The following is a 563,394-nucleotide window of genomic DNA, read 5'->3' as shown; positions in this document are numbered from 1 at the left end:
AGATCGAGCGCAATAAGTTGTCTCCGCGCTCTGCTCTGTGTGTTTTCCTGGGTTATGGTATTGGTCAAAAAGGGTATCGTTGCTTTGATCCAATTAGTCAAAAACTTTATGTCTCTCGTCATGTTGTGTTTCTTGAACATGTTCCATCCTTTTCTATACCTGTTAGTTCGCATAATATGACACATGCAGATCTTATTCGTATTGACCCTTTCACCTCCGACACCGACGACACTTTGCCCACGACCACACTAGAGACTCCTGCTCCTCTAAATCCCCCTACAACAACCCAATCATCTCCTGGCATCGCGGATAATCCTCCACTCCGTCAGTCCACTCGGGTTCGTAAGTCTACTCGACTACCTGATTTTGCTTATTCGTGTTATTCTAGCTCTTTCGCTTCATTTGTTGCCTCTGTTCATCGTCTCTCTGAGCCTTTATCCTATAGAGAAGCTGTTGGTAATCCACTTTGGCAGAATGCTATTGCTGAGGAACTGACTGCTTTTCATCATACTCATACATGGGATTTGGTTATGTTGCCACCCGGAAAGCACACCATTGGCTCTCGTTGGGTCTACAAGATCAAGACCAAATCTGATGGATCTATTGAACGGTACAAAGCTCGTCTTGTTGCTAAAGGTTACTCTCAGAAGCATGGCATGGATTATGAGGAAACATTTGCCCCCGTTGCTAAAATGACGACAGTTCGTACTCTAATTGCTGTTGCTTATGTTCGTCGATGGAAAATCTCTCAGATGGATGTCAAGAATGCTTTCTTGAATGGTGATCTTCATGAAGAAGTTTTTATGGCTCCTCCTCCTGGTGTTGCTCACCAACCTGGTGAAGTTTGTAGACTTCGTAAGGCTCTTTATGGTCTCAAACAAGCTCCTCGTGCTTGGTTTGAGAAATTTTCTATAGTGATTACTTCGCTTGGGTTTATTCCTAGTCATCATGATTCCGCATTATTTGTCAAGTGTACTCCTGCAGGTCGTATACTTCTGTCTTTATATGTTGATGACATGATAATCACCGGTGATGATATTGATGGTATTGAGGCTTTGAAGTCTGAGTTAGCTCGCTGCTTTGCTATGAAGGATTTAGGTTTGCTACGTTACTTTTTAGGAATTGAGGTTGCCTATTCTCCAAAAGGTTATCTTTTATCTCAGTCAAAGTACATAGCAGATCTGTTTGAGCGTGCACGTCTAACTGATAACAGAATAGTTGATACTCCTCTTGAGACCAATGCTCGGTACTCTCTGTCAGATGGACCTCCTTTGCCAGATCCTACCTTATACCGTACTATTGTTGGCAGCTTGGTTTATCTCACTGTGACTCGTCCAGATATTGCGCATGCTGTTCATGTAGTAAGTCAGTTTGTCACTGCACCAACTACAGTTCATTGGGCTGCTGTTCTTCGCATTCTCAGGTATCTTCGGGGAACTCAGTTTCAGAGTCTTTTGTTTCCCTCTACTTCCTCCTTAGAGCTGCGTGCATACTCTGATGCTGATTGGGCTGGCGATCCCACGGATCGTAAGTCAACCACTGGCTTCTGTATTTTTCTTGGAGATTCTCTTATCTCTTGGAAAAGTAAGAAACAAGCTGTTATCTCTAGATCTTCTACCGAAGCCGAGTATCGTGCTATGGCTTCAACTACTTGCGAGATTGTTTGGTTACGTTGGTTGCTTGCGGATTTCGGTATTCTACTTTGTCATCCTACTCCGTTATATTGTGATAATCAGAGTGCAATTCAGATTGCACGCAATTCAGTTTTTCATGAGAGGACAAAGCACATTGAGATCGATTGTCACGTCACTCGTCATCATCTCCAGCTTGGCACCATCACGTTACCTTTCGTTCCTTCTTCTCTGCAGATAGCTGATATGTTTACCAAGGCACATTCCGCTTCGCGCTTCCGTTTTTTGTCTGACAAACTCTCCATGCTTTTAGCTGTAGCATCGTGAGTTTGAGGGGGGATGTTAGAATATAATATATTATTGTTAGCTCTCAAGGGTAGATTAGTCATTTATTCTTTTTGTGTTTACCCTAGATATATAAACATATTCTCTTTGTATTCTTTATTCAGTTTTACAATACTACGACTTGAGCTTTCCGCTCACTCTCTATTTCTTCAAATCAGTTCCCCTCAAAGATATCTATATCCCATATTATATGTATTTCACACCGATTAATTTAGAAAACTAGCATCGATCTTATGTATATATAAACATACATTCATACATAAAATTGATTAATCGGGGAAATCACTAGTTGAAGGCTCACAAACTTGAATAATAAAAAGGTTTCCACAATCGGGTTAGAAGTCTTTTTCAAGTACGTTTCCAATTTATGAAGAATCTAAGGGGCTTTCGAGCTATCATGTTGCTCCCCGTCAAAACCCGGGGTGCGTGCGAAAAGATTTTCCCACCGTGCAGCAATAATTCGCTTTTAAAATATTTCTTCGGGCACCCTTTATTGTTCTGTTTAATCAGGAGACCGGAGAGGGACATCCTCACAGTAGAAATCCCCACTTGGAACCTTTTAAAAATCATTTTTATTTAAAACTTGTGCCGGATAGTTTTGTTAAAACTTTAAAAACTCATAACAATTAAAATAAATGTCCAAAATTAGAAGGAAAAAAAATAAGGATGCCTAAAAAAATGCATAAGTGATCGATCGCTGAAATCTCGATCATCAGAGGGGCGCATGAAATTCATGTGTCGTTGTGCCGACATATGGAGAAGCTCTGGCGACCACACGTGGCCGAAAATTTTATGATGGATTGATCTTGGCCTAATTTACATCTTTTATGTTTTACATGTTTTCAAATTTGAGCCGGAACAATAGCAAGTTTTGAAAAAATAAAATGATTGTCATGTTCATTTTGGAAAAAAAAAGGGGGAAACCAAAGAAGATGAACCTAATAATCAAGCCATGTTCTAAGATGGGATTGAAACATCTGAGACACAAGAACTTGTGTCCAGGAAACAGAAATAAAGTGGGTAGATTCTGAAATTTGGGTTTTCGTTCCATATGAGACCAAATAAAGAATGGTTTGAAACCTTTGAAGAAGGTGACGGAGGTCGGGTGATCATGGGAAACAACATAATTCAAATTCATGGGTATCAGGTCCACTAAACTTAGAATGAAGGATGGACTCTGCAGAACTGTGACTGAATTTCGATATGTTCCAGCTAAAGTTAAAACTCTAAATTGGATCCAGATACTTTATAAACTTCATTGTCGACTTTTTTAGAAAATTTTGGGTTTACATATGAAACAAAAAAAAAAATGAGGCATTTATAAGTTTTAAACAATGGAAAGCTTAGGTAGAAAAATCAAACCGGGAAGAGATTTAAGACACTGAGAACTGATAATGAACTAGAGCACCTTGAATATGAGTTTACAGATTTTGTAAAGATCAAGGGATAGCAAGACACAAATCAGTAAGACGCGAGCCTCAATAGAACGATACTGCAGAATGTAAGAATCGAACAATACTTGAAAGAGTTTGATGTATGCTCAATCATGCTAACTTAGGTAAGCATTTTGGGGAGAAGTCGTACATCTAATCAATAGAAGTTCTTCTACAACATTAGATTTCAAAGCACCCAAAAAAGTCCTTATATGATAATTAATACAATACAGTATTATGGAAATCAGTGCAAATAATGCACTTTTGATCAAAAGCATGACTTCATCCAGCACAAAAGCTCACGTGCTTCAAGACTTGAAACTCCTTCAGAATGATACTGGATTACTACTCCTATCCTGGTGTCTAAAATTCCGGATCCAATTTGATGGTCATGAAAATTGCCAAGGTACTTTTATTAGCTCATCTTTTTAACGAGTTTTTCAAGTGCTTCACTTGTGAGAGGAATGTATAAGCAATCTTCACCATCTGAATTTCTTTTATTTTTGACCAATTCATGGTCCTTGAATTCTGTCAAATGAGCATTCAGAGTAATCTGACTGCTCACTATAAAGCGTTCGCGACATACTGTGTAAAGATTATTGAACGGCATCCCTGGGAAGAGGAACAAACAATTATTGATTTGATAAGGAAAAAATGACTAATTTCAATTAAACAAGTGTTTGATGTGAACACTTGCTTTCTTCATCAGGATGGGACAGCTGATGGTTGGCCAAAACTTTAAAAACGCTCTGAGCATTGGGTGTTAAACTCTGTAAGACTATTGAAGCAGTCTTCACATTTTGCGCACTGCCACTGTGTGCGAGTATCAAAGGGAAAAACATTCCTTCAACCTTGTAAGGTGCATAAGTAGGAACATGGAACCAGTACCAATTGAACTGTGTTTGAACCATTTTTTTGTCCCACACTGGAAAAAGAATTATAATATACTTAGAACAGGGACTCACATGATATGTACATAATAGAATGTTGACAAACAAAAAACCCTAATGAATCATAATTTGCTTCCTTGGTTTTCTTTTCACCTTCATACACCCCAATATGACCCAGACTCCAGATTTAATGCTCAACTCCTGTGAAACCAACTGCTACACCAATGGACTGATTTTATGTTCAGTCACTGGCTTTATAATGGTTTTTTTTTTTTCAAAAACAGGCTTTGTATTGGTTTTGGTATTAGGAAAAAGATACCAGAGAGTTTGTGGGAAAAATTCAGAGAGTTTGTGTGTAGAATTTTCGTGGAGTCGAAGTGTTTTTCGTGGGAAGTTTTCGTGAAGAGTTTTCACGTGAGAAGATTTTCTTGGAGTTTTTAGTGATAGTTTTTCTTGCGGCTTCTTCCTCCCGATCAATATTCACTCATGTGTACACGTTTAGAATTTCAGAGAAAACCTTATTCAAGAGACGTGCTGTGATTTAAAGAGTTGTGATAGGGTGTTGCTGTGAATGTTGAGAATATCTGCGGACAACATCTGGGAAGAAGTTGGCCGAAGATTGCTTCTCGTGGATCTACCTTTTTGGCTCACGTTTTACTTTCTTGTTATAGTTTTATTCTGGTTATTTGTTTTAGAAAGCATTTGTTTTCTAACTTGTTGAGGAAATTGATTTTTGCCATAATCACTAGTGTTAGGTTTTTGTGAACGATTGATTTTTCTAGTGATTAATTTTTGCCATAAGACACCGCACAAGTATTTATACTTGTGCATATTTAATCTCGTCCATCTATTTATTTAAAGTGAATTTGTGTTACAAAATATAATATTCCGCTGCATGTTGTCCGAGATGTTGTAACATCTGGCACAATATTTAATTCTGACAAAACACAAATTTACTATTTTAAATCATATTCTGATATTCTTATTATTTCGATCATCTGTCGGACAAAATAATCCTAACAAACACTATTGAAGTAGTCTTCATATTTTGCGCACTGCCACTATGTGCGAGTATCAACGGGGAGAACATTCCTTCAACCTTGTAAGGTGCAAAAGTAGGAACATGGAACCAGTACCAATTGAACTGCGTTTGAAGCATTTTCTTGTCCCACACTGGAAAAAGAATTATAATATACTTAGAACATGGACTCACATGATATGTGCATAATAGAATGTTGACAAACAAAAAATCATCGAGTTAGTTAAAAATGATCCAATTCAAAATTTAGTACATCATACTACCACTAATAAACCTTTAAGCCAAAGATACTTCTTCAAAAATGGAATCCACGAGCTGTGGGTTTTTGCCAATGACAGGTCTCGTACGGACGGTTACTCGTCAGGTGTCTGGCATGCAATTCGAAGAACACTCGTCCGGGATGTCTGACGTGTGCATCATGTAAGTGTTCGGGTCAGCCTCTCCTTGTGCTTCAACTTTATGTTTAGAATATACAATGAAACGTTAATGTATTATAGATATATTGTGCTGGCAAAGAATATATATAATCATTGGTGTCACTCTAACCTTTTTTCTTCTTCTAGATGTATATATTTTTTTAATGGAGACACATCTTTCATTGAGGAAATCTGAAACAAATGAAATCTCAATATTTTTACCCAGATGAAAAGTCATAGTTATTGGCATTATAATGTACGTTTTTAAGAAAACTTGGCAAAGGTTAGGAAATAAGTCATTTCTTTTTTCACACACAATAAAATGGTGTCTCATGTACATAGATAGGATTACACGTTTCTCAATACTTATCTAATAGGAATACATTAGTAAAGTTTTGAAAAATGTAAATGGATTATATATTTGAGACTTAGCTAGGCTTTTTAGAGTCCAAAACCGAGCCCAGATTTGATGTCTTCCCTCTAAAATTGGCTCAAATTTCCCTATCTTGATTCTCTTCAGATTTGATTAATCTTTTTTGAGATATAATAAACAACGATAATTTGTAGAATTTAAACAAAAAGAAAAGAAAAATCTACCACCTCTCCAATTCGTTTTCTCGGATCATATTTGTACTCAAAAGTGATTTATTTGGATTTTCTTTTCATATATATTTGGATTTCAAAAAAAAAAGATTAATAAAATTAGAGATTTAGCCTAATAAAATTTTATATGACTAAATCCAAAATTGAATCAGAAAAGTAAAATTAAAAAGCCTAAAAAAATAAAAACCAGTAAGAGGGATACCCACTAAGACAAGCCTGGTACGTTTGTATGTTGACGCCTTTCAAAAATTACAAATCAATCCGGCGATTTATTGAAGATATTAAAAATAGAACATTATTTAACCATACAGATTGTATTAACCAAGTGCTGTAAACATCAGTCATTGACTTCATATGGAAGAAATAGAGGAAGTTGTAATAAAGAAAACTACAAATCATGTTGGAATAGTTGGCTGCCTCAGGACTTGAAATATCTAGGCCGATGAGCGGGATTCCTATGCTCTCACAACAAAATCTAGAAGACGACCGTGTCCAGCATCGTCCCCAATGTCTGGACGATGTTTGAAGACATCAAGTTTGATATGTGTTCCTCGAGATGCTTTTTGGCGTCTTGCCTCCCCACATTAGCATCTGGTGGCAATTCATCCTCTTCCTGAACTGCTTTGTTATATTTGACAGCTAGATTCAGCATCTCCTGCAGAAATAAATCAAGAAAAAATGTTGAACCAGAACAGTAGAGCAGAGAAGAACTCACTGTGTCCTCATCGTCCTCACCATAACACCAGTTTTAGTTTCTGATTAGATAGGAACTACTATATGAAGTTGCCATGATGCAAAAAGAGAGAAAAAAAAAAAACCAGAATTAAAATGCATCTTATTTGTTAATTTTGATTCTTCACTACTACCTCGATCAAATGTAAATCACAAAACCTGACGTGTATCTGGACAGTCTGCTCATTCGTTTTGGAGTGGGCATCAAACCGCTGAAGAGTTAGTCCATCTGTCCACTTTTTCTTGTGAAGATTCAATAGATTTTTCTCCTCGAGTTCATTTTTCTTGTAATTTATGGCTATGGAGTAATAATGCCGGTTCAAACCATGTATCAGAGCCTCCAGTCATCACTCAAAAATTTAAAAACAGGCAGGACCCTGCAAAGTGCATAAATAAACCGAGAAACTGAACCATTACTTGAATAGATGGTTTGTTTAAATGACCTAGGTTGGATGTTGTCTGTCTCGGTTCTTGACCAAGCATCATGGTTTGGGGGTTAATTAGGCGAAAGGCATCGATTACCACATTTCCTTTAACACTCTGGATTGGGTCTACTACCACTGCCACCGCTTTTTGATTCAAAGCTTCAAAACTCTACAGGATCAAACAGAGAACAGAAACTCAAAGGCTTGTGATTTTAAATGAAATATTAATTCCATATGCAATGACACAAGAACCACCAAATCCGCTTGTCTTGGCACCCAACATAAATTACTCCAAGGGATACAAAAACACATAAATTTATCCATTTTATGGTTGGCTATGATTTGTGAGACAAATATCATGTTCAGTTTTAAACCCTAGATAAATCAAATTCATTGCAGTTTATATGATAAATAACTTTCGTTCTATATAATTGCAAGAATATAACACTGAAAAAGAAAGAAGCAAAAGAAAGAGCAAATACAAATCTGCATAAGAGTGTAAGTTCTTGCTATGGAAGAGCTCATAGACAATCTGAACCATACAAAAATATCAAGAACTTACACTCTACAAATTGGACTCATTCTATTGATAGTGCATACTTGCTACAACATAAGATACATGCTCAACTTCGTGATTTACAAAGACACAACAGAGCCGGAGAGCAAGAAGTATTGTGTATCTACAAGTTGCATAACACATTCTTAAATTGAGATTCCACTAGGCCATCAAACCATTAGAAAAACAAAGACCGAAATGAGATTTCATAACATTGGAAATAAAAGGAAAATAACGAAGGCTGCAATAAATTTTATTTTTAAACAGATCACAGTAACTTAATGGAATAGTCAACACCTGTAGAAAAACAAGCAATTATTGACAGCAAGTGCATCAGTTAAAATAAATTAATCGTCACCGAAGAATATTCTGTCTCAACCCCATCGATATATTTAGACAAAACATCATACGAATAAAAAAATAGGGGAGAAGCAAAACCTGCTGAGTATTAATGTCAACACCAGAAAGCCAACACCCAAAACCAGGATGTGAATGATACCAACCCACCACCATCTCAGGTTTGTAACACAGAAAAGTGATTGTGTCGACTTTACACATCATGGAAAGGAAAAATATCAATAATATCAATATGAAAATTTTCTATAAGATCCAGTAATCATTCATATATCAATATGATGTAAACCTTCCTACAATCTTAGAGGAAACGTAAAGCAGACTCCATCACTCAACAAAGTTTAAACTCGGCAAAGCAAACTGAGTTTAAAAGGTATTAGAAAAACTAACCATACAATTGAATGCTCTGAGACAGTCAAATTTCAATAATCAAGAAAAGTAAATACGCCATTTCAGTCATTGTAACTAAAATTATGGGCAGAATGAAAGATTGCCTTCACCAAATCAAGCAAAAGTTCTCTCTGCTTCCTTGCAGCAGTTTACAAAAGGTATAAATCTGAACCGTAGGAAGTTTGAATGGTGGGATCAGCAGAAACCAATCAGTGCATCATCTTAAATCACCACATTCCAGAGGGCATTATGAATGGGCTCAACCCAAAACGGAAATACATGGAACTTAACATTACTGGTCCAAAAGTTGATGAGTAGTTACCCCGTTTTAGAGAAAATGACTGTAACAAAGTATTGATGTTTAAAGAACTTAAGATGAAAATATATTGTATCTTCGATAATTTATCCTAAATTTGAATTCGTAGGAAAAAATATTTGCAGCGTAGATACCTACATTCCTTAATAATTAACTATAACTTAACATTTTTAGCTCTAATTTGAATAATAATCTATTAATACCCAAAGAAAGTTAGAAGATGGAAGTACTGACTGCTGAAGGTGATTCCAATTGCAGAAAACTCAACCAATTACTATGTGAATTCTTCTCTATTATTTCCCTATTTTTGTAATCTACAATATCAAGATATATCAAGTATGGAGTGCCAGGGCAATTTGATGACCAATGAATAAGTTTATACATACTATTCTTCTTAATTCCCTGATAAGATTAAGAACCATGGCGACATCTCCTGGTATAGAGTTTCTACGGCTTAGAGTAGGAACATCTCATTTCTACTTATTTGCTAGAAGCCTACAATACATTTTTTTTATACGAAACTAAGAAGCCTATAGTACATTCAACCATCAAGAGGTAGAAAACCCTTTCACAACACAATTAACTCCGCGGCACCTGCCGGTTTGCTTCAGCATATCAAGCATATTGGTCTGGAAACGTGATCCACGGCCTCAACACTGACCCGAATTCCACTCTGAGGCATTGCGAAAACGTCAACCACACGTATCGTGTACTCATCCACAAACTCGCCCAGCATCAACCCCATCACTTCCATTGGCACCCCGCCCTACCTATAATAAGCCACGCACAAACCAAAAGAACCTAAATTGTTTCAACATGCACAAAATCTAGCATTAAATGCTCTGAATATATATAATAAAGCCCTAGATTCACCATAATTAAGCACTTGATGCCAGCATAGCTATACTAAATCTTATTCACAACAAAAAGCATAGTTTTACCGTGCTTCAGCATTTTGAGGAGGGCCAGCGATGAGATGTAGACCTGTTCGGAGGAGTCGAGGGTGGATGGGTCCGGCGGAGGATGATCAAGAGCGCCTCCTGCACCTAGCGAACATCCGTTGTAGTCTCTCCATGCCTGACATCCTAATTTCGTAGAGACCCCTGATTTTTTGATAATCTATTTTTTGTACCTTTCGTGTTGTTTATATTTCATATATCCTCCTCCAATTTCAGCGTATGTAATCTCAAATTATTCTACAATTTTTTTAAAAAAATCAATATCTTTTGAAACAAATAATAGCATTCCAGCCCCTTTATTAATGGTTTTTTAAATAAGCAACCCAGACTTCTATTTTTTGTATTATTTAGAACCCCTGATACGTGTCGTCTTCTGAAAACAATGGCTACATTTTCTCTCTCTACCCTCTCTCCGGTTCGTACACCTGCAATTCCTTCTTCTTTTCGTCATCAGTGATCAGTTTCAAAACCGAAGAATATATGTCAAAATCAAAGCTTTAGGTTCTGTTTCAGCTTCTTTATCTTCAACGGCCAAGCCGAAAGTTGTGGTCACGAGGGAGCGAGGCAAGAACGGCAAGCTCATTCATGCTCTGGTAATTCTTTTATGTTTTATCATGGTGAATTCCTATTTGGTTGTTGGGTTTAATTAATTTTTTTAAAAAAAAAATTCACTTATATTTAGTTTAAAGAATGAGTCTGCTGATAACTTGCTTTTCTGAAGAAAACAACGTGCTTTTATTCTCTACTCGTTTCATCGCATTTGCTGTAACTTGAATACGGGATTAGTTGTTGAACAGTTTTAGAATGGGTGTTTTTAATTTGTTTTTTCCCCTGCAGCTTGTGAACGATGAATTTCAAGATATGTACCCTAAGAATGTTTTTGTCCAGACAATTTACCTTCTCCTTTCATTTTACATGCATTAGAAAGTTTGCAGCCTTTGAGGAAATGGGATCATAGTTCTGTACTTGTATATCTGCTATAATTCATTTCACTGCACAAATTAACGGCTCCAATTTTCTCTTGGTATTTATCACATGCAATGTCCCTTAGTGTCAAGCTGTCACAACCTAACGAATAGCATTGATCATGGCTTGTGTTAGACTTGTATAAATGTATAATTCTTTTGGCTAGCTCATTGTAATATGGTTACGTGTGTAATTTTTTCCTATGTTTGCAGGAAAATAATGGAATTAACTGCCTAGAGCTTCCTCTTATCCAGCATACTCAGTTGCCTGATTCAGAAAATCTTCCTTCTGTGTTGAGCAGTGAGTTCTAGATGATTTCTTTGCCTATTGTTTCTTTTATATGCTATAATTTATGCTAGTTTAACTTCGTACTCAGTTTATGATCAAGGAACCTTGGTTTTATGTAAAAGGTACTTTTCTTTGCTAATCTGGAAACACTTGTCCTTTCATAGTACTTGTGGTCTTTTCCCCTGTGTTTGTAGCTGACTTATCTTCCCTGTATTTTTCGGAATTCATTCGTATTTAGAATATGTAAATGCCCAAGTTTTTTTAATTTGTTCCCATGTTTATGGTGAATGGCACTCTAAGTGGTGGAAATGGTGTGAAAAGCGTCATCTAATATCAAATTGTGATCCACATGAAAATCTGGTGACGGTAATTCTGTATTTAGTAACACATAAGTGATCTCATCAAGTCAGTTTAGTCTTGTTGAAATTATTTGGTTAGATTGGAATATGTTGATGTTATTAATAAATAATATCTTCCTAGCTTTCTTTGTTTTGCCAAAACTCCATTCTATGTGGTTGCAGGGCACACAAAATAACTAATATTAATGTCACTCCCTCTCTTTGTAGGCGTGTATTTTCTCTTCCAGTTGATTTTACTTAACTTCAAAAACTTCCCTTGTACAAAAAATCAAAGTTGAAAAATGAAAGTACTAGTAATTATTTGTTAAGTGAGAGTGGTCTCTGATTTCTGCTTTCTATGGCTGCAGACAATTTGTTTGACTGGATTGTCATAACTTCACCTGAAGCGGGTGAGGTTTTCCTTGATGCTTGGAAGTAAGATCCTGGTGTTTCTAGAGCGATTTGTCCTAAATATCATTTGGTTTGATGAGGAGAATTAGTCACTTAAAGCCTGATGCTGTTTTTGTCGCTTTATAATGTCAAGCAGCTTTCGAGTGATGCAATATTAATGTCTTGTTTTGTGACTAAAACTAATCACACCTGCATAGTTAAAATTAGGCAGTTACTAATAACTCTTCATTCTGGTGCCGTGTTGGCTGTATTACTCGATAATTCTAGTTATGTGTTTACAGAGCTGCTGGAGCTCCAAAAGTCAGGATTGGAGTTGTAGGAGCTGGTACAGCAAGTGTTTTTGAGAAAATATTGCCTTCTGCAGCGCAAAGTCTTGATGTTGTTTTTGTTCCATCAAAAGGTTTTTACTTAATTCCTTAATTATGATACAGAAAAACATTTTAGGCTAGTTAACTTGTGATTATGAATCTAGTGTGGGACATTAATCCAAACTAGTCACCGCTTGAAAAAGAGTAATTTTTGTTATGATATTCAGCGACTGGCAAAGTTTTGGCGTCTGAACTTCCGAATAACGATAATACAAGGTGCACCGTCTTATATCCTGCTTCAGCAAAAGCTGGCAATGAAATTGGTCAGTACTCTAATATCTGGTTTTTTATTTGTGCTCCTTCTTTCTCATCACTAATTTGTTAAAGCATTATATCCGAAACATCTTTCCTGTGAAAGGGAATAACAGCAACAATGCTGAATTCAAATGGTGTAGTTGAACTTATCTGTTTCTATGTTCTGGAAAACTACAATAATTTATTGTATTGCTACTCTGTAGTTTTACCACATGTGATGGCCTAGAAAAACTTCTTGGTTGCCGCGTAGATCTATATGATTTTTTTTTTCATATTTGATTTTTCCTTTACTCTGTAATGCAGGAAGCAATCAGTCAACTGAGTTTTCGGTATATTACAAATAAAGAACCATGTGAATGTAATGCTTAGATCATCAGGATGTAACTACTGAATTAATCATGCGTGAAGTCAAATTGCAGAGAAGGAATACAGCTAAATGGAAATTCCTGTTTGATTTCTTATTGCTGAATTTAGAGTATCCAACCTCACTTTCTAAAGTCTTTAACCACTATAATGATACAAAGTGATATATCAGCCTTGAAGTTAAGTTGGATTTCATTTTTTTAGGCCGTAGTTCATTTAAGAAGTCGAGAGATTATGAAAAATCTTTTGAGTGACTTGAAAAATCTTTTGTTGAAAAGTTTGGTTATGCTAATGTTCCTTAGTTTTGAAAATATATTTTTCATTTATATGTGCAAAGTTGCCTATAATATGTTGGATAGTACTTCTATTGTAACTCTTGCATTTAGATGAATAAGAAAAGATAGTTAATGAGTAATTTCGGGGCTAAAAATGTAAGATTATGCAAATACAAATAATAAATTGCTGTTTAATCATGACTCTCAATGCTGCATGTGTAATCCGTATTTGTTTTCTTTTTCTTGTCCCTCCAGATCTGTTTTTTTTATAATATCATTGAAATGAACTAACATTTGTTTAGTTTCGGGTTTTTTTTTTCTATTTCAGAGGAGGGCCTTGCAAAGCGTGGATTTGAGGTTACTAGACTGAATACGTACACTACCGTATGACGCCTGCTTTGATATTGTCAGCTTACTTTTCAGTTGCATAATTTTCATACCTAAATTATACTCTGCTTCTCCCCTCCTTGTTGAGTATTGATAATGACACTGTATATGGAGTTTCTGTTCATTATTTCTGGTTGCTGCTGGATTGACATTTGTGAATAAGCTTTTTCCCCCCTTTCTCCACATTTGGGAATGAGGACTAAACTCGTTTGCTCATCCTTCGATGATTTTTGTCCCCTCTCACACCATCTATGCAATGGTTGAACGACAAACTGGTGTATTTGAATCTCACTAGGAATGTATACGTGCGATGCACGTAGACAACTAAGAATGAAATATATAATAATGAGATTTAGATAATATTTAAAATCGAATAACATATTGTTTATGAGTATTTATCAATCTAAATATATATAAAACACAAAAAATGAAAATATATTATGATAATAAGTCGTATATATTCACTGATTCATATGACACTTTCAATCCGCGTGATTATAACATAATGACAGCTCTCTCAAATTTGAAAATATATCTTTCATCCAAATATAATTCACAATAGAAAAAATAATAAAAATAACATAATAGTGAATTTTATCAGATCAAAATCACGATGTACTTAAATTGAGTAAACATAAACAAAATTTTGTCAAATAAAATTCTCTTAATTAAATAAATTATCATAATAATGTTAAAATAAAACTACTAAACATTTATTAAATTAAATATCAATTGTGATTTTGCTAAATGAAATAGATATATAAATAAGATAACTCACAAAATTTTGTGAGACGGCTCACGAATAATTTTGTGAGACGGCTCACGAATAATTTTGTGAGACGAATATTCTATTTGATTCAATAATGAAAAAATATTATTTTTTATGACAAAAATATTAATTATTATTGTAAATGCATGTATAGTTGACACATTTCACGGAAAACACACTATGAACATTGATCCTAAATTTGCAAACGCGTGTAGACACATTATGATTTAAATTTTATATGCATATAATATTTCAAACAATGTTAAATAAAAATAATAAGCACAAAAACACCCGCAAACATTAAAAAATATATATAAGGAAAAAATAGTGTCAGAAAAACAAAATGACATGTTTAAATAAAAAAATATTATGCTTCTTAATTCACATTTAAAAATCAACTTGTTATAAAAGTGATATATTTATATGTAAAATAAAATAAAAGATAAGATAAAAACATTAAATATTCATTAGCAATCATGAAAAAATCAACTCATTTTAGCAACCAATTTTAGTAGCAACAAAGAAAAACAATTGGTAAATTGTGAATTCAATATACATTAATGTCCAAAGTCATTTAAAATGTATAGTGAATTACCAAAAGAACCCATAAAAAAACCATTAATTAAATTTACTAATTTAAATGAATAAGGGTATATTAGAAAATTCACAATTAAAAGTCATATATTTATATGTATGTTAGATATGCATATAATATTTTAAACAATGTTAAATAAAAATAATAAGCACCAAAAACACCCGCAAGCATTAAAAAATATATATAAGGAAAAAATAGTGTCACAAAAACAAAATGACATGTTTAAATAAAAAAATATTATGCTTCTTAATTCATATTTAAAAATCAACTTGTTATAAAAGTGATATATTTATATATAAAATAAAAGAAAAGATAAGATAAAAACATTAAATATTCATTAGCAATCATTAAAAAAACCAACTCATTTTAGCAACCAATTTTAGTAGCAACAAAAAAAAAACAATAGGTAAATTGTGAATTCAATATGCATTAATGTCCAAAGTCATTTAAGATGTACAATACCAAAAGAACCCATAAAAAAACCATTAATTGAATTTACTAACTTAAATGAATAAGGATATATTAGAAAATTCACAATTAAAAGTCATATATTTATACGTATGTTAGGTTGACACCGTTCATTTAATATGTGGATGTGTGGAGTTTTGTTCTCTTTATACCTTGTCAAATGCTTTTGAAGTGCATAAGCCCACATGTCGATTAGAATTCCTTCACTGATATTTTGGTTGTGACATAAATTTAAGAAGGGTAGTTTATTAATTTTGAGAACTTAACAAGGTCATGAAAAGGCGGGTACTATTGGGTGAGAGATGTTCGTCAGGACAAGGGCAACCACTGATATATTTGAAAATTGATATATCGAAGTTGGATATCATGACAGGATACTAATTGTAGGGGTTCTTTTTCAGGAGCCTGTCAAATATGTGGACCCTATGGCTTTGGAGCAGGCACTTTTCATTCCTGTAGTTGCAGTTGCATCGCCTTCTGCTGTGCGGTAAACCTCCTTCACTTATTATTGCTGGGCCTTTTTAGTTTTCCTTCTTGCTTAGCCAGTTAAAAAATTTGGATCAAGCTTTTCGAGGTGCTGTTCCATTTGGAAACACGTTCGATGATCTGTACCACTGTTCATAGAGATTATTTTCCCACCCTGAATATAACGGTATATCTGGTTTTTGCCTGTTGAAAATACCTCTGATTGAGGATCGTTTGATCTTTGCCTTTTACCCTTCTTTGTGGTGCATTCCTTTCGTTTACAGTGTATGTGATTTTTGTTCTTCAACAGTGCTTGGCTTAGTGTATTGCCAGAATCACCACTTTGGGATAATGCTGTTGCTTGTATTGGGGAGACTACTGCAGTAGCTGCTAACAAATTGGGGTTTGGGAATGTGTACTTCCCAGCAAATCCTGGTCTTGAAGGGTAACCTCCAATCTGTTGGGTTGTTTTGGGAAAATTATGTGCCTTAACTCATTCTATTGCACACAAGTCTTTATAGCTCACATGTTGCTTCAACACATGGAGATTTTTTCTCAGGTGGGTTAGCTGCATTTTAGAAGCTTTAAAAGTTCACAGCCAAGTGCAGCAGCAGACCTGAGAACTTAATTTCGCCGACTTGCTGCCCAAACTGCTAACTTTTGACCACAGTACGCTCTCATCTTCATCCCCCAAGCAGCGGTACTTTTCGTCTCTGCTCAGTTAGTTAGGAGCTGAAAGGTTGTTTAGGTACTTGAACATACAGGTCCAGGGCCAGTTTCGATTATATGTGGTTCCCCAATACGAATGTCTAAAACCCAGAAACTCCGGAATAAGAGCACTTGAGATTAACAATTTACAAAAATAAATTATCAATTAAAAGTATTTTACATCGTTTTCTTTTCTTTACCAAACTCCTTATCTAGTAGTATTTCTATTTAACTAAATTTATTTATTCTCTTATCAATATCATATCTATTTTCCAAAAAATTTTAAATAATTTCTTTAATCTTTATTTAAATTTTTGAATTTTTAAATGAGTATATCATTTCAAATACAAAAAATTATAATAAGAAAACATTCGATTAAAAATAAAAAATAAAAAAAATTAACACAAAAAATAGTACATATACGCATGCGATGAATGCAAATAGTCGCTAGTTATTATTAAATGGAAACCTTCTCTTTCTTTATTTCATCATTTCAAATTATAATTTAATCTCTCGTTAATTTTTATAATAATGATATGATCACATTTAAATATAATCAATTCAAATTTATTTTGACATATAATTATTTTTATAATTATGATATTATCATTATTTGAATATAAATATATATATATACACAAATACAGAAAGTGTTTTCGAGTCAGAAATTGAGTGGGCTTAAAAACCTGCTGCATATAGCCTACCATAGTTGGTGAAATTACTGTAGAACTGATAAAGTTCGAATTTTTATATTTTATATTTTGTAAAAAAATTGCATATTTAACAAAATTTATTTCCATCGGAGGGAAACAATCAATCAACGTCTGTGTGTCCTTCTAGACGGTCGTCGTCAGATTTCCTACCAAGCTATAATTTATTTAATTCTTTTTGTTTCAATACCATATATTGTATAAGAAGACTGTGAGACAAATATTATATTAAAATAGAACAATCTATTTTAAAAATAAAAGAAAAAAGGGTCACGCATCAATTTGCAAATATTCTTTTTTATGATAACTTTGTCATTTGCTAGCCAATTAAAATTAAACAAAAAACTTTAATTTGCAATTGTATAAAATGTTAGGAGTAGGTCTCTTGTGAGACGGTCTCGCGAATCTTTACCTGTGAGACGGGGTCAACCATACTAATATTCACAATAAAAAATAATACTCTTAGCATAAAAAATAATATTTTTTCATGGATGACTCAAATAAGATATCCGTCTCACAAAATACGACATGTGAGACCGTCTCACACAAATTTTTACCAAATGTTAAAAGCTAATATTTATAATTGAGACGGATTATCTTATTACGTAAACATATAAATAAAAATATATATTTTGTGATACAGGTAAACTCTGATCAATAATTTTGGTGACAAAAGGATATAGTAAAACTGCCTGGTTGTCCAATTTTCCCAATTATTTGTCTTAAGGAGTTGTCTTATCAAATAAATGCGTACGATGATTCTGGTAGTTAATTCGAGGGAAATGGTTATTCTTTGACTCTATTGGAGTGAATTATGCTTGACCCTCGTTTGACCAGACATGAACACAATAACATGTGTGATTATTTGGTGATTTAATCTCTTTTTTTTTCACTGGAATTCTTAGAATGTTCAAATATATAATAATATAAATTTTAAGAAAAATAAATTTGATTTTATATCTCGTAGTTTGCAGATGAAAATTGGTACGATGTATGAAAATATTACACTTTCTTTTTGTAAATTAAGATAAGGAGATATCCCACAATCATTAATTATCCTTTGTTCAACAATCATGATTATTATTTATTAGGCATGTCTAAAAAATTAATTGGTTTCTCCAAATTATATTTATGATTTTATTATTAATATATGAGACAGTCTCATCATAGTTTTTGTAATTTAATTCAGGATTCATCTGTTCCATTTGGCAGACATGCACTAAATTCCCGCAATTATGCATCTAGAAATTCAAAAGTTGAAGCACACATGCATTGACTTCTCTATACCTGCTTAATTCATGGAATAGTATCTCTCTCAATTTTTTGCATCTAATTAATAATTTTTTTTAAAGAACAGTTTTCCTGTCCAAATATTAAATTTCTTCTTCTATAACATGCTTCATTAAATAAACTAACTCAAAGTTTCAAAACGATTGTAATAGTTTTATAATATAATGTTTATTTGGAATAATAATTAGAAAATTTTGAAAATTTAAATATATTTCTTGCAGAAGTATATATAGATTATATTATACTTTGAAAAGACATGGAATCAAATCTTTAGTATGTCAAATGCCATTTTTGGACTTTATATAATCTGATATTTAAATATTTAATACCATATGACAACAAATATCATGTTTGAAAATTATATAAATAATAACGAATTGCAAATTAGAATGGTATATTATTTTTTTGTTATTAAAACAGATACAAGTGAAATTATCAAAAGTAATAAAAGGCGGCTAAATGATTAGATTTTTGGAGTCAATAATATATGATCGTCTCTCTGATATAAACCAAATCTCACATCTCCTCCTTCCTTAATTCTCTAGGCAGAAGCGAACATGGAGGTGATTCTACCTTCCCCCGCCGCGGATTTCGATCTCAACAGCGCAAGGTCTTCGCCACATGTAACCGCGCCTTCAACACCTAAGCTCTTAGGGGAATACTATTTCAGTGCTCCTACCAGCCCCTCTCATCTCTCTCAGTTCTATAAAGATTTTGATGATATCTTGGTGGCAGCTGGGAGTGGCGGGACGGTGCCGAAATGCTCGTCTCCCAAGAATTTGATCAAAGATGATTTTGCTTTTGATGTGAGCGAAGAATGGGAAACTGCGTCTCAGCTCTCTGCTGAAGAACTGTTTGACGGTGGGGTGATTAAGCCTTTGAAGCCTCCGCTAGTGGGGATTCAGCTCCCTAAAGTGGCAGCGAAGAAAATTCAGGGAGCCTTCTCACCTCGCGGGAAGAACAGAAAAGAAAGGACCGACCTTTATGCGGTGGCCACAGCTGAGATTTCTCACAGAGGAAGACAAGTTAATGCGTCCAAATCCTCGAGTCGAAGGGCGGCACGTTCACTTTCTCCTATCAGAGACGGCGAATGCCAATACTGGGAAGATGACAAGCAGCAATCTGATAACACGAAGAATTCTTCAATGCTTTGTTCATCTAAAGGCAGCAAGAAATGGAGACTGAAGGACTTCTTCTTGTTCCGCAGCGCATCAGAGGGACGCGCCGCCGAGAAAGACCATCTGAAGAAGTACACGGCGGCGTACAGGCTCTCAAGCTTCAGGGCGATCGACAGCCCTGGTCCGAGGAAAGGACCGGTTTCAGCCCACGAGCTGCATTACACAATGAACCGGGCGGTTTCTCAAGACTTGAAGAAGAAGACTTTCTTGCCGTACAAGCAGGGGATCCTGGGCCGCCTGGCGTTTAACCCCGCCGTCCATGCTCTGGCCAACGGCTTTGGCTTCTCTCGTAAATGAAATCAAATAAAAATAATATACATACATATCTTCATTTTTACATAAAAATGTCTGCTTATGGTTCACCGTTTGTTCATTTATTTATTTTCAAATGTTTATAAGAATTAGTTACTTTTCTGCTGTGTAAAATAAAATCATGAACATGCAAATCAATTGGAAATTCTAGTTTTGCTATTACTTTGTTCAAATATATACACACACAATATATAACCACATCATTTATATTAAATGTCTCGCGTCAACTGGATTAAGTTCTCGTGAATTATATATGAGTTTAGATAATCATCTCCCGTTTAAGTACTAGCATTTGAAGTAGAGTTAGATTCAAATCTAATACCGTTATGTCTTGGACAATCTCGTAATCAACCCACTAATGTATCGTAGAATTCACACGCTACGACTCTAGTTGTTTTCTTCATACTTTACTTCCGCTCCGGTTATCTTAACACTTAACTTCTTTGGCTTTGTTATAATTATTATTGTTGTATCAGTCAGTGGACTCTCTTAAAAATTACATCATAAAATAAAAATATTAAAGAGATCCTTTTTATCAAAATTCAAATCGAATACGTGTAGGCAAACTTAACCAAACATGACAGCATGACGGATTTTTCAGCACCCCTTAATAATTATTTACAACTTAAAAAAATGAAAGGAAAGCTTAAACTTAACCACTTTATTCCAATATTGACTATAAATTTACTAAAAAAATCAAGTTATTAATCGCATTTATTTGTATATGTATATTTAATTACAGCATAATTAATTAATAGTTCGATAGCGTACACGTTATGGAAGTAAATTATATTTAATATGCCATAGATTTTGTTCGACAATATTTTTTGTAGTGAGAAATTTGTTTATATAGATGATAATGAGGCATCATTTCATAAGATAGAATTAAAAAGCAATTTAACCCACATAAGTTAAGTTATGAAAACATAATTGTGAGATATTTATTACGAATCATTTGACAAATTTAAAGCGAAGATACGAATTTAGACAAAAACTTGAATTGTAGTATCATCTACTTTTCTTCTTTGACAAAAAACTTGAATTGTAGTATCATCTACTTTTCTTCTTTGACAATCCACGTATATTTGTAGGAAAACACTCTTGTCAAGATTTTACGAGTTAATTTTATAAAATAGATCATCATTTGGATCATTCATAAAATAATATTATTTTTTATTGTAAATATAGATAAAATTCACTCAAGATCTTCTGACAAAAGATCTTCTAATAAATATATTAAATCCAGAAAAAAGTCAGGATGGATATTCGTCAACTCTAGAAGAGCAAATACTTCATTCTCCATCTGAATTAAAAATAGGGGGTGGGCCCCTGGAGGGGAAGTTAGGCTCGAGTGACAGGAGCCGATATCAACAAGTGACATCTACGAACTACGGACCTACCACATTTTAGGTAAGTTGGCAATCCATTTTTTTCATAAAGTAAAAAATACACACACTGCAATATAAATCAAAGTACAAAGGATAATTCTCATATCTGAATTAGATAATCTGAAACGCTACATGATATCCTCAGTCAATATTATCGATTTTAATTGGAGTGATTTCATCCGCGACATCGAATCGTCCGACCAAACGGGCAAAGAACAGCATCTGCTGTTCCAGCGTAAACTTTATATTTTCGGCCTGCAAACTTACGATTATTCATCAGCAATGTCCTTCCATCGAAATACAATCTACAAACAACGTACCTTGCGAAAACCATGTTGCTCTCCTTCGTATTCCACGAGCACCACTGGCAATCCTTTGTCCTTCAATGCTTGATAGATTTTTCGAGCTTGATTCGGGGGGACGACCTGTGAAATCAGACGATGTTTCCTAGTTTTCATGAAGAAAACATGCATAAAACTGATTGGTATCTTACCTTGTCATTCAATCCTTGGAATAGTATTATGGGGCAGGAAAATTTATGCACAAAATTGATTGGGGATCTTTTAAAGAATTCCTCGTCACTTCCTGGAATCATTCAAGTAGTATCCGGAGGAGAATTAGTAAAATTTCATGATAAAAAAACTAAAAAAGATGATGAGAGAAATTTCGAAAACACCATATTAATATTCAGTTATTACCTACAAGATTGTCGAGGTAGTGAGATTCAAATTTGTGAGTGTCGGCTCGCAAAGAATCTAAATCAGCAACCTGTTTGTTAAGAAGCATAGAGTTGCAAAAACTTTAATCCGAATACCTGACGTGTTTAAAAATAAACTAATCTCCAAAATAGGATCCAAGAAAATGTCATTCAGGAATCTCGAATCCTTGCCAAGTTTGATTGCATTATACAAAATGCGCAACAAAAGTCTGGTGAGAGGAAAATATATATGATGCTATCTTCAACCAAATTGTAGCACTCACACCATACAAGGATGCTCCAGCTTTGAATGTTTCTCTGAAGGCAAGTGCCGCCAGGGTCGTGTATCCACCAGCAGAACCCCCAGTAATACATAGTCGGTTGCCATCAACTTTTCCACAATCAACCTGTGAAACCAAACCATATTATTGCCACAAAAAGAAAATTTGCAGTTTCCCACATTATTCGGACAAAAGTTTGATTATTTTTATCTTACCAAAAACTTGGCACAGCTACAACAGTCATCAACATCGACAATTCCCCAGCGTCCTAGTAGCCTCTCTCGATATTTTCGGCCATAACCTTCATAGTTTTCACGAACAAACCAAATGTATAATAGCACAAAAAATTGAAACACAAGGAAGATAAGGTTCAAACAAAATACCAGTACTTCCACCATAATTAACATCCACCAAAGCCCAACCACGACTGGTCCAATACTGGATATTGAGATTTAGAATACCACGAGTCTCAGCTGTAGGTCCTCCTGTATGTTACATAATAGGAGATTGATGTTTTCAGTAGAATCAAGAATCATATCTATTTTAAAAAATTCTCATAGAACCACCAATATTGAGGCAGGTAGAGATTTGATTTTTCATCTTTCTTTTATCGCCAACAAACAGTTTTCAAAACTGTGCCAAGTTTCTTCGTGGCGAACAAAATTTGAAAATAACAAGTCACCGAAGACAAGATCAAAGGGCACAGGGGAGAAAATAAAGGACAGAAGTTCATAGGTGCCAATAGAAATTCTGAATTTTAGTCCCAATTGTAACGAGAAGAATACCATGACTCTTTAACAGAAGTGGAGGTTTCTCGTCCTGACTAGCTTGATATAGAGGGTTGGTTGGAGGGTAAAAGTATGCATAAGCATTTTCCCCAGGGACTTCTGTTGGGAACTCTATAAATTCTGGTGAACTTAAGTACGGCCTATATGATGAACTAATAAAAGCAGAAGACCATATAATCTTAAAATCAGCTGCTTTTGAATTTTGATCTTCTAAAGCCACCTGTAAAGAAAAAATACAGTGCTCAGGATAATGAAACCGATAATGAAAAAAAAATAGTTAAAATATCATATCGCAATCATCATTTGTATCCCAAAGTAAAAACATTTTCATGGGTTTCAAAAGAAAGAAACCCATTTTTGAGAAAGAATAATGAAGAAGCAGCACCTTAGCGATTGACGATGGATGAACTTCAGATGCTCCCTCAACATAAAGGCAGTCAAGCCCAGAAACCTGTTATTCATTAAGGCAGATATGCAGAAAAATACCATATTTTATTGAGTAGTTATTTGCACTGAAGGAAAAAATGAATTTGATGATATATAAATAAAAAGACGAGTTGTTTACAATGTTGCTAATGTCCGTGAAAGGAATATCAAGAGGTGATAATTTGCTTGAAACAACATCCAGAATTGCAAAATACGACCTTCCTTTCTTCCTACAGACAAAGGCGGCCAATTGAATAAATCAGCAACTACAATATATGCGAGTTTCTAGTCAAGAAAGAGGTAAAAGAAATTAATCTCATGAAAATTAGGTCTAACTGATGCATAATTCCCAGCAAGTAAACTCAGAAACATTTTCATCCGTGAAAAGTGTCATTTTATTCAATCACCTGTAATTGCAAGCAATTAAGTTCTTCTGACCCGGAATAATTTCATATGAGTTCATGCCAAAAACCCATAAAGGTTTTGCAAACTCAGCATCTAGCGAGTAAACTGGCAGTACTTCATTCATAGATTCTACCTGAGATCAGTTAGGATAAAAAATGAGATCAAGAGGGTTATACAACAATGATTGTTTATTGGTGTAGAATGTCTTACATTGAGAAACAAGGGGGAAAATAGGAGAGGGTTTCCCAAAAGAGCAAATTAAATTATAAGATTGATACATACCCATTTGTAGATATTCCAAAACCCGCCAGTTCTGTCAGTGATGAAGAAAAGTTCCCCTGCAGTATTGAGAACAAATCACTGAAATAATAACTTCAAGACAATTGAAGTGGTTACTCTTGGTTAGAACGCACAATAAGGCTGCAAATATTTTGAAAACAGTCAAGTATGAAGTGAACGTAGAAATCTAAACATCAGAAATCAAAGGGAATGTTCAAGATCTAAAATATTAGCTTGAACAAGGAAGAAAATTTCAGCATACTGAGATTGATTTTCTAAACACACACATGTATGCCATCCTTCTAAATAATGCTAAGTACCTGGGATAACAGGCTACTTACGGCTTGGCCATACACAGAAATAATAAGAACGTCTGAATGCAGTCCAATATTGTCATTAATGGGACTAATGTAAACAATTAATTATCTCCAAATGTTTACAATGATAAAAAAAAAAGGTGTTTGAAAGAAAATGGAGGAGGGTTTTCAGAAGTTCACTTCAAATATATTTGTGTATTATTTGTTGTTCGAGTACCTTCAATCGACCACTTTGGTTCAGTCGGAGATTCCAAAATTGAAGGATCACCACCAGCAACACAAATCCGTTTTTTAATCTCTCTGTAACCCATCATTCAAATGCAAGAACCAGAACTTTAATAGGTATACCTAAAGTCAAGCCTTGGACTTGACCATATAATTATATCACAAGTAAAAGGGACAAGTTTGAGGCTAATAGAAAGCTGGAAGTTTTAACATTTTTGGATACATACCCATTGTCCGATATATAGCCTACCCAAAGTTCTGATCGGTCCCATGGCATGTTCGGATGACTCCATTCAATCCATGCCACTCGTTCTCCTTTGTGATCAATACGAGGAAAAGCATAGAAGTCATTGCCTCCAACTAGTATTTTAGGTTCTGCGTCATAAACAATGATAATTATTCTGCTGAGCCGAAAACCAAAAATCTTGAGAAAGAATCAACCCACCCCACCCACCCCCGCTGTCTGTAAAACAAAATCTTATTATGAGAAAAATACTTCCACCTATACTCAAAGAAACAAATGAAAGGATGCAATTACCTCTTATATGGTTGCTATTGAGGTCAATCGAGACAATAGTCGTAGTGGCATTTGTACTACTTTCACGACGATCTATTGAAAAAACCATCACAGATAGATAAATAATACACCATACGTAGAGAAACTAAACAATCAATAACATGCCCTGCAAAAGAATTAAGTAAATATCTTCAAAATACACCTTCCAATATAAATAATACACCATACGAAGAAAATCAAAAAAATCAATAACACGCCCTGCAAAAGAATTGAGTAATAACTTCAAAATACACCTTCCATTATAGTTATATAGCGATTAGATTGAGGATCAAACACTCCATCGGCATAGCACACAAGTGGTCCTCCGTAGTCTGGTGTGAGAGGAACAGGAGCTGAATCTGCAAGGACAAATTAATGTACTATCAATGATAATACAGCTCAAAACAGAAACTTAATTTACAAGAAAATTATAAGTCTGCTAAAACTCAGATAATTAAACTTTACTCGTCTCTCTAATTACAACAATTCTCCAATGGTAATGACGTAAGCACGTAAGCAGTAAAGCAACAGAAAAGATTACTGCTCAACATAAATAGTATACAATAAGGTCATCCACCCTAATATTTAAAAATCCTACGACCTGATTTAACATAAATATAACAGGAAGCAATAATGTGTGCTGCACAAAAACTGAGAAGAATACAATTGACCTTTAGATGAAACTGACTGCTTGTAGAGTCTTTGATCCTTGTAATTTGAGAAGACAAGGATGTCGCCTGAAATTCTAAAAGCCCCACCTCCATATTCTTGAGCCACAGTCCTCACTGCAAAATCTTGTGGGGTAATATCAGTTGGCTTGTCCCCTTCAATCTCGGCTTGTCTGACAAGGACATCTCTTCTGAAACAGCCAGAAGTTTTCGTGAACTTCAGATTAAACTTAGTCAAAACCATATGTAACATCCCTCTAAAACATTACTCAATTATGTTCCAATGAAACAGAACCCCCTACTCTCCTGAGTCCTGAACATCATGAAATATGAAGCACAATTGATTTTCCATACACCAAAAAGACTTTGAATTTCGTTCACAGACTACTAAACCTCTTGAAACCTTCTTGAGTAGCTCATTTGGGAGAAAAAGAAAATAAGAAGTATTAGGTAAACCAGTAAAAAGAACAAGATATGAAGGTGTGGACATTCATACAGTCTCTCACATATAAATTATACAAAGCTTGAATTCACGCACTTAGCTAAATCTCAATATCCGTGTCTGAAAATATACCGCAGAGGGCCTTATTAAGTTAAATATAGTAATGTTTTTCTCAATAAAAATCCCAAAAAAAATTGCCAAAAGCATCTCAAACATTGTACACTTGTTCGCATTCATCACGCTTTCGTGTTGGTCACAAAATCAACAAATTCAAGCAACAGATTCTGCGTTTAGCAAATCAACACACAAAAACCACTTTCCAGAAGCCAATTCAAACTCAATAACAACATAAAAGGTTCCATCTTCAAAAGGCATACTGCAATTACAAGCACCAACCTTCACGACAATGAAAAAACTGATGTAATTCATCGAGATCAATACAAACGAAGTTTTTATCACGACTACTGCCAAACAACAAACTCCTTACCCAGATTCAGTGGGACGGGATTCCAGCCACACAAGGCGGCCAAGCGAATCGACTGCGAAGCCACCAAGCCATTTATTCGACCCAGAAACGACGTCTGCGGTGATGGGAGACTTCCAAGAACCATATGGAGCAGTGAAAATCGTCTTCTCTGATTTAGTTTCTGCAACAGAAGACATCGGTTTTACAGCAAAAACTCGACCTCTGCAGCTGAAGTATTGGCGAGAAGAAACGGCAAACTTTGAGATTGGAAAATTGGGAAGTAAGTGGCAGTGTCTAGTGAACGTGACAAGGACAGCAAATGCCATCGGCTCAAGTTTTGGATTTCATAAATTTTCCGTTTGACGTTCCAGTTTCGGAAAACCACGGGTTGGATCCAAACGATCGACCGATCCAAGAGACATTTGTTCTGGATTGGGCTGTAGAATGATGTTGGATCCAAATCATAGTAAGAAATTGCAAATTGCAATCCTTTATTTTCGAAGGAAAAGGAGCCTTGCATGGTACGAGGACTTCATTGCATAAAGGGAATCAAACTCCATCTTTAGGTGGCAGATCATATCACCAAATGTGAACTAATTAAAGGCTACATTAATAAATTATGGGTTTTAATTACAAAAGATGAAAATACACCATATGCTAAGACATAACATAATTATGAAAATCAATTGAATAGATTCATAATGATTGAACATTATATCGAGTACAACAGGTCTTGTGTTTATATTTTTCATTAAAAAAACTATGAAAAATGACAAAGTAAGTTAAACATGACGCACAAAAAAAAGTCAAAAATCCCGATACTACAAGATGTTCATGCATATCCTAGAAATGTGATTTTGATTGAAAAGGAGAATCACTTGTTTGGCAATGTAAAGTATAAATTGACGAGAGGTGGGAATTGTTTTGAGGGATGAAGGGGGTTGCACCTCTATGTGTAGTTTTCCGCTAAAGCTATGGGGTTGTGAGAAAAAAGGGTCTTGTGTTAATAGTGGCAATACCAAAAGCTATATTACTTTTCCTTTGTTTTTCTCCAAGTCTCAACGGTGTATTTTGAATCCCAAAAACACAGAAGGTAAACAAAAATAAATAGATACAATTCTTAAATTGAATTGTTAATCGTATAATATTTTTTTTAAAAAAAAACTTATAAATAAATAACATGATTTAAATCGTCTAGATGGCTGAAGCCAAGAAGGAAGGATTGTAGTTCACGGTCTTTTTTTTTTTATTGATCTCCTCCATTCTTTAAGTCACATAAGGGGATTGAAACGATTTCAATATAATTCGATCTATGGAAAAAAAAATCACGATATGCTGGATTTGAACCTACCACATCGGTTTTTGGAGACTCGTGTTCTACTGAACTGAATTAAAAACGTTTTTTAATGAATATGAATATTTAATCTTCGGAAATATAAATTTTCAAAAATCAATATTTGAACAATATTAAAGTAGACACGTCTATATAAAACACTATTTAAAAATTACAAACTTCACTAGTTTGGCCTTTTTTTTTTTTTTGACATTTTAATTATTATTTTCTTTTTAAGCATTTGGATATCCAAGGATCCTTGTGACTGACTCAATTCGAATATAATTATTAAATCTCAAACCTAATTGTACCAAAAAGCTTGCCATCTCAAGTCTCAACTACCTACCTAGAGTGAACTGAACCCCATCTAAACTAATTACTATAGTGAGGTGTCCAGCTCCCTTCCCCCACTCCATATCATTCCATTATCAAATACTCAAGTCAAAAGTATACCTCAACTTTTCAGTACAACACTTGAATCTTTTTTTTTTCTTTCTATAATGTAATATTTATAAACTTGGAAGTAGTTTATCCCTTTTAAATATGAAAATGGACATCTATTTCCAATCACATTTGAAATTTCCTTTTTCTTTTGGTTTTCATACCATTTCCAAATAATTCTACATTACATGTGAGCTTACATTTGTCTTAAAAGGCTTAAGGCCCATCCTAGCTTTCATAATTTCCACTCAATCACAACAACTAGTAAAATCTTTCCAATCTGTTTCCGTTCCACCAAATGGCCAAAAACCCTGCCTTACTATCCAACATTCTACGCCGCGCCACCCTTCCCACTGCCACGAAGCCGTCGAAATCCAACCTCCATAGTGGGCGGACTCTTTCGCATTTTCAAACTCCTCCCCATGCTAACCGCCGGCAGCAAGATGGCCGCGCTTCTCGTGAGCATACACCGTAAACCACTCCTGGCAGACAAAGCCACCACCATAACCCTCTTCGGCTACCACAAAGGACGGCTCGCCATAGCCATACAAGAAAACCCTAATCAACCGCCAATTTTTTTGCTAGAACTCCCCATGTCAACCGCTGTGTTTCACAGAGAAATGGCCTCCGACGTGCTACGAATCGCGATCGAAAGCGAGACAAAAACCCGCAAGAAGAAGCTCATGGAAGAATTCGTGTGGGCTGTCTATTGCAACGGCAGAAAACTTGGGTGCTCCATTAGGAGGAAGAATATGAGCGATGATGAAATACATGTTATGAATCTTCTGAGAGGAGTGTCCATTGGGGCCGGGGTTCTGCCGAGCCTGTGGGAGAAGGAACGAGCAGAAGAAGGCCAGTTGACGTATATCCGAGCCAGGTTCGATAGGGTTGTTGGATCGAAGGATTCTGAGTCGTTTTACATGATCAATCCTGAAGGTGCATCAGGGCAAGAACTTAGTATCTTCTTTGTGAGAGTGAAATAGAATATTTGAGAATATTTTTTTTTCATAACTATATATGTAACGGGATGTTTGTATTGCATGATTCCAGTTTGCACTGAATTTTATGTTGTGTAGCAATAATCTAATCATTTGAAGCTTCAAATTAATATAATATTGCAACAATTAAATAACAAGCAAAAAAAGAAAATATATGGACAAATAGATCTCATTTATTCTTAAACTAAAAACTCAAACAAAACCTCAACCAAATTAAACTGAATTAAATTTCCCTAACCAAGTTCATTTTCTTAATTACAATCAGTATCAAGAAAACTATTCTAGAAATAAGGAAAAAAAAATCAGACCAACATTGCATATTCTGTTTTAGTCAGAAAAAAAATCTTAAATCGAATCAAATATATAGATTTCTATATTTTTATGAAATCAAAACCACAGAAATGGGATCTATATACATCCTTAATTGCACACCGATATTAATTGATGTCATATTTTAGTCGTTATTTCTTTCTGAGAACTAATATTAATTTCTTGCATGTACTTGATTCCTTTATTATTGGGCTGGCTAATTTAGGATCAGTTACTCGTTTGGTCCATTTTCTTAATTTAAGACAAAGCCCAACACATGAAAAAATTTAGGAAAAATCACTAAAGAATTTCTTCGTTTATATTGCTTATATACCCAACACCATGTTCGCATTCTAATGAAAAATAATCAAAACTGAAAAACGATACAAATTAGAGAATTGACCGATAGTATTCACAAAAATGGAAAATTAACAAATTATAAGACAAACAATATAATTTCTCAATTTTTTGTTTAATTTAGACGGGTTCGAAATTTTAGAAATGTAAAACATCGTAGAGTAATCCAAAAATTGAAAACAATGGGGCTAAAAGATACTTTATAATAATCAAACTCATACGATATCCTTCTACTAATTCACTCATGCATTTAGCATCGATTTTCACCATTAATCTATCATCTTAGACATCTAAACCAATAATAATGAAATCAAATAGAAATTTGTATGCCAGACAGCCAACAGTGAACAAACATATATATTTTTTTTAAATAAAAAAAAAGAGATGCAGAAAACATAGTTGAAATACAACCATATAGTTAACTTGTACATAAGAAGACTTTAATTTGTCAGTCTCTTGTCTAGTTTTTTTAAGACTATAAATATTATAAAATCGATTAAGGAAGGAGACTAGGAAACATCCTCACGAACTTCATTACAATAATTCACTTCCCATCGACTATACTGCACCTATTAGACTATAAAGTATGATCACTAACAATATTTTATCATATTGTTACATATATACGGGAACTATGGACTCCACATTCTTGTCTATAAATTGTGATTTGTCCAAAATGAATGCAAATTCTTGCACCCAAAAAAAAGGCAATCGTATATGGTCAGCGGGAAACAGAAGGGGGTCTCATTCATTGTCAATTATAAACACAAAAGTTGGAGATAGACCGATTTCCAGTATTATTTTTATGACGGTGTTAATGTTATGTTAATAATACAACCATGTATTAGAACAAATTGATATTGTTTTTTTTTATTTTTTTGTCTTAGGATGCTAATATTAATTATTAAAAAGTCTTAACAAACCAATATATAAATAAATTAATGACAATTATTGTGTATTGACGACTTATTTAAATTTTCTTGAAAAGAGTGTATGCCTGCCTTATTATTATTGGAGTGGATTTGGTGTTTGGATTTGGACCGTGCCGTTCGGCGGTCGGTGGAATGGTACTCTGACAGCCTGTAATGCTAGCAACTGCCCAACTGCAGCTGCTCTAACCTGACCAATTATATGCAGACACGTGTCGAAAGACTTCCGTGCCATGGTGGCTATTTGGTGCACGGGAACGCGTCTGGCGCGCGTTTGCTCATTCATCATTCATTTGTTGTTATATAAATCGCAAAATATGTATTAAAAAAACTTTAATATTTATAAATGTTAATTATGATGAAATTTAAATTTATTCAATAACTGATGTGTGGTTAATATTTAAATAAGTAAGATTCGAATTTAAGATTTTATTTTATTGTTTCATCGTTAATGATAAAATTATATTTCGAAAAAATGGATTTTAAATTCAACTTTTCAAATAGAAAATTAAATCCTAATATGTCATTTAATTTATTTTTAAAGTATGCAGAATATTGCATACTCTATCTATATGTCAAAATTTTAAGGCAAAAACTTGTGTGAGACGGTTTCACGGGTCGTATTTGTGAGACGGATATTTTATTCGGGTCATCCATGAAAAAATATTACTTTTTATGCTAAAAATATTAATTTTTATTGTGAATATGGGTAGGGTTGACCCGTCTCACAGATTAAGATCCGTCAAATTTTAATATTAAAGATGGTGACACCAGATACAGATATATTTATTTACGACCTTGCTTTAACATGTTAAAATTGATATGGAAGTATCACTGCATCGCATAAATGAAACAGGAAATTGTCCTTAAAAATATTTATTTTGCATTATTAGAAAAACCATGAATTAATTTATTTTTATCGAGCTTCATTTTTCGGACGCCTTATTAATTATCACATCGACCACTAAAATGTTAGCATGCCTGTTTACAAGTTCCAATCGAATAGAATGGAAAAAATGTTAGTTCGACGACCTTGGTTTTTTAGAAGAATTCATGTTAAGTCAATCCCTTACTACAAGTAATGTGTACTAATTATTGAAACAAAATGAAATAAATCACATATTTTTTGAGTTGAAAATTGAAAATTGATATACATGGACGACAGACAAATAGCAACAAAAACATATGGAACAGGCAATATAAAATCAAATACGGCGAGTGGAGCCCGGAATGGGCTGAAAGTCAAACGAAAATCGAGGACTCGAATCACGTGAGATTCTGCCAGGCTGTGGTGGGTCCCGTATTACGTGGAAGCCGTTGAAGTCATCCCCAAACTGGTTAAATTATTAATGGCCAAAATACACCTTTTGCAATTGCCTACAGCCGATCGTAGCCGTTGATTCCCTCGGCCTACGTGAGGATTCTAACCCCTCCCACAGCTGTCAGTGCAGGGGACGCAAAGTAGTCAAAAAGCGGTGGCTCCCAACTTGACGTTTTCTTGGTTTTTCTTTTGAAATCGCTTTTTTCCATTGCGATGACAGCTTTGTCTTCACTGTCATGTTTTAAACATTTGAATTATACTTTATTTTCATCCTTCTTGCACCCTAAATTCATCATGTTTCCGATTTTCACCCCAAAATATTTTACAATATACGTCGATTTTCACCCCAAAATATATCACAAGGTTTAGGTCATGGTAACAGCCGAGTAAAACAGAGTTTTGACCCGAATATCTCCGTTCTAGATTTGAGATCTTGTTTTCACGTGACCTTTGAATTATCGACGTATATTAAAATATTTTGATTAAAAACATTTAATATACCGAGTTCTTCAAAAGATCGGAAGAAAAATCACTATCATGTATGTAGATTTTTGAATGACAAAAACTTGTGTGAGACGGTCTCACGAGTCGTATTTTGTAAGATGAATCTCATATTTAGGTCATTCATGAAAAAATATTATTTTTTATGTTAATAGTATGACTTTTCTATCGTGAATATCAGTAGGGTTGACCTGTCTCACAGAGAAAGATTCGAGATAACGTCTCACAAGAAACCTACGCTTTTTGAATATATTTATAATCCATTCTCACATCCTCTTAAATCTAATTTGATTGTAATGAAAAAAAGATTGAAATAAACTCCGTAGGAAAACAAACGACTATTGATCATGAGTGACAATTGATGTTTCCCCTACTCGTAAGAGAAATAAATAAAGAAAGTTTTGTAGGCTTCCGAATCTTTCTTTTAACCATGGAGTTTTAATCTCCATTCAAAGAATCCTTTGTAAGATAACACTGAAAGCAAATAAAATTCAGAAACATTAATTTTTGATCCTTAATTTGTTATCTTAATGTTGAAGAAACATCGTTCATTGTTGTACGGGCAGAGGACAATATCAGAAAAATTGCCCCCCCAATCATTAAACTTTGAATCTAGACTAACAGACATATTACTCTCCACCTCCATTCAATGAACCTAAATATTGGTTTAACCACACGGTTAATTTACTTTGTTACATTAATTAAAGTTTTCCAAATAATGCTGTCTGTCCTGATTTGTCATCTTATCCGCAGGGACAAAACATAGCCAGTTTACGACAACTTCCATCCGCAGGTACAAAATCCCAAATTTGTTTAGCCAACCAGTGACCTCATCCGCTGCTTGGTATTCACAAGTATTCATTTCATTCTGTCTCATCTATAATATGTTCGGATTCATCAATTGACTCTGTCACATTAATCTTTCTTGTCTCGAGAGTTGTCCAAATAAGTAAAACAATGTGAATATATGATCCACTGTCTCAGAGTACGATTTTCATTATCAATACTTTTTTAGTTGAACATGTCGTACATAAATTGATCAATGCAATCTATCTGACTATTGAGTTAGTCCGGTGATTTACATTATGTACATTATGATATATGCTATGTAGGTAATATATTTGACATAGGTAAATTATTATAGCATATTATAGATATGATGGACGAGGATCTCATAATTTGACATTGTATCTTCCTTAAGATTCACACAAGATCATGTCTTTATATCACAAAATAATTAATTGAAACTTTAGTCGATGTCGTTCCCCAGGATACACCACAAACTGACAAGACTTTTTAAATAAATAAATAAATGCTCAAATTTATGCCCTAAATTGGCGTCATATTTAATCTCACCAATTTGGAAAATATCCTAATATTTTTATTCAAAGTATATAATCGATTCATTTAATATGGCTCTCGCCACATCAGTAAAGATTGCTCCAAATTAATTTTTAAAAAATAAATGAAATAAGAAATTTATTATATATAATACAATATAATATAATATCCATGATTCACACCTAGCTACATTACACAAGGCAGTTTCGAGGAACTAACCTGCTGTATGTATTCTACCTTTGGCCTAAAAAACCAATACCCCCCAAAATGCATGCATCCTTTTACTATATAAACTCCTCACTCTGTGTTCTTCCACTTGTTCTACTCACCACTAAAACATATATTTAATCAACCAACAAAATACTTTCGGACATGGAGAGGTTTAACCGGTGTTCATCGACGAGTTCTTCTTCCTCGGACTCATCATCGGACTCATACGGGAACAAGACTCTGCCAGATGGCGACAAGTCCGAGAGGATTAAAGGTCCCTGGAGTGCGGAGGAAGACAAGATTTTGACCAGATTGGTCGAACGCTATGGACCACGAAACTGGTCTTTGATCAGCAAATACATAAAGGGAAGGTCAGGGAAATCTTGCCGGCTGAGGTGGTGCAACCAGCTCAGCCCAGATGTGGAGCATCGGCCCTTCTCACCCATGGAGGACGAGACCATCTTGGAGGCTCACGAAAAGTACGGGAACCGCTGGGCCACCATCGCGCGGCTCCTCCCTGGTCGGACCGATAATGCTGTAAAGAACCACTGGAATTCGACTTTGAAGAGGAGATATCTGCAGAAACAGAAACAGAGCATGGGTGAGGCGAAGGAAGTTGAAAGGAATATGGCCGGTTCTGCAAGCTACGGTTTTGACGAATATGATCCCATGACGGCGTTGTCGTTAGCGCCACCGGGTATGGGAGGAGGCGCTGCGATGGAAGAGAATAGAGCGGGGATGGAGAGCATGCCGGTGGGGTTTTGGGATGTGATGAGGAATGTGATTGCTAGGGAGGTGAGGGAGTACGTTTCGTCTTCATTCACGGAGGCTAATTCTTCAAGATTTCAATAATAGTCACCCTGTTGATTTAATTAATTAATTAATTACGGTCATAAATTGGATTTCCGTTGTTTGGGTTTATTAATTTGTTAATTTTCTGTTAACATAATGTTTTGCATCAAATAATATTCTTAAGAAATTATGAATGAACGATTTAACAGTTAACTCGAAGACTTCCCACTCCATTATAAAACTATTCACGTGCAAATCGCAACGTGCGACAATTTTCAGACCTGGGAAGGTTTGTCTCGTACACATGCTTAAAATTTTTCTGTATCCGTATTCATGAAGTTGTGTATTTCACTTGAAAGGAGTCATCGATTGTATATAAAAAAAATTTATATGGTTGATTCTTCACTCATCGAATGGTTTATGAGATATTGATGAAAGAAATTAATCAGAATGTTGATTATTTATATATTTTTTTTAAAAAAAATCACAAATTATATATAAAAGATCTGATTTTGATTGGACGGACGTGTAGCTAGCTAGCTTTAAGTTCAATGTGGTGTGATAATTGGTGGTGGTAGATGGGAATGTGACAACAAACACCATGTCGTTCGTAGGTAGAAAAAACACGTTTAATATCATATCAAAGGGGAATTTACGTACTTTACTCTTTATTTATCATCATGTCGGCATATGAAATCAACATTATTTCTGGATTTGGACATTAAACTATGCCTACACCACATTCTAAACGTGTATGAGAAAATATGGACGTTGTTTGTCCACCACACTACTTTGTCATTATTATTTATTCGGGGTGGGGAAGACTCGAATCCGTGTCTTTCTCGTATCAGTGAGAGTACGGTGTCACTAAATCAAATTGGTTTAGGCGGACTTTTTTGTTTTCCGTATGTTGAGTTTTATATTGATATTAGATTAGGAATATATTCACTCATTTTTACGATGAGAATGAAGTGTGTGATGGAATTGAAGTACAATAAAAATTCAATTGAAACTAATTATGTACTAAGCCGTGTCATACTGTACTAAACGTGAATTTCACGTGTTAATGTTGTCATGATTAAGCAAATTGATCGGTTGCGATTGGGCCTGATATTTTGGCCAAAAGTAAGATAAAAATAACCCAATTTGTAATATAGGGCTATGCATGGGCGTTTTGGCCCTTTATCAAATGACCCAATAAGCCCAAGCTTCTAGTTAAATTATTATTTATCTAACCCAATGCCACGGCCCAAAGAGAGAGGTTTTTGTGCCCTGAAGAGCAAGGTGAGCCGAAGCAGAGAGCATTTGCAAGTGGAAACGAGGCCACGGTTCTTGAGTTTTATTCACCAAAGTGTAGCCTGTGCAATTCCTTTCTCAATTTTGTCATTGAAGTTGAGAACAGGAATTCTGATTGGCTTAATTTTGTCATGGCTGATGCTGAAAATGATAAGTGGTTTCCCGAGGTAATAATCTTTATAGTGTAAATTTCACGGCTTAAGATTCTTCACCATTTTTAGATGCAAATGAGGAACATGTTCCTAGTGCGAATTAGTGTACACGGGGCAAAAAAGTTGCTTTTTTTTTTTTTTGGGAACAGCCATTTCTGGCTGCGTCTTGTTTTGCTCCTCTAGAATGGGTAACTGTTGGTTAGCTAAATATTGGGTGTTAGAGTTCAGGTCAACTGCAATGAATAGCTGCTTTTCTGATAACTTTTTAGGAAAAAGGATGCTTGTGTTAAAATATATATAATGATGCTAGAGTCCGTAACCAAGGAATCAAGATTTAGGCTTTATCTCCTCTAACTTCGATCATCCAGTATATATTTTTGCAGCTTTTTTATATATAGGTGCTTATTTGCATCTGAAATTCGTGGAATCGTTCTCTTTACTGTTTTGGTTTGAGAAGGTGAAGCCGTGAAATTTGTGGAATCGTTCTCACTTTCTTGAACTGGAATCTGATCTGTAAACGTGCGGAAAATAATTTGGGCACACATTTGGATTCGCTGCATGGCATCAAATGACATGGAAGAGGATGATTTTGGGTTCTCGAGAAACTACTTTTTAGCTAAAGAACTACGCAACTCGGGTAAAAAATCTGCGCGCAAAGTTTCAGATATCAATCTCGTGGACGAACAGGTCTTTTGTTTAATTTCATGTTGAGCTGGCTGACACAAATATTGTTGACCTACCATGTCATTTATTCTGAGATTTGAATAAACCACATAAAAGAATTAGAATTTCTATTATGTTTGCAGGAGCTAAGAGAAGCATATGCTAACATTGATGAGAAGCACGAGAAAGAAATTAGTAATTTAGTACACAGTTATAAGGATTCGTACAAAGAATGGGTTTTTGTATTGAGGTACTCTCACTAGATTTTGATATCTCCTGCTTTTCCAAAGTTGTGGCATTTTTCTTGAGGGTGCTTCCTTTTCGAATATTTGAGTATAATAACCCAAACCTCTCTACTTCTCTATAAAAGATGTGGATTTGGGCTTTTGATGTATGGGTTTGGGTCAAAGAAAGCATTGATAGAGGATTTCGCATCAACAACGTTGAGGGATTATTCTGTTATTGTAATCAATGGATATCTTCAATCAGTCAATCTCAAACAGGTATGGATTTTAATCTCAGAATTTTTGTATCAGCCATCGTTCGGGTACTTGTTCTTTCACAACTTGTTTGTCATAACTTGTGATCATAATAAGATACTCAGCTTCTAGTTCCTTATGTAGTGACTATAAACATCTGTAGAAATGTTCGGGTACTTGTTCTTTCACAACTTGTTTGTCATAACTTGTGATCATAATAAGATACTCAGCTTCTAGTTCCTTATGTAGTGACTATAAACATCTGTAGAAATGCAAAGATTTTAATCAAGAAAATTCATACGATGGTGTAGACAAAATCAGTTTCCTTTTGATGCTCACCAGTTCATTGATGTGCAATATGTAGGCTGTGGCAACTTTAGCTGAACTCCTGTGGGATCAATTGAAAATGCTGCAAAAAAATACTTTGGGAAAGCATCCTGAGAACAAGCAACCATTTAATACTCGCTCCATGGATGACCTTATTTCATTTCTCGATGGACCACATTTAGGAAGTGATGAATGCTTTGTGTGTATCATAGTTAACAATATAGATGGACCTGGCCTTCGTGATTCCGAGACTCAACAATATCTTGCGAGGATTGCAGGTTGTTCTCATATCCGTATGGTTGCTTCCATTGATCATGTGAATGCACCTCTCTGTAAGTTCATCTGATCATTACTAGTTATCTAGTACTAGATAGTTTTGCCATGGCTGCGGACATGTGACTTTTCTTTACCTTATTGAGAGCTTCAAACTTAATGGCTTACTTGAGTTTCTGCAGTCGTTTATTTTTGGTTCCAGCTGTTTTGTAGAAAGTTTCATAGTCAGGTTGCTAGAGGGTTTCTCTTTCAATGCTATGTGAAAGTCTATATTCACTGAGAAATTGTTTTGATCCCTGAATTTTAATTCTGGTATCTTTTTCCTAATACCAAAACCAATATAAAGCCTGTTTTTGAAAAAAAAAAAAAACCATTATAAAGCCAGTGACTGAACATAAAATCAGTCCATTGGTGTAGCAGTTGGTTTCACAGGAGTTGAGCATTAAATCTGGAGTCTGGGTCATATTGGGGTGTATGAAGGTGAAAAGAAAACCAAGGAAGCAAATTATGATTCATTAGGGTTTTTTGTTTGTCAACATTCTATTATGTACATATCATGTGAGTCCCTCTTCTAAGTATATTATAATTCTTTTTCCAGTGTGGGACAAAAAAATGGTTCAAACACAGTTCAATTGGTACTGGTTCCATGTTCCTACTTATGCACCTTACAAGGTTGAAGGAATGTTTTTCCCTTTGATACTCGCACACAGTGGCAGTGCGCAAAATGTGAAGACTGCTTCAATAGTCTTACAGAGTTTAACACCCAATGCTCAGAGCGTTTTTAAAGTTTTGGCCAACCATCAGCTGTCCCATCCTGATGAAGAAGGCAAGTGTTCACATCAAACATATGTTTAATTGAAATGTCATTTTTTCCTTATCAAACCAATAATTGTTTGTTCCTCTTCCCAGGGATGCCGTTCAATAATCTTTACACAATATGTCGTGAACGCTTTATAGTGAGCAGTCAAATTACTCTGAATGCTCATTTGACAGAATTCAAAGACCATGAATTGGTCAAAAATAAAAGAAATTCAGATGGTGAAGATTGCTTATACATTCCTCTCACAAGTGAAGCACTTGAAAAACTCGTTAAAGAGATGAGCTAATAAAAGTTCCTTGGCAATTTTCATGACCATCAAATTGGATCCGGAATTTTAGACACCAGGATATGAGTAGTGATCCAGTATCATTCTGAAGGAGTTTCAAGTCTTGAAGCACTGTGCTTTTGTGCTGGATGAAGTCATGCTTTCGATCAAAACTGCATTATTTGCACCGATTTCCATAATACTGTATTGTATTAATCATCATATAAGGACTTTTTTGGGTGCTTTGAAATCTAATGTTGTAGAAGGACTTCTATTGATTAGATGTACGACTTCTCCCCCAAAATGCTTACCTTAGTTAGCATGATTGAGCATACATCAAACTCTTTCAAGTATTGTTCGATTCATACATTCCGCAGTATCGTTCTATTGAGGCACGTGTCTTACTGGTTTGTGTCTTGCTATCCCTTGATCTTTACAAAATCTGTAAACTCATATTCAAGGTGCTCTAGTTCATTATTAGTTCTCAGTGTCTTAAATCTCTTCCCGGTTTGATTTTTCTACCTAAGCTTTCCATTGTTTAAAAATTTTATATGCCTCATCTTTTTTTTGCTTCATATGTAAACCCAAACTTCTCTAAAGAAATCGACAATGAAGGTTATAAAGTATCTGGATCCAATTTAGAGTTTTAACTTTAGCTGGTCCCCGAATATCTGAATGAATGTAATAAAGTATCTGGATCCAATTTAGAGTTTTAACTTTTGATATTTCATGCCGTGAATGTGGTCTTGAGGAAAAAGAACGTGTTCATGTTGTGGACCACTGATTGTGATCCTTTAAAATATGCTGTTGAAGCTAAGGTTGTGAAATTCGAGTCTTGAGCCGTGAAGTATGTTTTGGTGACTACTTATCATTAAGGTGTGAAACAGAATAATTAGATATATGTCTCTTACCCTTAGCAAATGATATTCTGGGATGTATTTTCTAAGAAGATAAATGTCTCTCTGGAATGATATTTTGCAATATGATGTCTGTTTCTTGGGGCAACTTTTGGCCAAAATTTATTATTTTTCGAGTTTGTTAGCGATCTTTTTTTTGTAATTTGTTTAGGCTAGAATAAAATCTTTTTCTTCCAGTAACTATTGTTTAATTATTTTTGTGAACAAAATCTTTGAGGTTCACTACCTGTAAATTTATCTTGGTTCTGAGGACTTTTGGATGAATTTCTATTAAATATACTATCCTTTGCTTAATTGAATTTAAACTGTCTTTTATTTTTTAATAGAGTCAGCCTTTGCTTATGAAGAAATTTCTCCTCTGTTGGGTATTGAGTAGTCTGTTTGTTTTATATTATCTTGATTGCTTCATTACTCTGTGTTCGCTTCATGCAGCTGCTCCACTATGACATCAAGTACGTCCCATGCTTTGTCTTACTAGATGAAAATGGGAGAATGCACTTGCAAAAACTGGTGTCCCCAACAGTAGATTCCAATGATTGCAGGTGTTTCCCATCTTCTCAAAATGAAACGCCCTCTTCACAATCATTAGAGATGAAGCCTTTATAAGTCAGATTAACATTGAACTTACAGCAGAACTCAGGAAATACAAGAATTTGCTTTTGATGTCGGAAGTACTTCCTACATTCAGTTGCTGGATGATGACTGTGGTTCATCTCTTTGTTCATTCTCTTCATTTGTTTGGTATCTGAAAATTCTCATTTTCCGCTAGGTTCTCAACTTTCACCAACCTTCTGTTAAACTAGTTATGGAAGTGAGGGAAGAATTGTTTTTGGGTCGCAGGACTCATAGCTGCAGTTTATATTGTTAGGCAGGGGATATATCAAATGTTCTCTTCACTATTGTTGAATGAGTTTGTGCAGATATCATTGAATTCTGATCCGGCAGCAAGATAATGAGGTAATGACTATAAAATTCTAAGATCAAATTTACAAACAATCTTATCTGTTTGAGCAAAGCAACTCATGTATTACAATATAGACTTGATTCAATGTTTTAACATTGAGAAATTTTAACAAAGTTAGAAAGAATACATGCAAGGGGGAACCTGAATACGAATGATGGGGAAAAGGAATAGCTAATAATTTCTGGCCGTTGATTGCAGTGCTTATTATTTTTTTCTTTCTGCCATTTTTGGTATTAGATTACTGAGGTTTCTCCTCCATGGAAAAACAGATACGCTGTCGATCCCAGGTCTCAAAAGCGAATTGTTTTGAATGTTTGAAGGGCTTGTAATATTTGAACCACGATTTAGGTCTGGTGAAGATATACCAGAAAGGACTTCAAGCGTTGAACGAGGAGACAAATTAGATGCAACTCCAGTTTCTATGGATTCAGTAAAAGAATGTCGGTTTTTGTCACCAAAACTGTAATCAGATTTCAGTTCAAGAAAACCAAGTTATTCAACTGTCTGCAAAACAAAAGAGCGGGATGAAACATACCAGTTAAGTGGCAGTTTCCCTTGCTGTATCCTTGGAGCCGATGATGGCTGGACCGCATCCTTGTTCCGTTTAGTCCAGCCACTTGGACTCTGTATATCCTGAATGATACAGCTCACTTTAAAATTTTGAGTTTCAGACAAAAAAGAGAAGTCATAAGGGAAATTTCAACAAGAACTTGTGATTTCATATTCAGGTATAGAATCCATGGTTTAGTTCGTGTGTGTGTGAATCTTACAGGTACTCTCATCCCTGAAAATTCTTGAGGAAACCCTCCAACATTATTCTGATCCTGGGAGCTTCGTAAGAAAGGATGCTCGAGCAGCTTAACCGCCGATGGTCGATCTTCAGGTTTTCTCTGAAAACACCATTGCAGGAAATCCTTCCCTTCTGCGGACAGTGCTTCCGGTATGGGTGGTGTTTTGTTCAATACATTGAACATTGCTTGTACCTGCCACCAAAACGTACTTCACGACTCAAGACTCGAATTTCACAACCTTAGCTTCAACAGCATATTTTAAAGGATCACATAGTGATCCGACATGAACACGTTCGTTTTCCTCAAGACCACATTCACGGCATGAAATATCAAAACTTGTTTGATATCGCTTTCACACCTGATAGGACAAAATGTGAATTTGAGTTCCACTCTCGGGTTTGTGGTCTGATAATTTTCTTGCGTGCAGATTGAGGTGATTCAACTACTTACACCATTATGTTCACTCCAAGGAGGATTTCCTGTCAGCATCTCAATGACGGTACAACCAATGCTCCATATGTCCACTCCGTAGGCCAGTTCTGGATTAGCATCTTTTCGCATCACAGCCTGTAGTACCTGCGAGACTCATTTCATCAAATATTTGGAAATTTAGGTCAGCAAGAAGGCAGTGAGAGTATCCTAAACGGGACTTGATATACCTCTGGAGCCATCCAATGTGGGGTACCCTTCAATGAAAGTTCAATATGGTGCCCTGTAAGCTAGAAGAACAAACAAGAGCCACAAACAGGTCACTATAATTCATTAGAAGCTTGAAAACAAGTTAAATTTTAAGTTATGAAAGCTTACATGTTTTGCCAATCCAAAATCAGCAAGCTTCACGACACCAGATGTATCCACAAGTAAGTTTGCCCCTTTAATGTCCCTGTTTTAGTCATATAGAAACTTCAGGATTATTCAAAATTTAGAATACCCAAGTCCTAAACTAACCGTCACCTGTGTATCATCTTTGAGCCATGCAAGTAAGCCAATCCTGAAAGCATGTGACGGGTGAAATTGCGAACAATACTTTCAGTCATAGTCCCACAATGTTCACGAACATATTTATTTATCGATCCAGGGTGAACGTACTCCAAATATATGCACAATCGGTCCTCAATCTACAGAAATTACATCTTCTCGGTCAATTTGTTTGTTGAGTCTGAGTAACTAGAGAAGCATCGAGGAACTGATATTTGCTTACAATTTCACAACCGTAGTATTGGACTATGTTTGGATGCTTCAACTCCCTGAGAAATTTGATCTCCTGATTCCCAGAAACAGATTAGATAATACATAACATCTGTAGTAATATATATATATATATATATATATATATATATATATAAAATAGTAAGAAGATGATCTCATAACCTGCTCCAACTGCCTCACGCATTCTGCACATATAGGGTCATCTGGAATAATCTCAACTTCCTTCATCGCACATGTCGCTCCAGTTTCACTACGGAAACAAAGCCAAACAAACGTAAAGCAAGTGAATCAAAATATCACAGTAAAAAAAAAACCATTTATATATATATTTTTGAAACCACAATATTTTTTACGCATACCAGTGAGTTGCAACATAAACAGTCCCATATGTTCCCCGGCCTATGGGTCGTCCCCTCTGCCACTGCCCTTTACCTGACAAGCTATCTAATTTATTCATGCTATGCCGAGTAGAAGGTGGTGGCCTTGATACTGCTGGTGGAAGAGGCAGCGCATGAACATTTGCATTATTGTGTGAATGAAGTAAAACGCCCTCACGACTTCTTGAGTTCTCGGCATCAGATGAGTTCTGAAATGGAGAGTGGTCGAGGATTGCAGATATTCTGTCAGAAGTGGAAGCCTCTAAAGCTGATGAGACATAAAACGAGGGGTGGAAAAGATCCACGGTTTTATGTCTTTGTCGGCTCGGTATGGGAGTAGAGTAACCACTGCTCGGAGCACTTCTTGCAGGGAAATGTATTCGGAAGTCGTCGTTTTGTGCAGTATCGACATTTAGGTGTTGACGCAACCCTCTTCGACGATAAGTTGGAGAAATGCGTGATCTTCTTATGGCAAAATCATCTGTGGTTTTTCCTAGATTTTGATGTGAACTATGTCTGCAAGATGAAGATTATTGGAATACTTTTATGCTTCTATATAATCGTTGAAATTTTAATACTCCGACTGCTTGAGAACTCGAAACGTGAATCCTTAATTCACTCTTCATTTTCTCCCCAATGCATGTACCAAATATACCTTCAAGCTTTATTCTTTTTCACAGGCATGGGGTCGGGTCTACAACAGTCGCCTCAACATACCTTGCTTTCTTGGCCTTTGATTGGAAGCAAATGGTATGATCGTATTCTCACCCGATTTAACTCAAGATTTAAATCCTTGTTTCTAATGTTTATTTTATTAAAAATTGATATTTATCTGAAGCTTATTTCCATAATAAATAGCTAAAATCATATTTTTTCACCTTCTCTCAAGCTCCAAGTCAAGACTCGGTTTTAATTAATAATAACTGTAATGTTTGTGCTAGTAAAATCAAATCAAGCACATGCCCATTCCCAGAACCAATCTCTAAATATCATGCAATCCAATCAAAAAATATTCAAGACAAAAAAAGTCAGACCTGGCAGCTGAAGAGCCATGCAAACCATCATTCTGCCTAGACTGAAAAGCCACTTCAGGAAGGGGAAGCGGTTGCGGGATGGCTGAGTTGGACCAGTGACTGAAACCGCCGTGGGGCGTCCGTGGCTGCAACTCTGAAGCAGGAGAAACAGGGCACGACTGAGAGCCATCAAGACTGCTGCTCCTGCCCTGCCCCACTTCATCATCCCTCAAATATCTCAATTTCCTTTGTCGGTTCAGCTTCTTATTCTGATCACAAGTACTGCTCGAGTTCTTGAGCATATCATTTGAGCTTTTGCTCTTGCTCTTCAATGAAGGATTTGCAGGAGAAGTAGAAGAAGATGATGAAGTAGACGATGAAAACGCACTCCAAAGAGAAGGCATGGTTACACTGAATTTGAATCTTTCTTGAATTAGTTAAAAGTCTAGAAGAGCAAAATCCCGCAGGATAACGAAATGTTGAATGGGGAAGAGAGGAAAACAAGGTCAAACTCTATATCATTTCTTCACATGCACATTCAGTAAACATTTGGAGTCAAAAACACGCTCAAAGTTTGTGATTTTTTGTTTGAGACCAATCAAAGTCAATGGTGAGGAATTAAAAGATTGTGTGTGTTTTTTTTTCCTTTTAATGAAATTTCGTTGGAGAGGCCAAGGTTGACAAAATGTTGCCGTGTGGGACTTGCCCTTGTACGCAAAACGTACTATTAACATGAAGAAATTAAACACGAGGATAGATAAACTTCATATATTATCCAACAATAAATAAACTTAGGCTATATTTGGTGTATATGATAGGATAACTAATTGAATTGATGACAAAACTTAAGGTAATGATATATAATTGGATTCTCAATCCTCCCAAAACAATGAGATGTCTTTTCACCCATATGAGTTTTTTTTATCATGACCTTCTTGATTAATTGGACCAATAAAAAATGAGACAAACATGAGTTTAATAATCTATCATTTGCTTATCACGCATACCAAACATACCCTTATAATATTATTAAACTAGGCAGTAGTAATATAATTAATTATTTTTTACGAATCAATATAAATAATCAAAATTATAAATATATATCATAGTTTTTTTTAAAAAAATAAGAATTTATCTTCACTTAATTGTTTTAAAATTATCAAATTTAATTAGATATCATCTTCAATTGTTTTTATTATATAATTTGATAACTTTTTTAGTCGATGAAATCGTATGTGAAACTGTTTCATCAAATTACAAGAAGAAATTACGAAACATCGATGTTATATTTTTTTAATGACATGAAAATGATGGTCACTATCATTCAATATGCAATGAGTAAACTCTCGAAGTAACTCAGTAACCTGCAAATCATGTTATATAGATAAACCACACTTCGCGGGTAATGATTTTTGCATATTTTTAAATTTTAAATTGATTAATGAATTTTCATGAATTGAATAAATATATTATTCTTTTTGGTTAAAATTTAAATTGATTAATGATTTTTTTTTTGGGAGTTGGGGGAGGGATTAATGACTTTCTATGCTGAGCAATTTGTGTCTTATTATTTTACGTATAACATTAGATAATAGTATATTTTACTCTTTCCCTAACGTTTTGGTTGGTTCATAATTATACCCAACAATCACCTACCAAGTTAATTGTTTATTTCATATTTAATTAATTAAATTGAAATATAAATATGAATCATAAGTTGATTAAAATTATTTATTTGTTTCAAAATATTGATTATTAATTTCTAAAAATGAAATTTATATTTTGTCCAACACAATATCTAAAGTTTATTATCAGCTTATATGTATAAACAAAACTCATACGAGACAATCTAAATGGTCAATTTTATTAGATAGATTTCTGATCCGATCTAACTAATGAAAAAATATTACTTTTATATTAAAAATATTAATTTTTCGTGATATTTATGAATTTGATCGACTCGACTCATGGATATAGACCTGTGAGACCGTTTGATAAGAGACATATATATATATATATATATTAATAAAATATTAAGACTTATGAACGGTTCTCGAATTATCGAATAAAATTATTTTGACTCGAGTTCGACTAAATAAAAACTCGAACATGTTAGAGTTCGATAAATTCGAATACAAATCAAATAATTTATCGATCCGAATCGAAAGATTCGCGAACAAGCTCTATTCACTTACCTTCCTAGTTTTGGTGATGGTTTTCTTAAAATAAAATAGTAAACTACTCATCTCAGTATATTATAAAAATTGGAAAAAATTGTATGATCATCGACGTACAGTGCTTAATGTCCTACTTGCTAAACTAATTAATCCGTTGCACGATAAGATTTTATACATAAAACAGTATTTTTTAACTTCTTTTTTAAAATTTAAAAATTAAACTCTCTTTGTTACTGCCACGTGTGCAGTACTTTTAATTTTAAATATATCAAAATCACATTTAAAAACAAAACTTATTATAAGAAACGATATTTAATTAATTCGGTAGAACATTAGTACAAGAGTAGGTCTCTTGTAAGACGGTCTCACGAATATTTATCTGTGAGACGGGTCAACGCTTCAGTGATGACACAAATAAGATATTCGTCTCACAAAATACGATCTGTGAGATTGTCTCACACAAGTTTTTGCCTTAGTACAATTCATCCTTAATCATTGTGTGATGAATAATCTTATTTAAAAATGTATTTTCAAGTCTCGTAAACATCAACGACACTTTAGATTACTAGTTTGCAAATAGAGTGATTACGAGCACAACAAACGACTAATGCATACATATTAAATTTTTTTATGTTAAATAATATTTGTGTGAATTAATTATATTAAAATATAAATTACAATAATAAATTTATCTAAAAATTCAAAAATACAATGATATTTTCAGAGGAAGATATATCTTATTATTAGTCGATATTTGGTCCATTTTTCTTCAATTTATATAATTATATTTTATTATATGTTATCCCATACAAATAAAATGTCATTTACTTGGTATGAATAATGTGAAACCATTTACAGGAATTGTGGGAAAAAATGAAGCACGAGTGCACTGCACGTACATTGGATGCTGCTAATTTTCTAATCAACGTGGCAGTAAGATTGGGTCACGGAAACGGAAGTTGGTGAAGACATTGACCAAGGAATGCACGCATAATTGGAGGTTTGAAAACTTTTTCTTCCCTTTTAATTATTTAAAAATCTTGGATTTGTGATTTACTCACCCAAAAAATGATTAAAACATAATTAATCAAACATTTGTTGCGGGAACAAACTCGACCATTTCAATAGCCATCGCAAAATTTTAATGAAAATTGATCATTCAATTAACACCCAAGTTTCTGAAATGAGCCTGCTGAGTTTTGGCAACTTTCTTAATGAAATTGAATCCCACTTGCATTGTACTCCGTTTCACTCGCACCACTTTTCTTCAACTCAAGATATTCTAACATACTCCAATGGAAGGGCATGGATATGAAAAATCTTTATTACAGAACAAAACAATTCACCGAAAGAAAATAAAAGTTCAACACATCAGTATCCATTTCAAGTTCATCATGTGTATCAGAAGAGAAGAGCACAGAACGTGATCACCAGTATAAAAACAGCTGGGTACAAACATACATGTCACTCGCAACGTATCAAGATCCTGGTAAAAGTTAAGTAGAAACCATCGCGCATGTTCATCAACAAACTCGTAACTAAAGGTCCAAACAGTGCATATATAGTCTGTGTACCGGCCTCCATCTTTTTACTAACCAGCTAAAGGATTCATAACTTGCCCAACAAACAACACCACTCCCGTTACATCTTCTCGTATAACAAACAAGAACGGATGGTCAGCCACAAAGTCCAACTTCTCATTCATCACCAATGCCCGTAGTGCAACAACACCAGCAGTAGCAGCTGCAGCTTCTGTACCTTCCTCATTCACCTCAATAAATGACTTGTGGAAAATGCTTGAAACGTAAAGATTTTGGCTGACCGGGGAATCCACCATCTCGGTGAGGCCATCACCAGTAAAGGGTAACACGAGCCCTTGTCCTTTGAAAATTTCAGATGCCTCAAAACCAAAATCTATTTTGAATTTCGGAATGCGAAAATCACCAACTTCTACTCTTTGATATGGAAGGTGATGTTCTATGAATCCAGACGTGGAACCAAATTTCTCTAACAAAGTGAGAATCCCATCCTTGGCATCCGGAAGAAAGAAATACATCGTGAATTTACGTTTATCTTCACCTTGTTTGTAGGATAGCGCCGAAACTTTAAAACCATCAAACTCGCGTATGTACTGCTTCTTCTTGCTGGTCATGAATGGCACCTGAACTGAGCTGCCGTCTTGGAGGAAAAACTCATCCTCTTTTGTTTTTGACGCATCAAATTTTTCATTCCAGGCTCCTTTAAAGTACACTGCATTTGTAAAGATGAGCCTTGTAGAAGCATCAACTGAACCGGGTGGAAGAATTTCCTTAATCAGGCCATTTGTTTCCTTGCTAGCCCATGTATTCACCTCATTTGTTACCTCGACAGCCTTCAGAAATTTCAAGGACAAAAGTGATGATTAGCACATACCAAAATTCAATTTCTTCAAACTATATACAACAAAATTATATTTATTAGCAATTTGATTTCTCTGATCTGCATCTGTGGCCTCTTAACAATGCATATAAGCACCATTTTTTAAACATGTTTGGTAGCATTCAACCAACTAGTGGAAAATGACGATATAATTTCTAGCAGACAATGGGCTTGGAATTGCATACTTAGTCATCAAACAATTATATTGTAGTTAAAAAGCAGCTAGCTTAAGCTTTAGCTCTATGAACGAGGCTCACTAATGCGCAGAAACCTGAATGTTGTGAGTGAAAAACATAAAATAGTAAATGCGCTAGGATAATATATAAAAGTGGACCTCCAAAATATGCTAAATGAACACCAAATTAATATACTCATTTTGATCACATGCATGCATTCAACAGAAACTCAAGCAAGCAACATTGATCAGCAAAGTTCAGTGATTATTTGAAACTCTTCATCCAACCCCAAGGAGCTGCAACTCTTTGTTCTCTCTACTTCTATAAATAAATTGCAGAGTCATTGAACTATAACTATAAGGCTGAGCAATTATTCTTTTAGCAAAGATGGTTTTCAGACCACCAACTTGTCAGTAGCATTGAGCCATTATCTTGTCTTTTGCCTGGTTATGACCATAGAACTATGAAGTTGGAAAAACAATAAATGCGTTCAAAGACCAGTACTCGAATCCTTGCTTTGCTTAAAAGGAAATGTTAAGAATCAAGAATCCTCGAGGACATAGAATTTGGCCAGAAAAACGCATGAATGAGTGATCCCTGTGGTAGAAGGGTTCCGTATTAAATTACACCATCATTATTCAAATCCTACATGAAAAATTACACCATGGAGTCTTCAGTTGTTCATATAAATAATTTTTGTTCCATTACAGATTCCAGACATACAATTTAGTTTGATTGCCTTGGTCAGCAACAATTATATCATGCATACGCAGTCCTCGATTTGTAAATATTCCGCGAACTGATATATATTTCGTTCCTAAGTTCAAGCAAATCCACCACCATTGCCAAACAAATTAACCTGAACTTAAATCCAAATATTTAGTGCATCGCAAAATCAAACAAATGGCTCCAAGAATTTGGATCTCTACACACAAGTTTTAATTAACAGTTCTACAAATCCAAATCAACAATGAAGAAAAAGAAAAAAACCAACCTTGGTCTGGAAATCAGCGTGTCTAGAAACAGCCTTGTAAACGTTATCTACAATTTCCTTGAAATCGGGCTTAAATTTAAGACTCTGATCAACCCAAACACCGTTAGCCAAAGACAGCAGGGGCCCACCAAGCGGCCCACCGTCGGCGAACAAAAGACTCACAAGCTGTGACGATAAGGAATTAAGGTCTTCCGCTGATTTTGTCTTGAGAAATCCCAGTAACTGATCTCTGGTCGGGCCATTTGACCCGGCGGTAATCAAGCCCAAAACAACATGAATTGACAGCGGAGAGAACACAAGGTTGGCGACCTTGGCTTCGGCCGAGATCACGTGCTTCGCCAGAGACAAAGAAACGTCAGTTTGGTTGAGGATTGATTCTCGCAGATCCATAGTTCGCTTGTTGAAGGTGTTTCCTTGCAGAGAGAAAATTAAGTTACTCGAAGACGAAGGTGAAAATGGACTTCTTAGATGTTAAGTAGCTGTCGATCAACAGTGACAGGAATCAATTCGAGCTAATGTGGAAGAAGCAGGATTCAAGCAAGGGATTGGTTCTTGGATGAATAACACGTAGTCTTTGAAGTTGATGAAATAGTTATTTCATCAATAATATATGTATTTAATGATATTTGACAGCATATATATAAATTTATTTAAAAATATATATTTTTTTTCGAATACTTCTGCAAGGTTTAAAAATCCGAAGTACGTAATTTGAATGTATACAAATTTAGATATTTGCTAAAAATATGTGTTAAAATATTTTTTATACATTAAATATATGATCATGACATGAATAAATGTTTTATTTTATGGTTTGTTAAGATTTTATTTATTGGGGTTTTTAGCTGTATTTCACATTCGAACGAAGAACGGAGAACATAGACTAGTTAAGGAAAAATATTTTTATTAAATAATTATTTATATATGTGAGATTTTTGAAAATGAGCTTTTGTATGATATTTTTACTCATCGAGTTATATTTTAAATCAATATATAATTTTTAGCAAATTGGAGGACTTTTTGAGGGTTCGAACAATATTTTCAAAAACGTACTCAAACGAAATATCTTACGAGAGTGTTTTTGAGCTTAGCAGGACTACTTTAATATATAATGGACCTAAAATCCCGCACAATCTTATTATTTCTAATTAAAAGCTCATTATACCAATTATATTACAACTAACCCTACTTTCAAACCCTAAAATCACCCCTCCATATTTTGGCCGCCGCGTTGCAAAATTTCCAGCAGCTTTTCACTTCAAGCAGCCCTTGTGTCGAATTTTACAAGAAAAATCACATAAGAACTCCACAGTTAAGCGTGCTTGACTTAGGGAAATTCTAAGATAGGTGATCCCTTGAGAAGTTTCTTAGGGTGTGTGTGAGTGAGGACATAAGTACGTTGGAAAGAATCGTCTTGGTAAGTGAGGACAGTCGTCGAATCTAGGGCATTACAGTTGGTATCAGAGCCGACCTCTCCTAGTACGGTGTTGTTCGGAGACGAACCAAGCGTAAGCTGATGGACATGTGAGTCCCGGGGTTGAAGAGGGTGGGGGATGATCGCCGATGCCATAAGGTTGCACGTACAATGAGCGGCCTGGCAGGCTTCTGGGCGAAGAGAACATGAATGAACCGATCTCACACAGGAATGTGAGGGATTCCAAAACTGTTCAGATATGAGACTGTGTAGTTGAAGAGGAATTTAAAAGATTTGATATGTACTACTCATAACAAGAAAATGCATCTTCTTTTTAGTAGCTCATTACATAAAAACTATACAATTAAACGTGCTAGACTTGGGGAAATTCTAATATGACTGACCCCTGACAAGTTTCTTATGAGGAAATTTTCGGATGGCTAACCCCCTGAAAAGTTTTATGGAGTGTGTGTGAGAACAATGCTGAAAAGACTTGAAACGAATTCCAATTAGAACGGTTGTATTCCAATCCCATCTTGTGCAATCTTCATGTTCTATTCACTCTTGGTGGAAGTTAATTTGGAGCCTATAGGCTCAATTCCACCCAAAGTCTGATGTCCACAATTTCATACCACTTGGCAGTTCCAGGTACGTATCCCATGTGCCAATCTTCTTTGGCATCAATAAGTAATGCACCGTTTTTTCTGCCCAGTCAGCATGCCAGTTTGGAAGAATGGTAATTTTTGGGTCTTTATTCGATTGAGTCGCGAGAGGTCCTTCTTAGATATCATTTATGGGATATGTCATTTTTCCATGATGATTTGAGTTTATTTTATGCTATGTCTTGGGAGATTTGGGGGGAGATGTGTATAAAAGAAAGTACGATACTTCCTCGCATTTTCAACCTGTGAATATTGATTGGGTTTGTTCTCTCGTTAAGGAGTTTAAAGGTACCAAATTAATTCCCCACTACAGAATTCTGTCTTGGAAGATAGTCGGATTACTCATTGGGAGAAGCCTCCTTGGGGACATTTTAGATTACATGTCGATGCAGGTTTTTTTACGAAGGGCTGTTTTTTTATTTGGGCTATTATATGTTATTGCTCTAGACAGGTTGTGGCTGCTAGAGCTTGCCCTATTCGCAATCCAGGCTCAGTTTTTAGGGATGAACTCTGGGCCATTCTGCATGGGTTGTGGCTTTGTAAACTATGTAACAGTGCCAACGTTTGGACTTCTCTCTTTTCTTTGGAGCTGACCAGAGCTGTGCTTGATACTTCAGAGTACTTGGGGCTAGATGGAAGGTTGATAGCTGATATCAGGGAGTTGCTTTTAGAGGGAGCTTTCTTGGGGATCAAACATATGCTAAATTCGCTTTAAATTGTGAAAATACACATGAATTTGTAAAGTGAATACACCAATAATTCTGTAAAAGTTATTTGTGTAAAAAGTTATAATTAAGACCTAATTTTTTTAAAAAAAATTACAAATACTAGTCTATAAATATTTTTATTTTCACAAGTGATCATTACACTGTTTGTAATTAGGAATTGAATTTCTTACAATCGAAATATAGTATTTATAACTATATATAGTTAATTTACCACAATCAATTCCTTACATTACAGATAAATCAAAACTATATTTCCGAAATATTTTTCCATAATGCAGCAACAGTAAAAGGAGTTTCTTGATCTCCAAAACCAAAGCTATTTGGCTAACACAAAATTAAAAAAAAAATCCCAAATGAAGTAATTGTAAACTGAGGGAAAAAGACTATAAAAGGGCATGGAGGCACATCAAAATAATCACACATAATTAATCTTCAAACAAAGAAAAATGGGCCATGCAAGTCTTGAAAATTTGGTCACAGTTGTTTTTCTATTAGCCACCATTCTCCAAGCAACCGATGCGTCACCCACAAATACACGGTTGTGATTTTCAGTGGGCTCCCATGGGATTCACCGGATCCATTGAAGCTTCGATGCAGATCAAAGAACGACGATCTCGGTTATCATGAACTTTCCTCCAGGCAAAATTTCACATGGTCGTTTTGCGAAAGTGTTATCGGCAGGGGCGGAGCTATGTAAGGGACTGGGTTGGGCTCTAGCCCCATCTAGTTTTTTTTTAAAAGAATAAATATGTTTTATTTTTTTAAAAAAATTTGATTAGTCCCAAAGCCCAATCTGTTTTTTCTCTCTCTTTTCAGTTATCTGTTGCGTCATATCTATTCTTCTATCTCAAACTATCACAATTTTCATTATTTCAAATGGCCATAACTTCATCATCGTCGTCAGTTTTCAAAATCGATTGTAGATTCGGAAAGCCCACGACATAAGCTTTCTTTTAATACCAAATTTTCGAAGTTTCTTTGTCGTCTTGAAATCAACCGTCGTCCATCGGTCGACGTTTTCACCGAAAATCATGAGAAAATCTTAGTGTTAGACTTTCTACAGTTCGTTCTTGTTGTTCTTAGTTAGATTTAGAATTTAAATGTAATTTCATATTTTATGTATACGAAATTTGGGTATTTTGGTTTTTTGAATTCTGATAATATATATATATTAAATTGTTGATTGTAGATACTATATTTGAGCCGATTGATGGTATTGATAATTTTTGGAATTTATTTGAGTACTATTTCGAATTTTCAGATTTTATATTGGGGATTGTCGATTTTTAGTGTTGATTATTTATTATTTGGATGTTTAGATACTATAGAAAATATAAATGCGAATTTATATAATTTTGTAGGAATTTTTGATAAATGAAACTTGTTAAAAAAGCTCTTCGTAACAAGATGGAAGCAGAGTTTTTCGGAGATTCTATGGTAATCTACATCGAACGAGATTTGGTTGAAACAATTGATAATGATTTAATAATTTACGAGTTTTATTCTAAGAAGAATCGCAGAGCACAACTTCAGTAGTGTTTTAGTTCTATGTTTTTGAAGGTATTAAATATTAAATACTCTTGTTCTATGTTTTCATTAAGTCAATGTTTACATATTTTTTATTTTAAAATTTTTAGTTAATTATTTACTTTATTAAATACAGCATGGGACGGAGCTAGCCCCAGCTAATTTTAAATCATGGCTCCGTCCCTGGTTATCGGGAATACGTTGTTCACTTGCGACCTTAGTTGGGGTCCAAGGTACCAATCTTTCCAAGCTTTTAACTCAAAAAACGGTGGAATGTGTGACGGAGAGTCATGCATTTGGCTAGCATGGAGTGATGGTATTATTTCCAAAGAATCAACTCACCGTTGGTCAGGGAATTTGATTGGTTTATTCGAGGCACATAGATAGTATTGCTATCATTGAATTATGGAATATGAGTTTACTTGAACTATTATACATCACCGAAATTAAATTTCCCCTCTTAAAATATAAAATATAAAAGTAACACAAAACATAATATTGAAAGTAATAACAACTAGCACAGATACATATTACTCTTACAGAACTAGTCATCGAAAGTTTGACCTAAAGGATTCAGAACTTGCCTGATAAACAACACCACACCCGTCATATCTGAAGAAATTTGGCAAAGGTGTTAAAAGCTTTATTGCTTCTATTTTATTTAACGTGAGCACCAGTTCTCATACAACCAATTACATCTAACATTTATATTACTACAGAGAGAGTCTTTATGAGGTAAATAAAGAAAGGCTTTAGCTAAGGAATAAAGAAAGGCTTTAGCTAAGGCATATCATCTCCACTAATCCCGCTGTTTCTTGAATGGTGTGTATTTCAATAATTATCTTCATTGATTATGGTATTTTCCTTCTCATCGTTATGGTATTTTCCTCCAACTGTGGATCTGAATTAATTGTGCTAATACCCTGCCGCAAACTTTGCCGGGGCTGGAGGCGAAGTTTGAGACGAAGAAGAGACAGTGAGGCTTTTGACATGGGCTTTGTGAAGACATCTGCTACCTGATGCGAGCTGGATATATGCCGTGTAACTAGAAGGCCGAGAGCTACTCTTTCGCGCACGAAATGATAATCGAGCTCGATGTGTTTGCTTCGAGCATGAAAGACGGGGTTTATAGTCATATGTAACGCACTGAGATTGTCGCAGAATAAGACCGGAGTTTGAGAGGGCTGGGCGCCAATGTCTTTAAGAATAAAAGTTAACCATGTGATTTCTGCAGCAGTGTGTGCCATGGCTCGATACTCAGCCTCGGTGCTGGAGCGCGAGATAGTGGGTTGTTTCTTTGCACACCAGGATATGGGATTGTGACCAAGAAATGTGCAGTAGCCGGTTGTTGATCGACGAGTTATTGGACAACCTGCCCAATCCGAATCAGAGAATGCGCACAGATCAAGTGTGGTGTGAGAGGTAAAATAAAGTCCAAGATTATGATAGTCCCTTTGACGTAGCGCAGGATTCGACGAACCATTTTAAGGTGTGAGTGAGTTGGAGCATGCATAAATTGAGAGACAAAGTTAACACTGTACGCAAGATCGGGCCGAGTAAGAGTGAGGTACTGTAAAGCACCAACAATTCCACGGTAGCTGCTTGGATCATCAAGAGTAGTATTATTTTCAAGGCCTTTTGTTTTTGCTTCAAGTGGCGTGTTCATGGGCTTACAATCCACCATTTGAGTCTTCTCAAGAATGGTAAGAGCATAATGAGATTGAGACATGTGTAACCCTTCAGAATGATTTGTGATCTCTATGCCAAGAAAGTGATGTATTGTACCAAGGTCCTTCATAGCGAACTATGTATGCAAGAGCTGGATAAATGAATTTAGTAGTTTGGAGTTTGATCCTGTAAGAAGCATATCATCAACATACAAAAGGAGAATTAAAGTTCCATGAGAAGAGTGAGAAATAAAGAGTGATGGATTCAGCTAGACTACAAAAGAACCCATGCTGCAAAAGGAAGGAGCTAAAGCGATCAAACCAAGCACGAGGTGCTTGTTTCAAACCGTAAATGGCTCGTTGAAGTCTACACACATGGTTAGGGGATTTAGGATCGACCATCCCTGGAGGTTGTTCCATGTAGATCACTTCAGTAAGCATGCCATGGAGGAACGCATTCTTGACATCTAACTGCCGAATATCCCACTTTTGAACTAGTGCGAAACTGAGTACAACCCGAATGGTACCAGGTTTGATGACAGGGGAGAATGTATCGGTGTAGTCTATGCCATCAACTTGGTGATAGCCCTTGGCGACAAGGCGTGCTTTGAGCCGATCAATGGTTCCATCAGGTTTTAGTTTTGTCTTAAAAACCCACTTGGATCCAATTATATGCATGCTGGGATCACGAGGAACAAGCTGCCATGTATTGTTGAGATGAAGAGCATTCATTTCCTCTGTCATTGCTGCTTTCCAGCCATCATCACTGAGTGCAGTTTTTATTGAAAGTGGTATTCGAGGTATTTCTCGACTGGTTACCATAAGAGCATATTTAGGATTTGGTTTGTAGATACCAAGGTGAGATCGTGTTATCATTGAGTGATGTTGTGGTTGAGATGGATCAGACGTCATGGTGCTGTCATCTTGTAATTCTGTAGACTCCAACATTTCGTGTGAATGAAAGGGATTTGATTTATCACCCAAGCTCTCATGATCTGTGGAAGAGTTGGATGTAAGATCTGAGTTTCCATGGTCAGAGGTTGATACTGAGCTTGTAGCCGCAGGTGGTGATGTGGTTGGAGCGTCAAGTGATTGAGTCGTCTTGTCCAGTTCGGGTGATGGAAGAGATGGATCACAGAATTCTGCATGTTGGGGAGGTGAATCATTATGAAAAATAGGAAAACTAATCCATGAATCAAAAACACTCATCCATTGATCTTTTGGAGCAATTTTTTCATTAATTTTATGGTCCTTAAAAGGCAGATTTGCTTCATCAAAGACTACATGTCGTGAAACGAAGAATTTTTGTGTAGATGGATGAAAGCATTTGTACCCTTTATGTCGATCACTATAGCCTACAAAGATACATGGAACCGTTTTTGGATCAAATTTGTGTTTACGTGTGTCCCAAGTGTATGGAAAGCACCGAGAGCCAAACACCATTAAGAAAGAATAATTTGAATGCACATTATGCAATTTAAAGTAAGGTGTATCTAAGTTTAGAGAAGCAGAAGGTAGACGATTTATAAGAAATACAGCAGTTGTAAATGCTTCTACCCACAAATATAAAGGAGCGCCACAATGAAACAACATTGACATACCTAGTTCACGGATTATCCTATGGCGCCTTTCGACCATACCTGACTGTTCTGGAGTGTGTGGGCAGGATATTTGATGAACAATTCCCTCCGCTTGAAAATGTGAGCTAAGTCTTGAGTTAACAAATTCACCACCACCATCCGAATGAAAAATTTGTATTTTTTTCTCAAATTGTCTTGCTACATATTTTTCAAAGGCAAAATATACATCAACAAACTCAGATTTTGTTTTAAGAGGAATAAGCCATGTGTAACGAGAGAAATCATCAACAATACAAGCATAGTAACGAAATTTTCCAAGAGATACAGCTGGTGATGACCCTCATAAATCACAGTGAATTTTATTAAAAATAGATGAACTGGAATTTTTTGAAACAGAAAAAGGTAATTTGCTAATCTTGGCTAATTGACAGCTATCACAAAGATGTTGTAGTTTATGTGATCCTTGCACATCAATCAACCCTTTTTGTTGTAGCAACTTAAGAGTGGATGTTTGAGGATGTCCTAGTCGTTGATGCCACACTTCAGCAGTGCTGGATTTAAATCTATGAGAGTAGTGTAATTCATGTGGGCTGGAAATAACATATAGATCACCCTTTCTTTGTCCCGTCATCACTTTGTGACTTGTCTCCCGTTCCTTAACACAAAAATCCACATTAGAAAATTCACAGTTCACAGGATAATCATCTGTAAGTTGACTTGTGGATAATAAGTTCCTGTTTAGATTTGGTATATGTAGAACATTATTTAAAGGTAGAACTTGAGAATTATTTTTAATTTGAGTATTGCCGATAGATTTAATTCCCAGCATCGTACCATCTCCTATCAACACTGAGTCATTACCAAAATATGGTCGTTTATTTTTTAACATACCAGCGTTACCTGTCATATGATGAGATGCACCTGTATCAGACGTCCACTCAGTATCAAAGACAGTGTTGTCGAGTGTGAGAGCAGCCAATGCTTTTGGGACTTCATCTTGAGTTTGCGTGTAATTGGAGAGATGCCAACATATTTTTGCAATGTGTCCTGTGATCCCACAAATTTGGCAGATTGCATCTCGATACATTTCTCTTTCCGTCGGTGTCATTCGGCGCTGTCCAGGAGGAGGAGGCCTTTGAATTTTGGAGTCTTGTTTGTTGTGTTGTTGGCTGAAATTTTTGGTTCCATGGTTGGGATTCTGGTTATGTGCTTGAAAGCCACGGCCATTGGAGTTGAAATTGTTTTGAGATTTGCGGTTGACGGAACCAAGTTGCTTTTGTCCGTAGAAGGCTACTTGATGAGTTGATGTGTTGATAGTGAACCAGTTTTGACGTTGTTCATATCCTTGCAGCAGTGACACCATCTCGGTATATGATGGACGTGGTGGTTTTAGCATGGTTGTGGTGAAGGACTCATATTTTGGTCCTAAACTTGTGAGAAGAGAAAATACCTTGACTTTGTCAGTGACTGGATTTCCTATTGCCGCTAAGTTGTCGCAGATGCTCTTGAATTTGCGAATATGTTCTCCAATGGTGGTGTTATCATCTTTGCATAGATACGTCAATTGTTGGCGAAGGGTGAATTCTCTTTCTTGAGAGTCTTGTGCATATGCTTCCTTAGGGCATCCCATACAGATCTGGCTGTGTCTTGTCCAATAGCAAGACCAAGAGCTTCTTCAGATAGAGTTCCAATAATCCATCCACGAAGAAGCCGATCCGATTTCCTCATTCTGCGATTTTTCCAATTGTTGTTGATGAATCTGTTGGGTCAGTTGCTGGCTCGTCTGTTTCGCTGGTGAGATGCCCAATTAAGTCTTGACTTTCAGCAAGAGCCAGAGCTTGCTCACGCCACAGGGGGTAGTTGTCTTGGTTTAGTTTGAGAGTGATGAAGTTGCTTACATTGTGAGAGATGGATGACATTGTGGTGGTTTGTTGTTCACAGTGGCTCTGATACCATGAAGAAATTTGGCAAATGTGTTAAAAGCTTTATTGCTTCTATTTTATTTAACGTGAGCACCAGTTCTCATACAACCAATTACATCTAACATTTATATTGCTACAGAGAGAGTCTTTGTGAGGTAAATAAAGAAAGGCTTTAGCTAAGGAATAAAGAAATGCTTTAGCTAAGGCATATCATCTCCACTAATTCCTGCTGTTTCTTGAATGATGTGTATTTCAATAATTATCTTCATTGATTATGGTATTTTCCTTCTCATCGTTATGGTATTTTCCTCCAACTGTGGATCTGAATTAATTGTGCTAATAATATCTTCTCGTATAACAAAACAAAAATGGATGGTCAGCCACAAAGTTCAACTTGACATTAAACCTTCGACGCTGTTGTAGAACAACGCGAGCAGAAACAGCTGCAGCTTCGGTACTTTCCTCATTTTATCTTCAGAAAGGGCAGTAATTGATCTCTGGTCGGGCCACTCGACCCGCGGTAATCAAGCCCAAAACCACATGAATGGATAGCGGGGAGAATACTTAGGTTGGCGTTCTTGGTCTGGGCCAATATCACGTGCTTTGTCAGAGACAAAGAAACGTCGGTTTGGTCGAAGATTGATTCTCATATCCATTGTGACTGATAATTTGAAGGGATAATTGTTAGTGTGTGTATTTGAATAAGAGAATTCGAAGTGAGATTGCTTAAATACTAATTATTACACAACAGAGAATACTTCAACATTGCAAAGAAAGGGAAACTTCCAGTTCTTTCATCGGTGAAGAAATGTCCAAAATATTAAAATTCGGAAGAGTGTGAACGGGGGTCAAGTTTCTTGGTCCTGACTTAAACTTGGTCTATGAATAGGTAATAATAATAATAATAATAATAAAGAACAAAAGGTGCAAATATTGGAAAAGTATATAATTAAAAATATTATTCTGGTAATTCTAATGTGAAAACTAAGGTTACATAACCATAATCAAGTCCTAAAAAAAGAAGAAAAAAAACCATAATCAAGTCCTTTTATTACAAATAAATCTAATCTTAATCGAAATTATCTTTCGTAATCCAACAACAATTGATCTTACAGTATTTTCTAGATCTTCATACCAAAGCTATTTGAGTGTCCCAATATTACAAAAAAGTTTCCAATGTAATTATTGGGTTGTAAAATATGAAAGGGAAAAGAAAAGACTATATAAAGGGCATTGAGGCATCAACGTAATCACTCGCATCTTCTTTTCAAGGAAAGAAAATGAACCATGCAATTATAAGTTTTAAAACTTTGGTCACTATTCTTGTTCTATTAGCCACCACTAATCTCCAAGCATCCGATGCGTGTTTAACCCATGATTACATGGTTGTTATTAACAATTGGCTACCGCCGGAATCGCCTGATCAGTTGAAGCTCCATTGCAGATCCAAGAACGACGATCTTGGTTATCATGAACTTCCATACAACCAGAATTTCACATGGACGTTTTGCGAAAACATTATTCACAATACATTGTTCACTTGCGAAGTTGGTTGGGGCCAAGCACACCAAGGTTTCAAAGCTTTTAACTCGAAAGATGAAGGAATGTGCGGCGGAGGGTTATGTTACTGGCAGGCACGCAGTGATGGTATTTATTTTAAAAGAAATGACTATCCCGAATTTTACAAGAAACTCGATTGGATTATTGGACGCCCATAAATATATAATGTTCAATGGTTTTATTTTTGTTTGGGTATGTATATAGATTATCGATTTATGGGGTTTTTTTTATATTAATTGATTAAATAATAATTTGAGTAAATAATAATAATAATAATAAAAGTACAGTAAAGAAATGAGATTGGTGAATGATTTGTCCTTCAATTTTCTCTGTATTACTCTTAATCCTTAAATGAAATCTTAACAAACTCGAAATCACTATTAATTCCATCGACATCTCGGCCCTTGCTTTTATATTTTAGATAGATTTACCTTAAACATATTTTTTTAATTTTTAGTGTTTACATATGTTTAAGGTATGCATTCTTACATATTATTTTCAAATTAATTTATTAGAATTTTGGGGGAAAAAGTAATTATAATATTGAAGGAAATTTAAAAGATCTAATTATCTATAAACTCAGAAAAATAATTAGGAAAAACAAATTTCCGAATTCTTTTAGACATTTAAGTTTGTCATAATCATATTTATTTCTTCATAATATTTTAGCAACTTATTTTTAAATATCATAAGATATTTTTTCAAAAAATTCTTAAATATCACTTTCCATCACCTTTCAACTTGTTCAGGATAGAGGACTAGCAGAACCTGTTCTTCATAAATGATTTGGCATGAATGGCCAAAGAAGAAGTGTCCAAAATATTAAAATTCGAAAGAGTGTGAAAGAGGGCTAAGTTTCTTACGTAGCGCAAGTACAATTGTATTATTTCAAAGATAGTTGATTAGGTAGGGTTGTAAAAGTTCATTTTAAGATATGATTTAAGTGTTTCTAAGGTTCTAATAATGAAATAATTGGAAATTATACGTAGAAATTGAGGACAATTAAAATAAGTTCTTGCAAACGTTATCATATATAAAATATGCAAATATTGGAAAAGTTGTCATGATCATATTTATTTCTTCATAATATTTTTTTTTTCACAAATTCTTACAGATCACTTTTTTTTTTTTTTTCTTTTTTAATGAACTTCAGAAATTTCATTAAACTTGAACCAGATCAAGATTTACATATTTTCTCGTTTTCAAAGTTGTTCTTTCATGGATATTTGGAGCTGAGTAATCTTGTGGGAAGGGAGATGATATAGGATGTTTTACAATGATTTCCTGGAGCATTTGGCTGGCAAGAAATCAACATATCCATGAAGGCAGAGGGTGATCACACCCAAGGAAGTAGTTTCAAGAGCAAGCTTGTTGCGGGATCAATTTCTGGCTTGTCAACCAGAGGCCTCTCCAAAGGCTTCACTTCCTCCTCAACCTACTTCTTGGATTGCACCACCACCAGGGTCCGTGAAGATCAATGTTCATACGGCGGTGACGCAGGGGAGTCAGCGAGTGGGGATAGGTGTAGTAGCCAGAAACGGGCGAGGAACAGTGTTAATGGCTCGGTCTTTGTGTCTAGATGGAAATTTCCCAGCTCATCTTGCAGAACTTTGGCAGCAAGGGAATGTATGATAATGGCATCTCAACACCATTGGAACCATGTCATCCTCGAGACTGATGCTAGCAATGTTGCTAAATCTTTAAGCCACTCACTTCGATGATGAAGCAATTGTGTCTATCATCCACGTTCTTGGATCAAGTTTATCTTTCTTTTGGAGTTAAGCATTGCAAGCGCACAGCCAACATGGTACTCATTTTTTGGATTGGAAAGGATTAGTTCAGGGTGAATCTATATTGTACAACATATAAGTTGGTTCAGGTAGAGGACTAGAAGAACTTGTTCTTAACTTTTATCAGAGGAAGCATAAAAGTACAATGTCATCGTACAGATTTTAATTTGTGTCTCGGTATATCAGAGTATTTCACAAGCTAAGGTTAGAACAATTATTTACAGGTACATAAAAGAATCCACAACAAATGAATCGTTAAAATAATTTATCTGATGGCATTTCTGTGGATATTAAGAGCACGAAAATGCGACCGCGCTCCTCATACGGGAAGTATCATGCACCGTGTCGGATACTCTTGAAGGAGGCCAGTATCGGAACACGGATCTACCAACAATGTTTTTGATAGGAAGCGGACCCCTGGTAAAACAAAGAGCAACATAAATTTCACACTGCAAAACATGTGGTTGGGAGAGTGCAGATTATCATATATTTCAAGATTTCCCAAGTAAGTGAATCGAGTGGTTACCAGTTATGAGAGTCGAAGCTGTTATTCCGATTGTCTCCCATCACGAACACATGGCCTTCCGGCACAATCTGTGCGCAATAGATCCAATGAGTGATATGTTTTCTCCTAATAATAGTCCAAAACAAGCCATTAAAGACAGAAAGAATAAGAGGCAAATGCAATTACCAATAAATCCAGTTCATATTCAAGGGGTTCTGAGATAAAATCCTCTTCTTGGGCAATACCATTGATCACCAATCGCCCATCACGAACCTGCAGGATGCAAAATAATTACTAGTTGACGAGCAAAGACAAGAGAAGACAAAAGGAAAATCGTTTGAAACACTATAGGAGATTACTTACTTCTACCGAGTCACCAGCTGTTGCTACAACTCTTTTGATAAAAACATCTGATGAACTAAAACCCAACTCCTGCAGAGTAAGTTAAACAGAAATGATTGAGCAATCGCCTTTCTCCGAATTAAATTTTTTAAAATGCTATTAACTCAACAAAATATACCTGAAGGATTGAAGGGGCCTTGAAAATCACAATATCTGAGACTTCCGGCTGCCTAAAAACATAAGAAACCTGAAAGCCGAAATAAAGGAAAAAGAGTGAGTCCCGAAATCATTCACCCTATAGGCCATTTTCTTAGCTGAAGCTAAAAAAACTACGAGGAATGAATAATAAGTTCAGAGATCATAGTTAACAGAAAAAGAGTGAGTCCCGAAATCATTCGCCCTTTAGACCATTTTGTTTATAGGACTATACTAGTGCTATAAACTGTTCATTGCAAAGTATAAAGATGCAACTGCAGAACAATTCACACAAGGCATTGAGAAACACGAACGAACCCATGTAACAGATTGTGATTGTTTCGGTTTAGTTGGAAATATACCTTTTCAGCTAAAATTCGATCACCCACATCAAGGGTCGGGTACATAGACCTCGAGGGAATTGACCTCGGCTCAGCCAAAGTCGATTTGAACAAAATGCTAACGCTGAAAGCCGTGAAAGCTGCCTTTGCATCCTCAGAGTTGAAACAAAGATTCATCAATTTCAACATCCAACTGTTGCTACTACTTCCAGTCCTATGTGGAAAAACCTTTACACTGCTAGAACCAGCACTCTTAGTCGTCGCAGCCAACGCAGCAGAACATCTACTGCCTTTGATACTGTTGTCGTCGCTACAATGGGTCAGTCCTGTATCCACTTCCGTGCTCGAGGGCTCATTACAGGGCAGCCATTTACAACCCTGCAAGAACGGAATCATAGACGAAGCCTTAATCGGTGAAATCCCCAACACATTCACTTTGGAGTAAGTCCCAACTGACTTAATCAAAGAACTCAGACCGACAGCCAGGGGTGATTGAGAATTCCCACCAACAATTTCCTCAGACAATGTCGAATACACGAACGCCATTGAATTGATGGGATTAGAGCTTAAGCTGGAACGGCGGAACTCCGAGTAACTGGAATCAGGCTTTTGTGACGGCGGATGATTGAATATTCTAGATCGAATCGCGCATTCGTGGAGGAATCGAGTTCCAGCACACTTGGAGGAGGCAGCGGAGGTGATGTTCGAGGTGATGTTCGAGGCGATAAAGCCTGAGTAGGTGACGGTATGTCGCACAGCCATAACCGAAAATTGTAATAAGCTGATCAAAAAGTAAAGGAAAATTTCGTGGTTTGTGATTTGAATTGAGATGAGCAAGAGCTCTAAAAGCCGAATGAAGCCATCGGAACGGAAGGGAGAAACGATGAACAGGAGGAAGAAGGGGGGAATTGAAAGGTAGAGTTCCGATCAGTGCGCAGGGTAGATGACGAATAAATATGGAAGATCGACACCCTACAAGCGGCTGAGATAGGGTGGAGCTCTGCCGGAGAAGGTGGAGAGCTAGATAGCTGTTGGGGTGCGAAATTTTCATCAGTGGTCATACTATTGGGTTTAAATATCGAACTTAAAGACGCTTATACCCTTTAGATAGCGGAGTCATAACGGAAAGACAGTTTGATGTCACCTTGTAATTTGAATCAGGTGGTTGGGTAAATTTGTACCCTCTGATCTGTTAAGCCTTTTGACTAATTTTTGTTTGATTGACTGGGTCTAGCTTCCTGGCTATTTCCAATGTTGAGTGATCTTTTTCTTTGATTGCTTTCACACCTCTTCATTTATTTTTATTTTTTTTATTAATTAAAAATTTGCTGCATATATGATATATATATATATATGTATGTATGTATGTATTTATGGAGTTCGAATATTAATTATACTATATGTAACTAATCATATTGAAATATATAGGAACAAGCTAAAAGTATTTTTTGAAAACTCATATCTCAGAGAATTCTATATTACCTAAAATTTGAATCATAAAATATTTGTAAAAACATTTTGTTAGCGAATGATAAATTGTTCAAAAATTTCCAAAAACAAACAAAAATTTGATTTTAGTTCTCCTGTCGAAAAAATTATTTGGATATCTTTTCTTTTGTTCCGTTCTATGGAGTTCTATAAAGTCGTATATTGGAACCTTATTATTACAGCGTAAACCCCCTCGACCACACGTTCTTTTTTAAACGGTATAAACTTTAAAAATATGGTACATATACATATAGATATATATACATATATATATATATATATATGATATTTGATTACCACTTATTTCAAACTTGACATGAATATATGATTTTTGAGTACTCAAACATGTATATCAATTACTGACATAAAAAATGTGTTGGAACTTCCTAAGTTACATTTTTTTTTTAGATAAAAATTGGTACAAAATATTAAAAAAAGATATTGATATATGATTTTTTAGTACCAGGTTGTTTCAGATCTGGTACTATTATATGATTTTCGAGTTCCAAAACATGCATAATAATTTGGTGCAGGGGTTTTTTTTATATAATTTTTTTATTTATATTTGTATTTATTATAAATATTTGTATTTAAAACTATAAATATTATTTAAATAATAGTATAATATTTATTTTATTATTTTAATAATTAGATATTTAATCATAAAAAATTTAATATAACAATACAATTCATAACTAAATTGAAAAATATAATCGAAATACAAATGCAACTTGAAACACATAATTCAAATACAAAGTCAATAATCAAAAGAAAAATACATTTAGAATATAAACAAACTAGATAATCAATAATACGGTAAATCACGCTGTTTTGTATGCAAATACATAGACAATAAAAGGTTGAAAATAAATATTATATTTCATGCAGGCAATCATATTATTGTCATGTTAAATTTAAATCAAAATAATTTTTGTAGTTGGATATGAGCTCAAAACAAATTTATCATCATGAATGGCCAACACATCGCATTTATTCATGTCGAGCCTTTCGAACTTTGAAGTTTGTAAAAGTCATATTATAAGACATTTGATTGTGACGTATTGAGAATCGACCAACCCGGTGGTAGTTTATCTATAAAAATTAAATTATAATTAAATAATTTGTATTTTTTATAAATATACAAAGTATCTTCTCAAAAAAACAACAATAATAGTATCATTTAAGTATGGTTCATATAACAACGAGAAAGACTCACTAAAAAAAACAATGAAACACAAATGACATCAATTAATCGATAAGAATAATAATTTGACGAAATTAACCCTTGGTCCAAAGGCAGTGAATGCCAGTCAATTAACCCTTTCTCTAATATTTTTAATGTTCGAGAGCAGGACTGTTGGGAGACAATATTCATTTTTTTCCTCCTGATTAAAATAATAAATTTATTTGGTAGCTTTCAGGTGGTTGGTATTTGGTTGAATTGCTTCAATTTATATTATTTCTTTTTTATTTTTTAATTTCCAATTTATATTATCTTACTATATGAGTTTGTAAAAGTCAAAAATCGATTTTTGACTTTTTTAAAAAAAAATTGCAAGGATGATTAGCGACGAAGCAATTCCATAAATATATTTAATTTACGCAACTCAATAAACACAATCAAATATTCTAAACTTTTGGGAAAAATATTGTGAAAATATTTTTTTATTGTATCCCTATAAGATATAACCGATTCCATGGTTTATAATGACTCGAACAACACTTTTCATGAAAAACGATATTTTTTTACATAAAAAATAAATTTTTTTTCTTGATTTGAATCGGATTAAATAATTATATCACAAAATTGAGTGGTCTCGTGTTACCATTTAATCAAATAAGTTGCCTCGGGAGAATGTTGGTCAAATAGCATAGTATATCGCAACTTCTGAACGAAAACTATATATAGTTTAGTACAATACAACGGGGCTTGTGAAATTGGGCTACCCAATTAACATCGAGATTTCACAACGGGGCTTGGCTTGTGAAATAGAGCACCATTTACGGTTTTAAAGTGCCAAAATACGAATTTGTAAAGAATAGTTTAGAGATGTTTTTAGAATAAAATATAAAGTTGTTCAAACACTTTTAACCGCAAAAATGTTTGTATAGAATAGTTGTTCAAACACATATTTATTTTTACATTTTTAGTGAAAAATACTTTTATAAAAACATTTTATAAATACTTATATAAACCGAATCATAAAAACATCGAAAATTCCAGACAAACACTAATCCAATAATGCCCATGCAGGTTTGAATTTGCTGTGAGGCATTCTTCTTGAACAGTACCACTGCAAGAAAGATAGGTCGAAAACTGCCATTAAAACAGAAAGCGACGTTGAGAAAACACATGGTGGAGGGTGGGGGTCTCATCACTCATCATGCATGCACCCAAACAATCCAAAGTCAAATTATTTTATATATTTTCAAATATAATTTAAATTTCAATATTTTTATTACAAACTCGTGCAATTAAGGTGTATGTATGGCTTGACGACCGGTTTGATCCAAAACTTAGCAGTAAGCCTCGAAGACATCTGATCTCAGTGCGACCTCCCAGTCTTAATAACGAAGGGTTGATTGGTGACTATCTAGCCGAGGATACAAGATATACACACTCTACCCAGCCCTTAGATATATGGACATCACAAGTTATCAATTATTATATATATATATCTTCGAGTTTTGATATCTATTTTAACTTGTATGTATAATCACATATGTTTCAGTATATGGTTTTCTTGAATTTGATAAATAAAATTTAAAACTGAAAGAAAGATTTTTTTTTGTCTTTTTAACTATAGCACATTTTTCATTTTTCTCTTGTTATCAATCAATTCATAAATTTAATATTTTTTTTAAACTTTAGCCATTTTCCGTCGAGATGCTAACATGACGTCGGAAATGATGAAATAACATCGAAAAATACTGACGTGACACCGAATATTGTTAATGTGTTTGATTTCATATCAACATTCCGATGAAAAACGTCTAAAATTTGAAACAACAGTGCAAGTTTTGTAATTGACAAAAATCGTGAACTGGTTGATAACCAATGTTTTAAAAAGTGTAAGGCGGTACGTGAGCGACTACCCACCGCCTGGTACATATGTGCCTAAGCAGTCGCCTGAACGACGCCCAGGTGGTTTTTTTTTTAAATATATTAATTAATTATAAAAATATACAAAATATTTCAAAATATCATAAGTGTGTTCAACATTTTCATTCTTATTTTTTATACATGCTTATTAATGTGCATAAATTTTTTGTGACATATATTTCAACAAGATATGCATAAATTTGATTAATCAAATTTTTTAAATTTATTTTTTTTAAAAAAAATCGAACTATGTATACAGTTTGTTACCCGTCCAGGCGGCTTAGACGACCGATTTTTTTTTCCAATACCTCTGAGAGCCACCAATTTTATAAAAAAGAAGACGGTAGATCACCCTCTACCGCCTAAATGCCATCAAGTCAGTCTCAAGCGCCACCTTTCGGTCCGATCACAAACAAGCCAAGGAAGCAAGTGGGAAGAAGCAGCACGGCCGAGTCATTGTCATTTTGAAATTAACCAAATAAATGTATATCAGAAAAAAAAAAAAAAAGCTTGTATGGATTTACATTTCATTTTCATGATGCAACAAGTGGGTGGCAATGGTCGGCGATATGTCAACCAAGATCTACTATTTGCGGAACAAAATCAAATAGTGCATCATCCTATATATTAGGCGGTGTGAGTAGCTATCTATTCAATTGAAGCACAAGAAATTGCATCAATCTTAGCTTGTTAGTTTATGATTATGGTGTCCGCAATCTTAAACCTTTAAATCTAATTTTTTTTGGAGTTTGCTATTCAACGTAAATGTCAAATCAAAAATTTAAAAATCTCAATTTCTATTAAATTTTCTCCACAAGCATAAACTCACTAAACAAGTTTTTGTCGGGTCCTATCAATTAATCCATCATTTCAACTTAGTTTCTTTGTGAGGCCATCCTAGTAGCTAGCATTCATCACTCCTATAATATAGTGTTGTCCCTAGTCTATAATTGATATAAAACATAAAACACAAATTATTTAATTTACAATCTAGAAAAACCATTTTCAAGCAATATTAAATAATAATCATATATTTAAATATGGAATTCATCAAATACAAAACGATTATGGATGTATGATGTGTGTTTTAAGACTAGAAATTGCATTGAAATAATAATTCATTTGTTTTTAATGTTTTTCCAAAACAATTTATTCTTTTCTTGAACTTTTATATTGTTGATTTATCCATAAGAGCATGCATCACAAGTGATTGAAAGTAAGAAACATGTTTTATTTTTATTTTTTGCTTTAGCACTTTAAGGACATGCGTAATGGAGTCTTAAATGGGTATCATACTCTTCATTATGAGTAGATATTATAATGCTAACTCACATGAGAGAAAGACGTTCATTCTTTTAGATGAATGTATTTCTCTCTTATTTATTTGTTTTTGTTTTCAAGTTTCTTTTGGATTTTTTTATTTATTTTAAAACCTTTTAAATTAATATTTTTTGAATTTTTTATTTTTATGTTTTTTTAACTTTTTAATTATATTTTAATTTTAAATAAATCGTGTTCTTATCTTGTTTAAATATGTGCTTATAATAAATATGTGGCATTAAACCCCACCCTTGTCCATGCCCTAATACATTCAAAAGCAGATATTATTACAACGTTTGCTCGTGTTCATCGAGTCCAGCCTAACTATTTTTCCCGTACAGATGCAAACCAATCAAATTCAAATTATATTTTTTATTACTGGATTATATATGGCTTAATTAGCGAGTTAGTTTTGCAGGCAAATTTAACATTTCAGAACCAAATAGAGGTTAATTTGTTCAACTTGTATGGCAAAGGAAAAAGACTGAAGGCGAATGGAACTAGTTAACCGAAACGAAGAACAAGCTATATTTTTACCGGAACTTATATGATATGTAAGTCCAAGAAAATTTGATTCGAAAAATTCGAATTTTGTCTGTGTAATAAAAGTTTGAGATTTAACCCCTAATCTTTAATTAAGATCTTCAAAAGCATTTCACATAATCCCTTGAGCCAAAATATGAGAATGGCCTCCTTTCTGTAATGCTAATATTCTTACGATTAGATTCGACACGTACTTGGTGAGACCCATAAAACACGAGAAAATATCTTGTTCAGGCAATTTCCATTTTTCTCAGTTCACTTGAGAGCTTTGGCTGGAGCGGGAATAGCGAGGTCCGGCCAAGAAAAGTAATCACCGTCGTCGTTGCCACCAGCCATCCGCCACGTGTTGCTACCCGGAGTCTCGCACACAGAAGCACCATTAATAACTCCGTTCATATGCTCCAAGGGCCATTCCAACATACCAAGCCCAAATTCCAGGCCCGCACTGATCCCGACCCCGTACATATTTGACGGGAAAATCCCATCAGTTGTTTGCATTTGTCCATCCAACCAAGACCTCGAATTCCCAGAATCTGGCCGTCCTGCAGCCTCGTTCAAGTTCACTTCCTCGAGGGGTCCAGACAGCAGACCTGGACCAGGATTTGTAATCAACCCGTTAAGGGTTTGAGTTTGCGCCGTCTCTTCTTTCTCCGTACTGCAAGATACCAGACGGGCGGTGCTTGCGGGGGAGGCGCTAGTCGGTGTACTGGGGGCTATGCGGGGGCGTTTGTTCGAGGAATGGGTCTTGCGAGTACCTCCGCCGACGGGAACGTTGCGCAGCGTGCCACCTCGGGTCCAGTACCGGCGGCATGACTTGCAGAAGTGCCTGGGCTGGGAGAGATTATAGTTGTTGTAGTAGCAAAATTTAGTGTTGGTGGATTCGCAGCGTGGACACTGAAACTGCTCCACCTCCGTTCGGGTCCCTTGACGATATAGGGTGCGGTCACCGGATTCTGATGCCATTTCCAGTGCTTTCGAGTGGGGTGTCTTGGTTTCTTGTTGTTTTGTCTGGTTTTCAGGTGGGAGGAGAAAAGAATCCAGTAAGTAGATATGTACAAGTGTTTACAGAAATCATCCTTTAAGCGGAAAATGTGTGTATATATAAATAATATCATATATCATTTATCAATCATAATATCAGAGAGGAAATATTTCGAACATTGTCTTTAATATAAAATTTATTCAAAATAGTTTTAAACATGCAATTTATTTTAAAATTATCATGAATTTTTTTTAGATAATAAACCTTCCATTAAGACTATTGTAAAAAGTCACAATATAATGCATTAGAAAGAAAAACAAGAAAGAGATATATAATTAAATCACTCGAAATTAGACTCATAGTTCCTTCATATCCTAGATCAACACTTAGTTGATTTACTATTTGAACTGCCTAAAGGAAATTCGAAAAAATACATATATTTGTAAACTCGCGATGCAAACAAAAGAATGTCTATCAATTCTGCATCTTTCACCCGACCCGAATATATTATAATGAACGTCTTAGCTCCCAACACACGCCTTAACACTGAATTTGTTCTTGGAAACATTGCATCTCGCATTGACATTCAATCTCAAATGATTAAATAATGGAGCCTTCCACATCTGTTCAAATCTCATCAAACTTGTTACCAGCTTATCACACCTATCGGCAATACCCTTACGAAAAGCTTCCAAGAAAGAGCAAGCCCAATCGAATTTCATAACAACCGGATATGAAATCTGCATGTGCGAACTTGTAAATTTCATACCAGATAGCCAACATGTCATGGAAAAAACTTCAAAATCTTCCTTCTTCAGAGCCTTCAACAATATTAAACCACGATCAATAAAAGAAGCAACCAAAGTTTACACAATTATGCATCTCCAAAAGATCGTAACTTTCCACCCATTCCGAACCACATGACAAAACATATTATAACAATGACTAATAGTTGTAGTGTAATGCAATTTGCACAAAGGACAAATACCTTAAAGGTGCACATGATGCAGATGCAAATTTACTTCAGTTGGAATAAGGTCCCGAGATGCTCGCCACAAAAATATGCGCACTTTTGGTGGGATATGAAAACTCCATAGAAGCTTCCACCAAAACTGTAAGGGGTTAGCCTAATCATACATAATACATGCTGACAACTGAGTTTATGGTATATTCATTGTTATTCTGGAATTTTGTATTTTCGAACACTCACATATATATATTACCATTTTCCTTCATCTTCAACCTGATGACTTAAACATCAGAGTGGTTACGTCGGACACTTCTCTTACGCCCATTCACGAGTTAATCTTTTTGTTTGCAGGTTACGTTTGAAGCCATAGCTGTTACTTTTTTCCCTAATAAAAAATTCTTATCATCTTCCGGTGGACCGTCCTGACCCAACTTATTCGATTCACCCGAATATCATCTGGAGATATAAAAATTTTGAATTACATTGCAATCACGTGAAACGATGTGCTCCATCGTCAGTTAGCTTTAGGTTGATTCATGTTATACATTAGGTCTTCCAACGAAAAATTGGAAGACCATATGATGCACTTTGCTCGACGTATGGATCAGAATTGTAAGTACAATAAATAGTTATTGATAACATACACACGCACGTGTGTTTCAGTATATAGTCTCGGTGAAGAAGAAAGTGAAGAAATAAATATATGTGAATGGGTTGGGACAGCATGATCGGTATTGATGGTGGATTGGCGTGGCTAGAAATTATTGCGTGGTGTGCAATGCTGATTGTGTTGCTGCCACCGGATTTTAGGCGTGGCTAGGAATTACTGTGCGCTGTGCTGATTGTGTTACTGTCGCCGGATTTTTAGGCCTTCTCACTAAGAAGTAGTAAGAACTACATGCAACTAATATTTTTTAGTCATTATAATATAATATATTCAATTGTTTATATAGTGTGAGTCACATAAAAATATATTCATATAAATATATAGTGAAACATACTTGTGACTAAAATATTTTAATAGCTTTAGGTTAATTTTTTTTTTTTTTTTTGTGTTGCAAAAAACATTAGAAAATTGAAGTTGAAATTATTGATGGGATTTGAATTTGATGGTTTACGTGTTATTACTTTTTTTTTTTTTTTACAGGGAGGTGGGCTCGAATCAATCATATGGAGTGATCCGAGCCGTTCATTGTCCGTGCAGCCACCGACAAACCGTGGTAGCGCGTTTGCGTTGACTGAAGTGGAAAATCAGAGGGAGGATGGTGCAGGTGGTTGCGTGGCACTGTACAGAAACACGTGTTGGTCTATGATGAATCTGTTCAGGCACGCGCAGCTTAACTCACACAGAATCTCTGTTGTGCTGCTGTGTTAGGTCTCTTTCGCCTTATAAATTTCTTAGTACATTTCACCTGGGATGTTCAAATTTCCACTAATATTTACAGACATTTGTAGTTTTTTTTTTTCAAAAAAAATAAAATTCGAATGTTTAGTTGAAAACTTGAGAGTTTAGCGTGAAAAAAAATTGAAAAAAATGTAATTTATTTTTTAGTTATATAAATTTTTATAATATTGTGCATATTAAAATATAGAGTTTTATCTTTATACATTATTGATATTTGTGATAAATTCTGGATACGATAAATTATTTAAAAGAATTTATCTATTAATGAAACTCTTATTTCCAAATAATAAACTTTAAGGAAAAAGAAGCCTATAAATAATCAAATATATATGCTGAGATCGATGGATGAACATAGACGTCGCAGGAGAGCAAACTCGAGAGTTGGTGATTTACTTCGAAGAGATCAAGTTCTCAAATCAAGACGTATTGCTGTGTTGTCGTGAAATATTGAAGACAAGCAGACACAACATCTAACCACAGAATTTTCGCTTGAGAAACGTTGTATCCTTAATTTTAGTTATTTAATTTGTTAAGTGTGAATAGCCTTTGCTCCTTCACTTTGTTAAAAAAGTTATTTTTTTATTAACTATTATTGATTTTGTAAACTGACAAGTTTTTCTAGTGAATCTTTTGCCCTAAGTCAACACACTGGCGTTGTGTGTACATTTATTTGTACATGACTAGCATAAAGCACGTGCGATGCACATAAATATCAATTATATGATAAAAATTAAAAATTTATTTTCTAAAAAAATAATTTGAATCATTTTGTTATTTATTTGAGTTTAATCTCTTGTTATATTAGACAAATAAATTAATTAATAACTTTTATAATTTTTTGTCAAATTAAAATTCAAGCTATTAATTTTATATTATACAATAAATTATAATTAGCATAATATATAGAACCAAATGAACTGAAACAAATTTTTGAAAAATATATATCCAAATACCACGTATAATGCATAATAAACTAAAAATCAATTAAATTATGGACTTTATTAATGCATAAATCATAAGTTACATAAATCAAGCACACTAACGATAAATAATTATAAATTTAAAATATCGTATCTAACTCATCAAAACTAATTAAATAATAATATTGATAGTAAAATATAACTCATGATATCCTAATTAAATAATATTTAAACACCTACATATTTTTTTTATCTTTTGTTTTTAGAATTTTATATCATAAATAATTAATTTTATATAAGACTCGATATTTTTTAAACTACATCGATGATTATTAATTTCTTGTTAAATATAATTTTAAAATAATAAATGATAAATATATGTGAAACGTCTTGCTCTTTTTTAAAATTCTACTAGACATTTTTTTTTTAAAAAAAATAAAAGCTTCATAATCTCGCAATAACATTTAAAAATGATATTAAATATTTGACAATAAAAATAACGCAGTTTTAAAATTTCCAAACTACTCCAAAATCAAACGTAAACGTAAACGAATAAAAAGCTTAAAATCGTCAACGTATCAAAAGGTTCATCTCCTCTCAAATTTCATAAATCATAATGCGGAAAACATGTGGTCCTCGGGTCGTGTCACCGCACCAGAGCTGCCTACTCAGAGTTCAGGACCTCCAGTCTCCTCAGCAACAAGCTCACCTGCATCACACACGCCTAGTGAGTCTAAAGACTCAACACACCTGTACCAGTAATAACAAGTACATATACATAGCACACAGCAGTGAAAAATAGCATAATCAAAATACATTTCATGAGCTTAAAAACATGAACATAAGCGTGTCGTGTAAAATCGTAACCGTGTCAAAACATGTCTCATCATGTTATCATATCGTATGCGTAACTGTGACCTGTCAAAACATGGTAATAGCATGTATCATCGTATCAGCATATACGTGTTAAAATCTTAATTTGAATTCCGTTCATTAGCTGTAACTTTCGTATCATCATGTCATCATGTCAGTCGATGGATCCATCTACGTGTAACCGCGGTACCCGGCGGCGAGGGACATCAGCGACGGCATTACCCGCCCACTGAGCCCGGGCCTTACATGTCATCGTGTTTGTCACAACTAAATCACTTCCTTCAAAACGTGTCATCATGTTCATCACTTAATTAAAAGAATGCGTATACATAATTTTTTTCCTTTAAACCAAGCATGCACCATAATTATCATAATAGCGTAAAAATCATAAACATGTTGCATAAACATTTAAAATATCATGAATTTGTGCTCAGGGCGCTGCCATGACCAAAATCTCACCCCGGGTGCAAAATGACCATTTTGCCCCTAGAAACACAAAAATTACCATTTCACCCCTGGACCTCTAAAATTGACCCGAAGCTTACCAAACTCCTTAAAATATCCCAAAACATAATTAAAAGTATTCCTAGACATAAACCCGAGCCAAAATCAGAACGTAACCGATTCGTTTTAAAACTTGGACCGGGGTCCCGGTTTTAACCCGAATCGACTCAAAACTTAATCAAATTTTTCCCAACTTTTTACCACACCTAATATACCTCTAAAAGGCTCTAAAAACACTAAGCTAGCCCCCTTAGACCTTCGAACAAGACCCTTAACAGCTGCTGGAATTTCCAGCATTTAACAAGCTTGACCTTAAAGGGACCCATGCTCCATAATTCAATCCTAGCTTGCATGACCGACCACCCATCAACCTCTCCTAATCCACATTGACATCTTTCTGGACCCATAAAACTCACGGCCCAATCCCAAGCACACCCTAGCACGCACGCGTTCGGGACACGAGAAACTCACACCCCATGCCATCCTTTCGCTCGATTGATCAAACCATCTTGCCCATATGAGTTCGCACAGTTCCAGACCACAGCTCAGCCCCCTCCAGGGTCTGGTCCAGAGTTAGGAAGGGTGCTTGCACCGTTGGGACGCTCACATCTCCTGAACCCAGCACTCCTCACTCTCGGCTGTCAAGGTTCCCACCTAAACTTCAAAAACCATCGACCCTACTCACCAACAAGGGCAGATCGCGGCCCCAGCCTCCATGACAGCACCTAGCCCCTTTCGCACAGCCCCTTAACAGCTTGAACATGGCAGCCCTTTACACACACACACCAGAAAAGACGTGAACACACTCAAAAGAAACAAGACACACAGGAAACCGAAAAGATCTTTCATGGGAATGCTTAGATCGAAACTTTTTATGCATGAACACCATCATCAGTACTTAGGACGTGTATGATGCAGAAAAATGGTACAAAGCGTGCCTGATAAATGTAACAACGTGAGGAGGAAGAAGAGAGAAGCGCCGGAGATCTTTGGATGCAAGAACAAGAAAAAACCGTGGCCTTCAGCTGGTGATGGTTGCTGAAAACGAGAGTGACAGCAGCTGGGGGAGGGTGTCGGCTGCTGGGAAGATTAGGTTTAGGTTAAAAATGGGTTTTAGGGTTAATTAGTATTATTTAAATAGTTATCAAATAACTAATGGGCCTTAATTAATAATTAAAACTAAATAAAATATTTTAGGCCCAACAACCTTAAAAGTAGGCCCATTAAATCCAAACAATCTCCCGAAAAATATTTCATGTTGAAAAGATTTTGAAAATATTAGCCGAAACCTTAAAAAGTCCCCCGATTCGATCAAATTTGCGTACCGTTAAAAATAAAAAAAATTGCGGTAAAGATATCCAATAAAATCCCATTTTTGAAAAATCCACTTAAAAGTGTCTAAAAATAATTTATAAAAATAAATCGTAAAATAAAGATAATTTTCTTGAAAATTCTCCGGTCTCCGTTCTTCGTTCGAGTGCGAAATGCATCTAGAAACCCTAATGCATGTACTTTTAAAATTTCGTGAAATAAATCCTAACATGCATGAATTATGCATTAAATGCATAAAATAATTAAACACATAATTTAGAATAAAATCATAGATAGCATGAACTTTAAATAAATCGTGAATTAAACACAAATTCATGGAATAAATATGTATTTAAATGCTTTAAAATAATTTTAACAAAATACCGAAGAATTTAATAAATTGCATGCATGTGGTTCTCGTGGTCCTTCAGATTTTTTTTTTTTGGGACGTTACAATCTTCCTCCCTTAAATTGAATTTCGTCCCCGAAATTCGGTTATCCTTGGTAGTCAAAAAGTTTAGACTTAGTTCTAGTATCCCAATAGTCAATACTTCCGCGACGCTACTCTGATAAAATAATAAATCTTAAGATGTCCATATGTCTCCTCGGTCCCGATAAACTCTGCCTTCAACTTATAACGACCCATGGTGACCTAATTTCATTTTTCTATAACCTCGAATTTCAACTTTTTTCAAACTTCCCAATATTAGAAATGACAGTCCGAATTTTCATTGCGTCTTACTTTTCTTATACTATACCCATAATGTTCATTGATCTATTACATTTGTATTTATGCAGTTCACCCTAATAAATTTTAACACCAAAATTTACTGATCGATTCATATCCTCGATAATACACTCCAAATTTAAACTTTATCTCAACCTTATAATAATATTAGCCTAAGATCCTTGAATCGAATCTTTATCTTACGACATCAATCTTACTTAACTTTACTATTTACAAGTACATCCCAAATATTAAATCTTTGCAAATCTTAAACCTTGAGTAATAATAATCCATAAACCCAAAATATACCATATCGATCTCTTACCTAAATAATAAAATCCTTCTAGCCTCAATTACATGTTTAAACTATTTCCTTTCCAATTACAATATAGTTGAGGCCTAAGGCCCCTTGGATTTTCCTCATTGAAACGAATGTCACAATCTTACGTATCCTCAATGCTTAATACATACTAGCGTATAAAACTTATTAAGTCATCCCATGGTAGCCTTAGAATAATTTTAATAAATCAACTTCACTTATAACCCGTAGAGTTCTAGAATCCCCATATCAAGGTTTTAGATTTCTTACTCGATAAAAATCTTAACATTCGTCCATTGATAACTTATGTTGAACACAACTAATTCTCTTTTATTTTTATTTCACCCAAAATTTTCGTATGACTACATATCCCCTAAATTTGAAATTCAAACTTACGCAACCCAAATAGTGTTGGATAACATAATTCCAACGCACATATTCACTTATTCTCAAGTTTCTTCATGACTTACAAAAATTCTTCAAGACAAGGTGTTTATCTCAATTCTTACATGCGTCTATCAAATAACCTAACCATCAATCATACCCAAGTTTCTAGAAAAAATTTAAATTCCCACAAGGTATAATCTTAACTGATAAGATCATGAGTAAAACTTATGATATATCAAACTTTAAGCTCCCAAAAATAAGTTAACTTACTGTCTAATCTTTTAACTTAACTAATCGATCAACTTTACCTTATATCGTCTTCACATTAAATTATTAATTTGCCACAACATTAATTCACCAACGCTTAAATTTTTAAGCCCAAGATTGATTCATCCTACAATGTCCTTGATTAACATTCCCTATAATATTATAACTCAGATATCTAAAAGTTCTAAATTTACTTCAAGCCTAAATCACCGAAAATTCCTATCATTTAAATCATTCAGTTCTCACTTACTGCTAACTAAGTCCCAAAATTTCTCAAAATTGTAAAATTAATTCTTACTTTCCTCGAATATTATCCAATTGTCCTTAATACCAAAAATTCAGCAATTACCCATAAGTCCTAGGTGTTCCTAATTTCATTTTATAGGTTTTCCGTATCATAAAGCTCAAAAATTTTAAACTTATTCAACCGAAAATCAACTCCTCTATCTTCGAAAAATTACTGATTTGACCCATGTGTTCTTCAAAAGTTCGAATTTAATCCTCAAAAATTTAGAATTTGCAATTTGGCCCTTAAAGTCCTCGAAAATTACATTTTTGGCCCTATGACTCTTCGATTTGCATTTTTTTTATCGCCATAAAAATTTTCGATTTCAGTCTCATTAAACTTTAAAATTCCCAAAACTCAGAATTTAATCCCAAAATTCGGTTAATTCAAAAATAGCCCCTTAGAATTTTATTTTTGCACTTAAGTCCTCAATTATTGGTTATTACAATTAGGTCCTTAAAATTCTCAATTCGTGTTATTCAATCCTTAAATCAAAATAGGTAGAACATGCATCCCAAATAAATTCTACGTTTTTATATTTCGAAAGATCGTCGTAATCTTCGAATCATTAATTCTTACATGGAATCCTCAAAAATTTAATTAAACTAGTAACCACGAAACGTCAATATTTTCTTAAAAAATCTACAAGTCCCAAAATCATTCATAATCTTCAAGTTTAACTCATTACCCACGAGCAGAACATCAGTACTACTACCCGAAATTAATATAGTCAATTCATTCCAACCTTTCCCTACGCCCAATTAGCCATAATCTTAATCATGTCCAATTCCACCACAAAACCAGCATACATGAAAATCATATAATTTCTCATTACATGTTGTAACATGCATAAAAATTTTAAAGCATCTAATCCCAAAACTTAAAGCCGGATAAACATGTACTGAAAAACATTTATCATGTAAACATGCATGCGATAACATTAAAACTTTCAAAACATTTAAAACATGTAAACTTACAGACTTGAGGCTTGAAGACTGAGCGGCAGAAGCTGGCGGTGGCACAACCCTATACAGGACCCTTGCTCTGATACCAACTGAAACGTCTTGCTCTTTTTTAAAATTCTACTAGACATTTATTTTTTAAAAAAATAAAAGCTTCGCAATCTCGCAATAACATTTAAAAATGATATTAAATATTTGACAATAAAAATAACGCAGTTTTAAAATTTCCAAACTACTCCAAAATCAAACGTAAACGTAAACGAATAAAAAGCTTAAAATCGTCAACGTATCAAAAGGTTCATCTCCTCTCAAATTTCATAAATCATAATGCGGAAAACATGCGGCCCTCGGGTCGTGTCACCGCACCAGAGCTGCCTACTCAGAGTTCAGTTGATGGATCCATCTACGTGTAACCGCGGTACCCGGCGGCGAGGGACATCAGCGACGGCATTACCCACCCACTGAGCCCGGGCCTTACATGTCATCGTGTCATCGTGTTAGTCACAACTAAATCACTTCCTTCAAAACGTGTCATCATGTTCATCACTTAATTAAAAGAATGCGTATACATAATTTTTTTCCTTTAAACCAAGCATGCACCATAATTATCATAATAGCGTAAAAATCATAAACATGTTGCATAAACATTTAAAATATCATGAATTTGTGCTCAGGGCGCTGCCATGACCAAAATCTCACCCCGGGTGCAAAATGATCATTTTGCCACTGGAAACCCAAAAATTACTATTTCACCCATGGACCTCTAAAATTGACCCGAAGCTTACCAAACTCCTTAAAATATCCCAAAACATAATTAAAAGTATTCCTAGACATAAACCCGAGCCAAAATCAGAACTTAACCGATCCGTTTTAAAACTTGGACCGGGGTCACGGTTTTAACCCGAATCGACTCAAAACTTAATCAAATTTTTCCCAACTTTTTACCACACCTAATATACCTCTAAAAGGCTCTAAAAACACTAAGCTAGCCCCCTTAGACCTTCGAACAAGACCCTTAACAGCTGCTGGAATTTCCAGCAGTTAACAAGCTTGACCTTAAAGGGACCCATGCTCCATAATTCAATCCTAGCTTGCATGACCGACCACCCATCAACCTCTCCTATTCCACATTGACATCTTTCTGGACCCATAAAACTCACGGCCCAATCCCAAGCACACCCTAGCACGCACGCGTTCGGGACACGAGAAACTCACACCCCATGCCATCATTTCGCTCGATTGATCGAACCATCTTGCCCATATGAGTTCGCACAGTTCCAGACCACAGCTCAGCCCCCTCCAGGGTCTGGTCCAGAGTTAGGAAGGGTGCTTGCACCGTTGGGACGCTCACATCTCCTGAACCCAGCACTCCTCACTCTCGGCTGTCAAGGTTCCCACCTAAACTTCAAAAACCATCGACCCTACTCACCAACAAGGGCAGATCGCGGCCCCAGCCTCCATGACAGCACCTAGCCCCTTTCGCACAACCCCTTAACAGCTTGAACATGGCAGCCCTTTACACACACACACCAGAAAAGACGTGAACACACTCAAAAGAAACAAGACACACAGGAAACCGAAAAGATCTTTCATGGGAATGCTTAGATCGAAACTTTTTATGCATGAACACAATCATCAGTACTTAGGACGTGTATGATGCAGAAAAATGGTACAAAGCGTGCCTGGTAAATGTAACAACGTGAGGAGGAAGAAGAGAGAAGCGCCGGAGATCTTTGGATGCAAGAACAAGAAAAAACCGTGGCCTTCAGCTGGTGATGGTTGCTGAAAACGAGAGTGACAACAGCTGGGGGAGGGTGTCGGCTGCTGGGAAGATTAGGTTTAGGTTAAAAATGGGTTTTAGGGTTAATTAGTATTATTTAAATAGTTATCAAATAACTAATGAGCCTTAATTAATAATTAAAACTAAATAAAATATTTTAGGCCCAACAACCTTAAAAGTAGGCTCATTAAATCCAAACACTCTCCCGAAAAATATTTCATGTTGAAAAGATTTTGAAAATATTAGCCGAAACCTTAAAAAGTCCCCCGATTCGATCAAATTTGCGTACCGTTAAAAATAAAAAAAATTGCGGTAAAGATATCCAATAAAATACCATTTTTGAAAAATCCACTTAAAAGTGTCTAAAAATAATTTATAAAAATAAATCGTAAAATAAAGATAATTTTCTTGAAAATTCTCCGGTCTCCGTTCTTCGTTCGAGTGCGAAATGCATCTAAAAACCCTAATCATGTACTTTTAAAATTTCGTGAAATAGATCCTAACATGCATGAATTATGCATTAAATGCATAAAATAATTAAACACATAATTTAGAATAAAATCATAGATATCATGAACTTTAAATAAATCGTGAATTAAACACAAATTCATGGAATAAATATGTATTTAAATGCTTTAAAATAATTTTAACAAAATACCGAAGAATTTAATAAATTGCATGCATGTGGTGCTCGTGGTCCTTCGGATTTTTTTTTTTTTTGGGACGTTACAATATGTAACGAAATACATATTTAAATAAGATTATATGATAAATATCAAATAAAATCTAATAACTCATATAAAAATTATTAAGTATAAATTTTAAACTACCGATATGATTTTCACATAAAAATTTGAAATATAACCAAAAAAATAAACTTGCAAAAAAATGATATTTTTTGTATTTGTTAAATTAGTTAGTTTTAATTCAAAAAAAAATAAATAAATATGTTAAAATATAATATGTAAAAGCTCTAATACTTTCACAGATGTTAATCAATTATCATTATAATTTATATTTAATATAAATATTATGTCATATATTATTTTTTATAGTAGAAAATAACTTTCGTGTCTCATCAAAATATTATCAAAACTAATAAAATAATAAGATTTATTGTTAACTATATATATATATATATATTATGTATTTGTATGTGTTTAGTACTTATATATGTATGTAATTGGACATTTCAAATTATTTGTTTTTTTATTATCAATTTTTTAATATCAAATAGGTCATAGCATTGAATATTTGAAATCATTTGTTTTTTAGTTTTAGAGTTGTATCATGAAAAAATTATATTCAATATTTTTATCACTACTTTACTGTATATTTTTTTTATTTTCTTAAAATTTCATAAATAATTAAAAAAACAAATATATAAACTAAAAATTATAAATCAAAATATCGCATACTACCAAATTTTGTGCATTGAATTTATAAATTTGTCTCACATATACTTTTTTTTTAATAAAATAGCTATTATTATCCATTTTTAAATATTAAATAAAATAGTTATACAATATGTGAGACAGTGAAATTAATTGTTTAACATTTATGCTTTAAATTTATATATTATGATAGCTGATTTTGGAACTGAAATCAAGAAAATTTTTAGTTTTTATTTTGGTTTCATTTTTTTTGAAAACCATGGTAGAGTTTAACTTTAGACCTTTATTAGCTATATCTTAAACATTCTTAGAAGATGTTTCAAATACTACCAAATTTTGTTTATTGAATGTATAAATTTGTTAGATATATAATTTTTTTAAAAAAGTGTTACTAATCTTTAAATTTCTTATTATAGTTAAATTATTGAAACAATAATATTAATATTAAAATATAACTCATAATATTTGATTTAAAAATATTTATCCTCCTACAAACTTTTGACCTTTTGTTTTTAGAATTTATATCATAGACAATTTATTTATATCAGCACTATTATATATAAACACAAACACTCACACTATTATCTGCATGTATTTAGTACTTATATATGTATGTACATTGGATATTTCAAACTATTTATTTTTTATGATCCATTTTTAATATGAAATAGGTCATATTATTGAACATTTGAAATCATTTGTTTTTAAGTTTTAGAGTTGTATCATAGTCAAATTATATGCAATATTTCTATCACCTACTTGACTGTAGATTTTTTTTATTTTATTAAAATTTCAAAAATAATTAAAAAAACATATATATAAATTAAAAATTATAAATTAAAATATCGCATACTACCAAATTTTGTGCATTGAATTTATAAATTTGTCTGACATATAATTTTTTTAAAAAATTGCTATTATTATCCATTTTTAAATATTAAATAAAATAGTTATACAATATGTGAGATGATGAAATTAATTTTTTAACAATAATGTTTTAAATTTATATATTATGAGAGCTGATTTTGGAACTGAAGTCAAAAAAATTTTAGTTCTGATTTTGGTTTCAGTGTTCTTGAAAACCATGTTGAGTTTACCTTAAGACCTTTATTAACTAAATCTTAAACATTCTTGGCAGATATTTCAAATATTACCAAATTTTGTTTATTGAATGTATAATTTGTTTTATAAATAAAATAGAAAGAAATATGACATAATTAAATATCATAATGAAAAAAGATAATTGTAGAAAGTCAAAAGTACAAAACCATAACCATAACCATAAAATGTGGTTAATTAGTATTAATTATTAATTAATAGACTAAGTGTGAAATTACCACATATATTACTTGATAATGAAAATAAGTAAATATGTGAATGGTAATTATGTCTATTTTTTTAAAAAAATAAAATAGAATGAAATATGACATAATTAAATATTATAGTGAAAAAAGATAAAGGGTAGAAAGTCAAAAGAACAAAATCATAACCATAAAATATGGTTAATTAGTATTAATTATTAATAATTAATAGACCAATTGTGAAATTATCGGCATATGTTACTTGATAATGAAAATAAGTAAACATGTGAGGTAATTATGTTCGTTTACGATTGAAAATTTTTTCAAGTATCCACACTTTTATAGGTAACTAGGTAAAGACACGTGCGACGCACGTGAAAATACATTTCTATTATCAATAATTGTTATTAAAGAAATGAGATCAGAAGAGATTAATTTACAAAAAAATTATATATTAATGATTTCATGCTATATTAGTCGATAGAAAATGAGTAATGCTACATGTACAACCAAATTTGTACAATAATTCTTACAATTCAAAAAAATCAATACATAAATTTCATTTATCAAAATCTCATGATAAATTAAATATAAAATCTCATTAGATAATAATAAAATCTCACGATATAATTGTTGTAAATATCGCAGTACGATATATTGGTTGTACCTTTAGCATTATCCGTAGGAAATTCAATGTAATATAATTTGTACTACATGTATTATAAAATGAGTGCAAAAGATATTTGTTTAAATATTTTATGTGTTATAAATCTAAGGTTATTCTTGAATGGAAGGATTTCAATACATTCAAATGTGTTTTTGTTATTTAGAGAAGTAACATCATAAACTTCAAATCCACTCATTTCATGTTTATATAGTAGTATTTCATGTTAATTATGATATTATTTAAGTTCACCCAATAATAATGTTATTTCAGTATTCTACAAATTATATTTATTTTTTGTAAATATTTTAACTTAATCTACAAGCAAATAAAATCAATGAATTTTGGTTATTCTATCTTCTAGACAACTGACAAAATATGATTTAATTAATATTTTATTATATTTATCAAAAAGTGTTCAACTCTTAATGATATAACATATTTATGCAATATGTTATTTAAATACAAAAATTCAAAATTACGATAACATATTTTTTTTATATTTCATACTATATTATTGGAAGTATTAAATTTGTATATATTAATTTTTTTCTGAGAAACTACTCGCATACATAACTCATTCAAAAGATTATAGATTTACAAAATAAAACAAATCATATTCAATTTAATATTTTGTGAAAAATATATGTTCACTAAGCAAATAAAAACAAATAAATTTGACCTTTCTTATTATCAATTATAACTCATAAGGAGAAATATTGAGCAATAATGAATAATTTTTGTAAAAATTTATTCATAATAATTTTAAAAATTTACCTTCGAAGATATGTCATTTCAGATTACATAAATCTATAATTGATTTACTTATATCCATCCTTTATAAAAATACATCTTCGTCAATTGCAAGATCATCAAAGAAGTAATTGTTATAGTTTCTGATCTTTACAAAGACGAAAAATAGTTAAAATTAGTAAAACTGTATGTATTCAATCATATATTGTTAAATTTTAATAATAAACTAACGCTTTGAAAAATATTAGTTGGATTTTTTTATAAAGAAAAATAGATAGAATAAATACTCACGAAATATTTATAAGGTCATCTTGTTGGTCCCACGTGCGAAATTTGAGATAATAAATCCTGAAAATAAAGAATAAACTGGACACCGAGATTTACGTAGAAAACCCCTAAAAATTATTAGGGTAAAAACCACGGGCAAGATGAAAAGAATTCCACTATAATATTTTACGGTGTACAACTCACTCACTGTGTTTCCAAAGAGAACACACACTCTCTTAAGTTGATCATATGAATCTGGTAGACTTTAAAGAAGCTCCGCACGTTCATTTTCCCCTATTTTATGCCCCATGGAAGTGAGTTGGGCAAATAGAGTATTTAGTGTGTTGATATGGTCGGTCATCGATGAGGATTCCGCCATCCGAAGAGTATAAAGCCTTCTCTTTAGGAAAATCATGTTGTGTAGTGACTTGACCTCGTACATCTTTGTCAGAGTATCCCATATAACTTTGGCTGTTTTTATCTCAGAGATACTTGACAAAACTTCGTCGGCTATAGCTAAGTGTAAATTAGCAATATCATTATCATTCATCTTGTTCCACTTTCCATCCTCCGTAATTTCCACCAGTCTATCTCCAATAGCCTCCAAGCAATTCTCCTTTCTTAAAACTGCTTGTATATTTATTTTTCACAGCATAAAATTGCTTTCGTTGAATTTTGCTATCTCGTACCTGCCCGCCATTATGTCTACAACAATTTAGTAGAATGAACAAAATAATCCCGCCTTAATAAAAAAAATCTCAAAAAATCTTTTCTGATGTGGAAGATCAGTCTAGGCTGCAACCACAGAGCATACTCATAATTTTAAGAAATTTTAAAACAAGGCTCTGATACCACTTGTTGGTCCCACGTGCGGAATTTGAGATAATAAATCCAGAAAATAAAGCACCACGGGCAAGATGAAAAGAATTCTACTATAATATTTTACGATGTACAACTCACTCACTGTGCTTCCAAAGAGAACACACACTCTCTTAATACATGAGAACAAACACCTCACAAATATTATAGAACTAATAGAAGAAATAAGAAATTACAAGAAGAAGCTTGTGAATGGGATGGGATACATTGAAATGTCGAATGATGCATCTATTTGCATCATTCCAGTATGAACATTCGCAATTTCTGAAATTCAGTTACCGAACGAAACGTGTTCAAATCGAATTCAAAGAAGGCTGCAACAAATTTCACATTAATGCAAAAATAGAGGATATTCAATATCATGTCCTTACACAAATTATGTTTTTTGTGGAAAAAATTCACTATATTTACAACCAAATAAAACAAAAGAATTTTAGTATTTCAATATTGTACAAACTAATTTTTTTGGGAAAAAATTATTTTCGCTTCATCTATAAACAAATAAAACCCATGATTTTTTGTATTTCAATATTCTCAAATTAATATTTTGCGGAAAACAATATGTTCAATTCATCTACAAGAAAATAAAAACCAAAGAATTTTGGAGTTTTCATCTTTTTGGCAACTTGATCCTTGCCTAGCATACGTAGATTGATAATCTTGACATCATCATAATAATTGATTTTACAAAAACTTCCTCACCAAATTAAAGATAAACGTCTTGCATATATAAAATCATTCAAAAGATTATAAATCTACAAAATAAAATAAATCACATTCAAACAAATATTTTTTGTGAAAAACATTTGTTCACTTCATTTACAAGTAAATAAAAACCAAATAACTATGACTTTGTCTATGGAGAAGTAGTGAGTATTGCTAATGAATAAATTTTATAAAAATTTATTTATCATAATTTTAAAAATTTACATTCAAAGATATATCTTTTAATGTTACAAAAACTATAACTGATTTGTCAATATATATCTCTCATAAAAATAATCATTCGTTAATTGCAAGAATCTCTCATAAAATAATTGTTATAGTTTCTAGCCTTTAAAAAGAGAAAAATATAGTTAAAATTAATACAAATATATTATTCAATCTTATATCGTTAAATTTTCAAAATAAACCAAGGCTTTGAACAATATTAGTTGACTTTCTTTTTGATAAAGAAATATAGATAAAATAAATATCAATGAAATATTTATTAGGATTATCTATATTTATATCTGATCATTCTTGTATCATTTTGTAAATGTAATTAAATATCGAACCTTTTTCATGACACCAACCTTATCAAAACAAAAACAAAATTAGTTTAATTATTTGGCTTCATTAGTTTAATTCTTCATTTTAAAATAATTAATCTCAATGAACGTAAAATAAAATATATTTAACATCATATCGTTATACAAATTAAGTTTTTGTGGAAAAAATATTTTCACTTTATTTACAAGAAAATAAAACAAATTAATCTTACAAATTAACTTTTTTGTGAAAAAATCTACAAATTAAGTTTTTTGTGAAAAAATTCTTTTTCACTTCATCTATAAGCAAATAAAACCAATATATTTTGGTATTTCAATATTTTCAATTTAATATTTTTTGTGAAAAAAGTTTGTTCAATTCATCTAAAAGAAAATAAAAATCAAAGAATTTTAAAGTTTCAGTTTTTTTGGGAACTTGATCATTATCTAACATAAATGTAGTTTGACAATTTTGTCCTTATCATAATAACTGATTTGACAAAAACATCCTCACTAAATTTTTCCTGTATATACAAACTAAGGACAAAGTTGACAATACACAATAGAAAAACTATGACCTTGATTCACACTTTTATAATATGTATAGATAATAATAATAATAATAATAATAATAATATATAGAATAATGAAAATAAATAAACATGCGAAGGATAATTATGTCCGTTCACAATTACAAAATTTTTCAAGTATCCATACTTTTATAGATAAATAAATAGATTAATTATGTTTTATTTTATTCATCAAAGTTCAATTGTGTGATAAATTATATTATTCCACTTCATTTTGTGTAAAAGTATGACGACACTACACACAACATCCACATTTGATTCTCACAATCCCCATCCATCTAATACTTTTATGTCATTCATATCTTTCAATAGATATTGTTATTTGGCTACTATATAGAAAAAAGACCAACAATAAATTGTACTGAAATTCTCATGTTGGTTCACAACATAATCACACAGCAAGAGCACTCATCCAAAAACAAAAAAAAGGGGCACAATACAAGTTAAGATATTTACATCAGTTTCTGAGCTTTAAGTTGACTTGCAACGGATGAAGCTTATGAGTGGTTAGCCCCAATGTATCCACATTTTCTTCTTCCCCATCCTTCAGTCTCCATTCGAATTCTTGCACCAATCTGCCGATAGCCACGCAAGATATAAGCATCGCTTGTAGAGAGCCGGCACACACTCTCTTTCCACCTCCGAAAGCCATTGTTTTGTGCAATTCCATGGTGTCGTCTTTTCCGGTTATAAACCGCTCGGGGATCCATTTTTCGGGAGTTTCCCACACTTTTTCATCCATGTTACATCCGTATAAGTTTATAGCAACCTTCAGATATAATTCCATTCTATGGTTTACGCATAATTACGCAAAAAGTATATATATCAAGAGGTTAAGAAAATTGTGAATAACCTCACTGCCTTCTGGGATATCATAACCTCCTAATTGTGTGTTTGCATTCACGTATCTTAGCGGGACAATAGGAACTGGACTGTGCTTCCTTATTGTTTCATGGAAAACAGCTGCCAAGTAGGGCAGTTGGCACAACTTCTCTTCCTCAAGTTTGTCGAGTCCACATATATCTTGAATTTCCGACAACAAACGACTCTGTTTACATAAAAAAATATCATAGCACAGTCATGTAAAAATACACCAAAACAGAGATATGGTTAGAAGAAATCACAAAAGTCCAATAACCTGGTTCTCGGGATCTTTAGAAAGTTCGTACATAGCCCATTCTGAGGTGACTAATGTAGTATCCGATGCTTCAATAATGGCTTCCCAAAGCAGCATTAGGATTTGTTGTTCGGATAATGTGTTTGCTTCCGATAACAGATAGTCAAGATAACAGTTGAGTTCCTGCCACAATCTTTAATCATTAATTTAATGCAGAGAGCAAAATAGATTTAAGAGACACGGGCAGACAGGGAGAGCCGTGTTCACTCTGAGAAAGAAAGAAAAAATCTAAAAATTAATTGATTCTCTCCCTTTGGAATTCATGATCCATCCTGATTTTAGGTCTTGAATACCTCTCCTGAAGAAATACGTTTCTTCTGCTGCTCGATAAGGGCCTTCATCACAGCTTGCCGGTTGAAATGCATCTGCTGAATTTTATGTTCAAAGCTTTTATTCGGGATCCATTTTAGATATGGGAAAAAATCTCTCCAATCCACCTCGATTGCTCCTTCCATTGGGTCGAGTACCAAAATCTTGAATATCTCCCCTCTAGACAACGTAGAGCCAAGATCCTTCACATAAAGGGAATCCACATCTTCTCCAATAGCCTATGTGGCAAAGAAATTGTTTCTAAAATTTTGGGACTTGGTGAAAACACAATGTTATATCACTCACTGGAAGTGGATGAGCTCACTTGTTTCAGTGATAATCCAAAAAGTTCAGATTGAAATATATTTCTGAAATCAACAGCTTCAAGAGGATGCACGTTCAAATGAGCATGGAACCGATCACAAATGTTCTGTATCATGACATCCCTATGAATACGATGACGTTTCTGCCATAACAATTGTATTTAGTAATAATCACTTGCAACATGAATAACCATACAGGTGACTAGGTGAACACCTTTGACATAACAAACCTGAGCGTTTGGTCCAAGGGTACTCGTAAGTAAATGACGTTTGGCTACCTTGTAAAATTCATTATAGTCACTCATCGCTACTATGCTTTTATCAGACGTGAGGATCTTCAATGCATTTGAAAGCTTTCGTGTAGAGATGGATGTGTGTTTCGTCACCATAGCCTAAAGCAAAATGAAGCATGTGTAAGTAAAATTTTTTTTGGAAACTCGATCTTTTGATATATTTGGTCAAAAAACATGTTATCTATGCTGCCACTATGTTGATTTGAGCTTAGACAATGAAATAAATAAACTAAATTCATCGGCAGCATTATTAGAGCTGTAATCCAACCATCGGAGTTGACATTCCAGATTAGCATCAGAATGAGTACTCCATAAAATAATCTATGACCATATGTTTTTGCACAGGAAGAATTGATTGAACTTGTCCATCTGATGAAATATATGCAACATAACTGTCACTCAGATTCAGCAGCGGAGCCCGAGAAAATGAATCTGGTCATGAGTGATTAATTAATAATCAAGTTTTTACAGCCAGCAGACAAAATCTTAAATGAAAGACAAGTTACACAAAACCAACAGCGCGTATAAGTTTCAAAAGAAATATAACACCTAAAATTCATTTCACTCTTGTCCCTTCTGGTATCTTTACAATGACAAAGCCATTCCATTTCAAGATATTATGATATTAGTTCATCATGCACTGATGAAAGGTCAAGATACAAACATCAAAAGAGATTGGACGACTGCTCTATCGACAAAATTGCACATCAACACTAAAACATCTTAGATTTATGCTCTACCATATATGTAAACTACAAGTTTAATGAGAACCAATATTTGAGAGATAAGGAACTTATATCTACCTCCTTTGCAACATCTGTGGAGTTGAGAACAATCATATTGTTCGAGCCCGTCTTGATAGAATATATAGGACCATATTTCTCAGCCCATTTGGTGAATGTCTTGTGCGGTTTCTTCTCATTTAATTGTAGTAGATTGCCAATTACTGGTAAACCTGGCACCTCTGCATTGGGTTTGCTAGTCTTTAATTTCCTACGTAATGTATAACGAAACAAAATATATACCGATACGAGTGTTTTCACCATTATTGTCTCACTTACTACGCAAAGACTAAACAAGGTTTAATGAAGTTTTTGCATTAACAGGAACTCATGATTCTTGTACTGAGGAAAGACACATGATTTTTACAAGAATAATGCTAGTGATATTTGAGAAGCTAATCACCATTGAAGTGGTTCCAATATTCTTAATTTCAGGACATATCTTCTCTCTGATTAAATGATCGTTGGTACCTTAACTGATTAATCAGATCACAATTAGTTCAAATCATTGAACAAATATAAATGAAAAATGTCATCATAAAATGCATCGAGCTTGAAGGGCAAAAATCTCGCACCACTCAGTCTCTAATATACGTCTAAATCACTGCATTAACTTTTGAAGTGAAATTAATAAAAAGCTTAAATGAATATAATTGTAACCAAAATTTACTAAATCATCACTAACTAAAACCCACGATCCTTCCCATTACAAAGTAAATCAACCGTTAAATATTTAAAAAAAGAAAAGAAAAGAAAAGACTTACGGGGTGGAGGAAGGTGGCCAGAAGATCTTTTCTTTAGATCATTCACATATTCTCTGATGAAAAACAAAGTAATCCCACCAACAGCAATAGCTGGACCACCAATCGCAGCTCCCAAAGGCAGAGCTTGAAGATTCAGAAGCGTATCCATTCAACCCAGATACTCTTTTTTCAAGATTTCAGTAAAATTTATCTCAGTTTCTGCGAAATTTATTGAGCCATTGATGCTCCTGATAATATGCTGAAGGAAAACAACTCAGAAAACGATAAAAGGAAATCATATGTCATACAATTAAACTAAAACTGATAAAAGAGGCATTGGCTCTCCAGACAAAGAAGACGGCACCACCCTTTGTCGTTTCTTGAATTTGGACAGTCGAGGGAATTGTGCTCGTGGGCTTAATCATGGCAAAGAATTATGATGTCCACTTTGGCATATATTTTATTATATACAGGAAACATTACACGTTCGCATAATATGATCTCCATTAAGGATATAAACAATCCAAATCAAACCAAACCAAATAGTATCAGGCTTGAGCTTGGTTTGTTTAAGATTGTTTGAGGCTCGAGTTCGAGCTCGATTAGAGCTTTTTTTATCAGGCTCGAGCTTGGTTTGTCTTGAAATTACCAAGCTCGGGAAAAGCTCGAGCTCGGCTCGTTAAAAGCTCGTTTAGCATGTTAATCAAGCCAGACTCGAGCTTGATTCATTAACAGCTCGTTTAGCATGTTTAACAAGCATGACTTGAGCTCAGTTCGTTTTCGAGCTCGTAAAGCATAAAATTGAGCTCGAGTTTGAGCTTGATTCGAGCTTGTTAAAAATTAAATATATCTATAAACTAATTTTAAATCAGACATAAAAACGTAAATTCATTATTAAATAACCAAAACGACACAAATAAGAGCTAAAAAACATAAATCAATATATATTGAACATTCCAAAATAATACATCTAGAATATTCATCATAGACTGATGTCACCATATAAATAACAATGAAATAATTTCACCCCTTTAATACTTCAACTAAGTCTGTTGAGAAAGTAGGGAGGACGTCAAAGAATCCATTAAAATCAGGAATTACAAAATCATCTCCAATAACAACTAGTCAAGTATCATGCAAAGTTCATAATAACATTAATACTAATATTTTTATTTGTCTTGTGTTCAATTCTTTCCATTGACATTAGTACTAATATTTTTATTTGTCAACTCAACAAATGAGTCAAATTCAAGCTTACGAGCCACCTAAACGAGCCGAGCTCGAACTCGAGCTCGCGAACATATTATCAAACATGTTTGCGAGCTCACGAGCCGAATATCTTTAGGCTTGAGCTTGGTTTGATTAATTTTCGAGCTCAAAATCGAGCTTGAGCTTGACTTGATATGATTAACAAACGAACTCAAACGAGCTTTTTATCGAACCGAGCTTCGAATAGCTCGCAAACGGCTTGGTTCATTTACATCCCTAAATTCTCCACCGGCACCGAGGAGCCTTGCTTAAAATCTGGGTTCCTTAGATTTATGGTAATATTAGTGTATTGACGTATGTTTTGTGTGCTTGTATAATATTTTTATAATTTATTTAATTTATATTTAAATAAGAATCAAAATGTAAATATAAGATCTAGTGAGAGACTAACTTCAAATTTGATATATAAATTAAAAAAATAAATGAAAAAGGGAAAAAGAGATCACAGACTATTGAACTTACACAATTTGATATTTTAAAAACAAAGATTCTATCTATTAAACTATATGTTAATTACATTAAAATTTTAACTCTTTATTAATGTGTATAATTATTAAAACAGACAATAATACTAAAAATTAGTTACTCTGAATGTATGAAACTTATTAATATAATACAAATGTCTGCACCTATTTTTATTTATGGTTCGCTGCTTATATCAGTTTTTTAAATTGCCCTCCTTACTTTCAATTTTTTTAGTTTTCACTCCTCAATTTAACAAAGTGTTCTTTAAATAGCAAGTCTCTTGTGAGTCGATCTTACGAATCTTTATCTGTGAGACGGGTTAACTCTATCAATATTCACAATAAAAAATAATATTCTTAGCATAAAAAGTAATATATTTTCATGGATGACCCAAATAAGAGATCTGTCTCACAAAATACGACTTATGAGACCGTATCACACAAGTTTTTGCTCAATTTTAAAACATAAATTCATACTTGAAATTGTGCAATCGCTGGTGATTATAAACACAATTTCTTTTTTTATTTTTTGAAATAGTGAAGAGTTTTATATTATTATTATAATAGTATCCATTAATTTTCTTAATTATCAGAAACTTGAGTAACCTCTACCATGACATAACTCAAAGTACCCGATTTTAAGCTAATATTTCTAAATTTAATGTAATGGTACCTAATTATAAGAAAATAGTATGCTAATTTGACAATTGTTGGTGAGTATGAACCTAAAACATTGGTTTGAAGTAGTGCAAATTGTCTTATCGTTGATGGTGTAAAATATTACCCTCTAACTATCCACATCAGTAGAGATTATAATGGGATGAGTTTGACCAAATCCGAGACCAAACTCGTCGGTTTATTTTATCCTATCCATGTGGGCATTGCCCCCACGATAGGATGGATAGCCAAATGACCCATTTTTTTTGAAATTGTATGTGTGACAAGATCTTACCCGTTGAAATGAAGTGAGGATAGTGCCCACATAGATAGAATCTCATTAACCAAACTCGCCTCACCCCGAACCTGTCTTAAACGCGGGATCTGCCAAAATTATATATATATATAAAATAATGATTACAATTCCTTCTTCAGCTTGTTTGGCCACAACTTGTTTAATATTTTGCAGAATCATTCAGAGAAAAGACAAATCAACTCATAATTTATCAGAAAAACTATGTAAGTATTCAATTATACATATGTCACATTCAAATAGGCCTTGGGGTAAATGTAAAATTAGTTTATTTAACTAGGCCATAGAAACACGATATTATGCAAAAGTGAGACAGCTTTCTCCGCTGATAATGCTCGATTAACTCTTTCGCCTACCTTGCAGGTATTGGCCACCTCATAAGCTTTCTCCGCTGCTCGTCGAGCCTCTTGAAAGGTTAATGAAAACTTGGTAAACCTTCTAGCTACAAGATGGAAACATACCCTAGAAATCCCATTTAAAAAATCCATGAGAAGATTAAGCCCAGTACCACCTTATCCATCACGCACTAATTAAGCTGATAAATAACACTGGAGAATGGCAGTGGAACATGAAAATTTTACCTGAACAACGTTAAGCACTCCTGAGTGGTTAACAACAACAGGAGAAACGGGAGAGATTGTGCTCTGAGTGCTAGGCACATCAAGAATTCCATTTTGCCAATGGCTTGATTGAGTTTCTCCATTCCTGAAAGTGTACAATATGAGCCCGTCTTTTGCCCTCATGCCAAGCACTTTCATAACGGCGGCCATTTGAGTAGAAATAGACCTCGAACCCATGCATAGTACCTAATTGAACGTAATGCATCTGACTATTATCGACGATTATCACCAATTAAGAAAGTAATTTGAAGGATTAGATTTTGTTAGGATCGTGTCTCACACTTGGGTAAGCAACCGATGAAGCTATTCTTTAGCTAAATGATTAGTCGAGTAAGCTTATATTAAAGTGCAGAAATAATTCGAGACGATATATAAAAAATAATAAATAATAATATTATCGACGTTAGGGATACACACACAAAAATGATAGACTTAAAATCCGCCAATTATTTTCGTTTAATCAAAATTATTTTCACCCCAAATTTCGCTATTATTATTTATATTTTCATGCCGATGTTGTAAATTTTATTAAAATTTTCATTATAATATTTTGAGCATTGTTATTATAATCATCAATCAGCATCACCATCAAATCATTGTTACAATGTTATCAAATTAATTTTAATAATTTTCAAATATATTTCAATTTTTGACAATTTTAATCATTTATCACATCAATGCCACATAGCCTCATGGAAAAAAGGACTCAAATTATTAAAAATACAAAGATAAAGTGGTTGACTAAAATTTAACAGCGTAAAAGAAAAAATTGCAAAAAATAAAAATAAAAATACAAAAGTAAAATATAATATTCTTTTAATTTATTCATCTTTTTCCAATTGCATTCTCCACTACTCCCAATATCTGAACTGATATAGAGCACATATATATGGTAAAAGAATTTTATAGATTCAGATAATTATTTGTAGATTATAAATATTTTTAAAAATTATTTTACTTAATTTTCAACTGACGGCATACCTACTATTATCATATTATACATATAGCCCCCATTAAGAAATAGTTCCAGTAACAGTAAGGCTGCATGTGGATCTGAGGCCGGCTGTCGCCGAAGCTCCGGCCCCCTCTCTGACACACAGGCCACTTCATTGATAAATTTTAAGATAGCGATTGTAATTTCGAATTTTTTAAATCACTTTTTGAGCTGATGTAAATGCTCCCTAAATTGTTTAAAGTGCTTTAATTAAATATACATTAAAATCGGATCACGAAATTATACATCCATCCATTTACATAAAAATGTTTTCTCAGGCGGTCAAGAATTTTAAAGAAGGCAATGATTGACCATTTACTCGTTTAATCATGCATGGCTCGATTTTGTTTGCTTTAATAATATAACATAAATGCTGTGTTAACATTAATCTACCGTCCCCTTTACCATTATCTCATTTTTTTATTCGATAGTACTAATCTTCTTTGACTTCCTTTTAAGAGTTAAGACCTATTCTGCTTGGTAAAAAACACCTCATTCATGCAAACAATGTATATACAAACCAGTTTTCATGGGCATGGAGTTGATGAAATATGTGAATGTTGGGCTAGTGATTGTTAATTGTCTCACATCGGTTGGATAAATAACTTGAGAGTTGTATATATGGGCTTGGACAATCCTCTCCCCTTAGCTAGCTTTTGGGGTTGAGTTAGGTTCAAGTTCCAATCTTAACATGGTATCAGAGCCCGGATTCCACCGTTATGTGTTGGACTGCCTATAATTAGGAGACCCGTTCTGCCCATAATTGGGTCATTTGTAAACTCCAGATGTTCATTCCTGGGCGTGAGAGGGGTGTGTTAATGGTCCCACATCTGTTGGATAAATAACCTGAGAGTTGTATATATGGGCTTGGACAATCCTCCCCCTTGAGCTAGCTTTTGGGATTGAGTTAGGTCCAAATTCCAATCTTAACAGTGATCATGAGTTTGATTATACACCTTTTCGGATGAGTATGTTGTATAAAAAATTTTCAATGCGATTTACCTAGTTATCCATGATTTACAGGCTACTGCATTAGCCCAGATCACTTATAGGGCACTAAATAATAACTCTTCCGGGTTCCTACAACATAAATATATAAATATATCCAAACCATAAGAGTACTGAGTTTGATGAAATACATTTCACTATCTTTTAACCCATTTTTTACGAGTCTTCTTCTTTGTACACATTTTTCACGTAAAAAATTCCTCCGATATATTTGACTTCTTGTGCTATTCGGCTGAACTGATATGTTTTCTCTCATCATCTTTAACAGCAAAAAATGTGTCTTTTAGCATAAACCAAGTCACAATGAGAACCGAAGATTGTTCCACCATGCTCGATCTTTCTTTACAGATCACTACACCTTCACTGTCATCAAACTGCAAGTTCATGGAAATATGGCAACATTGCAACGCTCATACGACTGATTCTGTCGGCAGTGGAAGCGATCGGAGGCAAGAAAATGGGGTTTCCAGTGCACAAAAGATCAGTACTTCTAATCATGTTATATCCGGTGATCCCAGTTTGAGTTTGGGACGTGAAATGCTTGGATTGAATCATTTCTCTGCGAGAATACCAAGAAATTTTCGTCAAACACATCGCGGAGGGGAGTTCAAAAGAACTTCAAGAAAGGTGAATGGGATTGATAAGAGATCAACTGTTAGAGCTCCAAGAATGAGATGGAATTCTACTCTCCACGCTCATTTTGTTCAAGCAGTTCAACATCTTGGTGGCCGTGAAAGTATGTCAAATTTATTATTTAGTTATACTTTATATTTAAAAAAATTAATCTTGGCAGCAGCTTCTTGGTTATAACTGATAGTGTTGGGAAATTATACCGAAACGATGTCGACCACGATGATAATATAGTACTCAAAAAATGCGGAATAACTGAAAGAAATATTACAACAAGTGTATACATCAATACACTCAATATTTCTCACTCTCAAACCCCGAATATACCGAGAAAATAATTTTTTTAGCTCACACAAGAGAATTTCCTGCACTCAAGAAAAAATACCCTATTTTTTCTATGCATTCGTTTTTTTGTCAAAACTGAAAATCTTTTGATTTTGGAACAGAATAACTAATTCCCTCGTGCAACTATAGTGAACATTCGAATTATTATTTTATTTAAGAGGTGGACTCCACCCTCAGATGGGTTTTCAGTACTCGTTTGGGTTGAATAAACATGTTAAAAACATTATCTGACTACAATTAATGTTTCCTACAAATATTATATTACAGGAGCAACACCAAAGTCTGTACTGGAGTTGATGAATGTGAAAGATCTAACCCTAGCTCACGTGAAGAGCCACTTGCAGGTGGGATCAGTCACTGAATTCAATCAATTTATTCATTGAAATTAGGGTAATTAGCAGAAACCTACCCCTTTCGTATTCTTCCATCTTATTTTCGTTGCCTTTTTAATTTCCTGTCTCTTTCGTACCACTTGTGGGGGATACGAGAATAAAGGTATTAGGACAAAATGGCATCTTTACCTTAAAAAATTTTTCTCATTCTTTTTTCTCGTGTAAAAATTTACATGCAGATGTATAGAACAGTCAAGACCACTGACAAAGGAGCAGGTAATAAATAAAAATAGGATCTTTCTTCACAAAAAGGTCCCATCCCTTCCCACTTCCCATTATTCTCTTTGTATGTGCTCGCATTTATGATTAATGGCGACAAAATCTTCCATCAGATTTGCTCCCAAAACTTCCAAACAAAGCATGATTGTTCGGAATTTCACATGCACAGCCTGACTCATACTGTATATATTCGTGACAACAGTGTGTGATATATTTAGATTTGTCTATCCTAGTATATTTTTACACAAAATATTTGTGTGATCATCTTATTAGTTTCATATTTTTTGTTTAAGTTCAGATGAGCAAGCGAAAAATTTTATGTAAAAATACACATGGATTAACATTTTTGATATAACAGACTTACCCGTGTGAATTAGTTATGGTATTGACTCCGTTACAGAAGCTCACGGGCCGACAGATACGGAATTAAAGTTGCGAAATCATAAAGGGTTTGAAGATGAAAAGGCTGATATTATTAGTACTCGTTTTAATGCTTTCATCCCATTAGCAGCACCAGTTTCATCACTAGACTCGAATACATTTATAGATGCTCAGAGGTGAGTGCATTCTGTACTTTCAGTTTCTATTTTGGTGCGCTGCACCACTTTTCTAATGTTCCACAATCTTCTTTTTGCTGCTTTGACTTCTTTTATTTGATAGAATTAACTCACAAAATCGAATAAAAAACTACATCTTTGTAATAAATAAATATAAACTAGTTTATCCGTAAGTACACACAGATGTGTGTATACATTTTTGATCAGCCAACACCTAGTGATAGTAGCATAAACCTCTTCAATACGGCTGAGTCTCGACTTCGATCTCATATAAAGCAAAAAACCCCACCGCATTGTAATAGAAAAATATATAAATTGTTGAATTAATTTAAGCCTCAAGAAAATCTAGTACTCCAAATTACACTCACTCAACATGCTCATAAAAAAAGTGACTTATATGACAACCATGGGCGGGCCTGATATTTTTTCCTCTATGCTTTCGTAAGTTATCACACTATCATATATGATATTCTTGTTCCAAATACGTAATTTAGTTAATTACATCCTCTAGTACTTTTTGTTGACCTTCAGAATTCCATCGCCATCCTCTCCGAACGGCGTCCATGTGATCGGTCCTGTACCGAGCAAGTTCAGAGGCGGAATAGTGGATGAGATGGAGGTATATGGAGTTGAACCAGAAGATAACAGGTTGCTTAATCTAGAGTTCACGCTAGGAATTTCTAGCTGGAAAGTGGGGATACCTCTAAATCATCGTATTGATCATAATTAAGGCTGTCGTTGATTGATTCATTTGCCATATATATTAAGTTAAGCTGGAACAGAGACTAATTAAAGGAGCGATCTGTCTATTTTATTTGTTTGTTCGTTTGTTTTATATTCATTTTTATTTTTATGATTTTACTATTTTCTCCGTAATAAATAAGAATTGTTGGAAAAACAAAAATGTACTAGTTGGATGGTTTGTTTTATGTTAGGTAATAAATCCAACAGGGTATCATCCCAAAAATATTTCCTAATGAAGATATACCCTCATCTACTCATTATTAATGTGAGACATTTCTAACATTCACGAAGCGGTAAAAATTTGACGAAGTGTGAAAAATAGTTTATTGCATGAAAATTAAATTTTGACTAATTAAATAACTAAAATTTTATTTAGGCCAATCAGACGAGTTTGGAATTGAATATCCGCAAAACTGCACAGCAATATGGTTTGATCTCAAATTTTGCTTATCTATTTCCAATTCAGTTTTTAAATTTTCTGCGGAAAATGGAAAATCAACTGTGAATAGAATGGAATAGACTTATCCAAGTTTGGGTTTAATTTTGATCTAGTAATTAAATTTTCAAAATTAGTTTTTTGTACGCAAATTTTTAATTTTTGTTATTTTTGTTAAATTGCTGACGTACATTGAATAAATCAAAATTTTTCAATATCACATCAATATTTTTTAGTATTAGAAATAGATCTGAAAGAAAAAACAATTCAAAGTTAATACATCAAAATTAAACTTTGAGAAGTAAGTGAACCAAAAACCAAAAACATGAAAAAGGTTAATGGATTTAAAAAATTATTTTCTCATAAATAGCACATGGTAAGGCATCCCGACCTTTTTTTTTTCCGAAATAACCATGGGAATATCACTAGAGCAAATCAAGACAATCAGATTCACTGATCGAAATACAAAAACAAAACGACAAGATGATAGTCCCTAGCTAGGATATTACAATCATCTACGAATAGACCTAAACAAGAGGAGTCTAGCTCGGGATTATTCATAACCTCAACAACCAGGGAGAGCATCATATTCAACTAGAACATTCGAAGCTTGCTTGCTTGCTCTTCAACCAAGTGAGAGCCTCTCGAATACTCAGTGCTTCGGCAATAGTTGGATTGAAACGGTATGTCAGACTACCATGCATTGCATCGATCGATGACTATGTTATGGCATCCAGATTTATGTCACATTTTATTTTAGGCAGACTTGTTCTTAAATTGGGAAAAAAAATAATTCAAAATAAAGACAGATGAAAGAAAACCAAAGCACAATCCAACTTCAACGGTTCTGGATTTTTCGCCCAAGCCCACGCGCTAGCCCCTCGCCACGCTCGCCCCTCGCCTCCTCGCCCCCTCGCCTGCCAGCACCTCGCCCAAGCTTCGCCCTCGCCACCTCGCCCCCTCGCCTAAGCTCGCCCAACCGAGCGCCCACGCTCGCCTAGCCAAGCACTCGCCCTCGCCGAGCGCCACGCTCGCCCAGCCAAGCTCTCGCCCGGCGCCCCCAGCACGCCTGCTCGCCCAGCCAAGCACTCGCCCCCTCCGAGCGCCACGCTCGCCCCCGCAGAGCACCACGCTTGCCCAGCCAAGCGCTCACCCGGCGCCCCTAGCACGCCTCACGCCGCTCCACCCTCGCCCAAGTGCGCCTGCTCGTCCAGCGCCCCCCATCTTGCCTCGCACACCCGCTCAGCCCGCAGCCACTCGCTCGCCCAACGCATCGAGCGCTCGTCCCCGTAATTTTCGCAGCGGCAAACATTATTCGTTAACGACAAACGAAATAAATTTTTCTAACACAGTATGCCCTCATTGCCCCCATCTTCAAGGTCTCTACTAAGCTTTTGAAGGGAAATAGTTTCCACTTCCCCGTGCCCCTTGACTCCTCTGCTAACATAGTTCATAGCAGGAAAATAAAATTCAACACCTCCACCCTCTAACTCCTCTACTAGGTGACGCCATAGCATGAAAATAAAATTCAAAGCACCCACCCTCTAACTCCTCTGCTAGGCGATGCCTTAGCAGGAAAATAAAATTCAACTCCTCCATCTAACTCCTCTGCTAGGTGATACCTTAGCAGGAAAATAAAATCAACATCTCCATCCTCTAACTCCTCTGCTAAGCCAGGCCTTAGCAGGAAAATAAAATTCAACGCGCCCACCTTCTAACTCCTCTGCCAGGCGATGCCTCAGCAGAAAAATAAAATCAACATCTCCACCCTCTAACTCCTCTGCTAAGCCGGGCCTTAGCAGGAAAATAAAATTCAACTCCTCCATCTAACTCCTCTGCTAGGTGATACCTTAGCAGGAAAATAAAATCAACACCTCCCTCCTCTAACTCCTCTGCTAAGCCAGGCCTTAGCAGGAAAATAAAATTCAACGCGCCCACCCTCTAACTCCTCTGCTAGGCGATGCCTCAGCAGGAAAATAAAATCAACACCTCCACCCTCTAACTCCTCTGCTAAGCCGGGCCTTAGCAGGAAAAATCAAACTCTCACCTCATCATCTCATAACTCCTCTGCTAAGCCGGGCCTTAGCAGGAAAATAAAATCAACACCTCCACCTTCTAACTCCTCTGCTAAGCCGGGCCTTAGCAGGAAAATAAAATTCAACGCGCCCACCCTCTAACTCCTCTGCTAGGCGATGCCTCAGCAGGAAAATAAAATCAACACCTCCACCCTCTAACTCCTCTGCTAAGCCGGGCCTTAGCAGGAAAAATCAAACTCTCACCTCATCATCTCATAACTCCTCTGCTAAACCGGGCCTTAGCAGGAAAATAAAATCAACACCTCCACCTTCTAACTCCTCTGCTAAGCCGGGCCTTAGCAGGAAAATAAAAATTCAACACCTCCACACTCTAACTCCTCTGCTAAGCCGGACCTTAGCAGGAAAATAAAAATTCACCACTTCCACACTCTAACTCCTCTGCTAAGCCGGGCCTTAGCAGGAAAATAAAAATTCACCACCCCCGCCCTCTAACTCCTCTACTAGGCAATGCCTTAGCAGGAAAATAAAAATTCATCACCTTCATCCTCTAACTCCTCTGCTAAGCCGGGCCTTAGCAGGAAAATAAAAATTCAACACCTCCACACTCTAACTCCTCTGCTAAGCCGGGCCTTAGCAGGAAAATAAAAATTCAAACCCTCCACACTCTAACTCCTCTGCTAGGTGATACCTTAGCAGGAGAATAAAAATTCAACCACTCCGCACACTCGAACCTCCTCTGCTAGGTGATACCTTAGCAGGAGACTAAAAATTTAACGCCTCCACCCTCTAACTCCTCTGCTAGGTGACACCTTAGCAGGAGAATGAAAATTCAACGCCTCCACCCTCTAACTCTTCTGCTAGATGATATCTTAGCAGGAAAATAAAAATTTTCTTCTACACTCTGCTCCTCTACTAGGCGATGTCTTAGTAGGAAAATAAAATTTTTCTTCTACACGCTGCTCCTCTACTAGGCGATGCCTTAGTAGGAAAATAAAAGTTCTCTTCCACCCCAACTATACTCCTCTGCTAGGCGATGACTTAGCAGAAAAATAAAATCTCTCTTCCACCCCAACTCTGCTCCTCTGCTAGGCGATGCCTTAGCAGGAAAAATTTAACTTTTCTCCCCCCCACTCTTCTCCTCTACTAGGCGCAGCCTAAGTAGGTAAAATAAAATTCATATAATCCTCATAATACAAGAACAACCACGAACTTAATATAAGAACTTGGCTTTATTAAATATCAACTGATAACGTAAGACAAATTCAGGAACGAAATACATCAAAAATGAAGTAAAGATATTCTCTAAGGTAGTAAGCGTTCTCATGCCTCTTTAGAGCCTTACCCAGCGCATTCTCCAACTTTCCTCTCACCTCCTCTTGTACCTCCACAGGACAAAGTTACCCATTTAGAAGCTTCTCCGAATGACTATACAACTGCAAGACTGAGTTCAAGCTTCCATGCGAATGCTCGTGACCTCTCTTTTCTTCTTCCTTCACGATTCTTTCATAACAACGACGTGTGACTTTTTGGTCCCCGCACAGGACTCCAACTCCTCTTCCCACAGGAAACTTAAGCTTCTGATGATAACTAGAAGCTACTGCTCTAAAATCCTTCAGGGCTGGTCGTCCTAGAATTCCATTATACGCTGACGGGGTATCTACTACAGTGAAGGCTATCATCTTTGTTACCCGCCGAGAATCAGTCCCCAAGGATAGGGGAAGAACAATCTGACCCAAAGGCAAGATGACGTGTTCTGCAAACCCATACAGCGGGGTGGATACCGGATCAAACTCAAATCCTCTCATCTTCATTTGATCCAACGTGCTCTTGAACAAGACGTTCACGGACCTTCCATTATCAATAAATATTCTAGCCACATCATAATTGGCAATGGTGGTCGTTACCACCAAGGCATCGTTATGTGGAGTCACAACGCCTCGGAGGTCTTCCGGCCCAAAGTTGATGACGGGGTCTTGTGGTAAGTCTCCACCCCTAGATATCTCAAAGTTCTTCAACCTTCTCCCATGTGCCTTCCGAGCTCGCCCAGAGTCTCCATCAGTAGCACCCCCCGAGATCATATGAATCATTCCTCTCGTAGGGTGGTTATCCTCATTCATTCCCCTCCTCAGTTCCACGAGCTCCTGAGAGACATCTTGACATCCACCTTCCCCTCTCTGCTCACCCATCCTCTGATTTATCCATGGAGGGCCTTGACCACGCCTATGGGGCGAGCGAGACCTTTGTCGACTCCTTAATGAGGATCCTTCTCGTCTATCCCGTGAAGGCAATCTAGCACGGCACCCAACCCTTCGCGACTTCTCCCACCTCCCCGCGGGCTCCCTCACCTCCATCACCTCGTCCCGACTCCTATCTAGGGGAACATGGGATGAGAATTGTCTTCTACTACTAGTTCTGTCTTCCTCTCTTTCCCCCGCACCCCTCTTCCTTCCTCCTTTCTCCGCCCCCTCAACTCTACTTCCTCCGGGCCATTTCTCCATCCTTCTGTACCGTTGGGCATCTTCCAAGTTTACATATTTCTCAGCTCGAGCCAACAGATCATCATAGCTCAACGGAGGCTTCTTGACCAGCGACTTGAAAAACTCCCCTCCCCTCAGTCCTTGTGTGAAGGCACTTATCATGATGTCAGGGATAGCCGCTGGTATTTCCAGCGCTGCACTGTTGAAACGCTGGAGAAATTCTCGCAAAGTTTCATTCTCTTGCTGTTTCATCACGAACATGCTCAAATAATTTTTCTGGTGCCTCTTGCTGCTGGCAAATCTGTGCAAGAAAGCTGTAGCAAAATCGTCAAAAGACTGTATGGAGTTGGGCTGCAGGGTATTAAACCATTGCTGGGCTGACCTCACCAACGTGCCCAGGAACACCCTGCACCTGACTCCATCTGAATATTGATGTAACAGGGCCGCATTATCAAATCTCCCCAAGTGTTCTCGGGGTCAGTATGTCCATCGTACTCTTCCACATTCGACTGTCGAAAATTCGGAGGAAGCCCTTCCTCCCATATGGCTAGTAAAAAAGAGCTTCCTCTCTTGGGTACCGGCGCCCTACTCTCTATCTGCTCCCTCAATCTTCGTATCTCCTTCCACATCTCCCCCATCTCACTAATCTCTCCACTTTGTATGGGTTGCGTCTCCTCCACCCTACTCTGGTGGACTTCAACATTTCCCTCATGCTCCTGACGAGGGGCCTGTTCCCCAGCACCCATGGACTCTTGGTTCCTCCTCATGACCTCATCTACAGTACGGGCGATGAATTGACACAACTGTTCCAGGGTCAAGTTTCCCATGTTCTCATTGGGATGGGTTTGCTCGACCCTTGTATCCTGAAGGGGCTGCTCGGTTCTCGTCTCGAGACGAGGTTGTTCCTGTCTCGTCTCGAGACGCGGTTGTTCCTGTCTTGTCTCAACATGAGACTGTTCGGGTCCCCCTTGAGGACGCGATGATGCTGAGGTAGCTCTTCTACTTCCTTTCCTGCCTACCATCTCTACGTCTCAACTCAAGTTTTCCCACAGTCGGCGCCAAGTGATACTCACGGGAAATTTAGGGTCCGCTCCCAGCAAGTGTCACTAGTACAGACGCAGGGTTTTGAAATGATCCTGAGCCTGAAATCACGAAAAAGACCGTTAAGAGGGGGCCAGGAGGGTGTCCTGGCGTAGCCCCTCTGACGCTCAAGTCAGTGACTGAGGATATAAGGGGGAGCAGCTAAGGGTGCTGCTTAAAACAATCTAGTGAATGAAATAACTGAACACTCAAACCTGGTATTTATAGGAGAATACATGGGCCCTTGATGAGCTTGTCTTCCGTTTGGGCTAGGGATGAGCCAAGGGTAATGGGCCCATCCATGGGGTATCATATACCAACACATTCAATATGAAATTCTTGACTTATATCTATATACCTGGTGGAGGAGAGAAGGTGGAATATCTCTTCTTGACATTTCGTCCAATGAAGAATAAGAAAGCAAAGCAACAAGTAACACCAATCCGGCCACTGTAAGCGAATTTTGAAGTGATTCCATCGGAAGCAATCCCAAACTAATTTGTTGCAGGTTCGTTATTTTATTTGGTTTTTTTGATCCAATCAGATGAATTTGTTTATATTTATAATTGAAGATGGCATCTCCAGGAAAAATATTCTCTCAGGAGCAGCTCAAGATGCGGACGATATAAGTAATATCTTCATTATAATCAAGATAAGATAAATCTCCGTAATATTATCAAATTTTTCTATATACTTAATATGGTTTTATTCTGAATTATGGCTATTATTAAAATATTTTATTGTTTTTTTAGAGAAACCAAAAGACATACGTGTCTAACAAATAAAACGACGCTTATTGAATTATGAGGAACTAATTAAATGTTCGGGGCTGAATTCCAAAACTCCAAGTAATTTATCCAATGCTAAATGCAAAGTCCAGTCCAAAGTACTCTCTCACTGAAAAATGTGAACCAGTCCTGATGGAATATATAAGGCCCTATATTTCGGTCCATTTCGTAAAATTTTTTTTTCGCCTTTCAGTTGCGATAGATTTTCAATTATCGGTAGAGCCAGAACTGTGTTAGGATCGGGTACTTGATTAGAAGGCGATCCATAAATTATCACACTATTTTATCCAAAATTCGATTGAGATAATGACTTTGAATTTAGTAATTCTCGCCAAGTCAATGTCAGTTGGTTAATCAGATAAGTTCTGTGCGGAAGAAGTTACACGGACAAATTGAACATTTAAAAAATAGTTAAGTAAGAAAAACAGTTGGATTATCAAGAGTTGGCTGACCGAAATGTAAGTAACACAAAGATGTTTCTGGATGTTCGGATATTTGAATAACTCTTATATCATCACTTCTTCCTTGTGGGAAGGATGTTCATTATAAGACTTTGAATATTACAACTTTTGTAATAACTCGATTGAGTAAGGCTTCATAACTGTCTAACTTAAACTCATAGTTTAGCTTACTTATTTAAACAACACACTAATAATTAGCTTACAGTATTTCAAAATGAAAAATATTAAGCACAAATCTATTCTCAATAATCTGATATAATATTTAAGTGTGAGTTAAAAAGTCTTGAAAACAGTTGGGCTATTGAAATATTGAAATTTGAATTTATGAGATGATTCTATATAGTCTTAACTGATTTACAAGTTTTCCTATTTATAAACTTGGATCCAGTGGTCAGTAAAATCAAATATTATATCCGTTCCAAATATGATAGCTGTTAATCCCGTCTTTTTCACGTCACTATCCCTTTTGACAATTTTTACACTGTAAGTAGTGATCGCGGATTTATGACAATTAAGAGACTGCTGGTAAAGAAGAATTTATCCGAGAATTCAGCTTTGTAACTCTGAGTAGTCTAACCGATTCTTCAGAAAATGTTTATTCATTTAATTGACTATCTTTTAGTCCATGTTGATCTTCAGCTATCAGTTCGGGAAACCTATATATCAGTTAAGCTTCAGACGGATTTTGTCTTCTAAAACTTTCAGTTTAGGTCTGTTTAGTTTAACTCTTTATCAGTTTAGCTCATTATCTGTTCAGTTTGATTTGGTTTGTTAAATCACTACAATTTGGGTACATTATTTTATTTGATCCAATCATATATATGAACGTATACTTGGTTATAATTGAAGATGGCATCTCCCGGAAAATAATTCTTTCCGGAGCAGTTCAAGAGGCGGACAATGCAAGAAGTACAACAGTTCATTCCAAAACTTGTTTCCCTGTTTTTGTTCAAAGCAAATAGGAAAAAAAGAGAGTTTAAAATCGGATTATGATTTCCTCATGAGAAATGAAAGAGTCCAAATTAATCTGGCCATGCGATTTCTGCACGTATGTCCAAATAAAGACAAAAATTTGTGTTAGACGGTTTCACGGATCATATTTTGTGGGACAGATCTCTTATTTGGATAATCAATGAAAAAATATTATTTTTTATGCTAAGAGTATTATTTTTTATTGTGACTATCAGTAGGGTTGACCCGTCTCACAGATAAAGATTCGTGAGACTGTCTCACAAGAGACCTACTCCCAAGTATATTATGATTCTTGGTTTAGCGTGAGCGCAATAACATCGATAAACTTTCCCAAGTTAATCAATCACCTATTTTATTAGTTAGTTGATTGAATTATTGGAACTTTATTATAATTTATTGATCTTTGACAAATAAGAACAAATTCAATTTTTTTTTGGGGGGAAAACAACTTTTTTGTTACAATCATCTTTTCTATTTCGAAATTTGATGTATTAAGTTTTTAAAATTTGTTTTAAATATGTTCTTTGATTTTTCTTGTCTTTTAGTTCTATTTAACTATATACTGATGGGTCATTGAAAAATACTGACATGACTTAAGAAAATAGTGATGTGATATACAAATTATTAACTTGTCCGATTTCGTGTCTGCTATTGGAGAAAATAACCAACTATTAATTTTTAGTGTATGGAAAATCAAACTTTACGAACTTACCAAAATCTAAAATTGGACAACTTAATGAACCAAAAAATTATTTTCCTATTTTATTCATAGACAAATTCAATATTTTCACGAATAAGATAAATCTCCGTCATATTATCAAATTGTTCTATATATTGAATATGATTTTATTCCGACACATGCTTATTATTAAGATATTTTACTGTTTAATAGTTTATTAACATTTAATGGCGACGTTTTTAAAGCTAATTCAAAGATAAAATGAAAATAAGATTTTTATGGGTTGAATTTAAAATCAATAGATTTCAATTATAGTTTTTTATAAACAATAAAACAATTGATCAAATTAAATCTATGCATTACTTATTTACTTACGAATTAGTTATCTAAATTAATATGGATTTCAAATGAGAATGTTATTAAGGGAATTTGAAACTCATTCTAATTAAAATAAAATATTATACAAACGTATAAAATTAAATTTGTAATCTATGATCTTATTTATCTATAACAACAAAAATAATTTTAAATTTGTACTTTCTTTTTCTCAAAGTATTGATTTTTTAAAATATATTTAGTGTGTGTGGTTGCGTACGAAAAGAATTCGAAAACCAAAAGACAAAACTAAGAAGATTAAAGTTTTCAGATTCATTTATTTTATTATTATTAATATTATATATTTCGACCCTTAAATTTATATCTTCCAAGTCCCAAACAACTAAATGAGCTAAACTTTTAAAAACCTGGGACTAGACTGAAATTTCAAAACTCTATGTAATGCTAGTGGTTAAAATGCCTACGGGGTCGTTGGCCGTCTGTTCTTCATTGTAAATCCAAGCTAGCCATGGAATTTACATGGAGTTCTTCAATAGCAACTGCTTTCATATTCTTTCTTAGCATCTACTTTCTGCTAAAATTTGCAGCAACAAGAATCAGAAAAAGTAACAGAAATTCACCCCCGGAAGCGGCCGGGGGATGGCCGCTCATCGGCCACTTGAATTTGCTGTCAGGCCCGGAGCAACCTCATGTAGCGTTATCAGATTTAGCAGGCAAATATGGCCCGATTTACAGCATCAACTTAGGCGTGTACCGTTGTTTGGTGGTCAGCAGTTGGGAAGTGGCTAAAGAAATATTCAACTCCACAAACGACGTATGTTTCTCCAACAGGCCACAGACTGCGGCGATTCAGCTTATGAGCTACGATTTTGCCATGTTCGGCTTCAGCGAATATAACGATTATTGGCGGGAACTGCGCAAGTTTTGCATGCAAAAGCTGCTATCGCCTCAAAGGGTTTCGACTCTTGGCACTGCGTGGGAGACTGAAACTCGGGCCCTGATGAAATTAATTTACATATCGTGCCGGAAGAATAACTTCCGGGCGCCATTGGAAATGAAGAAATGTTTGGGGGACCTGACGTTGAATTCGATGGTGAGGATAGTTTCGGGGGCTACGGTGAAGAAAATGGATTTCAAAGAGGCTGAGAATTGGCGAGAACAGATCAGGGAATTCTTCAAAATGATGGATGCGCTTACTTTCACGGATGTGGTGCCATATCTGAAATGGTTGGATTACTTCAAAGGAACGAAGAAAGCTTTTGAGAAGACAGGGAAACTGATGGATACCATCCTGAAATCGTGGCTTGAGAAGCACAAGAAATTACAGAAGATGAAATCTGAAAATGGGCTGCAGCAGCTTGACGAAGAAAAAGATTTCATGGAGGTGATGATGGAGGCGGCGGATTCCATCGCGCATCAGTTTCCGAAATATGATGCTGATACAATCATCAAAGCCACTTGTCAGGTACCCCAATTCTTATCTTTGTGTATAGAATATCTCGTCGGGTCCAAAAATTTGGTGAAAGATTTTCAATTTTTAATTATAAGTATGAATCCAACACATTTTTCTTGACAAAAGGAAAATCTCAAGTGTTTAAACTTATTGCAGTAAGATTCTAAAAATTAATTAATATATTTTATTTCTTTAAATATTTTTATTGTTTATAATAAATTATATAATATTTAATTAAGTCTAAATTTTAGATATATTTTTTATCTCGATTTTATAGGATTAGGAAGTGTATAAATTGCGCTTAACTCAGACGCTAAAATAAAATTATTTATATAATTTGATTTTGTTATGTCATTATTTAATTTTAAAAATATATGTTATCTGTCCGTAATAGCAGCCAGCATTTTGTCGGGACCATCCCCATTTTGCATTTTGGTCTACCTTGCCGGCTGAATAGTGTTGATTAATTTTCAAAATTTTATAGTAATAATAAATTAGATATCATATAATAAGATTAAAAAATTTTCCTTGCAATTTTTTTAAATAGTCAATAAATTAAGATTTTAGTGAATTTAGAAGGCTTGATTTAGTACCTCGTAACAAAGATCTTATTTTAAAAAAATGATTGAAGGCTTGAAGGATTTATTGTTCATTTTATAGAAATTTGCTCAAATGGCCTATTTCACCAAGTTCAGTTACTGTATGTCCAAATACAATTTTGAACTTCTTCACCCCTGATAAATGATATAGATATAACTGAAATTTTGATTCAAGAATTATTGAAGTGATACGGTCGACTCTGATACGCACGCCAACAAGTCCTTAATCCAATCTAATATATTAAAAAAGATAATATTCACAGCTCGACATGAGGGAACTTCATATCAATTGCGTTAAATGTCTAGATAGCTAGCTAAATTTCATCGATTTTACAGACTATGATAATCGCGGGAACTGATACGATGAGCGTGACTCTCGTTTGGGCATTATGTCTACTACTCAACAATCGCCACGTCCTTGAAAGGGCTCAACAAGAACTAGACAATCACATTGGCAGATCAAGAATGGTGGAAAAATCAGATATTGGAAATTTAGTATACATCCAAGCCATTATCAAGGAAACCCTCCGCTTAAATCCGGCAGTGTTACTTCTACCTCCTCGCGAGGCATCTCGAGACTCGACCATTGCAGGATACCAAATTCCAGCTGGAACCCGTGTCATGTTAAACCTGTGGAAAATGCATCGTGATCCATGTGTATGGTCGGACCCATTAGAATTTAAACCTGAAAGGTTTTTGACAGAACATAGAGATGTTGATTTAAAAGGTCAGCACTTTCAGTTTCTTCCATTTGGTGTTGGCAGAAGAATTTGTCCTGGAATCGCATTCGCTTTGCAATTTATGGAACTTGCACTTGCTACCCTTTTGCATGGATTTGATCTCAGAACACCTGAAGGTGATGTTGTGGACATGACAGGCAGTTTAGGTACTACTAATATGAAGGCTTCCCCTCTTCCGATTCTCCTCACACCAAGATTGTCGCATGATCTGTTCTTGTGCTAGATATGAACGAGTGGAGTACTTCTGCAGGTGAAATATCAATAATATTGTGTAAAATATAAGTTGCAGGTGAAATATCAATTCTGATCTTGTGTAAAAGATAAGTTGCAGGTGAAACATTAATAATATTGTGTAAGATATAATAAGTTTCAAAATTATATATATGCTATCTTGAACAATGCTCACTATATAAAAATTAGGCTGGATTATAATAAACCAAAGCGAAATGATTTTTTATCCATTATATTGTTCGATTTTGGGTGTTAGTCAATTAAGTTTTCAAAGTTTGATTTTCGTAAATTAACATTTAATTTTCAGTTATTTTGGTCCATTGATGATTTGGTATCCGACAAGTAATCAATTTTTAATGCTAATATCAACATTTTCCTGTGTCAGTTTTGCACTTTCAAATGTCATATCAGCACTTGAACCAAAGTATCAGAAATTAGAAGTTAGTGTACTAAGTGAAACTTTGAAAACTTAATCAATGAACCAAAATTCAAAATTGAACAAGTTTGAAAACAAGAAAAATTATTTTCCATCAACCAAATACAATATCTGGTAGCTTCTTCATTTGTTAATAATTTCCTTATTTTTGCCAATGTAATAAAAAGGAAGAATTGTTTGGGAAAATGAAAATAGTTATGGATATGTATTATACGTTTTTTCTTCTCGAAAGATTGGTTCCTTTTTTTTTCCTTCAGAATAATATATATCCCGAAAATTAAGAAGGTAGTTCAGGGGATCGAATAGAACAAATTCACGCTGTGAACGTTCACTTTCATGGTAACATGGAGCTTTCACTAATGTTGATATTTGTTTACTACTTCGAATATATTTTTTCCGTATACATTAAGTTGAGAAATCATCAAATGTTTTAAATTATTTATCAATGTCTCAGAGTTATTATGCGCCTAAAAATCTTTAGATTGATTTTATAAGATTATTCGAAATCAATATCATTAATTTTGTGTAACCTTATCCTACTCACATAAGAATCTGTGGCTTGATTTTCTTTTGAATGCGAGAGGCCTAGTTTTTCCACCACGTCCTTGTCGTCTATGAAAAATATACAAATATTATAAAAAAATTTATATAAACAGTCTCACAAGTCAATTTTACGAGACTAATATCCTATTTATGTCACAAATGAAAATTTATTATTTTTTTATCTCAAATGTATAACTTATTATTGTAAATATGAGTAGATTTGACACGTCTTACTGATCTAGTACAAATATAGTAGTGAAGTGGACATCCCGATTAATTGTGGCTGTCCATTTGCAAATAGTGGACTGCTAGTTGCTTTTACCTTACAATGTAGATAATATAAACATTACGGGAAAGAGATTTCCTTACGCAGCAAATTTTGACCCAATGGGATAAATTAATTGACGGCTTAGCGTAGAATTATCTATTGTTGTGGTGGAAAATTTAAAAGCACCCTTTGGCCAAAAATGAAAAATAAATTAAATGTCCGCTTGCATTATCTATTCATCTAATATTATATTAAAAAAAAGTGAGTTTAATTATTGTCATTGTGTTTAATTTATTATTATTAATTGTTATTCTTGATATTATTAGTAATTAAGTCATTGTGCTTAATTATTATTCTTCAATTGTCGAGATTGTCCATTATGAACACAATGGTTGCACTTTTTTAAAAGATTAAACAAAGGTATATATAAAATTCTACATCTTTAATCTCTTTTCTTTTTAAAAAAAGTAGCTGTTTTATGGTTACAAAAGCACAGAGTTTTAAAATTTTCCTGGTATATTTGACTCAAAAATTGATGAATTATATATTTTTTAGTAACATGTTTTTATATATTTTAAAGTTAGGGTGAAAAATAAGTGGTTATATTCATAAGAGAAATTATCATTATACAGTGAAAGGACTAAAAAATGAAAAAAAGAAGTAAAAATTTATTTTTTCCATATATATTTGACACAAAAAAATTGATGAATTCTATATTATATATTTCAAAATTTTGTGAAAAATAAGTTGATATTTTGTTTTAAAAAAAATATCATGATAGAATAAAACTGAAAAAGTAGTTAAAAAAAAGTTATGGTAAAATCAAACACTATAATATATAATAGTTGTAATTTGTCACAAGTTTATTCAATTGATAAATATAATGATTTTTGTACGATTGCTCTTATACTAGTATCGGGATTTAGATGAGAAAATTAACGAATTAAAAGTTGAAAATTTTGTTAAAGACTTAAAGCACATTATAAATGTAATCTATTAATAGATTTATGTTAAATATATAAAATATTACTATATTGTTTTATGAGCCATTTGAATTATAGAAAACAATTATCATTTAAGTTTTTAAATTTGCATAATTTATTAATGCTACGTTATGTTAATTTTTTAGGTATTAAATTTAGTGATATTTAAGTAAATATATAAATATATGAAGAATTAAGTGCATATGTATTATATTTTTGCCAATTCGTATTATAATTGAATGACTTGATATTTTGTCGAAAATAAATATGGATAAAATTTATCAAGTTTCCTTGGTGGCTCGAGTAAAAACTCAAATAAACTATAAGTATTCATCAATTTCTGAAAATATAATTTCATATTGGTTGTGAATGATGGATTTTTAAATAGTAAGTAAGATATGACACAAATAATTATAATTATAAAAAAACTATTTTATTTATTTATCACATAATAATTATCAATTAAAGTTTTTTTTAATACAACATATATGAAAAAATATATTGACAATAAATATTTTAAAATAAATTAATTTCATACATTTTTGTGATGGGTAAAAAATCTTCATCTTTATTTACAAAAGATATTTGTTCAGTTACATATTTCTTAAGATTTTAGGTTATTAGTGTCTTATTGTATGCATATAATTTATTTCCTCTTATGTGACATAATTTGATCAATTAATTTATCTAAGTATTTTTTGGGCTTAATTAAGATGTCATTCAATGAAAATTCGACTGACTCAAAAATATATTTAATTTATGAACATGTCCATCCATAACCGATGATCTAAAATAAAGAATTTTGATTTAATGGATGAAATGGTGAGTAGCAGATGGTGTTTCTCAGGAGTTTCCATTGTTCGATGCTGACATGATAAACAAAGCAACATGCAAAAGATAAATCAAATCTAGAATTTGCTCAGCCTCGATGCATAAGATCATATACAACCATAAAATCTATTTTGATACAGATTTTGCACTAAAATAGTGCGATTTCTACGACAAATACACAACATCCATCTCTAACATATTTACTTCAAATGTTACCCCAAAAAGAATATTATCGAAATATTCTTTTTATTTTACATATATTAATTATTATATTTTATTTCTTAATTATTAATAAATAAATAAATAATTAAACTGCATTTACTTTTATCCATCTTGTTGGTAAGATAGTTTATTTTCACATCAGTCATCAGTCATCAGTTACTTTAATAATTGGTGGATCATTTTTAGAATTCATTTTTTGTTGTTGCGTTAGACAATGATGCTAGGAAGAACTGATACAATCACTCACATGGGCTCTATGTCGGTAAATGCAGACAATTGAATGAATCGGACCTTGAAAACTTAGTCTACGTACATACAAGCCATACTCAAATAAACATTGCGTCTACAGCCACCGATCCTCGTTATCACATGGGAGGCAGCTGCGGATTGCACACTTGCAGGCTACTTCATTCCTGCCGGGACACGCTTGTTCGTGAACCTATGGAAAATCCAACCCCATGAAATTTCAGCCGTAGAGGTTTCTTGCAAGCCATAAGGAGATTGATGTACTATAGGACTGCACTTCGAGTTTCTTCGAAATAAAATTTTTTTGGTGCATTTACTTTTTAAAGTTTGGTTGGTGTATTAACTTTCAATTGTTAACTATTTTGATTCAATTACGATGTGACGATAGAAAATGCTGAGATAGATTCAAAATTTGTTAGTCTTGTCAAATATAACGTCAATAATTGGATCAAATTGTCAAAAATTAAAAGTCTGTATATTAAAACCAAACTTTGAAAACTTAACGTACCGAAACCCAAATTAAAAAGTTATTAAAAAATTATTTTCCTGTTTTTTGTTGCATAAAAAGTACTTGTTGTCAGAGACGTATCTATGTAAGGGTTATGACGTATCTATGTAAGGGTTATGGTCCACCATAACCTTTCCGCTTTGCGTGATATATATATATACACACACATATATATGGTCTAACTCATTTTAATTTTTGGGTTTTGTGTGAATATGTATAACTCAACTTTTCATATAAATAATAGTGAATATATTACATAATTATGTATGTATATATGTTGGGTTGGATTTAATTTGAATATATGTGATTGAGCTTAATGTGAACATATATGTGGTTGGACTTAAAATATATGTAAATGGTACTGCATTAAATTATGGCATAAACAGCTTGTGTTTATTTTTGGCTGCTGTTAACTCTTTACTTTCAGTGAAAGTAAGCATTTTAATATTATGAATTCACCAATGCCTAGCAAATTACCATTATATTATTAATGATTTTTGTCCTGATGCCTATCATGCATTATTTACATGAATAATTTAAAATTTTCATTTAGTTGGAGACTAGGGGTGCAGATGAGCCGAGTCGAGCTCGACTAACATACTATTTGAGTTCGACTCGATTTTAATTTTGTAAGCTATATTTCGGCTCAAACTCGGTCGAGTATTAGCATACTTTAGGGTTTAAATTTAGTATTAATAATTAATATTCAAACTTGAGTCGTAAAATTCATAGTTAATTAGTTAAAAATTCCTCAATCTAAAAATTTCTGAATTTTTATACATAAATTTTTTAATTCCTCAATCTAAAAATTTCTGAATTTTTATACATAATTTTTTTTTTAAAAAAAAACCCTCTAAACCTGTTAACTATCATCCTCTTCATTCAATTACTTCTTAGGTTAAAACTTTTGGAAAAAAAATCTTCTTACAAAATTCGTAATTAATTAGTTAAAAATTTCCATGATCAATACATATCCATAAATGCTACATAAGAATTTGTCAAAATTTCGGATCCTATTACTGTCATTTTCAACCTAAAAATATTTTTAATTTGTATGACATGGCTTGGATCTTACGTGTTTCCTATATGTGGGCATAATTTGTGCTACGATATTATTTTTACAAGACATAAATTTAGTAATGCAAGGTGTACGTTTTTTTTTCCCGGAACATCACAAAAACAAATAAACGAGCGTAAAGTCGTCTCCAGAATATATATATATATATATATATATATATATATATATATATATATTTCTCATAAACAATGCAAGAGATATGTAGTTATATATATATATATATATATTTCTCATAAACAATGCAAGAGATATGACATCATATATAGTATTAAAAATAGTATTATTCGGATTACGAGATTTATTCGATGTCCAAACACTAAATTCCAACTTAGTTAACTCATTATTTACATAAGCTCTCACAGATCTTGTTCCATAAAGTGCAAACAAAAAGTTCTCAAACCACGTCTATACGGAGAATATCTAAACCTCTTAAATTTTACAAGATCGCGTAAACTATATATTTCAATACTTGGCTGATGGCATTGATTCCCAATCAAAATTCCCATTAATCTTCTGTATCAAAGTCCTCCGCTGCAAATCCGGTGCCGTTTCCGACACCTTCCACACCTTCACAGATTTATCGAGACTCCCACTATACACCAACCACTTCCGATCTCCAGCCACGGAAGAATCCTCCTCAATGGCCAAGCACTTCACCGGCCCTGTGTGTCCCGTCAACACCGACAGGCACCTATGCACCACCCCTTCCCTCCGCCACACGCATATGGTGTTATCGGCAGACCCGCTGAAGACTAAATTCCCCGCCACTGCGAGGCAGAGCACTGCCAGTTTGTGCCCTTTAAGTACTCCACTGTGTGACAGTTCCTTCTCCATCTCCCAGAAATTCACTATCCCATCGGAGGACCCGCAATACACAACTGAACCCGTATCATTTACAGCCAGAGCTGTGACAGCAGATTCCTGGCGGAGCAGAGTCTGAGTTAAGACATGCCTCACCACCTTACCTTTCTGTTCTCGTTTCCATACTTTGACAGTGCCGTCGGCCGAGCCGGTATACACTATACCTTGGATACTTGAAACGACTGAATTAACGGCATCGTCGTGCGCCTTCACTGATTCGAGGCATTTTGAGTCCTTCACTCTCCAAACTTTGAAAGTTCCGTCCCATGAAGCTGAATACAGTAGCCCTTTTTCTTTATTCATGCTCAGGCAAGAAATGGCATCGGCATGCTTTATCCAGATGGTGGATCGATTACGCTTTACCTCCACATAATTCTTCGGCCTGATCGAGGCTTTGAAGATGTCAAAGAATGCAGGGAAAGTGCCTGATTGCTTGTGCATGCTTGGATCCTTGGGATTAATCTTCCACACACGAACCTTTCCATCCTGATGACCAGTGTAAATCGTGTTCCCGCATATGATAATGGCTTTGACAAGGCCACTGTTGGATTTGAAGGCTGAGAATACTTGCATATTTTTCCAAACTCGGATGTTCTTGCTGTCTGAACCCGTGTATAGTGTGCCATCCTTGGCAGCTAGGGAATAGATGTGGCCTTCTTCTCTTACGAGGGAGCAAATCAGGCCATTTTGAGAAACATTCTGAGACAGGTTTCGGGAGAAGTTAGAGGTCCATGGGGATCTGGCGCATGGGGAGTTTTGGTTCCACGGAGACGCCATCGTGGGGGATCCCTCGCAGCTGAATCGGCTGATTTCATAGGTGGACAAGTTGCTATTCCGTGTGGCGAAATCATCAACTTCCGCCGAGGAGGATAAAGAATTGTTTGAAAGCTTGTTCTTGCTTTCCTCCAACGTTTTTGTATACCTTTTTTCTCCTCCCGTCATTCCAAATCCGTCCTCTTTTTGTGATTATTTAACAAAAGTTGCATATTTTTGTGTTTGAGAATTGAATAAGAACAAGATCGATAGAATGAATAAATAATAAGAAACTTGATGAAAAAATTCCAAGGAAGAGGAGGTGCGGAGTGAATGTGAGAACTTTTAGCGAATGCAAACGGAATTTAAAGGCAAAAATAAGAAAAATCAAAAGAAGCGTGTAATTGGGTTCTGACATTTGTCCTTGCCCCTTAGTCAAACTGTAAAATAAGTAACTAAATTAAAATAAATATATTGCTATATATATTTGTCTTGATAAAAAAAATATTACTTTTATTTTATCTTCAATTCTAGAATGGAATTGGATCAGGTATACACTAACCAAATGAATAGAATCAGCTCGAATTGAAATATTTACGAAATGGCAATTAATTAAATTAGGGAACCGCCCTTTTTAAAACACTACAGATATTTTTATTTTATATTATAAAATCTTATGATATAATATATGTATTGACGCTTGTCAAGTTTTAAAGGCCGCTCTCTTTTTGTAGTATTCTCTTAAGTTGTGTTTGGTTGAATGGATTAAACAAGGATAGATTAATAGTCAAACATTTATCTAATGTTTGGTTAAAATTTTAAGATGTTTTAATAATCATTTTGACTTGGTTTAAGATCCAATTTTGTGGATAACTATTTGAATATTAATCTAATAAATCAAGTGAGATACACTATCAAAACTCAATAAATTACATTTTTCTCCTCTTATTGAATCCAAGTGGTGGGTTAAGTTATTTATTGAATAAAAATTTTATTTTAAAATGTTGTACGTTATATGTCGATCTTGATATTTAATATATATAATTATTATTTAATTTGATTTAAACTTTAAAAAATATAAAGATATATTTTTATTTTGAAAAATAATTTATTTGTATATATTTTAATAAAATAATAAAAACTAAATTTTAACTTATCAATAATATTTGTATTTTTATTATATTTAATTTCATGATATTTATACTTATTAATTCAAAGATTATTAATATTTTTATTATTAACATTATTATTGTTATTATCTAATATTATGTATTGCTTCTAGATGTGTACAACAAATAAGTAAACTTAGCAAGTGTATAATAGTAAATTTATTAATATTTAAAAGCTATTCACATATTAAAAATGTTGAACCAAACAATCTTAATGATATCACATAATGTTTGATTAATAATATATCAATCTTGTTATTTATAACATAATCGATCATTTATTTATCTCGTCAATCATACCAAATACACTCTTAATCGATTATCATATTTTTAGTAAATTTAAAATATTTATGGAATTAAATTTTTTTGAATATTTCCAACGTTATGTTGAAAACTTTTTGTAGGACCGAGAGTGCTTACCGCTTTACCAAAAGCTATAGATAGTGGTAATGGTGCAACTCAATTCTTTTAAACTGCACAGCAGCTCAAGCACCACGATTCGATCGCTCTACCAAGCAGGGACAATTATTGCACCCAACAATCTCCCTTCCAATAATTGCACTCCTTGCAATCAATGGGAATCGAACCCGTGTCCTTGGCTCTGGTACCAATTGTAGGACCAAGTGATTACCATTTTACCAAAAGCTATAGCTAGTGGTAATGGTGCAACTCAAATCTTTTAAACCACACAGCAGCTCAAGCACCACGATTCGATCGCTTTACTAAGCAGGGACAATTATTGCACCCAACATTTTTTATCGTTGAATTATTCTGCATACTTTATTAATTACTTTTGTTTGTTAATGATCATTAAATCAGATTACGTTACGACTACAAAATACTCGATCCAACCCATTTCAATGAACCTGGCTATCCCACTGAATTCATGCATGTCTGAGCTCAATTCATTTGCAACTTTCGATAATAAAAATCAGAGATGGTAGTCGATTTTTTTTAATGCGCATACAAACATATGTGTCACATAAGTCGATATCATCGATTTATTTTAGAAAGATATACATTAATGCTCCATTTTACACGTGTGTATATTCGATTCATGTCCAGTGATGGGTGTATAGAGCTTAAAATAATACACAGCTCAACTCAACGGTCGCAAACAATATTCCCTAGTGTCTCGGTAAGTAACCTACACCTATGATGTAATTATCAAACCAATCAATGACTTTATTTTATCATTGCAATATTATTTATATGGTAAGAACTTCTAGCCGTGCAAGTTATGATCGGGAAATTCCGCACATTTTATATAAGCTTGTGGATCTAAAGAAGATATTGCTTTAGTGAGATGAACGGCATCGGAAACTCCTTGCATTTTTTTGGGATGGTTTAGAGTTTTTGGACATCGCAAGTCACTTTGGGTCATTGGCATTTGGCCATACAAGGTAAAGTGGACAATTCCAGGAAGTGTTCCTATCTTATCTTGTCTCGCCTTGATCAAGGAAATTGATCATAGCGGGAGTGCACATGTGCCACCATGGAGAAGAGTCCAGTGACGCTATACTTGAGTGAGTTTACTCTAGATGACAATCGACCAATCAAATGACTACAGGCTTCCCCGATCCTTCCATCATGAATTTGTCGATATTTGGTTTTCATTCAATAATTTTATATTTTTGTTTTGGTTTTTTTTCGGACCAAATCCATGAAACCTGTTTGTCATTGATAATGTCATACACGCTAATATAGCAACAATAAAACTTATGTTACACATTATACAACAAACTTTCATCTCATTTTGAAATATTGAGTGTCATTATTCTTTATTTTTGCCTTCTGTTTTCTTGTTTATATTTATTTTCATATGTGTAATATATCTTTATTTTCGTTACAAGAGTTGCGTTGGACATCATCAATGTAAAATAAACAATATTCGATGAAGTTAGTGACTTTTGACTAAAGCTGTCAAATGAACCGACCAGAAATAGGTCGAACCAGATCATCAAAAACCCACCTCCTGACGGGTTCAGAATTCCTTAACCCAGCCCAACCCAAATTGTGTTGCGGGTTAGGTAGGCCAACCTGCGAGCCATTCGTAAAAAATTAAAAATGTATAATTAATTGGATTTAATCATTTCAAAATAAAAATTTATAAAATAATATTAATAAATTCTAAATTATTAATTTCAAACTTCTATATGTTATCTAAAGTATTTATCACAAAATATAAACAAATTTCCCTTTTATCATAAAAATTCCCGACCCGTGGGCCAATTCGGTTCCAGGCCAGCGACTCGTGAGGGTAGCCCGCCTTTAAATAGATTGGAATTTTATCGAACACATTCAATTTGGTTAATGAGTCGGGGTTCAACCCCGTATCGAAGGCTCTATTTTTGGCCAAAAAATACCAAAAGAAAACAAAATACGAATTACCGAATTGAAATGACAAACTACAAAAATTAAAATCTTTCATTTTATGTACATGCACCGCAACGGTTTCAACGATGTCTAGGCCCAACTCATTATACTTGGACTTGTTTGTATACACCTACCAGTATCTTTTTCATCTGGATTGCAAGATGTGTATTTTCTCAACAGTCAGTTGTATACACAGAGACCCCTCGATCCTCTTCCCTCTTTAAAAGTTAAGGGTCAAGTTGGAAACAAAAAATCCAAATACAAAGTAAAATCAACAATCTTACCAAATCTTATTGGTTCAAATAAATATTTTACATAGTAAGCAGATTCGATATCGAATTCTATGCTTGGTTTCCCTGAACAAAATCTACAAGGTGATCTCTGTCATGTCGGAATCTGCAGCCCAACTTCTTTACTATTCATTGGGTAATTTTTTTTTTATTACTAGATTTTTTCCTTATCATTTGCGTTCGAATCCAAGTATCTCATGTTGAGATAAGTTCATCTCACTACAGCACAATTGATGTAACATCCAACGGAGAATTTCGACACTATTTGTTGAATCTATTATTGTTTATTAATAATCTTTATAAAATATACAGAAATATGTAATGATTGGTGTTTTGTCTTTATGTATATATATATAATATCCGTTCTTTGAAATCAGAGTTTAGCTCCAATGTTTTTTTTCTTTTTATTTGTTATTTCAAATTATAGTGTAGTTTCTCATTAATTTATGATTACAATATAATCTTATTTGGTTTTTCCATAAGAGATGGATAGCCCAAATCAGGAAAAATCTGCATGAAGAGTTCGTCAGAAGTCGGGCAGGTAGATGCCCAGGACATCTTCTCCTCGGGCTACCAGAAGTTCAGAAACAGCGTATGGGCAACCATCTTACCATACTTAGCAGGTGGACACTGAAAACAAGGTAATCATGGGATTTCTTCCTATAAATAGCCGGTATACATCTCATTTACATGATTATGGAATTTTGTATCTTCAAACACTCACATATATCTTCACGTATATTGTCATTATTCTCCACCTTCAACTTGTTGACTTAAGTATCGGAGTGGCTACGCCGAACACCCCTCCGGCGCCCATTTACGAGTTCTTTTCCTTGTCCGCAGGCCACGATTTTTTGAAGCCATATCATTGAGATATGTTTGCGCCACCAAATATATTTCCTTGCTCGTTTTTTCCTAAACAAATCTCATCATAATCTAGTGGATTGCCCCGACTCAGCTCACACGATTCGCTCAGATATCATCATCATTTAAATACAATACTTTCAATTATATTATGATCTTTCATTATTTTTTATTATTATGATATTAACTACGTTTGAATATAAATCATACACGGATACATTAGTTTACGTTAAATAAACGATATTTCTAAGAAGGAATATATATTTCTACTTTAAAAATTTTTTTTTATCAGCCTGATGTACGCAGATAACAAAAATTATCAGAAACTAGGTTTATATGTGCGGTGTGTGTTTGGATTTTCCACGATAGATTGAACAAGAAACCGTTTATAAAAAATAATAAAATAAGAAGAAAAAAACATATTTTATTTTTATATTTTCAAATTTCACCTCCTAATTTAATAATTTAATAATCATATTTTTCATATAATACAAATACGTTTTATGCCAAAACTTATAATCAACTAACTACATGGAATGCCGTGCAGGGTCGTGCGATTTGCTAGCAATATGGACATGTAAATGAGAATCGATCGGTTACGACAAAGAATGACTTGCGTATTCAGACTTTGGACTTTATATAATTTTTTTAAATTTATTTTTTTCAAAAAGAAAGGTTTTCCTAATTTTTTTATTTTATACAAAACAATTTAAATACATTATTGGTGGACATGCATAATATACATGTATTTATTTACCAATTCTTTATTTATTTATATTAAAAGAGAGAGTTACTGATTTTTAGTGAAGCTTTTTTAGCATCTCCCAAAAATAATTTTTCTCCCTACATATTACTATTTTCTTTTTGTTGTGAAAAAGTAAAAATTTATGGTAAAAAGTAAAAATCTCAAACTCTCAAAATTTACCAAACTACACACTTTATAATATTTTTTTCTCTACTCAATTGTGATTTTCTTCACAAATGAGAGATCTATTTATAGGAAATCTTTACAAATAATCCAAAAATAAAATACATCATTACCTACATCATCACTCACTAATTTTCAATATTTACAACTCTTATTTTCAACATTCAAATATTCAATACACATATTTTAAATATTATTTTCCAATACTCCCCCTTGTGATGATGATCATGATACGATGATGTCTTCATTACGTGTTTTTGTACTGCCTCGTTAAAAACCTTACTTGGAAAAACTCATTGGGATAAAAACCATAGTAAGGGAAAAAGAGTGCAGTCACGTAAACTCTCCCTGATGTTGACATGAACAATTCTTCACAAATTTCGTAGATTGCGCATCCCAATATTATATATGTGCTTTCTGAATATTGACGTAGGAAGTGCCTTTGTGAAGAGATCTGATGAGTTTTCACTTGATTGAATGTGACGAACATCAATACATCTATTCTTCTCAAGCTCCTTGGTGAATGCGAAGAACTTAGGAGGAATATGTTTAGTTCTGTCGCTTTTTATGTATCCTTCTTTCATTTGAGCAACACATGCAGCATTATCTTCATATAGTATCACAGGCTTCTCGTCGAATGATAATCCGCATGAGATTTGGATATATTGGATCATTGATTTTAACCACACACATTCACGACTTGCTTCATGTAGTGCAATAATCTCGGTATGATTTGATGAAGTTGTTACGAGCGTTTGTTTCTGAGAACGCCAAGATATTGCAGTGCCTCCACGAGTAAATACATATCCAGTTTGGGAACGTGGCTTGTGTGGATCAGATAAGTATCCAGCATCAGCATAACCAATTATACTTGGATTAGCATCTTTTGAATACAAAAGTCCCAAGTCTGTCGTTCATCGTAGATAACGGAATATATGTTTAATTCCGTTCCAGTGTCTCTTTGTTGGATATGTGCTAAATCTTGCCAACAGATTCACGGCAAAAGATATATCAGGCCTTGTACAATTTGTAAGGTACATAAGGGCACCGATGGTACTTAGATATGGTACTTCTGGACCAAGAATATCTTCATCATCTTCACATGGACGGAATGGATCCTTTTCTATGTTTAATGATCTAACAACCATTGGAGTACTTAAAGGATTTGCTTTATCCATATTAAAACGTTTAAGGATCTTTTCTGTATAATTTGTCTGGTGAACAAACATTCCACATTCTTTTTGTTCAATTTGTAAACCCAGACAATACTTGGTTTTTTCAAGATACTTCATTTCAAATTCTTCCTTCAAGTATGACACAACTTCTTGAATTTCTTTATTCGTTCCAATGATGTTTAAATCATCAACATATACAGCAATAATTACGCATCCGGATGTTGTTTTCTTAATGAAAACACAAGGGCATATTGAATTATTTACATATCCCTTTTTCATCAAGTGATCACTTAGTCGATTATACCACATTCGACCTGATTGCTTTAACCCATATAATGATCTTTGTAATTTCACAGAATAACATTCCCTGGGTTTTGAACTTTGTGCTTCAGGCATCTTAAATCCTTCAGGGATTTTCATATATATATTACTATCAAGTGATCCATATAAGTAAGCTGTAACAACATCCATAAGACGCATTTCTAAATTTTCAGATACCGCCAAGCTAATCAAATACCGAAACGTAATTGCATCCATCACAGGAGAATACGTTTCTTCATAATCAATTCCAGGGCTTTGAGAAAAACCTTGTGCAACAAGTCGAGCTTTATATCTTACTATTTCATTTTTCTCATTTCGCTTTCGAATAAAAACCCATTTGTATCCAACAGGTTTTACACCTTCAGGTGTAAGGACTATAGGTCCAAAAACATTACGTTTATTTAGCGAATTTAATTCAACCTGGATGACATCTTTCCATTTTATCCAATCCTGCCGATTTTTACATTCACCAAAAGATTTTGGTTCATGATCTTCGTTATCATTTATGATGTCGATTGCCACATTATAAGAAAATATATCATCAATTTCATCTATATCTTTTCGGTTCCATATTTTTCCAGTATTAATATAATTGATAGAGATTTCATGATTCTCGTCAGTTTGTGGTTCTGACAGAACATTTTCATCATCATGTGTTTCTTCAGGAACACCATTCTCTATTTTGTGATCATCATGTGTTTCTTCAGAAACGTCATTCTTTATTTTGTGATCATCGTGTTTCTCTATGAATTTTTTTTTTCGAGGATTTTTATCCTTGGAACCGACTGGCCTTCCACGCTTCAGGCGTTTAATGACATCATGAGTATCTTCCATTTGTTTCTTTGGAATTTCAATTCGAGCAGGGGCATTTGCAGCATGTATATATGATTTAGTTACCCCTTTTGTGTCAGCAAATGCATCTGGTATTTGATTTGCTATTCTTTGCAAGTGTACAATTTGTTGTACATCTTTTTCACATTGTTTTGTTCTTGGATCCAGATGTAACAATGATGATACATACCATGTAATTTCCTTTTCGACCATGTAATTTCCTTTTCGGTATGTTTCTGTTCTCCCCCTAACATTGGGAAGATTTCCTCATTAAAATGACAATCAGCAAAACGTGCTGTGAACACGTCGCCTGTCTGAGGTTCAAGATATCGAATGATTGATGGACTATCATAACCGATATAAATTCCAACCTTTCTTTGAGGTCCCATTTTCTTTCGTTGCGGTGGTGCAATAGGCACATACACCATACATCCAAAAATTCTCAGATGAGAAATGTCTGGTTCTTTACCAAATGCAAGCTGCAATGGGGAGTATTTATGATATGCACTTGGTCTGATGCGAATTAATGAAGCAGCGTGTAAAATTGCATGTCCCCATATAGAAATAGGGAGCTTTGTTTTCATAATCATTGGTCTAGCAATCATTTGCAGACGTTTAATCAATGATTCAGCCAATCCATTCTGTGTATGTACATGAGCAACAGGATGCTCAACAATGATTCCCATAGACATACAATAATCATTGAAAGTTTGGGAAGTAAATTCACCAGCATTATCAAGTCTAATTTTCTTGATTGTATAATCGGGAAATTGATTCCTCAATTTTATTATTTGAGCAAGTAATCTTGCAAATGCAACATTTCGAGTTGATAATAAACATACATGTGACCATCTGCTGGAGGCATCAATCAATACCATAAAGTATCTCAATGGTCCACATGGTGGATGGATTGGTCCACAAATATCACCCTGAATACGTTCAAGAAACATTGGTGATTCAGTTTGGATTTTGACTGGTGATGGTCTTATAATAAGTTTTCTAAGAGAACATGCTTTACATTGAAACTTATTATTCTGAAAGATCTTCTGGTCTTTCAGTGGATGACCATGTGTATTTTCTATAATTCTTCGCATCATTGTTGAACCAGGATGTCCCAATCGATCATGCCAATTGGTTAATATCGAAGAATTATCAACTACCATGTTTGATTCAATGAGACTTATATGTGTATAATGCAATCCAGTAGGGAGCATTGGTAGTTTTTCAATCACATATTTCTTTCCTGATTTATATGTGATAAGACACATATATTTCTCATTCCCTTCATTCATTGTTTGAGTATCATACCCATGGGAATATATATCATTAAAACTCAACAAATTTCTTTTCGATTGTGGTGAATATAAAGCATCATTGATAAAAAATTTTGTACCATTAGGTAACAAAAATTGTGCTTTACCACATCCTTTAATCAAGTCTACAGGACCTGATATTGTATTCACCGTTGTTTTTGTTGGTTTTAGTTCCAAGAAATATCTTTTATCCCGGAGGATAGTGTGTGTTGTACCACTATCGGGTATGCAAACTTCAGCTTTGCTCATAGCATTTTCCATATTTGAACTTCAAAAAAATATGCAATGAAATAAATTACTTGCAATATATATTTAAATATAACACAAATCATAATTATACAATAAAACATTATTCTATGAATACATGAAAAATAGATTATTGTACATTTATATTCTACCATTATATTGTTCATTTTCAGAGAAATCGTTGAGAAAATCTGCAGCATCAATATTGTTCATTTCTATCCTACCAACATATTGATCATTTCCAGAGAAATCATTCATAAAATCACCAGCATCAAAATGAGTTGAATCACTCAAACGGTCACTGCGTTCAGTGAAGTTGGTCTCCTTTTCTTTCCCCTTTAATGATTCTTTATAAAGTTTACAAAGGTGCTCAGGGGCTCGACAAACTTTGGACCAATGTCCTGGAGTACCACATCTGTAACAAGAACTTTCATATCTTTTTGAGTGCTTCTCATTAACACTTGTATTCTCATGATGCCTTTTCTGTGGATGGTTTGGGACGTTCTTTTGAGATGAGTTATAAAAATAACTATCTCGATTATTTTCAAAACCACGGCCTTGACCACGACCACGGCCAATTCCACGTCCACGTCCACGTCCACGTCCACGACCTCGACCAAAACCTTGTCTTTGAATTTGATTTTGGTTTCCAGGTTTAAATTCATTTTTACTTACAGCATTTACTTCTGGAAATGCCGTTGATCCAGTGGGTCGGGACTGATGATTTCTCATTAATAGCTCGTTGTTTTTTTCCGTCACAAGAAGACAGGCGATGAGTTCAGAATATCTCGCGAATCCACGTACTCTATATTGTTGCTGTAGAGTAATATTTGATGCATGAAACGTGGAAAATGTTTTTTCAAGCATCTCAGATTCTGTGACCTCGTGTCCACAAAATTTTAATTGCGAGATTATTCTATACATCGCCGAATTGTAATCACTGACTTTTTTAAAGTCTTGGAATCTCAATGTATTCCATTCATCCCGGGCGGTCGGAAGTATAACTTCTCTTATATGTTCGAATCTTTCTTTTAATCCCTTCCACAAAGCCATGAGATTTTTTTCAGTCAGATATTCACATTTCAATCCATCGTCGAGATGTCGACGCAAAAATATCATGGCTCTTGCCTTTTCTTTAACGTGCATATGCCATTTTCTTTAATGGTCTCGCTTAGACCCAATGACTCAAGATGCATTTCTACATCTAGAGTCCATGGCATATAATTCTTTCCCGTGATGTCGAGCGCAACAAATTCGAGCTTTGTTAAATTTGACATGGTGGTACTAAAAAAAATTACGATGCATTTTATTAGTTAATAATTATTGCAATACAAAGTAACGGATAAACAACAAGTACAAGTATTTGTAAAAATAAAGAAAATGCACGAGGAGGATATTCTCCGATAAATACAAGACTCGTGAGTATGACAACCAAAATAATTAAAAATATCCTTGAGAAAGCCATCTTCTTTTTTCTTCGAAAAATTTGATGATGAATAATTTTTAGAGAAGAAGAGAAAGTTGGAGTGATGGAATGTGTTTGTGAGATCATATTTATAGGACAAAAACTAGCCGTTTTTTACCATTTATGACCGTTGGGGTACAAAAAAAAATAAAGGTATGTATTTGTATAATTTTATTGTAATAATATGATATATATATAATATTAGACATGTTTAAATAATTATGTATATCATATCATAATATTATAATGAGTGTCATAATTTATTTTGTTTAAAAACCTTATAGGCTTTTATACTTGTCGTATCCCTTACCGGGAGTGTGGGATGTCGTCTTAACATCCTCCCAGGATTTATAACAAGTTTATGAAAAATTTATTTTTATTATTTCTAATAATAACATTATATTGTATATTAAATAAATACACAATAAATAAATAACAGTAAAATAAATATAATTATTTTTGTTACCTTTTTCTTTTGTTTGGAGCTTGGAAAAGTATGTAGGACTTTTAGAGCTTCGTGCTGATAACGTGTTGTGAAAAAGTAAAAATTTATGGTAAAAAGTAAAAATCTCAAACTCTCAAAATTTACCAAACTACACACTTTATAATATTTTTCTCTCTACTCAATTGTGATTTTCTTCACAAATGAGAGATCTATTTATAGGAAATCTTTACAAATAATCCAAAAATAAAATACATCATTGCCTACATCATCACACACTAATTTTCAATATTTACAACTCTTATTTTCAACATTCAAATATTCAATACACACATTTTAAATATTATTTTCCAATACTTTTGACATTTTAACTCGCACTTCTTTCATTGAAAATTCAAGGAGATTAGTTAAAGATGTAAAATAATAAAATATTTAAAATGCACCACAATTACACGGGAAATATAACGATTCATTAATATACATATAATATTTGATAATAATGACTGGTAAGCGTGTTGGGGATATATAATATGAGGAAATGGATCCCACATTTTAACGACTTTCAAATTTCTTACGTTGGCATATTGACCGAATTTGAAATTAATTAATAAAGTTTTTAAATATGCGGAATTTCCTGAGATGTTTAATCCCGTGAAGCAACAAATTTGACAAAAAGAACAATTTTGCACTGAATCCACATGCCTACAATCTTGTATAGGGGAATAATAATCAACAATTGCTACATAAAATATTCTTTAGTTTAATGATTTTTTAAAATATTTGAAAAGGAAGTCTTCATGTAAGATATTGTAATGATATGAAAGATAGAAGTCGGTGCGCGGGGGGCGCCCGGTTTTGTGCGCAACCACACTTCCTTCTCTGTGCGGGAGTTTCAGGACCTAAGCTGCAGCGTAGGGGCACCCGTTTTGGAGGCACCCATGCTACGCTTTCCAAGCAGCATCCAACCAAATTTTATGTACTTTCTTGTATCTTTGTGTTTCTTAGTTGAATCATTTCATCCATAACAACTTTCCCTCTGTTCAGTTATATAAATGAAAAAGTATATTGTAATGGTTGCATGTTTGAAGAGGACACATTGATTCATGAAAAACCACTACTCTCCAAAAACTCTACATATCTATATATATTTTGCAACTCAATATTCTTGCTAGATATTATGTTCAAGATTTGTTGTATCTTGGAGGTAATTTGTTGATAAAACTTATAAGCAAACTTTGAGAACTGAGGGTAAATAAAATCTTAAGAAATATATTTCAATACTCCTCAATCCCTAGTGTTTCGATACACCGCGCAATTATATTTAATTTCTGATTATTTGTACAATCTTTAAGGTTTTAGTTTTTTACACGGTTAGTTTTTTTTTTATATAAAACTATTGAAGAGCATTTTTTGTGTGTGAATGAATTGTGTGGCTAATGGGGCTGGATGGCAAGCATTGGTTGCCTATGTTAACATTGGATGCTACTATCTCTTTGGTATTCCTTTGGGTCTAATATTTGGTTATGCAATTAACATGGGTGTGCAAGTAAGTAATCCATTATTCTCGCGCGCACACACATATATATAGATTTTATGTATTTAATTATGTATATGTGTTTAAAATATATTTATGCAATTATTGAACTCAAGACCATGTATTGGATTTTCAGGGTATCTGGTATGGAATGATAACAGGAACAACCGTGCAAACTATTAATTCTCTTTTTCATTGTTTATAGAACAAATTGGAATAAAGAGGTATGAACAAATTTAGTGCTTCATTGCACTAACTTGCTTTATTATCCTTAGTATCTTTATATATATATATATATATATATATATATGATATGGTATAATTAATTTATCTGAGTGTGGTTCAGGCATCAGCTGCTGCTCAAAGGATCAAAACTATTGAAGAAAGCATTTTTTGTGTGTGGTTTTCGTTAATTAATTTTATTCAGTTTTATATATATACAAATATGATACACAAAATATATTTAGATGCTTCGAAATAACCCAATAGCCACACCTACATTCATTCACACACAATCTTTAAGGTTTTAGTTTTTTTTCAAAAAAATATATTTCACGTATTGCATGGGGTTTTATTCATGTTTTAAAAATATGAGATCTAAAATTTTACTAATTTTAAATAAGTTATTTTTTTTTTTTTGTATTTTTATCGTAGGTGTAGAGGTAATTATCCCGAGTATCGCACCAACTAATTTCTAATTAATGGGTCCAGCTCAGGCTCGGCCTCAACCTAGTTGACAATTGAGCTAAAATACAGGCGAAGTGATTGACTTTCGGAGCCATCCACCACTCACTGGATGCATTTGCAAATTAATAATCAATCATAAGTCATAACCTAATCTAATTTAATAATTAGGCGGTCTAAAATACAATTTCGTAGAAAAGAATAATAATAATTAATTTGAATGTTTTCGATCCCTTATGATTGATTTTTTTAGTTATAAATAAAATAAATTTTGTTTTCAATATTGAACATAGAAGAAAAGCAAATTATCAAAATCCAATTATATAAATTATAGATATACAACAAAATTGTATCACAAGCACCAAACAATTTTCAACATGATAGTTTGAAAAGAAGATGAAAGGGTGGTGTACAAGGAAGAAAAACCATCTCCAAGTAAACATATTTCCTCGATCATTAATCATTTGTTCTGATCTTTTTCAATCTGTTTCCATTATTTCCATCACCATCAAAATATTGATTCGAACCGTCAACCAATTTGCTCAATCTCATCTTGAATCCTTCATTTTCAGACGAGAATGACATTAAATTCTTTTACCCCCTTTAAAAAACTATGACACTAGTTCATAAATCCACGCATTTTCCTGATTCAATGAGAATAAGAATCAACCTCGTACAGTTGCTCGGATTTGTTCTGTCAGTTGTTCCATGTATTTTAGCCTCGTGCAACCAAAAATGCGGCGGCCAGGAACTTCATTTCCCCTTCGGTTTCTCAGCCGGCTGCAAAATCCAACTAAACTGCAGCTCAAACGGAACAGTCTTCGCCGCTGGTTTTCCGGTTCAATCCGTCACATCAGACACCATCCTGCTCACAATTCCGGCGACTTGCGATCGACCTGTGGAGGCGCTGCGCAGCCTGTTTACACCAAACTACGCGCCAACGTCACAAAACGCGGTACTCCTGCATAACTGCAGCGGGCTGCGTAGCTCGTGCTTCATCCCAACGACGATGGTGCAGACCCACTTCGAGCTGCTCAACTGCAATGCGAAGAACGATAGCATAAGCTGCTACTCGGAGGAGGACAATCGGAGCTCGTTCATAAATTATGAGAAGTTGAGGAGGACAAGTTGTAGGTCTCTGTTCTCGGCGATCTCGATGGAGTCTTTCGGGAACAGTTCTTCCGTGTCTTTGGACGTGCAGATTGTGAGACTGGAGTGGTGGATTCTGGGACGATGTAAGTGTGCTGAGAATGCGAGGTGTGTTCGGATAGAGTCGACGCCCGTTGAAGGGAATCCACCGGGTTACAGGTGCCAATGCGCCGACGGGTTCGCCGGAGACGGATTCACGGACGGATTGGGTTGCTGGAAAGGTAAAGTTCAGCATCTCTTTTCGTCTCTTCATTTTACTTTTACTTTCTTTTTTTCATTTGATTCTTGATTTAGTTTTTTCCGATCATAATCTTATTTTAAATCACAATATAATGAACATTTTATGTTGGTAAACTAATAAAAATTTATAATTGCGACAACCACAAATTCTTAAAATTTTCATTTAATTATGAGCTCTATAAAGTAGGCTATTTTTATTAATGTTGTCAGCATCTATGATAAGAATTTGAATCGATAAAGCAATTAGTTGGTTAAATTTTTAGAAAAAAATATAACATATGAGGTTTCAATATATTAAAAATGGTTCAAGTGGACCAATTAAGAAAAGCATAATCATAGTTCGCATTATAAATTTTATTGTATCCGAAAGTTGGATTAGCTTTCTTTCATTTTGGTTGCATAATTGGTCAGAGTCACCCACTATGTAGCCTAATGTGCCAAAATTTTCTTCCATCTTCCGTGGTGGAAACAATCATATTTTTATAAAGTTTTGGTTTAAACTATACCACGAACAAGTCCCACAAATCTTCGGCAATTATGCCTCAAAGACCCCAGCTGTTTATGGCACTGCCTAACATATGAATGGTTCATGTTTGACGAAATTTCTGTTTTATGTGGGGTTTATTGTGAATTTGGCATGCTTGATCAGACATGGATCATTGTATCTTATTCTTATACTAGGATGGAAATTTCCTGCCATGAACAATCACTCATCATGTGATTGAGGACCTATTTTCAGGACTTTGTTAATGTTGTTAGAAAAATTATTCAAATTGTTGGATCTTGACATTATGTACACAAACAGAATCATTAGGTTGCAATCCATCAAAGTACATGAACGGCAGATGCGGCGGAACAACAAGAATCGGAGTTCTGGTTGGAGGTAATGAATCAATGAATTAGAGTGCATTTGGATGTAAAAAGTTGTTAAAAAAGAATCATTTTCAAAATTAACGTTTGGTCGGCTTTTCCATTTTCAGGAGTAGCTGCAGGTGCTTCACTAATGATTGTCTTCGGCCTCATCTTCTGTTTCATACGAAAGAGATCCAAACTGAGAAGCAGAAGCAGAAAAAGCCGCCAGCTTTGCAAAAGTGCCGGGATTATCATTCCTATTCACCCATACAAAGAAATCGAGAAAGCCGCGGATTCCTTCTCTGAGAAAAGAAGGCTTGGGAACGGTGCCTATGGAACCGTTTACTCGGGTAAACTGAACGAGGAATGGGTCGCCATCAAGAGGATCAAACGCAGAGATGCAGACATCACTGAACAAGTCATAAACGAGATCAAACTCCTATCCTCAGTAAGCCATCCGAACCTAGTGCGGCTCCTTGGTTGCTCCATCGAAGATGAAGAGCAGATTCTTGTTTATGAGTTCATGCCTAATGGAACCTTATCCCAGCATCTCCAAAGAGAAAAGGGCAATGGGCTTCCATGGCCAGTTCGTTTAACTATTGCATCGGAAACAGCTCAGGCTATTTCCTATCTTCATAATGCAATGCACCCACCTATTTATCATAGGGATATAAAATCAAGCAACATACTCCTAGACTACAACTACAAGTCCAAAGTAGCGGACTTTGGGCTTTCTAGATTAGGTATTATCGAGTCATCCCACATCTCAACTGCCCCTCAGGGCACCCCCGGATATCTCGATCCTCAGTATCATCAGGATTTTCATTTATCCGATAAGAGTGATGTGTATAGTTTTGGAGTCGTTCTTATCGAAATCATAACAGCTTTGAGAGCTGTGGATTTCAGTCGCCCTCAGAATGAAGTAAATCTGGCTGCATTAGCTTTAGACAGGATTGGAAGAGGCTGTCTAAGCGAGATAATCGACACGTCCCTCAAACTACACTTGGATACTTGGACAGTTTCATCGGTGCACAAAGTGGCTGAACTGGCATTCAGATGTCTGTCGTTTCACAGGGATATGAGGCCTTCTATGATGGAAGTTGCCATAGAATTGGAACAGAATAGGCTGAGTAAATGTCCAAATTCATTAGATGATACATCTTCATGTTCATCTTCTTCCAATTCAAGTGAAAAACAGATGAGTTTGAAGCAGGTATTGAGTTGCAGCGGTCCATTCATGAGTAGCACGAATTCATCGGATACTGTTGCAGATTTTTCTCCAGTTTCAGTTCAGGATTCTTGGCAAAGTGATGATCAGAGCTCGCCTTCATCAAATAGTTTGCTGAATCATTTCAAAAGGTGAACAAATTTTCAGGGGTTCTAATTTCCTTAAAGTTGATCATATTTTGGAAGGAACTCATGTATATTATATGATAAGGGTAAATTAATTTGAATAGATATAACAAACTTTTTAGTCAGACGTGAATTTCATGCGCTACCGATTGAAATTCTGGAATTTAGAAATGATTTTATGTTAATGAAGAAATTGCATGCCATCTTTAAACGTAATATATAACTAAGGACGTATGTATATTAAAATAAGAAAAATGTAAAGGTTCCAATAATGAATTTCAAAATTCCCACGAACACATAGCAAAAATAGGAAATTAACCGGTGAAGAAAACTGTCGGTCGTTTGGACTGCGACATTGATAGAATACCTTTCGTCTTTGTAAGCACAAAATGGCACATCTTATCTCATCAAAGTATGCCCACATTTGTTGATGATATTCCCTTCATTGGAAGCCGCCAAATATGCTACAGGTCGGCACATAAATCGACAATAAAGCAATTATCGTGGTTTTATATATTTTTAATTATTTTAAAATATATATATATATAATTCTTGGGACGATCTGATTTTAATCATTCATAATGCTGAAAATATCTCTGTGATGTTATTGCATTTTTAAAACGTGTTGATAAATGCGCTTAGCTTTTAGTTTTCAGAGAGAGATTGTTATAAAAAGATGTCCACCACACATACATGTTTTATATTATCCTTATAAATGAAAATACGAGCAGTGATACCATGTGAGCGATCATGGACGTTAACTGTCAGCTGTAATTTTTTTGTCTTTTTTTAAAAAAATGAGACTCATTACATGTTCATATTTAATAAAAAAATTGGATTGCTTGACCAGTTTTTGACTCACGCTGTTTTTTGGTCGACTCATGCTTGGGCATTAGTCGACCCAAAACACCTTAGTAGACCAAAACATTGGTCGACACTTGATTTGGTCGACCCAAGCTTGAGTAGACTATTATTTTTTGGTCGACCAATTATTCACCCACGCTGTTTTTTGATCGACCCAACACTTGGGTCTACCCAAGCCGTAGACCCAAGTTTTTTAGTAGACCAAAACATTGGTCCGACCCATGTTTTGGTTAACCCAAGCTTGGGTAGACTATTGTTTTTTGGTCAACCCAAGCAAGCTCAATTTCTTTCTGAAATATGAGGGTGTAACGGGTATCATTTTTTAAAAAAAAAAAAATTATAGCGGTACAGTTGGCATCCATGATCGCTCAGTTAAAAGATGAGCAGGGTATTACTGCTAGTGAAAATATACATAAGAGTTTCTAAATTAAAATAAAACAAAATGGATACATGTACTTCCTTTCTATTTTTGAAGATATAAATGGATTTTTTCCATTTATTTAAATGTTCCGTGTAATAAGATGCAAGTAAGATAATAAAATGAGATAAACTACTAATGATTACCATTCTTACTCAAGCTAAATGTCGCATCCGTACAAATTGTAACTTTTATTCGTATATTTAATATGACCCGATTACAATTATGAAGGAGCAAAATTATACCACCACATAATTATCTGGGGAGGCCCTTCCAACGAAGGAGAGCATACAATTAAAACTCGAACGCTAGGAAAAAACCAAAACCCATCCCGGTCTAGGAGCTTGCTGGTTTTAACGATGTGATATCGACGGAGGAGCCTATCGTCGCCTTACCGATCTCGACGTCGAACGAATCATAACGGCGGAACAGCTCGACCACCAGCAACCTCGCCCCCATCACCACAAAATTCTTCCCCGCACATTGTTTGTTCTCAATTGTGGGCGACTCTGTTTCGGGTCCATTGGACCATAGCACGTGTTTTAAGAGTTTCTCCCCTTCTTCACCCACGAACCGGTCCGGTACGAACTCCTCGGGTCGATCGAATATCTTCGGGTCCTTGGTAGCAAACGGCTGGTACCCAAACATCATCTCACCAGCCTTCACCTGAAAGGCAGCGTCGTGTGACTCGATCACCAAGTCGCGCTTAGCCTTTGCGTACTGCAGAGGTACAGGAGGCTGGATGCGCAGCACTTCGTAAACCACCGACTTCATCAACGGCATGCTTTCCATCGCTGCCATGGTGAGTTTTCCGCCGCTGGATTTGATAGCCGATCGGATTTCCTTGGCTAGTTCCGCATGCAGCTTGACTCCAGCTTTACCAACCAGGCTGACAATGCTTGGGAACAAGATTTTGAATCCACCGTAGGAATTGAAGCACGTGGCGAAGAGGAGATTGTGGCAAGCCTCCTCCCGAGAAAGGCCGTCCTTTTCTGCTTGGTCGAGGATGGGGCCGGCGTTTTGGTAGATGAAATCGTACAACCTCTGGTAATCACTCTTGACCAAAGATGGTGGCAATCTAAATGTATGGAGAAGGAGGTCGTCTAAAATTCTTGGCAAACCAAGTGTTAGTATCGGGTGTAGGTTTAATAGCACCCATTTGGAAATTATCCCCGGCGCGTCGGTTCCGAGCTTAGTGTCCTTAGGGTCCGCGCCGTAATATGCTTTGGCCAAGAAATTGAACGCCGTTTGATCATTGCCGTCGCCGAAGCTTGCTTTTCCTTTTTTCGCCAAATCCTTCTCTAATCCTTCGAACAACTCCGTGTAGGCTTTACTGAATTCCGGGATGAACGCTTCCCGCCGATATGTGAGTAAGAAAAACAACAGGTTCTTCAGCTTGGTGTGGTTGGGTTCGGAAGGGTCGAGATACGAGAGGATTCTGTAGCCGCCAGTCAGATCGGTGGAGGGCATATACAAGCCGGTGAAAAGATCCTTCTTTTCGACTACACTGGTGTCGAAAAGGACCGGAAAACTCTTGCCGTCGAGCAAGATGATGACGTTTGAGGCTGATGAAATGAAGGGTCCGGGCGGCATGTTGCTTCTGAAGACAGTGGACTGATATTTTTCCACTCTTGAGTTGAAGAATTCTTCTCTGCCTTGATTGTAGAAAAAATCTTGTCTATCTTTCCATGGGCCAAAAAATGGAAGCCCGTAGTCTCCGGGGATATCTTTGATGGGAAGCTTGGAGGGCTTCAACGGATCAGCTAAAACAGTGTCTAGTTCCGACAAGGTGGCGGTGATGAACGGCTGCGCAGCGAATGTACGCCGTTTCGAAATCCTTTTAGGAGCTGCCGGCAGTTTTGGAGAGTGATTTTGGACTGGAAATTGAAGGTAAGAAGAAGAGAAAGATGCTACAGAAGAGGAAGCCATGGTCGAGTTTGAAGTTTTTGACTTTGAATTATTGTGAAGGCTGTAATCCAGTGATAATCTTGTAGGTGTAACTGTGGAAAAACCATTATTTTATACTAAAAGTTGAATTGGAAACGTGGCCAAATTCATTATCTTAATAAATGATATTTAATTAATTAATCTAAATCTAAGACTCGAAGGTCATGATTTTGTTCAACCACAATTGTAATTATTATAGATTTATTTGTACATTATATTGATTTTTTACACAAATTTATGTTAAATATGTCATAAGTAACGTGTTACATCACTACTGGTTCGCCCGTTATATCCTGAGAAACAGACGTCCGCTTCAACTTTGAAGCACATGCCGGAGGGGGCAAATATATTTTAAAAAAACTGTACATACTACATGCCTCGATTTTGTTTTGATTTCTTTTGCACGATATTCTTACTATAAACATCACACTTAATTCGATTACTGCTTCATCTTTATGATTTAGTCTCTACGCTATTGTTATTAACATTCGTTTCTAACATAAACTTGACACAATGTTCTGAAATCTTACATAAAAATGGCGAAGTCGGATGTGATAATTGTAAAAACATATGCCATAGGATTTTCTAATGAATGTATGAGGCTCAATTTGGGAAAGGACAGGGGGGCCAACTTTTTAATAGATAATTTATTAAATTACAAATGGACCATTCACGATGCTCCGCAATTTGGTTGAGTGATGACTTTTTTTGTTATTTGACGACTCTATCTGTTGATTGTTCAATTAAAATTGAACTTTTTTTTAAAAAAAAAAATGAACAATTAATTAAATGAAATATTCCATGCATAAAATGTGAGTTTAATAATATCAGTTCTATAAATAAATAAATAACTCAATTATTTTCAAAATTTATAATTTTGATTGGCGGCGGAAGGAAGGGCAGCCCACGTGCTTAATAAATTTTATGAAAATATTTTTGTATATTGTTTGTAAGATAAAATTATATTACCATGCATCCTCGTATATTAGAATATATATATACACATATAAAATATAGTAGATCAAATATAAATTACATGTAATAATTTAATATTTTGATGAAATAATAATTTAATATTTTACAACAGAGACTAAAGTGTGAGAAAATTATCAGACAAAAATTGAATATCAGAAATTACGAAATAAAACAAATTTAAAAAATAATGCATTATTTCAAATAATTTTGAAAAGAATAATATTTCCCCTCTAATTTTGAATTGGAAATTATAAAAGAGTGGGAGTTGTTCTAAAAAAAAAAATAGGATTAACGTATGTTTCCAGCTTCGGATAGGGTATGAGTTCGCTTAATTTATGCTATGTTATTGTATATGGGCTAGAAAGGCCCATTTTGCAGAGGCCCAATACTAAGCCCCCCGCTTTCAAGCAGAGAGTTTTGGGCAATAGTATGTAATGTCCCAATGAAATTATATTTTTATAATATGATAAATCATTATGTAATTATTAAAATAAAATTTAAAAATGTAAAAATCAAAATAAAAATTCACGGATCGTATTTTGTGAGACAAATGTTTTATTGTGAATATCGGTAGGATTGACCCGTCTCACAAATAAATATCCGTGAGACCGTCTCACAAGAAATATACTCTTATATCTATAATCACTGCCACTTCAAAAATGAAGCGATCTATTTCAAGACAATCATAGATCTTAGCTATAGATGAGTACATCCAATAGGGAGTTTTCAGCCTTTAAAAAAAAATTGAACAAAAAATTAAAATTTCTTCAACTATTTAAGCAACGGTATATAAAAGAACACACAAGGTACTAAGTATAAACGATTTTTACACATTCCGAATTCGATTTCGCCGGTGACCAAGCCGACGGCTCAAAAGTTTATGACTTTGAACCAAACAAATTCCTACAAATAATACCATTGCCACGTGTCCGGCGTAGAATTAATACCAGAAAATCAAATTCACACTTGGGACTACGCTGTCCGAATATTCAACAATCAGGCCTTTCAGAAACGTGGAGCAAAAGGCGAAGAAGTCTTCTCATAGAGAGAATTTCAGCCAATATGCCACGAATCTTCCCTTAATTCCATGCACCGCGTATTTATACTACATGAAAACCCCACTTTCTATGTACCAGGATTAATTTTCAGAATTTCTTGAAATTTCTCAGACCATCAATGACCGCCGCCAGATTGCTAAGGGTGTCAAAATTACCTACGGGGCTTGGATTTTCTACAGAAACTGTCTCGAGTTCTTCGTTTTCACTGATGGGGTCGAGGCATAGGACACAAATGTGTCTGCGGGATATCGGGTTGAGTTCTGATTCTCATACTCCGACCACTGGCGGTGTGCGAAAGCCAGTGACGGTACTGGCCACCGGCACCCCCTCAGCATGCGTACTGATTTCGGAGCCGAAGGCGAATAAAACTGTGGATCTGGCCTTGTTGTTTGCAAAATTTGCAGAAGTGATGTCTCGGTTGCTTGAGTTCATTACCAGACGAAGGCCATGGAGATTTCATATTGAAATGTTCGTTGAAAAGGTCAAGAATTTAGAATTTTTAGTTTCTTTCACTATTCTGTCCATATGCTATTTTTATGAGGTTCAAATATTTTCTTTTCCACTTTGAATAATTTTCTGCATTTAATTTATTCTGTCTCAACATTAGTCGCCCCGTTAGGAAATAATTGATGAATCTTGCTTATTGCAGGTTATTATAAATTGCAGATTTTTTGCACTGCTAGCAGTCGCGGGATCTTTGATTGGTTCTGTTCTTTGTTTCGTTCAGGTACTAATTAATTACTCCTACTTCACCAAAAATTAAATTTGGCTCGTGAAATAATATGTATGCATGTATTTCAAATCTCTTGCAGGGGTGTTTTCTGATAATGGAGTCATATTTCCAATACTTCCATGCCATGTCCAAAATGTCAGAACAAGGGCACGTGGTGCTCCTATTAATCGAAGCTATTGGTATGTTCAACATTTTATTCTTCAAAATCCACTGATTAATTTATCTTTAAAACTAATTAACGTGATTGGATTTTAATATGTGTGCAGATATGTTCCTGGTTGGAATTGCAATGCTTATATTTGGAATGGCTATGCATATCATGTTTGTGGGAACCAGCGACCGCAAAAGATTAGAGTATTCAGCTTCAACCTCGTCCAACAATTTCAGTCTCGAGGCATAAAATCTTCCTTTGTTGCATTCAGTGGCGGAACCAGAAATATGGTTCTGCCCGGACTAGAATTTTAATATATAATAATGCAATATTGTTGAAATGCAGGCTAATTGCACTAATCCCTCGTGAAAAGTTCAAAAAAAAAAAAATTCACTAAATCAAATACATTTCACCCCTAAAACACGAGGTCTAAAATACCATAATTTTAGGCTCATTTTATAACCAACAATTGTATATTAGTCCAATTTTGTCTGTTAATTCTTCTCCTATATATGTTATTTCAGAAACTCTCATCATGGATCAAAATGCGATCCGTTATGCAAGCAAAATCGAAAATCGGGCATGCTGTAATATTGATTCTTCAAGTGGAAGTCCTCGAAAAATCCAAGTACTTGACAACTACAAGCCCTTTGGATCTTGCCTGCTACGCTGGAGTTGTGCTTCTGTCTTCTGCGTCTATATTCATACTTTCAAGAATCGCTCTTTCACGAGATGAGAAATTGTGTTCACATCCAATATAACACTTTCAGGATACAATAGTATATACACTACCCAAAAAAAAAAGTCGCTAAAACCGTTCCTAATTTCGTTAGCGATGATTTTTACCGCCGTCACTATCGGTTGTCGTTAAAAAGCGTGGCTAAATTTAATTTTGCGACAGACTATTTAATTATTTTAGGTAATATTTTTGAAATTGTAATATTATATTTTTAATAATGAACAATTTTTTTATATTTATAATTGTATGTATCAATATGTTTTTTTTGAATTTTTTTATAATGTTTTTGAATATTTATCAAACATAATAAATAAAATTAAAATTGTTCCAAAAAAACATTAAACTAATATATATCCAACTGAATTCGATTGATATTCTATATAAAAAATCAAATTCAACTTATATTTAAACTAAAATGTACAATAAATCTCATCGGTGCCTTGATCTCATCATCTCACGAGCCATCACCATCCTCATATTCATCGTCATTGTCTTGGCCCAAGTCGTGTAATGACCTGATATACTGCTGTGAGTAACCACATTCATGTAAGATCTACTCTCGTATGATAGTATAGTGACAAAGCGGCCATCGTGTCATCCTCTATTTCATTTATTATTATTATTATTAGCAGTTTTGGTTTATTTATTTTCTTGTGACTCACAATCTCATCGGTTATAAATTCAATTCACGTGGAGAAAATTTAAGAGACCGAACTGAATCTTCTGCTTGAGTTGCAGACCTGGCGATTTGAAATAGACTTCAAAGAATATGTCAAGCGTGAAAGTAGATTGTATATAATTTATATCATGGTCAGAGAAAGATGAAACAAGAAAATTTTCGTCCATAATTGTGTGAATTGAGTGGTATTTTTCAGAAAAATTTCCACTATTTTGTTCTAACCCTACGGCTAAAGTTCCCACTTAAACCATGAGTTATCTTTTAGTAGGTGTTCAAATTTTGGTTGAAATTGAAAATTCAAATTGAACCGAACACAAAATCGATTTTTTTCCTTATTACATATATTTTGGATACAATGTTGAATAGAAGTTTATATGTTCAAATTTGGATGATAAATTTGAAAAATTGTGTAAAATCAAACCAACTGATGAACATTCCTACTCTAAATCAATTTTTTATTATTATTAAAATTCGTTCCTTTCTTGAATTACATCTCCGTTGACTGACTACTCGCTAATCAATGAGTTGGGATCGCCCTCCTTTCATTCCTATCTAATTTCCTCATACCAGTCTGCCTAATTTGATTGAGTTCGAGCTTGTAATCGAGTGCTGGGGATCGAGCTCAACACCATGTTCAAGCAAGCAGATCGCTGATCCACTAGTGCTGGAATATAGCTTCAGTTGGTCCGCAGGCTAAGTGAGTAAAAGAGACTAAATACTGGAACACAAGGAAAGGGACGAAGAAAGAGACGACCAACCATCAGCGAAGTGTGTAACAACGAAATTTTTTTATACTGCCTCAATGGAACATGAGATTTAACAAGAATATACCTTCCGAAGGCTACATACAAGACCTCAAAAATGCCTCATCGTAACTAAAAGGCTTCTAAGGAATAAATTAAATTGGGCGTACAAATCGAGCAAACCAAACAACCCTACAACTAAAAATTTACCAAACTTTACAAGAAATGGTCGATCTGTTACATTGATGCCAAGAGATCTCTCATTTCAGAGACCGCTGGAATGGTCTCACTCGGGTAGATCTTGGCAACGAGTTGGGCAAAACTGTCATATTTGTCAAGAAACTCTTTCTGCAAAAATGTAATTCGTTGTAAATCAATTCAGAGAAATAATATACGGAACACGATATATGAAGGGCAAGGATCATAGCATGAGAAGTTCCTTAACATAACAGCGTGAAACTTTCCCTAAAAAATAAAAAAAAGGTATCGCATCTGACACATAGATACCAAACTTTGGGACGGGGTCTGAAGTTCGAAAAAGTAATTGTAACAATCCCCTCTCCAAACTAAAAAATGGGGCATAGCGGACACATTGAAATGTACCGTAAACAACTCGGTCAATTCAAAAAGCTTCTAATTTTCTAAGATAATGCATAGGGAATTGGTCAGGTCACAAGAAGGAGGTTGAATTGGATTGACAAGGCATCTCAATGCAGCAGACACGCTTTACTTCAAATCACGCATACGTAAACAGTGTTTCTTATCTTCATCCAGCTATGAATTAGTTCTTCCTTTTTCAAAATATTAAAAGGAATAATAACGTTCTTATGCATAAATTGTCCACTAAAGATACATCTCAATAGGATCTTACTGAGGTAAAAAGTCCATCCACATCATAATAAGAATGTTCTCTACACATTTCGGAGATCATACGTCCTTCCATGATCTCTTTCAGGACTTGGTTGTTACATAAATAAGGTGCAATAAAAAAATAATATAACCAACGATCATGATTGTGAAATATCTTGTTAAAATGGTGCATTCTTCATATGAGAAAGAAATACCTTGCACTTATCCCACAAGGAAGGCAACAATTCCTCCGAGGTCAAATTCTTCTGCAATTTCTTATACATTGCACTAATGGATTTGTCAACCTACAAAAACAAATGCATTATCAGCAACCACAGCTCAAGCCAGATAGCGATTCTCAATGTCAGTAAATTGTCATACCCCAGACAAACTTGATTTTACGACCTTCCGCAGATCCATCTTTGACAGTCCAAGCTGGAAGGGAATCTGTAAATTTTGCAAAATTTACACTTTGTCCCCGAATTTTGATAAACTCTTCAAGGACATAATAATTCCACTGTTTTGATAATCGAATCATGTATCCAGAACCATTTAAGCTAAGCAGCATTTTATTTTATTGAAGAGTTCATTGTTCAAGTATCGCAGAATGACTACAATTTTATAGCTGGGGGAGGGGTGGGGATCTAGGATCTCAAACTTGAGACCTCTCTCCATCCTCATAGACACAGTGCCACAAAACCAGTGGTCCATGGCTCAATAACAACAGTTTAGTACTTTTATTCACATGTGATAAAAATAAACATTAAAAGTTCGTGGTCCTGTGCATATCAGCAGGAAAAATGCTTCACCCCAAGCTGTAGAAATGATCATGATCCATTCAAGTATCATCACATATCTTCGAGTATGATGAAAATTGTCATCCTCTATCTCCAGATACTAACCTCTTCTGGCGTGATTGTGTACATTAAATCTTCAATTCTACGAGCGAACTGGAAAAGCCTTTCAAATTGCTGCAGTTGAGAGAGTAGAATCAGTATAAATTTTTGTGAAATTTTTTGACAAAAACAATGCTAATAAATCATTTAAAATCTAATGTGCAATATACAGCAGTTAGGCAACAGAGAAGTTATAAAATATAAAATTGATAACTCACATAGTATATGATTGTACTTATGAAGCGTGTGCAAGATTGTTCATAAGATTCACTTGCTTGGTGATAAAATTTTGCCAAAGTAGGCACAACATTGGCTAGGTCATACAGACTGCAAATTCCACCAAGCTTGTCAGTATAAAAGGTTTGTTTGAGAGAGAGCTAAAAAATATATTTTTAAGCTTAATACATGTGAAGTTGATTACCTGTTTTGGAATGCTGCATAGTTCTCTAATAGCAAAATATCAGAGTATTTTAACTCTGTCTGAGAAATTTTGTCCAATGTCACAAACATTATGGTGACCTGCAATGTAATGTTTTCAACCATTTCAGAAAAATACGCACCAACATTAACTAAAGGAAAAGAGTAACCAGATAAAAATCATTAAGCACATAAGACTGCAGATGAAAGCTGATCCCTTTCAAGAACATAAAAGTCTAAGCAAGTTAAGATAATTTTAAAAAGACAGATTCCTCCACTGACAGAAAACATTCAACTACTTCTGAATGGAAGCCAATATAGCCACACAAAACTAAAGTTCATCAAATTGTATAGTGAAAGTTATACTTCATTGAGAATATTTGCCACATACCATGCCAAATTAACAAACTGTGCTCACTTCATTAAAAAGAAAAGAGAGAGATTCTCTGTAAGGTTTGTAGAAAGTTTATTGTGAAGTGCGAACAAACCAGGTAACCAGGTGGGTCAACCAGTAGAAGAGTACTTGAAGTCGTGTTCGCATTCTCTACTACCATTTTAAAAAAATTACAAAACAGGCTTCACTAAAAGAGTCTCATTCACAAATTAAAAAAAAGTCTCGTTCACATGAACTTTGTAGATACCATCCATAAAATTATCTGTATATACAGCCAAACACACTCTTGATGCATATGCAATTAAGCTCAACAAAGTTGCTCTGCCACTATATAGTTGGATCATTTGTTAACAAAAGAAGTAAATCTTTAAAATGTTAAAAAATGATCGTGAGGGGAGTACTCACAATTTTTGTGTATGCCTGATCAACCAAATCCCTTGATTGTCCTTGGATATACTGCTCCATACGGGTTGCAAGAGTAGAGAACCTAAACAAAAGCCAAATCATATAAATTTATGAATGACAAAAAATAAGGTAGTGAATGAAATGAACCCATGAGCAGTCACATGCATCGTTGCAGCCCCTTTTACACAAAGCCAAGCCCACGATAGAGGTGAAATAAGTAGGCAACGCCAGGTAATTTTCCACATTGAAGGGCCAACATCCTGAATTGAACTAGAGGGTTTCCTCTCAGTACATTAGGCATCTAGTGAAAAATAGCCCCTAGACTAGAGTTCAACCAACCTAACATTTGAATGAATCTAATTGCAGAGTCAAATTTTGGAACAATAAAGTCAAGACATTCCTTCAAATTTTCAGAGTTGCTAAAAAGTAATATCTTGGTAACAAATTCCACAAAATATCAAAGGTAAATACAAGCTGATGGCAGCTTCAACATTACAGTACAGGGAAATTGACTAGCAGTGACAACAGAACCGATTTTAAAGGATTTAAAAAATTCACCAGTGGATATGAACTTCTTAGAAATGAATGGTAGAATTATTTTCAGAACTATGAACCAGTCCCCAGTATCCTGATTCCTGAACATGAAATACCCTTAAACTAACCAAAGTTCTCAAGTATTAAACTAAAATAGGACAAAATAAAACAAGCAATACGAAGCACTATCATATGATTCATAGTCAAGAAGAATAAATACAGCCTTGTTGCATAAAGCACTGAAACTCCTTTCCCAACACAACAGAAAGCAGTTATCCTCAAACTAGAATCTACCAACATAATTACAAGAATGGAATCTTTCAGTTTACCTAGGTATATATGACAAGACTCCTAACTGCCTAACATTTCGCTCATTTCTTTCAATCTGGTGGCAAGCTTCGTCCACAAACTGAAATAAAGAACATTTTTTATGCAGAAGAATATTATTACTCAGATGGACAAATGAGAAGAGGACTACTACTTACGCGGCTGAATTGCGTAGAAATTCTAATTTCCAGGTCATCAAGTAAAATTCGGACAAACCCTGCTGCATCAGCTTTCTGACCAGAAATGTAGCGCTCAGTAATTCCATGCATAGATATACAACGTAGAGGATCAATCTTGTATGCCCAGTCCACCACCGCATAGAAATCTTCCTAAAAAGTCGACATGTAGAAGCAGAGGATAATTATTTCCATAATCCATAGGACCATGGAAAAATTGTCCATGTAATTCAAAGAAATGTAGGTTACTAACTAAACAAACCTGAATTCCATCAAGCAAATCACGAAGGGATTCATTTAATACTTCAAGATCAGCAGACTTTTTACCTACCAAAATGGAATTAGTGATGAATAATGTCAAATGGCATGGACCAAGAAAGAGTTTCCAAACTATGAACAGTTACCAGTTTTGTCATTGTCATCAATGTCCATGATACCCAAATCATCATCATTATCATTATCAGTATCATTAGGTACACCTTTGTTCCCATCGGTAACACCTCCCGGTGGAACAAGTGCTGGGACCTCAAAACACATGAAGTGTGCAAAAAAGGAACTCTGCAATTTATAAACAATTAATTTTCTCAGAAGTACTCAACTGATCACAAGAGAGGGACAGAGGGAGGGGGACGGAAGGAGGGAGTTTATAAGGTCTAATGGTAACCTCATCCACAAGAAGTGGAATGAAAATTGTGAGCATTTTGGCATACGCCTCAGAAACGGTTGAAGTATCTGAAGTATTTGCATTCTGATTAGACCCTGTAGAACCATCAAGCCATACATTTGGATTCCTTGATGCTTTTGTACTTGCGCGAAGTTCATTGGCAAACTCGCGAGCCTGGCATGGAAGTTTAAAACCACGTTTCAAATGAGTTACATGAATATTGATCTATAGACCCTAAATGGATGCTTAAACACTCACAAGACCCGTAGCACATATGATGAGTTGTTAATCAATTGAGTTTGGAATGTCCTAGTAGAAGTTTGACTATCCACGCCATTGATTGTATATGCCATATTCATCAGGCTCAAGAGGAGTATACGTATATGAAAAGAGAGTCATAGAGTTGTTTACTGACGAGTAAAAGTAAACAATTTTAGGAAAAGTGGAGTTGCACTCTAAATGTTGACAAATAAAAAGAATAATGCCTAACTATAAAACATCTTATTAAGTATTAACCACTGATTAGAAAAATTGTGGATTCCAACTTATTAATCATCGCGAAGATAATCATCAATGCAGTGTAAGTGTGTGTCTACATAAAATCATCTGTAACCTTCTCATATTTCTCAAGCAATTCCAACTGTTCATGGAAAACCTAATCAAGGAATAACAATTGATTGAAAACCTAACTCTAAGTCAACACGTGGCCAAATAAATAAAAAATAATGATATCAAAGATAGTAAACAAATAGAAAATTAACAATATGTCATCCATTTCCTAACCTCACGGCGTACAAGCAAATTCAGCGAGCTGCAGTACGCTTTCCTTAATGAGACCATGCAATTTTTATCAAGACTCTGTCAAAAAAAAGATTGAAATAGAATTAGGAGGTGATAAAGGGAACAAAGGTAGGCTAGGACACCAAACAGACTGTTACTGGCAAAAAACTCATTGCTTTACCTTTAAGTGTTGCAAAAGACGAGCATATGTCCTACACTTGTACCTCAGATCAGCATGATCGGGCCTCTTCAGTTGTCCACGCTGTTGTAAACCCAGTGGTAAGCAGCAACAAATAAATAACTCATTCTATTGATCAGTAATAGTTAAAAACAAAGCATCTTTTCCATCATATTACCTGAGAGAAATAACTCTTGTCACTTATCATGAAATCCACCAAACTAGCAAAATAATTTCTCAAGAACTCAGATGCCCTCTTAACAAAAGTATTTTTCAACTTGTCAAGTTCAGCTCGCTTCTCTCTGACCTGAAAGAGTTTCACAGTAATCTCTGATAGAAACAATGCCCAAAACTATTGAATGGTCCTAAATTTTTTTACTGCAAATCCTTCTAAAAAATTTCAAACACAAATTTACTACATACAATTAGTGCTTCCATTTTACATGTTATAAAAGCAGGTTTTACCCTAATGTGACCAACGGATTTTCATGATATGGCCAGCTTCATATATTATTTAAATTTCACAAACTATAATACATGTGAATCATATAAACAGAACCATAAGTGCCTGCCCTGCTATAGTCTTTCACAGTGAAATTCAAAGGGAAGTATATATGGATTCAGGGTGAAATGGAAAGAAACAATAAGAATTAACCATGACGTGGTTATTACAAAAAGAATTTATGACCAATATTTAAACATGCAAAGGTCTATTAGTTGATCAACAGTATAACAGAACAAAGATGTCATCAGTTCAGATGGGAGAATCCAATTATGCTTTACCACATTTTAAAATAAAATATCATTTGAAACTAACTTGGTTAGAAACAAAGCAGAGGGAAGCAAGAAATGTTATATACCGCTCTCATGTTTGCATAGCTGCGATCCAACTTGGGCACTTCAAGGCTGCGTAAAGCATTAGCTAGCCACTCACAGGCTTCAATATTTTGAAGCATGCGAGCCTCATCAAATGAACCCCCAGTCAGACAAGCCGCATACTGCCATTCAATGGAAAATAAAAACAGATAACCCAAAATGCCGTGTACAATGTCCTATGCCTGGGGATAAAAGGTTTCCACACCATCCAACATAAACAGTGCAAATTAATTCATAAAAGAACTAAGTAACAACAGAAAGACCTCAGAAGGAATGCGCAGTCTTTCGAGGAGCTTTTCAAGCTCCTCTATTAATGACTTGTTGTTCACCGATTGCATTTCCAACTTGTTGTTACGAGTTTCAATCTGCACATCACAGAAGTTTACTAAAGTGTGTAAGAAAAGAGAGGTAAACACACATTTTTTAAGTTGTTCCAAATTACTAGTTGGAATGATTTCATCAGTTCAGAATACTTTAGTAACAGCGGTAACATGGGCAGAAGACAAATTGATGAGATTGGATTTTGCTCAATGTATAAATAGGAGCTAAACTTAGGTAGCAAACATAAATTGCAAATCCTATCACAACGAGCATAATTATAAACAATTTCTTGTCTTATAACAATGAGTTAAGATACATACTGACTCTATGTCCTCTCTCATGTGCCGCAGCTTGACATTGAAAATACCTAACCATTCATCCATGTCTTCAACACAGTTGGTGGCAGTTTCAAGCCCCTGCAATACCTGAAAACACAGGAAAAAAAGGATATAAATACACAAATAAATTTGTGTTCTAGGATATCACACGGCCAGCCATCAACTTGGGGTATTTGAATTACCCATCCAAAGATGTAAAATATGGATATCAGTTTTCTCTATGCAAATGAAAAACCTTAAAAAATAAATGCAGCACCAAGATGCAGCATTTTTACTTTAGTTCCGGCAGTGGATGATAAATCTGGAGGAGAATAAAAAGATCTCTTTCTGGAACATAGGTGATAACGATGAGAATTATTCAAATTCCAAATACTAGAAAACAATATCCTGGTGAGAAAACAGAAACTTGCACTGAAAACTACCTGAACTACTAAAGGCTCACTCTCCAAAATTGCATGCACATTTGCTGCTTCCAAAGCTTGGAGCTCTCGCTTCAAACGCTCAGAAAATGCCTCAGCTTCACCAATTCCCATGACATAGCTGCAAGTCAAGTGGTTATCAATAACATCAGCTCCAGGTTCAAGTAACACAAGAAAGTACTGACAAAAGGACAAGGAGTTAAGAGGCCTAGCTCAAATTGCCATAGGCGATTAAAATGAGAATAGCATGATAAATCAACCAATCTATTCAGTACAGCACAAATACAGATAATGTGATCTTTTAAATATCAAAATAGTATCCTATAAATAGGGCTTCCTTAATGGGTTGGTTGCTCGGTTGCTCGTTTTTCTATGACTTGTCCTTCATTTTAGATCTTCATATTTTATAAGATAATTACTCTCCTTGTGTCCCAAACACAACTCTAATTTTCTAATCATTAGCCATTTGACCTCTCAAGTCAGCGTAGCCCCTTGTGTCACACTCAAAACTCTGATTTCTAAGCATAATCCATTTTACCTCTCAAGTCAGCACAACAAACCAAAATAGACCTAACTATTACACTAAGTCAACTTTCTCTCATGCATCTAGGACTAGCACATCTCAATAACATTACATCATAAGGCACTCTTCTCTGAAGATTCAATGAACTTAGAAGTTTCTTATCCCTCTACTGTGCAAAAAAACATTATGCTTGAGTACATCACAATTTTCCCAAAACAAATTTTCATTTCTAAACCATAGCATTCATTGTATTTACTTTTTGAGAGCGCGTTAAACATAGCATTCCATAATCCCAATGGAGTAAATTTACTGTAACTCCAAAAGTAAAGTACATACGTGCCTAGAAGAGCCTCCATATCCTCTTCCTCGGCTTGAGATACAAGTTCCCTTTCAACAGTCACTTTCATTTCACCTTCTGTGACTGTTTCTGTAATAGGCCCATCCTGAAGGTTTCCCTGTGGCTTAGTAATTGCTGGTGTATTTTCCTGTAAAAAGCGTAATGCAGACTCCAAGTTTTAGATTATAGATGGTGAAAATAATAAGTAAATAACAAATCAAAATCATAAGATAATCATAATCATGAAACAATTCATCTTTCTTGTTGCCAATGCAGATGATGTTCACCAAGCTTAGGTTAGTTTCAAATTTATGTAAATAATCAGCACATAGCAGAATATTTATATTCGAATAGAAAATTAATAAATATATTTCTATTTGACAACTTTATATTTGTCAAAAAATGCATCTCTTTGAGCTTATAAACACTGTATAAAAATATGCAGAGAACACTTATCGTCTATCAATACAGAAGTTCTACATGATGCTAGACGTTTAATACAAATTAGACCATCAACATCTCCTCCAGAAGAATGAGCCATAAATATCACTATGAGTCCGTCAAATCAGAGAGAGGTAAACATACATCGTGAATGCCACATAAATAGTCCTCCAGTCTTAATGACCAAAAACCACTAGATATCAAGTGTAATAGGAATTGTTTCTCTCATACAATATAACAAAGTGAAGTGAGTGTACTGAGAAATGATGCACCTTAGCCCAAAGAGCCATCTCCACAACATCTATACCAACAACTTTAGGAAGACGACCCAACACATCCTTACATGTGTTCAAGATGCACAGCAGAAGACGATTCCTACGACATGAAACAATAATGTAAACAACATAAAGGATCATAGGACAAATGTGCAAAATAATGAGTAACACTTGCACCAGCAGTAAGAATACCTGTCATCAACATTGCGCATTGTCCATTGAGGTGGTGCAACACTTTGACTTCTAAGGTTATCAAAACCCTTCAAAAAATATGGATAAATTTGGTGAGATTAATATTTGAGAAGAAGAGAAGCTTATAGCATGGGCAGCAACTTTGAATGCCAAGAGAAAGTAGATATTCATGGAACAGCTATTTTATAGAAGTTACCAGCATAAAAGTGCATCCACTTGGATCATTCGTCACAACTTCCACCTTCGACAGATGTTTGAGCTTGTATAACTTTGCAGGCTATAGACAGAAGGGAAAATTATTTAAACAAACTGTAAACATTCCTGAAATAAGTACTTTACATGAAGAGATTACTTTGCTAAAATCAAGAAAGTGCCCACAATATATAGAAACTAAACTTAACTCCACTGGTAACCGCTGGTTTTCAATTTCAGCACTGTTGATAGATTTTCTGAGTATGCATGTTTTACCAGCCAATCATCATTTCACAGAACAATCACATGATTTGCCAATATGTTTTCTCAATCTTAGCGAAGCACCATACATATCCCAAACGAAATGGACTTGAAAACGGTACACAATCATATAAAGTTAACAAACAAAGAAACCCAGAACCAAGACATTGTTAGGTACCTCAAGAACACCCCCATTTGAATATTTTAATACACGAAGAAAAGCTTTGGTGCGCTGGAGTTTTGACTTTGCTGCAAGGAATTAAATGGAGTTACATGATAGTTACAGAAACATAAGGTGCATAGATATAGTAGTAGCACAAGGTACACGATTGATTGAGATAAAGCATAAAAAAGAATGATATCTTAGAATCTAAATATTCGAAGAGGATTACATTAGATATAATTCAAGACGGACTTTACAAGCCATCAAATGACAATAAAAAATATAGTTTTTAGTCTATGAGCACAAATGGATTGCCAATTTACTATCATCGAATTTAAATCACACTAATATGCACCCTGAACCTTAAAAGCAATTCATCGTAACACTCTCATTATAGAGGGGATGTCTTAGCTTGCGTCAAGGCGCAAGTGCAGAGTTTGCTAAGCCTTCAGCCTAGAGGCCCTAGATGCATTAATAACTATGGGGAAAAAATTTAGTATTTTTCCATCATAGGAAATCTTTTGTATTTGTATAAAAAAAATAAGTAGTGTCACTTCTACCAACTATCTTCATAACAAGAGTAAAAAACAGATGACATCAGACAAGAATCTTTGTATGTCATTTACAAAATTTAAAAAATATGTTGATGAAGTTTCAGCTTTTTTTCAGAGTAAGCCTATTGCTAAGGAAGTGCTGGGAAGAAAAAACTTGTTTTTTCTATTTTTCATGGCACAATCGTAAAAAACAGGTCTGCCAATCAACTTCTGTCAACAACAACACTGACTTGGATAGCAGGGAAGCATCAAATTGTCTCTCGTTAACCATGAAAAAGAACCATTCAGAATCTCCGTTAAGCTAATAATATAGCAGGAAGATATCAAATATTTTCAAATTACGGTTGACATGGAACAACTACAGTGTCAGTTTCTTCCATAAAATACCGAAAGGTATCAGCATACCAACCTTTAACAGGGACAAAAAAAGAAGCAGCAATAAGGTTAGCAATAGACACCCGCTAATAAGTGAGGTCTTGTCGGCTCACCGAAACTCGAGAAGCCATTTTTAAGCTAATTAGCACACAAATCCAAAAACAGAATTCGAACCAATTATGTCAAAGCAATCAACTCCAAAAACTGATCAAAGTGTTCAAATAACATCGGTCATAAAAATCCTTGTAAGCTTAATGCAAATGATAGACATCCGTACAATCACATGTAAAGAAACAAAATATCCATATACTCAGAAAGAATAGGATAAGCATACTGGAGATGGCGAGAACGCGAGGCTTCGCCATGTGGCCGCGGCTCAACTTTCCAGATTTGCCCCAGATCCCGTGGCTTTTGGCCACCCTAATCGACAACACTACCTTCTGCTTGGTTCCCTCGATCGCCGCCTCACACGCACGCCGCAGCTCCTCATCGTCCGCGCTCGATTTCGCCATTTTCGTCTCAGCTCTCTAGAGGAAATGATCAGATTGGAAGGATGGTTATTGATCTGAATTCTATGAATTTTCAGCTCAACAGCTGATTAATTTTTTATATATATAAAACGGTGCCGCATAAAGGCGACAAAATCAAAAACAGTAAATTTAAACAAATTTCAAGAAGTAAATAATCGAATTGATACCGCGTTCGTTGCCTGCTTTTGGACTTATATTTACTTATATTAAATATTGAATTACATAAAAGAGACTAAAAATTAATATATAGGATCAAATGTACGCAGGATCCGAAACCTATTAGAAAAGAATTCTTTATATAATTTAATATCCGAACACGAAAAAAGCCAATCGAGTCGAGTCGAGTCGAGTCGAGTATTAGCTCTTGTAAAAAATGTTCACCCCTACTTAATGTCACATTTTAAATATTTGAAATTTAAATTGTCTTGTGATATAAATTAAAGTGAACAAAAATTGAACCAAATCAAACAATTGGTTGAGATCAGTTTTTCGTCGGTCATGGCTTGGATCAGAATTAAAATTGATCAAACCGAAAAATATAGGTCTCGTTAAAAGTTTAGGTAAAATAATACAAACCAAACGATTGTTAAACATATAATTTTTAATTTTTAGAAATATTTTATTTGATTTTTAGTAATAAATTTGTTGTAAATGCTTTTATTTATTTCCTAAATCTATTATTTATTTCTACTATTTCAATATATATATAAATATATATATATTTATATATATATTTGTAGATATAAGGGCTAGCGAATGATTGTTGAATTTTTTGAAGCTGAAGTGTTGTAGATTTATAATAATAATAATAATAATAATAATAATAACAATACATTGAATAAAATAGTTAAACATAAAAAGGAAACATCACCGTCATTTGAAAAAGTCGGTCCCAAAAACATAAATATAACTATCAATCACTTTGAATAGTTTTGTGTGTGTGTGTGTGTGTTTTCCTACCATTCTGGATATTAACAAATTTAATTGCAACTTTTTAAGTAATTTGATGATGATTTATTTTAGGAATTAAAACTCTAAGCATATTTCATAAAAATATGAACATATTTATTACAACTTTCTGTAAGATCCTTTATTGATGAAATTTACTGGGGGTAAGAATAAAGTCTTCCCACGAATAATTTTATCTGAAAGGAGCTCTAAAAAAGAATTTAAAAAAAAAAAAAAAACTGAAACCAGTTCAGCTGCAAGCACTGCACCAGCAAACCCAATGTAACCAAGCATGGTGCTGCGATGAGTCACTCCGTGTGCATTAGAAGTGCGTCGTAACTCAACCAGTTTCGGTAGAACAATTTTCCAGAATTTCAGATGCTTTTTCGACACCTCCTGATCTATAAGGAGCGATTATGTGAGTAGTCTGCTGCAGTGGACCGAGTAACTCGTTGTCAATGCAATCGTACCTGCGTATAATCTCTCTATGTATGAGTTCCCTATCCAGTCGCAGTGAAATAACTCATTTCATAATGAAATTAAAGATTACATTATGTTCAAATATAATTGAATAACCATTAAGTCCCCGAGGACTTACAATTTTTCGCATAAGTTATTCGTAGCAGATGTGAGAGCGATGATCTTCATTCTTATTTCCGAAACTTCTTGTGCCGGATACTTTTCAAATGGCTTTTCAAGAAACATTGAGAGCCCCTCAATGTTTTTCTCAAGTTGCTGCTGGTGGTACTCAAAAAGTCTCTGCTTTATGGTGGTCTCTTCTTGGGTCATCTCATTCTTGAATAGCACACCACCAAACATAAAAAATGCAAAGGGATATGTATAACAGAGAATCCGTCGGGATAATGTGAGTCTGGTAAACCCATCTGTAATCCAACTATTATCTTTCGCCACGAATTCTCCTGATTCGAGAGTATCCATTTTCTGCCGCAATCTTTTTATCAGATCTTCTTCCGCCTTCAAAGATTGTGCATGAGATTTGTATCGATAATAATAGTGGCTATAACGCAAGATGTCATTCTCTGAATTAGTGGTTTTTGGTTCAAGGTCCTTTTTGTACTGTCCACACGCATGATTTGCTATACTAGTCCAGGTATGTGCCAAACCAGTCGCCCCACCACATAGCCAACTGATAAAAAAATGGAAATATTTAAACAAACAAGAGATGCAATCACTAGTGCAAGCATTCTACTCGAATGCTAAATTGAATTCTTGATTTCCATCCTTATTCAATTGCATGTAGTAGAGTTTGATAACCAAAGCATGTCATACAACCAATCCTTCTTTGGATAAAGTTTTCAAAATCTAAAGGATAAAATCTCAGCAATTAAGAGGACTGTTAATAACGTAAAACAATGAAAAGTGCTCACCAGAAAGGTTGTCCACAAATGCAGCGTACTAGGTTGCATCCCCCATTTTTCTCCACTGGTTTACTGCACTTGGGACAACTTTTCGCATTTGCAATAATCCAATCACCCGTCTCCGAGTCATCCTTGCACTTTCTGAGCCAAAGTTCCCACATCAGACACGAACAAGGAGAGTGTGCTTCCGAGGAGCAACTAAAACAGAACTGAAGACCACATAAACATTCAACTTCACAGTACTCGTCGTTCTCAGCACGAATAGCGTTCCCGCAACTGGGGACACTGGGACACCATTTTACCCTCCTATTATCTTCAATATAAGATTCCAAAAGGAAACGTTCAAATTTGTCAGACAATTGTGGATCCCTTGCAACCACTAGATTTCTAATCTTTCCTTCATCACAAATCGAATAACACTGGTAAGCCATGCACGTAATTCGCCTACTCTTTCCCTCATTTATTTGCACTATAAAATAATTGGTCCAACCTTATCACAAACAGATATATGAATTAGTTAGAAGTGCTCAAACAATTTTTTGAAATTTTGTGTAATATTTTTAAAATTAAATTTTGCCCCTTAGTCGTCTGGTAGTAAAGCCATATACTTACATTCATCACAGAAAATATGGCCGCATTCCATTGTTGTCATCTCATCGGTAGGGAATTCGTTATAGCAAATTTCACAGGTTGTATCTGTCAAAACGTGAGATGAACTAAAACTCGAGCTATCAGTCAGTGATATACCAGCTTTTGCACACAAATGCTCTTTTCCCTTCTCGACAAACGATGTCAGTACATTGTCAACATCCCAGCGATAATGCATAAGCAAAGTCCGTGCATTATGTTCCTTCAAGGATAGCAAGTCCATCGTTCGTTTCAAGTCATCTTTCTGCACAGTTTTCATCAGCATTCACATTTTCATAGCTATAAAGATTATTAAGAGGAAGTATTATAAAAATCAGTCACACACCTGTGCAGCCAAAAGCGATTCTTTTCTGATAAACTTCAAAACCAAGCAAACAAAGCAACAATTAGAAAATGTTCAATAGAAACATCATAATTTTCTATATTGGTGGAGAATGGAACTCTGTATTTGCGCCATTTGCTATCCGCGTGAAAGCTAGAAACTAAATCAAAAATCGCACACTCCTTGAGAAGTCGATGTCACACTCTATATGGCTTTACACATTTTAGTATTCAATACATGCATCATACACTTTAATCCAATCTATAATTTTTTCCGCTTATATGTAATTTAATTCAATCTTTAATTTTTTTTCCGCTTATCGAGATAATCGAACAATGAAACATTATTATTTTGAGTGTACACATACCTTACAAGAAGGAGGCCTGGTACAGTAATATTTTTGCTCATCTTCATCTTCCTGACACTCATCATGGTCATCATCATAAACTCCATCAGAATATTCATCATCACTGCCTCCATATCCATAATCCTCCATTTTCACGATTTCTAGCTGTTGAACTCTAACCTTTTCTAAAAATATTTTCAAAAAAAAAAAAATTTAACTTCAAAGGTACGCTCGATCAAACCTAAATTGGCGACTAAAAAATCAAGTTCCGGTCAGAATTGCTTCATTTGCTTGTGAATAAACAGGGGTTCAAGCCCTTAAGATATGCCTTATATAGTTTCTCTATGGGAAATTGACGGAAGGAAGTCGTTAGCGTTTATTCTGTTAAGATAATGGAATACTTTATCAATGGAAGAAAGACATTGGCGTCCCTCGCCAACGTTTAAACGACGTCATTCGTGGAATTTTTCACCCTAATCTGTTACCCAGATTTTCCTTGGAGAATAAGGCATATGATAAGAAATTTAAATACGGTAAATTATATTATATTTTAAATTTTTGAATAAACAAAATCTATAATGAAAACATATTAAAATTTTGAAAATTAAAAGAGATATAATATGATGATTTGAACGTGGATAATATTTAGATACGTTTCGAATAGATTTGTATGTTTATAAAATTATGATAATAGATTTTTTTTTGGATTTGTTAAATAAATAAGGTAAATTGAATAAAAAGATATACTATGACAGCAAGACTATACTTAAATTTTAATATAAGTAATTCTCTTATATTATTATATTTAAATTATAAAATAAAAACTTCACATAGTAATATTCCGACATGCATGTAATTTGCTAAAAATGAGAGTTGGAGTTACATTTGTAACTGAAGATACATAAAACATAGAAGAGAATATTATATTAATCCTTCCTGTGAAAATCAATACAACAAACCAAAGACAACAAAGATTTTATACACGGAAAACCAAAATCTGGATGTTTGTCAGCATAATATGAGGTTGATTCTGGTATCAATCCTGAGAAAGCAAACCCGAGTTTGCTCAACGTTATACGAAAATTGAAGAAAGGGGTTATAATATCTGCTAAAACCTTAACGTTTTGAGTACTGAGGGCGCTTCCTAGCTTTCTTTAGCCCAGGCTTCTTCCTCTCGGCTATTCTTGAGTCTCTGGTCAGGAGACCTTCCTGTTTCAAAGGTGATCTGTGACTTGCGCTCACTTTCAGTAAAGCCCGAGCAACACCAAGGGAGATCGCTTGAGATTGCCCCGACAGGCCGCCACCGTGCGCCTTCACAAAGACATCATAGCTACTCTCATAGCCTAAAGTCACTAGAGGAGTCTTAATATACTGCAGCCATAGAGGATTCCCTTGAAGGTATTCCTGCAAAATCAGTTCGATTAATGTCGACTTTGATCTTAAAATAATCTCAGAATCCTGACAATAAGGCCTCAGAATTACAAAGAACAGATTTTTCACACCCTAACAAATTTGATCGTCAAACTACCAGCATAAAGTGCTTGAGTTTTATATCCTCTAAATAATAAGTTCAAGAGTAATATTTCAACTTCAGCATCTGTACATCACATCTTAATATACTTTCCAATAGTGTCCATGTGTTTCTTGACTAATCATGTGTGATTGATCTGTTAGCACTCAGTTGTTAGCAACATCGATTTCAAGGATTAGGAAGATTTTAGGAGCTTGTTGCCTCCAAACAATTCAGAAGCATGGACAACATGAGAGATGAGAGTCAAATTGCAAAAATTGGTTTTTCTTCCCCTTTTTATAATGTAATCTACCTTATTTGAAAGACTCACACTTGCGAATAAAAAGATTTGGGTTGAGGCTTGTACTATCATTCACCTGATTTTGGAGGTAACATACAGAGACTAGGTTACATTTTCATAGAAAGTGGAAAAACGCAAGTTCCTAAATCCACTTCCACTCCAAGATGACTCGATGACTTGGGAACAGATGATTCCAAGGGTTACGAAAAATGATCCAAGAATCCTTTAGCCCAACAATCGTTTTGCGATAGTCTCTTTTGGCATGGGTATCAATTGGCTCTCATGAGTGATGAACTCCGTCCTAAGTACATCAAATACACTCAAATGGTGGAAACAGAGGGGCTGGTAGGGGCGGTCGTCACTCTCCGGATTTAAAATTATCCCATTGATATAATTATTTATATATATATATATTACATAACATATAAATTTTCACCCCTCAACTTTATCAAGTACTAGGGGCCGGTGCCGATTATATTCACCCCTCAACCACATAGCCACACACACACATACTTTTATATTAGGGATATAAATGAGTCAAACTGTTTGCGCGCTATTCGGAGCTCGGTTTGATAAAAAGCTCGCTTGAATTTGTTTGTTAATCAAATTAAACCAAGCTCAAGCTCGATTTCGAGCTCGAAAAATTAATCAAACCAAGCTCAAACTTAAGAATATTCGACTCGTGATTTCACAAACATGTGTGAAGCTCGAGCTCGAGTTCGACTCGTTTAGGTGGCTCGTAAGCTCGAACTTAGCTCATTTGTTGAGTTGACAAATAAAAATATTAGTATTAATGTCAATGGAAGGAATTGAAGTATTAAAGGAGTGAAATTATTGCAATTTTATTTATATGGTGATATCAGTGTATGACGAATATTTGATGTCTGGATTCTAGATGTATTATTCTGGGATGTTCAATAATATACTGAGTTTATGTTTTTTTTTAGTTGTTATTTTTGTCGTTTTGGTTATTTATGAATGAATTTACATTTTTATCTCTGATTTAAAATTAGATCATAGATATATTTAATTTTTAACAGACTCGAATCGAGCTCAAACTCGAGCTTAATTATATGCTTTACGAGCTCAAAAACGAGCCGAGCTCAAGCCAGGCTTGTTAAACATGGTAAACGAACTATTAATGAATCAAGCTCGAACTCCGCTTGATTAACATTATAAACGAGCTTTTAACAAGCAAAGCTCGAGCTTCGCAATTTCAAGACAAACCGAACTCGATCCTAATAATAGAAGTTTGAATCGAGCTCAACCATCAAACAATCTTAAACGAGCTAAACGCATGCCTGATAGTTATTGGTTTGATTTGGATCTTTTCCATCCCTATTTTGGATGCTTTCAGTACAGTATTTTATTGCTTAAACACTTTTACACAAGCTGCATGAGATTTTCAACAGGGAAACTACCCAAGCCGATCAAATTATTAAAGAAATTTAATCTATAGTACAATATTTTTAAAAATACAAGTTCCGCCAGAAATTCTCAGAAATAGCGTTCTAGATTAAATTTCTAGTTTTGGCCTGACAAGGCGGACTATGTTTTATGAGACTAAAAATCATAGCTTCAGCCTACTACTATCATCATAACGATACACCACCAATACAAAACGTATAAAATTAAATTGTGAGGAAGAGTAAAATATCAGCGTAAATAAGAAAAAACCAATAAAATCCGAAGTGCTAAAGAACCTTAGCATCACGATAATTGATGACAAATTTCCCGGAGCCTTCCTGCAGAACGACCCTAGCAATAGAGCATTTCCTGCGGCCGGTGCCGATTATATTCTGTGCCGCGAATCCACCAGGAAGCCTGGATTTCACCAGAGTTTCGAGATCGGATGTTTCCACGTCTGTGTCGGAGACGGAAGCCGAGGAGGAGACGACGAAGGTAGGGAATTTCAAAGACAAGGGCTTCAATGTAGCAAATGAAAGAGAAGGAACTGGATTCGGTGAGATAATTGAGGAGAATGACAGGGAATCCATGGATAAGGCGAGAGCCGAGATGGAGGCCGCCATAGCCATTGATGGAGGTGTGGTGACTGGTGAGTGAAGTTCTTTGTATCGTGAAGAGGAGAATGATGCAGTTTAATTGACCAATACACCCCTCCGAAGCAAGATTATCCAGAACCGAAGCATGACCAACCCAATTTATATCGACCAATATAGCTATTAATTTCTCTATTGGGCCGACATAACCCGACGCTACTACTGGTTCAGGTTTTCGGGTCATCCCCACGAGGTCAGACCCATCCATTTGAGACTAAACTTTAGCACAATGTTAATAACAAAGTAAATTAATTATTTTACAAAAATAATCGTCATAGATTAAATTTTATTAATTGATGTAACATATGTTAAAATGAAATTATGAATTGATTGTATCAAAAAGAGTAAAAAATAAGATAATAGAAAATCTGCATTCTTATTTTTCGAAAAATATAACATTTATATATATAGGAAGATTTATAATTAGGAAGATAATTCGATATATTTTCTGAGTAATCCATATTTAAGAATTATTGTACTGAAATTTCAAATTATTTTATTTAATAACTAAATTTTAAAATGTTTAATTTAATAAGAAGATCGTCCTATGCTGACCTCTAATCGGTAATTAGCACATAATAATTAATCGAGCACAAAAACTCATGTACGGTCTTATGAGTCAATTTTGTGACCTAAATATTCTTTTTTATGTAAAAAATATTATTTTTATTGTAAATATAGACAGAGTTATCCATGAGACCGCCTCACAAGAAATTTACTCTTAATCAAAATATTAATAAATAGGATCTTTCAAGAATGATAATTCTTTCTATAAATCAATACTTGAATTCACTCCACCGAGTATCAATCGTCATCTATCCACAATCAAATATTTTACAAACAAATTGTATTTTTTATATAAAAAATCCTTATCCCATCACAATTATTACATATTTTCTCTCCGCTACATACAAATTGCATTCACTATATATCATGTAATCGAACAAGAATCCACACATTAGTTACACTAATTACCATTAAAGAACTATATAATATAATTTTAATTAATATGCTCCAAGATTTCTAATTGAGAATTGGCTCATTCTTGGCATATTTTCCGAATGCCTAAGTCCCAAAGTAAGCGACACATCCCCCGCCTGGCTTCCACCCCTAACCATACTTCCACCACCACCGAACTTGGCCTCGGGCCAATACTCAGATGGCGGAAAGCCACCAGACGCGGCGGCGGCAGAAGTGGTGGCACCTACTAGGGACAACCCATGGATCAAATTATTGGTTTCTTTCGTAGGGTCATTTTCTGGTGCATTAACTTCCAATCTTCTGCCTCCTGGAGGAGAGTTGTGCATTGGAGTCTGTGCTGCTGCTGCTCCATGTTGTACCTCATCTTGGAACTCTTTATGGTACATTTCTTCCACCATGGGCTTCCACAGGCGAACCCTAGCATTTATGAACCAATTTGATACCTGGAAATCCATTGAATATGTGTGTTCAGTGATTGGTAGTACGCACTGCTGCAGCATTGAATTCAGTTCATTGAGTAGTAAATATTTAATGAACATAAACCCAAATCATGCAAATAAATACGTGCCATATGTACTTTGTCCTATTATGTGTGAAGAGATTTTTTGTTCTTTATTAGGTGGATGAAAAAAGAAGCACAGCCTACAGTATGTATAATGTTTGATTGAGAGTTCAAATGGAAAATGCATCATATAGAAACGGACAAGGAACTTTGTTCAAGGGTACACAGGGGAGAAGGCTGTTGATATAACTCGCCGGATTCCGATGATGCTACGGTGGATAATGGACGTGAGATATATCGATAATGAGATTTGGGTTTCTTCCAAATTCCAATTTTCTTATGCGTTCAGCGTTGGAGAGAAGAGTTGGATGTTATTTTTTTCATTAATTAAATAGAAAGTTTATCATAATTAACAATTTATTTAACATAAAAAATATAGGGGGGCCATGCCCCCGGGACCCTAATGGGGCCGCCACTGATCATACAACATGGTGGATAAGGGGCTGTGAAGAAATCTTCTACAATATTTTATAACTTTTTTTTTATATAGTTTGGACAGAAATGGTCATAATTGAGTCCTGAAATTGTGATATCATCTCAAATTTGGGACATTGGCATCAGATAAACTACAAGTCTCCGGCTCTTTTTACTTTCCATAATCAATATATCTAGTACATTTCTATTTGTGATACACAGATTAACGTTACACAATAATGTTAGAGACGATTTCTTCTCAAAGATGACCATGATAAATAAATTCTGAATTGTTGTGTATATTCACAAAATATAACTAAAATTTGATCAAATTGAGCTTATAATCTTTAAAGGGGTTTATGACAATGAAAAACAAAAGATATATCAGCACATAGTATTTTATAGCCTGCAAGGATTACCCCATGTGGTCTTGGGTTCTAGCTAGTTTCACCAAACGTGGGTTGTATTTATTTATTGTTGATTGATATTTGTATTATTTGATTACTTGAGTTTATTTGTGATAATTATAATAGTTTGATAATATTGATCGATCGTACTAAAAAAATCCATATTTCTATTTAGAGTAGGTCTCTTGTGAGATGTCTCACGAATCTTTATCTGTGAGACGGGTCAACCCTACCCATATTCACAATAAAAAGTAATACTCTTATCATTAAAAGTAATATTTTTTCATTGATGACCCAAATATGATATATGTCTCACAAAATACGACCCGTGAGACCGTCTCACACAAATTTTTGTCTTTTATATACATATGGAGAAATAAAGAGAAGAAAAAGTAGAGTGGGAATCCGGGAAATTGAGGAAGAAATAAAGATTTAATTAGTTTTTTTCTTTCTAAATTTATTTTATGTATACAAGTATATTGTAAAATAATTATTTTCATATATAGTATTTTGTTCTTTTTGTTAATTATGATAAAGATACTATAATTTCAGGCATATTAATATTTTAAAGCTAGCTAATTGGAAATGTATTGCTGCATTAAATAAAAAATCTGGCTCCTAGCTCTGATTAATAGCACAAACGGGAAACCCTAGCTATGAGTGTAAGTGTATAACTAGAGAATTAATGGAGTATACTCAAATAAAGGACATGCATGCATTCACAAAAGAAATATGAACTATATTTAGACACATTAGAACTTGGCTAAAAATTATGGAAAACCATTTAGAAGTATCATTAATGACATTATGTTTTACGTCGATCGTTTTTCCATTTTAACGCATATTATAACGCTAGTCTATATAATAAATATGACTGATAAAATTAATTTGACAGATACAAGTTATTTATGTAATGATTAATTATATGATTTATTGTATATGTTGAGTCGAATATGAATTAAATCAATCAGTAGTCATCTTATAAACAAACTAAATAATATCTTATTGTGTGAATTATGTGAAAGCCAGTTTTCCTTAATTTAAGTGGATTTTTTTTAGTTTGAATTAGAATTTTAAGATCTAACAGAGAAAAGTTCATCTGCAACAATTCTTATAATAATTTATGTTACATTAATTAGCCACTGATAACTCAACTTATTTAAAAAAATTACCACACTAATAAAAACCTAATATATAAGCTGATGTAACACGAAATATTACAACAGTTAGTAAATATGATTTTGTCCATAATTCCTAACTTTATAAATAGGAACCTTATTTATTGCCGAAAATAGGTACCTTATTCTACTCTTTTAGGTTTTAGACTAATCTATTGGATACCTGGGATTCTTTTTGTTCGATGTGCGTGCATGTCTATGCTATGTTTTTCGCTTATTTTTATGATCTTTAAGGATACTTTCTCCACTAATGTCTTAAAGAACATATATTAATTGAAGATTTTTTTTTTATGAAACACGTTACTAGAAGTAGCATGATTCATGTATTTACTTGTGACCACCTGTCAGACTTTATCTTTTTCATATGTAAATGCTAAAAATATTATTGAAAAGAAGAAGAAATAAATCTATAACCGAAATAAATTAAAACGTGTGTTAATTGAGTCAGTAAGAGAGATATAATCACAATAAAAATGCGTAGAAAGTGCTCATGTATGCATATCACTGAAGAAGAACGAAAATTTTAGCAATATTTTTAAAAAAGGGTATGTAAAATTTTTGTTATTTAATTTTCACTTTTTCCACTTTGGTCCTACTAACGGTGAAATAGTATTTTTAATCATGTAATTTATATGTTTTCTTTCATTTTTGGTCTTGTTACGATGAAGTTTCAATTTTAATATAGTAACTTGTTTTTTTCATTTATGGTAAAAATAACTTGTATGCTTTTTCATTTTTGGTCTATTTTTGATCCGCAGGGAAGATGAACTCCGGTAAAAAAACCAAAAATGAAAGAACATATAAGTTACTAAACTAAAAATGAAAATTCATTGTAACAAGATAATAAATGAAAAAGAAATGTAAATCACAAGATTAAGAATACAAATTCATTTTTAATGTGACCAAAAGTGGAAAAAATAAAAATTGTAAGACAAAAATGTAATTTACCTTTTAAAAAAATTAAAGTTTTACAATTATTTTCCCAAGAGTCCTTTAGATAAATTATTAATATAAAGTTAAAGAGGAAATATTTCCTCCAATATATATATATATAGTCAAACTTTAAATCACATCGAAGGTATATAAACACAATGCGTGTATATGACATTAATATATAATATTTTTACTGTAAGATTGTTATCAAAAAATTATCAAAGAATCGCTTACTAATGAAACTAAGTTTTTTTTTTCAAAAGAAGGAAATGAAACTTTGCTTAGAGACAGAAGGATGGATGACAAGAATCTGCACACAATCAATTCAAAAACCAATGGGTAAAATGAAATATCCCTATCAAAGAGAAATGACACATCGATTTTGATACCAAAAGAGAATTGTAATGAGTACCTGGTTTTTCGATAAACCAGTCTGCCTAGACAGCAAATGTTTGTCTGCTTCAGTTGGGTACCTGTGAGACAAAATAAATAATAAAATGTTATCCTTTGTTTCAACCACCCATATACATATATACATACATATATATATACATACATACACATATATATATATATATATATATATATTCTTCTTTAAGTTCCCATCTTTGATTAAATATACAATATTCCACAACAATTATATATATATATATATATTCTTCTTTAAGTTCCCATCTTTGATTAAATATACAATATTCCACGACAATCAATCATTACACCAATAAAATTTATTGCATGGGATTCTGTTCAGTGCAGCAGAAGCAAATGGGATTTACCCAGTAAATCATTTATTTTTTTAATGAATTTCACAGAGCATGCTCATCAGCACAAAAATCATGGACTTAATTATCAGAACTTCTTCTAAATGAGTAGACTGGAATTAAAGTGCTGATGTCACCATAATTTGTCTGCAAACTTTTGATATAGGCATATAGCTGATCAGTACACGTATATATGTGTGTGTCTGTGTGAATCCATTTATTCTATGTTAGTGATGCAGTAAGATGAGATTTAAGGGTTCCACCTTTTTCTTTTTCTTTTTTTGCAAGAGTAACAAATATTATGTTTCATAATTCAAAATAAGGAAATGGAATGCAATTAAAATCTTTACAGAATTAAGCAGGAAGGACTAAACTATAGGTCAACTGACATGTTCATTTAGATATTACAACTTACCATTAACAAACACGGTAAGACTCACATAATAAATTATGAACATTCGTGAAACATATACACTCTAATTTTTCCATGGTTGATATTTGTAACTGTCTATCCAGATTCTTGAAAGTTTAAAAGTGCCATGTAAATTTATTTTAGTGAAATAATAATATTCACGTTCCGAGTTGTGATTTATGCATAATATTTTCTCAACAGAGGGTGCCTAAATAATCAAGATTCTTAATGATTTATTAAAGAATTTTCTCTTCACAAACTCCTAACAAATTTATAAGTAACGCAGATGTATGTCTTAACGAATAATTGTCTACCCAAGACCAGACAGACCTTTTGCCATTTATGTAAAATGTCAGCACGCATCTGTTTCTTGTGTGTGAGTAAGAATTAAGCAATTAAAGAGATAAAAGAGAGAAGTGTAATACGGATGTAGAAAATGCTCAAAAAGCCAGGATCTCAATATGTTAACAGAGCGCTCAGGCAATCCTCTTTGGGGCCTCCAAGATTCAGCATCCAGCATTCCCATATGCTCTGCTGCCTTTTGCTGCCTATACTTTTGTTCAAGAATTTTCAGCCTTGGTGTCTCTCCTTTTGTTATTCCAATCCCTCCTGTCACATCTTTCTCTCCTAGAGCCTCACAGCACAGCCTCAGCTCCGACGCTATCGCGTCCTTTATGCACCGGAAGTGTCGCGACATCGCCTTCTGAGCGAGCCCCGTGTATGTGGACGATGCCCCGTGACCAAGTACCGAATCGAATGAGTTCACTATTGATTGCATTTGTTCAAAGTATCTTGTGTATCTTGCACCCACCTGATAAAGTTTCTTGTTAGCTGGTACACATATAATTATTTTAAAAAGTTCATCTGTAATACTGGATTTTTTCCTGTGATTTCTTGTGACCAGACCTCGTTCGTACTGTTTGATTCCGGGCTTATTTAAAAAGAGACATCAGACTTGAGTATTTCATTTAACATGAATATCATCAGGAATCTATTTGATGCATGTGTCAACCTTTTCCGGCAGAGGGAATGTAGAAATAAAGTTGAGGCACTGTTTTTTATGCTATTCGATTATTGCAACAAAAGAGAGAGAAATGATATTCATAATTAAATCATTATATTGAAGAAAAATAGAGGGTGAATCTTGATTTAATTCTTAAAAAACTCTCCAGGCTTCTACTTGTTTATGCGGACCTTTTCTCCTTTTGATCAAAGACTGCCAATTATTCACCATTATGCATTATTTAATAACCATAATACGTGATTAAAAAAGAATCAAAAGCTAATGGTCCCCAAATGGAGACAGATTAAGCCCATAATTTTTCTTGAGCAGTATGTACAAATCATTCTATAATGTTGATTCCCAACAGCATCAACGGAGGTGTGTCGATCATCGGATCGACATGTACCCCAGACAATAGCCTGCCATCCTAAGAGACTTTTCGAATTGGGTTCTTAATTTAACTAAAGTGTCACCTCATTAAATATAATAACATTTATATTTGTATACTGATGAATGTCCTAGATCAATTTTATAGTACTAAACTTTAATACTAAGTGGTAAGTTTGGTGAAATATTCATATCAGCATCCTTCTTCATCTTGATTGATTTGCTTCCAGAAATCTAATTGTAATGATTTTTTTATGTAATATTTGAATGGATTTTTTTTGGCTAATAAAGTTGATCTGGAAAATTAAAGAAATAGTGGCTAATAAATATACATTATTATACCTCATCAAGCATCGACAGTAGCTTGATTTTCCTTCTATGGTACTCAGTCCTCTCAGAAGGAGATAAAGACGGTTGATCCGTTGGGGAAGACGTCTTCACGGTTCCACGACCAGCATCTGAGCTGGAATTAGGGTTTTTTCCAACTTTCTTGAATTTCTGATTCATCAATTGCCCTCTTCCAACACAACAAAAATCTTCCAAAAGTTCTTGTGCAGCTCTTAAGTAGCGTGAATTCCTTAACCCGTTTGCCACTCTAGTGGACTCCGCAAACCCGAGGTAGATTTGATCATGGAAGAATTGTTGATTAGTAGCAAGAGTACTATTCAAGCCATATTGATGGCTTGAAGGGACCATTCCATCGAAGAACAATTCACCATGTCCAATACTTAGTTTCTCCAACTTTGTGGCTTCCAAGTTTTTTAAAGAGGAAGATAGTGATAAAGAAAGGCCTTGACCTTCAACGATCCTTCCGATTCTCATGGTTTCTGCGTTTAATCTACCACCTCCGCCGCTGCTTGGAATCCAAGTTAATTGAGATGGATTAGTACTCTCAGGTTCTGCTACTGCAGGACTGATCAAGTGGAACCCTTGAAGATGAGCGTTATCTGACGTGTTGGGATTGAATTTTTGGAGTGAAATCTGCTTAAAAAAAGAGTAGATTCAGGATTACTTAACTTCGAATTCTCTGAATTTTGATGCTGACATGTTGTGTGGTAGCAATAACATATAGTACCTATTCTCTTTTTGTTGCAGTGGATATATATATATATGTACCAGTTAGTGAATTACCTCATCTGCATATTGGATTTGATCATCCAATAAACCGGAGGCGGTTCTTCGCCACGGCAAGTTGATCACTTCAGCCAGCATAGACCCTCCCGTGTCGTTGTACACCGGTGGCTGAAGAGTGGATAAGTTATCCACTTGGGAGGATAGAGGATCAAATCCTTGAAATCTTATCATCCAATCTCCTTGATTCTTCGCTGCCATAGATATATCTTTCATATGCATTTGTAAAGTTGTTGATACTTTGGGACATAAAATTTATGGAAATACCAAAAACTCTAGGGGTTTCTAGCTAGGTTATTTCATATACGCGTCTTCAATCTTGTTTCGGAACTCCGTACCTAGTCTTGGACCTGGTAAATTACACCATCAAACAAGAAACATAATCAAACTTCAATATATGAGTGCAAAAAGGAAATTCATTTGAATTGGACATCATATAATTATATCAAGATGAAAATTTCCACTGATAAAAAAAAGAACCTAATTTTCTTGAACTACATATAAAAGAATTTTCACTTCACTTTCTTCTCACATCCAGGCCCAAAGAACTCCTAGTTTATCACCATCCATAACAAGACGATCACAGATCAAAGAAAGCACGGTGAGTCGGATACAATAGCACCGAATCCCAGAAATTAAAAATCATTGTCTCTGTTGAACTAATCATATGATATAGAACTAAATTAACTCTTTTAATGTGTTACATATCTACTCCATGAAATCTTAGAAACAGGTAGTTTTTTTGCCCTCTCAAATCAAACAATATAAAAGCCAGAGAGAAGCGATAATGAAAGAAGAAGAGGAAAAGGGGTCACACTCTACATAGCTCTTCACTTCCTTACTTCACTTTCACCAAACTTTCCATATAATATAAATACAAAGCTTACCATTCTCACGCCATCTTTCTTTATTTATATATATTAAGTTAAACAGAAAGTTAAGGTAGAGAGACTACTATAGGACAATATATACATGTACAGTACAATTCTTGGCCACTGGCCTTAGTGGACTCAAAAAGGTTTAAGGGTATCAAAGATTTTGACATTTTAAAGCATTATTAATATAGGGATGGTGTACTAGATTCTACAAAGGTAGGGTTTGTCAAAAATACAGTGTTTCGATGCATATAAGCCATTGTAATTTATTTGAGAATCTATGCATTTTTTACTTAATTTTTGATGAATTCGTATTTCCTATTGATATATCAGATGCGGCTTTCATTATTTTTTTTTACGAATTTTAATTCGTTGTCGCGGAAATAGGCTGTTGAGGGACAGGGACAATTCCATTGCCAAAAAGACAACCAAGATTTTGATTAAAGAAACGGGGAGATGCATGGATCGAAACGCACTGATTAAACATTAGGACAAATTTTGCAATTTTGGTCGTGTAAATTTACCAAAACAATATTTTTTTCCGGCTAGAAACCTCATTATACTATACATTAAAATTCGTTTCATAGATTAGTTAAATAACCACATATGTCCTTTGAGTTAAGCGGACTCAAAAAGGTTTCATGCTTAATTTTTTTTTTTAAATATGCAAATAAATTTTACCTCGTAAAGTGATTGAATCAGTGTATATTCAATTGAACAAAAACATAACGCAGCAGTAAAAATATAGAGGGGTTCTCGAATGCAACGTTCAAATAAGAGAAATAACTCCTATTAGTTAGACACAATAGTAATAATTTCATGTCACAATTAAATCATAAATGTTCAATTTTTCTCACATTTCTTAACTTTTTTACAATTTTACACGAGCATTTCGTATTGATCGATATGGATCATGTGTCCTTGTTGGATGCTGCCTCAAAATCTATAAAATAAAAAATAGAAAATTAAATGAGCTATTTAAGAACTTGTCAACTTTGTTTAAAACTTAAACAACTCTATAAATATATTGCAATATAATTAATATCATTTGGGTCAGGGTTGGATATCATTTGCCTAGCTAAGTATATAAATTTTTGTTAGCACGTCTTACGAGTCAATTTTGTTAGACGGATCTCTTATTTGGATCACACATAAAAAAAATATTTATGAGACCATATCACAATAGATCTACTATTTGTCAATACTCTGTAATGTGTAAATTTGTCGAGGACCACACGCAGTTGTGTTGTCCAGGATGGAAATACGTGGATGCTGTGTGTGACTCAGAATTCATGAATTGGAATACTTCATATTGATAAAATTTATAATTGCCCGTTTGTTTGCCCAGCCCCCTGTGGGGGACTACAAACAGCAAGCTGTAGTTAGATGGTGACAACCACCATTATATTATCTTCATTTCAAAAAAATAAAAAAAAAGTGTACGCGTTTTTAAATTCCCAACTTTATTTTGTAATCATGTAAATAGTTAAAAGATTTTTTTTATTAACTATTATTATTATTGATGCATGACATATAACCTTGTGGAGTTTATCTTATAAAACCTAGCAAATTCTAGAGTAGATCTCTTGTAAGACGGTCTCACGAATCTTTATCTGTGAGACAGGTCAACACTATCGATATTAACAAAAAAAAATACTCTTAGCATAAAAAGTAATAATTTCATGGATGACTCAAATAAGAGATCTGTCTCACAAAATACGACCCGTGAGATCGTCTCACACAAGTTTTTGCCCAAATTCTGTTGAATGTGAGGAAAATTATTGTTCATCAACAACGCTTGATCTATAAATTATGATATGATTATTATATTTATCTCGAAAATAATATTCCATAGAGATATACTAGAATATTTTATAATAACTTATGAAATAGAATTAAATGGGAAAATAGCATTTTTTTATTTTGGTCTCCTATATGTGGAATTCAAGTCTTAATCTTGTGTCTTTTGATTTTTGATAATCTAGTCCTTTTTAATCTGAAGTGCTGATGATCAGCGTCACGTCAGAAAAAAATGACTAGAATTGTTAAATAAACAAATATAACAGACTTATCGAAATTAATAATATAGAATATCAAAATCGTAGATATGCAAACATGCAGGACCAAAAATAAAGTTTTCCCCAAATTAAATTTGATCATATGATAATTTCTAAATGATTCATTAAAGGTGGAAAACAAATTCTAACTAACTATTTTGAATCATTTATAAAGGTGTTTATTGTGGTGGGTCATATTGCTCTTTATTTATTTATTTAGATTTTTTTTTAAACCAGGATTGGAAAACACACATATATATCACACACACGAAAGAACAATATTTCAATTGGTAGCTTAATTAACTATTTTGAGTCGATGTGTTTTTTTACCCTTATTAAATACAATTTAATTATTGAATTTAAGTTGGGTCTGTGTTGAACCTCTGATTGTGATGGAAATGATTCCAAACGACCATATTTATTTTTGATAATAAATATTAAATATTTTAAACTTATTCATCCTTTTAATGTTAATTCAAAATAAAGACTTTTGCGATGGAATATTCATTCGACCAAATTGCATGTTTAATATTTACTTCGTCCACATTGTACACGTTTGAATCTAATGCAGCCACGCACGGAAATGGAATTTTGTTGCTACCGCAATACATAGGATATTAACCCCATAAAATAACTTCTTCTTTTTTATTATTGTGAGAAAGAGTACGTCTCTTGTGAGACGATCTCACGAATCTTTATCTGTGAGATGGGTCAATCCCTACCGATATTCACAATAAAAAGTAATACTCTCAGCATAAAAAATAATATTTTTTCATGGATGACCCAAATAAGAGACTCGTCTCACAAAATACGACCTGTGAGACCGTCTTACATAAGTTTTTGCACGTGAGAAAATTCTCTTGATGGTGGTTGTATGAAATAATTACTAGATTTGAGTACCATTTAAGGTTTTCTTTCAAGTACATATATTACATGAAGACATGTTTTTCCTTAAATAAAATTAAGGAAATCCCCCACCAATTAATGGTGCTGGTTATCATTTGTAGACATTTGGATATTGACAAAATTTTAGTTGGGTAATAATCCTCAAATCTATTCACACATATTTTCATTTGAAAGTGTCTTGTTTCTGCTCAAGGCCCACCATTATGCACCAAAAAATTTTCCGGCCCAGCACTTCCGGGCCCAGGTTGATAGTTATGTAAAATAAATATATGTTTTTAAATAACTTTTTTATCCCATTATCAATTCCTCATATTTTTTCATATAAAAAATTGTTTTAATTTATTTATTTTCATGATTTATATTATTATTAGCTACGCAATCAATATTTTTAATTTATATTTTTTTTTCTGGGGAAAAAAAAGATTTACAAGTAAGTTACGGTTACAAACACAACGCGAGTTAACGGTAATCGGGCCAAATAACGAACACCCACTAAAAACTAAGGCCTGGCTGCTGGCTCATTCAAAGTTTCGTTTCATGTGACCCAATTCTAAGGCCCGACTCCATGTTTTATTTTGGGCCCATGGATGGAATCCACTCAAATCTATTTTGTGTATCACTGCGCGCGCGCGCGATATATATATATATATATATATATATATATATATATATATATATATTTTTGTTGGGGGAGAGAATACAAATTCACAGTGATATCTTGGTATGTTTTTGTTAATTTTATTTTTTATGTTTCTTATAAAAATTTATTTAAGTCATTTAAAAATTCAAAAATCTAAATAAAAATAGATAAATAATTTTAGTAATTTCAAACTTTCGTAAAGTGGATATGAAATCTACTAAAATATATGTTTTACAATACAATTTATATTAAAAAACAAAGTATTTTTGTAATTTGAGATGGGTATTTTTGAAATTTTAAATGTTCACCTTAATTATTTGTTCTAAGGAGAGTTTAGATATAATTATTAGATACGCGAGGACTTAGGATTATATGGAAATTGTTGTGAAAAAGAAAAAATTATGGTAAAAAGTAAAAATCTCAAACTCTTAAAATTTACCAAACTACACACTTTATAATATTTTTCTCTCTACTCAATTGTGATTTTCTTCACAAATGAGAGATCTATTTATAGGAAATCTTTACAAATAATCCAAAAATAAAATACATCATTACCTATATCATCACACACTAATTTTCAATATTTACAACTCTTATTTTCAACATTCAAATATTCAATACTCACATTTTAAATATACTTTTCAACATAAATATATATCTTAAAAAGGCAACAAAATCTTTCCGACATTTTAAAAAATTAATGAATTAATTTAATTACTCTAGTATATTTAATTTGTTTAATTATCTTCATTTTGTCTTCTCTTCTCTTTACGGAATCTCGTGGCGTATGCCTATTCATCCAACTACTCGAGAAAGATCACAATTTCAAAAATGCCAACTGCATTTGATGTTTTCTTAGTCAAACAGCTCACGCTTTTGTGTTGTAATTTACCATTTATATGTTATGTCCCGATTGACTTTGAAAACATTGTGATACGTGTTCTCGTTTTGCTGTTCTTTTATTCACACGAATCAATTTTTTCCACAAGATTTTTTTTTTTTTTTTGGTTTCTTGGTGGATTATTAGTACAATTACTCCTATTCATTTGTTTTAAAATCATTCTTTTACTTTTTAAATTTGTATTAAGGGATTGAGGTTAGAAAGATTCTGCGTGATCAATCTTTTTTTTGAAAAAGTTTCTCATTTGGTGTAAAGATTCGTTTTTTGGATTAAAGCATTGAAGGGTACGTGCAGAATCGGTTTTGATTGGTTTGTTTTGATTCGATTGCCAATTGCTTCCGCCACTTTTGCAGATTCTGGGGTTTATTTTCAGGTCAGCCAACTGTAAAGCTCATGATATCTTGTGTTGTTTGTTGAAATACAGGATGATTGATTATCTTTGAGTTTATAAGATACATTGAGCTGGAACGATCATTATATTGAGTTTGTGTTTATTATATCTACTTTTCTCGACAAACTGAGGATCCTTGTTGTTCTGTTATAAGCTATTATGTGTTGTTTGATATTTAAGCATTAGGGTTATTAGAGGCATGATTGCTAGGTAAATCGGTATTCTACTTGCTTGCCTTTTGAAGCCTTCTGAGTTTTTTTTGCCAGAAGTTGTATTTGATTTTGTGGAACAATTAGCATTGGACTCGCTGTTTCCTTGTTTGTTGGTACAATTTGCTTCTTTTTGTGGGCTGCTCTTTACTTTGCATTCTTTCAAGATGGTCAAATGTATAAACATATACAATCTTACTACATTTGTGGCATCGGGTTCTATTTGTTTTTCTCTTTTTTTGACATATTTAAGAAGAATATGATTATTCGACCTACATTTTATGTGGTAATTTACATTGTTATTGTCTGCCAGTTTGTATGATCTTTTCAAGTATCTGGTTTAAACTATGCATGATTTTTTGTCAAATAAATCTGATCAAAAAGTTTTTTCATTATGATCGAAACAATATTTATTTTAGACGAGAATGTTGGTGCGGGTGCAGGCAATAATTTTTGAACATCTGTGCTGTCCTGGCAATTCTTTTGTCAATAAAAAATTCTGCAAAAGTTGTGAAACTCCATTCACATCATTTTAGATTTCGAGTGGGAAGAGAAGAACTGAAAATGAATGACGCAGTATATAGTTTGTATATGTGTTTCTCTGTTTGTGAGTGCTCCACTTTTCCCTCATTCATCTCGTTTTATCCTTCAAAGTGGTGTGTCCTGCTTCTACTTCTTTATTTATAGTTCGGTGCATGATATGGCTCTACCGGTCCTTGCCATTTGCAGTTAACCAATGGGCTGGCTTAGCAAAATTTTCAAAGGTTCAAATCATAAAGTTTCAGAGGGGCTACATAATTGGAGAAATGGAGCAGATAATGTTGCCAATCGTCCATCTAGTTCATTGGTAAGTGCTTTTGTTTTCAATCTTCTTCTCTCAAGTCTAACACGATTCACTAACCTACATCAGTTTATTGCTACCTTGTATGCGACACGGTGCTAGAAGCAGAAAGAAGCTCCGTTGATCCTACAGTCCTCAAATTATGTTGATAAATTTGTTGTGTTTTTTTAAATTTTATTTATTTTTTCCTGAATGTTGAAAGTTGATTCTAGATGTGTTGTTTTTTATGACAGAAGCATAGGACTGGATATTCTTGAAACCAAATCTAAATGAACTTCTTATAATTTTATTTTTACTCCCAAGTTCATGTTGAAAAATGGAGCTTCAGATTTTGGCTATGGTTCAAACCAAGTCAACGTGGAAGATAATTAAATTGGCGGTTGTAATAGTCCATCCGGGATGGAAAGTTGTGTATATTATATAAAGGGACTAACCATAACTGGATAGTCCCTCAAATTTTATGTTAATAATGTCTTGAGAACATATGCTAAATTCAGACCATCTATTTCTGTTCGTCATTAGTCTGGTTTGCCTGATGTGTAGCTACTATGCTTCGGTGCTTCGAGCTATTGATGTATTAATTTTAGGTTTATTGTTTGCTTATTTTACTTAATATGCTCTATGCTTTTGTAAATGACCAAATTTTTCTAACGAAGGCAACAAAATCACAGTGATACTAAACAAAATGTATCATAAGTCAGCTGGGAGGAGCTGGATCTTTTAACTAGTTATTATACGAAATGTGATAGGTCTTATTATGGTCTCAAATCAAATAGAAATGCTGAGTGGACAAAGATGATGTCCATTCACGGTTAATTGGTTTTCACTCACAAATACCAAATGTTTCCTTGGTGGCATGAATTCGCTTTCGACAGATGAATTAATTATTTTATTCGCTTAATATTATTATTATTTTTGCATAAAAAGTTTGTTTATTGGTGAACATTGGTATAGGATTCATTGTCAGAGGCTGAAGATATAGAACATGCTATTGCTTTATCTCTTTCAGAAGAAGATCAGAAAAGAAAAGCTGTGATAGGTGAGTTGGCAATTGGCTTTCAGGATTGATGAATCTGGGACTTGTACTTTTGTCGAGTGCTGCTTTAAATTTAAAATTTGGATTAAAGGGCTTGTCACTTTTTTTTTATTCCGTTATTACATTCTTTGTCGAATTCATACAAATCTACTGAAAAATACATATTTGAATACTGTTCAATGACACAGATAGTCAACCGCAATTGGAAGAAGATGAACTGCTTGCTCGGGCTCTGCAGGAGAGTTTGAACGCTGAGTCTTCACGTGACAATGGTCACCAAAATGAATATGGACGTGGTTTTGGATTTGGATATGGACACGGTTATGATAGCCTTTACCAACCTATAACATTTCCCTACTCGACAAGCTTAAGGTAATTGGACTTTAATATCGTTCAAACACAATGAAGAAAAAAAATTTCTTGCTTCTGAGTTCATTATCGCATTTGTTTGTGTTTCTAATTGTTGAACTCGTATTTTTCATGGTCTCAGTTTTGGTCATTTCTTCTACTAATTTTCTATTACTTTTACTGGTAGGATTTGCGCTGGCTGTAATACAGAGATTGGCCATGGACGATTTTTGAGTTGTATGGGTGCTGTTTGGCATCCAGAATGCTTTAGATGTTACGGATGCAAGCAACCAATATCAGATTATGAGGTACAGCAATTCTCAATAGTCCATGAAAATTGCTAGATTGTCTACCTTATCTTGAACTGATATTAGAACTTAGCACATATAGTATATACTTATATAATTTGGACCACATGCATGTATGTTCTACTATGTGATTTTTTAACTCTGGTCCTAAATAACTCGGGATTACTGCTAAAGTATTCCATTGATTAGTAGCCTTATTTTTTAAAATGAAAGGTGTGCACAGCGGTCGATACCCTATTAAGAAACCAAAATTTAATTGAATCTATCCATATGCATAAATAAGGTCAAATGCAATATGATATCGCCATTTTTGTACTTGTAACCAGCTAATTAATTTGATCTAAGAGCTTCAAAAGGTGAAGAATAGAAGAACTTATGGTGCTTTAACCAGAATTATGCTTTTACTGAAACGGAAAGCTTTCTAACATCATTAACATGCTAGTATTATATGATATTTGCTATTTTTTCATAAAAAGACTTTAGATGCTCCTAATGTACAAATTTAACTGCAGAAGCAATTTCAAATTAAATCGTGATATTGGATTTTGGAGCATCATCAATCTCTTTAAAATGTCAAGAAATCTCAATTAGTATTTTTCTGCTACAGTTTTCTGTGTCTGGAAGTTACCCATATCATAAAGCTTGCTACAGGGAATCTTATCATCCGAAATGTGATGTCTGCCAGCACTTCGTAAGTTTCTCATACCATGGATTATCATGCTCATTATCTGAAATTTTGTAGGCCATTATATACTCACAATGTGTTACGAGGCTGAAATTTGCATCTTTTATAGTTTTCCGAATTTAATGTTCGTGACCCTTGTGGTTGACAGATCCTAGACAGATATTATGTTACGAATTTTGTAACATTTGGAAGCTTAACAGTGATACTGTATCTTATCATTGGAGCATATAAGCTACATGAAACCACCAAACATCACATCATTAGACTAATCCCAAGTTATATCTTTGAAACCATTTTCAAGACTCGAGACTTTGATGCATTTTGCATTCGATTAAGTTCAAGAGTTGCTAAACATTTGATGATGAAAAATTATTCCAATATATTTATACTTTGTACAAGAATTTATTGCAACCATTACAAGAAGTTTACCCTAATCTCATAACAGAAACATCCAAATGCTTGTGTAATTTTTAGCAATGTCGAAGACATACACGAAAATGCAACTTGAAATAAATAACCCCATCAAAATAAATTACTAGTATTATGTAAAGGCATACAAAGTCCAAACATAGAATTTGTAATATTAATATCAAATTGTGACAATTAACCATGCTTGTTGTTTAACAACAGATGGGTCTTTGGGATGCAATGGAGGAATTATTTTTTCAATTTAAACTTTGAGTATTGTGTTATTTGAAAAAATGTGCATCCTCCATTAGATGTTATGTTTAAGCGATTGTTTCTGTTAATGTAGATTATTCTAACTCGTGTAATGTTTTCTCTATTTTGACTCTCTTATTCTCATTAAAAACATGTGCTTGCTACTTTTGTTTTATTGTTAAGGTTCAACTCTTATTTCTGCTCCACAGATTCGAACAAATGCAACCGGTCTTATTGAATATAGGGCACATCCTTTTTGGTCCCAGAAATACTGTCCTAGTCATGAGCATGATGGAACTCCTCGGTGCTGTAGTTGCGAGCGTATGGAGGTTTGTGTAACAGATCACTCCAAATCTATAGAAACCCGATTATTTTTGCATGAAACCGTAATGAGTGCAATTGATTAAATGTTTGTCTTGTTTCAGTCATGGGACTCGAGAGGTGCAGTCCTTAATGATGGCCGGAAGCTTTGCTTGGAGTGCATGGACTCTTCTATTATGGATACCAATGAGTGTCAGCCCCTTTTACACGACATACAAGATTTCTTCGCGGGATTAAATATGAAAGTGACTCAGAAAATCCCTATACTATTGGTTGAGAGGCAGGCTCTGAATGAAGCCATGGGTGGAGAGAGGCATGTAAGAAACTTTTTCAATCACATGACGAGAGAAAAACCTTAACATTATTTTTGAAGCTTTGTTGCTTGTCTTTGTTGCGCCAGTTGTTTATACTGGTAGGTGGCTTTTAATTTGATTTTTTCATTTCTTGCAGGGGCATCATCACGTAGCTGAGACTCGAGGTCTCTGTCTTTCTGAGGAACAAACTATTAGCACTGTAAGGGTTTCTGTGGCCAATTTCTTTTCTCATCACCCATTTTGGGTATTTTAAAGTTACTTTGAATTTAAATTTAAATTTGCACTCTTTTTTGTCACTTGCATCACCAGATTTTGAGGCGACCAAGATTGGGTGCTGGAAATCAAGTCTTTGGCATGAGAACAGAGCCTTATAAACTAAGACGACATTGTGAAGTGACTGCAATTCTCATTCTATACGGTCTTCCAAGGTCTTATATACATATTTTATCATTGTTTCTTTTTTTGCGCTTCTTAAAAGTCTTTTAAGTTTCATTTCATTTTCTGATTCTTGTTGCGTTGAGCAGGTTGCTGACTGGATCAATATTAGCTCATGAGATGATGCATGCTTGGTTAAGACTAAATGGTCTTTTCTCATACCTTCCCCCGTATTATAGTTGTCATTTATCATTTCTCAAGAGCGTGAATAATTAACATGTTTATCATGATTTTCTGAAAGGTTATCGAAATCTGAGACAAGATATTGAAGAAGGCATCTGCCAAGTCATGGCCAATATGTGGTTGGAATCCCAGAGCCAGTCCTCATCTGATAGTAACAAAGCATCAACCTCAAGACGGGGGCCAAGGTCTCCTTTTGAGAGAAAACTTGGCGTGTTTTTCAAAAACCAGATAGCAACAGATACATCTGAGACATATGGAAATGGTTTTAGAGCTGCTGACCAAGCGGTGCTGAAGTTTGGCTTACGAAGGACTCTGGACCACATGAGGGAGACAGGAAACTTTCCTCGTTGAAATTCAGTTGCAGACGTTGATAACTTCTTCCCTTCTGAGTTTATATTTTGTTACTAAATTATAGCCGGGCGTTTCCTGTGTTAGTATCTATGGCCAATGTATATAGGACAACACGCGTCAGTACAGCTGTCAGGATAGGTTTAGGGAGTCATTTTTTGTACCTTGTATATTAACATTCATCTTCAATATTGATTTTTTTGTTTTTAGATTTACCATGCTTGTCCGTAGTGTGTATTATCATACCACATACTTGGTATGTCTACCATCTAATGTGAAAATATAATATCTAAGAGTACAGAGGATGAGCCTAAGGTGGTGACTCAATTTTCCTTGTTGAACGCAATCTTATAAATTGACTCGTGCTACTGCGCTTGGCTTTTGCATATTCAATTGCACTTTCAGAAGATCCGAAACTACCTCAACCATACTTGGTCGATTTTCAGGATCTTGCTCCAAGCATCTTAAACCTAATTTCACCACTTGAATGGCCCATACTATTCCACCATTTTCGGCAGGACTAAGTTCGATGAAACAGGTCAGCTCAGTTTCTGAATTTTCGCTTTCCACTATAGCTTCTACTTCAGACGACAGTAATTTTTCCTTGCCATCCTGCACAAATACCGCATCTTTTCCTGTGAACAATTCTAATAACACCACCCCAAATGCATATACATCAACCCTGGGGGTAATTGGACCCGTGTCCATATACTCAGGTGCCATGTATGCTTCAGTGCCCACAATCCGTGTTATTACATCATTAGAGTTTGCTTTTCTTGCCAGACTAAAATTTGCTATCTTTGCTCGTAGATTGCTGTCAAGAAGAATATTGCTGCTTCTTATGTCATTGTGGACATACGCTGGTTTCATGAAGTTATGAAGGTAGAGAAGTCCATTGGCCACATCAAGTGCAATACGAATCCTCTCATTCCACCCCTTTTTGCTGTCGGATCCTCTTCCGCCGAGCCATTCTTGGAGAGAGCCATTTTCCATGTACTCATATACAAAGTACGTGTCATCTTTATGTTCACTGAATCCATGGAGTTTGATTATATTGAAGTGGTTGATCTGATACAATATCTTCACTGCGGTTCGTGAGTCCCCAGCAATCTTTTCAACTGCCAAAACATCTCTTCCAAAAGTTCCGCGGTAAACCGTCTCCTTTATCCTCCTTTTCTCTCGAAAATTCCCCGTTGCCTTTTTTACTTCAGTGAATTTGAAAACTTTGAGAACACGCTCTAATCTTGCAATTTCAAGAACCAAGTCTTCTGGAGAATACTTTTCATTTCTTCCTCTCTTTTCTAGAACTGGCTTATTATTCTTGTAGCACAGGAAGATAACTGGCAGAATAAGAAATATTACCAGAGAAAGGACTCCAGCAGATATACCAGCAGTTGAGAGTACTTTCTTTGATATGTGTTTTCGAGCAACATGTGCAGGAAAAGTTGACGCCCTCACTTTATAACCACGAGTTATAGTGTTTGAGCTCGAGGGTTCCCTCGGCATTGGAATTAAGATTGTCGTGAGAGGATAGATCGTGAAACGCTCGTCAGGAAAACTATTTGCTTGCGTAATGCTCTTTAAACTTACATTGAATTTTTTACTCAAACCATAAAGGGTATCTCCCGTGTTAATCGCGTATGTCAGCAAATACTTAGTTCCTGTTAGAACTTGACCCCTCGTTGGACATGCACATCGTAGAGGAACTCGCAACTTGCTTCCAGGTACCAATTTAAACCCCACGTCAATATTTGAAAGTTTGATTGACTGACAGGTTGACAATCCCTGGAACGTGTCGTTTGAAATCACACGATAAGTTTCATGCTCGCCTAGAACCTGGTAAGTGCTGATGGCTTGATAGTACCGACCTGAACAAGTACAATTCACCGGAACCACAACTTCTTGCTCTGTCTTAAAAACCGTATACCGCGTAACATTATTGATTTTCATGATTTCTGTTTGGTCAGATGATGTGAGAGTTGCAATGGTCGGAACTGTGTTGAAAGGAGATCTTGCTGGGAAGATCAGAAAAGCTCGGCAAGACGAGGAATCACCATTACATGAGTAGAGAAAAGATTCAGATGCATCTGTTTCTCCACTTCTGGTGCATTTCGATGCTGCAGTTCCTACATACTTCTGCTGCGTGTTTATGCATGGAGTGCATAAAGTGAGAGTTACTACAGAAGTGAGAAACCAGTTCATTTTTATGTTTTGGTGGGATTATTTCGTTTGCGAGGGCTCCTGAATTTAAACAATTGCAGTTATAACAGGAATAAACGCGTGGAATGATTATTAAATCATGGATTTGGTTTACAGAATTTAATGTAGGGACAAGAATCAAGAATTCAAGGAAGAAAATAGTGTTAAAGACAAAAATATTATGTAACATTGTCTCAGTAACCGGGTGCATGGTGGAATCATATTTGGTGGGGAATTTGCAGTTTGTTACATAATTGATAGACTGGACAAAGGTTATACTAGTATATTTGTCCATGCGTTGGTTATTTGTACAACACATTTTTTTTTAAAATTTATTTCTAGTTTATTTATTTTTTTAAAATTAGTTATATTTTGACATTAAAATAAGGCTATTATCATAATAGTAAAATTATCTGAATTAATTATTTATTTTTTCGAAAATGTAACAATAAAGACAGACTCACGTGAAATTGCATGTTTGATTTTTAAAAGTATATTTTTACATTAAAATATGGCTATATTATTATAATTTTCATTTTAAAAGTATATTTTGACATGGTCTTGACATGGTCTAAGACTGGGACAAATATATAAACAAACACAAACAAAGATTTAAATCTTTGATTTTTTCTTGTGGGACGGTCCACTTTCTTATAATTTAAATCTCAAAATCCTGACAGATTTTTTTGGAATTTCGAACAAAAAACTAGTACCCCCGGTCTTCAAAGGGTATCAATAAATTCCAAATGCTAAGGTTTGCGTGCCTTCTTTTTTTAAAAAAAAAAAAAAAATCAGTTTGATATAAAAAAAAATTATAATTGTAAAAAAAATTAATTGATTTTGGTATTTTTAATTAAACTAGGCAAAGACACGTGCGACGCACGTGAAAATACATTTCTATTATCAATAATTGTTGTTAAAGAAATGAGATCAAAAGAGATTAATTTACAAAAAATTATATATTGATGATTATGCTATATTAGTCGATAGAAAATGAGTAATGCTACATGTGCAACCAAATTTGTACAATAATTATTATAATTCAAAAAAATCAATACAGAAATTTCATTTATCAAAATCTCATGATAAATTAAATATAAAATCTCATTAGATAATAACAAAATCTCACTATATAATTGTTGTAAATATCGCAGTACGATATATTGGTTGTACCTTTAGCATTATCCGTAAGAAATTCAATGTAATATAATTTGTACTACATGTATTATAAAATGAGTGCAAAAGATATTTGTTTAAAAATTTTATGTGTTATAAATCTAAGGTTATTCTTGAATGGAAGGATTTCAAATCCATGGATTTCAATACATTCAAATGTATTTTTGTTATTTAGAGAAGTAACATTATAAACTTCAAATCCACTCATTTCATGTTTATATAGTAGTATTTCATGTTAATTATGATATTTTTCAAGTCCACCCAATAATAATGTTATTTGAAATTTATTCTACTTTATATAAATAATAATATGTAAATAAGTAATGTGTATATTCAATATTTGATATATTATTTCATTGTTAACAATAAAATTATAATTCTAATCCATAAATTTGAAATCAATTTATCCAAGCGCAATCTAAATAAATTAATAATTGTTGAAAAACATAGTAGTAATAAATATTATAATTTTGTATAAATTAGACATTGGAGAAAATATAATATAAAATTGATATCACAATAGTTATTAAAATTAAATTTGAGAGAAGAATAAAGTATAATACATAATGTTGACCACTTATTTTACAACGTGTTATTGATTTATGAAAAATAAAAATATAATATAAATAATATATTCTAAACCTTAAATTAAATTATTGCGTCAAATGTTTTCTTCTTTTATATTTTCAATTTATATTGCTTTCACGATTTTTTTTTGTCATCAGTTTTTTCTTCTCTGTGAAAAAACAATATTCTTGCCATCTTCATTAGCAAATCTTATGAGAAGAAATGTATATTCTTCTCTATTTGATGCCTCTACAAATCTCCACACAAATTAAGTGTTTTGTAGAAAAAAAAGTTTGTTTCATCAAGCAAATAAAACCAAAGAATTTTGTTATTTCAGTATTCTACAAATTATATTTATTTTTTGTAAATATTTTAACTTAATCTACAAGCAAATAAAATCAATGAATTTTGGTTACTCTATCTTCTAGACAACTGACAAAATATGATTTAATTAATATTTTATTATATTTATCAAAAAGTGTTCAACTCTTAATGATATAACATATTTATGCAATATGTTATTTAAATACAAAAATTCAAAATTACGATAACATATATTTTTTTATATTTCATACTATATTATTGGAAGTATTAAATTTGTATATATTAATTTTTTTTCTGAGAAACTTCTTGCATATATAACGCATTCAAAAGATTATAGATTTACAAAATAAAACAAATCATATTCAATTTAATATTTTGTGAAAAATATATGTTCACTTCATCTACAAGCAAATAAAAACAAATAAATTTGACCTTTCTTATTATCAATCATAACTCATAAGGAGAAATATTGAGCAATAATGAATCATTTTTGTAAAGATTTATTCATATTAATTTTAAAAATTTACCTTCAAAGATATGTCATTTCAGATTACATAAATCTATAATTGGTTTATATCCATCCTTTATAAAAATACATATTCGTCAATTGCAAGATCATCGAATAAGTAATTATTATAGTTTCTGATCTTTACAAAGACGAAAAATAGTCAAAATTAGTAAAACTGTATGTATTCAATCATATATTGTTAAATTTTAATAATAAACTAAGGCTTTGAAAAATATTAGTTGGATTTTTTTATAAAAAAAAATAGATAGAATAAATACTCACGAAATATTTATAAGGTAATCTTTCTTCTATATCCAGTAATGTTTTGTATCATTTTTGTAAAATGTAATTAACCGTCGAACCTTCCTCATAACACAACCCACATGATTTAATTATTTGGTTTTATTATTTTAATTCGTCGTTTTAAATTAATTATTCTCAATTAATGCAAAATAGAGGATATTTAATATCATGTCCTTACACAAATTATGTTTTTTGTGGAAAAAAAATTCACTATATTTACGACCAAATAAAACAAAAGAATTTTGGTATTTCAATATTGTACAAACTAATTTTTTTGGGAAAAAATTATTTTCGCTTCATCTATAAACAAATAAAACCCATGATTTTTTGTATTTCAATATTCTCAAATTAATATTTTGCGAAAAAAAATATGTTCAATTCATCTACAAGAAAATAAAAACCAAAGAATTTTGGAGTTTCAATCTTCTTGGCAATTTGATCATTGCTACGTAGATTGATAATCTTGACATCTTCATAATAATTGATTTACAAAAATTTCCTCACCAAATTAAAGTCATAATGAGATCCTACCTATGTGGGCACTACCCTCACTTCATTTCAACGGGTAAGATCTTGCCACACATACAATTTCAAAAAAAAAGTGGTCCTATATATATGTGGGGACCCGGACGCTAATCATGTTCTTAATCATCATTGGGACTAATTAATCAATTATCAAACAGGGTCTAAATATTTTTTAAAAAATGCGGAACGTAGTGAAATAAAACATATATACATTTCAGTATAAAAGTACAAGTCATGTACTACATACATTTATTCGACTAAGGTTTAACAGTTAATATCAAGTGTCCAACCATATCTCTAAGCCAAGTCCGGATTCTCCACTCTAATCACGATCTTTCCTCATCTCCTCGACCCTGAACCTGTCCCACCTGTTGTCATGCACACATACGAAACAAGACAACAGCCGGATAACTCCGGTGAGAATAAATCCCAGTATAAACAATGTAAACATGCAATCATATAAAAACATATACAAAAGCATATAACAAATATCATTCACATGCAGCCAATCAACAAACATGTATAATATCAAAACTGTAAATCAACTAGTCATCACAGACTCGACTCAAACAACGCGTCGTATCAGACTCGACTCAACTCTAACCTAGGGATCCCAATGTCTGGATATTGATAATTATATCGAATCTCAGTCGATAGGAATGAATCAACCCTAAACGGCATCGATATAATTCATATATCCAGTATCTGGGCGAAACAGCCACAAAATTGACGAATCAGTCAAGGATTAAGCGAATCAGCCAATAATTAGACGAATCAGTCATTAATTAAGCGAATCAGCCAAAGTTTAGACGAATCAGTCGATAACTAGACGAATCAGCCAATGACTAGCGAATCATCATCCATCCTATCATGGGGGCAATACCCACATGGCTAGGATGAAATAAACCAAATTGAAGATAAACTTCTTGCATATAAAAAATCATTCAAAAGATTATAAATCTACAAAATAAAATAAATCATGTTCAAATAAATATTTTTGTGAAAAACATTTGTTCACTTCATCTACAAATAAATAAAAACCAAATAACTTTGACTTTGTCTATGGAGAAGTAGTGAGTATTGCTAATGGATAAATTTTATAAAAATTTATTTATCATAATTTTAAAAATTTACATTCAAATATATATCTTTTAATGTTACAAAAACTATAACTGATTTGTCAATATATATCTCTTATAAAAATAATCATTCGTTAATTGCAAGAATCTCTCATAAAATAATTGTTATAGTTTCTAGCATTTAAAAAGAGGAAAATATTATTAAAATTAATACAAATATATTATTCAATCTTATATATCGTTAAAATTTCATAATAAACCAAGGCTTTGAACAATGTTAGTTGACTTTCTTTTTGCAAAGAAATATAGATAAAATAAATATCAATGAAATATTTATTAGGATTATCTATATTTATATCTGATAATTATTGTATCATTTTGTAAATGTAATTAAATATCGAACCTTCCTCACACCAACCTTGTTAAAACAAAAATAAAATTAGTTTAATTATTTGGCTTCATTAGTTTAATTCTTCATTTTAAAATAATTAATCTTAATGAACGTAGAATAAAATATATTTAACATCATATCATTATATAAACTAAGTTTTTGTGGAAAAAATATTTTCACTTTATTTACAAGAAAATAAAACAAAAGAATTTTGTTATTTTAATCTTCTACAAATTAACTTTTTTGTGAAAAAATCTACAAATTAAGTTTTTTGTGAAAAAATTCTTTTTCACTTCATCTATAAGCAAATAAAACCAATATATTTTGGTATTTCAATCTTTTCAAATTAATATTTTTTGTGAACAAAGTTTGTTCAATTCATCTACAAGAAAATAAAAATCAAAGAATTTTAAAGTTTCAGCTTTTTTGGCAACTTAATCATTATCTAACAAAAATGTAGTTTGACAATTTTGTCCTTATCATAATAACTAATTTGACAAAAACATCCTCACTAAATTTTTACTGTGTGTACAAACTAAGGACAAAGTTGACAATACACAATAGAAAAACTTTGACCTTGATTCACACTTTTATAATATGTATATGTATAGATTTTATGTAAACAAAAAAAATAGTTTTAGTGTTCGGTAGAGGAGAAAAAATGAATTTAATAAATCTAAAGACTCAACAAATTTTAATAATTTTGAAATACATACGAAGGTTATATCGTATTGTTTTATTTTATTTTATTATTGTTATATCAATATTCAAACAAACACCAGGTATCTATTGAGCATTACACACGTTTAATAAACTCAATCAAAGGTTGATTATTTTTGGCCAAACTGTATTTTAAGGTTACCCATCCTTCACGCTTAAATCGATATTTATCAATACATATCGAGTAAACTCCCGAGCTAATACATTCATATAAATCTTGGGCATATGAAAAGTTACATTAACCGATTTGGGATCTCTAATATTACATTTCATGAATTGTAAGGAATCAATATATTGTGAAAGATTAAAAATGTCTTCAAACAAGCAACGTTCGGTATAAATAATGACAAATCTCTCAAGCAATGCGAGATAGATAGATAACTATGTTTGTTAAAATTTTAGATATTTGCAACATCTGAAAACAGATGACTTTCAGAGCAATTCGTTCACTTTTCATTACGAAATCCCTTCATCGTACAATCTAAGTAGTCATCATCCTCTGAAATTCGTTAAAGTCCAGCGCACCATTTCCATCAAGATCGTAAGTGCCAATCATGGCTTCGCATTCTTGATACGATTTCACGTCCCCGAGCCGCAGCAGGACACAACGCAACCCCTCCGGCGTGATGAAGCCGCTCCCCTTGTCAACCTCGTACACTTCGAAAGCCCGTCGGAGTATCACAACGTTATCATCATCGTTGTCTCGTAATTCCGCCATGCGTACGAACTCTCCAAACTCCATCCGCATGGAATCCTCGCCGCCGCCTTTTCCCTTGGAGAACTCTTGTATGATTTTCCTCGCCTCCTCGTCCGACACCGAATCTCCTACAGACGCGAAATAATTCCTCAGCTCATTCGCAGATATCTTGCCGTCCTTGTTCGTGTCGAAGTACCGGAAAACCCGCCAGTACTCGTCTTCTTTTGTGATTGCAACACCTCCGCCGCAGTCTGCGGCGGTGCATTTAGTTGATGGACTTTCGGGCCTTTCCCTCGAACGGCGTAGGCCGAGTAACCGGAGCTTGAGATTAGCTCTGGTGCCCATGAATGAACTTTTAATCCTTGACAGCATCGCCATGATTGAATCAAAAATCAAGAACGTCAATTCTATATAAATTTCGACGGATTTATATAGAAATCCAAATCCAAATAGCACCAAACTATCGTTTGCCGAACAGATTCAGCTTCTTGTAACGTAAGGAATGGGGCTGGCAGGCCATGACCGACTTTGAGAAATTGTATGGCAATTTCGTGCAGTGGTAAATATGACACAAGTGAATGATTAACTAAAAAAGATAGCTTTATTACCTTTTATAATTCAAATCCGAATCAGTTCATCCTCGGAAATTTACAGGAAATTTTCTCCCTTATCTTAAAAAAATACAATAATTGATATGGCCCGCCGTTTGGAGTAGAGAATTTTCCAAGAAATTCCCGCGCACACATGTATGGCCAAATAAAGAAAATCTGATTGCAATAAAAAATATTAAAACTTATTTAACTATTAATCAACGAGGGCTAGACTTATTTTCTACGTATCCTATCCTTCTAATAATATCCAATAAAATATTTCAAGTTTCAATTTTAAAAATTAATACCCAACATTTAAATACTATCATGATATTTTCGTTTATGCAGTACATATTTTTATGTGGAAATTTTGGTTCTATCAGATCAATTTTCATTCAGTTAAAATTTGAATTATGATTGTAAATTAGTATCATGGGGAGAAGGTAATTTGAGATATTAACACCCAAAAGGAATAATTTTTTTGAAAATTTTAAATTAATGTATTCACTAGCTATATATCAATCTCATTTTTAAAAAATTACTATAAGAAAATACATTGAGATATTGATGATTGACAAACAACATATTATTTTTTTGTATAATTTTTTTTGTGTGTGTGTGTGTATCAATTTAGTTGTGTATAATAATTTTATAATAATTACATATTATGGATCATATTATATTTTAGTCTAATAAAAATAAGATAAAATTGTATTTGTCTCTTTACGATTTTAGTAGTCTATGTATCAATTTTAAGTTTTAATTTTTTGTCGCAATTTTAAGATTCTTTCGACGTAATACTTCGTATGTAGTGTCACATCAACACTTTCGATGAAAAATGACTAGTTACATAAAAATGAAATATATAAATCAATACTGAAATTTGATAATATATATAAAAACAAAAATAAATTATGTAACCAAAATTGCGATTTTCCCTAAAAAAATATTTAATATTAGGAGATTTGAACATTTTCCATGGTGGAACCAATTAATTGGTGACCAACATTCCTCAATTACTCGGTGGAGATGATTCATCAATACACAGACATTCTTTCGCTTAAGGAGAGCTACGTGCTACTTTCGAATTTAGTGTTCCATTTTATAATTTATACTTTTTATTTAGTATGACGTCCTCTGTCCATAATACAAATGAGTCTATGATACACATGACGCTCTGTATATTTAAGGTGTGTTTGTATAATATGATTGGCTGATCGTCTAAGTTGAAAACAAAAAAATAGTATACATCAATATTTTTTTTTTATTTTATAGTGAGATGAACGATAGATCATCTTATACAAAACAAAAATCGAAAATAAATCTCTCGATATAACATTGACTCACCCCAATACGCGGAGAGTATATATATGTTCTCTTCGAGCTTTACTCTCATGGCCAATAAATGACGTGTGTGTGTGTGTGTGTGTTTTTTTTTTTTTTTACTTTTTTATTTTGCTTCAATTTTTTTTTTCGGTTTTTCATTCTTCCTTATTTTCTTTTTCCAGGTATGGTTGATTTTTATTTTCTTATAAAATCGAATCTTATTTTTTTCCATCTTTAGCCATTAACATAATATTTACTAATAAACATTCAAATTTAAATAATAAAATTAATTCAAAATGATAATAGTATCAACTTTTACTAATGACTTAATTAATACAAATTAGTCAAATTAGGATTATACATATTTTACCTTTTATGAAAATTGAATATTTCAATATGAGTTATAACTTATAAGGGGTAAAATGAGTATTTTAGTTAAATTTCATTAAAAGTTAACTCTAACTTAATAAATAGTTTTTTAATGAAGAATATAAATGTATTATAATTTTAAATTTTATTAAAACAAATCAAAAAATTTCAAAAATGTAGTTTTTTTTTTAAAACATTTTTTCTCCTTATAAGGAGTTAGACTAAATTTTTTTTATCGGTAATATAAGTTCCTTGTAATTTTTAAAATTCATAATTAAGAGTTTTAAATTTTATCATTTATAATGGAATTAATGTAGTAAATATTAATGGTTAAAAAATGATAAAGAAAAAATAATGAAAATAAATAAAAAGAGAAATAAGGAAATAAAAAGTGGCACACATATCACTAATCGCTGAGATGAGTAAAGTTCGGGACAAACTCATATTTTCAAAAACTATTTTTAATATCAAAATATTGATTTTTTCCACGTCACTAATTATATTTTCACATTAGTAATTTTATTAATTTTCAATCATAACAATTAATTAACTACTCAATGAGAAAACAAATTTTGTTTTTTTTTTGAAATAACCATGAGAATATTATTAAAACATATAACTTAAGTATGAACTGAAGAAACAGAGAGTAAACGAAAAACTCAAGTCGCATATTGTAAACTGAATAAAGATCACAAAAAATTATGTTTATATAGTTAGAATAAACAGAAAAAAGAGTAAAATGACTAATCTACATTTGAAAACTAATAATAATATGTTCTAACATAAATAACTCGATTCGCCAAAAAATAAATATTCTTTTCAGGACATCCTAGAAAAACCTAAACATAAAACATGTTACTCCCCATGGTATTCTCTTTTGAATCACACACGCCGCACACGTACGCATAAGTGCAATGATACCCCCTGTTTAGATATTCAGCAAATGAACTCGTGACAATTCGTCCTGGTACTGATCAAGTGCGGTTGGTTTGGTTTCAATAAAATTTCAGACCAAACTAAATTCAGATGACCAAACCACGTCATAATTTATGAATGAACAAATTATATTTTTGGTTCTATACATTTATCTTTTGCGATTTTAGTATTACATATTGTCAAATTTCAGTTTTTTACGTGATAGCTAGAAGTGTTCATTGGACGGTTCAGTTTGATTAATTAATATTATGGTTCGGTTTTATGAATATCTAATCCGATATCTGAACCATTTTATTTTGGTTTGATCCGGTTTTTCATAATATGGTTTGGTGTTTTCACTTCGGTTTTTTATATTCAAGAGTTTAATTGAATAAAAAATTTAGTTGCTTGAAAATAATAATTAATTAATATTATTTCAAAAAATACTAATTAATAGTGAATTACTTATAAAAAGAAAAAAACTCTTTTAAAATCTTTATAATTTTTTATATATATAGATTTGGAAGAACTGGGAAAAATAAAAAATAAAAACCCCAATTTTAATAATGAAAAACACATTTATAAAACTGGCTAGCAAATCCAGGAAAATATAAAATCAGAAATATATCAATAAATATTAAACAAAAAAAATACTTGAAGCGGCGCAAGGTTTTCCTTCTCTCGAGCAAGTTGTGCCGTGTGTGTTGCTTCTTGAACTTTCATTGAAAAGGGAAGAAGAAACGTGCGAAAATGGAGATATACAAAGAAGATAAATAAGAGGAATATAGAAAAAAAAAAACTCTAAACGTTATTTATTCATCTATTTTAAGTTTTTTCGACAATTAAAAAAATCAAAATCATAAATAAATAAATATGTACGACTAAAAATGTAGTTTTCCTATATTATTTTAAGTTTTTCCGACAATAAAAAAAATCAAAATCACAAATAAGTAAATATGTACGACTAAAAATGTAGTTTTCCTATTCTTGAATTAGTAAATTCATACCTAAATTTTTAGTTTGATTGGGTTCGATTTCGGTCTTGTTTAGATGATCAATCGATTTTAAATTTTAATTTTTTTTAAAAATTAAATATTTTGATCTTTTCGAAAATAAATTAAATTACCAATATTGAAGTGTTTTAACATGAATGTAATGTATGACTTTACAAATTTAGCGTAGCAAAATACGAATTATCAAAATGATTATTATTTTATTTTCAAAATAAATTCCACCATCATATATCAATGAAGTTAATTACACCAATTATGTTTTTTTCATTTGATAATGAGACGTCTATCTATCTATATTCTCTTGTCTGATCTTCCTATTTATCTACGTCTTCCTTATTACAGTAAACGCGTGAAACTCACACACACACACATCTCCTTTAGTACAAAACAAAACATAATATTCAAATAGAAATCATCACGTCTTTCAATTTTCAACCCAAATAAACTTTTAAATATGAAATATGTATTACACAATATTTATATATAAATAAGTGTGTTATATATTATATTGTACAAATGCATAATGTGTATGTCCGGCCGCTAGTATAATATTTATTTTATTTAATATATTTTTATTATTTCAATAATCCAACAAACAAATTCTAGCAAAAAATTAAAATTAAATTTACCAAAATCGCTTCACGATTTTGCTTCTTAAATATTTATAGGATCGAAATTTGTTGGTAGGATAATTTAATTAATGACAGTGTTTAGTTGCCTACATATTATCAATTCAAGACATTGAGAGGTTGATAATCATATATTATTAATAAAAGATTACAAAAATAATAAAACATATATCCAAAACATTCATGGCAAATTAAAGTTTTAACAAATTCTATAATATATATGTTTAATTAACAATAAAATCGATTTTTCTGATTTGGCTTATATTTTTCATTTAACTTTAAGGTAGATAAATTTTTTTCGATATAGTTAGTTTGATTGATACGAACTATATGTTATATGTATCACATCAGTTGGATTAAGTTATTCGGAGTTGTATATATAGACTTGAACAATCTTCCTCCATTTATCTTGCTTTTTTGAGTGAAGTTAAACTCAAATCCTAATCTATTAACATGATATCAGAGTTCATACTCACCGTTATATGTTGTACTGTACGTCCTTATGGACCACGGACTAATGTCTTATAAACTTTACGCTCCAGTTGTCCAATCATGAGCTTGAGAAAGTTGTTAAATATCTCTTAAATTCTTGGAAGTTTTATATATGGATTTTGACAATGACTAACATCAGTTGGATGAATAACCTGAGAGTTACATATATGGACTTGGACAATCCTCCCCCTTGAGCTAGCTTTTGGGGTTGAGTTAGGCCCAAGTCTCAATCTTAACATGGTATCAGAGCTCAATTTTCACCGTTATGTGTTGGACTATCCATAATTGTGCCACTCGTTCTGCTCATAGTTTGGTCATTTGTAAATTTCACGCTCCGGATGTTCATTTCTGGGCATGAGGGAGGTGTGTTAGTTGTCCCACATCGGTTGGATAAATAACCTGAGAGTTACATATATGGACTTCGACAATCATCTTCATTTGAGTTAGTTTTTGGGGTTGAGTGGGTCCAAGTCCAATCGTAACAATCTTCTACTTGAACTTGATTTTGGGATGAAATTAAACTCAAATTCTAATCTTTTAACATTATATTTGATTTGATTTTTTTCTACTGTGGTTAAGATGATCTTGCTCACCACTACAACCTACAATGGTGTCCCATTGCACCAAAATAAATCATTTTGACGAGGACAAGATAAACGTTACCACAGGCATGTTGCGACATACATGGCTTCCGAAGATCTAGTTTTGTAATGCATGTAACCCCATACATTGTATCTGGACATATTCTATCGAATATCCATATTTTGTTTTTCTTATTTTCCACCACCTTAGTACCTAAAATAGTCGTACATTGTATGTGGACATATTCCTAGGAATATCCAAGTTATCATTTTTATTTAGTTTTTCATTTTTCTGATTCTAAACTTTAATTTCAAGGGACATTAATTTATGGCCAAGGCGCTGAATCAAAGCATAAATAAGTTACATGTGCTTTTAATATTTTGGAATTTGAATTTAGTTTCGGTGGCTTTTAATTAATTATTATTCCATTATATAATCTTTTTACTCGGACAGGATGCCGCGCCGCGATGCTTCATGTTAGTCATTGTCCAATGAATCAGAGTATTATACGATGTTTGGTGTATGAACTTATACATATACCTGATGTTACGTTTATCTAAATCAGATTATTACACGATGCAGCAGTACGTTCTAATATTCAATCTTAGCATCATATAATTAATTGACCACACCACTGATATTTTTGTAGAAACTTGTTTTACTTTCGATATTTATGGACAACGTAAACTTCTGGTTGATCAATTATTACAAGTGAAAACAATAAAACGACAAACATATATACGTATACATTGGAAGTAGCAAGAACCAATTAAGACAGTAGTACCATCTGTTATTTATATGACCCAATTCATTAAATTAAACCTGAGAAAAGGAAAATCGGAAAAGCGAGGAAAAGACATTAAAAATGAAACCGTTGAGACTTACATACTGCCCAGCTGAGAAGAAACCTTGTATCAGATGGATCGAAGATGCTTTCAAGGACTGTCTGTGTAACATCAACGATGAAATCTCGTTTGCTTTCGGTGTACTAAGTTTGATTTCTTGGGCGGTTGCAGAGATCCCGCAGATTGTTACCAATTTCTCCAACAAATCCGCCAATGGCATGTCTCTTGCTTTTCTTTCCACTTGGATTATCGGGTACGTGAGCGGCCTAGCAAGCTACATGTATATATCATGCATTAGTAATATGTATATATACTTACAGTTGAAATATTCTATGTAAAACATGAAGATTTGTTTTCTTAATTTCATTGTTTGATGCAGCGATGTGTTGAATCTCGTGGGCTGCATTCTCGAACCAGCGACGGTGAATTTCCGGCTTTTATTTTTACTGCTTGTTGGTAAAGGTGGTCGAATAGGAAACGAGTAGGCGACTTTTTTAAAATTATTTTAATGGAAGGAATTTTTTTAAAAACCTAAATATTATGCTTCAGAGAATAAGTAGACGACTTAATGGAACTAATTAAGTCCTGTCGGTTTGAGGAAGCATATGTTAAAACTCGTGTTGCCTGAAAAGTTTGTATTTTGTTTTTTTTGCTAAAAAGTCTCATCGATTTTTTTTTTTGAATTTGATGCAGTTACCCACCCAGTTCTACACTGCAGTGGTAAGTCTTTAAGTTCGAATTACATATTTTGCGGACGGAAATTTTACTTTATGTAAAAGGAAATTGGAAATTTTAAATATATTAATTATTACAAAATTAAGGCTAAATTTTTTTGGCCTGTCTTGCTCGTAGTGTAGGACCGAGCGGTTGTCGCTTTACTAAAAGCTATAGCTAGTAGTAATGGTGCAACTCAAATCTTTTAAACTGCACAGCAGCTCAAGCACCACGATTCGATCGCTCTACCAAGCAGGAACAATTATTGCACCGAACAATCTTTCTCCCAATAATTGCACTCTTGCAATCAATGGGAATCGAACCCGTGACCTTAGCTCCGATACCAATTGTAGAACCGAGCGCTTGCCGCTTTACCAAAAACTATAGATAGTAGTAATTGTGCAACTCAAATCTTTTAAACTGCACAGTAGCTCAAGCACCTCGATTCGATAGCTCTACCAAGCAGGAACAATTATTGCACCCAACAATTTTTCTCTCAATAATTGTACTTTTGCAATCAATGGGAATCGAACCCGTGACCTTGGCTCTGATAGCAATTGTAGGACCGAACGCTTGCCAATTTACCAAAAACTATATATAGTAGTAATGGTGCAACACAAATATTTTAAACCGCACAGTAGTGTCACGCCCCGAGACCGGGTTATGACACCGGCGGCGTTTAACAACCACACGATCGAAAAACAACTAGCCTCGTAGTACATCATAAACCGAAACCAGTTTATTATCATAAATTTCCCAAAAGTTCACTGTCTTTACAACTCAAAGAAATAGAAACATGCGGAAGCGTAAATACACGATACTGAAATCATAAGACAGAATAATCGACGGGTCCCGAATTAGACTGCTTCATCACCATCCCCAAAAGTAGTCTTGCTCCTCATCCTCAATTTGATTCTCATTCTTATCTGGGTGGGAAAGTAAGGGGTGAGTATTTTGGAGAAATACTCAGTAAATGGGGGCCGATCGCGCATGACCATTATCGAGGATATACATATGAATAAATTATCAAAATTTCAATATTAAGCATATTGAATCAAATACTAACACAAATACGAATATAGCACTGAAAATCATCTCATTTTCTATGGTTTTTACTGATCAGTCCCCTATATGTTACTCCTCTAAGGGGCGAGGCCAAAGGAACGGTTATTATAACCCACCGCATCAGGGCCTAAACAAAGTATATCAAAGTTCGGAATTTCCTTTACCAATTCTAAATCGAGTCATTACAGTGCATTTCAAAAAAATTCGAACATGCTTTCACATATTTAACTGATATCGAACAAAGAACAATTCAAGGGATTTCAATACCAAATGGAAATGAATATATCACGCCGACCGAATTTTCAAAGTCATGTTTAATTTATTTTCGAAACATATTATGCCCACTTAAAAAGAAATAAGTGTGCCAAATAAAATAGTATCAAGAACCCACTTACAAAGAAAGATATATAGCAAAAGCCCACTTACCGTATTCTGACTGCTCAAGGAAACGTAAACGTGAACGGTGAGATTGCGGCAGAGCTTTGTTACTAGAGGGCGAAGAGCTTCGAGAATACGGTGCTGCTAGAGAGGATTTCGAGAATTTGGATGTGCAAGTTTCGAATGAGGAGCCTTCCTTTTTATAGGCACAAATAATCTGCTACAAGGTAAGCTCTGAAGTCGCTCCACGAATGACGCTGCGTTGATGGCTCCACGAATGACGCTGATGGCTTAATCAATGGGTGATTGCACTAACCTCTCCCGGATGAAGGTGGCCACATTTTGGTTCAAGGTGCTCACTCGAGATTTATGCTGAAATGGGGTGATTTTGGCTGTATGAGTTCCTCCACAATTGGTGCACTTCCATAGTGCATGGTCTTCACATTCTCCCTTCCTTAATGTAAGTTTCGTCCTCGAAACTTGGATTATCTTGTCCTTCGAAAAGGTAAGGGTAATGGTTTCTCATTTTCTCTTCGAGTTCCCAAGTGGCTTCTCTTTCGGTGTGATTGGACCATTGTACTTTGACGTATGGAATCGTTCGTCGTCTTAGCACTTGGTCTTTGGCATCCACAATTCTGATCGGGACTTCCTTATAAGTAAGGCCTTCATTCAAGCCTCCCTCGATTAGGAGTGGTTCAGCTTCGAGGATGTGGCTTGGATCCGAAACATATCTTCTTAGTTGTGACACATGGAAAACATTATGGATTCTAGATATACTCGGTGGGAGTGCCAATCTGTATGCAAGTGTACCCACTTTCCCTAGAATTTCAAAAGGTCCAACATATCTAGGGTTCAGTTTCCCGGGTTTGTTGAATCGAACCACACCTTTCATTGGTGATACTTTCAAGTATGCTTTATCTCCCGCTATGAATTCCACTGGTCTTCTTTTCAAATTAGCTCAACTTTTCTGTCGGTCTTGTGCCACTTTAAGTCTCTCCTTGATTATAGTGATTGTATCCACTGTTTCTTGGATCAATTCGGGTCCAGTGATGGCCTTTTCTCCTACTTCATCCCAATATAGTGGTGACCGACATTTTCGACCATACAGAGCTTCATACGGCGCCATTCCGATGCTGCTGTGAAAACTGTTATTGTAAGCAAACTCAATCAAAGGCAAATGTTCACTCCAATTACCGCTAAAGTCTAGGGCACACGCTCTCAGCATGTCTTCTAAAGTTTGAATCGTCCTCTCTGTTTGACCATCGGTCTGAGGGTGGTAGGCCGTACTGAGGGTGACCTTAGTTCCCATGGCTTGTTGAAAACTCTTCCAAAAACGAGATACAAACCTCGGGTATCTGTCTGACAAGATGCTGGCTGGAACCCCATGTAATCGTACGATGTTATTCATGTACAATGTGGCTAGCTTGTCCAAATTATAGTTCATGCGGACTGGTAAGAAATGCGCAGATTTTGTGAGTCTATCTACGATTACCCAGATGCCATCATGGCTTTGTCTAGACTTTGGTAACCCAACCACAAAGTCCATGGAGATATGTTCCCATTTCCATTCTGGAATTTCTAGAGGTTGAAGAAGTCTTGCAGGTCTTTGGTGCTCTGCTTTGACCTGTTGGCACACAAGACATTTGGAAACAAATATCGCAACATCCTTTTTCATTCCACTCCACCAGAAATTCTTCTTTAAGTCTCTGTACATCTTGGTACTGCCAGGATGGACTGAAAATTTCGACTTATGTGCTTCTGACATTACTTCTTGTCGAAGGTTATCTATGTCTGGTACACACAATCGTCCTTTCATCCAAAGGACTCCTTTGTCGTCGATCTGAGTATCTTGAGACTTTGCTTCCTTAGCTTGTTCCTTAAGTTTTACTAGAACTGGGTCTCGATCCTGGTTCAACTTGACGATTTCTCGCAGACATGGTTGAGCGGAGAGTGCAGCTAAGGTAACCTTACTCATATTCCTCCGACTCAAAGCATCAGCTACTTTGTTTGCCTTACCTGGATGGTAGCTTATGGTCAAGTCATAATCCTTCAGCAGCTCAATCCATCGCCTTTGTCTCTTATTTAATTCCTTTTGGGTGAACAAGTATTTGAGGCTCTGGTGGTCCAGTGAAGATTTCGCACTTGGAGCCATAGAGATAATGTCTCCATATCTTCAAAGCAAAGACGACTGCTGCCAGTTCGAGGTCGTGAGTGGGATAATTTCGTTCATGCGGCTTCAACTGCCTTGATGCATAGGCAATCACTCTTCCTTCTTGCATGAGTACACATCCCAACCCTTCCTTCGACGCGTCACTGTAGATGGTGAAATCCTTATCTTCAGTGGGCAAGACTAACACTGGTGTAGACGCGAGCTTTTCTTTCAATGTCTGAAAACTTTTCTCGCAGTTGTCATCCCAAATGAATTTAGAATTCTTTTGAGTAAGCCTTGTTAATGGTACGACTATGGAAGAGAATCCTTCAACGAATTTCCTGTAATAGCCTGCCAATCCAAGAAAGCTTCTAATGTCTATGGCGTTTATCGATTTCGACCAATCTAGAATTGACTCCACTTTCTTTGGATCCACTGATACTCCTGCTTCCGATATCACATGCCCTAAAAAGGATACACTGTTTAGCCAGAATTCGCATTTCTTGAACTTGGCATAGAGTTCTTTCTCCCTTAAGGTTTGTAGAGTGAGGCGGAGATGCTCTTCGTGATCTTCTTTGCTAGGAGAGTAGACAAGGATGTCATCAATGAATACCACTATGAACCGATCCAGGAACGGCTTGAATACTCTGTTCATTAGGTCCATAAAGGCTGCTGGTGCGTTTGTCAGACCAAAATGCATCACCATGAATTCGTAGTGTCCATACCTTGTCCGAAAGGCCGTCTTTGGGATGTCTTCAGCCCTGACCTTCAATTGGTGGTAGCCCGTTCTCAAATCCAATTTGGAAAATATTGTGGCTCCCTTAAGCTGATCGAACAGGTCATCTATTCTCGGAAGAGGGTACTTGTTCTTGATAGTGATCTTATTCAATTCCCTATAGTCAATGCACAGTCTCATTCTCCCATCTTTCTTCTTGACAAAAAGTACTGGAGCTCCCCATGGAGACGCACTTGGTCGAATCTGCTTTTTGTCTAGCAATTCTTGAATTTGTTCCTTTAGCTCCTTAAGTTCAGCTGGTGCCATTCTGTACGGTGCCTTGGAGATGGGTGCCGCTTCGGGCACTAAATTGATTTCGAACTCAATTTCTCGATCCGGGACTGTCCCTGGTAGTTCCTCTGGAAAGACGTCTGGGAAATCTCGCACGATAGGGATGTCCCCAGGTTTAAGTTCAATTTCTTCCTTTACTGCGTTAACCGTTGCTAGATAGATATCTGCTCCAGATTTCATGGCTTTCCATGCTTGGGATGCGGAAAGAAGTGACTTCCGTTCCTTGGATTTGCCATGATACACGACCTCTTTTTGGTTCGGGGTTCGGAGCCTAACACTCTTTCCCTTGCAGTCTACCATCGCATTGTTTCTTGCTAACCAATCCATTCCTAAGATGATATCGAACTCCACCATGTTCAGTTGTATCAATTCTGCTTGGAATAGGTGCTCATTGATACAGATTTTACACTTTCGGTGCACTCTAAGTGTTTCGATTGTCTTACTAGTAGGAGTCGCTACTCTAAATGGTTCAACTAGTAATTCAGGCGTAAGCCCTAGTTTCTTAGTGAACCTCTTAGATATAAATGAATGAGTAGCACCACTATCAAATAACACATAAGTTGGCATTTCATTGACAAAAATGGTACCTGCCACGACATCGTTTGCATCATCTGCTTCTTCTTGGGTTATTGCAAACACACGAGCGTTGGGCTTATTCTCCCTTGGCTTGTTGAGGTTAGCATCAGCATTAGGCTTGATACTTCTCTTAAATGGCTCGGGGCAGTTAGCAATTCGATGCCCTAATTTCCCACAATTGAAACATGCTCCCGTCTGTCGGTGGCATTCTCCAGAATGACGATTATTACATTTGGGGCACATCTTTGGTTCTTGGTAAGTTGGGTGGGACGAAGCACCTTTGAAGGGTCCACTGGACTGATTCGGTCTCTTGAATGGTGGCTTCCCTTGATATGACTGTCCAGTAAGAGGTCGCTTATTCTTGTTCTCGTTCTCCCGACGCTTGATATCCGTCTCAGCTCTTATCGCTGCTCCCATTAAATCAGCAAAGCTTGTAGGTTGGTAAACTGCTAAGGATGACTGGATACGGCTGATCAAACCCTTCTTGTATCTGTGCATCTTTAGAACTTCATCTGGCATGATTGTCGGGGCATAAGTTCCTAGGTCATTGAATTGGGAGGTGTAATCTACCACTGACATGTCTAGAGTTTGCGAGAAGTTCTCAAACTCGCTCAGTTTCTGAAGTCTGACTTCTGCTGAGAAATACTGTTTGAGAAAGACATCTCTGAATTGTTGCCAAGTGATTGCTCCGGCGGCTGTCAGGGGTAGGTGAGACGGTTTCCCACCACTTGCTTGCCTTATCCTCCAGGAATGGCACTATCACCTCTACCTTAAGTGTCTCAGGTATCTCTAGCAGTCGCAGTTGGGTTTCCACGCTTTTCAACCAACTCTGGCTACTCTCAGGGTCGGCGTCTCCCTTGAACAATGGGCAACGGTTCTTACGAAGGGACTCATAATGATACTTGATCCCATTCTGTGCCGGTGGTGGTTGTGGCTGCTGATTACCGTTACCATTGGGGTTTCCCAAACCCTGGATAGTTGTTGCCACTATGGTGGCTATAGCCATTAAATCTACTTGGCTCAGGCCCACTCTGGGAGGTGGATTGCCGTCAGCATTCGGATCTTCCTCATTGTTGTTGCGGTTGTTAACGTTTGCGTATCGCGGGTTGCGATTGTTTCGGGGAGGTCTTCCGGCCATCTCCTACAAGCGTACAAGTTTCTAAGATATTTGTTGCGCAAACTGATAGAATTCATTGAATAATTTGTGCGAAAATAAATTGACGCCAACAAGTAATCGAAATAACAACTTTTATTGATTTCTCAAATAAACATAAACAACTGAATGGGGATTTACTGGAATAGCAACAACGGAAATAAACTAAAAATGGTTCACTAAAATATTCTAATCTGCTATCTCTCCATTCCCCACGGCTACGTCAGGTGGGGCTTCTTCCTCCTCGGAATCCTCATCCGGCACATCCGGGTCTAAAAACTCTGTCAGCTGCATCTGCAGGTCTTGATTCTCCGATTCTAATTCAGCAATCTGTTCCCTACGAGTCAGAATCTTCCCTATCGCGTTGTCCAACTCATTCTTTGCACGCGCGCAGTTTGCTTGATCCTTCTGGGTGAGTGCCTTTTCTCTTGCCTTCCTTTCGTCTATCTCTTTTGATAGCCTTTGGTTATTTTCTGACAATTGCATGACCACCTTCCAGGACTCTTCCATTCTCTCCTTATCTCTTACCCGTGCGTGACGAGCTTCAGCCAATTCTACGGTACGTCGGTCCAATTCATCCATAGTTTGTTTGGTTTGGCCCCTCGTCAGTTGTAATGACTCTCGCAGTTCGCCGTTATCTTCATTAACGAGTTGGAACATCTCATATACCTGATCGATCCTCTTTTCTGCTGCCAATAGCTTGGTAGTCAGATCCTCCACTTGCTTCCTCCTCTCTAGATTGCTAGCTCTTAGCCTCCTAACCGTCCTATCGTGGCGTGCTAGAGCCAAATCATCTAAACGTATAGGAGACTGAGCGCGCGGGCGAGGTCGGGGACTGTCTAGCTGGAACGTCTCTTTATGAGTAATCGAAGCTACACTCTTACGGGTAGTTAAACGTATGCGAGCCATTTCCTGGAAAAAGAGAAATGCTCAGAATATCAAAAATAGGCCAGAATAAAATATCAGAGTCATATAGAGTCAAATAAAGGAAAATAAATAAAACATTTCGAAAATTTCCAAAAATGGAAAGTTTCGGGATAGACATATGGATTCGAAGCACATGTCGAGAGAATTCCAGAACAGTTGACGGAATCGAATTCGGAGTTTCCTACGAAAAGTTATAGGAGTTACAAAACTTTCCTAAAACGGCAAAATCGAGGTTTCGGAGGCCTAAACGAAGGAATTTCGCGATTTCGCGCTGTAGCTCCGGATTACAATCGGGAGTCTTGATCGTTGGGCCGTTTCGGAGGGGATAGCATTGGCCGGTTTATAAAATTCCACCGAAATTTTTGTTTTGTTTTTTTTTTTTTGACAATTTCCTTCCCCAACCGGATTATGAACCTAGCGGCTCTGATACCACTTAAATGTCACGCCCCGAGACCGGGTTATGACACCGGCGTTGTTTAACAACCACACTGATCGAAAAACAACTAGCCTCGTAGTACATCATAAACCGAAACCAGTTTATTATCATAAATTTCCCAAAAGTTCACTGTCTTTACAACTCAAAGAAATAGAAACATGCGGAAGCGTAAATACACGATACTGAAATCATAAGACAGAATAATCGACGGGTCCCGAATTAGACTGCTTCATCACCATCCCCAAAAGTAGTCTTGCTCCTCATTCTCAATTTGATTCTCATTCTTATCTGGGTGGGAAAGTAAGGGGTGAGTATTTTGGAGAAATACTCAGTAAATGGGGGCCGATCGCGCATGACCATTATCGAGGATATACATATGAATAAATTATCAAAATTTCAATATTAAGCATGTTGAATCAAATACTAACACAAATACGAATATAGTACTGAAAATCATCTCATTTTCTATGGTTTTTACTGATCAGTCCCCTATATGTTACTCCTCTAAGGGGCGAGGCCAAAGGAACGGTTATTATAACCCACCGCATCAGGGCCTAAACAAAGTATATCAAAGTTCGGAATTTCCTTTACCTTTCCTTTACCATTTCTAAATCGAGTCATTACAGTGCATTTCAAAAAAATTCAAACATGCTTTCACATATTTAACTGATATCGAACAAAGAACAATTCAAGGGATTTCAATACCAAATGGAAATGAATATATCACGCCGACCGAATTTTCAAAGTCATGTTTAATTTATTTTCGAAACATATTATGCCCACTTAAAAAGAAATAAGTGTGCCAAATAAAATAGTATCAAGAACCCACTTACAAAGAAAGATATATAGCAAGAGCCCACTTACCGTATTCTGACTGCTCAAGGAAACGTAAACGTGAACGGTGAGATTGCGGCAGAGCTTTGTTACTAGAGGGCGAAGAGCTTTGAGAATACGGTGCTGCTAGAGAGGATTTCGAGAATTTGGATGTGCAAGTTTCGAATGAGGAGCCTTCCTTTTTATAGGCACGAATAATCTGCTACAAGGTAAGCTCTGAAGTCGCTCCACGAATGACGCTGCGTTGATGGCTCCACGAATGACGCTGATGGCTTAATCAATTGGTGATTGCACTAACCTCTCCCGGATGAATGTGGCCACTTTTTGGTTCAAGGTGTTTACTCGAGATTTATGCTGAAATGGGGTGATTTTGGCTGTATGAGTTCCTCCACAATTGATGCACTTTCATAGTGCATGGTCTTCACAAGTAGCTCAAGCACCACGATTCGATCGCTCTATCAAGCATGGACAATTATTGCACCAATATATAGTACATCATTTTCTTTTATCATTATGGCAGAAAACGACATGCACCAGATCTTTAGACTTCAATTTTATTTAGATTGGATAATTAATTTGTGGCATATATGTTTTTTTGCAGCTTTATGCAAGTGTGACTGTCATTTTAGCAATACAATGCCTATATTACAACCATTTTTCAAAGTGGTGGAAACCCAACAAATCTGAAATAAACAGCGTACGTAGACATTTATAAGTTATTATTTAATATTTAATAGCATATATATGTTAGTTTTCCGAAAGTAATATTTTGCTGCTGCTTCTTCTTCTTGATTTTGCAGGTTAATGAGGAGACCGAACCTTTACAACCTAAGTGTCAAGACAGAAGTAAAACTACAAAAATTTTGCCCGTTGATGTACCTTACAAGAGGAAATTCTACTTTACGTAAGTATCTGAGACCATTTATATTGTCTCTAAAATTTGTTTAGATTTTACTAATCTAAAAATAATAATTTAATTTTGTGCTGATTAAACTAATTATATAGTTCCCTCTATATATATAGACAATTTTTACAATATATTCATATTATGCATAAACACATGGAATTTTTAATGTGTCTGTGCGCGACCGCGAGCGATTGTAATGTTTTAAAAAAAAACGAATGCAGATCAGCAAGATCCTTGGCAGGAAGTGTTACTCCTCCAACAAAATCATCTTCTTACATAAAAGCAAGAAGTGGACCTCCTGTTCTGGAACATGATTCTTCATCCGAAGAAAATGATGACGATAATGAATCCGTAAATATTCAGCCGCCGATAATCAAACATGTCGCCGCACAGCCTCGACCAATTCCCCGTCCCGTATGTGCATTCAATCATCAGTAATAGCTAACAATGCATACACACGGGTCCTGGCTTGACCCAAAACGTACAAGTTTGTTTAAATTTTCTTTTCTCATGAAAAAATAATTATTAATAAAAAATAAATTTTTTTATTCAGGTGGGGTATGGAACTTTTGCTGCTACCTCAGCAAATCTCCCGCACTTGAGCCGGGCTTTCAGGGAAATGGTTGGTGGCCAAAATCTATCAGCTGGGATCATCTCACTCCAGGTTTCTTGCTGATATTTACTAATTCACCATATAAAATACTTTTTCCAGTTCAGTAATTTGTTTAATTCGGAATTTAGTCTACTAAGTTTTTAAATTTTTGTTTTTATACAATAAGTTTTAGTTTTTGGTTAATTAGTCTAAATATTGATTTGACACCGTAAAATACTGACATGAAATCGAAAATTGTTGACTTTTCATATACGCAATCAAACAAAAATAATCTAAAATTAAAATTTAGTGTAAAAAAACTAAACTTTGAGAACTTAAGGGGACAAAAAGGCAAAATTAGACTAGTTAATGTACTAAAAAAATATTATTTTTAATTCTCAAAGATTTGGCTATTGGTAAACTGCTTAATTATGACATTAGTGGAAAATTGACAGGAACTTGATGAAAATCCGTATGGGCAATTGTTGGGATGGTTGATGGCAGCCATTTACATGGGCGGGAGAATCCCACAAATTTGGTTGAATGTAAGTCTATTTTAGTAGATGTTACAAGTTATGGCTCGTGGATTCAGAAATTAATTTTACATAAACACGTTTTCGAAACTCTTTTGGAAATGTTTAACTTAATTTAATTGTTGTATTAGCATAAATAAGATTCCAGTATTTCTTCTGCAGATCCAAAGAGGGAGTGTGGAGGTACGTACATTAGTGATATAGAGCAGACTTTTTAAGTGTTTTTTTTCAGACGAGGGATCAAAAATCATCTCTTGTTCGATTTTTATATATAATATATATGAAGTAATTAAAGCGTTATATATTACACACATATATATGTGTATATGATGAGACAGGGATTGAATCCTCTGATGTTCGTTTTCGCGCTGGTTGCCAATTCTACCTATGTTGCAAGGTATGTTCACCTATTATATATATTTATAGTTTTGATATAATGTCAATCTAACGCGTCCACTTCCATTTATATCAATGCGTTGACACTATTCTATTTGATATGATTATGCATAGCAAAATTGTATATTGAGTAGGTGAATGTCATCGTGGTGATAAGCACAAAGCTTGACATGGTTGATTGACAGCATATCAAAACTATATATGTGTTTGTATGTATGTCCCAAAAAGTCATGTTAGCATGCTTATAAATATGTTTCTGTGCTGATAGATCAACATCGGAAAAAAACTAAAATTCAAAAAAAAAAAAAAAAGATATAGGGATAAATCTGAAATTTAAAAAAAAAATATTCGAGAACAAATTGCAATTTTTCCATCTAAATGCATCATTTTATTATTTTCCGTATATTGTAAATGCAGCATATTGGTGAGAAGTATCGAGTGGAAGGTGATGAAAGCAAATATGCCCTGGTTATTGGACGCAATTGTTTGCGTCGCACTGGATTTTTTTGTATCCTTTGCTGCGTTAACTTTCCTTCTTTCTTTCTTTCTTCTTTTTTTTTTTTTTTTTTAATCTCATTCGCAAATTTTATGCAACCACTGGCTGCATGCTAAAAGATAATAATCACTCGTGACTTGATTTGTCCTTAAATGATTTGGACAGATAATATTTCAGTACATCTTCTACAAATATATTAAAGAAAATAAAAGCCGGCGTTCGGAACACTACGTGTTGATTGAAGCAGATAAACGATCCATACTTTAGTTTGTATTGTATCTTTCAGTCGTTTGTTTCAGTCATGTTGAACTATTAAGTTGTTTGAGGTTGTGATTTGTAACTATGAACCCGTGTGTGTTACTCACTCGTGTTTTTTGTTGGGTATATTTTCTGTTACTTTATTTGAGATTGTGAGTGGTGATTATGAACCCTTTATTCTCTGTTATAGGAATTATTTTGGCCCAAAGTGATTCCGTTGGGTTATTTGGCATGAGAGAAGTTGGGTCATAAAATTAACGAAAATCGGGAGATTTACTCTCAGTGTAACATAAATTCAGCCCTTTTATCGGATGACAAAACTACAAGAAACTTGTTAATATTAATAGCAGTGATCTCCAGATTGCATTGTCCGAGTCATTGAGAGCATGACATCATCCCAAAGAATCAGCCGTTGAATCGGACCACCAAACATCACAGTTTTTCATATTAGTCAACGCAGCAAATATAACAAAGTTATGCGGAGAATTTGTGTTAATTGTCCCACATCGGTTGGATAAATAACCTTGGAGTTGTATATATGAGCTTGGACAATCCTCCCCCTTGAGCTAGCTTTTGGGTTGAGTTAGGTCCAAGTTCCATTCTTAACATGGTATCAGAGCCAAGGTTCCACCGTTATGTGTTCAAGTTCCATTCTTTAACCATTTGGATCAACCCATAACATAAATGAGCCTAATCTTTCTACAACATCATTCGAACATTCAGAACAAATAAAAAAGAGCTGAATATTTTGAGCATCATTTTTTTCTGTTCCGGCCAATTTACTGTAAAAGAGCTTGTTTGAAGTCTGAAAGAACGAATTGAGGGATATGAGGCCGATTGGACTCGCTAATTTATTCCCCAATGAGAAAGGCAGCCATCATGCCATTTTGTATGCCCGCATCTCATTTTTCATGTTGTCAAATACATGGCTTCTTATGAAAAATCATATATGGTTCATTGTATATTATTATGTCAATATGTCCTAAGAATAAGATCGAATTAACATTGCCCCCGAATAAGTATTTCAAGTTGATGGAGTAAGCGAGCGGCTTGACAAATGGACATAAGTTCAATTCTCATGTCAACACTTTCTTGTAAGAATCTGTCACACAAATCTTATTCAATATAGTTTACCAAACTAACATGGTTGTTTTTTTTAAAAAAAAATTTTGATGAGTAGGTCTCTTGTGAGACGATCTCATGAATCTTTATCTGTGAGACGTGTCAATCCTACCGATATTCACAATAAAAAGTAATACTTTTAGCATAAAAAAGTAATACTTTTAGCATAAAAAAGTAATACTTTTTCATGGATGACCCAAATAAGATATATGTCTCACAAAATACGACTCGTGAGACCGCCTCACAAATGTGTTTTGCCCTTTCTGATAGACTTAGAATCTCGGTATTAAAATATTTTCGAAAGGGAATCAACTGATTAAATAGACAATTTGACCTTGACAAAACTTCATTATAATTTACTAATTACCTTTTTTCCTTATACAAAACATTAAAATATTGGCCGACAACATGGATCTAACTCTCACTTGCTGTCATTAAATTAACCAAGTCAATTAATAAAGATAAACCGAGTCAACAATTTCATGAATCAGCTGCAACAAGCGATGATAAATATTCCGTTAAACCCATATTTTGGAAAGAACAAAAAAAACAATTTGCACTTTTTTTAAAAAAAAATTACTATTTTTTTTTTTTTTTTGCATTGTTCGTCCATTAAAGAAAAAAACCATGCTTGCTTACCAACAAGAAAACATTAGATAATTTGGAATTTAGGTTATGGTTCAAGAACAAGCATATTTTCAGGGAAGAAGAATTTTGAAATTTTACTAAATTATTCAATACTAATTTTTTTTTTAGAAAAAAAAAACATTTACAGCCATTCGAACTCAGATTCCGATATAGATCTAGTTATTGCGTATTAAAATAGTAATTTATTAAATTCTGGTAAACCGCGTTAAAAGATATGATATGTTAATGTCAAGTTCAAGAGTAGCATATATACATAATATTAAATTTTATAGAATAAGATCAACAAAATATTTTGTCACGCCCATTTATAGTAATGGAGGTGAATGGGGTTCCTAATCCCAGTTAAATTAATAGTAATAATTATTCGACAAAAATTTGTGTGAAACGGTCTCACGAGTCGTATTTTGTTATACGGATCTCTTATTTGGGTCATCTATAAAAAAGTATTACTTTTTATGCGAAGAATATTACTTTTTATTGTGAGTATCGGTAGAGTTGACTCATCTCACAAATAAAGATTAGTGAGACCGTCTCACAAGAGACCTATTCTAATTATTTTTAAAATTTTACAGTCGATTAATCATGTTCAATTGACTTAATTTTGTGGTAAATAACAATACAGGTAGGGTTGACTCGTCTCACAAATAAAGATTCGTGAGATCGTCTCACAATAGATCTGCTCTAATTATTTTTAAAATTTTAAAGTCGATTAATCATGTTCAATTGACTTAATTTTGTGGTAAATAACAATACAATTATTTGATTAATGATTTTGAATATTTTTTAAAAAAATACAAATTTTATATATTAAAAAATCTATTTAAACGATGTGATTGCCGTTATTAATTAGTTTCCTCGACAAACAATATCAATATATTCTGTTTTCTTGAAATTGATTATTTAATTTTGGGCCCTTCAAAAGTCTTACTAAATAATTAATGAGGACGTGGACTTGGGAAAACCTTATTGGCAGAGAATGGGTCTCTAGTGAGATGATCTCACGAATCTTAATATGTGAGACGGGTCAACCCTACCGATCTTCACAATAAAAATAATATTTTTAGCATAAAAAGTGATATTTTTTCATTGGTGACCCTAATAAGAGATTTGTCTAACAAAATACGACCCGTGAGACCGTCTCACACAAGTTTTTGTCTTTGACATGTCGTATTTTGTGAAACGGATATCTTATTTGGGTCAGCAATGAAAAAATATTATTTTTTATGCTACGAGTATTATTTTTTATTGTGAATATCGGTAGGGTTGACCCATCTCACAGTCTCACAGATAAATATTCGTGAGACCGTCTCACAAAAGACCTACTCAACCGTTTTTTACGTTGTGTTTCACTTCTTGCACCGACAGACTATATCCAAGTAAAATTCCAAATATTTAAGCCATTTTTTCACTATTTTATCAGCTAAAAATGATTATATTTCAGGTATGGTTTTCAGATGTTCATGTTTCAAAGTCGTGTTTGTTACAACACGATTGAATGTTCAGATTTTGTCACTAACTTGTTTAAAGTTTTAAATTTGTATTGTGTGTAATTCATTATAATTTAAAAAGATAAATTAATTTCAAAGTTATATACACTTAAAATTGACCAAATTGAATAATAGATCATATCAATGTGATTAAATTCGATAAGGGATCATTGTAATTTTAATTCTCCAAGTTCACATATTTTGAGTTTTAGTTCTATAATTTGTCAACGTTTGTGTTTCATATAGTAATTTGGATTTTTTTTTAAAAAAAAAATTGGTCTTTTTTTATGTCCGAAACTACAAAATCCATCGAATATGCTTTTTTTTACACCGGTTGTTTCTTACGTAGCACATGTGACAAGAATTAAACTCATATTACTCGAAACTAAATTAATCTGACAAAAAATAAAAATATATATATATAACAAAATGACTCAATACTTCAAAATTGGCGTAAAAAAATTTGTCTTTTCATTTATTTTTCTTTATATATATTTTAATGTGTGTTATATAATCTTTATTCTTGTCACAAGAGTCATGTAGGATATTATTAGTGTCAGATAAATAATATTTGTGGGATTTAGTAGTTTCGAAAAAAGACCAAAAAAAAAACCACACACACACCAAGTTACAGTTTGAAACTAAAATTTGACAATTACATGAATAAAACTCAAGATAAACTAATTTATAGGACTACAATGTAATATGCCCTTATCATAATTTGAATAAATAAGTGAAATATGTGACTAGAAAACATAAAATGCTTGGTAAATATATAAAAGAATTGTTCAAAAATTATATATATATATAAGAATTTATAGTAACCGTACGTGTTTGTATAAAATATTTTTTATAATTCATTTATTTTATATTTAAATGAAGAATAAAATATAATTATAAGAAAAGTGGGGGACTACCTTCAATTTTGATATATAAATTTAAAAAATAAATTAAAAAAAGATTAAAAAAAGACCCAAGTAGAAATTGAACCTACAACACTCTATTCGCTGAACTTCATGTGGTTTGTATTAAAATTTTAACATTTTATTAATATATATAATTATGAAAACAGATCATGACACCAAAAATTAGTTACTCTAAGTGTTTTAAAATTAATAATATAGTATAATAATAATAATAATAGAGCTAAAAAAAAAAAGTCAAATGACATTACACTAGCTTGCAGAATATAATAATATGATGGGAATACCTCAAAAAAGTGTCATCATAAAAAGGATTAGTTAATTACAATAAAATCCACTGAAAGCTAAAATTTGCTGAATATGTAACATAGTAATCATATATTAAACCAATTTAAATATTATTGTCGTGCTTAATGAGCACATATACCAAGAAAAGTTTCGTGGTTAATTTCAACTTTAGGACACCTCACATATCTTAAAAATTGTTTACTAAAAAATGTAATTAAACAATTTTTAGAAATACTATAAATATATGAAAATTAGTGTTCATTTTTGCAAGACTAAATTTTTTCGTGTAAATTAGCAGATATATTAAGATTAATTACTTAGATGAGACTACATAATATTGAATTATGTAAATAATTCAAATTGGCACCAATTTGATTTATTTACTTTCACCAACAAGATTTACAAGAATTCTAAATAAATTCCATCGATCTGCAAACCAAACTATACATCATTGCAAGGAATCTTAACAATCAATTAACCTTGAATTGAAATATGAAATATAAATATATATTTTATACAAGAAAAGAAATGAACCCACCAAAATTAGTTCTTTCCTGTACAGCAGATCTCGAACATCATCACCTTCATCCAGTGTACATACATACATGCATATATATATATATATATAATATATATATATATATATACATGTATATACCTCATATTAATTGTATCTACATATGTGTATATTGATATAAGAAGATACACCGAACAAAAAAGATAAATTTTTTGGACAATTTATGATCTGCTAATAGTTAGTTTAGGAATCAAATGAAAATGGAGGTTTTAACAGATCATAAGGTGCCCAAAGTGCATCCAACGGACACGGTCTGCTAGCGTCGAGTCTTGCCCATGGCTTCCCTTTTCCACTCCAATGGAGCAGGCTAACGGGGCCCGGATGTAAATCCCGGCAAAGCCCGTGAAAGTTATCGCCGCCAAGCCCATGTTGATTCCATCTGTGATCCACCGGGGCAATATTTCCGGCGAAAACCAGTAAAAACGGTGGTAAAGAGCCCAGTTCGTATATTCTCATTCTCTTCTGTAACTCCATCCATTCTTCAATCTTTCTCGTGTAATCTCCTGCCCGCCATCGGTTAAGGTCAATCACCATCACTCCGGTGTTGAAGTAGCAGGCTTTCCGGTCGGAAAATGTTACAGAAAGTGAAGGGTTTGACCAGAATGTTGGGGTGAAGTACGAGGTGAAATTAGCGCTGCAGTACTCCGGGGCCGCCAAGACTTTGTCAACCCCAAGTGGGGTGGCAGCCAGCTTCGCAATGTCGTCGACAAGGACCAAGTCGGAATCGAGGTACACGACTCGGTGGACACATGGCGGTAAGAGGTCAGCCATGTAGCTACGGGCGTAGTTTAGTGGGCAGTCGAGGGCGGAGCGGATGGAGGTGGAGATTAAACCCGCCATGGCCGAGTCTCGGAAAGGGTAGATTCGGAAGTTGAGATATGGGAAGGAGCCGGCGATGGTGGTGCGGAGGAGGGAGGGGGAGGCTGAGGCGGCTGTGACAAAGTGAAAGAAAACGTTTTGTGGACATGACGTGTGTTGCAGGACGGAGAGGATGGCGGCCAATGAGCCTCGGATGTAGGCCGTATCCAGTGTCATCGCAACGTGGACAATCTGATCAGAGGAGGACAAGCAGATATTTTTGTTGTTTTCGTCGTTGTTGTTTGTATCATCATCAAAAATATAAGGGCAGTGCGGTGCATTATAGAATTTTGGGGCTTCTCTAAATGTTTGTGGGATTGGGATTCTATGATTTTGTGTAGCAAGAGAAGCGGCAAAAAATAGGTAAATGTTGGTAATGAAAAATAGAGATGAGATTGCTTGTTTGGGCTTCTTCATGTGTGGGATTCTTTCCACATTTTGGAAATGGTGGAGAAGCCGAGTGTTTTTTATATATATGGATTGGGGTGTGGGGTGTGTTAGGTGGGGGGAAGTGTTTGAATGAGTTCTAAGTCTTTTTTTAAAAATATTTTTTGAAGTAACATGTTTGAATTTATTTATTTATTTTTTTGAGGAAGCGTTTGAAGATTTGGCGATTAAAAAATTGAAGGGATAGCTGGAGCCTGGATGCCTGGCCGAGTTGCAAAGCCAAAACACGGGCTCGGTCCAAGATAATGAGATTATCATTCAACCGAGAAATTTCTTTCTCGGTTTTCTTTCATACTCGGTAATCAGCATGAAACCAGTCGATATCATGTTGCGATTAAGAATCCAGACATCTCGTTAAATCATCGGAGGACAAAGGAAAATTATTATTTTTCAATAGAGAAGAGCAAGATCTATCAGTAGCTTATAATATATGAGACACGAAATTTCAATATTATTTTGGCTAGAAAAAAATTTTGATTTCCTTTCTCTTTTATCACATGTCCCTATTCGCTTTCCAAGCTCGATTATTAAAAAAAGTATGGCAATCATGAAAAGATGAAAACATGGATAATGAACCAAAATGCATGGATGGAGAGTAGCATTAATTAAAAATATATCCAAAAGTTTGCCACTTTATGATTGGTGGTGAAGAAGAACATGACCAAAGTTAATTTTGTTTTAGCTTTTGAGTTGGTGCATGGCAACTAAGTCGTCGTGGGGACCTAATTCCGAGTTATATTTTTTGGGTTTTTTTTTCAAATTATTTCAACCATGCATCATTAGATTATTATATATATCATTATAATCCAAATATGTGAATCAAGAAAAGTTATTATTATTCTTTACTAATTTAATTTTTTTGTGATGTTGAGGGAAAAAATATAGAGAATCACTAGTATTCCAATATTAAATCATGCGTTCGACTAAAATCTTGATTCTATTATTAATTATGTGTTCTCTAATTATATCATACGATCTTATTAATGTTGTTTGTTAGTAATAAAATTATTTCAAGTAATTAAATTAAATGTTTACACTTGTGATTTTACAAAACTGCAAGCATACGGTATAAATTTGGTCCAACGAATTCAAATCTTTAGACTAAAAATTAAGCATCATAGTTTGTTGTTCCTTCTTAATCAAAAATGATCTTTCATTTGTCTCTATGTTGACGTATTAAGAATCAAGAGACATGTAACAAAATTTTATTAGTACTAGCCATGTTCCGGATGATGAAAAATGGGGTATTTTTATTAGACTATGTCTCTTGTGAGAAGATCTCACGGATCTTTATCTGTGAGACGGATCAACCCTGCTGATATTCAAATTAAAAAGTAATAATCTTAGCATAAAAAGTAATATTTTTTCATAGATGACCCAAATAAGATATATGTCTCACAAAATACGACCCATAAGACAATCTCACACAAGTTTTTGCCTTTTTTATTATCGCTAGCCATGTAATACACGTACAATATGAATGCCATAAAATTTTAAATCTCGATCATGTTATCTATGTTACTATTCATTCAAAATAGGTCAAACTAAGGAAACATTTTCGGTTAACAATCAAATTCTTTTAGATTGAATTTGTGTCGATGGATTTGAAGTTAACGATTTTAAATCTATAATAACATATTATGACATATCCACTTGATAATGGCTTTCAAGTCCCAAATAATTATTTTTGACTCATTTTGGTGAATCTCAATTTTATCTCAACGTGAAAATAATTCAAATTTACCCCTCAAATACATCATCAAATCCAATCCAAATCTTTGGATCCAAACGCAATTCATGTAATAATGCATAAAACATAAAACTAAAAAGAATTTTCTTTTTAATTTTAAGTACCGTAAAGTTAAGTGAAAAAATATTTTAGAAAGTACTAGAGAAAAATGTGTGTATTTTCATTTAGATTTACGAGAATTTTCGGAATTAAGCATTGCCCAAGTAACTTGAGATTTATTTGAATCGAATATTGCACAAACATCTCCATTTCCACAGCATGAATGTTAATCTATACTCATGTAAGTTTTTGCTTTTTCTCGTTCCTTAAAAGAGTTTTTTTTTTGTTCTTTTTTGTGGCAACTCCATAGAATGTCAAACTGACTTGTAATCAAAGGGTTCAACCAGAAATTAGGTTCAACGGTTTATGAAAATGATTCTGATGGAGTGGTAGTTGATTTTACCATACTACTACGAGGCACCAAACATATTTGGAGAGAGTGTAATAAATTCTTCAAAGGACATACATTTGAACAGAATCAGACATTGTCATTGTACCAAACACCCATTTTCTGATTATAATACAACTTAATAAATCTTTAAAACTTGATTTGTGTGTATCAAAAGGCAGCACTCACTACTCAGATGTTCCTACCATTTACAGTAGTACCTTAACCCCAAATTAGAGTCAGGAGCAAACAAAAACCAACTGCCAACAGAAGAAGCTTAAGTGTAGAATCTGACTGTTCTTGCGGATCCCCACGCTGGGGGAAGGGGAACCCCTGAGCTTGTCCTCCATGGAATGCATTAGGATACCCGTAGTGGAAACCAGGACCTGCCCTGTGCATATTGACAACTGGAAATCCATGAACATGGATGTTAGAAATAGATGGAAGGAGACCTCCGAGTGCCGTTGATAATGTAAAGTTCCCAAACCGGGCAGTAGCCACAGGTGCAAAACCGCCAAACGGACCAAAACCGCCCATAAATCCATACCCTTGCTGTGCAAATGCGTTAGCATTTGGATCCGGCTGAGGAGCTGTCTCAGGTCTTTGTCCAAAGGGGCGATGCGGAATCTCCATCCCTGGAATCGATTTAGACCGAGGATCGGTCGAGTTCTTCCCCCGCCCATATAGAGGAACTAACTTCTCCTCCTCAATCCCAGCCTTACAAACGGGGCATTCGTGCGAACGAGAGTGGATATGTAGCCATGTATAAAGACAGGGCCAGCAGAATAGGTGACCACAAAGTGTAACGATCGGGTCTTGAGCCAAGTCAAAGCAAATATTACACTCAAAATTTCCAACATCACGGCTCCTACTCCCGGAGCATGATGGGCTAGCGGGCTGCGTGCTCATTGTTTCACCAAACCCAGTTTCCATCTTTCTAATTCAGTGTCAAAACTTCTACAAAAGGAGTTTTATTCGAAAGTCGTCATTCGAACAGGTTGAAAGAAAATAGGTAAAAACCATAACTACAGTAATGTGCTAGAGCTCAACTGATCGATATATAGATGGACTCCTAAACTGAATAGTTACAAATAAAATGGAGTCAACCCAGTCGCCCCGGACAATGTATGAGTTCCCATAAAAGAACATTTTTGCAATCAAAATACATTTACACACCCTTTGTCCATATTGATCGATTCAGCCGCAGAACCCAGATTTTCTTACTGGTCCCAAAACTAATGCTCTAAAACTCCAAAAATTTTAGAGGACGAAATGATGATTTTGTGAAAATACAATACATAAAATAACAAATATATACAGAATATTTAATTCAAGGGAGAAATCACCCCGGCGATAGGGTATGATCATGATTCTAACATAATAATTAAGGCGTAGCACATAAATTCGTAACTCTAAATGATACCGGGCAAAAGCGAAAATAGAAATCCAGCCGTGACTAATTTACACAAAACTGGTAGAATCCATCGCTATATTTACCGAATCAAATCATATATACCAAATTAAAAAACGAAAGAACCCAGGATTAAATATTTGAAGGGAAAAAAAAGGTATCACAAGAACGAGAGAGAGAGAACTTACATTCAGATTAGAGAAGAACCGCGTGATGGTAGAACAAGAGAATATGGATCAAGAACAAGAAGAATTGTAAAGGGGTTCTATTGACTGCGCGGAACCTTCCCGAAAATTGAATATGCCGAGGGGTTTCAAATCACAAATTATTGTTCCACGTGGCAACGTATTATTGGACGTCCCTGTGCAATTAGATTCCTGAATCGTGGGACACACTCGAACCGGTTTTATCAAATTGGATAAGCTTTTACCAATGGCATTTGACACTTAGCAATCGGAGTTGATAAATATACAAAAATTGTGTGTCTATTATGTTACGTCTCATGTTCGAGGACTATTTTCATTATATGAAGAAAAATTTTCATGGATCACTCATTCCATAATTGTCTCAAGTCAAGTACGCTTTATTTTGAAGTTCTTATGTGTCAGGAAAAGATGATATGCCTTCTTGATATGAGTAGTATATAACAAATCTTTTAAATTTTCTTCAATTGCACAGTCTCATACTTGAACAGTTTTGGAATCCCTCTCATTCCGGTGTGAGATCAGTTCATTCATGTTCTTTTCGACTAGAAGCCTGCCGTGAGCCGCTCATTGTCTGTGGAACCTCATGACACTGACGATCATCCCCTCTCTCTTCGGCCTTGGGTCTCACATATTAAGTGAATATCATCTCAACGATATTATCAACAATGAGCACAAAAGTGAACATGATTGACGTACAATACATCAAAGTAGTCGTTATTATAATTACTTGTTTTTATATATAATTGTTTTTGTTGCAAAGATTGCCATGTATTTATATTATTGTTGTTGTTGTAACAAAATAATAGAGAAAAAAGTTACATGCAGTTTAGCCAATTTTATCAATCTTGTTGTATAAATTTCGGACTCTGTCAATTAAGTTTACTATTAGGACTTTTAAGTTTCGTCTATCGGGATTTTTAATTTATCACTATTGTAAACTATTTGTTTAATAATGTTTTCCATTAATTACCTAAATATAGTTCGGATAATGTTATTTATACTCCATAATTTGTTAATGACACTCCAATTTATCATTTTAATAATTAATTGTCAATATTACTCTCCCTAAAAATGTTAGTTTCAAAATTCACAATTCACTACTATAGTAATTGTATTCTAAAACTTAATCATAATTTTTGTGTATATAATAATAATAATAATAATAATAATAATAACCTCGTTATTTAATTATATAATTTAAAATACACCTTAAATCTTGATACTGCATATAAATTTGATTTAATTTCAATAGTTGATTGAACCAATTTAAGTTCGCACATCAGTTTGTTTAATTTGAGATAAATCACTTAGTCTTTTAAACATATTTTTTAATTTATTTTCATTTTTCATTTTTTTTAAATTTAATATTTCAAATATATCAATGTTTTAAAATAAATATATACGTTGTACATATTTTAAATTTTAAAATTTTCTATTTTGATTATTGGAATTATTTTTTTGTGTGAAATAAACAAATTTTTTATTTTTATTTTTTTATCACAGTAAACAGTTAATTTTACAAAGTTGTTAAAAATTCGAATATATTTTATTTTGTTGGGAAAAAGTGACATGTATATTTAAACTAAATTGAAAATTAACTACACAAAAGACATTATATTTGATTACATCAGGCGCAAATAGACTCCTCAAAATGGGCTACGCTCGTCAGACCGGCCCGGCCCACCACGTCAACTAGACAGGTTGGGTTGGTCATTTTCTGCCCTGCCCGCTGAGTGAGTGACAAGTCGTGGGTCAACCCGTCTCGTCAAATAAGTGGATTTGGTTAATAATTTCCAACCCACCCAAATAGCGGGTGTCACGAGTTGCAGGTCAGCCCGTTTCGCTATCTTGTTTTGACAGTCTTAGCCACAAATACATAACAACTTGAAGCCTTGCCCTGGAGTGTAGAATGACAAGTGTTCAAGTATGTTTAAGCTAAATCACACTGTATGTAACAATTTGATACTTCGAATAATACAAAATGTAAACGGATGTTGCACTTGCAGTTTTCCAGAGTTCACTTCTTTTTACTGCAGGATCAATATTCTAATCTCTTCGACATGAACAAATAAACTGAAATCAAAGTGGTAAAAACATCTTGCTCCCTAATTCCCATTAACATCGATCGTCATCCCTCATCTCATTTGCTCGTTCTTTCGACATCTATCCGAAGATGCTAAGGAGACCCGTGTTTCCTACTTTTTTCGCTGTATGATTTGTTGACTATCGACTTAAAAGTAAGCGAAGCAGAAGTACTGCTTAAGCCTAAATTTCTTTCTGCCCGCACCATTCTCATTCTTTTCCTCGTTTAAGATTGCGCATATATTTGCATCGCAGAAATTTGAATTGCCTTCATTTCCCGTTTCCGATACATCCCCTTTTGTAGACTGCTCTAGCATGTGCTTCATCTGTTAATGGTTCATTTTTGGAAGTACTTGCAGCTCCAGTGAATATAGGTCCTAGGTAGATATTCAAGTGAAAGAAGTAAGCTTTATGAGTAACTAAGCTACTACTTTATATGCCAAAACTTTGTGATTCTTGCATATCTCGTTGGGTGAAGTATCTCAAGTTTGCCAAAATCTATACAACAGTGCAACTGAGGCCTTTACAGGAATTCCAGAGAGGGAGGAGCGAGATGGCCAACTAAACAGATTTCACGGGGGTGAGACCTTTAGCTTGTAGAAAATCATACATGAAATTTTTGGTTTTTTTTTTAATCTTACAAGGTGATAACACCCCCTCACTCTCGTGCTGGAGTTTGTCATGAGTGTATGTGGACTTCAAAGTAGCAACGTCGGAGATACTGACATACCTGATGAGGGATGAACCATAATTACATCATTTGATTTAACTGACGTGGTGATACTGTATCTAGAACTCCAATACTTTCCCTGTGAATCAGCAACATCCCCTTCCTCAAGTTCATCTAATAAGGCCATCCAATCAAAACATTCATCTGATAACTTGCTAGGACAGCTTGAGTTCTGTGAACTCGAAGAATGTGATTCAGGGTCTTCTAAATCATCCACTTCCAAGTAGTCTCCAGTCATGAAACATTTGAAGTCCACAATTTCTCGTGGAGAAGAGTTTTTCTACAAAATACAAAATAAAACAAAGAGCAAAGAGGAAAGGGGTTCATTAAGAAAAGAATCCAGTTTATATCAAATATAACCCACAGCAAATGTAAATCTGCCACCTTAGATTCACTTTTAGAATCTTGCTCTGAGGTATTATTAGTTTTTGGAATAACTGATGCCCTTAAACTAATATCCTCTGATTCGCCTTTGGTGTGTGCCCCGTTTATGTGACTACTCCCGTTGCAGAGGAAAACTCTACAAAGTGATGTTGGCTCCTGCAAAATGACCAACCAAACTAACAAAGTGATTTGCGGGTTGGCTTATATATAACTAAACGACATCATAAAAATATGCATCCTTTTTTTTAATGCGGTAGCTACCTTTGGGTTATTTTTTTCACCCGATATTTCCTTCTGAGTAATGCTATACTCTTGCATAACCCAATCTGTTGTTTGAGCAGCATCATGGGCTTTACCTTCGTAATATTCTAAAGTAGAGCGCCATCCATTTATCACAGAGTTCGAGTATATCTTACAAGCTCGTCCTTTGGGCTTCCAGAATCCGAAAACCTGATTCTTTTTTCTCATTCGAGTGTACTAAGTACCAAATCCCTTCTGCAAGTACCCGACACAGATTGAAGCGAGCGAGTTTAACTTTAGAGCAGTAAGTAAGTATGTACAGTCCACGGATCTCTACGAGGCAATATCATTACTTAACATTGAGCTCACTACAAAAACAAATCAACTCAAAGACCTCGATCCATATGATTGTATACGACATACTTTGATCAATCCTGAATGTGTATATATGATAGAGACACCAAATCAATCACACACAAAAAAAAAAAACCATTAGTCATATATATAACTGAGTATCGAGTTGCGCGGAATTGAGCCAGTAGTATCCACTGATAATATCATTAGGGTCATCCAGATCTAAAGTCCATAAGTAAATGAAAATCGAAGTTAACCTGGTAAATTCGAGGGCCAGTACAGGTAAGGGCTTGAACCTGCCAGCACGTTCTCTGGGAGACGGGCTCCGTGTGTGTATTCATCCAGGAACAAAAATATTTGCTCATCACTCCAGTAGAAACCAATTTCAGCAGGAGAAGAGGATGGCTGCGCTGGAGGACACATGGGAATCCAAATGCTACAAAGGCATGATGCATAGTCTAGTTTAATAAGAATAAGCGATAAACCGACAAATCGACTCTTGATCTAGTTGATCAAGTCTAACAACTAAAGGGAATGGATTCTGGATCATATAAGAATCAAGAAAAGTACACGAATTCGAGTTGATCAAACTGAAAGTATCTTCGGCCTTAAAGTATCCACAATTTGAAAAATAATTTTTTTCCGCTGAAACTGTAGTAAATAGACGTAGAATTCATTCAAGAATATTATGTGCCATAAAAGCCAGAACGAAATTTCAACCCCTTCATCTAAAACACAAAACGATCAATCAAACATCAAATCAACACCGATAAAATAGAGCATCAATTTCCAAATTTGGTAACGACCCAACAATCAATAGCCAAAGAACTATCAAAACCAAGATGAATAAAATGGGAACCTTTTCCGAATACCCGAAGTGAAGTCCTCTCTGCTTCACTTCGTGAGTTGGACCAACTCAACTCTATTCAAACTTAGGTTTATAAAGAAAGAATCTGGGATAAACAGGTCTATTTATAGGGGGCTGCTTCGGGGTTTTGATAAGCTCACATGCTGCCATCAGTGGCGAGACAATGAATAAAGTTCCTTCTCCCATTTGTTCTCGTACGTGGCACTTCACTAGTGGCTGGATTACGCAGAGTACGAAGATAAAGGTGAAGATTCCATCTCCCCTGATAAAGGAGCCCACATTTGAGTCAGAGCCAACCTTTCTTCGAAGAAGTCGCAAACTCGATGGGTTTGCTGACGCACTCGCCCGCCCGCCCGCTGACGCCATTCTCTCAGTATTGACGGAGCATTTCAATCGATTTTTTTTTGGGTTCAAAAATAAAAACAACAAAAATTAGATAAAAACTTATGTGAGGTCTGAGGAGCAGTATTTCGTGAGATCGATCTCTTATTGAGTCATCCATAAAAAAATATTATTTTTTATGCTAAGAGTATTACTTTTTATCGTGAATATGTTTATCCATTTTATAGATAAAGATTCGTGAGACCTTTCACAACAACCTATCCTAAAAATTATGTACCTTTTTATAATTTTAAAATTTTGAGCATATAAAAACAACAATTCACGATATCCGTAGGGCCTAGACAATGTCATTGGTAGGAACGCGTTTATAATTGTTTAGAAAGTTCAAGAATTCTTTTATTATTTTTGTTGGTATTTACCCATTAATCCGATTAAAAAATTTAATTTACACATTGGAAGAACATACAATTTCTAATTTTCAGTTAATATCTAGTTTAAGCATAATTATTAAACAAATGTCTATTTTATTTCAATTAAATAGTTTTATTATATTCGCAGTTATTTGGTTAAATCCTAATCTTGTAATTAATTATCAACATATATATAACAGTCAAAGTATAATTTAAATTCAAACTGGTCAAATGTTTGACACTTGGCATGATAATGGGATCATGCATCCGGAGACATTTGACGTTCCCACTATTTTCACGACTTTATATTTTATCAATATATTAATATTTCAACAATAGATGTATTTAGTTATTTGAAATCCTTAATTCAAATTTATTGAAGAAATTCAAATCCATATTCAACTTATTTATTTGCATAATAATTATATATATATATATTGCATAATAATTATATATATATATATATATATATATATATATCAATAAATTTCAAATGTATATATATATATATCTCAATGAATTTCAAATGTGTCCGATATCGTAAGAATTTTTTTAAAATTCTTTGTGAGTTATATAAATATAGTGTAAATAATTAGTGAAATGAATTTGAATTTTTTAAATAAATTAGCTAGGCAATAAAAATAAATTTAAATCCATAAAAATCATTTTATCTAAACACAGCTTAAAGTTTTTTATGGTTATCGAAAGTAAAATTGACTCTTATCGTTGGTTCAATAACCAATAACGAATAAAAATTATATATTATTAAGTATTAAAAGAGTTTTATCTTAAAATTCATACATCAAGTCGTTGTAGTATAGTGGTGAGTATTCCCGCCTGTCACGCGGGTGACCCGGGTTCGATCCCCGGCAACGGCGTTATATATTTTTACAAACTTTCACAGAACACGTAATGTCGCAAACACGCTTTTAGATAAAAGAAGCAAAACTGGTGAATAACATGATCACGTCACGTTTTGGCAGCTGTATATAAACACTCGGTTTATCTCTCTCTACAAGGCTCCATTCCGAGAGAGCTCTCTTGAAATCTCAAATCCCCAAGCTGAACGAAGCTTTAATTTTTTCGAATTTTTACCTCGACAGGTATAGTTTCGATCTCCCATCTGATTACTTGTTAAGATTACTTTATACGCGTTGTCTGTGCTTAGTTTTAGCTCCATATGGTTCCTCAGGAGATGGTTTTGTTGTTAGCTCTGACTGCGTTAAATCGAGTTATTTAGATTTTGAGTTTTTCAGATTACAGTACATAATTTTTGTTGGCTACCAACATGAGCTCTCGGTAAAGATGTTTCAAGTTAGGTATTAGTGCCACGAGTCCCTTGTGGGAAATATATTTATATTTCATTGATCTTTAGTGTCTAATTACCATCAATAGATGTAAGATACACCTTGGATGTTAGTTTTAGGTATGTATTTCCTTGTCTGCAACTTAAGAGTATTGTTAAAGCATAGAACTATGGTTAGACCAAGCGAGTTCTCTGGAAAAAAGTAGTTTTTACAATTATGGTGTTATCTTTCTGAAGTCTAGTCGCAAAAGCTATTTTGATGTTTAACAGAATATATTTAATTGATATTCCGTTGATCGAAATTTACCTCTAGCTTTACTTGAGATCATGGCTTCATGATTCATGAAAGTAATGGGTAATTTGAATTTCAGCATCATGCAGTTTAGAAGTATTACCTATAAAGCAAGGAGATTGTAGAATTTCAAAATTAATGGCTGGCTTTTGATCATTTGAATTAAGTTTAGATTTTATTCTTGCTTCAGCATAACTGCTTGTTATTCATTTAAATATTTTATAAATATTATTTCTTATTCTTCGAAAATGCTTGGGGCTTTTAGTTTCCATTGTAATTCAACAGTCTTACAAAATTAATATATAGTCTCCCGTATCTGTATGACCTAGTGTGGCTGAAACATGAACGAGGATTTTGATTTAGACCATTAAAATCCTCGTTCTATAGTTATGATCTCTTCACTTTTCTGTAAATAAACTGATTGTTTGTTGTAGGTGTTGCTTATGTTATTTGATCACTTCTCTATTTCTACTTGACCGCTCTATGTTTCTCATTTCTTTTGTCCACCCTTTTTTATCTTCAATTTTATCATAGTGGATAGTAATGACGATTATTAGTTAATTATTTTAATACAAAACTAGCCAGTTTGGGTATATTGAATTATTGTCCCAGAAAGGAGTTTTTTAAAGTGAAATGATTGATATTACCTCTATGCTCATTAATCGTATCCATGGAAGCAATAAAGCCAAGATCATCTTACTTGGTCTTTTAGTCTATGGTATATCCTATTAAATTGCCTTCTGGTAAATCTAGAGTTTATTTAACTCTCATGTTTGTTGTCCTGGTTTTTAGTGACACCGCTGTAACCTTCATTCTTTATTTTTCGTATCTCGGAGATGTGAAACTCGGACCCTGTGGATTGAATTTTTTAAAAAGAAGTGTTTCAAACTAAGATCAGTGGTTGACAACTACTTCGTGCCCACAGTTCATTTTTCTTTGTTATACGTATCTTTTACATCTTTAATTTCATATCCATACTTCTTAACATTATTTTTTTATTGCATATGTATATTATACATTTAGGGACCATGATCAAGTTGTTCAAAGTAAAGGAAAAGCAAAGGGAACTTGCTGAAAATTCCAGTGGGGGGCCTCCCATGAAAAAGCAAAGTGCTGGTGAATTACGGCTTCACAAAGGTTTCTTTTATCCTTCAGCGATGAATGAGGAATGAATATGATAATCTGTTTTGTTTCTTCAAATGAATGGATACCTATGACTTTTTATATCTTTTTGGTTTCTAGGATTCTTTCATGACTATTATTGTTTTATTTTTAATAGTTTGACCAAAATAATGTGAGAAGGTAGAAAAACTCCACACATATTTAACCTGTTTACTGATATTCCAGGTACATTAAACTGTGAACTTTTTGAAAGTTTCAAATGTAACACCTGAAGTTGCATTTGAAAGAACAAGTACTGAGTAAGGAGAGAAGTTATGGGTTGTCGGCAACTTCATGGTGGATCTATTCTATTTTAACATTTAACTGTTGGTCAAAATTCACATAAGGTTCTTTGATGCTTATTCATTCGGTTTTTGTTTCCGTTAATGGCATGTAGTACTTCAAATAAATTAATATTTAAAGAGAATTCAGCTTGTCAGCAGCTATTATTTCTTCCCGTGCCATTTTTTTCAGCATGAAAATTTTATCTCCTAACATGCTCTATTTCACAGCTCATTTCAGCTTGCTGTTTATCCTGCTGTTTTGTCAGTGGAGAACTAACTCTAAATGGCCATTTCCAATTAAACTATTTGGATGGATTTTTCATAGAAATTTTTGCTCTTTCCCATTCACGCCCACACCCATAGTGGTTCACCTTCCCATAGAGGATATTTCAAAGTCGTCGTTCCTTGATGCACACATCATGTGCTAAACAATTTATTTCGAATTTTTCTGCATTTCTTCTGAGACTTCCTTTGTCATTATCCTCCGACTCTAACTTTGTTCTTCTCTATTTGATATAGATATCAGCGAACTAAATCTGCCGAACACATGTAGCATATCATTTCCCAATGGCAAGGATGACCTGATGAACTTTGAAGTCACCATTCGCCCTGATGAAGGATATTATCAGTTAGACTCTTCTAATTTTTCTATTTAATCGGGGATCCTTGACTATGGCAATTCAAACTCATTTATAGGCCCCTTGGAGGGTACTATCCTACTAATTTACGCCTTATTAATTTGTTCTACAACCATTGATATTAGTGCGATGTGTTTCAGGGGTGGGGTGTTTATTTTTTCCTTCCAAATTTCTCCCATATATCCTCATGAAGCGCCAAAGGTTAAGTGCAAAACAAAGGTAAAGAAAGGTTTATTTTATCTATTACATCATGTATCTAAATAAAGCTTTGTCGCTGATTAATTGTGTTTATGCAGCTTTACCATCCTAATATCGACTTAGAAGGAAATGTATGTCTAAACATTCTTCGAGAAGACTGGAAACCTGTGCTGAACATAAACACGATCATCTATGGGCTGTATCACCTTTTCACGGTACTCTCGTCCCTCTTGTTGCTCAATTTTTTTTTGTTTTTTAAGGCTTAATTTTTATTTGTTTTTTGACCAAAAACCATGTATTTGCAGGAACCCAATTACGAGGATCCTCTAAATCATGAAGCTGCTGCGGTTTTGAGAGACAACCCAAAATTATTTGCGTCTAATGTTAGGAGGGCAATGATCGGTGGTTACGTTGGACAAACTTTGTTCCCTCGCTGCATATAGCACGTGAAGATCATATCAGATACCAATTTATTTGCAAAATTGGTAAGATCATAGAAGTCTGTACTTGTGGCTGCATGTCTATGTTCAGTCTTTCCGCCACAAAAACTTGAACCTGTTTAAAGATTCGCTGGTATCCATGTAACTGAATGCTGAAAGGTGTTTTTATGCTTCTGTAACTTCATATGGATGATTCGTTGTGCAAAAACTCTTAGGATTAAAACTTTTTTCGAATTGAAGTCGATTTGCCTCCGTGCATCTTAATTCTTAGGTTCATAGTTTGTGTCTTTTGTACTGTAGTAAGTAGGTATATATGCTGTCCCAATACCTGGTTCATCATCAGCTCAACATCATCAAACGTGATACTATCTTGAGATAACTCTTTCATTTTCTTCCATTGGAAATTATTAATGAGCTTTCAAAATCTCTCCTTTATGCCATGTCCCCGTGGACGGATTAAGGAATCCCATAAGAAAACCGTCGCCTCCTTTCGGATCGTCTCTAGATAAATGCCCTAGGATCGATTTTTATATGAGAGGGGTTATCGTCAGCTCGTGAACGAGATTTATCTATTAAGAGAGTTTGTTGCTCAAAATTACTGTGAACTTCGAACTTTAAGCTATGCATATTTAGTAGCATTTGTACATGCTACGGTTGGAAGGCATGTGGGGATGTGATCGCGAAAGATTTGACCGTGAGGCCAAGAAGTGATAGTTGATATGCATGCATGTTAGCGTTTTCCCATTATTGGTTGTAAATCTCAAGTGCTCTTCCAATAGGAACACCAACATCGAAATGCAAATTGTCCTCTTGCTTTGGTTGCCCCTTCCATTGTTTCTTTTGTCTTTTTGTTCCAACGCCACTATTCGTGTACTGTGTTTTTTTCCCCCGACAAAATATATAAACCTACATTTATTATTTGGAATTTTTTTCCCACAAATTTGATGAAGAATGCCAGTCAAATCTTCGTTAAAAATTTATAACACTTCTATAGTTTTAATAGCATAAGACGTTTTATTACACAACATAAAAAAATACTTGTTTTATTTTAGAAAAATCAAGACGGTTAAAATATATCTTTTAACTTGATCTAAGATATTTATGCATTGAAAAATCATAATTCCACTACGAATTATGTGGATAGTATGATCAATAGATCGAATTTTGAAACTCCATTTCAAATTTCAATCATAAGTACTCCTACAGAGGTATGCATGATTAGAACCTACCATGAGACAGCACAGTCATAATCAGTGGTGGAAGCTAGGAATCCGATTCCACCCGGGCTAGGATTTTAAAATCTAAAATTCTTTAATATTTTAAATTGATCTACTTGAGCTAATATCAAATTTATCCAAAATTATACAAAAATTTATTTAAATTTTTAAAATTTTTTTGGACCACCCAAGCTGAAAGTTAATGTGGCTCCGCCCCTGGCCATAATAAATCAAAGAGTAAGTTTAACCATGAATTATTTATTAGTGTATAAACTTATTTTATGGCGTGAATATAGAAAGTTGAGAAAAATTTGTGTAAGACGGTCTAACGGGTTGTATTTTGTGAGATGAATTTCTTATTTGGGTCATACATGAAAAAATATTACTTTTTATACTAAGAGTATTACTTTTTATTGTGAATATCGATATAGTTGACCCGTCTTACAGATAAAGATTTGTGAAACCGTCTCACTTACTCAAGTTGGGGATAGGGACGACAAATACAACAAGGATGTGGGATCACATGGATGACGTGGAAGGATTCCATTAGTTTGTTGACCAGTTCAATAATCGAGGAGACAACTCTTCTGGTCCGACGCTGTACTAAACCTCTTTTGCAACAGCATGATAATTGAGTAAGATTTATCGCGAGAATATTTATAATAAAAACAATAAATAAAATCAAATAACCTGAATAGTACGTTATAAATTTATGTTGGTCAGATGGATTTATTTGATTTATATTATAATAAAAATAATAATATTTTTAAAATAAAAATAATATTTATCATAAATCGGAATAAAAATAATAATATTTTTAAAATAAAAATAATATTTATCATAAATCGGATCGAATTAGACATATTTCTCACAAATTAGCCAATAAGACGATCTTATAAAAAAAATTGTGCTTTTTTTCATCGTTTATTAAATCATAAGTATGCTAAAACTAAATAATATTATTTAAACTCTTTTGTTGTTAAATATATATATATATATAATCAATCTTTTTGTTAAATAAAACTTAATTATAAATATAAGAAAATAATATTGAGGGGCTGGCCCCACCAGGTGAAACCGAATTGCAGATATATTATTTTTTTAGTATATTCTGATACGATCTCACGAATCTTTATCTATGAGACGGGTCAACCCTATCGATATTCACAGTAAAAAATAATATTCTTAGCATAAAAAGTAATATTTTTTCATGGATGATCACACGAGTTTTTGCCATTATTTTTCGCCAAAAGTTTTAGTAGACTTCATTTATTTACAGTTTAAACTTGCTCTTATTATTATTATTATTATTTGTATATTTATTAATTTAGTTTAATATAATAGAAACCCTTTAACACAGAAACACACAGATTCTTCCACACTCGGGGAAGAAGCGTACTCCTCGTGAGTACTCTACAGTCTAGCCTACTACAATCCTCCAATTATTATATAAGCACGCAGGTTTATATATAATCACAGAGAGAAAAGGCTGCATTTTGGAAACGAGAATCCCTGAAAATGATGTGGGAAGCCGGAGGATCGACGGCTTCGTCGTCGGCAGCTGGGGGAGCCGGTGGAAGTGGCGGAGGCTGCGGGGATGCCGGCGGTGGAGGTGATGGAGCGGGGAGGAGGAAGCCATCTTGGAGAGAAAGAGAGAATAACAGGAGAAGAGAGAGGCGGAGGAGAGCAATTGCGGCCAAGATTTATTCGGGGTTAAGGGCGCAGGGGAATTATAATCTGCCTAAGCACTGTGACAACAATGAAGTGCTGAAAGCTCTTTGTGCTGAAGCTGGTTGGATCGTTGAGCCCGATGGCACTACTTATCGCAAGGTAACGTAACTTATTTTCTTTTTTGGAGTCTGGGGTGCTGATTTTATTTTTGGGATCTTTCCTATTGAAGGTGATTTTTAAGTTTTGGCAATGGGGTATTCTTGGATTTGTGTGGATCTATGAGTTCAAGATATGTTCCAGTTCGGATCATGGCTGGTGTTTTCTTTATTGTTGTTTCTAGCTATTTTCCTACTTTTTCTTCCTATTAATCTGAAAGGGGATATGCATTTTTAGAAGTGGATCAACTTGTTCAGTATCTGTAATCCACTGTTTTTAGAATTTACATGAGAAAAAATTAAAGTTCTATCCTGATCTGCTATTCTCATTTTTGTTGCATTTCCCTTTGTTTCTGATTTTTTTTTTAAATTCAGCCGAAAAAATTAATCTTGTCACTTTCTTGAGATTTTGATAGCTAATTATACTTTCAAGAATATTTTTGGAGAAAAACTTCATTAAACTATAATCGGATTTTTCTGTACTGCCTCATTTGCATCAAGTGTACTCTCCCTTGTATGGTCTTTTTTCTCTGTGAAGTTCGTTGAATTGTAGATTGCTGGAGAATCTGAGTTTATGCGTCAATTATGTACAGGGATGCAAGCCATGTCCAATGGAAATAGGAGGGACCTCAACTAATATTACCCCGTGTTCTTCAAGAAATCCAAGCCCTCCGTCTTCATATTTTGCTAGTCCGATTCCTTCGTATCAGCCGAGCCCATCTTCCTCCTCATTCCCCAGCCCGTCTCGCCATGATGCCAATGCTCCTCCTCACCCATTCGCATACCTCCTTAATTCACTCCCTACTGCTCTTCCATCTCTCCGAATATCAAACAGTGCTCCCGTCACCCCACCTCTTTCCTCCCCCACAAGAATCCCAAAACAAACTCTCACTTTGGAAACTCTTGCTAAAGAATCCATGTCTGCATTTAATATCCCTTTCTTTGCTGCATCCGCCCCAGCCAGTCCAACTCGTGCTCATCGTTTTACACCAGCTACTATACCCGAGTGCGATGAGTTCTCAGACACCTCGACTATAGATTCCTTGAAATGGATGAATTTTCAAGCATATGGTAATGCAGTCAATGTTGTTCCAACTTCGCCAACTTTTAACCTTGTGAAGCCTGCTGCTCGACAAGTTCCTTCCAAGGATGGCACATCAGACAAGGGAAAGGGCATAGATTTTGGGTTGGTGAATATGGCGGTGAAGCCATGGGAAGGGGAGATGATTCACGAGGTTGGAATGGATGATCTTGAGCTCACACTAGGTAGTGGGAATATGCGAAATTAAATCATGGGCTAAAAACTCTCAAATTCGGCATTGGGTCATTCTTCCTGTGTAACTATGAGCATGCAAAAGCAGATTAGCATTTCTGCAGAAGTACACATCCATTGTGAAAGATGACGAGTTGGAAATAAGAAAAGTTAGTCATTGCAAAGGGATTGAAGCTTGAATGAGTTTCTGTTTCTAGATTGGATTGTTTTTTCAGTTGTCTTCTGTTCACCTCTTTTAATCTATTTTCCAATTTTTAGTAATTATTTTTCCCATATTAATTGATTTGGGGCCTATTTACAAACATTATTGTGATCAAGAACTATGTTATTTGTTGTAGACTGGTGGATTGATCCACAGTTGCTCGGTCTGATGTTTTTTTTATATATATAATTAATCAATGGTATGTGGCTGGAATGAATGATTATGCTATTTTTTAAACTTCCCTATATCATATTGTTTTAAAATGCAAGTGCTGGTTTCGAAATATCACACTGACACTCTATTTTCTTTATAATTTTTGAGTTGGATCCTGCATATAATATCAATAATACCTAGGCAAATGAGAACCATTTTATATGTGGGGTTACTATCGAACATTATTTGGGAAACTTTTATGATTTAAATCTCACTTTTTTCATCTTTTACTCCATTAGTATACATACTCCAAGAAAATAGATGTGAAGACAGAATATTCTCTGAATTGATGCTTCTTTCTTATCTGAATAAATAGACCTTTATAAATTATAAGTTATAACCCTTTTTTTCATGCCTTCTCTCTTTGATTTTTTCCTCATTGTCTCCTTTTAATATTTACTTTAATTTAATTTATTTTGCTTCATTTGTTTATTCATATATTAAAGTAACTGTGGCCAACATTTTTTGACAATTTTGCGTATAAGCTTTGCTGTCTGGTCTGGATGCAGGGTTAGGGGCATATCCTTCTTATCATCTTTAAATATTTGGTTTGATTTTTTTTTTATATATTCTAGAGCTTTCAATGGATTTTGTCACATGCAGTGCTTGATGCATGATTGTTCTTTTTCACTCTATTTGAAACATATTTGCCTTGGGTTCTGTCTAAAGCTGATATATTTAGACATATTTCACAAAATTTAATAATGAAGTTTAAAAAATTGAATGATGTTATTATTATATAAAAATAATTTTGTAAAAATTTCAAATGCTCAATTTAACTAGTACAAATTAGAGATGTCAAAATTAGACACGAATCATCAACTCGAAAAAAATCAGGTTTGAGGTTGAGGTTTTCGGATTTGGGTCAGATCAGGTTGGACCCGATAGCTGACCCGAAAAAAATGATCGGGTTGGAGTTGACCCAAAAATTTTATTTTTTTAAAATATATTTAATAAATATTGCCTACATTTTTATATATTGTATGTCCGAAATAAAATTATTGTATATTTTTATAATAAATTTTCATAATTTAATATTTATTTTGAATTTATTTTATTTTCTTAAACAATTATTTATTTGATTTAATAAATATATTTTATTTTTCTACCATTAAACTTTTAAATTTAAATAATATACATTAGAGATATTTTATTATTTGTTTAAATTAAAATAATAATAATATTGTTATTATTTTTGAATTTTATTTAAAAAAATTCAAAATCGGGTTAATCAGATTGATTTAAGTTCGGATTGAATATTTTCGGATTAATCCAAATTCAAATTAAACAATTTTTGAATAATATTATTGTTACACCTGATCAAACAAACCCACCCGACACAGTTTGTACAAAGAACCATTGGCACACATATCAAGTAGATTAACTGTTCAAGGGCTCGTTGGGATTCAGAGCTGATTGATTTCTCCTCAAAAGTTCTTCCAATTTCTTCTTCTCATGGAATCCGAATCTCCAGCTCCAAATCCTCACCCTCAAAACCCTATAATCCCAGTGAAGCCTAGCTCAAGCAACAGAGATTTCTTGACCCATCTCGAAATCTACTTAGCCAAGCGAGATGGGGTCGACAAATTGCTCAAAATCTCGCGTTACGCCACCAAGATCATCCTCGCCTCATCCATCCTCACGCAACAATCCTCTCATCACTCGCCTCGGATCCTTCGAATCGAGCGTAGGCATAAGCCGCAAGGCGTTTCGTTTGGGCAAATTCGTTCAAGATGTCAACGCTTTGCGTTCGACCCGTTTCACTACTTGCTTGAACTTGATTCTTTACGTTATCGCATATGGTGGTGAGGGCTTGTATTATTTCATCGAACAGTTCGTGTGGTTGGGAAAAGCAGGGTTAATTGATAAGAGGCACTTGCCCGCATTGCAGAAATGGAGTGCCTGGTGCGAATTTGTGGGGTATTTTGGTAGTATAAGCTTGAAAGTGCGAGAATTGCGGACGCTTGATGCGGAGGAGAAGTGTTTGGTGACAAGCATTAATTTGGCGATGTTGAGGGGTATTGCATGTGGGGAGGAGCAGGGAAAGCTTAGAAAATTGAGGGAGAAGAAGCTGATGAAGAGGCTTTCTGTGATCCAAGATTTTGCTGATGGGTTGATGTCTTTGGCTGATATTAGAGATGGCGGAGGCAGGCTTTCATCGCCGGTTCTGGTATCAGCCGCTGGCCTGCTGTCGGCTCTTATTAGTTCTCACAAGAATTGGGTTTCTTGCTGACAGTTTGAAATTCAAATCATAAGTGAGGGAACCGGAATGTGAATTTCTTTTTTTTTTTTTTTTTGTTTTTGTATTAGTTGGCACCAATATTCTAATAAAGATCCCCCATTTCTTGTGGTCACGAGTTATTCTCAAATTCCTGCATCAGAAATAGTCTTGAAGCCTTAAGGGGGATTTGTATTTCTTTTTAGCACAATTATAAGTTTGAGATTGCCGATTCTTTGAGGAACGTAGCATACGCTACCCATTATGCAGATAGATTGAGCATAAACGCACGTTTTTTGATTGTCTATTATCTTAGCAGTAGCAGTTTCTGATGTGGTTTTCTGGCAAATTTTATGCTTTTAGACTGAATCAGTGTATTTCCCGTTTAAAGTCGAAACAAAATCATGCAAAGAACAGAAAGCGGCAAATGAACAGCACAAGCATGATTAATGATACTTTGTTTGGAGTTGGTCAGATTTACAGCATATACTGCTAACACAAGAATACTCAGTAAAGATGGATGGAATACTGGAAATAATCACAAAGGAGGGAGGGGGACAAAAGAACGCACCATGATTCACACAATATTCCCTCCAAGATCACATTTTTGCTACATTTTTTCTTGAATGTAACACAGAAAACATCAACAATCTCAAGAAACTAACCCATATTGTAACTCTTCAGATATTTCGAAAGCAAGGAAACGGTACAAAGCCATCACTCCTCTTACCTTTCCTTGATCGAACCATTTGAAGACCTTTTCAATTCCCAAGGTGGTAAGCATCCTTTTAAAGGAGATTGTAGTAGCAATGACGAAGTAGACAACTGTCTTTGCCTCGACGAGATGGATGAGAGACAACTGAAAGTACTTCTCAGCCTTCTCTTCTCGTTGTCGTCAAATGCTTGGTATTTGAGATCATGTTGCACGGCTGTAATTTTAAGGGCTTCAGGTAGTACGCAGTTGAACATCGAACCTGGCTTTGATAGAACAATATTAGCCAAATATGTACTAGAACACAGCATTGATGATTGAACAACATCACTCAAGTGATGTACGAAAAAAATACCTAATTTCGCAAGTCGATTTACCCATTTTGGAATTCTTTTCCCTGTCAACTTGTAACATATGTCTTTGCAAAAATGGTTGCAGTTCTTTACAATCAAGTGATATGAGTCACCATTGTAACTTGCAGCTTGGCGTTCCATGAACTCTCGAACCTGAGAAGAATCCAATGATGTAGTACCAATGAATATGGACTTCCTGAACTTAAATCCAGGGCATTGTCGAGGCTCAACTTCAAAGACACCACTCGATGAATAGTCGTGAGCACCAAAAGCATACTCTACACCATGAACTGTAAAGCACACAAAAAGGTTGATTCTTTGCAGAGTGATCAAGGATTTACAAACTTTTCACACACTCACTTAACAAAACATTATAATCCTAAATTGTGAATTAAACAAAGTTACACAAGGTAAATGAGAAATAAGAACCAGAAACAAGTAGTCACAAAAGTTATGCAATGAAAGCTACCTTCTACTCCAGAGTGGAAAATGCCAAGGCCAGCCCAGTAAACATAGCCATTCATGGGTGTCAAGTCGTACACATTTAGATAAACAGGTGTATTTTTGGCACCATCATCATCTGACTTCACTTTCGAAAACAAACAGAAACGCTGAGCTGATTTCGCAGAAACATGGAGGGGCAATATGGATTTCCACCCATTCTTCGACCCCAATGTCATGATGTATCTACAGGGCAACTGAACACCAAACAAGACCCTATAGCATCTGGGTAAAACATGAAAGTACAAAGTTAAGAAGCAACAGCTTAGGTGAATACTCAGGTTTCTCAAGGTAATGCAAACGCACTGGGTAGCTGAACAAAAGTAAAAAAAATTAAAATAGGGTAGATTCTTTTTCTCACTGGTTTTAACCGTCATTTAATTTTCTCTCAATTTCCAGTATAAAACAAATCATCTATCGACTGGAAGAAATTTCTTTCGCAGGTGACGAATAGAGACATAAACTAACAATAAACCTCTCATCTACAACTCATATTGTCGATGCATCTCAGTATAGCTGCTTCTACTGCGATCTCAGACACATTGAAACAATTACTTGAAGATCACATGAATCCGATTCTTATGACTTGAAAATCACATAGAATTGGGTACTCTATGTTTGTCTGTTACCAGATAGTAGTTATCTGCTCAAGGTAACACTTTCAGATACAGATAAACTATAACACCTTTTCGTCATCGAATCTGCCAAATGTATTGCATACTGATGCTTCTGATTATATTTTTTTAAATGGATAATCAATTTCAAGAAGCTACAAAACCCCAAAAAACCTTGCCTTTTCTAATATGATCCGTGACATATCAGTTAGACCTAGTTGACCCAGGACAAAGGGTTCGGAGCTATAAATTCCAACAAGAAAAGAAATTTCTCTGTGGGAGAAATATTAGTATAAAACTTCTCAAGTAGATGGCAAAAGGAGAAACTTCAGAAAATTAATATTTGACGTGAATTTCAACTTCTGAAAGTCAACATTGACGGGAGTGGGAAGCCACTAATAGTTCAACTACTATAATTGTTGATTATATAAATCTTGAATCTGATATAAGGTAAATATTTGACATTTTCCAGCCAAATGTTAACTAAAATAGCCATCAGCTGAAATTGGTTCTAACGCGGTGAGAACGATGAGGCATGTATAACTTAAGAAGTTCAAAGATCATTATCATATTGCCTTATAGGAGTTGGATTGTGGTTCCATTCTTCAATCAACTCCTCGAAAATCATGAAACAGATGTGATAGAAAAAAGAACTTGATGACAAAGTATCAACCAAAAGGAAAGAGAAGAAAAACCGGATCTGAAAGTTTAAAACATATGCCTTACATGTTCTGGCATACTATGTTCTACAGTTTTATCATGTCAGCATGAACTAGAAAATAAGTACACCCACATTTAAACTATGAAATAAAGAATTAAGAAATAATTTTATTAATCGGTTAATGGTCAGCAACAAGATAAAGCAGTTTACAGGCAAGTTACGCAGTTCAAAGCAGAATAAGAGGGACAAGGCATGTAAATTTAAATACAAATTTAATATAACCATAGAATTGGTTACAAAATCATCAAATAGTGGAAGAAATATATTTTCTAAACAGAAAATATTACCATTTTTGTGGAAAAGTGCTTCGGGGAACCTTCTTGAATTTCACAGTCTAAAACATAAAATCTCTTAAAACACATAGGATGTTTCCCAAGCCTTCATAATACTGAATACAGAATAAAGTAAAATAAATCAACAGAATTTTGAGCAGAGATCCCTGCATTTAGTGACTTTAGTCCAAGAAACCGACCAGAAGTTCTGAAATCAGATTCAGATTTTCTAACGAGCCCATAATCTTATCAGATCTTGTTCTCTACTTTGAGCCTTTGCCGCAAAGTACAAAATAAAAATCAAGAAACAGCACATTCAACAAGTTCTTGAAAAAGCAGATCAGCGCTCAACCAATGACCACAGAATTCAGCCTAATTACGCAACCAAAAGGGGGAAATGAACTGTCCCTTTATTAAGGAGAGGAAAAAAAAAACCAAACTTGTGCCTAAATAACAGAAATCAAGAACAAGAAAAACAAAGCTTCAAGAAGAGACACTCACAGATTTAAGTGGAAATGGCATTGGTGGGCTGGCTGAAAATTCACCTTTCAGCTTCTACAGACATTGAATTAAAGCTCTGTACAAAAGAATGTAATTTTACTGTGTGAGAATGAGTGCGAGCACCTGGAGATTGGTTAATTAGCACAAGCGTCTCTTTCTCTCCCTAAATTAATAGCGCACATTCCTTGTTTTCTGTCAAATCCCAGGTAAAAGAACCCCTGCGGAACGCAAACAAACTCCTTGAAATCACTAACAAAATCACCCCTTGATCCTAAACAAATTGTAGTACCAGAAGCTAGTTAGTCTAGTACTAAAAGGTAAAAGAAGAAAAAAAAAGTAGAGAGAATTATATATGAAGAGACCCCAAGTTTTGGAAGTTAAAGGAGAAACTGACGCAACACAAAACAATTATTTGTCTGCTTTTTATTTATAATTTTTTTAAAATGCCTTTTTATTTGTCTTTGACCACAAATAGCCGGAAGAATAAAATTCGAGCCTTCTTGTTTTACCCCCTTCCTTTAGTCTCTCTCTTTGTTCACTGGTCTCCAGAATAAAGTTACACTGACAAAAGCAGTGAAATAAGAGAGTAAATGACAAGCCGATGAATGAGAAAACACCATAATGAAATCCAGAGAAAGAATCCAGTTTTTTTTCTTTAACCGTTGTGGGATTCTTTGTTTTTTGAGCATTCGTCGATTTCTGCAGATATGGAACTGAAAATTTGCTCAAAATTATGTACATTTTTTTTACCGAGGTTTATTCTTAAGAAACCTTCATTGGGTCATGTGCTTCAATAGAATTTGAATTAATCCAGTCGAATGATGAAAAATTCTTGAAATTGTCGAGGTTAACCATGCTCTTGCAAATACGAAAAAATAGTGACATGGTCCTACGTTAAATTTACCATACCCCAAAGGGCCCCGACTCACATGGTATTTCTCCCCAAGATTTACACGGTGAGATCCCAAAACTCAATGTTCTCTCTTTTTAAATTTTGGATTCGAGTCCACCAAATTTGACAGCGCTCATTCAATATTTTGTAATATTGTCATGTAAAATACAGTCTGTCTAATTTATAGCGCCCTTCGTTGAATTTTTAGTAGAAATAGGTTGAATGTTTTAAACAATTTCAATTATATTAGAATAGGTTTCTTGTTAGACGGTATCACTAATCTTTATATGTGAGACGGATCAACCTTCCCGATATTCACAGTAAAAAGTAATATTCTTAGCATAAAAAGTAATAATTTTTCATGGATGACTCAAATAAGATATTTGTCTCACAAAATACGACTCGTGAGACCGTAACACACAAGTTTTTGTCATTATATTATATATACACACACAACACACAAAGTTATGGTTTATTGTAATAAAAATTAAGAAAATGTTGACTTTAAAAAAAATTGCCAGCTTTGTAATGAAGAGGTACAGCTACTTGTGGTGTTGTCTTTAATAGGCTTCATGAAAATCTTGCCTTCGATTAAGGGAAAATAGCTTTAGTGTTGTGTAATAATGGCAAGCTGAACAACAAATAACAGCTTTTGGGATTGTTAGTTAATAGTTAGTGTTTGATATTTTTTTAGAATGCTTCTGTTGATTATTTTTTAAAATTAATTTTCCGTCCTTTTTTTTATTACTTTCTTATTATTTTACAAATACGATTAATAAATAGGTAAACTTTTACGAGCTGAATACAGATATTTATTTATTTTTACATTATTAATATTATTGCCTTCATTCAATTAACATTTTATGTATCTCTAATTTAAGGTTTATCCGACAAGTTTGACCATTTTTATTTCTTAATAAAATATTTTAATTAAATCTGAAAATTAATATACCCATAAAATGAAGGTGAAGAAGAAGAAGAAGAATGCCTCATAAAAGATGCTCATCCAATTTTACACAGAAAATGAAAACTGTAAGAACTTTGTAATGCTTATGCGGTCTCTAATTACAGCACTCTGTGGAAACAAAGCTAAGAGAGAGTTTTCACACTTATTATCCTACAATTTAGCTATATTTATTTCATGAATGAACAAATGTATAATTTTTGCCCTGTGAAAATAATATCTTCATCTGAACAAATCCTCAGTTTCATCTGCACAAAGGAGAGTTTTCCAATGAATAGCCTCCATATACACCATATGCATCCTTCTTACTTGGTTAAAGAGGTGCTAGAGTATTGAAATGGTCCCATGCTTCCTGCATGAAAATAAGACAACTACTCTTCATGTGTACTCGAAAATATTACAGAAAAATGCACGACTTTTTCCATTTTTTAAAAAGATTCATCACAATGTTACATCTTGTACTCATTTAACAGTCACGAAGACATTGAATAGAATTTGCATTGCTTTTTATTTTTGTTCCACTCCCTGTTTATTAGTTCTGGTTGTGTATTAATGATTCAATCTATTAGATAGAATGACTGTGCTTCTTAATCTTAATTCAAATCAACTAACATCAACAGGAGAAAAGGGCAGATTCTTTTTCCTTTTTTGTAATTAGTTTCTACTTTAAGACGAGTGGTTGGTCTGTTGCAGCTTAGAGAGTTACCAACTGTGACATTACCTGAAGAAGGTCAAAAACTTTTTCCGCTATGTATTTTTTATTAGAAGCAGCACTGTTTTGCTGAAGCTTATCTGGATGTAGGCGAAGTAAAGCTTTCTGATATGCTCTCTTCACAGCATTTGTTTCTATTAAATCAACAAGGGCTACCGGTTTCCATTCATTTCCAGGCCAAAGAACCTGACAGACTAAGTATATATTAGAAACTCAGAATTTTCAGCCGGCCCTCAATGCCAAGTGGAGTTAGTCTTTTCGACTATTTCTGCTCTAGAAACTCATGACTCGTACATGGTAAGGTACCAGCCTTTGTTTCAACAGAAGCACACTGCAGTTGGGATTAGCATTGCGAAGAATACTTACAAATTGGAGTGTCGAAAGCAGAGAGCGGATGTTTCCATTCTTCCCAACTGCCCATTGACGGATTTTAGCATCTATAGCCTGCATGCATTGATAATAAACCATTGACATAGCATTTATTTTTTAAGCATTCAAAAGCAAAGTCTAGACACGGAACTTACTTTCATCTCCTCGGAAACTTCATCCCTTTGTGCAACTGTTTCATGACAGGGAGATAATTCTTGAACCTGTGAAAACATGACAATCAAGGACAAATGGTCAAAATCCAATTGTTTATTTCACAAAAGATCATATACTATCAGCATAAAAAAATATGTCTACTTAATAATATTCTTGATCAGTTAGAAGACTTTTGAAGATAATTACAAGTATGGGGGATCAATAAATTATACCGAGAAGTAATCTTCGAAAGGATCGTCTGAATTTTCAACAGATACTTTAGAATCCCCGCGAAATGACTCTGAAAAAACACAAAGCATCTCTATGATTACAAAATGAAAACCAAATTGTTGGAGTGACATCTCGCAGTTCTAATAAATATGACCACTTTTACTTCACAACTCACCACAAATTTCAAAGAGAACGAAGGGCAATTAACTTTTCTGAATTTTAATAATCTAAACTTTATTTGACAGAAATGAAGAAAACATCCCTCATGTCCTAATTTGATTTGTAAGTTTTAACAATTATTAGCCTGGTAAAGAAGAAGAGTACAAAATGGAAAAAGGTAGTTACTTCGAAAGCTTGGGTTCTTTGTTTGAGGTTTTAGTCGCGCGTCATCCTTGTTCATATTTTTCTCTACCTGAAAACAACATGAAAAAACATTCACTGTTTCACAACCTCCATTACAAGACAGAAACTGCTTTTTGTTAACCAAAAAACATCAATCGTATGCTGCAACTTGTTCTTCCAATGTGATATTCTTCAACAACAAAAAAAAGTGAGTTATACCTTAAGCGAAACATCGGGCTTTTTCTCTTCATCATTTGATTCAACGTTTTCTTTGACTTTTGATTCATTAACATTGACTTCATTGTCTTTCTGATCAATGCCTGCACATTTCCATCTGTGACTGTGACTCCTAATAGGAATATCAAGTTTAGGCATAGAATCAGCTTCATGGTTGAAATTCTGAACGAACTCCTTCACCTTGCCTTTGACACCACTTCTACCAAGATTTGCTGAAGAATTTTCTGCTACCCCTTTCACAGTGGATGACGAATCCTCGCTACTAAAAGAAGCCAAGGGACTTCTACGATAAATTCTAGATGAAGAACTTGAAGAGCGAGAGCTATTCAATTGATTTGCAGTACCATCCATCTTAAAAAGGCCATGATTCTGAGGAACGTGAGGAGAAAACCTAGCGGTCGTCGATTTGGAGGTAAGGCTAAACAAAGGGAAGAATCACAAGTAAACATATAAACTATGTCACGATGAGTAAAGAAAGAAACCACTGTGTGTAACTGGAATATACAGCGACTGGTGTAAATTTAAATCAATTTTTACTCTTAGTTCTTTCATATTTTAAAACTTTGACAAATAATGCTTTGTCAAATCTCGATTGATTGAGACTGAGTTCCTCCATTTTGAGCAATTTCATGAACATGATTAAGAGATCAAGCTCAAAATCTCCACTCAATCAGGTTGAAACCAAGCATTGGAATCTTTCAGAGGCTACTCAAGCTTGCAGTATTCGTGATTCAAGGCCACATGTAAACGTGTGATTCACATATTTATTTTAACAACTCAAAACAGATTGAAATGAACTCTAATACCTTAACTGATCAGGTGGGAGTGAAGTGCCAAAAAACTCAGGTTTAGAGACCGGACTCGTGATCCTTAAACTCGGGCTAGATGCAATCACACTATCTCGATCAAAACTTCGTGGTGAACCATAACACTCATCACCTCTAAATATATCGTCAAAGAAATCGTCACTCGGGTATCGGTTTCTTCCCATGTTATCAATTCTAAACACAGGCTTTTCCTTTCGCCCATTCCATGGTGATGAGCTTCCGTCATCTTCAGAAGCCACTATTTCGCCGAAGCTGTACCTAACTCTCGCTTCTTGCGTCGAATACCGCCTCGGTGGACCGCCAAAAACATCGTTAAAATCTACATCCCCCGAGTTTCTGTTGGGTGTTTTTGGTGGGATTTGTGAGAATGCGCCGGAAGAAGCGTGTTCCAGCGTGATGGTTTCGCTCTGCATGAAGTTCTCCGTTGTTGTACTCATGTCTCTGCTTCTGGGATTCAAGGATAAAGCTCAGTACGGAAACTGCACCGGAATTTGTTTGAGCAGTTTGCTAGAGATTGTATCTTTATGCTTCAATTTTCCGTATCTTCATTTCCAAATGCTAGAAAACAGGAAACGAAATGGTGGGTGTTAATCTTTTTTGTTTTTATATTCTTGCATGAAGGAAAATTCAGAAATGGGTCGCTGATATTTGGTGACAGGATACATTTTTTACGCTTCCAATCCCTTTCTTTTTTCCTTCAAGAAACATCAAAAGACAAAACAAATTGATTTTTTTCAAATGTAAATCTCTTGCATGAATGAAAATTCACAAAGTGGCTTCCAAATTTGTCGCAGGATCATGGGAAGCAGACAGCTACAGTGGGTTTACAATATAGCGAATATATTGTAGTGAAAATCAGAAGCAACAAAAAGGTCTGAATGATTAAAGTTTGGATAAGAAAGATGAGGAAAAAGAAAGCCAAAAGACAAAAAATATGGGCAAAGCCAAATATTAATTTTTTAGGTTTCTGTTCATTGCGATTTGGTGGTGTACAGTAGAACGGGGCCACTTTTGTAAAACATGTGAAGGGTATTGGAACTCAAGATTCCAAATTTACCAATTTTTTTTCAACAATATCTTCTCAATTTTTTGGACTTTTGAATGAAAAGTCGATTTCTTTGCTTTCATGTGGGACTTTTGTTGTGGAGGACACTTTTGTTGTAAATGCTATGATAATAATAATTATTTATTAATATTAATTGATATCCTATTAATGTGCCCAATGCTCTTGACTCATCCCTAACCCAAATGGAAGGCATACCCATGACGAGCCCAGGTATTTCCCTATAAATATCAGATTTGAATGTTTAATTCATTTATTCACTATATTATTTTTCAGCAACACACTTAGCTGTTCTCCTTTATGTCATCAGTCGGGACACCCTCCCAGCCCCTTCTAACGGTCTTATTCGTGATTTCAGCCTCAGAGCAATTTCGAAACCTGCATCGAGACTAGTGACACTCGCTGGAAGCGAACCCTAGATTTTCTGTGAGTATCATTAATTATAAAACATGTTCCTTTAAAAAAATTACAAATTTATTAAACACATGGGTAGATTGGTTGTTAGAGCGTCCACCTGAAGATGATAGAACTTCACCGATGTCAGATAACAAAACAACTATCAGAACGATGGGGAAATCTCACCGATTTTGATCGGAATTGTGACTTACTAAAATGGATTAAAGTTCACTTGTTCCATGCTAAACATCTCATAAAATTTTGGGTCACAATTCAAACAAAATTTGTAAATTTTCAGAATTTTTTGTTAGATTAAATACTCGTACTTAGGCACCGATTCTGATCGATTATCCCAACATTATTAACTTCAAACAGTGCCTCAATGTGCACATGTTTTCATCCGCAGTATGTGTTGTGCGTGAGAGCCCAGCCACTACAACTAACGTACAATGTTCCTAATTTGATACAATTGGCTCAGTGAACTTAACATAATGGGGGTGGTAGAGCAACATAAGAACACCAAATAAAACTGAAAATTCAAAGGCAAAGAATGGAAGCTTCTAGGATTCACGACATAAGGTCAAAATTCAGCCTCAAAGTTGGCATGCATCGTATAAATTCATGAATCAAAAATGCCAAAATCCAGAAGAGTCGTGCTTTGCCACGTAAACTTTCTGACCTCGAGCGCATAATTGACGAAAGCGGCTTCTCCGTTCCCAAAAAAAAAAAAAAAACAACTATTTATGCTTGTTAGATTACTGTAGTTATTTGCCATAGGAAAATGTAAAAAATCAAATATGGTAGCGTGATCATCTATACATTATGACTATTGGAATTGAGCAATTCTTCTTCCTCACTGGAGATGTCAATCAAGGATAGTTGACTGTTGGATTTCGAGCTCATTTTGTTCCACTCGTTTTCAACTCGAAAGAAAACCCATTGGAATCGGCGTAGCATCTCCAGGGCAGTGATGGTGAACACCGTCAGATAATTGTGTCTTAGATGAGCTGACAGCTTGTATGTCCATGTGCATCGTAGGATAAGATTGCTGCTGAGTACCCAAAGATAAACCTGCCAGGTTGAGAGCACAAAGAGTTGATTCAAAAAGGTATTGGTAGCAACACCAGATGTGCAAAGCAAATAGTTATAAGACATGATATTTCGCAGTTCTTTCTATAGTACACACTTGGTGTACACAGACGTTCCAAATATTTTGTGAAAAATGTTTGCCACATATGATATGTATGGCAAATATTAGTTATCAATCGTAGAGAACCAAGAGTTGGAGAAGATTTGGACATCTACATTTTAATATGGTAATCAATGCACTAGAACTAAGCAATGTAATATTTATCAGAGACTTGGCACAACAAAAGGAAAGAAGTGTCGCTTTTACCCATTTCCTTCCGTATAACAACTGGGACAAGACATGTGGTTTACTGAACTTGAAAATCCGAGTGAAGCAACTGGTAAGATAAAAGAAATAGCCATCAGCTAACCACACAAGGCACTGAATATGCATCTCAAACGAAAAGCAACAAAGATGCATATCAAGAAAAGAGATCTGAAAGTCAAATCAAATCAAATAAATTCACTAGAAATCAAGGATAAAATAATTTCATGGCATCTGTACCTCAAGTCCCAATCTCTGGTAACATCCCAGTAGAACGAGTACAAAGAGTTCACTACACTTGACACAAGCCACAGAGGCCGGTATATACTCGTCCACTTGTCAGGGAAGACATGATACTTGAGGGCAGAAAGAAAAATAACTGGAACTGCCGATGAATACTTCAAGGCTGGCACAATATGTAAATTTTATCAATTCATGATTCAAAGGAATCACGCGAATAAACAATTTCATGACTCAAATCAATCACTTTTTTTGTCATTTATCATCTGCCTGTAATTCCTAATGTTCATTAAAATTCTAAAATCGGCATGAGAAAAAGGTGTAAGCAATGATAGGGGTGTAAAATAATCAAGCCGGCTCACGAGTTTTTTAAACCAACTTGAAAAATATTGATTCGTTTTCGAAATTATCGAATTCGAGCCAAACTCGGACATGTTTGAACTTTTTTCGATGTTCGATAGTTTGTGAGTTTAATATTTTATTATTAATTTTTTATATAATAATATATTAAATAATTATATTCGAGCTTTTATTTTCGTATAACCCACGAACATGTTCAAATATTTCAAGTCGAACTCGAACTCGAGCTCAAATATATCTAGTTTGAGCCTTAAAATTATCTTCACATTCGATTTGATTCGGTTCATTTACACCCCTAGTGATGATGATGAGACGTAGGAGAGGGAAAACGCGAATTAGAAGTAGAACATAAACAAGTTCTTCAGGATGATATAAAAAGCATGGTCTAAATCACAAATTCAATGACCTTACAAAACGTACGCACTAGTTTACCATTTAAAAGAGATGACTTTTCCCTTGTATCCTTGTATTGCCGAAGACATTGAAAGAAACGAAAAATATAGGGCAAGACAAGAACTATAGGTATTGCAACAGAGTGACTTCCACAAATTGAATCAGCCTCAAACCATGCAATAGTAGCAACCTGTAATTGATGGCAGTGTCTAGAAATGGAGTAAGCTTTCGAGGAAAAAGAAAGCACAAGGAATGTACTTGAAAATTTCAAATCGAATTTCACCAAAATTCCATCATCAAACATGTTAAAAATAAAATTCAAGAACTCCGGAGGCCAACACAGTTGTAGAAGGTTGAAATTCTAAGAAATCAAATTTTAATCAGCAATGAAATTCTTTGACTGCATTAAAAGCCGAGCCTTATAAACCACATCTAAGTGGCTTCATGAAACAGGAAACTGGAAGAATCCTGTCAGCTATATCCAACATTATAAAATAAAAAGTTTGGATAATCATAGAAAAGCTAACCTGGCGATGGACCATTCGACATACAGAACGCTCCAAATCTGAGAAAACCTGCATGGATGGGGGAGGCATAGCACTACAAGAGTTAAAACAGCTTAAAAGAGACACCATGAGAAAAATTAACCACAAATCATAGGATCTTACATCAGCTGCATCATGTACAAAACATGGTAAACAACAGTACTAACCACTTAAATAAATGAAACACAGATAAATCACATACAAAGGTACAGATTTCCTGTACTACAAATAACTTTGTCAAGAAACAATAGGCAACAAGAGGATGTCTACCTTTGACATAGAGGTCAGTATATCGGCTAAAAAGAAGTCAGCAAATGTAATTGCCTGTTTTCAGAAAGCAAAACTGCATGAGAGAAGGAAAAAACTACTGTTTAAATAATCAATTACTAATATTCATAGATCTCTAATTCCGATGAAAGGACAAAAGAGCCTAAAAGAAACTTTTAATATGGCCCAAAGTTCTTAAGTGCTGCATGACCAATAATGACAAAGTGATTTGTGTTAGATCTAAGTTTTCGGACAACAAAAATTGAAAGCCCACACTGGATGCACTATCTTACCTGTAGTGGAAACACTATACGCCAGAGAGTCCTTAACAAAAAGTAGCGAGACGCAAGATGGAAAATATGGAAGGGAAATAAGAGAGTCAAAGCAACAGCGGCATACAAGAGTACCTGCAGTGCCAACATGAATGTCGTTGCTGGTCAGATTTTGCCAGATGCATGATGATCCAAAACAATGAAGTTAATAAGGAAGCCAATCAAGTGAATCACAAGTCAAATTAGCCACTAACATGACGACATCAACTGGAATATTTTCAAGTCAAAAAATTCACCCATGAATACGTTCCAAGATATATAATTTCATGTAGGAAAACAAGAAAATTTTGTATGGGAAAAGTTAATTTCAAAATCAAGGCTCTCTTGACATCATTAGTAAGAGGCATGCCATAGAATCCATTGACCTTTTGAAAAACTAGTCTACAAACTGACAAGAATCATAAAAGTGTCCATAGTTAATGAATCTCCAAACTTGACCTCTCCATCTAAGGAATTCAATCCCATAGCTTATCTTAATTAAAATGATTTAAACACTAAAAAACTTCACCATAAGTCTAATGATTTCAACACACATCACAAACATGGTCATCACATTTATTGCATCCCGTCTTGTGGATATGTGATATATAAACATTGTCACCTCATTTGTTGTAGCTATAGTACCTCTACATTTTTTCCTTTCCAAGCTACATAGCAAAAGAAAGCATAACGAGAGAATATGTTAAAGAAAAACGAGAGAACTCCTCGGTTCACATCATTTGTACAGGCCTATCAAATCATCAGCAAGAAATTCTGAAATGGAGAACACATTACAATAATATCCAGGAAAGGAATCATCTATTACACTGGTTGGGATGCGGCCAAAGTAACTTCTCCATGAGAGTAAAGATACAAATATGCTGTCATGCTAGTTGGGACAATGATCGTCATCCAGATGGCACACTGAGACATTAATTAAATCATGAGTAAGTAACAAATAACAAACGTATGGCACAGATAAATGAGACAGGGAAACCAAATCTTATCTTTTGATACTTAAAAGTTTGATTGGAAATGAAATCGAAGAAAAATTAGTTCAAGCCCAAACAAAGATACTGGTACTTCAATTTCTTGACAGCTGATGCCAAATGCTGTTTGCCACTATGGAAAGACAATATGTTTGAATAACTGATGTCGAAAGGCTACTAGTGAGTATTGATATTCCAAATAGGACTCGAAAATTATTTGGCCGAGACTCGATTGTAAAAGAACAGCTCATAACCAGAGAAGAAATATCATTAGAAGATTTTTCATCAATTTGAAGTCCAATTTTTGCAAGACTACAGCATTGGAAATTCATGAAATGCATTCAGTTTGTAGGATAGCATAAATGTACTATCAACGCATGTGCAAACTATACATCTAGAAAATCTCAATACAAATTGATGTCCATACACATCCAACAGTCGCTTCCCTGGAAAAAAAATTGAAAAAGCATACTGCAAATTTCATGCCAAGAATTACTGCATCAAACAACGACCGCACGATAAAACAAGGACCAAAAGGTTATCAAATTTTTAATTCAAGCATAACACATGAACAAGAAAAAAGTGAAATAAAAGACACGGTTTATAAGTTCCCCAAAGAAATAACAAAATGAAGCACACATCAATAATTTCGACCCTTTAAAACAATTATATTTCACGATACACATACAAGAATCCCAATATACGGGGAACTTATATATCACAGTGATGATAGGGAATTTACAAACAGCAAACAGGTTCAAGGGCAGTGGAGGACCATCAAACATCTCAGAGCATTAAAGGTTCCGATTTCACAGTAAGGCATACCGTCCATATTTCTTTATGAGTGAGATGACTTTGATCTAAGTCAAAGATTTTAGCATAACCAACATTAGCCTGGGAAAAAACCCACAGATTTATTCCCCATAGCCAAACCATCATAGTCTGCAATAAAGCAAACATAATATGTTGAAAAAGAATTCCGGGCCAATAGAACAAATAAACTTTAACATTTTTGCTCCGTGTAACAGATCAACTTATATCGGTATTCACTCACCACAAGAAGAAGTGGATTATAATACAAAAAAGCCTCATACAAAAATAAATCCCTCAGATCTGCACTCATTCTCATGACAGAATCCCATCCAATCTGCAATGTCATTCATAAAAAAAACTCAATAGGAGCCAACTAGAAATGAAGTATATATCATGCAAAACTTTTGAGGTTTAGTCATCCAACCAAAATACATGTAACCGAGACATATACAAAGACATACTAGAGACATCGAATGCATGCATGTGTACATCCATTTTAAGGTACAACACTGACCTTGCAACAAATGAATACCCATATGAAAAACAGCAATACCTGGACATAAAGTAAGATTAAAAATGAGGCGATGGACAAAAAGATATATTATTCAAACAGAAGCTGTGATTCTGTCATTGATGCAGTGATTTGAGCAACACAATAGTCAACCTTGCTTGAACTCAATCATCACAATATTTCATAATAATAATAATAATTTAGTAACACAAAAATATTAAGTTAAAAATGATTAACTCTTACTGCATTAAAGAGAAATAATCGACTTGAATATGTTAGGTGCAAGATCTTCAAGTAAACTCAATTCAAAACTATCACTGTCAATTACATATTTAAAATTGTGCCAACCTGAAGTCAGTAGCATATCATGACATAAATCATAGAAAAAAGATGAAGAATCAGAAGCAGAAACCCGAGATGGAATAAATTACCATAATGACAAAAATTCAATTTGTTGAAATTCTTTCCAGCATAAAAATCCATTAATACCCACTTGGCCACACCAGAATCATTACAGTTTTAGTAAGTCTATGCTCCTCTGGAAGCTTGACACTTCATGACTTGGATGATTGACATGTATATCATTTCTAAAGAAACATAGAAAAGAAAGTAATAAAATAATTAAAATTGTACACATGCCAATCATCCAAAACATAACGAGTAAAGCTCAAGGAGTATAGATTTTGCCGCAATTTATAGAGAGTGAATTTTGTACAACTACGGTAAGAAATGAAATTGAAGTAGGACAAAAGGTGTAACAACACGGTACCCCATATATGTTCCCTAGTGTGAGACCAAGGGCCCTACAAGGTGAGTATGATTCCAAAGAGTATAGAACAAAAGCCCAAACAAAAAAGTGATATATTGATAAAACTTCAAATGCCCATAGGACCCATAACTTTTGACAATTTTGGAATTGTTAGATGTACAAGATGATAACAATGAGTGTTCGCAAAGTTGCTGACCACGTTAAAGTTCTCTGCAAATCCAGTCATTTTGGCCCATGTAAAGATACTTTCTGTTTCATAATTTTAGAACAAACTGTTATATTTTTTATTTATTTTGAACTTTTCATCGCCCCAAATTCTAAATATACTTTATTTTTACATTTAGCTCATTCTGGTTGGTTTTCATAATCTTCAAATTTTGAAATATGCTTTTCAGTCAAATTTCATTTGGTGTTTTTAAGTTCAGAACTTCGATGTAAACGGGAAATGAAGAAATTCTTCTAGAGCAAATGTCGTATTTCATTGAAAATTACAACAATTTTGGCATATTGAAGACGGACTCCTAGTTCTAAGGATTTGAAGATGAAATATTATATTATCCCATTAATTTCATTGCTCCAATCAGAGATTCCAGCATCGATGACCTCCCATCAACAATGTTTTCACATCATAAGATCAAACCATGTGTACACATAATAAGTTCTACTAAAAAAGAAATTCATTGTGATGAAAATTCTACTCATGTAGCCGAATTACAATTTCCTACTTTATCAAACTAAAATGTGAGAAAAATAAAAATCGTTAATCTCCCTCATTTTTCCTGTTAATGGTTCCCCTTTCTTCAAGCAACCAAGAAAAATATATGAAAAAAGTAAATGGACCTTAGAATATCCAAATGTACTCATCATAATACTATTTCCCTCAATTATGAAGGATTGTTGATATACCCGGGAAATTAAAAATTCAAAGAAGGTTACAAATCAAAAGATCACTTGAGACCAGATTATATTTATAACTAACCCGATAAACCTGGTTATAGTGATACCTTGAATCTCCATAGCAGAACAGGAGAAGGCATAATAGCTACACTTGGCAATGGTGAACCCATACCCTTCATTACATTTGACACTGTGGAATGTAAGAAATCTTCTTCAGCACTGTTTCCCAGTTCATTTGTACCTGGCAGATAACATCATAACACAGTTAATATATGGAATAAATCAGTGAAAAAGGAGAAAAACCATGTCTAAAAGAAAGTGTAAGATAAATCTTCTCTCACCAACATCAAACACAACAGATCGGCTTCCAGACTTGCGTAAATGCGGACTGTTGTTAGGTACAAGATCTCCAAACATAGATGGAGGTGAGATTAAAAAGGCAGTTTTATACAATCAAATCCTTCCCAAAAACTACAACTGCGAGCAGAATAAACAGGAAAACATACATGACGTCGTATAAACAGATGGAGCTGATATGGGGCACATAAACACAATCTGATCCCTCAAACAGGTGACAGTTAGCAAGATTATTTGTGATTCAACATTTAAAATTTAACGAACGTTTTCCCGGGGTTAAGTTTAGTTGAACTTTGGGTGGGGAAGCACCAGCTACAGATAATGAACAATCATAAAGGAATAATTTTCCAATGACACAAAAGACTCAGATAGAATTCATCTTTCACAACTGGAACACGATTCCATAGTTTCACTTTTATTTTTAACCCTCAACACATGTAGTAAACTCAATGAGCACACAGTATCAACAAAATAAACAAATAAATCCATCAATTTTCAACCATATTTCCAGATCCGAGTCCTGAATCTTTCGTTAAAATCACCATAGAAGACATTCGCATGATAACCAGCAACGAACCTAAAGAATAAATAAATAAATCGCTTCCGAATCAGATTAATTAATCACCGTAAGGGAACAAGATCCAAATCCAACAACAGTTCGGCAAATCGATCCAGTCCTTGGAATTTTTGCCGGCGTCAAGCTACAAAATACATGAAGTGATTGCCGAAGGCAAGATCCAACAATGTCTGTGCGCGAGATTTGTAGTGTGTGTGGACATTTATTTTTTTCGGGGTCCCTAATCGCTTCAAACAAATGACAAAATTTGCATCTCAGATACAAAAATAAATTAGTTTTTTTATTGTGATAATTTACGGTCAAATTGTAAGGAAGTAAATGAACAAACAAAATTCTCTATGACTTATTCGAAATTCCATAAAAATTTATATGAGCTCGTTTGATGAAGTTAGTTAAAATAAATTAATCAAGTTTAAACTTTATAATATTCGGCTCGTTAGTTCGTGAACATATTCATTGGTAAGTTCATGAATCACTTTTTAGATGAAAAAATAATAGTTTTGATATTGATTTATTGAATTTGCACATTACTTATGAAATATTTAAAGTTTTATTAAATTTATTTATTATAATAAATTTACAAATTTAAATAAGAATGTTATATTTTTAAAATATATAATCTATTTTTAATAAATTTAAATGAAAATTTTAATTTATAATTCATATTTATTAAATTTGTTTAAATTCGATAAAAATTTGAATAAGCTCGTGAGTCATTAATATATTCGTTAAATAAAGCGCGAGCTCAAATTGATATAAACAAGTCAAGCTCAAACATTCAAGAGTTCGACTCAACTCGATTCGATTACGTCCAAGTATATGAACCAAATTTATAAAATTTATTCTTGAAGTAAATTATATTTAAGTTTAAAAAATTAACAAATTCTGAGTGAGATCTGACCGTTCAACTTTGCAATACTAGAATCGAACATTATATCGATTAATGGTCGAACCGAAATAATTTGAAAACTCACAAAAAATATTATCATATTTATTATTGTACATCGTTTTTATTGTTTTTAATTTCCAAAGCATGATGTGTTTTATTATGATAAAAAAATCTCATATTTCAATTAATAATTTTGTATATAATTTTTTATTTTTAACAAAAAAATCAGTTAATTCATTTAAAGATTTTAATTTGATTCGATAAATTTGATTTTAAATAGAAATTCGGTTCGACTAGTCTCGAAAAATTCGGTTAATTCAGATCGACCGGTAACAAGATTAAACCGAATGTTGGCCCCTACGTAAGATGCATGGATATCCGACCAAACCATGTAAAGTATTTATTTTTTTTTGTTCAGAGCAATATTTTTCATTGCAAAAGAATCATTTTTTATTAGTTATATATTATGAAAAATATTGTGTAATGTATGTTGATTTGCGTTAACATTATTTAACTCATAAATATTATTAATTTTTATTGTAAAATATCCCTTTTTTTTGTTATTTATATTATAAAAAAAGTATTATGCAATACGTGTTTACTTTTCATTGGGCATAATGAAAAAATTGAAAATTTAATAAAAAGTACGTGCGAAAGAATTATGTATAAAACCGATATATTAAATAAATATTATTAAAAGGGAGTAGCGTGGAAGCAAATTGATAAATACAAATCACAAGTTATTGGGTACAATACATAGGACAAACTACAACGCAGACAAGTTCCAATCCCTAACAGAAACAACTGAATATGGGAATCTCAGCAACGCCACAGATCATTTGCAGCTCACAAACCCTTCTTAGTTCCTACAAAGAACAGAAAAGAAATAGGAAACCCTCACAGAAGTTAAAAACATTGGCAAAGATTAACAAAGTTAATGAACGGTTCTGGCAAGTGAACCGAGCTAGTACGATTTCGTAAGACTTACAGTGAGGAATTATCTTCCAGCGCTGATTATCGCCTTTTTTCCATTCCCAAAGAACAATCGTGGAGCCGTCATGAACCCCGCCATGGTTTTTGTCTCCATGGAAAGCGTCGACATTGAGTCGAATGTTATTAACCATCCTTATAGATCGGTAGCTATCACCCAAAATCCATGCTCTCAGTCCATAAGATGGATTCATCAAGAACATCAGGATTGTATGGAATTAACTGAACCTGTCAAGGAATTATCCCAACGGTTACATGTCATCTGTTCTCTTTCTGGATACACATTACACATAGCCGCATATTGGATGCATGAAAAATAAATGTAATCTCTCTTTGCATGGTAGTTTCAGTTTCAAAGTTAAATCTTTGAGGTCTACAACTTCGTCACCTCGTCATCTTGCCAGTGGATTTCAACACATGCGCAGAGACCTTTTTTCTGGTTAAAGCTCATGAATCAAGAATATCTTTGATTTTGGATCCAGACCAACTTTTCACATCCTTCGCTCATCTTCAGATTAGCCTAGCTATGTGTGAGATCATTGAAAAAACCTTACTACATAGATTGATCCAAGAGTGTGAGGGAACCAAATTATCACACCCCGTGACACATCCTCAAGTATCCTTTTAGTTTGGAATGGCTGATAAATTTAGAAGAGTCTTCAGCGTCGAAGACTAGTCTTTAGCGAATTTCAACTTTCATCTTATAATCTAATTAATGTTCTCATTGAGAGTCCATGCAGCAGCTGAAACTATTTGAGAAAGAGCTCTACCGAGTTAGTGTCATTAATTAATTGCTCATGCTAGTAAACTGAATTCAGTGTCCCTTTTGGACAGGCCACACTTATCATCTTGAATCTCAAACATTCCTTAAAAACTGATGTTTTTGAGCTCATCTCCCTTAACTATTGTTAGCTCATCTCCACCAAATTAAAAAACTCGATTTAAACGTGAAAACATCTAACAATCATTATCATATATTGACTTTCCCAGGACTGATCATTCTTGGATCCAACTCAAACATCTAGAAACATGGGTGCGGATCAAACAATGTTACTTTTAACTTTTGATCACCATCATTAAGCTCGAATAGTAAAACTTAGACAAAAAGTTAAGCTATTATAAGGAAACATTATCTAACAGAAAAGAAGCGAAAACATACTGGATAAGTAGCGCCTATCGAGTGTTTCATAGCTTGTCCAGTGGCTTTGTTAATCAAAGCAAAGCTAGGAAATCCCTGTTCATCTTTCACTCTCGTGCTGTGCCTCTCATCTTTAATCCAGTGCTGAAATAATCAGAATCACCAAAAATCATACAAATAACTCAGATACTATTTTTCTACGAAACAAATCAGTTTTGAAGGAAAAATGAGTCACCTGAAATGGATCTGATGGATCGTGGCGGGCAAGAATAACCTTACCATTCCGAATACTTAAGGAGTAATTACTCTCTGCCTTACAATACATTCGAACCGAGGATCTGACAGCTTCTTCTTCATCCTTGTGGTGGGAGCGTTGTTGGTGCACAATCGACGCAAAGTGGGGTAAGTGAGGTTGGTGGCTGTGGTGGTGATCTCCCGCCGGTTGTGGCGGCGGAGGATAGTTGCTGAAGGCCGGTCCAGGCGGAGGAGGATATGGGTCTGGAATATCAGTATAGGGGGTGTGGTAGACTTCCGACGTCGGCGGAGGCGGAGGCGGAGGCGCGAATTTCCCGTAAATGGGAAGCGGCGGCCGAGGCGGAGGTGGGTAATCTTCTACTTCTCTCCTGTCTCGATCATGAAGGTGGTGGTGACTGGTGGTGGTGGTGGTGGTGGTGGTGGTTGCCGTAGGGGTACTCCATGTGCTGTATACACCGCAATTTCCGGTGGTTGAACTTTGAAGCGTAATTTATAGCAGAAATTTTGTAAGAAATGGAACACTTCTGCGTTAAGCTTTAGTTGTTGCGATTAGAAATATAGAATGGCACAAAGACATAGCCGTTGACTTGTAAATTTTCGAACAATCCAAATCCACACATGTATCGTGTTTTCTCCCTCCACGGCTCTTTACTTCCTGCATTATATTTATAAAACGAATCTTTTATTTGAATTATTTACGAAAAAATATTAATTTTTATATTAAGAATATTATTTTTTATTATGAATATCGGCAGAGTTGACTCGTCTTATAATAAAAATCCGTGAGACCGTCTCACAAGAGATCTACTCTATATTTTGAACTTGTTTTAACGAAAAAACCAATTTAATTAAAAATAGCGAATAAAATATGAATTTAATTATACAAATCATATTTAAATTTTTATAATATAAATTAAATTGAAAAAAAATAGTACTGCAAACGTATATATTTAAATAAAATAAAATAAATAATATATCATTGTAAATATTTTTAAAAATAATTATTAATCTTTACGACTTTGAAATAGGAGTAGGTAAAAGAAACAATTTCACCAAACACATCGAGTCAATTACTCAATTTCTCCAAGGATCTCTCATATTAATTAGCCGAAGATTCTGCAGCTAATTAATAACACGTTTATTTAATTATTATTATTACTATGATTAATGACGTGAATGGCAAGTGCTTCCCAAAAATTACAATTGGTCATTGTATAAAAATTTTGAAAAGAAATTATATCTAAAATATCATCTATTTAACCAAAGTTTTGTGTTTTCCCTTTTTAGTTAAAAAGAAGATTTGCATGAATTGAAGTCCTAGAGTACTTGCTTCAATTATTCATCAACACAACTAACAACACAGAATAAGCAGAGCATGCTGAAGAACTGACCCACGACCATGCAGTCTCCATGAACACAAAAATCCAATTTGCATGAACAAATTCTTTAAACCACATTTACATACTCATCTAAAATGAAACTCAAAACTCAAAATTGGCTTCTTTTTCTTGAAATGAAGGTGGTGGCAGAGGTATTGACTGGAGGCCTGTTCTATGTAGAAGTGGAAGAAGAAGCCACGGTAAGGGACCTTAAAAACGAGATTGCAAATCAAGAAAATCTTCCCATCGATCGACTCATTCTGATGCTCGACGCTGAACAGCATGATGTGATGAATGAAGACGACGTTTCTCTCAAAGAATATGGGGTTCAAGACAGTTCCCACATCTATATTTTCTTCGAACCCCTTCCTGATGACAAGACTAATTCTCCAACAAGACAAGATCCTTTCCCCAGTGAAGAATCTTCACTCTCGATGGACACCTCAGAAGAAATTTCAAGTGAAACTGACCCTACAGTATATTTAAAGGAATCTCCAGCTTCAATGGATACCCCAGACGCACCATCTTCACCAGCCAATGATCCACCGGATCAAAAGGTTGAGTGAATAATCGTTAACATATCGTAGGGATCTTGCTTATGAATGCGACTTTTACCGGAAGAATGGTGAGTAACAATACTAGGCCTTTAGCAATTAATAGTCGGTTCTTAAAACCCCATTATTCTTGAGTTAAAAATCAGTGCATGTGTTTAAAATTTAAACCGGAGTGAACGGACAAACAATTTGTTGATCAAGTAATGGAAACGAGACTGAAAATGTGGCATAAATCAGTTGCCTTTCGAAATCGAGTACAAAAGTATGAAACTGATTTATCTGCTATGATGGATTTATCCATCTAACCTACGTGCTAGGAGCAGCAACTATCAATGGTACAAACCAATCAAAAGTAGTAGATGTTTGGACTAGTGTTTAATATGAATACTTTCGGTACAATATTGATATGAGGGCAAATTCACTGGAAGCTTGACTATAAGTAAACCACATACAGAAAGTTAAACATGTCAAGGACTCGATGAAAATGAAGATCAGAAGGAACAGATTATCAAGAGAAACCAGGAAAATGTGGAGAACCTACAAAATAGAGTTCGATATATAATTTCATGTAATCCTGATCAATCTGGGAAAGGGTCGAAGCATCTCTCGCCATTGCATAGTCCGTAACAACAGCTTTCATCTGGTTAGGGTGGATAGTTCATATAAACAATAACCTGTTTCGGTTTTTTCAGATTCACATCTTTTTTAACAGTCTCGAAAAGGAAATTTCAAATATATTTCAATATGAAATCATTTCAAAATCTTCCTTTCAATACTCTCTAAGTCCAAGTCCTCCCATCCAAATGCAACTTTAGACTCGCAATATCACGAGAGCTGATCGAGCAATCGGAACTTTTCACGTAACCGATGTAGCAAATGTTTAATTGTTCAGACGTCTACAGAGTTGTGACTTTGCTACTTTGTCACCTATCCATCCAATTCAACTGCAAATTGTAATTGCCTCTTTTTCACCACCGAGCGAAATTAAGTTAAATCAACAAAGATATAAAATTATTATAATATCAAAGACTTTTTTTAATTTAAAAAATGTTAATGTATGGCAAATTTAAAATTTTGACTCTTAATCCCAGTCCACGTCGTTTTATTAGATTAACTTTTTCATACTATAATGTCTTGATATATAATTTTTCATACTATAATGCATTTACAGACAACGCGTACGTCCAATATATTTCACCTGAAAGACCAATAACACTTCAATTCCGATACAAGTTATTCAACTTGAGGTTGAATACATCACACACAAGGACAGAAAATGGAATTTTGTGAGACATCAAGAAGTTTAAGAATAAACAATTACGACGTAAAACATGAATCAACTAATAAAATATCCATCACAAGGATCCCGAAAGAACGAAACGTTCAAGATATGGCTCCCAGCCTTGAAATCCATGAGCACAATCCCAAAAATATATAATATCTATATAAGACCATTTCAAGAATATTTGAGCACGCATCGGTTTTGAAAATCACAGAGTATGGAATCCTCGAAGGAAATATATATATATATACACACACAAGAGAGAGACAGTTTGCATGCACCATAAAAACATCAACTGGTTCGGAAAAGCGCGCACAACACGTGTCGTCCCAAAAGATTTGATGGAATTTGACTTGTGGAAGATGATGAGAATTCTCATTGCTCATCTATTTAGAGCTTTTGGCTGAAAGGCTACCCTGCATGAGAAAAAGCACAAGCGTGACAAACCTGTTCTATGAGAAAATTACTCATGTTCCAAAATACATCCAACAATACAAAAGAAGAAAAATATTTCCCACAAAACTTCCAGCCCCTCCCAATCACCAAGACGTTTCTATGTTCAAATTTTTCACTCTCTTCGGTTTACGGAATTGAAACAATATAATGGTTAATGATGCTAGACACTGGAAATTCTAAATTTCAAAAAAGGAAACTATTTAATGATGCACGTCTCACAGGTAACAGACAGGAAATCAGCAATCACGAGAATCTGTGCATCGTGTGTACGTGTAGTGAATACAGAGAGGGGGTAGAGGGAGGCCATACACTGTGATCACTGGTGATATAAGAAACAATTACAGTGATGTCATCTAGCTTCCCACCATAATAACGGAATCCAGCGTCTTGGGCAGCTGTGGAGAAAGGTGTCTGCCGGTTTTTGTCCTCTGCCCTTTGTCGTGCCAAAGCTGCTATTTTCTGTGCTGCCACTTGAGGTCCTAAACCAGCTCTCACAGCGTGAACCACAACAGCAGTAATGTCACTGTTGTACAAATTGTCAAAAAGCCCATCAGTCCCAGCGATTATAACATCTCCGGGAGCAATGGGGATGGTAAATACCTGCATGGCACAGAAAAATTCAATCAATTCAGGGTCAAGGGTTCAACAGCAGTTCTCCAACATAAAGATAAAGGTCCATGCAAAATAGTGTGCATTTTGAAGGCCAAATAGATATTTGAAATCTGACATGATCATAATATCAATATCCTACCAGCAGATGTCAACGAAAGAAGAGTGAATTTATGGAGAGGATCTGAAGTTTAAAGCACAGTGGAAGGCATCATTTAGTTGTCGACCATCAGCAAAATGTGATCAATAAAATATTCTAGCAACAGTATTCAAAATAGTGTGCATTTTGAAGGCCAAATAGATATTTGAAATCTGACATGATCATAATATCAATATCCTACCAGCAGATGTACAACGAAACAAGAGTGAATTTATGGAGAGGATTGAAAGTTTAAAGCACAGTGGAAGGCATCATTTAGTTGTCGACCATCAGCAAAATGTTATTGTGATCAGTAAAATATTCTAGCAACAGTATTTTAGCAACAGAATCGAGTTATGTTGGAATTTCAGGAAATTGGAATGCAATCTGAAATGATAGACATTAGACAACCTAAATATCAGAGTTCTAAACAATTATGTTCAACCAATCACTGAGCAGACAATTTCAATTACGTTACAGAGCAATTGAAATCACTTGACAAAAACTATCCTAAAAAAATTAGTGTGTAATTTACCAAATGATTACTGTTCTTAACTGACAAGTCAATCATAAAATTTAGCAGAAAGAAAGCACAGACAAAGAAGGGACAAACAAACCTGTCCAGAACTAGGCAAATCTCCACCATTACCACTCTCCAATTGATATGTAAAATTGAAATCATGTTGCTGAACAGGGGATTTAAAAACCGTACATCCATCTCTAACCACCAAAAACCCACTATCCCCTAAATTAATGGCATGGAGACCCTGAACAAAATAGGGGATTGGTCAAAGTCCATTAAACCATACATACAACAAGTATGATGATCCACTGTTGTAGATCATCATGTTTATGACACAAAAAATATATGCTGATTACAAGCTACCTGGTCAGTGAGAGCAATTATACAAGCAGTTGATGACCCTTTAGCTTTTGTGCTAGTGTAGGCTTTCTCTAGGACTCTAGTCAGGTCAATAGAACCCAGAGTTTCGTCTTGAATTGCATTAACTGAATTAGACATGAGCTCACGAGCATAATACCCTGCATTAACACCAAGATCAGCCCATCCACCAACACCATCAGCAACACCAATTGCTTGTTCATCAGTACAAATGAAATGAGCATCTTCTCCACCGGTTTCTTCTTTGTCAGGGTGGGGCAGGTAACAAGATGCTGGATTTAGTTTCAGCCTACTGTCAGTTGGAATGTTCCTGCAACCAACCAGGAATATAAATCCAAAAAGAAATACAAAAATGATTTTAACAATGAAGAAAGTTTCTTTGGTGGACTCGCGGATTGTGTTTGACAAGGAACATGAGCCACATTGTGGATCTTGATCTGAGGTTTGATGTTGATTGCAAGACTATTTGATTTGTAACAAGGTATAGATGACACTCTTAAAGTTTTTTCCAGCTTTAAAGGACTTTATGAACAGTTCTTTACAGAGATCGAGGATGAGGAGAGTATTTCACCGTCAAAAAGTCAGAAGAATTCGAACAACAAAAACAAATGCTGATGCCTAACAAGCCTCTAAAAGAAATAAAGAATGTCAGACAAATGCACCCGCAAGATTTAAAGCAAAAATAGCATCTAATAGGAGAATCAAAACTAAAACTAAAAGCAACCAAAAAGCATATTATATTATAATATAAAGCAGCAGAATGTTCAATCCCTTTATTGTTAGAAGTGGTTATAAATTCAACAAATTGAAATGAACGTACAGCTCCGATGAATCTGCAGAACTCAATTGTTGTTCCTCCCTCGTAGAGTTATCGAAAGAAACATCATGAGCAGTCCCAGCCAAGGAACAAGCAGATGATGATATATGGATACCCTCAAAGTCAAACCCTGGGAATGGAATGCCACTGCCATTTCTCTTCGAAACATTGTGTATAAAATACCCATAGAACATCAAGTTATTTGGCTGTTCTTTATTTCTCGAAATCATGCTAACTTTGCTACGGCTGTGAAAGCTTCTTCTTCTGTAAGAACTGAAAAAATGATGTGCTATCACAACAGGATCAGCAGGCCTAGTAGTCAAACTTGAACAGTTGGTAAGAGATGATCCAGATACACAAGCAGCCATAAGTGACTTTTGCAAATTTATGCTTAAGACTGGAGTAGCCTCTGAAAACAGACTCTCAAAGTGGTATCCACAAACTTGAAATGAAGGACCTGATACAGATGGTATAGAAATTGCACGAAAAACTGCTCCGACAAATGAAAGATTCTTTCTTCGTTGGGTAATATGAGAATTCGTTTGAGCAGCGGCAACAATGCCAGGATTCACAAGTAGCCGTGGGTCTGTGAATTTCCTTGAGGACACGTGATGAAACCCTGAGCTACCAAAAAGCAACTTCGCTTGGCCAATCAAAGCATTTTCATGTTCTTGTACTCGTCTATGATTCCTTGAGATTGTTCTCCGGACTTCGTGCTCGATAGCACCACGAAGGTTTAAAAAATAGTTAGATGGCATTTCCTGACTCGATTGAAGTAAATCTAGCACCTTTTTAAGCAGCAGGAGCTACAAGGACCATGAATGAAAGATGATCTCATTACTAGGAGTTCGTCTATCCACAACAGTCAGGAGGAGCACCTTCCTCTCCAATTTAAGTTATGAGAACTCAGATTTCTGAAAAATTTAAACGCGGGTCCATGGATGATGAATAAACTGATGATAAAAACACAAAATAGAATAGTTCAATGCGTTGTCATTGTACCAATCGCATGATGTGAACTTAATACACAGATTTCAACGAGTAACAACTAAGCTTTTACTGAAAATATTTAATGATTTACACTTTTGAATTAGCAGAATCTGTGCATTTGTGCCGTGCGAAGTAGATGAAAAATTATTTGGCTCGTGTAAGAATATGTGAACCAAATAATTACTGATTTTTATAATTTTCATTACAATTCCAAATTACCTTATTATGACAACAAGTTAGTAATCCAAATATGAAAAACAACTGCTAAAGATTGTCCTCTAACTTTTGACCCGTAAGATATCCTAGAGCCAACTAGGAAGGAGAGAGTATATCGCGTCGTGATCAACTTCCAACTCTACGAAGTTTTAAAGTTTCCCTTTTGCACGTCGAAAACACAACAACATAAAACTGTCTTTTTTTTCGTTTGCAGGATGGGACCGGAGAAATTGAGTCGGCGTAGCCTCGTGGGAAAGTTGGAAAGAGCAAATCCTTCGGAGAAAAGGCCAGAAAGTGAAACTCGGTGAGATTAAATTCTACCAAGTGCCCATACCCCATACTATTCAGTCATTAACAAAACAATTATCACTCATAAAAATTAATCAAAATTCAAATCAAACGCTAAACAGAACACAATCTCAGCATATGCGCCATTCCCTCAGTTCCAAAACACATACATACAACAAAAAAGATTAACTTGTCAAATCCACGTAAACCCCAGCCTCAAACCCACCTCGCTCGCTCATCATCACTCAGCAAACAAAAGATACTAAAAAAACTCACCTTTACTGATATCGGGGAACTGGAACCAATGAGATATCCCAACAGAATATTGCAGCATACATCGAATTCGTCGAACGTTCGGAGATTTGACGCACGATTATCTGCAGGGAACACGTACACCACGTGCCAATTCACCCACTGAGGTGGCACCCGGAAGCTTCGTAACGAGAGAGAGCCCAACAAAGTTTTGAGTAATCAAAGGCGTGCGATAAGTGTATAAATAGTTTAATGCAAAAATATACCAGTACGTTTTTTGAGAGACGATCTCATGAATTTTATTTGTAAGACAGGTCAACTTTACCGATATTCAAAATAAAATATAATAATCTTAGCATAAAAAGTAATATTTTTTCATGGATGACCTAAATAAGATATATGTCTCACAAAATACGATCCGTGAGACCGTCTCGCACAAATTTTTATCAAAATATACGCTCCAAAAAAAGACCTTTATATTTTCATTAAAAAATGTAATTATTTATGATTAGTTTATATAGAATTTTGTGTTTAAATTTATTTAGTTTTCAAGAAAATAGGAAAGGAATAAACATGTATAAAACTATAAATAATTTATATTACTATCCATAAAATTAATTGATTCTTAATAAAATAAAGTGCATAACTAAATTTAGAGTAAATCAAAATTTCATATGTAGCAAAGATATATATGATTGACACCGTGTTCGGTAAACAATGATACCGCTTACACTTCATGCAAAGATAAATATTTGTGTGAGAAGGTCTCACGGATCGTATATTGTGAGATGGGTTTTTTATTTGGGTCATCCATGAAAAATATATTACTTTTTATGTTAACAATATTATTTTTTTATTGTGAATGCCGGTAGGATTGACCATCTCACAGATAAAGATTTGTGAGATCGTCTCATAAGATACATACTCTCATGTAAAACTATCTTACTTCAATATTGAAGACGCACATTATAAAGTATTTGAGTCCAAATTTTTCTGTATACTAGTAACCGTGGTACATCTTATGTGTGTACAAAAATTTTAAGCATAAATTGAACAAAAAAATTTGAAATTATCTGATTGAATTTTTTGTACTCACTCTAATATTTTCAAAATCAGTAGGAAAGAAGACCAAAAAAATAAAAACAAAACGTTAAAAATGTAAGTTGAGGGAGTTTAGATGAAGAAAAAATTGCATTTGTAAAAATATGTGGAGAAAGTAGACATTTTGTTTACTATTTTATCCCTGGAACATGTGACACATTGATGTTTTGGAATGTTTATGTATAATTTATATAGATGTAATCAGGTTAGCCAAAAAAAAAGTTAGTAAGAGGTCATTTTCTGTTTATCACAGTCAAAAGATACACATGTATACAACGTTGGCAAACCAAAACTAATATAAATTAATAGATACAGTGTTTTCCTTGAAACATTTATAGTTTTTAAATTAGAACTTGATTTGGTGAATCGATATTTTTGGTGAAAGTTTGGTAACCATAATTGATTTCACTTAAAACAACACGTGGTCACCCACCAGGCAAATCCAACATCCAAGGATTTTGGCAGGATTATCCACTCATAAATTTTCTTGTATGATTTTGTGTCGATATTCTAAAAAATACAACAAAATTATGTTTTCTCACAGCAGCTCGTAAGATAATTATATTTTAAAATTTTAATCATGAATTATTCATGTGTCATATATATTAGTGTTTTAACATAATAATTTTTGTTATTTTAACTTTTCACATTTATCTAAAAATTTATAAATATAGATAAAGATAAATAGTTCTAAAAATTTAAAATATTTCTACGCTATATTTACTCTAGATTTACGTTTCCAGCCTTCTGTGTTTAATCAAATGATTTATTAATTTTATTCTATTCACCAATCAAACAAGAGTATTTTTTAAAAAAGAATCGAGCAATCTGATTAAAATACAAGATTCAGGGGAGTTCATATTTTATGGAGAATATACACAGCACATTTATTTCCGTATTTTATCATGCCCACGGTAGAGGCAGTCGTCTTTATCAAATAAAAACTAGACTAATTCAACAATCCATGAACATACATTTCTAACGTTAAATCCTGCTAAAAAGGACTTGTACACCATATTGAGGCTGCAAGGTCATGGACTGCATGGGAGCATGCCTATACGAGGAAGAAACCTCGAAAGAATACCGTCTAATGATCATGGCTAACACGATTTTGGCCTCGACAACAGCAAGATTCTGACCAACGCAGATTCTTGGACCCAAACCAAATGGGAAAAACGAAGCTAGGTGTTTTCGAGGCTCAGAAAATCTCAGAGGGTTGAATTCATTTGCATCGTATCCCCATATATCAGTGTCGTGATGGACAGCAGTCATAGCAAGGTAGAACTGTGTATCAGCTGGGACATCAAGGCGTCCCAATTTTACATTCTCTGATGTTCGCCTCATCATTGCTACTGCTGGAGGGTAGAGGCGGAGGGTCTCGTTGATTATCATGGTTATCTGTCATTTGAACATCCAGAAAAAATTATCCCTTTGACAATTATGGATCATTGACAGAACAAATATTGAATTAGAACCATAGCTTTAGGAAAGAACTCAGATATGTATCAATGGAAACAGAAAGTTTTAGTGAAGGGCGAAAAAACTTGTATTATTCATGTTAAATATGCACAGATTTGCCAGACTCGTCCATCCCTCTAGCATATACGAATTATTTTCTTGCAACCACAACAATCTAGATTATCATGACAAAAATAGTGAATGATTTCTTCAAGAAAATAACAGATATGTTAAATTTAACTTATAAGTCGAGCTTACAAGTTTAAAGTTGGACAAATTTTCGGCATTTGGCAGCGCATTGTCACTGCAGATGTTAAGGACTTCGTCCCGTGCCCGGCTCTGCCACTCCGGATGAGAAGCTAAAAGAAGAAGTGCCCACGTCAAAAGATTGGCAGTCGTTTCCTTTCCTGCAAAGTAGAATGTCTTGCATTCATCTATTATTTCCTCTGCATCAAGTTTCTCTTCTTTACCATCCTCATTCTTGTATGGAGACATTAACAATGTGAGCAGAGACTTTGGATTTTCTCTACTCTTGCTGTTTTTCTCGATCAATGCTTGGATTGAGCGTCGAGTTTCTTGATCTAGTTTATGCCTCAATTTGTTTTTCTTTGTTGGTAAAAACCTGAATCAAGTTTCCCACTCGGAATCATTGTAGAAAATTTCCACTCTTACAAATCAAGACAACCAAGTCTATATGAGTCCCACAAGGACAAAAATCAAGTTTTCCTTTTTCTATTTCTTTTTTATTTTTAAGGATTTTGAAAAGCACATAAAACATGCTTTGTTTTCAAACGATGAATTAAACGTACACAGGTTAGAAATTCACATAAAGCACCAAGACTTTTTTTTTGAGTAAATAAAGCACCGAGACTTTAAACACACAAAATCTGAGTATTTTTTTAAGTCAGACTGCTATGCTCGCAGCTAGTCGAGGCCCTCAATACAGTAATCCAATACACCATTCTAACACATACTCAGAGGCAGACCTAGGAACCTAGTCAATGGAGCAATTTACAATTTGGCAAAAAAAAATACATCTTATTCATTAAGTTCCCATTTATAGAGAAAACCAAGAAAGCATGCTGCGTGCAAGTCACCTGAATCCAGGAATATAGACACTTCGCAATGCCTCCAAAACAAGACCGATTTGTTGTTCTTGAAGTTCAAAGATTCGTTTCCCATCCTCATAACTACTACCGAAAGCTGTCCGGGATATGATATCTGCCGAGAGTTCATGCAGTTCTTTATGCACGTCCATCTCAACTTCACTTCTCTCTGCTCTTTTCGACTCCCATTTGCCGAGCGTATTTTGAGTACTAGCTACTATTTCAGGAATCCAACCCTGTTAATTAAATATCATAATAAAATACACAATTACGATCCGAGTCCTAATATTTTATCAAGAAACACTCGGAGGGCGACATTAGTCGACATAAATTAGTTTTAAAAATAAAATATTTATTAATGAGAATTATTAGAGGGGAGAGTCGCAAGGGCGAATTCACCTTAACTCTTTCCATGTTAAAGGCCTGGCTAGTGATCCTCCTATGAACGGCCCATTTCTCACCTTCGAGCATAACAAGGCCTTCACCAAACAAGACCTTAGAATTCGGGTTAAACTGAATCTTACCAAACCGCCCATTTGCATTAAACAAAATATCCTTAATAATATCCGGATCCGCCACAGCCAATCTGGGCCTGGGCCCAAACCAATAAAGAAAAGTTTTCCCGTACAGTGTTGACCATTTTTTGTAATGAGGCATCACTCGATGAGCTATGTCGTGCGAAATACCGGAGATCGGCTTCGACTCCGCGTCGGCTATCATCCGTCGTCGTATCTGGGCGGAGTTCCCGAAGATCGAACGGTAGGCAGGCCCCTCGACACCTTGGTTTCTGAAGTGCGCCTGGAATTTCAGAGGTAGGATTATGAGTTTTCGGATGAAATACGCGAGGAATACGAGGGGTGTGAGGTAGAAGAAGACAACTGCGACAAGCTCCATCGAAATTACGCTGCGATTCGTGGAGGTGGACAGAGACACTGCGTCGAGTAAATGTGTGTGTGTGTGTGTGTGTGGGAAGGTCGGGGTGAGTGGAGACAGTTGGGGTTATGTTGACATTCGAGAAGATGATGACGTCATACATGGTGTTCAATTATTTGAAACTTTTTTACTCTTTTTTTTATCACTAAACGTCACCAAACCCAAATTTGATGAGTCGAAATATGGAAATTTCGGTTTTAACTTTTCTATCATCATCAAGGAATTAAGGTACTTGAGCGAGCTAAACTTTTTTGGTTTATTTTCTCAGTCATTGAATTCGACTTGGATAGTTGGATTCAAACTTTTTTCTATACATTTGTAATCTTTCCAATATTTATTTACGAGTAACCATTCGAATAGGTCATAAATATAATCAAATATTTTTGAAGTCAGAGTTGGAGGCTCAGTGGCGGAGTCAGGTTTTCATTTCTACTCGGGCTAGAATTTTCTAAACCATGGTTGAGCTAAAATTGACAAATGAAATCCCGGACTACCGAAAATAAGACAATTTTATGTATAAAAAATATCGAAAAACACAAATCATTTAGGCAGTACCGCCCGTGCGGAGCAACACATGGCTCCGCCATAGTTCGAATTTGAGTTTGTACCTTTAAAATTTTTGTATATTCAACTCGATTCGATTGATTCACGGGCACGCATAGCCCTGACTCATGTATCAAGTCTTGACCATTAATGTTTCGTTGCCTGAAAGCTAATATCCATTTGATAGCATCGATTTACTAACCAGAGTGCTATAACTTTGGGTTCTAAGGTCACCTCCAACTCCAATTTCATGCTATTTTGATGTTGGTATTACTCCAGTGGAGCTCCACTATTTTGCAAAATAACGCAGTGCCATTTCCATATGCGCCAGAGGAGTTTTCATTTTTTTTTTGAAAAAAATTAAGAAGAGTGGGTCAAGCTCTTCTTCTTAAAATAAAAAATGAGTGGGTCGAGCTCGACCCACATGGGTCACAATTATTAATAAAATATAATATTATTTATATCAAATATAAAATTTAATTATGATTATATCACTAAATTTTAAAAATACACATTTGATAATTAATAAGAAAAAAATTAAATAAATCAAATAAAAAAGAATGATTCGAGAATACTCTTTTTTAGAGTAAGATTTAAAGTAGATGAGTTGGAGATAAATATTGTATTTGATGCAAAAACTATACTATTTTAAAATAGAGTTGTTTTGAAATAGAGTTTTGAATTGGAGATGTTCTAAGTGGATTACCGTATGTGACGGAGAGTTCTTAACCATATTGATGTCCGTGTTTATAATCTGCAGATGGTGTTGGAGATGCCGACAATTTTCCATGTTAATGTCTGTCGACTATGTTTGGGAAAAAAGAAAAATTGAAATAAATGAATTGAAAACAGTGGGGTTATTAGATGACATAATGGAAATTAATTAGTTAATTAATTGTGACTGCAGTAATATTTAACAATGACCCATCATGCTAATTTATTACATTCCGCAGGGATAAGCGATTTATTTATAGTAGAACCTTTGTTTTAGCCTATTTTAATATGGTCGTTCCAGTTCTATATTTAGGAAACTGTGACCGCACCTATTCAGTAAGTAATCAATTGACATGAGACAAAAAAAAAATGCAGTTCAAAAAAGAGGCTTATAGTCCATTTACCACATGAATGCTATTATTTTAGAGGAAGAAATTATATTTTTGATTCTGTAATTTGTATTTTTTCTATTTTTTTTCATGTCAATAGTGATAAATTAGGATGTGATATATTAAGGACAATTAGGTCATTTGTAGTATATTTTATCATTAAATTAAAATTATCACACCTAATAGAAGGGACATTTTATCCTTCTAAAAAATTATTTATCAAGAGCCCATGATAATCATGACATTATCATGAGCTTTTTAAAAAAGTACCAAACATGAGATAAAGAGGATTATTTATCAATCTCTTCCTTAACACATGTACCAAACTATATGCCTTAGAGAATAGGCTTATAATTCATTTACCACATGAATGATATATTTTAGAGGAAGGAATTATATTTTTGGTTATGTAATTTGTATTTTTCTATTTTTTGTTAATAGTGATTTTCTATTTTTTGTATTGTAACTTTCTTGTCATGTTAAGAGTGAATTTGTATTTTTAATAATGTAACTTGTATTTTTTTTAAATTTTGTTGTAATGGAAACAGTCAATTTGTATTTTTAACTTTGTAACTTATATGTTTATTTATTTATGGTTATTTTTTTTACCCGAGTCCGTCGCGTTTCTTTTCAAATAATATTTTAAAAATTTCACTACACATAAAGCAACAAAAATTCATGTCAGTATCCACTTCTCTAAAAAGACCGAAAATGGGAAAGAAAATGCAAGTTACAAGATTGTAAATGTAAATATACTATTAACATGATCAAAAATTGAAAACAAAACAGTGTAAATGACAACGCTAAAAATTCAAAACAACCGTATCAAATTACATTACCAAAACAGAAATGGATATAAAAAAACTGATGCAAATGAATTATTCCCCTTGTTTTAAGCATTTGTGCTCAATAATACAGCATGATTCATAAATGTATAAAATTCATTGACAGTTACACACTTTTTTTTAAAAAAAAATACTATAATATTAAATTATTTTCTCCATATCAATCGATAACATGACATGTAAAAATCAATTGCGGACCAAGATCTGGAGTCCGAAATATCGGTTCATTTCATTCCTACATGTAGGGGACACTATCCCATGATAGAATCAAAGTTCAAATTTAGCCATACATGCATGGGGTCCACTAATTTTTTTAAAATCACATATGTATGTGAATCTTGTCTATCCAAATCATGTGTGAGCAGTGCCACACATGTAGGATGGAATGAACCGAAATATCGATGCATGCATTGAATATGTGGGGAGGAGCTGAAGTCGACCCGACAGTAAGGTTACGTGGCTTTCATTAAGTGCGGATTTGACTACTCCTACCTTTTTATATCATCTAAATAATAAGTATTTATTATTATTACTAATAATATTAAAAATATATATGTCCAACTCTAGCTGTCTGCGCGACCTCTTTTACTATTCCATATTCCAATTTCGGCCCGACTCTATTTTTCCTTTTCAAGTTATAATTATTATTGTGAATGCTGAATAATAGTACAACTTGAGCGGAAATAATCATAGTTAGTTGTTACATCCAATAGAAAATTGGAACATCACTTGATAATTAACTAGTGTACTCTCAGTTAATAAGTGCACGAGACATCGTTTCTTCGGTTTATTAACATCCGGACATATACCTCGAGCTACCAGCAGCTCGAGATTTCAGACGAGTTCCCGGATGATTGACTATATACCTGGGTTACCTCGATACTAACACTGCACTCAAGTGCGTAAGTATGTATACATGATACTCTATCTGTTAGAGCTACATGGATTTGACGTCACAAAAAAGCTATCAGAAAGTAGGGTATGAGCTACCATTTTGACATAATTAATAAGTTGATACTGAAAACAAAGTCACAAAGTTGACTTTCCTCTTATAAGTAATAGTTTGCTTTTACATTACAGGATGAGATTCGCATATATTTTTATACATATATTCCCCATTTCATTATTAAAGCTCTTTTTCATCTGTTGACCTAAACATCGAAGTGATCACGTCAGATATCTCTCCAGCACCGATTCACGAGTTTATTGGCTTGTTTGCATGATACATTTGCAGTCAATATTACATACAGATATATCTTGGTCTCAAAATATATATCCCTGCTCATTTACCTTCCTTCATAAAATTCTTATCCGATTCATTGGATTAACCCAATCCAGCTTACCCAATTTAACCAAATCGCATCAATAATAATAATCAATTGATCGAAATAAGGGTGAGGTCCGAAGAATATCCGTGAACGATGACCTCCAACTCCTTCGTTTACGTTTACGACAGGCAAAAGTGCCAAAGCATGCAAAACTTTTCCTTTCAGATGTTAAGGATGTTAACGAACGGAGGCATCATGTCACGTTTCTACATGGGAAAGAAAACAAATTTGGTACATCACCAACAAAATCAAGGATCGATTAATAAAAAGAAACATTAAATGTAAAAACCATGCAAGAAAATTACAGGAGTTCCTATACAATCTTCCCACGTCAAACCCTACTCAAATTTTAAAAAAGATCAAGAAAATAAATATTGCCTCCGTTGATGAAAACGAGCATCATATATATATATATATGTATATATATAAGAGCGCTTTTGATATTAGCTAGATCTCACGAGACACACTCCATCCATCCCCATAAAATGAAGAGGGAATTTAAATCTTGGTTTTGACATGTTTTTAAAGCATTGAAGGCTTCCTATCAGACGGATAATCCCATGTATCCACCGTCGAACCTACTCCTGCAAACGAATTACTTGTTGTCATGTCGAGTCCATCTGTGATCGAGCTCAGGAAGGCAGAGAAACCGCCAGTCGAGGCTTCACCGGCACCCATTCCTAGACCGAGGAAATCCAGGGTCGCAGGCCTGTTCCCAAACAGCGAAGAAGAGTTCATCATCAATTCATTGAAGCTCGCGGGCGAGCTACTTGAGGGAAGCCCAAGTTCAAGACCAGATGCCACTGAGCTGTTTTCAAGCTTAACATGAGTAGTGTTGTTCCAATGTGATGGGGCTATAATGGAATTTCTCGAATCTTGCCGGTCCGGAGGCGGTGTCGTGGCTAATCCAAGGCCACGGAGAAATGAGGAGTTGGATGAAGTGGCGCCCATTTGAGCTGCTTTCTGTAGCAATGCAGTTGCGGATAAATCCGGCTGTGGAGTAGGTGTGTAGTGCCGATGAGGGTGCTCCAATGCCGCAGGGTATAGAGATGATGATCCGCTCGACAGATATAAAGTCGAGGATAAAGAAAGTGACATAGGATCGATAATGGGTTGATCTTGTCCAGCCATTGTGCAAAGCATGGTGGAGTAAGATGCCACAGGTGGCTGAGCCGCCAACTGGGAGAGTTCCGCAGAGGTCGCTACGTTGAAAATACTAGCGAAAATTCCACCATTACCCGCAATGTTGCCGCTAGACGTGGAGGAATTGCTAGCGGTGACGGTGGCTACATCTGCGAATGGTGCTGCTGCTCCTGGTGGTAGCTGCAATTGGGCTGTCTGATTTTCAGGTAACTCTGCGACAACAGGAGAAAGAACAAAACATAAGCGAGTAAAGATCACACAATCAAGAAAAGGCGGGGATGAAAGTATAAGACTTTTTCCAAAAGTAAAGCCATTGGGACACTGATCGTTCTCGATTACATGCAATAATTCGATATTAAAAATAGCCTTTCCAGAAAAAGCAGATGCAATGATGCACTTCGTTCCTAAGCAGAAATTAATTTCTGCTTAGATTTTAAGTAACAAGATTCATATAACAATTAATAAGCAAATATATACATATATATATACAAAGACATGAAAAACCGGACAAAATCAAACTCCATGGAAAAACCCATTTTCCAGAAGAAGATAAAGGGAGGGAGGGGGAGCAAACAAAAGCAAGAAATTGACACTAAATCCTCGTTTTGGAATTTACAATGCAGCCAAATCATAGATCATCTTCTCGCTGTAACTTTAAAGTTTAGAGTCTGCATCAGTATAATTAGCAATAGCAAAACTCAACCTGAACTTTGAATGGATAGCACCGGCGACAAAACGCCAGTAGATGGAGTAAGAGGTGGTGGCGGCGGACTTGAAACCACTGCCGAAACTGACGGCGCAACAACTTGCAGCTTCGTCATATCTCCTTCAGAACTCGTAATTGCCAAAGACTGAGCCAACGCACTCTCCTGAGCCAATGCGTCGCAAAAAGCTCTATGCGTGATAAAACTATCCCTCCTATATATAGTTACACAACACAAAAAAAAAAAAGCATTCAATAATAAGTGGAAAACAATCCCAATACAACCATAATTGGAGTAAAAACTTAACAAAAACTGACGGTATTGAAAGCGTAATCCCATACGTCGTGTCATTTTACTGCCGTAGAAATTGAAAATTCACCTCGAAAACAAGAAATTGAAAATTCACCTCGAAAACAATGTGCCACAATCGCAGCGGTACTCTCTAGTGCCGCAAGTCTTCATGTGGGCTTTCCAATCGGACTGGACTGCATATTTCTTGGAGCACCGCTCGCACTTGAACTTTTTCTCGCCATGCTTACGGCAGAAGTGTTTCTTGATTCCAGTAAGATCACCTAAAGCCCTCGACGGATCATGGTGAATGCAAGTGGGCTCGGGGCATAGATAGACTCGCTTCCTGACTTCTTTGTTGGTTCTCTGCCGGAGTTTCCACGGCAAATTGTGGCCCCTTCGATGTAGCTGCAAGTTCTGGTCGCGTTGGAATCCTTTGTTGCAGATCTCGCACACGAATCTGTTCGTTGCCATCAGGGTTTTTGGTGATAGAGCAATCACTTCTGCATCTGGATCTGTATAGAACAACAAAACATTAAACTCTTTTTCATCCGGGTTTTTCAAAAAAAGCTGTGACGAAAAGGAATCGAGTTTCTTTTACCAGGCATTCCGGGAAGATTCCGCTTTTTCTTCACGGGCAAAGTTGGTTCTACGGACTGTTCGGATTTCACATGATTATCAGAAAGAAGAAAACTGGATTCTCCAGAAGCTTGCGACGCTGAGTTCTCAATTTCCGCCATGATTTCTTGCGTAAAAATCAACAAACGTCGCAAAAGAGCTAAAGATAATTGAAGCACACGTACACCAAAACTTCAAGGCAGCTGAAAACATATGCAAAATCAAACTCAATCACACTTATACTATCACGCCCCCTTTGCAAAAAGCAATAAATTTGAGCAACGAAACCAAAAGGGGAAGAGGAAAAGAACAGTAAAATTTTACATTTCTGGGAAAATTATTACCTTTTCCAAAAAAGAAACCCAAGACTCCAAACTCCTAAGAAAATCTAATAAACATTAAAACCCCCTGAAAAACACCAGCATCATAACTTTTCACAGGAGCAAGCAAAAATCGGAACGCTGTTTCAAATCAGCACCCACCACCTTCCACAAAACACCCCATGTTCATACACAACGGCGCTTTTTCAAGCCTACTATTATATACTATTGTGCTTTGTTTGTATATATAGAGAGAGCAAAAAACAAAAAGAGAGATTTGAACTGAATTATAAAATTCCAACCAGTTATTGGAATTTAAAATAATCCTCGCTCCTCTCTGATTATACAACTTCTTGGTTTTCTTAAGCGGCGGCAGTTAACCATGGTTGGATATCTAACCTTGGTTGGGCTTGTCCAAGCCGTGAATTTCAGCTTCTTCGGTTCGAAGATAACACTGATCGATATCCGACCGTACACGTGGCGAGATCTGACATGGCTGGGACACTTGTCGGAGGAACTCGCTACTGCTCTGTGCACTGTTTTGACGTTTAGTGATCCCTTGGGAATTTGAACCTTCAAATTTTTTATAAAGCTCGTGGTTTGTAAAGACGCTTTTAGCCTCCAATAATAAATTCACTTCAAATAATTGAGAAATTATTTCATTCAACACACTATATCATATGTTGTTGTCACTGTCTCTATTTTCAAAATATAATTTGTAAAATATGTTTCTTCATAATATAAATATGTAGAAACAATAAAAAGAAAGTTTAATTTTTTAAAAAATTACGCTTTAAACTACACCTTTCCATGACTTATCATATTTGAAGGAAAGAAACAAACCTCACATTAGATTAATCATGCAATAAATTTAATTTGGAAAAAAAATGATTTCATAATTTCAAATGATATTCATCTCATTTATATTTGAAATGTACTATAGTTATTATTACAAATTACAAAACTAGCTATTCACTTAAATTTTCTCATCCAATCAAATCAAAAAATTTAAATAAATATAATTATAATTTATTGTCCCGAAATTTATCGATCGAAATACAATCAATTTTAGAGTAAGTCTCTTGTGAGACGGTCTCACAATCTTTATCTGTGAGACGGGTCAACCCTACCGATATTCACAATAAAAAATAATAATCTTAGCATAAAAAGTAATACTTTTTCATGGATGACCTAAATAAGATATATGTCTCATAAAATACGATCCGTGAGACCGTCTTACACAAGTTTTTACCACAAATTTATCATTCAAACTCATTTTGTACGCACTACTCTTGTAAAATCTGGTTCTGTCCTTCTAAAAATCTGGATATTTGAAGAATAAAATCTTGAAATTTATTTTTATTAATAATAATAATTTAAAAATAGACACCGTTAAATCACATTAATGCTAATAGAGTGTGAAAAGTGTGGATGGATGCTGATGAAGATGAGTCAGTGCGGTCAAAGTAGAAAATAAATCGGTTGTTGGGGGAGAATGGGATAATCCCAAATTGGTAAATCCCGTGACGGAATTTGGTACCAAACAAACCCACTGTTTAAACATTAAATACACTTTGGCCTATCTCGCTACGTGACCCAATAATATGCATAGAATAAAATTATTTAAATTTCCAAAACAAAAAAATGTAAACATTAACAAATATTTAGCAAACACATGCACGATAGCATAACATGTATCATACATATAGATGACAATAAAACGAGACGGGATGGGACGAAACGGAGATGAATTCGTTATCTTTATCCACGTCCTCGAATTTTATTTCTATCCTCATATCCGTCTTGAAAACGAAGACGAGTATAAAGATTTCCTGAACTATAACTTATTTTTATATATTATTATTATTAGTGATAATAATAATATCAATACTAATAATAATTATATTTTTAAAAAATATTATTATGTAATTAATACTCATAATATTATTTTTCATTATTAATATTATTTTCGAGTCGAATTCGAAGATATGATAATATCCCCAATTTAAAAAAAAACTCGAATCCGAACTCAAAAAAATAAAAAATCCCCATCTACGTTTCAAATTTTCCCCGAGAAGAAAATTGTCATCCTATTCCCAGGACATCTCCGAGAGCATTAAGTTCCTTAAAGCAATCATTACTATTTATTCATGACTTAGTTTTCTATCGTATAGTAATAAAATATTTAAATATATCAATATTATACAATGATTGAGAATTTGAGTCTTCGATTTGAGCAAGGCAATTTTAAAATAATGATTACTTGTTTTGTTTTAACTTGGGTGACTGCTTTGAGTATTATTAAAGACCAACAAATCTGACCATGTCTTAAAAGCCAAATCAAAGGAGACATTTGTTTAGGGGTTAGAGTTGATTAGATTTGTTTAAATTTGTTTTTAGATGAAATTGTTTAATTAACATGTGGCCACGAGTTGGTGCAAACGGGACATGCCCCGGATTTAGAGCTTTAGGGATTAAGACATTCTATTTGGGGAGTGGTGGGGAAATGTTTCACGTAAAATAATATAATAAATGCAAAATCAGAGACCAGCGGGATCCCTACTTTACTCTCTTTTATGTCAAGTAAATGAAAATAAATATAACTTCCCTCATCAATTTCAAGCAATTTTCCGATCTCACTTCCCATGCTTACATTTCAATCTCCCCCTGATTGATTTTTCATACTGACAAAATATCATTGTCGTGTATTCCGAAAACAAATAATCACTCGTAAAACCCAATTTTCAACTAAATAATCATGATTTCAATTCCCACATTTTCTAAGTCAAAGCTATCTTACAAAACTTAACTGGTACATTTCACCGTGATTTGCACACTGCCACGTTAAACCCGAAAATTTACAAATTGTGCACACAAAGCGTAGCGTAGCATCTGCGGACCGCCACGATTTTATTTTTTAAAAAACCCAAATCTTTAGGCACAACATCGCTCAACTTTGAGGTAAAACAATACGGTATAATTTATGTCACACTAATAATTTGAATATTGTGACTCATTTAGCATTGATTACAGTCCAAAACCCCACACATAGCATAAAAATAGATCTACCCCACTCTCTTCTATCTACATAATCAAGGGCATGGTGGGGGAAAAATGAAAATCCCTAGAGGAAAAAGAAGTCTGGTTGCAAAGCGCACACAGCTGTAAGATCAAAACATTGTCAATAAAGAGATCGTAATAAGTGAAAGACATGAGGGGCAATCATCACCATTTTGATCATCTTTTTTGTTGCTTTTTCCTGTCCCTTTTTCCCTTATTCTAATAAGCTCCAATTGTCTGTTGAATTTTTTAGGGAATATAAATATTTTCTCATCACCACCTTTCTAAAGCTCCATCATAAAAAAAGGCAATGGGCAAAGTACAAATACAGTGGAACGAACAGATGAACGAGAATCGATAATTTATCAAAGTTCAAAATATAATTTTTTTTATAAAAAAAAATTCAGTTCTCTCAGATTTTAGTGAATAAAGTCTAGATTTTTACACCACAACTTAAAATATTTCTCTTCATAATTAATCATTGAATCCACCCGTCACCTACATTGGATCATGATAACAATTAGTAGGGCGTGTGAGTAGATTGTGGGGGCATATGTGAAAGATGACTACACAACTCCCTTTGGTCAATGACTCAACTCAATTGTACATAATTATGCATACGACAACTTTCTAGGAAAACTACTTATCCTTGCCTCCTAAAAATAAATTTAAGATCGCCAGTAGAATCATAATAATTTTAGAAATCTAGTTCTTTTGCATGGTCGAGATTTCAATGAATACAAATTATTAAATCAAAAGAAAAAGAAATAGACAAGTCAACCCATAAGATAAGCATGTCCACAATATGACCAAAACAAATACCCTAGTTTAACAATTACATTTAGATGTGCTCAAAAGTGATCTCAACCGCTCGATGTGTGGTTAGGCCAAAGTTGGATAAATCAAAATGGAGAATATTTCGCCCCATATTTGGATAGTGCCTATAATTCTAGTCATATCGAAACTATGGTAGTATGGTGTAACTTAACATAATTTTCTCAAAATATGAAAAATATAAATGCAAACAAAATGAAGTTTTCATCTAAGAAATCAAACAAAAAAAAACTCCACGAGAAAACATAAATAACGATGTATATAATCTCCCAACAAAACACAAGAAGTTCAAGATTTCAGTATTTCCACGTAAACAGACACTAGAACAAGGTAATGGCTTTAAACTGGAAAATCCTTGTACAAGAGCGGATGCAGACAAATCAAAACTCACTTTCAGTTTGGCAAGTCCGGAAAACTTCAGCCCGCATAACATCTATTGGCATGTGGTCATGAGTGTACCTCTCAGGGCCTAGGTATATTCCTGTCCTTTCCAAAAGATGAAGTCCTTCTTCCCTACCAAATCTTGAGGAGTAGTATTTCAGGTACTCGATGTCCTAGAACATCAAATTACAGAGAGGTAATCAGAGACCGGGTTAAAGAAATCATGCTGTCGTTCACAAGCTTCAATGCCATGATACCCATCGTGTCATAGCAACATAAAGTGGTATCCGTTTCTTTAAAAAGAATCCCATCAACAAAATTAGTAAAAAAAAAACTAAATAAATCACAAACATTTGCAAATTTTTACACTAAAATAAAAAAGTACCTGTAAGCCACTCAAGAGCCGCTCTAGTCGTAGTGAAGCAACAGGTTCCGGTGAAGATGAGAACACCTGACCAGGGTAATACAAAACCCCGTCACCAGGAGGGAGGCCACGCCTAAACCGAATCTGGAAAGAATAAGCGTATGCGTCAAAGAAGCCAATACATATCGATCAACATAATGTTGTCTAGGTAGATCCAATAACCTCAGCACTAGGAACTGTTGCCTTCTCATAGCAATTGGCACCCCAATACAGAAAGCCAGTTCCACCTTCTTTCCATACACGCCACATTACTGCACGATGTTGTGTGCCTCGCATCCCTAAATGCCAATTTGGATGAGGATCTGATGGTCCCATGCACACATAAGTCCACCACTCCTGAATGATAAACATAAATGATGAGCAAATGACAATTAGAAGATGAGCAAATGCCGATTCGAAATGAGCAAGTTCAACAGTCTGAGAACCCAAATGTACTGGTTCAATTTATAAATCATACAGACTAATCAGGAGTAAATATTTCGCGAGAATCCATCATTTGTAAACATGACTATTCTGCCGTAGCATATCAACATGCTAGAGGAACAGTACATATCATTAGAAGTCCCATCTGTCAGTAAAATCTAGCTCCAGATATTTGCTAATAGCATCGATAGCAAGAATGAACTAGCCTTGCTCATTCCTTGCAACATTCCAATCACATTGCATTTTAGATGGTTAATTCTATTGTGAACCGATGTCATCATTTCTCTGTGCCCTTTTCCATTCCAAAAGGCAGGATACATTACCTCACCGTTTTCAGGTTGAATTTCCGCAATAATATCCTTCGCCAGATCTTCACGGTTGCCAATCACCCATTCACTGTTAGGGAAAGATTGATGATTCTGAGAAATCTTTACCATCAAAGGAAAGCTACATTTATAATTGACCAATGACAGCAATTAAACCAGAAATCTCAAATTCAATTCTACCAAGCACATCCATGGCAACCTCCATCGCTAAAAGCAACAATAAGGACAGGATAAATAATCAAGAGACTGGAGACTATATATATTTACAATGATTGCCCTGGATCAAGATTGCCAAAGTTCAAGATTGCCAGGAACTTTGGCGCTGAAGACTAAGTAGGGTAAAAATTCCAACTTCAGATGCATGTCGGGGTTCAAGAAATGGAATATGTGCACTTGATAACTAAAATATATTGAAATCCATGAAGATATGGGTGAAAATAGAAACCTTGTGCAATAGATTTGAGTGTGAGGGCGAAGAAACTCGGGAACTTTAACAAAAGCCTCAAAGTTATTGGAAGCCAGGGGTGCATCACTTGGGCCTGCAATAAGATCAAACTCATCTGACAAGATCTCTGGTATAAATGACTTGACTATCATACAGAGAGCCTCTCTGACAGTAGCATGTGTAATAGAAATGGTTAGATCGACCAGCCAGTGGAGCAGCTGTAGCTTTCTAGCTCTATTATTATTTATATACTTGCACGGCTCAAAGTTTGTTTGCAATTCAATAACAAAGTTACATCCCTCATCCCACCACCATCATTTAATATCTTAGTTTAGTATGCAAAAAATGTCTAAGTAGCAGTGATCATAGAAAAAAAAACTGAAATATAACCTATGTCTAGTCAGTGTAACTGTAAACAAACAAAAAATCTCTCCAGTCAGTCCCCTCGTTCAAAATCAGCCTTCCATAACCACATAGCTGCTTGAGATATATAACAATCTCCCTTTCAGCAAAATCACATCTTATTGTGAACACCGTGCTACAGCACGCAATTGTTTGAGCTGCGAACATCAGACAGATGGCAGGCCAAAGTCCAGAGACAATGCAAAGTTTATGGGTAAATATCAAATGTGTTCAATAATGGTCACAAGTCCATACTTAAATAAAGTACAATATAGTGGCGACAAATTCATCGTACTCAAAAGATGTCAACAGTGTATTCAACAATGTGATCCATTTAAAGTAGGCTACTAAAATCTTGGATAAAACAGATAGGGTGCACATCAAACTGCACCCAGCACAATAACAAAAACAAGACGTCCAGGCATTAAATAAATGATTTGGAAATAACATGCAATCTCGGATCAATGTTTGGTTGCAATAACATCAGCGAATGTGCTTTCCCCTGTAACCAATGCCATACCAAAGATAATTTCAGCTGCAAGTACATAGCAAACAGGTTTCTGAAAGGAAACAAGTTTTCAGCCATTTTTTGTCACTTAAAGCTGCAGCTTATTTGTTGTTTTAACTTGGTTTAAGAGTAGAATGGGTAAGCCATATCAGTTTTCCTATATTATATATATATATATATCAACCAGCTCTACATCTAGTTCAATGAAAGGAAAAAAATGAGAACCTAAATAGTCTTACAATTTGTGAAGCGTAAGGGAAACTGCTCACCACAATAATAGGTAGTCATAATACGGGCATCAGGTGCATAAGCATGAATCTCACTCGCCATGTCACGAATAGCATTGTAATGTTCAAGGTTTAGTGGCTGTACGTCATAGAATGCCAGTTCACAAAGAAGCAACAGAAACAAGTTCGAAAAAAAAATTGTAATTCAAATGTGGCTTCATTAACCAAACATATTTTCAACTGATGCTAAAATTTGGCACATGCAATCAAGTGACAATATGTACAAAACGTGAGATTTTCAATCAATAGAAAAAAGGGGTTAGACCTTCAGTTTTTTTTATAACATTCAGTAGGAAATAGAAAAAGAAAAAGCAGATTCAGGTAGATTCATTTTGGGTTTCTCAGACAAAGAAACTCTAGCATTCCCAAGTGATACTGAATTTTGTTCATACTTGACGAGTAACAATTTTTTTGGAAGAAAAAAAAGGTCTACAGAAATCTAAAGTTTGGTTTATAAATATTATCTTCTAATTGCATAACTAGATCAATTATCTCATACTTTGGTGTAGCAACTCAATAACAGCAAAATTAACAGTTTTTCCAGCTGCTATTTCATGATATAATTCAACACCCATACACTTCGAATATTGCTTCTGGGGAGGGCTATAATTTGTTTTTTAATTTACACATCAGTACCCCTTTGTGTGAGGTGTATAATTTAATATAACTAACTTTTGACTCTTACTTTGGCCCATCGGAAACAAAATGATCCCACTGTTGACATATTTCATGATAGATTTTTCAAATATATTTTCCACAGATTCTTCAAGCTTTTTAACAAAGGTCAATAACTTCCCATTTTCAATGTTATTTTTTCTTACCCCTATTCCTTTATTTACCCATGGAAGCATCTGATGTAACTCAAACCCGAGTCATAAAAGACAACGAAACCAAATGCTGTTAAATTGGTCACCACTTTTCATTTCCTTGTCATTCAAAAGATCACTTTAAGAAATGCAGAAAATGACATAACGAGCCAATCCAGAATATGTAGGATATGACATAAGCGGACGCTAAAAATTTCATGTGCATACCTCATCCCACAAGTAAAAATAAGCTTTTCTCCAATGATTTTTCGTTCTCAAAATCTCGACTTCTCTTTGCAGAAAATCCTTTGCTGTATCGCCACTAACGCACATTAAGAGACAAATATAAAAAAATCAAAATAAGAAAGAGAATTATCGATAAAATTAAACGGGGTTTGGGGAAAGCGCATGTATACCATGAGACTACTGGCCTACATGGCACAGCGTATGCTGCAAGCCTTGGATCACCAAAATACTCGTCTGATTTGGGATGATCAGCTGCAAAGCACATAAATGAATTATCTCTGTTAAGTGGTCTAGGTTAAGTGAATACTGCCATACTGCATTACCAGGCCAGGGACAGCTGTAAGTCAGTACTCGCATGCCTTCTCCCCACCTGCAGAAGTACGGGCTGATTTTATACTGAAGCAGCCACTTGAAGTGTTGATCCAGTGCCTCGTACCACTGGCTGCTTCCATGTTCAACACCAAAACGGTCCTCAATCACTGTATCAGATATCTGTGTATAGTTAAGCAGATTCGATCTCGGGGAGATTATATTTCATTTAGATGAAAGGTTTATTCAGTACCAATTTACCAAAGGTGTCAAAATATTTAATTGCTGTGAAATTGCTTGCATCAATTTACCGAAAAATCCAATATGCTACGAGTATCATTTTTTTCTGAATAGCATCTGTAAAGTAGCATTCTAGAGTAGTTAACATAGAAAATATAAACTACAAGATAAGGCATCATCATTTACGAGAGTTGTGCAAAAAAGATGAAGGAAACAATGGAAAGGAAAAAGATTAGCTATAAATGAAATGGAGGACCCAAAACTATTGGAACATAATAGCAACAGGGAAACATTGATCATTAAAAAAAAAAGCAGGATACTCCAATAACAGCTGGAAGAGAAGGTGTCACAGGAAGAATGAAATCCCACACTGTCAGACTTAGCTTCACCCGGATTGAAAGATTTGAAATGGCATCCTCATCCATCATGTCTACTGACCCGTTATCTGAATAAAAATCAGAAAATGATGGGGATAAAAGCAGTTTTTTCAAAGACGATGATGCAGAATTCACTCGTTCTACCTGGTAGTTAAGGTATAGAACAATAAAAAGAATTAGAAGCTAATGTCAGTAACCACAGGAATCCTCAAATAAAAAGAAGATGAGATTCTATCAAAGTAATAATTGACCCACCACTTCATCCAGTGGTTTTCCATCAATTGGCTCCATGACATCAAGACAATTCCTTAATTCTCTGTACATTTGATGTCTCTCATCTTTACCCAGGCATTGTGCAGTAGATCTTAATAAACCAGAATGAGAAATGCATATTAAAAAAATACCCTAATTAGTCATTTTATGCTGATATGTTGTTAACATCAAATTTGATGAAGTAACAATGGTATGTCTAATTCCAATGCAATATTTAACTGAAGAAAGAGTAAAGACAATCACTCTGTGTCAACTCTGTTAGCTGTAATTATTAATTCTCCTTCATATTGACCTGGGGGCTGTGCAGTTGGTACATCAATTGAAACCCATATTGCAGTTGTTTCTCTGCAAAGCAATAAGCATTATGCAACACGTAAGCTAAATGTTGAGTCTTAATGGTTAAGCAATTAATGTTTTATGATTAAAAGGATGCCAGTACCCAGGAAACAGGGTCAGCTGGAACACAGGCACTTCAAGGGGGACAAGAGCATCTGGAACACCTAAAATGGGCACAACACGCCTTACTGTTATTGACTCACCAGCTACTAACCTGCTAACAGATGAAAAAAGGTCATCAGGATTAATTTCATTACACACCATGAGTTTATGAAATTTTATATTGAAGAGCCAAACCTATCACCAAATGTGGAACGCAGATCACTACATTGCACCTGCACAGTTCCAGCAAAACTGGATCCAGCCCATGAAACTTTTGGGCGTAAAGCTATTTGAACACTTTCCCTCTCATTTCTCGCTGCTAAAAGAGATATCTTCGAGGTAAACCATGTCAGATAGAAGGCACTACTGTCGCAAAATCATTCTATAGCATCTAATGAATTCATCCTTGAAATGCCAACAGTGGCAAGTAAGATATGATCATGATTAAGTAGCAATAACATAAAAAGATTTTCACCTCGATTAAGTTCTTCACAAGGTACTAGAACACATGAACAGCCACTCGAATAAAGTTGGCAATCACTAAGGGAATGCACATCCTCATAAATGCATGCATATATCTTACATGAAAATCAGGTAAACAGACCATAATAATAATGACATTTTGGAAATTATATATGATCATTGAGGTATTATCAATCTGACGCATAACTTAGGTAAGCATTTAACATACCATAATGGATATATCATTCAACATTAACATAAAAAAGGGAACTCGCAGACTTTATGAGTATAACATGGAAACAACACCAACTGCTATATGTATATCATCAGAAAATATAGTTCATCAACACTTACAGGCTCTAAGGTTCGAGGCATGTCTTGTGGCCCAACGTTTGCTGAGCTTGGTATGCACCATACATGCACTAATTCTGAAGAATGAATTTTCAGTGGATCGATTAATCCCGTTGGTAAACTTGGAGTCTGTGTGCCACTTTCACTCCATCCATATGCCGTCCCACCTCCTGCAACACCTTCAACAGGTGGCACCATCATCTCCTTATGGCTCCCTGTAAAAGAACAGCCCTAATATATGTTCAGTGTCATCCTAAAAATTACTCGGCAGCAGCAACATTAGTCCAGAGATACGGTGGAAGTGACTACAATGCAGGAAAGACAAAATCATGGAGCAATTCAGATCTTCAAATCTGTTTCATTTATCTTTGCTAACACAAATAGATAGAATCTACACCCTTATTTCATGTGAGCAAAAAAATCAGAAGGTTCATTAATTTATTCTAATTTTACAGCTTCTGCCTATGAACTCCTAATCTTTGCTGGTACGCTAGGCGGCATGTGATTTCTTTTCTGCTCGAGTGCAATCACCACCGACATGAACTAAATTAAAACTTGTCTTATTTCATACTTCAAATAGTATGTTATACATTAAGTCACAATTTATCAGTACATAATAAACAAAGTACATGGGAGGTATCTGTTCATTACATCCTAAAATCATATTGCATTAAAAACATGTAATCAGTGCTTTCTTTGAAACAGAAAATTATCTGAAAATGCATCGATAATCGTGGAACTGGATTTTGTAAAGCCTCGTTACTGTAGAAAATTATTGATGACAAGTGTATCGATAATACATTATTATTACTACACATATTTGAGTTTTGCAACTAGACACATAATGTGAAAACAAAAATAAAATAAGGTAAATTTCTAAACCGACAACAAAGACTTAATATAACCAGTATACCAACTCCGTTAGTTTTTTGGGTTTGATCCAGATGAAAAAGGAGAATTGGTTATAAAATTTAAAGTTTACAGAGTTTAATGGCAATAGTAAGCACATAGTTGCAGGATTTAAAGAACTATATAAATATAAAGAGCTAAACATTTGTTCATCCAAGTGAAAATAAGTGTAGACCGGGGGCAGGAAAAATAAGTTTGACTCCTATCTCCATCTTAATGCGTCAAACTTTGTTACTCCAGATATATTCCTCTCAATAACTAAACTCGACGAGAACTTCAAAATCACCCCGGAGCCAAAATAATGCTTAGCATAAGCAACCGAAAGAAACTATTGAAAGTGAAATATTTGACTTCCCGCTTTAAAATAGGAATCTTAACTCTTCAGAAACAGCAAAAAATCACTTTTTCCACAGAATAGTTTCTTATTCCTTCCTCCTCGGATTTTCCCCACAACAAAGATAAATTGGTATTGATAAAACCACATAAAAACAGACCAAAAAGAAATGGCAGCAAGATTAAATGAGGAAATAATCAATATCTCCCCTGCACTCTAAAGAACAGTAGAATGATTGAATCAAAATAACATAGATTTGACAGATTTTACAAATTACTGAAAGAAAACAGTAACAGACAAGCACAAACCGGAGTTCTCCATTGGTGTTTGTTCCACACGGTGATCGATAATTCACTGGATTAACAACTTTCTTCGATCTCAAAATGGATGTTTATTTTTAGATAATTGGGAGCAAATTCGACTCGTAATCTGGAATTTGTCGATTTAATTACCGACCCAATATTAAAGGTCAGGGGAAATTGATACTGGCGCTGCCATTTTTCTATTGGAAATCCCACGTAATTCAATTTATCATTTAATTTGTCCTTAGGTTTCATCTTCTATTTGTACGATTGTTATTGTACTTGTCCAATTCCATATTCTCAATTTTTCTATCAATATATAAATTTCATATTTATATAATTTTATACAATATAACCACAAATTTTGATATGGATATAGAATTTCTCGTTTTTTAAATTGAAATATTAGGAAAATAAATAAATGTGGTATATATATTTGGATGATTAGGTGTTTTGAGAATTATAAAAAAATATATTTATCGAAATTAGTTAGTAAAAGATATTTAATTTTCATTGATAATATATATTATTATCATTATTATTAATTTCTTTAAAATAGTACAATTCATAGGTATATAATTAAACTCATCAACATTGAATTTTATTCTGTTGTATTCACAATCGAGATTGCAAATGTTCGAATTTAAATTTTTTTATTCCAAATATATAAAGTTATTGTCTCGCTGTACTGTAGAGATTCGAATAACCATGCTACTCCAGCCCAGACGGCAGACAGGCACAGCTCCAAACTCCAGCACCATCAAAAATTATAAAATAAATTTATAATAATAATAATTATTTTTTGAACAATACAAAAAACAAGAAACACCATGTTTAATAAAATAAAAGTAAAAATTAAGGTGTCGGCGTTACTTAAATAATAATTTTAAAAAAATCAAGGCGTCGTGGTTAGCTAGACATGCGGTTTAAAATTGTGAGTTAATATTGGATGTCGTCGTGTTGTGCTCTTTATATACATGCACCACTCTTATTTATCAGTCTTTGGTTAGAAGATTTATGCACAAGGAAATCAAATTCAGTGATGATGAACAAGACATTTTTTTATGCAATCATTTCACCATTGATACATAATCAATTTCAAGCATGAACTTCTGATGCTCTCGATTCTATATTAGTTCAAGCCTCATGCGAACAGTCCATAGCTCAGCCTCTTCGATCGAACAACATCCAATCCAATGTCCAGACTCAGCACGCAGTAATCCACCTCCATCTGCCATTCGACCATCCTGTTTGCAACATCCGTCCACGTTGATCTGGTCTCGACTTCGGTTTGGGCCAACAAAAGATAAACCGGGTTCATATCTACCCTCTACGCTCTAGGCTCTTGGGCTAGCAACCCGGCCGCTTAAAATTAATGAAAGTTAATAATAATAATAATAATAAAATAATTAAAAAATGAAACATGTTCCCGCCAAACGCTGGCGCGAGATAACATACCAACTACTAAACCCCATAGTCACTAAAATCCATTTCCTTTCTCTGCCTACAAGCGGCTGATTTTTGAGGTTTCGAAGAAAGGTGAGACCTCTTTGTTTTGGATTTTTGTGGTTTTGCGTTCAAGTTTGTTTGTACTTTTTGGACTTTCGCGAATCGAATCTTGGCTGCTGATTTCGTTTCAATTATTTTTATGTTTTTTGCAGATAAGACGCATCCAAATCGAGAGATCTATCTACATGGCTAGGAGGAGGACGCTGGTCGGTGCTTGAATGCAAAGGTTATATACGCTTATACAGCGCTAGCTAAAATCTACAGAAAAATAGCTGCTTCGATGTTCCCATTTCTGATAGTGTCTAGTAATGTCACCAATGGAGCTTGAATAATTTCTGTTTAAAAAAAATTGTTTGTCAGCTACTGAATTTGTGTGATTTGATGTTGACTGATGCCCTAAATCTGAAAAACGTCTACAATATTTTGATTGCGACAGAACATCATTCCTCGGGCTGTGTAAATAAAAATATGCCTGTCGTTTTCACTTGTCGAAAATTTTCTTTCGGGGTTAGCTTATTAGAGTTTGAATTATGAATTATGAGGGATTGATGAAATGAATCATGGTTGGAGAGTTTATGTTTTGTATGTTTAATTTAGGGAGTCAAAACTCCTGATTAGGGTTGTGATCCATCGGTTTTGAGTTTCAATTGCTGGTGACTTTTCTTCGAGTGGTTTGTTACTTTGATTGGTTATATCTCAAGTGTTATTGTGCTTTTTGGTCGGATGCATGCTTTAAGAAGCTTTTCTTGTAGCACTTCATTAGTTCTAAAGTACATATGCCAAGATGTACAAGGACTCTGTCGGAAGTATGTGCTTGCTTCAAATTTGTTTTGTTGATATTATGGTTTTTTTGATATGGAAAAAGTTTCGGTGTTTATTTTCATACACAAGCTTAACTTTGATTTTTCCTTGTGATCAGATTCGTCACCCCGTTCTTGGAAATCGATTGCTGGTCCATCATATTTTTCTGATTCTATATGTTCACTAGGTAGCCAAATAGTCTTGCTGCAACAATGGATTCAGGTTATACGCATTTTATCCATACTATTAGGAGTGGCGTGGAAATAAAAGTTTGCAATATAGATTCCCATAGAAGGCCAGCTCTTGCATTCAAGAGTCTAACTGAAGTATACGAAAGTGAAGAGGCCAAAAGACTCAGACGACATTTTATAATTGCTTCATTATATACGGGTAAAGATTCAGAGCTTGACCCTGACCAAGCGGAAAGTAGAATGTCATGTTTGTCGAAGGCTGAGAGAAAATTACGTGAAATAAAACCTAGAACTGACAACTTTACTCCATGTTCCCATAATGATATGGGAAGTGATTTGGATGATGACACCACATTGGAACAGCTTAAACAAAGATCCAAAGAGAAGAGAAAGAAATCTAGTTGCATTGGTCTGCATTCAGTCAAAGCTGATGAAGACGAAAAGAATCTGCAAGATGAATCTGACCTTGGTGAGCCCCTTATTAGATTGAAATTAAAGCTCCCAAAGAACTCAAATGCCAAAAGAAAATGCGTGAATGGAAGTTTTGCTATGTCTTCAACCTTTGCCTTTGCTGTAAAATCTGAACAGAATCTAGTTTCTGAAGACTCCCTTCTGGTTGGACATGAGACAGCTCCAGTTATTCATGTTAAATCTGAGGCTCCAGAAGCCGAACAATTAGGATGCCAAAGCACTTTTCCAGTCCATTTATCCTTTGACTATAATAAAGGATCAAGTTATTGCGGTGTAGCGCCAAACAAATTTTTGGAGGTTGTTCAAAGTGAAAATAGAGAACCATTGTTGCCTGTGAAAGAATTCCAAATTTGCCTCACTAATGAGATCTCATATGACCATTTGGAGGATATTGAGCCTACACGTATGGTTTTTCCACCGGATAGTGTGGGCGTCAAGGGGGAAAATCTAGATTTGAGTTGTCCAGAGTTTCTAGTTTTGCCTCCAACATTCGAGAGACGAAACGAGGTTGGAAGGGCACTTTCTTGTAGAAATGAACCTTCCGAGTGTTGGAATTCGGTCATGCTTTGTCAATCCAGCATGGAAGAGATATCATACCCGAGCAACAGTTCTGGCATTCAAGTTTCTGATGTGGCTGCTGATAATAATGTTGGTGGCATGAGACTTAATCATGAAATAAATATTAACCTCTCAGAGGAGAAAGATGAGCTGGACTTTCCAGAAAGACAATATGATTATCTGAAAGAACAGGAATCATCTCCAGAAAACAAAGCTTACGGTGGTTCTCATGTGCACTCAACTCCCGACCAACATCAGCATCCTGAAAGGCTCCTCTCAACACGGAAGGTTAAAAATAGTTTTCTGCATGAGATTTTCGGTTGAATATACTCAGTGGAACCATTTTAAATTTCATGATTTAAATGTTCAGGCTATCTCTCCATCTACTCAAGAGAAATTGTGCTCGGCGATGGAATCAGTTGAACTCTGCAATGATGTTACGGGATGCAGTAAGTCAAATGCACAATTACTCGATTATGTATACTTGGTAATATATTGGCATTATAGGGTTGAGGAACTCTGTTTTATTGAGTGGCTTTCGTCAAGATATAGCCACTTCAGAAGGCTTGCATGTGAAGCAAATTTTTTGCACGACACTTCATTTTTCCAGGGCTTGAAATGATGATGTGGAGTATCTTGCATCTTTTTTCTATTAAATGCTATTGGGGAAAAGGATCTATATACTCCGCAAAGATAAATATGTGATGTTTGGTGGGCTTGTTTTCAGAATAAAGATGCACACAACACATTTCATATCACAGTAATCTTTTTCTCCATCTCAACTTTTTTCACTAAAGGAAATTTTAACTTTCATAATAATGGCACCTTTTACTTGTCTTAAAAATGTAGTATGGTGATTAACACATTAACATGTGGTTTTTCACTGTCTACATTCTCTTTAACTGGGAAGAAGTCTTCATTTGATATCCAACATTTTAATTTTTATGTTATTCGCACAGACCTTGGGAAACTTAGCCGAAGAAAAGCTGTTACAAATCCCAGACAAATCACGCAGAGACCAAAGAAAACCCAACGCAATGATGAGAGTTCTCGTATTTCACGCAGCCTACCTAACCTTAGTACTGGATGTGCATCCATCAAATACTGTTCTGAAAGTGCTATTGTATTCTCACAGCGGCAGATGCATGACATTGAGTCACTTGCCGTGAAGCTGATGAGTGAGTTGAAGTCCATGAAGGACATCGTGGAACAAAAATTACTATTTGAAGTATGTCGCAATTCTTCCTTGAAGAATGACGCAGATGAGGTATGTATGCTGCATTTGTAGGTTCTTAAGAATGTAGTCCTCTTTGTTACGTCACTGAACTTCTGTTTTTAGCAACTTCCATTTCTGTTGGTGATTCCAAATGCACATTTCAGTTATGCCCATTAGTTTTCATCACATGCTTAAGTTCTAGGAAATTTTTTGATGTAGAATAATATGTTATTTATAATGATGTCTAACTTTACTCAAAATTAGGAACTCGAGTATCTTAAAATCACGTGTCTTTTTGGAAATTCATTTACGGATATTACAAATACGAAATTACGTATAGATTAGCATTTAATGTGTCGAATGGATGTTTAAGACCTTTCCACCATATGGTGTGTGTACGGAAGAGATTGAACCTTCATAATACTTTCCTTGAACCTAAAATGCACCATTCAGACCTCTAAAAAATCTCATAACTAAAATTGTATCACATATGTCGTACCACTAACTTTTTGGGCAGATTCATCAGAATTCAGGTCACAAACTCTATGAATTAAAAGTATTGCTAGACTTCTGGCGATCAAATTCTATATTTCACTTGTTCCTTTGAGCCCATGTAAAAGTTACAAATATTTCTCGAAAAAAACTGTTTTTTCCTTCAACCTTGTTGAACCTTGATCTGTCTCATTATACACAATAATGAGGTAACTTCTGTCTCAATCTCTCTTCTCTGCCGTATTCTTCTTCTGAGCTAATGTCTTGGAGATAATTGATTGACATGAGCATTACTCAAAATTCCTGAATATTAATGTATCCAGGGGATTGGCTACGGGTTCAATATAGTAATTTAAATCCTTAAATCAAATCAATGAACTGTTCTTCATTTTCAATCTTCTTTCGGACAAATGCGATATGAAAAATAATGTGAACTAGCCCGAACACAATAACTTTTGGATGATATACACTTCTTAGATTTCTGAAAATGCAAAAGTATCGCTTGCATGGAGCAGATACACTGCCCTAGTTTTAACTTGGTCATGTTCTTTTTCTTGGTTGGCAGGTTAAACTAGCCATTGATAATGCTACAAAAACTGAAGAGGCAGCAACAAAGTGGCTAAATATGATGTCGAGGGACTGCAACCGCTTTTGTAAAATAATGGTTGTACTTCTGCCATAAGTTTTTTGTTCGTACCTCCAATCTCCAATTCAAGTTGGAAATTCACTTTATGAATTGGGAACGGTTTTAGGCGATCTGAAGCATTTAGCCTAAAACGAAAATTTGAATTTTTAAAAGGTTATTTAAAAAAAAAGTAAATAGGAGCATGTACTTGTGCAAAAGAAGCCAGTATTTTGCTTTTAGTAATCAAAGATGCGGTTTTTATACTCTTGCATTCAGACATCTCCCGAGTCCTGACTTAATAACATTTACTCTTTCTTGTAGAAACTGGCTCCAAACAACGTAGATGCTTACAAATATGCTGCCCCTAGGGAGGGGAAAAAGATCAGGTTTGCCGATGAAACTGGTGGAGAACTATGTCATGTCAAATTTTTTGAGGGTACAGCGGTGTCTTCTGTTTCTGATTGTATCGAACAGTAAGGCCGTTCATTTTAATCTAATGTTGTATCAATTTGTATGAATGCTTAATCAGGTGTGCATCTGATGCTCTTGAGATTTAGATCTGAGAAATCATCTCTTGTGAATTTGTAATGTATGTTGAAGAGTGCCGTCTCCCGTGGCCATTATTCTAGGATATTTATTAATTTTTTCAAAAAATTCATAATTCTTAAGTTTTTGTGTATCCATTCATTTATTATAAACCATGGTTGAAAGATGAAGTTTTGGGTGATCAATTCCCCTCTAAGCCATATTTCCTAAAGAGTTTATGTGTTGTTGTGTAACCCTTTCCGCCGACCACGGTCATCACACTTACATATTATGATGTCTTTACATCATAGAAATTCCACACTAGTTCCATGATCCGTCACACTTCCTTCCAAATCTATATACCTATAAAAGTGTGGATATTTCAAATGTTTTCCAATTGTGAATGGACGTCGTTACCCTTCACATTTTTTACTTATTTCAATTATCAATCAAGTAACCTATGAAGTAAATTCACATTTAGTCTATTAATTAATAATTAATACTAATTAAACATGTTTTATGGTTATTATCCTTCACATTTTTTAAAGTCCATAAGTTGATTGATTTTTAGTTTATTATGTCTTATACTTGATGTTTGGATATATATTTTTTAAAAATTTGTTTCATTTAATTTGATTCTATATATTGTGCTAATTATAATTTATTAGATAACATAAAATTATCAACTTGAATTTTAATTTGACAAAAAATTCGAAAGTAAATTACATAAGTTCTTAATTAATTTATTCGTCCAATATAACAAAGAGATTGAACTCAAATTTATAAAAAAAATGATTCAAATTATTTTTTAAAAAAATCAAATTTTTTATTTTTATCATATAAATTGCGATGCACGTGCTTCATACTAGTCTCTGTAAACGCCTTTATAATTTCGTGATGTAGTCTTGAATTGAGAGAAAGGAAGCTCATCAATATCTCCACTAATTCTTTGGGTCGAAAAATCTGTTTATCCAGAATCATTTCCTGCATTGATGTACACGAGAGCTTAAAATAATAGAGTGCTTGATTGACTCAAACTAAAAAATCGATCAACCTAATATATTCTTAATTTTTTTAATGAAAATGCAACCAAATATGTTCTTGTTTTCTCGCCTTTGCCTGTTTTTATAACATCGATTCCAAATAAATTTCACAAAATGGTTACACTGTCAATCGAAATCATCATCAAATGTTTTTTGTCCGATTAGCATGATTCTATGTCAGTTGTCCGCGAATACTGTGGGAAGAGGCGGGGCAGTTCTTCACAAACAAGTTAAAATTATAAGCTAGTGCCCTTCACCTTCAAAGAAAAATATGTGTTAATATCATACATAAATCGAACTTTTTGTGATTTTATTTGAAGGGAGCAACATAATTATACAAATATTAAACTTAATTGACTCCATGAATCCAGGTATAGGCAGAAATTTGGGTGAACACGACAAAGAGAAGTCTGAGGCATTGTCTTTCTTGATTCCTAAAATATCTCAATAAAATATTTTATCTAAATCCACAAGTAATTCTACCAATCTGCCATAAAGTAGTTTGTGGCCTTGAACAAAAGACATGTAAATCTCGCTTCTTCTTTTTCATGCTAAAAACAACTTTTTTATATGTTCGATTTCATTTTGATGGTTCGGAAATTAAGAAATTTAGACATGAAGGAAAATAACACGAACAAATTACAGATGAAAATTTCCATATGATCATTTATAGTTCTACGGGTGTCTGATTGTCTGAAGTTCAAGACTTCAAGCAAATGGGCTAAATTGTAATAATATTTTTTTGACCTTTTAATACACATTTTTCGTTATAATCTACAATCAGGTTAAAAGCCCTAAATATCACAGAACACAAAAAAAATGTCGCACCTTAAACCATAAACAACCACCTTTTTATGCTAAGGCAGTTTTATGTCCAAAAATCAATAATTGATTTCATAATATTAAAAAATGAAATTGAGACCGTATTTCGGACCAAATTTCTTACCCGACCTAACAAATGGAAAAAATAATATGTTTTTCTGTCAAAAATATTATTTTTCACTATAAATATATACTGAATTAACTCATCTTATACATATAATTATGTGAAAGAGAGACATTCTTATAACTAGAAATAATATATGTGCGTTGCACGTAGGAAACATATGTTGAATTAATTAGAATTTGAAATAAAATTAGTTAACTCAACAAAAGATAATGATAATAGTATTGTAAATTTTGACAATTCATGTTAATTAGCATATGTAACTAATTTGAAAAAAAAACATATTTTTTTAATTTTAAAAAAAAAGATTTGGACTACTAAAATTTTTCTCATATCTTTTTTATCATATTGTTTTTTATTATTTGTCATATTCTCTTAATAATGATAAATAATAATCAATGATATTCAATTTTTTACAAATTTTTTTGACAATCAATGATATGCAATTTTTTATTTACCATGTTTTTTGATTATTATTCTCTTTCATGTAAATTGACAACAATTTCTACTGGATGCTTTTACTTTCCTAGTCACCTTTAATTTATTAGACACTTATACTTGATAACATATAAACTACACATTATTATTAGGGGTGAGCAAAATTTTGGTTAAACGAATTAACCGACCGAACCGAGTCAATTCGAAAATTCGGTTCGATTATTTCGAAAATTCGGTTTTCAAATTAAAAAAAATCGGTTATATCGGTTAATTCGATTCGGTTACAGTTTTCATAATTTTGAAATAGGCTAACTGAATTAACCGATATAATAAATATATTATTTAATAAATTTTATTATTTATCATTTTAATATATTTTTTAATTTTAATATTAAAATCAGCCATAATTCTAAAGAAAAATTTGTGATATATGTGATTTTATGTTTTTATGCATTTGTGTAGACTGTAGTGTTCAAAAAAATTACATATGTAATTAAAGTCAAATCACAATTTTTTTTAAAAAATTAATCGGTTAATTCGGTCACCAACCGAATTCATCGATTTTAATTCGGTTCGGTTTTCATCGGTTATGAAAATTAATTTGGTCGGTTCGGTTATTGCTAAATATTTCGGTTCGATCCGATTATGAATAATTCAGTTCGATCGGTAACAGAACCGACCGAATGTTCACCCCTAATTATTATAAAAATCTATCATGACATAAAAAGTACTAATGGATTGATTTAAAAAAATATTGATTAAATGTTGTCATTTATTTGCAATTTATAATAATAATATTTTTGACAATAAATCATTTTTTTACTGACTCTTATGACACTTATTTTAATATTGCATATTAACTCATAAGTATAATTAGCACAATCAAATTATTAATGTCATATTGGTATTATCTCCAGAAAAATAATATATTTAATTTTTCTGATTCTTAAATATCTTAACGGGAATATTTGTGTACCCTTATCTTGAGAAAAATTCATTGAATTTATAAAGTTTGAACGGTAAATATAGCTTTATAGAATACATTTAATTTGGAAACTGAATTCATTATATGACAAACACTTCTTCCATTTCTATTTTTTGTTGTATTCCAAAAGAGTTAATATTTTTTTCTCTTTTATCTTCTCCAACTCACTGTATCTTCCATTTCTATTTTTTTTGTGTAACCCAAAAGAGTTAATAATTTTTTTTCTTTTATCTTCTCCAACTCACTGTAAAAAGTTATAAAAATATTTATATCTAGAAAAATATTTTTATTTATTGTTTTTCTTGTCTATAAACTTTGTTATATGTGAACATATATTCCACTTCATTGTCTTAATTGTCATAATATATCTTTAGTATATAATTTGTGTACATTGAAGATCAATAAGTTTATTTTGTAGTTTTTTTTTACCTGGACTTAGGTAGATATATTAATATGTGATATATACATATATAAGAATTTTCAAATCCAATTTATTCACAATGAATTTTCATAACAAAGGCCAACTCAAAATAATAAAAATTAGGATTCATAATTATTTTAAATATGATATAAAAATAATATGTGGAAACTTTTTTTGACATTTTATTTGCAAAATACAGTGATAAATGCATGTAGGTGTACTATTTCATTGTGGCAATTATAACTTTATTTAAATATCATATTTCTCAATCACATATCAAGATTTGTTTTTTTCTTATTTTGATTATCAACAAATCCAATATTTTATTTAAATATTTTTGTTAATAATTTTTACATGAGTTTTATTGTAGGCAAAAACTTGTGTGAGGCGGTCTCACGGGTCATCTTTTGTGAGACATGTCTCTTATTTGGGTCATACATGAAAAAATATTACTTTTTATGCTAAGAGTATTTCTTTTTATTGTGAATATCGGTAGGTTGACCCGTCTCACAGATAAAGATTCATGAGGTCGTCTCACAAAAGACATACTCTTTATTGTGTATTATCCAATTTGAAATGGATAAATTATAATTCAATATATAATAATATTTGAAAACTGTAGAATGCTTCTAAATTTAAAAATCGAGTAACACGTAAGGGGTCAATTAAAAACTAAAAGTTGATGCAACATGTTTCTTCTAGCTTTACAATCGAATAATATAGGATGAAGCGTTTGTCGCTTTACCAAAAGCTATAACTGATGATAACTATACAAGTCAAATCTTTAAATCATACAACAACTCAAGCGCCTGACTATCGTGGACAATTATTGTACCAAACAATCTATCTCCTAATAATTGCACCAATTGCAATCAATGAAAATCAAATTCGCGATATTGGCTCTGATATCAATTGTAGGATCAAGCGTTTACTGTTTTATAAAAACATATAGATTATGGTAACAGTGCAAATCAAATATTTTAAATAGTACAACAACTCAAACACAACATTTCAATTACTCTGCCCAATATGATCAATTATTGTACCCAAACAAATAAGTTTATGCAAGTAACCTTTTTATATATCATATGAATTTATAAGTCATTTGAGTAGAATATATAATTGATATTCTACATAAGTAGTAGAGAAAAAACATCATTTATATATATATATATATATATATATATATATATATATACACACACACACACACATACATATTTATCATTAAATTTTACTATTTAATTTTAATATATTTAACATGTTTATCCACTAAAAATATTGAAAGAATTGTTTATACAATTTAATAAAAAAAGTCATAGTACATCATTTTCTGATTCCGAATAACGATCACATTATTATTACGTTACAATGATAAATAAATTATTATTTTTAGTTTATCATCATAGTCTTTACATCAATAAACACATTTTCGAATGTAAGATGTTAAATTTAATATTGACATTATATAATTATAGTATTAATTCCAACATTCTTTTTTTATTTTTCTCAATACATTACTATTTCTATCTTAAATATATTGATCTATTTATTATTGTATACAAAGTATAATAATTATTTGGTTAATTGATCACAATTAAGATTAGATTTTTATAAAAAATTCTAATATATCTTTAAAGACCAATAGATGATGAAATTAAATTTGAAATCAAGAGAAAAATTAAGAAGATGTAGAACACTACAGTGCATAAACTTTCGTTTTGTACAGTGACAAAACATAAGGTGAGACCATGTGAGATACTTATATATATGAGTCTCATTCAACTTAGCCCATTATAATATTTTTATTAACCCACTTTGTCTTTTGTTTTTACTTCACTAACTTTGCAGTGTGACTCATTCAAGCATTAACTTTTTATTTTTTTAGTACATAGTGGCCCCTACTCTCACCGGCTTCAATCTTTAGAAGTTGGTATTAGTAGTTTATAGGTAATAGACAATTATTTAGTTTTTATTTTATGTCTTTTGATTAATTTTTTAATTTTTTATGCTCTACCTAATTAATTTTTTTTGAATTTTTATAATCATGATTAGAAATGTTGCACGCATGCAATATAAGTTAATATATTTTAAATGTCAATATTGAAGTGTCAAATAAATATATTAAATCATTATTTAAGAACTTTTAGAAAAACAATATACATCATAATTTAGATTTAAAGATTAACATACAAATAAAGAATTGCGATGAATATCTTATAAAGTAAATGGTGTTAGCCCAAAAAAATTAAATATGATTATTGTAAATGAATTTTTCTTAATTAATTAGAAAATTTCAGCAAATACGCTGAATTAATTAAAATATTTTCAATATAGTATGTCGATAAATATTTTTCCATATAAGTTAGTGATTGACTCCTTATGAACAATTTAAAAAAATGTGTATTTAGTTATAGTAATGGTGTCTTATAATTTAAAATATTAAATGAAACAAATTATCCAGATAAAAAATTAATTAAGAAATTCATGAATATGTGATTGCTCAATTAGTTTAACTGACACGCTATTTAATTTGCTGATTTAATAGATGTTAAATCTATAATCATTGAGTTTGACAAGAATTCTTGTAGAATAAAATACAATTATAATAAATTACTTGATTATATATGTAATAAAATTTTGTATATCTCATATATGTTTGATTTATTTCATTTATAAGGTTGAAAATTTATATATTAAGATATAAGATTATTATACATCTTAACATCGATAAATTCACTAAAAAATTATATATTAATTTTCGCTATCATATAATTCTGGTTTCGACCCAGAATTTTGTGTATTCGTTCGTTTGAATTTATTATTCCTCATTTTACCAAGACTCATAATATGTCAAACATGAAAGTGAATATTAATTTAAAGAGATGTTAATATTTATATATTTTAATAAACATATTACCCTCATGATACCGATAAAACTAACTTAAAAATAATATGTTGACGAACATATTGTCAGGAATCCAAAAATACAATTCAAATGTCAATTTTGACACTCAATTTTGAGTGACTGCCAAAATGTCTCAATAACCCACAATTTTTGGACAAGATAATAACATCACAATTTTGAAATCAAACTGATATTTTCCATTTTATATCAAGAATTCATGATTGAAAATCGATAATATTATATATATAGATATTGAATATAAACTTGTGCGAACTCATTTAGGCTCACCTTTAAATGAGTCGACAAAATTTCAACCTAACTCACTTAAACTGTTTGGCGATGCAGGTCAAACCGAAAGATCACAACGATTTTCATCGTGTTTTATTTAAATAAATTATAATCATAAACCGCAAAAAAATTTCGTTTGCAAAAAAACTATAATTTAAACACATAAATTCTAGCAAACTGTCACTTGAGGACATGAAAAAAATTAATAAGACACCAAAGAAAATTCACAATTTTCAAAAAAACTTTAATTTAAACACATAAATTCTAGCAAACTGTCACTTGAGGACATGAAAAAAATTAATAAGACACCAAAGAAAATTCACAATTCGATAATGAGTTATTTCTAAACTTTAATTAATTTAATTTAATTTATATAATGAAAAGATAAATAAAAAATCTAAATAATTGGATTAAAAATAACATATTATAATGTGAGTATGCATAAAAAAATCAAATACTAATTTACATAATGAAAAGATATCATTAGATAAAAATTAACCAACCAATTTCTGTTGTTCATGGCGAACTTTTGGCAATTAGGGAGGGTGTTAGTCTCCTGTACGAATTGAATTTTAAAGATGTGCAGGTGGCATCTGACTCTCTTTTGGCAGTGCAAGCAGTCACTACCGACATAGAGAACCATAGTTACACTGGAGCTTGTGCAGCAGAGATTATACCCATGTTGAAGCAGCTAGTTGTTTCAGAGACTGTGCATGTTCGTAGAGAGGCTAATAGAGTAACTCATATTATTGCTCATTTTGCTTCTTCTTCCCGTTCATCCTTTGTGTGGGTGAATGGCGAATTTCCTTCTTGATTGAGTAGGCTTGTAATGGATGATCTATAGTAATAAAAATTGCGAGCTTTTTTGTAAAAAAAAAAAAAAGATATCATTATATAAAAATATATTATAATGTGGGTAGACATTAAAAATTTAATAATAATAATCACACATATTTAAAAAATGAATAAGGAGAAAGAAAAGATACAATTAAAATAAGCAATTAATGTAAAGTAATTAATTAATAAGGAGATAAAAGGAAATTAACATGTGAAATGGGATAAATCAACAAATTCAAGGACGATTTAATACTTTAAGGCTACGTTTTGTTGGAAGGATAAAATAAACTAATGATTAGTATGTAAATGATAAAGAAAATGATTGTGGTAGGATTGTAATATATGGTGTAAAATAATATTATGTTTGATAAGATTTTTAAGTGTAGGATAATTTTGAATTTTTTGATGAAAAGACAAAATTGCCCTTTCCCTACGCGGCGGCGGTGACAGCGACAGTCGCGGCAGTGGCCGGAAACGGATGACGGGGGCGGCGGCCGGAAAAATCGGCCGGCGCCGGAAATGGTCGGCGGTCGGCCGGCGGCGGTCGGTGGCGGGAAGTGGTGGTGAGTTTGAATATAAGAGAAGGGTAAAATTGGAAAAATAGGAGGTATTAAGAGTTTGATAAATAATCCTAGGGGGTGAGGATGTATTATTTTAACCTACCTGATATAACCTAATCATTCATAGGAGGAATTGACTTGATTAAATAATCACGTGTACCAAACAGCTGACTAGGCAGGATAAAAAAAATAATCTCGCCTAATCACGCGTACCAAACGCTCCCTAGAAGCAGTCTCAATCCAGTGGTATATTTTAAAGTTCGCACCTCATCCCAAATGATATTAAAATATTATTATTTCATATTTATTTAATTAAATACATAAATATATTTTTTTAATCTAAAAAGTCTTTATGTCTCAGGACACTACACCGTCGGTGGTGGGTTTTTCAAAAATCCTCAAATGGCTATAACAGATATACGACTGTGTATCTCTTGAATACAGCGACTCTTGTTTCAATTTGATTGTTTGAGAGAGTATAAAAATAAAAAAATTATAATAAGAATTAAAATGTACTACCCAGAATACATATCTCCAAATTAATAAATACATGTACTATTTAGGAATCCAGCCACCCAATTTAATTCAATAACCCACTTCAAAAATTCCACCTTTTTCTGCAAGTCTGTCACTTTATTGTGCAAGAAAGCCGAACTGAAACTTTTTTTGGAAGTGTAGCTGATTTTCACCATTAGTCCACCAAATAAAAATGAAAGATGAAGAATCCCAGACTCCGCAATCAACTCCAAGGGGCAGTAGCACGAGTTCAGCTACAAGTTTGAGTTTCAAGAAAGATGGATCAGGTTTTGAGGGACTGTTTGGGAGAGGCAAATACAAGTTATGGGCTTTGGTTGCAATTGTTTTGCTTGCACTTTGGTCCATGTTTACTGGCTCTGTGACTCTGAAATGGTCCGGTGCTGATCTTAAAAGCTCCTCGAATGAATTGGACCCCTCCATCCATGGTGATCTTGATGTTTTGGTACAGCGTTTTATTGTCTTTCTTTTGTTATCATCGTTTGTTTGTTGTTTTTGTTTAAGGTTGGGTTTTTTATTCTATGGGCTTCGTCTATCTCGAATCATTTGCATTATGCAAGTGTAAAGATTAAGTTTTGATAGATCTAATGATTTTGCGCATCTGTAAGTTAGAGATTTTTGCTTTCGTTTGAAGCTTAAATTTGAGGCCAAAATTTTGAGCTCTTTGTTTAGGAATGGATAAGAATCGAGACTTTGAAGTTGAGACTAATAGTTGTTTTTGGGTGGAAGCAACATAATAGTTATGGATTTTAAATTTTTGGTTTGGAATTCTTGTAAGTTGAAGACAACCCATGAATTCCTTGTAGCAGCATAACAGATTTGAAACCAGTCAGTTTCAAATGTTTCATATTCCTCAATAGGTCGATGATTTTACCATATTTATATAGTTCTTGCAACATTTCCTTGATTGTCTTTTGTAATTTTTTGTGATTTGTATTCTGTGGTTTCATGTATTGGAAAATTTTGTAGGATGTGGATGAAAGGGAGAAGATGGTGAGGCAAATGTGGAACGTGTACAAGCACAGTAAGATTGTTAGGCTGCCAAGATTCTGGCGAGACGCATTCGGGGCAGCGTACCACGACTTGACCAGTGAGGTATCCAGTGTGCAGGATACAGCACTCTTGGAGATTGCCAAGTTGTCGTTCCGATCGAGGATGTTATACGAGCCGCCTCCACTTCAATCCAATACTAGGTACCTAAGATCCTGTTCTTTCACATTAACAATTAAAAATGTAAGCACTAGTCAGTTGTTCATCCGAGGCATCCTTCTAAGAAGCTATACCTTCCGCCGTGTCAATTAATAATCGTTTAGGCGGACCACAAAAACTGTAAAACAAAGAAACGTAGTAAACCCGAATCAGCAGGACATTCGTCAGCAGCTTGCTAGTTTTTTAGCATGGTCTTGATTCTTTCATAGTTTTATTGTTAATCTTCAAACGTTTTTCGGAATTCTTAGAACTTTGAAAGATGAATACTAACGCCACGTTCTGGTTCATTCCTACGCTAAACAGGGTATCCAAGAAGGAAGAGGCTTCGAAAATGCAGGTGGGGAAGACAAGAAACTAAGCACTTAGGCAGCAGTTTTCATACATTGAAGTCTCAGTTTTAGTGGTTAAATTTCATGCAGCTGATAAAATTTCTGTCATACGTATTTTGCATCTTAATTGCGAAGCAATTAGATGAATTACATGTTATATTTCCACTTATTATAATTTGAATACCACTTAAGTGCTATAATTTGAATACCACTTAAGTGCTTTATAATTGGGAGAATACCCTGTAATAAGTTATCGATTTCTTATGAGACTCTCAATTTCCTTTTAAATTCATTAGTTTGGGATTTATACTTTTTTTGGCAATCAGGGTTGAGTTCAACCTAAGCCTTACGACATTGTCTTATCTATCCAATGATCCATGTTTATTTGTACATTACATGTGGTGTAAAATTATTTTTTACATGGGCCACGTATACGAAGATGAATGTAGATCATAGGAAACATTTTTATATAATAATATATAGTAGATGAGAAGATGAATGATATATGATATAAGAATGAAAAATCAATATATTTGTATAAAATAATTGTACTTGACGTAATTTTTCTTATAGTAGTTCTAATAACCGGATGAAACAAAAATGTATCAAAATTTTATATTTTATACACCAAGCAATGCTTAAAGTAACATCGTATCAACCTGCAACCAGATTAATTAAGTGCGATGACATGCCGCCTCTTACTAGACGATTTTCGTGTTTATAGTTCAACTAACGTGGAAGAATTCGATAGACGTGGGGGCGGGTGTGATCGACGCCGATTACAGGGGACCGGTTGGGGTGATATTGTTCAATCATTCAGATGTGGATTTTGAAGTGAAGATTGGTGACAGGATTGCGCAGCTGATCATTGAGAAGATCATGGCGCCTGAGGTTGCTGAGGTTGATGATCTTGATTCAACTGTCAGGGGATTTGGAGGGTTTGGATCGACCGGCATTTAACTTTTCGGGGACACGACTAGGTTACCCGAGGAGTTCCTGTAATTGGCGGGACCATTTTGTCGAACATCCCGAGGATATCAGTATTATCATTTTTTGTTCCCCTTTTAAAGATCTCTGCAGGATATATATGTATATATATATTGACATTAAACTGTAATAACATTTTCTTGATGAACGATTCACCCATTTTCACTTAAATTTTGATGCAAGGGGATGAAAATGCAATACCTTGAAAATGAAATACGAAAATGGCCTCCGAGGGAGCATTATTATAAAGAAAACTAGTTTGTGCAAAATCTGCACGATTTTCTGCTTAGAAGGGGCCAAGCACCGTCCCCTTGCGTCTTATTGTTATGAATCAAAAGGAGACGAGATTAGTTTGTTCGCCTGAGTTAAGATTTCCATAAAATTGACATTCCGAGAGAATCATAGATAACTCTTTGGTAGAGCTGTACAATCCTCCTTTGGAGCATCCGAACTTGCCTGCGAAAAGCGAACAACGAGCTCATATAGAACTGTAATATTCTAAATGGGCATATGCAATAAATAATTATGGTCGGTCATCGTAGTGGAATATTTAATGTCTGGAAAAAGTAAAGGTGTCTAACGAGTAACGAGCAATATAATCAGCATGAATTAACTTTATATGAATCTCATATTACTTGTATTTTAAGATATTTACCTACACCGAATTAATAAGAATAGACTAATCATGCTAAATTATGTCAGACAGTGTAGCCAGGACTCTTCTCTCGGTGCTTTTCCCAACACAGAATCACATAAATTTATCCCTACTCCAGGAGTGAGATTTGTGTGAACATTAAGGTGGAAAGTTATTCTAGAAGTGGACTACTAAGGAGAGGGTCTGAAAAAAGATACAAGGCTGGAAGGCCAAGTTATTTTCAGCAGGGGGACATGAAGTGCTTATAAAAGCTGTGGCCCGGGCTAGTGCCACTTATACAATGAACGTCTTCAAACTTCCATTCACTCGTGCAAGTCCTTGCAGCAGATGATAGCAAAATTTTGGTGGAGTTCAAATAAGGAAGGTAAAGGAATTTACTGGATGAAATGGTGTAAGCTTTGTCAATCTAAACTTCATGGAGGATTGGGTTTCCGGGATTTGCAACTTTTTAACCAAGCACTTCTCGCTAAACAGGGCTGACACATTTTGAAATACCCTGATACACTCCTCTCCCGAGTGTTGCGGGCAATTATCCAAATTCCAGTTTTTTATCAGTGCCAATGGGACACGTTGCTTCCTATGTTTGGCGTAGCATTGTTTGGGGGTGTGAACTCCTTGTGCCTCCGAGGCGCATTGGTTCAGGTAGGACAATTCGTATTTTCAAAGATCCATGGTTGCTCCAGCCGCTATCTTTCAAACCTATAACTTCACCCACCCCTTCGATGAAAACATGCAGGTACATGATCTCTTGTTGCCTTCCGGTGATTGGAATTGGACTGTGATTTAACATAACGTACGGCCTATTAATCATGATGAATTGTGCCGTATTCCTCTGGTCATTGGTGACGAACCTGACATTCTTGTTTGGCACTATACATCATCAGGAGAGTACTCAGTTAAGTCTGGGTACCACCTGGCTATGAGGACAGGAGTTGAAGGAAGTGTGGGGACCATGCAGCGCTCTTCCTTTTATTATCGCAAAATGTGGCATCTAATACTTCCTAACAAAGTAAAGATCCATGTTTGGAGAGCCCTTCACGAGGCACTCCCAGCTCGTGTTCTATTAGCCTTACGGTGGGATAAACATTGATGTTCTCTGTCCCAAGTGCTCTCAATCTGTTGTAACTAGTTTCCATGTTTCCTGGCAGTGCAAATGGGTACAAGAGATTTGGAAGACCTCAGCTCTTTGGCCGATTCTATGCTCTTTCAAAAGTAAAACTATTTTTGATCTTTGGAGTTGGTTGGTGTGTGATGCCAATGGGGATGATCTGGGTGTGTTTGCTATGTTGCTCTGGAGTATATGGTTGGTCCGCAACCAATATGTTTTGAGGGAAGACAAATTTCAGCACAACACGTGGTTGCTCGTGAAAACAGCCATTGGAGCGATTTCTTGTTCTGCCAAAAGGATGGGTCTTCTTCTATGCTTCAGCCCCAACCATCTATGTGGTCTGCCCCTCCACGGGTGTGGTAAAAATTAATGTCTATGCGGCCGTAATAGAAGTTCTCACGACATCTTGCTGAAATATATGCAGTACGAGCTGGTGTTTTAACCACCCTTCGATTTCAATGGCCCTCTTGGATTCCAGAATCTGATGCAACAAATGTAGTGAAAGCAATCCATCAAGTCTCGCCACTAGCTCTGGAAGCACCACTGATAAATTTCATCAGACTTTTTTGTTTGCAACGGCCTGGGATTCTCATAAAGCATTGCTACCGAAATGCCTACGAAGTAGCAGACTATCTGGCCTCCCAGGGACTCCAATCCAAAGATGGCATAATCTTGAATGTGTAGATTTTTGTCCATCAGATATTGGGACTTATGTAATTACTTGTATGCCTTGAGCTAATGAAATGTGATTTTCTCAACAAAAAAAATGGTGTGCTTAGGTAAGAGGATGTTTTACATACCTCTAGATATCTCGTAAGCAAGGTTGTAGTACTGAAATTAAAGCCTTCGATCGGTTCACCTTTCTTTCGAGATGCCTGGAACTGCTTTCTAACTTGAGTAGCCAGTGACTGTTAATAAAAGTAGCCACAAAACGAACAGTTTTCCACAGATTACAATATATAAATGGTAAAAACTGGAAAAAAAAAACAAGACAAAACAAAACCAACAAAATACAATCAAGTTCTGCATACTTTTCCCAGTTCCACTCCCCACTGGTCAAAAGAATTGATACCCCACACAAATCCTTCAACAGCAATTCTGTGTTCATAAATCCCCAATAGCTGCATAAAAAAGTGTTACTAAGATTACGCACTGATATATACCTAGCTCCAGACATTTTATGGAACAACAAACTCACCTGTCCAATGTTGTAAGCATTCAGTGAAGGAAGTAGAAGGCTGAGAGAAGGGCGATTCCCAGAGAAAGTCTGCAATCAAGGTGGGGTAACAAACATTAGCGGATGTTATGTTGTCCTACACATTGGAGGCTGCAAGAAAATACCTTGTGAGTTATGAGATGGCGAGGAACATTCTCATTTAACAGCTGTTCTGGGGTCTGGAGTTAAAATTAAGCATATCAGAATGCTGGTATTGAGAAACTTCATTGATGGATAAAAAAATATAAGTAATATGAGAGATAGTAACTACAGACTGGCAATGTCCAAAGAGAAACAAACAATTCAATTTCAGAACATCAAAGGTATATTTCCAGCTTCACATATCTGAAATGTGAACAATTGCCTCAAATAGATAAAAATGGGAATAACTAATATATCACATCACTGCAAAATATTTATTACCTTTCCATATGCGAGTGCATCTGGTTGGGCAAAGAAGTTTGACATGAGCTCATCATGGTTACTAACTGTTTCACCTGCAAAAGCAAGTGTCCAAAATACTATGTTAAACTATTATTATCATTTCCTGATAATGCCAGATGTCGAGCAGATAAAAAGCTGATACCTTTCAGGTAAACAGGCTGTTGACTCTTAACCACACCAATAAAATCACATGGAACAACGCGACCCTGAAAATCCACCAGGGAAATGATGAAATTATAGATACAAGAAAAATCCAAAATCAATTTCAAGTCGAACCAAACTTAACACTGTCCTATGTACATGAGAAGCTGCCTATCACTCTAGTGTGCTAGCAAATGTTGAACACACTATTCGCGAGCATTATACAATTGCATACGCTACAATTGAACACACACTATTCGCGAGCATTATGCAAATGCATACGCTACAATCTATATCCAAAGTCTTGACAGTTATTCCTAGAAATGTACAAGTGACTAGCGGAAAAGCATGATTCCATATGTCCTCTTCCAATCAATATCAGAATGTCATGTCTTGGATTAAGTAATAGAACTTGGTATACCTGGTGAATTAGTTGGTAAAAGCTATGTTGTCCATTTGTTCCTGGTTCACCAAAATCAATTTCACCTGCTTCATATGGAAGGGGCACACCATCAATTGACACCCCTTTCCCATTACTCTCCATACTAACCTGAAAGAAAAATTAACGAAAGCAATGAGCAAGTATCAGAAAAAATAATGACATACAAGCAATACATGAATACAGAAAATACAGTCATGAAACATGCCTGCTGGATATGTGGTGCAAATTTTTCCAGTGCTTGAGAATAAGGCAAAATTGCCTAAAGATAAGGATATACCACCTCAGTCAAGGAAAGCTAGAAATGAGATATTCAAATAAACTTCACAGATAATAAATACACTTACTCTTGCAGGATATCCAAGGAATGAAACATTCCAAACGCTCAATAAGCCTAACAAAACCTGAACAATAATGTGTTAATAAATAAACAAATATATTTGTTTATCCAAAAAGATCGACATACTTTTGAAGAAAATAATTTCGAAGTGAAAACGTGATCAACAAATAAAAAATAAGAGAGTTGCAACGCAATCCCAAGCACTAAAAAAAGATGGGAAAACATCAACTCAGTGCACATTAAGTTTACTAGATCGCGCATTACAATATTTTATGATATTGCTCACAATTGCAAAAGTTAAGCATCAAGACTAAGATTCTCTTAAAAATGGGAACATACAGGTAAGTTTTTCTCGAAGGGAGCTGAACGGAAATGTTGGTCAATGCTCCAAGCTCCCTTCAGAAACCTTCAAGCAAAAAAGAGATATCATTAAAATGCCATACAATGTATGGAAAAACAAATAAATCAAAATAGAATATCCAAGAGCACCAATTCAAAAAAATAATTCCAATTTTCTTAAATTGAATCAAAAAGTCTTATGTGTAAGCTCCAAATAGTTGGTATGAAAGACATAGAACCACGAATCAAGGAAAGATGCATGTTACTGACTTTTCAACCACTGAAAAACCATATTGCAGAGAAAGAGGCAACACTCCAACAGCGCTGCAAACTGCAAGAAATGGTTCAGCGACCAATTAGGTGACACTCGAAGCAACTTTTTGCACCAAAGTCAGACACATGTACCACTATAACGTCCTCCCACCCAATCCCAGAATGCAAAAGCATTATTTGGGTCGATGCCGAATTTTTCAACAAGCTGCATTGAAAAAAGAGGGAAAATATGATTGATGATGCGTTAAATACGTGAGACACGACAGAGTTTCACAATAAGAACTTTTTTCAATTTCAGTCACAATTTTGGGAGAATGGAATAATTATTTTTGTGTTATTCCAATACATTTGCTGCATAATAGGTCATATTTATAATTTCAAATGAACTAAAAGTAGCCTGTGAGGAGGTGAATATCCAATTCATAACCCAGACAAATTGTCAATCAGAAAACTTTTAGACAAGTGCGAACACTTTATTTTTCAGAAATGATTCACAGGAATATTATAAAAAAACTATGGGTTCAAGACAACAATAAAAAAGAACAAAAAATCATAAACCCAGATTTATATAGGACATGTAGTTAGTAGTCTAGTACAAATGCTGCAAAAATCACTGGAAAAGGAGAGAGAGCTAGGGAAAAAAATCTCACAGTTAGGTTGGTACTGACAGCAATCATATGCTTTGCCACTGCTTGTGGCCTAGAAAATACAAATAAAAAGTTAAATGTGTAATGTTCATGTACATATATAAGCTAAAATTATTGAAAGAGACTATCTTAAGAACAATAAGCTCAAATCTCATGTAAAATTATCATAGAGACAAGACTGTTTCATAAATATCTCATACAAGTGATGGCTGCCTAAAAGTCACAAAAAAATTGCAAGCCAGTTAATATTCCATTGTGTTGCATGCTGTTTTACTCTTAAGAAAATGCTATCACGTGAATGATTGCAATCATCTAAATACACGCAGCTGAGACAGATTTTTAATTTATCTTGTTAGGCATAAAGCTTGAATAGACATAGCATTAATTTTTTCTCACCCCAATGCAGTTGTGATCCACTCTCTCAGAGTTCGAGCATTCAACATGGTCTCAGCCGTGGTGAAAGTCTTTGAGACCACAACAACTGCAATGCATCACAAAATAAGAAAAAGGTAACAGAAGTGCTTGGAACTTTAAACCCTTTCACAAACCACTCGTTTGTGAGCTTTATATTGACAATCATATAAAATACAAAGTATTTATACCTAAAGTTGTTTCAGGGTTCAAGCCTGCTATATTTCGTACGATGTCAATTGGATCAACATTTGCGAGGCTTCACAGGAAAAGCAAAAAATAGTAAGAGAAATAAGCAGAAGCGGATCGACATTGCAAACTCTAAAGCAGGAGCTAAAATTAACTCGACGAAATCTATGTCACAAGGCCTAATCACTGAGCAATATAGATATGCTTACAAGCGCAGCTGGCGGCCTCTTGCAAATTCAGCAGCTTCAGGATCTGAAAGTTGCCAAGATTATGCCAAATGTCAGCCGTGCTGTTAGTTGCAAATATACACAAAATTGCAGACAATTTATTTTTGGAAAAAAAAGAACAAAATGTATGAATAAGTGAAAAGCACATCTTTTTTGTCATAAACCTGTTTGAAGTGCAGTATGCACAAACAGTGGTCCGAGGAAACTGCCTCCAATCCCAATTGCTATGACATCTTTCAATACTTTCCCTGTGGCTCCAACCTACCAAAGTTCGCAAATTAGCTAAATCAAAGCATGAAGACAATGAACATTGATTAAGATGTATTTGAGGTTAAGACTTACCCAGGCCCCACTGCGAATTGCCTCAGAGAAGCCCTTGATCTTATCAAGGACTTTCCAAACATCTGGGACAACGTTCTTACCATCACTATTTATAACTGCATCTCGGGGAGCACGAAGTGCTATGTGAAGAACAGATCTATTCTCAGTGCTGTTTATCTGAGAACCCAACAAAGGAAAATGCATGAATTGACTATATTTGTTTTAGTGCAATGGTCCAAAGTTTTTGAGCATTGGAATATTATGCACCAAAATATGCCATAACTTTAGACATCAATTATTAAGATTTTTCAACAAGCTTAAATCTGGCAAATCATAAGGTGAAATTTTAAGTGCTTTCTTGGTCTTCTTGATTGATTAAAGGGACAACTGTCAGAAACCTGCCATGGGGTCGTATAATTATTTTTTCTTAGTTACTCAAACAAATTATGGCTCTTTCTTATTTAGGGCTCTTTGATATTGAAGAGTATCAAATACTTTATCATTCTAAAACTACTGAAATAATAAAGTTTTTTTCCCTATTTCAATAATATAACAAAAATACAAAGCTAATAGTATTATTCCTGTCAGATCATCCAAACTAGTCCTCCTGTGCACGCTCTGCATGCACGAACAGTCAGTTTTATTGTATAAATTACTCTTTGGCAAAAGATTAGAAATCAAATTTTAAAAATTGGGAATCGCTTTTGTATGCTATTGACTATTTAGTAATTAGGAGGCCATGTCCCAGTTCCATTAAGATTCAATTCAGTCAGCTTGGGTGTAAGTCCTTTTCCTTTTTGTGGGCCATTAGTAAGTGTATATGGAGGTCATACCATCAGACCAATGTCTCTGATGGGCGCAAATATACAAATAGAGATACGTAATATCACGACATATAGCTATTCGAGCAGCATTGGGAAGTTTTCCAGAACGAGGCTTCAGCCACCCACTGACACAATAAAAACCAAGTTGGAGAAGTTCTGGAGAAACAAAAATACACAAACATATACAGGAAATAATCATCAACTCACAAGATCTCCATTGAACATCCGGTTGATCTTTTCTTTCAAATGTGCTGCCTACATCACCACAATAGGTATTACTAAACAAGATTAAATTTTATAATTATATAATATCCACAAAACAGCATGATTCACTTCTAACACACCTCAGCTAAGTTGTAGAGCTTCTTCAGGGTGTCAAGAGTGGCGCATTGCCTCGAGTAATCCAACAAAATCCCATCAAAACTGTTAGAAGAAATATAATATCAACACAGATAAGTAAGCAAAGCCTGACATTTCAGTTTAACCTTCCAAACAAGAACACGGGAAAAAAATCAATTGAACAAAGTCGGTTGAGTGAAAGGAACTACACAGTCGTACACTGTCATCATGGACTGGCATCTCTCAACATCGTTCATCAATTCCCGCAAATGAGTCTTCTCAATGTCGTGAACATGGGCCTGGAAACACAATTTAGGCAGCATCAAGACAAACCATCAAAAACACTTTATACAGAATGCTAAAATGTGAAAACCTGACTTTACCTTCAAATCCTTCCACGGATCAGTTCCGCATATTAAAGCTGACAAAGCCATCTATAAATATGCAAACAGAATTCTTCACATTTCATATTTGAAAAGAACATACCAAAAGCTATGTTATAATGATGCCAAATAAACCTTAAAGTATATGAACACTGAAAGAAAATTATCACTAATCCGAGTTGGAGTCAATAAGAGGAATAAAAAGTCAATCAACTTGGCAGTTGTGATTGGATAAGCCTTGGAAGTCATTGACTGACTAAGAGGGTTAGTGGTTACATCAGTAACACACACATATTACTATGAGTGGCAGCCCTCGGTGAAAGCAATGACACAACCCAACGTAATGAGTGCTTTAGAGTTGAATGAAAAGAACCAGAGAGGCCAGAAAGTGAGAAAAATTCAAGAGAGATCTTTCTTGAGTGAAGAAGAGAGTACTGAGTGAATTTGCTGTGCAGAATTGTACTGTTTTTCTGGAACTCTTGTTGATCAATGAAATGTTTCCCATGGATGTGCTCATCTTTTTGGGCAGAACCACGTATTTCCTTCATGGTATGTATTGTTTGATTAAATTCCAGAACAAAGTGTAGAAATCATTCAAGATTCATTAGTCCACAGTCATCAGTAATCATCGAATACTTCATTGTATCCAGTTAGGCCATTGTTTAACAACAAACACATAATTCCAAACCAAACCACAAGCCCGTGTCTCCAATTGGTTTCCTTTTTAGTCCTCGGGTCTATCTAGCATACACCACTTTCCTAATTCTTTCTTCTGTTAACTTTAACAGTCTTTACGATTAAACGCATGACACGAATCGCCAATTCATTATCTATACATCATTCGTATCTGATCGACTGCAATCGATTCACTTCCGGTCATTTTATTGTTTAGCATTGAGTTCAGATTCACAATAAAAAATGCAAAAAAATAGCATGATTCGTGCATAAAAACTTCATTGCTGGAACAAAACTACAAACTTATCGAATCAACCAAAGATAACAGAAGATTAATTTGCCGAACATGTAATGAGAAATTTTTGAAGAAGAATATACCTGAAAGGTGGTGTAGAAATGGGATGAGCTTGGGTCGGAAGTGAAGAGAGGGTCGAAGAATCGGACCGATTTATGAATAATTTTGTCGTTGGGATGTCACATGGCACGCTTGAAAAATGAGAGAATAAAAATTTGAGAGGCACGTATTCGGGGCATATATTATGCTCGAATCGGATCTAATAATTCGGATCTTTTTGGCCGGCTCCTTTGTAAAAGCAACGGCTGAGATTGATGGGTGCCAAAAAACAGAACCGCTGGACGACAATGGAAGTCGATCCATTCACGTAATAAGTTTAAATTTGTTTGGCCCCAGCCCCTAGCTGGAGTGGAATACACCACAGCATGTGAGGCATTAGATATGAATTCAAGGTTTCTATTGTACCAAAACTAAACAATTAATTTAAAATTTTTTGCCTATTATTTATTTTTCAATACGGAAATACGTTGTTGAAATTTTGGATATTGATACAATCCAGCAGGTTAAAATGATATAGACAATGATAACAATGCATTCAAATATTTAAATCGTATATAATTCAATTATCATATTTAGTCATTTTTCAATCGAAAATATTATTATGTCCAACAAATTTTTTTTGAATATTTCTCACCATCAAAATTCAAACACATAAATATATCCGATTTGAATATTTCTTTTATGACAATAATTTTCAAAACTCGATTTCTACTAGGCTGCGTAGACTTGTCATGCCACTTATAAATTACTTAAATATTGGGAGGTTCGTATATTTTTTCTGAAATCTTTTGATGTTTACTGTGTATTCGAAATAAATTTTTTTATTTAAATAAATATCCCTAAAATTCATTGTTGCAGCATACCCGGCTGAGAGTAGCCAATATGTAGCATATATATATATATATATATATATATATATATATATATATATATATATATATAATATGACGATATACATTTACTGTGCATAACTATGTTAACAACGTGGATAATACTCATTTATTGGATTTATATGCGGTGCTCACATAGATGTACTGTAAGGACCGTGTATCATATTATCGTAAATCTTATGTGATTATCGATAATTCATGAATTTGATATGTGATTATACATTTGATGTATATTATGACAATGAAATTGAGAAATGAATATTGAATATGATTTGACGTTGTAAGAGCTCGAGTGGAGAGGCCGGACGCCAACTTAGTACAAACAAAAATAATTGTACAGAACGTGTGGCGCCCGGGCGGTAGAAAATGACCGCCCGAGCGCCAGGGTATGTGACATTTATGTTCGGGCAGAACAAGCCGCGCCCGAGCGGTAATTTGTGACCGCCCGAGCGCGGTGCACTTGTTAGCTGGGGGCAGAATGTCTTGCTCTCGGGCGCGAGAATTCTACCGCTCGAGCGCCGAAGCGGTGATGATAAGAATGAGTTTTCTTCTTCTTTTCTTTCATTCTAACCGTAGGTTCGAGAGAGAAAACGAGAGAACTCGATTTTCTTCCGTCCAAATCAACTTCGAAACGCTGTCTAAACGCGAAACAAATTATATATTTGTAATTCTCGCGTCGAGGGCTTCTGACTGAGGTAATTTTCTTCTAGTTCCAGCAGCTCTAAATATCAAAGTGCTGGAATAGCATGTATTTGAAGTTGAATTTCCTATATATAGTAGAATAACCGACAAGAAATTTATATTCGAAGTCGGAATTGAATTATGATATGAATTTGATTTGATATGAATTTTTGAAGTTTCAAATGATATTTGAAACTCATATTAATGATTTTGGAGTATGTTATTGATTGGAATGAGTATGTTATTGATGTAGATAAAGTGTAATATCAATATCTTCATGCTACATCAACTGGAAACGAAGAATTGAGGTATGTTGCGATCGGGTAACATACGACAAGTATCTGTATTATATGATATATGTCGGATTGATTTGATTGATTGGAATGAGATTATGTGCCTATATGCCTTATTTGTTGATTGATGTGGCATACATGACATTGAGATTGAGATATCGATGTATAAAATAAATGTTTTCTTAACACACATCATTTTATGCATACATCGATACATGACATGCACGTTGAGCTATGATCCTTGGATACCCTGATATGATTTGATTGGACTCCGGGGTTTGTGAACACAATCGCTATGCCAGTATTATATGACCCGTAAAGCATAGACAATTGTGGCCCCATATGATTGGATATGAGATTTCGGATTTGATGGCACTTTGCCGACGCTATCATACGAGTATCCCATATTGGCCGATGTGCCAACTCGATCATTGATTTGATAGCGATTCGATTGATTCTGACATGTGCTCAGTGGATGGGCATTTGACCTGATACCTCCACGACATACATGCATTGCATACCATATATCATTGTTTAGATACTTGTGGTATATATGATTGGTTGTTCCATACGGAGCTTTGCTCACCCCCAAGGGGGGATGTTGTTGTCTTTGTGTGTGGACAATGGCAGGTACTCCAGGATATCAGGAGACCGGATAGGGTACTTCTGGAGGGAGCCACAGCTTGGGCTGAGGTTTATGTTTATATCTTGTTCCCAGTACATATATATATATATATATATATATATATATATATATATATATACATATATGTATCTATATACCGGGGCATGTCCCGAGGATATGAGTTGTTTGTATATGATTAGTTTTGATTACGTGTGGGCGTGTTTATGACGTGCGATGAAATACTATTTTTAGTATTCAAATAAAATAATTTGGGCTCATTGTAAAGAAATTTTAAACTCGCTTTTCGCTGTAATTAATTTAACCCTAATCAGATTGCATTGTAATAACGATTAGGAGCTAAGGGCCCTACATGTATACAATGAGTATGTATCGTATCAAAATTATATATATTAGTAATTTTTTCTTATGATACGTGTGCGTATATACATATTAAAGTTTGTTTGAAAAAATTGATATTATATTAACATTGAAATTTTTTTATAGTTTTGTATAATCAGTATGGTATGGTGTCCACCAACGTCATATTTATCATACGTTTACTATTGAGGTGATATTAATATATTGAATGTATATTTTTTTATATGTTTCATTACATCTAATATGTGAGTGTCATCACTTCGAATGAGCATGATAGACGAACATCGTATCAAAAATTATTTTATATGTTTTGGATGGAGAATGCTATCATCTAAAAATTCAAAATTATAAATAAAGATAAAAATATATTTTACATAGATATAATAGATATAAATGAAATACAAATTTTATAAAACAGATTTTTAATTAAATGAAATAGAAATAAAAAAATATATCATGACACAAAATTAGTTATCATTAGCTTCTCAAACTTTAACAATGTAACATATATGACATAAGAGTATATCTCTTTTGAGATGGTCTCACAAATCTTTATCTGTGAGACTGGATCAATCCTACCGATATTCACAATAAAAAGTAATAACTTTAGCATAAAAAGTAATTCTTTTTCATGGATGACCCAAATAATAGATTCGTCTCACAATATACGACTGATTGTGAGACCGTCTCACACGAGTTTTAGCCATGATATAAATATTTTTGAAAAATATTATGTCTCATTTTTGTTTGTCGTTTGATGATTATTTATTAATTACAAAAATACCATATATATTTTTTTTCATTTGATGGATATTTATTTATAAAAAAGAACTCTTTTGTATTTTTAATTTTTTTTGTTTTTTGTTACCCAAAAATAACACTTGTATATAAGTTATAGGTTGAATAATAATATTAGATAATGATAAAATCAGAGTGGACAACCACGGAAAATATTAATTTAATTAAAAACTCTTGAAAGTTGAAGCACGAAGCACACGTTTCTCCCGAATCCCGATTATTTCAAACGAGCACATCCTTATCTTTTTCCAAATTGGGATCCAATCACAACCGTCGATTATTCCGTTGGATCATCTGCGCACCCCAATAAATAATAACCCTAATATCTCACATCCTCTATTTCCAGCTACCGCCATAAGGCGTGTCTGGCTCCCCTTTTTTTTCTCAGATCTTCTCTTTGTTGTTTCTTCTTTTCCAAAATTTTTCGCAGATTCCGTCAGATCGTGCGACGATCTACGTTTTGATTATGACCTTGCAGTTGATTGCCTTGCTGTTGATTTTCGGCGATTCAACCCGCCGGACAATCAGAGCTCCTTATTAGTTAGACCAGGCTATCTTCTCCGGTGCAGCTCACGCTTAGATGGTCCGAACCACATGTTTTGTAGCGGGGAAGTCCAACGATGGGGATCAACCGGAACCGGCCTCCTGTCAATCTATCATCGATTCAATTGTTGATGGGGATAGCCGATAATCGGGTAGATCTGCTATGGAATCAGGCTGATGTATTAAGGTGACTTGTAAATCTGTTTGACGTAGATATGTATTATTATGACTATTTTATCTTTGAAAATTAAGTTCGTAGTTCTTCACTCATATGAACGGGTGCTCTATAGGTTTGTTGATGGCGTGCAGAGATTCATGCTTCATCCGCATGGGGCGAATTTCAATCGATGATCTCGTTGATATAAGAGCTTGTATTTCGTAATTTTTAATTAATTTTCCAGATCATGTGTCTAGCTACTTATTATTATTTTTGTTTCATCGTAGCCACTGAAGCGGTGTTTGTTCGTTAACCAGAGTTTTTTGTGGTGATCGCCGATTTCGTGTGCTTACAAAATCATTAGCTTCGTCAACTATGGTTTCTCATCTGGAATGAACCTAGAGCCAACGCGGCTGCGGCCATGCTGAAGGGAACACAAGCTCTTGACGGTTTGAGTAACGTGTTATCATCAATTAATTGTCATTTATATTAATGTTTCAATAATTGTGAGCCTAGTAGCGGTGAGGATGTATATCTATCTATGTAAAAAAAAGTGCGAAAGATGACTTGTGGTGGTTGTCCAATGACCTTTGCCATGATGGGTGCGCTCGCATGGCAGGTCGCCAAATTCAATAAATAAGTTATTTTTGGTTTCGAGGGGAGATGGTACGGGATTTTACCCGGATCTTCCCTCGCGTGTGGTGTCGTCTTTTCATTTTTTTTCGTGTTTTCGTCCTTTGGTTTAGTTTTACCCTCAGTAGCCGAATTTCCAGCAATCAATCCGATCAGTTTGGTTTTGAATGGTTTGTCGATAAAAGCGACCGACCGATTAATATAATATTACAATCCATTCGAGGCCAAACTGAAATAAACTGAGCAAGCTTGTCAACACCTGGACTGCCATCGGAAATAATAAAGGTACAAATTAGATCCATGTTTCTTTGTTGAAGATACCGGAGTTCGAAATGGTTTTAAAAATTTGCTAGCTCACCTCATTAAAATATTTACATTTGTTCTCGAACTGCATTAAAATATTTATATATGTTCTCGATCGTCATTTGTCAACAAATTTTTGCTAAGATTTGTAAAGAATGCATACATTCGCAACTGTAAGTGCATGCCAGTAATTTAATTAGCTATGATCTTGTGTCACTCGAAGGCTTGTATATACCTTTAAAAAGTGAATCGAAAAACTGAAATTCGAGCACCATGCACGGATTGATGATTGTGTTGTTTCAACAGGAGATGAACTGTACTTTTTACGTATATTTTATCCGAGTTTATCTGACGTACGAAATTTTGAAGTACTGTGGTTTTTCTTTCTACATTTTGTTCCAAGTGCCTACGACCATAGCAAAACCATCAACTAGTCTTTCACATTCGGGTTGTAGTCCTACTTAGTGTTACCCGTTGTAATTTGAGTTATCCGTGATTGGTATTTGTCGGAAGATCGTATGTAGAAAAGAAGGCGTCGGGAATTGTTGAAATGAGCATTTGTATACATGGGCAATCTTACTCGCGTTTATCCTACCGAGGAGTAAAGCTACTCTACTGATGAGTGTGCAACTGATCCATGGCGTGGTGTTACTGCATAATGGATAGAGAGGAATGCCTGCAAAGTGGCAAGAAGAGCGGCTTGCTGGACTGTTGCTTATGAGAATGCATAATGTTCATGGAGGTGATGATGCTGTCATTAACATTATGAAGTGGAATGTTTCTTTTGTTGACTTACGCTGTGCCAATCTTTGTAATTTAGCGCAAGTGTGATTTCTTAATCAATGGCCCATGCAACTTCGTTCTGGGTTGAGTGGTACGTCAACGTCTTTGGGTTATTATAACATCACGATTGGGAAGATTGCTTAATCAATTGCCCATGGAACTACATCCTGGGTTGAGTTGTACATCGCTGTTTATGGGCTATTATAACATCACTATGGTAGCTCAATGCTCTGGCCTACTGCTAATATACACGGTATCATCTTTATGATTAAAGACTTTTCTGTTTATATTTTTATGTACAAACTGTCTTGAAGCGCGTGTTAGAGTCGTCATGCTGAGGTAGTTTGATATGCTTTACGAAGAAAAGCTTCTGTTTGAATGTGGCGAATATATGATCAAAGTTGGGTTGGTCTTGTTTCTCTTTTCTCCATTTTTTTCTCAATTCAGCTTATATATACAGATTAGCTCCTATTTTATGTTCATGGAGTAGAAAATTATTATGGTTCTGCCTTTATGGTTAATCGGACCTTTCACCAGATGAGAAGATAGTGTGCTACTGGATGGAAATGCCTCGTCCCGGCCACCATCTCTTGGATTATGGTCTTTTACTGAAATTCACGATGTTAATTAGTTATTGTATGCCCATTGCTTATATTTACTGTTGTGCATCTTTTTCTCTGTGCTAAACTAACCGGATGTGAGCATCAAATGGTATGTATGTTATGAACTAGAAGAAAGGGGAAAAAAAGTGAACTGTGGCTTGTTGATATTTAAAATTGTGTGCAACGGTGAAATATTTACACTGGGTATCTTGTCTCGTTCGGGGTCATGATATTAGGATATTAGTGGTGTAAATGAAACGTGATGTACTTGGGAGTACAACGGAGGTTTTTGTTTATATCCTACCAGTTATAGAATTTTTTTCAATGAGAAATAGACATCATTTTATGCTTCAAAGATTTGTCAATGGGAATTAGTTAACATCATTTTAGGCTTCAAAGATCTATCAAGAGGACAATGGTTATTGATGATGATCAACGCTTGTGAAGGATCCATAGCTCAAACTTGGAAGAGCGAGAGGATGGTGGTTCGAATCCGCCTGGATCCCTGAAAAAGTTATTAATTTTGATTGAACTGGTAAATGATTTAAGCAGTTCTTGGAAGAATAGAGAATTTGGAAAATGTGTCGAACTTGCAATGTTTTAAATAAATAATTAATTAAAGCAAAAACAACGAGGTAACAAGTTTTTTTATGGGGTCTAGAGGAATTTAGGAAAGGTGTATTTTTTTAACCCCTATCAAACTTACTTGAGAAGGTATTTTTCATATTAAGTTAATTTTTTTTTTAATAATTGCCAAGGTTTATTTTACAAATTTTTCCATTGAGGGTCTTACGTTTACGTCAAGAGAGAGACACTTCTCACCCTTCGAGTAGCTTGAAAATATCTGTTCTGGTTGGCCGACATCTTAACTGAGTTGGCATTTTCAGTATCTTAAATTTTTTATTTATTTGTATCCCTAGTAAAGTATTGGCAAATAAAAGTTGAAATTTCATTCTTCGCACATTTAATAATTATTATATTATAATAATTATAATATAATAATTATTTTTCTATTAACCCACGCAGGAGCAGACCTTGGAGGCGGATGGTGCATCCCATTCATTTGGAAAGTAATATCTGCGAAATTTATTTAAAATGAGACACTATCATATATGTAAATGAGTCTCTCTCATGGATTTGTATTTATATTTTTGTGCATCACACTCCATATATTTCCTATGCTGCAATTTTTTTGGGCAAGGGCGTAAGGACCGTGAATAAATAGGCATAAAAATTGTGAATTAAGAAGGGAAAAAAAACTCGAGAATGAGACAGTTGAGATGGAGCGGTGTGATCTGTACTTTTTGTATTATATAATGTATTATTCATTTTTATTCGATTGATATCATTTAATATGTCTTCTAGTAATCATCAAGATTCGTTTACTCTTTAGCGATGATTACAAATTACATCTCTCAAGGCATCAACATGGAGATAATTGTAATTTGCAAAATGCGTTCGTACGAATACCCACACACAATTTATTCTCAAAAATATATATCCATGCGTGTGTTATATCGTCAGAATGATTTTTTTAAAAAAAACAGCGTGAAAATATTTCGATAACACAAATCATATTGTCTCTTTTTCGAGTTGATAAAATAGATCAGTACTTGATTTAAAGTTTGATATTTTTTATCAATATATTTTCAAACGATTTTTTCATATTTATTTTGTGTAATAAGATCTGTAGATTATTGTGTTAACCAGAATGTGCGATATCGTCGGTGATTTCCTCGTAAAAAAAATAATACTAACACAATCACCTTTTTATATAAATGTTGACTGTGCGCAAACAGTTCAAACATGGAGGCGCCAGCATATTTGTATGTAGGTATGCTGCAGAGGAAGGAAAGCTTGCTTTTCAAGAAACAACGTTGAACTGCGAACTTTTCAATTTAAAACCACCATCGCAGCATAAAATTTCCCACGGCGGTGAGACAAATATGAGATTTCGAAGCGATGACGCAAGCTAAAAAAATCCTCTTTTAAGGGTTCGGGTGGTGGTTTGGTAGGTCCGAACCAACAACCCGATACTGACTCCAACACCAAGGCAAATGCTGAGGCCTAATCCAACTCCCACACGAACCCCAGCGTTGAACCAAGAAAGCTCCCAATCTTCGGCCTCTTTATTTTCCATTGGACTCCAGCACAAGTAAAAGTCTTCTTCACTAACTGGTTTGTAATTTCTGCAATCTGAAATCTGAAAAATGCAAACATTAGATGTTTACTATTCATATGATCCTAAAGGGATTTTGAAAAGACCATAATTACAAGAGCAATAACAATGTTGGATACGAAGGCACAAAAACTTAAATTGGGAGTAACTTTACGAATCGGGCCAAATATGCTAAGAATTTAAGGCTCCGAAATGATATATTCGAGCTCGATTCGAACACCGAAAAATTTAAATTTTTTTGTTCCATTTTGGTTCAAAAACAAATATTAGAAAGACGAGAAATCCATTTATTTAATATATGGATACGGCAGTTAAATATGAATATGATACCAAGCCAGAATAATACATGAAACTAAATCTTGCAAGAGTATGGTGCCACAAAGATTATTAAGGTAAACTACCTGCGGAATGGTATTCAACACACCAAATTTTCCATGTCTTTTGCGGTTAAGTTGCAAGGTTTTGGTCAATATCATGGGAGATCCCGAAAAACAACCAGCCACATAAACTTCAAGTGCAGGTGTAGTGTATCCGGAATCCTTACATTGTCTCTCCGTCAATAATGCGTCACCGGAGCTGATTACCGATTCACAATTCATGCTCCAATTATTGGAGCCATTTGAACTCCACAAATCCAAAACACCCGTGATCAAAAGGTTATCTTTATCGAGTACTTCAAATTTCACTCTATCAGTTAACGTAATACTGTCTGTGCTCACAAACGTGACCTCCTCAGATTTCTTGTCCACTCGATCCCGTCGAAGAATGCAAGAGTTTACCTCCCATTCTGTTGAACAACCTGCTCCATTTACCTTAAGAATTGTGTCTTGACTTAGAGGGATCAGGTTGAGTGTGAGATATTCTGGGGTCGTGCCATCAACAATAAACTTGCTGATTCTGACGTAGAACACTCTTATGTGCAAAGGATGAGTGGGAGTATGTAGGACTGTGTCACTCATTTTACCATTGCTATTCGGTTCATAGTAACAATTTCCCATATCTCAGTAGCTTATTTTGCATCAGAGCCCAAGAAAAATGAAAAATAGAAAAATAATTTTTGGGCCAACGAAAAACTAAATCACACCTGTTTTGTAGAACAATTTCCCATATACGACGAGGTTGAATGGTGTCTTTGTAATCAAAATGAAAGTTGATTTAGCTTCGGAGAATTTAAAGAAAACGGCTAACTTTTGGGATTCTAATCCCATCATCAAAATAGTCTGTAGTTTTAGTTCTTTGGGATGTGAACAAGAACTTGAAGCCGCCAAATCCAACGGCGGGAGACCATGAGTTTGGTTTTGTGGCCTGTGTGGTCGGAGCCCACGTTTTGTGTAAACTGTGGTCTATATTTAATGCATCAATAAATATCCAAAAAGATTATCAATTTGAGATGGATTATCATTTGTATCTTCTGCGAAAGAATGTCAGCCAAACACCTTTCAATTGGTTTAACCAATAAGTATTTGATCTTCATTTAATTTAATAAATAATTTAGTTCATGGCTATTTTTATTTGAAATTCGTTTGGAGATAAGGACGAGATTGAGAAAATAAACAAAAGCTTAGAGAATTTTTTTTTAAGACGAGATTGAGAAAATAAAATTATAACAAAAGCTTAGAGAATTTTTTTTTTTTAAAAAAAAACAACAGAAAAGAATCTCCTACGTAATTTAAAACATTGTATATTTAAATTTTAAGCATAAAATCAACTTATAAGCTTTATAACAAAGTTTTCTAAGTGTTCCAAAGTTTATAAGCTCTGAAGAAGTATGTGGTAAAAAAAATGTTAAAATGAATTGTTTGATAATTTGTCAATTGTTTATATTTGGAAAAAAACATTTTGATTACTTTACCTTATTTATCGACATTTTATTTTAGTGTTTTAAAATATAAAAATATCCCACAAATTATATTATTTTCTAAAGATATCCTCTCAAAATTCAGTAACACAAATCCAGAAAATATCCAAAAATATTTATTTGCGTTATTTCCATAATATTCTTTTATGCTTGGAATTATGATTATAAAAATATATTATGCTATCGAAAATATCAATATTTTTTAGATCTATTGCTTTATTTTATCAAATTTTTTAAAAGATTGTTTCTAAAAAAAGACTTTTCTGCCAATAAATTTCTAAAATATCTTATACTATAGATTTAGTCAAACAATCTTAGTAATCTTAGTAATTTATAGAATTTATATGTGCATATCCAATCTTCATATTAGCTATATAATTGAATTTTGAATATTATTTGTGTGCTTATTGAATATCGTAATTTTTCCTTTATCGTGGCAATCAAAACAGTATAATAAAAGAAATTTCACGTCCCAATACAAGAAAATTAAAGTAAGATAAGAAAGAAAAAAAAATATGTATATTTAATATTCTCAAAAGTTCTCCCTTTTTATCATCGATTGACTTTCTTATATTCCGTTCAAAAATATTGCCCAAGAAGTTACTTTATAATTTTAGGTGTATTTGCAATAAAAGTTTGTAAGTAAATATTTGTCTCACAATTGACTCGTGAGACCGTCTTCTATGAATTTTTGTATTTTATAAAATTTAAGAGAGAATATCAATTTTAAGACCATATATAGTCTACCCAAAACTTTTGAGCATAAAATGGAGAAAAGGCAGACATTATCAAGAAACTTATGTCATATATCTACTAGCATGAAGAATCAAGGAAAAAAAAAAAGCAAAAATATAAGCTACTTCTCAAGTTGTGCTAAAATGGAAATTCAAATATTTCAAAATAGGAAATGAGATGCCACAATATAACCTCATTTATATGTTGATAATAAACCCTCAAATAACATAGAATGATATAGGTATCACAATTCTTTGTTAAGATTCCACCAAAGTCGTGGAAGTCTTTATCAAATTAATCAAGCATATTTAATTAGCCACGGGACGAATAAGATATTTGAGTTACAAAATTATTTTTGAACCATCTTTTTCCGGATAATATTCAAATAATATTCTCACCAAAAAGCTCATGACGATGTTCCAAGTTTAAGACATATCTCGAGTACGAGATTCAATTATAACATATCACTATCTGTCCCAACAAAAAAAAAACATACAAAAACTCATGTGATGTTGTTTCACAGTTCAATTTTATTTTACAGATTTCTGAAGATACAATGAAAAATATTGTTTTTCAGTTATTATCAGTCATTTTGTTTGCTACTTTCCTTCATTCTTATCAACAGGATCCCATTTTCAAGTTGGGATTAATCGGACCAAAGTTTGTGACAAAGAAAGGACAGCCATTGGTGAAGATTGAATGTTACTCGGCACCAACGTGGATGATAAGGATTCCAAATATTTCTCGATCATCTTTCAACAACAAGAATATTATTTTTACATTGAATTTTATTTTATCGATTATTTTAGCCTACTTATGTTCAAAAATAGACAGATATAAAATACTGATTGGCGCCTGTAAATTTCTGTTTTGAACTTTACCACATCACATGTGAGTGAGTGTGGCACTTCAATCAAATGGCTGCATGCATTTTCTTAGGACAATATTATTTGAAACCTTGGGATTTCAAGCAAATGTATTCATTCCATTTCAGGATTTGGCTAATAATGAGAACCCCAGCAACATGGTGTTTGCTTTCTTTGTATAAAATTAAATCGAGTTTGAGAAAGGGACTCTACGTGCTCGATCGATAAGTGACAACTGAGATAATTAAATTTGATTCGTTTAGTGAAAAAAATATTAAGGTTCTTGTGATGATTGTCGAAGAAGAAAGATTAAGTTGGATATCATGCAAAAGACACCGGCCTTCATCCGTTGCTCACTCTATTGAATGTAACAAGAAGTATTTACTGATAAGCCAGAAAAGAACCAGTGTATTGTTCATGCGTACCAAAAAAAGTGGAGTGATAAAGGGCAGAGGCTCACGTTTAACATGACTCTTCGAAGAAAAACGAAACAAAAAACATACAATGTATACATGAATTATGTCTCTATGTATGTATAAAACACATGAAAAATCAAGATTGGGCTTTACCTGCTGCATTCAAACAATTTTATTTCGCGTTGGACACGTCGTTTCACGTTTTAAAACCTACAAAAGGGTGGAAGACTTTCTTAATATATTAGATCTCGCAAGGCAGATTTCGCTCTGAAACCATGTAAGCTTAGGCCAGTAGCCAGCTGCTCATCAATCCAAAACTTGAGGTTTTTTTTTTCCCGGGTAAGATATCATCTTTTCTACAAGTTGGTCCTCTTTTGCATGAAAAGTGAACGAAAACAGCATCATGTCCAGCACACTTTTCCCCTAAAAGTGCGAGTGAAAAAAACCACACTGAGCCACCCAAAAAGAACTTCCATGCTATAAATACAGCAGCTTAAGCTGTCATATTTCATTGAACACAACATTACAGTTATTCATAGGATAACCATTCACTCTATATATACAAAGATGGGGTCGAATTCGACATGGACATCCAAGCAAAACAAACTGTTCGAGGATGCATTAGCAAGCTTTGACAAGAACTCACCGGAGCGGTGGCAGCATCTGGCTAGAGCAGTGGGTGGGAAGACTGTGGAAGAGGTGAAAACCCATTATCAGAAGCTGGTTGAAGATATAGATCACATTGAGACTGGAAAAGTGCCGGTCCCTAATTACAAATCTTTTCCTGAAAATGGGAAAATGATGAATGATCAGGAGCAAAGGTAAAACAAATACTATTCATTTTTTTTTTTCATTTATTTTGAGCCAACAATATTTGTATCATTTCATCGAGTTATCCAATTGTTAGTACAAAATATGAATGATAATTTCTATAATTAAATACTTTACAGCTTCGAACCCTATTGTTGGAACGTCGAGCTTCAGAACAATTTGCCAAGAAATTCTCAATTCAGCATTAATATTGAAAAAAATTTTCTGAGTCGTTTTTGTTGATGTCGTTTGAGTCTTCTAATTAGTTGCGGTGATGTTTTCTCAACTTTTTGTCAGGTTGAAACATCTAAAGCTCCGATGAAGCAAGAAGAAGAGCACACACCAAGCTAGGATCCATTCCCTCTACTGCCCTAAAAGGAAAATGCGGCAACCAAATAAATTGTCACGAACATACTATGTACACAAATGGCGTTTCCCCTTTATATCAACTCAATGAAGCTCACATTTGTAACAAATACAATTATGAAATGGTGTGAAAATTAAACGCGCGTTGAATTTGGCATACAATTATTTTGAATAGTTGTGTTGCATTAGGTGTTTTTAGCAAACTAATGTCATTTTTTTAATAATACGGCGTGTTCTTTAAGAAATCCATGTAGCACGTGTACGACAAACCATAACTCCCTTCAAGATTCTGTCTATTCAAGGTTCATAGTTTTCAATTTGACACAACTCAGGCTCAACCCTTTAATTGACAAAAAAAAAAAATTGATCTAAGCCATAAATGTTCGAATAACTTTTTGAGCCAATAGATAGTCCTGTCACTGAACTCGCAGGCAAATCAGGGGAGGCAACTCTTGCACAACCAACAGACAGAATTTAAGAAACTTTCTCTGAGCATACATGATGAAACTCCAGAGCAGGTTCAAGATGAACAAGAATAGTGAAGTTGCACAATCTACAGAACCTCGTCAATTAGTCTTCGCGTAAGCGCTTTTGGGAGTCCCATTACACTATCAGTTTCACCAACCTGTACAAATACAGCAAATTCAGTCACGTATGGCAATCCAATGCTTATAGGTGAAGCAGTTGGAATGAAGCGGTGTTCATGCAAGTATTTTTAGCATTAAAGATGCAAGAAAACTGGGATGTCGCAATTGCTTTTCATGTTTTTGAAACCTAAGTTTCAGTTTTTGCAGGTTAAGATAAAATAAACTCGAGTGGTGGAGCCACAACGAATAATTTTGGAAAATTAATTATGTTGTTTTGAACAAGAGACAAAACATAGTCAACTAGACATGCACTATCGTATTTATAGAATATCCTATTTGACCTTCGTGCAAGTTTGATGAACCATATTTGCAGGCTCATTTTCTACTCAAAGACTCGTGAAAAAACAATCTAACATTCCAGATATTTCAATTGTGCTGATCTGAATGTGTTCCAAAGATCAGATGTTTCAAGATCACCGTCATGATCTCGCTTTAAGCTTCCACTAAAATGCCAGTAATTCATGATTTGAAGATGAGGGGATGTGAAACCTACCACTTCTTTCACATATGGTAATATGAGAGGATGTTCAATAATAAGCCCTCCAGCCACATTGAGCACAATTCCTTCTTCAATCTAGATAAATGAAGGGATGCATTACTTGTTTACGGGTCTTAATAAGGAACCTTAAACGATTAAATAAAGAATTTTTTACCAGTTTATCTATAGCCGATTCTGGTATATCATGAAAATAAATCTGCAACATAGAGAAAAAGAAATGGTGAATTGAAGTTGCAACCGAGAATAATATCAAACAAAAATTAAATTAAGCAATGTACGAGAGAATGACTTTACTCTGCATACAATAATTAGCTCTTGACCATTAATAAATTGCAATCAGAATGAGAAATGCAATTTTAAATCAACTTTCACATCTAATTATTTGTGTACATCCTAAATTATCAGAGTGTAAATAAATTTCAACAAACAAATCAGTTTAAAAGGTTATCAAAGTAAATGTAACAGAAAATGCAAGAATATCTTCTCTTTTTATAACATATAGAACAAATTCTAAAGTTCAGTGTCATCAGGTTTAAAAACATCATGGAACCCAAAGTTGTCATCAATATCCACGAACTATCCCTAGACCAGCCCGAATATATAAAACAATTACCATGAAACTCTAAATTACCCAGAGTTGGCACACAACTGCCAATGCTGGAGGCCAGACGTACACAAGCATTCCATTGGTAATAGGACCTCCACCGGAATCAGGAGTTCCCCATAATTCATATTTCTAAGAAATTTCCCCTCTCAAGTAATGACAATTTATGACACATTCTTACAACACCGGAGTATGTAAAAATGCAAAATCGGGTTGAGTGAACAACACAGAAAATCACAGAAAATATTGAATGCAAGTTCTTTTGCCTAAAAATATATGATTATAATATAAAGTGTGTCATTTTTATGAAATGGTATTTTGGATAGGACACAGCAAGCCATGTTATCAGCCTCCTCGATGAAAAGGGGAGACAAAACATACAAAATTTCCATTTATCTACGCATTATGTTTGATTTGGAAAACCATTAAATTGGATTATGTCTAACTCTACAAATAAAACAAACTCCACATCCTATCATTATCCCTCACTGAGCTACCAGCTGTTGAGTTCAGGTTAGATAGTACCTCCACTTTGTCCCAATCTCCTTTTCTAAATCCACTGCTAAGGTTTGTAACAAGAACAGAACTCACAGTAGCTGCATGTCCACCAGAATAATCTGCAATTCGAGCAGATAATTTATCAGAGTATGCAAATTACAAGCATATAGGAAGAAAAAGTAATATAATCAAACCATTCAGGAATTGACGTGCTTCTTCTTTGCTGGAAGGTTTTTCCCTGATCACACCTTCATACACCACCACCTCCAGATCATTTTGAATTTAGGGTAAGATAAAGAGAAACATGCACTCAGGAAAACTAATAATGGAAAAACCATCAAATATGAAATAAGCATCTCAATATATGTTGAGGCCCACCCACAGCCATTTATTTCAGCAACTTGAAAAAAGTAACGCCAAGTTCTCACAATACATCAATTTCTAGACTCTTCATAATTTCAGCTCAAGGAAAAGATGGAAGAAATTTAATGATGTTAGTTCTTTATCCATTTGACATCAAGGCCATCAAAACATATGCTTAAATAAAAATTTTATGTATCCTTGTTTAAGTATACAAAGGTGATTTCTCCACATGAGAAAACCACTCATTTCGTTTAGTAACAGATAAAAACAAAAATAAAGGGTGGAGGGTGGGGATACAGGTGCATGAATTTCTTAAATGAAATTTATGGTCAATGTAAATTAAAAACGAATGATTTCTAGATAAAACTATGCTGTAGACCTAGAGAATTTAAACATATACATAAAAATTAAATAAATGAAGCTCAATGATGCAGCTTATAATTTCTACCAGTAGTTTCCATTTCACATGTCAGTCTTAGTGTGTCATTATGCATGAAAATTCAAATGGTGTTTATCCAAAGTAACACTGAACTTATCCTTCAACAAGCTTCATATATCACGCTCATAAATGTGTGGGGTCCCCATCAACTCAAACAGAGCATTTAAAGCAAGTGTTGCCGCCCAAAACAAGCAATAGCTTAGTTTTTCTCCTTTGTAACAAAAAAAATGTAAGGAAAAAGGTAAAAGTCATATCTAAACCAGGATAACTAAACCAGGAGAGATTTCTTATACTTGATCACAAGTAATTAGCAGCGTTGACCTCGCATCCTCTTTGTATTCCCCAACAAGAAGCTTTGGTTTGACAGTTTCTACCTAATGAACAATTACATTTAAGGTGAGTTCCTAGCAGACACAATATGAAACTACGTGAAGCCAAGTAGCAGACAAAGAATGCTATTCAATTTGGCTTCCTGGCTGGCCAATACACCACAGCAGCAAATCATATTCTAGAAAGAACGTCCTAATCAACAACACAGCAATGGGGTTACCCATAAAGAAGTCAGTTTATAGTTGCTGTATGACCTGTATCCTATGGTAGGCTACACTCGCAAATTGAGAAAGAAGTAACCTTTAACTAGATAATCAAACAATAACGCAATGGCGCTTGGGAGGAGGAATCTTGGAGTTGAGGACAACAATCATCGGCATGTATTCCTACCACACTGCTCATCAATTATGTAAATGAGAGAATCTATGGTAAGAAACCTAAAGAGATCTTCAGCAGGCGAACTCTAGGAAAGTCGGATTTATCCATGACATGTGAATGCCAGAAACTGATTTCTAAAGCAACAAGCATCCAATCAGACTCAAAATAAAGTAAAAAATAGAAAGAACATACAGTATCAGCTGCTATGAGAAGTGTAGTATTCTCTGAGGTTCCAGCATCCCGAAGTTTTCTCATAATGGCATCTGCCTGAAGCACAAAATAAAGCACCAAGAAGGATCATTTGGAAATATTAAGTACGAATATTAATGCAGGGCACTTCAACTTAAAAACTGAAAATACAGGAGGTTACAGCGCCCTTTGTAGCTATTAGGTGGCATAGTACAGCTTCAAAATATTCATACTTGTTACACATAACATCTAATCAAATTCTGCAAAATTTGAGTTAACCATAATTTCAAGGACCCATTTTCCATGCGAGTAAAACAGAGTAACCAATTATTTTAAACGCGGCTCATTATCACTTCTTCTACTCGTAAGAGATTCGGAGTACCTTTGCCTCAGCAAGAACCATCACCAAATCCTCGGGCTTCTCTTCCCGTATTGCCTTCTCATCTATATCAGCAGACTATAATAAAAAAAATCCCAAATTCAACCACCTTCCCAACATAAATTTTTAGCTCCGTATTACAGAATGAATATCTAAAAACATGTTACCATAGTAGTGAAATCATAACCCATTTCCGCTATAATTTGTTTTCGGGCAACAGAAGATGATCCCAAAATTATCTGTAACAAAAGAATTTAGTATCTGGGAACTGATAAGAGTAGCTATGCTCAATTAATTTTTTTTTCTGCCTGCATGCACCTTCAATTGTTGTTCCGTGTTTGAATCCATGTTTGCCATATTGAATTCTCGTTGTTCAGAATTTTATTGCAACCAGCTTCGGTAGTTTTTTAAAGGAGTATCAGTTAGGGTTCCACTCGTTCTTTCGCACGCTTGTCAGTTCTTCGACAGATTACCTCTTCTTATTTTTCATAAAAAAAGGTGTGATACTTCGAAAAATTGGATTTGTTTATCACAAATCGAGTCGTATTTAAAATTATAAATTCGAGTCAAAATCGAACATAAAATTTTAAATAATTATTTTGAAAAACGTCAAAATATTTTATTCTATAATAATACTTGCATCACTGAGAACCTCTCATTCAACTCACTCCAAAATATGAAAAACTTCCTTCTAATTTGAAAACAATTTTATATTAATTTTTTTGATATGATTTGATCAACTTTTAAAAAAATAATGACACTGTCATTTGATTTATATATATTGTTCACTATTTTACACATCACAGCGTTTTCGACAGTGTGTTAATTAAATTAATGCATCGCGTGCAGTATAATATTTTTTATAATACATTTGATTTATATTTAAATAAAGATCAAAATATAATTTTAAAAAATAGCGAGAAAATACACTGTAATTTTGGTATATAAATTAAAAAATATATTGAAAATTAAAAGAGTAAAAAAATGATATCATTGGGAATTGAACATATGATCTAAACCTTAAGAAACAACGATTTTATCCGCTCAACTACGTATAACTTGTATTAAAATATTAACATTTTATTTATATATATAATTAATAAAACAGACTATGACATCGAAATTAGTTACTTTTAATGTCTCAACCTTAATAAAATAGTATAGAAGTATAGATTATACGGGATAGTTCAGCCGTCTTTTCCGACTACGTTTGCAATATTGTAAAATGGAAAGAGAATTAGGCTATTGGGCTTTTCTTTTAAGCCATTGGGCCTATTAGTTCTCTCTCAAATTGACATTTAGTTGAATTGATTTCATGACAAAAATAAAATTTATGTCCATATTTTATGTATTTGACACTCAATTTTTTTGTTATATTATAATTTTTACACTTGTTAAAGAAAATACCTGTCAAATGTATAAAATATAAGAGATATCAGTTTTATTACTTGCTGACATTCGACGAAAGTTCGCAAATAACAACATTGTTTTATTACTTTAAATTTAAGGTATTATTAATTTTTTTTATGACTCTGAAACCACAATTGCAATAAACTAATTTACAATCTCTATATTATTATTGCTATCGAAATTAGGTATGGGAATCTATTGATTTTCCCGCACTGAATATATCCCGAATTCCAATGATCAATGCTTTCATTTTTTCCAATGTTATTCCATTCTAAACTAAGTTAGCAAAAATTCACTTCACAACATGTCACAACCAAGTACGAAATATTTTAATTTTGCGAATTTTAAAATAACCGAAAAGGTTAGAATATAAATTTTTTTAATTAAATCAATTTAAAATTAAATATTTTTAGAAGGAATGTAAAAGAAAATATACTGTTTCACAAATGCCAAAAAGATATGCCAGGACTTTCCACTACAGCTTGGAAGTTGTTCTACATATACGTAGAGTAATTTAGAATCTTCAATTTAAATAGCTGTGGAAGGACAATAACTTAGAAGAAGCTTGCAGGCATCAAGTTCACAAGTTCGGGACGAGATTTCGTGTTCGAGATACAATTCCATCTCTCACTCAAAGTGTAATTATAATTGAAAATTAGTGTTGACTAATCATTATTAGAAGATCTTATCTTTTTTTATTTTTTATTTTTTATTTTTGGTCGAATATAAATTCAGAAAATTATGATAAAAAAAGAAGAAGCTAATTTTACTTAGTTTGATCGTTGCCGAAAATGACATTCGATTATTTGGCATGGGCTTCCCATTGATTTTCCCACCCCCTGTTTGCTCCAAATTTTCAATAGGTTCAATCACACCATTTTTCTAAAAGTTGGCCCATCCCCTAAATGGGTAGGTTACAATTTACTAGAACCCAATTTCGTACAAGTAATGCTCAAAAAAATAATTAAAAAAATGCAATGATGGTCAAACGATACTTACTCCTAAATAAATTTTTCGAGATTTAAATCGATTAAAAAGCAAAAGATTCTGATAGAAAATTTCGATAAGATATAATTAAATAAATATAAATTGTTTTTTTATAAAAAAAAAAAGAGAGAAGGAAAACAAACGGGAAGATAATATTAATAATAGTATTTAAAAATGCGAAAGAGGAAAAAAAATCTTACGTGGTGCTGTCGATTGCAACCTGGTACTGTTACTCCGCACGCAGGTGTTGCCTGCTCAAATTGCTGTTTCCGATTATTTTAATATTTTTGAAATGTAGAAAATAATTGCGTTTGACGATATATGTTGGTCTAGAATTTAAAAGAAAAGAATGGAAGATCAATCATCAAAGGATGGAGGAGCTGACGGAAATTAAAATTTTGCCAAGTGTCCTTTTATAGAAATAAAAGAGAATGACAAAAATTTGTTTGAGACGATCTTACGAATCGTATTTTGTGAGACATATATCTTTATTTGGGTCATCTATGAAAAAATATTACTTTTTATGCTAATAGTATTACTTTTTATCGTGAATATCAGTAGGGTTGACTCGTCTCACAGATAAAGATTCGTGAGATCGTCTCACAAGAAACCTACTCAAAAGATAAATAGAAGCTAGTAGTTGATTTTATTTCCAATAATTTTTTAAAGTATAAAATGCGATCCTTGTTTTACTATCTACAAGTATGTGATATGTGCGTTATTACATATAATTACTTATTAAAATTAGTAATTAAGAGCATTTGAATAATAACTTAAATTTATAAACTCTAAAAAAAATTGAAAAAAAAAATTAAAATTAAATTAGATGTATTTTTTTGATAAAAAAAAAATTTTATCGACTCAAATCTATTTCATTTAATAAAAATATGATAAAAAAATCTAATTTAGTATTTAACTATCATTTCTTAATAAAATATTTATTTATTCATATATTTTTTTATTTTTAAATAATTATATTCCCTTAAACCTATTATAAAAATAAATTTTAAAGTCTCTAAATTTGTCACAAAAGATTTAACCTGGATAAAGAGCGGTAGTGTCCATGAAACTTTGAAAAAATTACATCTTATAATTTACGAAACAATAAATTATATGTTCCAAAATGATACGCAATCCAGAAACCTTTTTCCTATAAGAAACTGAAGCGCAGAGCAAATAAAAAGTCCGATGAAATTCAACACTGTCAGCACCGAAGGAATCTCCACCACTAGAAGCCCGTTCTGCTCCCTGCCTCCTCCACTTTTTCTTCCATTTTCTTATCCTCAACTCCGCGGCCATGGACGGAGGAGCAGGCGGCGGTCAACCCCAAGAAGCCACCGTCGGCGTGCAGATACACCATAGCCGAAGCCTACCGGACTTTCTTCAGAGCGTCAACTTGAAGTACGTTAAACTCGGTTACCATTACTTGATCTCTCATCTGTTGACTCTTTGCTTGGTGCCTGTAATGATTGTAGTCATCATCGAAGCTTCGCAATTGAACCCCAATGATGTCCGTCAATTATGGCTTCATCTTCAGTACAATCTGGTTTCCGTTATAATTTGCTCCGAGTTTCTCGTGTTCGGGGCAACTGTGTACATCATGACACGACCCAGACCCGTTTACTTGGTGGACTACTTCTGCTACCGTGGCCCGGATAGTTTGAAGGCACCTTCCCAGCGCTTCATGGAGCATTCGCGCTTAGCGGGGGATTTCGATGAATCCTCGCTTGAATTTCAGAGGAAGATTCTGGAAAGGTCGGGGCTGGGCGATGAGACTTATGTTCCCGAGGCGATGCATTTTCTCCCACCGCGGCCGTCAATGCAGGCGGCGAGGGAGGAGGCTGAGCAGGTAATGTTTGGTGCGCTGGATAGTTTGTTTGCGAATACGAATGTAAAAGCTAAAGATATTGGGATTTTGGTTGTGAATTGTAGCTTGTTTAATCCGACACCATCTTTGTCAGCCATGGTTGTGAATAAATACAAGCTAAGGGGGAATATTAGGAGCTTTAATTTAGGGGGAATGGGGTGTAGTGCAGGGGTGATTGCGATCGATTTAGCTAAGGATATGCTGCAAGTTCATGGGAATACATATGCGGTTGTGGTGAGCACTGAAAATATTACGCAGAATTGGTATTCTGGGAACAAGAAATCGATGTTGATTCCAAATTGTTTGTTTCGAGTCGGGGGTTCGGCTGTTCTGTTGTCGAATATGAGTAAAGATAAGAGGGTGGCAAAGTACAAGCTTGTTCATGTGGTGAGGACTCATAAAGGCTCTGATGATAAGGCGTTTCGGTGTGTGTATCAGGAGCAGGATGATGCTGGGAAGACGGGTGTTTCTCTGTCGAAGGATCTTATGGCTATTGCCGGTGGGGCGCTCAAGACTAATATCACCACTTTGGGTCCTTTAGTACTGCCTGTCAGTGAGCAACTTTTGTTCTTTGCAAAATTGATACTTAAGAAGTTTCTTAACAAAAATGTGAAGCCTTATATCCCGGATTTTAAGTTGGCATTCGATCATTTCTGCATACATGCTGGGGGAAGGGCTGTGATTGATGAGCTGGAGAAGAACCTGCAGTTGCTGCCGGTCCACGTGGAGGCTTCCAGGATGACACTGCACCGATTTGGAAACACTTCTTCAAGCTCCATTTGGTATGAGCTGGCTTATATTGAAGCAAAAGGGAGGATTCGTAGGGGTCACAGAGTGTGGCAGATTGCTTTCGGAAGTGGTTTCAAATGTAATAGTGCAGTGTGGGAAGCCATCCGGAATGTTAAACCATCTAAAAATGGGCCTTGGGCAGATTGTATCGGCAGGTACCCCGTAAAAGTAGTTTCTTAGCATATCAAACTATCATTTCATAGTTTACAATACGAGGCCCTCGTTTGGAATTTAAGTTGTCAGTTTCTCCCTAGGTTTGCCATATCTATATTGTTCTACTTAGTGACTTCTCAATCTTGTACTATTGGAAAATTACTTGATCATCTGTTGATATTGGCCAGTAATAAGATTATTAATATGTCTAAGAGGTTTTTCTATGTTTAAAAAAAGTTTCATCGTTACACTTTTATCAGAATCTTGATTGAATTTACCGCAGTTAGTTTGACTTCATTTTTGTGCGAAAAACCTCCAAAGTTTGTCAAATGTTGTCAAGAATGAACTAATCATCCTTACATGTAGTCACTGAAGATGGTTAGAAATGTTTATCAGGTCATAAAAGATGACATTTTTAACTTCTTCAGAACTTGATCAATCATGCATTGCATCATTTTTCTCGAGTATATGAACTGCATACTCTTATTTATCATGTTGGAAGTTGGACCTCAGTCGAACCATGTATATTCACTTTCCATTACCCCAACGTATATGATCTACATCGCTAGACAAGGAGAATGAACTTGTCACACTCGCAGTTCTGATACAAACTTGAAGATGAATCAAGCTTCTTAAGCAAGCGTCTCGACTAACTCGAAATTTTTAATCTTTGAAACGCATGTCTGGTTCAATATCACGGCTTGTTAAAGTTTGATCAAATTTATGCTTAGTTGACCATGGATGATCCCAGATTTAGATCTCGTCCCGTTTATTATTTTTTTTCATTTGAACTTTTGTAGCTGTAGCTGTAGCTGTCATCAGCCAAGGTGTGTTACACACAAATTAGATTATTATCTTGTTGTGCTCGTCCCCTCCAATGTTTGGATGTCTTTAGATTTTAGCATGTGAAATTCTGTGAAGCCATTCTTTTTTGTTGGCCATGATTTGACAGCTTATTGTAAATATTTATTTAGCTATTGCATAGGATTATTGGGCAATAATTGATATCTAAATTCTTCTAAATAATCAAATTAAATAATTTAAATTAACAAAGCAAGCATACTGTAATTAGAGGCATGAAAATTGTTTGCTCCACCCTGTCCCGCCAAATGATGAGTTTCGCTTCATTTTATCTAATATAACTAAAATTTGACTAGTTTTATCGAGTTATGGCTGTCGTTCCGTCCTGCTACTATGTTTTGATTGCTCTATCCGTTGTTGGTTTTTTAAATATATATATATATAGGGGGATGTTAAGGGGTGCAGGGTAACATGAATGTATTTTTTTATTTTTAAACATAACCCACGTACGCCCAAATTTCTTCTCCCACCTTCGCCCAAATCTTTACGTTAAGAAGATTGAACGTAATTCTGGAGATCTCGTGCGGGCAAATATTCCGAAATCAGAAGGTAAATCGATGTAGTTCTAAATTTCATATTCCGAAGAAATTTCCAATTTATGATTTTGAAGGTTTCCGGTATATTGGCATACAGGTTCTTTAATGTTTGTGTGCAGTGATCCTGCTATTTGTAAAAGCCGTCGGATTATTTGTTCCAACCCTTCTCTCAGTTCACATTCTACCACTAACTTGTAGTATTTGTTCCAACCCTGTCTCTGCTCCTACAATTTATTCATTTCTGGTGCATTTAAATCTTTTAGTGTTTTGGCATACAGGTTCTTTAATGTTTGTGAAGTGTAAGTTTGCATATTTAATTAATTGCACTAGGAAATGGTGTTGATGATCTAGCTATTTATGTATCTGGAGAAGATGTATGTTTTTTTTAAATATATTTTATACTTGATGTCGTTTCTCATATGATTTTATTGTTACCGTCGTTAATCCACCGTGCTCGGTTAATCCCCAGACAATCCTCGCCATCACCTTACCGCCCGCAAAGATTTTCGAGCACCACCCCACATCTGCCTAGCGCCACTGTAGATGAAATGGATCAATACAGTGGAGATGAACAATCGTACATCCCCCAAGTCGGTGATGATCAGAAACCTCAGATTGGTATGAGATTTGATTCGTTAGAGGATGCATTCTCATTCTACAACCAATATGCCCGAGAATCCGGTTTTAGCGCGAGAATGAGTAATAGCAAGAAAAGTAAGAAAACGAACGAAATTATATGGAAGAAATTTGTATGCTTTAAAGAAGGGCATACAGATGATATTCGATAGAGCAAACATACAAAAAATGATCAACCAAGAAAAGAAAGAGCCCGTGGTGAGACTAGAACCGGATGTTTGTCCAAGATTTCAGTTGTCAAGGAACAAACAGGTCCAGGTTGGGTTGTCAGTACCTTCATTGAAAGTCATAATCATCCACTATCGACTCCGTCGAAGGTGCATTTGTTACGCTTGCATCGTGGTATTTCTGCATAAAAAAAAAATGTTGAGTCAACAATTTGCAGAAGCCAATGTGCCAACTTGTCAACAAATGAGATTATTTGAGATAGAGTCTGGAGGGCCTGAACATGTAGGTTTCATAGAAAGAGATATCAGAAACTACGAGAAAAGTGTTAGGGATGAGCATAAGGGTATTGATGCAGAAACATTGGTCGATTTCTTCGAATCTGAGAAAGCGAAGAATTCATTGTTCTTTTTTGATTATGAGACTGACTCGGACAACAGATTTACCAGGTGTTTTTGGACTGATCATGTGTCAAGAAGGGCATACACTGCTTTTGGTGACGTAGTTGTGTTTGATACTACATACAACACCAACAAATATGGGATGATTTTCGCACCATTTGTAGGAGTTAATCATCATCATCAGACCATTCTTTTTGGTTGTGGATTGTTGAGTGACGAAAAAACAGATTCTTTTGTTTGGTTGCTTAATAAATTCCTAGAAGCCATGTGTCAAGGTGCCCCAAACTTGATTATCACTTACCAAGATCCTGCTCTGACGAAAGCCATATCACAAGTTTTTCCTCAAACAACACACCGATATTGTTTGTGGCATATACTGAACAAATTCTCTGAGAAATTAAACCCAGTGACTTTCCGTGATCACTACGAAAGCATAAGGAATGCCATTCTACATTCCTCCACAGATGAGGAATTTGAGAGTTCCTGGGAAGCTGCTATGTATAATGCTAACTTGGAACAACATGATTGGCTGTCGTTGATGTTTGAGTTGCGACATAAATGGGTACCAGCATATTTTAATCATGTATTTTCTGCGGGTATGTCAAGTAGCCAGCGGTCCGAAAGTTCACATGCTTTTTTCAAGAGATATATATCTAGCAAGAACTCATTGATGGATTTTATCATTCGTTTCAATAAGGCACTTCGGCACCAAAGACACAATGAGTTAGTTGCAGATCATATCGATATGAATGAGCGTCCCAAGCTACAGTCCAAATGCCCAATGGAATCTCAGATGGTGACGGTTTACACGAAAAAGAAATGGTTGGAGTTTCTAGAAGAAATGAGTCAGAGTCATGGTTATTACGTGCAAACAGAATCTGTGGGAAATGAGTTTGGGATTTACAAGGTGATGAATTTTCAAGCTTCTTCTTCTTCGAAACCAAGAGTACTTACACATGTCATACAAGGGGATGATATATTGTGCAGTTGTATGAAATTTCAGTTTGAGGGCATTCCATGCAGGCATATGTTAGCATTTTTTCGTATAAACCAAGTCTTTCATTTGCCTGATAAATATATACTGAAACGTTGGACGCAAGCTGCAAAGAATGTAGAATTTTTTCCTACAGATGAGCAAAATGTGGTTGAAGCTCCAGAAAGATGTTTGATGTCAAGACATTTGAGGTTATCCTATAAAGCTTCTGCATTAGTTGATATTCCATCATTGACTGTTGAGGGAACAAATTTCTTGAATGCACAGTTTGATTATATTGGCAACGAAATTAAAGATTTGAATATGACTACAACAGTAAGCGGTGGAAGTCAATGTAGAAGAGCCACATATAGGGCTATTGATATCGTTGATCCTCAAAAAATTAGAACAAAGGGATGTGGTAAGAGATTAAAGTCATCAAAGGAGAATGCAACCACACAGGGAAGAAAATGTCGTGGGTGTGGACGCCGAGGTGTGCAGCATGACAAGCGTAACTGTCCAAATTTGCAAGACGGGTATGTGTTTATCACCAATGTATATTTTTAGTATTTTTGTATATATTTGGTTAATCATCAAAATTAATATATGGTGGCATACTCAACGTTCTTCAGGTCAACTATTAATAATAAAAACGAACAACAAAGCTCAGATGACGAAGATTTTGGATCGATAGATGGTAATTTAAATCTCTAAATACATGTTGTTAATCATCAATATTTTTTTTATTAATAATTGTTTTGAATTTTATAGGTTCTAACAACTGGATTTGATAAAGGTTATTATTTTATCAAGTTGTATATGTGCGATGGGGGTAACCATTTTATAGTGCTTTGTTTCATATACATAAATATACATAAATCTGAGTTCTCATATATCTGTGTTTTCAGTGTTTGGTTTGATATCTGTGTCGAAGATAGAAGTAACCTTGCTGCAAATAAATTCTACAGTCAACAAATGGATCCAAGCAGACGCCAATGTCATCTCACTGGAGAATATCTCAATGGCAAATGAACAAAGCATAAGAAGTTCAGTTCCAAGTTGGTTACTATTTTCTTGGGTGTTTAAAAATACAAACAATTGAATGTAATACAGTAGACATCTACAATGTAAGGTTTTTTTTCAGGAGTCCATGACAGATATGCTGCTTGTATGCTGCTTGCCACATAAAACTTGTATCTTGGAAACAAATAGCTTTTGCTTTTTAAATAGCTTGGAAACAAATAGCTTCTGCTTGGATGACAGTAGACAAAGCAGAATGACATGCTTGGAAACAAATAGCTTTTGCTTTTTGAATCTTCTACTACATTGTCTAAATGACATGCTTGAAAACTAAATAGGAAGACAAAAAAATGGAGATTGTTTTTAACATGACATTTAATTCATCGATACATACACCACAAAAAGAACCAACTAGTTCAAACCATGGAGACGAAGCCATTTCCAGAATAATAAAGGATGCAAAATTTTTGACTTAAATTGAATAACTCATATTAACTATTTGAATAACAATACAACTAACATTCATCAAATATTATAAACTGCACAATAAAGTTTTTGAATTGCAATACAATCATCTGTCAAATATTATCTTCACCAAAACAATACAACGGTTGCAACTACTGTCAATAAATTACAATTATTTATCTAATCATCTTTATTCAATTTTAGTGCTTTCAAATTTTCTTGTATCACCTCCAAGCACTTCAATATTTCATCTAATTTTTCTGTCTGGGATACTTCGCCTCTTGAACTTGAACCTGCACTTGAACTTTCGTTTATTGTATTTTGGGAGGACGTCGACGTAGATTGTTTCACCGATGCGGCATTGTAAGCTTTCTCGGCCTCCTCTCTGGTTCTGAATGATTGGTGGACAGCACCCTTATACCCGATAGCATTAGAGCTTGCTTCTGCCCACGTGTCATAAATGCCAGATTTACGCCCAACAAATACAACGTATGTTTTGCCCTACATTGTAACGCAAATTGTTTAAAAAACGGAGAATGTGAATACAAATAAACTAAACCAAAAATTATATTATTCAATTCTTGACCAAGAATTAAAAGACTCCATAACATGAGATCTCTGCCACAAATTAAACTTCTCAGGAGATCTAATAATCAAAGTAGCCAATGACAATAAAGACTAGTTGGATTTTTCATGGTCCTCCACCACTGGGGGTTGCTCATTCTGAACAACTAAAAAACTAAACAGTATGGAACAAGCAAAATTGGGTGCCCAACAGTGGAAAAATGCTCAAGAATCCCTGCATAGTCTCGAGAAGAGCAATGTTGCTTCAATGAATGAAATAGTTAGGTTAGTACAAATCCCAATATTCAAGCTTTAAAGTTTCACCTGCACATTATCGTCATTTTATGTTCATATGTGACCTAACTATAGGAGAGAAATGGGCAACAATACACTATTGCGTGGACGGTTTACTTCTGCTGCGAGCTCTGCTATTGAAGATGCAGATGTTGGAAGCAAAAATCTGCTCTCGTCCATTGACAGTAAGATAAGTAGTTTATATCTATTTCAGTTCAACTGAATATTATTCTCGATTTTACAAACTCATAAGAGAAATCTCGATTTTACAAACTAACAAACTCATTTTACAAACTCATAAGAGAAATAGCAAATCACAGAATTACATTCAAATTGTTGCCATCCGAACATCAATTTCAAACTAACAAACTCATTTTAAAACAGTAGTTGTATAAAGTTTGAAAAAAAAATTCGAAAAAATGCAGAATACCATTGGCGGCGCTCTCACGTTCGGCGTTGGCCTCGGATGGTGGCGCTCTCACGTTCGGCGTTCCCCTTTTCTGGCGTCGACAAATGGTGGCGCTCTCACGTTCGGCGTTGGCCTCGGATTTCCGGTGGAGTAACCCGAACAGGGTTGGTGAATCGGCCACAAAGATTAAGGCTTCGCGATGTGTTTCGGTTGGGAAATGCTTTTTCTGTGCTGTGATACAAGAATATTAATGTCCACAAAAAGTTAAAAAACAAAAAAAAAAGAAATAAAAAAATCCAGCCTGTACAGCCACATGGGCTGTCGCTCACGGAACGCTCACCAAGGGGTGAGCAGTGTATCATTTTCGTAAATATATATATATATATATATATATATATATATATATATATATTTGGTGTCCAGTTTTATGTATTGTTGTATAATTAATCGATTATTTTGAGAAGGAATTCGTTCACAAAATACATAGACCTCACTAAAATGAGCTTAATTAGTTATATTTTAATGATACTAGAAAAATGTACGTGCAACTAAACTGTTGAAAATATATGTACGAAATTTTGATAATATTTAAATGAATTAAAACATGGTTAATAACATTTATCAACTGAAACAAACTAAGCCATAAAAAATAAAAAATCATGACCATAGACGGTATATGAATCAGATAAATTATCTTATCCACTTGACACACTTTTCAATATGCTTCTTGGTTGATTTTGACAACTCAACAACTCTTTGTCGTAGTTTGTTATAATATGCATATAACTATTTTGGTATGTTCAGCAAGTATCTGATCGTCTTTAACATCTATTATGTTATTTACAATCTTTATCAAGGATATGACATGCTCGTAGTTTGCTTCTTTATCACGCCATTTTTTCTGTTTTCTACATTGTTTTTATCTGATAATCTTATTTTCCCGACTATTTTTTTATTGTTAAATGATTTTTCCGCTTTTGACAATCATCAACTATAACTCTTAAGAAAAAATGCTTTTACTCGTGATAAATTTTCACTTGTGACTAAAAATATGTATAACCTATATATTTTTCAACAACATAACCAATGAATGATGTTGCACCTTCTTCAAATATTGTGATATTTGTGATATCATGTTTATATATTTAGTATCAATATTATCAACATATAGCTGTAATGTTAATAAATTTTTAACAACTATTTCTCAATCACTGTGAGAAAAATACTTGAAATCTCTTCAAATGACTATATCTTAGAATTGTGTCCTCATTTAATTTGGCGCAATTGAAGAAAGTCATCTTGATCGTCATTTTTTGGAAGCTTTGAAATAATGATTGTGTGCATCATGTCATGAGGATGATATAGTTTCAATCTCATTTGTTGCGTTTAGAACATAATATTATATTATTCATTGAAACTAAACAAATTTTCTTCTATCGAGTTTATATTTTGTTTTATAATATTTTATATCTTGTGGAACGATATACAAAATTAATTATTGTATTTTAAAAATCTTGAGAAGAGATACGAATAATGTAATTAAGATATGCATATGAGATATCATTCAAATATTTGTCAAAGTATTTGTCTCATTCAATATCTCATGATTCTCATCTAATAATATAACCATTTAGATTTCATGAGCATTTTATGATAGTCAAAATTAATTTGATGAAATATTGTAGAATTTTATTTTAATTTCAATATTTGCCTAAGTGAATTTATTTGACGAGGGGTTTTCTATGCTACCATCATATATGTTATGAATTAGCTGGTTAGATACTTTGACTAAAAAAAGAGACAAAAACAATCTTGTTGTCACCTCGAAATATATCGAGATAATATTGGAGGAAGTCACACAATTTTTCTTAAACCATAGAAAAATATTAGGCATGTGTTAACTTGTGATATAATAAAAATTTAGAATCATACATAATCATTGAATTAGAACAAAATCGCATGCCAAAAATCTACTGGATATTATATATTTTAATAATTTATCCATATTTGTCGTTCACCAGAGGACTCTTAGACCTACCAAATTTTGTAGTTCACCTACTATTTTCATAATAAATAATATTACAAAAATAATATAAGCAAATACATAAAAACTCAAACTAAAATGTCTTCTATCAATCTAAGTAAAACAAATTGATTAGAGAATATAATAATGTCGTAAAAATTTTAAATATTAATTTATAGACAGAAGTTTGGAAATACATTTGCCCCAATAAATAAAAAATATTATCTCTTGATATTCTGAGACATAAGATAAAAACGAAGAAATATTTCAATTTTTTTAATATTTTCTAAGTCACTTCAAACCAAGTAATCTAAGCAAACAGAAAACATGCATTATGTGTTTAAAAATTAACAAAATATTTCAACAATAAAAAATTGAAAAATAACCATTTTTGTTGGATATTTGATTTTGTTTTCTCTTTTCTTTGTGCAAACAAACAAATCACATAAACAATCCAAACACAATTACATGATCAATACAAATGACATATAACAATCAAACATGTTAACGCTAGGGTAAAAAAACTCCTCTAATTGCAATTGCCCCAATAAATAAAAAATATTATCTCTTGATATTCTGATACATAAGGTAAAAACGAAGAAATATTTTAATTTTTTTAATATTTTCTAAGTCACTTCAAACCAAGTAATCTAAGCAAACAGAAAACATGCATTATGTGTTTAAAAATTAACAAAATATCTCAACAATAAAAAATTGAAAAATAACCATTATTGTTGGATATTTGATTTTGTTCTCTCTTTTCTTTGTACAAACAAACAAATCACATAAACAATCCAAACACAATTACATGATCAATACAAATGACATATAACAATCAAACATGTTAACGCTAGGGTAAAAAAAACTCCTCTCATTGCAAGAATACAAAATGGTCAAATGGAGCATATTATTTAGTAATATTTATTTAGCATCATTTATAAAAAAAATTGACTAAATATTTATTAATAATTTATTTTTATTCAATCCGACTCATCTCCCTTTGTCTTCCTATTATTATTTGACGGCAATGTATAAATTTAAGTAATTAAAATTAAATTTAAAAGTAAATTAAAATAATAATTAGTTTGATTGAGTTAAATACACTGTTAATGATCTTATTAAACTAAGATAAAAAATGACTTAAATAACACCATTAACATGACAAATTGTAAAACAAAAAAATAATATAATAGTAAGCTCACAAATGAAAGTCATATATTTAATAGATTAATAGATAATATATTATTTAGTAATATGTATTTAGCATCATATATTGAAAATTGATTAAATAATTTAAATGTTTGCAATGAAATCACTTACATACAAATGTTTTCTATCAATCACATATTTTTGTTGATACACAAGTAATCTAAATATATCTACATTCTAAATGAGAAAAAAATGTGTTATATGACCTTAATATTTATTAATAATTTAATTTTATTTAATCACACTCATCTCTATTCGTCTTCTCATTATTACCTTAATGTTAGTAATACTAACAATTTACAACATTATGATAGTGATTTTCTATGAATTTGATCTCGAATGTGAATTGTAGATATATTTAGATTCACAATTCACATTCATATATTTATATAGATATAGATTATTATTAAAAGAATATATGAAAAAGAAAACATGTATTAATTTATGTAAATTTTAAATTTAAAAATAAAAATGTATTAATGATTATTATTAAAAGAATATATGAAAAAGAAAACATGTATTAATGGTTATTATTAAATGAAGGTAAGGATAATAGAGATATAGATATAGAATATTATTAAAAGAATATATGAAAAACGTAAATTTTAAATTTAAAAATAAAAATGTAAGAAAACATGTATTAATTTATGTAAATTTTAAATTTAAAAATAAAAATGTATTAATGATTATTATTAAAAGAATATATGAAAAAGATATCGAGACAATTAGATCGAACATTACCTCTCTTTTTTTTATAATAATAAAAAAATATCAAGATAGTTGCTGGTATATTATTACGAAGGATAGTTTAAGTCGTGTTTAAGTTCAATGACGATTATACATATAACAAAAACTTCATAATATTAAAATAAAATTAACCTCTTCAAAAAAGAAATTTACTTGAACAAATTAAGCTAAAAAAAGAGCTTCTCCAAATGGATGCGGGCCCCGTGACAGAGCCCGAATTTATGGCGGAACAGTGTAGCAGCACACCATCGCTTTTTAGGGTTGACCCTTTTTTTAATAATTTTTTTTCTCAAATTTCCTTTAAAAAGGATGTCATTTGACCATTTGAGATTATTTTATTATTTTTAAAATTTCATAATTTTATTAAACTTATTTATTCAAAAAAATCAACTGTCTGTTGTGAATAAAAAAACAACGGGAAATTGGCCTTCAGTCTCCAGCCGTCGATTTTTTTTGTGTTCAGTCACTGAATACTTTTTTAGTACCATATTTCCACATGAAGTGTACCACATTTTGTATGACATAGTACCACAATTTTGTGGGTAGAGAGTGAACCCAAAAAAATATTTTGATTGGGGATTTTCCACCAACTTCCCGTAAAACAATGGAAACATTGTTTTTTATTTGATTTTATGCATGCAAATCAACGAGTTAAATATTTGGTAGAAAGATTGCGTAATTTTAGTACAAAAAATATGTTAAAATAAACGAAACATATGCTATCCAAAAATAGATAAATAGAGGAGACCGGGCTTGTAACCCAGTGATCTCATCCCCTCTCAGATTATCTAGCACCTCGAGTTCGAATCCCCTCCTCGCGTGTGTTGTAATAAAAAAAAAAAAAAAAAGATAAATAGAGAGACGATGAACTAAACACATGCCTGCCATGTAAGATAAGTCTCAAGGTTCACCTAGGATAAATAACAATATGAATATGAACTTAGATATCCCAAATTTATTTATCCGCTGTGCTGACATGACAACAATATATAGTGAATAACTTACAAATCTCAAATAGGATTCACTCCGATCTTACCTTCCAAAAATATTTTCAAGAATCCAGGTTTCTTTTCTCTCCTTTTTTACAGATACAAAAAATAATCACACATCCGATTTCGGGTACAACATGTGATCGATATTACGATCGACGACAACAAAGAAAGGGGTGATGAATAGGTAAACGGATCAAAATACAGAAGCTCGTCTAAAAGAGAATTGGATTTCCTCTAAGGTTTTTCCCTTGGTTTCAGGAACCCAAACTGTTACAAATGCCAAACTGAAAACACACATGGTCATGTATATAGCGAAACTTCCTGTAAACAAGCACAAACAACTTGTTATTTCTCCAGTTAGAAATTAGCCAAATCATATCCTTTTTTATTCGAGATGGTCATGCTTCATATTAACAAATGTTTCGCATACTATGCATTTAGTAGCATTGACAAGCAAACAGAGGGAAGGTCGGACAAACCTCCGCTGCTCCAAGCCAGAAATATCGGTGCAGTCATAGTAATGATCCAAGAGAAGAGCCAGTTGGCCAAAGTTGCCACACTCCCAGCCAAACTTTTCACTTTAACAGGGAGAATCTATGGTAATCAGATACAAGGTAACAATGTCAAGATTTCTAAAAAAGAGCCTTTTCTTTAACTAAGTGCTAGTCGGACGGACTTTGGATTTAAATTTCATATTATATTCAAACATGAACTTGTTCACCTTTTTTTTTCAAAGAAAAAACACTTACAAAAATGTTATATTATATTCAAACATAAGATACTTATTCAAGCTAATAACTTCTCTAACCAAATTTGCCCATTAAAACAATTAATCTGCATCATAATGTTCCAAAATGAAGAAGTGGGCAGTACCTCAGACATAATAAGCCATGGAATTGGCCCCATCCCAAGTGAAAAAGACACAATCATCAACTACAATGGGGAAAAAGAGAGCAAAACAAGAATGTTTTTAACAAGGTAGAAAACACGTGCAGATGAAAAGTCAAGAATCATTATTTACATCTTTAACAAGACATACCAGCACCCCAACTACGGATAGGATTCCCAGTATGCCATACAATGAAGAATCCTCTGCTACCATGCCCTTAAATTGTAAAAGTTTCAAACATGATTGTACCAAGAATAAAAATCGAATAACAAGCATTTCAATGTCATCAATACCGACAATTCGTTCTCTGTTCTAAAAATAAGATAAATTAATTCATTACCTTAAGAAAAAATGAAACAGAAACAAGTAGGAGACTAAGAACCATTCCAGAAGATGATACCTGAAAAACAATAGTTCCATACCTGTCATGTAATCTGATACATAAGTACAAATCTTATGATTATTATATTTCTTCTACTTACGATTAGAAGAACCCTACGGCCAGTTCTGTCCATCAACCATGTAGAAACGGCAGTTGCAATCACCTAGACAATCCTGAATTTCAGATATTTGAAAGAATCTGCGAATGCTCGAGCAAACAAAAACTAGCAAAAAGATTTTCTAACTCGCCTGAATAATTCCCACACCAACGGTTGCAGCATTGCTGGACGTGATTCCTGTTTATGTATGGAAACTATTAAAAAGCTTTTACATTCAAACAAAAAAAGTAAAACATACAATAAAAATGCATTATCCCCATGCACAAGAAAAAATGATGGTAGCTTTTACCCACCAGCGGATTCGAATATATTAGAAGAATAGAAGATGACGCCATTGATTCCAGATAGCTGCTGGAGGACAAGTAACCCAATTCCTATCTGTATCATAAAAGATATATAAAGCGGAGATGAGTAAGAATGTGCCAAACCTAAAATCAGGTTACAACCACAAGTATGGAAAAGTTCTGTAAACAATCGGTACCATCAGAGGTAACCAATATCTTCTTGATTTGAGTTCTGAAAAGTGGAGTGTCGTTCTTCTACTCGTTGAAGCTACAGACCTCTGCAAGAACCCGAAAAAATGTATTGGGATAAAAATTGGACATTTTCACGTTCAAGAAACTGATTATGCTGTCCTAGAAATCAATGAGGAATATTTATGAACGAAACGAGTTTAAAAAATAATGTTGCAGCAGGAAATAAACCTGTTTCAGGACAAATATAACTATTTGAGAAAAACTACCTTGATTTCGTTTACTTCAAGAGTAATATCGGTGTCAAAACCTCGAAGAACTTGCAAAGAGGCTTCAAAATCATCAGTCATGCCCATTTTAGCCTAATTCAATTTCAAAAAATGATACATTTTAGTACTTCAACTGAGCTAAAATAAACTTGATAAAAGAAATTCTTTGTGGTCTCACCAACCACCGAGGAGATTCAGGAATGAAAAATAGGCCAGGTATCAATATCAGACAAGGTAATATTCCTGTGAATGGAGATGAAAAAATTAGTCACTGTCAAGGAACATTATTGCAAACCTTTTATAGCTTGAGCAGTAATTTTTTAAAATTGCTTCGAAAGGTGAAAACATAGAGTCTTAAGCAGTATTTTTGTAGAAGTTTTTCTTGGGTAAATGAATCGATAATCTGATTTGCGAACATCATAACACAGATCAACATTTTTAAAGACCAGCATGATTAAATAACAAATTTAAGATGAATCTAACAAAATTGCTCATTAAAAAATTGTCCTAGGAACAATGATCCTGACTTAAAGAGAATCAAATTACAATTTTTTACATGCCAAGGATTCTTAAAAAAAATTATATTCAAAGTCACAGGTCACAAAGAATTACCCAGAACTGCAAGCAATCTCCAATCAACAAGTAGTCCTAATAGATACGACAACAAGATTCCAATCGTCACAGAGAGCTAACAAACAAAAGCACAATTTGAGTCAAATATTTTAGTGAAAAGGACAAAATGAAAAATAGACAGTTCACTCAGCAAACCTGGTTCACCGAGCCAAGTGCCCCTCTTAAATTCTGAGGTGCTATCTCAGCTATATACACAGGCACCTATTTCAAATCAGGAAAAGAACAAATGTTTAAGTCTATTATGATTTTTTATGATATAATAGCTACAAAATGTTATGTATTTACCGTGTATGAGATAACACCCACACCAAAACCTTCCAACAATCTTCCCATGTAGAGAAATGAAATGTCCTAATGTAAAAGGAAAAAACAGGTCGATTTAAATTTAAAAGATGAGAATTATAGGCAAATAAAATGCTACCAGAATGTAGGAAAGACTCACTCTTGCAAATGATATAGCAAGCCAGCCGATTATATTAGGTACAGCGGCAATCATTAAAGACTGCAAATTAGCAAATTATATCAAAACTTGTGCTTTCAACATATAAATTATAATAAAAAATAGTTACATTGACATCAATAAAATTAATGAAATAGCTCATACCCCCTTTCTCCCTATGTACTCGGCAATCTGACCACTGGCAATTGCTCCAACCATAGCTCCCACATTTGATAAAGAACCAAATAAGGAGAACTGTTCCAATCATTTAGTTATTTTTCTGAAACTACAAAGCCAAAGCAAGAAAAATCGACAATTGCTAACTTGTGAGACTGTGAGGTCGAGATCTTTGGTAATGGAAGTCTGTGTTGGCGAAGAGTAACCACACTGCATATCCAAGAAATATAGCATTAATAATAATACAGTAGATTTCATTGATTTTCTGATGCAAATAAGGATCTGAAAAGCAAAGAAAAGAAATAATGTATATGAAATTCAACTCTATGAATCCTACCCCATAAAGCAAATTAGTCAAAGAGATCAGATAAGCTACCAGGAAACTGATCCAAGCGTAAAGAGCGATGTGACTCTGAAACTACTTAACACCAATTTTGAAAGCAAAAGAATGTAGCTCAGCCGGTAGTATGGAAAAATATTAAAAACTTAATTTTACATTTGCAGGACATAGAAATGGAGCGGATTTGAGTCTATCTTAATTCAGTCCCACTTTTATCAAAACTGGATTCGAGCGAGTGAAACTACTGCAAAGATACAAAATTCCAAAAAAGCTACTCAATTTTCAAACATCTACCCCTAATAAAACATAAATGCAATTGAAATTCAACACCATCAACTGAACTTTATTTCAAACACAGTCAAAATCAAGCCTATTAAGTTAATTCCACCACAATACAATCTTTCCACCAGAGACCTTGTGCTGTTCCCAATTTTGCTCAAGTTCAAACTCAATTAAGTGAATACAAGAAAACAATCACTAGTTTCAAGTTCAAATTCATTTCAAGTTGCAACCAAAAACAGTTCTAACTAGTAGATAAAATATCAATAAAGAAAAAGGGAAAACAGGAGAAGAAGAAAGTACAGTGAAACCAAACTGTATAGGACCCAAAGCCACAATCAAGACACAAGCCAAGACAGAAACAGAGTTATCCCGGATAGCTTGAGCAGAGCCCATCAAGCTAGACTGCCTCGAACCCATACGATACCAACTCCCAGTATGAAGAAATGGCTTCCTCAGATCCCCTCTTCCATCTTCACCATCCTCCCTGAAACTCATCTTTCCCTCGCTTTTCTTTCCTTTCTCTCTACCCACCAAAGTTCGATCCAAGAAAATGATCACCCAATTTTAAAAATTAAACTTCAATCCAAGAAATAAAATCCCAAGTCAAAAACACTGATCAAGAATAGATATTTTTGCTCTTATAATCAAGGAACTGTTTTGTATTTGGTTTCTTGAAGGTAGGAAGGTAGGCTTGAAGAAAGAAACTCCGAAATGGATAAAGATAAATACAAGACTTGCAACGCTTAGAATAAACAGAATAAACCTTTTTTTTAAAAAAAAAAATTATTAAAAACAAACGCAAATAAATTAAATAGAATCGGGGCTGACTCTCACGTGTAAAACATGGACAACTATTTGAGGTGATTTTGGGCGGCGCCCACACTTTAATCTGTATGTACATTTTCTTCAAACGTGGATTCATTTTCATCGCAATATTTTAAAGCTAGCGTTTCATTAAAATATCAATTCAATATAACAATTATTTATATTTTTAATAATGAACTTCAATCTATATTTCTTTCCCTTTTGTTCGGTTAGGATATTTCTTCATAATTTGATGGCGGATGGGATTTAGGAGTAGGTTTCTTGTGAGACAATCTCACTAATCTTTATCTGTGAAACGAGTCAACCTTATTGATATTCACAATAAAAAGTAATACTCTTACCATAAAAAATAATATTTTTAATGGATGATCCAAATAAGAGATCCGTCTTACGAAATACGATCCGTGAGACCGTCTAACACAAATTTTTGCCGGGTTTCTCATATATCAAAATGACTTGGAGCCCTGATATTTTTTCTAGTCAGAACTTTGGATATGTTTCATACGAAAGATTGACGTGGAGTTTGAACCGGAAAAAAAAAAAAAAAATCTGAGATCACAGCTGGCGAATTCCTTGGTCCCCTTATATTTATTACAATAATAATCATATACTTTGTGGTGTGACTTGCTTGTTGATTTTCCTAGGCTGTCATTTGTCAACTTGAGCTTTAAATAAAATAGAATTTAATATATTGAAGTATGGGAGAAGTATGGGAGAACGGTAAAAATATCTAAATAATTCAACGAATGATCCTTTGGAATATAGTGTGTGCATTTTTTTTTTTCGTCCTCCGATTTCTCGTTTCCGGCCTGCAGTTTTCTCATAAAATTGAGCTGGGCCAAACGTAATGGGCTTAAAGCCTGTTATGGACTATTTCATTTGATTACAAACCTGTTCAGGCCCACTATTTATTTATCACATACTAGCATTTTCATTTAAAGTTTACAACCTTAAACATTAAAACAAACAAAAACAAATACATGAGAAGCTATCTGTCATTTCTTTTTCACTTGTTGGAATGTAGCCATGAAATCTTCCCTTTTATTAAAACGTGCACGATATTATCGTATTAGCGGATTGTGACATATTTTATGTGTATGACCCCTTTAAAAAAATATATATATTTCCCAAATGCAAAAGAGAACTAAAAAAACGAGAGGAAAATTATGGTATATAAAGTTGGTAATAAAAGGGATTTTTGAAATTATTTAAAAAAATTCACCAATATACGAACGTTGTATGTGCTCCATATATTTCCATATATTTGTTTTATGTGTGTAGATAGAAATTTTATTAGATGAAGTGATGTGATCAAAAAACAAATCACGCCCAATAAAAAAACTTGAATCAATTATCACGAGCCATTTCTTCAATGGAAACGAACCGAGCCATCCAAAAATATAACTGTGTATCAGAGAAAACGGGTGAGATGACTCCGCTCGAAGGCAAAGTCACTTCGACGCTCAAATTAGTATAGTCTTTTAGAGAAAAAAATACAATACTATTGTAAATAATTGTACACGAAGGTGTACCTTGATTAGGGTTAAGAACTCTTTATTTATATGTGTAGACTCCTAGATAGTATGAAATTTTGTAATATATGACAATTAGATTTTTACATATCCAACTTGGTGAAATTTCTAAACTATAATCATTGATATGATGAGATTTTTACCGTATCATCGAAATTCAAAAAGCAGTCCATGTTATATAAGTTAAGTTCTTAGACAAATGTACAATTTGCATTACCTTACGCTACCAAGTTCCAAAACATAGCATTTTTATTTTGGCAAAAACTTGTGTGAAACGATCACACGGGTCGTATTTTGTGAAAGGAATATCTTATTTGGGTTATCCATGAAAAATTATTAATTTTTATCGTGAATATCGGTTGGGTTGACCTGTCTCACAGATATAGATTCGTGAGACCGTCTCACAAGATACCTACTCTATTATTTTAAGCCACTTTGATGATTTTTATCAGCTGTTGTTACTATAAATTACAAAAAGTTACACACATTATATACATATATTTTTATACTCAATACTAATATATGTGTGTGTAAAAGTGTAAAAAAACTAAAAATTTATCATATTGCGAGTAGATAGATACAAAGGAATCTAAATAATAATATTGACAGAAGAGAGGAAAAGACAATTGCTTGGTGAAAGCATGGGAGAGCCTGGCATAGCTGCAGAGATCACGCACAATAATAACCTAATCTCACACTTCACACCATACCATACAATCCAATCAATCACGCTAACCGTACAGTTTTTAATTGACCATGTTTCCATAATAATCCGGGTATCCTAGTTAGCTTTTATTTTTTTATTTTTTATTTTTGTGTAACTTAAGTTGGGACGGAAGAGAGATAAATGTTACAATTGATTTTTAATATGAAAAATTATTTTAAATTTGAGATTTTGATTACAGATAAGATACAAATATGACAAAAATTTGTGTGAGACGATCCCACTGTCATATTTTATGAGACATATATCTTATTCGAGTCATCCATAAAAATGTATTATCTTTTATGCTAAGAATATTACCTTTTGAATATCCGTAAAGCTGACATGTCTCATAGATACAGATTCGCGAGGACCGTCTCACAAGAGATATACTCTACGAGTAATGGACAAATGAGGAAACTAATAAGATACAATATCCACTTAAGGTTTTGTAAATAATGGGCTTGAAGGATTTTACCATAAAAATTAAGTCTATCTATCATCTATGTTTCTGATTGACCATGTTTGTGTGAAATGGACCAAATACATTCGCATTGGACGTCATGCTACACGTATTTCCAATTGAAGGATTATTTTTAAAAAACAAGTTTCTTTAATTTAATATGAATCTCACAAGAATTTTATTATGGATGAGTTTTTTGATGAATTGATTTAATTAATCCGGAATCTATGGTAAAATGTACTTACTTATCCCTCTGTCGAAGGTCTTTATCAGTAGTTTGCTTTAATGTCGTTTTGTGCTACTTTTTAGAAAAAAGTAGTATATTGTATATTACAATTTATAGTGAAGAAAAAGGGATAATATCTATGACGATCTCATAATAATATAAATAAAAAAGCAGTCCACAGATTTAACGAAAGCGTTGAAAAAGAAATCAAACTCAAATCTGATGACAGAAGCACACGCCTTAATCGCATCATTTTGCTTTCGCGGTTCTCATTTGTTTCCATTAATCTTTGGCTTTTTTTTTAAAACAATTACCCATTATCAAATTTATATCTGTTATATAACTAATAAAGAACATATTTTTGTAACACGAGTGAAATAAGTTCATATTTATAATAAATATAATTTTTTATTTAAATAAAAAATATTATTTTTTCATAAATGACCTAAATATAATATACATCTCATAAAATTGAATCGTGAGATCATGTAAGAAAAGTTTATATGAATAAATATAATGGTTCACGCATGTCACTCTATTATTGATTCAACCAAGTGTTTAAAAAACTTGCATGTTTTAACGGATTGTTGTAATTTAGTTTTATTTTGAACAAAATTTAACAGTGATTAAAATTATATACAATCTAACAATATGCCTACGTGCGTGTCTGATTCATTTATTTCCATAATTTTTTTTAAAAAAATTGAAGTCTTATTTTTTTGTAAATCAGAAGCCTCATGCTCGATCAATTTCGAGGAAATTCAAGTTCAATATTTTAATAGAGATGTCAACGGGGCGGGTTTGGCTAAACCCAAGACCCTCTCCATGAAAAAACTTTGACCCATTACCCGTCCCACCCCGGTTAAATATCCTTCGGACCCACCCCACATCCAATACAAAATGGGGCCGGGTAGACCCGTGAGACCCGAATTTTTTTAAAATAAAAAATTAATCTTTCTTCTCACATGACTGAATTATGAAATAGACAAGCATCTAAACACAACATCGTGGAAAATTAATTCATCTCTTCGACCACACTTAATAATAGCAAATAAAGTATTTTCACGACATAAAGAATTATATATAAAAAAAAGTTACTAGATCTCCAAAAAAATCTTGACATCTCCAAAAATAAGTCATACCATAATTTAAACAGATCAATATAAAATTAGCGAGTAGGCAATATTTCAGACATATTCTTCGGGATCATTTCCCTCTTCATCAAGAATGATGAGACAAGTTGGTAAACTACTTGAAGAATTAACTACTAAATTAAATAGATAAAGTACATTGAAAAAATAAAACTGTAATTTCAAATTGTAAAAAAATGTAATTTAAAAAGAGAAAGTACAGTAAAAAAATTAAAATGAATGTACAATAACAAAATAAACTGTAATTTATTTACTTTTCATCTCACCCCACAACCATCTTCGCGCGCACATCATTGCCTCCAAAGTCGTTGGATTGAGTCTACTAAGAACTATTCTTCTACTATTGCTAAAAGCATATGCAAATGCAACAGTTGACATAGGAATAACTAAGATCGTTATGGTTGAGGTGAGCTAATAAAAAAAATAAAAATTAATAAAACTAAAACCCTAGAGTATTTATATACACATATATGGGGTCGGTATGGGGCGGGTTTTATAGGACCCATGACCCGCCTCATATCCAGTCGGGTCTGAAAAATTGGACCCGAGACCCGCCTCATGACCCATTTAATATGCCCAAACCCATCTTATATACGCGGGTCTATTGTGGGTCTGGGTAAAACCCGGACCCACTGACATCCCTATACTTTAATGATTAATTACAATGGAAACAAATTGTATGTTTCAACATTTTTAGAACTAAAGAAGTGACGAAAACAAAAAAGTGACGTAAAAATGTAGCGAAAGAAAGGATACAAATAACATATCAAATAACAAATTTTATTTCCTCAATATATATAAATATCCCATAAGAGCCTATGTCACGAATGACCAAGGATATTACATGGATATCCCAAATCAGGGTAAATTTGCATGATGAATTCTTCTGAAGCCGGACAGGTGGATGCCCGGAACATTTTCTCCCCGGCTACCAGAAACCCGGGCTCTCGTACAAGCTCCTGAATGATTTCTATCGGACAACTTCGAAAATAACACTTCAGTCGAGTATAGCAGCATGGATAAATTGAAAGAACAAACATAATAACTTATAAATTATAATATTTTGTTCAACACACACAAAAATAATATAAGATTTAACCCTGATGTATTTACCGATACACATCTCTCCCTGCCATCTAAGCTATCTCTTAGCGGCTTGACTGTCAGTAAATATTGGCAATATTGATGTGGAATATGCTGGATGTTAAAGAATTAATTTCTATCAATTTAGAAAGGAAGAGAGAAGTGGTGCGGACTGAAACCCAAAAATTGCAATAATGAAGGTGGTGAAACGGGACCAAGTGGCAGGGGCGTGAAGAGAGGACGAACATGACATTGTCGGTTTCTTTCTTTATTTTCCCTTTTCTACTGTTAATCTCTATCAGTTACGTTGTTGTTCCCAACTTATCCCCATATGATATATATATCCCCTTCTCTCTCCTAAGCTTCACCGCAAGCAACCAAGCTGTCTCTTGTTGGGTACTTAGTTGGCTGTTGGAACCACTGCAACACCACCACCCCCGAATTTATGTCGTTTTTCTATCTAATTTCTCCTAACCCTTTTCTTTGGCCAGTGTTTAATAAGCTCGGTTCTTATGTTGGGTTTCTAATTCCTGTTTAATTTATCTTTCTTGTGATTTGTCATTTGGGTTTTGTTTCTCGGGAGGAGTTATGGATTTGGGGTACTGGGTTGGCTGATTTGTAGCGTTTTAAGGTTTAGCTGCGTTAATTTTAGGGTGTCTTATTATTAGATCGTCGTAACAATGGCGGCGTTTACTGGTGAAGACAAAGGAATGAGGATGCAAAGCTACAATAACTCTCTTGAAAACTCCAATACTCAACAAGAGAAAGCGAGAATCCCCGAACCCAATTCCGGTGGCTCCAAACCCAAGCCGACAAACCCTAGATTTAGCTACCGGGAATGCCTCAAGAACCACGCAGCTAGTATCGGTGGGAACGTCACCGACGGATGTGGGGAGTTCATGCCCGGCGGAGAGGAAGGGACCCTCGAAGCGCTCAAGTGCGCCGCCTGCAGCTGCCACCGGAATTTCCACCGCAAAGAGCATCACGGAGACCCAGCAGCCGCCGGTGCTGCGATGGTGCACCCCCTCCATCTCCCTCCGTCTCTTCCTTCCCCCTCGATGAGCCATCATCGTGTCGGCGTCGGCGGATCCGGTGCTCACTGGGGTTCCATGGTGCCGCCCATGAAAATGGCTTTCGGCAGCTCCGGCGGAGGTGCAGGAAGCGCCGGCACTGATTCTTCCAGCGACGAGCTGAACTTCAACTCCTTGCAAGTGGCGCCACCGCCACCGCAGTTTTCCAGCAAGAAGCGTTTCCGGACGAAATTCACGACGGAGCAGAAGGAGAAGATGATGGTATTCGCCGAGAAAATAGGGTGGCGGATTCCCAGAGAAGATGATAGTGAATTGCAGAGGTTTTGTGCTGAAGTTGGGGTAAAGAGACAGGTTTTTAAGGTTTGGATGCATAACAACAAGAGCAATTCTTCCAAGAAAAATCCCCAACAATTCTCATAATTATGATGCCATATATATATATATATAAATTAAATAAATAATCGAATGTGCTTCATTTATATTTATCATTATTATTGTGACATTTGTAGAGACTCATTCTGTCAAATTTGCTAAATATTATGTTGCTGCACTGCATGTTTAATTTTGTATAGTAATATGTCAATACTGTTGGTTTTCATTCTGCATGCTTAAATAACCCCTCCTACATATTCATCAAACTTAATTTCTTCGATTACATGATTATCTTTTCATTAATTCCAATTCTATCATTCGGGAAAACAACTCGATAATCAATTAATGAGTTCGATTCTTTCCGGTGCAATTCTTAAATTCCAACCATGATTCAGGAGGATTAATTAATGCCTCAGGTAGAATCATTTATGAACTCGCACAGATATATGGATTTCCTCGACCCTCGACCCTCCCAACACAACTGGTCCAAAACAAAGAGAACCCACACAGGTAAGAATATACAAGTTAGAACATAGTCCCGACAAATATTATGTATGCATGTAGTAATACAAACAGTTACATATTTGTTCATATTTATTTTTCTTAACTTACATAATATACTAAGCACTCACCGCGGGTAAAGGGCACTAAATTTAAATATAAGTGGATGCATATGTCAAACAAGTAAATCCTTTAGGCCTAAAAAAGGTAGCCATTTTTTTAGATTGGTTCTCGAGGAGTCCAAGGATTTGCTTTGCACTTGGCTTAGGTAGTCCCCCCTAGTAGGCCTGAAAAAGTATCGTCGAATTTTATGGCCCACTTGTGTTTGGATTACGTATGTGAATCATTTATCACGGTGCAAGCGTCAAAATTAGTACATGTATTTAACAAAACTAGACTAGTACTGTTTTACAATTAAATGATGTACAGTACTTCAAATCTGGTTGGAAAAAAACTTTTCTTATCAAGATTATAGCCACAACGGCTGAATCCAACGGATCATCCTACTTTGAATCAAATACCTTTTACGATTTATTTATACGTTTTCATTTAGTATGGACATCCCATTGATCTCATTCATCCATCATCGAGGTCACTCATCTCTCCTGCATTGAAAGTGAACGTCTTACATGAAATATTTGGATCAATGCCTACCTCGATCTGATCGTGGATTTACTGGGAGCCTGCACCTTCTTCGTTTTAAGAATACGAGGATTCCACCTGCATGGCTCAATCTAGACAATAATTCTGATACAACATGTTAGGGATGGAAATCGCGTATCTCCATAATGACACGATATTGTTCACTTTGGACATAAGCACTCATGGATTTGTTTGTTTTTTTTTTACTCAAAAGATCTGATACCAATAGAGATATCATTCAATTTTATTAAACTATGATCTTCCCATATATTTTTAATGTAAGACTTTTGTTGGATTCCCGACAAAAACTAATAATAAATAGCTTATAAACTGGACCTAGAAAGATTGTACCATCAAATAGACAAATTTTTAGAACGGTATATGTTTTAAACTAACGTTGATGTTCTCGTTAAAAGTCGGCGTAGCAGGAAAGACAAATCGATATCAAACTATTTGAAGTGAAATACTTTGGTTGCGACAATTTACGAGTACATTTGGATCGAATGATTTTAAACGAAATATATAATTTTTTATATATAATCATATATACTTGTTCAATGCTTTAAATTTTCATTTATCTTTCTTTCATTATAAAATTATTCATCAATCAACTTAATGAATTTCTGATTCACACAATAAATACATTTGAAGTTCGTCCATATTTTTCCGAATCCAAATCATCCCAAATATAGTCTAAAATTATAAACGTTGCTACATTTCCATTAATTTTGCTGCATTACGTGATATCTTGATTTTAATTAAATTCTTGAACATATATGGTCGATCGAATCTTTAAATCTCATTTCAACTATCATGAAAATCGATCGCTTCATTCATGAAAATTCAATATAGAATACATCGAAAGAGAGCTATGATTTTGACTTTTGAATGACTTTCTTAAGTGAATTTTATTTATTTTTTAAATAATTTTTAATTCCAAATCGAATTTAATAAATGATGAAATAACTTAATTAGATATCCAATCAGCTCGAATATTTGAGATCAAAGAAATTTGGAATAAAAACTAAAGACCAATGTTCCAAGCATATTGGATAATCATAGTACAAAAGATAATGTTCCTTGTACATATATAATTGTGGGAGTATTTGCAACTTAAAAAAAAAGTGATTATGGATGTTCACTTCATAAATTTGTTAATGAAAAATACATAATCAATTTTTCCTATATGTTGCAAGTACTCCTTTAATATGTATTTAACCGCGCAAGAGCTTCCAACGGTCAAAGTATTTGACCTCGCACCAGTTCGCTACTGTAGACTGAGATTCTTGAAAAGCCTGTTGCAAAAATAGAACGTGAACCACGGCAAAAAAAAAAAAAAAAAACCAAGAAAAGGAAAAAATTATCAAGATAAATTTCCTGTTTCAAATGTGATATACTGTAATTTACATTTTATGAATGTAAATGAACAATGCTAGTCATGAAAATAAACTTCAAAAGCTAAAATGAAATGTTTCAATCAATATTCATATTTTTTAAAAAAAGAGGTGACATTTAGGGTGGAACGTTATTTCATAATTCCATATAGAAGATAGAATTCCCAGCATCAAATCTTGATTTCTTGAAAATTTGAAATGCATGTGCTGTGCATGTGAAAGTAGAAGAGTTGTTTTGAAATACCTATATTCGTTGCCATATCCTCTGTGATTGCTTGGGATAGCTCCATAATTAGGTATAGGGACTTGATCGTTTTCTATGTGCATAATGTCTTTAACTAAAGCTTCATAATGTCTCTTCACTTCCTCCGCTGATTTCCCACCAACTGCCTTGGCTATGTTATGCCAACGATCCGGCGTATCCCTGTCGTGTTTCGCCAGAGCCTCTTCGAACTGCTTGTTCTGCTTGGGCGTCCATGCCATGAAACGCGACGATTGACTAGAACTCGACGACATTAGCTAGAGGGAGAAGCTAAGTGTATACTATCTAAAACAAGTTTTGATGTTGTTTGAGGTATTTGTCGAGCAAAGTGCACTTTATATATAGCTAGATCAGATGAATTAAAGGTGGTGGAATAGGGCAAGTTGACAGAATTTTGTGAATATTAATTGAAAGACAGGATTTTGGTGAATTTTTCTAAAGTCCCTTTTTTGGTCTTTTTATAATAATATCATCACGAGCAAGTGGAATACCCAGGGAATTTCGGTCGCCCACATGGTAGGATTAGATCCCTTAATCTGATCAACAAGACAGACTGCTTAAGATAGATGCCCCAATACATTCAACTAATCAACAGGAATTTGTGTATATCTATATTTATATATGCCATACATTTTTCACGAGGTACATAAAAAAATATTTATGAAATCGAGATTTAATTTCAAACAAACTGAATATATGAATTGGAGAAGGATGTTTTATGCGCAGTAATTGTCTCTGTTGAGTAGGACGATTAAACTATAATTTTTGTGTTGTTATACAGTTTAAAAGATTTGAGTTGCATCATTAATCCACTAGCTATAATTTTTGGTAAAACGATAAACGAGTCTTCCTACAATGAGTATCAGAATCATGAGTTCGATTCTCATTGATTGCAATGAGTACAATTATTGAGAGGAAGTTTGTTGTGCACTTGTGCTGCAATATGTTGAGTGCATTTTAAAATATTTGAGTAGAGTCATTACCACCAGTTATAAGTTTTAGTAAAGTGACAAAACATCGATACTGAAAAAAATCTAAAAATAATTTTAGTTTGCAATTAATATATGATATATATGTCGGCAATATGCATTATTGTGGTAGGGACAAATGCATGCATCAAAGAATTCAACAAAATGCAGCGGAGAATTCTGATTTGGTTTGCTTTGTTGAAAAATGAAGAGAACGTGTTGTTTGAAAACGCGTTCCACAGTGATCAGGGAGCTCTATAAATAGAGCTCCCTTCCCTCATTTCAATCTATCCCATTCTGAGTTCCTTTCTCAGTATACACATATTTGAGTGTGTTTTATAATATTTGTGAGGTGTTTTGTTCTCCTGTATTAAGAGAGTGTGTGTTCTCTTTGGAAACACAATGAGTGAGTTGTACACCACAAAATATCATAGTGAAATTTTTTCATCTTGCCCGTGGTTTTTACCCTAATAATTTTTAGGGGTTTTCCACGTAAATCTCGGTGTCCATTTTATTCTTTATTTTTGGGTTTTATTATCTCAAATTCCGCACATGGGACCAACAAGTGGTATCAGAGCCTTGGTTTAAAATTTCTTAAAATTCTGAGTATGCTCTGTGGTTGCAGCCTAGACTGATCTTCCACATCAGAAAAGATTTTTTGAGATTTTTTTATTTAAGGCGGGATTATTTTGTCCAGTCTACTAAAATTGTTGTAGACATAATGGCGGGAAGGTACGAGATAGCAAAATTCAACGGAAGCAATTTTATGCTGTGGAAAATAAAGATACAAGCAGTTTTAAGAAAGGAAAATTGCTTGGCGGCTATTGGAGATAGACCGGTGGAGATTACAGATGATGGAAAGTGGAACGAGATGAATGATAATGCTGTTGCCAATTTACACTTGGCTATAGCTGACGAAGTTTTGTCAAGTATCTCTGAGATAAAAACAGCCAAAGTTATCTGGGATACTCTGACAAAGATGTACGAGGTCAAGTCGCTACACAACATGATTTTCCTAAAGAGAAGGCTTTATACTCTTCGGATGGCGGAATCCTCATCGATGACCGACCATATCAATACACTAAATACTCTATTTGCCCAACTCACTTCCATGGGGCATAAAATAGGGGAAAATGAACGTGCGGAGCTTCTACTTCAAAGTCTACTAGATTCATACGATCAACTTATCATCAACATTACCAACAATATTCTGATGGGCTTTCTAAGATTCGACGATGTCTTAACTGCGGTTCTCGGAGAAGAAAGTCGGCGCAAGAATAAGGAAGATAGGTTGGTAACATCGAAGCAGGCAGAGGCTTTACCGATGATAAGAGGAAGATTTATGGACCGTGACTCCAGTGGGAGTCAAAGGCGAGGTAGATCAAAGTCAAGAAGTAAGAAGAAAAATATTTACTGCTTTAAATGTGACGGTAAAGGGCACTTCAAGAGAGAGTGTACGAGTATTGATAAAAGTTCTCAAGAAAATGTGGCCAGTACTTCAGCCAGTGGTGAAATATTATTCAGCGAAGTGGCAACAGTTGCAGAAGGCAGACACAAATTTTGTGACACATGGATAATGGATTCAGGTGCGACGTGGCACATGACGTCTCGGAGAGAACGGTTTGATAATTATGAACCAGTCTCAGGAGGATCTGTATTCATGGGAAATGATCATGCCTTGGAAATCGCTGGGGTCGGTACTATCAAAATTAAAATGTTTGATGGCACCATTCGCACCATACAGGAGGTACGACATGTGAAAGGACTGACGAAAAATCTTTTGTCCTTGGGGCAATTGGATGATATCGGGTGCAAAACTCGGATCGAGAATGGGATTATGAAAATTGTGAAGGGAGCGCTTGTGGTTATGAAGGCGGAAAAAGTTGCTGCAAATCTGTATGTACTTTTGGGAGAAACACACAAAGAGGCAGAACTAGTTGTTGCATCAATTGGTTCAGGAGAAGAATTAACAGTGTTATGGCATAGAAAGCTCGGGCATATGTCAGAACGGGGGTTGAAAATTCTCTCAGAACGGAAGCTGCTGTCGGGACTTACAAAAATGTCACTACCCTTTGTGAGCACTGTGTTACCAGTAAACAACACAGATTAAAGTTTGGCACTTCTACTGCCAGGAGCAAAAGCATATTGGCGCTGATTCATTCGGATGTTTGGCAAGCACCGGTTGTATCCCTAGGAGGAGCGAGATATTTTGTCTCGTTCATTGATGATTTCTCTAGGAGATATTGGATGTATCCAATCAAGAAGAAATCAGATGTTTTTCAAATCTTCAAAGATTTCAAAGCGCGGGTTGAACTTGATTCTGAAAAGAAAATCAAGTGTCTGAGGACTGACAATGGAGGAGAATATACCAGTGACGAGTTTGATGCATTTTGTCAACATGAGGGCATCAAGAGACAGTTCACGGCGGCTTGCACACCTCAACAGAATGGAGTGACGGAGCGGATGAACAGGACTTTGTTGGACAGAACAAGAGTTATGTTGAGGACTGCGGGTCTAGAAAAGTCATTTTGGGCGGAAGCAGTCAAAACCGCTTGTTATATTATCAATCGTTCTCCTTCAGTGGCGATTGATCTGAAGACTCCGATGGAGATGTGGACCGAGAAGCCGACAGATTATTCTCATTTGCATACATTTGGAAGTCAGGTGTATGTTCTGTACAATGAACAAGAAAGATCAAAGTTGGATTTGAAATCCAGAAAATGTATCTTCTTGGGTTATGCTGATGGAGTAAAGGGGTTTCGTTTGTGAGATCCTACTGTTCACAAGCTTGTCATCAGCAGGGATGTTATCTTCGAGGAAGATAAAGTAAAGGGAGACAAAGGCACACCGAATTCAGAAACTACTATATTTCTGGTGGAAAATAAGACGGACGAAGGTCAAGTTTCTTGTGAAGCAGTACCAGAGCACGAAGAACAAGAGCATGTTGAGTCTGAGGTTTTCAATGTGAGGCAGTCAACTCGAGACAGAAGACCACCAGGTTGGCTTTCAGATTATGTCACTGAAAGCAACATTGCATATTGTCTATTATCAGAGGATGGTGAGCCATCAAGTTTCCACGAGGCTACTCAAAGCTCGGATGTATCTTTGTGGATGATAGCAATGCAAGAAGAATTGAAGGCATTAGACAGGAATAAAACTTGGGATCTTGTTACACTACCACGAGAGAGGAAAGCCATCGGTAACAGATGGGTCTATAAGATAAAGCGAGATGGCAATAATCAAGTGGAGCGGTATCGTGCTAGATTGGTGGTAAAATGGTATGCTCAGAAAGAAGACATTGACTTCAATGAGATATTTTCTCATGTGGTTCGGCTTACAACAGTCAGAGTGGTGCTGGCATTGTGTGCGGTGTTTGACCTACATCTAGAACAGCTAGATGTGAAAACGGCATTTCTTCATGGAGATCTTGAAGAAGAAATCTATATGCTCCAGCCAGAAGGTTTTGCGGAAAAAGGCAAAGAGAACTTGGTTTGCAGGTTGAAGAAATCTCTGTACGGTCTCAAACAGGCGCCGAGATGTTGGTATAAGAGATTTGATTCCTATATCATGAGCCTTGGATACAACAGATTGAATGCAGACCCTTGTACGTATTTCAAGAGGTCTGGAGATGATTATATTATTTTGATGTTGTATGTGGACGACATGTTGGTAGCAGGCCCCAACAAAGATCATGTCCAAGGATTGAAGACACAGTTGGCTAGGGAATTTGATATGAAGGACTTGGGACCAGCAAACAAGATTCTAGGGATGCAAGTTCACCGAGATAGAAGTAACGGACAGATTTGGCTTTCCCAGAAAAATTATTTGAAGAAAATCTTGCAACGCTTCAACATGCAAGATAGTAAGCCAATTTCGACCCCTCTTCCTATTAACTTCAGGTTATCCTCCGAAATGTGTTCTAGCAGTGAAGCAAAGAGGATGGAGATGTCTCGAGTACCGTATGCATCAGCAGTGGGAAGTTTGATGTTCACTATGATCTGTACAAGACCGGACATTGCTCAAGCAGTGGGAGCAGTTAGTCGGTATATGGCGAATCCTGGAAGAGAGCATTGGAGCACTGTTAAGAGAATCCTTAGATACATTAAGGGTACCTCGAATGCTGCATTATGTTATGGAGGATTGAATTTTACACTCAGGGGCTATGTCGATTCAGATTATGCAGGTGATCCTGATAAGAGGAAATCTACTACTGGTTATGTGTTTACACTTGCAGGAAGAGCAGTAAGCTGGGTTTCAAAACTGCAGACAGTTGTGGCGTTATCTACAACAGAGGCAGAATACATGGCAACTACTCAAGCTTGCAAGGAGGCAATATGGATCAAAAGGTTATTGGAGGAGATCGGGCACAAACAAGAAAATGTTTCTTTGTTTTGTGACAGTCAGAGTGCCTTGCACATCGCAAGGAATCCAGCCTTTCATTCAAGGACGAAACACATTGGAGTCCAATTTCACTTTGTACGGGAAGTAGTAGAAGAAGGAAGCGTGGATATGCAGAAGATCCATACGAAAGAAAACATAGCTGATTTTCTGACCAAGCCAGTGAACACTGATAAGTTTGAGTGATGTAGATTCTCAAGTGGCCTAGCAGCGTAAGCAGCATGTAATGGCAAGATTGAAAGGATGTGTGGAGATGTGTTTGATTCTCAATCAAATCTCCAAGTGGGAGAAATGTCGGCAATATGCATTATTGTGGTAGGGACAAATGCATGCATCAAAGAATTCAACAAAATGCAGCGGAGAATTCTGATTTGGTTTGCTTTGTTGAAAAATGAAGAGAACGTGTTGTTTGAAAACGCGTTCCACAGTGATCAGGGAGCTCTATAAATAGAGCTCCCATCCCTCATTTCAATCTATCTCATTCTGAGTTCCTTTCTCAGTATACACATATTTGAGTGTGTTTTATAATATTTATGAGATGTTTTGTTCTCCTGTATTAAAAGATTATGTGTTCTTTTTGGAAACACAGTGAGTGAGTTGTACACCACAAAATATTATAGTGAAATCTTTTCATCTTGCCCGTGGTTTTTACCCTAATAATTTTTAGGGGTTTTTCACGTAAATCTCGGTGTCCATTTTATTCTTTATTTTTGGGTTTTATTATCTCAAATTCCGCACGTGGGACCAACAATATAGTATCATGATGGTCATTTGATTTGAATATCAAGTGAAATTATTCGTCTTGTTTGGAATCTTTTTACTAAATCTTGATTTCACTCCTGCCCTTCCCTTGGCGTAGAATTGATTCCAGATCACACCAAATCTTTTAATTCATCACCATTGCTTTTGAAAATTTCCGATGTAACATTTTACAGTACCATGATTCCCCAGTTGTTAATTTTGAATGTTGACCCTAAAGTTAATATATAATTTGATAACAGTTTTCAATTAAAAAATTCAAGAAAAATGTTCCATTGGTTGTTTTTAAAGAAAATACTAAAAAAGGCCCTTTTAATTATATTAAAATCGGTGACATCATTGGCTCTTTTTAGTCCCCAAAAGATTTCAATATATGAAAAAATAAAAATATCAGAGTCATTTTTATTTTTCTCCTGACAAAAACTTGTGTGAGATGGTCTCACGGGTCGTATTTTGTGAGACAGATATCTTATTTGGGTCATTAATGAAAAAATATTATTTTTTATGCTAAAGTATTACTTTTTATTATGAATATTAGTAGGATTGACCCGTCTCACAGATAAAGATTCGTGAGACCGTCTCACAACAAATCTACTTTTCTAATAAATGTTTACATTGCCTACGAATACGTTTACCATAATTTTTTTTAAATCATCGATAACGTGCATGGTTAAAGTTTTGAGTCCAATTGGCACAACCAATACACGACTTCGTATCTTTTGCAATGATAAATCCTATCAAATCTATAACTTCTCTCGATATTTTCAAGTAATTTACTTCAATAGTTGAAAAGGGCATATTTTGGTTTGTTAGATCTACTTCATGACACATGTCAAGATCTTGACCCGTGCAGATAGTGTATGTATGGGTATAATCGAATTTTTCGCGTATCTTGCACTAATCTTGTGTTAATGCTTAATGAGGTAAGAAAATCAAGAAGAATATTTGAATAAAAAGTCATAAATTTGGAATTTGTGTAAAATATTTTCAAACGGTTGAATCAACGTTGAAAAGGATCGAGCAAGGTACGTGTGACCCATAGAAATGAAATTTATTCCGAAAGATAAGGAGATATATCTACGAGCTGCACTAACATTGATTCAGGAAACATATGCCAGGCAGATTTTACCTTTTTTTATCCTTCAATTCCACCTACTTGGCTATTTTTTTCATTAATAATAATATTATATTATTCTCATGACATAAATTATCTTTTTATTTTCTTTACCGGGTTATATTTTATTTGCAACTTTGTTTTAATTTTATAGTTTAAGTTGTCAAAACGGTCAGCGGAACAGAACGGAACAGACCGACCCACAATCCACTATTTGAGAGGATATATATGTTGTACAATTGAACACATTTTTTCATAATGGTGTGATATTATCCATTATGGATCTAAGCCCTTTGGACTTCACTCAAAAACCTCATAACAGTAAAGATTTATTTCAATCTTATTAACTCATGATCCGTCCCGTCAATTTTCAATATGAAGTTTTGATTGAATTCCCAACAATATACATGATTCTAGAACATACATCAAACAAAAGGAGACATCAAATTGTACTTTATAAATTGGACCTCCACAAAATTTCTTGATAAAATGTTCAAGTACATCATATGAAGCCCAATTTCTGTCTCCAAACTGCATGAACACATTTCATTCCCAATATGTGAAGCCCAACTAAAGTCCATTTGGACCATATTTTTACTTATTTTATTGAATGGATAACCAAATATAATTCAAGATAAGTGTTGATATAAAAGGGCCAACTGATTTCTTGTTTTGTATTTTGAATGCTTCTACATAATTCTATAAATTCTAGAAAAAGACATGACTAAAATTTTTGATTGTACCATAAATTCTTACGTCTTAACCAATTTTCATCGGTGAAATTCAATTTAATCTATGAGAAATTTTATCTAACGTGAATGTGTCACACACATTTGCACAAAGTTGACATCGATTGTTTTAAGATAATCAATCACATTTTACGACGTTGTTTGACTAAGGAACCCAAAGCTAACGCATTAAAGTGAAATATGACAAGACTTATATAATATAAATAATTGCATTCATTAATAAATATATTATGAATTTGGTCATATATCTATATAAAATTCATATTTCAAAAGATTTATTATGTACGTAATGTATCGTAAATTACAACGAGAATTGACAATGAATAATCCACTGTTTTGGAACTTAATTCATTCACCAATCAGCGACCTCCTAACCTCAAACATCACCTACCAAGGAGTTTTGGTATAACATAAATTTGAAACAAAAGAGTAGGAAACAAACAAAGGTAAGGGCACAACCCAAGTGAACATAGACTACCTTTAGTTCAGATTCATAGAATCAAAGAAATAAGGCCAAAGCTCCATTGGTCTACCTATTAAAGTAAGACTCAACATCTATATCCGTATCGAGTTCAAATTTCACCTTGTGTCAGTAGTTTAATTACACAGTAATCTCTTATGAGACGAACTTACGAATCTTTATCTGTGAGACAGATCAACCTTACCGATATTCACAATAAAAAGTAATACTCTTAGCTTAAAAAATAATATTTTTTAATGGATGACCAAAATAAGAGATCTGTCTTACAAAATACGATCCGTGAGACCGTCTCACATAAGTTTTTACCTTAATAATATTATATTATATAATAAATTCCTTCAATCCTATCATATAAAAAAATCAAAGAAATAAAATTAAATCAAATATACAAAATCATAACTTTAATTTCATGGAAAATTACTAAAAATCATGCTATCCATAACACAATCCATTGAAAAATAGAGATTTAAAATCATGAAGAGAGTAATTAATTACCAATTATCGATTTGAAATGGGATTTTTTTTAATTCTAAATGCCAAAATATTTTTTTAGTCTAAAAAAGAAATAAAATATAAATTCCTAATTATATATGTAAGGCCTTGTATCAATCAAGTGTAACGTGGTTGGATTCATAATAACAACGAAAAGGTCAATTCCGTAATTGTCACTAAAGCACCGAGCACTTACTCGATCGCATGCCCAGGGAGATGAATAATGGCCACTATCTCGTCTAAATACAACGTCACCATAATTGTTATGCTTAGAAATCGTTTAATCCGGACGTTATCATGATTATTGTTCATGCTAGCACCAAAAATTTTATTCCAAGTCAAGGATAATTAATACATGGTTTTCATATTATACGATAAATTTGTAAAATAACTTTAATCTAACTATTTTTTTAAAAAAAAATATTTTCTCAAGTCTATTAGATTTGAAATTGATGTGGTGGAAGAAAATGAACATACAACTAATACAAAACTCACTGTGAAACGGTATCATAGATCAATTTTGTTAGACAGATATTCTATTTAGATCATCCATGAAAAAATATTAATAAATAATATAGGTTAAATTTAATTACTGAATCAATTAGTTGATAAAATATAATATGAAACATACATGATACTCACGGGAAATTTAGGGTCCGATTCCGGCAAGTGTCACTAGTCCAGACGCAGGTTCTGAAATTACCCTGAGCCTGAAATCACAAATAAGATCGTTAGGAGGGGGCCAGGAGGGTGTCCTGGCGTAGCCCCTCCGACGCTCAAGTCAGTGACTGAGGATATATGGGGGAAGCAACTAAGGGTGCTGCTGAAAACAATATATTGAATCCAATAATCATACGCTCCAACCTGGTATTTATAGGAGAATACCTGGGCTTGTCATGGGCCATTCACCTGTGGGCCTTAATGATGGGCCGGGAATTTGGGCCGGATCTTGATGGGTTCATCCTTGGGTATCACCAGTCTCCCCCTCCCGAGTCGAACTGAATCGTAAGTTCAAAGTTCGATTGATTGCGTTGTTCTCGGTTTACAACATGTGAGTTGTGCATTTTCGTCCAGCCCTCCGTCAGTCTCCAAAAAGTTGGAAACAAATCAAATATCAATCCTAGCACCGCTTCATCATCACCTCGCCGCCTGCACGCCAGCCCCGACAACGTGCGTCCTCCCTTGCGCGCCTCGCCCCCTCGCGCGCTCGCCCCTTGCGCGCCTCGCCCCCTCGCGCACCACGCTCGCCTGCTCGCCCGGGCGCCGGCTCGCCCGCGTGCCACAGGCTCGCCCTCAAGCCCTCGGCCATGCCTTCGCCCTAGCGTCTGCTCGCAAGTGCCACGCCATGCCACGCCACGCCAGCTCGCCCGCACCCTGCAGCTCGCCCGCCACTCCCGCTCGCCCGAGCACCACCTCGCCCCTAGCCCCTCGTCTGCCGCTCTCGCCCTCGCCCGCCGAGCGTCTCCTCGCCGCGCGCCCGAGCGCCACACGCCAGCTCGCCCGCGCCCCGCAGCTCGCCCGCCACTCCGGCTCGCCCGAGCGCCTGCTCGCCCCCGCCACGCCACGCCAGCTCGCCCTCACCACGCCAGCTCGCCGAAAGCCTGCCTGCCCGCCACTCGCTTGCCCTCGCGCCACAGGCTCGCCCTCAAGCCCTCGACCACGCCTTCGCCTCGTCCAACACGTTGAGAAATTTGATATATTCCATTGCGAATGATTGTGTGATTTCTGAAAAAATTATGGGGGCGTTGCCCCCACACCCCCACGACATGACCGGGCAGGTCGATCCCCGCGACCTGACCGGACAGGTCGATCCCCATAAACTCTGCTCCCCGTAAACATCTTTTGTTATCGACTAACCAAATAAATTTTTCTCTTCCCAAATTATACTCCTCTGCTAGGCGATGCCTTAGCAGGAAAATAAAAACTCAACATCTCCACCTTCTAACTCCTCTGCTAGGTGACACCTTAGCAGGAAAAATAAATTTAATTCTCCTCATCCACTCTTCTCCTCTGCTAGGCGATGCCTTAGCAGGAAAATAACATTTTTCTCCTCCCAAACTCTGCTCCTCTGCTAGGTGATGCCTTAGCAGGAAAATAAAAATTCACCACCCCCACCCTCTAGCTCCTCTGCTAAGCCGGGTCTTAGCAGGAAAATAAAATTCAACTCCTCCATCTAACTCCTCTGCTAGGTGATACCTTAGCAGGAAAATTTAAATTCAACACCTTCACCCTCTAACTCCTCTGCTAGGCCGGGCCTTAGCAGAAAAATAAAATTCAACTCCTCTGCTAGGTGATACCTTAGCAGGAAAATAAAATCAACACCTCCATCCTCTAACTCCTCTGCTAGGCGATGCCTTAGCAGGAAAATAAAATTCAACGCGCCCACTCTCTAACTCCTCTGCTAGGCGATGCCTTAGCAGAAAAATAAAATCAACACCTCCACCCTCTAACTTCTCTGCTAAGCCGGACCTTAGCAGGAAAAATCAAACTCTCACCTCATCATCTCATAACTCCTCTGCTAAGCCGGGCCTTAGCAGGAAAATAAAATCAACACCTTCACCCTCTAACTCCTCTGCTAAGCCAGCTAAGCCGGGCCTTAGCAGGAAAATAAAATTCAACACCTCCACCCTCTAACTCCTCTGCTAAGTGATACCTTAGCAGGAAAATAAAATTCAACACCTCCACCCTAAATCTGCTCCTCTGCTAGGCAAATCTGCTCCTCTGCTAGGCGATGCCTTAGCAGGAAAATAAAATTAACACCTCCACCCTCTAACTCCTCTGCTAAGCCGGGCCTTAGCAGAAAAAATCAAACTCTCACCTCATCATCTCATAACTCCTCTGCTAAGCCGGGCCTTAGAAGGAAAATAAAATCAACACCTCCACCCTCTAACTCCTCTGCTAAGCCGGGCCTTAGCAGGAAAATAAAATTCAACACCTCCACCCTCTAACTCCTCTGCTAAGTGATACCTTAGCAGGAAAATAAAATTCAACACCTCCACCCTAACTCTGCTCCTCTGCTAGGCGATGCCTTAGCAGGAAAATAAAATTTTTCTTTTCCCCAACTCTGCTCCTCTGCTAGGCGATAAACTTAGTAGGAAAATAAAACTTCTCCTCATCCCCAACTACGCTCACCCCCTAACTCCTCTGCTAGGCGACACCTTAGCAGGAAGACAAAGATTCTCCACCCTCACCCCTAACTCCTCTGCTAGGTGACGCCATAGCAGGAAAATAAAATTCAACGCGCCCACCCTCTAACTCCTCTGCTAGGCGATGCCTTAGCAGGAAAATAAAATTCAACCCCTCCACCCTCTAACTCCTCTGCAAGGAGATACCTTAGCAGGAAAATAAAAATTCTTCTCTTCTACTATGCTCATCTCATCGCCGACTCTGCTCCTCTGCTAGGCGATGCCTTAACAGGAAAATAAATATTCTCCACCTCACCCTCTACTCCTCTGCTAGGCGATGCCTTAGCTGGAAAAATTTAACTTTTCTCCCCCCCACTCTTCTCCTCCACTAGGCGCAGCCTAAGTAGGTAAAATAAAATTCATATAATCCTCATAATACAAGAACAACCACGAACTTAATATAAGAACTTGGCTTTATTAAATATCAACTGATAACGTAAGACAAATTCAGGAACGAAATACATCAAAAATGAAGTATAATATTCTCTAAGGTGGTAAGCGTTCTCATGACTCTTTAGAGTCTTACCCAGCGCATTCTCCAACTTTCCTCTCTGCTCCTCTTGTACCTCCACAGGACAAATTTACCCACGTAGAAGCTTCTCCGAATGACTCTACAACTGCAAGACTGAGCTCAAGCTTCCATGCGAATGCTGGCTTCTCGTTTCTTCTTCCGTCACGATTCTTTCATAACAACGACGTGCGACTTTTTGGTCCCCGCACAGGACTCCAACTCCTTTTCCCACATGAAACTTAAGCTTCTGATGATAACTGGAAGCTACTGCTCTAAAATCCTTCAGGGCTGGTCGTCCTAGAATTCCATTATACGCTGATGGAGTATCTACTACAGTGAAGGCTATCATCTTTGTTACCCACCGAGAATCAGTCCCCAAGGATAGGGGAAGAACAATCTGACCCAAAGGCAAGATGACGTGTTCTGCAAACCCATACAGCGGGGTGGATACCGGCTCAAACTCAAATCCTCTCATCTTCATTTGATCCAACGTGCTCTTGAACAAGACGTTCACGGAGCTTCCATTATCAATAAATATTCTCGCCACATCATAATTGGCAATGGTGGTCGTTACCACCAAGGCATCGTTATGTGGAGTCACAACGCCTCGGAGGTCTTCCGGCCCAAATCTGATGACGGGGTCTTGTGGTAAGTCTGCACCCCTAGATATCTCAAAGTTCTCCAACCTTCTCACAGGTGCCTTCCGAGCTCGCCCAGAGTCTCCATCAGTAGCACCCCCCGAGATCATATGAATCATTCCTCTCGTAGGGTGGTTATCCTCATTCATTCCCCTCTTCGGTTCGACGAGCTCCTGAGGGACATCTTGACATCGACCTTCCCCTCTCTGCTCCCCGATCCTCTGATTTATCCATGGAAGGCCTGGACCACGCCTAGGGGGCGAGCGAGACCTTTGTCGACTCCTTAATGAGGATCCTTCTCGTCTATTTCTTGAAGACAATCTAGCACTGTACCCAACCCTTCGCGACTTCTCCCACCTCCCCGCGGGCTCCCTCACCTCCATCACCTCGTCCCGACTCCTATCTAGGGGAACATGGGATGAGAATTGTCTTCTACTACTAGTTCTGTCTTCCTCTCTTTCCCCCGCACCCCTCTTCCTTCCTCCTTTCTCCGCTCCCTCAACTCTACTTCCTCCAGGCCGGCTCTCCATCCTTCTGTACCGTTGGGCATCTTCCAAGTTTACATATTTCTCAGCTCGAGCCAACAGATCATCATAGCTCAACGGAGGCTTCTTGACCAGCGACTTGAAAAACTCCCCTCCCCTCAGTCCTTGTGTGAAGGCACTTATCATGATGTCAGGGGTAGCCGCTAGTATTTCCAGTGCTGCACTGTTGAAACGCTGGACAAATTCTCGCAAAGTTTCATTCTCTTGTTGTTTCATCACGAACATGCTCAAATAATTTTTCTGGTGCCTCTTGTTGCTGGCAAATCTGTGCAAGAAAGCTGTAGCAAAATCGTCAAAAGACTGTATGGAGTTGGGCTGCAGGGTATTAAACCATTGCTGGGCTGACCTCACCAACGTGCCCAGGAACACCCTGCACCTGACTCCATCTGAATATTGATGTAACAGGGCCGCATTCTCAAATCTCCCCAAGTGTTCCTCGGGGTCAGTATGTCCATCGTACTCTCCCACATTAGACTGTCGAAAATTCGGAGGAAGCCCTTCCTCCAATATGGCTAGTGAAAAAGGGCTTCCTCTCTTGGGTACCGGCGCCCTACTCCCTACCTGCTCCCTCAACCTCCGTATCTCCTTCCACATCTCCCCCGTCTCACTAATCTCTCCACTTTGTATGGGTTGCGTCTCCTCCACCCTACTCTGGTGGACTTCAACATTTCCCTCATGCTCCTGACGAGGGGCCTGTTCCCCAGCACCCATGGACTCTTGGTTCCTCCTCATGACCTCATCTACTGTACGGGCGATGAATTGGCCCAACTGTTCCAAGGTCAAGTTTCCCACGTTCTTATTAGGACGGGTTTGCTCAACCCTCGTCTCGTGACGGGGCTGCTCAGCTCTTGTCTCTTGATGAGGTTGTTCATGTCTCGTCTCCAGACGCGGTTGTTCCTGTCTTGTCTCAACATGAGACTGTTCGGGTCCCCTCTGAGGACGCGATGATGCTGAGGTAGCTCTTCTACTTCCTTTCCTGCCTGCCATCTCTACGTATTAACTCAAGTTTTCCCACAGACGGCGCCAAGTGATACTCACGGGAAATTTAGGGTCCGATTCCGGCAAGTGTCACTAGTCCAGACGCAGGTTCTGAAATTACCCTGAGCCTGAAATCACAAATAAGATCGTTAGGAGGTGGCCAGGAGGGTGTCCTTGCGAGCCCCTCCGACGCTCAAGTCAGTGACTGAGGATATATGGGGGGAGCAACTAAGGGTGCTGCTGAAAACAATATATTGAATCCAATAATCATACGCTCCAACCTGGTATTTATAGGAGAATACATGGGCTTGTCATGGGCCATTCATCTGTGGGCCTTAATGATGGGCCGAGAATTTGGGCCGGATCTTGATGGGTTAATCCCTGGGTATCAATACATATACATAAAACATATATGGCTTGTAGTGTGAGTATCTCGTGTATATATATAGCCTACACCGGGGCTCAACATAACACCATCAACCAACTTATTATTTTTAACTACTTCTGTCCCACAAGTTCTCGAGGGGGAAAAACGAGCAAGAAAATGGCTGAGAGGAGCAAGATTCTGATAATCGGAGGAACAGGGTACATCGGCAAATTTGTATTGGAAGCAAGCGCCAAATCCGGCCACCCCACGTTTGCTTTGTTCAGAGAGAGCACCATTTCTGATCCTGTTAAAGGCAAAGTCGTCGAGGGTTTCAAGAAAGCTGGTGTCACCGTTCTTATTGTAGGTTTTTTTGTTTACTTTAATTTCCACTAAAAGATTGCTTCTTTGAACCCTTTCTTTTTGCTAGTTAAAAAGGTTGGATTATGCATGTTTACGAAATTATACATGCAGGGTGATTTGTATGATCACGAGAGCTTGGTGAAGGCTATAAAGCAAGTGGATGTGGTCATATCCACAGTTGGTCACTTCCAATTGGCTGATCAAGTAAAGATCATTGCTGCTATTAAAGAGGCTGGAAATGTCAAGGTTGGCTTGATATGTTGCTATCGTCAGTTTCTAGAGACTTGCCAAATTTTAGCTATAAATTGTGATAAATCCAAACTATTTTTGTTATAATGTTGTAGAGATTCTTGCCTTCGGAATTCGGGAGCGATGTAGATCGTGCTCGTGCTGTTGAACCAGCAAAGTCTGCGTTTGAAACTAAAGTTCAAATCCGCAGAGCAATTGAAGCAGAAGGAATACCTTACACCTATGTCTCATCCAACTATTTCGCGGGCTATTCGCTCCCAACGCTAAGTCAACCAGGCGCTACTGCTCCCCCCAGAGATAAAGTGATTATCTTAGGAGATGGCCACGCTAAAGGTATCATATCTACACATTATACATATATATGTATCTCAGCATTATTATTATTAACTTCATTCAAATAAGAAACAAACCATTCTTAATTTGCAGCTGTCTTCAATTATGAGCACGATATCGGCACATATACGATCAAAGCAGTGGGTGATCCAAGAACATTGAACAAGATTCTGTTCATCAAGCCACCCAAGAATATCTACTCATTCAATGATCTTGTTTCATTGTGGGAGAAGAAGATTGGTAAAACATTGGAGAAAGAGTATGTCCCCGAAGAACAAGTCTTGAAACAAATCGCAGAAGCTCCAACCCCTCTCAACGTCATACTCTCCATCAACCACTCAATCTTTGTGAAGGGGGATCAAACTTATTTCGAAATCGAGCCCTCGTTCGGGGTCGAGGCCTCTGAGCTCTATCCAGAGGTTGAATACAAAACTGTGGAAGAGTATCTTGATCAGTTTGTCTAAGAAATCTTGTTTCAAGGTGTTTTTATAGTATGTGACTGTGCCTATGTTGTTGCTTTGAATTATTATTATTATTATTATTATTATTATTATTATTATTATTATTAATGAATAAATGTGTGTAAGCTTATTTCTCTGTTTCTACGTCTTAAATCTCTATTTCCATTAAATCCCAAATCGACTAAATCATTTATTTTAGTTCAAACGATAACTCATATTCGTCTCTAACCTTTTCTTTTGAAAACTTAGGTTAATTTTGAAAATTGTGGAAAATAATTTGAGTTAGATTTTCGAATTTATGAAGTGATCATTTTAATTTTATTTTATGCATGGAAATAATCCTCTTAAATTACCCAAATATTAATTTGTTTAACAATTTAATTTTGTTATTATTGTTTAATACCATTACTAGTTATAGAGTTAAGATAATTTTTATTCAATTATTTCAAACATTAATTACCATTGAGCATTAGCAAAACTTAATTTAATTATATTTTAAATTGCATGTAAATGGAAATAAACATTACAATTATTGCATTAAGCACAAATATTTAATGACACACTCAATCTAACAAATTACCAAATACAACAAACTACCACAAAAGTAGACATATTCCCGCATGAGTGGGACTAGAAGGTTATTGTACTTGTTAGGTGAACTTAAACCCCCATCCTTTGGGGTCCTTGTCTTTTCCCATTGATTTTTAGTATGTCTGGAATCTATGTTAAGATATAGATGGTTTATTACAGGTGTGGGCTGGTAATCCCGCAAAATTTATCAGCAAACTTACTGACGAAGAAATAGCTTTCATATCCCAATCAGCCACAAATTACATCAACCTTGCCAAGGTCCATGCTACTGAAAATGCCAAACCCTTTGACGAAATTGAGTTTGAAAATGCATTGTGCAAGAAATATTCTCGTAGCGATGAAGGGTATGATTCGATGCTCGGGGTAGTCTGCAAAACTCAACCAGAACTTGTTCATCCTGATTGCATTCTACCTCATAAGTCCCAAAAGGCTGTGCAATGAGATTTTTTCCCCAGAGGCTGTTTTGAACTCGAGTGTGCGCAGATTTTGTGGTACAATTGACCACTCTCAGAAATTAAGCGAAGACTTGAGTTGACTGGATATGTCCAATTTACAATGGGAACCATGCTGTAACCTATATCTGCTTGACGACACCTGTATTTGAGATACTATTTCACAATTAGTAATTAGTTTTCTGAATCATTTTTAGCATCGATAAGCGATGGCTGTTTCTCTTCCTGCTGAGGGCTTCTTGAGAAATTCGTTTCAATACAAAATTTTAGCGGCTGAAGTGATAGCAAATGCCATCAATCTATTTTTAACCGAAACAATCAAAAAACGTGTTTTTTTATAGTCCTATTTATATCTAGCATACAATAATCAATAATATCATCATGACTTCCAATAATTTTTAACCGAAACAATCCAAAAACAAATGTTGAAATGAAAATAGCATGAAGTGATACCAAACGACATCCATCTATTCTGAACGAGAAAAATTTTGGCCGAGTACGGAGAAAGTTACAAGGGGATAACTCAAATTGTTGAAACAGTGAGGATGATGTCAATGCAGCTCAACAACAGAGTATCCTTTTGCTCCAGCATCTTCCGTCTGTTAAAAAGGATATTTAGTAAACATGTCACCAATTTTTAACAAGAGACGCAGTGATGTTGGATAACGGTATCAGATATCCATTGGAGCAACGCCTTGGTCACCAGCGGTAGCAGCACCTGCATCAGCATCACGAGATTGATCTGGAGCAGCAGCCTCATCAGTAGGGGTATCTTCACCTACAACCTCAAATTCATTGAGCAAGGACTCCACAGTTTCTTGATCCAGTATATGGAATGCCTCCCCTACCCCCATTATGGCAATTGTGCATATCGAGCTCGTCATTTTCTCTCCTTGTATAGTTTCCCTCAACGCAAAAAGTGCGTCCTTGATCAGAGTATCTTGTGGTGATTCCATGAAACTCTCAAACTTCCGTTCTAAGTAAGTTTTTGCAGCCTGTGACCGAGATCCAATTGCAAATGCTTGATATTCAAAGTAATTACCACTTGGACAGTTGTAATATAGGTGAGCTCCTGATTCATCAAGACCACCGACCAGTAGACCAACACCATAAGGTCGCTTCCATGATCGTTGTGTGCAGACCTGCAATAAGGTTAAACAAGACGAAAAGAGTGACTACTTTTACGAGAGAATAAAATAAACTTCTTCAATCAAAGATTGAAAAAAGGGGAGGGAACCCACTCTGACATGTTAACACGCCTTTTTTACCAGATAAATTTACAAAACACCAGAGTTCTCCTTCAATTACACATTTGATCAGGAGAAATAGTCAAAAAAAAAACAATGAGAGTGGATGTTATAACGGTTAAGTAGCACCATACCAGATACTTGAAACGGACATAAATCTACATCTAATCTAACATACAAAATGAGAGCAACTCATCGAGCAACAGAAAAGTTCATAACCCATCATCATCACTAGAGTCGGGTACCAAACAAGATATAGAAGCAATCCATCAAGACAAAGATTAACGTTTCACTTTGAACCTTATTACTAATGGATACTTAACTTCGATTGACATTTGAGAAGCAACTATACAAAGATGACCTCAAACGTTGACAGAGTTACAAAGATCATTTTTAGCAGCCATTGTTCCTCGCTAAATCAGCAGATTCAAGGATAGTACAACTAATACTACAAGATAATATCAATATAACGCCAGCTAAATTGGTTATTTCCAATTGAAATAATCCCCAATCTCAGATTCTTCAAACTTTCCTACCAATTTGTCATCACCAACTACCAGTCCTCAAATAAAACTGTTGTTTTTTGGCTGTGCACCTGGATCCAATCGACATTGCATACCAATTGTGGGGGCTCGTACTCCTGATTAGCGTTTAATGACCAAACAGCCAAGATTCGTTAATATGAACAACGAAAACGATTAAAAATTTTCTTTTTTGGGCCAATAGAAATTTCGCATTGACCTCTCCGTAAGTAGGACATCCCAAAAATTTCCGAACAGCAAGCCGCCGCTCATCCATGCACGTAGCATCGAACCCGGTCAGTCCTCGGGCAGTTATCAAGAGTGTGCTAATCCTATCACTCGCTCCATCGATGAGATGTCAGGATTGATCTAATCCTATCACTCGCACCATAGATGACTCAACAGATCAATAATGATAGTAATCAACGAAGTCAAGACTCGAAATACTATGCACTAATAGTATCATCTCAATAAATGCATGAATACAATCACGTTATTCACAGAAGCACATAAGGCACGCCACAACTCATTACCAAAATACTTAATGTCATTCCACATTATTATAGACGTCATAATGAAACAGTTCATAGTTCATACGTACCTCAACTGATACTTGATTTACCAATGAAACATCCTAAGAATTTCTCGAAGAATCCAATCATGTGGCACATAATGCTTTTCATATCAAGTTCCATTTATTTTTCCAATATTTGAAAATTTAGCCTAAAATTCTTAATTTAGGCTTTAATATTTCTAAAATTAATATACGACAATTCTATAACCCTCCTGTATTAGTTACACAAAAATCATCAAAATAGCACTACCGCGGAAAAACACATTAGTAACTTACTAAAACATTTAACAAAACTGAAACAAAAATCAAACCTGAGCCTTGTCAGCAAGCTGAACAACAAGACGCCCGACGGGGAGCTGCGACTCGTATGTGTAGGAATAATTTATGCACTCATTGCGCATGTATCTGGAGAGGACGCGTCCGTCGGCGGTAAGACCAGCAATGGCGACGCCGATGTGGTCATCGACCTTGAATATCTTCTTCTGGTAAGAAGAAAGCTCGGAGCTGGCCTTATTCACGCACGCTAAGACCACGTGCGTCTTTGATCTCAGCCCTATCGCAGCCGACCCTTGCTTCACCGCCTCCATCGCATACTCTACTTGAAAAAGCCGCCCCGCCGGCGACCACGTTGTCACATCGGTATCGTACTGGTTTCGAAACATGTTTGAATTGTGGATTCGGTGATTTGTACTTGTTTCTTTCTGATTGGGAGGAGAAATGGAAGGGTTTCTGCTTTATTTTGCTTTTCTTTGTCTTCAAGCCAAGAACTGCCCGGCAATGGATCTACCAAAACTTTGGACCGGAGATTATGGGCCTAAAAAGAAGTCCATATTGAATAAAGAATTAAAGGGCCCCAGTTCCTAGCAACCCATACCTGCAGCGGTGCACAGCCTATGCCCAACAATCAAACCCCAAAAGATACAAAACCTCATTTATTATATTAATCATCTTTTATATTAACATATACTATATAACAATAGACTAATCACTTAAGCTACTTTGTTGAAACATAAAATTATGAAATTATTAAGAATTAAATGATAAAAAATAATTGAAATATAATATAATATATAATGATAAAATAATATTATGTTTGGTATGCTCGTTAAAAATGAGATAATGATAAAAAATAATTGAAATATAATATAATATATAATGATAAAATAATATTATGTTTGGTATGCTCGTTAAAAATGAGATAATTAAGAATCTTTTGATGAATCGACAAAATTGTCGATCCACTTCGACGGCGGCGGCGGCGTGGTGGCCGGCGACCGGCGGTCGGTCGGTCGGTCGGCAGTCAGCAGGCGGTGGTCGACCGACAATCGACGGCGTCGACAACGGTCTGCCGGCGTTCGGCCGGTAGTCGGCGGCGGTGGTCGGTTGGAGGTCGGTGATGGGAAGTGGTGGTGAGTTTGTATATAAGAAAAATGTAAAATTGAAAAAATATGATGGATTAAGAGTTGGATAAATAATCCTATGAGGTGGTGAGTGATTATTTTATCTCAGTTAATATAACCTAATCATTTATATGAGAGATTGACTTGGTTAAATAAAAATCCTACCAAACATGAGATTAAGCAGGTTAAAAAACCAAATTTGCCTAATCTCTCGTGCCAAGCGTAAAACTAGAGATGGACAGAAATATCTCTTTTCTTTTCTTGAATAAAAATTATTATAAGAACCTTTAAATAACTGAATAATTCGTTAATAATAACTTAACAATTTTTAAAATAATTATTAATTAGATCAAAATTCTACGTTCGCGTGCGTATGTTGCTAGTAACAAAAAAGGTGCATAATCCCTGAAATATCTAGTTGTATTGTAAAGAAAACTTAATATTCTTACTATATTTAAAAAAAAAAAAAAATACAGAGAATAATTTGGTTCAAAAGAGAAGCAAAAGATTTAATAGGTCCATTCAATTAACTAGATAAAACAGGCAGCAGGAAACATCTTCTTTTTCCCAAGGATCAACATGGAAGGAAGGCCAAGCCCTAGATTTATTCATTCATCCATTCATTCACAACTCCTTTTAACTTGTAGCATACAAGGAAAATCTATTATTTACGCACGCAAACTGGTTCATGTTCAAAGTTTCAGTCTTGCAGCAGTTCGATTGTTATATGACTGTTCCATCTCTAATGGTGGAGTTCTTCAGTATGACTGTGATCCCGGATCGTATGTAAAATCCTTCAGTCTGCTCTATCTGCTTCTTCGACACCCTGACATGTCCCAAGGATTCAGATATTTAACAGCGAGACATTTCTGGTTCAATTCTATCGGTATATGACGAGTTATTGAGGATTACATGAACTTGGAGACCTATGAGCAAGTTATGGATAACAATGTAAACAGACACTTACATCTTTATTTGTAATGATCACCTCCTTCCCAATCTTTGCATTTTTGTCGATTATACAATTCCTTAGAGAAAATTTCACAAACCATTTCAGTACAAATGTTAACACTAGAATTGAATAATAAATCAAGAAAATGTTCAATTGCCTGATTTTGGTATTTCGTCCCACACCGATTGGAACCTTGCCCCGTGCTAGAACAGCCGCAATTTCAGATTCTGTTTGATAGCAGTCCGCACCCATCATCATGGTATCCTGAAATTTAACATGCAAGTCCGAATCTTATTAAGATTTTTAAACTGGACGTAAAACCTAGTCCGCTTTACACCTAAAGATATTTAGAACTAGAGCCAATTGATTTTAGCACACATACAACAGATACAACTCACCTCGAGCTCAACACCATGGTCTAAGCGTGACCGAATGCCTACAATGGAATGCTCTACACTACATTCCCGTAAAAAGCAGCCATGCGAAATTATCGCATCCACTATCTGAAAGAGACCGTGTTCATAAGATATATCCAAACAAGATGCAAAGAGAACATTTGCCAAATACCACATCCATACCTTGCATTTTTCAACTTTAGTAGGCGGCAAGAATCTTGGAGACGTATAGAACGGTGTTTTTGGATCATTGAAATCAAACTTTGGGGGCTGCAAAAAGATCATGGGCCACCACATTAAGCTTTTCACTCTATCTAGCCAGAATTAAAGTAACTTCTATTTTTTGATTCAATTATCCTTGGTTTTTCAAGCTAAAGTGGCACTGTGGTTCAAAGAAAATTATGGGGAAATGGAAATATAACCTGTTCTGTGAGTGCCAAGTTGGCATCAAAAAAGGATTTTATGGTTCCAATGTCTTCCCAGTAGTCGTTAAATAGAAATGCCTGACAAAAGAATGCATCAAGAAACTTGTTAGCGACTGCCAATTTGAAGTCGGACTACAAAAAGGTTCATGCCAGATCTCACCTGAACATTGTGATCCTTCACAGCAGAAGGAATAATTTCGGAGCCAAAGTCGTTGCAGGAAGGATAATTCCATTTTAAAAGCTTTAGCAGGATGTCCGTCTTGAACACATAAACACCCATCGATGCAATGTAAGGAAATCTTTTAGCCTCTTGATGAGATAGTCCTAGACGAGAGGTGTCAACTTGCTGAAGAATATTATCAAATAGTGGATAAGTAAACATGTCAGAAAAAGGTTGAAAGAAAGAAGCTACAAAATGCGACTCTAGAGATTCTGTTTTACCCACTTTTTAGGAAACAGAAAAAAAAAATTTAAGTGATTTTAAATCCAATTTCAAACTCGCTACATGTTAATGAGAAGAAAAGCAAATTCATAATTGTTGACAGAATAGTCGATATGCAGTTATTGACATTGAAGATCAGATAATTAGGTTACATAGAGTGAACTGATTACCATTTCTTTCAGTGCGGAGCCCTTTGGTTTCTCAGCAAAATGCACAATACGCCCCGTTTCATCAATTTTCATCAACCCGAAGTCTGATGCTCGGCTGCGATGACAAAAAGTAACAAGACACGGATAACAAGGTTTTGAGGCCGAGCAAAGTTCTTTCAATGAATGATAAAATCTCGGCCTTTTGGGTCATATAGTCGAAAAGATGAACAAAATGTGTACCTATCATCCATGGGTACACACGACACTGTGATGTCTGCATTTGTATCTATATGTTTCTGCAAGTACATCATTCGTCAGAATACAAGTATTGATATTTAAATAAGGAATACCTTTGTTTGCGAGTCACCAAAGTACCTGAATGAATTCCATGTAATCCATTCGGTATAGATGGTCTCCAGACAAAATCAAGATGTTCTCAACTTTCTTGTTTTTGGCATCCTACAATCAGCAGAGTTAGGCCAATTCTAAACATATTAGCGAGAATATCTCAAATACACACCTCAAAAACCCATGTAAATTGTCGGACAGCATCTGCCGTTCCTTGAAACCATTTTTTTCCCGTCTCCCCGGGTGTCTGAGTGGCAGCTAGAACCTGTTCCCACAACATAATTTGTCACAAAGTTACTATATGCTTTGGTTTTTTAAGTCACTATCAACCGTTGATAATGCCAATGGGAGCATGATCCAATTAAGCATCTTACCTCCACAAAACCATCTCCAAAATTTACACCATTTCCAAAATTGTATAACCGAGCAAGGTGTCGATTGAGGGAGAAAGAATTGAACTGAGTTAAAATGAAAATCTTTCTTATGCCACTGTTGATGCAGTTACTCATGGGAACATCAATTAGCCTATAACAACCACCTATTGGGACCTGCACAAAACAAAGCATTCACATTTCACACACAACTTGATTCGTCTTATTTTAACCATGCTGAATTTTGATATCTGTGACAAATATCGATTCCAATATGGAAACTTTAAAATTATCAAACTTTTGTCTAACATCCGCAGAGTATCAATAGTACAGAGGGCGACTGAACATGACTTTACATTTATGCATATATTACTTGCAACATTGTTTTAAAGATGACATCAAACAGCAAGCCCACTTATATTATCTATCAAAGTAAAAATAAAATAAATCATACAATCAAATTTAAGTATTGATCTTTTCTTACAGCAGGTTTTGCTCTTCTGCTTGTAAGAGGAAAGAGGCGAGTGCCAGCACCTCCGCCAAGAATGATCGAGGCAACAGAAGTTGGATCTGCCATTGGACGCTCTTCGACGAATGATGACGATTCGAATGGCTGAAAAAACCAAATTTTAGTAGCAAAATAAATATTAAAATTCGAACCTAAAAAATATTCATTCAGCAAATAATATATCATTCAATTTGTGCTCAAAAATTTACCACCATCTCTTTGTTAATATCACGTGTCATAACAGAGAATGCAACTCCAGGATTGGATTTTCTTGACCTTTTTCCACAAAAATTCTTCACATTCTTTGTCCCAAACCCAAAACTTTTCCTTAAACTCGGTCCAAAATTTTCTCCCAAAAACCCATTATCTCCTTTTCTTAAACCGTCGTTGATTTGTGCTGGTAGCACCTTAGCTTTAATGGGGGCACAGCAGGAATCCATTTTTACTGAAATAACATAATAAATTAATTAATTTAAATGCTAAACAAATAACAACGAGGAATCCAATGTTGCAGGATAGAATTTTACTACAATTGGACAAGAATCTGAAAAGCGCAACTATTTTTTTGCCAAAAGATCATAGATTCTAAAAGAGAACATACAACTTTGCAGAAAATAACTCAAAAAACAATAGAACTTTTAATTTAAATTTAAATATTATAAAAACTGCAAAAAGAAACCCAGATCAGAAACCACCTGATCAAAACAAAAAGGGCAAAAAAATAATAATAAACAAGACAACGTCAAGAAAGAAGGGATCAAAGAACACATTGTAAAGCAATAGTTTCAGGAACCAAGATTTGTAGCAGAGGATAGAAAATCTGCAGCAAAAGCTCAATGCATGTGATTCAAGAAGATGAGCAGGACAATAAAAGGTGTGACAAACGTGATTTAACGAAAAAGGGTCGCGAAAATAGCGTCTATTTTCCACAATCGGTGAATTTTCATGGTGAAAAATGCGAGAAATATGATCATTGAAGAAAAAAGTTGTGATACCTACGAAAGATGTGATTTTTACGTTTTGAAATTTAGCATACAAGTTACGAAGTGAGACTATACAACTTACAAGTGTTGGGAGAGTGACGGCAGTCACTGATACATATCAGCTTCAAATTCCCATAAATGTTTGGGAACCACAAATTGTGAAGATTAATTTTTTATTTAATTAATTATTCATTGATATTATATTAGCCACAAGATGATATTTTATCGTTTTGACTCTGTGATACTGTACGATTTTTTCCTTAATTTGACTGCAAATCAATCATTCCTAAGTGTACTTAGATTAGGAGTTCTTTTGCGATGCGCCCAGTCATGCGATTAGATTTCATTCCAATTATTTATTATTTTTAATATTATAAAATATATATTTTTGTTTACACTAATATTTCTCAATTTATCAATTATGAATAAGTGGTTTCACGGATTATTTTCTCATACGAATTTTTGATTCTATCTATATAAAATATTATTTTTTTGTTTGAATTATTATTTTCAACCACAAAAGTATCATTTTTTTTATTGATAGTGTAATATATACTTATTTGTGTTAAATTTTTTTTTTTACGTCTAATATGTTATTTTTCATTGTAAAAATATCATTTGTTATTATTTATGTCATGAAAAAATTTATATAATATATATTGATTTAATTGAAAACTATTATTTTCTTATGTAACAGATATAGACGCGTGAGATGATTGCTAAATGATATATAATGTTACCTTTCTTAAATATGTGAGGCATATATATATATATATATATATATATATATAATTGAGCCCAATGTATGGCCTGGTTATGCTCTGGGCTAGTAAATTTTGGATCCTTGATTGAAATCCAGCCCGACCTTTGGAGGCCAGTATGAGATGGACAATACTTATGTGGAACGGAAAACTTGAAGCACCGAGGCGAATGTATATTTTTAATTTTTATAATGGTTCAAAATAAAAAACGAAAACAAAAACAAAACAATTAAAATATTATATTTGATGTTTCGATGTTGATCCGATCCATCTATGCCATTAAAAACGATATATATTTTTTACACTAAGAGTGATATTTTTTTATAGATTGGAATAGGGTTTGAAACGCATTTCATAAAATTAACATGTGAGACTGTCTCAAAAAAGTTTTTTATTGAACATTTTGAAATATAATAAGCCTCGTGTGATAAGATATATCCGTGAGATAGATCTGATCTGATTCATATTTGAACTGAAACATAATATTTTTTAACATAAAGAAAATAATTTTTTCCATTAATTTTGTCGAGTAAAAGATGTGTATCAGGAAATTAGTTTGTTACACACTTTCTTAAGAGTTTTTGTATTTAAAATATGTTACGACTCCCAAGTTTCTGCTAACTATCCCTCGCATGTTGATTTTATTCCATAGCTTAGACCGTCACATGTTTTCCCAAATTTATAAAAGTAAAATTACGGTTAAGATTTTTTCGTTGACCGCCTAAGGTCGATACCTTTTTCTCGAACATATGTTGAGTGATTTGTCACAAAATTTTAATATATCAAGGTAAAAAGGTTGAACAAATATGCTTAAAAGCATTTGATTCGAGTATAAAGTTTGAGTATTATTCACCATTTATATTTTTTTTTTTATCATGGTTTCATATTTAAATGTGAAGCTTTCCGATTTTTTTTTTCGAAATGAAATGTTCATTAACTAGAAAGTCTATCGAAATTTACAACCGGCTGCAAAAACTTTATTAGATTTGAATTCCAAAATAATATATAGTTACATTAATTTGCTTTGAATTTTTACTCTCAATTTTGAGTTTCTTACAAAGTCGGCTCACTTTGAAAGAGACTGTCGCATCTAAGACATCGAAATAACAAAGGCCAATTGTACAAATATAATAATTAATTGTGGTAGAAATTAAATCGAGTTATTTCGGCTGGAATATTAGAAAAATCGTGCTCATGCCTAAAAACGGAATATTATTGCATCTTTTTATGGCACATGTAAAGTTCAAAACGGGTTGCGACATTTCAGTTTCTTAGCAGCAAAGAATTGAAGAAGATTCGGACAAATCGCTATCATAGGGATAAAGAAATTCGTGGGGGTGAACACAAACAAACAAATTTTTTTAATCATTATGTCTCGTGTTTTTGTGAAGAATTATGTATATTCATTGATATTATGTAAATAAATTATTATCAAAACACTTCAATACCAATTTAATATCTCTTGAGTCATGGTTTATAACTTATCTTACACCAAACTCCTAATTTGAGACGAGATTTCAGATTCGATATTTAATTATAACAAATTTCTCCCTCGACTGAAAAAAATTCATTCCTACTTGACACATACATAAAATTAATACATAATAACAATTCCCATAACTTGCAATACATTTAAACCCACGGATAAATGCACTGATACTCCAAGAATTGTAATTCAAAATTGAGAAGATTTGTAGGAAAATTTATTTGATTTATGATGGATCTAATTTGACACACAAAAATTTACAAAATATACCATGCTAATAAAATATTCTATGTCCTATTGGATTAAATTTTGCCATTAACCATTCCTTTTTTCAACCAATCGTGCGTCGTCGGCTGACGACTATGTAATATATATGATACGACGTCGGCACAAAAAAAAGTGACATGTGTGAGCCCAAAGGGGTAACTGGAATGGTATGATATGACAGACACCTACTAAGAAGTAGTGTGTTTAATTCCTCATTCCATTTACCTTATCAGTTTGAGTCTGCGACACAAAATTTGTTCAAAATGGTTTATTTGATCAGCGTGGTTTTCAGACTACTACGTTTACCATTTGGATTTATCCAAAATATAAAAAAAATAAACACGCACAAGTTCCCAATTTTTTTTAATTAAAAGAAGTGAAGTGTGTAATTTATGCATCACGACATAATGTGTGTGCATCATCTCTTTGTTTTCTCATTAATTTAATATCACTTTCACTATTTGGTGTGGAAAATACACCGTCCATTGACATTATTAATTATTACTTTAAAATTACTTAACCACAAAAACTATTGTGAGACAGTTTTATATATCAATTTTGTGAGAGATTTTTTATTTAGATCATCCATTAAAAAAATTATTTTATATGTTAAAAATATTAATTTTCGTTGTAAATATGAGCATGATTGACCCGTCACATGAATAAAGATTCGTGAAACCGTCCCACAAAATATTTGCTATTATTTTATTTGTGTACTTGAGTATTAAATATATTAACATGTTTGCTTTGGTTGAGAAAGTAACTTTCCTCGAAATTTAGAGGAAATTATTTTTGGCCGTTAAATAATGTCATGCGAAATGAATGTTTACAAAGTCTTCGTGGACCAGTTTACATTATTGCATTGTATTGTAGGTGATGCCATCAAATATTGTGCTTAAAGATTCCTTGAATTTTATGCGAGCAAGTGAAAATCGAATTCCAAACTTTCAAATTTCAACGAAATTCAGATGTACACGAAAAATAAAATTAAGTTGAAGAGTAATAAGTTGAATTATATTGCATAAATTTTATAGATTTCAAATGATGGGGAAAAAATTCTTATTTTAAGACATTCAAACATGGCACTAATAATGTAACATGGAGCATAATTAATTAATATTGTTAGAGTATTTCATCGATAATCTTCAGTACATAAAAAATGAGTAAAATTACATTTTGGTTATGTTATTAATCAATTCATGATTTTAATCTTGTAACTAGCATTCTTTTCACCAGTCAACAATTTCTAATGTCATGTCAATACTTTTGGACTCTTCGTCAGTACTCTGAATAACAATGACTAAAATTGAAGGAAAAAATGTAAGTTATATGACTAAATTCCTTAATATTGATCAATTATATTGAAAAAAATGTGCAAATTATATGAAGAAAAAAAATGTAATATTCACTAAAAAGTTAAAATTAACTTAGCCCGACTTAAGTTTAGTTAAGGAGTCCCTAACAGTGACTTTATTTAATTAATTAACGCAAAATCAATTCAAACTTGACTTAAGTCAAGCCTAAGTTTTCATTTTTTGATAAACAAAGAAATGAATTGTGGGCCGAGTGTGTGTATATATATATATATATAATGGTTTGAAATTTAAAAAAATACTTTGTTCAGCCGTGATCGGCTAGCTACCCAAGGCAAAAACAAACATATTTAAAAAAAAAAAAAAGTATCACTAACATTAAAGTTTATTTATTTTAATTTAATGGGCGAATTAATGCATAAATTTTAGAGGGCTCTCGCTAAAAAGAAGCCAGAAGTGGGTAGCAAAATCATTCAGAGAAGCACCATCAACGCTATATATCAATTAATATTGTTAAAAAAGGATTATATATTAATAAATTGCTAAATATATAATAAAGTGCACATATATTGCTATGCCACATATACTAATAAGTAATAATAAATATAATATAATATAATATATCTGAATTAACGTGACTTTATAGAATAACTAATACAGTAATATTAATAATACTAATAATAATAAGTAAGAAAATGAACAGGACGATCCTCGGGTATCAGAACGACTAAAATCCAAATAATACCTCTCTTATTAAATGAGTCAACCCTAATCATATATTTTTATAAGTGATATAAACAAGAAGTCCGTCTCACAAAATTGATTAGTTAGATCGTCTCAAATTTTTTTTTTTTTGAAATCGAAATTAATACCTAATCTTAACCCCTCTTGCGTACTTACAAATGAATTAATTAAGACATTAATTACAAAAGTATTACTGGCCACCTTTTATCCTTTCGAAATTTGTCTCCGCAAGAAAAGGAATCACAAAATTAAAGCTCCGAAGGCAACTTTATAATCGAAATCCCATTCCGAACGCGTGTCCACGGGTCCCCAAATCTCTTTTTTCCCCTCCATTTTCCCTAAAGTAGAAAGCGCCATTATTGGATAACTAACTACATTATCGATAAAATAAAAGGAGAAAAATAAAATCTCAATACATATAACTTTTTCCCTCAGACAGAAAAGCTACATAAAATTTATAAAAATTGCAACACGTAATTATTTTGAATGTAAGCTTTAAAAAGAGCAAAGCTGGACGCGACGAGCGTGAGCGGTGTGGTGTTTCGAAAGTTGGCTAAGCCACACGAATTCACGGAATCATTAGCTTTTTTTAGGTTATACATAACTTTTATTACGACGAGGTTATGTGGCTTAGCCTTATTTTTATTTCCATCAATAAATAAATTATTATTGTTTATTTTTCAACGAGAAATCATGAGTTTTTCATGCAAATAATTGAAGACCCTGTCCTTGGCGTTCACGTAGGTTCAGGTTTAAAGTTATGGTACAAAAGCATGACAGTTTTCCCTTCTTTTACCTTTCGGCGAGAAAACGAAAAACCAGAGGGCTCATTAAAGTTGTATTTGTTCACAGTATTTTTTCATTGTTTTGCTATGTGAATATATATTCATTTTCAGTTATGTACAATTTAATTTTTAGTATTTTACGATGTGATAATATATGAAGTTCCGTGTTTACTTTAATCGAGATATCTTTAATGTTGTGGGAGATTAATATTTTGATGACACATAAATTTATATACTTTTTAAAAAAAACAATCATTAATTTATGTCTGTTACTGTAATAATTGACCCCTTATTGGTAGAGTAAACGTGTGTTTGAGCAGTTACTGTTTAGAATATTTAAGTTGTACTATTATCACCAACTATAAATTTTGATAAAATGACAAATGTTTGTTTATACATCATTGTTTTTAGTATTTGTTTCGCTGAAATAGATTATAAGATATCTATAAGTACAATCTGTGAACCTAACTTTACATTTTTTGTCAAATCAAGTTCTTAAAACATTTACATAAAAAATTCAGTGATGGGGCAGAGAAAATCAATGAGAGAGACAGAGAAGTTGAGGAATAAAATAATAAGGGAAAAGAGATTGAAGAATTATTTGGGGGTACTAACTAGATTAAATATTGAGATCATTTTGTACAAAATTTATACGTTTTTAAGACATGACTAACCGGCATTAATTACCTTATCTTATTAAACGAATTTATAAGATTTTAATAACTTAATTTTAAATAACACAAAATCATTTTACAAAAAAATAATAAATATACACATCACATCTTATATATAGGCCTATCAGTGATCTCAATTTTCCCCGCGGGAAAAATACAAACAAGGACGAGGATTTCCGATTTTTTCAGGATCGATAATTTTTTTAAATTTCCAAAATAGTTTGGGACAAATATAGGGATCTTATCATCATCTCCGAACCTGTCTCGAAAACGGATATAGGGTGGAGATAGATAAAGATAACCAACCCGACCTGACCCGACCCGACCGAATCGTTGCCATCCCTAAGCCTACGAGTATCATCAGATTTTTATCTAACTTTTTTTATTTTTTAAGTTGGGACAAGCATGCCTTTAGGTGTGCTTGTGAGGTTCACTGTATTAGAAAAGGACTCCAGAAAATGTCATGAATATGAAAATTTTGGTGAGATTAAGACACATTATAATAATTAGCGGACCTAATTATTTCACCGATTTTTACTGGAAACATCCACCGATAATGGGATTACTAAGGACAAAGCTCGGATTTAGGGCGTACGAAGTATGTATAGCAAGACATAAAAGGGCATACATATAGAAGTACATGCCCAATTATTGTCCATTTTATGGTGAAGTCAACACAATGTCATATCACTTAACTCATCCCGCTTCTTCTCGCTCATTTCTTGACCAACTTTTGTAGGTTAAAATAGAAGGTCTCTCTCTACCCCTTCTTGTTAGGGAGGAAACTTTATTTTCATAATCAGATCGTTTTTTTCTTAAAAATATTAATTCATCGACAAAGCGAAACGCTTAACTACGTGCGTTTGCTTCACCTTAGATTTCTTTGTTTGTGTAATGAGTAACTTTCGAACTAACACGATAGTCTGAGTAAATATATTTTTTCATCGAGAGTCTCAAACGCATATAAATATCACAAACAACTATCACCGATCTAAATGAAATTTGATTAGTATGTGATGATAATATTCCATAGACATTTCCTATTTATATTTTTAATTTTAATATTAATAATAATATAGTAAAAAAAAAGACTGAAATTTGAATCTTGGACGAGATGCATGCTACACATGATATTGTGCAGTTCCCGGTTATTCTTGAATGAGGAGCAGTTATTGTTCCACTACCTTCTTCGATGGTTCCATGTATGTTAGAAGATGCGTACATAATTTGATATTATATGTTTTGAGTTGAAAATTTTATGTTTTTCTGAATAAATATGCTATCAAATTTTTAAATTTTGGTAGATGTCACTCGTTGAACTAAATTTGTATTTAGATGGATAAATTTGAAATTTTGTATTTTGATTAGTATTTTTCTTGTTAAAAATGAAATAATATATGAAATTTTAAATTCATACCTTAATTATTTAGAAATTAATTACACAAAGTAGAATAAGAAGTAATTTTTTTTCATAGATGACACAAATAAGATATCTGTCTTACAAAATATGACATGTGAGACAGTCTCACATGATTTTTTGTCATTTGAAATCTATCGATCCAAATATAATCTAACTTCCATTAAATATAACCGTCAAAAATTGCTTCGGAATTAATTTTCGTTGGCAAAATAATCTCAAAATATATCACTATTTTTTTATACACACTTAATATAAGACAAATGGGATAAGATAATAACTTTGCTTCGCTGCTCGGCTGGTCAAATATAAATACTTTTACTACAAGATAATAACTGCAAAACATTTGAGATCTGGACAAAAATCAAGCTAAGAGTGACTTAAACTTTTGGTCCACAATCAGTCTGGAGAATATAATACAAATTAAGGAGATGGATCATGGCACCAACCAACACATATGGGTATCTTTGTCCATTTACCTTACGAGATAACATATGTTAAAATAATTATTTTTAAACAAAGAACTATTATGAGACGATCTCACGAACTAATTTTGTGATATGAATAATCTATTTGGGTCACCAATTAAAAAAATATAATTTTTTATTGTAAATATGTTAATCATTGACTCATATCACGAATAAAGGTCTGTTAAACCATCTCACAAAACTCCTAATATTTTTTTATTGTATGGCAAAAATAACTCATCCACATTACGCGTCAAGTTTTACCCGAATATAATTTTTATACCAATTCCGATTCGGTGATGTATCAATATTCCATTTTTTTTCCAACTAGTTTGTTACGTACTCTCATCCTATTTATTTTATTTAAATTTAATTAATTAGACAAATAAAATATACATGTCTAGCATATAGCCGTCAAATAATTAAATAATAATAATAATAAGAAAACCAAATATATCGACCTAAAATTAGGTTTAAGTTTTCCAAGCAATAGATTTATATAAGTATTTATCAAATCAATTAATGTTGTTGTTTGTCCACAGTACGTGAATTACAATTAATATATTATGCCACATGAATGCTATATTATATGCAGTATATTTTATATGTTTAAGTAATATTTTACTTGAGATATGAGATTCTAACATTTTCTATCATATCGCGTTTTGCTCAAATTTACGATGATCAGGGTATAAATTTAATTATGTTATTATTTTCTTTTAATTTATGATCAAATATTTTATCATATTATATGACAAATCAAATGATGTCTAAATATTGAATAGTATAATAAACATCGATCATACAAACACTTTCTTGAACGAGTCTGTTGCACAAAGTTTACCTAGTACGATTTACTTGACTAACACGTTTTGCAGATTATTGTGTTAGTCCAAAATTTACTCAATGTGTAACGAATAATAGCAAAAACGTTCGTTTTTATAAATAAATATATATTTATAAAATAAACATCAACTATACATATATAAATATATACATCCTGTAAATTATATACACATACGTACAATAACCTGAAAGTATCCCTCCTCTCATGGCATCTATAAAGATGTACTCGCATTGTGAATGAAGAGACCCACTCAAACCCAAAATCACCCTTTACCCAGTCTCCTCAAATTCCCTTTTTGTGTTCATGTATAGAATCTCTCTGTATTCTCAATCCACATGTCTTTCCATTTCCACTTCCCCTCGATCATTCTTTCCCTGTGAAGATCTAACCTACGTTGCTGGATGCTGGAGGATCGCCTGTTCGAGACTTTGAACATGGAATCAACGGTGTTTGATAATGTCAGGTTTGAGAAGGAGAAGGCGGTGGCCAGGTTCAATCAATTTCGCAGAATCGTGAAGCTGTGGCAGTTTTTCGAACTTTTGGTAGTTCTGGGGCTGGTTTCGTGGACCTCTGCGCGTGTTCCGGCGGTTATGAAAATTGCGGGCGGGTATTTTGTGGAGTTCTCCGCGTATGTGTTCAATCACCACGTTGTTTTCATAATCGGAAATTTCATTATCGTATCGCTGTTTCTGATTTTTCGGCGAAACGAAGAAGCGTTGGGTCAATCCGGAGGCGGCGATGGTTTGTACGATGATTACGTGAAACACAGCGTGGCTATTCATGAACGGGAGCCTCCTCCTCCTCCAGGAACTATGGTCCCAGCGGTTGATGAATTCGCCGCCCTTGGCGATGACGAGAAGCAGATTGTAGTTTGCTCCGAGGAAATCAAGGCGAATCCGCAACCCGACGAGGTGGCGACTGCGATCGAAGAGGCTACGAGACAACTACAGAGGTTCCAGAGGACGCAATCGGAGAAACTGAAGCGTGAGATCACAGTGAGGCCGAGGCTGGAGCTCCGAAGATCGGAAACGGAGAAATACCAGAGCAAGGAGAATTCCGAAACAGAGACTTTCGAATCGTCGGAGATCGACACTCTGAGTGGCGACGAGTTCCGGCGTACCGTCGAGGCTTTCATCGATAAACACTGGAGCAAAAAGAGCAACTCACCGAATAAATTCGAAACTGGGGGAATGATCACTTGGTAAAAACGACACAATAATTACTGTAATACAAGTGTAAGTTTTAGCGCCACTGAATATCAAGTACATTGCTGTAAATGTCTAATTACTGTTACTTGATATTACAATTCTACATTAATTTTACTTAATTTTATTACCACATTTAGCATTTCACTCGAATCAGAGGAAAGAAAACTACCCTCTATGCTTTTGGCGCCCATTACAACCTCTCTTCAGATACAAATACACACGATGTACAGAAATAGAGTAAATTTTCTGTAATATGAAGTTTGAATGAGGTATCAAATTGGAGAATTTATTATTTAACTCCAAAGAGGATGATTCCTATAGTGGACTTAAATTTTGAATATTAGTGGATAAGATATCACCCAAGATTAAAGACAATACAAGGTAGGAGTATGTTTCTGTTGAGACGATCTCACGAATCTTTATCTGTGAGACGGTCAACCATACTGATATTCACAATTAAAAGTAATAATCTTAGTATAAAAAGTAATATTTTTTCATGGATGACCTAAATAAGATATTCGTCTCACAAAACACGATCCGTGAGATCGTCTCACACAAATAAAAAGTCACTTTTGAAATCATGCGAGAAAAAATTTGAGTGATAAACTATCATTGGCTAATTATATATGTGTAAAGCAAAATGTTTTCTTGAAAGCCGCTGATACGGGATTTCTTGCGGGCCGTCAATTTAATCATTCAAACTTGAAACCATTGAGTTTGAAGTGCAAAGTGAAATTATAATGGGAACCATCTAAAGGAAACGCATGATGTTTATTAAACAAGTACGATAAAAATATGAATATATAGTCGCTACAAGAACTATTTTTTAGGCATAAAAAATGGTCGCGTTAATTTAATTGATTAAACATCTACCTGGTAGGCAAAAACTTGTATAAGACGGTCCCGCGAGTCGTATTTTGTGAGACATATCTCTTATTTGGGTCATCCATGAAAAATGTTACTTTTTATGCTAAGAGTATTACTTATTATTATGAATATCGGTAGGGTTGACCCGTCTCACAGATACAGATTCGTGAGACCGCCTCACAACAGACTTACTCTTTTATCTTTTGCAATATTGGGTGAAAAACTAATCCGTTTAATGCCATTTTTTGTCACCTTTAACTACGCACTAATTAAGCCATAATTACCTTGCCTAAAGGGTAACATAGTGGGCTATGCTGAAACATTCTTTTTTCTTTCTCCCTCCGTAAAAGTTGCTACAGTTCAAGCGATCTATGGAACCATGATTGATTCCTTAAATTGCCATCTAAATCTCCATAACTATCAACCTTTCACCCTCGTGTCAGCATACTATTAATATTTGAAATTCATAGGAGATGACTATTTTTTAAAAATAAAACACGCAAGTGACTCTATTGGGGATAATTTTCTCGTTTATATTTTTTATGTCGTAGTCTCTTTCCTTTGTCATATCGTTTCTTGCTCAACTGCATGTGTAACTTATAATGACATCTATACCGGGTCGTCCATGACCAACGGACATTATTGATTGTGTATTTATATTTTTGGTGGTGGTGTCAATTTTTTTTATAGTGCCACCATCTAATGTTTTTGTTGTAATAGCAATAATGATAATGAGTTGGTAACATCCAGGTTATCTTGATTGTTTTATGTTCGGGTTGGTTTCGTTCATAATATCCACATGAATAACATTTTTATCTACTCACCACATAACACATGTGTTCAGTAGATAAATTATGGTCACTCATTCAGTCATAATGTATGAACGAGTGATTATGATTCATTACTCGACACATATTTCATGTATTGAATAGATGAAAATACTGGTCATAATATCCCTTGGGGTTTAAATTGTCTCCATTCTTTTATTCCACATGAAATCAAATCGTACCTGAACTGGATTTTTTTATTATGTTTTTTGGCAAAACCAAAAAAAAAAAAAAATGAAACCCACACAATGTCATATGTTAAATCGTCATTTCTGAATACAATGATTATCACTCTTTCTTCTAAAGTTTTTCGAATAATATCCATATTATTATATCGCACAAATTTTCAAAATGTCCGGTATTCACGAATTCCCAAATAATTTCGACAGCCTAAAATTTGACAATGACTTGAACGTGTGAGTAGTTAAATTCTCGCTCTTTGTCAAAGTTTGCTTTTTGTTTCATGCATAAAATAATAATTCTAATAGTATTCAAAGCCACAAGGTAGTGATTTAACGTGAATCCTTAAGTTAACAAAATAGTTAAAACATTCTGCGACCATATATATATATATATATATATATATATATGATGCTGCGAAATTATCGTCTTTGCAGTGAACAACTCCTCTAATAATCGAATTCTCTGTAACAATAGTTTGAAGATAAGAAATTGATTATATTAAAGGGCACTAGAAATGTTTCCACTAATAAAATATCTTCTTCTCCGACGTTCAGATCCATGACGAGGAAGAAAAGCATTCGAGTCGGGCTAAAATGCGTTGTAGACAGTGCTTTTACTGCTTGCAGTACCCAAAGTCCTAACAGCCCAAAGTCCTAACAGCCGATTCTTGAAGGAGTCGGCTAAGACAAGGGATGATCTCTTCTATTTCTTTATACAATTTTCACAAAATTTTCAAGTTTTAGCCGCTATTTTGTTTTCACGCCCTTGTCATTTTCACGAAAATACAAAAATAGTCAAAACCAATTCAAACCAGAAGCATTTCTTTAATTTTCCGAACTGCTACCAAACCAAATTCTATATTGGATTATATTCAATTAAATGAGCTAGCGGTCCACCAAAATTACTAGTTATAATAATTAGGGACTGTCCAATCGTGTTTTATATATATATATATATATATATATATATATATTTATACGTTTTATCTGTACACCAACGAAGTGACATTAATATATTTGATATAATAAAACATATCGAATTAGTACATCCAATAGATGAGTGTCATCTCATTGATGAGCACAAAATAGATGTACGTCATATAAAAAAATCCGACATATATCCTAATTTATTAATTGTAAGTCAAGTTGATAAAATCTGGCCAAGGCATGAACTCGTACAACTTGTTAAAATAATTTGGGATGCCTAGACTCAAGTGGAGCTTGGATTGGAACGATTATGGATCACTTAGAATGAAGACATAACAGAGAATATTATCTTTAGTGATCTACTGAAAAAGAAAAAAAAAAAAGAAGAAGACTAATTTTATCTAAACATAAATAAATTTGCTACCTCAAAATAAATTTAAAAAAAATCATCTCTCCCATAACTATCACAATCCACTAAATCATATGTGACCCGCATATTTCAATAAAAAAATCTCATCATCTTGGCAGAATAATCGATTACACTTGCATAATACAACTATTTCATCGTGACATTTCCTTTTAGGGGTATGTTTTGCAAATCACCAATGACGCAGTGAGATGTTCGTGGGAACGTCTCGTGAAACGTCGTATCAGTTATCTCCTCATATATTGTTGCATTAAATATTTCAACTATGTTAACGATGACATCTTCTCAAATGTCAAATAAAAGAAAACGTGGAAAATGTTCTCGTGAATATCGTTGAAGCATTTAATTCAACAATGTGTGAGAGGATGATCGACGTGACGTTCCATGAGATGTTTCTGCACTCTCTGTATATTATATATATACACAAATGTATTGTTTTTCAAATCATTGGCTTAATGTCTACATTTTTACATTATGTATTAATTTTAAAAATCTCAAGTGTATTTAATTTGAGTTAGAAATCATGCACACAACATCATCTATTCCTTTTATTAAGAAGTATAAAACTTAGCTTATAATTATAGAAGTATGGCCTTACCTTCCTAAAATTAATCTCAAACAGCAGTTTCTTTAAATTTGTTGTGGAGCCTTACCACGCACTCGCCTAATCATTTTAGAGACGTGTATTTATATCCACATGCTAATTTTTTTTTTTAAAAAAAAACCAATAAAAAGATAATTTTTTTTCCATTTTACCTACTTTCTTACTAATCAGTAAAGGAATTTTTTTAAAATAATTTTTCAAAAAAAAAATAAAAATATTTAATGTTAGTTGGTGAAGCCAAAATTTGTGATTATCAGGATTACTTTGCGTGCTCGTAAACAGATTCAATTAATCATTTACTGGTATCTAAGCTAGCTCGTAAACGTGTCCAAGTAGCTGGTGGAGACAAAATTTTGTGGGTTTGCCCGACGTAGACATTCCAACGCTCAAGTCAGAAAATAATTTAAAGATATTATCTGAGAGCTAAAATATTTTAAGCATAAAATAATGAGAGTATTATGAATAATGAGAATTATCCCATATTTATAAATTTTTTTGGAGTGTATAACGGGTTTGGACTTTTATAAGTAATTTGAGCTTCAATAATGAATTAAATAATTAAATTAGATCATTACTCATCATTAGTGATATAGTGATATTGGAACAAATTAAATTAATCGTTATGCATGATCAGTTACAAATTCAAAGAATAATCTAAAAACTATAATTGTTATTGTTCTAGACTAGCATGATTATACGTTTAACTTCAATATAATTTGGTTTGCCGTAAATTAGGAGGAGGCTGCATAAGGATATTAGTTATTATTTGTAAATTTTATAAAAATACGGGACACTTACGAGAAACGTAAAAAATTGTGAAAAAATGAAAAATTTTGGAAGAGTCAACTTTAATAGGCGTTGTGTAGTCCCATCAGTGAATAAAACAATATTTTTTTTTGGAACCACATTTAATTTAAATAGCTCATTTTCAATGGGAGATTTCGAGACTTCTTTGATCTTTCAAACTTTTTGGATCTATATATCTTTAACAGCCTGTTATATATATATATATATATATATATATATACACACATATATAAAGAAATAATAATATTACAAAATATCTTACGTGTCTATGTATTTTCGAAACCTGATACATTACACACAACTTTTTTTTTTCTTTCAAATTTTAATTTGTATATATTTGTGAAATTAAAATATTCATCAATTAAATCTGTTAGGATGTGTTTAAATTGAGATATTATGATTTGTGAAATGCATTAAATTCAAGAGTAGGTCTCTTTTGAGACGGTCTCACGAATCTTTATCTGTGAGACGGGTCAACTCTACCGATATTCACAATAAAGAGTAATACTCCTAGCATAAAAAGTAATATTTTTTCATGGATGACCCAAATAAGAGATCTGTTTCACAAAATACGATCTGTGAGACCATCTCACACAAATTTTTATCTAAATTCAAATGACTAGATTGTATAGTTGATTTGAAATTTGAGCAAAAAATTTCAAATTATTTAATCTATTTTTTATTCAAAAAAATACAATGAATTTGAGATGTCAACTTAAAATCAGATATCTTAAAGTTTATTTTTTTAAAAAATAAAGATAAACCCCCCAAATCCTTATATCCAAATACAGCTTTATAGTTTTTCCTTCTTATACTTTGAAAATTTTCAAAGCGGCCTAACTTCAAATTCAAAGTTCAAACATGCTCCGAATTAGTTGCAAAACCTATTTACAACTATGAAAGCCACCTAAAAATTCGCCCCATAATATGGAATTCAAGAGTTAGGTATTTCACAAAAAATATTGTGAGACCGTATTATATATTAATTTTGTGAGACGAATCAACGACCTGACCTAAATCATGAAAATATTATTTTTTATGTCGTTTTTTTTTTTTGCATATCTAGATCAGGTTGATCGTCTCATAGATATAGATATGTGAGGACGTCCCATAAGATATTTACTCAATATATTTAATGTCAAAATAGTGAAGAGTCATGATTTTTCTATGGTGCATAGAATACCTTAAAATGATAATAATGAAAGTGATTGATAATTCAATTCGTTTAACTTTCAATTTGAAGCCGCCCCGTGAGGAATGAAAAAAACTTGTGTGAGACGGTCTCACATGTCGTATTTTGTGAGACATATCTCTTATTTGAGTCATCCATGAAAAAATATTATTTTTAATGCTAAGAGTATTACTTTTTATTGTGAATATCGGTAGGTTTGTCTTGTCTCACAGATAAAAATTCGTGAGATCGTCTCATAAAAAACCTACTCGTGAGGAATAAGCAACCAATGGGTCTATTGAACTATTTTTTCCCTTTTTCTCTCTTTTTGTGTCTGGCATGAATTAGGCCTGGACATTTTAAAACGGTTATCGGGTACCCGAAACATGTTTTTTTTTTTAAAAAAATAAAATCGAGTACACCCGAACCCGAAAATATAAATTTTGGAATCCCCCTACCTCCAAGTAGCTAAGACATGTGTGTTTTTAATAGTTTTACCATTGCATTGCTTCAACTGCATATTAGTTTTTGTTGGTTGATGATGGCCCTAGCCTATCATCTTAGATCTATACCTTTACTTGTACTAGTTTTCTTTCGGATTACTGATGAATTCTGTGTATGGATCTGTCCAGGTATCACAAATAAGCAAATATGACCCACTAGATTTATATTCAGGATCAAGGATAGAGTGCAAAAAGCAATTAAGTCCCTTATCCTTACACCTCAGATTAATTTTCGGGTTTTCCTTAATGGTGCAATTGTGCTTGGAGGCCTAGATATCGTTGACAGTAATGGTTGTACTACTGACCAATCATTTGAGGATGCCCTCAGACATGTCATTCTTGAGAAAAATGGGGCGCATACAAATTATTTTTTGGAACTTGTAGCGGAAGCAATTTTCAACTCTGGTTTGCTGAATAAATTGCTTGAAGTACAAAAGCTTGACGTTATTGACATTGAAGGAGCCATTCATGCATACTATGACATTATTTCTGAGCCTTGAGCAGTATGTCGAGGAAAAGGTGAAAAAATATTCTCAAGAAAGTATTCATCCCTGCATTCAATGCCAATGCATGAAAGCTTAAAAATCGTGAGAGATTACTTGGTATCTGCTACTGCCAATGACCTAAGTATGATGATTAGTTTTAGATCTAGAAGTAATATGGATCAGGGATCGTCATATGATGTGGTTTATCTGGATTCAACTGATCAAAGTTTTCATTACAAGGTAAAATCACTAATAGTAAGTACCTTCACTTTTGGCTATCTTCTCAAGAAATTAATCTAAAACATAATGAATATTTAATTTTATCCACAGTTTATATACTTGCAATTGATGAATTTCGCCGTATGACGTCATTTTTCAATAATATATCGATGACCTTGAAATCCTTCAAGCATCTTTCATTGACCTGGATATGAAACCATTGAAGAAAATGGAGTACTATTACGAGTTGGATCAACAAATAGTAAGTAATTATGTCAAGAAAGTAGAAAATGAGGAATAATTTGAAGATGGTGAATCATCAAATTCATATTGATATAATGCCAAAAAGATGTTCCAATCCCAAAGTGCTTCGTAGTAATTCATTTTCATTTCATTTTTTTATACTTAGTCTCTCCATTGCGTACTCGCAGATACCATTTTCTTGTGCAAACCTTAGATCTTTAGGTATTGCAAAAATTTTACTAAATGTAAAGGTGGAAAGAAATTTAGTCGGCTGGTTTTTCAAGTAATTCAAAATTATAGATCTCGAATCGAGGTAAAAGATATTCGAATATTTTTTCAAACCAAATTGAAACTGAAGTTATTTGTTGGATAGCTTGTGAGGTGTAGATATGCTAAAAATTACACTACATCCCGAGCATAAGCCCAAAATCTGTGTGTTTGTTTAATAGAGCTCGCTAATTAAGTTTTGACGAAACAAATCGAGCCCAAATTCAAACATTAATTGGAGCTTGATGTCATGCGCTAATTCTTAAACTTTGAGCCAATGCGATACTTAGATTTTCTTACCCAAGAAGTTAAGTGAGACTAGACACCACAAAAATACAAGAGAACAATGAAGCTTTTGAGAGAAAGCAACTTTATATAGCTTGAATGCTTTTACAACTTGGATGGTCATAGATAAAGTGGGGGAAGCCTATTTATACTACTCTTGTTAGGAATTAATGACTAAGTTGATTTGATATGTGGTGGAAATTATGTTTCCAAGAATATTCTACAAGATATTTACAAGTGAACATTCTAGAGAAAGATACATACTAGTGGTTTCTAGAGAATTACACTAAGTTCAAGTTTTCTAGAGAATTACACTAAGTTCAAGTGATCTCTAGAATGCTTGGAAGCCTCTTGGTGCTGCCTTTCTGTCACGGTCCTTGAGATTGAGCTCAGAAATTTTTTTTATGAGCTTCAAGTCAGATAACAAGTTTGAACTCAAGCCGAATATGAAAATTGGCTAGCATTTAACTGGATTTGGTTTGTTTGGACCTTTCATAATTGGCGCTGTTGATGCCGCAGCAACCTCATCTTCATGATTTATGGTTAAAATTCAAAAAAGGAATCGGGTCTTAGTTGTAAGCTTGTACATTTTTCTTTATATCATGACTTCGTTTCTGCTCCATGTCTTTTTGATTTATCGAGTTAATTTGTTAGTAACTAGTTCACTTGCATGTGCATGCCTTGAAGTACCCAATTTCCCGCGATCGCGTGGTGCTTATTGATTCATGATACCTTTTAGATGCTGAAAACTCATCCTCCTCTCACTCTTGTAGTTAAGGCTAAGTTCAAAAGTATCAGATTATTGCTGCTTGTCTCATTTTGAGTTCCTGTTATTCAATGGCTTTCGAAGTTGATATGAAATGAACTAAAGTATATGGTTTGAATAATAATAATAATAATAATAATAATAATAATTGTTGTCACAGAATTAATTTCGGACCCAATACCCGAGTTGGATACTTGTGCTCTCCTTTTATACTCAATTTTATGTTAGGAGATGGCCATTTTATGACGTCTCCGCAGAAATATAAGATACGGTCTTCAGAAGAACACGTCATCTTTTTTACACATAGAAAGAGAGCGACTGCTGGAACTCTTGGATTGGCCAAATTTTGGATCAACTATGTGAAAAATAGCATATTGGGACTGCGCCTATCCTCTTTTTTCTGCATAGAAAGAGAGCCACTGCTGGAACTCTTGGATTGGTGTCCTGTCAAATTTTGGATCAACTATGTGAAAAATGGCTTATTGGGACTGCGCCTATCCACTGTATGTTGTTTATGTACGTTCTCTCTGTATCTTCTAAATCTCGAGACATTGTAAATGTTTGTTGTATCCTGTGTTTCTATTACCCTGAAGGCTGAAATGTAACTTATCTCACCCCATTAGGACTTTGTGCGTTGCTGTCTTTCATTGGTCTCTTAGAGATGAGATCTCTGTTTGATGACATTAATAAAAAATCTGAAACCTGATTTTGAATCTATATCCTTTTCTAAAAACCTTTTTTGTTTTTGGAAGAATTTAATTGAACTTTTTTGGTTGAAAATGTGAAAATTGAAGAGATAGAAAGTCTTCAGAAACTATAAACTTTCGTATTTGTTTAAATATAATTCTGTTTTTTTTTTTCTGATTGTAAAAATTAAAATTTGATGTGATGTAAATAACATACAAGATTTTGATGATTATACTAAAACTATGGACGATTATTTGAATGCAAGTGATATCTCGAATAATTTTTTTTTTTTTTTAAAAAGTAGGCCATGTTTAGAAATTTTTAACGAATTCTAGGTCGAGCTTTTGAATTGAGTTTTCAAGCAAACCCGTCCAGTAGTCAGTATCATGACATGATACGAAATCAGCTTCCATTTTTGTTTCTAATCGATAAAGGTAGAGAAATTTTAGACATTTACATAAACAAACACGAACTTTTTTACTCGTAATTTATAGTCTCTCGGTTGTTTGTATTTTCCAGGATCATTTGCTTTTTCTTGCATTTTAAGGGTTTTTTTCCCTTGAAATAACATAATATAATTATGAAATCATGGAAGTAGTGTAAGGTCGGAGAGTGTGTGGAAATAATTTGAATATGCTATATATTACTAAAAAATATCTAGTCGTCGGATCAAGATCAAGTCCGCAGTTGGGCTTGGATCCAGCAGGTAGAAATTCGGGCCAAGACCAAACCTTGGATATCTAACAAAACCATCATCCACGAAGCCGCCATTCCATAAAATTCTAGTACAATCTAGGTGCCTTAAATCCCAAGAAACTGCGGTCAAACTTAAATCACACAGGGTGCCGCCAGAAGACAAACCACCCGAAAAGATCAGAGAGGATGCATTTCTCATACGAATCTCTGCCACCTCCGAACAAGATTCTGACAGCAGCGGCATCTGTAGCTGCCTCCATAATTCTCCTAAAATCCATTGTCAATGATCTTGTTCCTCCTCAGTTTCACACATATCTCACTTCCTCCATCAAAAAACTCTCAACCAAACTCACTGTTGTCATAGAAGAATTCGAGGGCCTTACTTCAAATCAAATGTTTGAGGCAGCTAATGTGTATTTGGGCACCAAAATATCCCCCTCCACACACAGAGTCAAGGTGAATAAGCCCCTGAAACAGGAGGAGTTATCCGTAACAGTCGATAATAACCAAGAAATCATTGATTTCCATGATGGGGTTAAGTTACAGTGGATCTTGCTGTCATCTTCCATCAAACGGGCAACTCAAGGGAACAAAAATGGCAATCAGAAAACCGAGCTACGATACTTTGAATTGAGTTTTCACAAGAAATTTAAAGATACTGTGTTGAAAGTTTACTTGCCATACATATTGAGGAAAGCAAAGGAGATCAAGGAAGAAATAAAGACGGTTAGGCTGCATACCGTTGATTACAATGGCACAGATTATTGGAGCTCGGTTGTCTTGAACCATCCTGCAACATTTGATACAATGGCGATAGATTTTGATGTGAAGAAGGAGATGATTGAGGATCTGAATAGATTTGTAAAGGGGAAGGATTATTATAGGAGAGTTGGGAAGGCTTGGAAAAGAGGGTACTTGTTTTATGGTCCACCGGGGACAGGAAAATCGAGTTTGGTGGCAGCCATGGCTAATTATCTCAAGTTTGATGTCTATGATTTGGATTTGAGAGAAGTACAGTGCAATTCAGATTTGAGAAGACTGTTGATTGGCACGGCAAATCGGTCTATACTTGTAATAGAGGACATTGATTGCAATGTGGGAATGCACAACAGAGAGACTGATAGCCCTGCAGCTGAGGACAAGGTATGTAAACACACAAGAAATACAAAGGGAAGACTTGTCAACTAAAATTAACAAGAAAATTTCAAGCATAACTTCATAAATACAAGTTCAACCCTTTCTCCAATTAATTTTATATTTGGCTTCCTATAAATCAGATTACTAGTTCTGTTCCAGAATATTGGGATCACCAAGAATGCGTTTAGACATTAACAAAATGAATTATCTTTATGTTGCCAGATAACATTGTCGGGAATACTTAACTTCATTGATGGCTTGTGGTCGAGCTGTGGAGATGAGAGAATCATAGTCTTCACAACAAATCACAAGGATCGGTTAGACTCAGCCCTGTTGAGACCGGGTCGCATGGACGTGCACTTGGAGATGTCCTACTGCACATTCAATGGTTTCAAGATACTTTCAGCCAATTATCTGAGGATAGAGGAACACGGACAATTCGTTGTGATTGAGGAGCTTTTGACAAAAGTGAAGGTGACACCAGCTGAAGTTGCAGGAGAGCTCATGAAGAGTGAGGATGCAGATACTGCTCTATTATGTTGTATCAAACTCCTTTTGGACAAAGAAAAGATTCAAAGCAAAACTCAATACAGTTGATATCTATTAAAGGAGAGCAGTCGTCACATACTCTTCTTACAAGGTGAGGATGCAGATTACACCCTATTGAATACTGAGCACATAGATTATCCAATTTTATTTATTTCTTGGTTAATTACTTTAATATCTTAATTCCATATCATCGAAAATGCCTTAGTCATGACAAATCAACAAACCAGTTGGGAAAATCTATCAATGACTAAAATCTAGTCCGAATTCACCGTGTGCAAAAGGGGGAAGTGTTGATGTTGAAATATTTCATAAAAACAAACCTGTAGAACCTAACACAACTTGATATGATTGCAAATATGCACTTAAGACTATCCCCCTTCCTTGAAGTTCAGATGGATGGAAGTGGAACCTCTTCAGGCATGGAACTTAAATCGTGCGAGTCACCGAAAATCAAACAATTCAATAACAAAAACAGTAACTCATAATGCCGAAAAAATGACAAATATCTATGTTGAGCAGCATATACCTTCACGTACACAATTGAGATATTCGGCACAGACTGTTTATATTGACATTTTCATTTCTAACCTCTGTTGAGGTTCGTAAGTTCTTAGTTCAAAGTCAGCAGTAAAAAGTGAATCAACTCCTTTTTAGTTGTGAATTGATGGTCAGCATATGTTTGCAATATAAGTATAAACCTCATCTTTTTCCGATGTTGAAGTAATAAAGCTTGCTTTTATTTGTGCACAATATATTAGTGATGTCAGGAGGTTTGTTCTGGTTGGCCACAAATAAATTTGGGCCCTTAATGTTTCTAGGAATTCTTTTTCTGTTTGAAGATGAATTTTGCCTATTCCTTTTTCATCTTTGATCTCACAATTTTTTCTTCAAGAAACTCCTTGTAGCCTTTTTCCAACAATTGAGTAACACTCAAAAGATTTTGACTAAAATTAGGAATATATAAAACATTATAAATTAACTTCAAACCTGAGTGCCCTTCAATTTCTACCATTACTTTGCTTTTCAAGTCAGTGTATTGTTTATTTCCAATACTAACTTTAGAAATGAAACTCTCGTTAATCTCTCTTAAGACACCTCGATCATAAGTCATATGCTTTGTACAACTACTATCTATAAGCCAACTTTTTGTTCAATTATTGGTGGCAAGACATGATGCCACAAACAACTCATCTTCTTGATGTTGATTTTCAACAACTTTTGCTTGTTGTTGTTGAGTCTTGCATATTCCCTCTGCATGTCCTAACTGGTCACACTTGTGACATCTTGCTTCTAGACTCCACCAATACTTATTTTGTGGATGATTGGTTTTTTTCAGTAGGGATGGTGTGGAAAGTCTTGAGTTTTGCCATATTTTTTCTTGTTCTTGCCATCGAAGTTGTTTTGTGATTTGGCTCAAAACACATCCTTCGTAAACGATTCTTGCCTCATGAGTCTCCTTTGTTCTTGTGACCGTATAGCATTCAACAATTCTGCCAAAGTAATATTTGAAATATCTTTTGAGTTTTTCAATGAGAAAATTGTGGCTTCAAATTTTTCATGAATTGTGACCAAGAGCTTTTGAACTAATCTAGAGTCAGAAAAATCCGTACAGAGAATTCTGATTTTGTTGGCAATACTGAGAAGTTTGTCATAATATTCTTTCATCGTTTCTGATTCTTTCATCGTTTGCATCTCAAATTCGCGATTCAAATTCAGCACTTGCATCCCTATGATCCTTTCGCTTCTTTCATGTTCTTTCTTAAAAAAATCCCAGATTTTCTTGGTTGTTTTTAATGTCACGATTCTGGTAAAACAGAAGATGAGACTCTTGTAAACAAGATGACTTTTGCTTTTGATTTTTTTTTTTGCTTATTATTCTTTTGATTTTTTATTTGTGCAACCGTTGGATTGTGAGACAAATTTGGAATGTATTATTCTTGTTTAAGAGCTTCTCACAAATCCATAGCATCCATATGCACTTCCATTTTAACCCCCCACACTTGATAATTTGTTCCATCAAACAATGGCGGTGTAACTATCATGAAAGAATTTTCTAAATCTCACAGATCTCTCAAGATCGTGACCTTTTATACCATTTTGTTGGATATTCGGCAAGTCTAACAAATATAATAAAAATATTATGAATCATAATGTAGATGAAACAAAATCAGTTTCTTGAGTCATCCAAATTAACAAAAGATACACAATAATCCAATTTAGGTGATTTGTAACATAAAATACAGAGCTAGGTGTAAGAGCATAAGGCATTTGGTACATTCATGCATAGAACCGAACAATTCACAAATTCCTCATCGCATTCACTATCTGTCTGTCTCCTACGAGGAAAACATTTCTACAGGAAAACCAAAGGTTGGTTCTAATAGCAATTTTAAAGCCAATTTTACTCCATAGTACACATGTACGGGAGTCGAGGGGGAATACTTCCCAATGTTTCCTCATCATCATGGCATTCTTCTTTCCAGGATGTGGCTTAGTTGTTGTGATCTCTTGAAAATAAATTTGAGGTCACCAGGCAATCTCCACCAGACCTTACCACCATGGTTTTTTCGAGATCACTAAATCTTCATACATAACCCATATCACCAACGGAAGCCAGACACCAAAAAAGGCAAAGTATATCCGAAATTGAACTCACAAGTCTCAGCCATAATACACAGTTATGGATGATACATAAATGCATCATTTGGCAAGAATTTCTTAAGTCAACAAATAATTTGATTAAGGTACTGAAAATATGGCGAACACTCCAAAAACACAAGGACAGAACACTCCAAAAACACAAGGACAGACTGTCGGATCTCACATTCTGTACCCATAAATTATAAGTGATAGATAATGGAATGTCATTGTGGAGCAGAAATCATGAAGCTGACCATCATTTGGTAGCAATGCTTTTCCTTTCCATCCTCGTTTTGCGATAATATTAATCAGGTCAGGTTATTTGAGAAGGTCCCCTTCCCAACCCGACTCTTTGCAACGATAATTCCAAGCATAAGGTCACAACCCAAGCCGATAGTTTGTTAGGCCATAAAAACAAAACAAGAACTAAAAAGTAAGCTTGTGTAGAACATATACAGCACAATTGCATACAGTGAGCTTTTAATCGAGTAGTAAATAATTTTTAAATATATGTAATGTTCGGGGTTGTAAGTTGTAACGAAAAATGTGTTATCAGCTTTAAATTAAACAAAAATAAAAATAATCATGAGATCAAGAGAATATCCCAGTTTTAGAACGAATTGACAAATAAAAAATATAAGATATTAAAGTCTTAGATTGATGAGGCAGGACCATTCATGTTGGAACTTCATTTGGTTTATTTAATTTTTTTCCTGACCCCCAATTCATTTGGTATTCAATTGGCTTAGTTGGGACTTCTATTCGATCAGGCATTTCGTGTTTAAATTGTGTTTCATTGATGCATGATGCTGATGATAAATGTAGACTAATATTAATTTAATTTTTTTATTAAAAAAATACAAATATAAATAAAACAGGTCATACACATCTGAAATTGTGGTAGATATAGTTGGATGAAATAAATGTTAATTTGGGCGAGCATCAAAAGCTGGACATAAAATTTCAAGAAATGCCACAATCCATCAGAAAGTGTGAATGTCACCACATTGATTTTCGTTCACAATTAGCATGAAAGGATAAAGCAGTCAGCTAACGAAATAAATTTTACCCCTTTAATACACTAAATAACAAAGCATCAAAACTAAAATACAGTAAGCATTGATGCATCATCAACCTCCACACCAAGAGATCTACTGAGAAACAATTCAGTTTAATGTACCAAGTTGAATCAGTTTTGCGACCATACAGTATGCTATGGGAATCTTTGATAACATAAATATGTACACATAGTTACAACTTCGAGTTAATTCAAATGGTGCATAATTTTTCAATTTTCTACTAACAGAATCTGGTCAAATGTACCAATGAAGTGTCATTTCTACCTTAAATTCGAGTTTGCTAAGGTACCGTTTATTTCTTCAGGTTTCAAGCTCCTGACTAAGCAATGGATATGTCTTTCCATGGTCCTTTGTCTGACCTGAGGCAGCCTCCTTCAAGCTTACAGTTACAGCTCCCACCAAGAAAATTCGGAAGCTCACTGAGCACCAATGATTTCATTAGAATAGCAGCAAGGTCATGAGAAGATTGAACGAGTTGGAGTAAATAAATTAAGCAGAATGCCATAAACTCATCTCACCTTTTGTGAATCATTTCAAGCAATTTGGTTTGATACTTGTTGCCAATGACCTAAGAATTTGGATAATATCGTATTAAGTCTATTAATTTATTGACTCGTGGAAAATGCACGTTTTTTGTACAAGTATTTTCATATACCTGAATCTTGGATTCTGTTTCAGGATCGAGAAAGCATTTTATAGCACTCCAAAGTAATTTAAAGCCAGGACCAGCATTTATGATAAGCATTTGAGAAATGGTCTGCATATATCAGGCAGCGATGATAAGCTTTATCATGGAATATAACTAAGATCGAAACACATGTATCAGAAAAAGTGAGCATTACTTCCGGATAATTGTCACTATTAATATTGCGGAGCTGCATAAGGACATTTTGCACAGGTCTTGTAAAACTCTTCAAGCTCTGAACAGCAAAACAAACAGTACCGAGCCAAATTATCATAAATTTTTCAAAATGATAGGAAGTGCAAAGCACAACTGGTAGGAAGAGAAGTACTTACCACGCCTTCAACATCAAGAATCACCAAATTTCTGTTAACGTGTCTGTTTGCAGCGATAGAGCAAGCAGGAAACCTGATCCTATGAGTTTTCTCGTAATCCTCGACTTGGTATTTGACATATCGATCTAAAGTGGTGACTTGCATTAATCTTTTGAAATCAAGCTTTCCCAATCTTTCAATGTAGATTGGTCTTCCTTCCTTGTCTATGCCGTGATAGCCCTGAGGGTAATATTTTTGTACTTCATTCAATTCCTTAAAGTCAAAGTCCTGGAGATGAAACATTAAGTTCAAGAATTACAAAGCATTTCAAAAAGGCAGAGAACACATTGAGAAATTAACAGTTTTTGACATGAGCAATGAAATATTTCGACAAGATTCTAAAAATAAAACAAATGCTGTGTTCATATGACCAATCTTTATATCTTTTAAAAAATAAGTAATTATAAAATCAAATAATCATCGAGGACGAATTATCTGTATCCTCGTCGTGAAACCTTAATACAAAAGCAAAATTTGGATGGATGGCATATAAAAAACAATGTATCAGGATGTGACAACCGTGAAGAGCAGAGCCGAAGTCACCTTCATTACCGTGTTAACACCAAAACTTTTCCTCCAATTAAACATCTCTGTCAACGAGCTCTGTTCCTCCATCGATACTCTATCCGATGTTCACAATCTGATAAGCACGAAGCATTAATAATATCAATTTCGATGTTGATGAAACCATACAGAAAGTCCCCGATACCAAGGATGATAATCAAAAAGTTCTTAGATGCCATGTTGAGTTGGATAGAGACAGCATAAAAACAGGTAGTAGAGGCCGCACTCCAATAACTTCACTTTCAAAACAAGTTTGATGAATATTATATGGAAACGTAAAGAGCCATTAATTCCAGAAAATTAATCAGCGCAACTTATAATCAGACAAAAAAAATTAAATTTTGAATTATAACACCGAGTCATTCGTGTAAGCAACCTCCGAATTACTTGAAAGTACAAAACAGCCCAAATTTGTCGAACACAAATCGAAACTGCTGATGAACACAAAGCTGATTACATACACACGAATTCGAAACGGAATCTCAAAAATTTCAATCTTGAACAGCGAAACTCCATCACAACGCAAAATAACAGGAATTCGAAAAAATATATACAGCAAAACACACACACTCACACAAAATTGATATATCAAATACAAAATCATCATCAAACAAAAGCAGTAACACAGTCATCGGAGTAAAAAAATAAACAAAGAAATCAAAAGTAGGATACCGAGTAATAGGAGGAACCGTAAGATGCAGCGAATCGTGTAGAACTCTGTTTTTTGTACTTGGATGGAATGGAGATGGCAGCGCTTCAAAAAGGTTGACGAGGCGTACACGTAGCAGAATCCTTGTGGGCCGCTCTTTTGGCGGGAATATACCGCGGAATATGAATTCCGTTCATTTGTTTGCGATTGTACGTTACCGTCCGTCAAATGGATGCGTGTTCAATTTTTATCAACTCTGTCATTCAAAAAATTTATAGAATTAATTAAATCAAATAATCATTAATAAAATATTAATACTTGCAAATTAGTAACAAACTATGATTTAGCCACGAAGTATATGATTTGGATTGGAATTCTCGATGATTAGTAGTTTTTATTTGTAGAATTATAATGAAAACATATTTTTGTTTCAGACATTTAAGAATTATATATAATGAGAAAATTTTACCTAAAATTCATCAAGATAATAATATTTATACTGTAAGGCATAGTTTGGTACACATGATAGGATAAACATGTGATATATAATATAAGGATAAGTTAAAGATAAATAAGATGTAGGATATTATATTTAATGTTTGGTATGATTTTAATGAGAGTGATTAAATTTATATATTAGATTGTAATGACAAAATTAACCTTAACGTAATAAATTTTATACTTTCAAAGTTGTTGCTTGAGTTCATATTTTTTGCATGATTTATTTATTTTTACCTAATTTTATATATTATATAATATGATAAATTAAGCCCTTGATTTTGTGAGTCAAGTCAAATATCAATTTTTAAGGTTAATCGAGTGATATTAATAATTTTATTGATATTTATAAAAATTATTTATATAATTATCTCGAATTAATTTATATAATTATCATATTATATAATATATAAAAATAAATAAAAATATTTATTTGATTTTAATTTCTAACTACTAACATAGATTTATAAAAATCATTTATAAATTGAGGACAATTAAATCATTTGTAGTGTGTTTTATCATTAAATTAAAATTATCACACCTAATAGAAGAGATATTTTATCCATGATATTATCGTGGACTTTTTAAAAAGATACCAAAATGAGATAAAGATGATTATTTATCAATCCCTCCCTTATCCCATGTACCAAACTATGACTAAATCGATTTAGAAATTTATATAATCTTTTATTTCAAAACTCTATAATTTTTTAAAAAAAAAACACAAGGTCACCCTGGATAGTCCTCCCTTTTATTATTAACCACAAGTTTACACGTCCGATAGATGAGAGACTTGACTAGAACCAAACAGAGCCATCGAAATGATCATAAACATCCAGGAAATTCAACAATAAATGAAATATTCAATCGTTTAAATACAACTCTGCATTATATTACATAGCACAGATACTCGTTATTATCCATATAACACACACACATATATACATGTAACTGAGAATGGCTTGACAAAGTGATTGTTATGTACACTTCGTATCCGTCCTCTCTTTGTTTGAACAACTCTGGTTCTATGGCCAATTCTTCTTCGTTCGAAGTTGACTCAGCTTATCCCTCCACGAAGCTGCCCAAAATATGATGTTACAAATTGTTGCAAGCCGCAAACTTTTTTCAGCAAATTAAAACTGAATGTAAGATGAAGTACCTGCATCCCGGTAACGTTCCTCAACCACAGCAACCATCATATTCCGTACTAGATCAAACTCCTTTGTGTCAATACATGGCTGCCCAGTAGGTCTACGTCAAGAAAAGCTTAGTTATTACCGTTTGGAACCGATGCAATCGATTCAAATTCGAGTTCTTCCAGAAAAAGACGATAGTTCTTAAACCATGCTTGCCAGTTCCAAGTTCCTTTAGGATATCATTTCGTACCTGTCAAGTTCGGTGAACAATCTGCCATCAGACACAGAACTCCTAACAGACACCTTCGGTGTCTCCATAACCCTCACGCCATCGTTGTAAGCCAAGAATTTGTTCACTTGTATTGGCACCTGTAGTAATAAATAGTAGGCTAGATGAGTTGGCCCATTTAATGTTTAAATGAATGTAGATTTTAGTATTATTACCTTGAATCTCACAGCAATATTGATTGCATCTGAGGGTCGGAGATCAAATCTGACACTCTCAGCTTCATCATCCAACTTCAATCAGAATAAAATAATTAATCCACGGATAAACTACCAAGGGTAAGAAGAAGAAAAATACCCATAATTCAGTCACTTACCTTTGAAAGATGCAGCTCAGCAAAATATGCCTCGTGTACCCTCTTGGTGATACGTACGAGCTTCACCTGAAAAAGAAGAAGATAATTCAGGTGCTGAAATGCTCATAAAAATGAAAATAACAATAGCTTGTATTGTCAACTCACTGTATAGCCCATCTTCTCAATCATGTCTTTCACCACTTGATACATGGTGGGCCGAGCCTGAAAATTTTATTGAAAATTTAGCATCTTACTGAAACCCGAAAATATCTGTTGAATTTAGATACCAAAACAAGAAAGAGCAGGGACTCTTACTACCATTTGAACATTGCGTACAGCTGCCATTAGTAGCACACTTGGCATTTCCACTGTAATGAACGCCACAAGAATCAAGAATAACGAGAAAATAAGAACTTAAAACAAATTTGCGGTCAGGAAAAAATTGGTCATTTTAATATCTTACAAACTATTATAGGGAGTAGGAGGCCAGTCCCATCTTCCATCTTCAAAACTATTGCAGGATGTGGAGCATAATCCGGCAAACGACTTCCCTGAGGATTATTATGGACACATCTCAGATGCCCACCATCTCTCATCTTTATCATGAAACCATCCGAGCCACTTTTCACCTCAACTATTACAAGCAATAAACGGATGTTAGATTTATAAATACCAATTTCCACAATCATATTAAAATCCACCTACAAGTATAGGAGCTCGCAAGATATACACTAAAAGAACAATTCTCCCATCTTGAAGCCTTCATACAGACAGTATTTTTCCCGAAGACATGCCAATTATAATAAGATAAAAGATGGAAAAAACCAAAATTTTCTAATTTCAACAAGGTTTAGGCATGCGATTATGTGCAATAATTAACTCCACATACCAGCTTCAATCACACTAGAATTAACATAATCAGCATCATTCTCATTGGAATTTCCAGCCATGCTACCATTATCATTTGAGGATGAACTGAAACTACACCGAATAGACACGCCTTTCCTAAAATTCTGTCGAAAACCTGTGTCTGTCTTGCCACTTTGGAACCCTTTAAGAACCCATAGCCCACCTTTAAAGACTTTATCTTTCAGCAAATGTGAATTGACAGGTGCTGAGTAGACTCCAGTCTGTTTCGATCCGACTACGGGGCAAACAACAGGGCCTTGAAGCGAAGCCATCTAGAATCCTTTCAAATAATCAGAACAATATACAGAGTAAATATCAAATTTTTACAAGCCTAAAATGTTAATATGGAACAAATGAACAGAGACTTGAATATAACAAATAAGTTTGTCATATCTGAATGATAGTTAAAATCTGCCGGCGGATAACCGTGATACAACATACAGTCAGATACTCAAATATTCAGTCCAAGGTTCAGTAATTCCGAAACTTGTTTCAGTGAAAATTTCAAGAGAGAGCTCAACGTTGACTGGATAGGGGGAATTCAATTTCGTCATAAATTTCTTATCCTATTATCTTCAAATTAAGCTATGATTTATTAACCATAATACATAACAGGGAATGAATCGGTAGCAATCTTAAATTTCTGACACAACAGAAATAAAGCCGGGGCCGATTGAAGCACACTCAAAGCTTCGCAAGTCAAAACACATATTTAACTGAATCATCGTTCGATTTCACAAGTTAAAAAAATCTCGTAGTTTCTCTTCTCTATTTCTCAAGGTTAATCATCCTTCATTTCATTTTTTAACATACAAAAACAGCCCATGGAAGAATCATCCAAGATTTTAGATATACCAAGAACCACCACCAAAAAAAAAAGAAACTTTCTTTCTCTATGCATATAATGATACACACACACACACACACACACCTTGAAAATAAAAATGCTCTTCAAGTCTCAGCAATCACCAGAAACCCACCAAAATCCGCAGCTTAATTCCTACAAACCTAGAAACTGTGAGAATTCCATGGATTCAGGAACAAGAAAAAAATTGATCTGGGGTCAAAAAATAATAAGAGAGAGAGAAAAAATAAGGAAGAGGAAAAGAAAACTGCGGAGAGGAATGGACAGTTGATAGTAGAGATGATAATGTAAAGAAAAATTGGCGAGTGTGAGAAATCGATCGGAAATAATTTTTCTTAAAAGAGACCGATGGGTAGAGGTATTATATAAGCAAGTACAGCTAAAAATAATTTTTAAAAAAAATTATAAAATAACGTTATAAATATAATATATTAACAATTTCTTAAAATTACCAAAAAAATTATTGTCATTTTATGTTATAGATCTTTATTATGAATTTCAAAAATAATATCTTCATAATATAGGGACATATTTCTTTGCTTTATTTAGAATTAATCCCAATATTTTTAATAATTATATTTAAATTTTAAATTGATTTATTCTCTTATGTTTATTGTTTTATATTTCATATACAATAAAATCAAATGACATGTTTTCTTTGTTTGTATCACAATTATTTTAATAACTTGTAAAAAAAATTATTTTGTTTATTGACTAAGTTAATAAAATATAAATGAATTTTTAATCAAATAATTATGAATCATTAATTCATTCTATAAATAACAGAATTGTCAGTTTATCGATAATTAATATCCTTTTAATTAAAATTTGTACAATTCCAGAGATATTATTACTTCATAGATATCATTTTCACGCAATCATTAAATTAATGACCCTCACGTTTCAAGTAATGTTGTGTTAATTAAAATGAATAAAATTGATCGAGCCATTTAAAGAAAATGAAAGTTTTTATTCTGTTCATGAAAAAATTAAAGCAATTATTGTCTTGCCATCGTTAGATATTTCATGTGGGGGACCGTTCTTGGAGAGAAGAAAACAATTTGTATGTATGGGGCTTTCATTTTATTTGTATTATTATTATTATTATTATTTAATACAAAATAAATTAACGGACCAACGCAATAAAATACAAATATTTTAGTCAAACAAATCACGCACTGAACAACCCTGTACAACATGCTTGATGGGTAATAACCCAATTTAATTATTCAATTCATTATACACTAAAAAAATTATATAAATAAGGAAGAATTCTCATTATTCAAAGGGATTATGATTTTATGCTCAAACTTTTTAGCTATCAAATAACATCTTTAAATTATTTTCTGACTTGAACGTTAAAGTGTCTACGCCGGACAAATCTCGGTGCTTCTGACGTTTGTTTGTGACGCATGTGATAATCCATAAAAATTTCTCTCTCTCAGCTACTTGAACTCGTTTACGAACTAGCTAGAATACCTTCTACGATTACTCGGATCCGTTTACGAACCTACAGAGTAATCCGGATAATCACAATTTCTGGCTATATCAATGCTCTTTCATTTGATATGTATCATGCGCCCGTGTGAGGGGTTTCATCGTGGGTTTTCACGACGAGTTGGAGGGGTCGGAGATTTGATATGCTAGAAACTCTTAGGAACAAATTTAATTTATATTCTATAGATAATTTAATCAAATATATAAAATAAACTATGAAATTTATTTACCATAGAAATGGAATGTTTGGACGGTAGTAAACTGGTTATGTATACAATGTACGTGTACAACAATATTATTTCATAATGTGGATAAGGGGTCATAGTCGTGCAAACCCATCAAAATTCAAGTCCTCGTCCGCAATAACATCACAGCCGCACAATATTTATCATCCAGCATTCTGCTATTCATATTGGTTTATCTGATAAGTACTTTTTTAATTTTTACGACATAATTTTCTAACGTACATGTGAATATATGACTTCTAATTGTGAATTTTCCAATATATCCTTATTCATTTAATGAAGGAAATTAAATCAATAATTTTTTTGATGGGCTCTTTTATAATTTATTGTCTATCTTAAATGTCTTTGGATATTAATACATATTGAATTTATCAATTTACCCATAATTTTTCTTTGTTGCTAACTAAAATTTGTTACTAAAATTAGTGTATTTTTCATGGTTACTAATGAATATTTAATATTTATATCTTATCTTTTTTATTTTATAAATTGATTTAAGTAATAATTAAATAAATAGTTACTCAATAATTTAGTGATTTCATTTATGATTCATTATGTATTATCATAATATTTTAGATAATAATGTTTTAAAGATTAAAGTTTCTATTATTATATATTTTGTTATCAATTTTCAATTGCGTTCTAAACATAATACACAGTATTGTTATATTAGCATTATTCTATTACGAAATCATCGTATATAATATATTGATTTGTTATCTTGTTTGTTCTTTTCAACCTATTAATTAATTTCTAATTATATATGATGAAATTACATACATAAAAAACAATTTTTTTTTCTCTTTTCTACATATTAATTAATTTATCATTATATATGATGAATTTATATATATAAAAACTATTTTTCACATTTCAAAATAAAAAAATTGTTATTTAATATTATTCACTTATTAAATTAACTAAGTTATGTTTACCGATTCATTGTGCATTATTCCTATGATTGCAACTTAATGAAGCATAAGTGATGACATAGAGTGGTCACCCTAACAATTAATATTTGTGTTTAAATTATTATTATTAATTAAAACTACTTTGTGTTCGATGAAATTATTTTATTAGTGAGAATAAATTTGATTTAAAAAAATGATTTCTAAAATGTAAAATAACAACTATATCATATCTGTTAGGTGCAATAATTGTTTATATAATGTATAACAATCCAAATGTGACGTTTGAGTTGTTTTACGATTTTAAAAGATTTTAATTAATGTTACATCGTTACCCCGGTTATAACTTTTGGTAAATCGGCAAATGCATGATCTTACAATTGGTATATATAAGAGTCAAAGTCATGAGATCGATTATCAAATATTGCAATTAGTGTAATTATTGGAGTGCAATAATTGTCCTTGTTGGATACATCGATCGAATCATGACGATTGAGCTACTATACCGTTTAAAATATTTGAGTTGATGTGTAATATATGTTCTATAAAAGGAAAAAATTAAACAAAATTCGCAAGGAGTTAAAAGTCAGCAAAAACACAATTGATATTTAACTTAATAACAAGTTTAGAGATTTTATTTTAACATCATTATGATAATTTAGTTAATTAAGAGAATTTTATTTGACAATCACTATATACACTCCATTTAAATACATTGTGATTTTGGTTTTAGTAAAATTTACTATTCTCTTAATTTTATTTATATTGTTTTTCATTGTGAATGATATTTGAATAAAAAATATATTTGTTAATTTGAGAGAGCTGTCATTATGTTATAATCATGTAAATTGAAAAATGTTATATAAATAAGTGAATATATTTGATTTATCGTCATGATGTATTTTTATTTATTGTGTTTTGATATATTTAGATTAATAAATACTCATAAACAAGATATTATTCAAACGATTTTAAAAATTATCTAAATCTCGTTATTATATTTTTCATTATTAATCACCCACGTGCGATCACCCACGTACATCGCACGTGATCATTTCTAATTTAGATAAATGATTGACTTGACATTTAAGAATATAGGCCACTTTCCAAAGGTCATTTATAGTCTCCTTCGACCTTAGCTCCCTAAAACAAATAAACATACACAATCACTGTTTCCAATTCATCTCTACATGATTATTACTGTAAATTCAGTTTTTATCGGAAATATTCCGACACTGGTCATAAAAAAGGAGAAGAACTAAACATAATTTTTTTGATTCAATGGGAGATATAAAGAGATGTTACAGCCTCAGAAGACAGAAAGTTGCGTAAATAGGAAAACAGATATCGAGTGCAAAAACACAAAAATCGGTGCACAAGTTTGTCAAAGATAATGTGCTACAGTTGCCAAAAAAAAATTGTTAATGTCATGAACTTGATAGCTACAATAATCTTTCAAGAATCGAAATTTTTTTCGTTTTGAGGGTTGGATGATGTCCGCCCACTGGAGTTAGAATTTCTGAATATAGAAAGTTTGACAGGAATTACAGGCCAAATGACGAAGGCTGTGTCCAAAGAATACCTCAATCAAATATAAATCCCACATCTCCCCAGAAGATGTGATCACAAATTGAATCCGGTATGGGACATCATATTGAGTTCATAAAAAACATGTTTTAACAAAATTAATGGAATCATATAGAAGAATAAGGATATGTAAGAATGGACAAAAGAAACTCATCTTGATCGATAGCTTTCCGTATTTAGCTAGTCAGAGGTATTCATTACTCACCACACCATAAAGCTCAGAGAAGACCATTAATAAGCAATGCCAGCCCCTCGACTTTGTTATTCAGTCATTCACTTATTTTGCAGTTGCGTACGTAAGGGTGATCATATTTTATGTACTTGGTCCAATATGGCTTGTACCTATTCATTGCTAACTCAAGCCACGGTTTCATATTCCCATTGTAATGTACAACAGCTGCATTCTCAATTTCGGACCGATCAATGCTTGGATTATAACCCAAACCAAGAACATGCCATGACTTTTCAAGTGGATGTATAAGCCCATAAAAAGTAATCAGACCTGGAGGCAGTGTCCCTAGCTTCCAAAGGACCCTGTCTTCATTCTAAGGCAAATGAAGAAAAGGGGAAAAACAAAAGAAGGAATTGACAACGTTTCGTAACCAGGAAGTAATTGTCATAAAAGATAGCACTGAAGTTTCGTTACCAGCAAAGTTTTAAAACGGGAAAAGGAATAATATAAGAAATTACCATATTCTGCCATTTGTGGTATATGCCAGTTATATCCTTAATCTTCCACTCTTTGAGATCGAACATGTTCATTCCGTACGCCCACCCACAAGCCATTTGGATCAAAATTTTTTGCTATATGAGGATTGGAAAAGTTTAGGTACTTATCAAACCGATGAAAGCTCTCACCACAGGTTTCAACTGCACCATTAACTTTTCCCTGAAGATCTACTTCCCACAATCCAGTCAAGTCTTTCTGAACAACAATGTCATCATCGAGGAAAAGAATTTTATCCAACTTGGGATAAACCTGTGGGAGATAAAACCTGAGGTGGTTAAGCATGGATAGGTACTTAGGATTCCTGTATTTTAGGTTCGAAGAACCGGCAGAAATAGTGGTAGGATGAGCAGCCTTGAAGTAGTACTCTTTCATGGCGGCAGACTCCAACTGACGTAAAACGGGGCAATAGGAAGAGTTAAGCCACTTGAATTCATCGACATTTTCAACATGGATGGTAGCTTTACCAGGCGGGTTCAAGAGAAACCACATATTCATTGCTCCAAAGTTTAGCTTATCAGTAACAAGATGGAAAACATGCTTCTCAGATTCCTGCAGATCGTACAAGCACAATGCATAGCGTCAGAAGAATGAATCAATAATTTGATAACAACCCGAAGAGCAAAACAAAAAAAAAAGAATGAAGGTTCCATAATTTTACTTCAAAAGCACCATAATGACCTTGGCATTCATGATGGTTGAGTTGACAACCACAGAAACAGCAAGAACATTGTCAGAGAAAAGGGCATAATGGTAGAGACTGGGATTTTCCAGATTTTCACTCTGCGGGAACTTTCTTTTTTCTTGTGGAAGGAGGTAGTAATCAATTGTCAAGCGCAGCGACAAACAGTGAAGTCCATTTGGGATTGTCTTTGCTGCTATTTGGCTTAGGAATGTGCTTTGCTTTTTTAGAATACGGACTTGCTCGTCTGCAGACTGCAGCATGGCTCTTAGTTTCCCAGTGACAAGCTTGCAATCATACAATTGCTCCCTGGCTTTGGCAAGGACTTGGCCCATTGCTTTAATTTTTTCAGGTGCACTGGAAAACTTGGAGAATAAGCTAGAGTTCAAGAGACTGTATAAGAAAATAACCATGCATCTTACCTGCGTTGCAATTCAGAATCAGCAGTTGCGTCTCCCAATGAACGCTGACTTTCTTTGAGACGGTTCTGTAACTCATTGGCCAAGTCGGTCTTGTTCTTCATCCTTGCAAGACTTGTGTACACCCTTGCCATTATCATTTGATCTCGCATCAAGCGTACATTTGAATCAGAATTTTCATTCTCGTTTTCTTTCCTCCATATGCTATATTTCCCTAAAACTGCAGAATCAACTAAATTTGAATGTTCAATAGCTGCATTTTCAAGCTTTACAGTCACATCATCGTCTTGCTTTACCAAATCAGCAGCACGCTTTTCTTGTCTTTTTTCTCTCAGTTGCTGCATTTTGATTTCATAAAATAATCCTAAAGCTCAAGATCATCCAGGTACAGAAATTTCCAAATAGAGAAGTGCAAATTTAAAGGGCGGTACTTTTCTTGTTCTTTCAATAAAAGGAAACAATAATCAATTTCATCACAAAAAAAGTAATAGGACAAAGTATCAATAGCACTATCATCCAAAAGCGAGTCCTGGGACTTACCCTTCTGACTAGCATAGCAGGAGTTTCAGTAGGACGAGAATCATCCTCTGCATAAAATAACATCTGCAAGTCAATTATTTCATATTTATACACAATGCATCAAGCGAATTTCTAGAAAGTTAGTACCATTTGAAGTGTATTCCTGCTTGCTTCTAGATGTTTCTTGCCTTGTATTTGAAGCCAATCCAGTCGACTTACATCACAAATATATAAAGAAAAAGGCATAAGCATCTTTCAAATGACAATGTTCTTCAACCACAGGAAAGCAACAGGAGCAACATGTTTACGCTCACGCTGACCTCAGCAAAAGTGACATTATCAGTAGCAGTCTCCAGCCCAGAAAATTTCCATGAAGCAGACGTATTGTTCTTTCTGAAAAAATCTATACTTAAGGGTCCTAAATCAGCAGTGCTCGCTTTAATGACATCCATTACCTAAACAATGCGGAAATTTTCAATTACTGACAAAGCATAATATACTAATTGCTTTGAGAACACATTCATCAAATCAAAAACTTGCCTCTTTTGAGAAGAGTGATTTAAGATGTTGCGAAGCCAGCCTCTGTCTCCAATTAAGATCCTGTACAGATCGCGCTTTATGTTAATCTAAATCTAATCCAAAGATACAGTACAATGATGTATGTATAGTAAGGCACCTGTCCACTAGAATCCATTGAAAAGTCATCTTGGCCTGCAGAACACCAGATACGAGTTTCAGTTAAATGTAAACACAGAGAATTGAATAATAGCTAAGTGACAAGTGACAATGCACGTGCGCAAACAGAAAGAAATTAAAAATGCCAAAGCTTGTCCATCCTCTAGCTCTCCGAGTGAGAACTAGCTCATCCCAAATTTATGTCTTCAGTTGACAATAAGTTCAACACAGAAATGCCATTCAGTGAATGAAAATGACTACAGCAGTGTAACATTAACATTTTACTTTTCTTTGAAAGTAAGATAAATTAATATCGAGAATATTTTATCAGATCTCTAAACAGATTACTCGAAAGGTTTCATCATTGGCACTATTCAGATCCTCTCCCATCAGAAATTACGCCTGCTGAACTAACCTCCACTAAGAAAATCGCAATCTGCAATTTTCCTATTTATCCAATCGACAATTCAATGCACGACGTTCTGTATTTTTTTTAAAATTTTTGCAATGAAGCTTGGTGCTGCTTCTGAACGTAATTTACAACTATTGTCCCAATTTTCAGCTGCCCCCCCACAACTTGAAACAAATTTCCCGTCCAATAAACAACGAAAAGGATTATTCATTTAACCTGCAAACTGTTTTCTGCGATTTATCGAACTTTTCACAAAACAGTTTTGCAGATGTCAACAAGCATTATATCAATTGGGCAATTTTCCTGGCTATCGTCACCAAAGTTTCCAACTGGGTGACAAAATAGAGTCACCCCAATTTTTGAACTGATGCAAACTTGGAATAACAAAAAATTTCACCAAATTAATAAATTCAAAAAAATTTAACATTCCAATAATTGACCCGCAAGCACTCCCATCAAGCACATCATTAAACAAATGTTTGGGAGCCCCAACTGCAAACCAGCGATCCAAATGCCTTAAATCTCGACTTCAAACAAAAAAAAAACATTCAAATCGATCATCATAGAAACCCACCGGAAGCAGGAGCGAAGAGGCCACGGCCTAAGAACAAGATGGAGAAAGCAAGGAGAGAAAATATGAAGATGAGAACAACTGGGAAGCGAGATCCAATAGCCTTACTCCTGGGGGTTCCCGCACCAGATAATAATCCCCCCCGAATCGCCATGTCCAGTCCACAGACCTTCAAAAATTTCACCAATCAGATGAAAACGGAGACATCATAATCAAACATGGTGAGAATGATAGGCATCAAAGGAGATCTTGGATAGTCGGGTTTTCATGTGCGTGCGCGACTGTGTGAGAGAGAATAAAAATGGATTTGAAAATCGGATTGCCTTGCCAGAGTAAATAATAAAGTTCTTATTTACATTTATACCCTTCAATAATAATGAGAAAAGGTACTTGGAATCTTTGGTCATTTGAACATTATTCTCATTACAAAATGTTGTCAAAATACCAAGTTTTTTTTAAAAAAAAATAAGAATAAGTCTTTTGCAAGATAGTTTCATCAATTTTTATCTGTAAGACGAGTCAATCCTAACGATATTCACACTAAAAAATAATACTCTTAGCATAAAAAGTAATATTTTTTTATGGATGACCCAAATAAGATATATGTATCACAAAATACGACTCGTGATAACGTGATACCGTCTCATACAAGTTTTTGCCAAAAAATAATTAGATTACAATAAACTCACTTGATTTTTCTTATTTATTTTAAATCCATGGAATCATTTATTCTGTACACTAGTAAAAAATGTAGACACATTGCATAAATTATTATTATTTTTAATTTGATCAAATAATACTAAACGATTAATACGAAATTATTTTCAATTCAGAAAAATTGTTCGATTTAAAAGAGAAGTTTTGTTTAAATTTTTTCTATGTAAAATATGGAGTGCTTTGATGAGGTTTTTAATAAGTTAAGAAGGGTGTAAAATATAGAGTCATTTGAGATATTTTTAGTAGGGTAACAAGGATAATTATGAAAATAAATATTTTTGTGTCATATAAGGTAGTTAGATATTAATAACATATTTAAAATAATGAGAATATTATAAGTTAACTTAACTAATAATAAATAATTATCTAATTTTGTAAACAAACAATTTAAGAAAACATGATTATATTATTATTAGTTTTCCTTTAAATTTAAATCCAGTTAGATTTCATCATCTTTGACATGTCTAATTAAATTCAAAAACTTCGGTGTAATGGTTAGGTGTTGTTATTAATAGTCGTTATTTTTCGATGTGTATTGGATAAATCTCCAATTAACACAATTTGTAAATCACATTAGTCAGACAAATCAAACTAGACAAGAACTATGTGCTTATTAGTTTTTAATTTTTTAAAAAATCTTAATTTTCAATTTCCCCCAAAAATTTGGTTAATTTTAACACAAACAAAAATAGTTGATTTTAATTTGGTGCGGCTTGTTTGATTAATTTTTAAATTTTATCAAAGTTAATGTTCATGGTGGTTTAGTTGAAGTTTTGTTCATTAATCATTTTGGTATTATTATTTATTGTTAATAATTTTAATTTTTATAACATTATTACTACTATTATTAATTTATTTCACATGGTTTATTATTGTTGTCAATATTATTTTTCAGGGTTCGAAACCCTGGCTGGGCCTCTTAAGAACTATTCGATTTGGGTCGACCCATATAATACATATCATTTCCCCCCAATCTCACGCTCAGCATACAAAGGAGAAAGACCACAGCTCAAATCAAAATTAAAATTTTTTATATAAAAAAAAATAGAGCCCAAAAGAAGCTCGTGACTTGAAATCATGAAATAAAGTTTGCATTTACTTAGTTTTTTTAGTTTTACTCCGTGAGATAGATATTTTCTTTGAGTTATTTATGAAAAAATATTATTTTTATATCTAAGAGTATTATTTTTTATTGTGAATATCGATAGGGTTGACCCGTCTCACATATAAAGATTCGTGAGACCGTCTCACGAAAGACCTACTCTTTTAATTTAGTTGGTACTATTTTTCAAAGTAAATTTCCTATGTATTTCGATTTCTATAATACCAATGTAAACTATTGCACGTAATAAGCATTTTACCACTTCCCAAAGAACAAAAGCAATATTCAAATCCTTGTGTTTTATTAGAAAATTAAAATGCTCCTAATAATTTTTATACAATTATCGATGCACAACTTGACATGAAAAATAAAAGAGTTTTTCGTTATAAAATAAGTAAAATAATAGATATTCATTTTTCGCTATCAAAACATTAAATTAAAATATTTTTAATAAAGAAAAGGAAAAATCTGCAAAGTTTATTAAAATATATTTAATAAATATTACCATTTTATTAGTTACACTAAAAAATCAAGGGAGATGTGAGGTAATTAATTGCTGAAGATCCTCCTGACCCGATTCAGTGGACTTTGGAGGTAGTTCCGCTGAATTTCAGCTCCGAGCGAATCAGTATTTTTGAAACTTTGACTCAATTGAGTGATATTTGTGGAGAATCTGAAGAATACACGGAAATTTATGGGAGCAATCGTTGCTGAAGTTGAGATGAAAGTGAAATTTGATGGCAAAATGAAGAATTCTGAGGTCTGCTGCGCTTTTTGAGGGAATTTCTGGAAAAATTTCAGCGCAGAAGTATGTCTTTATCTCTATCTTTATGTTAAAGTTCTAGTTTTGTTTACTTGGTTTGAATTTTTATAGATTTTGGTGCTTCATGCATAACTGCGTTTAGTTGGCCATTATAGTGGTTATCTATGTAATTTGATTTTTTTCTCAGTGTAGTAAATAAGGAACTAACCACAATTTATTCCTTTTTTTATTCTCTCCACTTTTATCATTTATCTATTTGATGCTTTATATTATGTCTTGAACAATTTAATTTCATGTGCTAATATTGTTTTTGAAGTTTGGACCATGATGAAACAAGCGGCAAGTTTTGAATCTCGGATGCGATAGTATTGAAATACTGTTTTTGGAACAAATATGTAAGACGAGGAGTTGAAGCTTTTTCTGTCCTCGCGTAGCTTATAAAAACAGTGGAGTCGAATCTTGATATTATCTTATACTTATTTTGAGAATATTCCTTGTCGAGCATTTCCTTTTGGAGATTTCATTTGTGCTTCTTCATCATGGATTTGTATTTTTGGGAAGAGCCCATGGCTTGTATGGTAACTCACCTCTTGAGACACTTGGATATCCACGCATCATTATTGTAATACAAAATGTAGCCGCTTGAGATAATTCATTGCATGAGTATGGACAACACTATTGCATTTTTGATCATACCGTTTGTCGCATTAGTTTGGATACATGACGCGTAATTACACGTGGCGTGTATCCGAATTCTTGTGACAAGAGCTGTATAGAAATGTAATCAAGGATCTGGTGGTAAGTGTATGTTTTTCCTGAGATTATCCAGGAGAATGATACGTGTATTCTCTTGACACTCAGTTTCTATAACTCTACTTTTCTGTGATGCTTTCAGTATCATGGCGACTCCGGTTGAACCTCCAAGTGGGGTTAGATCTCGAGGAAAGCATTATTACTCAATGTGGCAAACACTTTTCGAGATTGACACAAAATACGTGCCAATCAAGCCTATTGGTCGAGGGGCATCTGGTATTGTGTGTTCTTCTGTCAACAGGGAAACAGATGAGAAGGTTGCGATTAAAAAGATACACAACGCCTTTGAAAATCGTATTGATGCACTGAGAACCTTGCGTGAACTGAAGCTTCTGCGGCATCTTAGACATGAAAATGTGATAGCTCTCAAAGATGTCATGCTTCCTATACACAAGGGAAGTTTCAAGGATGTCTATTTGGTATATGAACTCATGGACACAGATTTACACCAGATTATTAAGTCCTCTCAGACTCTTTCAAATGACCATTGCCAGTATTTCCTCTTCCAGGTACTTTTCATCATTAATGGCTCGAGGGTTAGTGTTGTGTATGTGAGTATATCTTGTTTTTCTTCTTTATCTGTTTATTCTATTTCAGTCCCTTGCTCTTTAAGACCTATGGAATAGTTAATTGAAGAGTGGGGAGGCTAGAACTTTGTAGCATTAGGCAAAATTGTTTAATCACCTAGACCTTCATGAGTTTATAATATTTTATTCATGGGAGGCTATTTTAGATTCCATTGTAGTATACTACCATGTTTCCAAACTACATTGGTTTTCATGTGAACCGTTGATGTATTGTGAAAGGTATTACCGATGGTTGTGAGTCCTTATCGTCTTCGTAAAATCATGCAAGTGTTCCTAATGAAGAAATCACCACTTTCTTTGGAAGATTATTCGTTAGATTTTCAAGCTCAACCGAGATATCAATGTGATATTTTAGGAAATTTAAAATATCAGAAAAGATAAACTCATATAAGAGAAAACATGCATAATTCCTCTTTCGTGACTTTGTTATTCCCAGTCTGTGTGAATTGACTCGATATTTCAAAACTTACAAAACCCCCTCTCATACCCTTTAGAATTTAAATTGTATGCGTTATAATGCAATTCTGCAGTTGCTAAGAGGTCTGAAGTATCTACACTCTGCAAATATTCTTCATCGCGATTTGAAGCCCGGGAACCTACTCATTAATGCAAACTGTGATCTCAAAATATGTGACTTTGGGCTTGCACGCACAAACAGCAGCAAAGGTCAATTTATGACAGAATACGTGGTCACTCGCTGGTACCGGCCCCCAGAGCTCCTTCTCTGTTGTGACAACTATGGCACATCGATTGATATATGGTCCGTCGGTTGTATCTTTGCAGAACTTCTTGGAAGAAAACCTGTTTTCCGGGGACAGAGTGTCTTAATCAGCTTAAATTAATCATCAACATCCTTGGTAGTCAAAGGGAAGACAATCTTGAATTCATAGACAACCCAAAGGCGAAAAAGTACATTAAATCTCTTCCATACTCCACGGGAACCCCATTTCCTCGCCTTTATCCTCATGCCCATCCTCTAGCAATTGATCTTTTGCAAAAGATGCTCGTGTTTGACCCTTCAAAAAGAATAGGTGTAACCGAAGCCCTTCAACACCAGTACATGTCTCCCTTGTATGATCCAATATGTGATCCTCCTGCTCAGGTCCCAATCAATCTCGACACGGATGAAGATTTAGGAGAAGAGATGATCAGGGAGATGATGTGGAGGGAGATTCTGCACTACCATCCTGAAGCTGCCACAGCCAGTATGGAATTCAGCATGCAACCTTGAGTTTCTCTACACGGAGGTAAGTGATCATCTCAGAATCTATTATCTGTTTTTGTAGCATTACTATAAGATTCTATCTCTTTGATGCTGTTTTTATGTGTTCCAGTAATAATCATGAAAAACAGTGCATTAGCAGTTTGGGCTGCTCTGCTTTTGTGCTTAGTGTTTTCTGTTTTTGGACATTGTTCATGGGCTCGTACCTTTTTATGACAAGTGCCTTCCAATTTGTACATAATTTGTGTGCTGCTATGTGCAAGAAGGAAAATCCTCCTTGAATCTGATTCCTTGTACAAGTTCCAAGATTTCTTTACTAGAGACTCAAGATTTCTTTACTAGAGACTCACCTAAATTAAAATAAAATATTTAAAAATTATAATAACATTTGATATTTTTAGTCAGATACTCCGTACTTGCTTGTTTCCAAATGGTTCCGAACATAAAAATTTCTTACTTTGCAATATTGTTACAAAATGACGGCTTCAACCTAAGACCTTTAGATCATTCTTTTTTGACGGCTTTAGTAATTAGTACTATTATTGACTCTTTGAGCTGCTTTTAATCAAATATAATTGACATTTTCATTTTGTTGAGGTTAATCACATTATTAGTAATAAAATATCGTGAATGTTGATTATTTATGCATCACGGAAAATGAAAACTTTAACCAATATATTATTAATGGCCTATGATAAGTAAAACCTTTGTTACTACGTTCAAGCATCCGTATTTAGACCTCTTGCCATGTGAGGATTTTTTTAATATTTTTAAATGATTATAAAATACCGAAAAGAGAGAAGGAAAAAAAATTATATTATTTTATTTTATCACCTTCCACTAACTTAATAGTAAGTATGTGCTTATACTAACTACATTTACATAATATACAAATTATTTGCTAAACTTTTATTTGCCTTTGCGTCGAAGCAAGTAATTGTAGATCATGGGAGGCAACTTTAGAATCAAATCAGGAATGTGTACAAAATCTACGTGATAAAAAGTTATACCATGGAGAATATTAGTAATAGTTGATTATGTTTAATAAAAGAATATGAATCATATAGAGTTCGATATATGACAAAAATTATTTGTGTGAGAGTCTCACGAGTACTATTTTGTGTGACAGATCTTTTATATATATATATATATATATATATGACAAAAATTTGTGTGAGAGTCTCATGAGTACTATTTTGTGTGACAGATCTTTTATTTGGGTCATTCATGAAAAAATATTATTTTTTATGCTGAGAATATTACTTTTTATTGTGAATATCGGTAAGGTTGATCCGTCTCATATGAAAAAATTCATGAGATCGTTTCACAAAAGATCTACTATATATATATATACTAGCAAGAAGCACGTGCGATGCACGTGAATATTAATTATTTTAAAAAAATTAAAATATGATTTTTTTAAAAAATAATTTGAATCATTTTTTTATTTATATTGGTTTAGTCTTTTGTCATATTAGACGAATAAATTAATTAAGAACTTATATACCTTACTTTCAAAATCATTTCTCGAATTAAAATTCAAGCAATTGATTTTATGTTATATAATAAATTATAATGAGCATAATATATAAAACGAATTGAAATGAAACATATTTTGAAAATATATATATCTAAGCACCACGTATAAGGTATAATAACCTAAAAATCAACCAAATTATGGATTTTATAAATGCATAAATAATAATTTATATAAGTGAAGCACACTAAGGGCAAATAATTATCATTTTAAAATATTTGTAACCAATTCATCAAAATATTATCAAAACTAATGAAATAATAATATTAATAATAAAATATAGCATATATTATTCAATTTAAATATTATTTATCCTCCTACAAAACTTTTTTATCTTCATAGATAAATTAATTTTCATATACATTAGTTAATGAATAATTTTTTAAAAAGTATATAATTTATATTTTTCATTAAGCCATCAATTACAATTATATATATATATATATATATATATATATATATATATATTACGTATTTTTATGTGTTTAGTGATTGTATATTGTTGAGATCAGGAAAGAATTTAGATGTGGTGAATAAACTTTTTAAAAAATATTTGCTTTTAACAATGAAAAATCTTGTTAATTCTTTTACACTTTTATAAGTATAATAGTTAAATATATAGTTTTTAAATATTTTTAATTATTTTTTAAAATTAAAAAATATATTTTGTTAATATTTTTTCTAAGAATTATGTATCAAGAAAATGTTATTTCTCTAATGTATTTTTATTATCAAATATCAATTCAATTTTTATGTAAAATTATTTTCAAAGTTTCTTATGTTGCAATTTTCTATTAAAAAATAAAAATGTCTATTATGATCTTCATGTATTTAATGATTGTGTAGAAAATTTTCATGCAATTAATCTAACAACACATAATTTATGAGAATAGTAGAAAATTTACAATGAAAAATTTTGTTATTCGTTTTTATACTTTTATAAGTATAATAATTAAATATATAATCTTTTAATATTTTTAATTATTTTTTTTAATTAAACTATTCATTTAATATTTTTTTTAAGAATTATGTATCACGAAAATGTTATTTCTCTAATATATTTTTATTATCAATTATTTTATTCAATTTTTATGTAATATTATTTTCAAAGTTTCTTATGTTGCGATTTTCTATTAAAAAATAAAAACATTATTATGATCTTCATGTATTTAATGATTGTATAGAAAAGTTTTCATGCAATTAATCTAACAACACAAAATTTATGAGGATAGTAGAAAATTTACAATAAAAAACTTTGTTATTCTTTTTACACTTTTATAAATATAATAGTTAAATATATATTATTTTAATATTTTTAATGGAAAATATATAGATTTATTAAAAAATCTATTCTTTTAATATTTTTGTAAGAACTATGTATGAAGAAAATATTATTTCTCTAATGTATTTTTTATTATCGAATATCTATTCAAAACTTTGTCTATCATCCATACTTCTATAGGAGTAGATATTTCAAATATCACCAAATTTTTGTGTACTGAATTTATAAATTTGTCGTATGTATAATCTTTTATAAAAGTGCTACTAAAATCTTTACTTTTCTTACTATAGTCAAACTCTCCAAATTTTTCCAAGAGCTTCATATTTTATGATATTATTAACATATTGACATTCATAATTATTGATATAAATTCGTCTAATAAATTTATTAAACTATTTACTTTCAATTCTTTGTTTAAACCCATAAAATATGTTAGTATTAAACTTCACATTATCATATTATTTTATATTTATCATGTTATTCTACAATTGGACATATAGTTAAATTTTTTTATATATCTTCTTGTAATACTATAATTTATTTATTACTTAATTAGAAATTGCAATAAAAATATAATTACAAAATTATAATAAAATCATTAAAAAATGTAGAGAGATAATTAAAAAAATAAAACATTTAAATGTAGTATAAATATCAAGTATTTGTTAAAATTAATATAGGAGTTATATTTTATTATTGAAATGGTATAAATTACTACAATCAATGTATGTTGTAATGATAATTTATTAGCATTTGTTACAATTTTACATATATATCCTTATATGATTTTTTGAATTCATATTAACAAAGAAGACATTTATGTCTTTTCACAATTGAAAAACAAATGAGTAATCCACACTTTTATAGGTATATAGATATATACTAGGAATGTACACGTGCGATGCACGTAGGTGACTAATAATAAAAAATATAATCACGAAAATTAGATAATGTTTAAAGTCGTTTGAATAACATCATGTTTATAAGTATTTATCAATCTAAATATATCAAAACACAATACATAAAAATACATCATGACAATAAATCATATATATTTACTTATTTATATGACATTTTTCAATCCGCGACATAATACAGTCCTCTTAAATGATAAATCAGCAAAAAAAATTTCATTCAAATATCATTCAAAACGGAAAAAACAATAAAAATAAAAATAACAGAATAGTGAATTTTACCAAAATCAAAACTAAAATTTACTTAAATAGAGTACACATAGACAATGGACAATGAATCACAAAAATTAACTAAGAAATGTAAATAAATAATTTTTTTACATAAAGTTTAGAAAATAAAGAAGAATGTGAATTAATGTCCAAATCTATCTAAGATGGACAATGAATCACAAAAAAACCCTTAAAAAGACATATTAATTTAATTTGCTAATTTAAATGAACAAGGAAATGTAAAAAAATAATTTTTTTGGTATAAAATTAAAGAAATAAAGAGGAATGTGTATTAATGTCCAAATTCATTTATGATGGACAATGAATTACAAAAAAAATCCTTAAGATAACCTAATAATTTAATTGACCAACTTAAATGAACAAGGACATATAAGAAAATTCACAATTGAAAGTGGTACATATGTACGTTAGATATAACGTGTTCTTTGAAAAACTAGCACGTAAACCACGAAGTAGCACGAATAAATATTGAAGGGTTTGGCTATTTCGGTAAGCACAACTTAAGATTTAAATGGTCAAATTTCAGCAGCTCTCTTTTATTTTTATTATAATTATAATTATTATTATCATTATCTACATATGAATAAATTAATATTAGTGCTATTAACTCCAACGTGCTTAATTAAATTAAAATCAAAGACTTAATAACCACTTTAATAAAATTTAAAATCGAGGGACTCTTAATAAGGCATGTTACAGTACGGATTAAGCTGGTTCCGGATTACTTGGTGATAATACCAAACCAATCATGTATAATATCATATTGGATCGGTTCTGAATTGTAACTAAATCCAAAAACTGAAATTGAATTAAATTATATTAAAATCGAACTGAACCAGATTGAGATCAAATTTTTTTTATTTACAAGGACCAAATTAAAATTGTTTCGGATACATTTTGAAGGAACATATATCCCCAATTGTTTCCGTCATCACATTTAAAAACTATATTAATGTTAAATTATTTGATTTGTTTTCGTAATTATGGTGAAGCCCGTACACATTAAAGGAGGGCAAAAGGGGTCCCCTACCTCAAACGTAAAATCAAACACGTGAAATAAATAACCGAGTGACCGGTCTGTGTTGTTTAAATCAGCTTTTGCGATCAACGTGGGAGCCCTTCACCATAAAAATACTTTTCAAGATTGATTTCGTCTATATTTTGGCTTTTGCCTCTCAATTATATTAGAAACTTGGACCACTCGGTGTAGTATGAGCTACAAGTTATCGACACCTGATCGAAAATATATTTGATCGACCCTTGTAAATCCACCTACCCTCGAGTGGTTCTAATTCATGCTGTATCACACTATCACCCATCGTATCAATCATGTTTCAAAGAGTAGATTTTTTGTGAGACGGTCTCACAAATCTTTATCTGTGAGATGGGTCAACCTTACCGATATTCACAATAAAAAGTAATACTTTTAGCATAAAAAGTAATATTTTTTCATGGATGACCCATATAAGAGATCTGTCTCACAAAATATGACTCATGAGATCGTATCACACAAATTTTTGCATGTTTTTAAGACTGACAAAAGAAATATTACACATACAATGTTGACGAAGTTTTTGTTAATTTCACACACAAATTATGATGTATATAATTCAGATATTTTTTGTCAGAATTATATTTGTATTACTGCTATACAGAATTTCCAATATTCGATTGATGCCTTGGCTACAGCTGGATGTGCAAATCCCTTCTACACCTCACATGTCTTATCACTCTGATGCTCACACAAAAATCCAATCCCCCGTTTCACTTTTCCCCACCATCTACTCCTTTTTTTTTTAATGTAGTTTCACACACACACACACACGCGCGATTTTCGTTTATTTTAATAAATTTTAAATACTGATAGTATTTTATATTATAATTATGGAATAATTAATTTTAATTATCTGGTTTAAAAACCAAAACCAAAACTAAAATCATCATAAAGGGCAATCAACGATTTGGTTTTGGTTCCACTTTCTATCTGTACCCTTTTTATGTATGCACATCATTTTTTTTAATTTTTTTTAATGTGTTCTTGCCTACCATTTCCTTCTATTTAACAACCCATTCCCCTAACTTTGGGTCCTCTCCTCTCCCCTCTGATCTCTTCCAAGCAGAATAGCTGATATTCTGTTTCTACGCTTATTGCTCTTTTCGTTTTGTGTTTTTTTAAGTCCGAGTTTTAATTTCTTGGGGAGGTTCAGCTGATTCTTTTGTGTATCATTTTGTGGTATTTTTCTGGCTGTTACTCTGCCCAGGAAGAAATTTATTGTCCTGTTGTCTGAAGATTAAATCTTGATGCTGCAGGTATTGTTCTTGATGTTTAAGATTCATGTTTCCGGTACTCAGTGAGATCCTCAGGTCCGGTTGTATGATCAATTCCTTACTCAGACGCAGGACTCATCTTGTTCAATCTTTCTCTGTTGTATTCCTTTACTGGTTCTACGTTTTCTCATGAAAGAATTGTCGAATCTCGGTAATAAATAAAGAAATCACTAAGTCTTATCATTCGCGAAACGATAAAAATCCAAGAAATCAAAGGCCCTTTTGCGGAAAACACATAAAAATGGCTTCTTCAAGTGGGAATTCCTCCGTTTCACCCCCGATCCAAACGTCGGGTTCAGAGGGAGATCTCGTGCAGGTTATTGATCAGAAGAAGAGGAAGAGAATGGAATCGAACCGGGAATCTGCCAGGCGGTCTAGGATGAGAAAACAGAAGCATTTGGATGATCTTCTGGCTCAGGTGTCTCAGATTAAGAAAGAAAATAACGAGATTCTGAGCAATATAAATATCACCACACAACACTACTTGAATGTTGAGTCCGAAAACTCGATCTTGAGGGCTCAACTGTTGGAGCTAAGCCAAAGGCTTCATTCATTGAATGAAATTCTTGGTCACATAAATTCCTACACCGCCGGCGCAGCCGCCGTCCCCGCCGCCACATGGAGCTGCATGTTTGAGGCTGAAGAGTTTCAGAACCTGGACTTGGCTGACAATTTCTTGGGCAATTCTTGGAACTCAATGGCACTCATAAACCAACACCCCATAATGGCCTCCGCTGAGATCTTTGATTATTGAGAAGGAAAAAATAATAATTAATGTATCTTTTATTTTCTAGTACATTTTCGTCAATGCCGTGAATACATCTGATGAATTTGGGAACGTGATTATTATTGGTTCTTGTCATTTAATTTTGTTGTTTTGTACTTTTGCTAGGAAAAATGCATTGAACGACTGTCAAAAAAAGGTTTGGAGACTGGCTTTTTGAAACGTTTAGGAGTCCTGAATTGAATATTAGATGTTAAATAATAATAATAATAATAATAAATCGTATGGTTGTGGATGTATGTGTAATCTTGGTTCATCAGGGGCATGCCCCTCGAAATTAATTAAGAGTTGTTAGTATAATTTTTTGGTTTCTCCACTTGGTATTTGTTGCCTACTTGGCTCCACTTCATTTATATATTTATTGACATCAAGTTATTATTGGCGTATAATAATGGCATAAATAAATGTGCTATTAATTCAATCATAGAACCAAACTTACTGGACAAAAACTTGTGTGAGACGATCTAACGGATCGTATTTTATGAGACGGATCTCTTATTGGGTCATTCATGAAAAATTATTACTTTTTATGCTAAGATTGTTACTTTTTATTGTGAATATCAGTAGAGTTGATCCGTTTCACAGATAAATATTCGTGAGACCGTCTCACAAGAGACCCAGTCAACTTAATGTTAGGCGTCTACCACATTGATTACTTAATTAACTAATAATTTTATGTGTACTTTGTTGTCGTAAATTTTATTTTATTCCAATTATGTTAATTTTTTTGAAATTAAAATTATTTTAGATAAGTAACAGCGAACGAATCCAAATAAAGTTACTTTTTTTTTTATTATAAAGTCACCTTTAAGTAATATCAAATAATTATAATTTCGTATACGTCATTTTGCTCTCTCTTGACTAAATTGTTCACAGGTTTTCTTATTTTATGGATAGTGGAGATTTATTTTAACATTATATTCCTGAGGTGTCCATTTTTTATTCATCATTCTAAAAGCAAATATTCAAGCAACACACACAATTTTTGTAGGCTTGTACATTTTTTTATTTCTTTACTTTATGCTGCATTTCGGTGGGTTGGTCTCTTTCAGTCGACTTATCCCCTGGGCAGTAGCAGACGAGAAGAATATACTTTGTTCCGGTGATAAGATAATTACATTAATTTTATAAATTTATGAGATAGTTAAAGTTGTGTAGCGTCATTATTTTTGGAATTATGACATGGTAGAATTCGAACTTATTTCTTCATGAACATTGAACTAAACAATTGCGCACGAATTGCGCTTGGAAAGGGCGACTGGATATAATTGAACGTATACTCCCTATATTTGGAATTAGATTGCATATGGGATGACAAAAGAATGCAAGTGGAAGCCATCAAGGTAAAGCTTTTCTTTCATAGATTGCATGTCAAAGCTATGGGATGACAAAAGAATGCATGTGAAAGCCATCGAGGTTAAGCTTTTCTTTTAGTAAAGGGTTGTTATTTAATGTCCTTGAACAAGCAGTGGTTCACTTTTCTGCATCAAAATGAGATTCCATCATGTGTTCATTTTCTTCTACATGAATAAATACACTACAGTGTGTGACTTTTATTACTAAAGCATGCTTTAGCAGCTTTCATTATTGAGTGGTGTACCATCGACTCGAAATATGAATCCCCTGACAATATTACATTAACATAAATTAAATGGGCAAGCATTTACAGCTCAATAAACTTGATGTGGAAGCAGGTTGTAGTGTAGAGTTTACAAGGTTGAAATTTTAGTAAAAATTAAACATTTTAGCACGTGTTATTTTTTTTCACACATTTGCATGCTAAGTTCTCTATGATACCTGAATTGTGCCTTCTAACTATTTGCCTTCCGCAAAATTTCCTTCAGAACCAAGGATATTCTGTAAGACATATGGTGTTCAAGAAACATTTCTTTGACCCTTGCGTGACCCTTCTTCCCCATTGTCATCCTTGTCTCCACATGCGTGGCTAGTTGCACGATATTTGCTGCAAGTGGCGCGAGGCCGTCTTTTCCAGTTTGGTGTAACCAACCAGTGGTGCCGTTCACAACAATTTCCATCGTGCCGCCAGCTGCGGTGCCCTAATGTATATGAAATTCATACTTAGAGATGCTCGCTGGATATTGAAAGTTGAGATGGACACTGGATAAGTCAAGACAGTAGGTTGCGATGGGTTTCTAAATGAAAAATTCATCCAAATTATATACCAAGCAAGCCTAGTTGACAAAGTAAACATTGATTCATCAATTATTGAGGCCTCTCAAATTTAAACCCGATCACGAGGTTGAAATTCCAATTTTACGAGAGCACATAACTTGGTCATTGCAATCTTAAAAATTCAAGGACAATTGCCGCGAGCAACAAGGACAGAGCTCCATGGGGAGTTCAGTTCCCAGACAGGCTATTCTAGAGTCGAGACTAGATTGTACCTAGATGGAGATATCATCTTCCGAAGCATAAAAGTTAAATGAATTCCAATTAAATGGATATACGAGACAGATGACGATACAAGATAGTTTACCAATACAGGGAGCTGAAAAGCCATGGCTTCAATGGTTATCCTCCCAAAACATTCTCCGCGTGCCTACATGTTACCAAAATGTTATTCTCTAGTCTGCATGATGAACAAGAACTAGATTCTCAAAAATGCCAGCTGTAACATTAACGCAGCCACATCAACAACTTGAAGCCAAAGTAAAAAAGCTAGTTTACATTGGATAATATCAAAAGAACTGTTCGTCCAATCCTAATTGCCACATGCCTTAAAAATAATGATAGAATTAGAAGATTTTCATCTCCGTAAGCTCAGGAGATTCCTACACGTGTCACTTTGCACCTGTCAGTTTGTAATTTATTCTTTTTCTCACAGTTTATAGCTGAACTTTGACCCACCCATTGGCTTGTTGGACCAAGAACCGGAAGGATGTAATCATGTCAGGTCTAAATTACAGAATCAAACTAAAAGTAATAGCATGAAGCCAGAAATGGAAGGCATCCATTATATGACAATAGGATCTCCATTACTAAACTTAAGCATCACCCACCTACCAAACTGGTCTGAGACCGTAGAACTAAGCACGTCCACTTTGATTTATAAACTTTAAGTTTAAAGATGAAAAAATAGATGAGCTCGAGCTTCATCATTATCTGAGTTGAATCCCCTTTTTCTTAAACCTACACAGTCAATATTTTTGCAAAAGAAATCACAACACAGAAAAGTCAAATAAAGTTTTAGAAATATACTCCATCCGGATTTTCATTTGGTTTCACTTTCAAAAGAAAATCATTCTCTCAAAGTACGATATCTTAGGGAAAAAAAGGCATGCAGAGAAAAGGAGCACAACAAGGAAAATATGCAACAGAGAAATTTGACGGATATTCTTGTCTGGTATCTTATAAACCAGCATGATACTAAACCACCAGATTTTACGCAAAAAAGGATATAATTGACATTCGATCGGGGGAAAAAGTTAAATTTCGAGCGTGAGAAAAACAAAATTAGACATCGACAGGAACCTGAGAGTTTTGGACAAGCACATCAATAGAAGCCAGATAAGGAGCAACGTTCATGGTTTTGTTTACGAATCGCACACTGTGCTGAATCTTTTTGTCAGCCACGAAGTTGCGCAATTCTGTTTCAAATTTTGTCTGAGAGCTAGTGTCACTTCCCACTATAACTGCATACACTGGAGGTACATGCAACTTCTTCTCTTGGATAAGTTGTAGAGCCTCATAGAAAGATTTAAGAAATAGATCCTGCCCTTTTCCACGAGAAACACCTGAAGCAATAGAACATCCATAGCTCAGGACTGCTCATCTATGTAACCAAGATAACGACTCCCATATAAGTAACTGGTTTATGGAAAGGACAATGCATAGATTCACAACTTCTTTGTTAGTAAAGCATACTGTTGATAATGGCAAACAGAAGATCATCTTTTCGGACTCCAAGAGATTCTCTAATATGCTCTCGAAGGACCTTTTTCGCCACACTGTCTTCAGCTACATCCATCAAGTCTTTGCTATTCCCAAGGTGCACAACATAGGTTGCAGGCATCTTAATCCTGAGACATTGGAAGTGGAAAACAACATACTGACTTTACACAATGAACCAAACAAAGAGAAAGCTATACAGACAATTACAGTCCAATTCTTGAAAGTAGAACATGATTGTTGTTTGCGGAATTAAACGAAGTGGGTTTTCTCATACTTGCTTATATTTATTTTTATTTTCATCTTTTCTACCGCAGGCTTGACCCCAGGTTCCTTCTCTTTTGAATTTCTCAGATAAGATGAGATCATGAGAACATCACCTAAATTCAGAGATATTCAACGGCCATACTCTATACTAGGTTCCACAAAGCTTAGAACAATTACTTGATATCACTACTCCTTGAGCCCAGAAGATACATGTCTCATTACTTAAATACACTATTTTTCGTAAAAGAATCCACAATTATTCAGGAATCTCATACACAAATAAATAGATTAATAAACATTATATCACATATGTAAAGTAGCATACCCCAATCTTTCATGAGTCCGGTTCTTCCAATAGTCAGCAGTGGTATGTGAATCAATCATGGCACCTGCAACAAAAGGGAGGTGCTTAACATACTCCAGGTTAAAGTAATGCCCTCGCATTTCATGAATCCACCACAAAACCTTTGGGAGCACACGAGGCACATTATCCTTGAGCACAGCATCCAGCCATTTCCCAGCCACGGCTGTATTTAAAATGACTAAATCAGCTTTAAGAGCTGTGTCAACAGCTTCCTGCCCCTTTGCAGGCAAAACCTTCATGAACGAGAAACTTAATTCAGATGATTCTGGCGCATTATAGTAAAACCAGATTCAAACCAAAACTGCCTAGCCATATCCCACTACATGAACCTCAACATACCTTCACTCCTCGGTCTGCCATTCTTTGCTCCAAACTGTGGATCACTTCATCGGGTTCCGTAGGCTTCTGATTGGTGATCCAGACAATTCTCGTGCCAACAGCTCTTAACAAAAACGCAAGTTCCATCAGCAGTAAAGGCCCACCTGTGAAACATAATTGCAAATTAAAATGTCTACCCGGCATTCTCTTATTCATAACATTCTGAAATGATTAAAACCTAATTTCAGTCTCAAATTCAAGATTAAAAAAAACTCTTGAAGCTAACTATTAAGCAAAAAACTTTAGAAACAGAATAACGATCACCATATTTTTCATTAAAGCGGAAAAATCTGGTCTTTTTCAAAGGGGAAAAATGCCACTTCTGTAGAATTTAAATAATCGCGCTTCAAACAAAAATGTCGAAACAAGTATTAAATCGATCAGTTCTAACCGGAGAGCGAGAGTTCGTGGGAAACCAAAAGAACAAGCTTCGATTTCATGAAACTGAGTGGGTTTTCTCCTTTCTTCACGCCGCCGCCGATCTCCGGTTCGACTGTATCGATTCGAGGGCTAAAATTTCCGTACTCCGAAGAATTACAAGAATTGAACGAGGATCCGATGAAGAAGGCAATGGCGGTGGAGAGGGCCACGCAGAGCAATATCATCAACGGCCATCTCTTCTGGACCGAAATCATCCCCGTCGTCGAATGCTTCGGCATTATATGCTGTCCGATTTGGTAGACAACTGGAATTACAGCATTTTTTGGGCGGACTAATTTGAGAATTTGAGGGCTAGGGAAACTGGCTGGATTCTCATCACTCACCCCTTCACTCTCGCAAGTAAATAGATAAATATAATTAATTCAGTCTCAGTTTAATAAATTCTTGAATGAAAATCGATTTTCCTACGATTGAGTTTTCCGGCACCAATAAATAAAAAATCAGACAACGCTTTTCTTTTTTCTTTTTTCCTTTTTCTTTTTCACATGGTTATTTAAACATTGAGTAGTGTGTATCTATGAGACGGATCAACTTTACCTATATTCACAATAAAAAGTAATACTTTTAGCATAAAAAGTAATACTTTTTCATGGATGACCCAAATAAGAAATATGTCTCATAAAATACGACTCGTGAGACCGTCTTACACAAATTAGGATTTCATATAGCTAAATTAGGATTTCATATATATTTTTTAAATTATTTATTTTCGTGAGAATTCAAATACATTTAATTTTATCCTATATATCCTAATGCAATAAATTATTAATTCCTCGAAAATAATAACAATATGATTATGATTCAAAGCTTCATGAGAATACAAATTAATTATTTAACTTCAAACTTAAACATAAAACCACATTTGTAGAAACATACATACAACAACAGCCATGCATATTAAGCCATACATATTGCACAACTTACTCAAACAACAATAATGTCAAACTATATTTTTTAGTTAAGTGTACGACAATTTTTTCTGACTTCCCCGTTGCTACCCACGAGAGGACTGATGTTCCCCATTCTAACCATAGACTTAGCAAACTGGAAGAAGAAAAGGGATCCATCTTCTGCATATCTTCTCACCAAATCCGCGGTCTGTTTCACGTCTCCGGTGACCAGAACTTCGTCTGAGTTAAGAAGGCCTTTGCCCCACAGTAAAAGCTTGAAGTATTTGTTGTCAAATTTGACTGGAGTTGAAAGATCAAGGGGTGAAATGTTGTTGTCGCCACCATTTTGAGGACATACTGTCTTTAGGTCATTGTAGTAATTTCTCTCTAAAGTTACATCCGGTTGGTTGTTACCATTTTGATTGTACAATCTTTGTCTGAAAGTCACACATCTAGCCATTCCAATTGTATGACTTCCTATAATATCATGGTGATAAATTCAAATATATATATAGCAATAAAAAGAAGTAAATTAGTGGGGAAAAATGATAAAAATCTTACCAGATAAAGCAACAAGATCCTCTAAACCAAGTCCCTGGCGCCTGAATTGTGTGATAAGAGTCTGGATTGTGGAATTTGGTGCCGGAATGTTGGTGTTCGACTTGCTAAGACTTGCTACTCTCGAGTCCCTCCTACCCAACGGTACTTCCCAATGAGGTCCACCACTCTACAGTGTGCATAAATAATCACATCACTTAAATGAATTTTGAAACCTTATGCGCAATTTTCGAGTTATAATTAGCTATCTTTTATGGATTGTCTTAGAATGTTGCATGTGTTGAACTTGTCCTGGATTATATATATTATCAGCTTACGAGAACAGTAGAATCCCTGGCAGCAAGAGCAACAATGTCTGCACATGAAACAGTGTGTGGGCAGACTTGTTCGAGTTTGGCTTTGATTTCATCAATCACTTCGAATCCCCTCAGGGAATTTTTGTTTGGTCCCGAATTCTTCTCACTCACTATTTTCGAGCTATCATCCAGCAACACCGATGCATCACACCCCTATATCAGTAATAAATATAAGCATAAAATTTAGAGGAGAAAATGAAAGAAATCCTTAATCTTGATCAATAGTATAGACTTGTACCTGAACAAAGCAATCATGAAAATGAAGTCTAAGCAAAGAAGCAGCCATTCTCGAGTCTTTAGCAATAGCATTCTCCAAGACAGACATGATGATTTCATTAGCTTGTGGGCATGAATACTGGTAGAACTCCGGTGTAAGACCCGAGTAGTACCCGAAACCTGATTCAGGAAAACCTTCTGGCATCGAGCAAGAGATCAAAACCAGTGCTATCAGACTGGATATTATTAACTTGAGACAACTCATTCTCGGGTTCGAATTGAAAATTGCGTAATTAAATCACCTGTTTTCTAAAGTTTCTTGGTGAAGTTCTCGTGCATCATTTCTTGATTTAAATAGTGCTCAAATTCTAGCATGTTAACTACTCTTGATATATGTACCAAATCCTCTTAATGTTGCTGAAGAAGATTGCCTGTTATGGATCATATGCGACCATTTCAATTTGTACGTAGACTTAATTACAAGTTTGGATGACATTAGGTTTTGAATTTTGAGACAGTGTTTCTGGTTTTAGTTTCACCTGCTCCATGAATGTCATGAAATAATGCTACCCATATTCTATGGAGTTCTTCGATATCACTCCTAGTTTCTTTCTCTTAAATTAAATCAATTTTTTTTAAAAAGAATTTGTATATAAATTCTTAAATTTATATATCACCATTTCCCTTCACCCTCGTTTTTTCCCTACAATTTTTACATCTCCCAGTATAACTCTCTTTTATCTTAATTCATCTCTACTTACTAAAAATATAATATTATTGTATTATATTTTAAAATTTCATAGATATCCATCCTTTCACAAACTATATATTTATAATATCAAGTGATGAACTCAACCTAATTTTTCACCAGTTAACCACTATTATAAGCAGAGCTAGAGTAGAACTTGGAATCCGAGTTATTGATATGTACAAAATACGTTCTTCAGCATGAATCCCCTATTCCCTCGGCAGTAGTTGTCAACAGTTCATCTGATTCAATGGAAGAGTCACCAAATTCCTCTTTGTACATTTGTTCTATCATGGGCTTCCACATACGGACTCTAGCATTTATGAACCAGTTAGAAACCTGAAACACAAGCATTTCAAAATTATTCCTCATATTAGATCACAAAAATCAATCATGCGACACTTTTACTCAGAATTTAGCTACTTTACCCACTAGTAAAAGCACATAACATGGAGATTTCTAATGCCAAATCTACAAGTTGCCTAAAAATGTTCTTATGTAATCTGAGCACAAGTCCCCTTTGAAATTAAAGGAGTTCACCTGATTCTTTGACAGGCCCGTCTGAGATGCCAACACAAGCTTTTCAGAATCATGAGGATACCTGGAACAATAATTTAAACCATTCACAAATATTGTCATCTAAAAATGCCACTAAATTTGCAATATTTGAGGTGCATACGGGTGCAGGAAGTGTTCAAAAAGCCAAGCACGTAGAATCATCACAGAGTTCTCCGGCAATCCCCGAATCAGCCTCCAACTCTGCGTGATTCCAAGCTGCTGCTGCAGTGTAGTTCTATTATGTGTACTTTTTTGATCCAGCAGACTTAGTTGGCCTAATCTTGAACTGATTCTTGGCATGTCTGCTTCCATCTTTCGTTTCGAGGCACGAATTTGAGACAATATCGCGTTTCTTAGGATGCCGAAGTGTTTGGACACGGCTTGAAGAGCCAGAGCGGTGTAAGATTTTCCAGCTCCTACCCCTGCTATTGCCTCAAAACATGACACCAATTCCTCCATATGATTATAGTATTCCTCGTATCTTCTCTCCACCTTAGTTTCATAGAAGAATGATAAGAAATGTAGTGTATATAGTACCCCCAAAAGCTAGAGGTCATTACCATAGGTGTGCAAAAACTATTTTTGAACATTTCTGAGCATTATATGTTTTAATTAAAATTTGAAATAAAATCAAGCCAAAATCGTATATGTTCGAAAATATAAATTTCACGTTGAACTTGGAGGAAATATCATTTGTTCAGAAGTGGCATAAAATAGATGATCTTTTGAGCTTTGATTGGGAAGTCACCTCTTTCTAGTCAAATGAGAAAAATCATGCAATTATATGCTCAAGGAAGGTTTCAATTCTAGCTCGAACATGAACATGGCACGCAGATGGGCCAAGATGTCTAAGATTTAGACGGACTAAAAATGCTTAAAAGATCGGATTAACCTCTTGTAGTAGTGCAAGAAACTTTAGAAGATGAACACAAGATCCAGGCTTCTCAGACAGCTCTTCATTGTACCCGAAAGACCCACTTTGGCAGCGGCGTGATAATTTCTCCATATATTTCTTGTTGCTGGCATCAATTTCCTTGCTTCCAATATTAACCATTTCTTCAAGGAGGGACTGAGCTGGTTTCAAGTACTTGGAGCTTCCCATTGCAGCGGACGAGATAAAAGCACATCCAGTTCCAGCAAAACAATAATCACTTGTGGTTCTGTCGAGCACGGTATTGTAATAAATTATGTATCCAGGATCCATGACAGAGCCTAAAGAAAGTGAAAGTCTTTGAGCTTGGTGGGCTGCTGATGTTTCAAGAAGATTCATAGCCCTAGTACCATGTCTTAAAACAGATTCATTTGACAATTGTGGGGCATGGAGAAGGTCTACAGATCTAGGCATTCTTTCACCAAGTGATTGAATGTTTAAAGGTAGAGAGTGAGATTGTGATCCACAAGCAACAAAATGCTGGTTTTCAAACTGATTTTGATCTGCTATGGAGTTTAAAACTAAGAATTGACGCAGAATACTTGAATTTGAGTTTGAAGGTGAGTCTTCCAATACCATTTCCAAACTCTTTCAGGGTTATGCAGTTTGATTTTTGTTGGTTTTGAAAAAAAATATGGATCTTGATCAAAAAACTTTAAAGAAGAATAATGCAGACATTCCTTGGGATATGAAAGCGAAGAAACGGGCTCGTAAAATGTGAATAACAAAAATACCTCTTTTAGATTTTAGTTCATTCAATAGGAAAGCAATGGCTTTATCTTATGCTGCAATATTCCTTTCTTTGTTTTTTCCCGAAGTCTACGGCACACTATATAGAAAGCTGTAAGCTATAAAAGCTTGATCAACAGACCTCTGCAAGGACTTAAATAAAGAAGCTTATCTTTTAAACAAGTAAACATGCTGAAATTGACATGGGAAAAGTTTTAAAAAATGCCAGTTACGATATGATGAAAATTGAGTCTTTGCATCATTGATATGAAATTTACCTGAAAATATGAGTCTCATATCCTGTAATGGTAGTGAGAGATTAGGATAATTACTCGAGATGAAACATAACTTAACCCAAAAATGGTTTTTTTTTTCTTTCAATCTCTCAGCTTTAATGGCTGCTGTTACATCTCTTTGGGATACTCAAAAAGCACAGTCAAACCCTAATCTTATCACTCATACTTCACACAGCACAAAACAGCCAATATGATAAAATTGTTTCTGCAGAGATAAAGTAGTCTGTCCTTTGCACGATCCTAGTTTTTGCATTGTCTGGTTTGTGAATCTTTTTAACATGTCGGAATATCTAACAAGAAGATTTGGAAACTCTTATTTACTATTTTATATCTAGATTTCGCAATTTCAAAACCATGCATACTCTTAATTCACGACACTCAAAAATTATTTAAGGAGAACTAAGATCCTTGGTAATCGATTATTGAATAAAATGGGTTGTGGATAGTTTTGAAACCAATAATGGTTTCCATTTTTGTAACTTTGTCTGTACCATTTGTCAGCCTCTGGTTTTGTTGTTTTCTTTCTTAATTAAATTCCGAGGCCCACTCACTGACTAAAGTGTCTGAACAATCTGAATAGCCATGTGATTTTCAAAAGGAAAGTTCATAACGCACAGCCACGATTCATTCTCCACCACAAAGAATCAAGATTTCGGTGACAACCATGAAAACTCACAGAAGTAAACGAGAATCCGTGGGGTTAGATTTCATATCCTATAGATAAATGAGATCAGAAGCAATAATCAAAGTTCCACATTCTGCACCAAATAAATTTTTACTTTTTACTTTCTGCAGAGACACCAGCACTGCACCGTGCTTCTATTGAGAAACTGCAGAAGACATTTAACTATTCATGACAATAATTGTCATTGACTCACTAACAATGTGAAAAATAGTCTCGTTCAAAAAAAAGTTGGTAAAATAATCAAACTATTACCATTATCGGTCACTAACAATGTGAAAAATAGTTTTGTCCAAAAAAATGTTAGTAAATAATCAAACTATTACCATTATCAAACACGACAAATTTTATATAGTCCTTAATCGATACTCTGCTGTGTATAATGCATATTCGTTTGCCGTGTCGTGTCTTATCGTAACAACCAAATAAAAGCAGTGAACTATCGGAAAATAAAGCAATATACTCCACTCATGCACTATTTTAGTATATGAAAAGGAGAACAAAATCACTTCTCTTTTAAATGGACCTCCTCCCCTCTACTTCCATATAATATTCGTCTCTAATCTAATATAAACAGAATATACAAGAATAGGTATAATATTTGCTTTACAAACAATGTTGGTTGGATTTTACATGCTATACAATGGAGTATCCAGTATTAAAACAAGATACATACTTTATACAACCTTTTCTTTATTATTTTACTCAAAATTATTGAAGAAGCCAAACATCTCTATGTTTCCTGTATGTGCGCTCTGTCTTTGAAAAAATATCTAATCCACTAAAAAGGTATCATAACACAAAATCACATAACTGGTTCGGATTAACGAACCTGGCCTGATGATTTATTGTATCCTCATCATAGTATTCCAATTTGTCCACTTCCATGGAAAGAGACTCACCATCGTTACCTTTCAATTTATTTTAGACCAATATTGGATGAAAATCTCTTACCGCGAGTATACCCGAGAGCAATTGAGACTTGATTTCCCATCGAACCATCCAAGATCATATCTTTGTGTCTTGAATCTTCATTAATGTGTTGTTTTTGCAAATGAGTTAACCCGTAACTAATCTCATTTTCAAGAAAAACTCCTGCCTCATAGCTCAACTCTGCACTAGAAAAAACTTCGACTCAATGGAGTGAGTGAGCGCAGCGTTTGCCATCAGAAGCTGCCGATATTAAGCTTTCTTGAAGCTCTTCCTCTAGGCCTTTAAGTGCAGAGACCTGTTTTGAGTTACTGGTGCATGTTCTGGTGAAGATTTGGGTTCAGTTTCTGCATCCCCAAACTACTCCTTGTATATATCCTCAATCATTGGTTTCCAAAGTCTGACCCTAGCGTAGATAAACCAGTTTGCGACCTGATTAAAGAATGCTTATGAAAACTGATATTTCGACTAATACAATACCATTCATTAGTCTTTAGACGTATGTGTAACTTACCTAGCTTCTGGTTAATCCCGTCTGCCTCACAAGAATGTTTTTCTCCAAGTCTTTCGGATAACTGCACATTGACCAAACATTAGTAGTTAGGAGCGGCCTTCAGGGAGTCATTCCCAAGGCTAATAAGAAGTAACGAGAGAAAAAGCACATGGGTGAAGAAAATGCTCAAAAAGCCATGCACGAAGTACTGAAACGGTCGTTTCAGGCAAGCCTCTTTCTGGCCTCCAAGGTGGTCTCATTATACCGAACTGTTGAACTATCTTCCCTTGCCTGAGCTTCTGGTCCAACCGTAGGTGGTATAATACTCCTTGACCATGTGAATCAGCATCTTACTCCCCTAAGCTATTTTGGGTATCCTGAATTTGCTTCTTGATTGCATCACACAAGCTGCGGAATTGGCTGAATATTGTTCGAAGGGCAAGAGCAGAGTATCGTTTGGCGGCACCACGTCCAGCCACTGTGTCAAATGATGAAACCACAGCTTGCATTTGATGGAGGTATTGTTTGTATCTTTTGTCAACCTACAACAGAACAACTAACAGAAAAATCCCAAACTAGTATCGCTCATACAGAAAATGACAAGAAAACAGCTTGTACAAAACAAAATGAAGCCAAGGTGGTATCAGATTTAGCTAGAAGATGTCGAGTACACATCACAACAAACATTAAACAACATAGGTTATGGCCACATCTCTTCTAACATGAACACAAGTTTCGTCATCTTATGCTGCAGGTTATGGCGTTCAGAAGGTGAAAGTGAAAGATCAGGTGCATTTGTAGTTGGTTCATAAAATTCAGAAAAAGTTTCACTCCTTCTCGCACCTGTCTCTTTTAGGCCATCCGGACCAAGTAAATTTTTATTTTTGCCCTTTTCTGATGTTTCAAGGGCTCTATGAACATTAACTACTTCATCTAGTAAATCTTGAGCTGCCTTCAGATACTTGGAGTTGCACAATATGCCTGAAAATTCTGATGCCTGATATAGAAATGACAAAGAAATTGTCTTTGGAGCTAATCAAGTTCTGAAAATTGTTCATATCTTCGCATTTGAATGCATCTTGGTTCCCTCCAGTCAAATCAAATGACAAGTATTCGACATTCTTAAGGTCGATTATTTGAGAAAGATGGTCCTCTGGTTGCAAAACATGGGAACTTAACAGTGAACAGAGACTCAAGTTTGAGTACTGATTCATATTCGAAGTCATTAGGTCCAGTGACCGTTCCTGAGATCCCAAACTAAGATATAAGCCATGGCTGAGTGATTTTTGTTCAGGACCGTGTCCATGCTCTAGTTCTTTAGCAAATGCACGGGGATTTGTCGCTACTGTATCACAATCTAAAAATCGGCACATAAAATTCAGCTGCGTATCAACTTCCTGCACATTTGTGGGAAAGCCGTTGGAGGAATAATTGTCCTTTCACCACTTATTCGTATATAATTGTTGTCAACATGGTCATGAGTCAAAATAGTGGTAGAGGACAACAAATTCTGGCAGGATTCCGAAACAGAAGGCTGGCTCGCATATGCTTTATTGAAAGGAAGACCGGATGAAGAATAAGAAGTGAGATTCTGACTTAAGTGAATACGCGGAAGGTAGTATATCTTCTTCGTTGCTCGCATTTGAATGAAACGAAGCCATGTTTATAAAAGTTTCAAGTGCCAGTTGACGAACACCGTGCGTAATGCAAACCATCACAGCCGAGCAAACAAACTATATGCGAACCGGTGGAAGAGAAAATTAATGTAAACCACCGAAAGGGCGTGACAGAAAAAACCTTGTAGCTGTAATAATGTCAAATAACCTCTACCAGACGGTCAAAGAGTGAAAGTTTGAGGGAAACAAGCTTAAAGAGGAAAGATAAAGAACACAAACTACAGTTAAAGAAATGAATACAATATCTGGACTCACGTAAATTATTAAAAAAAGAGCAAGAATTCATCTCTGTCTCATCGAATGTAAAAGGCCACGATAAATTCTCTTTTAACATGCAATTCAGGCAACCAACAATGACCCACATCAGAAATATCATCTAAATCTACCAAATAGACCAACTTTCCTTCATACACTCGGGTCATCGCAAGATAGTATCAAGAAAAAGGAAAAAGGAAAGAAGAAAATGCCCATATACTCAAAAAATACCCGAAAAAGAGTTTTCGTGCTCGTGCCTCTAATTTGGAAGAAGGGCATTCCCAAGAGAGTGATGGAGAAAGGAGCACAAATTGGCGCTCAAAGGTCAAGTCTTCTAAACAAAAGGAGACAAAACTTGCATCAGGACAAATACACCAACCCCTCATTATCATTGAAACAATGACACCAACGAAATAAACAAATTCAGAAGAGTTATCATTCAATAAACATAAAAGATAACAATTATGACGAATATAAAATTCATATAAAAACAATAAGTTCCTTTTCAATCATGCCCCCTTTCTCGCATGGAGACAAGTTACCAGCCCAAGACTGCCTTGTAAACTTTTCTCATAAAATGATCAACCTTGAAAACTGCCAAAATGGTTGATCTGCAGTTTTTTGTAGATGCTGTTGGCAACACCGTAGGCTGTTTGACTAGAGTCTTTAAAGGCATAACCACCAGTTGGTGGACCCAAAAAATGGCCTTAAATCTCCATCAGAAGCACAGGTTTCTCTAGGTAGAGTTTTGTATTTATAAGCATGGGACGTGGCTGTATTTTTGTATCAGAAAGGGAACAAGTACACACACGATGATTATTTTAATTTTTTTTAATATAAATCTGTTGACTTCATTTTTTTCCTCTGTAATTACATTTTGTCAGTTATTTCTACTAAATATTTCGTGCAAAAAATTTAGGAATTAATGCGTCGCACAAGATTAACAAATGAAAACCGAGAAGACAAGATTCGAGCTGCATTTTATATGACAACAAACAAGTAGAGAACACAGGTTTTCTTTGCATAGGTGGCTGCCAAAGGAATCTTAAAACGTAGTTATGCATAAAAACATTGTCAATTGCAGAAGAATATACGATACCATAAACAAAGTCCATTCAAAGTCTCTACAGTTAAGAAAAAATAATCGACACCACGAAGCAACAAGATTTACCAGCTGTATTATGTCTTAAATAAATGTGAACCGTACATAAAAATTTATGTGAAATCTTTATATTCTACAAAATATTATTCTCCTCCAGATGGGTCATAGTTAATACTACAATACAATCCATTAAAAACCACAGTTAAATTTGCATCAGTTTTTTGGCTGTTTAAAATGGTAAAGATTCAAGATTCATCCCACATATAGTCATATGAATTTTCAAAAGCATAAAGCTCGAGGTATCGAGTGACAGGTTGAATCGAAACTAAGCCAAGATACAGCTACTCGTGGATTTTGTAATGCCTTACAGGGGGCAGATCAGCAATCAACAATGATAAATTGCTTTCTAAAAGAGGCAATTTCTGTCTCTCTATCTTCAGTTCCAAAATAGCCCAGAATCAAAGTCCACAATTCGATAACTTTGGCGAGGCAGCAGGTCAAGCAGCCATATACTCTGCTTGCGCTGCATCAAGAAAAATAAATCAGTCCAAAACAATGGTTTTTTTTCCATGATTAAAGAAAATAATGGAAAGTGGAGATAAATAATAGTGAACAAAGCAAAGATCATTTCCAAGTTACAACTAATAATCTAGCTAGTTTGAAACTCACATGTCAGAAAATATATCAAAATCAATTTATATCATCTGAACCAAGTTGCTTCCCAAATTTCTCAAGTGCAAGAGAATATATTGCTTTCCTTTTCATTGATGTTTCTGAAGCCACCAACTTGACTGCCTGCATTGCACAAACTATACTATAATAAAACTAATCACCACAAAACTGCATTTGCAATCCCTATCATTTACCGTTGATAGAGTAATTTATAAGGCAAGCATGCCCATACAATTGAATTGGTTACTTCATTAATAGACAGAGTATGAAACTCCAACATGCCCCATCAATTTGGTGAACCTTACAACTTCAGACAAGGTGTTTAGATTATATGAGTCAATAAAAAAGCTATTTAAATGGAGCAAATATCAATCTCCGTTCATTGTTTGATATTATAATTTCCAGCCTATCTGATCACCATGCAAAACATATATAGAATCCCAATCCTTGATGAAAACATAACTATAAGAATTTGCCCCAAGATTGTGCTGTTACCGCAGAAAGACTGTGACCTTTGGAGATCAATTCCCCCAACTTATTCTCTAATTGAGACTCAGTGAGAACTTTGGCCTCTCTATTAGTAGTCCCTTCAATCATCAGTGTTATTTCACCCTTTGGCTGGTGGGCTGAGAACGCTTCTTTGGCTTCCTCAAGTGTTCCCCGCCAGAACTAGTACACAAAATATATCTTCTTCATGTTAGTTAAAAAAACTTAGAATGCAGAAAATAAATAAAAAAAAGTGCGCACTGGAATTAATTCGCAAAACACACCCGGGCATAAAAAAACCAGTTGGTGCAATGAAATATTCGCAAATTAACAGTTGGAAATCATACCTCTTCATGCAGTTTGGTGATTTCCCGAGCAATGACACATTGCCTGTAAAAAAAAACGCATGGTTCAATTTAAAAAGGATCCCATATATTGTATTTCTTTAGTTTCACTTTTTATAATGGTTGAGTGAAGAATGCACAAGCACGGGTTTCATTTATGTGCTGATAACAGTACCAATAACAGAAGCCAATTGGCAAAGCAGTAGATGAATTGTTAAGACAAAATAGTGTCACTTCTTAACCAAGAAAACTTAGAGATAGTCCATTGAATGTCAAGGTACAAGTTTCAGAAGCAGCAAAGTATATGTGCCTGTAAATTATTTAAAAAAATATCCCCGTCCTCTGTCCATAATTACCTAGATTGACCAAAGATTAAAGAGGTCTCGTCAAAAAACTGACAGAGCTTGTGAGGAGGAACAAAGAAGACTTGAGTAGCTGCACTATTTGCAGAGGACCAACAGCCTCTCTCTTCTAGTTCCAGCATGTTTAGAAAGAAAGCCGACTGCACAATAATGCACACAATTAGTCATGATAATTGAGGAGTTATAAAAGAACCATGGTCATCAAATATTACTAAATGTGAACTCATTCGTAGGTAAACCGGATGCCGAAAGAGCTGCTACTACTGCAGATGGCCCAGGAACAGGAATAACAGGTATATCTTTATCTACACACAGCTTGGCCTGCATCCACATCCAAAAGGAATGTACATACATGAAGTAAATAAAAAAAGATACGCTTGATGAGTTTTTAATCTTTGCTTCTTGCAGCACATGTGGGCATCCAAATGAAGACGATGATTAAACATTTAGTTGTGCGTGTACCTATATGTATATTGATATGCATACAAGCATGCCACACTTGAACAAGTGACTCACCAGCTCCATACCAGGATCGCTAATGCCTGGCGTCCCAGCATCGCTAATCAGTGCCAAAATTTCTCCATCTAGCAATCTCCTAAGAACAACTTGTTCTCGTTGAGATTCATTAAATTTGTGATAACTCAACTGAAAATCTAAATCATAGAATCAGAAATGACTACGAGTATAATAATTCATTTGAAAACAGAACCTAGCAGTTACTTACAAGTGGAGTTTTAATATTATAGTGGTGAAGTAACTTTCCCGAATGCCTCGTATCTTCCGAGAGTATGACATTAGCAGATTTCAACACCCTCAGGGCTCTACAGGCAATGTAACAGAGATATTCACTTTGTCTTATCCAATGAAATGAAAATCCAAGAAACATACATACAGAGCTGCCACAGCATATTAATTCGAAGATTAATCAACCTTAAAGTTATATCTTCAAGATTCCCAATTGGTGTTCCCACGAGATATAATCCTGGTTTCAAAGGACCCTTCAAAAAGGTAAACCGTAACAAAAAAAAAAACGAAGCCTTTCCAAAGAAAGAAAAATGCATCTCTTTAAAATGGTTCTCTGAAGATAAAAATAAATAGGGTTTCAAAGCAGTTACTTGTTTTGAGGGGAATTGCTCGCTGAGGTCGCAGTCAGAAGCGTCTTCATAGTTGGTTGAAGAGAAAGACAGTGCGGTAATAATGGTTCGAGGAGGCGAAGAAAGAGAAAATAAAGAAGAATATGAAGGAAGTAGAGAGACGGGGTGGCAAGGCCACCACGTCCGCCGCCGTGAGACGGGTGGTAAAGGGGTAAAGAATGAAGTAGCGCCAAATGGACTGCGGCGTAACAGCATACTTGCCTCTACGGGTCACACGAACGTAATTGCTAAAAATTGCCGAAAATAATACATCAATACATCTATACATCTTGCAAAGGTGTGAACCAAGGCCAAAATTTTTCTATTGTCTAATGTCAATTTTATCCTTAGTTTGTACATACAGTACATTTATGTTAGATAATGATCAAATATATACAATTATTATTATTATTATATATTATATTATATTATATTTATTATTTATTATAAAAGTGTGAATCAAGGTCATTATAAAAGTGTGAATCAAAGTCATTATAAAAGTGTGAATCAAGGTCAAAGTTTTTCTATTGTGTAATGTTAACTTTGTCCTTAATTTGTACATACAGGAAAAATTTAGTGAGGAATTGAGGATGTTTTTGTCAAATCAGTTATTATGATAGTTTATTATAATAAAAGTGTTAATCAAGGTCAAAGTTTTTCTATTGTGTAATGTCAACTTTGTCCTTAATTTGTACATACAGGAAAAATTTAGTGAGGAATTGAGGATGTTTTTGTCAAATCAGTTATTATGATAGGGACAAAATTGTCAAACTACATTTATGTTAGATAATGATCAAATTGCCAAAAAAACTGAAACTTTAAAATTCTTTGATTTTTATTTTCTTATAGATGAATTGAACAAATTTTTTTCACAAAAATTATTAATTTGAAAAGATTGAAATACCAAAATATATTGGTTTTATTTGCTTATAGATGAAACGAAAAAGAATTTTTTCACAAAAAACTTAATTTGTAGATTTTTTCACAAAAAAGTTAATTTGTAGAAGATTAAAATAACAAATTCGTTTGTTTTATTTTCTTGTAAATAAAGTGAAAATATTTTTTCTACAAAAACTTAATTTGTATAACGATATGATGTTAAATATCTTTTATTTTACGTTCATTAAAATTAATTATTTTAAAAAGAAGAATTAAACTATTGAAGCCAAATAATTAAACTAATATTGTTTTTGTTTTAACAAGGTTGGTGTCATGAAGAAGGTTCGATATTTAATTACATTTACGAAATGATACAAGAATTATCAGATATAAATATAGATAATCCTAATAAATATTTCATTGATATTTATTTTATCTATATTTCTTTATCAAAAAGAAAGTCAACTAGTATTGTTCAAAGCATGGTTCATTATGAAAATTTAACGATATAAGATTGAATAATATATTTGTAATAATTTTAACTATATTTTCCTCTTTTTAAAGGCTATAAACTATAACAATTATTTTATGAGAGATTCTTGCAATTAACGAATGATTATTTTTATAAGAGATATATATTGACAAATCAGTTATAGTTTTTGTAACATTAAAATATATATATTTGAATGTAAATTTTTAAAATTATGATAAATAAATTTTTATAAAATTTATTCATTAGCAATACACACTACTTAGACAAAGTCAAAGTTATTTGGTTTTTATTTACTTGTAGATGAAGTGAACAAATGTTTTTTACAAAAATATTTGTTTGAATGTGATTTATTTTATTTTGTAGATTTATATTCTTTTGAATGATTTTTAATATGCAAGAAATTTATCTTTAATTTGGTGATGAAGTTTTTGTAAAATCAATTATTATGATGATGTCAATATTATCAATCTACGTATGCTAGGCAAGGATCAAGTTGCCAAGAAGATTGAAACTCCAAAATTCTTTGGTTTATATTTTCTTGTAGATGAATTGAACATATTTTTTTCCGCAAAATATTAATTTGAGAATATTGAAATACAAAAAATCATGGGTTTTATTTGTTTATAGACGAATCGAAAATAATTTTTTCCCAATAAAATTAGTTTGTACAATATTGAAATACCAAAATTCTTTTGTTTTATTTGGTTGTAAATATTGCGAATTTTTCCACAAAAACCATAATTTGTGTAAAGACATGATATTAAATATCCTCTATTTTGCATTAATTGAGAATAATTAATTTAAAACGGCGAATTAAAATAATGAAGCCAGATGATTAAATCATGTGGGTTAGTGTTATGAAGAAGGTTCGACGGTTAATTACATTTTACAAAAATGATACAAAACATTATTGGATATAGAAGAAAGATGACCTTATAAATATTTCGTGAGTATTTATTCTATCTATTTTTCTTTATAAAAAAATCCAACTAATATTTTTCAAAGCCTTAGTTTATTATTAAAATTTAACAATATATGACTGAATACATACAGTTTTACTAATTTTAACTATTTTCTGTCTTTGTAAAGATCATAAACTATAACAATTACTTATTTGATTATCTTGCAATTGACGAAGATGTGTTTTATAAAGGATTGATATAAGTAAATCAATTATAGATTTATGTAATCTGAAATGACATATCTTTGAAAGGTAATTTTTTAAAATTATTATGAATAAATCTTTACAAAAATTATTCATTATTGCTCAATATTTCTCCTTATGAGTTATGATTGATAATCAGAAAGGTCAAATTTATTTGTTTTTATTTGCTTGTAGATGAAGTGAACATATATTTTTCACAAAATATTAAATTGAATATGATTTGTTTTATTTTGTAAATCTATAATCTTTCGAATGAGTTATATATGCAAGAAGTTTCTCAGAAAAAAATTAATATATACAAATTTAATACTTCCAATAATATAGTATGAAATATAAAAAAAATGTTATCGTAATTTTGAATTTTTGTATTTAAATAACATATTGCATAAATATGTTATATCATTAAGAGTTGAACACTTTTTGATCAATATAATAAAATATTAATTAAATCATATTTTGTCAGTTGTCTAGAAGATAGAATAACCGAAATTCATTGACTTTATTTACTTGTATATTAAGTTAAAATATTTACAAAAAATAAATATAATTTGTAGAATACTAAAATAACAAAATTCTTTGATTTTATTTGCTTGATTAAACAAACTTTTTCTTCCTATAAAACACTTAATTTGTGTGAAGATTTGTAGAGGCATCAAATAGAGAAGAATATACATTTCTTCTCATAAGATTTGCTAATGAAGATGACGAGAATATTTTTTTTCACAGAGTAGAAAAACTGGTGACAAAAAAAAATAATAAAAGCAATATAAATTGAAAATATAAAAAAGAAATCATTTGACGCAATAATTAATTTAAGGTTTAGAATATATTATCTATATTATATTTTTATTTTTCATAAATCAATAATACGTGGTAAAATAAGTGAGCAACGTTATGTATTATACTTTTTTCTTCTCTCAAATTTAATTTTAATAACTATTGTGATATCAATTTTATATTATATTTTCTCCAATGTCTAATTTATACAAAATTATAATATTTATTACTACTATGTTTTTCAACAATTATTAATTTATTTAGATTGCATTTGGATAAATTGATTTCAAATTTATGGATTATAATTATAATTTTATTGTTAACAATAAAACAATATATCAAATCTTGAATCCACACATTACTTATTTACATATTATTATTTATATAAAGTAAAATAAATTTCAAATAACATTATCATTGGGTGGACTTGAAAAATATCATAATTAACATGAAATACTACTATATAAACATGAAATGAGTGGATTTGAAGTTTATGAACTTCTCTAAAATAACAAAAATACATTTGAATGTATTGAAATTCATGGATTTGAAATCCTTCAATTCAAGAATAACCTTAGATTTATAACACATAAAATTTTTAAACAAATATCTTTTGCACTCATTTTATAATACATGTAGTACAAATTAAATTACATTGAATTTCCTACGGATAATGCTAAAGGTACAACCAATATATCGTACTGCGATATTTACAAAAATTATATCGTGAGATTTTGTTATTATCTAATGAAATTTTATATTTAATTTATAATGAGATTTTAATAAATGAAATTTTTGTATTGATTTTTTTGAATTGTAAGAATTATTGTACAAATTTGGTTGTACACGTAGCATTACTCATTGTCTATCGACTAATATAGCATGAAATCATTAATATATAATTTTTTGTAAATTAATCTCTTCTGATCTCATTTATTTAACAACAATTATTGATAATAGAAATGTATTTTCAGGTGCGTCGCACGTGTCTTTAACTAGTATACATAAACGCGTTGAAATAAGTGATTGAATGTTGAAATCAAGAGTTATAAATATTAAAAATTAATGTGCGTTGAAAATAAGTGATTGAATGTTGAAACTAAGAGTTACAAATATTAAGAATTAATGTGTGATGATATATGTAATCATATATTTATTTTTATATTAAATTTGTGAAAAAATATACAATTGAGTAAATAAAATTTTATAAAGTACGTATTTTAATATATTTGTGAGTTTGAAATTTTTATTTCTCTCGTAAATTTTTTTATTTTAACAAAATATATTTTTTTGATTCGAGAGTGGGGAATCTCAATAATAACAACTAACTATTCATGTAAATCTGTATCTTCAGCAGCAAAAAAATGTGTCTCCCTCCTATGCTCTCAGTATACATGTCTCGCTATTATTTCTAATTCTTTAGCTAGAACGTTTATGCAGAAGAAATTCAAATTAAGTGAGTATGAACAATGCATTCTTTCCTCATACAACTATTTTACCACAATCAATTTCATAATGATTTTCTTGTGCCCTCGGTTCCATGATAGTTCAAGCCCCTTTGCGAACAGCCCATAGCTCAGCCTCTTCGATCGAACAACTTCCAGTGTTAAACATGAAACCTGTGATCCAATGTCCAGACTCATCACGCAGTAGTCCACCTCCACCTCCACCTGCCATTCGACCATCCTATTTGAAACATTCATCCACATTTAAGTGAATTCCATACTCTGGATGGTGGTATCCACTGCAATACACAACTTTCATATTCCACTGTGCGGTTCGACATCACCTTCTTAGCATTAAAAGCTGATTTAATTTCACAGAATCGGTTCTTTATCCACTGCACTTTGCCAAATCCACCATAATGCAGTAGCAAAAAAGGTGCTCCAATCCATGTTTATGTTATTATGTTGCTCATGTGTCAAGTTTGTCATTAACCAGTCATCAAAGCTTAATCTCAGGGTCGATCGATCAGCCGTTTTGAGGCATTAACTTACACCAGATCTCTAGTATTTTTCAGTTTTATAGCTAGACTAGAGATGTAGCGATTTTAGGTATATGGTGAGAATAATAATCATAATTAGTATTTTCTACCAAATTTTCTCTTGTAAACCCTCCTATCCCACAGGGCTCTGCATTTTTTTCGTCCCTTGGTATTTCAGATATATAAGAGTAGAAAACTGGCAAAATGTGCATATTATAAACACCTCTAATTCTTGAACTTGTAAAATGAAGACAAGAACACAAGTTATAAAATATCTGAAGAGAATTGAGCGTTACAAAATACTGAGACGATTCCATCACACAACAAGAATCATCCGTATGACAAGATCATTATTATAATAATAATTATGACATCGAACTGAATTTATTAAAAGTGCCAATAAGCCACATGATTAAACTCGAATCTTCATGCGATAATCCATCAAGCTGTACTGGTGGTGGAGCCATGCTTGTCAATTCTTGCCTGCAACTCTTCCTTCTTTGCTCCCACGAGCCTATCCACTTCCTTCCCTTCTTTGAAGAACAAAAATGTCGGCATCGCCTCCACTTGGAATTCCGTTGCCACAACCTTGAGAAATTTGTATCGAATTAGCAACCCAATGACGATGGATGCTCAAAATGACGGATGATTTCAATTAAATCGAAAGTTTGCACACGGCTGGCTAATCATGTTTTTGGATACTCAATTGTATTATAAAGTGCCTCAAAATAGCAATGCAAAGTATAACATTACCTTAAGTTCATCAACATCAATCTTCAAGAACAGAACATGGGTGTTTTCTTCGCAATCTCAGCCAAGATTGGGGAAATGAAACGGCACGGTCCGCACCATGAAGCTGTAAAATCGACAACCACCTGAACAAAACGAAGATTGTTTTCTGCGTTAGAATTTGAAACAACCTTAATAGAATGTCAGCGCCAGTGAGAACAACTAAATAAAAAAAATTTAACAATGAGTTTCCTCCTGTTCTTGAGACCTGCCTGATCACACGTACTGCAAAGATCCACAGCAAAAACAACAAATTCCAATCACTCAAAATATTACATGGATAAGCAAAACCCAAGCAAAATTATCAATCATCTTCAAATAAGCACTCCGAAAAAGCAAAAATAACAACAACAATAATAATAATAACGTACGAGTTTTTTACTATCGATGCCCTTCTGAAACTGATCCTTCCACTGCTGGACGGAGTGGCATCCGATCACTTGTCCCTCTAATTCTGAAGCCATTCTAAGGTTTCCTTCTTCACAACTTTGCAAAAGAAATAATTGTAAGCTCTTTTTCTTGAATGCGCAGAAAACTGGTTTAATTTGGATGAACAAAGCGAGGTCCTGCTGTCCTTTATATAGGGGAAACGAGATGTGGGTGACAAAAAAAGTCAACCTTTCTTCGACTTGATCAAGAAGCCTCTCCACTGCGTGACGTGTGGTGGTATGTGTAATCTTAACGTTTCTAGGAGATTCCTCGTGAACGGTGTAGATTGAGACATTGTCGGACGCGTCAAAGTGAAGAATTACATAGCAACTAACTTTGACTCTGCAATAAATACACCGGCGTGGCTGTAGATATTTTGTTGGACGATTTTACGAATTTTTATCTATTAGATGAACCAATCTGTCAATATTTACGACAAAAAGTAAATAAGTAATTTTAACCCCTATGCATAACACCGAAGTTCCGTCTAAGTGCAGCCTAAGAACTAATTATGAATAAATAAGTATTATAATTATGTGTAAATGTTTAGTTAATGTCTACGTGGCCCCGCTCACATTCTTTTAATTAAATCATATGCTAAATTTAAGATTTTAATTGAATCAAACCCATTTTATATAGCATCAATGGAATACGATGTTTTCACGCCTTTTGAATCGGCAACCATCCTGTTTACATGTAATACAAAAAAAAAGAAACTTTATCACAATGCAAAAATGTATTCGGAGTATTTCATTTGCGGCTATAAAATGATCCAACTTTGGAAGTAAAAGTTGCTAGTGTTGACTCCAGCTATGGACGCCTTAGCTATTTCGAATCAGCCTGCAACATCATATAAAATAGAGGGATTGGAGTGAAATAAAATTACCCACAAAAATGCGTGCTGCTCCACCCTGCTTAATAATGGGTCGCGGATGGTCCGCACCACGATATAAAATAAGTGGATTAGTTTGATAATTTTGAGACCAGCACCATCTCACGGTTCGGTCGACCCTACCCCTGCGGGCACTGTCTGCAGGGGTCGATCCAACGGCTCGGATTTTTTCGAGCCAAATTTTTTTTTTTTTACAGGGAGGTGGGCCCGGATCACTCATGTGGAGTGATCCGGGCCGTTCATTGCCCGTGAGTGCCTGCACGGGTAGGTTGAAACAAACCCCATCTCACCAAATGACAAGTTAAGTGGGTTAATTTGATAACTTTGAGACCATCACCATCCCACCAAATGACAAGTTGTCCGTCCAACGACCTGTTTTAACAGTGCTACCAGAAATTAGCATCCTTCTTCCTGAAATAATCCACAGGGCTTGGTATTATTTGTCTGATCCCATTTTTATCTCCTCAAATTAAATTTAAATATTATCGATTCATACATGATCTAATAATAAGCAAAATCTTACGTATACGTTTAAAATTATCTCCTCAAAACTTCGCAAGTAACACGAGATTTAATTTTAAAAATCATATCAAAATATTTCATATATATATAAAACAATTGCCACCCGACCCTGGAAACGTAACCAGCTGTAGACCTAGGCAGAAAACTCAAAATCGAACTTATCAATTGAGGAAAAGCCTGTCAAACAATGACGTAATAAGTGACGTCCAGTCGACAGAAATAAACGCACGTGTCTAATTTAGCCTATTGTCTTCCTCTCGTGCCACATTAATTTGTGCATTAAAAAGCGCAACACGCTAATACACTTTCCAGTCCCAAACATGTATATATATATATATATATATATATATATATATATATATGTGCTTTTATCTTTAAGATTTGTGGAGAATATACACGTACGTGAGAATAAATTATTTTTAAAATTTCATCTTTTTTTATACTCAAAATATTATAAGACGATGGATCGGCCTCTTTCGATCACATGTTTATAATGGAATTTGGAAAATATTATCATCAGATCAATTCCATTGCATGGTTAGAATAAGATTGTTATTCTCGTATTACTGTTATCTCAAATGATATAAACATTTTTTTATAATAACTTTTATAATATAAATATATTCATTATATTATATCAATAATTTGAATAGATTTTCAAATGATAATATTTATTAATTTTAATAATTAATTATATAAATAACATTTAGTAAATCGTACAAATAAAATATTAATTAATATATAATTATTGACACGACATAAATAACCTGTACCGATCAACTTTTTATCAATCATATTACACAATCATATGATGCGATTACATAATTGTTTTCAACAAAAATAAAATATGTCTCTTATACTTTTGGTGATATTTTTCTTTTTTATTTAACTGAAAAGGATTTCTACGCATAAAATTGTCTTTGTTTATTTGAGTTTTCTGACTTATTTATTGATCATGAAGTATCATATTTGTCCCGAAAGTGTGAGTCCTGACAATGGTCGTGTAAGTCTTCGGAGCTGATTAACGTCAAGTCCTGAGTAATTCGGAAAAACGGACACGATAAAATAAGTTTCTGTTGCCAAGTATCAATGGCAAACTTCACCCGGAGACACGTACTAGTCCCTTTTTTCCGTCTCGATCACAAATTACACCCATTCCCCACTTTCTTCATCTATAAATACTGAATTTTTCGATCGGAAAGACCACATTTTCATTCTTCACTCGCATTTCTCCTCATTTTTCTGGCTTATAGCACACCATTTCAGCAGTTACCAATCGATTCGAAATGTTGAAATCCGTGGTTTCTATGGGGGAGGAGAGAAGGGTGCGGAAGGTTGCTCGGGCCAGTTCAAGAAAGGGCTGCATGAGAGGCAAAGGTGGCCCAGAAAACGCTTCCTGCTCGTACAAAGGAGTGAGACAGCGCACTTGGGGCAAATGGGTAGCCGAAATACGCGAGCCAAACAGCGGCCAACGTGTCTGGCTCGGCACTTTCGACACCTCATTTGATGCTGCGGTGGCCTACGATGCAGCAGCGCGTAAGCTGCATGGCCCGGATGCTAAGGTCAACCTTCCCCTTTTGTACGAAGAAAAGTCGAAAAGTCAGGGCCCTGTTTCTTCCCAAACCGAAGCTTCACCCTCAAGAAACATTGAGAACCAAGAAAATGATTTGAATTTTGCGCAGAATCTCGCATTTTCGGCCAATGAACGATCCAATCTTGTCAAAAACCATCTCGATCCTTGCTTTACATGTAATGATCAGATTTCTACCCCGATTAACTGTTATCAGGTTGTCGGAGAATTTGTGAGTGCAAGTGAGAATTTGAATGTGAATTTTCCAGAGGTTGATGATTCATCATTATGGGCTGAGGCGGTAAAAGACACTTCTTTTAGCATTGTGGACGATCCCGGGTCTTTTGCTTGCAATCTGGACTACGGAAATCATTATAGCGATGGTGTCCCTTTCCCCTGGACTTTCTAGAAGTCGGAGAAAAAATCTTCAAAACCTGAGATCTAAGGTCAAATTCTATCATTAAAATTCTTACACGGCGTAATTATAATACTTTGAAATATAATTAATGTAGAAGGTCAAAATCATGTTGTTTCTTATAATGTCATATGGTATATATAGATATTAGATTAATAAAACTTTGTATAATATTCTATAGTATTGTTATGTTGCTCTTGTGTAGCTAACCACACGATCGGGTGTGTGAAGTTTGGTTGGTATAATTATTGTCATTACATTAATTATCTTGTCCTCAAAAGTATAATGTGAAGTTTAATGTAAAAATGATGAAGAGGCGCCGCCATCTTTCTCCATAATAAAGAGCATTTGGTGTATTTAATGATTATGGTATTTACATTATAGAATCTCTCACTATTTTTGAAGTAATATTTTAAACAAAAGTAATAGTAGTTTGAAGAATTGTAATTGAATAATACTTTGTTAAAAAAAAACAGAAGAAGATTGAATCAAAAGCAGAAAAGAAATTACATAATATGTATGACGACTAGGTTCAGGTTTCAACTTTTTAAAGTTCTTTCGAAAGTTTCAAAAGTTGAGAGGCCAAAACAGATATCAACAATTAAGGGTTTTTCTGCATAAAAGGTGATTTTTCACTTTGGTTTCTCCACTGATTAACACTCGAACACAATCATTAGTGAAGAATCTTTACAAACAATATTAAGAATATGGCAGGGAATTAATGATGACATAAAAAAATGTTAAGATTGCTGCATAATATATGGGATACTTTATAACCAATAATAAGTTAACCATCACAAATTCCACCCAGAAAACCTTAATAAGGAGCTCATATACAAAATAACACGTCCATGTTTAAGAAATCGTGATATGCTTACATACATGGAAACCATAAATTCTGAACTTACAGAAACGAGATTTTATACAGTAAAACTCTTAACTCAAGCAGCCTAGAATACATTACTATATTTACCTATAAAACATGCCTTTTGTCTTCATAGTACAGCTACAGAAGTTTCTTCAACAGATTTCCAGTACCGGTTAAGTAACCAAACAGAGTCAGCTTCCACAGCATATTTATCTTGATTGCGATGCCAACCAAAATATGCATGAGTCCGGTTCTTTATATCGAATATGCCATGACCAAAGCTGGCTTCACGATGAGCGGAGTAACTTGGTTGCGGCTCTGTCATCCTACAAGGAAACATTCGAATGATTTCAAGTTCTCGAGATAGCAGACTCCATACATTTTGAAATTTCAAGACAAGTTATCTGTACTTCTTGACTAGGCCTTCTTGATTTCCTCCGTCTCCAATGGTTATATAGACTGGAGCAGAGTCATCGCGTGTCGGAGTGCATTCCCCATTAACAACGTTGTATGCAATGTTGGATATACGTTCCTGTCACACAAGTAAAACTTAAGGTTTCTTGAAGTTTTTAGCATCTCATGATATTGCGTTAAGAGTAAATTAAGGGTATCACTCATACTGGATTATTGAAGTTGATTCAGGTTTCTTCATTTCAAATCAGAGGCAGACTCAAACTTAGATGCACTCTATTTCAGATCAGAGTCAAAATCAGATAAACTTACAGATCGTTCGTATGCATGAACATGACCAGCAAATACTACATCAACTCTATACTTCACAAACCATGGTTCATATAAAACTCGCATAGTCTCCCCTTCCATAAAGTGATGAACATAGCTGCTATACATTGGACAGTGCACGAGTACAATGAGCCATGGTGTCACTTTGCGGTTCACTTTCTGCAGCTCACTTGTGAGCCATTTGTATTGAGGTGTATATTTCCCTTGAAAAAAATGCAGTGATAAGAAATCTACAAAAAAAAATGTTGGATACATATGATAGACTATAAAATCATACCATATGCTGAGTAGGAAGACATGACAATTATGTATGCAGAAGCTCTCTTGATTGAGTACCAAAGGGGAGATGTACTTGCTGATGATCTATAAGGTACGAAAAAACGGTGTTTGTAGGGTTTGAAGGGTTTCGTTTCACCCTGCAACAAAGTGTTGCTTTCATCGTATTCGGAATATTTAAAGACAATTGGAAAACCACCATAAACCACCACAACCAGCATTATTATAATTTATTACAAGTTCAACAATCGATTTATTAGCCAATAAAGTGCAAAGGCTTACATGATCGGGAACAAAATCAATTTCATGATTCCCAGCAGTCCAAATCCATGGTTGATATCCTGCATTTCTCTCTATGAATCGCCCCCATGTATCCCACCTTTTGTTATCATGAAATGGATAGCTATCAGCATAGGACAGGTCTCCAACAAACAGCAAAGTCTGGCCTTTCATCGGGTTGAGCTCATAATGAGTTAGCGTTCGATTGGAATCATGTGTTTGACCAAGATCACCTGCTCAAAATGCTAAACAGAGTGGGCTGACAACAGAAGTGAATGTTATGCTTCTTATTGGCATTTTATTTTCATATTTCTTATCACTCGGTATACAAAATCAAATGAATCACATGTAATACCCGTTATCCGGTCATCAAGGGTACAAAAAATCATGATCAAATACAAAATTCTTATTTTGCAGCGCCCAACCAAATAGCTCAGGTGGTAGAGACATGGGGGTGAGGTATGTGAAAAACCAAGCAAGTGCAGGCAAATATTGAAAAACATAAGAAACAAGTTTACAAGAAACTTGAGAGATTAAATCTACCACAATTATCAAATAAAAACATCATCAAGCCTCTTTTCTGTCCTCTATTTTCCCTTTTGGTCCATTGAGCAAGCTTTAATATCGACAAAATTCAGAATTGTTTTCATGTGTAAGCCATACCTATAAGACCAAATGTATAGGGAACATCAGGGCCTGGTTTAGGAGGTGTAAAGAACCAAAACTGTCGTTTTGTATCACCAAGTCCAACCTCGTAGTAGTATTTGGTACCATACTGCAATTTCAATTCAGAGTTTTACTGATAGAAAAATAAAATGATTGAAGATCATATATCAATGTGAATCGAGCACGTAAAGTAAAACCCACCTTCAATTTCTCGATAGAGGCATGATGAATGTAACCAGAGGTATAATTATAGAAATTGTATCGGACAACAATGGCTTCTGCAGATCTTTTGATCAGACTAGTTTCATCCCAGTAGATCACTTGATTTGAACCAGGCTCATTCGGTGTAATCCAAGAGACAATTACAGCCCTGCCTCTATGGTCCCCTTGCGTTATGTGAACCTTTCAAAAACCAAACTAAAATTACCAAGAACGGAAAAGATGCAACGTGGATCATCAACCAAAATTCGTTTCTTTAAGGATGTGTTTGGACAGAGTGATTTTGTTAAGCAAGTGAAATTGTTGTGACATTCCTAATTCGAACACGACGCTGAAATTCATTACAAAGTGATAACACATCCAAATTTCTAAATGAATAAGCACATTTCCCCTGCAGCACACGGTGGATCAGTAGCAGGATGTACTTGAATGAGCTAAATGTTATCGAACTTCACATTCGATTTCGATAAATATAGTCACTAGGGAGCTGATGCTCGAGTAAAATTGGAAGGCAAAAAAATGGTTTATCCAAAAATGAATACATAAACAACAGTATGTTTCGCGGATTAAAGCAAAAGAGATGAAATATTGATTTCAAGAACAGAATGTTACTTGCTGGGGAGCATTGTAACCAGGAGGCGCTTGAAACACATCGCTGTCCAGTGGCATATCTTCACTCAGCCCATTCTTTCGGATATAACAACTTGTTGTCCCACCTTTAGAAAGCCCGATCAAGGCAACAAGAGTCAAACCCACTAGTGGATACACAAATTGAATATGAATAAACTGAAAATTCATCTTTTTTCGCTCCACACAATCTTTAAATTCTGAGATCTATTTTTTAAAAGGTGAGACCTTGAGGGAATTTTCAGTATTTCTGAAGAACGATATTTGAAGTGGGGAGAATATCCAGTCTCCTGATACGAATAATTGGTAACAATCCCAGGATTCATGCAGCCAGGGACGTCTGATTTTCAACACGTGGACTACGGCTGGAAGCGAATTAGTCCGACCCAGTAAATGTTTGATTTTCTGTTTTATTTTATATTTTATCTAATGGATACACTCATAGTATTAGCTTGGGGAAGTTGATGAAAAATCTCCAATCAAAACATTTTTTTGGGTTCATTTCTTACCCACAAAATTGTGGTACTATGTCATACAAAATGTGGTACACTTCAGGTGGAAATGTGATATACTTCATGTGGAAATGTGGTACTAAAAAAATACCCAGAGACTGAAAAAAAAAAATCGAGGGCGCGTATTATCTAAATCACGCACAGACAATTGTGAATTGTGGTATTTGTTTCAATAAATTTTGTCGTATTGTTGTCCATGCTATAGAGTGGTTCGGGCACTGGTACGAAACGGTGTTCTAAAAAGCTCGTTTAAGCTCCGTTTAAGGGTGTTTAAGTTTGAAGCTCGACAAAATGTCCCGCTAATTAGGAGAAAAACGGAAAAAAGCGGTTAAATTGTAGTTTGTCCGAATTAAGTGTAATTAAGACGTTTAATTAAGTGTGATTAAGCACAATTAATCGCATCTATTTATTTTAAAATTTTATTTCGAAGGTATGTCTTTTTATTTTAGAATAATAAATTAGGTTTATAATTTAGATGTTTATTTTTTAATTTTAATTATGATTAAGCATGTCTGATAATGATTTGACAAATATTTAGCATTTTTTAATGTGGTCTAGTTGTCAAAAACAAATAAAGATTGCAATTTTGAGATTTTTATGCTTTCATAAATATATGAATTAATATATCAGACTTAAAGTTATCATATTTATGTATTATTTTATCTATTTATTGGTTTGAGATAATTATAATTACACTAAAAATAAAAACGTTTTTTCACACTTAAATCTGTGCTAATCTCGCTAAGCTTGAAAAGCTTGGAGCTCGATATCCGCGCTTCGGAGCGCTTCACGCTTTTTATAACCTTGGTAAAAAGTAAGCTAATATATATAGCATCTAATTGAACTTTATGTTAATTTTGTGTCCGTAGGAATCACATGCATAATTAAATTAATATTCTAAATTTATGTAAAAAGAAATTCTGAACAAATTAATTAATGTCGAGTATATTTATTTATAGACGGCCCCTCATTTACTGCATTTATGCCTCTGACATTATTATGCGAACCACCCCATTTATTGATTCATGGAGAAATATTTGTCAGTGCCATGAATATTGGCAGTAGTTGTTAATTCAAATCTGATGGACAAAATGTTCAACCACAAACTGTCTTGTATAATTTGCTTGTTACGATTTACCTGATTTTCATATTATTGTAAAATATTAATATTAATTCAATCCGTATGTAATGTTATATATAATTCAAGGACAATACATAAAGTAAGAATTACACATTTTCCATGCATGTAAACGTAATATTTAATTTGTAGAATGAACTCCATCGGAAAGTGTACCAATCTTATTTTCAGTTTGTAGAGGATTTAATTTAACATAAAGTGTAAAAAGTTGTGTATATCAAATTTAAATGTTGTCTCCGATGTTGTAATATTTATTGACAATATGCAACAAAATAATATAACACGCTAATAAATAACTTTAATCAAAACAACTCAGAAATAATTGTACACAAAATAAATAAATACTTGCGCGATATCTCATGGCAAAATAATCACTAGAAAACCAAATTGAGTTTACAAAAATCAACACTAGTGATTTTAACGAAAACTAATTTTCTCAATACGTCGAGGAAAAAAAATTGCTTTTTAAAACAAATAACCAGACTAAAACGTATTCAAGAAAAAACAAAACACGTTGTCGAAAACTGGAGTCATAAAAACACGATCTTCAGTCAACACTTCCTCGTGTGTTGTTTACATATGTCTCCAACAATCACAACAATATGTGAAACAACACTCTTCAAAATAGCAATGTCCGTGTGAATTGTTTTTCTCTGAAGTTCACGGTGACCAAAAGTGAAAATGAAGGTCGACGGTCAAAAATGTAAAATCGAAGATCATTTACATAAGCTTGTTTATCTTATTTATAGCTTTCCAATGATATCATATCATAAATATCACATATCTAGAAAGATAAAATCCTTAATTAAATATTTCACATAATCTTATTATTAAGGAAAAGATATTTAAGAAAAAAATTATTTCAAGTAATAAACTAAATCTTGAAAATCAATAATATTTTTCGTGATTTCATTAAATTTTTGTAATAAAAGCGATTCACTGTATCAGTTTAACAAAATTTTACAGCATATCAAAATGCTGTAAATAAGAGCATAATTGTCTCCAACTACATTTATAAGTTATAATAAATAATAAATAATAATTATTTGCTGCATTAGATAATCAGAATCTTAAGCTATGATTCCGTTGGCCGAAGTGCAATATATACGATCTTATCATTTTTATGAATATTACTGAAAGTACTCTTTGGAAAGTGCCCATGGACGTGATTATGGAATCCGACAGGTTCACCAAGGTATGCCACTGATATTTCTTTCTTCTTATGTTTCATTTTTGTTTTTAAATTTATGGGTCCTTCCTGGATTGGATTTTCATAGGAAGAAACATTGGAATCTTCAACTCTGGTTTCCAATGGCTGTGTTAACTATAAAGGGGTGATAGCAGATAAACGAAAAACTGGAGGGTGGAAAGCCTCCCCTTTCATCATAGGTTTTTCTTGAAAATCTACGATTTACTATTTTCTAATTTCATAGTTGTTTTTTTAACATACGAGAATATTTATACTTTTGATTCTGTGGTGTTACGTTTGATGTAAGTGAGTGAGGTGGCAGAGAGGTTTGCATTCTTCGCAATAGCTGTAAACATGGTGGCATATCTGGTGGGGGAAATGCATCAGCCACTGCCGGTGGCCGCCACTCATGTCACCAATTGGGCCGGCGCAGCCTATGTTCTCACCTTGTTTGGAGCTTTTGTAGCTGATGCTTATTTGGGACGGTTTCTCACCATTATCGTCTTCTCTTGCATATATGCAGTGGTAAGAACAAAAATAGAGCAACTCTTTTCTAGGGGTTTTTTTTTATTATTATTTACAAAGGGGGAACATGAGCCGATGTAACAAATGACATCCATAGTGCCACTTGGGCTAATGCTCACTGGCTATTTCTAGGTGATTTTAGTATACGTGGATCACCTTGTAGGGGCTAGGGATGCGAAAGAATGGTCTTCTTATATTAGACAAGTTCAAATTTTATGCAAATTTGACTTGACATGCTTGAATCCCTTACCCTAATTGATTTAATATCATAAACTAACAGATTTTAGTCTGATGTATTCTCATTAAATGAATAGTTGATGCCACAACCACAAATAATTGACTACTGTTAATTTCTCAACGATTTCATTTTCCAGGGAATGGTGATGCTTACACTTTCAGGATCCATGCACAGCTTGAGGCCCCCTCACTGCACCGCCAAGCCCTGCATCCCCGCCTCAAATTCCCAAACATCCTTCCTCTACTGCGCCCTTTCCCTCATAGCCCTGGGCACTGGCGGAATCAAGCCATGCGTTTCCTCATTCGGAGCAGACCAATTTGACGAATCTGATCACAAAGAAGCACAGAAAAAATATGCGTTTTTTAACTGGTTTTTCTTTGCCATAAACATGGGAGCACTTTTTGGCATTACCCTTTTGGTTTACGTGCAAGTTGAACTAGGATGGAGTTGGGGAATTGGGATCCCAACTGCAGCCATGATTAGTTCTATCTTTATGTTGGGTGCTGGATATGTTAAGTATCGGTATCAGAAGCCGATGGGGAGTGCGTTTACAAGGTTTTTTCAAGTGATTGTGGCTTCAGTGAGGAATCTTGCCAAGAGGGTTGATGTGGGGAAAGGAGGTGATTGCTTGTACGAGGTTGAGACTAAGGAATCCGATATTTTTGGTGCTAGGAAGCTTTCTCACACTCAACAATACGAGTTAATTTTCATATAAATCTCGTATACTTTCCGGGATTATTTGAAATATCTAGATGGAAAATTAACATGATAATAAGCAAGAAAATTTACTTGTGCTTTTGCTTGAATGCAGATATCTGGATGCTGCAGCTGTTATTACAGATCCTTATTGCAATACTAACAATCGATGGAAACTCTGCACAGTCACGCAGGTGGAAGAATTCAAATCCTTCATTAGAATCCTCCCTGTTTGGGCTTCAACGTTAGCTCTTCCCATCTCCTTTGCCCAGCTCTCCACGTTCTTCATCGGCCAGGCAAGAATCATGGATCGAAAACTGGGCTCCAATTTCGAAATCCCGTCAGGCTCAATCCCCGTCTTCAGCGCCATTAACGCTCTAATCTTAATCCCTATCTACGAAAAATTCATGGTCCCGTTTCTCCGCATAAAAACAGGCCATCCTCGTGGAATCACCTCTCTGCAAAGAATGGGTATCGGGCTCGTAGCGTCCATCTTCGCCATGGCTTTTGCTGCAGTAGTGGAAAAAGCACGCAGGGAACGAGATTCTGGTCACCAAATATCCGGGTTGATGAGCGTTTTCTGGTTGTTTCCTCAGTGTTTTCTCATCGGCACAGCTGAGGTGTTTACTTACGTAGGGCAGCTGGAGTTTTTCTACGACGAGGCGACGGATGGGACGAGAAGCATCAGCAGCGCTGTGTTTCTATGCGAAATCGGGATCGGTAGTTGGCTGAGTAGCGCCATTGTCAATATAATTGAAAGACTGCAACAAGGGTGGCTGCGGGATGATCTGAACAAGAGCCGGCTGGATTACTTCTACTGGATTTTGGCAGGGTTAAATGGGGTGAATTTCTTGGTGTTTTCGTGGGTTGCATGGAGGTATAAAGGCAGGCCTGGTATGGTGATTGAATTAAGTTCACGGAGGATTTGACTATCAGTCTATAATCCTCAAAAATCTACAAAAAAAATTCACGATCCACCCAATTTAAGTGGAATTTATTGATTATCATGTATCAGATTCTTGAAGTCATGCGTTTTCTTATCAGTTTATGAATTTGTTTCGTTTGTTTTCTTGTTTTTATTTTCTAATGTTCATTCGGTCTCCCTCAAATGTCAGAAAATACAAAGAGTGTTCTAAATTTTTTGGTGTTAGTGTTGAACATGGTTTTAAACTTCTCTATCATCGAATGAGCCTAATTTGATTGGAGATTTTTTAAAAATTTAAGTTAGATTTTATAAGATTGTAAATATCTTACAAATTAAAGTACATAATTACTGTAATATGCCGGACTGGTTCTAAAGTCATCCGCCATTTTTGTTTGTGCTTTTTTTTTCGGTGGAAATTTGAGAAGGTTTAAAATAATATGATGTGGCTTTTGTGATTAATATTACGTAATTTATTTCCAAAATATATTATTTGTATTTGTGGTGAATATTAAAAAAAGCAAGACCACTCCTAAAAACCCCAATAAAATAAAAGATTTGTCGATTTCTATAAAGTGGAATAAACTAAGATTTTGAACGTCGGCTTTGGACCGAAAAGACTTGTCATTATCCTTGAATCATCCAGATGCATCACCTGGAAATGCTTGGGCCAAAAACAGAGTAATGCCTTGATCTCGGATCGGAGATGCTAACAGGCAGGGGCAGATGGTAGTTGGGGCAAAGCTGGGCTATTGTCCTGCAATTTTGCCCCGATATTTGGTTGCCTAATTGCATGTTAAAGTGACAAAAATCTTGGTGAAATTTCGCCTCTATAATTTGAATAGTTAAATCCAATTAAAGTAGTCATCTATTTTCCCAACTTCATTTTAATTTGGAATTTGGATAGTTTTCTAATAACATGTGGATTTTCTATAAAAATAACTAAAAAAAAGTCGATTTTGAACTACAATATTTAAAATAAAAAAAAAACACTTTCGTTTCTTTTCTCTCTATGAAAATTAGGCGGAATAAATTTGAAGGAAAAATTAGTAACTAAAAACCACCTTAAATTTAGTTTTTTTTAATGAATTTTTTGTGTGGAACACTAAACACGTTCTATACACTAACTAAAATTTGAAATCATTTTAAATCATAACATAACTATCCAATTTGTCACATCTCGATTCCGAGACGCTGCTGACACTGACGTTGCTCTCAAATATATATTCGAGAACAACAAACTTCGGAAGTACATATTTCATAACTTCAAAAACAGTGTGTATATTGTTATTATGTTTTGCAACTTCAAATATTGTTTTATTGCGGCAAAAATGTAAAACAAGATATAGATCAAAATAACATAATGGTTAACAAACGTAGCAGATAAACAAATATAAAAAAACTAAGAAGCAACCGCTATTTAATCGTTTCACTATCCCCATAACTGAATTTGCTCATCTTCTTCGATCTCTTCTAAATTCTTATGTGAGATGAGTTTGAGTGAGTGAGTGATATGGTTGTCACTCTATAATAAATGAAATACTCCCATCCTTTTAGATCTTTTTCAACGGAAATCTTGTATACTTATGTTCAAAACAGAAATAACATATATTAGTAATAACATGTATAATTTTATGTACTTAACAAATTATGAATTTCATAGCTAACTGATATCAGTCTTTTATATTTTAATCATCTAAAGGAATCGGAGATGTTCAGAATTTATATTAATATCATTAGTTCACAATTTCAGTACCTCATAAATACAGATTTCAAAACTCATACATGTATATGTTGGTTGCTTTTAAAACAATTATCAAGAGCTAAAACAGAAAGCTTATTTACAGTAATTTGCTAATATATTGCGGCTCGAATATGGCCTTTCTTAGCTCGAAATATTGTTTCTAAGCTCACTTCTTGTCTTTTTTTTTAGAATTTTTTTTCTACCGAATGTGTTGTACGGTGAATCTAATGGGGGTTGAACTTTGAACATTTCAAAGCCAATAGAACAAATCAAGCAAAGGAGGAGATTGGGTGTCATGGTTGGCCAAATTTTGATATCAGAAGGGGCCCACTTTTAAATGAGAGTGACTTATGCTTTAAAGTTTAATTTTGGACGTTAGTTAAAAAGGACCAAATGTCAATTCTTGATTGATACCAACATTTGATTTGGTATGAGCCCTTGCAATTTATAAGCCCTGCCCTATGTACAGATCTCTCAAATAACAATGGGCAGCAAATGTATGTAACCGACGGCTCTCTCTGTAATTCGCGGGCCTTTTTCTTTGTCATTTTTCGAGTTTGACACTCGGCTTGGAGACTGATTCCTCTTTCGCGTCGTTTTTCGAGTTTGACACTCGGTTCGGAGACTGAATCACGATCCGACGACTTCAATGTTCGTGTAACAAGCCGTGGCTGTCATTTGGAAAAAAGAAATTCAATATAGCACGTGAATTTCCGAAAATTGAAAATAAAATTAGTTAGAAATAAGGGAATAAAATAAATGATAATTGTAGTTTATTCTCTTGATAATTAAAATTGTTTTCGAAAAACAAAATGGTAACTGGGTAAATTTTCTTTCACCTTGGGAAATGTGATTACATTCCTTTTTTTTTTTCCTTCTTTCTAGAATTGTGATTACATCAAATTTTTGAAGTATATACTAATGATTTGCTGTCTAAGGATAAAGTTTACGATTTTTTAACATAAAATAACATATACTTTTTGTTCTATTTTTAAGCGCGATTTTAAATATTTTCAATGAATTTAGAATAATTTATTTTAAACATTTATATGATGTGTGATTTTGTCAACTAATAGTACGTATACAGTATATATACACATGTATAGACTTACTAATAAAGTATTATTTAATTACTAGAATGGAACATCTCAATTAGCCCTATCATCGATAACAAAAACTTATGTGTCTCACGGATCGTATTTTTTGAGACTGATATCTTATTTGGGTCATCCATGAAAAAATATTACTTTGTACGCTAAGAGTATTACTTTTTATCGTGAATATCGGTAGGGTTAACCCGTCTCACATATAAAGATTCATGAGACCGTCTCACAAGAGATATACGTTAGGCTAGAAGTATGGTCTCCATAATAGCTTGCAGATAGTGTTAAAATAATAAATTATGCTTTAGGTGGATTTACATAAAATCTACCTTCTATTGCAGTTAATTAACTTCCTGTGGTTTGATGAATGGAGGAAGTCCATTTCTATTTCTCCTCAAGGAATTGGGTTGATAAAATAAGTCAACATATATTATGTTTGTTGTGATTTTACAGCAAGAACTTTTGTTTATTTTAATTTAGTAATTATTTTCTCTAACCTAAATTCCATATTATAAATTAATGATTTGTTCTAAAATAGGAATATATTAAATTTTATTAAGATAAATAATCATTGAATCCACAAATATCCCAATATATTTGGAAAAAAATCTCCAATTTAGCAACATAACATAAAGAAGTAAATATTTCCTTTTCACGTTATGGATCACTCGTAAGTAAATCAATCAAGGATGTAAATATTTATGACAAAAACTTGTGTGAGACGGTTTTACGGATCGTATTTGTGAGATGAATCTCTTGTTTGGGTCATCCATGAAAAAATATTACTTTTTATGCTAAGAATATTACTTTTTATTGTGAATATCAGTAGGGTTGACCCGTCTCACAGATAAATATCCGTGAGACCGTCTCACAAAAGACCTACTCAATATTTACATACACAAATTAACCGTCTCTTATCCTATATTCCTTATATACAATAACAAATCTTAAATGACAATAAAATAAAAACCTTCTGCAATATTTTTATTTAATTCTTTTCAAGTTCTCTCCCAAGAAGAATCCATTAACGTCTGCATACAGGTATGTTTTTATCATTGTTTTCCCATCAGCTCCTTATACACAGTGTGATTTGAATACATGCACGGATTCTTGTGAATACAGATCTAGATATGGGGAGGGCGAAATTAAACATGGAGTTAATAAAAAAAGAAAAATCAAGAAACGTTACTTTCAGGAAACGAAAAGAGGGTTTGACGAAAAAAATATATGAATTGACCACCCTTTGCGAGATTGACGCATGCATGATAATCTACGGCCCTAGACAAGAAAAGGGTTCCTTTGATCCCGAAATATGGCCTGAAAACATCGAAGAAACTCGACGTATGATTGACATTTACAAATCCAAGAACAAGGATTCAATCAAGAGTTTTGGCTTGTCTGATTTCTTCCACGATAGGGAGAAAAAGATCGAGGATGAGCTTTCGAAACTTCGAAAAAAGAACACGGAAGCAAGGTATCCCACTTGGATTGATTTCATGAATGGTTTTACAGAAGTGCAGTTGAGAGAATTCGCAGCAAACTTAAGGGTTAAATTTGAGGACTTCAGATTAAGAGTTAATAATGTGGAGAAAAGTAAAGAGGTTTTGGATGTGAATTTGTTTGATTTTGGGAGGATAAATCCATTCCAAAACCAAAGCTTTTACAATCCAGGGATGATCCAAAGAGGGAATATTGAATTTGAAGTTCTAAACCAGCAAGCAATTTCCTCGACCATACATTTCCCTCGTCTGGATCATAATCAAGAAATGCATTCTGTGAACCAGAATTCAATGGTGATGCCTATGTTGAATGATGATGATCATTGTGTGCAGTTCGGGGGTGCATCGACTAGCGGAAATATTTCGTTTAAGCATCAGGGTTTCTACGAGTCAACTGCAATGGATCCTATGACATGTTACAGCCCAAGATCGTGGGCACGATTTTACACACCACCAGCGGCTCCGACACAATATATGATGTCGAGGGTGCTGCCGGAGCATATTCCAGCAGTGATGCCACCGCTGCCACAGCTGCCAGGTTTTTCAAAGGAGTATTGAGGAGGATATTGTGCAGTATCAGATCAAGGACACCAGGGCAATGTGAAGTTTTTTTAGATGGATTTAGTTTTCGTTGTGTTTTTTTTACATGGAATACTTGATTGAGTTTCTTTGTTTTATTTAATGATGTTTTTTGTTTTACTAAATATAATAATCCAATTCAATGTATTTGGTGCTAATGATGAGATTTTGTGTCATTGTCCATTGTGTGGATCGAGTTTTACAATAAATGCATTTAAATTTAATTATGTCGTTCTTATTTTTTTTATTTATTGAATCCCAATTGCTGATCAACTAGTTTAATTTTTTAATTTTAATTTTTTATTTAACAGGAATATATATATGGTAAGAAAGGCGAGTTAATTGTGAATAATCAATAATCACGTGGACGGAAATATTTCCTTCTATAATTGATTTCCTTACCATTTTGAATTATGGATTGCATTACTAATGGATTTTATGCTAAAAGAATCTTTTACAATAAACACTTTATGATTCTTCCTTGTCCGGAGGGAAAAAGTTAAAGAAAATAATATTTGGAGTCCACTCATATACTATTGAGTTATACTTTATTAATTTGTCAAATTTTAGTTTTGGTACTGTACTAAATTTTGATTTTCGGTTATTTTGGACTAATGACATGGTTCTAATTCGACATCAATAATTTTCAATGTCAGCATTGAAATATACCCAAGATATATTAATTTTAGGTTACGATTGGATTGATTGATTTGATTTTGATTATTAAAATCGATTAACTTAATTCATCTTCTTCTTTTTTCTCTCTTTTTTTGGGGAATTGTTTATGTAGCATAAAGAAACTGGATTGCATAAATTGTGATCCTAGAAAAAATAGTCAATCATTTTCAGTTGACTGAGGTAGAAATGGCTGAGTGATGGAGGGCTTGACACGTGGACCAAGTACAGTCCTGCTATGATCGATATTGCATCATATATACATGCCCAAATTTAATATAATATAATTTGATACACAAATTATATTCTATGTATTTTTTGAGAACCGGCTCGCCGGAAACCGGATCGCCGCGAAGAAACACTGGTAGGAAGTGAAGGAGAGTCGAGCCGGTTATTTTTTAGAACCGCAGCCTGTAACACGAGCTAACCTGACCACGACAGGCAATGACCTATCAAGAATATACAACCGAGTATCCAGTTCTTCCTCTTTGCATCGCCCAAGTACAGCACCACCGGTGATTCCACTGCCGGGGCATCAGGGCTGTAGATGGTGGGGCCTTTGTATAGTGCGAGGACGGATGCTCCCGCCAAGCAGAAAAGTGTCCCCGCCACCTTTGCGCATGCAGAAAAGTATTGGAGAACACAGAAGAAAATTATAAATAAAAAAAGATTACTTATATCAATTTATAAATTGGAGTTTTTGTCGTTGAAAACAAATTAAAAGATTGGTGCTGAATTTGTGATGATTGTATGCTAATGTTTAGGGTGATATAAATATCGCAGATATACCCCACCAGAGGGTCCAAAAGAGAGTATATTTTCAAACCATTCATTGTCTCCCATGCATATTATTTATTCCTCATCAATCCATGTTTTCCATAATGCTACTTATTTTGGGTCTTTAGCCTCTATAATGCAAGACAACTCTCAACATGGAATATATATAATATATACTAGTTACTCTGCTCGCGTGTATGTATAGTCTTTTTTATCATTATTTATGAACTAAAGTGAAATTTGACAAATTATGGAGGGACTAAATTGATATTTGAATTGTTGAAATAAAAAAAATAAATAAAAATGTGTGTTGAAATTTAAAACAAAAAACAAAAGTGTAATATTAGTATCATATAAGGATAAAGTTGGAAGAGAAAATTGGTGTCCCTAGGTGGTTACTATAATGTCCTCACCCTTAATAAAATAGAATAGATTTTGAATGGTAAATATATTTGAACTTAACTAAAATAGCGAATGTAACCTAAGGAGTTAGTCTATCCTTTATCAGAAGTGATTTTTCTCATATCTCAATATCATTATATCATATAGATCGTCTGTTTATGATTCAAGAACTAAAATTTCACCACATCATAGGAAATAAACATTTGAAGCGTAGCATAGAAAAATTATACTCCAAGAGTTATTCACAAAAAATGTAGGTGGAAAATTACTTAAGTTGGAGATTGTAACAGACACAGACTACTTTTTAATGTTGTTTTTGCTCGGTTAGGAAATCATGCAGCACGCATTATTGACATCTACATCACACCATATATATATAATATTCAAAGTGATTAATGAAAGTCATAATTTTAATTATTACTATCACTAATCAACAAACGCAGTCACTTGCATGCGTATTTTCTCTCAAAACAATTTAATTTGTTGTTTTTATAATTTTTCGAATGACTAATAATTATTAAAGTTTTCATCAAAACAATTTAATTTGTTGTTTTTATAATTGCTGGACTAATGGATCAGTTTTCATCGAATCTTGAATGGTAACAATTTAGGCCCGGGAAAAAAATTTCGTCTTGCGGAGTCCACGTGTGAACTGTTCCTCTTTTAAAAGAAAAATACTTGAAAAAAAAACCAAAGATTCTGTATGTGATCCAAGAAAATTCCAATGTATCTTTTCAATGGATTGACCCAGAATTTTCTGCATTTCTTTATTTTTTTTAAAAACAATAGACAAGCAACTGACACAATTAAATTTTTGGAATATTTACTTTGATCTTTCTAAACAAAACTTGAAAAATTCTCCTCACCTGTCATCAAAAAAATTAATATGTTGAACAGTGGATTTCAGGTATTTGTTTAAGATGGATTTTATAACAAAAATAATCAGTAACTTTTTGGACTATATATATTGTGTATGCACAGGCCCAATAACTGTGCCGACAAATGGGTAGCAAGCAGCAAACATAAAATGACCAAAGATGCATAAATATTCAATCATGTATCCGATAAGATTATATTAACTTTGGTTAATTAACAAAATATATATTAATGATATAGAATTTATTTCATTCTAGTACAACTGTACCAAAAATAGAAATAGATCCCTCACTTTGCTCGTTTGAGAGTATCCATGCAGCAGATTCTAATTGCAGCAAACTACTGCTGCGCGTACATTTTTAAAAAGTAATGCACGACGGGAAGAGAAATTACAACACCATACAAAAACTACAGCATAAATTTCAAATATAGTGAAAGTTCTCTGTTTCTTACACATGGCTACAAGCCTATTAAAAACTCAACTTTATTCTTACCATATTGTGTGTACTTCACACTACAGCGGTAATTACTTCCATTCCTATTTATAACTGCAACTTGCAGAAACATAAGCATCACTGCATCCGCGTTTAAATTCCGCAGCTTCCAATACTTACTTTCTATAATTCAACTCCACATTGTCAAATATTCAGTACAAAATTTTTTAAAAGAAAATTTTGCATTCATGGACATGAGGACAAAGAGATCAAAATTAACAAAATCATCTTGTTGTAAATTGATCTATTTGGTTTTAATCTTTTAACTAGTCGAAATCAGGTAGTCATATTATAAGTTATATTTTTTTCTAGTCCTATTTCCAATGGACATTATAACAATCTGTGAAAACACATCAACAATATTCAGATACTCCGCCGGTGCTCCGATAAAATATGACTTAAACAAAAGAATAGAAGTCAACTTAAGAATACCAAATTTTGACTGTTTAAAATATTAACACAAAATTTGCTATTTCCCCACAGTATAATCATGGTATAGTTTTCTCAAAGAAAAACATTCAAAGTTTATTCGAAAAAAAATTAATAAGAGATTTAAATGAAAAGATCTGTGGGATGAACTAGTGGATTATGAAGTTCATTCTGCTTTGAGTGACCAAGTGCATCAGCCGATGCATGCAAGAGCAAGACTACCACTGCAGCACTGTCCATATTGTATCATCTGTTATTTATTACTCATACAAAATGCTATAAATGGGATAACCAAGTTAGAAAAACTACTCAATATTATGCCATCTATATAAAAGTTAAATTATATTTAAACATATGATAAAGTTGTGGTGTAAAAAATAACTTTAAGTTGAAGTAAACTAGAATTATATAGGTTCATTAAATATAATCCGAACTAAAAATAACAATATAATTCAGGCATATGAAGTATGTGTGTTAATAAAAATGATATATCGGCACTTTATTAATTATTTTATAAAATTGTCGGGATAAGTGATATGTATACATTTCACACTAATTGGTATATGGGGAAGAAAACGTACAATGAGGGGAAAAGGCTTCATCGAGTTCAAAACCAACGAGAAAGGCAACAAAAAAAACAAGTCAAGCGGAGAATGATGCAAAAACATGGAACATGCGAATTGCACACATCCAAATGTTGCACAAAATTACAAAACAAATCCTTCCACATCAAAAGAGCAAGAAAAAAAGGTCATCGATAAGACCAGAGAAAATAATATTTAATGAACCGTAGCACGAAATCATAATAGAAATTCGAACAAAAAAACAATAATAAACATTCAAATTGACGTGCTTCTCCATACATCGATTTGCCCAATGCTCAAACACAAATTCAACTTCTCAAGGTCTTGGTGGTGAGAAGAATTGCGTACCCGCCATGAATGCACTCATTGGAGTAGGGTAAATGGAAGGATCAAGCATGCTGAGATTTGGGTGGCTGGTGTTGGCCGCCGCCGCCGTTATGAGATCAAGCGGCTGTTGTCCGGAGGAACCCTGATCCCCACCACCACAAGGGTACCGGATTTCGCGGCCTTGATCGTAAAGAACCCCTTTAAAAACATGGCCTCCGATGTTAACAGATGTCTGATAAGCAAAATGCTCCTCCGCATCATCCATTGCACTCACTCTTACGCAACGAAAGACAGCTGGGGAATTCACTTCTTGTGGAAAGTGTCCAAAGTCAAACCCTAGCACCACCGAAGTCAAACAAAGAAATTATCAGAACAAAAGAAAGCCATTAAAAATGGAACCAACATGATTACAGATATCAAACTATATTTCTTGACTAACTTCTTTAGACGTGTTCTTTTCGCGTCATTTTTACTCAGCAACAGTAGAGTTGAGTGGGTGGTTGGATTTCATTCAGGGCACGCAAATGATATCTACGTATATAGATGTTTTATTCGGCTGTTTATATTTGTAATTATTAGTACAGATATGTAGCACTTGTACCAAGAGTTTTTTTTTTTTTTTTGGATTTACGTGTCATTTTGCATATCATATAATATAGCGTCACAGTTCCTGGGAAAAAAACCCTGCATCAATTTCTATTCACCTTTCACACCAACTAATCTATTCTTCAGTAATTCAAAACCTAAGTGAAGCTTCTTTTTCAGGGAAAAAGAAGACAAAAACAAGCACATACATTCAATCACCTAAAAAAATAACATCACCTGCGGTGGAAGCCGGAAAACGTGAGGTAGCAGCACGAGCAAGAGTGGAACTATCCCCACCGTCGCCGCCGGTTGGGTTGTCTCGCAACCGTTTGGGATTCTCCTCTCTTACAGTCAGGATCTGCCGATCCTGCTGCAATGCCGCGAGCTGCTGTTGCCTCTCTCTTCGTTTAGCGGCCGGAACCCACGTGCTTTTCAAATGGGTCTGGCACGAAAACCCACGGGTTTTGCAGCAAGTCCGACATCTCAAATGCGAGCAATCTTTCTTAGCTTGGTTCCCACAATCTTGACAGTTCATTCCGACGTTCGCACCTTTACCCGGCCTCGTCACCCTAAACCCTGATGCTGATCTATAAGTATAACTCGAAGAATCATCACCAATATCACCGGAAATGTCAATATTACCGCTCCTTCTGATGTTACTACCACCTGGCCCAACAGAGAAGTCCACATCTTGAAAATTGTGATGCAGATTTTGCTGCTGCTGCTGCTGATGTCTTTGTTGATGCAGATGATGGTACTGTTGCCATAGCTCGAAACCCTTGTTGTAGATCTCTTCGTTTTTTAACAGGAAAAAGCTACTATTAGTATCCTTCTGCTGTAATCCTTGGTCCTTACCACCACCTAACGAGAAAAACCCAGACATATTCCAGCCCTATAAGCTAATTCTAATCTCAATTTCAAGGAACAATCCATAGCAATAATAAAAACACCACCTCAGGCTTCAGGGATATGGAGGAGGGGCCAGAACTACTTTACAATAAAAAAAGTTAAAGAAAATATCCATGCCAATGAGTGCTTTTGGGTGGGTTAATTTGTAAATTTACGTTTATGTAAATAATTGGGTTCGCTTCACTGAGTTGCTTCTTCTGTGCATAAAAACTCGTAGCGCGGAGAATGGGGGGCATCTGACGAGTGTTTTGTGCTGACACACTGCGTTTTTTTTGTGTGTGTAAGTGCGCGTTTGAGAAGGTTTTTTTTTCTTTCCACTGTGTGCAGCTTTTTCCCAGACAAAAAAATTCGGGAATTTCTACACAGGAATGCGGAACCAAAACGGGAATTTAAAGTAAGAATTATTGGCAACATAATGCCCAAAAATAATGAGATTTTATACATTTTATCCTACTGTTACATATTCAAAATAGAGATCAGTGACGTTACAAAATTAGAATTTTAAATAGCCAATTTTTTAGTTTAATTACAGAAAAATTGATCCTTTATTGTATATATATATGTGTATAGCTTACTTTTATTTGACATATAAGAATTTTAACATCTTCCAGATATACTAAAATGTCATTTAAATTAATTCTGATACATTTACCTTACGTATAATATTCGAACCATAATTTTTGAAATCCACAAAATATCTCTCGATTGGACATGCCCGTAAGGTGCTAGTTTTACATATTAAAGCCACAGCTCTGCGACTGCAAACGCCGCCGCCAGCCACTGCAACCTCAATTTTAAAGACATACACACACAACGACTTTCCCTCCCCCTCTCTGTCAAATTTCAACAATATAAAATTAAATCCCAGCCCTTCACTACTCATCCTACGGCTTGTGTGCATCCACGTTCATTTCCTCAGCTTGTTCTCCCCCCGGAAAACACGCTCTAATATCTTATTTTCCGATTCTGAACCACAGTTTCGAACAATAATTAAGGTACAGTCTCTCAAATAAATTACAAGGCAATTAACCAAATTAGGAAACAAAGGTGACAGCTACATTTAGTAGCCAAATCTTTTATCACCGACTAATTAGCCTGTATAATTAAGTTTTTCTGTTCTAAACGTCACACTCAATCACATTAATCTCTTACATTTGAAGTGTCCTTGTACGCTAATCCAATGTTACTATTTTGTAGATGCTTGATTCATAATATGATATATAATCATTAAATATATGTCTGTACTAGATTAAAAGAAATTAAAAATCTGTGTGAGATAATTTCAAATAATCGTATTTTGTGAGATAGATATCTTATCGTGAATATGATATATAATCATTAAATATATGTCTGTATTACTTTTTATTTTGAATATCGATAGAGTTGACATGTCTCACAGATAAATATTATGAGACTGTCTCATAAGAAACTTACTCTTACAAGAATTGTAATATCCTTGAAACATTTTTCACCTCCAAAATTACTATATTTGTATAATTTGTGTAAAGGAGAAAAAATTGGACCTCTGTTTAATTTGTACAGAACTTGGTAGGTTTCAATTTTTTGAAAAGTTATAATTTTGGTTGCAATAATTATTCATGTTTGGCATGACAATCGAAATGTGATGTTTATGTCGTACAATTTAAAATATTTGAGTTGCACTGTTACCACTGCTATAGTTTTTCGTAAAACTGCAAGTGCTCGGTCAAGAATTCGATTCTCGTTGATTACAAGGAGTGAAATTGTTGGGAGATAGATTGTTGAGTGCAATTATTGTCCATACTTGGTAGAAGAATTAAAATGTGATGTTTGAGTTATCGTACAATTTTAAAGATTTAAATCGTATTGTTACTATGAATTATAATTTTTGATAAAACGACAAACATTCGATTTTAAGTTGATTTAAAATTAAGTAGATGTATATATAGGTCCTATTCAGAGGTCAACCCCTCCGATCCATCGGATAGAACATCAGTACTGATGTAACGTGAAAGAGTCTTAATATATTCCCATGAAATATGGTTAGACAAACATGTACCCACCATATGCTATATAATAATAAATTATAAGAACAAGTGAAAAAAAGCTATGATATATATTATCCTTTTAGGGCATATTTTATTCTATATCTTCAACATTTTTTTATCTATGTTATTATTAGCACATATTTAGGTGGTTATGAATCTTTGTTACAACGTTAACTTAACACTCCAATTTAATCATAGTTACTTGTCTTGTTCAAAATCTCCAAGGTTTCCAATTTAATCATAGTTAATTTTTGTTCAAAATAACTGAGATTGCGTTTCGATATAAATATTTAATTCAGGATTAATGATTTGATTTGAGAAGAAATTTGAAATGGCATATTATTTTGATATATTTCGAATTCATCATAATTAACATTGGATCAATATGGATTAACAAGAGGTGAATTTGAAATCCACCCAACATAATTCATTAGATCAATCAATTTCATTTAAAATCCATATATTTGAAATTAATAACTTCAAACTACAGCCTGAAATTCATTGCGACCTTTTAAGTTGTAATCAATTTAGGCACTCATTTTAGGTTTTACAATTCCCTATTCTTATTGAAAACTCCAAGTACAACCTAGAAAAGAATAGGATATAGGAGTAAAATGCTTCGCTGTGACTGTGAAATATATATATATATATTTGTTGAAATAGATGAAATTATGTAAAGTCGTTTGCCAAAAAAAATTTGAAATTGACCTTGTAGCAACATATTTGACAATCTATTATATTGCTTCGGATATGTAGCCCTTTTAAAGGGTTAAATGCTATATGAATACAAATTTCTTAGCTTCAACATTTATCAATTACTAATTTGGTGTTCTATTTTAACTTTTTTTTCTTGCATAGTCATTATCAATTTGCAAGAGTTTCCATCAAATTTCAATTTGTTTCACAGTTCATAGATATAAAGTTGAGAATAAATAACACCGATTTGGTAAATATTCAACTTCATAATATATATTTAATTTGTGTGGCGATCTAGGGTAATCTGCATATGCTTTCAAATATGAATCGAAACTATTTTTGTGAGATATATGTGCGACTTTAAGTAGTTGTCTTTATAATATTGTTTGTATCAGATGATCGATCATCATTAATTTATTTATCGAGCATTGTATATCGATTTTGATACGTTCTTCACTCATCGTATGCAGCAATTAAAATGATATTTGTGGCCATATGAAAAGACATTTCCCAGAGAAGGGAGGTGCAGAAGAAAGAAACATAGATCGAAAAGACAGAAACCGGGCTAGGACCATTCTTAGTTCCCCAAACTTTAATACGATTCTTGGAGGAAAAAAAAATTCTGTCACGGGCACTGATAAAGATTTTAGGGAAAAAAATCCCTTTTCTTGAAAAAAAAACGCGTGAGATCTTCCCTAATCCGTGACAATAATCATACAAATTTTTTTAAAAAAACAAATATTTTGAATGAATTACATATTAGCTCTATATATATATTTTCTGAGGGAATATCAACATATATATATATATAAAAGCAGAGTTTTTGCCAAAAATAGTAATTTCCCGCCAAAATGTCATTTCTAAAAAAGGAAAGATTTATCATAAATATTGACATATGTGTACTGCAATAAATGATCACTTCAATTATTGTTTGCATTGATTATATCAATTCATTTAATTCAATTTTGAATTTAATTAATTTTTATATTAATTCAAATGTAATTTATGTTTTTTATTTTTTGCTCAAATTAAAACTAAACTCTATTGAAAACATAAATTATATTAAAAATTTTGCATTAATTATATCAATCAGTTTAATTAAAAACTGTATAAATAAATTTAAAATACAAATGATTGCAATGTTCAGTATCACTCATGAGGTAAATCATTCAAAAATAAATTTTTCTATTTTAAGTAATTTCCTTCCCAAATTACTTGCTAAAAGAGAAATACGATATTTAATTAGTTTATTTAATTTTTTTTAAAAATAAACTTTGTTGATTGTTAAAAGTTATCACTATAACAAGGTTTTCCAATGAACATTAATTTACCATTTAATAATCATAAATTTTTTTTATCCCAAATACATATTATTTCGAAATTACCTTAATTTGAAAGAATTAATGTGTTGTAGTTTTATTCCAAAATCATATGTATATTGTATATCTTAAATTGTCTTATTAAAAATTCAAAAAAGAGAGCACAAAAAAATTAAAAAAGATAGATTCATAAGAGTTTCAAATGGACATTAAATTGCTCTCAATAAACATGTATATTACCCTCAATAATCAGAAATGTCTGACACCCAATGCATGCAATTCGAGATTTTCATAATTTGAAAGAGTTAATGTATGTTATAATTATGTCAAAAGCATCCAATGTATAATTTTTGTCCATTGAGATATCTTATTTGAATTTTAAATTATAAATAATGCAATATTGCATATTATAGTAGAAACAAATTTTATTCTATTTATCTTACTAAATTTATCTACTCCAAAATTGAATTCTGAAATGACTCCTCTTTTCAGCACCATATATGAGTTGAATCCTTCCAAGATGTAATGTTCGTTTAAATTTAGATTTGTTCGTTGTTATGAACTACCTACATATGTGATAGATTTGTTCGTTGTTATGAACTACCTACATTAAGTTTGAAATCTGTCTTTCATGATCGAGAATTTAAAATTATTATTCTTCTATTCGTATAAAATTTTAATTATTACATATTACTAATGTGATAGTTTTCTTCTATATTACAAAATTCACGGATACATGATATTATAAAATTTTCCCGTAATGGAAATTATTAAACCAATTCTAAATAAAGTAAGCATCTTATTATAAGACACCTTATAAGATTTAGACATTGTTTTAAAATACACATAATAAATGTTAATTAAATAAATTTTCTGATTTATACATAATTTACTTATGATCACATGTTTCATTTTTCTTTCGGAATAATAGGCTGTTTTGTATATTATGATTTTATAAATAAAATCACAACTCATTTGGATAAAGATATTGATGAAACAATTATTGTTATCATTCAAATGTGTCAAACACGTGTCATGTCACAAAAATTTTTGTGAATGTGGATTTAGACGAAAATACTGAATTTTTAAAAAATTATTTCTCATTAATTTTATTGAATATGATTTAAAAATATTTTTTATCACATGTTAAAAAATAATAATATATAACTTCTCGAAAATTAAAGAATTAAATATGTATTAAGGTTGGTGGCCGACATTAATACACTAAACACGATAAGCATCATGTATTTGCTTTAGGCTAACACAATCTACAATTTTGATATATAATAGTGATTATTAGCCAAAAAAATTAATCGACATGCGTTGTATTTAATTTTTTTAAAAAAATTAGCGGAAAAAAAGTTTTTATTTTTTATAATTATATTATTTTTTCAATTTAAATATCTATTAATTTTTTACTAATCGCACATATTAAATACTAGTTTTTTTAATAACCTAAATTGCGTACGTTTGTTTAGGGGCCCGAGGAGCTTCTTCTTCTTCTTTTCCTTTTATACATTTTAATTTTTACCCGTTGATTCTCTTTACTGTTTTACGGATATAAATATCAAAACCTTTAGCATATGATTGACTTAAAACCTGGGAACGAAATTACAGTAAATTTTGTATCTGAGTAAACTCATTTGGAATTAATCATTTGATCTAAAATCGATTTTATAAATTGTTGGATTTTTGTTTAGAATGTATATAAAAAAACTTCAAATAAGTTATTTTAATTTCACCCCGACTATCTATCTAGAATTCTACTGGATTAATCAATGAAAACATAGTCGTGGAGGTCAAAAATAAAATGAAGAAATTAGCGAAACATGAGAAAAAACCCAGAATAATTGAATGTGTGACAGTTTCACTTTCATTCTATCCTCGAGCCCTGCGTACGATTACCTTTGATGCCGGGTTGACGCTCTCCATTCCATCATTTCAATATATAGTTTTATAATAAAAAATGAAACCAAAAAACGTCATATCCAAAAATATATTTAAGTATTTATTCCTTCCTTTTAATTTCAGTTGTCGTTTTGAAATTAAAACTCACACTTTTATTTCAGTTTTATGTCATTTCACTCAAATTATAATAACAATAACTTATGATGGTTATTGTTTGTAACTATGTAAAAATGATACAAAGGAAATTAAGATTATATTTGTCTTCATCTTACATCACATTGTCTGACTTATTTCACATGTTGTCTTACTGAATTTTGAGGCAATCAAATAAATAATAAAATTTAGACGCACTTTACTTATTTAATATTAATATTGATTTATATTCTTTAGGTTTCAATATTTATATATATATTTTTTATCCATTTGAGAAAAAGAAAGACGGCTCGTGGTCAGATCCAGATCAAGAGAATAGAGAACCAAACAAACAGGCAGGTGACCTATTCTAAGAGAAGAAATGGGCTTTTCAAGAAAGCGCAGGAGCTTACTGTTCTTTGTGATGCCAAGGTTTCCATTATCATGATCCCCAGCACTCAAAAGCTTCATGAATATTGAATACATCAGCCCCTCTTCCACGTACGTAACATTTGCTTGTTTCTTTTAGGGATTCTTGATTTTATATATATTTTTTTATGTTTTCCTTTTTTTTCTTGTTTTAGGATAAAGCAGTTGTTCGATCAGTATCAGATGGCTGTTGGGGTTGATCTATGGAGGTCTCAATATGAGGTTTTTAGTTTATAATTTAAAATTGATTTTCAGTTATTTCGAAAACTTTAGTTTACTATACAAAATTTGTGGTTATTTTTTTCCTGCAGAAAATGCAACAACAGTTGAATAAGCTCAAGGATGTAAACAAAAATCTTAAATGGGAGATTAGGTATCTTTTTTCTTTAATTTTGTAACGATTGGACTAATTTCTTAGCTAAACTTCTAAATATTCTAACGTTCTTGTTTAAACAATAATCAGGCGAAGGATTGGAGAGAGCGCGAATGATATGGGGTACGATGAAACAGTGAACCTTATTGAAGAAATTCACAATTCTTTGCAAGTCACTCGCGAAAGAAAGGTTTCGTTTTTTTTTAAACCCATTTTTCTCTTTCTTAAACTTGTATGATTATGAAGAGTAAATAAAATAAAAAATATAGGGTTTGCATTTTTCGACATTTAGATCTCCTTTTTTCTATCCTTTTTTTTAACTAATGAACGAGATTATAAGTGAAATAAAATCTTGATGGAAAATTACATTTAAATCCGAAATTTGGCTAAAAAACGTAAAGATTTTGCACCGTTTAGAGAAGCAATATTGCCTGCTGGCTAGTGTCTACCACCTGTAGACTGCAAGTACTTTTATTTCATAATAATACATAAAACTTAGGATATGAATATTTATTAAATAGAGTATAATTCATATGCACAAAATCGATTATTGATGCTACCTACCCGTGTTATGCATCTCTACGTAACTACATATTTGTTTAAAATTCAACTACTTTAATTAAATCAATTTATATAGTATAATAATATAATAAAAATAACATTGGTTTACCTGATGCATGTGATCTGCATGCTATTAGGTATATGAGATTTACCTAGTGTAAACAAAAAATAACAGTTGTTGCAGATTCCTTGTCATAAAAAAATAAGAAGCAAAAGTAGAGATATAATATATTACATTATTGTTAAACACAGGGAGAAGCAGAGATAAACCTCTAATCATAAACTCAACTTCACATTCAGTTTTTATGTCATAAAATTGTATTTTTCACTTCCTAATGCACAAATTTTTTTTGAATTCACTCTCTATTTCATATTTTATCTCATTTGCTCCTTTAATTCAATTTTATTTCCTCCATTATATCACTTTTCTTCTATTCCTCAATAATTTCTCACGTAAATCTCTACCTCATCTCTATCGATTTTCATGATATAGTTACTGTTATTTGATAGAATAATTTCATTAATTAAATCTAAGTTGGTAAATAGTCTGCATGAATTTGTGGTACTAGATTTGCGATAATGTGACACATTTTGACACAAAACGTGATACTTTATAAGCTATATTGTGGTACAATAAACACGAACATGTGGTACAATTAACCGTGTTGATTGAGTACTTGTTTTAAACAATGACAGTACAAGGTTATCAGCAATCAGATTGAGACCTGGCAAGAAAAAGGTAACACATATGTACAGTATTACATAATTTTCATTTATTCATAATTTGGTCATACGTAGGATTTGATTAGGATCGATGATGAAAAAAAATTGAATCTGTTTTCAAATATGTAATACATAATTATTCTAAGAATAAGAGTCTTCTTCTTTTATCTTTCTCTTGGCCGATTCCTTAATTTCTTATCTTATCATCATTTGTTTGTTTTCAGTTGAGGAATGTGGAAAATATTCACAGAAACCTACTTCTTGAATTTGTAAGCACATTACATTTAATTATTAATTAGTTAATGTACGTACACCTATATGATCATATAATCGTTTGATTGTGCTGTTGTACATATATATACTAGGATATTGAAAGACAAGATGATCTACATTACGCATTAGTTGAAAATGAAAGAAATTTTAATTCTGCTATTGGATTTACAAACGGAGGTCAGCAGATAGTCGCGTTACGCCTCCCGACTAATCACCATCCTTATCTTCCCAGTGGTGAGGGATTGAGTCGTCACGCCACATTTGAGTTGGTTGATTGAGTTCCTAGAATCTTATTATGCTTGAAAACGGAGTATCTGTGCGATTCTGGATCGGTTTACTACGGCTGGTCCGTTGAACTTGTCTATTATGAATGAATGTCATGCTTGCATTTTGGGGAGAACACAAATAATCAATAAGATCTCTAATACTCTTTGGAAGAGACTTTTAATTAGCCGGAGCTTATTTGTGAAGCATGCATGACTGTTCTATTCTCTGTCTTGATTGGTTGCAAGAAAAAGATGAGTCGATTTCATATGCGAGGGCGGGTTTGTAAGTAGTTTCACTGACTCGCTTATTTTGAATGGTAGAGTCCAGACCAATTTGTTCATTACCCAGCCCGTCTGATTCTTAGCCTCTACTTTGGTGTTAAAATCTAATTTATTGCTTCTTCTTTTTTCCGTTGAAAAAAAGTTTCAGCTTCCTCCATCTATGTTGGGTAATTTCTTCAATTTATTCATTACCTTCAAGTTTGTGTCATGAAAACGAGCCAATCGAAGGAGGTTTCTTGTCGGGTAATTCTTTTATGTTAAAATAATAATTTTGCAATTAAAAATTACTATATTAAATTTTTACATGTGAAAAACCGTATCATTTTTTTCCGAATTTGATGAGTATTATTATTTTTCTTTTTCAATGAACAAAAATTTTAACGATATAAAACTATTAACATATTAATGCTTAAATTAAAATTTAGAACATTTACATCATGCAATATCAAAAACTAAAATTCAACATCACATTTCCATCAAAAATAAATAATTCATACGTTTTGAGATTTCATTTAAACTAATGGAGGAATAATGTTTAGAGGAAAATGGACGGAAAACAAAAGAGAAAAAGAGAAGGAAAAAAGTGGAAAAAAAGAGAAAAATTTAAAAAAATGCCATGTAAGCACGGAATATGCCGTGCCATTGTAGGTGATCCGGGTCCCAAAATGACAGTTCCAAAAAAAATCGTTTCAATGCTATTTGCATAAACAAATAAACGAAAGTTTTTTTGTTTTGAAATTTGTTTTCAATAATTAATATTATTCGTACCTTTGTTTTCATATATAATGGTCAACAAACAACAGCTAGTCAATCATTCACGTTTTATGAATTAAAAAATAATTTTAACTTCTATTATAAAACTACAATATAATTTAACTGAGAGTAATTTTTCTAGTCTAGTGAAAAATCCTGAATCCGCCTCAAATAGTCAAATATAAGCTCAACGTAACCCAAGGTAACAATATTGCATAGTTTTTTTTTAATTACATTTATAATTTTTTTCTTGATTATGACGAGTTGTACGTGATCATTAAATTTTTATAAATGTAATAATAATTACATCACTTCGATATGGATAAGATTTTGACCCTTCCAGATATTAATCGCAATCGTGCTACTTTGTGCTGATAGCCTGGATTTCAGCATTTAATACCCATCATTTAGAACGATTATTTTAGTTTATCCTTAGAACAATCATGATTGATTTACATTAATTAATTATGGATGGTGTTTAAAATTTTTATATACACACAATGTGAGCATCAATACACTAGTATTTATAAACTATATATATATAAGTGTATGTATAAAATTGGCTAATAATAATAATGAGTAGATCTTTTGTGAGACGGTCTCACGAATCTTTATCTGTGAGACCGGTCAATCCTACCGAAATTCACAATAAAAAGTAACAATCTTAGCATAAAAAATAATATTTTTCATAGATGACCCAAATAAGATATTTGTCTTATAAAATACGACACATGAGACCGTCTTATACAAATTTTTACCAATAATAATTGTAGGCTTTGACCGATTTTATCGCCCATGAATTGAGATATATTTTAATAGTTGAACCATACTCAGGACAGGGTGGAATAAATCGAAAATCTGGAGCGAAACATATAAAAATATTATATTATTATTTTAACACATGTTCTTTTTCGAAATTATGTCATGCGTGACGTAATTTCACACTGTAACGTTTAATTAATTAGGATTAGGATTATGTTATTGTACACCAATTACGGTCACCTATTCCCCTGAGAATTATGCATTTTAATGTCGCCATTTAGGTTTTGTTAATTACTCAATTTACAGTTGTTCACGTGGCCACACGTGTTTGACTAAGGTAAGTGAAAAGCTAATTTATAAAAATACTTTTCAAATTTATTGCCATACAAATCTTACAATGACACGTCAACAGTAGCAAGATTCATTCCTACGTTGTACATAATAAGATTATTTATTTTTCCTTTTGAAATTATATATAATTATAATTACATGGATATAAATTATTATTATTATTATTATTATTATGATTAAATTGATTCAAAGTTTAGATCCCATCGAATGTGTGCGTGGGAAAAGAAAAGGAGTAATAGCTCTTAAATGGTGCCATACATACTATGTTTCTGCACTGAATAGGTCTCTTGTGAGACAGTCTCACGAATCTTTATCTGCGAGACGGATCAACCCTACCGATATTCACAATAAAAAGTAATATTCTTAGCATAAAAAGTAAAAATCTTTTCATGGATCACCCAAATAAAAGACACGTCTCACAAAATACGATCCGTAAGACCGTCTCACACAAGTTTTTACTTTATGCACTAATATCAATTGGAAAATAACAATATATAATTATTTAAAATCAAAATGAGAAACCTGTAGAAAAAATTTACTCTATATGGTCATCGTTATTTGCACTCTGATTTTTTAATATTATACAAACTCTACTTTATATCTAAAGTTTATTAATAAAAATGGAGCGTAAATAACATCGTCACATGTCGTAATCTATCTCAGCTATGGTCTCGAGATTATTTAGACGGTGGACTCGTTTGACGAATCAATTAGAATTATTTTTAAAAAAAACATACAAATTGAATAGTTTCAATTAATTTAAGAAGATAATCTTTGGATTAGGATTATTATCTCTTAAAAAATACATGAACCAATAGCTAAATGACAGGTGGAGAAAAGCATTGATCATGGTCCTTTTAAGTTTAATAATAATAATGAATCAAGGGGGTTTGGGGACAGATCTGTATAATTTTATTTTTTTTATTTTTATTTTTTAAAAGAAAGTGGCACTAAGATTAAATTATTTAAACTCGTATGGGTCACTTTTTAATTCGATTAATTAATAATAAATAAATTGAAAAGCATAATGCTCCTCGTTCTGCGCAACAAAACGAAGTGGTCACAATCACAATAATTTTAAAAAAAAAAATCACGAAGAGCTGAGATTTTACTAGAAACATAATTTTTTTTAATATGCCAACGATATTGGAAATTTTCAATACCATTTTTTGATTTGGCATTTATGAGAGCATGCAGAAAACATTAAATAGTTTTTTTTTTTTTTTTTACAAAATCATCGAATTTTAAAAATTCATAGAATAATATTTTACACAAAGCTCGGCTAATTAAATATGTTTTCTAAAAAAAACAACTTATAAAGTTGGTAGGAATGTTCTATAAAGAAATTAAATGTCTAAGGGCATCATTTTATGAATCCACTATACACAATTAAACTATTCCCTATCGATTTATTCTGTTAAAAGGAAAAAGAAATATAATTTCGAATGTATAAAGAGATGCGCTGTTAAATGGACCTCTCTCCATCATTTTTAGGTTTCTTTTGGATTTTTTATTTTTATTAAAACTTTTTAAATTAATCATTTTTTTGGATTTTTTATTTTTATGTTTTTTAACTTTTTTATTATATTGTATTTTCGTGTTCATGTTTTGTTTAAATAATTCTTCTGTCGTGGTACTTCTTTCGAACATCTACTGTAAGGCTTGAGATTTATTAGTCTTGATTGATGTGATATTCGGTAGATATGAGTATGCATGACATGTAATGAGAGGCACTAAATGAAAAGATGAAGTGTTGCTTGAAGAAAGAGACCGCACCCGCGCCCCTTTTGATACCGCACCCGCGGTGCATGGACAGAAAGTTGGCCAATTTTACAGTAGGGTCACCGCACCCGCGGTCTAGAAGGAGTGCACCCGCGGTGTATGGACAGTAGGGTATGAAAGTTGCTACTGGAGATTGAGCGCACCCGCGGTGCTAGACAGACCGCACCCGCGGTGTTGTACCAGTAGGGTCAGCGCACCCGCGGTGTTGTACCAGTAGGGTCAGCGCACCCGCGGTCCAAGCTTCGGGGAAAGTTGATGCATATCAATACATGGAGCGCACCCGCGGCGCAAAAAGTGAGCGCACCCGCGGTGCGACGTGCAGTATGAAGATTAAGCCACTTGCCTCCTACCTAAGGAACGTGTATATATATATATATATATATATATATACCTACATGCAATCCATGAGAATGAAGGAAAGAGCCGAGGGAAGTGCAAGAAAGAATTGAAATATTCTTACGCCTTTTGTGATAAATCCGTCCGTCTGTTTTTGAATCCGACTTCAGTACTGTGTTCCTATCGACGCAGGCTACAACTGGACGTAAGTTTCGTTATGTTTAGACATGATTTGAATTTATGATATTGTCAGAATTGAATATGAATCAGAAATGATGTTTCTGCTACAGTAGACATTGTATAACTGAAGTCAGATTTAAGAATAGACTGTTTATGAAATTGTTATGAATTTCAGAGTTGATTTAGTTGAGATTCTATATCAGAGTTGTGTTATTATTCAGATTATGAGTTGTACTGATACTGATTATGAATTCTGGTATTATATCTGTGATGTTGAGATAGACAGGGTTATCGTGACTGTATTGTTATGCCGTCGAAACATCAGTAGATTGATATTGATCAGATTCGGTAATGATTTCGATTGTATCGTGATATCATTGATATGAATTAGATTGTACCTTGTTCAGATATGGATCAGATTATATACCGATTTGAGTATTGATCAGAACAGGTCTTGAATTGAGTTATATACTGATATGGTATTTATATGATTGTCATTATCAGATTTGGATATGGACAGATTGGAATACAAAACTTCGTCTTCATCAGACCGATAAGAGAAAGGTATAAATGGATGGCAATTGGGAGATCGACTTGAGTTAGATTTAACTCGAGTTTCCCTAAACCACATACTTGTATGGTATTGTTTTTATACCTTTGTGTTTTAATGAGTATGTTTATTCGATTGAATTAGAAGTAGAAAGCAGAGAGCTATTAAGTAAGAGTTACTGATAGAGGTGTTAGATTTTGACAGACTTGTCACTGACCCATTGCACATTGTCAGAATAGGCTTAGTCTTGGTAGATACGCCAAGGCACTGGACGTTTGGTGTATCGATGTGCTTAAGATACAGATATTGTTCTTATTGTAGATTATTCGATACAGCTAGACCAAAGTCCATAAATAAGAACGTACCGCCACTGCGACTGGTAGTAGTAGGTGGGAGACTTGTTACGTTCTTATTTACCGGGATCCCTAGACTAGATTAGAATGAGAGAGGAGTCGAGTCTTAGATATCGAGACTAGAACTTGATTTACAGATTCGTATTGATTTATGTTTCGTAGATTACGATTCATGTTTTATTTACAGACTGGTATTGATACATGTTGTTTGATTATGCTACATATGATAAGATATAATTCATGCTTTTATGTTAATTCAGTTAACTGCATGTATACATTATTTATACTGGGATTTATTCTCACCGGAGTATCCGGCTGTTGTCTTGTTTGTATGTGTGCATGACAACAGGTGGGACAAGATCGGGGTCAAGAAGATGATGAGAGATCGAGATTAGAGTGGTGATTCCGGACTTGGATGTAGACTTGGTTTAATACTTGAACTTTAGTAGTTAAACCTTAGATTAGTTTTAACTAGAAGCATGTTGTACAAGATTTGTATTATTATACTGGTTTGTATAATAGATTGATTCCATTACCTTCCGCATTTTAAAGAAAAAATTTTAGACCCTGTCTATCTTAATTGATAATTAAATCCCAAATATGATTAAGATGATGATTAGCGTCCGGGTCTCCACATCTACTTTATTTCATAAAAATATTTAAATAATAATAATATTATTATTTTTAAAATTAATAAAATTATTTTATTAAAAAGTAAGATTATTTTTTAAAATTAGAATAATAATGATTTAAATATTGTAAAACATATTTATTTAATATTAAATTTTTGTTAAGATAATTGAGTGGACTATGATATCCATAAATAATGAGTTTTAATGTTAAAAGAAATATATTTGAAAGAAATATGTTGTTATAATACATATGTGCCATTAATGTCTTAAGAATTGGTTCTTATTTATTATTATTGTGACAGAGGGTAAAGGTAGTTGAAATATTAAAATATGACATATATATATATATATAATATTGATTGACATATTATTTAACAATAAACCTATTTTTTAAAAATAAAATTTTATATTTATAATTTAGGAAAATGGGTACTTTTTGGGAAAAAATATTTAATAATATTTTTAATTTGTTAAAATAAATTTGATAAAAATAAAATTTTTATGTTAAGAATTTATCAAAATTTGTAGAGCATATAAATTTAAGAAAATATGTAATGATATTTTAGACAAGTAAAATATTAAAATAAGAATTTTTTAAAATAAATTAGGAAATTTTACCAAACAAATTTAAAAGCTTATAAGCATTAAAAGTCAATGCATCCTTCAAACAATCTGGAATACAATTGCATAATAATAATATTATTTTTATTTTCTGAGAATCTTTTTTAAATAAATTAACTAATCCCAGCTCCATTCCATCACCATCCCTCCTGGCTCTCACTTGTACCTTCCAGTCTCATCCCCGGGGAAAAAAAAAAGAAACGATCTTGAAATCAAAGCAAAAATAATTGCAAAATCATCCAAATGAAGATTCAATGTGATGTGTGTGATAAAGATGAAGCATCAGTATTCTGCGTGGCGGATGAGGCCGCGCTCTGCGCCGCCTGCGACCACCGTGTCCACCATGCCAACAAACTCGCCGGAAAACACCACCGCTTCTCACTCCACCACCCTAAACAAGTTCCCCTCTGTGATATTTGTCAGGTATTGCAAAATCCATATCTTTTCCTCCTCCTTCCTTTCCACCACCATTTTTCTTGATTTGCCATGATTATTTTTCTTCCATTTTTGGGTTGAGTTAACATCGTTGTTCTGTTTACAGGAGAGAAGGGCTTTCTTGTTTTGTCAGCAAGATCGAGCAATTTTGTGCAAAGAGTGTGATATATCAATACACAAAGCAAACGAGCTCACTCAGAAGCACACCAGATTTCTACTCACAGGTGTAAAGCTTTCTGCAACGTCTACCCTTTATTCCGACTCACCATCTTCGTCAGAATATTCTGCCATTGCCCACAAGGTTTCAAATTCTGATCCAAAAGACAATCCCAAAGAATCTAAAAATAAGCCTGTTTCTGCACAACCAACCCCTGGCTCACCTTTCACTGAGAAGCGTACAACAGTCCAAAGCACACCCGTGGTTGCACCAGAATATTGTGATAAAAGTCATGTCCCTTTTATGTGTGAAGGGGACTTGAGTGGGTCAATTTCAACTAGTAGCATATCGGAATATTTGATGGAAACTCTTCCTGGATGGCATGTGGAAGACTTTCTTGATTCTCCTCCTCTTCCTTATGGTTTCTGTAAGGTTCGCTTTGCTGCCCCTTTTCATAATCATCTAATAGAAATTTAAACTAATTTCTTCACGAATTTGCACTTAGTTGTGAAAATAATTCGACCCGTCGAAATTTCAGAATGGGGAAAATGATGTGCTGCCATTCTTGGATACTGATTTTGAGGGCAGTATGTGCGCTTTTCCAGCAGGAAAAATGGGATTTTGGGTCCCTCAAGTGCCTCAATCTTTGCATCAGACTCAATGTCAATCAATTGATATCTCATTTGGAGCAGCAAATGGTAACGGATTAAAGTCGCAAGCAACGGAGTTTACTAAAAATAGCATCAAAGCCAGCAGAAAATGGAGCGAAGACAACTCTTTTGCGGTGCCACAGATCAGTACACCTTCAACTACCTACAAGAGACGTAAAACTTTTTGGTAGAGCCAAAAAAGCAAAAACTAGAAAAATCAATTTTCAAAGATCCTATTATTTCGAATCCACTGATCTGGTTTCCCTGTTATTAATGTGTTTTTGTAGCTGTTTTAGTTGGGTTTTTTTTTATTCATGTGGTATGATCCTTTTTTACCCACTTCAGACCAGCTACTCAACTTGCCTCTTTTTCCTCCATGTTCTTCGCTGTGGTTGCATGGATCTTTTTCTGTAAATATCTTCTGTTGCATCCAACGAAAATAGGAGAGGACTTTGTTTCTCATACTCGCTTTTTTCTCTCATTCCGAGGATCCGTAGCATTTTCAAAAGAATTCTACTCGATTCACATATAAAGATAATCTTTAATTGTTTGATGCATTGTCCCATGTGACGGACAGTCTTATTCTCACCAATAAATCTACCAATCATGTAAGCAGTGTGTGTTTCATTTAAACATTTTAAAGCTAAAATTCTTTTTTGAAAATAACAACTGTCGTCGATGCAATGACATATAATGGCGAGATAAGAGTTCTACGAGAAATTTCAACAGTTATCATACAATTTGATCAAGTTCGAGTATTTATTTATTGATGGGTTGGTTATCTACCACGTGGTTGCTAAGTTTTTCATCAATTATGTTTTCTAACCAAGAGTTTTGTGAATACACCGATACCACCACTAGAACCACCCGTTTTGCATGCATAAGAAGTTCCACATAGCTTACAAATTGCTACAAAATCATTGTTAATTTGTTTTTGTTGGATTTCGAAGTGATCCCAAATTTTGTTTCTTTTTTCACGGCTAGGCGCCCTTCTCTTGACTGTCGAGGTTGTCGCAATCGAACCAATTGCATCTCCAATGCCCCCGTCACCGCCCACCAAATGTTCGTTGTCTTGACCATAAAAATCGTCACCAACATATATAATTTTTGAAGTTCAAATTTTCTTAGAAATCGAGAATCGTGATAACACTAGGACCATTTTTACGAGCATCGTCACTACTACATCTTGAAGAAGAGACAATCGCAAAATAAATAAATTATATGGTGTAAAAAAACAAGAAATAAATTTGGAGATATAATTGAATTGAATAATAAATTAAAGTAAACTTTATAAAATATCAAGAATTGATAAAATTTAATTTAGAAGTAAGAGAATTGGAGTCGAGAGAATGATAGAATTCATAGTAAATGAAAATTTATTTATAATAACAAAAATTGGACTAACAGGCAACTAAAATTAGCAATTTAATATAGCAAATTTGACCAATCTGCAATTTTATATAGCAGATTTGGCCAAAGAGCCATAGGAGAGGTCATCGGCTCTTGTTACAGTCGTTGCCCCATACATTTTTTTCTATTTATTTTAAGAGGATCTGGTTTAGGTTCCGGTTTAACATGTGGAACGAGTCCGGAACCGAAGCAGCTGCCTAACCACTTTCTAAAGTGGTTTGGGCTGATTTTGGTTCCGGTTCTTGTTAACTGGTTTTGAACGGTTCTTATCAGGGCGGTTCCGGTTCAGTTTTGAGTTGAACCGCCCCATTAAACATGCATATGGTAGGGCTCTCGAGTGCGAGCAAAGGTTGTTTGGACCACAAAAATATATTAGTTTTGTGATGGGCTAGAGCAAAAAATTGTGTGAGACGGTTTCACGGGTAGTATTTTGTGAGAAGATATCTTATTTTGGTCATCCATGAAAAATTATTACTTTTTACTACGAATATCGGTAGGATTGATCCGTCTTATTGATAAAGATTCGCGAGATCGTTTCATAAGAGACCTACTCTAGTATTAGATAAGGACGACACAGTGGCACAAATTGGATATATATGATCATCTCCATCATGAGGGAGACAAATTCCATGACTTCTTATGAATCTTTAACCAGCTCCCTTCTTCCTACTATTAAATTAATAAATTCTAGTTTTTTGAATGATTTTAATTAAAACAAGTTCGAAATCATCCCTTTTGATTCGCATTATTATGATAGTAAATATATTTAAATCCATTCATAAGAATGTTTTCACCCAAATCGAAACGATCCATGCACATCCGAACCACATAAATTCACTTAGAGCCACTATAGTTGCTATTAGTTACACTTTAAATTAAACTCGATCTCAAATTCCGAAAGGATCTTCATTTTCTTTTATGTTTTAGTTATAAGCCAAGTTGCAATTGCTTACATATTTTGATGCAAAAAGTGTGAAATAACATGGGAATCACAAAGGGGTGGCTGACAAAAATGCGAAAGACCAAAGAGACATCAATTGGGTAACTTGTATGCAAGGTTTGAAAATTCTTCAATTATGTTTTGGTTGACATTTTGGAGTTTCCGAGGATAAATTTCTGAATGGCCACCATGTTTGCATGATTTGGTAGATTTGTCATTATGTGTAATAACTCTTCCAAGGAAAGCATTATGCGTAACTTGATTCAAGGTCCTAACGAAGATGTTTATACTTTATATGAATATCGATCTCAAATATGTAAAAAAAGCATGAGAATTTAGATAATGAATCACATCTCATTTTAAATTAAATCGGTCGGGAATCACCCTTTTTCCAGAAAATCACATATTCAAAACAGAATAAAACCATCTAATGCATCAAACCATGCAAAACATTACAACCAAAAAACAAAAAGAAAAAGAAAAAAGAGCTTGCATTGAGTGCAAACCGCATGAATCATATCAGCGTTTGCAGTGAGCTTTGCACATATACCTGCAATCATAGAAACAAGGGCCACCACAATGTAATGGACAATCAAGCCTCATGCCTCGACACCTTCCTCTAACCTTGCATTGAGCAAATTCACCTATCAAGTACTCTTTACTATTCAAACCTCCCCGTTTGCCCAAATTGTGGTTTCTTCCCCTTGGAAATTGTCTCCCACATCCCCATCTCCAATATCCACCTCCACCACCTCCCCAACCCCATCCTCCACCACCACCACCGCCTCTGCCTCCAACACCGCCTCCGCCACCGCCTCCTCCGCCACCTCCGCCGCCACCCCATCCCCATTGAAACCCACCACCACCACCTCCTCCTCCTCCCCCGCCACCGCCACCACCGCCGCCGCCATTATAATTTCTTTTGTCGTTGCTTACTACATTGGTATAAGTTTTGTTATCTTCATGATTCTCATTTGTGGACTCGACTTTACTAAAAGAAGTGACAATTTTTTGAACTTTCACAATGTCATTACTTCCTTCTTCACCTCTCAATTCAACTGTTAATAAAGCAAAGAACATAAATACCCACAAGTGCTTTATTCCTATGCTCTCCATTTTTTTAAAACCCTGCCCTTATTATTTCCACCCTCGTGTCATCAATTTATAAACAATTTCTTACCAAGGACAGTGAAATATAGTCTATAGAGTACCTATAGAGGTTACCCTAACGAACAAAAGCAGTAAAGAAACCATCGAGTTTTGAGATTTCTTGATCTTTACTTTTGTCCCGGCCACCTACATGCAATTGCAACAGTTGAAGCTTGCAAGAAAAGGATTAATTTTTTTATCGGTTGGGGACGAATCCAACAATGTTTGAAATTATGATTTAAGTTTTTAGTATATAATAAAATTTCTTATACACTGTAACAAGTTGAAAAGTGAATATAATACTTAATCTTTTATAAAAAAGTATTCATAAAAACTGAAATTCATTTTATATGGACAGAACCAATAATGATCGATCCACTAGTAGGAGATTATATTTTTTTTAAACATCGATCAACTATTTAATAAAGAAAATGACATTTTCTTGTACATGATGATGTCATTTTTGTAATTAAATACTTGACGATTATTTTACAAATTTTCCCTAGAAAGGGGCCAAGTCAACCATAAAAAATTCAATAATGCCAAGAAAAGTGCAGTGCAGCAGTTGCAGTTTCTTAATGGTAGGGCATGCAAGAATGATATCGACGTCTGCTGCTCTATTAAATCTTCTATAGATATATGTGTATATATATATTCTTTTCCTAACATTGCCGTGTCCTTAAAGGGATTAAAAATGCTTTCATATCTCCATCAATTAATAGCTAGCTATCGGACAATATGATCCATTTCTTGCAAGTTTTCAAATTTAACAACTTTTACATCGAATGTAAAAACAAATGATCAGTTTTGTCTGGCGTGGGCTTAGGAGAATGGCATATGATATCACAATCAAATCAGTTAATAACCATAGAAGTGAATTGAAACATAGGACTAGATTTTATGAGCTGCTCTAAAATCATGTCACGCTGCGATGAAAGAAGCGATCTCGCGTTCAGATAATGCTCGTACTTGATTAGAAGATTCGCGACATGCATTTACATGATTTCTTGTCTAAATCGAGACCACGGCCTAGTAGCTTCTTTGATAACCTATGTATATTATTTCTCTAATGTATTTTTCATTATCTAATATCTATTCAATTTTTATGTAATATTATTTTCAAAATTTCTTATTTTACAATTTTCTATTAAAGATTTTTTAAATTGCAAAATTATGATAACTGATTTTAGAAGTGAAACTAAGAAAAGATTTAGTCTGATTTTGATTCTACTGTTCTTGAGAACCATAGTCAGGTTTAGCTTTTGACATTTAATGTTTAAATTTTAATCAATCTTAGTAGATATTTTAAATATCACCAAATTTTTGTGTAATGAATTTATAAATTTGTTGTATGTATAATCTTTTTCAAAAGTGCTACTAAAATCTTTACTTTTTTTTTACTATAGTCAAACTCTCCAAATTTTTCTAAGAGCTTCATATTTTATGAGATTATTAACATATTGACATTCATAATTATTGATATAAATTCTTCTAATAAAGTTATTAAACTATTTACTTTCAATTCTTTGTTTAAAAATCCATAAAATATGTTAGTATTAAACTTCACATTATCATATTATTTTATATTTATCATGTTATTCTACTATTGGACATATAGTTAAATTTTTTTTATATATCTTCTTGTAATACTATAATTTATTTATTATTTAATTAGAAATTGCACTAAAATATAATTACAAAATTATAATAAAAGCATTAAAAAAATGTACAGAGAAAATTAAAAGAATAAAACATTTAAATGTAGTATAAAGATCAATTATTTGATAAATTTAATATAGGAGTTACATTTTATTATTGAAATAGTATAAATTACTAAAATCAATGTATGTTGTAATGACAATTTATTAACATTTGTTACAATTTTACATATGTATCCTTATATAATTTTTTGAATTCATATTAATAAAGAAGACATTTATGTCTCTTCACAATTGGAAAACAAATTAGTGATCCATACTTTTATAGGTATATAGATCATATTAATAAAGAAGACATTTGTGTCTTTTCACAATTGGAAAACAAATGAGTGATCCACACTTTTATAGGTATATAGATATAGATATAGATATAGATTTTCCACCAATGCCCATGCAATTAATACAAACAATGCATAGTTTTTGGGCAATGTGGTAAAATCACAATGCAAAAACTTTGCTCATAATCCGTACTTTTATAGGTATATAGATATAAATATATATAGATATAGATTTATAGGTTTACAGATACATTACAATAAGACTCTAAATGTCAATTGATTCTTAGTAATGATGTGACATTTATGTCCTATAATTTTTATCTTTACATTACATAAGACTCTAATTAATTCTTAGTAATGATGAGGCATTTATGTCCTATAATTTTTATCTTTACATTACACTAATAATAAGTTTAATTTTGTTCAAGTTTGCACGAATGGTATTTTTGTCAATGCACTAATCAGAAAACAATGTCAATTATACACACTTTTATAGGTATATAGATTTTTCATTCCCATAACTCAATCTAAGAATCTACACTGTACAATAGATGTCACGAGCTCTTTTCACTTTACAAGAAATCAGATCGCACGGTGGTTTACCCTGCAGATGTCAGCGGTTCGAGTCTCTTCCGCTTCGTCCACCGCTGCTCGCTCCAAGGTATGATCTTCTACATCCTACTCACCGTGGAGTGACATATACATCTCTCAATAAGTGAGATGTGTGAGTTTGAATTCACGTAACAACAAAAAGCCTCACCTCATTGTAATTAAAAAAAAATGGTGCACCAGGAAAACGATAAAGGACAAAGATCCTCAAAACATCACGAATTATGTAATCACAGCCAACAGCTAAATTAGTCGTTATATCACCTTTGTAAGCGTTGTGATGAAAGTTGTTGGAGCTGGAGTTTTTAAAAACATTTATCATTTTATTTCTTCTTCAAGAATAATACGGTTTATTCCGTTGCGCTTGACGGTTTATTTCGTAGGTCATGTGTTTTCCTGTTTCTCTTCACCCATTTAAACTCGTTTTCTCCGATTCTTTTGTGAACCCTTAGAATCTCACGTCTCACCTTAATTTAAGGTTTGCCACATTCTCAAAGAACCCCTCTTTCTCTCTCCTTTCTTATTATTCTCAACCCTTCAAGTAGCCATTTCCATTGGCATTTAAAATTCTTGATTTGCTATATCTTTACTTGGAAGATTTTTCTTTTGTGGGTTTTCCTACAAAAGATACATTTTGTCTCTACATTTTAATACGGTGAGCCAATTTGTTCATCATGCAACGCATTCAAGATTCATCTTCTTGTTTTATGTACATAAAATGATACGCCATTTTTATTCTTTATATAAACAAACATGGTCAAGGATTGGATACAAACCGATTCAGCTTCGAGAAAATTGTTTACTTTTATGAATCAATTGTAGCACTTCTCCTTTATGGACCGACCTGTCAATGCTAAAGTTTGAGCAAATGTTGCCATTTTAGTTATTTAGTTGTACCATTCGCATTTGCTGCATTGACAATTTATTCATTTCTGAATGTTTATCTGTTGCAGAGTTAGACCTTTGTCCTGCAAAGAAAATCCCTCTCTTTTTAGAAAGAGAGGGAATACATGAAAGTTTCCATTCAGTGGTTCAGATAGCTTATTGATTCTCTTCAAGTGCATTCGGACGCGAAAATAAAGGGAAATCTGTGTATTCAAAATGGGGTCGATTAGTGGAGATTCGTCGATAGATTGGGATCATGATTCAAGTGCACAAGAGGAGAAAATCTTTGTTTCGGTGAGGTTGAGACCTATGAATGAAAGAGAACTTGGGAGAAATGATGTTTCGGATTGGGAATGCATCAACAACACCACCATTATTTTCAAGAACAGTCTTCAAGAACGATCTATGTATCCGGCTGCCTACACCTTTGGTAAGCCCAATTTCTCTTTGAAAACAATTACATGTATCTCGTGTGATTCCGTATAGCATTCATATGTTTAAAAAAACATATTAGATATGTTTGTCCAAAGAATTATGATACTGGTATATGAGATATGTTTGTCCTAAGAATCAATTATATACTTCTTCTTAGCAATCATAAGACGTTCGATTACACGTAAATTTTGACAGTTAATGTTAAGATTGACAGTTGGATTTAACTCAACCTAAAAAACTAGCTCAAGAGATGAAAATTGTCCAAATCCATAAATACAACTCTAATAGACCTAGGGGTGTTCATCGGTCGGGTCGGTTCGGTTCGGTTTTTAAACAATTCGGTTCGGTTTTTCGGTTTTCGGTTTTTCATATGCCTAATCCGATATCCGAACCATTTTAGTTCGATTCGGTTCGGTGTTCCCGCAATTCGGTTCGGTGTTTTCGGTTTGGTTTTTTCGGTTCAAGGATTTAATTTTATAAGAATAAAATTTTATAATGTTTGAAGAAACACTCAATTTAAATGAAAAAAAAAACATTTATAAAACTAACAATTCAAGACAAAAATAGAACAAAATGTTAAAATCAACACCAAAAGTTTCATCATTTCTCCTATCAACTGTAACAAAACAAAAGGTAACAGAGTTATGCTTTGGAAAATAAAAAGCAACAGATTTACAATTGATAAAACAACTAGAAGAAAATGAAAGACATGTTGTCATGTTTTGGCAGCTTTGCTTCTTTGTTGCTTTCATTCTTCATCCTGGTAGCACCACATCTATCAAATCTGGGAGAACAACTCTTATTAAAACTTTATCCAAACCCCAATCAAGCAAACATTTTGTGATCGCAACTGCCATATCATCACCTTTATGACTGAATACAGGACAAAAATTTAATATCTTCTTATGAAAGTTCCAATCTTGGTCAATAAAGTGAGCAGTGATACACATATAATTAATTTTCTGTATTGAAGTCCATGTATCAGTCGTAAGACAAACTCTTTGATTTATACATTTGAAAAGATTCTTAAGTTTTTGTTTTTCTTCCAAAAAGAGTTCGAAACAATCCCTTGTCACTGTAGCACGAGATGTGATTCGAAATTGAGGTTGTGTCACAGTCACAAAGTACCTAAATCCTTCACCCTCGACAAAACTAAAAGATAATTCATCCACAATTATCATCTTAGCTAAAGCTCTTCTACTTAATTCTTGATCATATTTCCAAATGTTTATTGTTACTTCACTCCTTTGATCTTTTGAAATTTGTTGAAACCCAATTTTTGCTTGACTGGTTTCCATGTTGTGGGGATTTTTCTTACATTTTTTCAATGATTACTCAAAGACGATGTACCATTAGCATTTGAATCAGCTGCATAATTTGCACCACAATAATTACACTTTGCTCTAAAAGCCCCACAAGAATCAGTATATTTCTCAAAGTGTTCCCAAACAACAGATCTAGATTTCATGGTTTTTTTTTTTTTACTGACAGGAATCGAATTTGTAGGCGAAGCAATAGGCACGTTTCCATTTCCATTTGAACCTCCACTTTCATCAATTACAGCATTATTTTCAGCCATCTATTAGGATATTCAAAGAAATACAATGAACTTAAAAAATAGAATTCCATATACGTAATATGATAGTGAGAATGTGAGACAAAGTAAACAAATAATGAAAAAATAAAACTGATATAAACATATTTAATCAAGAAGATATCATCAATCCATCATCAAATAATTTTTTAATCAGTTAATCTACGGTAAAAGAAATTAAGAAAACAAATTTAACATTGAAAAATACCTTGGGAAATATAGAGAGCACCAAGACGTTCGATTCTTCCACCTCTTCAATCGAGATCTGTGAAGTAGTGAACTCTTGAAGGCTCGAAGCAAAACAGGCCATTTTTCTCCATCTTCATTTGTGCGGGCTGTGCGGCTGATATTCTGAGACTTCAAAAGTCATCTCAAAGCCCTAAATAAATTAGTTTATTATTTATTAACTTGTTTTTAAATTTTATTTTTATTTTTTAGGTTAGGGCATGTTTGGGGTACAATACAATAAAAAACAACAAATTCTCATATATTTCGGTTTTTCGGTTATTTCGGATTTTTTTTAAAAAAATCGAAAACCGAACCGGAAAACCAAAAATATTTAAACTCGAAACCGATCAAATAACCGAAAAAACCGAACCGAAAAAACCGAATTTTACGGTTCGGTCGGTTTTTTCGGTTTTATCCGAAATTTGAACACCCCTAAATAGACCATAGTTGGACCACTTGTAAACTTCACGCTCCAAATGTTCTTGAACATGAGATGATATGTTAATTGCCCCACATCGGTTGGATAAAATCCTTGGATGTTGCATGTATGGACTTAGAAAATCTTCCATTCTTGGGATATTTTTTGGAGTTGATTACGTACAAATATCAATCTTAACACACACTTACAAATAGCAGTTTACGCATATCATCAATATCTCTTGTTCCAACTTTTACACTTGAAACTTGTATGAATAGGTAAAAAAATTTCTGAGATTTTTTTATTTCATTTAAATTCAATTTCATTGCTTTCATTTCCATATAAATAAACTTTATTTTTTGTCATTCATCCTTTTCTCTTCGGACAGACAGGGTATTTGGCTCAGATAGATCCACAAGGGAAGTATACGAGGAAGCAGCAAAAAAGATTGCTCTTTCTGTTTTAAGCGGAATGAATTGTGAGTACACCAGCCATCCCCATATCCGTAAATTTCATCTTCATACATACGTTTAATCATGTCTGAATTTCTTTTTCCAGCAAGTATTTTTGCATACGGGCAGACAAGTAGTGGCAAAACATATACAATGGCTGGCATTACCGAAAACACCATAGATGATATATACGACTACATAGACAATGTATTTACATTCCATATATTTCGAATCTTTTCTTCATTCGATTCGTAATATGTTATCTCAAAGTGATCTAACTACATTACAATTGAATAATATAGCATCGTGAAAGAGAATTCGTGTTAAAGTTTTCTGCAATGGAGATTTACAATGAGTCAGTCAAAGACCTCCTCAGCACCGATGGGATTCCACTTAGACTTTTAGATGATCCAGAGGTAAGAATTAAACATTTTCCACTTAGACTTTTAGATTATCCAGAGACAGAGAGCGATTTCTTCGAACATATGTCCCGGTAATTTTTTCCTGTGAATCAATTACTTTAGAGAGGAACCGTTGTGGAGAAACTCACAGAGGTGAGCTTAAGAGACAAGAACCATCTAAAAGAGCTTCTATCGATATGTGAAGGCAAGATCAATCAGATGCATATCATCTTTTTTGTGTATGCAAACACCGAGAATTACCCTTGATAGAGTTCATGCATTTTGCAGATCAAAGGCAAATAGGAGAGACTACCCTCAATGAAATGAGCTCCAGATCTCATCAAATTCTACGTCTAGTATGTTTCTTTGACTAGTTTTTTAGCAATCAAAGTTTGAAAGTCATTATGTCATGTATCCAGTTCCTTACAGTATTGACGTTGCTGTAGAGTGTTGACAGCAAATCTCGTGAATACTTCGGTGCACTAAATTCAAGCACGCTAACAGCTTCTGTGGTATGAATTCAAATGTATTTGGTTCTGCAGTATACTTAGTAAATAAACGATTAGAAAAAGGTAACAAGTTTTCATGTTTTCGAGTGCAGAATTTTGTTGATCTTGCTGGGAGCGAACGTGCTTCTCAAACATTATCAGCTGGCACTAGACTAAAAGAAGGTTGCCATATAAACCGAAGTTTGCTTACGCTCGGGACAGTGATCCGGAAACTAAGGTACATTTCCTATTCACTGTCACCTGTCTTCCGATAGTTCTCTATATAGTGTAGTCAGCTAACTCGAAACCCATTGATTTTTGTGTTTTTATGCAGCAAAGGAAGAAATGGGCACATTCCATATAGAGATTCAAAGCTGACACGTATACTACAAAACTCATTAGGAGGCAATGCCAAGACAGCCATTATATGCACGGTGAGCCCTGCTCATAGCCACGTTGAGCAATCAAGAAACACACTCTTGTTCGCTAGCTGTGCCAAGCAAGTTAGTACCAACGCACAGGTTAATGTGGTTATGTCTGAGAAAGCACTAGTGAAGCAGCTGCAGAAAGAACTAGCAAGGCTTGAGAACGAGCTGAGGAACTTGAGTTCTCATGCTAGTTCGTGTGATTCTGCTGCAGTACTAAAAGAGAAAGAACAACTTATTGAAAAGGTGATATTTCATAGAGAAATCACAAAGTTTCATAAAACACATAATGTTGGAAGAAATATCACTTTTTCTATTACTTGAATTCTGCAGATGGATAAAGAGATCCGTGAATTAACTTATCAACGGGATCAAGCTCAATCTCATGCAGAGAATATGTTAAAGTCAGGAGGGGAATATCAAGCATCAAAATCATGGGTCTGTAGACATGTTAATTTAAGCTCAAACTTAACATGAATTTCAACCCTTTAAATTCTTATTCGAGTTGATTCTTCTGTTGTTTTCTTAAGCTTGATATGAATGGCCATGAGAAAGGATCCTGGAGGGATGAATATTCGGCATCTGAAGCATCAGAGATAATCGATCCCTTTCGTTCAGATGGAGCTTCCATTACATCTCATTTTTCAGACAGATGTGAACGTGTTAATTCCAGAAGGATTGGAGATCAGTTCGTTGAGAGTTCTGAGGAGCAGTTTCTATCAGATGACACGTCCCCAAGATTATACATAGACAAGTACTTTGGTCCTGATCCATGTCAAGGATGGGAGAAGATTGGTCAAGAAACTGATAAGTGTTTAGAAGAAAGCTGCAAGGAACTTCAATGTATTGAAATCAATTTCCCCAGTGGACATTTGGTTTCAAATGTGTCGTCTGAACAAAATGGAGATCTGGGTTCAGGTTATAATTGTTCAGAAGTTATGATTTATAAGCAGATGAAAATTATGAACTAATTTCCTTGTTTCACACGTAGGGAAGCATACAAGTTCATCCGAAACGGATGTATCAGATTTCAGTGACAATGTATCAAGGAGTGTAAGCTGTGCAGCAATATTGACTACGATCACAAAATCTTCAAGTTTTGAAGGGGAAAAAGAACCTGAAAATACATCACCAATTGCAGAAGATACTCAAGGGAATATCTCTATCGTTGAGCCAATGATGTCTACTGAGAGATCGAGCACAAAAGATGAACGAAGTTCGAAAAAGAGTGACAACATGAATGAAAATGATCACAACATTAAAATTGTGGATAAAGATCACACTATTAAAATTTTGGATAAATACTGTCCAGCCAAGAAACAAGAAGTTTATGTCACAGAACTCAGTGAAGCGATCCAGTCCGAGTCAGTGAAGCAGTTGATGAATGATGTGGTATGAAAGAATTCTTCCTTGGACGAGTAACCTGATCACATTTATGCTACTCCCAACTCCTTTTCTGTTTCCAAACTAATTCTCCAAAAACTGACCTATTTGTATTCTTTAACATATAATTCAATAGAAATCTTGCAAAGATTGTTCTTTTCCATATATCTACCGTTTCTCATAATGTAACTTTTCTAGCAGGGTATAAAGGAGGCAAAAACAACCAAGAATTCTGAAAACAATACAGAAGATGAATCCAATAAGTCTCAGAATATAATGCAGTCTCCTTCCGATTGGTTCGCCGAATTTGAGAGGCAAAAGAGAGAGATAACTGAACTTTGGAACACTTGTAACATTCCATTGGTTCATAGAACCTACTTCTTCTTGCTCTTCAAAGGAGATCCATCAGATGCAGTTTACATGGAAGTTGAGCTCCGGCGGTTGTCTTTCCTCAAGAACACGTTACATGGGCTTGCTAAAGATGATCATTTCACACTGGCTTCAAGGTACTCTCTCCTCTCTACCCTTTCTCTTTTCCAAATACTAAAAAAAACAAGAATGAGAATACATAAAAAAATGTATAAAGCCATATCAAAACATCTTCCCATGTTATTTCAACTTGTAGTTTATCTACCGTGTATGATAAACTAAAATCTTGAACATTTTCTGGGCTCGCTCACAGCGCTAAGACTCTAAATCGTGAGAGAGAAATGCTATGCAGACGAATGATAAAAAAGTACTCTGCAAAAGAGAGGGAAGCTCTGTACAAGAAATGGGGAATCGGCCTAAAAACAAAGCAGCGAAGACTCCAACTCTGTCACAAACTGTGGACAGATGCCGCCAACTTGGAACACGTTAAAGAAAGTGCTTACATTGTTGCCAAACTCATTGGGTTCAAAGAGACAGGGAAGGCTCCAAAAGAGATGTTTGGGCTTAGTGTCTCGACAAAGCTGGTTAACCTCAGTTCATCCAGCTGGAGACATAGCTTGCCTTCCATGATATAAGGCCAAGCTGTACCATTGAAATGTGAATTATCACCATTACCTAGGAAATATGCATTAGAATTAACTTTGTTAGTTTTCTGAATTGTATGACTCCTGTATATGGTTGAGAATTGGGTCCTAAGGAACTCTTCATTCCAGTGCTCAAATTCATTCACTAGGGACAAAGGTAAACAAGCTACTGGTATCATGTAATTGTTCTTTCTGTATTGCTTTGAGAATTAAGGAACCATGGATAGTTTCATGTTATATAAATAAAAAGGTGGGGAGATACTAAGTGGCCCCCCCGATTTGCTAGTATCTACACAATGAACTTATCGTCGTTAGATGTCAGTCGAATCGAATTCGCCATGCACACAGGGTTCTACCCATGCGGCACAAGGATTTGTACCTGTTACCTCCTCATTGAAAGTAAGGGTTGATCTCATCCAAGATTTGTTTATTTACTTTATAATTTTTAATTTCGACCATAGTTACCCTATGCAATAAGTTTTTAGAATGTTCAGCATATGTCTTATCTGCAAGAAACAATCAAACTCCAAATTATGTATAATTGCAGGCACAAATTCCACATCTATAAACCATGTTTAGAGTACTAGGAAATATACAGTAATTTTGGCTAAAATGATACATGCCATGATTTTACATGAACCAAAAATATTATTTTTGCAATAGAGAACTTTATTCAGGGAAAATATTAGAGAACTTTATTCAGGGATCAACAAACTTCTCATATCAACGGTTCAATACTTTTGGGCAACAATTTCATGCATATTTAAAGTTTGAACCTAATAAAACTGCCACGGACAAACCACCATCTAGCCGGAGAAAAATGATTACAGTACTGGATAGCAAGAAATTGCAATAGTTGCTTACAGTGACAAACTGTTTATTCTGCTCGAGATTGACCAGCACGAGAGGAAAGTATTATTCCAACAATGGGACCATATAGAGCCAGTGATTCAGCAAATATAAGGATGAGAATCATCCCGACAAAGAGCTTTAGTTGTTGAGCCTTGGCTCTGTATAGAGATAATGATTATAGTAATAAGTATGTAATCTTAAAAAAACAAGGGATTCTTCAATGCAATGTACATTTCCAAACGAAACACATCTGAGAACCAGACAAATGAATACTGATTTCTCAATAATGTATCAGACAACAAAAAATCAGTCTCACCGCTCATAAAGTAATAAGAAGGCTCTCAAGAAAACCAGAAAATAACTAGTTAGAGGAATAATGCTCAATATCGATAGGACAGCTGTTACTAAAGAAAGCCAAAGCCCAATGGGTAAACAACCAAGGCCACTTCCCGCCAAGTCACAGTTCACCCTTTCAAAAAATCCAAACAGCAACAATATGTCTCGATTGTTATAGAGAGAAAACTAAAACTCCATAACGTCAAACTCAATAATTGCATGCCAATTTCACCAAAAAAAAAAAGAAGAACAACAAAAGTAGAGGAAAAGTAGCATACCTGACACAAGCATCTCCGACGATGCCAATGGCCATACCAGCAGCAAGGCCAGCAAGACCGCAAGAGAGTCCAGAAGAAAGATGCGCATAGCCGTCAAACAAGTAGTAAGAATTGGCCTTGGGGTTAATACCAGTACTGATAATCACAGCAATGATCAAACCATAAATACCCAAGACACCAGCCATAACCACCGGCACAATGGATTTCATCACCAACTCTGGCCGCATCAAACCTATGGACCCATGGACGCCACCCCGACACCACTCTTCGTCGTGCCGTGCGCGGCTCCCATACCTACAAAGACAAAGTTGAAATAATTGGAACAAAAACTTAGATCCGAAAAAATTAGAATGGGTCGTGAAGTTTAGCTCACAGGAGAATACGAGAGCGGCGGCAGCACCGAGGAAGCCAAAGAATGGCGCCGCTTCATCGCCGCTGAAGGTTGACGACATTTTCCGATCGACTTGGAATGGATTTCAGCAGAGATTCGGATATTCGGTGCATTTCAACTACGGGTATACGATACTTGTATGGGGTTGACTTTTGGCAAGTGGAAGCATTTATATGCGACTGACATTCAACCGTGAATTGACATATTTGCCATCAAATGCTGGTTCGATACATCTGAGTTCTCCAAAATACGATAATAATCACAACATCAACTACTCAACAAACTTAGAGGTCTTGATTGATATTTCTTTGTAGTACTGTCACAGCCACGTTGTAGTAAATAGCTCGTTCCACTTCCGATTCCTACATCTGATGGGTTATAACCCGATTATGATGACCCAAGTCGGTTATCTTTTTGGACTCAAACCCAACTTTCTATAATCAGGCCAATGGGTCATGTTGTTTAATTATGGAAGCCTGACAATTTGTGGCAAACACAGAGGGTTAAGCTCATGAAGCTGCTTAAAGAATTTATTAAATATGATCATTCATTATCATTCTCTATTCTCTAAAGCTTATTAAGCAATCGTTGACTTCGACGTTTCCGGTGTCACTTTGCTTTGTGACATAAGAAACAACCTACAAAAATCGTTCACAAGATCATTTGAGCAATAGTTGAGAAAGAATAAACCAAATGGTATGATCATATTTCTATGGAACGAACAAGGGACGTTCAGTTTGCATCTCCTTCGACAGTGTCTCATTTTCACGTTTCACAGTGTAATATAGGCCATAAAAGGAACTGCAACGTTAAATGAAAAATAGTGTAAAGTGTTTCCAATTTAGTTGGTCTATATTTCCTAACTGAAGCTGTAAATTTGTGTGTTTCATCCATGTGAAGGTGCGACAAGATTTTCGATCCTTCACAAATCTGAAAGTATGTCCATTTCCCTATTTTGAGCTCCTGACGTGCTAGACATGCTTGTACCACGCCAGTGCATTTTTCCTGGTGGTGCTGTCAATGCGGTTTGTAGTTGCACCAACTATAATGACATTAATAACTCACTCTTTTGAGACGCTGTTCGTCCTCCAGGCTTCAAGAGAATGCTTTTTGTTACCTAGGCCATTGCATTGAACCATTTCTTATATTCCTTAAAAGATTAGTTGAGCTTCTTATGTTTTAAATTCATTCGTCCTACAGCTCAGGGACCAAAAATCCAATTGTACATGAGAAGTGCAGTATTCCAAGTTCCCACCCTTGTAATTTTAGGAAACATGGTATCTTGCTCTCTGTGTGCCTTACAAACTTGAGAGTTCTCCTTCATTTCACATTCTGGTATTGCAAAAGTCAGAGTAAGCATATTTTTGATCTTATCGACTACAGTAAAACCAATTCTAAACAACTTATGCTAGCTTTCGATATGGAACAACAAAGCATACTACATCCTGCCTGAAGGATTTCTGGGATTTGGAGGTCAAGGGGACGCTTACTGACAATTAAACAATTACGGGTAATAGAGCTCAACAATGCCGAGTCTCTCTAATTCTCGTTCTCACAGATGAGATCTCCGCACTCAGATCCCTTTTATTAGTTTGATGTCATCAATCATTGGTCGTCTCTTGAAGTGCATGCTCGCGGGCACACACATGCGAAAAAGCAGCCAATCTCCCTGTTGATGATCTGGAACCTGCTCCCGATTTAAACCATATCCCCGCACCATCGTGTTGGTTTTTGTCTGAAATTTTGGTCACATCGTTTTCATATACAGTACATTGTGGATATATTTTTATATAGAAACTTAAACTTAATTTGTCGTTCAATATGTTACCATGCTTATAAAAAAGCTAGCACTTTCAAAGGGGTTTATCTTTTTATGGAGGAACCATTTTTCTCAATAAAATTAGTTTTCTTGAAATTGACGTAGCGTTTAGATGGAGGAAACTAAAAACGGAGTATTTGAAATCATCTGCAAAAGTTCAATCGATTTGTTTGGGTGATTTACAATCCATAATCCTGTAATTGTTCGTAAAGTTTTAGATTTTTAAGTATCGTTTGGTATATGAGATGAGATACATGTCAAATCGTTTTAATAAAAAATATTCAAATATATCCTGATAAATTTATTTTCCTTTTTTCAATATTTTCATTTAAAAAAATATATATATAAACTCACCATAATTCAGTTTGATTTTGTCAGTTAATTAGGAAGAGTGATGGGAACGTAGCATCTACTTTACATTTTGTAACCATTCGAGCTTTTTGCTCATGACGATGGCTCCACAACTTCTTCTCTTTTGAAAAAGGTTCATTTTATGATGCTAAAGGGCTGTTGTACCAAAAAAAAAAATTCCAAATTTTACAGATAGAAAGCACATATTTCACCTACAAGCAATTAATCACTCGATCTTGACATTTGACCTTCAATCAATCCACCTGAATTAGGGAAACGTAACTTAAATCTTGTAATATAAAAATGGTCCAAAATTGATGTGGAATTTCTTGCAACAATTATTGACTTATAATCTAATTTTAATATTTTATTATTGGGTTTCGTTTGTAGTTTGAGTTCGGATAATAATGATAAAAAAAGAAGTGAATCTTCCTATACAATTTGTTCTATTTGCTTTTACTTTTGCACTTGCTTGGCTTCGCCGTGGCCACGGGACTAGACTTTATCGCTACACAAACACAAAGGATAAAAGAAGTAGCGAAGGTAGCCCACTCATTGAAGCAGAAGAAGATAAAAGCATTAAGAACTAAGACAAGAATCTCACTCCACTATTAAACAAATGATAAGTTGAAGAAATCATACCATAAAAATAACTCAAATAATTCGATGCCATGTTAACGACCCATCCACCATTAGATTTTATTCAATGCCTCTATGAGTAAGTACTTTCGGCGAGATCGACCGTAGATTTTAATAAATTTGTTGCATGTTCGAGTTATGTCAATGACTTTGATACATATGATATGTCATGTATTTACACGCGTTTTGTGTTTACTACGTAACTTGAAAATATGACAGAAATTAGGTTAAATAATTCTGTCGCAATTAGCAACATAATTATTGACAAAACCATCGATATTCAATTTGATGTGACGGTTTTCATATTCCGTCGCATTATAGCAACGGTTTGCATAAATTAGCGTGCATAAATTAACGACGGTTTCAAACTAAACTATCGTTAATTTGCACACGTGTTTCAAAAACTGTGGAAATTTGGCCATTGTTGTTAAAATCGTGGTCAAATTTAATGCAACGACGATTTTTGAAAAAATGTCACTAAATTAGCGATTGAATTATAAAAACTGTCGTAATTTGCCTACGTTTTCAAAAAACCGTGGAAAAGTTCAATTTAGCGACGGTTTTCAAATATCCTCCCTACATTATCTGTTTTTTGCAATGTTGGATTTGGAGCTTGCACTGCTATAGCCTTTTATAAGGGCAAATTTTCAACTTATACACATACAAATTTACATACACTTGCTCCCATTTATTGTGTGCAAAATTTGTCGCATATAATTTCTTTTGTCGCTGGGAAAGAAAATCTAGAATAGAACCAATCCAACTCCTTTGTCGGGGCAATTCAAAATTTCAAATTCGTCGTTGTACCCCATGCAATGAATTATTTATATTCCATATACCGTATCGTTATAAGTAGGGATGTAAACGAACCAAACCGTTTGTGAGCTATTCGAAGCTCGATTCGATAAAAGCTCGTTTGAGCTCGTTTAATGAGGCTCGTTAAGATAAACAAATCAAACTCAAGCTTTACAGTATTCGGCTCGTTAGCTCGTGAACATGTTCGCTGGTAAGTTCATTAGTAATCTTTTAGATGAAAAAATAATAGTTTTGATATTTGATTTATTGATTTTGCATATTATTTATGAAATATATAGAAAAATCTATTAAATTTATTTATTATAATAAATTTACAAATTTTAATAAGAATAATATATTTTTCTTTAAATATATAATTTATTTTTTAATTACTTTAATGAAAATTTAAATGTATAATTCATATTTATTAAGCCTGTTTAGGCTCGATAAAGGCTTGAATAAGCTCGTGAGCCATGCATATATTCGTTAAATAAAGCTCGAGCTCGGCTCGATTATAAACGAACCAAGCTCAAACATTAAAGAGTTACTTTTTATTGTGAATATCGATAGGTTGACTCGTATCACAGATAAAGATCTGTGACACCGTCTCACAAGAGACCTACTCAACTAAATTTAAGAAATAAACTCAAATCTCTATTTTCTTTTAAATTACTCTCCAATAATATATTAGCACTTACTCATGACTATTACCTTATCTCCAATCATTTTTATTTGATCCAATTACTGATAATATAAAACAAAAATTTATTGCACTTGTAATATATATAAATAAGATTGTTATATAAAAATTTATCGTTCGTGTCATGTACACTAGCAGGTTATTAAGAATAAAGGATGTGAATGGTATAACATTGGGTATAATTTCATAAAGAGTAGGTCTTTTATGAGACGGTCTCACAAATCTTTATCTGTGAGACATGTCAATCCTACCGATATTCACAATAAAAAATAATACTCAGCATAAAAAGTAATGTTTTTTCATGGATAACTCAAATAAGATATTCGTCTCACAAAATACGACCCGTGAGACTGTCTCACACAAGTTTTTTCATTCATAAATTTTAATAAGAAGATGATATGGATAGTCAAAATTCAGACGACCTTCAGATTTATATTTCAAATAATAATTTATTCAATTAAAAGCAAAATGATGAAGATCGGTGTATAATATGAAAATCTTTAGCTTGCAAAATATATCAATAAAAATTTTCATTTAGCTGGATATTTTTTTTTTCTACGTAAATTTGTGTGTGAATCTTGATTCTATTATTTTTATGTTTTATGCACACAAATTCTTCCCACTTGAAAATTTATAGATTATATACTAAAAACAGATAAACCAGATTTTTTATTCAACAATAAATTATCCACTTAGTGAACCATGACATGAGCAATCAATAATTTAGGTTATGATTGAGTTGAGGATTTGATTTACAGAAAAGTTCTAATTTATTAAATGATTTGATGAAAGAATTTCAATTTTTTTATTAATGATAGTGATCCATTAAAATAAGCATATAAAATATATTTGAATCGATACGGTATAAAATTAAATCTCATATATCGTAAATTGATGAAATTATGGAGACCTTGCATGTGCACGTAACATGGCCGCCCATTGAGTCCTGGCACGTGCTGACAAACTAGTTGTCTCATTAATCTACCGTATATATATTATAAATAAATATCTTCTGTTATGTGCTGTGTAACACACATGTGACTAGGTTTTTTATGAGACGGTTTCACGAATTTTTATCTGTGAAACGGGTCAACTCTACCGATATTCACAATAAAAAGCAATATTTTTAGCATAAAAAGTAGTACTTTTTCATGGATGACCTAAATAAGATATCTGTCTCATAAAATACGACACGTGAGACCGTGTCACACAAGTTTTTCTCTAAATTAATATGTAATGCACTGAATATTGGTAAATTTGATTAATTGGTATAATCAAATCATCAACGAACAATAGTTTGTCATAGCTACTTGTGCATCCATACTGGACCTCACATGAATTATTCCCAGCAGGACAACTGGATCTGTCTATCATTATGTTGCTATCACTCCTATTAATTATTAGCTTAATACCACAATCGATACCCAAAAAAAGGGAAAATAACTTTTTTTTGTCTATTAATTTTGTCTATTTTTTGGTTTTGATCACTAAATTTTCAAATTTTTGATTTTGCTGCACTTATAACTTTAAATTTGTTTGGCTTTCAATCCTATTTCGCATGAGTGCTGACTTAGGAACAGAAAATGCTAACGTGACACAGGAAAATGATGATGTAGAATAAGAAATTGCTGATTTGTCTATCGCTACTACAGTACTACGTTATCGAGTTGGCCAAAATAGTCAAAAATTAAAAATTAGTGTAACAAATCAAAATTTGAAAATTTAGTGGAGCATAACCCAAAACTGGGCAAGTTAATGAAAAAAATCATTTTCCCTAAAAAAAAAATTTAATTGTGTGGTAATGAGAGGGAATAAAAAGGGAGATGATGCTAAATTGAACTATATATTGTAAACTACTAACAAAATATCAAAATAGTTTCCGTCTGCAAGCGTGGGAGTTGAATAAATTAACAAACGATACAACCATACAAGCGATGTTATTTAAATTGCAATTACAGCTAATAACGTCCTAATTGACAAGGATTTAATTATTACTATGATGATACCAACTTTTCCCTGGGTCCGGTCTGGTGAGCTTGAGCTTCAGATCAACAATGTTTGAACCAGAGCGGATAGAGCATCACCGGTTTATACAGACTAATGGGTACTGGAAGGTGTCGAAAATTTTTCCTACATGACCACTTCGACCTTTTGATCGGATTTAGGAACGGAGAGATGGGAAGATGTGATAGGTGAAAGTTAATATCCTCTTTTCTTTAACCATGAAACATATATGGGTATTTATAGTGGTTGAGAGAACTTCTTCCCATACCGTGCCGAAGTCTATTTTAGGTAAATTTCCTTATAAAATTAAATTCTTCTCCCATCACTGTCAGTCCGGGCCGGATCCCTCGTCACATCTAATCATACGGCGAGATTCTAGCCTATTTAAAGATTATTCACGCTTTTGACATGTGACAAAGTTCTTAGGATAGGAACAAGCTCGGGCCTGAGATTTATGTCACAAGCATCTGTGCTTGACAGAACCCTGCTCTGAGCGATGATTGGGCTCGGATACGTGTGATTCGGCTACCCGGGCTCGGACGAGCGCCAGGGCTCGGCCGGGCACCAGGGCTCGGCCACAGGGGCTCGGCCGAGCACTACCCTGGTGCTCGGCCGAGCTCTACCTCGGGCTCGGCTGAGCCCTACATTGGTGACAGTGCTCGACCGAGCATCAGGGCTCGGTCCTCAGGGGTGCGGCTGGGCTTGGTGCTCAACCGACGTGTTCAAGAAGAACGGCTGAGCTCGTTTATAGATGGTATCGAATTCGGACAAGTCGTGCTCGACAGGTTACGTTTAAGGTCCTCAGGATGAAAACTCAAGCGCGGTGGAATATTTTGGGGGCATCAGTAGTAACCCCCCTTGCGGTCTAAAAGAAGTATTGAATTCTAGATCAGTGAATTGCTATGATTGATCTTGAAGCCCTTGAGTTCAACATTGGTTGCGAGAAGATCTAAACCGTTCAAGTCATTTGCAAGATTTTGGTTGGCTAGGATCAGACGGTGGTGCGGTTCCCGAGGCATTTGAACAGGCATGATCCTAGCCGTCTATTCTTGATTTAATCGGACGGCTCTCCTTCGTCTGACCTTCTTATAAATAGGGCCTTCATTTCATTCTAAAATCTCACCATTCTCTCATTTTCTCTCCAAGTTACAAAGCGTCTTCGGCCCTTTCGACGTTCTCGGTTCGGCCGACTGTCTTGAGTTCGGTAAAATCTCGTTCCCAACTCTATTCTTCTTGACCACTTTGGTAAGTTCTTCTTCCTGTGTTAATTGTAATACTTTGGTTAAGGCATGGATGAAGCTATAGGCACTTCTTCCCCCTCCCCTTCGAAGACTTTGGTGGAGCTTCCTTGGTATGAAATTAAGGCTTCGGTCCTAGGGTATGATGATGTCCCTAGGATTAGAGAGTTATCGGGATTACCTTCGGCTATTGATATTCATATCTCCGAGATTACAGATAGGGCTCATCTCCACCCCGTCGGATATTGCACATTTTACTTGGACCAACTGGAGATGGGTCTTCGGTTTCCTATCCCCGGGATAGTTCAGTGCCTTTGTGATCACTATCTTATATGCCCTAGTCAACTAGCTCCCAATTCCTTTAGCACGCTTTTGACTTTATGAATATTGCTTAGGTATTTTGATATACCCCTCTCCGTAGCCCTCTTAGATCGCTTTGTAAAAATCAAAAGAAAAAAAATTGGTCGGTTTTACCTATCACCCCAGCCCGGGTGTGATTTTTTGGGCGGGAACCCTTCATCCCACAAAGGTTGGATGAACATATATTTTTATGTAGAGTCTGAGCCTCTTCCTTGGCACTGCGATATGGCTTGGGCCGAGCAGTTAACCCTTAGAGATCCTCCCGTACCTAGGCGTGCCATCGACCTGACCCGCTTCCTCGCTAGTATCTCGGGAAGATGTTTTGACGTCAAGAGCCTGGTCCAAGATGATCTTCTTTGTGAATTAGGTTCTGCAGAAAAGGAGTCGAAGTGGAGGGGGACATAGGTATATTTTCCTCCACTTTTCCATTGAAAACCAATATTATGCCGACTCCATGTTTCTTTTGCTTTTTATGTCTCCCCTTTCCCAACATCTTCATTTTCTTCTCTTTATTTTTTTTTAATTTTTTTTTTAAACAGACGAAAGGATCATGAAGTCGGAAATGCTTCAGAACATGAAGAGGAGAAAAGCTGAGATATGAGCCTCTTCAAAATCCTCCACTGCTGAGGCCAAAGTGAAACAAAAAAAGGTGTCCATGGAGTCTGATAGCCAGCCAATGAAGAAGATTCTCATGACCACTACTTCGTTCCCGACCCCCCAAGGCTCTGGGAAGAGGACACACAGTTCTTCCCCGTTCATGACCACCATGATTCCGAAGAGGTTGAGCTGGAGGCACCCCTCGACCATGGGACTTCTTTCATAGCCCATCCTTCCGGACCGGAAGCCCTAAGTTTTGTTCGGCATTTGGTATCCTCTGAAGATCTTGCCATCGTGAAGGCTGCCACCGACCTTCAAGCCATAGAGGCTATGTCCCTTAACTTTATGCAGGTAACTAGTTTTGTTTCTTTCGCATCAATAGTTTTTTTTTTTTTTTTGAACATGTGCCTTTCGCTTCGCAGGCTCTGGTTTGGGGAGGCGAAGTCAGTGGTCGGATATGTGGAGCTCGGGAGATGGCTAGTTCCTCCCAAAAATCAATGAATGACGTCCTCAGTCGACATGGGGAACTTATGAAGCGGATGGAGGATCTTCACACGAAAAGTGAGGCAGAGAAGGTGGCTTTCCTAGCCGAAATCGAAGCTATCCGAGCCCATGCACAGGTCTTGGAGGACAAAGTGGCTTGGGCTGAGCAGATGGCACTTCAATTCGAGATCCCCCGAGCCGTCGTATTCTCCGACGTTAGGGAATCTGAAATTTTGAGGCAATTCGGCAGCCAATATCTCGGCCGAGAAAGGGATCCCCCGAGCCAGAAGGGGTGGAGGAGGGGGTGCATTCCTCTCTTCTCTAAGACGTTCCATCTCCTCCCTTAATCTTTGTATCTCTTGTCTCTGAGTTTCACGATCCTCTCCTGGAGGAGGATTGTTGTCTGGTCTTTGGGCCAAGACCTGTTCGACAGTCGTCGTGATTAGTCGGACGAGTTCTGCCATGTTGGACGTTGGTTGATTGTCCTCTCCCGATCGACTCCTGGTACTTGCCATCCTATCTCTTTTTCAACGTTCCCACAGACGGCGCCAATTGATGATACCAACTTTTTCCTGGGTCCGGTCTGGTGAGCTTGAGCTTCAGATCAACAATGTTTGAACTGGAGCGGATAGAGCACCACCGGTTTATACAGACTAATGTGTACTGAAAGGTGTCGAAAATTTTTCCGACACGACCACTTCGACCTTTTGATCGGATTTAGGAACAGAGAGATGGGAAGATGTGATAGGTGAAAGTTAATATCCTCTTTTCTTTAACCATGAAACATATATGGGTATTTATAGTGGTTGAGAGAACTTCTTCCCATACCGTGCCGAAGTCTATTTTAGGTAAATTTCCTTATAAAATTAAATTCTTCTCCCATCACTGTCAGTCCGGGCCGGATTCCTCGTCACATCTAATCATACGGCGAGATTCTAGCCTATTTAAAGATTATTCACGCTTTTGACATGTGACAAAGTTCTTAGGATAGGAACAAGCTTGGGCCTGAGATTCATATCACAAGCATCTGTGCTTGACAGAACCCTGCTCTGAGCGATGATTGGGCTCGGATACGTGTGATTCGGCTACCCGGGCTCGGACGAACGCCAGGGCTCGGCCGAGTCCTACCCTGGTGCTCGGCCACTAGTGCTCGGCCGAGCTCTACCTCGGGCTCGGCCGAGACCTACATTGGTGACAGTGCTCGACCGAGCATCAGGGCTCGGTCCTTAGGGGTGCGGCTGGGCTTGGTGCTCAACCAATGTGTTCAAGAAGAACGGCTGAGCTCGTTTATAGATGGTATCGAATTCGGACAAGTCGTGCTCGACAGGTTACGTTTAAGGTCCTCGGGATGAAAACTCAAGCGCAGTGGAATATTTTGGGGGCATCATACTATTTACCAAATTTAATTCATAATGAGGGGATTGGTCGATTAAAGACACCACACCAGATTTGAGGCATCGGCCGCAGTCAATTCGTAACTACGTAAACAACTATTTAATAAATCTCAACTGTTTATAATTTATTCCCATATATAACAGATTGCGTTTCGTGCGCACAAGATTAGGCAGTCCAAAGTTTCAATTGATTGGTCTTTTTATTCACTTAGAAACACTATTTGAGTATGTTTATTGTGAGACGATCTCGCAAATATTTATCTGTGATACGAATCAACCCTACCGCTATTCACAATAAAAAGTAATACTCTTAGAATAAAAAAGTAATAATTTTTCATGAATGACCCAAATAAGAGATCCGTCTCACAAAATACGATACGTGAAACCGTCTCACACAAGTTTTTGTCTTTGATGAATTTCTAATACGTTTTTTTCTTCAAATAAATATTACAAAAAACGAAAAAAAATGTTGGTAGAGCAACTTATGCATCCAAATTTTAACAGAGACATTTGTCTCGTATCTTTGTGATCCTACTCTCTCACTATCAAAACATCAAAATAAATGATAAAATATAGAGAAATATATCCACGTCACTCTCCAATGGATAACGTGGTACCATAAAAAAAAAAACGAAAGAAAGAAAGCCTCTTCCAGAAAAGGAAACGGAACTCCCCTGCCTCCGTGCAAAACACGGAATCCAAACCCTCAAGTAAACCAGATTTAGGGGTAGAAATTGACGTCCGCACATTCACTTTATTTATTTATTTATTTATCTCTCTGTTCCATTTCCAAAATAAACATCTAAGTCTAATAAAGTAGTACCATACGTGTTTAAACTGTAAAAGAAATAAAATCGAATTTCTAGAGAGGGAAAGGGTACCTCACAAGTTTTTAGAGCGATAATGGTAAAATCAAGTGGAGCATGCTTCAAGATAATTGCCTGCGGAAGTGATTCAGTCGATCATGAGGATCTGCAAGCGCCGGAAGTGCGTATCCGTTCATATCTTGTTTGAATCTGCTTTTTTTTGAAGAATTTCAAGCGTTTCTATTTTTAGAATATGAGTTTTTGAGTTCGTTTTTGTTTTTGAAGTTATTTATTCATCTGGTTAGTTGCATTTGCTTGGATTGCTTTTGACTTGATTTGAGTTGATTCGATCCCTTTTTTAGTTTAATATATGTGGATGAGCTTCTCTGTTTGATTGGTTGGATGCTCGAATCTATGTTTGTGAACACTAGGATCTGTGAAACTGGCTTTCAGGTGTCCTTTCTTGAATTGAACTTTTGGTTTTGGTACTATTCAACGCTGTGAACAGACTTCACTAGCTCAATTACTCTGCTTCTTAATCTAGTCGATCGAAACTTCGAGTAGCAATTTGCGTCACCGGAATTGGCGATTTTTTGGTTTGATCTTGTTCTTTGTGAACACGTGATGGTCGACGCTGTTGCAGTAACTGATGTTTTTCTTTTTTAAAAAGTGAAATGCTACTTCATGATCGGACCTGCGTCTTTGCTATTTGGAATATTTTGTTGTTTCATTTCCAAAATTGAATACTCCGTGCAATTCTTCCTCTCTTAAGCACGCACTTGGAATTTGAGACCATGTAAATTTCAGTTGTGTAGAAAATGCAGTTGGCTGTTGCTGCTGGAACAAGTACTAGTGGCCGCCTCTGTGTGTCTTGATTATAGTTTAGTCAATAATGAATATGTTTAAATTTGTTCACTAGTTCATGTTGATTTTTATATTTCACTTTCTAAATGAGATAACGCTTGCGAACTTTTGAATACTGCAGAGCAAGAGTTCAGATGAGAGGCGCGGGTGGAGTTTTCGAAAGAGATCTGCCAGACATCGAGTATTGAGTAACACCATCATCTTAGAAGCTCCTTCATCTGTGAAAAAGGAAAGTCCAGAATCTACAGATGTCAACGTCCTTATGCAGTCTAACTTGACTACTCAAGAGAAGTCCTCTGGAATTCGAGGGAAAGAAGAGAAGACTGAGTTGTCTGCTCAACCAAATATAAAGATATTAGACACGATAGCTGATAATGTGGATGACTCTACTGCTGATGCAACCTATGATGAGTCCAGTACGATCGTGGATGGCTCCAGTGCCAATGCAACCTATGACGAGTCCAGTATAAATGTAATCCAGGCTGCTATCAGGCGATCTCTGGTTTGCCTACTTACTGTTATAATTCTTATCTCTCAAGTCTGTTGGGCAATATTATATCATATTCTTTTTATCACTTGCTAGGCTCAAAGACTGCTATCAAAGCAGAAGAACATAATAAAATTGCAAGCAGCTATACGGGGACATTTAGTTCGAAGGCATGCTGTGGGAACTCTTAGGTGTGTTCAGGCCATTGTCAAATTGCAGGTTCTTGTTCGAGCTCGCCGTGCTCGCCTACTTGTTGAAGAATCATGTGATTTTGAGAAGCAAAATGCAAGCAGGGGAAAGAATAATCCCGATCCGGTAGTGATATATAATTTATTTTCTTAATTTTCAGTATCCCATTCAAAATCCCCCTGCCGCAGTAGTATTTTGTTCATTGGTTTCACATTGTTACTCCGGACATTCCTAAATGCCCGTGAACCCCCAATTTTGAAATTACGCTGATTGTGCAGTGACTCAGTGACATTCTGCAGGTCCAAAGGCAGATGGGCAATGATCTAGAAAGTGTGTTAATTTTGTATGATGAGTGTTTGATTGTTTGTTCATAGTGATGCAAATTGTGTTTTAGTTAAATTCTATATTTTTAGAGACGAGATTTGTATCATGAATTTAAGTATCACACTATCACCCCCCTCTCTATCAACTAGATTCATGTTGCGTACGGAACTGAGTCATATTTTCTGATACACTGTTGAAGGAGAACCAAATGAGTGTCATGTTATGTCCCTTTCTTTTTCTTGATTTTTTTTTGTGCTACATTGTCTTCATTTCAGAGGAGTGAAAGAGAAGCAAAAACAAATCTTTCACTCTCTTACATTTCCATCGAGAAATTACTTAGCAATGGATTTGCCCGTCAGGTAAATGAACATTGACACACTTCTATATTTTGGATTTTCCTTGTATTTTGCTTTCATCTATACTACATACATTTACTTAATATAGACCTTGATGTGTGTTCCGAATTTTAATGTAAGCTGTTGGAATCAACACCTAAGTCCAAATCTATCAACATCAAGTGTGACCCCTTGAGATCGGACTCGGCCTGGAAATGGCTGGAAAGATGGATGTCAGTTTCATCGGTGAGCAATGCCGAGGTACTGGACTCTGGATCAGGTGCAGAGCTGCTAGAAAAGAATAATCTTGAGCACTCTGAAGGCAAAGTGGACTGTGTAGTTCCATCTGATCACTATCCCGAGCAAACAAACTTAGCTGGGTTGAGAGCATCAGTCGAAGCATCTGTAAATGACAATGATTTAATCAGTTGCGAGGAAGATGACGTAGATCTCCAAGTGTGCAAATCAACCTCGCCTTCCTCCAGCCATCCTGACCTACAGAACATTGACAAATCAGATTTAACACATGTTGTAACAGAAACAGTTATAAATTTGGAGGCTGAAACAATATCAGAACCTGCTTGTATTGAGATAACGGAAACAGACTTGAATTTGGAGGTGGACGCAAAATCTCTCCCTGATAAGGAAGAAACAGTGTATGAAATTGACTTACCAGATGTGAATAATTTTTCCTCCGAACAACCTGAAATTGATACCAAGAAATTATCAAGGGAGGCAAGTAACCCCACTTTTCTTGCTGCCCAGTCAAAATTTGAAGAACTGAGTTCAGCTGCCAATAATGCTATGCTAGAGTCTTCATCCAACCTGGATCATGATATCGAGTACGACCTGGATGATAAGGTTTCTACTTCTACGGATCAACAACCATTTAGGTCTCAAGGGATTGAATCAGCAGAAAAAAATCCCATTTCCAATGCTCCAGCTGGTCAAATAGGTGGCTCGGAATGTGGGACTGAACTTTCTATTTCATCGACCCTCGATTCACCTGATAGGTCAGAGGTTGGAGTCAATGACATTAAACAGAACCCAAAAATTGCTGACGAGTCTGACCATTCGACAAGTGGAGAAAATTTCGTTCTTGACATCAATGGGATATCCAGCATCCTAGAACCTGATCAATCACACAAAAATATTAATCATTTGCCTAGGGATGATAGTGGTAACTCAGCTACTGTTGAATGTGATAACTCTGTGGTTCCCACAGACTCGCCACCATTAGAAAAGAAGCCAGAGCCAGATCTAAGTGGCCTGCAGCTGGAGTTGGGATCTGAAGCAAGCCACCTGTTACACAAGCAATCCCCTGAAGCATCTCCAAGAAGCCATACAACTGTCACTGAATCTCAAGCAACTCCTACTCGCGTAGTTTCTTCAAAACCGAAGAAAAAAAGAGGGGAAAAAAGTGAGTCAAGTTATAAAAATAAGTCCTTATCAGCTGATAAAAAATCCCTTCCGAACTCTAATCAGGATTCGGCTTCAAGAAGTAGCATGGAGCAGTTACCAAAGGAGCACAAACCTGTAAAAAGGCGAAGCTCTTTTGGTTCAGCAAAACCTGATAATGCTGATCAAGAACCAAGAGATAGTAGTAGCAGTAACTCTCTCCCAAGCTACATGCAAGCAACTGAATCTGCAAGAGCGAAAGCTATACCAAGTGGCTCTCCACGATCTAGTCCTGACTTGCATGAGAAGGATATCTACATCAAAAAGAGACGATCTCTACCTGGTTCAAATGGAAGACATGGATCTCCTCGTATTCAGCGTACTTTGTCTCCGGCACAGCAGAATGCTAAGGGAAACGGAACTCATTCTCCTCAAGGTATCATCTAAATTTTCTTTTGTCTGCGATGTTTAGATGATTTTGATTCGGGTGGATTTCAAACATTTTCCACCATTTATGTTCTTGTATTAATAAGTAATGGATTTTATATGAATCCAACTTTAGTGTCATTTGAAATCCTTACCTGAAACACTTTCATTCCTTAAAAACTTTAATCAAAATTCAACATGATGGTGGATGTATATTGTGTCATTTGAAATAGGATTCCAAAGCTATTGTAGTTTGGAAGTTTTTCACACAGGGTATTTCAAATTCATTGCCTTTAAGTTTAAACTCTTCGATTACTTACTATAGGGTTTTCAGATATACTCAACTTTAAATCCATTCTCAGATCAATTCATTTGAAATAACGGATTTATTTCATGATTTGAAATTCATTTTAGTTGTTCGGTAGTGTTGATATGGGGGATTTATTAGTTCAAAGTCTCTCACTTCAAGCTTTTATATTAACAATTATAATGGCTTTCAAATGCACTCAACATTAATGCCATTTGAGATTCAAATTTCAAAACTATCCGCCATGATCAAATTCGTCCATCTATATGCAATCTAAATACACCCATTTGTTTGAATGCATTTGAATTTCATAATTTGAAATCATTTATATATGAATCAATGTGGTTAAATTGAACTTTCAAGTCCCTGTTTCGTTCTAAATGCATCTTAAATTGTGATGGATTTCACTTTGATTTGAGAATGAATTTGAAAGTTAGATTTTGGGTGATTTCAACTCATCATAATTACTTAACGGTTTGCAATCTCATTTGCATCTCGCCCCTATTGAAATAAATGTCCTAAGCATCCAAGATCGTTATATCCATGATTAATAACGTTGATCTGTTCGCACCCAAATTTTATTTCTTTGGTGTCCACCATATCTGCTCACTGCTTGTCCTAATTGTATCAGACCGCAAATGGAGGAGGTAATAAAAAATCTTGGGTACTCGATGGAGGAAAGATGATGCATTGGTACCATATTCTTTTTCTTTTTTCCGTTGGATATATATAGAGTTTCTGAGATTGCATGTAATTTACTACTCACGAGTCACAATTTTGTTATTTTGTTTTTTCCCCCTTTCAATCTGTCTGAGAGTTGCTTCTTTTTTTTTCCCCGAGAGTTTGATTGATTTTTAACTTGTGTTTGGCCAATGGTTAATGCCTTTTAATCTTGTATTGACTTTAAACTTGAGATATACATGAAATGTTGCCATTACAGAGATGTGTTGAACTTTGTCGCAGTTATTAATGATACCTTCGCAAAACTGTTTGCATGATTTGCTTTCGATTCACGTGTCTTATGACTCTATTCTCTAGAATCGGTGCGGTACATTTTAAAGAAAAAATTAATTGTTATGATGCTTATATATAAAAATATTTATATATTTTTTTTAAAAAATCCATTTTATTGTTAGTAACAAAACTTGTATGATTCTACCTTTTGTTTTTTTAACTTCGTCAATTATTTAATTAAAAAAAATGACATTCTCATATATATTTATTTTACAAATTTTTTTTAAAAAAAACTTGTATGATTCTATCAAATAATACAAACAAACTTAAAAGTTCTCAATCATTTTTTATCGTAAACATTGTTTGGTTGTAAGATAACTATTTTAAACAAAAATTTTGTTCTAAAGTGTTTATTTTTTCATCTTGAAAATATCATATATTCATAATAAGGATATCATAATAAAATAATGTTTAAACGATAATTTAATTTAAGAGAAATAAAGCAAGTGATTTGATGTATTAGGTGAAAGATCAATTTTAAGTGTTGAAATATAGTTATTGATTTTTTGCAATAGATTATGATATTAAAAAATATGATTAAATTTATAAATTATGAATAAGTATGAAATCAAAATTGAAAAGTGTTTAAAAACAAAAATGAAAAAATTAAATGAGAAATTGATCATGTTTGATAAATAATTGATTTTAATATTAACTTGTTACTAAAATTACTTTTGTAGATTCAGAGTCGTCTACCACCAATTTTTGGATTTCATTTAAATTAACGCTGAATTTAAATTTAAGAAATACACAAAACTAACTAAAATTTTTTAAGTCAAAATTCAATAATTATTTTTTTAGTGATTACAAACACTCCCTTAAATTATTCCCAAATTATTTTTTTTAATCCATTAACAAATGCATATTTTCGATAACTTTGATTCTTTAAAATGTTTTCTCACAAAATTTAATTTACTTCACGGGTCAAATAAGAAACCGAAACAATGAATTCGTTCCGTGTTTTAATTGTTTTTGAAAAAAGAGAGAAAGAAATTAATCCGTTCACAGACACCACGCGCTCTACTGGAGCGTGTTGCGAAAACAAGTTACAATTATATATATGGCACGCTAGGATCGTGTGACGTAATGAAATGACTGTGAAAGGGCAAATGGGCAAAAAGCAGAAAAAGTGGATCAGAGGATCTAGGGTTTCTTTGTATTTCTACTCCCCCGTCCCCCCATCGTCTCTGATTTTCTTCTCTGTGTTTCTCTGTCAATGTATGGCTGAAGACAATTGAAAAGCAATCGATTAAATTTAAACGTGAATCTTTGTTGTATAAGTGATTGCTAAATCGGAATTTGGGTTTTTATTGCAAAAATCGATCGAATTTTAAAAGACGTGTATCTATATATATATTTTTTTAAATCCAATTAATTTACTTGTGAAAAAAATGGGAGGATCGCAGAAATCGAAAAGGGTCTCTTGGGCATCAGATGTTAATCTTTGTCAGGTAAATCTTTTGAAGATTTTTCAGTTACTTCGTCTTGTTGAATGATTGCACTAACTAATTTTATGGTATAGTTATCCACAAGGGGAAAAAGTTGACGTTTATGAACTTAAAAATCTAATCAAAGGTTGGGAAAATAATTTATCCAGTTAATCCATATCGGATAAAATGTTAATTTCAACAATTTACTTAATTATTTGATTGGGACATTATTAAAGCGAACTGGATGGATTAAATTTCATTTCATCGTATCTTAACTAAAAGAAACTTTGGAAATAAAGTGCATTTTTGTATTTAGCAATGCTCTGTGTTTTCACAATTTAAAATTGGCTACTGAAATGGGCTGAAAGTGAAATTGATGAGTGTCGCGCATCATTGTCAAGTGTTGATACCAGTAAATATATTTACTTAAATGTTCGTTAATGATTACATCTGTGATGTTTATATATAGGATTCAGTGTAGCTAATTATTGCAATCTCGTTCTTAAAATTTTAGTATATCATATATGAGTTAAAATAGTTGGGACGCCAAGAAAATCTTCTGAGGTAGTTGTTACAAGGCAGGCATTTTGTTACTGACGATTTTGGATAATAGATAAACTAATTTCAAGTATCTATGGCGGGTATTTGGCGGTTTCATATACTGACTCCAGATTGTTGTCTTGTTTAGCTTTTTATATCAAATTTTATGTGGTTGATTAATGAACTGCGCCAATTAGTACTTGTGTTGATTGAGTTAAGTTCCTGGGGGCACGCCTAGTGTAGTGATGGCTGATTGTCGCCTCGTTTTCATTGAAACATTATATGTGAGTATTGGCATATGAATGGAATGAAATGAAATTATAATATTTATTATTTTTGGTGGAACTGAATATATATGAAGGTAAGATTAGAGCGTGCCTTGTGCAAGTCTTAGTCCATTTATTATGTGGCGAAAACTAATAAGTGTGATTTGTGGTAGTTGGGAAGTTCTATGTTTTAAATCAATCAAGGGCATCATAGAATAAAGTTGAATAGGTGATAAATGTAGGACTTTGTGAGGAAACAGTAAATGAAATTTCAGTTGGAGTGACATCATTTTCATACTGACACCAAAATGGTGCTATCTGGAACACTCCAGGTGTCTCGTGGCTATTGTTTGTCATTCGTTGCTGCAAAGTGAAATGCGAAGAACAAAAATTAGCTGAGGGATTTTAAGTAGCTTTTGGCAGGACAAGTTATAGACTTTGCCGATCCTTCTTCATGGTTAAGTACATAAGCAAGCTGAGTTAAGCATGTTTAACCATTGCTACTTTTATATGAAGTTTTCCGATTAAAGGGAGCTTCAGTTTTTCACTTCTTTTTATTTTCTGAATCTGTTGCTATTTGGTCAAGAATGGATAATCAGCTACAGATTTTACACCAATCTCTTTAGACAGTGAAAAAGATAATGTACTTCTCTATGACAGATGTATGGTAGAAATATTAACAATTAGCCCCCTAATTTCCTACACTTCACATTTACTTGATCCGTGATTGTGTTTGAGAATTTTTCCTTTTGGCTGTTTGGTTTGTTGCTGCTGTATATGGATTTATGCTGCATTGACAATTTGCAATAATTTCATCCTGGAAAAAGCATATTGATTCTTCTTGCTCAAATTTAATTGGAAACAAATTGGTGTCTGTCTCTAGCATCTCCTGCATGGCTAATGACATAGATGATGCGGAGAACATTCATGCATTGGCTGGAGCTAATTGTGCGTCTCTAAGAGAGTGAGAGATCTTTCTTTCACTTGCGATATCAGTGATGTGAAGTGCTTGGGTCCTTACTTCATGTGCATTTCCTTGCGAATGTGCTATTCTCATACATTTATTTGTAATATTCATGCCGTTTTGGTCCGGCATCAATTACGTTTGAAATTCAGTGATATTGGCTCTGTGTGTGTGCGAAGGTGCGGAAAGTGTGTCCCAGATTGGAGTCCGGATTCGATTGTTGGACTTTCAGTGATGTGATATGTTTAGTTGTCCACTTTGTTGGAACTTGCACATGTGCCCTCGATCTTTGTATCTGGTGCAGCTTTGTGTGCTTAGGTCTACAGTTGTTTTCTCTGGTAAAACTAGTAGTTTCAACTCCATCTACTCATTGTTAAAGTAGCCTGTAGAGTTTGTATCCAATCAAAATACACTAGGCATTCTCTGGCGAATAGTGTCAATCAAGTCCTCTCAAATGACATGGTCCATTATAGTTGTTGAGTTACAGATATACTGATTCTCGTCCTAAATTGCTATGTAATAGACTTGTGCCTTCCTTTTGTCAGGTAAGGTTGTTTTTGTCGGAAGAATCTCCCTCACAAGTGGTATTGGGAACACAAGATCACCTCCAGGCAAAGACGTCATGGCCAGACCAGTCAGGGGATGCAGGAACCGATGACAATTTACCACCAGGCTTTGAAGGAATCCAGCCTGCAAATCTTTGGAGAGTTAATCTGTCTCAAATACCCTTAGTTACATGGAGATGGCCTCCAAGAGTAAGTCTACCGTTTTTATCTTTATCTCTCCATATATTGCTAAACCATTATCTTTAAGGATGTAGAAAACTCTTTCATGTTCCTCGGGATCTATTTGTTCTCTTGTAAATTTGACTTGACTGGGGTGAAGCTGGGATTCTCTTAACTTTGGATCATCTTTTTGACAATAATAAGTCCTCATTGCGATTTCATATACAGTTTCACACGACCGACTCATGTATAGTGTTATGGTATTGGCTTGTGGAATATGTTGCACTTATTAGTCCATATTTCAATCCTAAATCTTCAATATGTTCTCAGTTCAGAGTCTAATTTGGATTCAAAGTGTATATTGAGTTTACAGTGTCATAGTTCTAACACGGTTGGCTTTCTGAGCATTGATTCCTCGATACGATAGTCACCCTCTCCTCAGGTGAGTAACAGAGGGGAGAGATATTATTGATGGTCACTGGGAAAGTTGAGCTTCTGCATGTGTGTGGTGCTTATGTGTGCCAGGGATGTAGAAGTATTGTATTCTTCTGAATCTCACATTTCAACTCTTCGCAGTTTGAAGTGAAGAGTGAATGGGCAGTGGTTGCAGGGGAAGAGAGCACAGAAGTTGAAGCACAGAATCAACGAGAAATGAGAGTTCTAGAAGCCGTATATCCACGCCCCTCAGCTATTCCTCCAAAGTATGATAATTAGTCGATGATTGATCTTTCATGCTTCCAATGTCCTTTGTTTTGTGCATTAATCATTAAGTTTCTATCTTTCATCAGTCCTTCCGCATTAGAATGTGCTGAAGACTCAATTGCCAATTATCAAAACACTCCTGTGGTTCCTATCACACCAATTGAAGATGAGGACGCTGCTGCATTGGATAACACAACATTTACCTCTGTGGCAACTAACAGCCACCTCGCAAGCTCACATCCCAATCACTTGCCCCATTCGTCGATTTCATCTCATGGCAGTACCACAAATGGAGTTTTATCTACAGATGTGGAGCCCGATGTTGTCTCTGCTGCACATGCTGCCTTGACTTCAATCTTGTCAAATGGTGATCAACATAATCTGATCGATCAAGAGTTGCTTATGAAAATTCTCGGCAATCCAAAAATGGTCGAGCAACTCTTGACAAACCATGCCACTTATTCCAGTTCGCAGAATATGCCATCATCTGGAATGCCTAATATGCCCTCCTCCAAGTTTCAGTGTCTGCCAGTCATCGGAGGACAACCCGGTACAACTTCCAGCACACAACTTATGCTATCATCTCATTCATCTAATTTGCCATCATACAGCTTGCAGAACGTGCCATTCGTTGGAGTGCATAATACACCATCTACCAACACACAGTACCCACCCACACCCACACCCACACCCAATTTAAGGTCACCCCCCAAGCATTCATTTGATTCTGTCAACTTTGTCATCGATAGAAGAGGTCCACTCTCTTCTCACCTTTCAAGACCAGAAATCATCGCCCCTTCAACGGTTACAGCAAGTATACCTTTTTACCCCCCTATCAGAAATGTACGGCCTTCTGTACCTGATGTGATGTCAGCACCTTCTCAGGGAGTTCCGTTGGTGAAGGACGTAAATTATTACAAGAGTCTCATTCAGCAACATGGAGAAGAAAGACGGGAAAGTTTGCCTCAATTTGCTAATCAAAGTAACCAACCACTGGGGACAAGTGAAGAACCGATGCATGTGGCAAAATTAAAAGACTCGAAACAAAGGATAATGAAGCCTTGCATCTTTTTTAATAGCCCAAGGGGTTGCAGGAATGGAGCTAATTGTGCATACCAGCATGATGTGTCGTCCCAACAAAGGATTGGTGGTGTTCCAGAGGTTCAAAGTGCCAAGAGGGTTAAAATCGACAGAGAGATTACTGGTACTTGAGCGTTCAATGTGCATCCATCTTCATGAATCGATTGAGTGAGTGATGGTTTATGTCTTAACCATTTTTTCATCTTCTTTGCAACGGGAATCAGTTCATGTGGATGATTTTTCTTTTTTTCAGTCTTAAGCTGAGAAACATTGAGCTACCTTTTGTATAATTTTAAGCTGGGGTTACAGACTCATTTTGTTTTGGAATTCATGGTAGATGATCTTCGTGAAGTACTAAAATTCATTGGTTTTGTATATTTTTTTATCGGTGTATTTTCTTTTATGTTGCGACCGCCAATAATTTTGAACTAAGATGGTGCCAACGGTGGCAGATGAATATGAGAAGCAACATTCGGATGAGTTCAAAAGCAACTCTAATATTCGGTATTTTGATTATTCTTAATTGGAAGACCGTACAACTGCAAACATTCTATGATCTATATATCAGCACAACAAATATGCCAATGATTTATTGAATTTCTTATCAAACGAGTACTTGTAATTTTATTAACACAACATAGCGCCACATTGTGTCCCAATTTATGATTCACGCAAGTTTACACAATGTTGGATGATTATTTTTCGCAACACTATCTGGGTCGAGAAATATATTCATCGTTTTTCCCTCCTGGCTGCGTTAGGATTCGACATAATGTCCATCATCAGCTTCTCCGGTGAATCTTCCCAATTAGCAAATGTTTTCAGGTCCACCTGCAAGAATTTCGATAAAAGCAAATGTCACCAATCTCGCACGTTGTTAATTCAGATTATCGACCTCTCTAATGTGGTTACCTTCCGTCTTTGCTCTGTAAAGAGATTTTCTCTCTTCTTATACGAGTCTTGAATTTCTCTGGCTGTTGCGCCCCCTAATCCCCATACCTCTACTTCAAAAACTGCAGCTTCAACCGGCAAAAAACCCTGAGCACTCACAAAAATAAGCAACCACACAAAACAACAGGACAATCATTACCACCAAAGTAAATTATATAAACATTCATAGCACAAGAACACGGAGAGGCTGCAAGCAGGGATGGACTCAAGGGGCAAAAGGCGACTGCGTTTTCTTAGCTGAGCCCAACTCTGATTACAGAGTTACATGAATCCTTCATCACAAATAAAGCACGACCATTCTTTTTCGAAAATTGTTAAAACAATTGAAATCCCTGATAATTAACTATACCTGATTTGGAAATAGAGCACCGTGTCGGTAAGTTTTATCAACGGCATGGTGACGTATAGTAACTCTAGCAAAATCCTCATCCATAAATATTCTTTCATTTCCCATAGAACCGCCAAATGCAATTCCCACTGGTTTTGGATGAGCATCATACAGTCTACCAGCCGGATGCAAATGGCTATACACCAAGTTTTTCTCCGTTCCTGTCAAAATAGTGATCAATAGACTTGTCTTATTCTGATCAACCTAAAGAATCTAAATATCAAGGCATCTAATAGTATCATCAAACTAATTAACGTTCTCTGGACTCACCGGAAGATGTTAATGAATGAAAGATGGGACTTAAAGTGTACAAACTTCCGGAATTTCCATAAAATAATTCCTTGTTTTCAAAACCCTGATGAGTAAGTGCACCGATGATCCATCTCCTAGCGCTGCTTGCATCCTCACAAGCAGAAATCAGCACTAGTAATGGACCATTGTAACCGTCAACATTTGACCAAAACCGGTTCAGCCCTTTTCCATGAAGAGATGATCTGCAAGTTGTTTACAAAAGACACCCATATTAAAATGTCTTGTGAACTCTGGATAACCGGCTTAAAAAATGCAATGGTAATATTACAAGTCAAAACATAAGAGGGGATTCACATAAGAAACCAGTGTTCAGATGATAAAATATCTTTTTCTGTTAAAAACTAGATTTAATAATAAATTCAAGGATATGATACAGACTTCAACACACAAAAAAAAAATTCTATACAAGAGGTACCGAGGGAAGGTAATGCAAGAACAAAAATGATAGTGGACAAACCTATATATGAGGTTTTCATTCTTCTCATCAGGATCGTCACTGGGGAAGCAAGCTTTTGATATTTCTTCGTATATAGGACTTCTCACAGTAAGTGAGATTGCCCAAGCCCTTCCAGAAGTTAAAAGGCTAGTATCAGAACTTGTTGATGACGGGTTATCATGTGCGGAAGAGCAAGATGACTCTGATTTGTTCTACGATTGGTAGATTGCAACAAATTTTTTGTCAAAAATCAAATCCCATGTGCACGTAAAACTAGAGAAAAATGATACAATGAAGATGACATGATAAAAATTATATCCTCATGATGATTCTAAAGTGCACAAATCCAGAACAAGAAAGGAACCACCAATACCTATTTATTTGGGGAACCAATTGAGGGGTGACAGGGGATGGTCGCCCTCTTGAGTGAAAAAACAGTAAAAATATTTTACATGTAGTTTTTCTAAACTTATGGATCTGCCATTCTGCCTCCAAGTATAACAAATATACAAGAAAATTTCAATTTGATATAATTAGTTGTAGGTAGGGCAATTAGGGAAAATAAAACTAGATTATATAATAATGTTTCTTGGAGACACCGAGTACGTAATGTAAGGTGTCTGTATTTTAGCCAAGGGGACTACCTCACAGGTGACAAGGTAGCAAAGTCTTGAATGGACGAACTGTGCTAGGCAATCTGCTAGATTTGGTACAGTCTTCAAAGCCCACGAATGAATTTTCGTAGCCATAAGCTGAATATCCAAGTTTGAAACATCGGAAGTCCAAAAATCCAACTCATGATCACTTTCCACACATGAATCAATAGCTGATAATAATAAGTGAGAAATATCAGGAAGACTGCATTTCCCTTTACTCTTCCCCATATTCAACTTCAATGACCTAGAATCCCATGAGAGTATCCAACAAATCATAAGAAGCCTTAGCACCTCACGAGGCGATAATGATCCCCCAATCTTACAATCATCATCATACTGCTCAAATTGCAAATTCATGGGAAGTCCAGCCTCGGAACATGTCTTGGAAAAAACTCGTAATAAATTGTTGAAATATGTTGAAGCCACTGCTCTTCCACAACATTTTGTGTAACCTCTCAAGAAGTCGATCCAATTCACTCCATTTTCACCAGTAGGAAAAAACGAGTCAACTATCGTCGTGCCCAGATGACTGAAGATAATGGATAACTCCTTAGATGCTACCGTATAGTCAGATTCGAAGTTATCCAGACTCAACTCAAAACATTTCTGAAATAAATTGGATAACACCTCAGTGAACCAAATTGCATAAATTAGATAAATTTATGAAGGTCAATGAACAAACCAGTATTCCTCGGACAAAGTATGAAAGTTGCAAACATTCAGCATACAGTGATCTTTTTACTATCCTAACTCATACACTTAATCAGTAGAATTATCTTTCTCCATAATATCTGATTATTAGATAATAAAAAAACCATCTTAATATAAACGCAAAGTATTCACTCTCTATCTAAAAAACAAGAAAAAAGAACTGAACTTTTTATTCCAGAAACACAAATCTTCCTATACAAAGTTTAATCAGTTTGCTAAATGGAAATTACTGACATCCATTATGAATGCCAGCAAACAAAAGGGTCCACCAATTAACGAGATATAACTCTTAATTTTGCGGGGATATAGTGGAAATACCTAGAAACATAAAGAACTTTCCAAGAATAAAAATCTGATCTTTGAAATAATCACCTTCAGAGAGTGAACGGGAACTGATTTATTCTGAGGATCAGAAAGAAGAGAGAACGCCTTTTGCAGAGATGGGAGGGCTCCAGTTGACGCAGCAAGTGATTGTACTTCACGCAACTCCGGCGATTCCTCTTGCTTACTCGATGACGATTGGCCCATTATTGGTTTCTAATTGTTGCAACAAGTGTGGAAACTGCTTGAAGATCCAACCCAATATTGAAATCCTTTTACCGCGAAGATAATCTTGAATTGACAAGAACTTTTGACATGGGGCATGAATTTTATCACATCTCAGCCGTCAATTTCACATATTTAGGACACGGGGTTCGCAAAGATTAAAGCTGATTCGGGCATTGTCACCATGATCTTCTTTTGGTTTGTTCTTTCCTTTTTCTGGATCGAACGAGCCAGATCTAAGCCTCCACAGCGGGGCCCATTTCAGTGATAATCCGCGTACACGTATACGATGAATAAACAATATGCACGGATGATGAATATATAAAATTATCCGAAATATGAAATTTGATGATATGTTGCATATCAATTTAGTTGTTTAATTATATATACTAGTACACCGACGTACGTATTGCGTGCTTGTATAATATTTTTTATAATTCATTTGATTTATATTTAAATGATGATCAAAATATAATTATAAAAAAATAATGAGGTACTATACTGTAATTTTGATATATAAATTAAAAATAAATTGAAAAATAAAAGATTAAAAAAAATGACCTCAATAAGAATTGAACCTATAACCTAAATCCCAATAAACTAATAACTCTCGCTGAATTACATATAACTTGCATTGAAATTTTAACATTTTACTAATATATATTATTATTAAAACAGACCATAACACCAAAGTTAGTTACTCTAAGTGTCTCAAACTTAATAAAATATTAAACTAACATCACTAAATAATTAAAATCAAGAAAATAATATATTGAAAATAAACTAAATATCAAACAAAGTATTGCTTGGCTCTATCGTGGTCTTAGTCTAAAGAAATTTATTTCATAAATTCAAAACATAAATGAAAAGTTAGATTTAATTTCATAGAATAAAACAAAATAATGAAAGAAAAAGAGGAACACTCAGTTTTTATGTTTGTTGAGGAATTCCTCCTGGTTCTGCACTTCCCTCTTCTCTTCCTTCATCTGCTTTTGTCTCATCCCTTCTTTTCTATCTCCTCTCTACTCTACCTCTCTATTATGTCCTTCTCCTTGCGTCTCTGCCTTCTTCTCTCTATGTTCTTCTCTTTGCCTTCCCCCCTTTTGCGCTGTTTTTTTCTCTTTTTTGTGTCTACCTCTGCATCTCTTTTTATCTACACTTCATGAGCCTAATCCTCTAACTCCTTGAAACTTATGTCAAGTTCAAAAATTGTAGATAAGATTGTAAGATTTTATTTATCAAGATCTGTACAGATTTATTCTAAAATTTCAATATTCTCAAGATAATAAAATATGAAAATATTTTATTTCCTTTTCCTTCATTTCTATTTTTTTTTTTTTGAAATTCCGTAATATCATCTACGAAGCTCTTCTAGCTAATCAAGCGTGACTTATCATCCATTGTCCTTTGTGATATACTATAAAAAGGATTGTGTTGGAGAGTTGGGGATGGTAGTTCGATTTCAATCTTCTCAGATCCCTGGATCCCTACGCTCCCAGCTTTTAAATGTCGGCAGACTCCAATGTCGGATAGCAACATGAAAGTGCAGAGATGAAGGTGTATGGAATGATTTTCTCCCAGTATGAGGCAGAAACAATTCTGGATATTCCGTTGAACAGTTGGGGAGGAGATGATATCAGGTTCTGGAAGGGAAGTGATAACGGACAGTATTCGGTAAAGTCAGGTAATCATATGGAACGGAACAGTTTAGCTCCTCCGACCTCTCAATCTTCTCAGCCTATACAGTACTGGTGGCGGATGATTTGGAAACTCAATGTAACTCCAAAAGATCGTACTTTCTTATGGCGAGTATCTCGGGATCTTACACCAACGGCTGCCAAATTACTTTCGAAACATGTTCCAAGTTCCAACTAATGGCATTTGTTCATTGTGCTGTGCAGGCTACAATATACTACAACTAGTCGTTGCCTAATTTTCTGTCAACATGTTAAACATATTTGGAAGAGTTCTATCTTCTGGAGTTGCTTGAAATTTATTAAAGGGACATCATTTGTGCATGGTGGTCTTGCATTGTTGAAGGGGTGCATGTACGAATGAGGAGATGTCGCTTTTCTCTGCGATGGCTTGGGCGGTTTGGTTTGAGACTCATGACAACTCTTTTCCCAAGATAATTATCAATATTGATTAGGTTTTCTCATTTCTGGAGGTCTCTCATGGAATTTTTGGGCAACTTCACACGGCTTTCATCAGACAAAATGTGGAAACCTCAGTTTAAATAGTCAACTACGATTAGATGTGGATGCCAAATCTATACCCTAACACTTAAGTGGGCTTAACCCGAATAGTTGACATTCTTTTGGGTCAGACCCAAAGACAGAACCTGATTGAATTCACGTGGGCACACATGTCAACACATGATTAGGGCCACTCCAAAATGTGAAGGTGACACCACACACCGAGCGTGCAAAAACCCACGTATTTGTTCATGCAAAAAAAACACATCCATTCGCTAAAAAACAAATAGAAAACCCAAGAATTCATGGACCATTTTTGACTCATCGTGACAAGAATATCAGAAACGAGACAAAATCACATGAATGAATTATATATATGGTTTTATGACAAGTCAGCAACTGATTTTATAGAACAGATTTTTGATCTAAGTCGAAGCTAATCAATGCACATGTGGAAAAAGAATAACCGAAACTTCGACGATAGATATTTTTTCGATATAGCGTATCTTACATGATATTTGATATTCTACCTTTGCTATGCCATATGAATGTCTAATCTTTATTTGAAATATGATAGGTTATCTATATGTTTCTTTTCGAAATACAAATTTCGTGACACGAAATTATATTCTAGGTGTTTTTTTTGCAATCAATGCTCGTGTGTCCCATGTTTGAAATCATGTTTCTATTTAAAAACTATCATATATTTGCGCACTTTCTTTTTCTTGGTTGCACAATCTTGAAGCATGAATCATTTGCCAGAAATTCCCATTTCACAAATGCAATGATAACAATCAAATCTAGTAATTGTTTCAAGTCAAAATTACCTTTCACAGTCAGTAATTAGATTGGCGGTCCAGTTCATCAGATACGATCCAAGAACTCTCCCCTTGCCTTTAGTTTGATGATTAAAAAGTCAAAATTTTCAGTTACACGAGTCTAATCTGTCACCAAGTAAGTTAATTAGCATGTCTTAATCACGCCATTTAGTTATTATACTATTGTCAATCTAGCTTACATCTCGTTAATCAGCTTTCAATAATTAATTAGAAGTCCTAGCACCTAATTAGAGAAGATGCTTGGCTCGTATATGTGTGTGTGTATATATATATATATAGACTTGGGAAAATAATGGCATACTAGCTAGTTGGGACCAAGATTTCGACAACAATGAATTGGGTTTGTTTGTATCCAATAACACACAGAATTCATGGAATTTTTTTGGTGAAATGGCCAATAATTTCGAGGTACGAATGTAATAAATTCCTAGAAGGTACGATAAGAAGGAAAAGTGAGGCATAGGAATTGAGAAAGTGTCGATACATTTGTATGGTTCGGTTTGGTGTTAATTATCAAAGGCAAAGTCGAATCCGATGTAAAAACATGATGCTTTGGCGTAAAAGGGCAAATGGGTAGTGGACTAAAGCTGTATCGAACTTGTGGGTTGTAGGGTCCCTAAAACAATTATAACTATATTCCCTCTAAATCTTATCCCTCTTTTATGCTAATTAAACCCCTTCCGTATCCACAAAGCAAACATTCCAAGTTTCCATGCCCATTGCTAAGAAATTGTGGAGCTTCCCCTTTTCCTCATCCCAATATCCCCCACGATTCATTCTATGCATACTAAATATTAATCATAAAAACTCACGTTAGACCGTCCCACATATTATTTTTGTGAGACGACCCAACTCATGAAAATTAATATTTTTTTTGTCAACATATATGATATTTTTAGTGAAAATATTATTTATTATGTCAAAAATATTATTTTTCACTGCAATTATGGATCATGTCGACCCGTATCAGGTAAGAGATCTGCTCAATATATATGATAGATGTAATTTTATATTTAATTAGGTTTTTTTGTCCTCTCATTGGCATTGTTTTTCTTCATTGTGAACAGAGGCCGAATCCGTATATGCCTATTTTGGGTATCATTGTATATCATATGGGTTAACAACTATGTTTGGCTATGCTTGTGTTTCACTTTGATTAGTCATAATTGCAAATAAGAGGGAAAAAAGGTTAATAAAGACAAAGTTTGGAGCTTCCAAATTCCATGAAACATTGGGCAGTACACACAAATTGATTATCAAAATGTATAATTATGTGTGTGGGTTTTTTTTTTTTTTTTTTAAATATAAACTCATCTTCGTAAATTTAACGATACTCCACAAAGTTAATTTAATGAAACTTGTGACAGAAGCATCTCCGGAAATATTAATTTTATATATAGAGGAAATATATTTTGGCACTTGGGGTATATTATAAACAAAAACTTCAACTTAAAATGCTATGATCATATCATTCTAGCTAGCTGGATAGTGGAATTTTCTCTTTGACCTAACCACCGCAAAATTTCATAATTTCAGTCCCTTTTTTATTGGCAATTTTTTTTTATTTTTTAGGGACAATCAAATAAATCAGCTAGTGGCTTATGGTAGCCTTTATTTTTTTAAAAAAAATATATATGGTAATGGTATGCCTTTAAATATTGAGTATGTTTTCTGTGAGACGGATCAACCCTACCGATATTCACAATAAAAAGTAATACTCTTAGCATAAAAAATAATATTCTTAGCATGGATGACCCAAATAAAGATCCGTCTCACAAAATACGACCCGTGAGACCGTCTCACACAAATTTTTGCTTTAAATATTTCATTGATTTTGGAATGTTATCCACCCATTTGCGTAAGGAAACATTATATATGAATTAAAAAATGCCAATAAATTTTAAACGCAAATCATGTATATTTAATCAATGTGCGAGTTAAAATTAGAGAAAATAAAACCTGTATTTTTTTTCTAGTATTATTAGTCAATTCATATTCTTATGATACAAACTTACATATTTAAAAAAATTAATTATTTTCTATACGTTTGATGTTGTTGACGTGTTCAATGTTACATCAAAACTCTGCTGAAAAATGACTAAAATTGAAGAAAAAAAATGTGCATATTAATGAAATAAAATAGTAAATTGGTTGATATAATGACTGAAAATACAATTTAAGGAATAAAAAAGGTTTTTCTCCCTAAATTTTACCGAAAAACATGTGAAAAAGTTAGAGAATTGGAAATAGTGCGTATTTACATGAAATAGATAACTCAACTAACCCTAGTGCGAGACTGCGAGGAAAAAAATATGTATAATCAACATTCAACATTTTGAAGCTTTGCATTTATTTATACGAACAAGATTGAATAGGCTTAATTTCAATACATTAAATATATGTTAATAATCAACTACCTTTTCATCATAATAGTTATTAATTTCATCATTAATCATATTTATTTATTTAGTCCAAAATTTACGATTTCATTCAATCGTGCAACTATTTTACTTTAAATGGTGGTTTGTAAATTTTCTGGCACTTCCTTAATGTTGGAGTTTGTACGAATTAAGTATAATAAATTGAAATTAAAGCTTTTAAATGATTGGAAAGTAATTTAATTAATAAGCTTTGTTTCGAGTAAATTTAACCTAACCACAACCGTAAAAATTTTCATTTTCCACTTTTGCTTGTACCAATTGTAACAAGTACAGATATGGAGTGATGTTTATCGAGCAAGATTTTGATATTATGGAACAAAATAACTTGATAATTGACTGAAATTATATAATTTCAGTATCCTTTTATTTTATTAAATGCTGGTTAGTTTTGTGTATTGGTGATGTACATACCCTCGAACTAGGCGCCGGTGACGGTGTACTGTCAGCGTACAATTTAATATGAAGGCGACAGTGAATTCAACTTAAGTACTCATCTAAAATGGTTACACAGGTGAAAGCAAAACAACTATTTTTCCCTATTAAAGTGCATGATTGATGTTTTATATAGGTTGTATCAAGTTTTTTTTTTTTTTTTTATATTTGTATGTATGTAGCACGGGTGTAAACGAGTTTGATTGAGTTGAATATGATGAAAATTTGAATGTTCGAATTCGGCTAGAATTTGTTCTATTCGAATTCGAGATTGATTCTAAGCTCAAAAATTTGTTTGAATTTGGTTCGAATTAAAGCTCGAGTTCGAGCTCGACTCGAAAGATTCGAATATCTTCACGAAGCATTTGAATTATTTCTCGAAAATAAGAACTCGAAATACTCGAAATTTATTTATTTACTATATTATATTATATTACATTTATAAAATATTAAAACTTGTGAACGACTCGCGACTGTCGAAGAAAATAATTTGGACTCGAATTAGACTAAAAAAAGTTCAAACATATTTGAGTTTGGCTTGAAAACGAATCAAATATTTTTCGAGTCGGCTTAAAAAGCTATCGAACTGTCTCGGTTCATTTACACCTCTAATATGGACTTGGAGTGTTTTATGAATCATCCGGTAATGTCTTATAATTTTTGGGCTTTTGAACTAGCTTTTTGAGAGTGAAGTTAGATTCAAATATCGATCTTAGCTATTTTATTCATTCAGTTGCTTCTTTTTGTTGTTTGTAAAGCTATAAAATATAATTAGAGTCTTTCTCATCGCAACAAAATGAGTTTGAGTAGGTCTCCTGTGAGACGGCCTCACGAATCTTTATCTGTGAGACGAGTCAACTCTACTGATATTTATAATAGAAAGTAATAATCTTAGCATAAAAAGTAATATTTTTTCATGTATGACCTAAAAAAATATTCGTCTCACAAAATACGACCTGTAAGATCGTCTCACACAAGTTTTTGCCAATGATTTTTGCTTATGATTTTTTAAAAAACATAAATTTTGTTTCCAATGTTTAATAACCTTTGAAATTTTGTTAATTATAAAATGTGTGTAAAAATACGAGCACATAAACGATTTTTCTGTGCTACGTTTAGGGTGTTTATTTTGACAAAATTTTAATATTTTTAACTTTCATTAAAATATAAAGATGACTAACTACTCACGCAAAAAAAACTCACACACAACGAACATTCATGGATCCAATTCCGTTGATAGCATGCCCGGGGGACCCAATTAACGTTTCTTTGGTTATTTCAGTAATTAACAAAATAATTTCATTCAAACATAATTTTTTCTTATTGTTATTAGTTATTATTCCTGAAATGTTATTTTACCACTTGGAGTGTCTGCTGCGGTTGTTGGACTGCCGACAAATGGAAGAGATTAAAAAAAAAAAAGAAAAAAGTATGGTCTCTGTGCAGACACGTGTCGTGTGGGCCTACTTTGTGGTGGAAGCGACGAAGGGCAACTCCCCTGTTTAGAGGTCCCCACTCTATTAAATAAATAAGATGGGGCTCAAACCACCTTTGGGCCTCTCACCCATACATACGGCCATACCTCAACTGTAATTACGCTCTAATTTTGTACAATCTCACGCTGTTTAATGCAATTAAAATCTTCTTAACAGTCTAACTAACGTTAAAGTAATCAAACTTTAAATCCTAAAAAAATTTTAAATATAAAGTTAAATATTTGTATTGGTGGTGTCTTTTAAAGTATGGATATATGTTTTAACTTTTAAGTAATACTAAATTTTTATGATACTGAGGTAAAAATCGTCGGCTGACTCGAGGGGATGATCGATTTACTTATTCGAATCGACAATCCTAGTAAGAAATTAAGAAGATTTATTGAATATGATTTTAAATGATTACTGCAACAACAACAAAAAAAGGGTAAAAATCTGTTTTAAAATTGTATTTTTATTAACGACTGGGAGGTGGCCCCGCTCCATCAACAAAAACTCCACATTTTTTTTTTGTTAATTTTCAACTGCACTACCCATGCATATGAGATTCGAACCTGAGACTTAGATCTCGAGCCTTCATCCTTGGCAACATAATATCATCTCTCTAGCTTTGTTTTTGAGGTCCCGAGCTTTATTTACTTGTTCGAGGGAATTTTGTCTCACATACGTATGATACGGGTAAATTTTATTGAAATGAAATGCAAATAGAAGGTGTGCATTGGGGATTTTTTTGTAAAAAGCATCCTTTTGCCATTCGGAGTTAATTTGTTATTGTACTCTCTGTCGCGTACATTTGTTGGTCCATTAAAGTCACTGTTACATTTCTTTCAGTTTTCTACCATTGTGAATCATGCGCATGCTCGGAGCCGTGGTTCACAAGGCCTGAGGCCATATGTTAAAAAAAATACTTGTTGTGATAAATAACCGTAAAGCTCAGTTTGCAAATTAAAAATAACCACATAATAGATATAAGGAAAATATAATTTACGAGTTATATATTTATCTTTTTGCGATTTTTTTCTTCGTGCGCCACAACATCAACATTACTCTAACGTAATGCAGTGTCATATGAATAATTATATTGGAAAAAGATTGAAATTGCACAAAATTGTAAGATATGTTGCTAAAATTGAAATTTATCAATATAAAATATCCAAATACAAAATGATAAATATAATGAACCAATATTGTAAAAATATATGATTTATTTTAAATAATAAATATAATATTTTATTAAGAAAATAAAAATAAAGATATGTAAAATAGGTAAGTATCATAATTTTTTGTGTTTTATTTTTTGACATGTGTCCAACTACATAAATTTAAGAAAAGAGGTCAAATAATCGACAAGTAAAATATAAAAGTTTAACACACGAGTTGACACAAGATAAAATAATAAATATATTGGACAAATATTACCATTTTATGCGTACAAAATTTTTAAAAATTTAATTAATGAGCCGTGTAGTTTTATTATTTGGGCTCTACATAATTTCATTAAATCATCAATGAACACAATCATCATATTTTATCATGTTTTCAATGGGTCAATGTCCAATTATTTTTTTTAGATGTCCAATTCACATACTATTTAAGTGCAGACCTCAACAACATGAGATTTTTTTTTGGGCCCCTGTG

At 34.3% G+C, this 563,394-nt stretch overlaps 75 protein-coding genes, 2 long non-coding RNA genes, 1 other non-coding gene and 8 pseudogenes across 114 annotated transcripts; 37 read left to right on the top strand and 49 right to left on the bottom strand.

The window, feature by feature from the left end:
* Positions 1–3,824: 3,824 nt before the first annotated feature.
* LOC142524009 (origin of replication complex subunit 2-like) lies at positions 3,825–5,992 on the bottom strand. The gene is made up of 4 exons (XM_075627736.1): positions 5,977–5,992; positions 5,356–5,472; positions 4,107–4,334; positions 3,825–4,021 (listed from the first exon to the last, which is right to left on the bottom strand). Exons 1-4 carry the CDS (start codon positions 5,990–5,992, stop codon positions 3,825–3,827), a joined length of 558 nt encoding a protein of 185 aa, XP_075483851.1.
* Positions 5,993–6,608: 616 nt separating this feature from the next.
* On the bottom strand, positions 6,609–10,258 carry LOC142524474 (26S proteasome non-ATPase regulatory subunit 14 homolog; annotated as a pseudogene).
* A 208-nt stretch (positions 10,259–10,466) lies between these two features.
* LOC142524008 (uroporphyrinogen-III synthase, chloroplastic-like) lies at positions 10,467–16,918 on the top strand (the record flags this gene model as incomplete). The annotated part of the gene is made up of 9 exons (XM_075627735.1): positions 10,467–10,682; positions 11,268–11,355; positions 12,050–12,116; positions 12,374–12,492; positions 12,628–12,723; positions 13,682–13,737; positions 15,974–16,059; positions 16,348–16,482; positions 16,597–16,918. Coding segments are annotated over 9 exons (924 nt in total), but the record flags the coding sequence as incomplete, so codon positions are not given.
* Positions 16,919–19,242: 2,324 nt separating this feature from the next.
* LOC142524528 (uncharacterized) lies at positions 19,243–20,386 on the top strand. The gene has a single exon (XM_075628555.1). The coding sequence runs from the start codon at positions 19,303–19,305 to the stop codon at positions 20,218–20,220; it is 918 nt and encodes a 305-aa protein (XP_075484670.1). The 5' UTR covers positions 19,243–19,302; the 3' UTR covers positions 20,221–20,386.
* Positions 20,387–21,698: 1,312 nt separating this feature from the next.
* Positions 21,699–27,607, bottom strand: LOC142524562 (acylamino-acid-releasing enzyme). Its single transcript, XM_075628601.1, has 18 exons — positions 27,195–27,607; positions 26,269–26,456; positions 25,852–25,956; positions 25,580–25,651; positions 25,269–25,416; positions 25,034–25,116; positions 24,503–24,558; positions 24,223–24,353; positions 23,955–24,045; positions 23,775–23,840; positions 23,387–23,609; positions 22,985–23,086; positions 22,817–22,902; positions 22,605–22,727; positions 22,322–22,391; positions 22,117–22,208; positions 21,944–22,048; positions 21,699–21,878 (listed from the first exon to the last, which is right to left on the bottom strand). Exons 1-18 carry the CDS (start codon positions 27,497–27,499, stop codon positions 21,765–21,767), a joined length of 2,160 nt encoding a protein of 719 aa, XP_075484716.1. The 5' UTR covers positions 27,500–27,607; the 3' UTR covers positions 21,699–21,764.
* Positions 27,608–27,961: 354 nt separating this feature from the next.
* Positions 27,962–30,038, top strand: LOC142524007 (protein MIZU-KUSSEI 1-like). The gene is made up of 2 exons (XM_075627734.1): positions 27,962–28,085; positions 29,143–30,038. The coding sequence occupies exons 1-2, from the start codon at positions 27,962–27,964 to the stop codon at positions 29,928–29,930; spliced, it is 912 nt and encodes a 303-aa protein (XP_075483849.1). The 3' UTR covers positions 29,931–30,038.
* A 4,766-nt stretch (positions 30,039–34,804) lies between these two features.
* Positions 34,805–35,834, top strand: LOC142525546 (uncharacterized). The gene has a single exon (XM_075629858.1). It carries the CDS (start codon positions 35,076–35,078, stop codon positions 35,763–35,765), a length of 690 nt encoding a protein of 229 aa, XP_075485973.1. The 5' UTR covers positions 34,805–35,075; the 3' UTR covers positions 35,766–35,834.
* A 1,116-nt stretch (positions 35,835–36,950) lies between these two features.
* LOC142523616 (origin of replication complex subunit 2) lies at positions 36,951–41,791 on the top strand. Of its 2 annotated transcripts, XR_012814776.1 has the most exons (9): positions 36,951–37,168; positions 37,611–37,840; positions 37,960–38,066; positions 38,187–38,319; positions 38,660–38,954; positions 39,494–39,721; positions 39,805–40,387; positions 41,330–41,638; positions 41,738–41,791. XR_012814776.1 is itself a non-coding variant. In XM_075627317.1 (7 exons), the coding sequence occupies exons 2-7, from the start codon at positions 37,712–37,714 to the stop codon at positions 39,999–40,001; spliced, it is 1,089 nt and encodes a 362-aa protein (XP_075483432.1). In that variant the 5' UTR covers positions 36,951–37,168; positions 37,611–37,711; the 3' UTR covers positions 40,002–40,458. The 2 variants fall into 2 exon arrangements, 1 of the variants encoding a protein (XP_075483432.1); XM_075627317.1 differs by lacking the exons at positions 41,330–41,638; positions 41,738–41,791 and having other exon boundaries at positions 39,805–40,458.
* A 52-nt stretch (positions 41,792–41,843) lies between these two features.
* LOC142523615 (mitogen-activated protein kinase kinase kinase 5-like) lies at positions 41,844–45,911 on the bottom strand. 2 transcript variants are annotated; one of them, XM_075627315.1, is made up of 11 exons: positions 45,273–45,910; positions 44,221–44,754; positions 44,024–44,111; positions 43,854–43,916; positions 43,607–43,770; positions 43,460–43,535; positions 43,312–43,371; positions 43,103–43,228; positions 42,632–42,844; positions 42,397–42,494; positions 41,844–42,321 (listed from the first exon to the last, which is right to left on the bottom strand). In XM_075627315.1, the coding sequence occupies exons 1-11, from the start codon at positions 45,653–45,655 to the stop codon at positions 42,066–42,068; spliced, it is 2,061 nt and encodes a 686-aa protein (XP_075483430.1). In that variant the 5' UTR covers positions 45,656–45,910; the 3' UTR covers positions 41,844–42,065. The 2 variants fall into 2 exon arrangements, with proteins under 2 accessions (XP_075483430.1, XP_075483431.1); XM_075627316.1 differs by having other exon boundaries at positions 42,143–42,280; positions 45,273–45,911.
* On the top strand, positions 42,662–44,473 carry LOC142523617 (uncharacterized). The gene is made up of 4 exons (XR_012814777.1): positions 42,662–42,801; positions 43,080–43,151; positions 43,266–43,512; positions 44,333–44,473. It is a non-coding gene; the product is annotated as an uncharacterized LOC142523617 (long non-coding RNA).
* Positions 45,912–48,738: 2,827 nt separating the features above from the next.
* LOC142524445 (serpin-ZX-like) lies at positions 48,739–51,571 on the bottom strand. The gene is made up of 2 exons (XM_075628449.1): positions 51,017–51,571; positions 48,739–49,799 (listed from the first exon to the last, which is right to left on the bottom strand). The coding sequence occupies exons 1-2, from the start codon at positions 51,404–51,406 to the stop codon at positions 49,020–49,022; spliced, it is 1,170 nt and encodes a 389-aa protein (XP_075484564.1). The 5' UTR covers positions 51,407–51,571; the 3' UTR covers positions 48,739–49,019.
* Positions 51,572–58,942: 7,371 nt separating this feature from the next.
* On the bottom strand, positions 58,943–60,299 carry LOC142524997 (uncharacterized). The gene is made up of 2 exons (XM_075629161.1): positions 59,495–60,299; positions 58,943–59,249 (listed from the first exon to the last, which is right to left on the bottom strand). Exons 1-2 carry the CDS (start codon positions 60,222–60,224, stop codon positions 59,203–59,205), a joined length of 777 nt encoding a protein of 258 aa, XP_075485276.1. The 5' UTR covers positions 60,225–60,299; the 3' UTR covers positions 58,943–59,202.
* A 3,702-nt stretch (positions 60,300–64,001) lies between these two features.
* Positions 64,002–66,312, bottom strand: LOC142525170 (thylakoidal processing peptidase 1, chloroplastic-like). The gene is made up of 6 exons (XM_075629350.1): positions 65,271–66,312; positions 64,892–64,960; positions 64,735–64,803; positions 64,558–64,644; positions 64,393–64,460; positions 64,002–64,283 (listed from the first exon to the last, which is right to left on the bottom strand). Exons 1-6 carry the CDS (start codon positions 66,009–66,011, stop codon positions 64,157–64,159), a joined length of 1,161 nt encoding a protein of 386 aa, XP_075485465.1. The 5' UTR covers positions 66,012–66,312; the 3' UTR covers positions 64,002–64,156.
* A 5,352-nt stretch (positions 66,313–71,664) lies between these two features.
* Positions 71,665–72,843, bottom strand: LOC142524613 (dof zinc finger protein DOF3.4-like). The gene has a single exon (XM_075628648.1). It carries the CDS (start codon positions 72,664–72,666, stop codon positions 71,959–71,961), a length of 708 nt encoding a protein of 235 aa, XP_075484763.1. The 5' UTR covers positions 72,667–72,843; the 3' UTR covers positions 71,665–71,958.
* A 17,952-nt stretch (positions 72,844–90,795) lies between these two features.
* Positions 90,796–94,563, bottom strand: LOC142525355 (ent-kaurene oxidase-like). 2 transcript variants are annotated; one of them, XM_075629629.1, is made up of 9 exons: positions 94,430–94,562; positions 94,143–94,340; positions 93,400–93,560; positions 92,534–92,695; positions 92,306–92,446; positions 91,965–92,219; positions 91,633–91,794; positions 91,348–91,542; positions 90,796–91,263 (listed from the first exon to the last, which is right to left on the bottom strand). In XM_075629629.1, exons 2-9 carry the CDS (start codon positions 94,288–94,290, stop codon positions 90,952–90,954), a joined length of 1,536 nt encoding a protein of 511 aa, XP_075485744.1. In that variant the 5' UTR covers positions 94,291–94,340; positions 94,430–94,562; the 3' UTR covers positions 90,796–90,951. The 2 variants fall into 2 exon arrangements, with proteins under 2 accessions (XP_075485744.1, XP_075485743.1); XM_075629628.1 differs by having other exon boundaries at positions 94,143–94,563.
* A 5,053-nt stretch (positions 94,564–99,616) lies between these two features.
* Positions 99,617–102,357, top strand: LOC142525352 (putative transcription factor KAN4). The gene is made up of 5 exons (XM_075629627.1): positions 99,617–100,182; positions 100,689–100,765; positions 100,993–101,029; positions 101,433–101,589; positions 102,121–102,357. The coding sequence occupies exons 1-5, from the start codon at positions 99,750–99,752 to the stop codon at positions 102,317–102,319; spliced, it is 903 nt and encodes a 300-aa protein (XP_075485742.1). The 5' UTR covers positions 99,617–99,749; the 3' UTR covers positions 102,320–102,357.
* A 9,630-nt stretch (positions 102,358–111,987) lies between these two features.
* On the top strand, positions 111,988–114,789 carry LOC142524521 (cytochrome P450 CYP82D47-like). The gene is made up of 2 exons (XM_075628546.1): positions 111,988–113,063; positions 113,987–114,789. The coding sequence occupies exons 1-2, from the start codon at positions 112,107–112,109 to the stop codon at positions 114,611–114,613; spliced, it is 1,584 nt and encodes a 527-aa protein (XP_075484661.1). The 5' UTR covers positions 111,988–112,106; the 3' UTR covers positions 114,614–114,789.
* Positions 114,790–120,016: 5,227 nt separating this feature from the next.
* Positions 120,017–121,703, bottom strand: LOC142525440 (protein JINGUBANG-like). Its single transcript, XM_075629732.1, has one exon. The coding sequence runs from the start codon at positions 121,537–121,539 to the stop codon at positions 120,199–120,201; it is 1,341 nt and encodes a 446-aa protein (XP_075485847.1). The 5' UTR covers positions 121,540–121,703; the 3' UTR covers positions 120,017–120,198.
* A 13,646-nt stretch (positions 121,704–135,349) lies between these two features.
* Positions 135,350–138,711, top strand: LOC142525310 (wall-associated receptor kinase-like 14). The gene is made up of 3 exons (XM_075629565.1): positions 135,350–136,358; positions 137,183–137,260; positions 137,358–138,711. Exons 1-3 carry the CDS (start codon positions 135,602–135,604, stop codon positions 138,590–138,592), a joined length of 2,070 nt encoding a protein of 689 aa, XP_075485680.1. The 5' UTR covers positions 135,350–135,601; the 3' UTR covers positions 138,593–138,711.
* A 1,320-nt stretch (positions 138,712–140,031) lies between these two features.
* On the bottom strand, positions 140,032–141,872 carry LOC142524040 (allene oxide synthase 2, chloroplastic-like). Its single transcript, XM_075627764.1, has one exon. The coding sequence runs from the start codon at positions 141,791–141,793 to the stop codon at positions 140,201–140,203; it is 1,593 nt and encodes a 530-aa protein (XP_075483879.1). The 5' UTR covers positions 141,794–141,872; the 3' UTR covers positions 140,032–140,200.
* A 2,014-nt stretch (positions 141,873–143,886) lies between these two features.
* LOC142524793 (uncharacterized) lies at positions 143,887–145,630 on the top strand. Its single transcript, XM_075628895.1, has 5 exons — positions 143,887–144,325; positions 144,494–144,571; positions 144,657–144,756; positions 144,844–144,971; positions 145,253–145,630. The coding sequence occupies exons 1-5, from the start codon at positions 143,963–143,965 to the stop codon at positions 145,487–145,489; spliced, it is 906 nt and encodes a 301-aa protein (XP_075485010.1). The 5' UTR covers positions 143,887–143,962; the 3' UTR covers positions 145,490–145,630.
* Positions 145,631–146,917: 1,287 nt separating this feature from the next.
* Positions 146,918–158,389, bottom strand: LOC142524271 (exocyst complex component SEC3A-like). Its single transcript, XM_075628166.1, has 25 exons — positions 158,111–158,389; positions 156,863–156,933; positions 156,428–156,508; positions 156,232–156,299; positions 156,037–156,139; positions 155,323–155,471; positions 154,467–154,584; positions 154,027–154,131; positions 153,649–153,750; positions 153,370–153,507; positions 152,688–152,816; positions 152,513–152,593; positions 152,335–152,409; positions 151,552–151,725; positions 151,292–151,445; positions 151,150–151,214; positions 150,870–151,040; positions 150,714–150,793; positions 149,851–149,932; positions 149,056–149,153; positions 148,853–148,961; positions 148,641–148,709; positions 148,120–148,185; positions 147,954–148,043; positions 146,918–147,237 (listed from the first exon to the last, which is right to left on the bottom strand). Exons 1-25 carry the CDS (start codon positions 158,286–158,288, stop codon positions 147,127–147,129), a joined length of 2,667 nt encoding a protein of 888 aa, XP_075484281.1. The 5' UTR covers positions 158,289–158,389; the 3' UTR covers positions 146,918–147,126.
* A 1,014-nt stretch (positions 158,390–159,403) lies between these two features.
* Positions 159,404–162,463, bottom strand: LOC142525507 (putative E3 ubiquitin-protein ligase ARI1). 4 transcript variants are annotated; one of them, XM_075629823.1, is made up of 7 exons: positions 162,191–162,463; positions 161,971–162,114; positions 161,607–161,639; positions 161,246–161,525; positions 160,643–161,123; positions 159,853–160,401; positions 159,404–159,724 (listed from the first exon to the last, which is right to left on the bottom strand). In XM_075629823.1, the coding sequence occupies exons 2-7, from the start codon at positions 162,097–162,099 to the stop codon at positions 159,595–159,597; spliced, it is 1,602 nt and encodes a 533-aa protein (XP_075485938.1). In that variant the 5' UTR covers positions 162,100–162,114; positions 162,191–162,463; the 3' UTR covers positions 159,404–159,594. The 4 variants fall into 4 exon arrangements, with proteins under 4 accessions (XP_075485938.1, XP_075485940.1, XP_075485937.1 ...); XM_075629825.1 differs by having other exon boundaries at positions 160,643–160,946; positions 161,971–162,463; XM_075629822.1 differs by having other exon boundaries at positions 161,971–162,462.
* A 323-nt stretch (positions 162,464–162,786) lies between these two features.
* On the bottom strand, positions 162,787–165,889 carry LOC142525312 (small ribosomal subunit protein uS9c-like). The gene is made up of 2 exons (XM_075629568.1): positions 165,464–165,889; positions 162,787–163,353 (listed from the first exon to the last, which is right to left on the bottom strand). Exons 1-2 carry the CDS (start codon positions 165,794–165,796, stop codon positions 163,066–163,068), a joined length of 621 nt encoding a protein of 206 aa, XP_075485683.1. The 5' UTR covers positions 165,797–165,889; the 3' UTR covers positions 162,787–163,065.
* A 726-nt stretch (positions 165,890–166,615) lies between these two features.
* On the bottom strand, positions 166,616–174,907 carry LOC142524116 (BEL1-like homeodomain protein 2). 5 transcript variants are annotated; one of them, XM_075627879.1, is made up of 6 exons: positions 174,807–174,907; positions 173,990–174,339; positions 173,201–173,839; positions 171,894–172,279; positions 170,708–170,768; positions 166,616–167,244 (listed from the first exon to the last, which is right to left on the bottom strand). In XM_075627879.1, exons 2-6 carry the CDS (start codon positions 174,209–174,211, stop codon positions 166,825–166,827), a joined length of 1,728 nt encoding a protein of 575 aa, XP_075483994.1. In that variant the 5' UTR covers positions 174,212–174,339; positions 174,807–174,907; the 3' UTR covers positions 166,616–166,824. The 5 variants fall into 5 exon arrangements, with proteins under 5 accessions (XP_075483994.1, XP_075483997.1, XP_075483996.1 ...); XM_075627882.1 differs by having other exon boundaries at positions 174,877–174,899; XM_075627881.1 differs by having other exon boundaries at positions 174,812–174,835.
* A 4,318-nt stretch (positions 174,908–179,225) lies between these two features.
* On the top strand, positions 179,226–185,662 carry LOC142524846 (protein DA1-like). Its single transcript, XM_075628969.1, has 12 exons — positions 179,226–179,652; positions 180,698–180,815; positions 181,764–181,848; positions 182,034–182,217; positions 182,381–182,501; positions 183,109–183,192; positions 184,056–184,175; positions 184,272–184,484; positions 184,618–184,680; positions 184,791–184,909; positions 185,006–185,064; positions 185,158–185,662. Exons 2-12 carry the CDS (start codon positions 180,705–180,707, stop codon positions 185,448–185,450), a joined length of 1,452 nt encoding a protein of 483 aa, XP_075485084.1. The 5' UTR covers positions 179,226–179,652; positions 180,698–180,704; the 3' UTR covers positions 185,451–185,662.
* Positions 185,663–185,795: 133 nt separating this feature from the next.
* LOC142524006 (lysM domain receptor-like kinase 4) lies at positions 185,796–187,649 on the bottom strand. The gene has a single exon (XM_075627732.1). The coding sequence runs from the start codon at positions 187,647–187,649 to the stop codon at positions 185,796–185,798; it is 1,854 nt and encodes a 617-aa protein (XP_075483847.1).
* Positions 187,650–193,421: 5,772 nt separating this feature from the next.
* Positions 193,422–194,562, bottom strand: LOC142524527 (putative calcium-binding protein CML41). Its single transcript, XM_075628554.1, has one exon. It carries the CDS (start codon positions 194,312–194,314, stop codon positions 193,721–193,723), a length of 594 nt encoding a protein of 197 aa, XP_075484669.1. The 5' UTR covers positions 194,315–194,562; the 3' UTR covers positions 193,422–193,720.
* A 6,069-nt stretch (positions 194,563–200,631) lies between these two features.
* On the top strand, positions 200,632–213,325 carry LOC142524686 (vacuolar lysine transporter YPQ1-like). 2 transcript variants are annotated; one of them, XM_075628741.1, is made up of 12 exons: positions 200,633–200,950; positions 201,077–201,119; positions 201,391–201,417; positions 210,597–210,692; positions 210,796–210,899; positions 211,124–211,316; positions 211,456–211,566; positions 211,950–212,039; positions 212,190–212,210; positions 212,366–212,424; positions 212,841–212,931; positions 213,085–213,325. In XM_075628741.1, exons 1-12 carry the CDS (start codon positions 200,718–200,720, stop codon positions 213,184–213,186), a joined length of 1,170 nt encoding a protein of 389 aa, XP_075484856.1. In that variant the 5' UTR covers positions 200,633–200,717; the 3' UTR covers positions 213,187–213,325. The 2 variants fall into 2 exon arrangements, with proteins under 2 accessions (XP_075484857.1, XP_075484856.1); XM_075628742.1 differs by lacking the exon at positions 212,841–212,931 and having other exon boundaries at positions 200,632–200,950.
* A 5,066-nt stretch (positions 213,326–218,391) lies between these two features.
* Positions 218,392–219,544, bottom strand: LOC142524579 (putative galacturonosyltransferase-like 1). The gene has a single exon (XM_075628617.1). The coding sequence runs from the start codon at positions 219,495–219,497 to the stop codon at positions 218,406–218,408; it is 1,092 nt and encodes a 363-aa protein (XP_075484732.1). The 5' UTR covers positions 219,498–219,544; the 3' UTR covers positions 218,392–218,405.
* Positions 219,545–221,743: 2,199 nt separating this feature from the next.
* Positions 221,744–223,455, bottom strand: LOC142524580 (uncharacterized). Its single transcript, XM_075628618.1, has 2 exons — positions 223,304–223,455; positions 221,744–222,661 (listed from the first exon to the last, which is right to left on the bottom strand). Exon 2 carries the CDS (start codon positions 222,635–222,637, stop codon positions 221,927–221,929), a length of 711 nt encoding a protein of 236 aa, XP_075484733.1. The 5' UTR covers positions 222,638–222,661; positions 223,304–223,455; the 3' UTR covers positions 221,744–221,926.
* A 1,771-nt stretch (positions 223,456–225,226) lies between these two features.
* LOC142524700 (uncharacterized) lies at positions 225,227–228,175 on the bottom strand. The gene is made up of 6 exons (XM_075628766.1): positions 227,971–228,175; positions 227,369–227,547; positions 226,779–227,012; positions 226,518–226,673; positions 226,134–226,413; positions 225,227–225,780 (listed from the first exon to the last, which is right to left on the bottom strand). Exons 3-6 carry the CDS (start codon positions 226,983–226,985, stop codon positions 225,674–225,676), a joined length of 750 nt encoding a protein of 249 aa, XP_075484881.1. The 5' UTR covers positions 226,986–227,012; positions 227,369–227,547; positions 227,971–228,175; the 3' UTR covers positions 225,227–225,673.
* Positions 228,176–229,537: 1,362 nt separating this feature from the next.
* On the top strand, positions 229,538–229,609 carry TRNAD-GUC (transfer RNA aspartic acid (anticodon GUC)). The gene has a single exon. It is a non-coding gene; the product is annotated as a tRNA-Asp (tRNA).
* Positions 229,610–229,673: 64 nt separating this feature from the next.
* On the top strand, positions 229,674–233,289 carry LOC142524742 (NEDD8-conjugating enzyme Ubc12-like). The gene is made up of 6 exons (XM_075628827.1): positions 229,674–229,834; positions 231,353–231,466; positions 232,294–232,402; positions 232,553–232,631; positions 232,709–232,825; positions 232,916–233,289. The coding sequence occupies exons 2-6, from the start codon at positions 231,358–231,360 to the stop codon at positions 233,051–233,053; spliced, it is 552 nt and encodes a 183-aa protein (XP_075484942.1). The 5' UTR covers positions 229,674–229,834; positions 231,353–231,357; the 3' UTR covers positions 233,054–233,289.
* Positions 233,290–235,622: 2,333 nt separating this feature from the next.
* Positions 235,623–237,785, top strand: LOC142524711 (protein BRASSINAZOLE-RESISTANT 1-like). Its single transcript, XM_075628787.1, has 2 exons — positions 235,623–236,097; positions 236,687–237,785. Exons 1-2 carry the CDS (start codon positions 235,786–235,788, stop codon positions 237,380–237,382), a joined length of 1,008 nt encoding a protein of 335 aa, XP_075484902.1. The 5' UTR covers positions 235,623–235,785; the 3' UTR covers positions 237,383–237,785.
* Positions 237,786–239,123: 1,338 nt separating this feature from the next.
* Positions 239,124–240,142, top strand: LOC142524132 (peroxisomal membrane protein 11A-like). Its single transcript, XM_075627910.1, is given in 2 exon segments — positions 239,124–239,436; positions 239,438–240,142. Coding segments are annotated over 2 exon segments (777 nt in total). The 5' UTR covers positions 239,124–239,236; the 3' UTR covers positions 240,015–240,142.
* Positions 240,143–240,427: 285 nt separating this feature from the next.
* On the bottom strand, positions 240,428–244,066 carry LOC142524133 (deSI-like protein At4g17486). The gene is made up of 4 exons (XM_075627911.1): positions 243,674–244,066; positions 241,534–241,790; positions 241,067–241,354; positions 240,428–240,973 (listed from the first exon to the last, which is right to left on the bottom strand). Exons 2-4 carry the CDS (start codon positions 241,742–241,744, stop codon positions 240,726–240,728), a joined length of 747 nt encoding a protein of 248 aa, XP_075484026.1. The 5' UTR covers positions 241,745–241,790; positions 243,674–244,066; the 3' UTR covers positions 240,428–240,725.
* Positions 244,067–245,539: 1,473 nt separating this feature from the next.
* On the bottom strand, positions 245,540–249,344 carry LOC142525453 (uncharacterized). The gene is made up of 8 exons (XM_075629751.1): positions 248,380–249,344; positions 247,556–247,991; positions 247,340–247,406; positions 246,997–247,064; positions 246,766–246,831; positions 246,608–246,685; positions 246,251–246,427; positions 245,540–245,881 (listed from the first exon to the last, which is right to left on the bottom strand). The coding sequence occupies exons 1-8, from the start codon at positions 248,835–248,837 to the stop codon at positions 245,843–245,845; spliced, it is 1,389 nt and encodes a 462-aa protein (XP_075485866.1). The 5' UTR covers positions 248,838–249,344; the 3' UTR covers positions 245,540–245,842.
* Positions 249,345–250,372: 1,028 nt separating this feature from the next.
* Positions 250,373–258,539, bottom strand: LOC142524164 (uncharacterized). 6 transcript variants are annotated; one of them, XM_075627973.1, is made up of 14 exons: positions 258,330–258,538; positions 257,689–257,824; positions 257,455–257,588; positions 255,685–255,723; positions 255,412–255,504; positions 255,183–255,299; positions 254,197–254,292; positions 253,351–253,464; positions 253,061–253,114; positions 252,773–252,820; positions 252,285–252,435; positions 251,493–251,658; positions 251,256–251,325; positions 250,373–250,930 (listed from the first exon to the last, which is right to left on the bottom strand). In XM_075627973.1, the coding sequence occupies exons 2-14, from the start codon at positions 257,762–257,764 to the stop codon at positions 250,673–250,675; spliced, it is 1,416 nt and encodes a 471-aa protein (XP_075484088.1). In that variant the 5' UTR covers positions 257,765–257,824; positions 258,330–258,538; the 3' UTR covers positions 250,373–250,672. The 6 variants fall into 6 exon arrangements, with proteins under 6 accessions (XP_075484088.1, XP_075484091.1, XP_075484090.1 ...); XM_075627976.1 differs by having other exon boundaries at positions 257,689–257,735; positions 258,330–258,526; XM_075627975.1 differs by lacking the exon at positions 255,685–255,723 and having other exon boundaries at positions 258,330–258,539.
* A 1,333-nt stretch (positions 258,540–259,872) lies between these two features.
* On the bottom strand, positions 259,873–262,026 carry LOC142524858 (ricin B-like lectin R40G3; annotated as a pseudogene).
* A 2,624-nt stretch (positions 262,027–264,650) lies between these two features.
* LOC142524370 (putative protein phosphatase 2C 55) lies at positions 264,651–269,660 on the bottom strand. Of its 2 annotated transcripts, none has more exons than XM_075628328.1 (6): positions 269,461–269,660; positions 267,694–268,604; positions 266,859–267,183; positions 266,590–266,739; positions 265,534–265,824; positions 264,651–265,184 (listed from the first exon to the last, which is right to left on the bottom strand). In XM_075628328.1, the coding sequence occupies exons 2-6, from the start codon at positions 268,446–268,448 to the stop codon at positions 265,155–265,157; spliced, it is 1,551 nt and encodes a 516-aa protein (XP_075484443.1). In that variant the 5' UTR covers positions 268,449–268,604; positions 269,461–269,660; the 3' UTR covers positions 264,651–265,154. The 2 variants fall into 2 exon arrangements, with proteins under 2 accessions (XP_075484443.1, XP_075484445.1); XM_075628330.1 differs by having other exon boundaries at positions 267,694–268,643; positions 269,461–269,655.
* A 1,696-nt stretch (positions 269,661–271,356) lies between these two features.
* On the bottom strand, positions 271,357–274,133 carry LOC142524788 (cytochrome P450 734A1). Its single transcript, XM_075628884.1, has 4 exons — positions 273,501–274,133; positions 273,093–273,337; positions 272,254–272,617; positions 271,357–271,935 (listed from the first exon to the last, which is right to left on the bottom strand). The coding sequence occupies exons 1-4, from the start codon at positions 273,993–273,995 to the stop codon at positions 271,522–271,524; spliced, it is 1,518 nt and encodes a 505-aa protein (XP_075484999.1). The 5' UTR covers positions 273,996–274,133; the 3' UTR covers positions 271,357–271,521.
* Positions 274,134–278,092: 3,959 nt separating this feature from the next.
* LOC142524839 (zinc finger protein GAI-ASSOCIATED FACTOR 1-like) lies at positions 278,093–281,266 on the bottom strand. The gene is made up of 5 exons (XM_075628963.1): positions 280,951–281,266; positions 280,590–280,809; positions 280,107–280,503; positions 279,700–279,914; positions 278,093–279,208 (listed from the first exon to the last, which is right to left on the bottom strand). The coding sequence occupies exons 2-5, from the start codon at positions 280,726–280,728 to the stop codon at positions 278,376–278,378; spliced, it is 1,584 nt and encodes a 527-aa protein (XP_075485078.1). The 5' UTR covers positions 280,729–280,809; positions 280,951–281,266; the 3' UTR covers positions 278,093–278,375.
* A 3,779-nt stretch (positions 281,267–285,045) lies between these two features.
* LOC142524274 (uncharacterized) lies at positions 285,046–293,284 on the bottom strand. 6 transcript variants are annotated; one of them, XM_075628171.1, is made up of 16 exons: positions 293,070–293,284; positions 291,522–291,733; positions 290,901–291,037; positions 290,707–290,820; positions 290,511–290,612; positions 290,250–290,358; positions 289,938–290,138; positions 289,392–289,560; positions 289,239–289,302; positions 289,051–289,144; positions 287,999–288,095; positions 286,820–286,913; positions 286,372–286,444; positions 285,788–285,961; positions 285,587–285,709; positions 285,046–285,374 (listed from the first exon to the last, which is right to left on the bottom strand). In XM_075628171.1, exons 1-16 carry the CDS (start codon positions 293,080–293,082, stop codon positions 285,201–285,203), a joined length of 1,950 nt encoding a protein of 649 aa, XP_075484286.1. In that variant the 5' UTR covers positions 293,083–293,284; the 3' UTR covers positions 285,046–285,200. The 6 variants fall into 6 exon arrangements, with proteins under 6 accessions (XP_075484286.1, XP_075484287.1, XP_075484284.1 ...); XM_075628172.1 differs by having other exon boundaries at positions 289,239–289,320; positions 290,901–291,024; XM_075628169.1 differs by having other exon boundaries at positions 289,239–289,320; positions 293,070–293,283.
* Positions 293,285–294,510: 1,226 nt separating this feature from the next.
* On the top strand, positions 294,511–299,573 carry LOC142525610 (uncharacterized). Of its 5 annotated transcripts, none has more exons than XM_075629937.1 (7): positions 294,511–294,602; positions 294,725–294,782; positions 295,492–296,881; positions 296,964–297,042; positions 297,553–297,860; positions 298,867–298,965; positions 299,248–299,573. In XM_075629937.1, exons 3-7 carry the CDS (start codon positions 295,586–295,588, stop codon positions 299,401–299,403), a joined length of 1,938 nt encoding a protein of 645 aa, XP_075486052.1. In that variant the 5' UTR covers positions 294,511–294,602; positions 294,725–294,782; positions 295,492–295,585; the 3' UTR covers positions 299,404–299,573. The 5 variants fall into 5 exon arrangements, with proteins under 5 accessions (XP_075486052.1, XP_075486053.1, XP_075486049.1 ...); XM_075629938.1 differs by having other exon boundaries at positions 294,725–294,798; positions 295,561–296,881; XM_075629934.1 differs by having other exon boundaries at positions 294,725–294,798.
* An 8,842-nt stretch (positions 299,574–308,415) lies between these two features.
* On the top strand, positions 308,416–310,261 carry LOC142525489 (uncharacterized). The gene is made up of 3 exons (XM_075629803.1): positions 308,416–308,856; positions 309,381–309,604; positions 309,924–310,261. The coding sequence occupies exons 1-3, from the start codon at positions 308,587–308,589 to the stop codon at positions 309,976–309,978; spliced, it is 549 nt and encodes a 182-aa protein (XP_075485918.1). The 5' UTR covers positions 308,416–308,586; the 3' UTR covers positions 309,979–310,261.
* A 1,011-nt stretch (positions 310,262–311,272) lies between these two features.
* On the bottom strand, positions 311,273–320,406 carry LOC142524121 (glucose-6-phosphate isomerase, cytosolic-like). Of its 2 annotated transcripts, XM_075627888.1 has the most exons (25): positions 320,286–320,399; positions 319,668–319,774; positions 319,233–319,283; positions 319,069–319,148; positions 318,855–318,933; positions 318,718–318,765; positions 317,708–317,863; positions 317,530–317,626; positions 317,348–317,390; positions 317,141–317,208; positions 316,935–317,019; positions 316,542–316,590; positions 316,024–316,096; positions 315,889–315,949; positions 315,619–315,685; positions 315,287–315,343; positions 315,148–315,201; positions 314,922–315,050; positions 314,502–314,565; positions 314,339–314,412; positions 314,041–314,094; positions 313,898–313,966; positions 313,731–313,820; positions 313,500–313,607; positions 311,273–311,392 (listed from the first exon to the last, which is right to left on the bottom strand). In XM_075627888.1, exons 3-25 carry the CDS (start codon positions 319,281–319,283, stop codon positions 311,336–311,338), a joined length of 1,713 nt encoding a protein of 570 aa, XP_075484003.1. In that variant the 5' UTR covers positions 319,668–319,774; positions 320,286–320,399; the 3' UTR covers positions 311,273–311,335. The 2 variants fall into 2 exon arrangements, with proteins under 2 accessions (XP_075484003.1, XP_075484002.1); XM_075627887.1 differs by lacking the exon at positions 319,668–319,774 and having other exon boundaries at positions 320,286–320,406.
* A 3,842-nt stretch (positions 320,407–324,248) lies between these two features.
* On the top strand, positions 324,249–328,303 carry LOC142524460 (uncharacterized). 5 transcript variants are annotated; one of them, XR_012814895.1, is made up of 4 exons: positions 324,249–324,657; positions 324,761–324,841; positions 324,915–326,642; positions 326,686–326,763. It is a non-coding gene; the product is annotated as an uncharacterized LOC142524460 (long non-coding RNA). The 5 variants fall into 5 exon arrangements; XR_012814897.1 differs by lacking the exon at positions 326,686–326,763 and adding an exon at positions 327,981–328,303 and having other exon boundaries at positions 324,250–324,657; positions 324,915–326,599; XR_012814896.1 differs by lacking the exon at positions 326,686–326,763 and adding an exon at positions 327,975–328,303 and having other exon boundaries at positions 324,250–324,657; positions 324,915–326,599.
* A 399-nt stretch (positions 328,304–328,702) lies between these two features.
* LOC142524459 (uncharacterized protein At1g01500-like) lies at positions 328,703–330,452 on the bottom strand. The gene is made up of 2 exons (XM_075628465.1): positions 329,529–330,452; positions 328,703–329,151 (listed from the first exon to the last, which is right to left on the bottom strand). The coding sequence occupies exons 1-2, from the start codon at positions 330,123–330,125 to the stop codon at positions 328,921–328,923; spliced, it is 828 nt and encodes a 275-aa protein (XP_075484580.1). The 5' UTR covers positions 330,126–330,452; the 3' UTR covers positions 328,703–328,920.
* Positions 330,453–333,321: 2,869 nt separating this feature from the next.
* Positions 333,322–334,608, top strand: LOC142525115 (protein RADIALIS-like 6). Its single transcript, XM_075629287.1, has 2 exons — positions 333,322–333,823; positions 334,110–334,608. Exons 1-2 carry the CDS (start codon positions 333,570–333,572, stop codon positions 334,132–334,134), a joined length of 279 nt encoding a protein of 92 aa, XP_075485402.1. The 5' UTR covers positions 333,322–333,569; the 3' UTR covers positions 334,135–334,608.
* Positions 334,439–338,980, bottom strand: LOC142525114 (uncharacterized). 2 transcript variants are annotated; one of them, XM_075629285.1, is made up of 10 exons: positions 338,823–338,980; positions 338,672–338,743; positions 338,508–338,582; positions 338,129–338,203; positions 337,522–337,602; positions 336,621–336,690; positions 336,454–336,545; positions 335,479–335,520; positions 335,319–335,399; positions 334,439–334,803 (listed from the first exon to the last, which is right to left on the bottom strand). In XM_075629285.1, exons 1-10 carry the CDS (start codon positions 338,859–338,861, stop codon positions 334,732–334,734), a joined length of 699 nt encoding a protein of 232 aa, XP_075485400.1. In that variant the 5' UTR covers positions 338,862–338,980; the 3' UTR covers positions 334,439–334,731. The 2 variants fall into 2 exon arrangements, with proteins under 2 accessions (XP_075485400.1, XP_075485401.1); XM_075629286.1 differs by lacking the exon at positions 337,522–337,602.
* Positions 338,981–342,013: 3,033 nt separating this feature from the next.
* On the top strand, positions 342,014–343,983 carry LOC142525113 (3-ketoacyl-CoA synthase 4). 2 transcript variants are annotated; one of them, XM_075629284.1, is made up of 2 exons: positions 342,015–342,302; positions 342,377–343,983. In XM_075629284.1, exon 2 carries the CDS (start codon positions 342,502–342,504, stop codon positions 343,735–343,737), a length of 1,236 nt encoding a protein of 411 aa, XP_075485399.1. In that variant the 5' UTR covers positions 342,015–342,302; positions 342,377–342,501; the 3' UTR covers positions 343,738–343,983. The 2 variants fall into 2 exon arrangements, with proteins under 2 accessions (XP_075485398.1, XP_075485399.1); XM_075629283.1 differs by having other exon boundaries at positions 342,014–343,983.
* Positions 343,984–345,908: 1,925 nt separating this feature from the next.
* Positions 345,909–348,153, top strand: LOC142524639 (protein FAR1-RELATED SEQUENCE 5-like). The gene is made up of 3 exons (XM_075628687.1): positions 345,909–347,818; positions 347,915–347,979; positions 348,054–348,153. The coding sequence occupies exons 1-3, from the start codon at positions 345,912–345,914 to the stop codon at positions 348,071–348,073; spliced, it is 1,992 nt and encodes a 663-aa protein (XP_075484802.1). The 5' UTR covers positions 345,909–345,911; the 3' UTR covers positions 348,074–348,153.
* Positions 348,154–354,938: 6,785 nt separating this feature from the next.
* LOC142524286 (sugar transporter ERD6-like 6) lies at positions 354,939–359,737 on the bottom strand. The gene is made up of 18 exons (XM_075628190.1): positions 359,308–359,737; positions 358,533–358,595; positions 358,374–358,463; positions 358,212–358,271; positions 358,055–358,120; positions 357,905–357,970; positions 357,749–357,824; positions 357,315–357,379; positions 357,137–357,229; positions 356,876–356,956; positions 356,688–356,772; positions 356,525–356,571; positions 356,377–356,439; positions 356,235–356,294; positions 356,045–356,110; positions 355,879–355,938; positions 355,485–355,599; positions 354,939–355,326 (listed from the first exon to the last, which is right to left on the bottom strand). The coding sequence occupies exons 1-18, from the start codon at positions 359,500–359,502 to the stop codon at positions 355,199–355,201; spliced, it is 1,479 nt and encodes a 492-aa protein (XP_075484305.1). The 5' UTR covers positions 359,503–359,737; the 3' UTR covers positions 354,939–355,198.
* Positions 359,738–365,156: 5,419 nt separating this feature from the next.
* LOC142524506 (zinc-finger homeodomain protein 2-like) lies at positions 365,157–366,576 on the top strand. Its single transcript, XM_075628529.1, has one exon. It carries the CDS (start codon positions 365,671–365,673, stop codon positions 366,439–366,441), a length of 771 nt encoding a protein of 256 aa, XP_075484644.1. The 5' UTR covers positions 365,157–365,670; the 3' UTR covers positions 366,442–366,576.
* Positions 366,577–368,571: 1,995 nt separating this feature from the next.
* LOC142524701 (protein RADIALIS-like 3) lies at positions 368,572–369,514 on the bottom strand. The gene is made up of 2 exons (XM_075628767.1): positions 369,175–369,514; positions 368,572–368,831 (listed from the first exon to the last, which is right to left on the bottom strand). Exons 1-2 carry the CDS (start codon positions 369,444–369,446, stop codon positions 368,804–368,806), a joined length of 300 nt encoding a protein of 99 aa, XP_075484882.1. The 5' UTR covers positions 369,447–369,514; the 3' UTR covers positions 368,572–368,803.
* Positions 369,515–384,468: 14,954 nt separating this feature from the next.
* On the top strand, positions 384,469–385,925 carry LOC142525459 (isoflavone reductase-like protein). Its single transcript, XM_075629758.1, has 4 exons — positions 384,469–384,737; positions 384,849–384,983; positions 385,082–385,319; positions 385,413–385,925. Exons 1-4 carry the CDS (start codon positions 384,555–384,557, stop codon positions 385,781–385,783), a joined length of 927 nt encoding a protein of 308 aa, XP_075485873.1. The 5' UTR covers positions 384,469–384,554; the 3' UTR covers positions 385,784–385,925.
* A 1,267-nt stretch (positions 385,926–387,192) lies between these two features.
* LOC142525222 (proteasome subunit alpha type-1-B-like) lies at positions 387,193–389,954 on the bottom strand. Its single transcript, XM_075629424.1, has 2 exons — positions 389,477–389,954; positions 387,193–387,965 (listed from the first exon to the last, which is right to left on the bottom strand). The coding sequence occupies exons 1-2, from the start codon at positions 389,825–389,827 to the stop codon at positions 387,495–387,497; spliced, it is 822 nt and encodes a 273-aa protein (XP_075485539.1). The 5' UTR covers positions 389,828–389,954; the 3' UTR covers positions 387,193–387,494.
* Positions 389,955–391,145: 1,191 nt separating this feature from the next.
* On the bottom strand, positions 391,146–395,291 carry LOC142524977 (glucose-1-phosphate adenylyltransferase large subunit 2, chloroplastic/amyloplastic-like). The gene is given in 16 exon segments (XM_075629141.1): positions 391,146–391,363; positions 391,365–391,391; positions 391,533–391,593; positions 391,675–391,781; positions 391,916–392,020; positions 392,096–392,182; positions 392,335–392,415; positions 392,498–392,683; positions 392,950–393,043; positions 393,169–393,224; positions 393,304–393,387; positions 393,449–393,541; positions 393,651–393,824; positions 394,132–394,260; positions 394,365–394,600; positions 395,221–395,291. Coding segments are annotated over 15 exon segments (1,590 nt in total). The 5' UTR covers positions 394,596–394,600; positions 395,221–395,291; the 3' UTR covers positions 391,146–391,288.
* Positions 395,292–404,300: 9,009 nt separating this feature from the next.
* On the top strand, positions 404,301–405,104 carry LOC142524005 (uncharacterized). The gene has a single exon (XM_075627731.1). The coding sequence runs from the start codon at positions 404,301–404,303 to the stop codon at positions 405,102–405,104; it is 804 nt and encodes a 267-aa protein (XP_075483846.1).
* Positions 405,105–411,524: 6,420 nt separating this feature from the next.
* On the top strand, positions 411,525–412,207 carry LOC142524299 (inositol-pentakisphosphate 2-kinase-like; annotated as a pseudogene).
* Positions 412,208–415,070: 2,863 nt separating this feature from the next.
* Positions 415,071–420,978, top strand: LOC142524298 (AAA-ATPase At3g50940-like). The gene is made up of 3 exons (XM_075628222.1): positions 415,071–416,213; positions 416,430–416,847; positions 420,780–420,978. The coding sequence occupies exons 1-2, from the start codon at positions 415,257–415,259 to the stop codon at positions 416,802–416,804; spliced, it is 1,332 nt and encodes a 443-aa protein (XP_075484337.1). The 5' UTR covers positions 415,071–415,256; the 3' UTR covers positions 416,805–416,847; positions 420,780–420,978.
* Positions 420,549–422,997, bottom strand: LOC142524300 (phosphatidylinositol/phosphatidylcholine transfer protein SFH3-like). 2 transcript variants are annotated; one of them, XM_075628223.1, is made up of 7 exons: positions 422,768–422,997; positions 422,075–422,171; positions 421,493–421,759; positions 421,318–421,395; positions 421,131–421,232; positions 420,994–421,043; positions 420,549–420,894 (listed from the first exon to the last, which is right to left on the bottom strand). In XM_075628223.1, the coding sequence occupies exons 2-7, from the start codon at positions 422,144–422,146 to the stop codon at positions 420,795–420,797; spliced, it is 669 nt and encodes a 222-aa protein (XP_075484338.1). In that variant the 5' UTR covers positions 422,147–422,171; positions 422,768–422,997; the 3' UTR covers positions 420,549–420,794. The 2 variants fall into 2 exon arrangements, with proteins under 2 accessions (XP_075484338.1, XP_075484339.1); XM_075628224.1 differs by having other exon boundaries at positions 422,084–422,171.
* A 1,067-nt stretch (positions 422,998–424,064) lies between these two features.
* On the bottom strand, positions 424,065–427,067 carry LOC142524770 (bifunctional nuclease 2-like). Of its 2 annotated transcripts, none has more exons than XM_075628861.1 (10): positions 426,800–427,067; positions 425,849–426,148; positions 425,423–425,593; positions 425,278–425,327; positions 425,125–425,181; positions 424,981–425,046; positions 424,823–424,897; positions 424,629–424,747; positions 424,402–424,493; positions 424,065–424,320 (listed from the first exon to the last, which is right to left on the bottom strand). In XM_075628861.1, exons 2-10 carry the CDS (start codon positions 426,138–426,140, stop codon positions 424,268–424,270), a joined length of 975 nt encoding a protein of 324 aa, XP_075484976.1. In that variant the 5' UTR covers positions 426,141–426,148; positions 426,800–427,067; the 3' UTR covers positions 424,065–424,267. The 2 variants fall into 2 exon arrangements, with proteins under 2 accessions (XP_075484976.1, XP_075484977.1); XM_075628862.1 differs by having other exon boundaries at positions 425,849–426,140.
* Positions 427,068–430,637: 3,570 nt separating this feature from the next.
* On the bottom strand, positions 430,638–435,295 carry LOC142524337 (polygalacturonate 4-alpha-galacturonosyltransferase-like; annotated as a pseudogene).
* A 2,006-nt stretch (positions 435,296–437,301) lies between these two features.
* On the top strand, positions 437,302–440,517 carry LOC142524428 (mitogen-activated protein kinase homolog NTF3-like; annotated as a pseudogene).
* A 5,747-nt stretch (positions 440,518–446,264) lies between these two features.
* Positions 446,265–447,393, top strand: LOC142524541 (bZIP transcription factor 44-like). Its single transcript, XM_075628574.1, has 2 exons — positions 446,265–446,436; positions 446,514–447,393. Exon 2 carries the CDS (start codon positions 446,773–446,775, stop codon positions 447,283–447,285), a length of 513 nt encoding a protein of 170 aa, XP_075484689.1. The 5' UTR covers positions 446,265–446,436; positions 446,514–446,772; the 3' UTR covers positions 447,286–447,393.
* A 1,537-nt stretch (positions 447,394–448,930) lies between these two features.
* Positions 448,931–453,045, bottom strand: LOC142524718 (uncharacterized). The gene is made up of 7 exons (XM_075628801.1): positions 452,625–453,045; positions 452,195–452,337; positions 451,817–452,088; positions 451,201–451,355; positions 450,808–451,070; positions 449,813–449,875; positions 448,931–449,372 (listed from the first exon to the last, which is right to left on the bottom strand). The coding sequence occupies exons 1-7, from the start codon at positions 452,890–452,892 to the stop codon at positions 449,127–449,129; spliced, it is 1,410 nt and encodes a 469-aa protein (XP_075484916.1). The 5' UTR covers positions 452,893–453,045; the 3' UTR covers positions 448,931–449,126.
* Positions 453,046–453,454: 409 nt separating this feature from the next.
* LOC142524539 (peroxidase 9) lies at positions 453,455–514,727 on the bottom strand. Of its 2 annotated transcripts, none has more exons than XM_075628573.1 (5): positions 514,716–514,727; positions 454,717–455,306; positions 454,440–454,631; positions 454,126–454,291; positions 453,455–454,041 (listed from the first exon to the last, which is right to left on the bottom strand). In XM_075628573.1, exons 2-5 carry the CDS (start codon positions 454,957–454,959, stop codon positions 453,629–453,631), a joined length of 1,014 nt encoding a protein of 337 aa, XP_075484688.1. In that variant the 5' UTR covers positions 454,960–455,306; positions 514,716–514,727; the 3' UTR covers positions 453,455–453,628. The 2 variants fall into 2 exon arrangements, with proteins under 2 accessions (XP_075484688.1, XP_075484687.1); XM_075628572.1 differs by lacking the exon at positions 514,716–514,727 and adding an exon at positions 455,385–455,633 and having other exon boundaries at positions 454,717–455,302.
* On the bottom strand, positions 455,638–457,510 carry LOC142524004 (BEL1-like homeodomain protein 11). Its single transcript, XM_075627730.1, has 4 exons — positions 456,893–457,510; positions 456,122–456,492; positions 455,983–456,043; positions 455,638–455,781 (listed from the first exon to the last, which is right to left on the bottom strand). Exons 1-4 carry the CDS (start codon positions 457,508–457,510, stop codon positions 455,638–455,640), a joined length of 1,194 nt encoding a protein of 397 aa, XP_075483845.1.
* LOC142524538 (uncharacterized) lies at positions 459,220–466,333 on the bottom strand. Its single transcript, XM_075628571.1, is given in 12 exon segments — positions 459,220–460,000; positions 460,083–463,608; positions 463,764–463,889; positions 464,262–464,435; positions 464,600–464,642; positions 464,953–465,050; positions 465,052–465,098; positions 465,171–465,279; positions 465,475–465,603; positions 465,683–465,779; positions 465,889–465,956; positions 466,074–466,333. Coding segments are annotated over 10 exon segments (1,104 nt in total). The 5' UTR covers positions 466,308–466,333; the 3' UTR covers positions 459,220–460,000; positions 460,083–463,608; positions 463,764–463,784.
* LOC142524003 (BEL1-like homeodomain protein 7) lies at positions 460,412–462,668 on the bottom strand. The gene is made up of 3 exons (XM_075627728.1): positions 462,579–462,668; positions 460,792–461,058; positions 460,412–460,603 (listed from the first exon to the last, which is right to left on the bottom strand). Exons 1-3 carry the CDS (start codon positions 462,666–462,668, stop codon positions 460,412–460,414), a joined length of 549 nt encoding a protein of 182 aa, XP_075483843.1.
* Positions 471,636–472,914, bottom strand: LOC142525545 (thioredoxin H-type 1-like; annotated as a pseudogene).
* Positions 474,990–476,381, top strand: LOC142525276 (dehydration-responsive element-binding protein 2D-like). Its single transcript, XM_075629512.1, has one exon. The coding sequence runs from the start codon at positions 475,308–475,310 to the stop codon at positions 475,998–476,000; it is 693 nt and encodes a 230-aa protein (XP_075485627.1). The 5' UTR covers positions 474,990–475,307; the 3' UTR covers positions 476,001–476,381.
* LOC142525085 (purple acid phosphatase 2-like) lies at positions 476,841–480,058 on the bottom strand. The gene is made up of 8 exons (XM_075629256.1): positions 479,668–480,058; positions 479,038–479,238; positions 478,834–478,945; positions 478,174–478,403; positions 477,893–478,031; positions 477,598–477,818; positions 477,285–477,406; positions 476,841–477,200 (listed from the first exon to the last, which is right to left on the bottom strand). Exons 1-8 carry the CDS (start codon positions 479,851–479,853, stop codon positions 477,002–477,004), a joined length of 1,410 nt encoding a protein of 469 aa, XP_075485371.1. The 5' UTR covers positions 479,854–480,058; the 3' UTR covers positions 476,841–477,001.
* Positions 482,397–485,049, top strand: LOC142524583 (protein NRT1/ PTR FAMILY 8.1-like). Its single transcript, XM_075628621.1, has 5 exons — positions 482,397–482,527; positions 482,610–482,721; positions 482,829–483,046; positions 483,421–483,983; positions 484,096–485,049. Exons 1-5 carry the CDS (start codon positions 482,456–482,458, stop codon positions 484,907–484,909), a joined length of 1,779 nt encoding a protein of 592 aa, XP_075484736.1. The 5' UTR covers positions 482,397–482,455; the 3' UTR covers positions 484,910–485,049.
* Positions 489,012–489,806, top strand: LOC142524002 (uncharacterized). The gene has a single exon (XM_075627727.1). It carries the CDS (start codon positions 489,012–489,014, stop codon positions 489,804–489,806), a length of 795 nt encoding a protein of 264 aa, XP_075483842.1.
* On the bottom strand, positions 494,319–496,241 carry LOC142524759 (protein SHI RELATED SEQUENCE 3-like). Its single transcript, XM_075628850.1, has 2 exons — positions 495,214–496,241; positions 494,319–494,727 (listed from the first exon to the last, which is right to left on the bottom strand). Exons 1-2 carry the CDS (start codon positions 495,857–495,859, stop codon positions 494,381–494,383), a joined length of 993 nt encoding a protein of 330 aa, XP_075484965.1. The 5' UTR covers positions 495,860–496,241; the 3' UTR covers positions 494,319–494,380.
* LOC142524001 (floral homeotic protein DEFICIENS-like) lies at positions 502,039–504,766 on the top strand (annotated as a pseudogene).
* On the top strand, positions 511,329–512,898 carry LOC142525400 (B-box zinc finger protein 20-like). Its single transcript, XM_075629687.1, has 3 exons — positions 511,329–511,617; positions 511,736–512,218; positions 512,325–512,898. Exons 1-3 carry the CDS (start codon positions 511,438–511,440, stop codon positions 512,625–512,627), a joined length of 966 nt encoding a protein of 321 aa, XP_075485802.1. The 5' UTR covers positions 511,329–511,437; the 3' UTR covers positions 512,628–512,898.
* Positions 514,728–515,126: 399 nt separating the features above from the next.
* LOC142525080 (uncharacterized) lies at positions 515,127–516,139 on the bottom strand. Its single transcript, XM_075629251.1, has one exon. The coding sequence runs from the start codon at positions 515,900–515,902 to the stop codon at positions 515,306–515,308; it is 597 nt and encodes a 198-aa protein (XP_075485366.1). The 5' UTR covers positions 515,903–516,139; the 3' UTR covers positions 515,127–515,305.
* Positions 516,140–519,075: 2,936 nt separating this feature from the next.
* On the top strand, positions 519,076–527,323 carry LOC142525017 (kinesin-like protein KIN-7F). The gene is made up of 15 exons (XM_075629185.1): positions 519,076–519,195; positions 519,494–519,855; positions 522,489–522,578; positions 522,659–522,759; positions 522,855–522,968; positions 523,077–523,158; positions 523,242–523,309; positions 523,400–523,465; positions 523,555–523,679; positions 523,776–524,112; positions 524,200–524,304; positions 524,397–524,784; positions 524,858–525,258; positions 525,448–525,755; positions 525,932–527,323. The coding sequence occupies exons 2-15, from the start codon at positions 519,642–519,644 to the stop codon at positions 526,251–526,253; spliced, it is 2,721 nt and encodes a 906-aa protein (XP_075485300.1). The 5' UTR covers positions 519,076–519,195; positions 519,494–519,641; the 3' UTR covers positions 526,254–527,323.
* On the bottom strand, positions 525,450–528,401 carry LOC142525018 (V-type proton ATPase 16 kDa proteolipid subunit-like; annotated as a pseudogene).
* Positions 528,402–539,303: 10,902 nt separating this feature from the next.
* LOC142524033 (protein IQ-DOMAIN 32-like) lies at positions 539,304–544,578 on the top strand. Its single transcript, XM_075627758.1, has 6 exons — positions 539,304–539,486; positions 540,291–540,671; positions 540,753–540,971; positions 541,445–541,528; positions 541,646–543,338; positions 544,267–544,578. Exons 1-6 carry the CDS (start codon positions 539,403–539,405, stop codon positions 544,284–544,286), a joined length of 2,481 nt encoding a protein of 826 aa, XP_075483873.1. The 5' UTR covers positions 539,304–539,402; the 3' UTR covers positions 544,287–544,578.
* Positions 544,579–545,745: 1,167 nt separating this feature from the next.
* LOC142525335 (zinc finger CCCH domain-containing protein 6-like) lies at positions 545,746–550,741 on the top strand. The gene is made up of 4 exons (XM_075629610.1): positions 545,746–546,100; positions 548,395–548,604; positions 549,151–549,275; positions 549,363–550,741. The coding sequence occupies exons 1-4, from the start codon at positions 546,041–546,043 to the stop codon at positions 550,486–550,488; spliced, it is 1,521 nt and encodes a 506-aa protein (XP_075485725.1). The 5' UTR covers positions 545,746–546,040; the 3' UTR covers positions 550,489–550,741.
* Positions 550,742–550,904: 163 nt separating this feature from the next.
* LOC142525334 (uncharacterized) lies at positions 550,905–554,585 on the bottom strand. Its single transcript, XM_075629609.1, has 7 exons — positions 554,183–554,585; positions 553,088–553,705; positions 552,465–552,655; positions 551,966–552,189; positions 551,657–551,856; positions 551,269–551,394; positions 550,905–551,187 (listed from the first exon to the last, which is right to left on the bottom strand). Exons 1-7 carry the CDS (start codon positions 554,336–554,338, stop codon positions 551,089–551,091), a joined length of 1,614 nt encoding a protein of 537 aa, XP_075485724.1. The 5' UTR covers positions 554,339–554,585; the 3' UTR covers positions 550,905–551,088.
* Positions 554,586–563,394: the final 8,809 nt, after the last annotated feature.

This window comes from Primulina tabacum, chromosome 14 (genome assembly GCF_025594145.1).
Source record: "Primulina tabacum isolate GXHZ01 chromosome 14, ASM2559414v2, whole genome shotgun sequence".
Lineage (NCBI taxonomy): Eukaryota > Viridiplantae > Streptophyta > Magnoliopsida > Lamiales > Gesneriaceae > Primulina > Primulina tabacum.
Note: the sequence above shows the minus strand (reverse complement) of the source record. Positions and strands in the feature narration are given on the sequence as shown.

What these genes read in the sequence shown, in the direction of transcription:
- LOC142524009 (XM_075627736.1), bottom strand. An exon ending in GATACTCGCACATAGTGGCA is followed by an intron (nt 4,335 to 5,355) that starts GTGCGCAAAATA and finishes TTCTTTTTCCAG; the next exon opens with TGTGGGACAAAAAAATGGTT. An exon ending in GTCCCATCCTGATGAAGAAA is followed by an intron (nt 4,022 to 4,106) that starts GCAAGTGTTCAC and finishes TCCTCTTCCCAG; the next exon opens with GGATGCCGTTCAATAATCTT.
- LOC142524528 (XM_075628555.1), top strand. Translation starts at nt 19,303, where the DNA reads ATGGAGGTGATTCTACCTTCCCCCGCCGCGGATTTCGATCTCAACAGC.
- LOC142524562 (XM_075628601.1), bottom strand. Translation starts at nt 27,499, where the DNA reads ATGGCATTTGCTGTCCTTGTCACGTTCACTAGACACTGCCACTTACTT. An exon ending in CAATAGCAACCATATAAGAG is followed by an intron (nt 25,417 to 25,579) that starts GTAATTGCATCC and finishes TTTATGACGCAG; the next exon opens with AACCTAAAATACTAGTTGGA. An exon ending in GGCTATATATCGGACAATGG is followed by an intron (nt 25,117 to 25,268) that starts GTATGTATCCAA and finishes GATGGGTTACAG; the next exon opens with AGAGATTAAAAAACGGATTT.
- LOC142524007 (XM_075627734.1), top strand. Translation starts at nt 27,962, where the DNA reads ATGACGCACAAAAAAAAGTCAAAAATCCCGATACTACAAGATGTTCAT. An exon ending in AAAGTATAAATTGACGAGAG is followed by an intron (nt 28,086 to 29,142) that starts GTGGGAATTGTT and finishes ATTACATGTGAG; the next exon opens with CTTACATTTGTCTTAAAAGG.
- LOC142525546 (XM_075629858.1), top strand. Translation starts at nt 35,076, where the DNA reads ATGGAGAGGTTTAACCGGTGTTCATCGACGAGTTCTTCTTCCTCGGAC.
- LOC142523616 (XM_075627317.1), top strand. Translation starts at nt 37,712, where the DNA reads ATGGCATCAAATGACATGGAAGAGGATGATTTTGGGTTCTCGAGAAAC. An exon ending in TCATGTGAATGCACCTCTCT is followed by an intron (nt 38,955 to 39,493) that starts GTAAGTTCATCT and finishes TTCTTTTTCCAG; the next exon opens with TGTGGGACAAAAAAATGGTT. An exon ending in GTCCCATCCTGATGAAGAAG is followed by an intron (nt 39,722 to 39,804) that starts GCAAGTGTTCAC and finishes TCCTCTTCCCAG; the next exon opens with GGATGCCGTTCAATAATCTT.
- LOC142523615 (XM_075627315.1), bottom strand. Translation starts at nt 45,655, where the DNA reads ATGCCTTCTCTTTGGAGTGCGTTTTCATCGTCTACTTCATCATCTTCT. An exon ending in CATGGCTCTTCAGCTGCCAG is followed by an intron (nt 44,755 to 45,272) that starts GTCTGACTTTTT and finishes TTCATCTTGCAG; the next exon opens with ACATAGTTCACATCAAAATC. An exon ending in GTTTATGTTGCAACTCACTG is followed by an intron (nt 44,112 to 44,220) that starts GTATGCGTAAAA and finishes TTGTTTCCGTAG; the next exon opens with TGAAACTGGAGCGACATGTG.
- LOC142524445 (XM_075628449.1), bottom strand. Translation starts at nt 51,406, where the DNA reads ATGGATCTGCGAGAATCAATCCTCAACCAAACTGACGTTTCTTTGTCT. An exon ending in ACGCTGATTTCCAGACCAAG is followed by an intron (nt 49,800 to 51,016) that starts GTTGGTTTTTTT and finishes AAATTTCTGAAG; the next exon opens with GCTGTCGAGGTAACAAATGA.
- LOC142524997 (XM_075629161.1), bottom strand. Translation starts at nt 60,224, where the DNA reads ATGGGATGCCCTAAGGAAGCATATGCACAAGACTCTCAAGAAAGAGAA. An exon ending in TGCATCTCATCATATGACAG is followed by an intron (nt 59,250 to 59,494) that starts GTAACGCTGGTA and finishes TTTTGTGTTAAG; the next exon opens with GAACGGGAGACAAGTCACAA.
- LOC142525170 (XM_075629350.1), bottom strand. Translation starts at nt 66,011, where the DNA reads ATGGCTGTGCGACATACCGTCACCTACTCAGGCTTTATCGCCTCGAAC. An exon ending in AGGCCCCTTCAATCCTTCAG is followed by an intron (nt 64,804 to 64,891) that starts GTATATTTTGTT and finishes CTTACTCTGCAG; the next exon opens with GAGTTGGGTTTTAGTTCATC. An exon ending in AATATGAACTGGATTTATTG is followed by an intron (nt 64,461 to 64,557) that starts GTAATTGCATTT and finishes TATTGCGCACAG; the next exon opens with ATTGTGCCGGAAGGCCATGT.
- LOC142524613 (XM_075628648.1), bottom strand. Translation starts at nt 72,666, where the DNA reads ATGGCATCAGAATCCGGTGACCGCACCCTATATCGTCAAGGGACCCGA.
- LOC142525355 (XM_075629628.1), bottom strand. Translation starts at nt 94,290, where the DNA reads ATGGATACGCTTCTGAATCTTCAAGCTCTGCCTTTGGGAGCTGCGATT. An exon ending in CCACAGATGTTGCAAAGGAG is followed by an intron (nt 92,696 to 93,399) that starts GTAGATATAAGT and finishes ATTTTGCTTTAG; the next exon opens with GCTATGGTGACGAAACACAC. An exon ending in CCCTTGGACCAAACGCTCAG is followed by an intron (nt 92,447 to 92,533) that starts GTTTGTTATGTC and finishes TTGTTATGGCAG; the next exon opens with AAACGTCATCGTATTCATAG.
- LOC142525352 (XM_075629627.1), top strand. Translation starts at nt 99,750, where the DNA reads ATGAGAACCGAAGATTGTTCCACCATGCTCGATCTTTCTTTACAGATC. An exon ending in ACGTGAAGAGCCACTTGCAG is followed by an intron (nt 100,766 to 100,992) that starts GTGGGATCAGTC and finishes ATTTACATGCAG; the next exon opens with ATGTATAGAACAGTCAAGAC. An exon ending in ACATTTATAGATGCTCAGAG is followed by an intron (nt 101,590 to 102,120) that starts GTGAGTGCATTC and finishes GTTGACCTTCAG; the next exon opens with AATTCCATCGCCATCCTCTC.
- LOC142524521 (XM_075628546.1), top strand. Translation starts at nt 112,107, where the DNA reads ATGGAATTTACATGGAGTTCTTCAATAGCAACTGCTTTCATATTCTTT. An exon ending in TCATCAAAGCCACTTGTCAG is followed by an intron (nt 113,064 to 113,986) that starts GTACCCCAATTC and finishes TCGATTTTACAG; the next exon opens with ACTATGATAATCGCGGGAAC.
- LOC142525440 (XM_075629732.1), bottom strand. Translation starts at nt 121,539, where the DNA reads ATGACGGGAGGAGAAAAAAGGTATACAAAAACGTTGGAGGAAAGCAAG.
- LOC142525310 (XM_075629565.1), top strand. Translation starts at nt 135,602, where the DNA reads ATGACACTAGTTCATAAATCCACGCATTTTCCTGATTCAATGAGAATA. An exon ending in CGGATTGGGTTGCTGGAAAG is followed by an intron (nt 136,359 to 137,182) that starts GTAAAGTTCAGC and finishes GTACACAAACAG; the next exon opens with AATCATTAGGTTGCAATCCA. An exon ending in AATCGGAGTTCTGGTTGGAG is followed by an intron (nt 137,261 to 137,357) that starts GTAATGAATCAA and finishes TTCCATTTTCAG; the next exon opens with GAGTAGCTGCAGGTGCTTCA.
- LOC142524040 (XM_075627764.1), bottom strand. Translation starts at nt 141,793, where the DNA reads ATGGCTTCCTCTTCTGTAGCATCTTTCTCTTCTTCTTACCTTCAATTT.
- LOC142524793 (XM_075628895.1), top strand. Translation starts at nt 143,963, where the DNA reads ATGACCGCCGCCAGATTGCTAAGGGTGTCAAAATTACCTACGGGGCTT. An exon ending in CTGTTCTTTGTTTCGTTCAG is followed by an intron (nt 144,572 to 144,656) that starts GTACTAATTAAT and finishes AATCTCTTGCAG; the next exon opens with GGGTGTTTTCTGATAATGGA. An exon ending in CCTATTAATCGAAGCTATTG is followed by an intron (nt 144,757 to 144,843) that starts GTATGTTCAACA and finishes ATATGTGTGCAG; the next exon opens with ATATGTTCCTGGTTGGAATT.
- LOC142524271 (XM_075628166.1), bottom strand. Translation starts at nt 158,288, where the DNA reads ATGGCGAAATCGAGCGCGGACGATGAGGAGCTGCGGCGTGCGTGTGAG. An exon ending in GCTATGCAAACATGAGAGCG is followed by an intron (nt 152,817 to 153,369) that starts GTATATAACATT and finishes AAACTCTTTCAG; the next exon opens with GTCAGAGAGAAGCGAGCTGA. An exon ending in ACAAGAGTTATTTCTCTCAG is followed by an intron (nt 152,594 to 152,687) that starts GTAATATGATGG and finishes GGTTTACAACAG; the next exon opens with CGTGGACAACTGAAGAGGCC.
- LOC142525507 (XM_075629823.1), bottom strand. Translation starts at nt 162,099, where the DNA reads ATGGAGGATTATGGATATGGAGGCAGTGATGATGAATATTCTGATGGA. An exon ending in AATCGCTTTTGGCTGCACAG is followed by an intron (nt 161,526 to 161,606) that starts GTGTGTGACTGA and finishes AAAACTGTGCAG; the next exon opens with AAAGATGACTTGAAACGAAC. An exon ending in CCATATTTTCTGTGATGAAT is followed by an intron (nt 161,124 to 161,245) that starts GTAAGTATATGG and finishes GTTTGTGATAAG; the next exon opens with GTTGGACCAATTATTTTATA.
- LOC142525312 (XM_075629568.1), bottom strand. Translation starts at nt 165,796, where the DNA reads ATGGCTATGGCGGCCTCCATCTCGGCTCTCGCCTTATCCATGGATTCC. An exon ending in TCAATTATCGTGATGCTAAG is followed by an intron (nt 163,354 to 165,463) that starts GTTCTTTAGCAC and finishes CTGATTTTGCAG; the next exon opens with GAATACCTTCAAGGGAATCC.
- LOC142524116 (XM_075627879.1), bottom strand. Translation starts at nt 174,211, where the DNA reads ATGCATATGAAAGATATATCTATGGCAGCGAAGAATCAAGGAGATTGG. An exon ending in AAATCCAATATGCAGATGAG is followed by an intron (nt 173,840 to 173,989) that starts GTAATTCACTAA and finishes TTTTTTAAGCAG; the next exon opens with ATTTCACTCCAAAAATTCAA. An exon ending in TTTGAGCATTTTCTACATCC is followed by an intron (nt 170,769 to 171,893) that starts GTATTACACTTC and finishes TTTGTCTCACAG; the next exon opens with GTACCCAACTGAAGCAGACA.
- LOC142524846 (XM_075628969.1), top strand. Translation starts at nt 180,705, where the DNA reads ATGGGCTGGCTTAGCAAAATTTTCAAAGGTTCAAATCATAAAGTTTCA. An exon ending in GAAAAGAAAAGCTGTGATAG is followed by an intron (nt 181,849 to 182,033) that starts GTGAGTTGGCAA and finishes TCAATGACACAG; the next exon opens with ATAGTCAACCGCAATTGGAA. An exon ending in AACCAATATCAGATTATGAG is followed by an intron (nt 182,502 to 183,108) that starts GTACAGCAATTC and finishes TTTCTGCTACAG; the next exon opens with TTTTCTGTGTCTGGAAGTTA.
- LOC142524006 (XM_075627732.1), bottom strand. Translation starts at nt 187,649, where the DNA reads ATGAACTGGTTTCTCACTTCTGTAGTAACTCTCACTTTATGCACTCCA.
- LOC142524527 (XM_075628554.1), bottom strand. Translation starts at nt 194,314, where the DNA reads ATGGCGATGCTGTCAAGGATTAAAAGTTCATTCATGGGCACCAGAGCT.
- LOC142524686 (XM_075628741.1), top strand. Translation starts at nt 200,718, where the DNA reads ATGAAACCGTTGAGACTTACATACTGCCCAGCTGAGAAGAAACCTTGT. An exon ending in GCATTCTCGAACCAGCGACG is followed by an intron (nt 201,120 to 201,390) that starts GTGAATTTCCGG and finishes AATTTGATGCAG; the next exon opens with TTACCCACCCAGTTCTACAC. An exon ending in GCGTCGCACTGGATTTTTTT is followed by an intron (nt 212,932 to 213,084) that starts GTATCCTTTGCT and finishes TGATTTGGACAG; the next exon opens with ATAATATTTCAGTACATCTT.
- LOC142524579 (XM_075628617.1), bottom strand. Translation starts at nt 219,497, where the DNA reads ATGAAGAAGCCCAAACAAGCAATCTCATCTCTATTTTTCATTACCAAC.
- LOC142524580 (XM_075628618.1), bottom strand. Translation starts at nt 222,637, where the DNA reads ATGGAAACTGGGTTTGGTGAAACAATGAGCACGCAGCCCGCTAGCCCA.
- LOC142524700 (XM_075628766.1), bottom strand. Translation starts at nt 226,985, where the DNA reads ATGAGAAAAAAGAATCAGGTTTTCGGATTCTGGAAGCCCAAAGGACGA. An exon ending in GTGAAAAAAATAACCCAAAG is followed by an intron (nt 226,674 to 226,778) that starts GTAGCTACCGCA and finishes GTCATTTTGCAG; the next exon opens with GAGCCAACATCACTTTGTAG. An exon ending in TATGGTTCATCCCTCATCAG is followed by an intron (nt 225,781 to 226,133) that starts GTATGTCAGTAT and finishes ATATCTACCTAG; the next exon opens with GACCTATATTCACTGGAGCT.
- LOC142524742 (XM_075628827.1), top strand. Translation starts at nt 231,358, where the DNA reads ATGATCAAGTTGTTCAAAGTAAAGGAAAAGCAAAGGGAACTTGCTGAA. An exon ending in TGAATTACGGCTTCACAAAG is followed by an intron (nt 231,467 to 232,293) that starts GTTTCTTTTATC and finishes TATTTGATATAG; the next exon opens with ATATCAGCGAACTAAATCTG. An exon ending in CCTGATGAAGGATATTATCA is followed by an intron (nt 232,403 to 232,552) that starts GTTAGACTCTTC and finishes GATGTGTTTCAG; the next exon opens with GGGTGGGGTGTTTATTTTTT.
- LOC142524711 (XM_075628787.1), top strand. Translation starts at nt 235,786, where the DNA reads ATGATGTGGGAAGCCGGAGGATCGACGGCTTCGTCGTCGGCAGCTGGG. An exon ending in ATGGCACTACTTATCGCAAG is followed by an intron (nt 236,098 to 236,686) that starts GTAACGTAACTT and finishes AATTATGTACAG; the next exon opens with GGATGCAAGCCATGTCCAAT.
- LOC142524133 (XM_075627911.1), bottom strand. Translation starts at nt 241,744, where the DNA reads ATGACATTGGGGTCGAAGAATGGGTGGAAATCCATATTGCCCCTCCAT. An exon ending in TTTCCACTCTGGAGTAGAAG is followed by an intron (nt 241,355 to 241,533) that starts GTAGCTTTCATT and finishes TGTGCTTTACAG; the next exon opens with TTCATGGTGTAGAGTATGCT. An exon ending in AAATCGACTTGCGAAATTAG is followed by an intron (nt 240,974 to 241,066) that starts GTATTTTTTTCG and finishes TATCAAAGCCAG; the next exon opens with GTTCGATGTTCAACTGCGTA.
- LOC142525453 (XM_075629751.1), bottom strand. Translation starts at nt 248,837, where the DNA reads ATGAGTACAACAACGGAGAACTTCATGCAGAGCGAAACCATCACGCTG. An exon ending in AGCCCGATGTTTCGCTTAAG is followed by an intron (nt 247,407 to 247,555) that starts GTATAACTCACT and finishes TGTTGTTTTCAG; the next exon opens with GTAGAGAAAAATATGAACAA. An exon ending in AAGTTTCCGAGGAGATGAAA is followed by an intron (nt 246,686 to 246,765) that starts GTAAGTTCCGTG and finishes CAATGCATGCAG; the next exon opens with GCTATAGATGCTAAAATCCG.
- LOC142524164 (XM_075627973.1), bottom strand. Translation starts at nt 257,764, where the DNA reads ATGTTTGGAGATCTTGTACCTAACAACAGTCCGCATTTACGCAAGTCT. An exon ending in GGGTATTCATTTGTTGCAAG is followed by an intron (nt 255,505 to 255,684) that starts GTCAGTGTTGTA and finishes ATGACATTGCAG; the next exon opens with ATTGGATGGGATTCTGTCAT. An exon ending in AAAGTCATCTCTTTTAAATG is followed by an intron (nt 251,659 to 252,284) that starts GTAAACTAGTGC and finishes ATATTGTGCCAG; the next exon opens with CCTTGAAGTATTCATCGGCA.
- LOC142524370 (XM_075628328.1), bottom strand. Translation starts at nt 268,448, where the DNA reads ATGCCATCTAACTATTTTTTAAACCTTCGTGGTGCTATCGAGCACGAA. An exon ending in TCTGCAGATTCATCGGAGCT is followed by an intron (nt 267,184 to 267,693) that starts GTACGTTCATTT and finishes GGTTGGTTGCAG; the next exon opens with GAACATTCCAACTGACAGTA. An exon ending in ATATCACCAGTGATCACAGT is followed by an intron (nt 265,185 to 265,533) that starts GTATGGCCTCCC and finishes TTTCTCATGCAG; the next exon opens with GGTAGCCTTTCAGCCAAAAG.
- LOC142524788 (XM_075628884.1), bottom strand. Translation starts at nt 273,995, where the DNA reads ATGGAGCTTGTCGCAGTTGTCTTCTTCTACCTCACACCCCTCGTATTC. An exon ending in TTAACATGGAAAGAGTTAAG is followed by an intron (nt 273,338 to 273,500) that starts GTGAATTCGCCC and finishes TTTAATTAACAG; the next exon opens with GGTTGGATTCCTGAAATAGT. An exon ending in ATTTGTCCAACTTTAAACTT is followed by an intron (nt 271,936 to 272,253) that starts GTAAGCTCGACT and finishes TTCAAATGACAG; the next exon opens with ATAACCATGATAATCAACGA.
- LOC142524839 (XM_075628963.1), bottom strand. Translation starts at nt 280,728, where the DNA reads ATGGCGGAAATTGAGAACTCAGCGTCGCAAGCTTCTGGAGAATCCAGT. An exon ending in TGTGGCACATTGTTTTCGAG is followed by an intron (nt 279,915 to 280,106) that starts GTGAATTTTCAA and finishes AACTATATATAG; the next exon opens with GAGGGATAGTTTTATCACGC. An exon ending in GCTATCCATTCAAAGTTCAG is followed by an intron (nt 279,209 to 279,699) that starts GTTGAGTTTTGC and finishes CTGTTGTCGCAG; the next exon opens with AGTTACCTGAAAATCAGACA.
- LOC142524274 (XM_075628169.1), bottom strand. An exon ending in CTCTTCCAGCTGTTATTGGA is followed by an intron (nt 289,561 to 289,937) that starts GTATCCTGCTTT and finishes AACTATACACAG; the next exon opens with ATATCTGATACAGTGATTGA. An exon ending in GGCTCTTGAGTGGCTTACAG is followed by an intron (nt 285,375 to 285,586) that starts GTACTTTTTTAT and finishes TTGATGTTCTAG; the next exon opens with GACATCGAGTACCTGAAATA.
- LOC142525610 (XM_075629937.1), top strand. Translation starts at nt 295,586, where the DNA reads ATGGATTCAGGTTATACGCATTTTATCCATACTATTAGGAGTGGCGTG. An exon ending in TGAAGAATGACGCAGATGAG is followed by an intron (nt 297,861 to 298,866) that starts GTATGTATGCTG and finishes CTTGGTTGGCAG; the next exon opens with GTTAAACTAGCCATTGATAA. An exon ending in ACCGCTTTTGTAAAATAATG is followed by an intron (nt 298,966 to 299,247) that starts GTTGTACTTCTG and finishes TCTTTCTTGTAG; the next exon opens with AAACTGGCTCCAAACAACGT.
- LOC142525489 (XM_075629803.1), top strand. Translation starts at nt 308,587, where the DNA reads ATGAAAGATGAAGAATCCCAGACTCCGCAATCAACTCCAAGGGGCAGT. An exon ending in ATGGTGATCTTGATGTTTTG is followed by an intron (nt 308,857 to 309,380) that starts GTACAGCGTTTT and finishes AAAATTTTGTAG; the next exon opens with GATGTGGATGAAAGGGAGAA. An exon ending in CCACTTCAATCCAATACTAG is followed by an intron (nt 309,605 to 309,923) that starts GTACCTAAGATC and finishes TACGCTAAACAG; the next exon opens with GGTATCCAAGAAGGAAGAGG.
- LOC142524121 (XM_075627887.1), bottom strand. Translation starts at nt 319,283, where the DNA reads ATGGCTTTGTCAGCTTTAATATGCGGAACTGATCCGTGGAAGGATTTG. An exon ending in TGCCAGTCCATGATGACAGT is followed by an intron (nt 318,934 to 319,068) that starts GTACGACTGTGT and finishes TTCTTCTAACAG; the next exon opens with TTTTGATGGGATTTTGTTGG. An exon ending in TTTACCAACTAATTCACCAG is followed by an intron (nt 314,566 to 314,921) that starts GTATACCAAGTT and finishes GTGGATTTTCAG; the next exon opens with GGTCGCGTTGTTCCATGTGA.
- LOC142524459 (XM_075628465.1), bottom strand. Translation starts at nt 330,125, where the DNA reads ATGGGAAATTGTTACTATGAACCGAATAGCAATGGTAAAATGAGTGAC. An exon ending in TGTTGAATACCATTCCGCAG is followed by an intron (nt 329,152 to 329,528) that starts GTAGTTTACCTT and finishes TGCATTTTTCAG; the next exon opens with ATTTCAGATTGCAGAAATTA.
- LOC142525115 (XM_075629287.1), top strand. Translation starts at nt 333,570, where the DNA reads ATGGGGTCGAATTCGACATGGACATCCAAGCAAAACAAACTGTTCGAG. An exon ending in ATGAATGATCAGGAGCAAAG is followed by an intron (nt 333,824 to 334,109) that starts GTAAAACAAATA and finishes ACTTTTTGTCAG; the next exon opens with GTTGAAACATCTAAAGCTCC.
- LOC142525114 (XM_075629285.1), bottom strand. Translation starts at nt 338,861, where the DNA reads ATGGCAAACATGGATTCAAACACGGAACAACAATTGAAG. An exon ending in GTTATGATTTCACTACTATG is followed by an intron (nt 338,583 to 338,671) that starts GTAACATGTTTT and finishes TTTTTATTATAG; the next exon opens with TCTGCTGATATAGATGAGAA. An exon ending in TACCATATGTGAAAGAAGTG is followed by an intron (nt 334,804 to 335,318) that starts GTAGGTTTCACA and finishes GTATTTGTACAG; the next exon opens with GTTGGTGAAACTGATAGTGT.
- LOC142525113 (XM_075629283.1), top strand. Translation starts at nt 342,199, where the DNA reads ATGGACGGAGGAGCAGGCGGCGGTCAACCCCAAGAAGCCACCGTCGGC.
- LOC142524639 (XM_075628687.1), top strand. Translation starts at nt 345,912, where the DNA reads ATGATCAACCAAGAAAAGAAAGAGCCCGTGGTGAGACTAGAACCGGAT. An exon ending in TGTCCAAATTTGCAAGACGG is followed by an intron (nt 347,819 to 347,914) that starts GTATGTGTTTAT and finishes AACGTTCTTCAG; the next exon opens with GTCAACTATTAATAATAAAA. An exon ending in AGATTTTGGATCGATAGATG is followed by an intron (nt 347,980 to 348,053) that starts GTAATTTAAATC and finishes TGAATTTTATAG; the next exon opens with GTTCTAACAACTGGATTTGA.
- LOC142524286 (XM_075628190.1), bottom strand. Translation starts at nt 359,502, where the DNA reads ATGAGTTTCAGGGAGGATGGTGAAGATGGAAGAGGGGATCTGAGGAAG. An exon ending in TTGCTATATCATTTGCAAGA is followed by an intron (nt 358,121 to 358,211) that starts GTGAGTCTTTCC and finishes CTTTTACATTAG; the next exon opens with GACATTTCATTTCTCTACAT. An exon ending in CATGGCTTATTATGTCTGAG is followed by an intron (nt 355,600 to 355,878) that starts GTACTGCCCACT and finishes TGATTACCATAG; the next exon opens with ATTCTCCCTGTTAAAGTGAA.
- LOC142524506 (XM_075628529.1), top strand. Translation starts at nt 365,671, where the DNA reads ATGGCGGCGTTTACTGGTGAAGACAAAGGAATGAGGATGCAAAGCTAC.
- LOC142524701 (XM_075628767.1), bottom strand. Translation starts at nt 369,446, where the DNA reads ATGTCGTCGAGTTCTAGTCAATCGTCGCGTTTCATGGCATGGACGCCC. An exon ending in GGATATGGCAACGAATATAG is followed by an intron (nt 368,832 to 369,174) that starts GTATTTCAAAAC and finishes TTTTTGCAACAG; the next exon opens with GCTTTTCAAGAATCTCAGTC.
- LOC142525459 (XM_075629758.1), top strand. Translation starts at nt 384,555, where the DNA reads ATGGCTGAGAGGAGCAAGATTCTGATAATCGGAGGAACAGGGTACATC. An exon ending in AAGAGGCTGGAAATGTCAAG is followed by an intron (nt 384,984 to 385,081) that starts GTTGGCTTGATA and finishes ATAATGTTGTAG; the next exon opens with AGATTCTTGCCTTCGGAATT. An exon ending in AGGAGATGGCCACGCTAAAG is followed by an intron (nt 385,320 to 385,412) that starts GTATCATATCTA and finishes CTTAATTTGCAG; the next exon opens with CTGTCTTCAATTATGAGCAC.
- LOC142525222 (XM_075629424.1), bottom strand. Translation starts at nt 389,827, where the DNA reads ATGTTTCGAAACCAGTACGATACCGATGTGACAACGTGGTCGCCGGCG. An exon ending in AGCTTGCTGACAAGGCTCAG is followed by an intron (nt 387,966 to 389,476) that starts GTTTGATTTTTG and finishes ACCTTATTGCAG; the next exon opens with GTCTGCACACAACGATCATG.
- LOC142524005 (XM_075627731.1), top strand. Translation starts at nt 404,301, where the DNA reads ATGCTGGAGGATCGCCTGTTCGAGACTTTGAACATGGAATCAACGGTG.
- LOC142524298 (XM_075628222.1), top strand. Translation starts at nt 415,257, where the DNA reads ATGCATTTCTCATACGAATCTCTGCCACCTCCGAACAAGATTCTGACA. An exon ending in GCCCTGCAGCTGAGGACAAG is followed by an intron (nt 416,214 to 416,429) that starts GTATGTAAACAC and finishes TTATGTTGCCAG; the next exon opens with ATAACATTGTCGGGAATACT.
- LOC142524300 (XM_075628223.1), bottom strand. Translation starts at nt 422,146, where the DNA reads ATGGAGGAACAGAGCTCGTTGACAGAGATGTTTAATTGGAGGAAAAGT. An exon ending in TTCTTGATGTTGAAGGCGTG is followed by an intron (nt 421,396 to 421,492) that starts GTAAGTACTTCT and finishes TTTGCTGTTCAG; the next exon opens with AGCTTGAAGAGTTTTACAAG. An exon ending in ATAGTGACAATTATCCGGAA is followed by an intron (nt 421,233 to 421,317) that starts GTAATGCTCACT and finishes TGATATATGCAG; the next exon opens with ACCATTTCTCAAATGCTTAT.
- LOC142524770 (XM_075628861.1), bottom strand. Translation starts at nt 426,140, where the DNA reads ATGGCTTCGCTTCAAGGCCCTGTTGTTTGCCCCGTAGTCGGATCGAAA. An exon ending in CTGTACGCAATGTTCAAATG is followed by an intron (nt 425,182 to 425,277) that starts GTAGTAAGAGTC and finishes TAAAATTTTCAG; the next exon opens with GCTCGGCCCACCATGTATCA. An exon ending in TTGTTCACCGAACTTGACAG is followed by an intron (nt 424,494 to 424,628) that starts GTACGAAATGAT and finishes TTCTTGACGTAG; the next exon opens with ACCTACTGGGCAGCCATGTA.
- LOC142524541 (XM_075628574.1), top strand. Translation starts at nt 446,773, where the DNA reads ATGGCTTCTTCAAGTGGGAATTCCTCCGTTTCACCCCCGATCCAAACG.
- LOC142524718 (XM_075628801.1), bottom strand. Translation starts at nt 452,892, where the DNA reads ATGCCGAAGCATTCGACGACGGGGATGATTTCGGTCCAGAAGAGATGG. An exon ending in CCACGAACTCTCGCTCTCCG is followed by an intron (nt 452,338 to 452,624) that starts GTTAGAACTGAT and finishes TATGTTTCACAG; the next exon opens with GTGGGCCTTTACTGCTGATG. An exon ending in TGGCAGACCGAGGAGTGAAG is followed by an intron (nt 452,089 to 452,194) that starts GTATGTTGAGGT and finishes TCGTTCATGAAG; the next exon opens with GTTTTGCCTGCAAAGGGGCA.
- LOC142524539 (XM_075628573.1), bottom strand. Translation starts at nt 454,959, where the DNA reads ATGAGTTGTCTCAAGTTAATAATATCCAGTCTGATAGCACTGGTTTTG. An exon ending in TTCATGATTGCTTTGTTCAG is followed by an intron (nt 454,632 to 454,716) that starts GTACAAGTCTAT and finishes TTACTGATATAG; the next exon opens with GGGTGTGATGCATCGGTGTT. An exon ending in GGATCTTGTTGCTTTATCTG is followed by an intron (nt 454,042 to 454,125) that starts GTAAGATTTTTA and finishes ATGATATTATAG; the next exon opens with GAAGTCATACAATTGGAATG.
- LOC142524004 (XM_075627730.1), bottom strand. Translation starts at nt 457,510, where the DNA reads ATGGTATTGGAAGACTCACCTTCAAACTCAAATTCAAGTATTCTGCGT. An exon ending in TTTGAACACTTCCTGCACCC is followed by an intron (nt 456,044 to 456,121) that starts GTATGCACCTCA and finishes TTATTGTTCCAG; the next exon opens with GTATCCTCATGATTCTGAAA. An exon ending in CGGGCCTGTCAAAGAATCAG is followed by an intron (nt 455,782 to 455,982) that starts GTGAACTCCTTT and finishes CTTGTGTTTCAG; the next exon opens with GTTTCTAACTGGTTCATAAA.
- LOC142524003 (XM_075627728.1), bottom strand. Translation starts at nt 462,668, where the DNA reads ATGCCTTTAAAGACTCTAGTCAAACAGCCTACGGTGTTGCCAACAGCA. An exon ending in CCATTTTGGCAGTTTTCAAG is followed by an intron (nt 461,059 to 462,578) that starts GTTGATCATTTT and finishes TTTCTATATCAG; the next exon opens with GCATCAGAATTTTCAGGCAT. An exon ending in AGCATAAGATGACGAAACTT is followed by an intron (nt 460,604 to 460,791) that starts GTGTTCATGTTA and finishes GTTCTGTTGTAG; the next exon opens with GTTGACAAAAGATACAAACA.
- LOC142525276 (XM_075629512.1), top strand. Translation starts at nt 475,308, where the DNA reads ATGTTGAAATCCGTGGTTTCTATGGGGGAGGAGAGAAGGGTGCGGAAG.
- LOC142525085 (XM_075629256.1), bottom strand. Translation starts at nt 479,853, where the DNA reads ATGAATTTTCAGTTTATTCATATTCAATTTGTGTATCCACTAGTGGGT. An exon ending in GTCTTCCTACTCAGCATATG is followed by an intron (nt 477,819 to 477,892) that starts GTATGATTTTAT and finishes ATTTTTTTCAAG; the next exon opens with GGAAATATACACCTCAATAC. An exon ending in TTCATGCATACGAACGATCT is followed by an intron (nt 477,407 to 477,597) that starts GTAAGTTTATCT and finishes CTTGTGTGACAG; the next exon opens with GAACGTATATCCAACATTGC.
- LOC142524583 (XM_075628621.1), top strand. Translation starts at nt 482,456, where the DNA reads ATGAATATTACTGAAAGTACTCTTTGGAAAGTGCCCATGGACGTGATT. An exon ending in AATCCGACAGGTTCACCAAG is followed by an intron (nt 482,528 to 482,609) that starts GTATGCCACTGA and finishes GGATTTTCATAG; the next exon opens with GAAGAAACATTGGAATCTTC. An exon ending in AGCCTCCCCTTTCATCATAG is followed by an intron (nt 482,722 to 482,828) that starts GTTTTTCTTGAA and finishes GTTTGATGTAAG; the next exon opens with TGAGTGAGGTGGCAGAGAGG.
- LOC142524002 (XM_075627727.1), top strand. Translation starts at nt 489,012, where the DNA reads ATGATAATCTACGGCCCTAGACAAGAAAAGGGTTCCTTTGATCCCGAA.
- LOC142524759 (XM_075628850.1), bottom strand. Translation starts at nt 495,859, where the DNA reads ATGTCTGGGTTTTTCTCGTTAGGTGGTGGTAAGGACCAAGGATTACAG. An exon ending in TTTTCCGGCTTCCACCGCAG is followed by an intron (nt 494,728 to 495,213) that starts GTGATGTTATTT and finishes CGGTGGTGCTAG; the next exon opens with GGTTTGACTTTGGACACTTT.
- LOC142525400 (XM_075629687.1), top strand. Translation starts at nt 511,438, where the DNA reads ATGAAGATTCAATGTGATGTGTGTGATAAAGATGAAGCATCAGTATTC. An exon ending in CCCTCTGTGATATTTGTCAG is followed by an intron (nt 511,618 to 511,735) that starts GTATTGCAAAAT and finishes TTCTGTTTACAG; the next exon opens with GAGAGAAGGGCTTTCTTGTT. An exon ending in TTCCTTATGGTTTCTGTAAG is followed by an intron (nt 512,219 to 512,324) that starts GTTCGCTTTGCT and finishes TCGAAATTTCAG; the next exon opens with AATGGGGAAAATGATGTGCT.
- LOC142525080 (XM_075629251.1), bottom strand. Translation starts at nt 515,902, where the DNA reads ATGGAGAGCATAGGAATAAAGCACTTGTGGGTATTTATGTTCTTTGCT.
- LOC142525017 (XM_075629185.1), top strand. Translation starts at nt 519,642, where the DNA reads ATGGGGTCGATTAGTGGAGATTCGTCGATAGATTGGGATCATGATTCA. An exon ending in GCTTCTATCGATATGTGAAG is followed by an intron (nt 523,159 to 523,241) that starts GCAAGATCAATC and finishes TGCATTTTGCAG; the next exon opens with ATCAAAGGCAAATAGGAGAG. An exon ending in CATTTCACACTGGCTTCAAG is followed by an intron (nt 525,756 to 525,931) that starts GTACTCTCTCCT and finishes GCTCGCTCACAG; the next exon opens with CGCTAAGACTCTAAATCGTG.
- LOC142524033 (XM_075627758.1), top strand. Translation starts at nt 539,403, where the DNA reads ATGGTAAAATCAAGTGGAGCATGCTTCAAGATAATTGCCTGCGGAAGT. An exon ending in AGGATCTGCAAGCGCCGGAA is followed by an intron (nt 539,487 to 540,290) that starts GTGCGTATCCGT and finishes TGAATACTGCAG; the next exon opens with AGCAAGAGTTCAGATGAGAG. An exon ending in CTGCTATCAGGCGATCTCTG is followed by an intron (nt 540,672 to 540,752) that starts GTTTGCCTACTT and finishes ATCACTTGCTAG; the next exon opens with GCTCAAAGACTGCTATCAAA.
- LOC142525335 (XM_075629610.1), top strand. Translation starts at nt 546,041, where the DNA reads ATGGGAGGATCGCAGAAATCGAAAAGGGTCTCTTGGGCATCAGATGTT. An exon ending in CATGGAGATGGCCTCCAAGA is followed by an intron (nt 548,605 to 549,150) that starts GTAAGTCTACCG and finishes AACTCTTCGCAG; the next exon opens with TTTGAAGTGAAGAGTGAATG. An exon ending in CCCTCAGCTATTCCTCCAAA is followed by an intron (nt 549,276 to 549,362) that starts GTATGATAATTA and finishes ATCTTTCATCAG; the next exon opens with TCCTTCCGCATTAGAATGTG.
- LOC142525334 (XM_075629609.1), bottom strand. Translation starts at nt 554,338, where the DNA reads ATGGGCCAATCGTCATCGAGTAAGCAAGAGGAATCGCCGGAGTTGCGT. An exon ending in GCTACCTTGTCACCTGTGAG is followed by an intron (nt 552,656 to 553,087) that starts GTAGTCCCCTTG and finishes TACCAATCGTAG; the next exon opens with AACAAATCAGAGTCATCTTG. An exon ending in AATGAAAACCTCATATATAG is followed by an intron (nt 552,190 to 552,464) that starts GTTTGTCCACTA and finishes AACAACTTGCAG; the next exon opens with ATCATCTCTTCATGGAAAAG.